Source organism: Balaenoptera borealis, assembly GCF_965194805.1.
Source record: "Balaenoptera borealis genome assembly, chromosome: 5".
NCBI lineage: Eukaryota > Metazoa > Chordata > Mammalia > Artiodactyla > Balaenopteridae > Balaenoptera > Balaenoptera borealis.
Genome location: NC_138862.1, coordinates 33,424,995 through 34,001,710, shown reverse-complemented (window position 1 = coordinate 34,001,710; position 576,716 = coordinate 33,424,995).

Below are 576,716 nucleotides of genomic sequence, written 5' to 3'. Positions count from 1 at the left end.
TAACAGTTAAATATATCTAAAGGACCTACAGATCTAAATTTTTCAGTTTTTAACAATTTATTTATTTTAATACCCTTGTTTCTATAACAAGAAAACTCATTTATCTTAACAAAAACACTAATAATAATTTGGATTTAACTATAATAAATGCAGGGAGGGAGGTGAAAAAATATATAGATAAAAACACCACTAAGTTTATATCAGTTGTGGTTCAAATAAAAGTATTATTATTAGTTCATAAAATCTATATTTTTTTGCTATTTTATTTTAATAAATCTTAATATTATGATAATTATTAAGCCAATAATTCAATTAAGCAAGAAACATGATTAAGTAAATATTAATAAATGTACAGGTAATTTATTTATTGAATCACCAAATATTTTATTTTATTTATTTATTTTATTTATTATTATTATTTTTTTATACATCTTTATTGGAGTATAATTGCTTCACAATGCTGTGTTAGTTTCTCTTGTACAACAAAGTGAATCAGCTATATGTATACATATATCCCCATATCCCCTCCCTCTTAAGCCTCCCTCCCACTCTCTTTATGCCACCCCTCTAGGCCATCACAAAGCACCGAGCTGATCTCCCTGTGCTCTGCTGCTTCTTCCCACTAGCTATTTTATATTTAGTAGTGTATATATGCCGATGCTTCTCTCACTTCACCCCAGCATCCCCCTCTGCACCCCGTGTCTTCAAGTCCATTCTCTATGTCTACGTCTTTATTCCTGCCCTGCCACTAGGCTCATCAGTACCATTTTTTTTTTAGATTCCATATATATTCGTTAACATACAGTATTTGTTTTTCTCTTTCTGACTTACTTCACGCTGTAGGACAGACTCTAGGACCATCCACCTCACTACAAATAACTCAATTTCGTTTCCTTTTATGGCTGAGTAATATTCCATTGTATATATGTGCCACATCTTTTTTATCCATTCATCTGCTGATGGACACTTAGGTTGCTTCCATGTCCTGGCTATTGTAAATAGAGCTGCAATGAACATTGTGGTACATGACTCTTTTTGAATTATGGTTTTCTCAGGGTATATGCCCAGTAGTGGGATTGCTGGGTCGTATGGTAGTTCTATTTTTAGTTTTTTAAGGAACCTCCATACTGCTCTCCATAGTGGTTGTATCAATTTACATTCCCACCAACAGTGCAGGGGGGTTCCCTTTTCTCCACACCCTCTCCAGCATTTACTGTTTCTAGATTTTTTGATAATGTCCACTCTGACCAGTGTGAGGTGATAACTCATTGTACTTTTCATTTGCATTTCTCTAATAATTACTGATGTTGAGCATCTTTTCATGTGCCTCTTGGCCGTCTGTATGTCTTCTTTGGTGAAATGTCTATTTAGGTCTTCCACCCAGTTTTTAATTGGGTTGTTTTTTTTTTTTGATGTTGAGCTTCATGAGTTGTTTGTATATTTTGGAGATTAAGCCCCTCCTGCCTGCCTCTCCTATGCCCGGCCTCCCTCCTATGCCCCCAGGATCCACACGGCCCAGGGAAGGCCTCTGAAGGTATAGGACCCAGCCTGAGAGCTGGGCATGCTTCCCAGGCCGATTGGGCAGGGGATATGCTTGGCGCACTCTTCCCTGATCCAATTCCCCAAGGGTCCCTCCAGGTGTGGGACCCTCTCCCCCCCTCCCAGCCACCCCTCAGGGGCTCTGGTACTGTCTGGGCTCCACTTCTCCTTCCCCCTCAGTCCCCCCATGTCCTACGGTTCACTTGGGGTTTCCTCCCGTCTCCTTGGGCATCAAGGTCCCTCACCAGCATCCGGCAGGTGCCCTAACCAAATATTTTAGAATTGTATAAAGTGCTTTGAGAATAAGTGAAATATATGGAATATGTACTCTGTGGTCATAGTTATTTATACTTATATCATCATCCTACAAAGAATAGAAACAAAGAAAAAGGAAACATTTACAGTTAGATATGAGTCTGCTTTCAAATGATCAAATTTTTTATAATTTTCATCTTATATAATGGACACCTGTCCTTGTTACCATGGTAACATGAATATGAACTTACAGTTTGCATAATTTATAATCTAAGAAAGTGTTCATAGCTGCTCTCACAATCTAAACAGAGGACAACTGTGTTTATAGATACTTTAGTTTCCAAGACAACATGATGTGCACTCATGCGACTCTATGGAAACCAACAGACTTGCAATTGGTGTTGAACACATGTTAACCAAACTCTGTTGGGTTCTCAATATAAATGCAAGTGAAAGGAGGATGGGCAGCTCTTCACCTCCATGTTTCAAAATTATGCATCCAACCCCAAATTTGCTTTGGCATCCCTTGGATGTAAGTTCTATATAGGTACAATATTACATTATTGTTTACAGCATAAACAAAATATGACTATATTTTTAGAGCCAAAATTATTTCTAAATATTTATCAAGAGAAAGCACTGTTTTTCTCTATCCCTAATATACTAAGGTTTTCCTGTACAAAGCAAGGTTTTGGAAACAATTCTTTCAAAAAATTTATACCAAAGACTTTTAACAGATATTATTTATTCTGAGTTGCCAGACTGGCTATTTTAAAATATCCTGTCATTTCTATGTTCAGTGATTCTGATTAACAAAGTTCAATCCACACATTAAGTAGATATTGAAAATCTTCCAATAAAATGCACAGAGTAAATGACATGATAGTTATCTAATAAACCATCTCCTAATTTGCCTTAAAATCTTCACAAAGGTATATACATAGCTGCCAGAAATCTAAAAATTTAAAGTAATAAATATAAGAAAACTTTTTAGAATTTGTGACAATTTTCTATTAACTACACGAGTATTAATATGGTAAAGCATGGTCACTAGCAAATAAGCTATATGGAGGATTCAGCCTTCATATAACATTTTCCCCAAATAAGATCCATAGGATTTGTGTAAAGCAGGCAAACATTGGCTTTATTGAATGTGTTCAAATTTGGGAAGAGGCTAGATTCATTTCCTCTTATTTCCTCCTTAATTAGTACTCAACAAACAAGTTAAAGAAGGGTGTGAATTTCAACACAGGAATACCTATAGAATGTACAAAAATAGAATTGTGGGAAGGTAGATAAATAGCTCCAACATCTATAAATGCAGAGAATATTCACTCTACTCAAATTAATTATGAGATAATAGACAGTTCCAATCCAAATACCAATGGCAATGGGATATTTTCCTGAAGGGGGCAATTAGAGATAGTGATCAAAGGCATCTCAAATATTCTGACCTACTGGCAAAAAAGTTTATTTTTCAGAGTTGCAATAAATTATTGTCATTTGAGCATCTGCTAGCATATTAGTAACTAACCTAGATTTGGAATTGTTACCTCTAGTGAGGGAACAATAACTTACTATGCAGAAACAATATCCATTTCTAGTTGGCATGTTGATCATATCCTTAACATGCTGAATGAATGAATAACTGACTCTATAGAATAAAACTAAGAACAAAGTTGACAAAGATATCCTTAATGTCATTAAAGTGTCGATAATTTTTACCTCTATTTGTCTTACTAGGTATTCATAACTTTTTTCAGGATAAGGTAAAACTAGACTCTTAAATGCCTTGACTAAATAATCTTCAAATCTATTTATCATATTTGGTGAATTGCAACATGAAATTCAAATATAGTTGATTTGACGTGTCTAAAATGTCATGTCAAGAAACATCGCTTTCTAATTTCTAGGAGAATAAAGGCTTGCTAGAGTACTGAAATATGAACCATTGTCTGAATTCTAGAGAAATTGTACTAGAAATTGTGAAAATGGAAGTAAACTTGATAAAGCAATCATTAATCTATACTATAATCTATAGTGCAAGTATAGCAATCTATAGTACAAGAGAAGATAGAAAGATGTTGCATCCTTTCCCAAATAGCTAACTTCTCAATCAAAGAAGTCTATATCAACCAAAAAAACCAGGCAGGCAGTTTTCTATTTGGTAAGCCTGAGGTTGGAGAATGAAGTGAAGGGTATTATTTCTTTGTATCTTTATGATTTTTAATTCTGTGAACTTCTTACTATGTACAAGGAAAAATAGATATTATACTATCTTGGTAACACTAGAAGAACTACCAGGAAAAATCGCTTTCAGGAAGATATTAGCTGAAAACTAATTTTGTGGCCCAGAATCAATTTTGATCTTAAATATACCATAATATTTTCCAGGATATACATCTGAAATATATCACATGTACCTGTAGATTTAGAGGGAAGGAATGACTAAAGTTTTTTCTAAAGAAAACCGCAAAGGATGTTTCCTGATTATATTACTCATTTACAAGAAGTTTGAATACATTCTCATGTAGAAAATTCTCTGGCAGCAATGAGACTTTTGAAAATATGGGGAGTTAAAAACACTGTATCCATATTTAATTCAGTAGAATTTAAGGTATTTCTAGAAAGGAATCTTGTTTCATGGATTTTATGAACAAAAATAACCTTAGGAAATCCTGTAGTTTAACATTCCTTCATTACCTATGAGAAAACTAAGATCCAACAAAGATTAGTGACTAGCCCACACTCAAATACTGTTAGTCTAAAAGTTAGAGTGATACAAAATTCAAAGATTTACTTCAAACTTTTCTCATACAAACATACTCAGAATGTTATAAAATAAACTACTATTTGTTATAAAGGGAAATCTTAAAAGACTGTCTTTTATAAGTTTAGCAACAGGTGATTTGCCATAGAAATTTCTAAGTACCTATGCCAAGATCAAAGATAGATATAGTCATCTAAATAAAGATCTTCCTATCATGACAATATCATCTCAGGAGTGCTTTTCAGGAGCACACTGGTGTATTTTATCACGTTGCATTCAAAGATCCATAAAAATAAAGAAGGGCCCTAACTTGATATTGTGTTGTAAGGCACAAAAAGTCCTTACCTGTTAAAATATGCCTTATAAGAATGAAGAGTACTATAGGTACCTGATATCAGTGTTATTTATTTATTTATTTTTTTACCTTTCTTCAGCGTTATATTTTCAAGTGTGTTTGAAGAGTCACTGAGGAAACTTCAGTTTATTTGTTTGAGGAACTGTATAGATTAATGCCAACAGATAAACATACAATGCTTGAATTTTTCTGACATTGGGATTTATTAAGAGTCTTATATAAAACTCTTTTTCTCTTTTCCCACTATTTTGAACTTATGTTATAATTATGAGATAAATTAAGACTTTTTAAAAAAAAGATAGAAATGACCAGGCTTTGAGATTTTTCCAGATCTTGGTTGAAAATTGAAGTTCCTCTCCTGTGCTTAATTGACAATCAGAAGTTTGTTGCTGAACAATTACACAAGATTGTGAGATCTGACTGCACCCAAGATATTGCCATTGATTGGAATTGTTCTCAGCTGGGCATTTAATTCTCTGAGGTATTTGGTTACATCCACTAGGTCAACTCATTTATCTCTTCTTATTGTAAGACAAGTCCTGTTAAGAAATCATATATTTGCCTGTGTTTCATCAGTCAAGACATAATGAAATTTACCATACCTTTGAGTGAAAGTTCTCTAAAGCTATAAAAGCTAAGACCTATAACTCAAGAAATCCTTAAAATACAATTTTCTTCCTTGAAAAATTCTACATTCCAGATAAGTGGTACAGTTTCTGAAAATAAGTTTACTTTCTGCTAATTTTAAGTCTTTTAATATTTTTACTATGAAATAAATAGCTCTAACTAGAAAAATGACTTCTCTGACTAGGGAGGAAAATATGCTTTGTTGCAATACCTTGAAATCTTTCATAGACATCATGCCAAACTTCTATGAGCATAAGTCGAACATGCTGTTAGTAATGTACAATTCATGCCATAGGTTGGAGGCCCCTGTTTAAATTTGTTGAACGTTAGCAAAAGAAAAGTTAAGGAATTCTCTAAACTAGGCTCTTTATAGGGCAGGAGATGAGTTACTTTACCCAGCTTAACAAGATGAGGACAGCATAAAAAATGTGCCCTCTGGAACAAGGCCAGTACAGTGATTCTAGAATTCCACAAGATTTTGCTTCTCCAAACACATTTTTGCTGAGCTGTCATGACAAAAATCTGCTCTGCTTAGTAGCATAAACTTCTTAACTCTGGGTTAAATCTTAATCTCTGCAAGTTAAAAACAAAATGAAGACATTGCAATAAAGGCCACTATTAAATGGGATATTTCCCACTGTGGAAGACAGTTGGAGAGTTAGAGGTAATAGGTCTTTGATATAATAGCAACAATTCTAGATTAATTAGTTGATCCCATGTTTTTTTTTTTTTTTTTAAAAAAAGACCTTAAGAGAATGGAAAACATCAGTTACTTCTTTGGAAGACAAGAGGAAAACATTTAGGTAGGGGTATTATACTTGGTTACAAAAGGAAAATACTGATGACATGCACATTTTAGTGCCAGAGAGATGAACGTAAAAGGGAAGTATATAAAAGCTAGCAAAAATGATCATTACATCTTTGAATTCTATTCAGGATAGCCCTGAAGTCAAAGGACTTGTAAATTACAAATATCCACATCCTATAGCTCATACTCTAAGTTAAACTCTTCAGTAGTTTACATAGGATTTATTATCACAAAACTATAGAAAATAGACAAGACTTCAGATATGGTCTATTTCTCCAATATTCCCTAACTGGAAAAATGAATTTATTGGTCACAGAGATAAATGAACCTGTATTTTGGTTCACCTGTTTTAAGAAATAAAGGGTGCTATCTAGAGGTGAAGAGATTTATAGTAACATGTTATTAGCACTTTTTTTTTTTTTTACTTTTATTGTGTGCTTTTTTTCTTAACTTTTGGATGCATTTAAGATTACAACCTTGCTTATAAATCAGTCAAGCAGTATTTATTGACTGCTTGCTCTTTGGTTGCAAGTTTAATCATTCAGCTCCACATTCAATCATATCTATAATTTATCATCACATCTAATGTTCCATGTCTGTATGAAGAAATGCTAGGCGTATTTCTTGATAAATTTTCTTTTTTAATCCCATGAACAGTACCACTAAAATTATGATATCCTTGCAAATATATTAAAATGTGATTTTAAAGTTCTGTGTGATTTCTTTTTAATTTTCTTATTGAAAAGTTTTATGAAACAGTCTCACTTAAGATTCATTTTCTGATTAATGTGAAGCCTAACATTCACTATAAGGATGATCTCAGGAAACTAGTAAATTAAAAATGCCTACCTTGCACCTGTATTACATCGGACTCTCATTTAACTAAACTTGTTTTAATTTATTCTTTTTAAAATTAGCTCTTTGTTGTTATGCCTTGGTGACTAATGATCCTTTGTCAAATTCTAGGTACTAACAGACACATGCACCAACATTTTTTCCTGTTTCAACATATCAAAAACTGACTAAGGAGACTTTTTTTTTTTTTTTTTTTGCCATAATGGAATAAAAAAGGCCAGATTTAATACTCACTGTAAACAATAAGAAAATTAACAAAATGCATATAATGATAATTTTAGAACTTTGGAAAATAGGCAGAACATGACTGTGAGCCCAATGACCAGCCTAACTTAATACCTGGGTAAAATATTTGGAAGAGAGGGCAAGGAAGGAAAACCTTAAAGAAGCTAGAGACCTTGCTGAGTCTAGAGAACAGAGATTGTGGTCGGGGGAGAAGGGTGAGCTGATACAACCAGAAGTTGTGGGACAGAGTTTGAAAAAGGAGGGAGTTATTTATAAAAAGAGCTCCAAATATTTAATTAAGGCTTGCCTTATTTAAATGATTCTCTGCTGAGTACTCAACTATAGTGAAAATCTCAACAAGGCCAAAGAATTACAAGGAAGTTGTAAGATGAACAATTCTTTGACCAAAAGAAGGATACATTTAAACTCCAACCAGGCAGAGTGGAGAACTTTTGGAAATCAAACCGGACATACATTAGAAACCACAAAGGAACAAAGCTTAGTAGTAGAACTGAAATATCCTTGAAGTGAAGACCAATCTAGACCTTCCATTGAAATGCTTAAAAATAGGCCTTAAAGTGGTCAAATTGATATACAAGTAAGTGCAGGTTAAAACGAAGCCTCATGCTCTTTAAGGGAGATAACTAAATCCAAAGAGTCAATCTGTAATATTTACAATGTCTATCATCTTATCAAAAAGTAATAGATATATAAGGCAGCAGGAAAATGTGACCTGTAATTAAAATCTCAATACATTTAAAATGGTTGAGTTCACAGACCACAGATCTTCCTTGATCTATGATAGAGTTACATCCCAATAAACCCATCTTAAATTAAAAATACAAGTCGAAGATACAATTGATACACCTAACCTACTTAGCCTAGCCTACCTTAAACATGCTCAGAACATTTACATTAGCCTATAGTTGGGCAAAATCATCTAACACAAAGCCTATTTTATAATAAAGTATTGAATATCTCATGTAATTTATGGAATAGTGTACTGAAAGTGAAAAACAGAATCGTTGTATGGGTAACAGAATGATTTCAAGTGTATCAGTTGCTTACCCTTGTTATTGTGTGGCTGTTTGGAAGCTGAGGCTTGCTGCCACTGCCCAATATCACAAGAAAGTATTGGACTGCATATCGCTTGCTAGCTTGGAAAAAGATCAAAATTTAAAAATCAAAGTTCTGTTTTTACCGAACGCGTATTGCTTTTGCACCATTGTAAAGTTGTAAAATCATAAGCTGAACCATCCTGAGTCAAAGACTGTCTCTAAAACGATATACAAAACAACATAAACCCTAAGTATTTGAAAATTAACACTTTTCGAAATAACTCATGAATAACAGAATAAATCACACGGGAAAGAGAAGGTATTTTTAACTAAAGGAAAAGAAAAGCATGGCATATTAAAACTTGTGGAATAGCTTAAAGCAGGGCTTGAAGTGAATGTATAGTTTTAATTGCATATAGAGAAAAGACAGGTTTTTTTTAAATCAAAACCACTTTTTGAGGGCTTCCCTGGTGGCGCAGTTGTTGCGAGTCTGCCTGCCGATGCAGGGGACACGGGTTCGAGCCCTGGTCTGGGAGGATCCCACATGCCGCGGAGCAACTAGGCCCGTGAGCCACAATTACTGAGCCTGCGCGTCTGGAGCCTGTGCTCCGCAACAAAGAGAGGCCGCGACAGTGAAAGGCCCGCGCACCGCGATGAAGAGTGGCCCCCGCTCGCCACAACTAGAGAAAGCCCTCGCACAGAAACGGAGACCCAACACAGCCAAAAATAAATAAAAATAATAATAAATAAATTAAAAAAAAACAACAAACAAACCACTTTTTGGGGTATGATTGATTTAAAATATATACCCACACAAATAATTGAATGTAGATTTTTGTATCAGCTTTATTCATAAAAATCAAGACTGGGAACAACCCAAATGTCCATTAACAGGTGAATGGATAATAAGTGATAGTATATTTACACATTGGCATACCATTAACCAATGAAAATAATTGAAATACTGATTCATGCAACAACATGGATGAATTTTAACACCAATATTCTGAGCTAAAAAAGCCATATACAAAAGAGTAGATAATGTATGATGCCATTTGTATGAATTTCCAAAAACAACCAAACAGACTGAAAATAAAGAAGTGTAATATATAGTGGAAAAAAATTAGTCATTAATTTCCCAAGGCAGGGGATTGTATGGGGTCTTGAATGAAAAGAGGCACATGGTAACATTTTAGAATGAGGGAAATATTCTATATATTCACTGGTGTGGCTGTGATTATACAGATACACAGAGTTGTCAAAAGTTCATATATGTGAACTTAATATCATTGCATTTGATTGTATTTACAGAATACATCAAAATGATTGAAAATAGATGAACGGAAATATAGAATTATACATTGTACATTATTTGGATTATCAAAATTGCTAAATTGAAAAATGAAGACACTGATGTAAGAGACAAAATATATTTTAAACATTAAAAAAAAAATTTAAACAGCAATTATTTGAAAAGAAAGAATAAACCAAAGCAGTAATCAGATAAGAATTATTTTAGAGTTTGAATTAAGACTGGCCAACCAGGCCAGAGACTAATAGCAGTAGATGTTTTGTCCTGGAAATAGTAAGAAATAAAGAAACAGATATCAACCTTGAGAATTTGCTGGTTAGAAATTTATTCCTAGTCCAAATCTGATTCCAAAATATCAGAGCTTTCTTTTCTTAAGGGCAAGAACAACTGAAACAACTGTTTCTAGATAGTATACAGATAAAAGCAGAGTTGAACTAAGAAAGAAAACCATTATTTTCAGGTAATTAATTATATCTGTGATGGGAAGAGAATAGATAGTGAAATAGGTTTTCATAGTTGATTATTTTTTATGTCAACATTTTGCATATTAGCCAACACATGTTTTATATTTTCTAGATAGCTTGATAAGAAGAAAGAGGTGGGTGGCTTACTTCAAAAATGTTAAGATAACATGCCCAAGGCATTGTCTAAAAAGAAAAAAAAATAGCCTCCAGAAGTTTGATAAAATATAATGAAATTTTTACTACTGCTTCTTGAAATGACAGAAATATAAACTCCTTCGGAAGATGTTCCAGACATAAATGTTAAAACTGTAGAGTGTATAAATCTTCTGAAATCTCTCCCGTGTTTCTGATACATTTAGTAGAAGAATAGGACAGATCTTAGAGGAAGCCCCTGAGATAGCTGCCTGAAGTGGCAAGGTTTGCTGGAGATAGGGCTTGGTGTGCTGGAACTCACTGTTCTAAACATCATTAAAGTTCACTTTTGAATTGTTTTTCTTTAGCATTATCCCAAGTGGCTTAACAAAAATGGCTACAGTGCAGCTGTATCATGTAATTACTTTGCCCCAGGCTCACATGGGTTGTTTACCTTGGCCCCATGCTTCTTTAGGGATGCGTCACAGAAGGACCACGGAGTTTTGAGTAAAATCTGTGTTCCATACCTTGACATTTCTCCTTCCATGGAGCAAAATGATGGCCAAGTCAGAAAGCCTATTCGAACAGCAGAATGATGCATGTTACACAGATATAAAAGGGTTATGTAATTTTAAAAATACTTAGAAATTTTGGATAATTTTTAAGTTAAAGATTTAAAAACCTTTGTTCCATTTAAATTATTTGGTTCAAAGGCTAGTCCTGCATATGCCATTTATATTTCAAGGTTTTGGGAAGATAACCATAGCTCTGCTGATAAGTGCGGTTGTGTTTATGATCTGTGACTATGATAGCATATTAACCATAAAATAGAGGCGCCTCATTTAATGTAGATGACTCCTAAGAGAGATTCGTTTAGTATTCTTGATTTATGCTCCTAAAGCAAAGATAAATGTCTGCTTGAACATTTTATTACCGTCATACTCATGTATGATCTTGTCTAAGGAAGCAATAAGAATTATGAAAAAAGGTGTACAGGGCAATAATTTCATGCTCTACTGATACAGAAGGTCAGCATCTACTCTGAATCTGGCAATATTTTGACTTTAGATTCAGCTGTGGTAATGTAACAGTTATCCTAAGATAAACACTTACCCATTATTTATTTATTTGTATTTTTTCCCTTTATTTCCTGAACAAACCCCTGTTAGCGTTGCATGGTTGTAAATTAAATTTTAACAATATATACATGAAAAATTTACAATAAATACATCTGATTTTATCTTTCATAGGTTGAATTTCTGTATCTTTATGAGTTTGGGGGGTTATGTTATTCCTCTCTTCCTCTTATCACTTTCCCCTCCTCTCCCTCCTCTTCCTTCACCTCTAGCAACTAGCCTCTTGTCATAAGAAGCCATATAAGCCAACTCACACCAGTCATTATTAAATGTAACCTAACAGTGTATTGATTTGTTTCCTGTGTTGCCACTTTGTGTGTGGATGCTCATCTGTGTTTTACCAGAGTAATTTAAACTGAGTTTCTCCTCTCTTAATTACTTGTCAACATCTGTTTTCTCTTAAGTCACGTTCAATCCATATTTATAGTTTAAGGGATTCCTATTTATTTTCTTTTGTACATATTCTAATGGCTTTTTGTAATGGATTACTTTTAAGCATATATTAACTATTCTAGTGTAGTCCACAGTATATATGATTTATTCTAGAATGACATTGGTTCAAATTTTTGATGTCTATATATTTTTACTTATAGAATATATTTATATATATACATATATGCACATAGATACATGTATATATATATTTATATTATATATATTTATATTTAAATAAATATGTAAATATAAATGCTAAAATAATAGAAGGAATATCTATTGATATACTACACAATGTAAGAAATAGAACATTACCAGCAGCATTAGAGTATCTTGTTTATGTCTCCTCATATAGACCCATTTATCACACCTAAAGAAATTATCCTTAAATTTGTGTTTGTCATTCCTTTGCTTAATACATGTAAATAATATATAATATACATTGTCTAGTGTTGCATGTTTTTGAAATTTCAGTACATGAAATTAAACTGTATGTGACATTTTGTAACTTGGTTTTTCACGCAGCATCATGTTCTTGAAAATCAGTCACATTGATTTGCACAGCTCCAGTTCACTTACTTTCTATTGCTGTTTAATATTTCACTGTATGAGTATTCCATTATTCATTTTTCTAATCTTAGTTGATAGACATTTGAGTTATTACAGTATTTTTGTATTATAAATATTACCATGGATTTTGAGCTGTGTCTCCATGTATATTTGGACACAAATGTCTCTAGGGACACTGAATGAGATTGATGCTTCAGTTTTACTGGATAACCTAAGATCATTTTCAAGTAGATTTCATCCATCACACTGCTACCATGAAAGTCTGAGGTCCTTGTCTTCACTAATATTTAGTATAACAAACATTTTAATTATCATCTGTTTAGTTAGTGGTTTTAATTTGCATCTTCCTCTTTAGAATGAGGTTGAACAAAAATTACTTTTATTTTAAATTATTTTCATTTGAGCAAAAATTAATTTTACCCTTAAAGTTTCTAAAATAACTGTTTTAATATCTACTATATTAGTAAAACATTCCATTTGAGAAACAAAATTGTCCTTGATTCAAAAATAAAGAACAAAAGAATATTATCTGTGGTTCATTTCTGTTAAAGAAAAAAAGTAAAATTTTCCTTCTTTTTTGAAAAATATTAGCTGGATACCTTAATGATCACTGAAACATAATTGAAAGTTTAATTTATTTTTTGTTTTGTTTTAAAATCTATAGTGCCAAAGTCTGCTAATTTTAATTTAATTAATATAGAAACAATTTATTTTTAAAAAATTTTAAGAATAAAACTGAATCCAGAAAAAGCCCTATTTTAATGAATTTACTGGAAAAGTCCACTAGTAATTAGTAAATAATACCACAGGAAGAGTCAAGTTACCATTTTCTGTTAGAAAAACTTTACTGGCCTTTTTGGTATTACTTTTTAGTTTTCCTTTTTCTTTTATTTATCTTTATAAAATATCTTACAGTTTTATTCCTCTAAAACAAAGGCATTAATAGAAATTCCAGTAAATCTGCTTATTTTTTAATAAGTAAATTTTTATAATGTCAAGAGTAATGAGATAGCCAATCAATGAAATATATGGTGTATTAAAACATGGAAATGAAATGGGCATATCAGTGAAAATGACATGGGCTTGGGACCTTTGATTGAAACGACCTAATTTTCACAAATGAAAAGGAAAAAAATGTATTTGAAAATGTTAATAAATCTAGGAGTGCTACCTCATGTTTGTTCAGTCAAGAAAATCTTATATTCAGATATGATATATTATTAGGGAATCTGAGAAATGATACATCTCAGTATGTAGAATCATGAATTTTATAAAAGGATTACTTCATGATATATAAAAAATAATGATTTAAAATACTGCTTCTTACTTCTGTTAGTCATCTGTGTTGCATATTCAATACCTCAAAATTTAGTGGGTTTAAACAATAATTAACATTTATTATTTCACAGTTTCTATGAGTCAAGAATTCTAAAGCTGCTGAGGACGGTAGTTTTGGCTTCAGGTCTCTCATAAATTGCAGAAAGATGTCAGCAATGTTGTCGCCATTTTAAGGAATGTGGAGCTAGAAGATCCCCTTCCAACTTGTCTCATTCACATGGCTTAGGTACCAAGTTAGTGCTAGCTGTTGTTAGGGGCTGCCAGTTTCTTTCAGCATAGACTTCTCCCGTGGGCTGTTTGCATGTCCTCAAAAACAGGCAACTGGCTTCGTTTAGAGCTCATGATCCACGAGAAAGCACCCTGGAACCAGCAACATCTTTTATAACCAAGCTTCAGAAGTCACATGTGCATTCACTTATGCAGTATTATACTGGTCACACAGATCAACCCTGATACAGAGTGGGAGGGAACTGTTTGAATAACAGAAGGTTGGGTTCATTGGGAGCTATCTTAGAGGCTGGCTATAACATTCCTTTCCAAAGCTGTATATTCTTTGTATTTGTCCCTCATCCTGTGGTGCTAACAGAAACAAACAAAAAACAAAACAAAACAAAAAACAAAAAACAAAAACCCTCTTATTAAGAATATATGTTACCTAATTATTCTCAATTGTAATGTGATTAGGGTAGTGTAAAAATTAATACACTGTAAGCAGAAAATTCAATTAGAGCTGGGAGACCAGAAGGGGAAGCACTTACACCCTGCAATAATACCAGAGTCCAAGAAGAAGAAGAAAGACTTCTCCTTTCTGATAAGGACTCAGCCAATGAAAAGCCATAGACTGTTTCTTTACTACAGCCCTCCCAACTTCCTTTCCCCTCTATAAAAGAGTTCCCTTGCCACACAGAGAATTTATATGTGGCTCACCATAGTTGCAGACCCCATATTACAGTTTTCTGTTGATGATGAATAAACCCATCTTTGCTGGAGAAATGTCTGGCAGTCATTTATTTCATGTCAGTAGCAGTTTCAATGGTTCAGGAAACAATGTTAAAATTTTGTTACTGTGGAATTGTAAACTATATTATTATCAGTTCTTCTTATACTAACATGAGCTAAGGATATGACCTAAATCTTTGATAATAAAAGAACATATCATCAAAATCATCAAAATGACAGAAATATTTCTGTATTAAAAGATGTGATATGGAAATTAAGAAAAATAAAGAATAACAGAAAGTTTGAACTCTGTTTTACAAATTTACTGAGGCCAACTTATGTAAGTTGCAGTATTAAATTTATATAAAGGGATTCAAGATGTGAAGATACTGAACATCCCAAGTGTAATTTTAATATTATAAAATTGTCATTAATGCACAAGTATCTTTGTACTTGGGTAAACAGAATTCCTCAACTACACTAAATGTTTATAAATGCATTTATTATAGACAATAATAATCCCAAATAGAAAGTACAATAAAAATTTTTTAAATGATGTCTAATATTATATATTACTTGCCTCTTTGACTCAAGGAGGTATATTAATTGGTTAAATTAACTTGAGCTTATTTTACACAATTGATTACTGGAATCAGCTGCTAACTTGTGTCTTGTGATTTAAAATCTAAAACTTGTTTAGAAGATATTTCAATGTCTCCTTATTGTTACTTTTGAGGTAGGACTTGTTATTCTGACTTTAACAATGAGGACAGGAAGACTCTGTTTACCTGGCTTGCTCAAAGTTTCATGGGCATAAAGCTGGAGAGTTTTGGGTTTGAATTTTTGTCTTTTGATTCCAAGTCAAAGCCTTATTTACTAAACCAGGTTACTTCCTACATCAATCATGTTTTATAAAACACTATGCCCTAGATGTTATTCTTTCTGAAATTCTTATCCTCAAGAAAATACTTGGAATTTTTTCAAGTAAAGAAAAGAGCTAATTATTGAGTATTAGTTAGCAATGTCATTATTTTAGATGGCGTACTATTCCTTTTCTATAGAACATTACTTGACAACCAAAAATAAGAGAATGTCATTGTGTTATTTGCCTGTCAAATGATGTCCTCATGATTCATATTACCATACAGTACAAAATGGGATACAAGTAGATAATCTTTCGTGTACAAGTAAGTGTGTTTTTATATTATTTTATTATTATTATTATTATTACTACTACTACTACCACATGCACTATAGTCTAGGGTGCCTGGAGCATGAACATAAACATGTTTTAGTTGAAGACTAATTTCTGTTCTCTCAGAGAGTGAATTCATTTTACTGTGACATAATTCAGAATAAGACATATTTTTATCAACTGCTTCATTTCATATTCATGTTTATGAAAATGTAAAATTGATTAATGTTTTCACAGTAAATAGAAAAGTTGTGAATTTCCTTGATTTTTTTTGAAGTATGTACTGAGGAAGTGCTATGCAATTCACACCCACTTTATTCTCAATTATTCAGAGTAATGGAGGAAAAGTATGGATTGGCATTTTTCACATCAGAGCTAGCTGACAGAATATACAATTAGGCTTGATTCATAGCATTTATTAAAATTTCCATTTAATTGCTAATTAGTCTGTACAGATTTGTAAATGTAGGAACTGGCACTTGTATAATTATTTTTCTTAATGCTCAGCACACCAGAGAGCACTGAAATTTCTGTAGAGTAAAATCACACTGATTCTTCATTATGCCCTGTGGTAGTCAGGAAAATAATTACAGATTCACTAGTGCATTTATTTTCTTAACATTCTTTGTGTCAATCTCTTACTTCCCTTCCTCCACACTTCCAACATGATATGTGGGGAAAAAATCATAGAATATTAGAACTGAAAACATAATGTAAGTCAATCTCCTTGTTTTATTTAGGAGGACATCAATATCCAGAGAAACTGACTATTACATATTCTGCACTTTCACACATCAAATTTCATCAACAGAATTCTAATTGAAATGAATCCCAATTCCATTTTAAGGTTGCTATTGTTAATAAATTAAGTCTGATTTATTTTCTCTTTGATTCTAGTTAATTGGGCAAAGAACAAATTCAGAATACGTATATGTAGTTCAGATAGGCATTGAGACATTTAAATATTTTCTTTTCCCTCCTTTCCTCCCTTCCTCTCTCCCTACTTTCCTTCCTTCTTTCTTTTCTTCCTTCTTTTTGAAATTTCAAAATTGTTTGAGGGCTGAATTCTACCATCTGGCTCTTCCAATTTAAGATATTTGATTTATTAAAAAATAAGGACAAATTTCCCAAGATAGCTAAATATTATGGCCAAACCCTGAATGTCTAAGAATTGACAAATTTTGGTTTTAATATTGCATGGGAAATCTTTCAGAAGACTTAGCCATTCCTGTTAGTACAACTAAGAAATGAAATGCGATTAAGACCACAGGCTTTGGAAGCTTAACTAACAGGTTATGATCCTGGCTCTACTCTCACTATTTATTGTCTTGAGTAAGTTATTCAATCTCTGTATGCCTCAGTTTACTCACTTATAAATAAGGGAAACCAATAGTATTTTTGTCATAGAACTGATATGATGTTAATTAAAATAGATTATGTAAAACTTTGACATACTGTATGGAACTTTGTAATAATTTTATAAATCTTAGCTATCAACATGTATGAGATCGTTATTGTAATTATTCCTTCTCAGGAGCTACCTGACTCCTCTAATCTATGTATGTGTGTATGTGTGTATCCATCTATTTATCTATCTATCTATCTATCTATCTATCTATCTATCTATCATCAATTTGTGAAACCATCTATGCATATACTCATGCCTTTATATATACACACAGGTACACCGAGCTCCAAATTAAAGAGGATTTATACATGATATACTCTACTGTGCTTCTTTTGAATAAGAAGAAGTAGGAAGTTATGCTGGCACCAGTTTTTGTTTGTTTGTTTGTTTCTGCCCCTTTGTTTATCTAAGCATTCCAGCTCATTGCCAATTTTACCTGAACAAGGTTCTATGATGAAGCACAGCAAGAATTTTTTCAGGACTGCCATTTCTGAAAGAGAAGATCAACATTCACAACTTTATTAATCAAATTGGTATTTCTTAGTAATAATTATTTTGATAATAATAAAAATCTTCACAAACATTTACTTTTTGCTAACTGTGTTGGACAAGTTCTTTACATACTTTTTAAAATTTAGCTCTCACAAAAATATGAGACAGATACCAAAATTCCCATTTTCAGTGGTGGTAGCTGAGACAGAGAAATATTAATTGCCCAAGATCAGAAGACTTGAACTTACTTAGGTGGCATTTTGCATTTAAAATTCATAATGTTTTAACGTTTGCAGCTGATCTGCCTAAGTAACAAAGATTTTGAAAACTGACCATTTAAAATTAAATTTAATATTTTGTATTTTTCACATATAATGGATATGAAAGAGTATCTCATCATCATATATTCATATTCCTGACATATGTATTTAAGAAATTTTCATAAATTTATTGATCAGTTTTCTCTTCTATGAATATCCTGTTCTAATGTTTTACCAATAGTTATATTTAAATTATTTTAATTTTGATGAATAGGATTATACCAAAGTTGACCAATATGGAGAACCACAAACTCTGATACACTGCTATTGTATGTTTAAATTGGAAAAAATAATTTATAAGCCAATTTGGCTTTATCTAGTAGTTACAAATGCACTTATTTATGGACAAAAACTACTCAGAATATTTCTCTCAGTTGAAAAGATTTGCATATGTGAATAAGGAGATGTGTAACAACGTTGTATTATAAATGCATATATAAAAAATGGGAAGTACCCTAAATATCCATTAAAAGTATCTCATCAATTTCTAGGATGAGATCCTTTCAAAATACCAACTTTTTCTCACTGCTTACTCCTCTCTCCTCCTGTCTCCACTGAAATAAGAGTTTTAGCCTACTCTGGGAGCAGTAGTTGCACATAAAATTAGAGTCAAAAATCATTTGGGTTATATCCTTATATATGTTATGAGTCATGAGATACTATAAACTAGTAAAAATAAATTAACTAATTTACATTTCAATGTGGATGAAAAATAAACCTGCAAATGAACAAAAATAGCAGGATAATGTGTGTAAAAATTTCAAAAAACATGGAAATTTTTGGACTTCTCTGGTGGCGCAGTGGTTAAGAATCGCCTGCCCCTGCAGGGACACGGGTTCAAGCCCTAGTACGGGAAGATCCCACATGCCATGGAGCAACTAAGCCCATGGGCCACAACTACTGAGCCTGCTTTCTAGAGTCCGCAAGTCACAACTACTGAGCCCATGCGCACAACTATTGTAGCCCACGCACCTAGAACCTGTGCTCCGCAATAAGAGAAGCCACCGCAATGAGAAGCTCGTGCACCGCAACGAAAAGTAGCCCCTGCTCTCTGCAACTAGAGAAGGCCCACACACAGCAACGAAGACCCAACGCAGGCAAAAAAAAAAAAAAAGAAGCAAAAACAATACATTTCTTAGGGATGAATATATAAATAAACTATAGTATTCCAATGGTTGTTCTACAAGGTATAAGAAGAGAAAGTGGCAGACATTTTCTACTGTCACTACATGCAAGAGTTAAGAAAGACAGTCTATTTAAATATGCTTTTCTCTAAGTGCTCTTACTTGTAAGAGAGGATTACTTGGTAATGTCTAAGATTTTTTCTAGCTTGATATCCAATATCTACATCTTCCTGAAGGAATCATAGTCTTAAATCTGAAAAAAAGATTAACATACTGTCCTCGTAACAAACATAAAATCATTTGTATTGAATAATAATATTTTTAGCATAACTACTTAAATTGTGTAGGGTGGGTAGAGAGAGAAAGAACAGAGAAAAAGAGAGAGAGAGAGAGAATTATTAACTGGTTATCCCATACTGGTTGTAACAAAACAGAGATAGAGTGAATACCTAAGAGTGGCTTGGATCATGTAGTTAACGATTAGCTTTTTCTTTTTTTAATCTTTATTGGAGTATAATTGCTTTACAGTGTTGTGTTAGTTTCTGCTGTATAACAAAGTGAATCAGCTGTATGCATACATATATCCCCATATCCCCTCCCTCTTGCGTCTCCCTCCCACCCTCTTAATCCCACCCCTCTAGGTGGTCGCAAAGCACCGAGCTGATCTCCCTGTGCTATGCGGCTGCTTCCCACTAGCTATCTATTTTACATTTGGTAGTGTATATATGTCAGTGCTACTCTCTCACTTCATCCCAGCTTACCCTTCTCCCTCCCTGTGTCCTCAAGTCCATTCTCTATGTCTGTGTCTTTATTCCTGTCCTGCCCCTAGGTTCAACAGAACCTTTTTTTTTTTTTAATATTCCATATATATGTGTTAGTGTATGGTATTTGTTTTTCTCTTTCTGACTTACTTCGCTCTGTATGACAGACTCTAGGTCCATCCACCTCACTACAAATAACTCAGTTTTGTTTCTTTTTATGGCTGAGTAATATTCCATTGTATATGTGTCACATCTTCTTTATCCATTCATCTGTCTTCCAAACTACTTTTTAAAGTCGTGCCATTTTGAATCCCACCATCTCTGGCTCCTCCACATCCTCTCCATTAGATGATATGTTCATTCTTTTAAAATTAGTCATTCCAATAGGTAGGTCTGTAGTAGTTTTCCATTGTGGTTTTAATTATATATATAAATGACCAATACGGTTGAGAAACTTTGCAGGTACTTATTTGCCATGAATTTAACTTCCTAGGTGAAGTGCCTATTCCAATCATTTATCCATAATTTAAAAATATACTTTTGAGTTTAGAATAGTTTTAGATTTAAATAAAACTTGAAAATATGGTACAGAAAATGCCCACACACCTCATATGCACTTTCACTTTGGTTAACAGCATACTGTTTTAAAGTTGTCACAATTACTGAACCAACACTGATACATTATTATTAACTAAAGTCCATAGTTTATTCATATGTCTCCAGTTTTATCTAATGTGCTTTTTCTGTTTCAGAATCTTATACATCATATCAAATTACATTGAGTTGTCATGTCTCTATGGCTCCTCTTGCCTGTGACAGTTTCTCAGGCTTTTCTTATTTTTAAAGACCTTGAAGTTTTGAAACATACTGATCAGGTACTTTATAGATTGTCCCTCAGTTTGGGCTTGTGTGATATTTTTCTCCTGATTATACTAGAGTAGTGATAGCTGACCCAAGAAACTTCAGAAATGAGTGGAGACTGAAAGTAAGAAGAACTGTACAAAAGCACAGTACTCTAGCTGATAAAATTTTTTCCACAGTGGGTAGGCTATCAATTCTGAAACCACTATACATATATACTGGAACTGGACATTTAATTAAATGGATGGCATATGATGTGAGCCAGGTTCCTCACTATTGGAGTAGGAGATTACAAACAAAGGGAGAAGACTAGAATGATCCATGTGGTAGTTTGTCAGTTTATTTTGTTTTTGGATTTTAGCCACTCTAATAGCTATGCAGTGGAAATTCATTGTTTTAATTTGCATTCTCCTAATGAAAAATTATGCTGAGCATCTTTTCATATACTTGCCATCTGTATATCTTCTTTGATGAGGCAGCTGCTCAGGCCTTTTGCCCAGTTTTCAAGTGCACTGCTGGTTTTCTTAGTGTTTACTTGTAAGAATTCTTTGAATATTTTCAATACAAGTCCTTTATAATGTATGTGATTTTAAAATATTTAATCCTAGTTCATGTCTTTTCATTTTTACCAGTATCTTTCATAGAGTAAGAGTTTTTAATATTCAAAGGACACTTTATTAATTCTTTTCTTCATGGATCATGCTTTTGCTGTTCTATCTAAACTTCATCATGAAAACTTCTATCATATATTTTCTCATATATTTTCTTCTAGAAGTTTTATATTTGTGCATCTTACATGCAGGTTTCTGATTCATTTTTAGTTAATTTTTGTGTAAGAAGTAAATACTATCTTTTGCATATTGATATTCCATATTTCCATCACTATTTATTGAAAAGACTGCTTTTACCATTGAATTGCCCTTATACCTTTGTCAAAAGTCAATATATTTTAAGATTATTTCAAAGCAGTCTACTCTACTGTAAATGTCATTTTTTATTTCAAATTCCAGTTGTTCATTGCTGACATGTAGGCATATAATTGACCTTAGTTAAGAACTCATAGCCTGCTAACTTGGTATACTTGCTTTTACTTTCAGGAGTTATTTTTTTTGTCATTCTTTGAGAATATCCTTACTTTATTCCCAGTCTTATGAGGAAACAGTTTAGTCTCTCACTGTTAATTGTTATGTTAATCATATGTTTTTCATTTATTTTCTTATTAATTTAAGAAGTTATTTTTCAATTTCTTGTTTTTTGAGAATTTTTATCTTGATTGACTGAAATTGCAGGTTTTCAAATGATTTTCTGTATCTATTGATACGATCAAAATTTTTCTTACTCAATTGGTTAGTATAGTAGATTATATTGATTGATTTTTTTAACATCTTTATTGGAGTATAATTGCTTTACATTGTTGTATTAGTGGCTGCTGTATAACAAAGTGAATCAGCTGTACGTATACATATATCCCCATATCCCCTCCCTCTTGCGTCTCTCTCCCAACCTCCCTATCCCACCCCTCTAGGTGGTCCCAAAGCACCGAGCTGATCTCCCTGTGCTATGCAGCTATTTCTCACTAGCTATCTATTTTATATTTGGTAGTGTATATAAGTCAATGCCACTCTCTCACTTCGTCTCAGCTTACCCTTCCCCCTTCCTGTGTCCTCAAGTCCATTCTCTACGTCTGCATCTTTATTCCTGCCCTGCCCCTATATTCTTCAGAACCATTTTTTTTTTAGATTCCATATATATCTGTTAGCATACTGTATTTGTTTTTCTCTTTCTGACTTACTTCACTCTGTAGGACAACTCTTGGTCCGTACACCTCACTCCAAATAACTCAATTTCATTACTTTTTATGGCTGAGTAATATTCCATTGTATATATGGGCCACATCTTCTTCTGTCGATGGACACTTAGGTTGCTTCCATGTCCTGGCAATTGTAAATAGTGTTGCAATGAACATTGTGGTACATGACTCTTTTTGAATTATGGTTTTCTCAGGGTATATGCCCAGTAGTGGGAGTGCTGGGTCATATGGTAGTTCTATTTTTAGTTTTTTAAGGAACCTCCATACTGTTCTCCATAGTGGCTGTATCAACTTACTTTCCCACCAACAGTGCAAGAGGGTTCCCTTTTCTCCACACCCTCTCCAGCATTTATTCTTTGTAGATTTTTTGATGATGGCCATTCTGACGGACCAGTATGAGGTGATATCTCATTGTAGTTTTGATTTGCATTTCTCTAATGATTAGTGATGTTGAGCATTCATCTATGTGTTTGTTGGTAATCTGTATATCTTCTTCGGAGAAATGTCTATTTAAGTCTTCTGCCCATTTTTGGATTGGGTTATTTGCTTTTTTGATATTGAGTTGCATGAGATGCTTGTATATTTTGGTGATTAATCCTTTGTCAGTTGCTTCGTTTGCAAATATTTTCTCCCATTCTGCAGGTTGTCTTTTGGTCTTGTTTATTGTTTCCTTTGCTGTGCAAAAACTTTTAAGTTTCATTAGGTCCCATTTGTTTATTTTTGTTTTTATTTCCATTTCTCTAGGAGGTGGGCCAAAAAGGATCTTTCTGTGATTTATGTCAGAATGTTCCGCTTATGTTTTCCTCTAAGAGTTTTATAGTGTCTGGCCTTACATTTAGGTCTTTAATCCGTTTTCAGTTTATTTTTGTGTATGGTGTTAAGGAGTGTTCTAATTTGATTCTTTTACATGTAGCTATCCAGTTTTCCCAGCACCACTTATTGAAGAGACTGTCTTTTCTCCATTGTATATTCTTGCCTCCTTCGTCAAAGATAAGGTGACCATATGTGCGTGGGTTTATCTCTGGGCTTTCTATCCTGTTCCATTGATCTATATTTCTGTTTTTGTGCCAGTACCATGCGGTCTTGATGACTGTAGATTTGTACTATAGTCTGAAGTCAGGGAGGCTGATTCCACAATCTCTGTATTTCTTTCTCAAGGTTGCTTTGGTTATTTGGGGTCTTTTGTGTTTCCATACAAATTGTGAAATTTTTTGTTCTAGTTCCGTGAAAAATGCCATTAGTAGTTTGATAGGGATTGCATTGAATCTGTAGAATGCTTTGGGTAGTATAGTCATTTTCACAATGTTGATGCTTCCAATCCAGGAACATGGTGTATCTCTCCATCTGTTTGTATCATCTTTAATTTCTTTCATCAGTGTCTTATAGTCTTCTGCATACAAGTCTTCTGCCTCTGTAGGTAGGTTTATTCCTAGGTATTTTATTCTTTTTGTTGCAATGGTGAATGGGGGTGTTTCCTTAATTTCTCTTTCAGATTTTTCATCCTTAGTGTGTAGGAATGCAAGAGATTTCTGTACATTAATATTGTATCCTGCTACTTTACCAAATTTACTGATTAGCTCTAGTAGTTTTCTGATAGCATCTTTAGGATCCTCTATTTATATAGTATCATGTCATCTGCAAACAGTGACAGTTTTACTTCTTTTTGGATTCGAATTCCTTTTATTTCTTTTTTGTCTCTGATTGCTGTGGCTACAAGTTCCAAAACTATGTTGAATAATAGTGGTGAGAGTGGGCACCCTTGTCTTGTTCCTGACGTTAATGGAAATGGTTTCAATTTTTCACCATTGAGAACGATGTTGGTTGTGGGTTTGCCATATATGGACTTTATTATGTTGAGGTAAGTTCCCTCTATTCCTACTTTCTGGAGAGTTTTTATCATAAGTGGGTGTTGAATTTCATTGAAAGCTTTTTCTGCATCTATTGAGATGATCATATGGTTTTTCTCCTTCAATTTGTTATATGGTGTATCATATTGATTGATTTGCATATATTGAAGAATCCTTGCATTCCTGGGATAAACCCCACTTGATCATGGTGTATGATCCTTTTAATTTGCTGCTGGATTCTGTTTGCTAGTATTTTGTTGAGGATTTTTCTATCTATGTTCATCAGTGATATTGGCCTGTAGTTTTCTTTCTTTGTGACATCTTTGTCTGGTTTTGGTATCAGGGTGATGGTGGCTTCATAGAATCAGTTTGGGAGTGTTCCTCCCTCTGCTATATTTTGGAAGAGTTTGAGAATGATAGGTGTTATCTCTTCTTTAAATGTTTGATAGAATTTGCCTGTGAATCCATCTATTCCTGGGCTTTTGTTTGTTGGAAGATTTTTAATCACAGTTTCAATTTCAGTGCTTGTGATTGGTCTGTTTATATTTTCTATTTCTTCCTGGTTCAGGCTTGAGAGGTGGTGCTTTTCTAAGAATTTGTCCATTTCTTCTAGGTTGTCCATTTTATTGGCATATAGTTTCTTGTAGTAATCTCTCATGATCCTCTGTATTTCTGCAATGTCTGTTGTTACTTCTCCTTTTTCATTTCTAATTCTGTTAATTGGAGTCTTCTCCCTTTTTTTCTTGATGAGTCTGGCTAATGGTTTATCAATTTTGTTCATCTTCTTAAAGAACCAGCTTTTAGTTTTATTGATCTTTGCTATCGTTTCCTTCATTTCTTTTTCATTTATTTCTGATCTGATCTTTATGATTTCTTTCCTTCTGTTACCTGGGGATTTTTTGTTCTTCTTTCTCTAATTGCTTTAGGTGTAATATTAGGTTGTTTATTTGAGATGTTTCTTGTTTCTTGAGGTAGGTTTGTATTGCTATAAACTTCCCTCTTAGAACTGCGTTTGCTGCATCCTATAGGTTTTGGGCCATTGTGTTTTCACTGTCATTTGCTTCTAGGCATTTTTTGATTTCCTCTTTGTTTTCTTTAGTAATCTCTTGGTTATTTAGTAGCACATTGTTTAACCTCCATGTGTTTGTATTTTTTACAGTTTTTTTTTGAGTAATTGATATCTAAGTCATAGCATTGTGGTCAGAAAAGATACTTGATACGAGATCAATTTTCTTAAATTTGCCAAGGCTTGATTTGTGACCAAAGTTATGGTCTACCCTGGAGAATGTTCCATGAGCACTTGAGAAGAAAGTATAATCTGTTGTTTTTGGATGGAATGTCCTATAAATATCAATTAAGTCCATCTTGATTAATGTATCATTTAAAGCTTGTGTTTCCTTATTTATTTTCAATTTGGATGATCTGTCCATTGGTGAAAGTGGGGTGTTAAAGTCCTCTTCTATGACTGTGTTACTATCGATTTCCCCTTTTATGACTGTTAGCATTTGCCTTATGTATTGAGGTGCTCCTATGTTGGGTGCATAAATATTTACAATTGTTATATCTTCTTCTTGGATTGATCCCTTGATCATTATGTAGTGTTCTTCATTTTCTCTTATAATAGTCTTTATTTTAAAGTCTATTTTGTCTGATATGAGAATTGTTACTCTAGCTTACTTTTGGTTTCCATTTGCTTGAAATATTTTTTCCGTCCTCTCACTTTCGGTCTTTATGTGTCCCTAGGTCTGAATTGGATCTCTTGTAGACAGCATATATATGGGTCTTGTTTTTGTGTCCATTCAGCCAGTCTGTGTCTTTTGGTCGGAGCTTTTAATCCATTTACATTTAAGGTTATTATTGATGTGTATGTTCCTATTACCATTTTGTTAATTGTTTTGGGTTTGTTATTGTAGGTCTTTTCCTTCTCTTGTGTTTCCTGCCTAGAGAAGTTCCTTTAGCATTTGTTGTAAAGCCGGTTTGGTGGTGCTGAATTCTTTTAACTTTTGCTTGTCTGTAAAGCTTTTAATTTCTCTATCGAATCTGAATGAGGTCCTTGCTTGGTAGAGTAATGTTCGTTGTAGGTTTTTCCCTTTCATCACTTTAAGTATCTCTTGCCACTCCCTTCTGGTTTGCAGAGTTTCTGCTGAAATATCAGTGGTTAACCTTATGCGGATTCCTTTGTGTGTTGCTTTTCTCTTGCTGCTTTTAATATTTTTTCTTTGTATTTAATTTTTTGATAGTTTGATTAATATGTATCTTGGCATGTTTCTCCTTGGATTTATCCTGTATGGGACACTCTGTGCTTCCTGGACTTGATTGACTATTTCCCTTCCCACATTAGGGAAGTTTTCAACTATAATCTCTTCAAATATTTTCTCAGTCCCTTTCTTTATCTTTTTTCCTTCTGGAACCCCTATAATTCGAAATTTGGTGCGTTTAATATTATCCCAGAGGTCTCTGAGACTGTCCTCAATTCTTTTCATTCTTTTTTCTTTATTTTGTACTGTGGTAGTTATTTCCACTATTTTATCTTCTAGGTCTCTTATCCATTCTTCTACCTCAATTATTCTGGTATTGATTCCTTCTAGAGAATTTTTAATTTCATTTATTGTGTTGTTCATCATTGTTTGTTTACTCTTTAGTTCTTCTAGGTCCTTGTAAAATGTTTCTTGTATTTTCTCCATTGTATTTCCAAGAATTTCGATTATCTTTACTATCATTACTCTAAATTCTTTTTCAGGTAGACTGCCTATTTCCTCTTCATTTGTTTGGTCTGGTGTGTTTTTGCCTTGTTCCTTTATTTGCTGCATATTTCTCTGTCTTCTCATTTTGTTTAACTTACTGTGTTTGCGGTCTCCTTTTCACAGGCTGCAGGTTCATAGTTCCTGTTGTTTTTGTTGTCTGCCCTGAATGGGTAAATTTGATTCAGTGGGTTGTGTAGGCTTCCTGGTGCAGGGGACTGGTGCCTGTGTTCTGGTGGATGGGGTGGATCGTGTCTTTCTGGTGGGCAGGGCTCTGTTCGATTGTGTGTTTTGGGGTGTCTGTGAACTTAGTATGATTTTAGGCAACCTCTCTGCTAATGGGTGGTGTTGTGTTCCTGTCTTGCTAGTTGTTTGGCATGTGGTGTCCAGCACTGGAGCTTGCTGGTCATTGAGTGGAGTTGGGTCTTAGCATTGAGATAGAGATCTCTGGGAGAGCTCTCACCGATTGATATTATGTAGGGCCTGGGAGTCTCTGGTAGTCCAGTGTCCTGAACTCGGTTCTTCCACCTCAGTGGCTCAGGCCTGACACCTGGCTGGAGCACCAAGACCCTGTCAGCCACATGGCTAGATCCCAGAGTGGAGTCACTGCATGACATGCAGGGTTACAGAGGAAGCTCCAGGTTTTGGTTGGGTGGCAAAGACAGGAACAAGAGGAAACTCTTGGCCAGAGCCTTTAATAGGGTTTCTGACCTTGAGTTTACTTGTGAATAGCAGAGGAACTGCAAATCTAGAAGGCACAATGTTGTAAGTTACAGGTCAGTCTCTATTGATTGATTTTTTTAAATTAATTTATTTATTTTTGGCTGTGTTGAGTCTTCACTGCTGCACGCGTCTTTCTCTAGTTGTGGTGAGCAGGAGCTACACTTCGTTGCGGTGCATGAGCTTCTCCTTGCAGTGGCTTCTCTTGTGGCAGAGCATGGCTCTAGGTGCATGGGCTTCAGTGGTTGTGGCACTAGGGCTCAGTAGTTATGGTTCTTGGACTCTAGAGAGCAGCCTCAGTAGTTATGTCATATGGGCTTAGTTGCTCCACGGCATGTGGGATCTACCCAGACCAAGGCTCGAACCCGTGTGCCCTGCATTGGCAGGCGGATTCTTAACCACTGCACCACCCAAGAAGTCCCTATTGATTGATTTTTGAATGATGAATCAATCTTGAATTCCTGAAATAATCGCAATTGGTTATGATTACTTACTTGTTTTATATATTTCTGGGTTCAGTTTCTAGTTCTTTTAATGATTTTTTTGTGTGTAAGTTTATGAGAAATATTGCTCTGTAGACCTTTTTTTCTTTTTCCTTGCAGTGTCTTTATCAGAGTTTGGTATTAAGGTAAGCTGGTCTCAGTTGGAAAATGTTCCTTCTACTTATATTTTCTGGAAGATAGTATATAGAATTAGTACTATTTCTTCCTAAATGTTGGAAACATTCACTAGTGTAATCATCTGGGTCTGTCATTTTCTGTGTTTGAAGCTTATTATTTATTGATTGAATTTCTATATTAGATATAAAGCTAAGTTCTCTATTTTTCTCTTCGTGAGTAGTGGTAATATATATCTTTCAAGGAATTGGTCCCTTTCATCTAAGTTATCAAATTTGTGAGCATTGACTTGTTTATGGTATTCCCTTTTTATCTTTTTAATGTCCATTAGATCAACAGTGATCACCCCTCCTTTGGCAATTTGCATCTTTTCTCTTTTTTTTATGTTATTCTGGTTAGAGATTTGTCAATTTTATTGATCTTTTCAAAGAACCAACTTTTGGTTGTGTTAATTTTCTCTATTGATTTCTTGTTTCAAATTTTATTCACTCTAGATTTAATATGATCAGCTTTCTGTAATTTTCTATGATTGAAATCTAGGTTATTTCAAGTATTCTTCCTTCCTAATAAATGCATCAATAGCATAAGTTTCTCTCTAACTACTGCTTCACTGAATCCCACAAATATTGATAAGAATTTTTTCATTTTAATTTAGTTTAAAATAGCTAAAAATTTTTTCTAGGTACTTCTTCAGTAGTCTATTTAGAAATGTGTTGTTTACTTTGCAAAGATTTGGGTATATTCCAATTTCCAATATTAATGCTTTGATTTTTTTTTGTTTAATTTCTTTGTGATCTCAACATATATTTTGTATGATGTTTTACTCTTCAAATTTGTTAAAATTTGTTTTATGGTCCAGAATGTGTTCTGTCTTGGTTGATGTTCCAAGTGAGTTTGATGAGATTGCATATTTTGCTGTTGGATATACATTATTGTATGGCATTCAGCTATTGGATACACATTATTTTACACAGTATTATTGGACTTAATATTTTATAACTGTCAATTTATAATAAAAATTGAAGTAAGTAGGTCTTTAGTGTGAAGTTTTATGTTAATCTAGTTAGGAGCCATACTGTGTTTAATGTTTGCTGTATTTATAGGTGTCTGAGGTTACAAATTCCTCTAGAGTTTTAGTTTTTTTTCTCCTCTCTTGGCTTATGCCCTTCCTTAGGTTTTTCCTCAGACAGATTCTGTGTTTTGCATCTCTTTCAGTGGCAATCCACTGTTATTATACTGGAGCCCTATGAGATGGCAGTAAGGATGAAGAAAGAAGCACTTTATAATCTTTCAATTAAGTCTCAGTCTTTTAGTGAACCTGTAATTCAGGACTGTGGCTTTCATGACTGTTTCTGATCTTCCTCTAGTTGTATAAATATTTTTTCTTTGTTCCTTACTACCTTCCCTGTGTGCAATCAGTTTTGTAAAGCTCTGTCTCCTGTTAACTATGCCCCTGCACCCCTCCTCAGGTGACTCAGGTAAGTCAGAGAGGATTGGACTGAGGAAGTAGCCGTTTTTCCCACCCAGAATAAGGTTTCAACATTGGGCTTTTGGCAAATCTCTTCCCCTGGAAAGCAGACCTTATTTATGAGGAAGTCTCTGACCATATTTCATAGTGGACAGGTTTCCCTGCCCATCAGATCCTAGAGGAGATCTTGCTCAGTCTCTACTGTAAGAACCTGAAGGGGTTCCTGGAGGAAAATCTCACAGGATTATGTGTGTGTGTGCGTGCTTGTAGGCAGAGGAGAGGGGTTGTGCTGATACTGCAGCCCCTAGGGGTTTCTCACTCTCAAGTAGGCCTGCACTTAGCCCCCAGCATTTGATTAAAATTACACTAAAGTGTTCCTAACTTTCTGTGGCTCCAGTTGTTCCTGCTTCAGATGAACACATCTCAGCTGGGTCTCTCTGGAAATGCCTGACTCTCCAGATTTTGATTTGGCAGTTTTCCCTGTAACCTCAGTTCTCTGATGGGCTTATAACTATAGTACAACTCTTTTCAAGGGATATTTATTGCCTACATTTAATTTGTTATAAAGTATATTTGATAATTTGTATAAGTAATTTTAGTGACTATTTCAAGCAATACAAAAATAATTATGTAATATATAAAGAATTTTACATATATTTCAATTTAGAATCTATGACATAGGTAAGAGTATGTAATCTAGTAGTTAATAACAGGAGCTTTGGAGTCAAAAAGATCTTAGTTTCAATCCTGAATCAAAAGTTTGGGAAGATTTTTTTATTGTAAAACAGAAATAATGACATCCATAGGATATTCGTAAAGAGTAAAAGAGATAATGTATATATTTATCACAGTATATAACTTATAAGAAAAATACAGTAAATTATAAGAATTATTATTAATCTTGATTTATAAATAAGACAATGAGGATCAAAAAAATATGGATGTATGTTTTTCTTAAAGGGGACAAAATCAAGCAAGTAGAGAAGAACAAGTAAATAAAAAAGGAAAACAAAAATATTAAAAGTTTCAAATGATTATACAGAAAACTGCTTTATGGAGAGAAAAGTAGAAATGTGCCACATTGTGTTGGGGTGAGGTAAAGAAGTCTGTGAATCAATTGTATTTAGGCATTGAAGAAAATGTAGATTTTTCACAGGTGAACACAGAATAGCTATGTAAAGGAACCTGTAATCAATGGATTTTATGCAGGAAAATGGCAAATAATGCAGTGTTTCTGGAGGACAGCATTCACACTGAAGAATGTGGAGAATATAAATGAAAAACTAGGCTGTCTGGGAGAGATAAAGTGAACTTAATTCAGTATTTCATCTTTCTTTCAAAATGGAAAGTCATGTAATAAAATACACAAGCAGATTTTTAAAATATCCATTTTATTTATCTTGCACAGATTTAAATTCAATATTTAATTGTCCATGGAAATGAAAGAGCAAAAAGTCTGAAAATAGGATTTTAAGAATAATCTAAGTAAAGGGTTACTGAAATGAGTGGGACAAAAATACAACACTTAAGTTCAAGACAGGACAAACATAAATAAAATGTGAGGAGTTATAAGACGGTAAGTATTAATATTAGCAAAGTGGATATATTTCAACCCAAAAGATGAAGGTTATCCTGATTTTGGATACCCTATCTTCATTTCCCTTGTAAAATAGTTCATGATCACTTGTGGATCCAAAGAGAAATACAGATTTCAAAGCAAATAATAGCACATACTCTATTTGAATTTTACAATATTACATTACTAAATATTTACAAAAATCATAATGAGTAGTGATGTCTACTTCTTGAGAAAATAAGAATTAAAAGTTATTTTCAGATAACAAAATTAAACTTTTTTTTTACTTAATATTCTTCGTTTTCAGTGTTCATAAATTGATTCTTAGAAACACAATACTAGGGACAGCCTGAGCATGAGGACATAATGTGAAATATCCATGGTGGCCATTAGGCATTTCAGTACAACCAAAGAAAACATTTAAAAGGCAGTAGACTTTTGACATGTAAAAAAATGAAATTAGAACACTCCCTAACACTGTACACAAAAATAAACTCAAAATGGATTAAAGACCTAAATGTAAGGCCAGACACTATAAAACTCTTAGAGGAAAACATAGGCAGAACACAGTATGACATAAATCACAGCAAGATGCTTCTTGACCCACCTCCTAGAGAAATGAAAATAAAACCAAAAATAAACAAATGGGACCTAATGAAACTTAAAAGCTTTTGCACAGCAAAGGAAAACATAAACAAGACAAAAAGACAACACTCAGAATGGGAGAAAATATTTGCAAATGAAGCAGCTGACAAAGGATTAATATGTAAAATTTACAAGCAGCTCATGCAGCTCAATATCAAAAAAACAAACAACCCAATCAAAAATGGGCAGAAGATCTAAATAGACATTTCTCCAAAGAAGATATACAGATTACCAACAAATGCATGAAAGGATGCTCAACATCACTAATCATTAGAGAAATGCAAATCAAAACTACAATAAGGTATCACCTCACACCAGTCAGAATGGCCATCATCAAAAAATCTACAAAGAATAAATGCTGGAGAGGGTGTGGAGAAAAGGGAACCCTCTCGCAGTGTTGGTGGGAATGTAAATTGATACAGCCACTATGGAGAACAGTATGGAGGTTCCTTAAAAAACTAAAAATAGAACTACCATATGACCCAGCACTCCCACTACTGGGCATATACCCTGAGAAAACCATAATTCAAAAAGAGTCATGTACCACAATGTTCATTGCAACACTACAATAGCCAGGACATGGAAGCAACCTAAGTGTCCGTCAACAGATGAATGGATAAAGAAGATGTGGCCCATATATACAATGGAATATTACTCAGCCATAAAAAGAAACGAAATTGAGTTATTTATAGTGAGGTGGATGGACCTAGAGTCTGTCCTACAGAGTGAGGTAAGTCAGAAAGAGAAAAACAAATACCATATGCTAACATATATATATGGACTCTAAAAAAAAAAAAAGTTTCTAAGAACCTAGGGGCAGGACAGGAATAAAGACGCAGACTTAGAGAATGGACTTGCAGACACGGGGAGGGAGAAGGGGAAGCTGGCACGAAGTGAGAGAGTGGCATTGATATATATACACTACCAAATGTAAAATAGATAACTAGTGGGAAGCAGCCGCTTAGCACAGGGATATCAGCTCGGTGCTTTGTGACCACCTAGAGGGGTGGGATAGGGAGGGTGGGAGGGAGACACAAGAGAGAGGGGATATGGGGATATATGTATACATATAGCTGATTCACTTTGTTATAAAGCAGAAACTAACACACCATTGTAAAGCAATTATATACAATAAAGATGTTAAAAAAAAAAGGCTGTAGACTTTTGAAGATATATTTGACTATTTTTCATCTAATGACATATGGATTGTTTCTTTGTAGGATTAGTTTCAAGGCATTCTAATAATGCTTTTCTCAAGCCTGTTTCATATTTTCCATGATAAATTCTATTCTTATTCAAAGTAGTAAACTGTAAATAAACACAACTCAGAAGTGGCCTGAATTTCATTAGAATTTAAATATTTACTTATATGTGGAGAGAATGTCAAAAGAAGAAGCAAATGATCATTATTTCAGACGTATGCCATGTGAATAGATTTAATCTCCCTGTTAATGATGAGGACTGCATGCCTTGTCTATGGATCATTTAAAACTACTTGTAGTGATATTTTTGATGGGGTATATATTTTAGAAGTAAACTAAAGCCAAAAGAGAGAGCAAATACACATGAGTTTCTTAAATGCATGACTGTTTCATATTTTCAAATTATGTCCAGGGATATTTTCTTAACTGAAGGTTGTTTTAAATATAATTTCAGTGTTTCTTTTAAGAGTGTTGCTGACCAAATTTTATGAAACAGGACAAGATTATATGATTCTCTATTAGTAAAAGTAGGGGTTAGAGGAGAATTACCAAATGGATATCTAAAAAGGCTACTTTCACCACAGCTCAGTAAACATGATGGCTGCTGTCTGGGCCAAAGATTCATTTTGTTTTCCTCTGGTTATCTTTGCCGGTGGGGAAAGCTAAGTAATGCTGCTGTCTTTTCAGTCATCCTTATCATAAACGATCACTCTGTGTGGCATGTGTTAATTATTCCAGCCATCTCTTTTTCTCTCTATTAGATTAATAGTTGCTAATTATGATTCCTCTCTCCTGCATTGCTATTGTGTACACATTTCTAATTCTCTTCATTAGACCAGTGAGTACGTATAATTATGGTTATAAGTTACCCATCTATCTTTTCAAGGACAGTGAGCAATGTAATGCTGCGAAGGCCTGGAGTGTGTATATTTGTGTGTGTGTGTGTCTGCGTGTGTGTGTGTGTGTCTGTGTGAAAGAGAGAGAAAAAGGGAGAAAAGAGGGAGACAGAGAGAATATGAACATCTTGGATAAGTATAAACTACACACATGAATATAATATATATATATAAACATCAATAAAATTGATATAGATTTTTATTTTTTTAAGAAAAAAACTAACAGACAAAAATAAATCAAGACAATTGTGGTCTTATTGTAAGCACTTAGTCTGAACACTGAGCGAGTACATCACCCTGCAGCTCAAATATCTTCAACCTGCTGGTGGATCCAAACTCTTGAATCTACTTGGGCATTTGAAGATTTCATATTCCATAATTAGTGACAAGGCTAAACCACAAAGATATATAATATCATATGAACTAAAATTCACAACATGTTGCAGAATTTTATAATGTTCAAGGGGAGTTCGGTGAAGGCAATAGAGAGAAAGGACTTGGACAATTTAAGGTAAAGGGCCTCACCCTCAAGAGGAACAGTGACAGAAAATAGATGTAATGTGTTCTGAAGAGACCCATTTCCTGCTCCTAAAAAATTAATTACAAAATCATTTTGTAGTGAATTTTGTACAAGAGTAACACAATAATTAGAAGGCAGGACAAAATTAAAGAAGCAGGAAAAGACGTTATTTAATTTTCTGTTGTTTTTTTCTCTGAAACATTTTTGAAGCAAACTGTACAGTCAAGTCAAAACACTGTGCATTTGGAGGCAAGAGACTGTTTCTGGTATTTTCTTTACCTTCCCTTCCTTTCACAAGTGAGAAGGGAACCAGTGAGCCAGCAGACCCCACCCTGATGGCTTTGTAAAGTATTAATAAACAGTATTTAAAAATCAGTTAAATATAGTACGGAGGCCAGAAGGGGGAGCTCTCATGCCCTGTGATATTAGCAGAGCCAAACAGGAGGAAGAAAGACTCCTCTTTTTTCCTGAACTCAGTCAAGTAAAAACCATGGACTTTTTGTTTACTACAGCCCTCCCAACCTCCTTTCTCTTTCTGTAAAATTGTTCTCCTTCCCTTGCTATGCAGAGAGACTCCCACAGGGCTTGCTATGGTTGCAGACCCTGAATTGTATTCTCTGCTAATCCCAAATAAACTCATCTTTACTGGAGAAACATCTGGCATTCCTTTTGTTTTAGGTCAACATTTTGCTGGCCCATAAGGGGACCAGAGAAGACCCCAGAAGGCTCCAGTGCTAGTGAGCAAACAGGTACAGTTCCTACAATTGAGCACATTGTGGCTTACTGCTTTCCTCACCGACCCTGGAGTTTGAAGGAACCTCTTTCCCCTGTATCCCAGCTCACACCCTCTTTGCCTTTGAAGCTCTCCAGGCTTTATTTGGAATCTAGTTCGAGGTTTTATTGTTTCTGGTTAAGGCCTTGTTCTGTATGCAAGTACTCATTTGGCATTTTGGTTTAATTTTAATATCAGACTGTTTCAGTTGAACTGGCTAGACTTTGGACCATTCCTTTGAGAACAGGGGCTGCTTCACTGAAACTGTGCTGGTTCAGTCATCATCTCAATCCCCTGACTCCTACTGAATCAGCAACCACCTTCCATATGGACAAAATCTCCAGCTGATATTGGCAAAATTCATAGTGCATCTCCCATCAAGATTTGAATAGACCCCTCAAAACCTCTTCTCAGAGTTAATTACTCTCATATAAGTAAAGAAGACTTTCAAGCATAAAGCCCGTAATAGAAGATTACAAGGCTTAAGGTCTCCTTATCCCCCATAACATTCCCATTTTAACTGGTGAGAAGACCAAAGAGAGTAAGGGAGTAAGTCTCTGGAAATGTCTTCTAGCAAGTTTGTGTCAATATAATATAATGTAATCACTGGAGGGACATCCCATCACCTTTGCCAGAGGCTATTAGTTAGAACAAATTCAAAGGTTCTGCCCACCCTCCAGAAGAGGAAATTACACAAAGGAATGAATGCTCAGAGTGGGGGACCATAGAGGATCACCTTAGAGTCTGTCCATCACACATACTATAAAGTGGATACACATTTAATGTTAATGATAGTAAGGGCATCAGATGTGATAAAACTTGCCTGAAGTTCCACAATTGAAAATGGTAGAGCTGGGATTCTAAGCCAACCCAAGCTCTCTTGTTCTGGAGTACATGCTTTTAACCTACAGGTATTCTACATCTCTTCATCATTATATTACTGAAGGAACTGCTTTACATGATCCAAGTGTCCATTTTACCTCCTAAAAAGGGTAAGACAGACCAATATCTAAAATGGAGTAGGATGGAACGCATATCTCTAGGTTTGAGAAAACCTGAAGAATAATTGCCTTGCAACATCCAGCTCCAGGTTTGACCATGGTATGCATTTGGTAATGTTTATCTAGTGAATATCTACCACATTGTGGAGGACACAACAACAATAATATTATTGACTAGAAGTTCAAAGGGTCTTAATTTGTGGTCATAGACTGTAATACATAAATAACAACAAGTCCTAAATTTGGATGTTGGGATTTTAGGTCCTCAGGATGAAGTTAAACTTAAATGTATTGTGTTCAATAGAGTTGGGAGATGGGTTGATAAATTTACATATTTACTCTCTGCCTATTCCAGAGACAAATCAGTTTTGGGAGAGGCAAATGATCCAGTTATGCCTTCCTAGTGAAAATAATTACCATAAACAAAAATCATCAGTTGAATTGAGTATTACTTGATCACTACTTGAGAGTAAGTCAATTGCTTCCCTTTCCATAAGTTTAGGAGAATGCACTATGTATGGAGGGGCAATAGATCTTCCCAGAGGAAAAGAAAACAGTAGCAAAAAGACAAATGTAAGTATTTGGAATAAAGTTAACATTAGCCGATCATGAATGGATTAATAATGATAAGATAACAAAGATGGTTATAAACATGTAGATGTTTTCTGATTGGCTGATGTAATTGAAAACAAAAAGCAGGTTGGGAAATATAAATTCTAATGTCATTTTTTCTTAATTGATTTTAAGAAAACCACTTAAGTTTTCTCTGTTTCATGTTTCCTTATTGGTAAATATGATAGGATAATACTTTTACCAGGGTAAAAGCATGTAATACATATGAAAGAACTTTGCATGCAGCACTTTAAATAATTATTGACAACAGATAATGTGTATTTTTATCCAACTTTTTTAGTCATTTATCTGTCAAATGCCAATAATTTAGGGGATATACTTACATTTTTTAAAACATTGACCTTAATATACATATTTAAGATAATCTAGATTTTCAACTGTATACAGGATATTGAAGATGAATAAGCAATTTTACATTGTAGGCTATTTTAAAAGGAAAATTTAGGTCATTTTGCTGAAGGCATCACAAGTTATTCTTAAAGTGGGCCTTTTCCTCGTTTAACTTAATGGGAAAGATTACGACTTTTTATTTTCCAGGTGTGATTTGATGCCTTCAGACATCTCTCCCTTCACATTCCAATTAAGTTAAATTAAATTGTTCCTATGGATGTAATTAACTCATTTGGTTTATAGCAAGGAACTCATTATTACATAGATAGGCTAAGAATCCAGGTTCTTTTCCCATCTGCCTGATTTTTTTTTCTACTTCCAAATGTTAATCCCAGTGAGCATGAAAAGTCATTCACTTCCCTAGGAAAAGTTTGTTTTGCAGGGCTATCAATTGCATATTGCAGAGTTTGAAGCAGACCATGAAGAATGAAATGGTTAAAAGCATTAGAACCTGCTCTTCTCCAAAAGCCAAAGGAAGGATGAAGAATACTGTGAGGAAATATAAAAGGAATAGAGGCACTAAGTTGAGGAAACCTCCTTATCAAGATAGGGACCTGTGGAAACACTTAAATGGAGGATTTAAGTGTTTCGCCCAGAGTCACAAAACAAGTCAGTAATATGCAGCCCTGGGCCCTCTTAACCCTTATCTGTGATCTTAGAATGAGACAATGTTCTTTTCTTGGTGTTATGCGTGGATCTAAATCTTTCCATTACTGGTCCCAGGACTCTTGTGCAGGCCAAAGGGTGAAATATTCTCCATCTATTCTCGAGGTCAGTTTGTCACAGAGCCTGAGTTCTTCCACAAACCCTTCTCTCCAACAGCCTGAAGCCTCAGCAGCTGCTTGCCCTTGGAGGAGTGTTAATAAGTATAGATTCAGAATTTACAGCAAGAGGAAGAAGAAGAGTTCAAGCTTGCATGTCTCTGTGTCCCCTCTAGCTCTTTGGAGAGAAAAGGCTTTCCTTGGGTTAAGGAAACTTGTCTAGGGACCAAAAAAACTTCAAAAGAAAAACTCGCTAAATCTCACCCAAACATATTCCATTTTCTGTATAATCTCTGACTTAAAGGCAAACTTGAGCTGGACACTTCAGCGTCATTTTAGATACATTTTTCTTTCTACTGACTTCCACTTTTACAACCTTACACTCAACTAGTTATTAAGTCCAAGTAAGGATATGTCCACTTATTTTTCATAGATCTTCACTATTCTCACTGCCAGGGACCTAATTTTTCATCTTTGGGCTAAATTGTTGCAATATTTTTTTAACTGATATCTTTGCCTCTGGCACTTTCTAGTTTAGTGTCAATGTCTAAGGCAGCACTAGACACATGCTATTAAAACTCATTACTTTACCATTCACTAAGAAAACTTTAGCGCCCACTGGTTGTCTACAAAATAAAATTAAAAATTCTTATAATACTATTTAATACTTGTCTATGATCTGAAATCATTTTTTGATCCTTTGCAACTTCACCTATGGGCAACCTTCCTGCTCAGTTTAGTTGCCTTTCTCCAGTGTGGTCTCTTTTCTTTTCCTAGTCCCCCCTGAGGAGGACACAGCATTTGAAGGAAGACACCTAATTTCAAAGACTAACCCCCCATTATAATGTTTAATGTAGTTCTAAGAGTATTATTTAGTTACAGAAGCTACCATAAAATAAAAAAAAAATAGTCATATAAGTATCTAGCATATGGAGAAATTCAGAGGAAAGAAAGTTTGCATAAATAAACTACATTCTCATTCTTCACAATTATATAGTCTGCAGGAGATCAATGAGAAATTGAAGTATGTTTCATATAATTATGATGTCACCAATAACGAAAATAAAAACCAGGAGTAACACAAAGTAAGTAGAATTGTGGTTTCACACTACTGCTTTCTCTGTAAGTCATTTATACATTTGATTACTTACCATATATACTTACTGCTTTGATAAAATCATAAATATAAATAAGTCTGTAATAAACATTCAATTTTTCCTGAGCAGAATATTCTTCCTCTACTGATAACTGTGAAAGATGAGCACCAACTTCTGAGCATGACTGCTCTTTCCCTCCACAAGACTGAGCACAAAACTTTCTAGAGAAAAAAAAAGAATTCAGGTCAACTAACAGTGATTATTTTACTTATACTTTGTACATTTCTGTTTCAATAAAGAGTCAAAAATATTCCAAGCATTTATTATGAAGGTAGCATTGGTATAAAATACAGACTCATTTGTCTTTAAGCACATCCTTGAATAAAAACTTTGGTCCACTCGATACCAGGCTCTCCCTTAAGCATCATCGCTCTAATTCTTTTATGGAACACACTGATGTACTTAATGCTCTGTGTTCCTGCAGTGCACATCACAAGCAGCTCACGTCTATTTTGTTTATTCTAATTAAAGGAGAAATGTGCAGGAACATCACAGGAGTTGGCAATCCTTCTACAGTTGGGATAGTCCTGATCATGTAGGAGCTTGTTTGTATTCTCTAGCTCACTAGTTCAATGAGCTTCCAAGGTCTATGGGGTTTTTGTAAGTATACCAAAAAAAGGGCACCATCCAGTATCACAAATTACATGTCCTTAACTGTATATCAAACTGGTAAAGAACAGAGGAAATTAGAAATATTAGAATAATTAGAAATAAGTGCAAAGTGAATAATTAGAAATTAGTGCAAAGTTAGCACTTAATGAATTATTTAGAATTAATAAATTTTGTTTACCATGAAAACTGCCATGTACAAATCATGCTAACAATTCATGCTTATTAATAAATGTTCCACCCTTATTAAGGCTGCAAGGATAAAAAAAAAAAAAGTCATAAGATAAGGCTGCCAGGTAAATACCTTGCAAGAATTTGATCAGAGACCATTTTTTCCCAATGAAGATATTTTTGTAACACTGACTATTAATTGTGTCTGTTACTTTAATACAGGTGAAAAAATTAAATATAGTTATCTGCAATGTGCAAAGGCTCAGCTCCCTTTTTCAGAGCTGATGTTATCTATTGGCATAGAGATTCATATTTATGCCCAGTAACGTGTAAGCATACTCATTTGCATGGCACACAGTAATTCCACACAAACTTATGTGTTTGTTGGAATGTTCCTTTTTATAATGCATGTTGTAGATCACAAAGAATATGAACACAGCCTGAAGTACTAGCACAGTGGGGAGAATAGGGAGTAACCATCATGTATAAAAGTATTTTAGCAAAAGCTGACTTTTGAGGCATGAGATAAATCTGACTCTATGTATCCCATGCGCACATACAAATGCACCTCATGCATAGCAGTTGCTGAATAAATATTTGTCAAATGTATGGCTGAGTTCATGCATAGAAAAAAATAAGGCATTAGCATGTCAAATCCTAAGGATTTATCTAATGCTAATATAATTAACTTCAAAGTTGTTGCCATCATTTTGTTAAGCAATGATGGGAACCTCAGACAGGGCAGTCCCCTATTTTGGGCTTACACTTCACAGCACTGTCTACTGAGAAAGTAAGAGGTCTCCATGTCCCAGCTTCTCTTTTGGAAAAGTACTGACAAAGAGATCAATTGATTCAGTCACAGTCACATTAAACCAATCACCGTGGCCAGGGAAACAGATCGTCATATCTCCCATTTATTTTTATTGTCCCTGATAGAGTGAGGGTTGAAGAGGGAGGAACAGCTTCCCAAGGGGAACAGGCTCAGACATGGCCTCTAGGGAAATTAGTGTGAGCCAGATAGCAGCCCCAGTTTTTTTCTATTGTATAAATTTAAAGTTTTTGTACTTTAATCATGTTGGGAATTTACTGCCTTTTACCTATCATTCATATAGAGAAAGCCAGAATAATATTGATGTCTCAAGGGATCACACAGGAAAGAATATAACCTTCATCTTCAGAATTAAGACAAATTTTAGTTGAGTTTCCTATTTCCACTCTCCCATTTTACATTGATATTTCTAAAATGCAGTCCTTTTTTTCATCTTCCTTTTTTCCAGGCTAAACGCAGTGATTCTCAGTGGGTTGGAAAGAGGGCCCCTTGTCCTGACCCAGAGCTATTTCAGAATATCTAGGTTGGGTAAAAGCATTTGCAATGTGAACAACTCCCCCAGTCCATTCTGGCATTTTCCTCTCTCACACACTGCTGAAGTTCATGTTCCCATCCAAGTTCAGCTTGCACTTCGTTTCCAAGATGTCGTCTGGGCCCCTGTCATATGTCTTCTTTACGGGATTTCTAACACTTACCATGCTCTATACAGCAGCCTGCCTTGCCCACTAGATTGGAAACTCCTGAGGGGGAGGGTCCATATTTTATGAGGTCTGTTGTTCCCAAGGCCTGGTGTACTGTAGTCACTCAATAAACCCTTCAAAGTCCAGTATCTTTCTCTATCAATGAAACCCTCTTGTTTACTCCTGTCTCCTATTGTAATGTATGTCACAAACTGAAAGTGAGTGTTCTCCAATCCTTTGACATGAATTAGACTTTTTGCAAGATTAGATTTGTTAGCATCTAGCAAAATAGTCTTTATTAGTTTCAGATTCATCGATACTAGTAACTAAGACGTGACTGAAAGCCATATATGTTTGTAAAAGCTAAAATTAGAAAACTGGAAACACATTGCATATTACTGGAAAGAAATAGCCTACACTTAGGTGAAAGAAAACTTCCTCTATCAAAAACATTTGCATATGTCATAAAGTTCAAACATTTATGCACAGCATTTAAGCTCCTTTACAATTTGGCCTCAATAGACCTTCAAACATGCCTGCTGTGTGAAATTTCCACTGCAACTCTACTGGCCTAAGTTAGTCAAGGATAGTCCACTTTGGTGTGTTTGCTTCCACCTTATCTTCTCTGCAATGCCTTTCCGGATTCAATGACTTTCTAAATGCTATTCATTCTGAAAACTTTTCTTCAGAAATCTGAATTTTTTTTGGCCAGTCTAGACCACAGGCATCTCTGTCTCTAGTGACTTCATAATAACATTATTCTGAGGACCATTCATTTGACATTCAACCAACTATTCTCTTATGAAAATTCTTGAATAACTGTCAAATAATGTCATTTTACTTTTTTTTTTTCTGTTCTTTTTAGTTTATTCCAATTCCACATTTTTTTTTTTCAGTCCTAATCTCCCAATTCATTACACCACCACCCTGCTCCATCACTTTCCCCCCTTGGTGTCCATATGTTTGTTCTCTACATCTGTGTCTCTCATTTTACTTTTTGTACGGTGCTTTCCTCCCCAAATATACCTAAACTATTTGACAATAGAGACAATGTTTTTGCATCCCCAAATAGTTAACACTTATCTATGGAGTAGGTACTTAGTAAATTATTAGTGACTACCTAGATAATGCACGTAATAGCACTTTGAACAATAGAAAGGTATACCGATGTCTGGTATCATAAACCTTCTACCAAAGCCTTTGTTCAAAAAGCTTTTCTTTTTCTCCATAAGCTCAAGGGTACCTATTCTCTTTATTTATATAATGAATATCTTTATCATAATTACATTGTGTAGAAGTGACCTATTCATGATCAGGGCATCTGAATCTATATATCTGAAGGCACTCATTTATTAAAATAATGTATTTCAGTTTTTAAAGAACCTTATGTGGACATTTTCTTACTTAGTTTCAATCTTCGTAATCTGAACATGGAAATGCAGCCTCCCTACCATGACTCTGCCTCATTAGAACGTAAGCATACCAATTAGAAAGAGAACTGATCATTTCAAAATATATAATAGACTGTCACTAGTATGAGAAAGGACAGGAAGAGAGAGAGAAAACCTATACACATAGCACTATATTTAATTTCACATAAAAATGAAAATTTGGTGTGATTTTCTAGAAATAAAGCCATTACCTCTGTAAAAATTGATCCGAGGGTTACTCTATATTAAAGTCTCTATTAAGCTGGAACCCTCTGGCTACATTAAACTTTTTGAAAAAAAAATCTTCCTGAGTCTAAGAATTATTTGTTTTAGATGCTCACATTGGCACAATTTTTTATTGGCATGCAAGGAATCCAATTTCCAGGTTCATTACCCAAAACAACACAGAAATATGAAACAAGAAAATATCTTGGTGCTTGAACTATAGATCAAACTATAATTCATACACCACATTCCTTTATGGATTCGTAGGATAAGAAGAAAAAAGAAGAAAAAAGGCAATTTTTCTGCCCACTTGATCGATGTTCCATTTGACCTCTGTAATGCCCTCCTGCCATAACCTTTTAAATACCATCTGCTCTTTTTGTGAAGAGTGTGTTGGGAAGGAGTCACTTCCAGACAGCAATTGATTATAAGAGCATTAATCAAGGGCATGGATTATCTGTAGCATGACACTCTGTGCTGTAGTTAAGCAATCTGGCTTTCAGTGTGATTGGAAAGGCTAATCCTTATGTGGAAGCCTAAAATAGGCTTAGCAACACATGTTTAAGGAGAGCAGAGCAAATAATGCATGAACGTTTATTGGAATCCATGATAAATTTCACCAATTTTAGGGCTAATTTGTTTACCCAGTGTAATGGGATTAGATTGATTATAATATGCTCTCATAAAATGCTGTACACAGCTCAGATGTTTGTTCTAATCGCAGAGCACAAAAAAAGGCTGTGCAGCTTTTGCTTGGGACTTAACAAAATATGGCATTTTCTAGTATAATTTGAATAACACACCTATCTGATTTTTCCATTCATTTTTCCCCAGTAATTAACATATTCTCAAATAAGTGTTAGTTCATAAGGAAAACATTTCTACAAATATAAGTAGAAAAAACTCTTTTTATAGATTTTAATAATAGGTATGAATATTAGAAAGCTAGGGTTTTAAATTTTCACATACTTTCTAGATGCATAAAATGTATTGTATGCCAGTTTAAATTAGTGTTCAATATTATACAAAAAGTCTTCATTAAGTAGCAATGAGAATGAATTACAAAGAAATGCTCTCTGTGTGTGTGTGTGTGTGTGTGTGTGTGTGTGTGTGTGTGCATGCGTGCGCACGTGTACTGGGAGGAACAGAAGAAGGGAAGGAGGGAGGGAGAGAGAAAAAGTGGGAGGAAGAGAAGGAAATTGAGAGAGAGATTATTTAAACCTAAACACTTTAAGCATTTCCTTCCTGCTTTATCATGCTTGACCAGAGCAGAGGAGTTTGTTATTTATACAAGGAACTTCTAGGAAAAAAAATCACCTTACCACTGAAAAAGGGGAGGCAAGTTATCTCAGCAGATCAAACAGGAAGAACTGATAGAACAGAGTGGTTTTTGAAAGAATAATTATTTACACCTTAAAAGAACAATAATGAAAATATTATAATGTTCTATAACATAATGAAAAATTATTTTTATTTATTTAAGAAGTTTAATAAATGCATACTAATCATTAATAATTATAATATTTTAGACCTCATACCAGCCTCCAAATGCATAGATTCTTCAAATATTATCACTGCCTGATCTATACCTTCCTTGGCAAAGCTAACAGCAGACAAGTTATTTTCTACTTGGAAAAATTAAATCCAAACATCCTAGAATTTTGCTATAAATAAAGCCTTTCTCCAGGGTAATTCTTCTTATTTTTTCATCTAAAATTACTACACACATAGTTAAAAGTCAAATAGTACTAAAAGGGTAATAAATTTTGTGATCCATTGATCTCAGTTACAGGGAAGAAAAACCAAATCTAGCTAACACAAGCAGAACAGAAATTTATGTGAAGGGTCCGAGGAAGTTCACTGCATCGCTGTGAAGCCTGCTGAGCCAGAGTAGAAGAAATGCAGGAATAAGAGAAGACAGAAAAAGGTACCACACACAGCAAGACCATGAAGCATTGCTTTCTACCACTAAAGACACTGTGGGGCTTCCCTGGTTGCACAGTGGTTGAGAATCTGCCTGCCAATGCAGGGGACACGGGTTCGAGCCCTGGTCTGGGAAGATTCCACATGCCGCGGAGCAACTGGGCCTGTGAGCCACAACTACTGAGCCTGCGCGTCTGGAGCCTGTGCTCCGCAACAAGAGAGGCCGCGATAGTGAGAGGCCCGCGCACCGCGATGAAGAGTGGCCCCCACTTGCCACAACTAGAGAAAGCCCTCACACAGAAACGAAGACCCAACACAGCCATAAATAAATAAATAAATAAATAAATAAATAAATAAATAAATAAATAAATAAATAAAATTAAAAAAAAAAAAAGACACTGTGACTGGTGCACAGGACTCTTGCTACGTATGGATGCTGCTTCCACAATGAACACTAAACCATCTGGAGCTTAATTCTCATGCATGTACTCTAGAAGCCAACAGATAGGAAAGGGAGTAAGTATCTGACCCTCAACCTCAGCCCCCTAGTCTACTTTGCCCTTTCATTTCCCCTTTTTCTGAAATTATTATTAGGCAATTATTGGACTGTTGTGTGTGATCATATAAGTGTTTTTTTTTAAATCCTTGTTTCTATTTGCTTGATTTTTCTGGGAAATTTCATTGGCTTTGTATGATAGGGTGTTTTAAATTTTTTATAGATACTTTAGAATTAAAAAAAAAAATTCTAGAGGGTTGTTCTCTAGGTGGACTTTCTTCCAAGTATCTGTTCTTGTTAGGGTCTGAACCTATCCTTTAACATGGCCAATGACATTTTGTATACTAGGATGATACTTAACACCTACTTGATTCTTGGTAGGTGACTGTGAGAATGAGAAGACAATTTTGTCAGAGAAGACCTAAAATGTCAGTATATGCAGGTCTTTAACATAGGTATATTTTTTACTTGCAAGATGGATTCTTCAGTCTCCAACACTAGAAATTATAGCCCTACCTGCTGGGGTTTTAGGAGTAAGGCAAAGCTGGTTGAATGAATAACTCTATTTCCTGAGAACACAAACTTCCAGTCCTTCACTACTGCCCTGTCTTCTTCTAGGTGCCTAGGAATTAAGAATCTTGCCCACTCAGTGTCTCTAGAAAATTCATTCTCTCCATTGTTCTACCTGAAAGTATAGTGAATACATTGTGCAGATGTTTATTCAACACCCCTGGGTTTGAATGTTCCACTCCGTCCTCACCTTCTGGTTGAGGACAGCTGGTTCCTATATTCCCTAATCTTCTCAGAAATTTCTCAACAGTATTTGGCTTATTTCACATCATCGTCTCATTCTGAAAATCCTTTTGTCTTTTGCTTTCTACATACTATTAACCCAGCTACCAATTTTACATTACCTTACACTCTTATAAAGATTTGTATAATCTATTTTTCACTGATATACTCTCTCCAATATATTTTTATCTTTGTGGGATTGTCAGTATCCTTGCACAGTCAAAATGGATGGTTTATAAAGATTCTATTCATAAATGTGTAGGCAGAGAAACATCAAGTGATGTTGCAGTACCTCAGGGCTAGCAACAGGTGGGGATAATACCAGTCTAGAAGTGAGGTAAACAGGAAAAAGGGGTGCCTTGAAAAATGTTCACATCCTAATCCCCAGAACCTTTTGTCTTATATGGTGAAAGGAGCTTTGCAGATATGATTAACTTGAGGGCCTTAAAAATGAGATGATTATTCTGTATTCTCTTGGCAGACCAAATCTAATCATATAGGTTCTTAACAGTAGAGAGCCTTTGCTGGCTATGGTCAGAGGAGAAATGACTATGGAAGAATCTTCACAGAGATGAAATGTGCTGGCTTTGGAGAAAGATGAAGGAAGAGGGCTATGAGATTCTGGTGTTACTGAGTTCAAGCTTATACTGTTCACCACACAACAGGCCAATAAATTGAGAGACAAGGTGTTAGGACTAGGAATAACAACTTTATTCGGAAAGCCAGCAGACTGAGATGATAGTATACTAGTGTCCCAAAGAACCATCTTACTGGAATTAGAATTTAGGCTTCTTTTATACTACAAGGGGAGGGAGTGTGATTGGTTTTTGCAAACTTCTTGGTGCCAGAATACTTTGTTCTTGCAGCTGTCCTCAGAGGTCTGGTCACAGTGTTCCTGTAAACCTCCAACAAGTCAAATGTTATTCTCTGTTCTGCAACTTTTTATCTCCATATGAATGAAAAGTGTTACACCTTTAAAGGTCAAGCCTGAGAGGCAGAGCCTTGAGAATGGGCTATCCTGTATATCTCAGGCTATAGGTAACATTCTTTTACAAGAGTGCAGAGCCAGCATGACTAAGCACAGGCAACAGGACACGAAGGTTAGAGCTAAAGGAATAGATCCAACATGGAGTCATGTTTGTTCTTCTTTGTTACTCTAAGAGTTGGAAAAGGCAAGGAAATGGATTCTCCAGTAAAGTCTCCAGAAAGGAATGTAGCCCTGTTGACATCTTGATTTTAGCCAAGTCAGACCTGTGATCTGCAAGATTGAAAGATAGCACATTTGTGTCATTTGAAGCCATTAAGTTTGTGGTAATTTGTTACAGCAGCACAAGAAAATTAATACAGGTACTGACTGGGCAAAAGAAAAGAAAAATTGCTAGAACACAGAGAAAGTATCCGTGTCTAGTAGAGAACCTCCCAATAGGAGCTGTAGGATAAGTGAAGTTGCTAATTCCTAATGATATGGCATGAATGGGGTTAGGGAAATAATACCTAACCTCACTCTTCTCCCTTCTAATTTTTTAAGTCCCTTCCACTGGCAAGAAAAAAATGCAAAGCAAAAGACAAAGGATGTGCTTCACAAAAAGCATAGAGAAAAGCAGATTGTAAATGTGGCAGAGCAAATGGAAAACACTTGGCATACCTATTTGCACTTGTTTTCTTTACTGTTATTTTTAATGTGGTCTCATAAAGCAGAGAAGATAAACACTTGTTGTCAGTATTACATTCAATATTACAAACAATTCTTGTATTTTGAACACTGGTAAGAAAATGCATTATCTAAAATATATTGTTTTATCATAAAATAATATCTAACACTTACTGAACACTTACGCTGGCCGGACATATTTACAAGCACTCTACATTTAATGATTCACTTAGTGTTTAATACACTAACTCCAGGGAGCTACTATTTTTTTTTTTATTCCCCACCACACTTTCATTGGATTTGTTTCAGAAGAGGAAACTTGGGCAAAGAAATTAATTTGTTAATAAACAGTAAAGTCAGGATTTTAAGCCAGGCTGTCTGGTTCCGGAATGCTTGCATGTTGTAGAGCGTGCTTCATGCCAAAATCTGTGTTAGTAACCTATATTAAACAAATAATGGTATTTGATGACTGGTATAAAGCATTCCATGTTTCATAATAGAAAAAAAGGAAGTTAAAGATCTTTTACAAAGGCCTACAATAAATATTAAAGAAAAGTTTTCCTTAGCCTTCTTTCTTTGCCTTGACAAAATTTTTTTTTTCCTTGTCTTTAAGCATTTGCTTTGTGTGGGTGTGTTTGTAATTACTGAAGGTAATTATTTTACCTAAAGCTCTTAAGCAGAGAGAGTCAGTCAGGAATGCTTATTGACTTCCTCTGAGTGTAATGCACTGTACCAGAAACTATGAGATTAGTGAAAGAGAAAGTCCTCACAGTTAAGTAAACAAACAATTACAAAGCAGGGTGATAAGTATAATGAACATGGGGAGTTATAGAAAGAAAGAAAAAAGATGCTTTACTCACATAAAAATATAGGCTAGTCAGGGTAGACTTGCAGAAGATGGTGACCATAGGGTAAGGGTCTTGACTATACCAGGAGAAGTTGCTAAGGCAAAGGGTTAGGAAGAGATGTTCTAGAAAGAGAGAACACCACGGTAAATGATAAGGGGTAGATAAATACACTGTGGTACATCCAGACTATGGAATATTACTCAGCACTAAAAAGTAATGAGCTATCAAACCATGAAAAGACATGGAGGAAACTTAAAAGCATTTTACTAAGTGGAAGAAGCCAATTTGAAAAGGCTACATAATTTATGATTCCAACTATATGACATTCTGGAAAAGGCAATAGTATGGAGACAGTCAAAAGATTGGTGGTTGCCAGAAGTTTGAGGGGTGGGAAGGGATGATTAGGTGGGGCACAGAGGATTTTTAAGACAGTGAAAATACTCTGGATAATACAATGATGATGGATACATTTGTCCAAAACCATAGAATGTACAATATAAAGTGTGAACTGTAACGTAAACTGTGAACTTTGAATGATTATGAATTGTCAATATAGGTTCATCAGTTGTAAGAAAGGTACCACCTTGGTAGGGGATGTTGATAATGTAGGAGGCTGTGCATGTGTGGAGACAGGAAGTATCTGGGATATCTCTGTACTTTTCCTTCCATTATACTTTGTAAAAAATAAAGTCTTAACAAATCAAAGAAGGGGACCAAGGGTCACTATGTTAACAGGGACTTGTAATATTTCAATCTGCCTGAAGCATAGAAGGGGACTTTAAACTGGTGAGAGTTGAGGTACTTGGCACTCAGTGATGCACATAATCTTTCAAAGTCTAACAAAAACCTGATACTTTCAATAATTATCATTATAAATTTAGATCCAATCTGTAAAAGCATTATGCTAAGCTCGGTCTATACTTTGTTTCTATATATCTCTATTTCATTTTCCTCAGTTCAATCTTTATAACTTGGCATTTCTTTCCCTTCTCTTCTAACTAACTTGCATTTGAACATGTTTAAAAGAAAAACAGGAAAACAGTGATAGCTGCTCTTTTTTTTTGTTTTTTTTGAGGACTTTCATTGTTCCAGAATTGAGCTAAATCATATTTTACATATATTATTCACCTCCAAATCTTCTATCCTCTTCTACTAAACCATCTGTGACTATTAATCTTTCTGTGACTATTAATCTTTGTTTCTGTGTTACAGTAACATTAATGTCTATATCATTCAATTTAATAATTGACACAGTTATATTTATTTCATTCTTGTTAATTTCCTTAGATTAATTTTCAGTTATTTACAAGTTCACACTTGTGAGCAGAGAGTTCAAGAGTTACCTGTCTCTTGAAGTCCTTGCTTGAATTACCTTAACATTCTATGGGTTTCTTTAGTGCTAAGGTTTATTCTAATGCTTGACTTAGGGAGATCTCAGTATGAGCAGTCCACAGTTTCTGTTTCTGCTCCAAATAGTGTCACTCTTTTAAGTCTGACCATGCAGAGCCCTTGCCATCCCTTGCAGGGATGTTCTTGCTAGTCTGCTTTCTTCCAACAGTCAAATTTCAAACATCTCTTCACTTATATTGAGAGGCATATCCATTGATTCCAAAAGCAACAACCACTATGTTAGACTAGGTCCAGCAGCTTTCCTACCTACAAATTTCCCAACATCTAGCACTGAGTATGGGTTGCCAATACAAGCAGATCTTAAAAAGAAAATGCAATCTATATGCAAGCTGGCTTAATTTTTTTACAGCAGATAGGTGTAGAAGACCACCTTAGGTCACATGTTTGTCAGCCATTCTGATCTCTCGAGAATAGAGTTTCTCAACCAGGTATTATTGACATTTTGGCTGGATAATTCCTTGTTTTGGAGCTGTTTTGTGCATTGTAGGATGCTTAGCAGCATTTCTGGTCCCCACCCATACTAGATGCCAACAGTATCCTGTTAAAGATAAATTATTCTAACAATTTTTACAAAACATTGCACTGGACACTCATTAAAAGACACAAGGAGGACTTTATTCAAGAATATAACAATAGAGGTCAAGACTGTTGCCATAGGAGAGAGATTGAACTCAGTTCTGAGACAGCTGAAGACCTATAGCCAAGGAGCTGAATGAAGGGGTCAGTGGATTGAAAATTACTAGAGGAAACCTGATTAGGTACCAGGCATAAGGGAATTCTTGCTAAACTGGCTTAATAAGATTCTTTCTAAAAGCAGGCTAAGGGTTTAGATATCAAGAGTAAGAGATGAGGAGTCAGATCAGATATCAAGTGTTGAGAGGCTGAGGCTCTCCATAAACTGTCTTAGCAGGACTCTTTGATAACTGGACTCATCAGGCCAAGGACATGGATGCCAAGGTAGTGACCTAGTTGAGAAGAGGGCTCAGAGAAGCCTGATTAAAGTTTGTTCAAGGAGAGAGTCAATCTTTGTCAATCTGTCCCACCCCAAGCCATGACAATAAAACTGTTTCCAGATATCACCAAAAGTCCGCTGTGGGGGACAAAATCACTTGTCCTTGAAAACTGTTCTAGATGATCATGCTGGACAATGCTGGACAATGTTATGCCCTATATTTCATTGCCCTAGAGTTAGAATCTTGTCTAAAATAATTTGTATTTTATTTTTTTCAATAATGAGCATAGACTCAAAGTTATAAAGTGAGAAACCAGAGTGGTTATCACTTGCTTGTCATGATCCCATCACCATTTCATACGAAAATTTTGGAATAATAGGGTTTTTTGTTGTTTTAGGTGATTTTCTATAAAAATCAATGTTACTGGATATTTTGTCATTTACTGTTTTGATGAGTTTTACTTGTCTTCTTTTCCAATAGCAGCAAAAACTTAAAGGGATTTTAAATGTGGAAAGTAGAAACCATTCATAAATTTTGTTGATTAAAAACGATTCCCTTGGGGCTTCCCTGGTAGTGCAGTGGTTGAGAATCTGCCTGCCAATGCAGGGGACATGGGTTCGAGCCCTGGTCTGGGAAGATCCCACATGCCACAGAGCAACTAGGCCCATGAGCCACAACTACTGAGCCCATGCGTCTGGAGCCTGTGCTCTGCAACAAGAGAGGCTGCGATAGTGAGAGGCCCGCGCACCGTGATGAAGAGTGGCCCCCGCTTGCCGCAACTAGAGAAAGCCCTCGCACAGAAACAAAGACCCAACACAGCCAAAAATAAATATAAAAATAAATAAATTAATTTAAAAAAAACCGAAAAAACAAAAAAACTATTCCCTTTCCAAAGAAGCATTATATTTATGCCTTTTATATTTCTCTGGTAAGCATGTGAAAGGGATTCTCAGGTAATACAAATGAGTGGAAAAATATTTAGTTGTGACTATTAAAATTTTCACATTACAATTGCACATGCAAGTTATTATTTGAATGATCCAAATATATGTGTCTATGTTCTAATATTTTGTGCTTTTTTTTCTCTTTTTGGAGAATATTAGGATTCTTCAATTCTAATAGGATAGGCACTGCTTATTACAGCTTCTACAATTACTGTTTTGAGAAAATAGAAATGTTTTAACATATTTTATAAAATAAACTTCTATTAGCAAGTGGTATAATTAGATATTGAATAAAATGGAAACATATATCATATAAACAAATTTATAAACAGAATAATTAAGTGTTAATTTGAAAGCAGAACCATTGAGCTGTCACATAAAGAATTGCAAACTTATTCATCTATTCTTTCAGTCTTCATTTAACAGCTCATACTCAATAATATGCTTTTCAGCTTCCTTTGGTCAAAATGGCTGCTTTAGTATTTATATCACTGTCAATGTAAACTGAAGATACATCAATTTCCAGGAAATAATTTACTTTGGTTTGTACCGTGTATTGCAATTTGAGGTTTCATCTGACAGCAACTTACATTGCACATAATTTCAGTCCAGTTAATTATCATATATTTGAATAAAAAATATAGAATCACTTTAGATGGTAATTAAAAGATGAGATAAAAATCAAAAAAAAAGCAAAACTCATGATTTGATCAAAAGATCATTTTGAAATACTAGGTAATTGCACTGCAGATGCATGGCACTAGTGATTCCAAAAAATGATGTTTTTCAAAACAAATACAAATGGGTTTGAAATACCCTATTTATGAGAAAATACTGTAAATTATTAAATTAAATGAAAGGTTTTATTAAGCAAGCAAGATTATTCTCATCTTAAGATATTTAATCACCATGTTTTCAATTTAGTAATATTAATTTGATTTTCCAGTAGATTTTTCCTACATTTTAATTTCCTATTTGGAAATAATAAACAGTATCCATTATGAGTGTGGTATTGTATTACCCAAAAGATAAACACTGTACTTTGCCTATAAAGGCTGGATGTCAACAGAATTCACCAGAAATTTTACTTTAGGGCTGTCCAAAAATAATATTTTAGTTGTATTTCCTGGTCAATAAAATGGAAGAAAACATTTTTTTCTAACTATAAAAATTACTGGAGAGACTATTTGGTATTTCTTTTTTTTATATATATCTTTTTTTTTTATTTCTCGAATTTCCATTTCACTCTTTTATTTTTTTTTTTAAGGGAAGTCCTATTTGGTATTTCTGAAATCTCTTCTGTAATACACAAATAGACTTACAGAGTATTACCATTTTGCTAGTTTAAATATGTATTATTTTAGGAGTGAGAGCCACTATGTATATCTGGAAAATGACTGTTCAATAATTTTTTCCTTTATCATATTTTGAATGTGCTCTGCAGTGATTTTCATATGTGGCTAACTTAAAGAACTCTTTTTCTCAGTAAGGTGCTTTGTGTAATTTTTGCATTATGTCTAACCACCCTACCCTAAAATAGATTCAGTAGTTTTTACATGACATAGATCATCTAAAAAGTCACCAGTATTGCAGTGATGACAGAGATAGAACAGTTCTGCCACATAAACAGCAATGACTTCAACAGGTCCTACATATAGGAAGTGGTCCTCAAAAAATTTAAATCTTAGGACTTCCCTGGTGGCACAGTAGTTAAGAATCCACCTGCCAATGCAGGGGACATGGGTTTGAGCCCTGGTCCAGGAAGATCCCACATGCGGTGGAGCAACTAAGCCCGTGCACCACAACTACTGAGACTGTGCTCTAGAGCTCATGAGCCACAACTACTGAGCCCTCGTTCCACAACTACTGAAGCCTGCACTGCAGCAGGAGAAGCCACCGCAATGAGAAGTCCGCGCACTGCAACGAAGAGTAGCTCCCGCTCGCTGAAGTTAGAGAAAGCCCGTGTGCAGCAATGAAGACCCAATGCAGCCAAAAATAAATTAATTAAAAAAATAAATTAATTTTAAAACTAAATTAAAAAAATATTCCATTGTGTTTAAAAAAAATAAATCTTAAATGATGACTAATGATAGTAGCAAGGTTTTGTTGTTGGTGGTGTTTTTATTGTTTTGTTTTGTTTTAATTATTCAATAGGATTTTCACATGTTCCAATTTAAGTTGAAGCAGGTATAGTGACATTACTTTGTCACATGTCAGAGCTACATAGCTGGGGAGGGTTACAGAACATTGTTTGAGGTTTTTTTATTTCTCAGAATACGACCACTATTATTGAAGATTATATGATGAATATGGTATTTTTCTAAGTTGACTTTACAAAAGCTTCTTAATAAGGAATTTTTGAGCTTAGGAATATGTGTTTAAGTACTTCACCTATTGTATATATTATATCTTTTTTCATTAAATTTATTCACTTTCTTTTTGAATATGTAATAAACTCCAACGAGCTAAAACCCCCAAATTCCTAAAAAGGTATATAGTGAAAATCTTAGTGTCTTGCCCATCCTCCATTTCTCCTATCCACACCTTGCTCTCAAAATAACTGCCATTGGTGGTTTCTTTTGTTTCTTCTAGAACTTATTAATACATGTACAAGCAGAAGCAAAGCAAATGCCTTATTTTTCATCATTTTATTTTTACCTGTATCATTTATTACCCACACCGTTCTGTAATATTTTATTTAACAATGTATTTTGGAGATCTATCTATATCAGCAAGTAAAACATTTCCTCATATGCTTTTATCACTATGTGGATATAAATAAGTTATGGACTTTGGTTGTTTTTTATCTTAATGTAATACAATGAGCTGAATAAACTCGAAAATATGTCATTTCACATATAGGTAAGCATGTCATTGGAATAATTCCTAGAAGTGAGATTGCTCTGTCAAGTGTACACGTTTCTTAAATTTGATCAGTGTTAGCAATCGACTCTATAAGGTTTGTACCAGTTAATAATTTCACCATCAGAGTGAGTATCTGTTTCCCTTGTTTCCCTACAGCTTCATTAACAGAACGTGTTGTCATATTTAATGATTTCTTTCTTTCTTTTCTTTCTTTGGAACTTTTGGGTAAAGATTTGGCTGAATATTAAGTCCCTGGTGACATTGTCTTTCTCTGAGTATATCTCTTCTATAACTTGTTCCATGTTCTTCTGACACTGAATATGGTTCTGAAAAAATGAGTCCCAGTTGAATTAATTTTCCCCCTTCAAAGAGATGCTACTTCTTTTTTCCGCCAAATGGTGTTCCTTTTCATTATGTAGATTTCAATTCTTTCTAATTGTACAGATTAACTATTATATTTTTGAATTAAATTCTGTTCCATTATTTCAGTTTATGTCTTTAAAGACTCTAATTATGCATGTATCTTTTTTGCCTGTCTTCTATATCTATTGTTTATTCTCTTATCCCATTTAACACTTGTTTTATTTCTATTTCCTAGTGCTTGTTTCTTCTTTTCTAGCCTCTGTGTCTCTTACTGTGTATCTACAGGGTCTTTTCTTCTGTGCTTCTTCCAAATTTGTCTTCATTTCTGTGATGCTATGGTGAATTATTGCTGCTTCCTTCCTGAACTCTGTCTATATTCCCATTTTGTCTCTTCCATCTTTCTAATCCTCTAGCCCCTGACATTTTTCCCCTGTCTTGTGGTGTTTGTTCATCAGTGTGATTTGTTTACTAAGTTTGTTTTTTAATTCATGGAAAACATTTGGCCAAAGTTTGTGTATTCTCTGTGGTAGAAATATTTTTCTGGTCACTTTGTCTTTTGGTAGAGAAAATGTTCTTTTTCTTCTTGTTTTACTTATATCATTTCTGTAACAATAGCATGTAAGTTCTTTTATTATATTATTCACAATTATATATGTTAAATATACATTGTCCAATCATTTTTATTAGTTCTCTACATATAGGAAGTGGTCCAGATACTCTACTAGGCAGGGGAAATTTCTACATACCAAAGGCACACTCACCTCTGCTGCCAGAGAGACAGACTGTATTCTTTGTGATTCATTGTGCAGCTCCAAATCCAGAGCCAGATCACTAGCAGAAGAGCTTTCTTTACCTTCTTAACTTACCACAGTGCAGACATTTCTTGTCGACACCAAGAGTTAAACATTTAGAAAATTTATTTTTCCTTGAAATTTTCTGACATAAACTCCCCTGGTTCTTACTGTCATTATCCACACTTCTCTATTTTTCTCTCACAGCTTTTGCCCAATTTTAGGTATTTTGGTAGCATTTTACACATAATTTGGAATCTGTGGATTACATCTCCTTCCTAGTTTCACATGAAATTGAGTTTGTAAGAATTTGTTTTCTCCCTTTACGATGATTGTTGATTTTTTTTGTTTTAAATAATTTCATGAGGAAAAGAAGGAAATACAGACATACATAGCCATGTCTGGCTTGAAATTCCACCTAAATTTCTATTTAAAAATTCTTCTGCTCTTCTCAGATCTGTAATTGCCTCTTCCTCACAGCACATGGACTCACTCTGAGCAGGCTTCAAGACTACTTCATAAAGGAAATTGAAACCATAAGACTAGATGCACACAGATTCTAATTACTATATCTAGACAACAAAATACCCAGATGTAAGTTTTCATAATCACCATTTAAGAACAATAACTCCTGCTGTGCTCTAGATCCAACCATCCCTTCATCCTTGAACCCACCCAAACTTCTTATATCAAGAAAGTTATCAGTTATCCTTTTGTGTTGTGTGAATTCATTCTTTCCCTTTTTACTTCAGCCTTTCAACTAGCATTTAATTCCATTTCCCCTCCAGCTATTGTCTTATTGTTCAGCTTTTTTCAAATTTAGGGCCAAATTCCCAAAACAATTGTCTACATTACATAATGTCATATCACCAGAGAAACAGAAGCACATATAACAGAAATAGATAGAGATTTCAAAAAATTGGCTCATGTAATTGTGGGGGGTGGCAAGTCAAATATTTGTAGAACCGCCAGGTAGGTCCACAATTCTGGAGCAAGGGTCGATGTTGTACATTGGGGTTGAAGTCCAACCCTCCATCATCTCTCACAAATACTACTGCTGTAAACTCTTAACTGGTTTCCCACAGTAACACCTCTTCAATTCTTTCCTCCAGTCTGCAACCAGAAGTGTTGCTTATATATATAGTATGCTCTCACCACAATCCTGCAAAAACACTAACCTCATAGGATAAAGACTAACATAGTCTAAATTTGCCTTTATTATCTGAGTCCTACTTACCCTTCTAGCATCAACTAGCAACACTCCTATTTGCCCTTTGTTCTCTAATGCACTGGCCATAGTTCCTTACTTAATACATTTTGTATACACTTGCCTTAGAGCTTTCACACATATGTCTAACTTGTATGGTACCATACCAGTTATTTTAAATGGTTACTTTGGATTCATTATCTTTTCTTCAGAACATTTATTACAGCTTGTAATTTTATACTGAGTGCATTTTTTTTTGTCATGTTCATTACTTCCACTAATCTAAAAGCTCAGGAAAACAGAATGACATCTTTTTGTTCACCACTACTTCCCTAATACATTATGTAGAATCTGGAATGTAATGGTGCTTAAATTATCTGGAATAGAGGAATGAGGAAGAAAGTGAATAAATGAACGATTTGTGCCTTCTAACTAGAGAAAGTCTCCAACCAACTTCCCAGAGCATTTTTAACGAATCAGATATATACATAGAGGAGGAGGATCAGTGTAATTTATTTTAGATGCAGTCAATTTATCAATTTACCTGAAAGGAATACAATATTAAAGTATATAATTAAACAGTTGCATTTAAACCAGTAGTGAATAACCATGGAGCTATATAGACTACAGGCATTAAAGAAAGTTTAGGTATAATTTGTAGAAACTATAGGGACAATGAAATTTTGTTAAATAATAACCATATCCAACATGTGGAATAAATGATACTTTGATGTCTTACTAAGGGTTCAGATCACCAAAAGTCTTTAGTAGCTGAAACTTGACAACTATGAATGTTTCTTTGTAACAGTATATCATAATGCATTGATTTTGTGGTCAAAAGACCTATTTTCACATCTCAGTTCAATGTTTATCAGCTATACAACACTGTGTGGGTTACTCAGTCTCCTTAAAACTCCATTTATTGCTTATTACTACAGGCAGGCCAGGCTTTGTTCAGGTACATGAGATATCAGTAAATGGGATAATAATTGTACTTAATGTTTTCGTGAGAAGTAAATGTTTAGAATGATGTGGAATACATGACTAGCAATCAAAAATTCCAGCAAACATTCTTGTCAAGGTCATATGGGTTAAGATACTTTGGTTTGGGATTTCTTTTTTGGGGGGATTTCAAATTTTTTAATACTTAAGTAGAACACTATTTGTAAGATTTCAGGAATTCTATGTAATTTTGATGATATGATGATCATGGGCAGAGTATAAGACGAGTTACCAGTAAACTAGCAAATTTTATATCACTTTTACCGTGCTAATAAAAATACTGCCCAGTAGGTAATATAGTGTTCTACTGAGTCATTTTTTATGTCATTGAAACTTATTCTGCTTCCTTCCTCTACTGACTCCCAGGAAGCTGAGGGTTTTAAGTTTGAATGCAGACTTAAAACTTAAAACCTTTTTCTTCTGACATAGCTGTGTTTTTTCCCCTCATCTTTACCTACCCACATATGGGGTTTCAGCTCTTGGATGTTTTCTTTGTTTTGTATTTGTCTGATTTCACAGTTCTGCTGGATTTGCATGGTTTTGTTATAAGTTGCCTGAAATCTATTTTGGAAGTAGGCTTTGATATCAGAGTTAATGTGGAAAACATGAAATAAAAATTTCAACTGTCGAACTCTTAGTTGATATCCATCCTACCATAATAAGATTCACAATCAGTCTATTATGTGTTTCCTCCAAAACCAAAATCAATCAGGCTCTCTATAATGATTTTCTCATAAAAATGGCATCCATTCCTAATGTACCTTATTGACTATTAGAAAATAGTGTCCCATGACATTGAACTTGCTAGTTTTTGACATACTAGATGTGAAGATGTCTAATATGTCAAAGACTTAAGGAGGTAAGGGTCTTTTGTTATTACAATAAGAACATAAAACTTTCTCACAGTTGTTTTGGCCACCCTATGCTGCCAGAGCTGTCTTTACCATAAACAGAGAGCATTCCCCTAGCATTAAGGGTGTTAATATGGGTTACCAAGTCATATCATCTCAGAAGCTTTTGTTTCAGGATTTAAACAAAACATTCTAACATAATTTATGTAGGAAAAGAAAAAGCAAAGAAATAAACTATTATTTAAATATATTATATCAGGGCACATCATTTTATGTGCAAAATAGTATTTGTCACCTAACTTGCAAATTTACTAATTTTCTGTTTGTATTGTTCCATTTTACCTGGATGAAAGATTTTATTCTTTGGAGTGAAAATTCTAAAAAATATGTTGGGTATGAGTGATGTTTCTATAATGATTTAATCTCCAACTGAGGAAGATACTTTCGGCTTCCAAACTTTTAGGATTGGAAATTTCTTAGTGCAATAATCACAGCCAGATATATGGAATCAGTCTTACCTGGATATTTCCACAGTTAAAGTCAAGCAATTTGGAAAGTCGCATTAGCTCTTTCAGGTTTTAGAGACCATTTAGAAAATCACCATTTCTTTGCAATAATAGCAAAGTGTGAATAAAATAAGCCCATTAGGTCCATGCAGGTGCCTGATGTGACTGGAAAGAGTGGTAGAAGCATGCATAAAAAGTGCCCTGAGAAATCTAGGGCAGGACCATTAATGAATCAAATTAGATCATGGGTGGTCAGTTACAGTTGGAATAATGTATTTTTTAAGATGAAAAACAAGTTACTGTGTTCTACTATACCTATTTAACCAAGCAAACCAAAAGTAAACCCTAATCAGAGTAGAAAGAGAAACAGAGACAGCACTAAGCCACAATATATATTAGTTGATGAATGGTTATAGAGCTACTGATATGTAACATAAGCCTGTATTGAAATATATGTGTACACAGTAAAATAAAATAGGCAACAAAAGTGAAAGGAGAAGCACTTTAATCTTTCAGTCTGAAGTGTTTTTTCTATAATTAAAATTTAAACTAGAGAATGGGGGGTCTATGTCTTATTTAGAAAGGTTGAAAAACATTAGAATGTTTGAAAGTATTTAAATGTAGTTTTTGCATTATTTGTCAATCATCAGATTACCTTTTCCCAGAATCAGTCAGTCATTGTTTAGCATTTTTGTTACACCATGTTAGAAGATTTAGTTCCTATTTTAAAATTTCAACTTGATGAAAACCAGATTCTCTTCAGAGCTCGTATCTACAGATCAACAGATGATCATCTTTTGCACATTCTCTCTATATATAGAATCCTCTATTCCCACATTATTTTCTGGGCAATTATTCTATGTCCTTCAGATCTTAAGGTAATAACACTTTTCCAAAAAACCATTTCTGAGTGTCAAATTTGGGCTAACTCTTCCTGTAATAGACTCTCATTTCAGTCTTGACTTTTTCTTTAGTACTTAGTATAATTTTTAATTATATACACAGGGAATGTGCTCAGTAATTACCTACATAAATCAATGGGAAAAAAGGAAAGAATAGAGAAGTTTAAATAGTATTCAACAGCAGACTCAAAGTGGTGCATTTGACAGTGGACATTTTCTTTTTTTTTTTTAATTGAAGTATAGTTAATTTACAATGTTTTGTTAGTTTCAGGTGTACAGCCAAGTGATACAGTTATACATATATACATATTTCAGATTCTTTTCCATTTTAGGTTATTACAAGATACTGAATATTGTTCCCTGTGTTATACAATAGGTCTTTGTTGTTTACCTATTTTAATTATAGTAGTGTGTATATGTTAATCTCAAACTCCTAATTTATCTCCCCCCCTTCCTGCTATCCCCTCTGGTAACCATAAGTTTATTTTCTATGTGTGTGAGTCTGTTTCTATTTTATAAATAAGTTGATTTATATCATTTTTCTACATTCCACATGTAAGTCATATCATATGGTATTTGTCTTCTGTCTGGCTTACTTCATTTAATATGATAATCTCTAGGTCCATCCATGTTGCAAATGGCATTATTTCATTCTTTTTTATGGCTGAGTAATATGCATTTGTATTATATATATATATATATACACACACATATATATATACACACACACACATATATATATATATATATATGTATATATATATGTATATATATATATATATATATGTATATATATATATACCACATTTTCTCTATTCATTCATCTGCTGGACATTTGGTTTGCTTTCATGTCTTGGCTATTGTAAATAGTACTGCTATGAACATTGGGGTGCATGTATATTTCCGAATTAGAGTTTTCTTTTTTCTTTGGATATATGCCCAGGAGTGGGATTGCAGGATCATATGGTAACTCTATTTTTAGTTTTAAAAGGAACCTCCGTAGTGTTCTCCATAGTGGCTGCACCAATGTACATTTCCACCAACAGTGTAGTAAGGTTTCTTTTTCTCCACATCCTCTTTAGCATTTATTCTTTGTAGACTTTTTAATGATGGCCATTTTGACTGGTGTGAGGTGATACCTCATTGCAGTTTTGATTTGCATTTTTCTAATAATTAGCAATGTTGAGCATCTTTTCAAGTACCTGTTGGCTCTGTATGTCTCCTTTGAGGAATGTCTATTTAGATCTTCTACCCATGTTTTGATTGGGTTTTTTGTATTTTTGATATTAAGCTGTATGAGCTGTTTATATATTTTGGAAATTAATGCCTTGTCGGTGGCAAATATTTTTTCCCATCCCGTAGGTTGTCTTTTTGTTTTCTTTATAGTTTCCTTTGCTGTGCAAAGACTTTTAAGTTTAATTAGGTCCCATTTGTTTATTTTTGTTTTTGTTTCCATTACTCTAGGAGACGGATCCAAGAAATATTTCCGCGACATGTCAAAGAATGTTCTGCCTATGTTTTCCTCTAGGAGTTTTATAGTATCTGGTGACAGTGGACATTTTCTTTACAGAATTTATCAAGTAGCTATTAAGCAATGAATGTTTTCTTGGAAGGAGGTTGGTTTCATTATATAGATGTTAAGCATTCACTATATTCATATGCTTCCTACTTTGTATTTATAACAATTGTTAAACCACAAGATAATATTTTTAAATTGTCATAACTAATGAGTCATTTTGAGATATATAGTTCAATTTTTGTTGCTTCATACTAACAGTGTATTTGCCAAATAAATCACTTTATATTGATTTATTCCATGATCAGTAAGATTCGTAATATTCTAACTGAACACCCATGACACACATTTTCTAATTTCAAAAAAATATGAAAAAAAAGATACAAGCATAGAGCACATTAATGCCAGTCTCAAATTTTTTTATAATTTAAATTTTAAAAAGTTAGTTGGACTTGAATGTGTCTCTTCACAATGCCTTTTCTATTTGGAAGAGACATCAAATTTTACTCAGATAATTATGTGCTATTAAGTAAAGAATAAATTAGCAAGAAAATTGCACCATTAGTAAAATTTTGTTCTTAATTTAACATAATAAATGATTATAACCTTATTATTATGGCATTGAAATTTAACATAGAAAAGTCGCATTTATAGCTAAAATGGATTTTAGTTATGCTGTTTTACTACTGCATCTGTTAATGCTTTAATTTTTTTTTTTTTAACAACTTTATTGGCGTATAATTGCTTTACAATGCTGGGTTAGTTTCTGCTGTAGAACAAAGTGATTCAGCTATATATAAACATTTATTCGCATATCTCCTCCCTCTTGCATCTCCTTCCCAGCCTCACTATCTCACCCCTCCAGGTGGACACAAAGAACCGAGCTGATGTCCCTGTGCTATGTGGCTGCTGCCAAATAGCTTTCTATTTTACATTTGGTAGTGTATATATGTCCATGCCACTCTCTCATTTCGTCTCAGCTTACCCTTCCCCATCCCCATGTCCTCAAGTCCATCCTCTAAGTCTGTGTCTTTATTCCTGTCCTGCCCCTAGGTTCTTCAGAACTTTTTTTTTTTTTTTTTTAGATTCCATATGTATGTGTTAGCATACGGTATTTGTTTTTCTTTCTGACTTATTTCACTCTGTATGACAGTCTCAAGGTCCTTCCACCTCACTACAGACAACTCAATTTCATTTCATTTTATGGCTGAGTAATATTCCATTGTATATATGTGTCACATCTTCTTTATCCATTCATCTGTTGATGGACACTTCGGTTGCTTCCATGTCCTGCCTATTGTAAATAGAGCAGAAATGAACATTGTGGTGCATGACACTTTTTGAATTATGGTTTTCTCCAGGTATATGCCGAGTAGTGGGATTGCTGGGTCATATGGTAGTTCCAATTTTACTTTTTATTCTTTTTTTTTTGTAACCTTTATTGGAGTATAATTGCTTTACAATGGTGTGTTAGTTTCTGCTTTATAACAAAGTGAATCAGCTATACATATACATATATCCCCATATCTCCTCCCTCTTGCGTCGCCCTCCCACCCTCCCTATCCCAACACTCTAGTTGGTCACAAAGCAACGAGCTGATCTCACTGTGCTATGCGGCTGCTTCCCACTAGCTATCTATTTTACATTTGGTAGTATATATAAGCCCATGCCACTCTCTCACTTCAGACCAGCTTACCCTTCCCCCTTCCCGTGTCCTCAAGTCCATTCTCTATGTCTCCGTCTTTTTTCCTGTCTTGCCCCTAGGTTCTTCAGAACCATTTTTTTTTTAGGTTCCATAAATATGTATTAGCATACAGTATTTATTTTTCTCTTTCTGACTTACTTCACTCTGTATGACAGACCCCAGGTCCATCCACCTCACTACAAATAACTCAATTTCACTTCTTTTTTGGCTGAGTAATATTCCATTGTATATATGTGCCACATCTTCTTTATCCATTCATCTGTCGATGGACACTTAGGTAGCTTCCATGTCCTGGCTACTGTAAATAGAGATGCAATGAACATTGTGGTACATGACTCTTTTTGAATTATGGTTTTCTCAGGGTATATGCCCAGTCCTGGGATTGCTGGGTCATAAAGTAGTTCTACTTTTAGGTTTTTAAGGAACCTCCATACTGTTCTCCATAGTGGCTGTATCAATTTACATTCCTACCAATAGTGCAAGAGGGTTCCCTTTCCTCCACACCCTCTCCAGCATTTACTGTTTGTAGATTTTTTGATGATGGCCATTCTGACTGGTTTGAGGTGATACCGTATTGCAGTTTTGATTTGCATTTCTCTAATGGTTAGTGATGTTGAGCATCCATTCATGTGTTTGTTGGCAATCTGTATATCTCCTTTAGATAAATGTCTGTTTAGGTCTTCTGCCCATTTTTGAATTGGGTTGTTTGTTTTTTTGATAATGAGCTGCTTGTATATTTTGGAGATTAATCCTTTGTCAGTTGCTCCATATGCAAATATTTTCTCCCATTCTGCAGGTTGTCTTTTCGTCTTGTTTATGGTTTCCTTTGCTGTGCAAAAGCTTTTAAGTTTCATTAGGTCCCATTTGTTTATTTTTGTTTTTATTCATTTCTCTAAGAGGTGGGTCAAAAAGGATCTTCCTGTGTTGTATGTCATAGAGTGTTCTGCCTATGTTTTCCTCTAACAGTTTTATAGTGTCTGGCCTTACATTTAGGTCTTTAATCCATTTTGAGTTTTTTTGTGTGTGTATGGTGTTAGGAAGTGTTCTAATTTCATTCTTTTACATGTAGCTGTCCAGTTTCCCCAGCACCACTTATTGAAGAGGCTGCCTTTTCTCCATTGTATATTCTTGCCTTCTTTATCAAAGATAAGGTGACCATATGTACGTGGGTTTATCTCTGGGATTTCTATCCTGTTCCATTGACTTATATTTCTGTTTTTGTGCCAGTACCATACTGTCTTCATTACTGTAGCTTTGTTGAATAGTCTGAAGTCAGGGAGGCTGATTCCTCCAGCTCTGTTTTTCTTTCTCAAGGTTGCTTTGGTTATTTGGGGTCTTTTGTGTTTCCATACAAATTGTGAAATTTTTTGTTCTAGTTCTGTGAAAAATGCCATTGGTAGTTGGATAGGGTTTGCATTGAATCTGTAGATTGCTTTGGGTAGTATAGTCATTTTCACAATGCTGATTCTTCCAATCCAAGAACATGGTATACCTCTCCATCTGTTTGTATCATCTTTAATTTCTTTCACCAGTGTCTTGTACTTTTCTGCATACAGGTCTTTTGTCTCCTTAGGTAGGTTTATTCCTAGGTATTTTATTCTTTTTGTTGCAGTGGTAAATCGTAGTGTTTCCTTAATTTCTCTTTCAGATTTTCCATCATTAGTGTATAGGAATGCAAGAGACTTCTGTGCATTAATTTTATATCCTGCTATTTTACCAAATTCATTGATTAGGTCTAGTAGTTTTCTGGTAGCATCTTTGGGATTTTCTATGTATAGTATCATGTCATATGCAAACAGTGACAGTTTTACTTCTTCTTGTCCAATTTGGACTCCATTTATTTTTTTTTCTTCTCTGATTGCTGTGGCTAACACTTCCAAAACTATGTTGAATAATAGTGGTGAGAGTGGACAACCTTATCTTCTTCCTGATCTTAGTGGAAATGGTTTCAATTTTTCACCATTGAGAACGATGTTGGCTGTGGGTTTGTCATATGTGGCCTTTATTACATTGAGGTAAGTTCCCTCTGTGCCTAAGTTCTGGAGAGTTTTTATTATGAATAGGTCTTGAATTTTGTGGAAAGCTTTTTCTACATCGATTGAGATGATCATATGGTTTTTCTCCTTCAATTTGTTAATATGGTTTAACACATTGATTGATTTGCCTACATTGAAGAATCCTTGCATTCTTGGCATAAACCCCACTTGATCATGGTGTATGATTCTTTTAATGTGCTGTTGGATTCTGTTTCCTAGTATTTTGTTGAGGATTTTTGCATCTATGTTCATCAGTGATATTGGTCTCTAGTTTTCTTTTTTTGTGACATCTTTGTCTGGTTTTGGTATCAGGGTGATGGTGGCCTTGTAGAATGTGTTTGGGAGTGTTCCTCCCTCTGCTATATTTTGGAAGAGTTTGAGAAGGATACATGTTAGCGCTTCTCTAAATGTTTGATAGAATTTGCCTGTGAATCCAACTGGTCCTGGGCTTTTGTTTGTTGGAAAATTTTTAATCGCAGTGTCAATTTCAGTGCTTGTGATTAGTCTGCTTATATTTTCTATTTCTTCCTGGTTCCATTTCAGGAGGTTGTGTTTCTCTAAGAATTTGTCCATTTCTTCCAGGTTGTCCATTTTTTTGGCATATAGTTTCTTGTAGTAATTTCTCATGGTTCTTTGTATTTCTGCAGTGTCAGTTGTTACTTCTCGTTTTTCATTTCTAATTATATTGATATGAGTCTTCCCCCTTTTTTCTTGATGAGTTTGGCTAATGGTTTATCAATTTTGTTCATCTTCTCAAACAACCAGCTTGAAGTTTTATTTATCTTAGGTATTGTTCCCTTCATTTATTTTTCATTTATTTCTGATCTAATCTTTATGATTTCTTTCCTCCTGCTAACTTTCGGGTTTTTTTGTTCTTCTTTCTCTAATTGCTCTGGGTGTAAGGTTAGGTTGTTTATTTGAGATGTTTCCTTTTTCTTGTGGTAAGATTGTATTGCTATAAACTTCCCTCTTAGAAATGCTTTTGCTGCATCCCATAGGTTTTGGGTCATTGTGTTTTCATTGTCATTTATTTCTAGGTATTTTTTGATTTCCTCAGTGATCTCTTTGTTATTAAGTAGTTCACTCTTTAGCCTCAATGTGTTTGTATTTTTTGCAGATTTTTTTCCCTGTAATTGATATCTAGTCTCATAGAATTGTGGTCAGAAAGTATACTTGATATGATTTCAATTTTCTTTAATTTACCAAGGCTTGATTTGTAACCCAAGATATGATCTATCCTGGAGAATATTCCGTGAGCACTTGAGAAAAATGTGTATTCTCTTGTTTTTGGATGGAATGAGCTATAAACATCAATTAAGTCTATCTTGTTTAATGTATCATTTAAAGCTTTGTTTCCTTATTTATTTTCATTTTGGATGATCTGTCCATTGGTGAAAGTGGGGTGTTAAAGTCCCCTACTATGATTGCGTTACTGTCGATTTCCCCTTTTATGACTGTTAGCATTTGCCTTATGTATTCAGGTGTTCTTATGTTGGGTGAATAAATATTTACAATTGTTCTATCTTCTTCTTGGATTGATTCATTGATCATTATGTAGTGTCCCTCTTTGTCTCTTGTAATAGTCTTTATTTTAAAGTCTATTTTGTGTGATATGAGAATTACTACTGCAGATTTCTTTTGACTTATTTGCTTTGACTATCTTTTTCAATCCCCTCATTTTCAGTCTTTATGTGTCTCTCGGTCTGAAGTGGGTGTCTTGTAGACAGCATATATACAGGTCTTGTTTTTGTATCCATTCAGCTAGTCTATGTCTTTTGCTTGGAGCATTTAATCCATTTACATTTAAGGTAGTTATCGACATGTGTGTTCCTATTACCATTTTCTTAATTGTTTTGGGTTTGTTATTTCAGGTCTTTTAGTTCTCTTGTGTTTCCTGCCTAGAGGAGTTCCTTTAGGATTTGTTGTAAAGCTGGTTTCGTGGTGCTGAATTCTCTTGGCTTTTGCTTGTCTGTAAAGTTTTTAATTTCTCTGTCAAATCTGAATCAGATCCTTGCTGTGTATAGAGTAATCATGGTTGTAGGTTTTTCTCTTTCATCACTTTAAATATGTCCTGCCACTTCCTTCTGGCTTGCAGAGTTTCTGCTGAAAGATCAGCTGTTAACCTTATGGGGATTCTCTTGTATGTTATTTGTTGCTTTTCCCTTTCTGCTTTTAATATTTTTTCTTTGTATTTAAATTTTGATAGTTTGATTAATATGTGTCTTGGCGTGTTTCTCTTAGATTTATCCTGTATGGGACTCTGTGTGTTTCCTGGACTTGATTGGCTATTTCCTTTCCCATATTAGGAAAGTTTTCAACTATAATCTCTTCAAATATTTTTTCAGTCCCTTTTTGCTTCTCTCTTCTTCTTGGACCCCTATAATTCGAATGTTGGTGCATTTAATGTTGTCCCAAAAGTCTCTGAGACTGTCCTCAATTCTTTTCTTTCTTTTTTGTTTATTCTGCTCTGCCATAGTTATTTCCACTATTTTATCTTCCAGGTCACTTATCCGTTCTTCTGCCTCAGTTATTCTGCTACTGATTCCTTCTAGAGAATTTTTAATTTTCTTTATTGTGCTGTTCATCATTGTTTGTTTGCTCTTTAGTTCTTCTAGGTCCTTGTTGCACATTTCTTGTATTTTCTCCATTCTATTTCCAAGATTTTGGATCATCCTTACTATCATTACTCTGAAATTTTTTCAGGTTGACTGCCTATTTCCTCTTCATTTGTTTGGTCTGGTGGGTTTTTACCTTGCTCCTTCATCTGCTGTGTATTTCTCTGTCTTCTCATTTTGCTTAACTTACTGTGTTTGGGGTCTCCTTTTGCAGGCTGCAGTTTCATAATTCCTGTTGTTTTTGGTGTCTGCCTCCAGTGGGTAGGGTTGTTTCAGTGGGTTGTGTAGGCTTCCTGGTGGAGGGGACTGGTGCCTGCGTTCTAGTGGATGAAGCTGTATCTTGTCTTTGTGGTAGCTAGGACCACCTCTGGTGGTGTGTTTTGGGGTGTCTGTGAACTTATTATGATTTTAGGCAGCCTCTCTGCTAATGAGTGGGTTTGTGCTCCTGTCCTGCTAGTTGTTTGGCATAGGGTGTCCATCACTGTAGCTTGCTGGTTGTTGAGTGGAGCTGGGTCTTAGCATTGAGATGTAGATCTCTGAGACAGCTTTCTCCATTTGATATTATGTGGTGCTGGGAGGTCTCTGGTGGTCCAGTGTCCTGAAGTTGGCTCTGCCACCTCAGAGGCTTAAGCCTGACACCCAGCTGGAGCACAAAGACCCCGTCAGCCACATGGCTTAGAACAAAAGGGAGAAAAAAAGAAAGAAAGAAAGAAAGAAAGAAGAAAATAAAGCTATTAAAATTATAAAAATTATTAAAAATAAAAATATAAAAAAGTAATAAAAAAAAGAAATAAAGAAGAGAGCAACCAAACCAAAAAACAAATCCACCAATGATAACAAGTGCTAAAAACTACATTTAAAAAGAAAAAAATAAAGAAAAGAAAAAAACGGACAGACAGAACCCTAGGACAAATGGTAAAAGCAAAGCTATACAGACAAAATCACACAAAGAAGCATACACATACACACTCACAAAAGTTGAAAAAGGAAAAATATATATATACAAAAAAAAAAGGAAGAGAGCAACCAAATCAGTAAACAAATCTACCAGTGATAATAAGCTCTAAATACTAAACTAAGATAAACATAAAATCAGAAACAAACTAGATGCAGAAAGCAAACCCCAAACCTACAGTTGCTCCCAAAGTCCACTGCCTCAATTTTGGGATGATTCGTTGTCTATTCAGGTATGATAGATGCAGGGTACATCAATTTGATTGTGGAGATTTAGTCTTTTGCTCCTGAGGCTGCTGGAAGAAATTTCCCTTTCTCTTCTTTGTTCGCACAGCTCCTGGGGTTCAGCTTTGGATTTGGCCCCACCTCTGCTTGTAGGTTGCCTGAGGGCACCTGTTCCCCTCCCACACAGGACGGGGTTAAAGTAGCAGCTGATTAGGGGGCTCTGGCTCACTCAAGCCAGGGTGAGGGAGGGGTACAGATTGCGGGGCAAGCCTGTGGCGGCAGCGACTGGCATGACATTGCAACAGCCTGAGGCACGTCATGTGTTCTCCTGGGGAAGTTGTCCCTGGATCATGGGACCCTGGCAGTGCCGGGCTTCACATTCTCCTGGGAGGGGAAGTGTTGATAGTGACCTGTCTTGTACACAGGGTTCTTCATCTGCTTGCTCCGACCTCGGTCTGAGACCACAGGTCTCTGCTGTCCACGCTGATAGTCACGGCTCTCGTCCATCTCTGGAGCTCGTTTAGGCCGTGCTCTGAATTGCCTTTCCTCACGCACCCCAAAACAATGGTCTCTTGCTTCTTAGGCAGTTCCAGACTTTTCCCTGAACTCCCCCCTGGCTAGCTTTGGTGCACTAGCCCCCTTCAGGCTGTGTTCACGCAACCAACCCCAGTCCTCTCACTGGGATCTGACATCTGAAACCCCAGCCTCAGTTCCCAGCCCCCACCCACCCTGGTGGGTGAGCAGACAAACCTCTCAGGCTGGTGAGAGCTGGTTGGCAGTGATCCTCTGTGCAGGAATCTCTCCACTTTGCCCTCTGCACCCGTGTTGCTGCACTCTCCTCCGTGGCTCCAAAGCTACCCCCCCCCCCGCCCACCCACTGTCTCTGCCAGTGAAGGGTCTTCTTAGTGTGTGGAAACTTTTCCTCCTTCACAGCTCCCTCCCAGAGGTGCAGGTCCCATCCCTATTCTTTGTCTCTGTTTTTTCTTTTTTCTTTTGCCCTTCCCAGGTACGTGGGGAGTTTCCTGCCTTTGGGGAAGTCTGAGGTCTTCTGCCAGCGTTCAGTAGGTGTTCTGTAGGAGCTATTCCACATGTAGATGTATTTCTGATGTATTTGTGGGAAGAAAGGTGATCTCCACGTCTTACTCCTCCACCATCTTGAAGCTATCTCCCTAATGCTTTAATTTTAGCTACAGTTCTGAGAAAAATAATAAAGAGTATTTAGGCAAATATTAAAATAAAAGTTCCAGAATAAGTTTTAAATATTGTTCTCATAAATAATTAATGCATATAAATGACTTTTTCATAAAAAATAGAAAATAAACAAAAAATATATACATATAAATACATTTTAAAATGTTTTGGAGCCTCATGCAATTTGACTGTTATTACCCGAAGATAGTCTCATCTTATCCAGCTATTTTTTGTGAAAAAGTCGTTTATATGCATTAATTATTTATGAGAAGAGTTTTTAAAACTTATTCTGGAACTTTTATTTTAATATTTGCCTAAATACTCCTCTCTATATACAGAGCTCAAAGGCAGGACCGTAGGTGTCTTTACAGTGCAGATGGATAACAATAAGTGGAGTTATAATAAGCACTGATGGTAAATCCAAAAGCAAATTCACTTGTGCCAGAATCAAATATACATGATCAGTCCCTTTTAGTCAGCAGTTTATCAATGATCTGGAAGAAAATATTGAGGACATTTGAATCTCATTTTTGGGTAGCAAGATTTTGAAAGGCCTTCTCACCATGGATCTACAGTCCCATATGCCTCACAGTCTTGTCCATTGCAGTCACCATCAGATTGTTCATCTGATGGACAGTCTTGTCTATCCATCAAAAGATGCCAATGTCTGTACTTCCTATACATCTCTTACTATGATTTCATTTTCTGTTTTCTCTCTCTCTTTCCCTCCTTCTCTCTCAAATCTTCCTCCTATGCCCCTAGAAACTCAAATCCTATTAAAAAAATTACTCCATGTTTCTAAACACCTCTTAAAAATATTGCTCCTATCTTTGTGGCCCAAATGACACTTGACTATCTCTTGAAGACACTTTCTTTTACAGCCTTTTCAGGTAATGGTTTTACCCATAGTCAACTCACACAGCTCAGTATTCAAGATGACAGAAGTACTTACTGTTTCTCATCATTACTTCAGTGCTGAATTTCTCGCTCTCTCAAAAATCCAGATTATTTGATATAAATGCTGTTCAGCTTTCTCACTCATTGATCATTCTGCTTTTGGCTCACTTGTTTTCTCTCTGTCTTCCTCTTTCTCATTCTCTTTCCCACTGGCAAAATGCCAGCCCTGGCTATAACTAAATGTTTTTGTACTCCTTGGCTGCAGCTGAGAAGTAGAATGCTGCTGGAGAAAATTACACAAATGTGTTAAATGAACTTTTTAAAATATGAAGACCACAATCTCAAAAAGCACCCAAAATTGCCAGACAATTTCTTCATATTTCTTTAACAATATTTTTTTTCTAAAATGATCTCAAACCTTCTCTTCTTTCCTCAACATGCCCTACCAACTCATCATTCTTAGGTGATAACTTGTCACCATCATCATCATCAGCATCATCTCTATCGTTATGATTTAAACTCTAACTTCTGTAGGAAATCATGTACTGGTTTGCTGAAGCATTGTGTTGGAGCAAGCATTACGTGTGTGAATAATACAGTCCCAACCATCATGGAATTTAAATTCTAGTGGATGATAGCAGTAAGTAAAGAGGACTTTACCACATAGCATGACATTTTTATTTTATAAACTCATACTATTCATTGGATTCCTAATATATGTATCAGACATTGGTCTAGGAACTAAGGATATAGTAGTCAATAAAATAGACAGTCCCTGTCATCTTAAATTCTAATGAGGAATAATATACAATAGTATGTTTATGATGTACATATTATATATAGTATAACCTTGAAATGTCTATTTTGTACCCTCATTTATACATCAGTCTCTTGTAAATTGTGAAAGTGGAAGTCACTTCAGTGAAATTGTTTATCTTTGGATGAACTAATGACACCAATTTTGGGACTTAAAAAATTTAAGATCACATCCTGTTATATAATGGTCACATAAAGCTACTGGCACCAGCCTTAACTTCTAGTTCGTTTTTTTCATATTCTACCTAACTGCTACAAACATTTTTGTGGAGTCTTTTAAAGTGTTATGACCAAGAAGAATGTTTTTCATAATAAGCTAGTATTTATCGTCAACACTTTGTAAATTATTTGGCCTAACTAGACATCTAGCAAAGTGCCAAGGAAATAACAATGATGCAAATATATTTTGAGGCAGACAGTGTGAGAATATTGCCTGTTTTCTTAGGGTACAGCACAAACGATGCATAGACCAAGAAAGGTCTGAATAATGCAAGTCCAACAAGAATCTGTCAGTCAGGACCCAGATGTGATGGGGCAGAATTGAGAGGAGACTACAGCAAACAGGGAGAGTGGTTGCAGAAGGTAACAGTGACCAGCTTCACGTGTTTTCCTTACTGAATTTTTTTTCAAGGATTATATCTACAATAAAGGAAGAATGAGAGCAAGGAAGGGAAAAAAAAGAAGAAAAAAAAGGACGGAATGAAGGAAGGGTAGGTAAAAGGGGAGATGATGATAATAATCTTCACAAAAATCACTAAAGTCAATTTAAAAATTGAGAAGTTTTTCTTTGCTTCTTGTTTCTTAGTCATATCTAGAGGCTATACACATAGTAGTTAAAGATTTGTTTCAATTTTCATGTAGATTATTTTGATAAAATAAAAATATCTATCAAGTATCAGAGTATGTGTTCACATTGAGATAACATTAAAATCCAATATGTATAAATTGCAACAATGCAGGTAAGCATCTAGCAGTAATATCAGTGTTGACAATTACTTACGCTGTTTGTTTACAGAAGGGGCTTAGAGGATTCTTATACCAAAAGCTCTTCCTGAATTTCTAACCAATTTTCTGATTGTGAATTGCTAAAAAGTGACAAATTTCTTATCAACTCACAACTACAACCAAGAGTAAAGCTGATGATGCATTTCTCCTTACTTTATCAAATAACAAAGCAGTGGTAATGAGAGTTAGGGTAAGAGATTCCGTCCCCCTTCACACCCACACTTTTCGCCAATTAGGTCATCAAACGAAGCAATTGATGATCATGGTTTTCAAAATCAGTGTTTTTTAAAAAAATAAATTCTCCCTTCCACTCAGTAGAACACTGAATGAGAAAAGAGAAAACAAAAGACATTTTCATAAAGTCCAGAGATGTAAGAAGAGAGGTATATTACAAATACAATATGTGATGGGGGATTGAATAATTAAGGTAGTTTCAATTATAACTTCAGATATAGCAGTAATTTTTAACACTGGACGGACACTAGAGTCACTTGGGGGAGCGTTTAAAAATACTGAAGTGTCGACCTTGCCCCAAAACAATTAAATCAGATTATTCATGAACATGTAGATATTATGCTTTCATATTTTAAGCCCTCCCCCTCATTATTATAAAGTTTGCTCAGTTCTGAGAATCACTGAAATATAGTGAAAAAGTAATTTGCCCTCTATATTAAGCAAATAAAAATGGCCCATTCCAGTGGCTTTTATTTTTGTTCATTCTTTTTTTAAAGCATAATTAAACATTGTTCTAGTTTGGTCCAAACTTACATTTAAATATTCTCCAAACGTATTTTGAAAGAGTATTTTACTATCTACAAAGTTCCTAGCAGTTTAGTTTCCAATATCCAGAAAATACAGTTTGAGATTGTGCTTTGGAGCCCTACTTCTTTAAACTGAAGAGTGAAAAACAAAGAAATCAAGAAAAAGGCATTAAATCTATAATTAGTATTTACTGTGTAACATTTATTAGGGGTCATATCTGTAACTGAACAAATGCAGACAGAAAGCCATCCCATCCATTTAGCATAAGTCCATCCTCAAAAGTGAAAAAGAGCCAAATTGAGTATCTATGTTAACATATTGCGCACCCAGTATTACTAACAGCACTATAAGAATAGATATAATCCAAAGCAATTACAGATGAGACTTAAGATTTCAAATATTAAAATCATGGTTCTATTTTTATTCTAATATATTGCAAAGGTTTCAAAACAAAAGGACTCTAAACAATGCCAGCCTCTGCATTCATGATTAGCATTGTTCTCTGTTGGGAGTAGAGAATATAATGCAGTCACACTTCAGGGCCCAGATGCTTTGCTGATACCAGGCCTCCCAGACCTGGTATCAGGTCTCATATGTACTTTAGTCTGTCATTCACGGGTGCCCATGCACATATTTAGCAGTTTGCTTGCCCACTGCTTTGGCAGTTTTCCAGGGACGAATAAGTACACTGCACTTCACAATTTCTATGGGCAATGCTTTCCAGATTCAGTTAAGCTACTCATCATGCCTATAAGCATTTAAGGAGGCATTATGACCATGGCAAATTGCCTAGGCCAAAATAATTCTACCTAAAACCTATTAATCCAAAGATTTTAAATGGGATTACATAGGATTTTAGCAAATAATTCATATCAACTACATATTCACAAAACATAAAGGAATTAGGTGATTTTCTGTTATGACGTTCCTTAATTCTGGGAACCAAGAAGTCTGAAAACAGACTAAGAATAAATTTTGTTTAGGCTTTTAATTCTATTCTTTTGTTAGATCCCCCTAAACCATTTAGGAACACACTAAAAAAACAGAGTAAACAAATAGCAACCTTAAAATAATTAACTTATTTTTTCACTTCAAGTGTTGTGACTAAATATGTCCATGGACTTTTATTGAAGGCTGGCATTTCTTTTCAGGAATATATGTATTTGAGCATATGCTACTTTAAAATAGAGAAAAATAAAGCCTGTATGCAATATTTAAAATCCATTTTAAATCTGAGGGCCTATTGTGACCAATTTATTTTTCAAGAAAATCTTTAATTTTGCATTATAATGACACCTTAGTTAAGTACTAACAAAACGTAAAAAATAAAACAAGAATCATTGCAGTTAAAGTAAATAATTGGATAAAAGAGGCATAGGTAAATAAGTTACAAATCCTAGAACCATTTAGAAAACCACAAAACATTCAACTCTGTCTTTTCCCAGGTGGTTTAGGGAATAAGCTATTAAGGGAATGCTTCATGTGCTGATCATTTCAAAATCACAGCATGCAAAGCACTGGCGATGCAGCTAGGGTATACAAAGACCAATAAAAGTAGGATATTCTCCCCAAAATTAAGAGCTCACATTCTAGTGGTGAAGTGCATGTGCATCCCCCCACCCTACCTCCACATGCTACATTCATGAGGAGAACATGAAAAAAATATTTAAAAAACACTATCCTAGTTCAGAGGAGAGGGTACACAATACATATTAGAGGTAGCTGACTCTTTCAGTTTGGAAAACACTTTAATGGACCTTTTTATTGAATAAGATGTGCTCCCCTTTGCCCAACTCTCTACTGGGAATAGGATGGGAGTGTTTTCCACACACCTGCAAAATGAACTGTATGAGTAATAAATTAGATATTTCACTTTCCCCATGACTGGTATAAGACACAAGGCTTTATGGGTAATCTGGGGAAAAGAGAGAATTAGAGTTGGGAGAAAGGATCTGGGGAGAGAGAGTACGAAGATCAGATGCTTGACAGCATTTTGGGTTCAAGGAGATACAGAGCAGGTGAGCAAAGTCCGATGGCAGAGACAACTGAGGAAACTTTAAGAATGACAATGTCTCATATTTATTTTTCAATCATTGTTTGTGCTTTTTGGAATACCTCTCTATTTCTCCCAGACTTCAGGGAAGACGTTGAACACAACAGTCATGCATTCGTGGTGCTTTGTAAAATTCAGGAAAAAGCATCTGGTGCAATGCAGGAGTGAAGAGAGAGAACAGCAGCTGCAGGATTGGAGGGCAATGGGTAAGACATATGTAAGAGACCTACATAAGACTTATGTTCTACATAAGACTCAGGAACAGATATGAGATACTCCCTAAAAACACCCACAGGAGTTCACATTTGGATGAGGGCTGCTAGGGGGACTGGCGCCAAAGTGAGCTACTACATGGTGAGAAGTTAGCAAAGCACAATTCCACAATTTCCAGAGCTCTGGACTTCTCACAATATGTGGAATGAGGGCTCAAGTTATTTTAATTCAAGGGACTATTGACATCTGGGACATTACATTACATTAGCCCTGATAAGGGCTATGACACAGGTACCAAGGACACTGAGGCAGCAGGAAAATCACAGATGTTTTACAGACAACCAGATCAGCAGTTACATCCTATGTTTATAAGCCAAGTGGTATCAGGGAAGTGAACGACCCTCTCTGGGACATTTTTCACCTATTAAGTAAGATTAATAATGCCAACTCCTTTCGTTAGGTGTGTACAACAAACGTGTTTAAAGCACCTGGCATATCATAGGCACAGAATAAATCTTAGTCCCTTTTCCTAATTGTCTTATCCATCCTACTCTCGGAGAACTCTAGGAGACAGAGACATTGATTCCAGTTAGAGGTCAAAAAGTTTTGAAAAAGATTGGTTTTGAATTGGGTCTTGAAAAATAAGTATGTAGAGTACTTTCAGAGATGGATTTACTGGGGGAACATAGTATAATTACAAGGAAATGTAATAGTGTATGTATGTATATCCATAAATGAAAGAAAAGTTCATAGAAGAGAAAGTAGGGAAGTGTAACTAGAATTGAGATTTCTGATGTGCGGTAGGCAGGTTTTTGGCCCCCATGATCTTTGCCCACTGGCCTAATGCATGAAAATATCTTACTTTATATGGCAAGGAAGGGGAAGGCAGAAGAGTTTCTCAGCAAAGGGCATTGAGGACAAGACTTCAGTCACATTTGCTGACTTTGAAGTTGGAGGAAGCAAGCCACAAGCCAAAGAATGCATGCAGTTTCTAGAAGCTGGTAACATCCCTCAGCTCAGAGCCAGCAAGAAAATGGAGGCCTCAGTCCTACAACCACATTTTGCCCTAGAGATTCCAAGGAATCAAATGCATGCAATTTGCTGACACTGATTTTAAATAGATTGCTTAGAACAGCACACAACTGTTCAGCCAGGACTCTAAAAGACTATAGTTTTAAGCCAATATGTTTGTAGTGGCTTGTTATGTCAGCAATAGAAAGACAATAAATGATGTGGGGTGAGGGGGCAACAGCATTGAATGAGACAGAGATGTTGAATGCAAATTGTATCCCAGTGCTAGTTGGAGGTGAGAGAATTATTACCTCACATGGCAATGCCCTTTTGTCTCTCCACCCTCACACACAAATATTTACTTAGAAAAACTCAGGTAATAATTTATGGGAGCAGATAGAGAGGAATTAAGCAAATTCCAGTGACAGTTTCTGGTTAAATAGTTTGGATGAGCTCACAACATGATATTCATTAGATCAGTGATCCCCAACCTTATTGGCACCAGGGACTGTTTTGGTGGAAGGCAATTTTTCCATGGACCAGGGGAGGGGGGTGGTGGTTTTGGGATGATTCAAGCACATTACATTTATTGTGTACCTTATTTCTATTATTATTACATTGTAATATATAATGAAATAATTATACAGCTCACCATAATGCAGAATCAGGAGCCCTGAGCTTGTTTTCCTGCAACTAGGTGGTCCCATCTGGTGATGATGGGATACAGTGACACCCGAAGTGTGTTGCCTATGTGCAGTCTACTCTGTAAGATGCAGCTTAATTGTCACTTGTCACTCACTGATAGGGTCTTGATACGAGTCTGCAAGCAATTGATTTATTATGGTCTCTGTGCAGTCAAACCTCTCTGCTAATGATAATCTGGATTGGCAGCCGCTCCCCAGCGCTAGCATCACCGCCTCAGCTCCACCTCAGATCATCAGGCATTAGATTCTCATAAGGAACATGCAACCTAGATCGCTCACATGCACAGTTTGCAATAGGGTTCGCACTCCTATGAGAGTCTAACGCCACAGCTGATCCAACAGGAGGCGGAGATCAGGTGGTAATGTGAGCGATGGGGAGTGGCTGTAAATACAGATGAAGCTTCGCTCACTCACCCGCCGCTCACCTCCTGCTGTGCAGCCCGATTCCTAACAGGCCATGGACCAGTACCGGTCCGTGGCCTGGGGGTTGGGGACCCCTGCATTAGATGGTGTAAGAGTAAAGACAACAAAATATCCCAGGTATAACATAATGTATTACAAAAAAAGGTCAAGAGGCTGATACTGCATAGAAATGCTAGAAATCTAGTGGGATTCATTAAGAAAAGAGTCCTACAAAAAGACATGTTTGCATTTACTTTTCTTCCTTAATAGAAGCTGGCTTTTTTGTATTGATAATGAAGAAGGAAATTGGTTCTATATTAAAAATCCCACAGAACTTCCAATCTTAGTGATATGTTCTTTTGAAATTCATGTTGTCCTGGTGTTGCGATGTATACAGATATTTTCATCATAATAAAGATACATATTTAAATTTCAAAACCAAAATATTTATAATTATTATGTAAAACCAGTGAGATCTTTGAAAAGATTCCTACTTCTTTCTTAAGTGTTCAGTGATTTTCTTGAAGACAATTCTTCTAGCCAGCACTCTGCCTTTTTTGATATTAATGTTTCTAACTATTCTAAGGTGATTTGAGAATGGGTTACAAGATTTGACCTAATGAATCAAATGAATGAAAACCATAGCAATTTCTAGGTACCACAGGGGCTGAAATTCATTTTTTCCCTTTTAGTGTAAATCAGTTTTTGACAGAAAATTATTCAAATGTGGTTTGTTTTAGATTAGTGAATCAGTGATGCACAAAAGGTCAAATACACAGGTTTGCTCCAACTTAATATTTTTTCAGATTAGTTGGAACTTTTCTCATTTCTGTTTGTTTTTCTTTATAACACTGGGTGACATAAAGCAGCTAAACTGTCCTGTACCTTCCAGAATCATAGCTAGATTCTAATGTCATGGATGTGATCATAGGAATGGAAACAGGTCAAGTTGTGGCAGGAACCCAGTTGAGTTTCCATGGAAATAGCTTAATAACATTTCATCCTTTAACTACTTTCTTCGATGTCAAAGAGATTGATTTCCCCTGAGTTCTCCAACACCTTTTTGTCTTATTCTGATCTTTCTTTATCTAAATGTATTCATTTAAACATCTCCTAAAGAAGGACGGCTTATAAAGTGCTCCTCCGCTTGCTTCCTTTTCCCTCTCCCCCAGTTCAAGTTCTGTCCTTTCCATCTTATTACCATTTTGTTAGTTCATCATTTCTCTCCTGTATAGTAAAACTTGTCTCTTTCTGCTTTGTTTCAATAGCATGACCCTAGATTCCCTTCTGTCACTACGGTGACCTTTCTAAAATCCAAATCTATGATATTATAAAACCCCATACATCCTAAATTAAATCCCGACTCCTTGCGTGGCATACAAGGATACTTGTAATCTTGTTTTTGCTTTTGTTTTTCATCTCTCTTTGGTCTCAATAAACCCAGTTAAGCTCTAAATCTGTGCCCCTTGAGATCTAGTCATATCAACTGCTTAAAAGTCTCCAAAGGGAGCAAGGTTTTCCTGGCCCTCTCTGCAATTGAAGAAATCTATTTTTTTCTGCCCGTCAAATTAACCTTTCCTTTCTCTTAACTTACATAAATCTTATTCTCATTCTTAAAAAAAAAAAAAAAATTATAGCCTAATTGTTAGCATTTCTGGAAAGTCATTCCTGGGTTCCCCTCTGTGTACTCAAGGTCCCCTTTGCTTTTATTGCTTTTAGCACATATCAGATTTCATTTTAATAGAAAAAATGTTCCCCATTACACTTCCCTGAGGAAAATTATCTTTTCTCAATTTTGAGTAGAGGTTCTGAAAGACTGGTATTTAAATAAATGAATTAGTCAATGAACTGACAAAATTAATTAAAATTTTGACTTTGTGTTTTGCCAAAGGCTGATATGAGACATGACCTTATATAGTGCAGGTCTAAAACCCTTGTAAAGTGTTCTATATATAATTATGTATATATCTTTCTCCCTATTAAAAGCCATTTCATACTAGTTTTGTCATGTTCCCTTATATAAGAAAAGAAAAAAAAAGGGCAAAGAGGTATAAATTACACAATATTCTTTCTTTAATCGGATATTAGGGAATTTAGAGCTGATTTGCTATTATTCTTCAGTCAGATCTTTTTAGCTAGATGTTTGTGTTGTAAAGATAAACAAAAGATGGGCCTTTTCTTAGGAAACTCATTCTATCAGCCAACTCCAAGATTAAGATCCCAAAACCACTTTCAAAATATCCTCATCTGGATAGTGGCATGATGGTACATAACTTAAGGATGTCAAGAAGGTAAATAAAATGTTTATAAAAAAAGTATAGCATGTGCCTCAAAGGACATTTTTTATGTTGGTTACATATATATTATTTTTCTTATTAATTTTAAAAATTTTGTTTCTGTGTTAAGGGTGTTGATTTTTAGTGTAAACCACCTAAAATATTGTTTTTTAAAATAAGTAAATTATAAATAAATTCATCATAAATTGTTAATAAATTTACATGATGCTATTAGGACACTTAGGACTACTAAATATCTAGTTAAAGGCTAATTATCTGAAACAGTAAAAATATTTTTCACAGAAAAGAATAATAAAAATAAGGGAAAATTTCCATTTCTGTTATCACCTCCTTATCTCTGCATGTTATCATTTTTCCTTGGCTTACTAAATCACCTGCCAATTGGTCCCCAGTTTCACTCCCTTCCTGTCCATCTTCCATTTTGCCATCTGATTGATCTTTCTAAAGTATGGACATGATATTGACAACCCTTTCTTTAAAATCACATATGGTTTTCTGTCACAGATGGCATGCTGCCCCAGCTCCTAAGCATAGCTTTCGCACTCCTTAGTCATCTGGTTTCTGCCTACCAGCTGGACTCACCTCTGCCAGTCCCCTCTCAGCCCCTGATGATTTTAAACAATTTGCAATCTCAAAATTTAGCAGGACAGTTTAGCCTTGGCCTCCATACATGGGATTCCTTTTTCCTGAAGACGCCTCTCTTTATCCCCACCCACGCAGATTATCATTGTCTACCTGTCAATCTCCTACTCTTTCAAGCCATATCTCAAGTATTATCATTCAGTAACTTCTTCCCTAATCTCCAAAAAGAATTAGGTGTTCACTCCTCTACACTAATGTCTCCTATCGCATGCCTTGTCACATTGTTTCTACAGCTTCAAGCTTTTTTTTTTTTTTTAATCCACTTCTGATGCTAAGCGATGAGCTGCTTCAAGAACAGACGCACTTTTTCCAGGTTTATCATAATATAAAGAGGAATAACATAGACTTTGGCACTGTGCTCATCAATTTATTGCATAAGAGCATAAATGAATAAGTACTTAAATAGCAGAGTCAATCAGAACTATTAGAAAAATCACAAGGTAAAAGAGAAATGAATTGCAATTCTAAATTGGTCATAACTGCATATCTTTTTGAAATAAGCTGAGTTAAAATTTTTCAACGTTTCCCTGTCCTATACAGTGAGTCCCCCTAAAGCAGTCTCTTTTAAGAATATACATATATTAGTAGAATATTATACAACATTTATTATAATTTTTATTTTTATGATGTAGTGTAATGGTGTTTAACATTTAAATACATGTATACTTATTATATATATATTATTCATATATATACATATTTGTCTGTATAAAACAAGAGACAAAAAATATTATTCTAGGGAAATTCTATAGCATTCAGTTACAATAAAACATTTTTTTAAAAAACAAGAATAATTAGAATGTATAAATTTGAATGTTATGAAACTTTATGAGTGATAAAAGCACAAAGGATTAAGGAATAGCTACAAATAAAATTAATAAAAATATCATTTTAAAAATATGAATCAAGCTTTGGCAAAAATATATTTTTAAAATACAGTAAAAAAGCTTTGTTGAATTCATTTGTTTCATTTTTTAGATTCCACATATAAGTGATAACATACAATATTTGTCTTTCTCTGTATGACTTATTTCAGTAAGCATAATGCCCCCTAGATCCATTCATGTTGTTGCAAATGGCAAAATTTTATTTTTTTTTATGGCCGAGTAACATTCCATTGTATATGTGTACCACATCCTTATCCATTCGTCTGTTGATGGACACTAAGGTTGTTTCCATATTTTGGCTATTGTAAATAGTATTGTTATAAACATTGTGATGCATGTATCTTTTCAAATTAGTGTTTTTGTTTTCTTCAGATAAATACCCAGGAGTGGAATTGCTGGGTCATATGGTAGTTCTATTTTTAGTTTTTTGAGAAACCGCCATACTGTTTTCCGTCGTGGTTGCACAAATTTTCATTCCCACCAACGGTATACAAGGATTCCCTTTTCTCCACATCCTCACCAACATTTGTTATTTGTATTCTTTTTGATGATAACCCATTCTGACAGGTGTGAGGTGATATCTCTTTGTGGTTTTAATTTGCATTTCTTTGACGAGTAGCGATGTTGAGCATCTTTTCATGTGTCTGTTGGCCACCTGTATGTCTTCTTTGGAAGAATGTCTATTTAGGTCTTCTGCCCATAAAACAAATAAATATATATAACTATAACAAAACAGAAACAGATTCACAGATATAGAGAACAAGAACACAGATATAATGGTCACCAGCGGGGAGAGGAAAGGGGGAAAGGGCAAATTAAGGGTAAATGATTAAGAGGTACAAACTACTATGTATAAATGAAGTTAAAAACCTGCAAGGATATATTGTACAATGCAGAGAATACAATCAATAATTTATAATAACTTCAAATGGATTATAATCTATAAAATATTGAATCACTGTGTTGTACACCTGAAAGTAATATAATATTGCAAATCAATTATAATTCAATTAAAAAAGCCTATGTAACATTTCCCAAGTAAATGCACACAAGTATATACACACACATTATTAAGTAAATGTTACATAATAATGTTATAGCTGAATCATGCCCCCTCCCAATTCATATATTGAGCCCCCAACACCTCATAATATGACTGTATTTGGAGACAGAGCCTTTAAAGAGGTGATTAATTTAAATTTAGGCCATTAGCGTAGGCCCTAGTCCATTCAATTGTGTCTTTTTAAGAAGGGGAAATTTGAATATACAAAGAGACACCAAGGATCCAAGTGCAGAAAGGAAAGATCATTGAGTTCACAGTGAGAAGGTGGCCATCTAAAAGCCAAGGATCAAGGACTCAGGAGAAACCAAAACTCCATACACTTTGATCTTGGACTTCTATGGATTCAGAATTTTGAAAAAAAAATAAATTTTTTGTTTAAGCCACCTAGTTTGTAGTATTTTGTTATGGCAGTTCTAACAAACTAATACACATATTGTTTAGGCAAAAAGACATAATGAATTCATACAGAATTGCTCCCTGTTCATTATCAGGGTGATAATTGATATTCTCCAGCACCTACAAAGAAAGGTAAACATACCTGAGCAGCTAAACTGAATTTCTTCACTATTTAACAAAAAATTTACAGCTTATGTTATTAAATAGCAAAAGGGAAAAAAATCTAATATTTAATCTCTAAAATCTCATATATACCATTTTATTTATTATTAAAGGGAAGACATAAAAGTTAAAATCATAGAAGTAAAAGTGAGAATTTAAGAATGAAAAAATAAAAATATATACTATTTATAAAATTAAATATTAATTAGCTTTATTGAAGATATTCTAGTTTAACACTCATTACCTGGGAGGCAGGGTTTCCAGAAATGGGCCTTTATGTATAATTTAAGCTTATAGGTAATATCTCTTTAGTGTATTCAATAGGATACAAAGGTTCTTCCTTATTACATTAGTATTTAAAAACCCAATTGTAATGAAAGAGAAATTGCCAGAGTGAAATAAATATTATTGATTTTATAAAAATTATTTTTTTGCGAAATAATATAAGCATGTGAGAAATTCTTAGGGGCAGTGGTGGAAGAGCTTTGATATGACATTTCACTTTATGACTTATCTGTAGTCAAAAGTGGGAATTTACAAATACGGTACACAGAAAGTTAAATGTAGGATTATTTCAATAATGTAACATCAAGTTTTGTTAGTAAACTTCATTTGTAAATGTTTCATAGGTCAAATTTTAAATATGAAAAATGTTTTGAAAACTATTTTATTACTAGACTTACTTAACATTTTTAAAATGTAAACTTGAGGCTAAATTTTAAGGATGATTGGAATAAGAGTGAGAGTCAAAGAGAATGAACATCTCCAGGGTTCTTAAAGTGAATAACAGAGTGAATCAAAATGGATAATATCAAAGGGAATGTCAGATTGAAAGGGGGAGATTTCAAAGTGAATGCTGAAACGAAAGCAAGACTGCTGAAGACCTAGTTCTGTAGTTGACAAAGGATCAAGTTGGACAGTTTGTTATATTCAGATTGTATAATTTCCTTCTTTATAAGAATTTTGTATTTACTTTTTATTTATTATTATTATTTTTGTATTTACTTTTTATTTTAACACAGTTGTCTTAAACTTTTGCTTCTTGTCATGCTGGAGAGAGAGGGACCTGAATTACCCTCAAACAACAATCAACTATAATACTGGAGAAATTATAAAAATTAATTGTTTTCAGATGTTGACAAGAATCACTGAAGATCTGTGATTTCTATGCAAAAGGAAACATACAGGGTGAGCTCTACAAAATTATCCTAGTTTTCTACCTGGGAGAATATTCCAGACCATCATGAAAAAGCTCCTGTAGGGTCTTTCTGAATTAAGGACATAAAGATCAGAGTTTGAGAAAGTTAGGCAACTGGGAATTGCAGGACAGGGTTCCTGAGAGAAGAGATCTATACAGAAAAACCCAAACTTACATTGGGTTTATCTTCAGTCTTTGCTAAATGCAGCTTGCTGAAGATCCCCATGTGTAGGGAGAAACTCCATGAGGCCAGACAAAAATGACCAACATTACTTCCAAGCTAAGCATTTGTGAGATATCAGATAAGACAGGAGATTTTTGAGCTCCAATTAGCAAGAATAGAGTCATCTTTAATGATATGGGTAATTCAGTAGAAACTTCAAAAAGACCTCACCTTTGTAATACATCTAAACCTTCCCTAGATTTAAGGCTAATGTAGACCGAATTACAGCACTGGTTAGTAGTTTAAAAAAAGAGATAAAATTGATACCCAAGTAAGTTAACTGTTAAAACAAAGCACAGTGATCTTTTAAAGGTAGAAAATAAAATCCAGATTCTCAACATAACAATACCCAGCCTCCAATCAAAAATTATTTGGCATGCCAAGAAGGAAGAAAGTGTGACCCAAAGTCCAGAGGAAAGTCAGTTAAAAGAAAATAGAACAAGAAGTTTTATATATATATATATATATATATATATATATATATATATATATATATATATATATATAGATGAATGAATTAAGAGATAACAGCTTTTTAAATTATTATTAATGTACTCAAAATATTCAATGATTAAAAGTAAAATGATATATGGACTGAATTGTGTTTCCTCAAAACTGGGCTTGAGCTCTAAAACCCAAATATTACTGTAGTTGGAGAGAGAGCCTTTAAGGAAGTAATGTTAAAGGTCAGAAGGATGGGGTCATAAAGGTGAGGTGAATAGGACTGGTGTCCTTATAAGAGGAGGAGGAGACATCAGGGGTGCAGAGCACAGAGGAAAGGCCCTGTGTGTACACAGCAAGAAGACAGCAGTCTGCAAGCCAGGGAGAGAATCCTTACCAGAAACCAACACTGCTGGCATCTTGATTTTGAGATTCTAGCCTTGAGAACTGTGAGAAAATAAATTCATGTTGTTTAAACCACGCAGTCTGGGTATTTTGTTATGGTAGCCTTATCAGACCAACACAAATGAGTAGCAGGATGTTGTTTGCATGCAGAATATTTGAAGATTTTCCAAGTTTCTACATGTTGTTGATCTCTAATTTAATTCCCTCTGATAAGAAAATACACTCTTTGTGAATGCAGTTGTTTTAAATGTGTTGGGATATCTTTTGTGTCCAGTATATATTCTCTTTGGTGAATGTTGCTTGAACACAACAAAATGCATGTTTTGGTGGTGTAGTCTAGAGTATACAGTGTAAGTCAATTAGGCCAGGTTGGTTGATAATACTACTCAAAATTTTTGTGCCTTTACTGAGTTTCTGTTCACTTGTCCACATATTAATGTGATAGTGGTATTGGAATCTCCAAATTATATATTTGCCTATTTTCCTTTCAGCCTGTTAGTTTCTACACTGCTTATTTTGAAACTCTCTTATGGATGCATACACAAGTAGGTTACACAAAGAAGAGGAAATTAGACCAAAAGCAAGTAAAAGGAAAGAAATAACAAAGACAAGGGCATAAATCAAACACAAACAGGAAAGAGAAGGGCAACAGAAATCAATAAAGCAAACTACAGATTCTTTCAAAAGATTTAGCTAATTGATTGAGACCAAAGGAAAAATGATAAAATTTATTAATATCAGGAATAAATCTAAGATACTATAAATATATAACAGAAAATAATTAAAGAATTTTGTGCCAATAAATATAAAAACTTAGATAAATGAATAAATTCTATAAAAGACAGAAAATACCTAAATTGATTCAATAAAAATTAGAAAATTTGAATAGCCCTGTTTTTACTAAAAATAATAAATTTATAATTAAAATTACTTCCCAAGGGACTTTAATCTACAATGAAATATGTAAAACTTGATTCTGAATATATGAAACTCTAGAAGAGATAAATAACAATTTGAGATGAGTTTTATATTCTATTCCTTATTTGTGGTAATGATTACAGGGTTATCTGTACTTGTAAAAACTTATCTAACTATATTCTTTTGATGTGGGAAGACTATATATAATCTTCTATGTAGTTTGCTGAGTGAAGAATGACCACTATCATACCGTTATGTGGTTTCATGGAGCTGAGAGTAAAAATTAGAGTTTGAAAACTGCCAAGATGAACGAAACCTTACAACCATCTCTAAGAATTCAACTGGGTCTCCCAATTAAGTATACTTTAGAAAAGGGGGTTAATCAGAACAATCCATAAAGAATAGGAAGTGCAGATTTGACTCAACTTGATGCAATCTACTCTTAATTTAACTACTTTACAGAAGCAAAATTAAATCCACCCTGAAGGAAAATAACATCATCCATCGTCTCAAATGTTATCTATGAAATTTACATGTAAAGGAGAAAACAGGTAGAAGACCCACAAGAAATCCTGATTTTGGAATTTTCAAACATGCACTGAGCAATAGCTATTTAATGTGTTCATAAAAAGTAAAGATGTATATATTTAGAAAAATGTGGTAAGTATAAAGAAGAATCAAATATCAAATATAAATTTCAAAATAAAGAATAAAACAATGAAATTTTAAATTGAAGAGCACATATATAATCTGGAAAATAGATTAAGGAGAATTATTAAGATACAAACGTGGAAAGACAGAAAAGGAAAACACACACACAAAAAAAACTATAATGGAAATATGGGATTGTAAAAACCATAATATATGTGCAAATTAATATAAACAATGAAGAGAGAAAAATAATTGGGCAGAAGTATTATTTAAAGATATTGGCAAATATTTTTTTTAACACTGTCAATATCATGAACTCAGAAAGTCAAGAAGCGTTGTAAATGACAAACAGTATAAAAACATCCAAACCACATAGTCATACATTGATAAAACTCAGGAAAAAAAAAGATAAAAGTCATAGAGAATCCAGATAAACAAGTTATATTAAGTTCAAAGAGCAATAATGAGAGAGGTAACTTCTCAAAAGAAACATTGGAAGCCAAAAGAAGATGGTTATATTCAAAGCTACTAACTCCAAATCTAAACCCTGCAGTAATGGCCTTCAATGGTACAAGCAAAAGGATATATTTTCTTTGTTTTTTTTTAAATAAATTTATTTATTTATTTATCTTGGCTGTGTTGGGTCTTCATTGCTGTGCGTGGGCTTTCTCTAGTTGCGGCAAGCGGGGGGCTACTCTCTGTTGTGGCGCACAGGCTTCTCATTGCGGTGGCGGAGCATGGGCTCTAGGTGCACGGGCTTCAGTAGTTGCAGCACATGGGCTCAGTAGTTGTGGCTCACAGGCTCTAGAGCGTAGGCTCAGTAGTTGTGGCGCATGTGCTTAGTTGCTCCACGGCATGTGTGACCTTCCTGGACCAGGGATCAAACCTGTGTCCCCTGTGTTGGCAGGTGGATGCTTAACCACTGCACCACCAGGGAAATCCCAAAAGGATATATTTTCTAACAAACAAAAAAATGAGAACATTTACCATCAGGAAACAGGAACTAGAAAACTATGAAAGGGGATTCGTAAAGATCAAAGAAAATGATGCCAGACAAAAGGACAGAAATACAGGAAAAATCAAGATCAATGAACAGCTAAGTATGTGAATAAATTTAAATGAATGTTGACTGTTAAACAATAATCATAATGTGTTCTGAGGTTTAAAATTATAGAATTAAATTACATAACAACCTTGGCACTGATATCATGAAGGGGAAGATGTGTTATGGATTTATTGTCTAGGAAATAAAAAAGACATCTTAAATATAAGAAATAAAAGTTTTAAAGCAAAGGGAAATTAAATATATATCATACAATATTTAAAAGATACTTAGCCTAACTTTAACAGAGATGATGGGTTTCAGGTCAAGATGAAATTTTGGACTTTGAGCTGATGCTGTAATGGAGTGAAAAATAAGAACTTTTTGTTCAAGCATAAAATATACCAGTATGAAGCCATGAAAATGACTGACCTATAAACTGTATGTAGTAAACTGGATGTTACAAACATATGAGTGGAATAAAAGCAAATTGCAGAAGATTATTAGGGCATGATACTGTATAAAAATTAATTATAAAAATTAAAAGATTTTATTTTCAAAGTTAGCTTATATTTTTTTATATATATAGTAAAACTATATGTTAAAAATTAAAGTCAATAAAATGATAAACCCAAGTAGAGGATAGTGTTTAACTGGGGGAAAAAATAGAGTGATAAGATAGTGAAGGAGTGCACAAAACCACAGATAAGATATTATTGCTAATGACAAAGTTCATAAGTTGAATGGTGAATTCCTAGATAACCCTTGGTGTTATGCTTTATAACTCACATATGTGTTGCAACTATTATTTTGTCATATCAAACTTTTTTCCATTTTTTTTCTTTTTTTTACTGAAGTATCGTTGATTTACAATGTCGTCTTAGTTTCAGATGTACAGCACAGTGACTCAGGTATACATACATATTTTTTTTTAATTCTTTTTCAGATTCTTTTCCTTTATAGATTACAAAATATTAAGTTCCCTGTGCTATACAGTAGTTCTTTTTTGTTATCTTTTTTATATATAGTAGTGTGTATATGTTAATCCTATCATCCTAATTTATCCCCCCCCCTTCCCCTTTGGTAACCATAAATTTGTTTTTGATATCTGTGGATCTGTTTTGTAAGTAAGTTCATTTGTATGTTTTTTTTTCAGATTCCACATATAAGCAAATCATATGATATTTGTCTTTATCTGACTTACTTCACTTAGTATGATAATCTCTAGGTCCATCTATGTTGTTGTAAATGGCAACATTTCATTCTTTTTATGGCTAATATTCCACTATATAAACATATCACGTCTTCTTTATCCATTCATCTGTTGATGGACATTTAGGTTGCTTCCATGTCTTGGCTATTGTAAATAGTGCTGCAATGAACATTGAGGTGCATGTATATTTTTGAATTATAGTTTTCTCCACATATATGCCCAGGAGTAGGATTGCAGAATCATATGGTAGCTCTATTGTTAGTTTTTTAAGGAACCTCGATACTGTTCTCCATAGTGGCTGTATCAATTTACATTCCCACCAGGAGTATAGGAGGGTTCCTTCTCTCCACACCCTCTTCAGCATTTATTATTTGTAGACTTTTTTGATAATGGCCATTCTGATCGGAGTGAGGTAATACCTCACTGCAGTTTTGATTTGCATTTCTCTAATAATTGGTGATGTTGAGCATTTTTTTTTTTCATGTGCCTATTGGCCATCTGTATGTCTCCTTTGGAGAAATGTCAAACTTTAAAAAGTCACTGATTCTTAAGATAGACATAGGTTCAATTGAAGTTCTACTCACTAAATGTGATGCTTTGAACAAGTAACTCCAACTCTACCTCTTTTTTTCCCATATGTACATTGAGGTTCACGCCAGTAACATCTTAATTTATGTTAATCACCCTGCCATATAGTAAGCTCTAGAAAATATTAAATTTTATTATTGTTAGTGAGCCTTTCCTGAAGCTCAACTCCCATTCCAGTCTTACTCCTCTTTGCTCTCTCGTAATAATGTGTGCATTATGTTGAGAGATATTCTCTCACATTTTCTGAAAAAAAGTCATTAATGGCTTTGGTTTTTACTGTCTTTTCTAAGGATGTTCACATAGCAAATATCCTTGAAAGATAGAAATAGTGTTTCTGTGAAGCAGAGGATAAATTTGATTCCTGTCCAAGACAATGCAGATGATGTCTCCTTTTGGGAAAGTGCTGAACAAGTTTGCCAGTGGCCCCTTATAAAAGATTGGTGTTTCCTTTCATCCTTCCTTGGGTTCCACTCCTGCAAGTTACCCCACTGTGTGTTCAAGCATCATGCAGCCCTCATACTACACACTGTGGGAATTGAGCCTTGGGGAACCAAAGCAAATAATGTTACTCTGGCTAATGTTATTGCTTGTAACAAACTGCCCTTTGTCTTTGAGCCAATAAGTTTGTTTTTCTACCAATATCCATGGGATTGTGGCAGGCCAACTTGTTAGCTTGCAAGTTCTTGGCAGTTCTGATTATAAGGATGTGATAGTGACAAAGACATGTCTTCCTGGAAAAGGAAGACAAAGACCTCCCTTTGAGTTGATTAACGGGATTTGAAGGAGCTCCTCGAGAATATGTAGTAAATTTATGGACTGGACTGCGTCGTCTATCAGGCAATAAATTCTCCTCTATTCTGCTTGTTAATGAGGAGATTGTTGCAGACTAAGTACCAGGAAGTATATTTAAAGAGCTGCCTGGATGGTGTCTGATTGTTACTCACTCTCCTCTGGGTTTGTGCTGGTGGGAGAGGGGGCACTAGAGATGGACAGTAAACAAACCAAAACCCAAAATACTGATAAACGTATCAGCTATTGTTATGTTATATGCCAAAAATAATGCATTGTGTTACCCAGAAGGACAACTGAAGGCAAGTATTGAGAACATTTGCATGATTTTAGACTTTGTATGTCCTATCCACAGCATACAGAGAACTTGAAGCAGTGAAATGACCGGATTTTTAAAGATGTAATTCTGTTGGAAATTGTGGAAAGAAACTGAAAGAAGGAGACCATTTAAGAGGTATTGCTGTAATAAAAGGAAGAGAATAGAACAGACAGGATTGAATCAGATAAACGAAATGAAAAGATTTGGCTGTTAGTTTGCAGCCTCCTCAAGAGCTGCATGAGTATATTCTGAAACCAGGCCCCAAACACAGAGGGCAGAGAGAGATGGAAGAAAGAGCAGACCACTCCAGATTGGTAGGTGGCAATTTTAATAAACAAGGGAACTACTTATATTAGGCAGCTGCAAGACAAGTAGATCTCCACACCTGCCCTCCAAATCTTAAAAGTTTACATACAGGCTTTAACTGAGTTCAGTCATGTATACTATCCAGTCTCAACACCACATTACTATCTCAAGGCTGCATCCTTGGGAAGACTGTCTCGCAAAGGGCAAGCACAGCGCACTTTCCAAGGACAGGGGAGGGGATGAGGAGCCTCTCATTGCTCAGGTCCAGTTCTCAGGTCAACTGGCCACCTGCCCTCTGGATTACCTCCTCCTAGACTGGCCTCAATAACAACTCTGTGGAAAGTAAAAAAATATCCTGAAAGTGGTAAATATGGGCAATATTTTCAATTGTGCCTTCCACTGTCATGGATGATATAAAAATGTAAAGGTACTCTTGAACATATTGATATTCCATATGCTGAAATGTCATAAACTAAGAGGGTCATTAACAGGAAGTTGATCTTTCCATATAACCAGTTACAAAAGTGATTCAATTTCACCTACTCTAAGAACTAAAACAATAAATTAATATGTAAATTTGACTGGCATCTTCCCACACTCCAGTGTGAATTACATGTTTTATAATGATTGTTGTTTTTTTTTTTAATGATTTTTAATGATTTTTTTTTTTTTTTTAAGTAAGACACCATTGAATTTGGGTCTCAACTCAATCTGACTAATCTCAACCAATCTAAATGTCATGTTATATATCTCCTATATATATTTTCCAGACGTTTTATTTTATTCTGATTTATATTTTCCCAATTCTAAGTTTATATTTTTCATTGGTAATCTGCCTTTCTTTGGATGCATTTTTGTAAGCCCCTTCCATTGTTTCTGAAGAACCAAATCTCATGAAAATTTAGCTAATAAATAGGAATATATAAGCAGGAACATTGTTCCTGTGTTTTCTGTGAGAAAGAAATGGATAGTATTTCTTATTCTACAGTAGACATGAAGAAATAGCAGAGAGGGGCCTCTAGAACTCCCAAGAAAGGGAAACAGTGAGTAACAGGGACGCCAAAGGGAAATCAACTTCATTAAAGACCACGGACAACTTTCAAAATGTTGCTAGCACTTGCCAACTTCATATTTTAGATTTTTTATTTGAATTTGTGAATTTTATTTTATTTATCTTTTTATACAGCAGGTTCTTATTAGTTATCCATTTTATACATATTAGTGTATATATGTCAATCCAATCTCCCAATTCATCACACCACCAACCCCCCCGCCACTTTCCCCCCTTGGTGTCCATATGTTTGTTCTCTACATCTGTGTCTCACTTTCTGCCCTGCAAAGCGGTTCATCTGTACCATTTTTTCTAGGTTCCACATATATGTGTTAATAAACGATAATTGTATTTCTCTATCTGACTTACTTCACTCTGTATGACAGTCTCTAGATCCATCCACGTCTCTACAGATGACCCAGTTTCGTTCCATTTTATGGCTGAGTAATATTCCATTGTATATATGTACCACATCTTCTTTATCCATTCATCTGGCGATGGGCATTTAGGTTGCTTCCATGACCTGGCTATTGTAAATAATGCTGCAATGAATATTGGGGTGCATGTGTCTTTTTGAAATATGGTTTTCTCTGGGTACATGCCCAGAAGTGGGATTGCTGGGTCATATAGTAATTCTATTTTTAGTTTTCTAAGGAATCTCCATACTGTTCTCCATAGTGGCTGTATGAATTTACATTCCCACCAAAAGTGCAAGAGAGTTCTCTTTTCTCCACACCCACTCCAGCATTTGTTGTTTGTAGATTTTCTGTTGATGCCCATTCTAACTGGTGGGAGGTGATACCTCATTGTAGTTTTGATTTGCATTTCTCTAATAATTAGTGATGTTGAGCAGTTTTTCATGTGCTTCTTGGCCATCTGTATGTCTTCTTTGGAGAAATGTCTACTTAGGTCTTCTGCCCATTTTTTGATTGGGTTGTTTGTTTTTTTAGTATTGAACTGCATGAGCTGTTTCTATATTTTGGAGAGTAATCCTTTGTCCATTGATTCGTTGGCAAATATTTTCTCCCATTCTGAGGGTTGTCTTTTCCTCTTGTTTGTAGTTTCCTTTGCTTTGCAAAAGCTTTTAAGTTTCATTAGGTCCCATTTGTTTATTTTTGTTTTTATCTCCATTACCTAGGAGGTGGATCAAAAAAGATCTTGCTAAGATTAATGTCAAAGATTGTTCTTCCTGTTTTCCTCTAAGAGTTTTATAGTGTCCGGTCTTACATTTAGGTCTTTAATCCATTTTGAGTTTATTTTTGTGTATGGTGTTAGGGAGTGTTCTAATTTCATTCTTTTACATGTAGCTGTCCAGTTTTCCAAGCACCACTTATTGAAGAGACTGTCTTTTCTCCATTGTATATCTTTGCCTCCTTTGTCATAGATTAGTTGACCATAGGTGCATGGGTTTATCTCTGGGCTTTCTATCCTGTTCCATTGATCTATATTTCTCGTTTTGTGCCAGTACTGTATTGTCTTGATTACTGTAGATTTGTAGTGTAGTTTGAAGTCAGGGGGTCTGATTCCTCCAGCTCTGTTTTTTTTTCCCCTCAAGCCTCCTTTGGCTCTTTGGAGTCTTTTCTATCTCCATACAAATTTTAAGATTTTTTGTTCTAGTTCTGTAAAAAATGCCATTGGTAATTTGATAGGGATTGCATTGAATCTGTAGATTGCTTTGGGTAGTATAGTCATTTTCACAATATTGATTCTTCCAATGAAAGAACATGATATATCTCTCCGTCTATTTGTATCATCTCTAATTTCTTTCATCAGTGTCTTATAGTTTTCTGCATACAGGTCTTTTGTCTCCTTAGGTAGGTTTATTCCTAGGTATTTTATTCTTTTTGTTGCAATGGTAAATGGGAGTGTTTCCATAATTTCTCTTTCAGATTTTTCATCATTAGTGTATAAGAATGCAAGAGATTTCTGTGCATTAATTTTGTATCCTGAAACTTTACCAAATTCATTGATTAGCTTTAGTAGTTTTCTGGTGGCATTTTTAGGAAACTCTATGTATAGTATCATGTCATCTGCAAACAGTGACAGCTTTACTTCTTCTTTTCCTATTTGTATTCCTTTTATTTCTTTTTCTTCTCTGATTGCCATGGCTAGGACTTCCAAATCTATGTTGAGTGATAGTGATGAGAGTGGACATTCTAGTCTTGTTCCTGATCTTAGAGGAAATTCTTTCAATTTTTCACCCTTGAAAATGTTTGCTGTGGGTTAGTCATAAATGCCTTTATTATGATGAGGTAGGTTCCCTCTATACCCACTTTCTGCAGAGTTTTTGCATAAATTGGTGTTGAATTTTGTCAAAGCCTTTTTCTGCATGTATTGAGATGATCATATGGTTTTTATTCTTCAATTTGTTAATATGGTGTATCACATTGATTGATGTGCATATAGTGAAGAATCCTTGCATCCCTAGGATAAATCCCACTTGATCATGATGTATGATCCTTTAAGTGTGCTGTTGGATTCTGTTTGCTAGTATATTGTTGAGGATTTTTACATCTATATTCATCAGTGATATTGGTCTTTAATTTTCTTTTTTTGTAGTATCTTTGTCTGGTTTTGGTATCAGCGTGATGGTGGCCTCACAGAATGAGTTTGGGAGAGTTCCTTCCTCTGCAATTTTTTGGAAGAGTTTGCGAAGGATGGGTGTTAGGTCTTCTCTAAATGTTTGACAGAATTCACCTGTGAAGCCATCCAATCCTGGACTTTTGTTTGTTGGAACATTTTAAATCACACCCTCAATTTCATTACTTATGATTGGTCTGTTCATATTTTCTGTTTCTTCCTGATTCAGTCTTGGAAGGGTATACCTTCCTAAGAATTGGTCCATTTCTTCCAGGTTGTCCATTTTATTGGCATAGAGTTGCTTGTAGTATTTTCTTAGTATGCTTTGTATTTCTGTCGTGTCTGTTGTAACTTCTCCTTTTTCATTTCTAATTTTATTGATTTGAGTCCTCTCCCTTTTTTTCTTCATGAGTCTGGCTAATGGTTTATCAATTTTGTTTAACTTCTCAAAGAACCAGCTTTTAGTTTTATTGATTTTTGCTATTGTTTTCTTTGTTTCTATTTCATTGATTTCTGCTCTGATCTTTATGATTTCTTTCCTTCTGCTAACTTTGGGTTTTGTTTGTTCTTCTTTCTCTAGTTCCTTTAGGTGTAAGATTGGATTGTTTATTTGAGATTTTTCTTGTTTCTTGAGGTAGGCATGTATTGCTATAAACTTCCATCTTAGAACTTCTTTTGCTGCATACCATAGGTTTTGGATCGTTGTGTTTTCTTTGTCATTTGTCTCTAGGTATTTTTTGATTTCCTCTTTGATTTCTTCAGTGATCTCTTGGTTATTTAGTAACGTATTGTTTAGCCTCCATGTGTTTGTGTTTTTTATGTTTTTTTCCCGTCTAATTGATTTCTAATGTCATAGCGTTGTGGTCAGAAAATATGCTTGGTATGATTTCAATTTTCTTAAGTTTACTGAGGTTTGATTTGTTACCCAAGGTTTGATCTATCCTGGAGAACTTTCCGTGTGCACTTGAGAAGAAAGTGTAATCTGCTGTTTTTGGATGGAATGTCCTATAAATATCAACTAAATCTATCTGGTCTATTGTGTCATTTAAAGTTGTGTTTCCTTATTAATTTTTTGTTTGGATGATCTGTCCATTGGTGTAAGTGAGGTGTTAAAGTCTGCCACTATTATTGTGTTATTTTCGATTTCCTCTTTTATAGCTGTTAGCTTGCCTTATGTATTGAGGTGCTCCTATGTTGGGTGCATACATATTTACAATTGTTATATCTTCTTCTTGGATTGATCCCTTGATCATTATGTAGTGCTCTTCTTTGTCTCTTATAACCTTTTCTATTTTAAAGTCTATTTTTTCTGATATGAGTATTGCTACTCCAGGTTTCTTTAGATTTCCTTTTACATGGAATATCTTTTCCCATCCCCTCACTTTCAGTCTGTATGTGTCCCTAGGTCTGAAGTGGGTTTATTGTAGACAGCATATATATGGGTCTTGTTTTTGTATCCATTCAGCGAGCCTGTGTCTTTTGGTTGGAGCATTTAATCCATTCACGTTTAAGGTAATTATCAATATGTATGTTTGTATTACCATTTTCTTAATTGTTTTGGGTTTGTTTTTGTAGGTCCTTTTCTCCTCTTGTGTTTCCCACTTAAAGAAGTTCCTTTAGCATTTGTTGTAGAGCTGGTTTGGTGGTGCTGAATTCTCTTAGCTTTTGCTTATCTGTAAAGCTTTTGATCTCTCCATCGAATCTGACTGAGATCCTTGCTGAGTAGAGTAATCTTGGTTGTAGGTTCTTCCCTTTCATCACTTTAAGTATATCATGCCACTCCCTTCTGGCTTGTAGAGTTCCTGCTGAGAAATCAGCTGTAACCTTATGGGAGTTCCCTTGTATGTTATTTGTCGTTTTTCCCTTGTTGCTTTCAACAATTTTTCTTTGTACTTAATTTTTGTCAGTTTGATTACTATGTGTCTCAGCATGTTTCTCCTTGGCTTTATCCTGCCTGGGACTCTCTGCACTTCCTGGACTTGGGTGTCTATTTCCTTTCCCATGTTAGGGAAATTTTCGACTATAATCTCTTCAAATATTTTCTCGGGTCCTTTCTCTCTCTCTTCTCCTTCTGGGACCCCTATAATGCAAATGTTGTTGCATTTAATGTTGTCCCAAAGGTCTCTTAGGCTGTCTTCATTTCGTTTCATTCTTTTTTCTTTATTCTCTTCTGCCGCAGTGAGTTCCACCATTCTGTCTTCCAGGTCACTTATCTGTTCTTCTGCCTCAGTTATTCTGCTATTGATTCCTTCTAGTGTATTTTTCATTTCAGTTATTGTATTGTTCATCTCTGTTTGTTTCTTCTTTAATTCTTCTAGTGTTTGTTCTTTAATTCTTCTAGGTCTTTGTTAAGCATTTCTTGCATCTTCTCGATCTTTGTCTCCATTCTTTTTCCAAGGTCCTGGATCATCTTCACTATCATTATTCTGAATTCTTTTTCTGGAGGTTTCCTATCTCCACTTCATTTAGTTGTTTTTCTGGGGTTTTATTTTGTTCCTTCATCTGGTACATAGCCCTCTGCCTTTTCATCTTGTCTGTCTTTCTGTGAATATGGTTTTTGTTCCACAGGCTGCAGGATTGTAGTTCTTCTTGCTTCTGCTGTCTGCCCTCTGGTGGATGAGGCTATCTAAGAGGTTTGTGTAAGTTTCCTGATGGAAGGGACTGGTGGTGGGTAGAGCTGACTGTTGCTCTGGTGGGCAGAGCTCAGTAAAACTTTAATCCACTTGTCTGCTGACATGTGGGGCTGTGTTGCCTCCCTGTTGGTTGTTTGGCCTGAGGTGACCCAACACTGGAGCCTACCCTACTCTTTAGTGGGGCTAATGGCAGACTCTGGGAGGGCTCACGCCAAGGAATACTTCCCAGAACTTCTGTTGCCAGTGTTCTTGACCTCTCAGTGAGCCACAGCTGCCCCCTGCCTCTGCAGGAGACCCTCCAACACTAGCAGGTAGATCTGGTTCAGTCTTCTATGGGGTCACTGCTTTTTCCCCTGGGTCCCAATGTGCACACTACTTTGTGTGTGCCCTCCAAGAGTGGAGTCTTTGTTTACCCCAGTCCTGTCGAAGTCCTGCAATCAAATCCCGCTAGCCTTCAAAGTCTGTTTCTTTAGGAATTCCTCCTCCCGTTGCTGACTCCCAGTTTGGGAAGCCTGATGTTGGGCTCAGAACCTTCACTCCAGTGGGTGGACTTCTGTGGTATAAGTGTTCTCCAGTTTGTGAGTCACCCACCCAGCAGTTATGGGATTTGATTTTATTGTGATTGTGCCCCTCCTACCATCTCATTGTGTCTTCTCCTTTGTCTTTGGATGTAGAGTATGTTTTTTGGTGAGTTCCAGTGTCTTCCTTTTGATGATTGTTGTGATTCCTGTGGTCTCGCAAGAGGGAGTTGTGATTCCAGTGCTCTCACAAGAGGGAGTGAGTGCACATCCATCTACTCTGCCATCTGGCCCCTTCTTTTCAGTTTTTTTCTTACAAAATAAAATTTGTATTTTAGATTTTTGAAATGATACATGATCTGTCTCTCTTATCTCAGGTCTAGAACCAAAAACTCCACGAAAGCATAGGATACAATGGGGAGAAAATTGTTTGCACTGAGGGCCCTGAGATTTTAATGAATGTGCTAAGATAAGGAGGGGGAAGGATATTTTAATGAATGTGCTAAGATAGTACACTTATTAATCATGCTAGGTGCTGTGCAAGGTGCTTTACCTAAACCATAGAATTTATCCCCCATGGCAATTCTGTGTACTGTACTATGAGACTCCTGTTTCATTAGAGGCAACTAATCTTCAGGAAAGTAGAGCATTTTGTACGGTCATAATCTAGTAATTTGGGGAGTCAAGAATTAATTCAGACCTCCTCTTCCTCCTCATCTCCATGGATGGAAAGACACTGTAATGGTGAGGATTTGGGGTGCATATAGAAGACGTTTCAAACTGAAAATAAAAGAAACATTTATCCTGCTATATTTCATGAAGCTGAGGGCAGGATTATAGCCAGGCCTGGGGAAAAAACAAGAGCTTGGGAATGGAATGCTGAGAAAGGACCAGGGAATATTCTCTGCTTTATTTTTTTGTTTACTTGTTTTATTGTTGCTCTTTCTCACTGCTTTTCTATGATGTCTGCTCCAATTTTTTCCCTGTAAAGTTCAGCTTACTCTGCTCTGCCCACAAGGTAGAAGATTTGCATCTCACTATAGCTCAGATCATAGATATCTTGCTTCCAGGAGATTGCTTCATTCTATGAGAGATAATTTGATAAGCACAGTTTGGATCAACTTACTTATTACTCCATTGGCTGTGACAGGAAAACTTTAGGTTCTGAATATAAATACTACTGCCAGGGCCCATTCAGGATGTAGTGAAGAGGAAGATCATAAACAGACCTAAAAGGAATCTTCTCGGTTTATTTGTTGTCATATAGATGTATTTTGTTTGTTTATAATAGGAGGTGAAAAAAGAAAGGGAAAGACAGAGCAAAATGGGACAAGAGTGAGAATTTTTTTTTTTTTTTCCCTAAAGTTGCAAACATTACACTGAATAGGACAATTGGGTAATAGAATGTGTTTAAATCTTGCATTTGGTACATTCTTCTTTAATTGACTGTAGTTAACATACAATATTATACTCGTTTCAGGTGTATAACAGAGATTTTACCTTATATACAATGAATTGATATCACAATAAGTCTACTAACCATCTGTCACCAAAAAAGTTATTACAATATTATTAAATATATTCTCTATATGCTGCATTACTTCCCTATGACTTATTTATTTTACAATTGGAAATTTGTTCCTCTTAATCCCCTTCATGTATTTCACCCAATCCCCCATTGCACTCCCCTCTGGCTACCACCAGTTTGTTCTCTGTATCTGTGAGTTTGTCTCTGTTTGGTTTTGTTTGTTCATTTGTTTTGCAGATTCCACATGTAAGTGAAATCATACAGTATTTGCCTTTCTCTGTCTGACTTATTTCACTTAGAATAATATACTCTAAGATCACCCATGGTGTAACATATGGCACAATTCCATTTGTTCTTATGGCTGAGTAGTATTTCAGTGTATGTATACACAACATCTTCTTTACCCATTCATCTATCAATGGACACAGGGTGCTTCCATGTCTTGGATATTGTAAATAATGCTGCAATGAACATAGGGTAGTTTGGCCACAGTTGCTGTGGGCACCCTGGTGGGTGGGGTTATCTCCCTGGTGGCTGGCTATGAGGTCCAGCCATGACTGCTGTGGGCAATCTGGTGAGTGGGGCTGGCCTCCGGCTTACTAATTGTGTGGCCTGGTTGAGAGTGCGGCAGACACCCTGGTGGAGGGGTGGGCCTTTGGCCTGGTTGTCTATGAGTCCTGCTTGGGACTGCTGCAGTGCACTGGGCCTGGCCCTGGGCCTGGCTAACTGAAAGGTTTGGCCACAACTGGGACAGGTGTGCTGATGTGTGGTGCTGGTCCCCAATGTAACTGGCTGTGAGGCCCAGTTGTGACTATTGTAGGCAGGCTGGTATGTGGAGCTGGTCTCCTGAAGCAGGAACCACTTTAGAGGGGTGCCTGTGTCAGCCAGTGTCACCCCTGGGTACAACAGGACAGGAGCTACTTTAGAGGGGAGCTGGTAGCTCTGGTAAGTTCTTTAGAGAAGTTTTTCTCTGAGAATTCACATAGATGACAAAAACTTGTGTACAATTATAATAATATTTGCACTAACACTCTAATCCAATCAGTTTGATGTTGCCAAATAATTTCTCAGAATTGCCAGGCCATTATCTAGCTAAGAAGCAATGCATAGTTATGAAAATTTGGAGATTTTAAATCTCCAAATGCATAAATGCATCCTCTTATTTGCTTCTCCAGAAAAAAATCTTATAAAAAAATGAATGTTGCAGAAAACAAGGAAAATTTTAAATTTAAAAATGAGAAAAAATAATAAGCTATGTTGGATAGTATACACAACTAAATTTCTTAGACAGGTAACACTGTTAAAGGGAACACCACCATGTTTCCCATTTTTTAATTCTTGAAACTCAATAAACATACATGGAAATAAATATACAGGCTGAATCTGTATTCTAAAAAGAAAATTTTGATGATGCCATGTTTTACCGCTAAAGCCACATTTTAAGTCAGAGTATTGCAGGACGATTATTTTTGTGGATATCTCAGATTTCGGAATTGAAGAGATTTCCTGCTGTCAAAGCTGAAAAACCCCACAGACGCAGGTTATTTCTTTATTTTTGATAAGAAATATCTTTAGCAGCTGATCCCAGTTGGGTTCCAGAGTTGTGAATTGGTATTGTCATTTCTTTTCTAACCACTTCACACTCTACCATGGGGGAGGGGCAATACAGAGAAAAGTCAGACTTTATATACAGAGAAATTCACTGAATATAAAGGTTTATTTTAAATTAGGACTGTTGGATCTTGGGTATCCCTTCTCAAAATAGCAAATGCCACTCTTGTTAATAGTTGCATCCTTTTGTTGAAATTCTGATTTTGTTTATGCATTGTTATGTTTCTATTTATTTCATATTAGCTAGAGACACATATATTTAAAAACTAACTGTAATTTTAAATTATGAAGCAAATAATTCATGTGTATATATAAATTGAGATGAATTATATTTTATGAAATTATTTATTTGGCAAAAGAAAATTTTTGTATAGCTTATGAGAAAGTATTTTTAAGAAGACTTTATAATATTAATTTGATGTAAATGTAAATTAAAAATTAATCTTAATGTCTTTTGGCCAAAATTATTCTTTAGTATTTAGAATATAATTATGCTATATATTTATTTGCTATATGTAAATATATATTTGCAGAGAATATCTCTACCTCAGAAATTTTGAATTGTATCTTTTCATAATTAAACTTTCAGATTGTCTCTAATAGTTTTATATCTGGAAGTTGAAGGGGTCTAACAATAAGAGAAATTCAAGAAATTCTTCATGTCAACAGAATGCCAGGCTTTGTTCTTAAGAAGTCAAATCTACAAAACAAAGTAGTTAAATAATGAATACTAAGGGGTTTTCTTTCTCCCTCAGGAGCATTTATTACTAGTGGAACTTTCAAAATTAAGACAATTTTCTGAATTCCTTTCCTACCTCCTGTTGTTATTGATTAGACTCCCAAGATGGCTTTGTAGTATCCATGTTTTTTATGACTAATAACCTTGATTTGAAAATTGGTACACTAGTTTGTTAGGCTGTTCCAATTATACCTCATGTAGCAAAACCGCCAGAGATTTCCAACAGAATATTATTTTTCCATTATCGCTCCTATTACATTTTGAGGTTTACTGACAATAATCCTTAAACCACTCAGGTTCTCATAAGGATACCTGTCCCCACATCAACAAAGCACACAATCAACAAACAAGAAATGAAATAGTGTCATAATATGTAAGTTATGGTATATTTTGTCTTTGATGTATGGTATAGGAAATGGGTCTTTCATACTTTTATTTCCCTTAAGTTAGCAACAAGATTACTCTGTAATGAGAATCTTTTCTAAGAGACTTGGGCATTTGGTTCATGCACATTTTTTTTTCCATGGTTGCCAACAGTAACTGAGCAGACACAATGGTAAAAATTACGAATTCAACACAATTCTCACATTTTAAATAGATTGGATTTTAGGATATGCTCTTTTAAATCACCCAATAATCATACTTTTACGTATGGATATATTTCACACTAGTCAAAATACATATTTCCAGTAGAAGTCACCTTACAATAACCGAGTTTTCACCTCTTTAATTATTACCTTAAACTGATTTTATCAGTTGGCCCTTATCTGGCCTCAATTATCAGTGTTTCCCCTTCATCATAAAAGACTAATTTAAAATCTGAGAGTTTACTGCAGAGAGGTATCTTTTCCCACAGTTGGCAAAGAATAAGAAATTTATGTTTTATTTACAGAGGTGTGATTTATCTAGTCATTTGTTCATTTAACAAATATATATTAAATATGACTCTATTCTTAGTATATGCAGGTATTTTGTTATTTTAAAAATGAAAAGAAATTAAAAAGAAAAAAAACTTTAGTGGTAACTTTAGGCAGTGTAGTATTTTAAAATATATTATGCTATCTCTATAGTATTATTCGATATATTTGTATACTTTTCAATATACAAAATGTGGTTCAGTCCAAGTATAACCTGGTTGTGACATCAATCACTGTCTGTCTCTGAGGATCAATTCACATAATACATACAGAGGAAGATTTCTCATTGCTCCTCTAAGACTCGGTATATGCCGTATACAAATATTTGTTCTCATTTAGAGAATAAAGTTTTCAGATAGAAGATGATTTCTTTATGGACATGAATATGAGAAAGAAGATTCACAGAACACAAGAAAAGTATTTTTTTTGATAATCAAGAAAGATATAAGCCAAGGGTAGGGGTGCAGGTAAATTTGTATAACAAATAATGAATTTCAGGAAAAGGGAAATACATGAAATTATTTTGCAAGGCAATTTGTAAAAAATTTCCCAGTCACAAAATTTTTCTGCAGAGTCTTATAATTCTGAGAAATTGGACAACAATATTATGGAATTTCAATGTTAACAGACCTCAATGCTGGTAAACTAAAATCAGTCTTCGTAGCAATGAAATTTAAAACATTATAAAAGTTAGTTAACTTTATGTATTTTTATAATTCCTTGTTTTTATTAGTTATTCTTTTCAGAACATCGATATATTTGTGTGTGTGTGAGGTTAATAAGTTTCATAATTAATACCACAGGGGAAAATATTGGGAAAGAGAAAACACATTATTTTTTAATATTATGTAGATCAATGATTTAGCTATTGTATTATTTTTTATAATGTTTCTTGTGTATGAGGTCTTTTGGGTAGGCTTTGGAAAAAGCTAGTAAAAAGAATCAAGTTTTCATTAATTCCCTAGCATATAAAGTATTCCTTCCTTATCTTACTTATGACTTGTAACAGAGCTATATTTCTAACACAGACAAGTGGTATAGATTATACTTAGAATATGGTCAAGATGAATAATCCTTATAGAAAATACTTTTCTGTTACATTTCATGAAAAACATAATAGTATTTCATTACAGGATTTATTCATTTCTATATACTGAGTTTCTATTCTAGGATATTAAATATTACTGAAATCAAACATTGGCATTTGCATTTGTTTCTCCAAGAATAACCTGTGCCATGAATTCAGGTGCAAGTGATATGTCTAGCAAGTGCTCCTGGAGAAGCTGGGCAGAGAGCTGGGAGGCAGGAAAGGAAAGGGGAAGAAACCAAGAAAGTCCTGAACTCTGAATCCAGCTGCTCCAGAAAGCTCTGAGAGGTAAATCATCCCTCAGACTTTGTGCTGCCTCCGGTGAAAAGAGCTGGCTTTTTGCATTCTTATGCCAGTCGGTCATCAGCTACATGTCACCCCAGGGCTGGAGTAGGGAGTATGTAAACCTCTAAAAGTCCCTTCATGCAGGCCAGGTGGTTCCAGGGACCATGAGCAACTCTGAAGTCATAGATGCAAATTTTTAATAGCAAAACAAATGGAAGGTGGTCTGGGAGGGGTACACAAACAAGGAAATGTGGATGAAGCAACTACAGTCTCCCACGCAGTTTCAACACTTGCTCAGATCCTCTTGCTTTTCACATTAAATTTATTCAATCCTGCAGCAACTTCTTCAAGTTGGTTACAATTTCTGGGGGCAAACAAAAGAGAATTATTTGGATGATACCCTAGCCTCTTTTGCAGCAGTTGTTTCTAAGATCATTATTTATACTCATTATCTTCTTCCTTTATCATTCATAGTGGAGGCTTTGCCCTTGGCTCTTACATCTGCTGGTTTAAATGGTTTGCCTAATGGGATGAATCAGAATTTCATTTCTAAAGAGTCTGTGTCTTTGGATAGCGTGTCTTTGTAAGCTCAGGTTGATACAATTGCTCATTCACAGTTAAAACTGGGCTTGGGAATACCACCTGATGCCACACCAAATCCTATGAATGTCAATCAGATTTCTTCTTTTCCCTCATTATGATCTAGCAATTCCATCTCCTCTTGATAAGCAGTTTCAATTACTCTGCCAGTACTGTAACTTTCTTTGCCTACTAGTCTTCTCTCATGAGGAGCCTAAAGGGACTGGGTGATATCCAAATGTTTAAATGAAGCAGGACTTTAACCCTGTCCATTAGAGAGAGAATCACGCCACTGTGAACCAGGATATCTGGACCCACAGAGCCAAAAGTTATAAGAGTAGGAACCAGAATTCCCTCAGTGAGCTATTAGAAGTGATGGCGAATAGGCCACTCCTACTTCCACTTGTTGGCATCCACACCTATATAATTTACCTATGGCAGGTCACATAATGGACATTGATTTAAGGTATACACAAAACCCTGATGAACAGCAACCCAAACTTGGTTGCTCTTTGGTCCATACTGGCTCCACATCTGCCACCATAAGAGGTAATTCCAACACTCTATCAGGCCAGCAGCCATTGACTGATACAGTATGTTGTAGGACCAGTGGATTCCATCGTTATGTCCTCACCTTAAGGATTAATTAACATATTACATTGCCTTTTTGAAAACTGTTTAACCTAAGAAAACAAATTAAAGATAATTGAGAATCAATTTTATCCACATAGACATATATGAAAAAATTTATTTTAGCTGAGTGATGAGAGGATATAGAACAATTATTTATTATTATTACTATATGAGGATATACCACTCAACTATTGTTTTCAATATTTTTTCTCATATCTGAAATGGATTTCATATTATTTCATACTATCATATTTGTAACAAATATGTTCAAAGGATTCAGCATTGAAAATATTGGTTTATTAATATTAAACAAAAAAATGACTCTGTGAAACCTGTGAAGAAAGTAATCTAATAACAATGACAAAAATATGACCAAAATAATAACTAAACAATGATAATAGCATATAGCATTAATCTGGAGTAATCTTCTAGGATGTCATTTTTCTCTAATTGACTTTGACATCTTTGTACTCTTTGAATTAAATCAAAATAGATATGTAGAAAGGGATCAAGCAATAAAAATCACTAATTACAGAAACATTTTTATCTGTTAGGCAATTTACTAGACTCAAAAGATATACTCCCTGCCCTCAAGAAAGTGACAATGATGGAAGAGGTATAAAGGTACAATTATAATTTTGTGTAAAATGTGAAGCAGTGTAATTGTGAATAAGTAATGGTCTATGAAAGAGCAGTGGTTGTTCAAGTCTACCAAGAATCATCAAGAAATGTTTTCAAAGAAAGTAAATTTAAAGCTATAAAATGACTAATTAGTAAGATTTGTGAGAAAACATGTAGGAATAGGGGAAGTATGTGAAGGCATGGAAGGAAATATACATGATATCCAGCAGAAAAATAATAGACTAACATAGCTCAGTAGTGTTGGAATACAAAGAGCAGGATGTGGAACTGCAAGACTTGAAGCTGTAGATGTGGACATGCTCATGCTAGAAGACAGGATCTGCATTGCTGAATATCTGGAAGAGAGCTTTAAAAGTAAGTGTAGGGGGGCTTCCCCGGTGGCGCAGTGGTTGAGAATCTGCCTGCTAATGCAGGGGACACGGGCTCGAGCCCTGGTCTGGGAAGATCCCACATGCCGCGGAGCAACTAGGCCCGTGAGCCACAACTACTGAGCCTGCGCGTCTGGAGCCTGTGTCCCGCAACGGGAGGGGCCGCGATAGTGAAAGGCCCGCGCACCGCGATGAAGAGTGGCCCCCGCTTGCCACAACTAGAGAAAGCCCTCGCACAGAAACGAAGACTCAACACAGCCAAAAATAAATAAATAAATAAGTAAAATTAAAAAAAAAAAAAAAAAAAAGTAAGTGTAGGTATAAATCAAGCTGAGACAATTGTTCCCATATAATATTTCCCATCTTGAAAAAAACCTCCCTTACAGTGTCCAAATATAGCCTATTGGTGACTAAGCTACTCTCCTTTGGAGAGGTGGGGTCTATGGCCATTTGTCTTTAATCTGGACAGTATTTGTACCTGCTTTGACCAATCAAATATCACAGAAGCAACACTGCATAAGTTTCAAGGCTCAGACCTTAAACGACTGGTTGGTTCCTCTTATTGTCCCTTGGAATACACACTCTTGGAGCCCTGAGCTTGACTATCCTGCTTCAGAGACCATGTGGACAGGTCCTGAGACCACATGGAAAGGGAAAGGGACCCAGCTGAGCTCAGCTTTCCTAAAGTCCCTTCTAAGTTGCCAGGGATGTGAGTGCAGCTATGCTGAACCAACCAGAGCAGCCCACCTCCTAACTGTTGAACCTGGAGGTAGAATACAATGGTTATTTGATTAGGTCACCAAATTTTGAAGTGGTTTTCACAAGACAATAGATAACTGGAATACAGACATCACTATATCCCCTTTAAGACAAAACTATTGGAAGAATTGACAAAAATCTGTCTCTAGTTTTCTTTTTTTCATCAGTACATTCTCATTAGGCAAAATCCCTAGAAGTCCACAGAGATCCCTTTTATAAAGATTGACAGACACTAATATCTTGTTTAATTCAATGGTTATTTCTTAATCTCAGCTTATTCAAATTCCTGCAGAATATAATACAGATTTTTACTTCCTCCTTTTTTAAAGCATTTTGTTCATTTTGCTTCCAGGACAACATACTCACTGGTGTTTTTTCATTTTGTTTTGTTTTTCTCTGCCTGTCTTTTTTTTTTTTTTTCCAGTTTTATTGAGATTTAATTAACATTTAACACTGTTTAGGGTGTATAATGTGATGATTTGATTCACATATATATTGTGGAATGATTACCACATTAAGGTTAGTTAACACATCCATCACCTCACATAATTACCTTCCTTTTTTCTTTTCTGGTGAGAACATTGAAGCTTTACTTTTTTAGCAACTTCCAAGTATTTCATACAGTACTGTTAACTATAATCACCACGTTGTACATTAGATCCCCAGAACTGATTTATCTCATAACTGGAAGTTTATACACTTTGACCAACATCTCTCATTTCCCCCATCACCCAGCTACTATCTGCATAGTTCAGTTTTTTTAGATTCCACATATAAATTAGATCATACAGTAATTGTCTTTTTCTGTCTGACATATTTTACATACCATACTACCTTCAAGGTCCATGTTGCAATACATGGAAGGGTTTTCTTATTTTTTATAGCTTATTAATATTCCATTGTGTGTATTACCATTTTTTTAAATTCATTCATCCATTGATGGACACTTAGGTTATTTTAATGCCTTGGCTATTGTAAATAAGGTTGTAATGAACGTGGGGGTGTGGATACACAAGTGACTTCAAATACCCACTCTCTGTCTTGGTGCTATTCTTCCTCAGAGCCCCTTTCTGGTTGTTCTTTTCTTTTTTAAACCTCTAAATGATAGAATACCAAAGGCTCAAACATCTGACCACCTATTTCCTCAGCTTCACTTGTTTTCTAGATAATCTCTTACAATCTCATGCTTTTCTATGCCATCTAGAAGTCCTATATTAATAGAATAATTACTATTAATTAGCTGATAAATTTCACATTATTATCTCTAGCACTGACTTTCTCCTAATATCAAACTTCGTTTTTTCCCAAATTTCCATTCAACATTCCTGCTTTGGTGCCAAATCATCATATCAAACTTATAACCAAAGCAGACTCAACAGCTGTCTTCCCCATCATTAAGCTACTTGCATTGGGCAAAATAAAGGGGCATTCTTGATTCCTATTATCTCCTCATACCCCATATCCAATTCATTAGAATATTCACTCCAGCTTCAAGGTACATGCTGAGTTCGACTACTTCTCACCATTTCTAGTCCCCTAACTCATACAGACCAAGCCATTTCTCTCTTGAGTACACCAGGAATCTAACAGGGCTCTGTGGCTTTCGCTATTCCCTTTTAAAGTCTATGTTCCACATATTTACTAGATAATACACTTTGTGTATCTTCTAAGCACTTAATATTTCTTGATTATATGTATTATAAATATATTTACTGTCTTCCTTAAAAGTATGTGAACTCTGGACGACAACTCCAGGCTTTTTATGCCCTGTTGATTATCCTGTGCCTGTAAGAGTGCCTGACTTTTAGTAGGTCTTGATAAAAATATGTTGAATAAACACATAACTGAACAAACGACTAGTCAAAAAGTAAAATGATCATGAAATAATTAGTAGTTAAGATCCTTTATAATACATATTTAACACAAGTGAATTCAACTTTTAGGATGGGCATAAAACACGCAACACACCAAACACCACACACAGAGACACACACACACTAAACTAAATAAACAAACAGAGACTACACACAAGAGAGACAGAGCAAGCTAAATGGTTGCTGGTTTCCAGCAAACCTGGTATGTAATAAGTCGATGCCCAGAAGTGAGTTGAAAAGGAATAGGTGAATCTGCTCTTATCTCTGCCAGCCTCAGCTTCCATGTATCATACAGGGAGCATCTCATTTTGTTAAAAGTGTAATTCCAAAGGATTATCTGTACTTTTTTCCCCCTGTGTATAGTTGCCAACCACTTCCTCTGGAACTCAGTCAAAGACAAGATGATTCATCTCAATGCTGGAGGAAATCCTGGCTGTTTAGAGATAATTTGGAGTGTTAATTGACTCTCCAACATGGCAACTTTGTTAAGAGTTTTATTTATAACATATTTTAAACCATTTCTTAGGAAGTAATTAAATAACTATTCATAGAGTAGCTACTACATGGTAGGGACATCAGGTGCCAAGGACAGAGTAGCAGATTAAACAAAATCCTTGTCCTCAGAAAGCTTCTATTTGAAAAGGAGAGGATAGATACTTAACGATGTGTAGTACAAGTCATGATAAATCATTTGAAGAAAATGAACCAGGTTAAGAGGGATAGAATGCTCATGTGGACCTTCTTTCTAAGAGCTGATGAGCATAGATCAAATCACACTGCCTTAACACTCTTTAGAAATGCTTTTATATGTGACCTAACATTATGCATGTGGAAAAATACCTTCCATTTTGTGTAAGTAGCTACTAAAGACAATGTCTATATAATAGAGTGGTCTGTATATAATTCATCATCATCATCATCATAATTAGTAGTAGTAATAATATATATATTATACAGTAATAAAATATAATAATAATAATAATAAGTGGTAGTAGTATTAGTAGTAATTGTAGTAGTTTTAGAGGTTCAAAATAAAGCTATTTCAACTGATTTTATTGAGGTATGATTGACATTTAATAACCTGCATCAATTTAAAGTGTACCAATCAATTAATTTTGACAAATATATACCCCTGTGAAACCACCACCACAATCAACATACAAATATTTCCATCATGCCAGAAATTTCCTTGGAACCACGCTCTTTCCTCAGTTTTAGTAACATGAGCTACCACAAGTTTTCTGATAAATTTTCTTCTTCATTCTGTTCAGGCCTGTTGTGTTTCTGTGTGTGTATGTGTGTTTGTGTGAGTAATAAGTAATATACTTAATATGTTTAAAGAAAATGGAATAGAGTCGAAATCTCACTCCTTATTTTGTCACTCATATTCCAAGATCCTATTCAACCATCATTAAATAACAGCTTCTGTGTGTGAGTTCATAGTTATTTTTATGCAAATACAGGCAAACATATATACTTATTTTTCACCTTTTTATATAAAATGAACATATTAAATATGCTTTTCTATGACCTGCTTTTTTCATTTTTTAAGGCAAATTACAATTTTTTTCCTATAAGTGAATAGAAACCTTCCTCATTCTTCTTTAGGGCTGCCCAATATTATTTCACACTGACTTACTAAAAGTAAACAGTCTTCTGCTGATAGACGTTTGGTTTGTTTCCAATTCTTTGCGCTTACAAACAATGCCCCGATAACTGACCTTGAGCATTTGTCTTCTGCATATGTGCCAAGAGTACCTGAAGGATAAATTCCCAGAAGTGGAATTGCTGGTCATAGTGTATATTAATTTGTTATATTGATAGATATTGCCAAATATTTCTCTTCAAGGTATGAGCCAACTTATAGTGCCACCAGAAATACATGAAGATACTTCTTTCTCCCCAGCCTTGCCAACAGAATGTATTATCAAATTGGGGAATTTTTGCTAAATTGATAGGTGTAACATAATATCCTAGTGTAGTTGTTATTTGCATTTTTCTTTTATGAATTAGGGTGATGGCAGTTAGAAAATCCAAGAAACTAACCTTTCCTTGATGGAGTTTAGAAAAAAAGTCAATTTGCACCATGTTGTTCACACCTAACCAAGACAGTCCATGACCAATGTAATATGCTAAGCCATTTAACCTTAATTAGTATTATTATTATTATTATTTGGCTGTGTCGGGTCTTAGTTGTGGCACACGGGGTCTTTTGTTGTGGCACGTGGGCTCCAGAGCACATGGGTTCAGTAGTTGTGGTGCATGGGCTTAGCTGCCCTGTGGCATGTGGGATCTTAGTTCCCCAACCAGGGATCAAACCTGCATCCCCTGCATTGGAAGGCGGATTCTTAACCACTGGACCACCAGGGAAGTCCCTAGTTAGTATTTTTATTTCAAAAGAAAGAATTCATTTAAAAAATTCAAGAATGTTTACTTATTTTCTAATTGCAAAACAAAAACATTAAAACAAACTTTAAAGTTAAGAAATTGCAGCCAATGTTGCACCATCTAATAAAATGGAGAATAACAAACAGCAAAGAGAAAACTTTATAAAGACAATGGAGTTGTAAAATGGAGATAGATACAGAAATAAAAATGTAAAGCAATAGGTAATAAACTATTCAAAATCGCTAGCAGTAATTTAAATACATCTTTTCATTTTCTACCTGATAAGATGCAAAAATATTAGAGGGGGGAAAAGAAAGCAAAATTGAGGAAAGACATTCCATGAAACTCTAACAACATTGAAGATGTAACCTTGATATGGTAACAATTCTCAGGTCATACAAATTAAAATTTGAATTGCACCAATTGGATAATTAACAATTAAAGTGCAGTCCATAATTTCTCCTTGCATTTTATATATGTGACTTTGAACAGTCAGTCAGTTGAATTTAAGAAGTTTGTTCCCTCTCTACATCCAGAGTAACTTAAAACAATGTCATCTATAGTTTCCTGTCATAGGTTAAGTATGTATATGAATATCATTTAGAACACAAGCTTTCCAAATTTATTTGCGTGTGTTAGATAATTAGTCAAGCTAAAAGTCTTCTGTTGAACAATTAAAATTTCATATCTTGGGAGAAGAGAGAAGCCAAGAATACAGACAAAATCATAGTAGGTAGATGTTATTGAGGCATGTACAATATTAGAACAGGTGGGGAAATATCAGTCTGCTCCATCACATGGGCACCAGCTGGCAGCTCTGACTTGTCCAGGAGCAGAGGTGAACACAGCCATCAAAGGCAACCATCTCTTAAGTTTGTCTTCAGGGAAATCTTCCAATTGCGTTGTGAATCCTGCAGAACCCAGGGTTCTGCTGCGTTGTACTTTTGCGATACTAATTATGTTTACCTAGAAAACACTAGAAGCAGGTTAAAACAAGTTTGACCCTAAAGCCAATCCTACAGTGTGTTTTTTTAAAATCTTTGCCTTTATAAGCTTCTAAAATATCTCATTAACTGAGGTTATTTTAAATACAAATTATAACAAATACACATGATGGCTCTTAGGATAAAACTAATATATGTATAAAATATTCTGCTCTCACAATATTACTCTCTAACCCCATGGATCACATCCCATGCCATGCAGAAAAAGAAATTTCCATCAGAAGAGACTCAGCTAAGCATATACCATCTGATGCAGCATGCTTCTTGACTGCTGGGTAGTTGTGAGTGGTGGGATCTTCTGGTACCACATAGGGCTTACCCGACCTATTGTGACTTGATTCATGGTTTTCGAGAGAGAGGAACTGAGAGGGCAAATTCTCCAATCTGGTTAATTAAGGAACTGTAACACTAGGGAAAATCTTCTTTCCTCTCGGCAAAAGCCACCAGCCCTGGTAGCTGCAGGAGAAAAATGAGATCCAGATTGGTAGAGACCAAAATGTGAAACTTCAGAGGCAACTCAGGGTCAGAGAGGCAAAAGCAGTTGTAATAAAGAGTTCCAGGTGGTGGAATAAAGAGCAATCCCAGAAGGTCACAACAGAAAATTCTAAGTGGCTCTCAAGGAAAATAGGTCTGCCGTTCAGAGCATTCACAGGAAAATGGGGGTAGTTATGGGGCTTGAATGGCAATTGACACTCAAAAAGGCTCAGGGCAAAAGCTTATTTTTTTTATCCATAGATTGTTACCCATCTTTGTTTTACCACTCTGCTGTGCCCAGAGTTCCAGAAGAATAACTATACTGGGATGAAGTATGTTTTCAAATTTGATAAAGTCCTCACTTGACCAGATACGATAATTTGCATGCTTTGAAGAATTTAGAACTTCTGCGTGGCTTTCTGTGCAAGACCAGTTTGATTTTTCTCCTCTGAAATGGATGATGCCAAACAGAGTGAAGAGGTTCTGGTAACAGATGATTGGTAATAATTCTAGAGAAGTACAAGGCAATCATTGATTCCGTTGCAGTCCCCAAATCATATCTGAACCTTAGTTTTCCTGCTTCCTTAATATTTTAGGAAGAAAGCAGGAAAGCTATGGGTTTTGTACGTATGTATGTCCCACAGTGGGTTCGCACTACTGAAAACAGAGCCCATAAACAGAAATTTCAGGCAATTGATGGAAATGTATGAATTAGACTGTTGTGAGTAATATGGAGTGATAGAGATTGTGGCAAACTACAGGTGGATATTTAAAATGTTTAAGTGCAGGGTCCTTTCTCAGGCCTTATCCAGTTTTTCTTTTACTACTACTGGCCATAGGGACTACACCAATTACCTCTGCTTTTGGCAGCTGCCCTCATCTAATTTACCATTTAAAAGCTTTTTTTACTCCCAAGTCTGACTGGAAAGTAGAAAGATTACTCTATAATGTATTTCTTCCTTAGAGCTATTGAAGACAAACACACAGGGCATTTCAATTTAAGGCTGCTGCTACCTATAATTATGGGAAACATGACAGAATATTAAAAAAGGAAATTACAGAAATGGGAAAGCCATGCAATTTGCAAATATTTAAAAGTCATGAGTGTTGTCTGGCACTTTCTGAATTTATTCTCAGATGAAAATAGATCTCATTGCAGACACCCACATGAGTGTACAAGTCAGCAACTCCCTTTTGACCCCATCCCTTCTTGTCGTAAGACGAGGCTCACAATTCAAACAGAGATTTTTCCTCAGATAAAACTGGCACTTTTCTTTTTTACTTTTCTTTTTTTTTTTGAATTATCAAGTTGAATTTTAATTAAAGACAGTAAATTAAGACAAGGTGGAATGACACAAGCATTCATATATTGGTGGTAAAACCTTAAATATATATTATTTTAAAAAACCTGGCAATATATATCCAGACCCTAAAAGATATTTCTTCATCTTGACCTAAAATCCCACTTTTAGGAATTTATCCTAATAATTAAAAATGCTAATAGAATTTATATGCAAAGACATATTTTGCCATAATACTTGTTTTTTCCATTTTGTGATTGTGATTCTTTTATTTTAATTTTTATTGACGTATAGTTGATTTACAATGTTATGTTAGTTTCAGGTGTAGAGCAAAGTGAATCAGTTATACACGTACATATATCCACTCTTTTTTTTAAGATTCTTTTCCCATAAAGACCATTACAGAGTATTGAGTAGAGTAGAAATTGGCAATTTTTACCTCTAAAGGTTTCAGATTGAGTCACAGGCAGGTTATAAGCTCCTTACCAAGTTCTAGGATACTACATGCACGTGCGCATGTGCACACGCAGCCACCATCCTCCCTCCCCTGCCCACACAGGGGACAAACTTTCTCTTATTATTTCTGTACAATAATCAAACACAGTTCATTTTAATGTAAATTTTTCTCTTATCAATGGGATGAAATTCTACATCCAGCTAGCATGAGCAAGTATAAGGAAAAACTATTATTTGGCTTTCCAAATTCACCATTTATGTCAGCAGCACCCGAAGACAGAGTTTTGAAAACACACAGCTATTCCCTGGACTTCCTATAATGGAATATTTTTATTATTGATAGCTATCTGTCCATTAAAAGTATCGACCAATTAATGAGGCTGCATTTCCTAAGCATTCTATTTTACTTTTTCCTTATTGAAACATATCTCAAATTTGCAACATTAATAAACAGATCCCATTGAAAATGTGCTGCTTCTAAATTGACCTTCGTGATTACTTTTCCTTCTCAATTTGGCCAGGATTGACTGACAGATTGTAACATTACTGAACTGTCAATTTTCTAGACAATCTTAAAATGCATACTATGTTTAAAATAGTGTTCTGAATACTTTATATTTGATTGCCCTAACATAATAAATAAACAAAAATGTGATTCAATATAACAGTATTATCAAATAGGTCTCGTCACAAAATAAGCATTGTTAAATGAGACTGGACACATTCACAAAAAGACAAAGATCTTTGCTGTTGAGGAGTTTACCATGAAGGAGACAGATAATAAACAGTGAGTAAGTTATATAGTATATTTTAAGATGATAAATGCTATAGAAAGAAAACCAAGTTAGTGTTACTGGTGGGACTTGGGTGCCAGGATGCAGGATTCACTATGTTGGCCTTGGTAGGTATCATTGGAAAGGTAAGGACTGAGCACAGACATAAAAAAGGTGAAGTCGTTAGCCAAACTATTTTTTTAGCCTTTAAAAATTATGCTTCAAACAAATAATTAACAGAAATCTAGAGATAACAGAAAAATCCATTTATTATTTATTTCAAAAGTTGTATTTACACAACTAACTGCTGAAGAGTCATCGACAGGAAGACACTGGAACTCATGAAAACTGATACCCCACATCCAAAAACAAAGGAGAAGCCACAATGAAACAGTAGAAGGGGCACAATCACAATAAAATCAAATCCCATAACTGCTGGGAGGGTGATTCACAGACTGGCCAACACTTATACCACAGAGGTCCACCCACTGGAGTGAAGGTCCTGAGCCCCACGTCAGGCTTCCCAACTTGGAGGTCCAGCAACGGGAGGAAGAATTCCTAGAGAATCAGACTTTGAAGGCTAGTGGGATTTCATTGCAGAACTTTGACAGGACTGGGGGAAACAGAGACTCCACTCCTGGAGGGCACAAAGTTGTGTGTGCACTGTGACCGAGGGGAAGGAGCAGTGACCGAATAGGAGACTGAAACAGACCTACCCGCTAGTGTTGGAGGGTCTCCTGCAGAGCTGAGGGGTGGCTGTGGCTCACTGTGAGGACAAGGACACTGGCAGCAGAAGTTCTGAGAAGTACTCCTTGGTGTGAGCCCTCCCAGAATCCGTTATTAGGCCCTCCAAAGACCTGGGAAGTTTCCAGTGTTGGGATGCCTCAGGCCAAACAACCAAGAGGGAGGCAACACAGCTCCACCCATCAGCAGACAAGCAGATTAAAGTTTTACTGAGCTCTGCCCACCAGAGCAACAGTCAGCTCTACCCACCACCAGTCCCTCCCATCAGGAAACTTACACAAACCTCTTAGATAGCCTCATCCACCAGAGGGCAGACAGCAGAAGCAAGAAGAACTACAATCCTGCAGCCTGTGGAACAAAAACCATATTCACAGAAAGACAGACAAGATGAAAAGGCAGAGGGCTATGTACCAGATGAAGGAACAAAATAAAACCCCAGAAAAACAACTAAATGAAGTGGAGATAGGAAACCTCCAGAAAAAGAATTCAGAATAATGATAGTGAAGATGATCCAGGACCTTGGAAAAAGAATGGAGGCAAAGATCGAGAAGATGCAAGAAATGTGTAACAAAGACCTAGAAGAATTAAAGAAGAAACAAACAGAGATGACCAATACAATAACTGAAATGAAAACTACACTAGAAGGAATCAATAGCAGAATAACTGAGGCAGAAGAACGGATAAGTGACCTGGAAGACAGAATGGTGGAATTCACTGCCATGGAACAGAATAAAGAAAAAAGAATGAAAAGAAATGACGACAGCCTAAGAGACCTCTGGGACAACAAAACGCAACAACATTCGCATTATAGGGGTCCCAGAAGGAGAAGAGAGAGAGAGAAAGGACCCGAGAACATATTTAAAGAGATTATAGTTGACAACTTCCCTAACATGGGAAAGGAAATAGACACCCAAATCCAGGAAGTGCAGAGAGTCCCAGGCAGGATAAACCCAAGGAGGAACACGCTGAAACACATACTAATCAAATTGACAAAAATTAAATACAAAGAAAAATTGTTGAAAGCAACAAGGGAAAAATGACAAATAACATACAAGGGAACTCCCATAAGGTTAACAGCTGATTTCTCAGCAGAAACTCTACAAGCCAGAAGGGAGTGGCATGATATATTTAAAGTGATGAAAGAGAAGAACCTACAACCAAGATTACTCTACCTGGCAAGGATCTCAGTCAGATTTGATGGAGAAATCAAAAGCTTTACAGACAAGCAAAAGCTAAGAGAATTCAGCACCACCAAACCAGCTCTACAACAAATGCTAAAGGAACTTCTCTAAGTGGGAAACACAAGAGAAGAAAAAGACCTATAAAAACAAACCCATAAAAATGAAGAAAATGGTAATGGGAAATATACATATAGATAATTACCTTAAACGTGAATGGATTAAATGTTCCAACCAAAAGACAAAGGCTTGTTGAATAAATACAAAGAGAAGACCCATACATATGCTGTCTACAAGAGACCCACTTCAGACCTAGGGACACATACAGACTGAAAGTGAGGGGATGGAAAAAGATATTCCATGCAAATGGAAATCAAAAGAAAGCTGGAATAGCAATACTCATATCAGAAAAAATAGACTTTAAAATAAAGAAGGTTATAAGAGAAAAAGAAGAGCACTACATAATGATCAAGGGATCAATCCTAGCAGAAGATATAACAATTATAAATATATATGCACCCAACAGAGGAGCAACTCAATACATAAGGCAACTGCTAACAGCTAAAAAGAGGAAATTGACAGTAACACAGAAATAGGAGGGGACTTTAACACCTCACTTACACCACTGGACAGATCATCCAAACAGAAAATTAATAAGGAAACACAAGCTTTAAATGATGCAATGGACCAGATAGATTTAATTGATATTTAAAGGACATTCCATCCCAAAACTGCAGATTACACTTTCTTCTCAAGTGCACACGGAACATTCTCAAGGATAGATCTCATCTTGGGTAAGAAATCAAGCCTCAGTAATTTAAGAAAATTGAAATCATATCAAACATCTTTTCTGACCACAACGCTATGACATTAGAAATCAATTACATGGAAAAAAACATATAAAACACAAACACATGGAGGCTAAACAACACGTTACTAAATAACCAAGAGATCACTGAAGAAATCAAAAAATACCTAGAGACAAATGACAATGAAAACACAACGATCCAAAACCTATGCGATACAGCAAAAGAAGTTCTAAGATGGAAGTTTATAGAAATACATGCCTACCTCAAGAAACAAGAAAATTTTCAAATAAACAATCTATCCTTACACCTAAAGAAACTAGAGAAAGAAGAACAAACAAAACAAAAGTTAGCAGAAGGAAAGAAATCATAAAGATCAGAGCAGAAATAAATAAAATAGAAACCAAAAAACAATAGCAAAGATCAATAAAACTAAAAGCTGGTTCTTTGAGAAGATAAACAAAATTGATAAACCATTAGCCAGACTCATGAAGAAAAAGAGGGAGAGGACTCAATCAATAAAATTAGAAATGAAAAAGGAGAAGTTACAACAGGCACCAGAGCAATACAAAGCACCCTAAGAGACTACTACAAGCAACTCTATGTCAATAAAATGGACAACATGGAAGAAATGGACAAATCCTTAGAAAGGGATAACCTTCCAAGACTGAATCAGGAAGAAATAGAAAATATGAACCAACCAATCACAAGTAATGAAATTGAAAATGTGATTAAAAATCTTCCAATGAACAAAAGTCCAGGACCAAATGGCTTCACAGGTAAATTCTTCAAACATTTAGAGAAGAGCTAACCCCCAGCTTTCTCAAACTCTTCCAAAAAATTGCAGAGGAAGAAACACTCCTAAATTCATTCTATGAGGCCACAATCACCCTAATACCAAAACCAGACCAAGACACTACAAAAAAAGAAAATTACAGACCAATATCACTGATGAACTTAGATGCAAAAATCCTTAACAAAATACTAACAAACAGAATCCATCAGCACAGCAAAAATATCATACACCATGATCAAGTGAGATTTATCCCAGGGATGCAAAGACTCTTCAATATATGCAAATCAATCAATGTGACACACTGTATTAACAAATTGAAGAATAAAAACCATATGATCATCTCAATAGATGCAGGAAAAGGTTTTGACACAATTCAACACCCATTTATGATAAAAACCCTACAGAAAGTGGGCATAGAGGGAACCTACGTCAACATAATAAAGGCCATATATGACAAACCCACAGCAAACATCATTCTCAATGGTGAAAAACTGAAAGCATTTCCTCTAAGAGCAGAACAAGAAAAGGATGTCTACTCTCACCACTATCATTCAACATAGTTTTGGAAGTCCTAGCCATGGCAATCAGAGAAGAAAAAGAAATAATAGGAATACAAATTGGAAAAGAAGAAGGAAAACTGTCACTGTTTGCAGATGGCATGATACTATACACAGAGTATCCTAAAAATGCCACCGGAAAACTACTAGAGCTAATCAATGAATTTGGTAAAGTTGCAGGATACAAAATTAATGCACAGAAATCTCTTGCATTCCTATACACTAATGATGAAAAATCTGAAAGAGAAATTAAGGAAACACTCCCATTTACCATTGCAACAAAAAGGATAAAATACCTAGGAATAAACCTCCCTAGGGAGACAAAAGACCTGTGTGCAGAAAACTGTAAGGCACTGATGAAAGAAATTAAAGACAATACAGACAGATGGAGAGATATACCATGTTCTTGGGTTGGAAGAATCAACATTGTGAAAATGACTATATGACCCAAAGCAATCTACAGATTCAGTGCAATCCTTATCAAACTACCAATGGCATTTTTCACAGAACTAGAACAAAAAAATTTCACAATATTTATGGAAACACAAAAGACCCCGAATAGCCAAAGCAATCTTAAGAAAGAAAAATGGAGCTGGAGGAATCAGTCTCCCTGACTTCAGACTATACTACAAAGCTACAGTAATCAAGACAGTATGGTACTGGCACAAAAAGAGAAATACAGATCAATGGAACAGGATAGAAAGTCCAGAGGTAAAGCCACACACCTATGGTCAACTAATCTATGACAAAGGAGGAAAGGATATACAATGGAGAAAAGATAGTCTCTTCAATAAGTGGTGCTGGGAAAACTGGACAACTACATGTGAAAGAATGAAATTAGAACACTCTGTAACACTATACACAAAAATAAACTCAAAATGGATTAAAGACCTAAATGTAAGACTGGACAATAAAACTCTTAGAGGAAAACAGGAAGAACACTCTGTGACATAAGTCACAGCAAGATATTTTTTGATCCACCTCCTAGAGTAATGGAAATAAAAACAAAAATAAACACATGGGACCTAATGAAACTTAAAAGCTTTTGCACAGCAACAGAAACCATAAACAAGGCGAAAGACTACCCTCAGAATGGGAGAAAATATTTGCAAACGAATCAACGGACAAAGGATTAATCTCCAAAATATATAAACAGCTCATGGAGCTCAATATTAAAAAACAAACAACCCAATCAAAAACTGGGCAGAAGACCTAAATAGACATTTCTCCAAGGAAGATATACAGATTGCCAACAAACACATGAAAGAATGCTCAACATCATTAATCATTAGAGAAATGCAAATCAAAACTACAATGAGGTATCACCTCACACCATTCAGAATCGCCATCATCACAAAATCTACAAACAATAAATGCTGCAGAGCATGTGGAGAAAAGGGAACCCTCTTGCACTGTTGGTGGGAATGTAAATTGTTACAGCCACTATGGAGAACAGTATGGAGTTTCCTTAAAAAACTAAAAATAGAATTACCATATGACCCAGCAATCCCGCTACTGGGCATATACCCAGAGAAAACCATAATTCAGAAAGACACATGCACCCCAATGTTCATTGCAACACTGTTTACAATAGTCAGGTCATGGAAGCAACCTACATGCCCATCGACAGACGAATGGATAAAGAAGATGCGGTACATATATACACTGGAATATTACTCAACCATAAAAAGGAACAGAATTGGGTCATTTGTAGAGACATGGATGGATCTAGAGACTGCAATACAGAGTGAAGCAAGTCAGAAAGAGAAAAACAAATATCGTATATTAACGCATATATGTGGAACCTAGAAAAATGGTACAGATGAACCGGTTTGCAGGGCAGTAATAGAGAGACAGATGTAGTGAACAAACGTATGGACAACAAGGGGGGAAAGCGGCAGGTGGCTGTAGTGTTGGTGTGATGAATTGGGATTGACATATACACACTAATATATATAAAATGGCTGACTAATAAGAACCTGCTGTATAATAAAATAAATAAAATAAAATTCAAAAAAAGAAAACAAGTTGTGTTTAAAATAAAATGTAATAGATGGAATTAGGCATGCATGTTTAACTATAAAATAAAATGCATTTTGAGAAATCATACTAAATCAGTGGAAAGACAAAATATATTACTCTATTATGTGCTTCTCCTCCTTCTCCAACCCTAAAAAAATTATAATGTGATGGGAAATGTAATCAAATTATTCCCTTTAATTTCATGGTTGCCTAATTACTCTGAGCAGAAACCAAGCAACAGTTTACAGTGCATGAATATATTTAAATTAGTTCCTCTTTAGGAAGTAACAAAATCCCTGTGCCTTCTGTTATTAATTGGGATATTTACATTTCTAATTATAATTTGTTGGGAAATATATTTAGTGTATTTGTTTACTAATTTATTATAGTATTAAGTAATATACTTATATGATTATATAAATCACATTCTATTGTATGAAATACATTGATTTTCTATTTGGCCTGTTGAAATGGAGCATACACCATTTTTATTTGCAATCAAATTTGCTATTTATTTTAAAGCCTTACTGAGTATTCAGTAGAAAATTAGAGTATCTTTATTTCTTGATATAGAGAATAAATTTCATTTAGAGCCATATAAATTTTCCCGTATATCATTCTAAGATGTATTTGCTTACCTCTTACTGAAGGCAAGGACCTTTCTGAAGGTCTTACTTCAGAAAATTTAGTGTAATTTATATATTTTACCTTCTTCAGTCACAGTTTTTTGCTTCATTAGGGTGAGACAAGTAAAATAAAAAGTATCAAGATCTGTGTATCACTTGATATGTGTTACTCCGTCTAACTCGCAAAATAGCTTAGAGAAGTAGAAGTTCTGGATTTGTATTTTATGACTAAAAGGATGGTAATAAATGCTACTAGACGTAGAGTGCAGTGAGGATGAAAAACATCCATTGGAAGTGGAATCATGGAGGTCATTGGTATTTGTAACAATTTGTGACACCTTAGTGTTTTTTATTTTATAAATTTAATAGTCCTAATATTAAAAAGCCTTATTTTTTCTAAGCTGCTAAATATGCTTACAAATTGTAGACAAACTAAGTCATAATTGATTTCTAATTTTCTCATGAAAATGAAAAACACATTTTAACAATTGCTGCCTTGAACATTTTTAAAATTTGATTTGATTTTTCTCTAATGAAATTTTTTAGTTTAGCCATGAGAGACAAAAATATAAAAGTAATAATAATAGTAAAGCCTTTGTGTTTTCCAGGAAGTTATTGCTTTGCTATTTCCCACAATGACCACTGTGTGGATGGATTTCATTCTCTCACAAATCATTCACAACTGTCCACATACAAAACTGCAAGAGGCAGAGATATGATGTTTATTTCATTTAATGGAGGATCTACCTATGACTGTGTGGAAATTAAGAAAAAGCAGTAAACTGCCTTGGCCTGACAGCTAGAACTTCCATTGACATGCCCCTCTGGCCATCTTTTATCATCCTTTATTTGATGCCCTAACCAAGAGTCTTTGTTCATTGCTCCTTTTCCAGCTCTCTGCCATTTTGGTGCCTGAATTCCTCAGAGTCATTGCTTCTGCTTTTAATTTTCACAACAGATGCACAGAACTAAGCTATAGACACCTATTTCCAACTACCATCAGGAACTTGCCAATGATATGAGGAAATGGCTCGTTTTTACATGATTTATTTATTTACTTACTTATTAATTGATTTTACTGAGGATGTACATTGTACTCTTGGTCCTGTACCCAAAAGAGTGACATGGGATTTTCTAGGAAGCAAAACAGAGAGAGGGAGTTCCCACCAGATGGGACAGGATGTGTGCCTTTGGAGGAAGGCTAAGTTCTGCTTGGCTCAAATGTGAGCGATGTGCATGACAGAGAGTGTATGAGATTTCCTAGGGAGAGTCAGTCTACATAGACTGACAGGCAAAAACTGCTTTAACTCTCTGGGACTTCATTTTCTTTGTGTAAAATGAGATGCTTGAATGAGTTGTTTTCTGAGATGCACTCTCTCTGTGTCGGTCTCAGTCATTTCAAGTCATCCTTGAATGGAGACCTCTTTCACTGTCCAGATTCAGTGGCTAATCATCCCAAGCAGCATAGAACATCATAAGTTATTTTATGTTATTTTCAGTTAAGCTTCAGAAACTCACCCTAAGGGAAACAATCATTCTCTGAGGCTCCTCACACTCCGGCAAGCAGCAATTTATAAATCGCATTTTTTGCCAAAAAACTGTGTTCCTCTTGTATCTCTGAGTCCTTGCCACCCATGGAAGACTGACCCACACACATATTCAGGCCAAGAAAATTCTGGCCTTTTTCTTTGTAATCGTTTTCTCTTATTAGCATTTTTTATATTATATCAAAAAATATGCATTTAAAATAAAAGTACTCACTGAAAAGCAAACAAACAGACAATATATATATATATATATATATATATGACCCTATCATCCTTGGATTTGTCAAACATTTGATACTAAAGTCAGACAGATATAGAATGAAGGCCCCACTACTCCACTGAAAATATCTGTGACCCAAGGCAAGTAATCGACCAGATCTGGATGCCATCTGTGAAACAGAAGTAGTCATAACGTGTGCAAGGCTGTGTAAAGACTAGAGATGATGCGTATAAAGGGCCTAACAAAAATTAAAGCTATTCCTCCTATTATCATTACCTGTTCTCAGAAGTCTTTCATGAAATTCTAGCCCTGCACTCATTCTCTATACAAATCCCATATTGCCCAAGTTTTAGGATGATTTACAACCCCCATAATATCTATGTCTATGGGTAAAATATTTGCCTCATTTTTAAATTGCTACAGAACTAGTATATGTGTGTGTGTGTGTGTATATATATATATATATATATATATATATATATATATATATATATATATATAGTTAGTTAATAGTAATATATACATATATATAGTATATATAGGCATATGTATATATATATTTAAACACCAGTTGGATTCTGGGGGTACATTCAAATATTGAATTTATAAAATACTAGAAACAATGTCCTATTTAGGAATTCTTCTTGCCAGTCACCACAATCTAGCGATCTCTGTGTGTGTTTGTGTGTGTATGTGTAGATATATAATATTAAAATTAAACCTGAAACTTTGGGAAAGGTGAAATAGAGTTTGGAGCATTGTGATAGAGGCTTGCCTTGGTCAACAGGCTGGATTTGCTTCCTTTTCACAGTAAAGCTCTTCTTTTAGGGTTAACTCATGCTCCTCTTTTGTTCTTTCAGAGAAAGAATTATCACAATGTGGAGTACTGAAGAAATTTCCTAGGTCACAGCTTCCAAACTAAAGACTTAGCATGTGAGATTAATTCACCAGGGATAAAGAAAAGGGCCCTAGCATTAAGGGGAGGTGAGATGGCCTATGGTTAAAAAAACAGGTAGGCATATAAACAAAAAAGGAAATGACTCACTGGCAATGTAATTGGCATTTTTCCTAACGACCAAAGCGTTGTAAGCATATACTTAGAATATTTCAATTTCTTGATTTTACCAAAAAAAAAGAAAAATATTGAAGGAAGAGACAAGATTTGTTTCCTAAATTTAGGAATAGTGGATGTGGTGGAGTAGTTCTAATTGGATTAACTGGATTTCCCTGATGTTGTTTTTGTTTCCTAATCTCACTTTTTACTGTTCTCTTTCAAGCTGAAAATATTGTAGCCAAATATTACAGTGAGATTTATGAATTCATTAGTAATAAGTAGTTCAACCTCAACTGTCCATGTGATTTTTAATTTCTAGCAGCTTTTATGAAGCACTGTGTAGTTTCAAATCTTTGTTAGCTCTAGATTTCAAAGTAGCATTTTTAGCATGTGGCCACAATGACTTCTGCTTAAAACTGACTGTTCTAGGGGTCCACCATGTATTCTCTACACAGCCCACTGAAAATCTGAACAAATAGGAAAAGCATGAGCTTTCCTGCAGCAATGACTTAAAAATTTGAAAAATCACTCACAATAAATTTAAAACTGAAAATATCTTACATGTTTTTGTTTGCCTATTGGTGTTTGCTAGCATGCAAATACTCTTTCAATATTAGTTTGTTTTCTTTCTATTTTACACTACAGAAAGATCTCTTGCTGGTATTTGTTAGTTAAGTCAATCTTTCTTTCAGACATCGAGATGACCTTTTATGACCCAAAGATTTATCAAGTCAGCAATCTACTCCCTGGGGCCAACATCTTCAGCCTCTTCCTCTGCCAGTCACGTCTGTTGAAGGACTTTGCCAAACCCCATGAGAAAATACACTAATCTACTTGTTTCAAGGAACAAGAATGACATCTTTACCGCTGTACTTTGTCTCTGGAGGAAAGAAGCTAATAAAGAGTGAAATACTTTATCCAATTGTGAGACATTCGATGCAATGTTTTTATAATAAAGGACACAGAGAGTAGCAGTTAATAAGCAGCTACTCTAAAAAGACAAGGCTTCATTACTGGGGACAAAGAGGAGGAACTTATGATGAACTCAATGAGACAAATATATTTTAAAAGCACATTCCCTTTGTCGATTCATTATTTTTCTTGATACAGTAATGTAGCTATGACATTCTGTAATAATTGTGCCACAACTGGTTTCTGGCCTCTTGTTTTGATATGGTAAAGGTCTGAGTGCACCTTCAATTAGGTCCAATTATTTGTGAGTTGTGAGGTAGTCCCAGTAAATGATGGCTGGTGAAAACATTACAGAGGTGGCATGTCAAAGACTCCTTGAAAAGCTAAGCAGTGTAAAGACTAGGCAATTATCATCAATGTTAGTTTTTAGATGGGAAAAGACAGCTACAGCCACAGCAATAGCATTCAAAATGAGTTCCCAAGTAAGTAGGCGTAAAAGTAATCCTGGGGGTTAACCAGATTTACAAAGGGTGCCTCTAGGATACTTAACGAGTAGCAGCTTGGATATGGCACTTTTACCATGGAGATTAAGCAAGCCTCTTAATTTTTTTTTTTTAACATCTTCATTGGAGTATAATTGGTTTACAGTGGTGTGTTAATTTCTGTTGTATGACAAAGTGAATCAGCTATACATATACATATATCCCTATATCTCCTCCCTCTTGTGTCTCCCTCCCACCCTCCATATCCCACCCCTCTAGGTGGTCACAAAGCATCGAGCTGATCTCCCTGTGCTATGTGGCTGCTTCCCACTAGCTATATATTTTACATTTGGTAGTGTATATATGTCCATGTCACTCTCCCTCTTCGTCCCAGCTTAACCTTCCCCCTCCCCGTGTCCTCAAGTCCATTCTCTACATCTGCGTCTTTATTCATGTCCTGCCCTTAGGTTATTCAGAACCATTTTTTTTTTAATTCCATATATATGTGTTAGCATACGGTATTTGTTTTTCTCTTTCTGACTTACTTCACGCTGTATGAGTCACTCTAGGTCCATCCACCTCACTACAAAAAACTCAATTTTGTTTCTTTTTATGGCTGAGTAATATTCAATTGTATATATGTGCCATATATTGTTTATCCATTCATCTGTCGATGCACATTTAGGTTGCTTCCATGTCCTGGCTATTGTAAATAGAGCTGCAATGAACATTGTGGTACATATATCTTTTTGAATTATGGTTTTCTCAGGGTATATGCCCAGGACTGGGATTGCTGAGTCGTATGGTAGTTCTATTTTCAGTTTTAAAAGGAACCTCCATACTGTTCTCCATAGTGACTGTATCAATTTACATTCCTATGAACAGTGAAAGAGGATTCACTTTTCTCGACAGCGTCTCCAGCATTTATTGTTTGTAGATATTTTGATGATGGCTGGTGTGAGGTGATACCTCACTGTAGTTTTGAATTGCATTTCTCTAATGATTAGTGATGTTGAGCATCCTTTCATGTGTTTGTTGGCAATCTGTATATTTTTGTTGGAGAAATGTCTATTTAGGTCTTCTGCCCATTTGTGGATTGGGTTGTTTGTTCTTTTGATATTGAATTGCATGAGCTTATTGTAAATTTTGGAGGTTAATCCTTTGTCAGTTGCTTCATTTGCAAATATTTTCTCCCATTCTGAGGGTTGCCTTTTCGTCTTGTTTATGGTTTCCTTTGCTGTGCAAAAGCTTTTAAGTTTTATTAGGTCCCATTTGTTTATTTTTGTTTTTATTTCCATTTCTCTAGGAGATGGGTCAAAAAGGATCTTGCTGTGATTTATGTCGTAGAGTGTTCTGCCTATGTTTTCCTCTAAGAGTTTCATAGTGTCTGGCCTAACATTTAGGTCTTTAATCCATTTTGAGTTTATTTTTGTGAATGGCGTTAGGAAGTGTTGTAATATCATTCTTTTACATGTAGCTGTCCAGTTTTCCCAGCACAACTTATTGAAGAGGCTGTCTTTTCTCCACTGTATATTTTTGCCTCCTTTATCAAAGATAATGTGACAATATGTGCGTGGGATTATTTCTGGGCTTTGTAGCCTATTCCATTGATCTATATTTCTGTTTTTATGCCAGTACCATACTGTCTTGATGACTGTAGCTTTGTAGTATAGTCTGAAGTCAGGGAGCCTGATTCCTTCCAGCTTCGTTTTTCTTTCTCAAGATTACTTTGGCTATTCAGGGTCTTTTGTGTTTCCATACAAATTGTGAAATTTTTTGTTCCAGTTCCATGAAAAAATGCCATTAGTAGTTTGATAGGGATTGCATTGAATCTGTAGATTGCTTTGAGTAGTATAGTCATTTTCACAATGTTGAATCTTCCAATACAAGAACATGGTATATCTCTCCATCTGTTTATATCATCTTTAATTTCTTTCATCAGTGTCTTATAGTTTTCTGCATACAGATCTTTTGCCTCCCTAGGTAGGTTTATTCCTAGTTATTTTATTCTTTTTGTTGCAATGGTAAATGGGAGTGTTTCCTTAATTTCTCTTTCAGATTTTTCATCCTTAGTGTATAGGAATGCAAGAGATTTCTGTGCATTAATTTTGTATCCTGCTACTTTAACAAATTCATTGATTAGCTGTAGTAGTTTTCTGACAACATCTTTAGGATTCTCTATGTATAGTATCATGTCATCTGCAAACAGTGACAGCTTTACTTCTTCTTTTTCCAATTTGTATTCCTTTTATTTATTTTTCTTCTCTGATTGCCATGGCTAAAACTTCCAAAACTATGTTGAATAATAGTGGTGAGAGTGGGCAAACTTGTCTTCTTTCTCATCTTAGTGGAAATGGTTTCAGTTTTTCACCATTGAGAATGATGTTGGCTGTGGGTTTGTCATATATGTCCTTTATTATGTTGAGATAAGTTCTCTCTATGCCTACTTTCTGGAGGGCTTTTATCATAATAGAGTGTTGAATTTTGTCGAAAGCGTTTTCTGCATCTATTGAGATGATCATATGTTTTTTCTCCTTCAGTTTTTTAATATGGTTTATCACATTGATTGATTTGTGTATATTGAAGAATCCTTGCATTCTTGGCATAAACCCCACTTGATCATGGTGTATGATCCTTTTAATGTGCTGTTGGAGTCTGTTTGCTAGTATTTTGTTCAGGATTTTTGCATCTATGTTCATCATGATATTGGCCTGTAGTTTTCTTTCTTTGTGACATCTTTGTCTGGTTGTTGTATCAGGGTGATGGTGGCTTTGTAGAATGAGTTTGGGAGTGTTATATTTTGGAAGAGTTTGAGAAGGATACGTGTTAGCTCTTCTCTAAATGTTTGATAGAATTCGCCTGTGAAGCCATCTGGTCCTGGACTTTTGTTTGTTGGAAGATTTTTAATCACAGTCTCAATTTCAGTGCTTGTGATTGGTCTGTTTACATTTTCTATTTCTTCCTGGTACAGTCTCAGGAGTGCTTTTCTAAGAATTTATCCATTTCTTCCAGGTTGCCCATTTTATTGGCATATAGTTGCTTGCAGTAATCTCTCATGATCCTTTGTATTTCTGCAGTGTCAGTTGTAACTTCTCCTTTTTCATTTCTAATTCTATGGATTTGAGTCTTCCCTCTTTTTTTCTTGATGAGTCTGGCTAATGGTTTATCAATTTTGTTTATCTTCTTAAAGAATCAGCTTTTAGTTTTACTGATCTTTGCTATTGTTTCCCTTGTTTCTTTTTCATTTATTTCTGATCTGATCTTTCTGATTTCTTTCCTTCTGCTAACTTTGGGGTATTTTTGTTCTTCTTTCTCTAATTGCTTTAGGTGTAAGGTTAGGTTGTTTATTTGAGATGTTTCTTGTTTCTTGAGGTAAGGTTTTATTGCTATAAACTCCGTCTTAGAATTGCTTTTGCTGCATCCCATAGGTTTTGGGTCATCGTGTTTTCACTGTCATTTGTTTCTAGGTATCTTTTGATTTCCTCTTTGATTTCTTCAGTTATCTCTTGGTTATTAAGTAGTATATTGTTTAGCCTCCATGTGTTTGTATTTTTTTACAGATTTTTTCCTGTAATTGATATCTACTCTCATAGCATTGTGGTCTGAAAAGATACTTGATACAATTTCACTTTTCTTAAATATACCAAGGCTTGATTTGTGACCCAAGATATCATCTATCCTGGAGAATGTTCCATAAGCACTTGAGAAGAAAGTGTATTCCATTGTTTTTGATTGGAATGTCCTATAAATATCAATTAAGTCCGTCTTGTTTAATGTATCATTTAAAGCTTGTATTTCCATATTTATTTTCACTTTGGATGATCTGTCCATTGGTGAAAGTGGGATGTTAAAGTCCCCTACTATGATTGTGTTACTGTCAATTTCCCCTTTTATGGCTGTTAGTATTTGCGTTATGTATTCAGGTGCTCCTATGTTAGGTGCATAAATATTGACAATTGTTATATCTTCTTCTTGGATTAATCCTTTAATCATTATGTAGTGTCCTTCTTTGTTTATTGTAATAGTCTTTATTTTAAAGTCTATTTTGTCTGATATGAGAATTGCTACTCGAGCTTTCTTTTGATTTCCATTTGCATGGAATATCTTTTTCCTTCCCCTCACTTTCAGTCTGTATGTGTCCCTAGGTCTGAAGTGGGTTTCTTGTAGACAGCATATATACGGGTCTTGTTTTGGTATCCATTCAGCCAGTCTATGTCTTTTGGTTGGAGCATTTAATCCATTTACATTTAAGGTAATTATCGATATGTATGTTCCTATTACCATTTTCTTAATTGTTTTGGTTTTGTTATTGTAAGTCTTTTCCTTTTCTTGTGTTTCCTGCTGAGAGCAGTTCCCTTAGCATTTGTTGTAAAGCTGGTTTGGTGGTGCTGAATTCTCTTAACTTTTGCTTGTCTGTAAAGGTTTTAATTTCTCCGTCGAATCTGAATGAGATCCTTTCTGGGTAAAGTAATGTTGGTTGTAGGTTTTTCTCTTTCATCACTTTAAATATGTCCTGCCACTCCCTTCTGGCTTGCAGAGTTTCTGCTGAAAGATCAGCTGTTAACCTTACGGGGATTCCCTTGTATGTTATCTGTTGTTTTTCCCTTGCTGCTTTTAATATTTTTTCTTTGTATTTAATTTTTGATAATTTGATTAATATGTGCCTTGGCATGTTTCTCCTTGGATTTGTATTGTATTGGACTCTCTGCACTTCCTCGACTTGATTGACTATTTCCTTTTCCATATAAGGGAAGTTTTCAGCTACCATCTCTTCAAATATTTTCTCGGTCCCTTTCTTTTTCTCTTCTTCTTCTGGGACCCCTATAATTTGAATGTTTTTGTGTTTAATGTTATCCCAGAAGTCTATAAGACTCTCCTCAATTCTTTTCATTCTTTATTCTGCTCTGCAGTAGTTATTTCCACTATTTTATCTTCCAGGTCACTTATCCATTCTTTTACCTCAGTTATTCTGCTATTTGTTCCTCCTAGAGAATTTTAAATTTCATTTATTGTGTTGTTCATCATTGTTTGATTGCTCTTTAGGTCTTCTAGGTCCTTGTTAAGCCTTTCTTGTATTTCCTCCATTCTATCCAAGAGTTTGGATCATCTTTACTATCATTACTCTGAATTCTTTTTCAGGTAGACAGTCTATTTCCTGTTCATTTGTTTGCTCTGGTGGGTTTTTACCTTGCTCCTTCATCTGCTGTGTGTTTGTCTGTCTTCTCATTTTGCTTCACTTACTGTTTTTGGGGTCTCCTTTTCGCAGGCTGCAGGTTTGTTTGTATTTCCCGTTGTTTTGGGTGTCTGCCCCCAGTGGCTAAGGTTGGTTTAGTGGGTTGTGTAGGCCTCCTGCTGGAGGGGACTAGTGCCTGTGCTCTGGTGGATGAGGCTGGATCTTGTCTTTCTGGTGGGCAGGACCACGGCTGGTGGTGTTTTGGGTTGTCTGTGACCTTATTATGATTTTAGGCAGCCTCTCTGCTAATGAGTGAGGTTGTGTTACTGTCTTGCTAGTTTTTTGGCATAGTGTGTCCAGCACTGTAGCTTGCTGGTCATTGAGTGGAGTTGGGTCTTAGCGTTGAGATGGAGATCTCCGGGAGAGCTTTCACAGTTGGATTATTACGTGGAGCTGGGAGGTATTACGTGGAGCTGGGAGGTATTTCGTGGACCAATGTCCTGAACTTGGCTCTCCCACCTCAGAGGCACAGGCCTGAAACCCGGTCAACAAGACCCTCTCAGGCACACGGCTCAGAAGAAATAGGAGAAAAAAGAAAGAAAGAAAGAAATAGTAAGTCAATAAAATAAAATAAAATAAAATAATTAAAATAAAAAATAATTATTAAAAATTAAAAAATTAAAAAGTAATAAAGGAAGAAAGAAAGAAAGAAAGAAGAGAGCAACTAAACAAAAAAACGAATCCACCAGTAATAACAAGCACTAAAAATTATACTTAAAAAAAAAAAAAAATGACAGACAGAACCCTAGGACAAATGGTAAAAGCAAACTATACAGACAAAATCACACAAAGAAGCATACACATACACACTCACAAAAAGAGAAAAAGGAAGAGAAAATATATATCTATATAGTAAAAAAAAAAAAAAAAAGGAGAAAGAGAGCAACCAACCAAATCAGTAAACAAATCTACCAGTGAAAATAAACTCTAAATACTGAACTAAGATATACATAAAGCCAGGAACAAATTAGAGACAGAAAGCAAAGCCCAACTCTACAGTTGCTTCCAAAGTCCACTGCCTCAGTTTTGGGATGATTCTTTGTCTATTTAGTAATTCCAGTGATGCAGGGTATATCAAATTGATTGTGGAGACTTAATCCGTTGCTCCTGAGGCTGCTGGGAGAAATTTCCCTTTCTCTTCTTTGTTCGCATGGCTCCCGGGGTTCAGCTTTTGATTTGGCCCCGCCTCTGCATGTAGGTCGCCTGAGGGCGTCTGTTCTTTGCTCAGACAGGACGGGGTTAAAGGAGCAGCTGATTCGGGGGCTCTGGCTCACTCAGGCTGGGGGGAGGGAGGGGTACGGATGCGGGGCTAGCCCGCGGCAGCAGAGGCCAGCATGACATTGCACCAGCCTGAGGCATGCCGTGCGTCCTCCCAGGGAAGTTGTCCCTGGATCACGGGACCCTGGCAGTGGCAGGCTGCACAGGCTCCCCGGAGGGGCGGTGTGGATAGTGACCTGTGCTTGCCCACAGGCTTCGTGGTGGCGGCAGCAGCAGCCTTAGCATTTCACTCCCGTCTCTGGAGCTCCTTTAGGCAGTTCTCTGAATCCCCTCTCCTCACGCACCCCGAAACAATGGTCTCTTGCCTCTTCGGCAGCTCCAGACTTTTTCCCGGACTCCCTCCTGGCTAGCTGTGGTGCACTAGCCCCCTTCAGGCTGTGTTCACACAGCCAACCCCAGTCCTCTCCTTGGGATCTGACCTCCAAAGCCCGAGCCTCAGCTCCCAGCCCCTGCCCGCCCTGGTGGGTGAGCAGACGAGCCTCTCAGGCTGGTGAGTGCTGGTTGGCACTGATCTTCTGTGCGGGAATCTCTCCGCTTTGCCCTCTGCACCCCTGTTGCTGCGCTCTCCTCTGTGGCTCTGAAGCTTCCCCCCTCCACCACCCACAGTCTCCGCCCACAAAGGGGTTTTCTAGGTTTTCTTTCCTCCTTCACAGCTCCCTCCCACTGGTGCAGGTCCTGTCTCTATTCTTTTGTCTCTGTTTTTTCTTTTTCTTTTGCCCTACCCAGGTACGTGGGGAGTTTCTTGCCTTTTGGGAAGTCTGAGGTCTTCTGCCAGTGTTCAGTAGGTATTCTGTAGCAGTTGGTCCACATGTAGATGTATTTTTGATGCATTTGTGGGGAGGAAGGTGATCTCCACATCTTACTCCTCTGCCATCTTGAAGGTCTCCTAAGCCTCTTAATTTTTTGTTCTTCATGTCAGCAAAATAAATAGAATTTCTGGACTGTTTCATGTCTATGTATCAACCAATTTTCATTGTCCTTTTCTCACACTTGGATAATAATGCTTAGCTCTACTGTTAAGTCCTGCAATGTCTAAGGAATCCTGTATTTTATGGTGTGGTTCAGAGCTGAAAGATCAAATATACTCACTGTTTTTAACTGTTATTATTCCTTTTCCAAATTCACTCTGGTTATTTATGAAGTTGGCATGTGCATGTTTATACAAGTAAAGGAGAAAGATAAGCCTTCTAAAGTACAGCCAGTAGCAATCAAATGTGATTGACTACTAAGTGAAATCTTTGCATCTGATAAGGTACCAATATGCTATATATAAATATGCAACATTTAATATATGGAATCTAAAGAAAAACCAAACTCATAGAGAACAGATTGGTGGTTGTCAAAGGTGGGGACTGGAGGGGGTTAGGCAAAATTGGTGAAAGTGGTCAAAATGTACAAACTTCCAGTCATAAAATAAATAAGTCCTAGGAATGTAATGCACTTCATGGTGACTATAGTCAGCAATACTGTATTGTATATTTGAAAATTGCTGAGAGTAGATCTTAAAAGTTCTCATTACAAGAAAAAAAAATTGTAAAATGTATGAAGATGGATATCAAATAGACTTGTTGTTGTGATCATTTCTCAATATACACATCTTTCAAATCATTGTTTTATGCCAGAAACAAATACAATGTTATATGTCAGTTATATCTCAATAAAAACAGTTTAAAAATTAAATGACAAAAAATAAAAATGTTAATTTTAAAAATCATTCACTCTGTAATATATTAAATAATCTATAAATTAGGTATAAAATATAAACTTCTGTACTAATTCCTGCAAGGGAATTTTTTTCTATGTCAAATCTAATCAAACCAGTAGTGGTAAACAGTAACGTCACAATGTGATTTACCATCTAACAGTGATGTCCTCAGGAATGATACCACTATGTTTGAATAAGAATACTAAATTTAACAGTAAAACTTTTCTGAATGCAGAGTAATTAAAACACTATGCAGGCTATAAATCTTGTTTCTTTTCTGCCTCGGATGCCAGTTATAACACATATTTTAGTTCGACCATCTGATGGAAACATCTGCTACCTGTTTTGTTCTGGATTCCGAGAGCTCCCTTTGCAGTGTGACTGATCCCCACTATGTGTTTTATGATGTACCCGTGGCATAGCAGCACGTAGCAGATGTTCCTCAGCATTGCGCTCCATGCCTTTCCATTGACCAAGGCTGCAAATCTTCCTTTAATTCATCAAGTAACATAAGGACTCTTCCATAATCTGGCTTTAACACCTCTAAGACATACTTAGAAAAACTTCCTTTGGTTACAAATACATAAGCAACCGCATATTTGCAACATTTGCTTTAAGAGAAAAGAACCCATACTTCTAACCACCTTCTCAGAGCATTACTACTCGGGCTTGAACAAGAGCAGAAAGACAAAATACTATCACATGAAAAAGGCAATAACAACATGGCTTAATTCTGTTTTGTGAAAAGAGAACAAAATCATTCAGCCTAAGAAAGAAATAATAGCATCTCTAATTTAGTTAGTAACAACCATGTGCTACATGGTTTACATACTCAACTAAGGAAGTAAGAATCATAGGGACAGGTAAGGTATGTCAAGCCACTCAGCTAGTAAACACAGTCTATGACTCTCTACTGCTTAAATCCCATGTTCTTTTCCCTCCTTCATATTACTGGATTCATACTGTTGTCACTAGAGGAGTTTCTCACTCCTCTAATAAATAGTGAAGTATGACCACTATCAGCCATCATCACTTCCTTTCTACTAGGCAAGAGTGTTATGCTTATGCCATTTTATACTCACCCTCCTTGAATTCCAACTGGTCTTGTCACATTGCTTGATCAGTAGCATGTGGTGAAAGTGCCTTCAGGGACTGGATGAAAAAAGCTTTACAATGTTCACTTGTGCTTCTTGGACCCAGAGAGAAGTCAGCTCTCATGGGAAAAATTTATCTTGAATGCCATGCTGTAATGAAGCCCACGTTAGCCACGTGGAGAGGCCTGAACAGTAAGCGAGATGATCAAGAGCCACTAGCTAGCTATTTCACATGTTCCAGTCCAGACCCCATAATATGAATGAAGAATCCATCTCAAACATTCCTGCCTTAGCAGACAGCACGTGGAGGAAAGCCAAGGGTCCCAGATGACGGGGAGAACTGAAGCCCTAGACTCAGGGATACAGTCAAGCCCATGTACAATCACATGATCCATCTAAGGTAAGGACAAATAGAGGGCATTTTGGAGGCATAAAAATCATCCCTGATACACTCTGCTTGCATTCCTGACCCATAAGATTGTATATATGGTAAAGATTTTGAGGTTTTAACTACTAAGCTTTTGTTGTTTTCTATACGTAGCAATCGATAACCAAAATTGTGGTGTTTGAGAAAGAATGCTTACTATTCAAGGGGCCATATTTATCATCCACAAATTCCCTAAATCTTTCTTATATCTAGTAATGGAAGCCCTTTTTAATACTATTCATAAAAGTTTGTTAGTTTCGTTTTTGAAAAGCCTGCTCTTGTATGTTCAAGAAGGAATAAAGAAGCAGTGTGTATCTAAGGAGAAGCAGGATGGAAAAAAATTTAAACTATCATAGGAGAGGAAGTCACAGAAGTCACCTCCAAACAAATGATGTTTAAAGTTTTTTTTAATATAAAAATCAATTTGCTCTCTTGTCATCTCCATCTCTCAGGTTATCTTTTGTAAGCAGTTACAAAACATACATACTGAGACATAGACGTGATATATAGAAGCCATACCTGATTTAGTGGAAATTAAAATGAACTATATCCCTTTTTCACTATTGTCAGTATCTGAATGAAAGCACTGACATAAAAATTACCCAGAAACTCCCTTTTTCATTCCTATTTGTTCCCTAGACTGTCAAAAATGCTCAGGAATCCTAATCCATACATTTTGATTAGGTTCTAAACCATATGACTTCAGGCAGAAAGGTATTTCAACCCAACTGGAGGCCCTTAGGGAGAGCAGGGCTGTTCAGCCCGATTTAGTCCACGTGCATAGCCACAGGAGCATAATATCTCAACGAATAAATGCACCTATTTAGTGATTCTTACGCTAGTTTTAGTAGTCACAAAAGGTGCTATATTTACAAGAATAGAAACTGCAGTTCTTTTTTTTTTTTTTCTTTTCCAGAATTAAGTACATGTTAAGTGCAAGAAACAAATATTTTACGGAGCTAGGGCTATTAGTTAAAGATTTCTCCACCCAAGTGAGAATTTAGGTCTTTGGGAATTGGGGATTGAAGGTAGAGATCATCTGTGAATGATTTTAGAAGTAGACAAAATTCCCCATGGGAATTAAAATGTGGTCCAGTCTTTGCTCTACATGTCTTTATTATAATAACAGTTACCACTTAAAGACTATTTTAGAATAAGGAAGGGATACGTGAGTTTGGTGCTTAATTTGATCAATTGAAAACTTTTATTTTTTTAAAAAATCTGTTCCTTTGACCTATGTCTATCTAATGATTTTTAATGACTGTTATGTAAGCAGAGGCAGGATGCAATGGGGTGTTCAGTTCCTTCCTTTTTACACCATAAAGATATGGTCCACTTGAAATAACTCACCATAAAACCAGACTGTCACCCCACTGTCTAGAACAGAGGTTCACAATCTTTTTCTTTAAATGATCAGATTGGCTTTGAGGGTCATAAACTCTCTGTCACAACTTTCTGTCTTAGTAGTAAGAGCAGCCATAAACAAACAGATGTAAACTAATGGGCATGGCTCTGTTCCAACAGAGGCTGCAATTTCATCTCTGGTCTGAAAGAGCTATCACATTTCACTGCAGAACTCATCCTATATCCAGGAGACCAACTCAAGGAGATCTGATTACAAAGCCTAATGATTAGGAATTAGTAGATAAGAAAGACGAGAAAAACAAAATCTCAGGGGAGGAACAAGAAATTAAAACATGACAGAAGGCAGTGTGTTTATTATGATAATGGATAAAGAAGGACTCTATACATAAAGACACTATTTCTCTTGTTTCAGAGAGTATGAAGGCTCTGAAGCAGAAACAGAAACTTCCTCAGAAAGGTATATCATAACTATTCCTGTTTTTAACAACCAGGGACCTGAGGCCAAAGAGCTGAAGTAAATTTCACAAGGTCACAGAGCTAGTCAGATACAGAGCCTGTATTTGAAGCCAGATATACTTTTCTCTCAAGGCCACACTCTTTATATATGATTTATTGTCCTCTAGCATTTCTCAAACCTTTAAGTACAAGTGGGTTCCAAACTGTAATACAGGTGACAGCACCATATAGGGACAGGCTCCTTTGTGTAATTAGCCATATATTTCTTTATCTTTATGTTAGAGCCTACTAATGTGGAATGGGGCACATTAAACTCCATTAGATTATACAGCTATGTCCATGTTGATATTGCTAATAATCTAAACCACCCCACTGCTCCTTACTGTGTTGTCCTACCTCCCAATAAATAATATTCAAGGTAGCCCTTTGGACATTTTTCCTTGCAGCTAAGAACTGTGAGGCTAAATAAATAATTATTTTAAGTTCTTTGAAAATATATTTCCATCCTGTACCTTGTCAATTTTAATTCTAGAATTTCTTGCAAGGTAGCAGCATTCATAAGTTGACTGGGAAAAATTAACTTCAAATCATGGTAGTAGTTTTCAGAACAATATCGTGGGTGCACTGTGATATAATATAATGTAATATAATATATAATTAATATAATGTAATACAATTTACATGCATATATATGATATACACTTATTATATACATATGTATTTGTGTTTACCATTTTAATAATTCTTGGTTTACATCATATATATTAAGTTTGTAAAACAATATCGTATACTAGCCTGATATTTTATGTATATTAATATAATACTTAAAATCAGACTAATTCTAACAATTAATAGAAATTGTAATAAATAGAGCTACACATGTGCACCAACAAAGAATATTATTTGAGATTACAAAGGGAAGAATCTAGAGAAGAGACACAGATAAAACGCAAGACCGGCATGCAAAGCATGCCTGATATTCTCTGCCTAGGGAAAGGGTGCTAAAGTAATGGATTTAAGTAAGAGCTACAGTTCCAAAATCAGATTTTTCTTTCATTTGAAAAAGATAAATTTCTACACAGTTAAATTGATAGCTATCATAAAATTAAATTCACATAAATATCATGGAAGATGCATGTGCTTTCCCTCTGTCCAAATACTTGTAAGTGCCAAGAGTAGCATGTACCAAAATAAGCAAGCCTCAGCGGATTTACTTATGCAAACTGGCATTACAAGACTGCCAAGATGACAACATTCTAGTGTTATCAGAATTCATGAAATGCAGCTTGTCTCAAGTTCCGGAGAACTCCTTCTACAGTTCCAAATTAGATTCTACTATTCCATGTAGATGCCTTGTTGGGCAAAATCTAAATTTAAATTGTATCCAATTTCTAACATTTTTTTCTTCTTAAGAAAAATAAATGTTTTACTAACCTATTCTTAAATCTTATTAAACTGTTACATTACCTTTTTTATTAATTTAAAAATCAACCTGATGGAATAGTCTAAAAATGTTACAGAATTTAATTGGGCTTGGGCTGCTGTAATCTAATTCTGCTCAGCAATATAATATGCATCAAGTCATGGATTTCTGATAGAAACAGTCAACCTAACTTTAAATTCTCAGCTTTTACTCATTTGCATTACTCGGCACACAAAATGTTTAGGCTCTTTTTTTTTCTTTTTAGACATCCAAAATATCAGTAAAGATGTTGAACACACATAGAACACTTCAGAAACAGAATACAGCTGGCATTTCATCCAGAAAGACAATTTTCCTTGGGGGCTCTTTCATTGCTTTAACACTAATCTGTGACAAAAAGGTCTTGTCAGATTCTTATTGCATTTAAGAAGCTTTTGGTGAGATTTGTATTGATCTGGAATAAAGCAACTGACAACATTGCAATAAATGTTTACTACTTAGTACTGATCAATATGTGTTTTCCCATCAAACTATTTCAGAAGATTGCCTTGAATTTTTTAAAAATATGGCCAAGATACTTGTAAGTTAATAATATCTTATTCAAAAGGTTATACACCTTTTGAACAGGGAAGAATCCATTATAGTAAGATCTGCATTTCTCTGGGATCAATTATATCTAATATGATGTATATAAAATACACACACACACTCTCAAATAGATACAGATAATGCGGGAACCTGTATATACTGTTTTTTAAACTGATCACCATATGTATGTATAAATTGTCTGCAGGCCATAACAAGATCATAGGAATTATCAGTACATGACACAGAATTATCATCCCTAAGTATATGGTGTAGAATTGAAATGAATGAATATATATACCACCATAATTTTACTTACACATAGATTTGGTAACTATCTCCCTTCTCTCACTTGCCTTAAATACTTGAGGTCTTAAACAAATATTACATGTTTTAATTATTGATTTTTATTATCTTCAGAAGCTTTTTTTGCATTTCTTTTTTCTTCTTGTGTTAGCTTGATGTTAACATAACTTTTCAAACTCAGTTCCCTATCAATCAAATGCCAGACTATGGGGATATTTAAGCTAAACTGGAAACAGAAGAAACAAGAAAATGATTTTCTTTAACAATGTAGTGAGATAACTGACAGTGAAAGAATAAGCATGATACTTTTGATTATATTATATTTTTAAAGGATTTCTATTGCATATACAAACATCTTCCTGCATGTAATGCTTAAGTAAGAATTGTCTTGTTTTAGATAAATTACCTAAGTGTAAACCTTTAGCACGATAGTCTTTATAAAATAATTTTAGACAACTGAAACTCTGTGGAAGAAAAGGCTATCAAAGCCATTTTATTTGTTGAGAACATACAAATATTTAAGCTCTAGAGAGCAATACAATGTATTCTCATTTCTTTCACGTCCTAAAAAGATGTTTTTATGCAGTAAATCTCATATAAGCTGGAAATATTAAACTGAACATTTTAATCACACACTTTAAAAAAATTATTGTGTATTACACATAGTTTTCACCTATAGATTGTTTCAGGAAGTTTATAGGAAAATCTTAAATTTATGAAATTCTCTGTTTTTTAAAAAAATTTAACTCTGGCTCTGAGATATTTAGTCGATTGTCCACTCTGTTTTGGTAGAAACAGTGGTCTTGGTTTTAGATGGATGTCATACATATGAGACACGATAGCCTTCAGTTAGCACTGAATTTACTTAGCTCTAAGGCATGACACAGAGCAAGAAACAATGCACCATATAGTGCAAGAGCATAGCAGTAATCTCATGGCTACCAGATGAAAATTCTGATGTCAAAGTTCCTCCACATTTGGGTCATGTACTGTCAAAAATATGGAGCTGAGCTGGCACACGCCTGTAATTTCAGGAAAGCCGTTGGCTCTTGGATCCCTTCATCTTTTTAGATATAGCTAATCATGTACCCTCTCCTCTGGGAAAAGGATCTGTTCCCATTCTCAAATGCAGCTGATTCCCATCAGTGCCAGTTACATGTTACTGAACATGCAAACTTGGTAATTAGACACAAGCGATTGGTCCAGCGATAGACCTTACCTGGATTCTATTTAATTTTGATCTGGTATATGCATCTTCTTAGCAATTGCTTGAGCTAATGTTGCAAGAAAGATTCAAACAAGGCTCAAAGCATCTGACCTACCTGAGGCTATAGAAAAGTCCTCAAAATTAGCTTATAACCCTAAACTTCCATTTAGAAATTCAATTTAAGTATCCTAATGCTAATATAGGAAACATTGTTGGTCCTCTGAAATACAATAGTGATTATGATAATTATGCTCTAATAATAAAACATTCTGTCTTTATATTATTCTATTCAGTGTGCTTGTTGTTATTTTTTTTTATATTTTTGCTTTAGAACTAAAAAAATGAGGACATAAGTACAATTTGTAGACTTTCCTAGAAAGTTATTTGATTATATTCCTATGTAAAAACAGGTTATAATAATACCTTGAATTTTTATAATGTATTTTTAAAGGCTTATAAATACTCTACTAAAGAAAGTTCCTTTAATTAAATGTTTAAGAATAATGTACACATTGCTATTAAGATGGAGTTGTATTTAACTAAGGCAAGATGGAAACCTTTGTAATTGTTTCTTAAGGTTCTGACAAAACTCTATGTATTTAGCACACCAAAAAATGCTGGTAAAAATATGCTTTAAATCATATTAAAGAAAAAAAAATCATATTAAAGATCACAGCCTAACTGACAAGAAAAGTATGAAAATTCAATAGAAACAGAAAAAAATAACATCTGAGTGTGAATCTACATAATGAAAGGATACTGATGTTGGAATTTGCCCTGGGTTAATTGCCAGTCTTGCTGGCTTATCGCCTGGATTTTAATGGGCCACATGTCAGAAACAGGAGGCAGTTCCTGATGCCCTTGAAGGGTGAGAAACGGGATTTTAAAGTCCTAAAGAAAGCCAGAACCCTTAAAGTGTGACATATTAAGTATGAATTGGGGAGGGGGGAGAAGTCACCCAGTAGAGAAAGACAGTGAGGAAATTTTCTGGGCTTGGTATTCACTATGGAGGAGTGTGAGGAGAAAGTAATTTTTAAAAAAGTATTTCACGGTAACTCTTACCCTCAAGCAAATAATTAGTTATGAGAGAGCCCGGCATTCACAATAATTTTATGGTCTGAAAATACCCAAGCAAATAGTGTAAAGTGGTTCTTTATTGATGGTGTCTCCAGGTGCAGGCTAAAACCAAAAAAATCCTCTCTGAAGCATTTTAATTTAAACCACCAAGAATATCTACAGAGAAAATTTCAAGGAACATGACTTTATAATAATAAAAAAATTCTGAACATTTGAGAAAGAAAGCCACAATGAGTTGAAGCAGAACAAAAGCAAACTACAGAATCAGACCTATAAATAATGCAGAATTATGACATGTAGAATCTAAAAAAAATAATATATTTAAAGTAATTAAGAATAGATTTTTAAAATGTTACCAAATCAAACTTGTGTTCGCTCGCCTGCACACAGTAAAGCCTATCTACAGACACCAGGTTGTGGTGAAGGAAAGTGCAACGTTTATTATAAGGTGCCAAGCAAGGAGTCCTGGACAGCTAGTGATCAAAAAGCCTGAACTCCCCCATGGGTTTCAACACAGCATTTTTAAAGGCAAGGTGAGGGAAGGTATGTGCTCAGTTCATGTACTGTTCTCTGGTTGATGGTGAGGTAACAGGGCAGTGTCACAAGGGTTGACATTGTCAATCCTTAGGTGCTAGTAGGTCTGGGGGCTACTGCTCTTGGTCAGCAAGCAGTTAATATCTTCTATTTGCTGGGGGTTTTAGCAGCTGTAAAACAACTCAGGAATTGTGCATCAGATACTATATTATTTAGGTACTTCAGAGAGGAGCTAAAGCAGAGGGCATGGGGGAGGGGTCTGTCCCAAGAGGGGCCCATAGGGTCCTGCTTGGTTACAAAAATACAGGAAGAAAAGAAAAACAGGCTATAAAATTCATAAGGTGAATTTGAGAAAGAAAATTTAAAACTTAGTAAAAAATCAATAGGCAGGTTGGTCCTTTCTGTTGTAATGGAGGACTGATTTGTTTTGGACCATTCCTCTTGCTGAGAACAAATACAAAAGGTGAACGGGAACAAATGATGAATAACTGGCTCTAGGTATCGGAGAGCTACCCAAGCAACAAATATTTGTGAGGCCATGACCCTCGAGGGACAGAAATCCAAGAGAAGTTAGCTTCCCTAACTCCATTCAAACTGTTATAACAAAATGCTACAGACTGGGTGGCTTTTATAAACAACAGAAATTTACTTCTCACAGTTCTGGAGGCTGGATGTCTGACGTCAGGGTGCCAACCTGGTCAGATTCTGGTGAAGGCTCTCTTCCAGGTTGCAGACCGCCAACTTTTTCCTGTGTTTTTAAGTGGTGGAAGGGCTAGTGATCTCTCTGGAGCCTCTTTTATAAAGGTGATTGTCCTGTTCAGGTGGGTGGAGCCCTCATGACCTAATCACCTCCCTAAAACCCTATCTCCTAATACCACCATCTTTGGGATTTAGGATTTCACATATGAATTTGGAGAGAACACAAACATGCAGCTCATAGGAGAACCTAGCATATGATATGCTTTTCCCCTTTAAGACTTTTACCTTTTCCAAATACAGTGGCGGGCTTTCAACAGAATCACATGACCAACATTGGAATTCATTGGAAAACATTGGAAATTAGAATAGTTTCCACCAAGGGGACAGGGCTCTAGAACAATAAATGCTTTCTGTTGTACCACTTTTTGGTATTAACAGGAGGATTGAAAAATATAACAAGAAAATGAATAGGAAGCCTAGAAAGAGACCCACAAATCCTGACACCTGTTACAGATGGTATTGCTAATAAATGGAGGAAGGATAGAAAATTCAATAAGGGGCAGGTGGTGAGAAAAGTTGTTTATCCATATGGAGATACAGAAAACAAGTTTCCATCCTCCCTCCTTCCTAGGCTTTGTAGCATCAAGCTAATAGCTTTTAAAATACTATATGATAATGTATTATTAATAATGTCTCCTTGGCCCTTATTCTAATAAATTCCAACTTCCTTTAGATTTCTCCTTATATCTTTTAAAGATTATTAGCACACATACCCAAAGGGGGGAAATAAAAATCAGTTACATATGAATTAAGGAAATTACTCTGTAAGTCAAAATTTAAAATATTTTGGAAGAAAATACTGAAGTTTATCTTCCGATCTTGGATAGTAAATATTTCTTACAATGAGATGCAAAAATGCAAAGTTGAAGAAACAAATTTGATAAATTTGACAACTTAAACCATTCTTAATTTTAAGAAACATCATAAAGGGAGTGGACAGATAAGCCACACACATCAGGTGATGCAGTATTGTAACTGTAATATACAGAATATACAAATTATTCATAAAATTTATAATAAAAAACAACCCAAGGAAAAAGTGGCCTCAAGTCAAGAATAAGCACTTTACAGGGTCAATTTCAGTAAGTTTAGTAATCAGGAAATGCAAAACCACAATAGGGTACCATTTCTTTTTTTTTATTTTTTTTATTTTTTGAAAATTTGTAGATTTCTGAAAAAGTGGATTTTTTTTTTAATCAGTCATCAATTTTATACACATCACTGTATACATGTCAATCCCAATCGCCCAGTTCAATAGGGTACCATTTCTTGTCATACTTTAACTTGGTTCTTCTGAACTTGGCAAAACTTAAAATGTCTAAAAATTCCCAGTGTACCAAAGTTATGGAAGAGTTGCTAGGAATAAAGTGTTGCTAGGAATGTAAATTGGTACACTGCTTTGGAAAAAACATTTAGGCAGTAGCTACTAAAATAGAAACCACATATATCTTATGATACAGCAATTCTGTTCCTAGTAGAAATGTGACTTGGATTCTAAATACAGTAAGTCCCCTACACATGAACCTACAAGCTGTGAACTTTCAAAGATGCAAACATGCGTTCACATGTCCAATCACGTAAGTTAGTTCGTGTGTCTGGTGTACAGTGTCATGTGCGTGCATCCTCTACAGTAGTTGTGCATTTGTGTACTTTACTGTACAGTACAGTATAGAGTACAGTAGTACAGTGTCTTTAATTCAAGCCCAGGATGTCTGGAAGCAAGCGTAAAAGCAGCGATATATAGCCGATTGTATTAGTTGGGTACCTAGGCTAACTTTGTTGGACTTACGAACAAATTGGACTTACGAACGCACTCTCGGAACAGAATTCATTCATATGTAGGGGACTCACTGTAGTCAGCAAGCACAAAGCCTATAGAAAGACTTCCATATGCTATGAGGCTTTTCTAGCAGAAACACAGTTTCAGTGCTGCCTGCCTACCAGAAGCATGATACAAGACTGGGCATAATAAATGGCACCACTGCTTCAGAGTATGTAAATCCCTCTGTCACTATACTTGCCAGGAAAGCCAGGTTCCCTGTGCTTGGCTGACACAGCACTGTTCTGATTTCAGTGTCCAAATTTTGAGCAGCTGAGTTCCCCTGGTGCTGTTACTAAATAAAGTTCAGTACACTTATAACAGAATTTCAATTCCAGTGTGTATGGCATAGAAATATTTGCACAGGTACATCTGAGCAAACTTGTTCAATAACAACAATGACTGAAAACAGCACAGGAATCCATGCACAGTAGCATGGATAAAGTAATTGTTGTATATTCATGCTATAAAGTACTGTGAAGAGGTAAAAATGAACAAAGTTCAGATGATGAATCTACCTGAATGAAAATTATAAACATAATCTGCAAAACGGAATAATAATTGTCACAGACAAATAAATGTAGTATAAATCCTATTTAATGAGTTTAACTGTTCAGAAGCTGGCAAAAAGGAACCACACATGGTTTACTTTATTTTTTATAAATAAAATTAAGGAAAATACACTAACAGCTTTATAATTTTCTTGGGGTGATCAGGGAGGGTTAGAATGGTGAAAAGCACACTGTATGCATTAAAACTAAAACAGAGGTTATGCTCTATTTCTTAAACTGGGTGACCTCGCATAGATGGCATCCATCTAGCTATTTTAAAAACTATATAATCTTTCAAATGTATGTATAGCACTATAGGAAAATTTTAAACTATGTTAATATGAAATTAAGTGATCTATCTTGAAGGCGGTTATTCTCGGTGTCAAGGCACATTCCTTTTATTAGAAGTATAATGTATCCATCTTTTGACTAGATGGTATTCCAGGATTCTCCAATGATGTGACAGGAGTATGCTGCATTTTAAAATGTAAATCTGACCATTTTTTATCAATAAGTGCTTACCTAAAGGTAAATGAAAATGCACACAAATATTACTTAGGTTTTTTTTTTTTTAATTATGCCTTCCAACCCTCACACTCCTCACCATAAGCAGAGACAATGTAACTCGATTTGAAAACACATGCATAGGAGTACAACTATCTTGACTGACAGAAACATTTTATTTCCTAAAAGACGTGCTCATGTTTTTTGTTAAGTAGAATGGATTTTTTGTCGTCATCTTGAAGAAAAGTACAGTTTATCTTCTGAAATGGTGACTGATGTTAATGAAGGAATTTGAATTTAATATCATCTTTTATTTCAAGCTTCACATTCATGATTAAGTATCTTTTTCTCCCAAGAATAAAAGGAAGCAGACAAAAAATAACTACCCATTTCACTGTCTGAATATCAGAAATAGGTAGGAATCCTTCACAGAACAATTGAACATCGTCTATAATGACAAAATCTGAATTGGAGTTGTTAATATCCTTAGAAGTGAAAAATTTTATGAACAATAAATTCAAGAATAAATTAGTTGCAAAATAAACATATGGGAACAAATACCACCATGCAAAATACTTCTAAAACTCTGAGCTCTTTGAGGATGGGGCCTATTGAATATATTTTAAATCCTACATAGTGTTTAGAACAATTTCCTCAACATAGTTACTCTATAACTGGTTATTGATTAATGAGTGCTTCAACAATTACTAAAATCCTGTTAATAAAGGCTTACACTTTAAATTATCAATCACATCTAAAAGTACATTCAAATTAATGGTAGTGGTAAATATAAAATAATTTACCATAATTAACTCCAGAATGGCATTATACTAAAACAAGAGTAGTTTTCAAAAAAAGTAGGCATATTTTCTTACTGCTTCTTAAATTTCTATGGTATCTTTTCTCCAAATAACATATGCTTTGGTATTTAGCATTTAGACAGATTCATAGATTTTTGAAGTAAGCTGAAAATAAATAAAAATAACATATTGCAGGATGTGATACAATAGGTCAAAGATGCTTTAATGTCACTGAAGTAGTAATAATAAAGAAATACAGATTAAGGATAGCCAAGAGGTAGGAAAGAAAAATTCAGACTGTAAATTTGGTGTGAGATCAACTTTTTATAATTTTGCCAGGGGTAAAATAAAATATTCCGGTGAGTATATATTTTGTAGTACAAGTTCACAAAATAGATTTAGAAGATAATATTTCAAAGTTATTTACTGGCAAATTATATATATAATATTATTAATTATGAATAATGATTACTCATATCTCAATAACCAATGGTGGAGTGATACTGTCAGACAATAGTTATGGGGAACTGAAAATGGCCCTTCTTACCCACATTACTTTAGGTCTCCCTAGAGTCCATTGTGTAAAGTGGTAATGACTTTCAACATTTTGGTTTATAGAATGTTAGATGTTATTGATCCCATGCTATAAATCAGCAACTGGAGGCCAAGATATGTCTCAAAGTAAAGCAAGCCTTTAAAATTTGAATAGGATTAGTGCATATCTAAATTAAAACAGCTATTATAACCCTGTTCTACTCCACAGTTGCTAAAACAGCCCACATTTTATAACATTAGAGGTTAGAATAATGGAAGGGGAAAGGGTAAGTTTTGATACATCTCTTTGGAGTTTCAACAGGGAATACTTTCTTCCTCTCCTTTGTAGCATCTTGTGATAAATATCACCCCCATCTTCAATTAGTATATTAACAGGTTGGCACTTGGTGGCAGAGTGATATATTAATTTTACAATATTTCTCACTGTACATTAAAGATGAAAATATCCCTTACCCATTATTAATTCTGATTTTGCTTAAGCAATTGCTAATCATAATCACTCAGGATTCATGACTTCTTAGTTGGTTATAAATATGAATATAAAACCTGCAGTAGCTGGCTCATCACACCAAAATATGAAATATGTGCCCTTCCAGTATTCATCTTGGTTTCCTGAGCCAAAAGATTTGTGAATTTTCTAAAAAATTAAAGATGAAATACTTGGAAATCCTTATATGCAATAATTGCAAAATTTCTAGTTCTCAAGAGTGAAGAGATAATGATATAATTCAAATACATGTTTTATCACTATTTATATTTATCACTATCACCTCTTATACTTCAGTTGCTATTTTAGTGACTGGAGATTTTCTGAATGACATTTTGAGATGTTTAAATATATATATGGTAGAGCCTGCATGAGGGTGGAAATTGTTAGGTATTTGAGAACCAGAATTTTTTTTTTCTCTCCAAATTAACTAAATTGTGTAGATCTTTTATGATGTACAATATTCTTAGAAATGTTAATTGGTGACTTATTCTTTTTTTTTTAATTAGGGTATAATCGCTTTACAATGTTGTGTTAGTTTCTGCTGTATAACGAAGTGAATCAGCTATATGTATACATATATCCCCTCCCTCTTAATAATTGTTTGGGGAAATAATTAAATCTATTTCCCATTCTTAGAGATTCATAAAGATTATTAGCACCTATTTAAGAAAGCTCCAGAGTCTTGCTGTTAAATTTAATTGTATTTGTTTAGGACAGCAAATATTTAACAATAACAGCAAAATTAAAAATATTTTTTTCCTACAGAATGTCAATTAATATCTCAAGAAACAAAAAGGTTCTGAGGAACACTGATAGAAGCATGTAAGGAGAGATTTTTTTGTTAGCTGGGATTCCAACAGAAGATTGTAAACTGAATTGAAGCATATTTTGGAGGAAAGCAGAAACTATTTTTTTCTTCGTTCATTCTTATTTTCAATATCCTTCCTTGCTTGTGTTTGTTTTAATTCCACTTTGTGTGGAAAGACAACAAAAAAGCAGTAAGTATTAATTTTAGAACTGATTGGCATTTTTTACTTCATAGTTTTGAAGTAAAAGCAGCCATCTTTAACAAAGGAAACAAAAGTGTTATTACTGGCAGTAGAATATATATGTATATATAATACGCATTATATGGAATATAATATAGAGAGCCAATTTTATTAAATTTATCACTTATTCCTTTGAAAATAAGAAAAAGAAAATGTGCTATTAGACTTCTCATTTTATTAGAAGCAAATTATCATGATAACTCCTCTAATTATTCCAAGACTTCATTAAAGTGATCTTTCATGACCATATATCATGTTTTATAATAATTTTGTGTCATTTATAAAAGGAATCAAATTAATGTTTTTAATAACACCTTTAACCTTCTGTGAGTTAATTCTGCATGATAAACAATATAATAACTATATTTAAAAGCATCCTTTAATTGGCCATCACACTAATTCTTCTTTAGAGTAATAAATTGGGCAAGCCACTCCTATTATTTGTCCTGTGTACACTGCAATTACATTTTCAGCCTGTTTGAAAAAAGAATCTTAATGCAGACCTAAATTAGCATTGTTACACTAAATTAATTGTAAAATACCTAACCACAAATGCCTAGCTCTGGCATTGCACTTTTAATTCAACTATGTGCTCTCACACGAACACACTATGTAGAACTTGTAGAGTGGGCGTGCTCTCTAGTTGGATAACAGATAATGATAATGAAATGCATGAGATGTAAAACTAAAAAAAAAAAAAGGAAAAAGGAAAAAAATCCATAATGCATGAATGCTAGATAATGATATGTTTACTTGGAAATTTGACAACCTTTTCTGCTGAAATGATTTTAACAGAGTTTGGGATAGAGACAGGCATTTAAATTTCTTACATTTCAGTAGATTACAAAGAGTTATATTTTTAACTGACTGTATAAGGATTAAAGTTAATTAACAAAAAAAGCGTAATGCTTTTTGCAATCAATCAGAGAACCTGACACAGCCAAGTGATACAACGTCCAATTACAAAAACTGAAAGGTCATCACTCTATTTCCTTGTGGAATTTAAAAATCGAGGGTAGTGAGGTGGGGGTGATCAACAGAAATGGAAACAATCAAATCTCCAATTAAAAGTAGCAAAAAGAAAATTCACATATGACCATAGAAATCTAAGACATTAAAATGTTCTTTTGTTAAAAAGTACACTATAGGGAACACAGAACAATAAAATATTAAATGTGAAATTATACTAAGATACTTTAGGTTCAGGTTTAAGAATAATAGAAAACCAAAACTGAGCTTTGAGAAAAAATATACTTTATTGTTTTGAACAACAGGGAGATAAACCCTCTTTTTTTTTTTTTTGGCTCTGTTGGGTCTTCGTTGCTGCGCGCGCGGGCTTTCTCTAGTTGCGGTGAGCGGGGTCTGCTCTTCGTTGCGGTGCTCAGGCTTCTCATTGCAGTGGCTTCTCTTGTTGCAGAGCACGGGCTCTAGGTGCGCGGGCCTCAGTAGTTGTGGCTAGTGGGCTCAGTAGTTGTGGCTCACCAGCTCTAGAGCACAGGCTCAGTAGCTGTGGCTCACGGGCTTAGTTGCTCCGCGGCATGTGGGATCTTCCTGGACCAAGGCTCAAACCCATGTCCCCTGCATTGGTAGGAGGATTCTTAACCACCACACCACCAAGGAAGCCCTAAATCACTTATTTTTAACTACAATAAATTCATAGAAAATGTGTTTAATGATACTGAATCAATTTGATAGATTGTTTCATAATTTGAATACTAAAATGTCACTAGTATAAAAAGGTATATTTCATCAATAATAGCATGCACTTTTTTTCAATTTTTAATGTCTGAATTAAGAATATATCTTACTATAATAGGATAAGAAGTATGAAATTTGAAAAGTGAGTTACTAGGAATAAGATAAATTGTCATATATCTACCAGCCAAGTTAAGCAATAGAATATTATCCTTACTGTGGATCTCCTGTGCATTCAGCTTCAGTGTCTCCCTCTCTCTTACTACAGAAAACGTTGACAAATAAGCCAACTATGGGTTTTATAATTTTCCTTCCTTTATTATAGTTTTAATAAATGTATTACATTATGTATATATATATATATATATATCCCCCCAATATATAGTGTTTTGTATTGTATGCTTTTTAACTTTTTGAAATGTTTTCATAATTTCTGCAACTTTTTCACTTAATACTCTGGTTCTGAATTTCATCTGTGTGAATGCCTGTAACAGTAGTTGCTATGGAATGAATTGTGTTTCCTCAAAGCTCACATGTACAGCACTAATACTCAATGTGACTGTATTCGGAGATAAAGCCTTTAAGGGGATGAATAAGGTTAAATGAGGTCATAAGGGACTCATAAAGGACTTAATGCAATAGGACTGGTGTCCTTATAGCAAGAGAAAAGACCCCAGAGCTCTCTTTCATTTTCCTGCCGATAAATCCTACAGGAGAAATCAACAGAACATCTCGTTTTGGAAAATTCCAAAAATCTCTGTCTTGATCTCTGATTCCTAATTTTTAAGCAGTTTTATTTAGAAAAGCTGAAGTGATTGTGTGCTAATTTGAGCATCTAGGTTGTACAAGAATTAACTTGAAAATTCCCTTTTTGATGTCCTCTAAGACTTGGATTCCATTTATATGCATATTATTCTTTCTCAGACCTCTAACTTCATACTGGAGCTGAGCAGAAATATGGCTTACACTTTCCCTCAAATCATCCTTGGGCTCCGGACAGGTGCTGGACCTTTGAGCTGACAAGCAGATTATTAGTAATAGTACCTCTTAAATTTGGAGATCTTTCAGTAGTATACAGGAAAGAGCTGCTCTACCTTTCAAATCTTTCCAGATATTTGACCCCAGGCAAATCAGTGGGCATCATAGGACAGATGCATATATCATCATCAGGATGACTTGTATTTCCTATGGAGGCAGTTGAGTCCCTCAGGACTGGTGATGAGATGCTGGAGCATTACCGTAATGCTGAATTTGCCGAAGGATGGGTTTTGTTCCTTCCTCCAACAAGTAAGCTCTTTTGAGCTGAACTGCATTCCAAGAGAGCTCTTTTTATTCTTCAGTGTTCCAATGTGTACCTGAACCCTGCAGACAAGAAGACATACTGTGTTGTTTTGCAAATGCTTTGTTTTCTGAAGTGACTGATCACTCTTGAAGGAACTAAACATGCTAATAAAAGTGTCCTGCTCACCCTTGGGAATCGCATAAATGTTTAGAGAAGGCCTAATTGAGGCAGTTTTCTGTGTCTCAGTAATTTTTTGAATGACTGGGTAAAGAATCACTATTTTTTAGGTCTCCTTTGTAAGCTGAGGTAAGAATTTGGGGGACTAAGTCTTTAAAGTAATGGATAATGGATTTGAAGTTTTTCCTGGATCTTTCATCCTCTATTTGCTCTGTCAGAATTATTGAAAAAAAAAATAACGATTTTATTGAATATAACATAACACTGGAAAAAAAGGAAAAGATAATTAATATGAAATTATAAGTGCTTAGTAGCATATTAGCTTAAAAATTAGATGAATAAATTAGAGACAGAAATTTGAAATACATAAATAAATTTCTAAAATAATTAAGGTAGTTAATATTAAATAAACCAACTATCTAGAGAAAATTAAAATTAAAAAAATGGAAATAGAGCTAAAATAAGGTAGAAGTATGTAAAAATTCATATGGCTAAAATAAATGTTATTTAAAATGATGAGTTAAAATATGATAAATATTTTTAAACAATTTAGAGCTAATAAATTAAGGTTAAAATCAAATGAATATAAAAACAAGATTTTAAAAGGAAAGCTAAACCCATCAAAAGAGAATTGACTTAATGGAAAGAAAATGACAAGAAGATATATTCTCAAAATGAAGGAAGGAGAGAAGAAATATTTCATCCACAAACTGGCAGAAGGAATGATTTTTTAAAAGAATTTATTTATTAGAAACATATTTCATATAGTTTGAGTGGACTATTTCATAGATAGTAGACCCCAGAAACAGAAAACAAAGCATTTATTCTGATTTTACCATCGTGCCTATAATCTTTTGCTTCCAGCTTCCAGTTGTTTTTACTGGGACTTGTTTCTAAGCTTTTTTCGTGTAGATAGAGATAATCTTTATTCTGGGAGATGTTTAGCCCTGCTTCAAGGTAGGACCTTTCTAAAGTCTCTGTTAAATGTCCCAGGGGCTCAATGAGGTCACTTTAGTCTTGTTTGGAACTCAGCTGTCTCAAAACTCTAAGAGCTCCCTGTAGCTGTTCTTTCCATGTTATTGTTATTTCTCCAGAAGCCTGTTCTTTGCTTGGCCTCATGAAGTCTCAACATATGACTGCACAGCTTAGTGGATAACAGTAGTTGATGGTCTCTGAGAGATCACAGTGAAAAGAAAAGCAAACTAAGTGAAGCTTACAATTTTCTGAGCTGCTTGTTTGTCTGGAGGTACATTACCACTCCAGCTTAGAGACAGAACAGAATGCAACAGAAAATAAGCACCTCACTAACAGATATCAGATAAGACATATCAGAATTCAGGGACATGGAGGAAGATGAAATTTGCAGAGCAGAATAGAGAAAGAGACCCAGAGGAAAATTCCAGAAATTTGAATAAGGGTCCCTTAAGTTTTGATCACATACTAAGTGTAGAGGAGGAAAAATAATTTCCCCTCCGCCCTTTTAGGTTCTTGGCTGAGGCCTCCCTGCAGTAAAAGACAGATTAACAGGAGAGAAAAAATTAATTATGTATGTATGTACTTACGGCATCCCCACAAAGATATGAGATCAAAATATTACTGAATGCAAGTTCATGTGCCTGAGGCTCAGTAAAGCCAAAAGATATAGAAGCTTCAGAGTTTGGAGCAGAGGAAGATTTATTGCAGGGCCATGCAAGGAGAACGGATGGTTCATGCTTAAAAAAACCAAACTCCCTGAAGGGTTTCAGCAAAGCATTTTTAAAGGCAAGGTGAGGGAGGGGTACCCCAGGGTATGTGATTGCCTGGTGCCCAATTCTCTGATTGGTTGATGGTGATTAATCCCTATGTGCCAGGAGATCTGGGGGCTGCACGATCATGATCATCAAGTAGTAAATTTCTTCCATTTGTTGGAGGTTTTTAGCATCTGAAAAACTCAGGAAATATGCATGAAATACTATTATCTGGGTACTTCAGAGAGGAGCTACAACAGAGGACATGGGGGAGGGGTCTCTCACGGGAAAACCCCGTAGGATCCTGCTTGGTTACAAAATGGCTTATAAGCCATTGAGACTAAGGAAAGGGATAGGGACCTGGGGCTTCAAAAGGAGGAAGGAAATTCAAGGGAAAATGAGAAAAGGAAATGTTTGGTAAATAAATGTTGCCCTGCCTTGCAGATAAGTCTCTCAGGTAAAAAAGTTATCTCTGGTAATAGCTCACTTCCCTATAATCGTCCCCTTTCTAATGTAAGTTTCCTTTACAAAAAGTTAACTTCTACTCTCTTTTTAGAGCTTCTCCTCTGTCTGCAGTTTCTCAAAATAATCAGCTCAAAATAATCCATATGTCAAAGAGGCATATTTGGAGGAGGTATTTTTCTGCTACCCTACATAAACTATACAGCAAGAGTGAAGTGACCTCATTGAAACCTGGACATTCAATAAAGACTCCAGAAAGGCCCTACCTTGAAGCTAAACTATTTCCAGAACAAAGGTTACTCTATACCCATACTAAGAAAGCTTAGAAACAAGTCTTGAAAGGATCAAGTTGAACTATAATTAAATTAACTATCTGTCAGAACAACACTCTTTAAAGAATGTTTTTTAAAAAAAGAAAGAAAACCCTAGACAATCAAAAACATAACATCTACAATGCACAACATTCAGTAAAATCTAATAGACATACACGTAATCAGAAAAAATCAATCAGTACCATAGAAACATATCCATAAATGATGGATGATAAAAGTAGCAGACAATAACTTTAAAAGAGGTATATTATAAAGATGTTCAAGGAGTTAAAAGAACATCTAATTCATATCCAGGTCCCAAGAGGCCATTTTTAGAGACACATTAATCCTAAATATACTTGAATTACATTTCCCTTTATGAAAACTCAAAGTACCTAAGAAAGTCAAAACAATTTTTGATTAAAAAAAAGTTTGAAGATTTACACTATGTAATTTCAAGATGTACTGTAAAACAATGTCTGAAGAATCAAAATGATTAACTTAAAAGGAAAAAATGATAAATTACAATTTATCAAAAATTTAAAAAGTCTCCTTTTTAAAAGATACTGTGAGAGAAAGAAAAAAGAAAGAAAAAAGAAAGAAAAGACAAAGACTAGAAGACAGTATTTTCAGTACATGTATCTAATGAAGGCCTTAAATCCCGATATATAAAGAATCCTTACAAATAATAATAGAAAAACAAATGACCAAATAAAAATTACAAAATATTTGTACAGACACTTCACATAACAAAATTTAAACATGACCAATAAGCACATGAAATGATATTTACTCTCATTGGTCATTAAGTAAATGCAAATTAAAACTACAACCAGATACCACAAACCCACTGGAATGAATACAGTTTAAAAGATTGACTGTGACAAGTGTTTATTATGATTTGGAACAACCTGAACTCTCATACACTGTGGTAAGATTGTAAAAGAGTATATCTCATCAAATTAATCATATGTTTACCATACAACTTAGCCAACCTATTCCTAGATATTTACCCAAGGGAAATACAAACAGATGTCTATATAACAACTTGTACAGGAATTCTTATCAGTTTTATCAATAGTATTCCTAAACTGGAAACAACCCAAATGCCCAGCAACATGTGGATGGTTAAACAAATGGTGGGATATTCAAACACTGTACCCAGCAACAACGAACAAACTACTGGTAGGTGCAGCAACATGGATTCGTTTAAAAAAAAATTGGTACTGAACAAAGAAAGCCAGACATATGTAAAATGCCTATTGAATAATTCTATGTATATTAAGCCCTAGAAAATACAAATATATAGTAATAAGAAGTGGGTAAGTGGATACTTGAAGCCATGAATTGAGAAAGGGTTGGAGATATGCTGTGAAAAGGAAAAAGTAACTTTTGGGGGGAGATGGAAACATTCCATGCCTTGATTCAGGTAGCGGTTATACATTTGACGAACTCATTTGAGCTACACATTCAACATTTTGTTCTGTGTAAATTATACCTCAATAGTTGATTATTTAAAAGTGTGGAGTTTATAAGCAGGGGATTTGCATATAGTATACTTCAATAAATTAAAGTTATTGTTAATAATATTAATGCATAAAAATTCATTGAGCAATTTCTCTGGTCTCTGCTAGCTATTGATCATACACATATAAAACAGACTGTAGAAGGAACTAATTGAGCTCATTTTCTAACAATTGGAACATGGGGGATAGTCATTGTGTTAAAAAAAAAAAAAAAACACTCTAGCTGGTTCAGTGGTAGATTTAGGGTTTCTAAATTTTCATAGACATGCATGTATATTTTATTATTGTCTGGTAAAACATTAAGATATGCCCAAACTTAAGACACTTTATTTTAAAAGAGCATGATTTTGTGTTGTTTGATATTACCCATGGCTATTTTTCCCCATAAACAAAAACTCGTTTTTGGTAGCTCTTTTTAGAGAGAAATAATTCATCAGACATAGAATGATACAAAATGTGAATTTTCTTTGCCATTACTTATACACTGAAGATTACAAACAAACAGGTCAAGTTCAATTAATTCCAAATATCATTGCTTTGGTTCTTTGGGGACTGTTACTGAAATCATTATATTATTCTCTTTTTCAGACTTAAAATGGTGACACAGGAAATTCTCAAATCTGAGCCATTTTTATGAAACTCAAAAGCATGTATAAGGAAAAACAGCATAGCTTTAAGCACAGTTGGCTTCTTTCAGCATATCTATCTCTGTTTATTAGAGAACTCCTACAACAGACATAGTCTTGGGGTTTGTTTCCAGATTGTGCAGTTTGTTCTGTTTCAGAACAGGAGCTCTTAAAGCTCGACAGCTGTTTCATGAATGCCTCTCCCTGGTCACAGGAGGATGCTGTGACCGTATGGACAGATGAGCTAAATCCCTTCAATCCCTGTTGAAAAAACAAGTAGTTGTGCATGACCTGGAGATGGAAATGTCTTGTTTGTGCAGAGCATCACAAGAATATTTATGAATAGCAAGTGGTCTGGATGTGTGTTGTATGTGGATTAAACAGAAAGAAGGGGAGAGAAAAGCTTTTTTTTTTTTTAATGAAAAATATGTGAATCACAGTACTATGAGGTCTGCCCAGTTCTAACTCTTGAAGCCAGTGGTATCTCCCCCGCACATGGGAATGCTGGGGAGATGTATCCTAGGAGTTGCAGAAACAAGGTGGGTATTTGTACCAGGCAGCTGGAGGTGATATAGCCGGGAGGTTATCCGGGCTCATCGCTGAAAGGGCCAAGATCACATCAAGAGGAAGAGGAAAGATGCTCAGTTTCAAAGGATAAGTTATAGACAACAATTAAGTCATATGTCTTGGAGGATCAGAAAGGAGTAAGGAAGTACATGAAAGACTTGAGAAAGTTATTTAGAACTATGGTAATAAGTAGGGAATGTATAATAGACTTCTTTTATATAAAGCACTGCAGTTTGTTCAGGAAGATGTGGTTACTCAAAGAAGTTGTATGTTTTTGGACAATGTTAACATAATCCTATGAGTCTAATAAGAGAGACAGAGGAAGCAATTTTGTGGACAAGCTTTATAGCTGTACAGTAAGGAGGAAGGGAACAAAAGTTCTCCTTTACCTTATGAGCTAGTAAATCTGATGGAAAAGCAACGTGTCCTGAGGGGCAAGAGGCAGTGTGCAGCATCTACAATTGCATAAATAAAAGAGAGATTTTGTACAATTGAATTTGTGTAAGTTCACTGCTCTGTTCAACAACATCAGTGGGTTATCAGCAGGGATAACTTGAGAGTGATATTGTGTTTGCTGCCAAGTTGGTCTGGCCTAAAATCTCATAGTGTACCCCAAGGCAAAGGCCGTGCTCAAAGGGCCAATTAAATGAAAGGGTTGGTCAAATGAAGTAGATATTTGACTAGGGATATTATGATAAACCAGGAGCACAAATTTATGTGTAGTCTAATAAAATAAGGTTAACCTTGGTGAACGAAGCATCTTGCTCTCAATTCAATGCAGTGCATCACTGTGAAGAGAGGAAATAAGCTAAACAGACATAACTACCACAATGGATGTTAACTTGACGGTAATGCCATGAAACCTTGTCAAGAGCAGATTGTAGTCATATTGTTTTCATATTTAATTTACACAATTTCAATTGTACAAAATCTCTCTCTCTTTAATGTGTTCAATTGTAGATGCTGCAAAACCATATTTTGAATGTGAGCTCTTTCTATGTCATGAATTACAGTACATATTTTACTTTTATACACATTTTACTAACCAGAGTTTTCTACTCTAAAATCAGGATTGAATCATTATATTCTTTTAGGGGGGTTAAGAAATTTTTAGAAAAAAGCCTTGATGCTATAAGGGATTTTTTCCTTTAATTTCTAACTTTAGGAACCAACCCTTGCAAAAGAAAGAACTTCAGTCTAATGAGAGAGAAACTCAGTCAGCAATTAAGGAAGATACAGAGGATGCACAAGAACTGCACACTGGCGAAAAGTATGAGAGTTTTTAGGTTTATCCTGGGGTCTCATGGGCTGAGGCTGATGAGTGACCTATTTATTGGTTATCTCCTCAGACTTTTTTCTTTCACTCATTCATGTCTATCCTTAAGTACGTACCATGTGCCAAGCCATTCTAGTGGCTGGAGATACAATAGTCCCCTGCATTCTTGAACGGAAATATATATTAAATAAAAACAAAGATCAAACAACAAGAAGTACTATGATGAGAAATAAAGGAGATACAGGGAATTCCCTGTGGTTCGGATGCTGTGCTTCCACTGCAGGGGGCATGGTTTTGATTCCTTTTCTGGGAACTAAGATCCTGCAAGCCACATGGTGAAGCCAAAAAAAAAAAAAAAAAAAAAAGAATGATGTTTCCATATATTGGAGATACAGTGTGGCAGGATGGTTGGTCAGAGAAGACATTCTCAGAAGATCATATCTGAGCTGAGATTTGAATAAAGTGAAGAAATGAGGCACATAACTATCTCCAGGGAAGGGCATTCCAAGCAAAAGAAATCACAAGTGCAAAAACCCTGGTGTGGAAACATTTTCTGTAGGTTTACAGAACAACAGTGAAGGCCCGTGTAGCCTTCATACAATGGGTGAGGAGCAGATGGGCAGAAACTGAGTTTAGGGGGAGTCAGAGGCCATAAAGTAAACAACCATGTAGTCATGGTAATTGCTATGGGTCAAATTGTGTCCCCTCCACCAAAAAAGAGATATGTTGAAGACCAAACCTCCAGTGTCACAGAATGTGCCTTATTTGGAAATAGGGGCGTTGCCAGTGTATTGGTTAAGATGAAGGCAAAATTGAGTAAGGTGGGTCAATAATCCATTATGACCGGTGCCTTTATAAGGAGACATCCGTGTGAAGATGCAGAGACACACAAGTGAATATCAGTGATGACAAAGGCAGAGACAGGAGTTACGCAGCTGTAAACCAAGAAACACCAAAGATTGCCACAACCAATCAGAAGCTAAAAAGAGGAAAGGAAGGATTCACCTACAGGTTTCAGAGGAAGATTGCCTGGCCCTGTCAGCACATTGATTTCTGACTTCTAGCCTGCAGACCCCTGTAACCCCTGTTGTTTTAATTTACCCAGTTTGTGGAACTTTGTTACAGCAGCCCTAGGAAACTAATACAGTAACTTTGCTGTTTTTTTTGTTTGTTTGTTTGTTTGCTTTTGTTTTTTAATAGACTTTACATTTTAGAGAAGTTTTTGTTTCAAAGCAAAATCAGGTGGGCAAGTAGAGTATCCATATGTCCTCTGCTCCACACACCCATAGCCTCCTACCCCATCAAACCTAAAAACTCTCATACTCTTTGCCAGTGTGCAGTTCTTGTGCATTCTCTGTATCTTCCTTAATTGCTGACTGAGTTTCTCTCTCATTTTGTGCCCACCAAAGAGGCACATTTGTTACAACTGAGGAACCTACATTGACACATCACTATTATCTAAAGTCCATAGTTTACCCCAGGGTTCACTCTTGATATTGTACATTCTATGGATTTTGACAACTGTATAATGACATGTATCCACCATTGCAGTATCATATGGAGTAGTTTCACTAACCTAAAAATCTTCTGTCATCTGCCTCTTCATCCTTCTCTCCTCCAGCATCCCTGTAAATCACTGTTCTTTCTACTGTTTCCATAGTTTTGCCTTTTTTCAGAATGTCAGATAGTTGGAATCATAAAGAATATAGCTTTTATAGATTGAATTGTGTTCTTCCAGAATTCACGTTTTGGAGTCCTAACCCCTATTTTGACTATATTTGGATATGAAGCCTTTAAGGAAGTAATTTAGATGAAATGAGGTCATAGCAGTGAGGCATAATCCAAGATAATTGGTGTCCTTATGAGAAGAGAAAGCTGCACCAGGGATGTGTGTGCACAGAGGAAAGGACGGTGAGGACACAGCAAGAAAGTAGCCCTCTCCAAGCCAAAAAGAGAGGCCTCGGGAGAAACCAAACCTCTGACACCTTGATCTTGGACTTTCAGTCTCTAGAAAGATGAAACAGATTTATGTTTAAGCCACCAAGTCTGTGGCATTTCATTACAGCAGCCCTGGCAGGCAAATATAATGTAGCATTTTCAGATTGGCTTCTTTCACTTGGCAGTATGCATTTAAGGTTCTTCTATGTCTTTTCATGGCTTGATAGCTTATATATTTTAGTGCTGAATAATATTCCATCGTCTGGATGTACCACAGTTTGTTTATCTGTTCATCTTTTGAAGGACATCTTAGTTACTTCCAAATTTTGGCAATTATGAGTAAAGCTGCTACAAAGATTCATGTGCAGACCTTTTGTGTGAACATAAGTTTCAACTCATTTGGGTAAATACCAAGGAGCACAATTGCTGGGCCTTATGGTAAGAGTATGTCTACGTTTATAAAAAATTGCTACTGCCTTCCAAAGTGGTTATACCATTTTGCATTCCCACCAGTAATGAATGAGAATTCTTGTTACTCCATATCCTCACCAGGAATTGATGCTGTCAGTGTTTTGAATTTCAGTCATCGTAATAGAAATGTAGTGGTATTTCACTGCTTTGATTTGCAATCCTCTAATGATATATAATGTTGAGGATCTTTTCATATTTATTTGCTATTTGTATATTTTCCTTGGTGAGGTGTTACCTTTTTGTATTTTTTATGCTATATATGATGGAAATATATTGGAGAGGTCTTAGAAAGGAGAAACATGATCTTATTTCCACCTTAAAGGTATAATTTTGACTAATGTATGGAAAATAACCTGTGGGGGGGAGAGGGGACACAAGCAGTGGTACAGAAACTAGTTTGCCAATTTGGAGGTTATTTCTGCAGTTCAGATGTCTTGCTTAAAATAATAGGATTAGAAATGAGGAGAAGTGTTCCCCTTATGAACAAATATAAATATATATTTTTCATATGAAAGATGATTGCTTCTAACCATTTCAAACACACACACACAAATGCACACTAGAATTTTCTATTGGATGAGATGTGTCAGGTGACAGAAAGAAAGCAAGGATTATGGTTGACTAAGATTTTGGTCTAAACAACTGGGTCATTGTTGGTGCTATTTGCTGTGTTGTAAAACAATGTCATAGGAGCAGGTTTTTTTTTTTTTATTTCAGACAAAGATGTTTTTCTTGTTAATTTTAGTAGTTATTTTTTAAAATTAATTAATTAATTTATTTATTTTTGGCTGTGTTGGGTCTTCGTTTCTAGGCGAGGGCTTTCTCTAGTTGCGGCAAGCGGGGGCCACTCTTCATCGCGGTGCGCAGGCCTTTCACCATCGCGGCCTCTCTTGTTGTGGAGCACATGCTCCAGACGCGCAGGCTCAGTAGTTGTGGCTCACGGGCCTAGTTGCTCTGCCACATGTGGGATCTTCCCAGACCAGGGCTTGAACCCGTGTCCCCTGCATTGGCAGGCAGATTCTCAACCACTGCGTCACCAGGGAAGCCCAGGAGAATGTTTAAGAGTAAAAATCAACATGATTTATTTGAGATTTGACCCACTTCTTAATTTTCACCTCCAGGTTGGTGTTATTTAGGAAATATGCGTTACAAATGTATTTGCTTATCATTACTGAGAATTAAGGAGTAGTTTATGCAAATTTTTGTAAATAATGTCTCATACTGGTTTATAATTTTACATTCAGGACATGGCCATAGGAAACATTATTTTTAACAACAAGGTTATTAATATTGTTGGTTGAATAACTGTTCATTCATAATCAATTTCCATAACAGATTTTTGCAATAATGGCGCTTTTGAAGCTTGGGGCTGGATAAGTATGGTTGCGGGGGACTGTCCTATGCTTTGTTGGATATTTAGCAGCGTCTCTGACCTCTGCTTTCTAGATGCCGGAAGAACACTTCACCCCAGTTGTTGACAATCAAAATTATCTCCAGACATTATCAAATGCCCTTAGGGTAAAGGCAAGATCTTCCTGTATGATAGCTGCTGATCTATAGTAAGGATGGGATGATTTATAGGTTATTATAAAACTATGGTTTTCAATTTGTGTTAAAAGGGATTCTAAAATGCTGAGGAACTGCTTTGAGAAGGAAGGAAACACTGACTGAGTGGGCAGAATTTTAAGGTAGAACAACTAAGTATTAATTTATTTCACATGTTATTCTTCCAGGTAGGATTTTATTTCAAGAAAGTGTTTCACAGCTAAAGCATTAAAAGAAAAAAACAAAAAAACTGTGAGAAATCATATAAGACCAAAAATCACATATAAATCATTCAATTTACTTTGTGTCCACAAAACAAAAAACAAAACAAAACAAAAGAAAAAACAGAATTTAAGGAGGAAAACACAAATACAAACTAAACTTCCAATATTTATCTAATCTAGTAAAAGCAAGAATTAAATCTTTTTAGTTCCATGTATTTCAGATGTTATGTCAGTTTGTGGGGGAAAACCATAATGAAAGAAGAAATGCAAACTTTTCTGCTTTAAGGATAAATGTGAAAAGATAATGATAGTTATATTAATAGTATCATTATAACAGAAATTACATTTGACAAAAAAAGGATCATAAATTGAAAATAGAAAATGGTCTTAGTCAGATGAGATTTTTAAGAGAAGCTAGAGATTTTGAAAATAATGAAAGAAATTACCTATGAGAGAGGCTTAAATAAAAAAGAAATATATAGTGAAATTTAAAATGCTATCTCAGGATTTGATTAAGCTCAAAAAAATTCAAAGGATAAGAAACTTTTAAAACAGTGTGTATGGCTTTGGGGGCAGGGGAGAAGTATAGAGTGTATTTTCAATGTTACTTTAGGAGAATAGATTTTTTAAATATGAAAAAAATGAATTTTGATATTCATGTATAGCCAAAAAAAAGGAACAAAAATAAAGACTTATTATGATACACCTTCTGCTTACAAAACTATATGCTACATTATCACCGATTATAGGGTTTAATTTATGGATTCATTGGAAATAAGAGGAAGTAGGAGCCTCATGGTGAAAAGGACATTGTTTACTGCCTTTTTGGATGCTATATAGCTCTAGTTGCTAGTATCTTAGCAACATATTAGCAATTCTAGAATTTGCCATGCCCATGACTCAGATCCTCCATCTATGCTTCTCTAGGTTCTTCAAAATATACTATTACACACAACATTGTATTCTCCACATCACAGCGTTTGATTTTCTATATTTCTATTGCTTCATGTATTGTGCTTATTTTAGTCTATGTGTCTTCACAAAAACTCTTAGGTTGAATTGCTCAGAAAAATTATATATACAGTGGGTTTTATCAAGTGACTCTAGCGAACAGCAGAGCTCTCCAGTCATACAAAAATCTTTTCAGCCTTGAGAGTGGGCAAGCACCCTAGATTGATTAAGGTGTGTTTAATGTGCAGTTTCACATGGCCAAAGTATGGTTTATGCATATAAATTTCACTAGAACCATGTGGTAAGACTCAGACTTCTCAGAAGGTGATGAAAGTAGAAGCCTTTACTCCCACCCATTAGTCCACTAAATTCTATTAGCAAGAAAAAGAAAGAAAAAGAAGATGATCTCTCATTATCATCCTTACAAGAAAATCCTACTCAAAATAAAAATAAATGGAAGCTACTCCAGAGGTTTTAAGTATTCCCATCTTGAACAAGAATATTAGGTAATTAGTCACAATGTCATATGTTGCATTTTTAAAGAGCTTTGTTGAGATACAATTCACATATCATAAAATTCATCTTCTAAAGTGTATAATTCAGTGATTTTTTCTTTTTTAATTTTTGGTATATTCACAGAGCTGTGCAACCTTCACCATTATTTAATTTCAGATTTTCTTCACTTGAAAAAGAAATCTTTTTTTCTTTTTCACGTTAGAGGTTACACATTAGCAGCTACTTTCCACGGTCCCCTTCCCCTTCATTCCCTAGAACTACCAATCCACTTTTCATCTCTATGAATTTGCCTATTTTGGAAATATAAGTCGAAACAGATGGTGTGGACTTTTGTGACTGTGAAATTTCTTATCATTAAATATGTTTTTATGAGGATGGCAGCATGAAATAGAATGGTGACTGGTTTCTTTCATTTAGCATAATGTCTTCAAGACTCATCCATGTTGTAGCATATATCAGCACTTTTTGTTTTTGAATTTTATTTTATTTATTTTTTTATATAGCATGTTCTTATTAGTCACCCATTTTATACACATCAGTGTATACATGTCAATGCCAATCTCTCAATTCATCCCACCACCACCACCCCCGCCCCTTTCCCCTCTTGGTGTCCATAGGTTGTCCTCTACATCTGTGTCTCAATTTCTGCCCTGCAAGCTGGTTCATCTGTACCATTTTTCTAGGTTCCACATATATGCATTAACATACGATATTTGTTTTTCTCTTTCTGACTTACTTTACTTTATATGACAGTCTCTAGATCCAACCACATCTCTACAAATGACCCAATTTCGTTCCTTTATATGGCTGAGTAATACTCCATTGTATATATGTACCACAACTTCTTTATCCATTCATCTGTCGATGGGCATTTATGTTGTTTCCATGACCTGGCTATTGTTAATAGTGCTGCAATGAATATTGGGAGGGGTGTATGTGTCTTTTTGAATTATGGTTTTCTCTGGGTATATGCCCAGTAGTGGGATTGCTGGATCATATGGTAAATCTATTTTTAGTTTTTTAAGGAACCTCCATACTGTTCTCCGTAGTGACTGTATCAATTTACATTCCCACCAACAGTTCAAGAGGGTTCCCTTTTCTCCACACCACTCCAGCATTTATTTTGTTTGTAGATTTTCTGATGATGCCCATTCTAACTGGTGTGAGGTGATACCTCATTGTAGTTTTGATTTGCATTTCTCTAATATTAGTGATGTTGAGCATCTTTTCATGTGCTTCTTGGCCATCTGTATGTCTTCTTTGGAGAAATGTCTATTTAGGTCTTCTGCCCATTTTTGGATTGGGTTGTTTGTTTTTTTAATATTGAACTGCATAACCTGTTTCTATATTTTGGAGATTAATCCTCTGTCCATTGATTCATTTGCAAATATTTTCTCCCATTCTGAGGGTTGTCTTTTCCTCTTGTTTATGGTTTCCTTTTTGTGCAAAAGCTTTTAACTTTCATTAGGTCCCATTTGTTTATTTTTGTTTTTATTTCCATTTCTCTAGGAGGTGGATCAAAAAAGATCTTGCTGTGATTTATGTCAATGAGTGTTCTTCCTATGTTTTCCTCTAAGAGTTTTACAGTGTCCAGTCTTACATATCGGTCTCTAATCCATTTTGAGTTTAATTTTGTGTATGGTGTTAGGGAGTGTTCTAATTTCATTCTTTCACATGTAGTTGTCCCGTTTTCCCAGCACCACTTATCGAAGAGACTGTCTTTTCTCCATTGTATATCCTTGCCTCCTTTGTCATAGATTAGTTGACCTTAGGTGCGTGGGTTTATCTCTGGGCTATCTATCCTGTTCCATTAATCTGTATTTCTCTTTTTGTGCCAGTACCATATTTTCTTGATTACTGTAGCTTTGTACTATAGTCTGAAGTCAGGGAGTCTGATTCTTCCAGCTCCTTTTTTTCTCCTCAAGATTGATTTGGCTATTCGGGGGTCTTTTGTGTCTCCATTCAAATTTTAAGATTTTTTGTTCTAGTTCTGTAAAAAATGCCATTGGTAATTTGATAGGGATTACACTGAATCTGTAGATTGATTTGGGTAGTACAGTCATTTTTACAATATTGATTCTTCCAATCCAAGAACATGGTATATCTCTCTATCTGTTGGTATCATCTTTAATTTCTTTCATCAGTGTCTTATAGTTTTCTGCATACAGGTCTTTTGTCTTCCTAGATAGGTTTATTCCTAGGTATTTTATTCTTTTCGTTGCAATGGTAAATGGGAGTGTTTCCTTAATTTCTCTTTCAGATATTTCATCATTAGTGTATAGGAATGCAAGAGATTTCTGTGCATTAATTTTGTATCCTGCAACTTTACCAAATTCATTGATTAGCTCTAGTAGTTTTCTGGTGGCATCTTTAGAATTCTCTATGTATAGTATCATGTCATCTGCAAACAGTGACAGTTTTCCTTCTTCTTTTCCAATTTGGGTATCTTTTATTTCCTTTTCTTCTCTGATTGCCATGGCTAGGACTTCCAAAACTATGTTGATTGATAGTGATGAGAGTAGACATCCCCATCTTGTTCTGATCTTAGAAGAAATGCTTTCAGTTTTTCACTGTTTAGAATGATTTTTGCTGTGGGTTTGTCATATATGGCCTTTATTATGTTGATGTAGGTTCCCTGTATGCCCACTTTCTGTAGGGTTTTTATCATAAATGGGTGTTGAATTGTGTCAAAACCTTTTCCTGCATCTATTGAGATGATCATATTGCTTTTATTCTTCAATTTGTTAATACAGTGTGTCACATTGATTGATTTGCATATATTGAAGAATCCTTGCATCCCTGGGATAAATCCCACTTGATCATGGTGTATGATCCTTTTAATGTGTTGTTGGATTCTGTTTGCTAGTATTTTGTTAAGGATTTTTGCATCTATATTCATCACTGATATTGGTCTGTAATTTTCTTTTTTTGTTGTATCTTTTTCGGGTTTTGGTATCAGGGCAATTGTGGCCTCATAGAATGAGTTTGGGAGTGTTCCTTCCTCTGCAAGTTTTTGGAAGAGTTTGAGAAGGATGGATGTTAGCTCTTCTCTAAATATTTGATTGAATTCACCTGTGAAGCCATCTGGTCCTGGACTTTTGTTTGTTGGAAGAGTTTTACTCACACTTTCAGTTTCATTACTTGTGATTGGTCTGTTCATATTTTCTATTTCTTCATGATTCAGTATTGGAAGGTTATACCTTTCTAAGAATTTGTCCATTTCTTCCAGGTTATCCAATTATTGGCATAGAGTTACCTGTAGCAGTCTCTTAGGATGCTTCGTATTTCTGCGGTGTCTGTTCTAACTTCTCCTATTTCATTTCTAATTTTATTGATTTGAGTCCTCTCCCTCTTTTTTCTTGATGAGTCTGGATAATGGTTTATCAATTTTGTTTATCTTCTCAAAGAACCAGCTTTTAGTTTTATTGATTTTTGCTATTGTTTTCTTTGCTTCTATTTCATCTATTTCTGCTCTGATATTTATGATTTCTTTCCTTCTGCTAACTTTGGGTTTTGTTTGTTCTTCTTTCTCTAGTTTCTTTAGGTGTAAGGTTAGATTGTTTATTTGATATCTTTCTTGTTTCTTGAGGTAGGCTTGTATAGATATAAATTTCCCTGTTAGAACTGGTTTTGCTGCATCCCATAGGTTTTGGATCATTGTGTTTTCGTTGTCATTTGTCTCTAGGTATTTTTTGGTTTCCTCTTTGATCTCTTCAGTGATCTCTTGGTTATTTAGTAACGTATTGTTTAGCCTCCATGTGTTTGTGTTTTTTATGTTTTTTTCCCGTCTAATTGATTTCTAATGTCATAGCATTGTGGTCAGAAAAGATGCTTGATATGATTTCAATTTTCTTAAATTTACTGAGGCTTGATTTGTGACCCAAGATGTGAACTATCCTGGAGAATGTTCTGTGCATACTTGAGAAGAAAGTGTAATCTGCTATTTTTGGATGGGTTTTCCTATAAATATCAATTAAATCTATCTCGTCTACTGTGTCATTTTAAGCTTGTGTTTCCTTATTAATTTTCTGCTTGGATAAGATGTCCATTGGTGTAAGTGAGGTGTTAAAGTCTGCCACTATTATTGTGTTATTGTCAATTTCCTCTTTTATAGCTGTTAGCAATTGCCTTATATATTGAGTTGCTCCTCTGTTGGGTGCATATATATTTATAATTGTTATATCTTCTTCTTGGATTTATCCCTTGATCATTATGTAGTGTCCTTCCTTGTCTCTAGTAACATTCTTTATTTTAAAGTCTATTTTATCTGATATGAGTTTTGCTACTCCAACTTTCTTTTGATTTCCATTTGCATGGAATATCTTTTTCCATCCCCTCACTTTCAGTCTGTATGTGTCCCTAGGTCTGAAGTGGGTCTGCTGTAGACAGCGTATATATAGGTCTTGTTTTTGTATCCATTCAGCAAGCCTGTGTCTTTTGGTTGGAACATTTAATCCTTTCACATTTAAGGTAATTATCGATATGTATGTTCCTATGACCATTTTCTTAATTGTTTTGGGTTTGTTTTTGTAGGTCCTTTTCTTCTCTTGTGTTTCCCACTTGGAGAAGTTCCTTTAGCATTTATTGTAGAGCTGTTTTGGTGGTGCTGAATTCTCTTAGCTTTTGATTGTTTGTAAAGCTTTTGATTTCTCCATCGAATCTGAATGAGATCCTTGCCGGGTAGAGTAATCTTGTTTGTAGGTTCTTCCCTTTCATTACTTTAAGTGTATCATGCCATTCCCTTCTGGTTTGTGTAGTTTCTGCTGAGAAATCAGCTGTTAACCTTATGGGAGTTCCCTTGTATGTTATTTGTCATTTTTCCCTTGCTGCTTTCAACAATTTTTCTTTGTCTTTAATTTTTGCCAATTTGATTACTATGTATCTTGATGTATTTCTCCTTGGGTTTATCCTGTATGGGACTCTCTGTGTTTCCTGGACTTGGGCAGCTCTTTCCTTTCCCATGTTAGGGAAGTTTTCGACTATAATCTCTTCAAATATTTTCTCGGGCTCTTTCTTTCTCTCTTCTCTTTCTGGGACCCCTCTAATGTGAATGTTGTTGCATTTAATGTTGTCCCAGAGGTCTCTTAGGCTGTCTTCATCACTTTTCATTCTTTTTTCTTTATTCTGTTCTGCAGCAGTGAATTCCACCATTCTGTCTTCCAGGTCACTTATCTGTTCTTCTGCCTCAGTTATTCTGCTATTGATTCCTTCTAGTGTATTTTTCATTTCAGTTATTGTATTTTCATCTCTGTTTGTTTGTTCTTTAATTCTTCTAGGTCTTTGTTAAACATTTCTTACATCTTCTCTATCTTTGCCTCCGTTCTTTTTCCGAGGTCCTGGATCATCTTCACTATCATTATTCTGAATTCTTTTTCTGGAAGGTTTCCTATCTCCACTTCATTTAATTGTTTTTCTGGGGTTTTATCTTGTTCCTTTATCTGATACATAGCTCTCTGCCTTTTCATGCTGTCTATCTTTCTGTGAAGGTGGTTTTTGTTCCACAGGCTGCAGAATTGTAGTTCTTCTTGCTTCTGCTTTCTACTCTCTGGTGAATCTTTTTTTTTTTTTTAATTGGATTATGTTGCTTTACAATTTTGTGTTAGTTTCTGCTGCACAGCAAAGTGAATCAGCTATATGTATACATACATCTGCTCTTTTTTGTATTTCCTTCCCATTTAAGTCACCATAGAGCACTGAGTTGAGTTCCCTGTGCTATACAGCAGGTTCTGGTTAGTTATCTATTTTATACACAGTAGTGTGTATATGTCAATCCCAGTCTCCCAGTTCATCCCACCCCCTCTTTTCTGCCTTGATGTCTATACATTTATTCTCTACATCTGTGTCTCTGTTTCTGCTTTGCAAATAGAATGCTTTGCATCCATACCATTTTTCTAGATTCTACATGTATGCATTAATACACGATATTTGTTTTTCTATTTCTGACTTACTTCACTCTGTATGACAGTCTCTAGGTCCATCCATGTCTCTACAAATGACCCAATTTCATCCCTTTTAATGACTAAGTAATATTCCATTGTGTATATGTACTACATCTTTATCCATGCATCTGTCAATGGACATTTAGGTTGCTTCCATGTCCTTGCTATTATCATCATATGTATATATCTTATTTTTTATTCATTAGTTAATTGATATTTGGATTGTTTTCATTTTTATTAGCATTAATAATGCTGCTATAAATATTTATGTTCAAGTTATTAAGTAAAAGTATGTTTCTATCAATTTGAGGTATACATCTAGAAATGGAATTGCTTGGTCTTATGTTTAACATTTTGAAGAATGGCTAAAATGTTTTCCAAAGCAACTATACCATCTTACAGTCACATCAGCAAAGTATAAGGGTTCCATTTTCTCTATTTCCTGCCAATATTCGTTGTATTTTTCTTTTTTATTCCTCCTAGTTCATGTGAAGTGGTATCTCATTGTTGTTTTGATTTGCATTTCCCTAATGACTAATGATTTTGAGCATCATTTCATGTGCTTACTGGCCATTCATATATCTTCCTTGAATAAATGTCTAATGTCCTTTGCTAAATTTTAAATTGGGTTATATTTCTTTTTCTTGTTGAGTTGTATGTGTGTATGTTAAGTTTAACTGACAACATTATGACATGAAACAGACATTATAAATGATTTTACAATTTTTTCAGAAAGTATTAATTAAATTTGTGTCAGCATGCTCTCAAATATAGTAAAGACACAGGTAAATTAGAAAGGAAAATGGCAGCATTTTAAATAAAGCAGTCAAATGACTAAGATATATAGTCTTTGGAAGTATTTGTATTTTTAATGTTAAATTTCTTATTAAATATGTTTTTATGAATATGGCAATGTTAAATAGAAAGTTGGTGTCTCATATAACCCTATAATCAATAATTTATAAAATCAATATCTTGATTAATTTCAGGATAAAAACAGCTATTCTATTTCTAGGATGCATAGGAGCAAAGATAACTTATTTATTTATTTATTCACTCATTAATACATGTTCCACCTAATATATGCTAGATACCAAGAAGTATCTGTGGATACAACATTGAACAAAACAGACAAAAATCCTTGTGTGGGAGACAGACAATAAATAAAATAAATAAGGGATGGAACAATCCATGTGGATATCTAGGGTAGAGGGAATGCAAATACCAGGGTACCAATATGGTGACAGTCCTGTTTGAAGCATAGTAAAAAAGGGCACTCTGCCTAAAGTGGAGTGAATGAGAAAGAAAGTCATTAGGTGAGATCTGAGAGGTGAAAGGGTGCTCAGTTATATTGAAGTTTGTGGATAAGGTTTTTTATTCCATATGAGAGGTAAAGTCCTTGAAGTGTTTTGAGAGGACTCATAATATGGTAATATTTATCTTTTAAAGTGTTATTCTGCATATCGTTTTGAAAGTAGACAATGCTATGGAATCAAGTTTAAAGTAAAAACTGAAAATAATGCCATTATCATGACTTGAATTATAAATGGAATAGCTATAGTAGAAGGATACAGTAAAGTCATTTATGAAAAATAAATAGTGCAGCCCCAAAACCAAAAGAATAATTATAAATAGTATTAATTTTCTCAGATAAAATTGAAAAATCAGTTACATTATATTATTTTGTAAATTATTATTTAAAATAACCTAGATATAAGCAGGCTTACTGAATTAGGATATCTGGGGTAGGCTTTGGATCTAAGCACATGTTTTTAGAAAATGCTCCACAGGTGTTTCTGATATACGATACTTATTCAGAACTGTATCCACAAATTTATAACAAGAATTAGTTATTCAACAACAAAAAATTCCATGTAATAGCATTTTCATGACAGCAACATTTTAGAAAATCACACAAAACATTTTGATAACAATCTTTGCAAAATTCTTTGCTGAATTCAAGTTGTTATGAATCTGTATCCCCCAGTCCACTGGCCTAATTTATGCCACAATGAAAATGGAAAGACAATTACTTTAGTATGATTTGCACCATGTGATTTCATGTTGGAGCCTAGTGATCAACAATATAATTGTGAAAGGTTCACAAACCATCTGCTACATAATCTGTTTCAGAATTTTGCCAAAGACACATGTCAAGCGTTTTGGCTAACTGATATGTAGTTTTAGAATCCCCTTATTTCCCATTTTGGAAAATTGCAATAATGTTTGTCCTCATTCTTTTGGCACGTCCTCTCTTTGCTGTGGTTTCTCTCATTGACTATTGTTCTGAAAGTACACGTGCAAGAGTCTTCTGTACTTCTGATTTGTAGGCACAAATTCTCTTGTAAATATTACATTATTTTCACGTATTTCCCTCCCACTCCTGCATCAATATTTTTGATTAGGTTTTAAATATACTTTACCATTGCTTACAATTTGATTACAATTTTTCTGGAATGTGATGAAAGAAATTAGAGAGAAGCAGGAGCATGCCCTTTGTCAGCAATTTATACTTCATTATTTGTTTACTCGGTGATGTCTATTTGCTTACTCTAAAATTTTTTCCATTTTTAAATTTATTTTTGCCTTATTAACACCAGCCATTTGCTTCCATGACTAGCTTAGAAATGTCCAATTAATATTTTAATCTTTCTAATTTTTCTCAAGTTATTTAAATTATGATCTCATAGAATTTGAATGCTGATGGTGGATTTTCAGATAACAACCCTCACAGGAGTACAATCATCAACGAAAACAACAATTTTTTTATTGATGGTTGTTAGATTCCAGGTATATATTTAGCATTATCTCCTCTAATATTTAGGAGATTGGAACTACTTCAATATGTTATGTAAACGTCCCAGAGATGTGCAGTTATAAGATATAGAGACGATTTCTCATTTCTTGTTTTTCTTTTTTGTTGGGTTTGTTTGGTTTTTTTAATTGATACTTAATTTTTTAGCGCAGTTTTAGGTTCAGAGGAAAATTGAGAAGAAAGTACAGAGAATTCCCATAAGCTCCTCTCCTCTTTCCCCAGTCTCCCCTATTATTAACATCTTGCATTTGTGTAGTACATTTATTACAATCAATGAACCAATATTGAATCAATATCATTAAATAAATTCATAGTTTGCATTAAGGTTTACTTTTCATGGTGAAAATTTTATGGTTTTTGAAAAATGTATAGTGACATATATCCACCATTACAGTATCATATAGAATAGTTTCACTGCCCTAAAAAATACCCTGTGCTCCACCTACCTATCCATCCTTCTCTCCTCTTGGGCCTCTGGCCACCATTTATCTTTTTACTATCTCCATAGTTTTGCTTTCTTCAGAATGTCATATAATGGGAATCACACAGTACGTAGCATTTTCAAATTGCCTTGTTTCACTTAGCAATGGGCATTTAAGTTTCCTCCATGTACTTTCATGGCTTGATAGCTCATTTCTTTTTAGTGCTGAATAATATACCAATGTATAAAGGTACCACAGTTTGTTTATCCATTCATCCATTGAAGGACATCTTGGTTGCTTCCAAGTTTTGACAGTTATGAGTAAAGCTGCTATAAACATTCATAATGTGCAGGTTTTTGTGTAGATGTGAGTTTTCTACTCTTTCGGGTAAATAACAAGGAGCTTATTTGTTGGATTGTATGGTAAGAGTATGTTAACTTTGTAAGAAACTGCCAGACTGTCTTCCAAAGTGTCTGTATCATTTTTCATTCCCATCAGGAATGAATGAGAGTTCCAGTGGTTCCATATCCTTGTCACTATTTGGTGTTTTCTGTGTTTGAGATTTTGGCCATTCTAAAAGATGTGTAGTGGTATCTCATTGTTGTTTTGATTTTGAATCCTCTAATTACGTACGATGTTGAGCAGATTTTCATATGTTAATTTGCCATTTGTATATCTTCCTTGATGAGGTGTCTGTTCATATCTTTTGCCCATATTTTAATTGATTTGTATGTTTTCTTATTATTGAGTTCTAAAGGTTCTTTTTATTGGCTATTCTGGGTACTAGGTACTCTTTTACACACCTTACATATACTATCTCAGTTACTTGGAGTCTTAGTATTTTTTATTAACATTTACCAATTTGAATTTAGACTTGTATTAATAAGTAGAATATCTTTACTCTTAGCAAATTTTCCCGTCAATTATTGAAGATAATTTTTGTCACCTTTGCATGTGTGATTTCTCTCACGTTTAAGACTATTATAAAATCCTCTTTATATTAAAATCACTGGGAAGTCATGTCAAATGAAAATTTCAAATTAAGAAATACTTTCAAAGAAATATACTTGTCTAGTCATTTAAATTAGTACAACAAGTTATTACCAAGTGGCAAACACAGTCAAATAAACGAGTATTTTTGAACATCTTATAAATGTGGGACACTAGATTTTTTAAGTACAACTTTCTTTCAGAGAACTGAGGCTGTAGGGCATGAAGGAAAACAACTACCTTATAGGTATCATAGGTGTTTTTTCCTTTAAAAGTGGTTTCATGTTGGAAATTCTGGGAAGCATTTTTTCCTTCAGATTAAATCACCTCCATTTATTTTATTTTATTATTTTCCCACATTAACCTCAAACATACCTTTCTGCCTAAAGCCAACCAGAAATTTAATAAATTCTGCACTCATGGAGTATGAAAGAAATTTTCTCCAATATAGTATTTTCTGTGGAAGAAAATAGCCTATGAGAAAAGCAGCTGTTAACTCTAAAGATAGAGAAAAAAAATCTATAAATATATGTGTTTATTTATTTATTTTGAATCCTGGTTTCATTTCTTGACTATTTGTTGAAAACATGATCCAAGGCTTATATAATAAAATCAGTAGAAATGATACTGAGTAATTACCTAAACTTACTTGTAAATTATACTTCTCATAATAGTTTTTATTTTCCCTGAAGCAACTTTCTTACACATAGCAAATAATATTTGCTAAAGTCAATAAGGAACAATTTTGTTTTATTAAATTGATTCATATAAATATTTTAGCTATGATTAGGTGTGTTAATTAAATGGTAAAGTAAAAAATGTACCAAAACTTTTGCCTAAATAAAATTGCTCTTTTTCCTCACCTTCTCTAGTTCTCATTAAAGGCAACATAAGATTAACATAAAGAAATTGGAGTATATTTGTCAAAATAGAGAGATAATGTTAGCTTTCTTAGTACAATATGAATATTCATTGGTAGACAGAGCTCTGATTTCCATCTTCCTTTTTTGCTTTAAGTGTCGTTTCCATGCTGATAACCCTTAAATGTATTTCCTGAGTTGGGACATATACTCTAAACTCCAGACTTGTACATTCCACTGCTATGAAATTTCTTGTTGGACGTCTCACTGGTATTTTAAACTGAAATTGCTTCTCTGTTTCCACTTGCCTACAGTCTCTTTCTACCCAGTTTCATTTCTGCTTTCCACTTCCTCATCACACTCTGAAATCAATCCATCAAGTTTTTTTTCCTATGCTCACAATATATCTTGAGTCTTTCCAATTATCAACCTCCAATTTTTCTTCCTAATAATTCATCACCAGAGAGTTCCCAGGTGACATTTTTTTTTATACTGAATATTGTGTCATCATGCCACTTAAAACCTTCTAATCGGCATCCTTGGCAACTGGAATTTACCATGGTTTATGGATTCTTCTAGGATCTGGCCCTGTAATCTTAATCGTCTACCAGTTGTCTTCTTGGTCAATGAATTATGTCCTAGTTCTTTTAAAAGTGCCATTCATTCCAAGCTCATTCTAGCATCAAGTCTTTTTTATGTGCCTCACTCATCAAAAGCAGTTGTATCCAGCCATATGCTTGGATAATATATACCGGGTACCTTGTGGATTGAGAAGACAGGATTTGCAAATGAGAACAAACTAAAAACAAGTGTTATAAAATTATACAAATGTTATAATATTCACCTAGTTTTACTTATAATGGACTATATTTGTTCCTTTGTGTACTATTCTTAGAAATCTAAAAAGTTGCTTTACATTTCTTAAACTTATGAAACTATATTTTGCCAAATCATTTGTAATAGTCACCTATTTTAATTATAAATTTTAGATTAAGATGTAATTTTGCTTATATCTCTTTTAACTCTTTTAGATTCTCAAAATAGTATGTACTTTCATTTTAAAACCATGATTATTAGCAGCAGTAGTAATAGTGTTCTTCTATTATTAGTTTAAGAGACACTATTTATTTACTTACTGCATTATTTCTGATAACCATACTTTTGATGGGCATTTCTAACTATGCATTATGTAGAATCAATGCCACTTAGTGAATTAGTCTTCTTTTTCTCCTGCTTTTTGAATGTATATCCGTCTAATAACAATAAGTGGAGAAAATGATGATTAAATGCTTATCTGAGACATCTGAAATCATCATTATCTCTACCGTAATCTTTGAATAGGTAAATTTAAGGCATTTAGATCATGATCATTATGTTATTATCATCCTTAATGTATTCTGAATATCGACTACAGGACAAGACTCTTCATGGCTGCCTGATTTAAGGCGCTTTCCCATCATGCTTAAATGTAACCCTATGGAGTGATTATGTGTGAATAATTCAGAAAATTGCACCATGCCTGGGATTTCAAAGCCACACATTGAAATCCAATATGAGCTTCATAGTGTTGGAGTCAGTGTACTAGACCTACTTAGGGATACCCCTGAAAAACATAGCTACAGCGAGGAGTTCACATTTCTTGCTTATACTTTCAGTGCCAGGCAAATAGAAAACAATCCTAGAAACTTAAATATCATACATGGATGATGTCCCCAAGATATTCAGCAGAAACAAAATTAAATTCAGAATAACATACAAGCATATAGAAGTGTAAATATATCACTGGCACCAAATTAACAAGCATATACTTAGAAAACTGTGTATATATAATATACATATGTGCTTATATATGTGTAAACGTGTGTGTATGTATATAGATACATATATGTATAATACGTATGTGTCCACATGAATATGCATATATTGCATATTCATATGGACACATGCATATTAAATTATTTTTGTTGATTGATGTGTCATGGATATAATGTGCCATAATAGAATGAAATATCAATGTCTAAGGAATTGGTTGTTTGAAGATATTTATTAATTATTATCTTATGTGACATATTTGTATCCTTTCCCTTCTCTAGTAGTATTTCTTTTAAAAAAATTTCCCCAAGTTTGAAAAACTTTATTTGTGAAAGGAGCTCAGGATTGTGTTCCTTAATATTGTAACTGTGAGGAATGATTCACTTCATCGTACAGTTGGGCTGAATATGCATAAATGCTGATCAAGGGTCAAGTTCACAAAAGTTCCAACTAGAAAAGTGTTTCAGTCAGAATTTGGTGTGCTTGAAATTGTTACATTGTATTGGGAGAGGCAATCCAACATGGACCCTTCTTTGTAAATGAAGGGATAATTTGACCTAATCTTTCTTATCTGACAGGCGAGAAACTACAACCCATGAGCTTACCCAGGTCCCCCTCTGATTATGGAGGAGTATTCTGGCCTCCACATTTGATGCTTTTGCCCTAAAATAACAGAGTTAAATGCAGGTGTACCTCGGAGATATCACGGGTTTGGTTCTAGACCACCTCAATAAAGTGAATATCATAATAGAGTAAGTCAAACAAATTTTTGGTTTCCCAATGCATATAAAAGTTATCTTTGCACTATACTGTAGTCTAGTAAGTGTGCAATAGCATTATGTCTAAAAAAACAATGTACAAACCCTAATTTAAAAATACTTTATTGCTAAAAATTGCTAATGATCATCTGAGCTTTCAGTGAGTCATAACATTTTGGCTGATGGAGGGTCTTGCCTCTATGTTGATGGCTGCTGACTGATCAGGGTTGTGGTTCCTAAAGGTTGGGATGGCTGTGGTAATTTCTTAAAATAAGACTACAGTGAAGTTTGCCACATTGATTGACTCTTCCTTTCATGAAAAATTTCTCTGCGGCATGCAATGCTATTTGATAGCATTTTACCCACAGTAGAACCTCTTTCAAAACTGGAGTCAGTCCTCTCAAACCCTGCCTCTGCTTTATCAACAAAATGGTGTAATATTCTAAATCCTTTGTTGTCACTTCAACAATCTTCATGGCATCTACACCAGGAGTAGATTCCATCTCAAGAATCTTCTTTCTTTGCTCATCTGTTCAAGTTCTATCATCAGCTTACAGCAATTCAGTCATATCTTCAGGCTCCACTTCTAATTCTAGTTCTCTTGCTATTTCCATTACACCTGCAGTTGCTTCCTCTGCTGAAGTTTTGAACCCCTCAAAATCATCCATGAGGGTTGGAATCAACTAACTCTTGTTAATGTTAACAATTTGTCCTCTTCCCATTAATCATGAATGTTCTTAATGGCATCTAGAATGGTGAATTATTTCCAGACGTTTTTCAATTTACTTTGCTCAGATCCATCAGGGGAATCCCTATCTATAGTAGCTATAGCATTACAAAATGTATTTCTTAAAAAAAAAAAGACTTTATGTTATTCATAACTAGATTAAACTCAATCTGAAATTTGTCTTAATATGTATCAACATTAATTAATTTGGGTAGCATCAGGCAATCTGGAAGATGTATTACATTAAATACATTAAATTTAATTATTACATTAAAAAAATATGATACCCATAAACGCCAAATCCAGTTATAACATCTTCTTACACAAATATTAAAAATTATTGTTGGGGCTTGGGAAATCTATTTTAAAAAGCTTAATTTAAGCATAAAGTTTAAAAAAGGTATATGGTTGTTACAGAGTAATATCTATAAGCAACAACAATAACAATGACAACAAAAATCTATATGATTTTTAGCCTTAGACTTGGGGGTCTCAGTAATGATTCTGAAGGACAAAATGATTAAAAAGTAGTAGAGGGTTTTAATTTAGTGACAAGCCTCAATGGAATAATCATTCAGAGGAGCAAGATTTGAAACTGGACCAATTGTAAAATATCTTATGGAGTGACTAAAACCCTTCCAATTAGTACTTAGCAACATTCTGAATTACAGTAAGAATCAAGAGACTTCATAAGCATTGAGAAGTTGGATATACATTAACTTACGTGAACCTTGTATTTCAGAGATAAAGGGAATATGTCTATAGTTGCTGCTCCATAAATAGCTATTTTCTTCCTCTAATTCTTGAGAAAACTATGATTCTGTCAGAGGAAATAATGCATATTCTACTTACTTTGATATCATGGATAAGTAAGTAAAGAAAATACTGCAAACAGTCATAAACTGACACTGAAATAAACAAATGTGACACTGACTAAATAATGACTGAGAAAATGTTTTTCTTCTGTTGTTTTAGATAAAAGCAAATTTTCCAGGAAAAAGCATGTAAAGAACAGTTACACTCTAATTTTTAATGTAACTCCAGGTGCCAGAGAATAGATACATACTAATTCCCAATTAATGTATGAGTTAACTTCTAAAGAATGCAAGCATATTTTCAGCTTTATAAAAGTAATGAATATGCTCATCAATAAAATGAAAAGTGTTAGTCTACCATTACAATTATAGATATGGAAAAAGCATTAAAAAATCTTTTAAAATGTGTTAAAATTGTTTATTATTATATCATTATATTATTATTATGAAATAATAAATCATTTTTATGTCATCATGTTGTGTCACAACTGTAGAATTAGGAAATCAACACTACTGGGAACTTAGTGAAGGGTGAAAACTAATATTTACAGTATGATTATCTTATATTCATGCATCTTATAAATTCATAAAACCCTAGGATTATTAATGTATAATATTCACATTTCACCTCAAAAAATTGAGGCTCACATAGAAGTTCAGTAACTTGTCACCTAAACATGAGTACTTTTGTTTGAGTAAAGCCACATGTGCCTGATTCTCAGGATATTTTCCCCTTTTTCTCTGGAAATGTTCACACTGGTTAGTTGATCTGGTTGTTCCATACAGAGTATGTACTTTAATGTATTTTCTCCAGATCAACTGCTTAGAAAACATTTAGACAATTTATTACTAGTGTTGAATTTAGGTGGGAATATTATGAATACCACATAAACTATGCTAACAATTCCTTTATTCTTACATAAAGTCAGAAATATGTGAACGAATCAAGAGTGATAATAGCATAACAGAAAAGATTGTCAGAAATAAGTCACATTCACAGAGTTATTAAAAGACTGGATGACAACACCATAAATCCAGGAAGAGTGAAATATCTTCATATTCTCTCAATAACAGGATTCATTGCCTGATTTGGATCTCAGGACCATATAGAATTGTTACTGAGTCCAAGATTCTACTGTTCACCACAGAACAGGCCAATAAACTGAGAGACGAGTTGTTGGGAAAAGGAATAGTGACTTTATTCAGAAAGCCAGCAGACTGAGAAGATAGTGGACTAGTGTCCCAAAGAACTATATTTCCTGGGTTTGGATGCTAGTTTATTTTATAGAATAAAGAGGGGGAGGTGTGGAGACACAGTAAAAAAGGCAATAAATTGTTGCAAATATTCCAGCCAGACTCTGGAGGGGATGTGTTAATTTCTTCTTTCCTGTAGCCACTTACAAGTGGGCCTGGTCAGTTGTTTCCTGTGAGCTAAACAAAGCTTAACACTCAGGCATGGGAGGAAAGGTTCCCGGATACAAGCCATTACGTATACCTTAAGCTATAGGCAACATCCCTTTAGTGATGAATTTATAGCAAAAGCAATAGAATACAAAGGTTAATGTAAAAGAAACAAATCCAGTTTGGAGTCAGAATCGTTCTTCCTTGTTACAGAGTCTTAGTCTGTTTCAAGTGGTCGTCTGTTGCCAAGTGACTCCAGGTATCTTCAAGCAATTAGGAAATATTTCTTTATATTTTCTTTCCATTTCAATACTGGAATACACACAAACACACACACACACACACACACACACACAGAGGAAATATTGATAGAGCATATCTCACATCCTCCTAGTTGTCTGAGAAAAATCAGTTAGCACTAAATCATGCTTAAAGAATTGGAAGAACTCCAAAATAAAAACAGTCACAAAAATCAGAATGATAAACATGCACATGCTAGTAAAGGAAGTTGTAAATTAGTTAACTTTCAGCTAGATTAATTGTTAGTGGTGTCACTTTTACTCATTAAATAAAATGGAGGAAACTTTTTTTCAAATAATTTGCCTAAATTTGGAAAAAATAATTTCTAGGGATAATCACTCAGATAAGAGCTTCTAAATTTATTGCAAACTTTAACAATGAATATGTGTTTGTTTTTCATAAGTCTTGTATTTTCTGGAAAGTTGGATTCCCCCCAAGAATAATTTGTATCAACAATTATAATCAAGATTATCTCAATTTAACTATTAAGTGATATGGATCTGTAAGGGGAGCTCATTTTATGATTTTTCAAATAATAAACATAATTTAAATTCATCTTGCACCAGATTCAAAGTAAATCATGACTCCTAAGCATGACTCCTAAGCATGTCAAGAAATTTGTAAAAACGAACATAAACAAGAAATTAGAAGAACAAAGTCAGCAACCATTAGTCTTGATTTAGTGATTTTGGAGGCTAAACAGTACACTACTAAACAACCAAGGGATCACTGAAGAAATCAAAGATGAAATAAAAAAATACATAGACACAAATGACAATGAAAACATGACAACCGAAAACCTGTGGGATACAGCAAAAGCAGTTCTAAGAGGAAAGTTTATAGCAATAAATTCCTACCTCAAGAAAGAAGAAAAATCTCAAATAAACAACCTAAACTTACCCTAAAGCAATTAGAGAAAGAAAAACAAAACAAAACAAAACAGAACAAAAAACAAACAAACAAAAAACCAAAGTTAGCAGAAGGAAAGAAATCATAAAGATCAGATCAAAAATAAATGAAAAAGAAGGAAACAATAGCAAAGATCAATAAAACTAAAAGCTGGTTCTTTGAGAAGATAAACAAAATTGATAAACCATTAGCCATACTCATCAGGAAAAGAAGAAGACTCAAATCAACAAAATTAGAAATGAAAAAGGAGAAGTAACAACTGACACCACAGAAATACAAAAGATCATGAGAGACTACTACAAGCAACTATATGCCAATAAAATGGGCAACCTGGAAGAAATGGATAAATTCTTAGAAAAGTACAACTTTCCATGACTGAACCAGGAAGAAATAGAAAACATGAACAGACCAAACACAAGCACTGAAATTGAAACTGTGATTAAAAATCTTCCAACAAACAGGGCTTCCCTGGTGGCTCAGAGGTTGAGTGCCCACCTTCCAAAGCAGGGGACACAGGTTTGAGCCCTGGTTCACAAGGATCCCACATGCCATGGAACAGCTGGACCTGTGTGCTACAACAACTGAGCCTGTGCTCTGGATCCTGTGAGTCACAGCTGCTGGACCTGCGTGCCACAACTACTGAAGTCCGTGAGCCTGGAGACCATGCTCCACAGCGGGAGAGGTCACCTCAATGAGAAGCCCACCCACCACAACGAGGAGAAGACCCCACTCGCTGCAACTAGAGAAAGCCTGTGCATGTTAACAAAGACCCAACACAGCCAAAAATAAAATAATAAATTTATTTAAAAAAAAATAGCTTCCAACAAACAAAAGCCCAGGGCCAGATGGCTTCACAGGTGAATTCTATCAAACATTTAGAGAAGAGCTAACACCTATCCTTCTCAAACTCTTGCAAAATATAGCAGAGGGAGGAACACTCCCAAACTCATTCTACGAAGCCACCATCACCCTGATACAACAACCAGACAAAGATGTAAGAAAAAAAGAAAACTACAGGCAAATATCACTGATAAACATACATGCAAAAATCCTCAACAAAATACTAGCAAACAGAATCCAGCAGCACATTAAAAGGATCATACAACATGATCAAGTGGGGTTTATCCCAGGAATGCAAGGATTATTCAATATATGCAAATCAATCAACATGATACACCATATTAACAAACTGAAGGATAAAAACCATATGATCATCTTAATAGACACAGAAAATCTTTCGACAAAATTCAAAACCCATTTATGATAAAAACTCTCCAGAAAGTAGGCATAGGGGGAACCTTCCTCAACATAATAAAGGCCATATATGAGAAACCCACAGCCAATATCATTCTCAGTGGAGAAAAACTGAAAGCATTTTCTCTAAGATCAGGAAAAAGACAAGGGTACCCACTGTCACCACTATTATTCAACATAGTTTTGGAAGTTTTAGCCATGGCAATCAGAGAAGAAAGAGAAATAAAAGGAATCCAAATTGGAAAAGAAGAAGTAAAACCTTCACTGTTTGCAGATGATGTAGAGAATCCTAAAGATGCTGTCAGAAAACTACTACAACTAATCAATGAATTTGGTAAAGTAGCAGGATACAAAATTAATGCACAGAAATCTCTTGCATTCCTATACACTAAGGATGAAAAATCTGAAAGAGAAATTAAGGAAACACTCCCATTTACCATTGCAACAAAAAGAATAAAATACCTAGGGATAAACCTATCTAAGGAGGCCAAAGAACTGTATGCAGAAAACTATAAGACACAGATGAAAGAAACTAAAGATGATAAAACAGATGGAGAGATATACCATGTTCTTGGATAGGAAGAATCAACATTGTGAAAATGACTATACTACCCAAAGCAATCTACAGATTCAATGCAATCCCTATCAAATTACCAATGGCATTTTTCACAGAACTAGAACAAAAAATTTTACAGTTTCTATGGAAACACAAAAGACCCCAAATAGCCAAAGCAATCTTGAGAAAGAAAAACAGAGCTGGAGGAATCAGGCCCCCTGACTTCTGACTATACTACAAAGCTACAGTAATCAAGACAATATGGTACTGGGACAAAAACAGAAATATAGATCAATGGAACAGGATAGAAAGCCCCGAGATTAACCCACACACATATGATCACCTTATCTTTCACAAAGGAGGCAAAAATATGCAATTGAGAAAAGACAGCCTCTTCAATAAGTTGTGCTGGGAAAACTGGACAGCTACATGTAAAAGAATGAAATTAAAACTCTCCCTAACACCATACACAAAAATAAACTCAAAATGGATTAAATACCTAAATGTAAGGCCAGACACTATAAAACTCTTAGAGGAAAACATAGGCAGAACACAGTATGACATAAATCACAGCAAGATCCTTTTTGACCCACCCCCTAGAAAAATGGAAATTAAAACAAAAATAAGCAAATGGGACATCATGAAACTTAAAAACTTTTGCACAGCAAAGGAAACCATAAAGAAGACAAAAAGACAACCCTCAGAATGGGAGAAAATATTTTACAAATGAAGCAACTGATAAAGGATTATTCTCCAAAATATTCAAGCAGCTCATGCAGCTCAATATCAAAAAACAAACACCCAATCCAAAGATGGGCAGAAGACCTAAATAGACATTTCTCCAAAGAAGACATAGAGATTGCTAACAAACACGTGAAAAGGTGTTCAACATCACTAATCATTAGAGAAATGCAAATCAAAACCACAATGATGTATCACTTCACACCAGTCAGAATGGCCATCATCAAAATATCTAGAAACAACAAATGCTGGAGAGGGTGTGGAGAAAAGGGAACCCTCCTGCACTGTTGGTGGGAATGCAAATTGATATAGCCACTATGGAGAACAGTATGGAGGTTCCTTAAAAAACTAAAAATGAACTACCATATGACCCAGCAATCCCACTACTGGGCATATACCCTGGGAAAACCATAATTCAAAAAGACATATGTACTGCAATGTTCATTGCAGCACTATTTACAACAGCCAGGACATGGAAGCAACCTAAATGTCCAACCGCAAATGAATGGATAAAGAAGATGTGGCACATACCTACAATGGAATATTACTCATCCATAGAAAGAAACTAAATTGAGTTATTTGTAGTGAGGTGGATGGACCTAGAGACTGTCATACAGAATGAAGTAAGTCAGAAAGAGAAAAACAAATACTGTATGCTAATGCACATATATGGAATCTAAAAAAAATGGTACTGATGAACCTGGGCAGGAATAAAGATGCAGACGTAGAGAACGAACTTGAGGACCCAGCAGGGGAAGGCGAAGCCTGGGTGAAATGAGAGAGTAGCATTGATATATATACCCTAGAAAATGTAAAATGGATGGCTAGTGAGAAGCTGCTGCATAGCACAGGGACATCATCTCGGTGCTTTGTGACAACCGGGAGGGGTTTGATAGGGAGGGTGGGAAAGATGCTCAAGAGAGAGGGAATATGAGGATATATGTATACATATAGCTGATTCACTTTGTTGTACAGCAGAAACTAACACAACATTGTAAAACAATTATACTCCAATAAAAATATAATATTAAAAGAAAGTCATAATTCAGCAATTAAGAAAAAAAACAGATGGAGAAATTTGAATGGAATAAGGTACAATTTAGAATTTATAAAGTCAATTATAAAATCTGATACAAATTAAAGCAATTATTTTAATCCAAAGATGATATAATGTCCACATCTCTCAGGTTTTCTAGGATATCACCCTTCCTGGCACCCCTCATCCCTTGTCTGGCTCCTGATAAATCATACCTTGTGTAAGATGATAAACAAGAAAATCTATCTGCCTGCACCACTTCTTTGGGGAAGTTAAACCCATGAATTTCCCTTTGCAATTTTTGAAAATTGATATTTTTTTTTGGAATTGGGAATTCTAATCCTATTAAAATCTCTAATGCCTGTACATTGTTGATATGATATAAAACACATTTAGCAATTACCCTTAAAGACCAAAGAGACTTACCATGTAAATTTCATGAGCTATATTTTTCTATGTACAAATTTTAATGCATATTTTCTGATTACAATAGGGTGGCTTTTTGTTTGTTTGTTTTACTTTTCATTGTTTGTGTTATCATCTCATCACATCTTATTGGATCCAAGTTCTCTATCGATGTATTATTACTAGATCATCCTCACTCTGTTGCCCTAGCTCCCAAGGAAGTTTTGAGCTCAGATCTCCCAAGCAGATTTAATAACCTCGTGCAAGCCTTCCTTGAAAGTTTTTCATAAATCTTGCTTGTGGCAATTATTTCCTCTAGCATTTACCATCCCCCTCCCCCAACACACACCATCACCTTTCTCTAATTTATGTTTCTTTTTTGAATTTACTTTGTTTTGTTTTGTTTGCCCACTGATTTTCAATCCCCTGTTCTATTCTATACCCTCGAGACTCAATATACTTTATTTCCCTGCTGTCTATTCCTCCATGAATTGAAAGTAGTCCAGTATGACAGTGTGTGCAAAAATACACATACACACTAACACAAGATATATAAACCTGCAAGTTGTATATATGTATATATATATATACACATATATTTGCCTACATTTTGTACACACATACATACACAGTTATAAATGGAGATCCACAAAGGACTTTCATATGTCCCAAGTGGCAGAAGTAGTCTAAAGAGCAATATGACAGCCCAAGTTGCTATGAAGAAGTAGTTTATTTTCTAGAGTAGTCCAAATATTGATTTAGAAATTGCTTCTGAATTATCTCAGATAAGAGCCTACTAATTGAGAAGAGCTATTCACAGTGATGGATATAGTAAAAACAAGCTAACAATTCTCATAAAGCCTCAGAATAGTGAAATTTTGGCCTTGAATCAAAATAAAAATGAATTAAAATGGCACAAAGATGGACTTGAGCTGTAAAAACACAAAAATATGCTAATATATATTTGCTAAATTAAATTTAATCTCCACCTGAACTGAATTAAATAAAAACAGAACTAAAAATTTTTCACAGTATATAGAAATTTGGCTTCTATTTAGTAGATAAATTATATAAATGATTTTAATTGCTTATTATCTGTTATTATCTCTGATTAAAATATTACATTTTGACAAAACCATGTACATTTTTATTAACCACCTCTGTTTTTAGACCTTTTAATAACCTACCACTTTTTATTCTGGCAACAACAAACAATGCCACACTCACTTGCATTACTGGGGCATTTGAGGAATCTCATAAAATCTTTTGAAATCTCAAAAGTTTGATAAGAACATTACACACTTTCAAAAATTGTTTGTAAAACCTTGATCTGAAATATAATCAAAATATGATTATTTCAGTGTTTACTAAGACACTTACTGAGCCAAGTCAATGAACAAATAAAGAGGTAGGGTTTAGAAGCCTCATTAATCCCCCCATATTAAAATGAGTAGCTAGTTATTTGGTTATATTAACAATTTTTTGAGACAGTGAATTGCAGTTGAAAGATTGAGATTATGCTGACTTTTTAGAAATATAAAGCAATGTTCATAGTTTTTATATGTTTCAGTCTTCTTTTATAAATTTTATTTATTTATTTATTTATTTATTTTTGGCTGTGTTGGGTCTTCATTGCTGCGTGCGGGCTTTCTCTAGTTGCGGCGAGCAGGGGCTGCTCTTCATTGCAGTGCGTGGGCTTCTCATTGCAGTGTCTTCTCTTTTTGCGGAGCGCAGGCTCTAGCCACACAGGCTTCAGTAGTTGTGGCACGTGGGCTCAGTAGTTGTGGCGCACGAGCTCTAGAGCGCAGGCTCAGTAGTTGTGATCCACAGGCTTAGTTGCTCCGCAGCATGTGGGATCTTCCCAGACCAGGGATCGAACCCGTGTCCCCTGCATTGGCAGGCGGATTCTTAACCACTGTGTCACCAGGGAAGTCTGATATATGTTTCAGTCTTAATGTGGATATAAACAGAGGGAGAATACTGGAAAATTAAACAAAGAACCAAACAGATATTTCTTATAATGTATATACAATACCACATAAGGGTTAAGGGCCTAGACTGGGGAGACCATTGCTTGTAGTCAATTCCGTCTTGCCTTCCTACAAGCTATAACTACAAAAACTCTCTGAGTTCATTTTCTTCATTTGTAAAATGAAAATGATAACGGTGATCCCTATAAAATATTAGGTGAGGATATATAAATCATTTATACTAATGAGTTAATCCATATAAAGTACTTGGAACAGGCCTTAAACCATAGTAGATGTTCCTAAGCTATGAGTTTTAGAATTGACACAATAACATACTTCAATTCTATCATCATGAAGATGAAGCTCAAAAGTCCAAAGAGTCGAAGATTTGACAAATATCAAAATACTGGTTTAAAAATAGACTTTGCTTTATGATTTCAACTCTAGCATACTTTGCACTCTACTATAAAACATATGATATGTATCCTTTTGGACAAGTTATACAAACACCCCCAAACACACAACCCTATATACTTATATGTCCAGTATATGTAAAATGTAAAAATGAATAATATACATACAAAGATAAATATGTGTTAAATATATTAAAATATTGATATATTAAATATAAAATATGAACTACATATAAATATAAATATTGGTTTATATATAAACATATACATATATATAGTACATAATATATGAGTGGCTTATCCAAAGAATGACATGAAGGAATGACTTTCAGAAAACCATAATTTTATTTTTAAATTATCTCTTTAATTTTTGGAAAAAATATTTAAACTCTCCAGATTCAAGCATCATCTGAAATATGAGAGAATTAAAGTTGGTGAAATGTATGGTCACTTTCAATTTTGTCAAAACTAATGAATTTCTGAAAGTAGTATATATATATAAATGATATATATATGTGTGTATTTATATGCATATGTTTATATACACACATATACAAACATATGTGTATGTTATGAATACATAACATTCTTATGAAATTCATAAGAATTTAATATTTAAAAAGACACACTATTGTATTGAAGAATTTAGCATCTCTCCCTCAATAAATGCTATAGCAAGCAGACAAAAATCAGTGAGGATACAGAGTACCCAGACAACTCTATTGACCAACATGACCTGATTGATATTAATAAAACTCTGCACCCAAACATTTAGAGTATTAATCAACATTAAAAAAATGTAGACTATATGCTAGGCCATAAAATACATCACAGTATATTTCAAAATATTGAACAATAAAATGAAATAAATTATAGGATAAGAGAACTATTATATATCTCTTTCAAAAATTTACCATACAGTTATATAGATTGCATTTGTGTGTATAAAGTTGAGTGGGAAATTAAAGCAATAAATCAAAATATCATAAAATATTCATTGAAATACTGAACTATTCAATTTGAGTAGACAAATGGTTTTATATTTTCCTTAGATAACTTTTTGTTTTATTTAGTTTCTATAAACCTAAACATACTGAAAATTTTGAAGAACAGTAAACATACATTTAAATAATTTTAATCTAAGGAAAGTATTTAAATATTTTAAAAATAAGCATATGATTTTATTAAATTTACCACTAAAATTAATAGCTTTGGAGAATATTTTTATTTTCAACTTAATGCTTAAAAATCTATTTTATGATACCTGTTGGAACATATTTACCTTAGCTATAAATTATTACAATAATATTTAAACTGTATAGTAACTCTACTGCCTGTAGCTATGCTTCCAGCCCAGGGTAACTATTTTCTGGAACTGTCTTTCTTCCTAACAGTTAGTGTTAAGGAAATCATAGACTAAATATCCAGAAATTCTTAAAATTTGGAGGAAGATGGCCTTGTCACACTGGAGAATATTTTTTTTAATATGATGACAAATATTTCTTTAAAATATGTTAATTTAGTGATATTTCAGAAATGATAAATTTTCAGGAAAAATTATTTTTCCACTGGAGAATTTTTCAAAATATTATTAATTTTATTAGATTTATTTATTCTTTTCCTTATGTCCAACAATTTTATAGCAGATAGTATTTAAATTAAAAGATAATCTTATCTAAAATTCTAGTGAAGATATACAATTGCATACTAATTAAATCGATGTTGTTTAATTATTTCTGTATATTATAAAAATAAAGATTGATTTATTGTATTATGTTAAAAATGGGGCATTCTCTTCATCAGAATGTTTTATAAGAGAAGGAAAATAGGCAAATCGCAGTGTAATAGAAGTTATTTGCAACTCATATAACCAACTAAGGAATCATACCCTGTGTAGAGCAGAAACACACAATGGTAAATAAGAATAAGACCAAAAACTTGATAGGAAAAAAAAAACAAACAAAAAAACGAGATTTTTGATTATACAGTTCTCAATAGAAAAAGAAAATCTTGATGGCCAATACACATATGAAAAGATGTCCAACCTTATTAGTAATCAAAGAACTGGAAATTAAGGTTGTACTGAGAGTAAGGCATTTCCAAAATGGCAAAATCAAGTCCCCCCAAAAGCAAGGAGAACAAGTCAAAATTATTAAAATCAACCTTTCAGAATTCTGAAAATAAACCAGTCTTGCAATGATCCCATGAATATTTATTCATCTTGGTAAGATCAGTAAGTTTTGTGGTATTTTAACCTGCCAGGTATCTTCCCTCTCTTCCTAGTCTTGAAAACTAGCAGTCTTGCAACCAAAATAATTCTGAAAACTAGCAATGTGGCAGCTTGGAAGTGGACAGAACAGGTTTGGAAAGCCCTCGAAAGCCCCATCCTCAGAACACTGTCTCTATTTGACCTTCTTGGAAAAGCCCAATTCACAAAACTTGTCCTTATTCACCTGACTTGGAGCTTGCTTAGTACAGAACAGCCCTTTCCCCAGGGCATTTGTCTAAAAAATCAAACAATTATTTAACATTTCAGTTCCCTGAAGTGGCAAAGCCATGTGGGGCAAACAAGAGGCAGACAAAAAAACTTAAAAGGAGGGCTTCCCTGGTGGTGCAGTGGTTGAGAGTCTGCCTGCCAATGCAGGGGACACGGGTTCGAGCCCTGGTCTGGGAGGATCCCACATGCCGCGGAGCGACTGGGCCCGTGAGCCACAACTGCTGAGCCTGCGCGTCTGGAGCCTGTGCTCCGCAGCGGGAGAGGCCGCGATAGTGAGAGGCCCGCGCACCGCGATGAAGAGTGGCCCCCACTTGCCACAACTGGAGAGAGCCCTTGCACAGAAATGAAGACCCAACACAGCCAAAGATAAATAAAATAAATAAATAAAAAAACTTAAAAGGAAAAACTGAGGAATGAGATATCCATATAGGGTTTGAAAAGCTCCAAAACATTCCCAGGAAGCTAGAAGGTCAGCAATCCCACTCCTGGGCATATATCCGGAGAAAACCAGAATTCGAAAAGATACATGTACTGCAATGTTCATTGCAACACTATTTACAATAGCCAGGACATGAAAGCAACCTAAAGGTCCATCAATGGATGAATGGGTAAAGAAGATGTGGTACATATATACAATGGAATATTACTCAGCCATAAAAAAGAATGAAATAATGCCATTTGCAGCAACATGGATGGACCTAGAGATTGTCATACTGAGTGAAGTAAGTCAGACAGAGAAAGACAAATATCATATGATACCGCTTATATGTGGAATCTAAAAAAATGGTACAAATGAACCTATTTACAAAACAGAAATAGAGTCACAGATGTAGAAAACAAACTTACTTATGGTTACTAAGGTGGAAAGGGCATGGGAAGGATAAATTGGGAGATTGGGATTGACATATACACACCACTATATAAAATAGATAACTAATAAGAACCTACTGCATAGCATAGGGAACTCTACTCAATACTCTGTAATAACCTATATGGGAATAGAATTTTAAAAAGAGTGGATATATGTGTATGTATAACTGATTCACTTTGCTGTATAGCAGAAACTAACACAACATTCTAAATCAACTATACTCCAATAAAAATTAATTAAAAAAATAGAAGGACATGCACATTTGAAGGGTTGTGCACATGACCAGAAGGGAACTAAGAAAGTCTTAATCTCATCTCTTGCTGACACTCAGGTTCTGTACAGACAGATAATGGAGTCTAAGGCAGAGCTGTAAACTACCCACTAGAGCACTAAAGGCACACCTCAACACACACACAAAGCCGCTCAGAAAAGATAGGTACTTACTGCTTCCAGGCATTTAAGTCAATCTCTATCTAATCATTAGATGGCTACTAAGATTGCTAAGTAGATACTTCAGTGACAACACACAACGAAGAATACAGACCTTACAGAATTGGTCCAGGAAAGTAACTGAACAACAACAAAAATAACTACAACAAAGAGCAATAAAAACAAACTTGGGAGGAAAAGGATCTGATTACAGGAGTTGCCACATATTGTTATTATTTTAAATATATTCAGTTTTCAACAGCAACAAAAATATGAGACATGCAAAGAAATAAGAAACTATAACCCCTACACAGGAAAAATGCCATTGTAGAGTTGAACAAAAAGAAGTCTGAAATAACAAATATAATGATTTTATATAAAGATCAAAAATAGGAAAGTTAGATCATATAATTTTTGAGGTTCAGATATATAACTTTTTGAACTATGAAGGAGGGTAAGACAATAATTACAAAGTAATGACAGTGGCAACCTCAAAAAGGGGGATGTTTAGGAAGGAGCCCAGTGGGGATTATGTGTTTATTATGTCCTCATTTCCTCTATAGATTACTTGGATATTTGCTATATAATTATTTGTTAAAGTGTATTAGATGTTTTATGTGCTTTTCTGTATATATATGTTAAAAAATGGAAAGAGTGTGATAAGTGGTTAAAGAATACTCATAAATGTAAATGAAACTATAGATATAGATATAGATATTTCATTCACACAAAATGTACTCATATAGATTTAGAATTAACTTCTAAAATCAAATTTAAAGTAGTGAAGAAATTTCCAGGCTATTTTGAATTGGTTATTTAGATTTTAAAATAGAGAAGTCAAAATATAGAGTACAGATAGAATTTTCAAAAACACTCTAAAAAATAGTGATCTGGCACAATGCAGTGCAAAGAAATGATATTTAACCATACATTGGTAGAATTTTCAAGCCTCAGAGAAAAATATATGATTTTAGATGCAGCAATGAGAAAGTCACCTTAATCATAAAGAAACTTTAATGTAAGGTTGTCAGAAAAAAATAAGTGATTCATAGAATATAATGCAAATATTTTAAAAATACAGAAATATGAAAGAAAATGAAGCATACGAAAAGATGCTCAACATCACTAATTAAATCCAGAAAGCTTTTATTTGTCTAACTTTAAAAAATGAATGTAGAAAAGAGAATGAAGGAAATAATGATGTAAGAAGAACAGGGACCATTACTGTAGCAGACACAATTGTCCCTGGTGTCATATCATGTCAGCCCACCTCTGACTTCACTGCAGCTTTTTGGGGAGTTTTCTGCGCACATTCATGTCTTCCCAGAAGCACCTGCATCTATCTCAGACTTTTTTTTTCCTTGGGAGCTTCCTCCAAAGTTGTAGGATTTTTCTCAATTCATGGACAACACAGCCCCAAAGTGTGAAAGAATTAATGGCATTGTGGTCAAACCTCAAGCAACAGGGGACAGGAATCCGTAAGTAAAATGGCCCAGTGTCCTGTTCTCTGGGGCCCATTGATATATTAGTGTGCTAGGGCTGCCAGTACAAAGTACCACAAACTGAGTGACTTAACAGATATGTAATGTCTCATAGTTCTGGAGGCTAGAATTTCAAGATCAAGGAGTTGTTTACATCTGAGAGCTGTGAGGGAGAATCATCTCCATGACTCTCATGGTTTCAGGTAGTTTGCCGGCTATCTTTGGTATTTCTTGGTTTGTAGAAACATATCCTTTCTCTCTGCCTTCATCTTCACAAGACTTTCTCCTTGATTATGTTTCTGTGTCAAAATTTCCTCTTTTTGTTAAGGACCCATCCTACCCAAGTATGACTTTATCTTAACAAATTACATCTGTAACAACACTATTTCCAAATAAAGTTACATTCTAAAGTATGAGGAGTTAGGAATCTAATACATATATATTTTTGGAGGGAACATGATTCAATCCATAACAGGATGTATTCATTTAGTTCCTCACAGCATCCCCAGGGGATTCAGCCCCATTGTCTACAGTCTGCTGCCTACACTGGTGCGATAACACAGCATTTATTGGTTTTCCACTTTTTGTCACATTTTGCCAGCTCTCTCACTCTAACTTCCTTAAATTACCTCATGACTAAGAAAGTGACATCCAAGGTTTCTGCTTTCAAGTGGTCCAGACTAAGAAAAACAATAAACTGAGATAGGACTCAAATGTCTTCAGGTTAAAATTCTACCTCACTAGAAAAAAAAGAAGTAGAACAAAAAAAGAAAGAAAAAAAATCTACAGACAAACATCTCTTGTGAACTTAGAATAAACAGTCCTTAACAAATATTATTAGCAAATTAAATCCAGCAATGAATGAAAAGAACTATATACCATGACCAAATTGGGTTTATTTCAGGTATGCAAGGCTGGTTCAACATTCAAGACTCAATCAACCAATCCACTGTATCAATATAATAAAGAAGAAAAATTATATCATCATATTGATTAGCCCAGAAAAAGCATTTGATAAAATCCAACACATATTTACGATTAAATCTTTCAAAAACTAGGAACACTTAACTTAATAAAGAGAATCTGTGAAAAGCTGCTAATATCATACTTACTAGTGGAAAACTGAACACTTCCTCTATAAGCTCAGGAACAAGGCAAGGATTTCTGCTCGCATCACTCTTACTCAACATAGTACAGCAAGTTCTCACCTCTGTAATAAAGCAAATAAAAGAAACAATAAAATGTTAAAAATTGAATAGAAGATAGAAAATTCCCTATTTGCAGATATTGAATAGAAGATAGAAAATTCCTTATTTGCAGATGACAGGATTTTCTACATTGAAAATCCCAAGAAATCTACCAAGATGCTCCTAAAAAACCCAAGTTTGGCAAGACCAAAGTATATAACATCAACAAACAAAAATCAATTGCATGTCTATAACAATGAACTGTGGAAATCAAAGTTAAAAACACTATGTCATTTACAAATGCTCCAAAGAAGATGATACACTTAGGTAACAATCTAATGAAATACCTACACTGAGTGATAGAAAACAAATACAAAATCTATGAACAGACACATTCTTGTGAGATATCTCAAAAGTCCAATATTAAACAAATAAATATTAAAGCATCCAAACGGAGAAAAAACACGGCTTATTTTAAAGAACCAGAACCAGATTGGTATCAAACACCATATATCTACCAGTAAAGCCATGCCTACAAAGTTCTGAGGAGAAAGTATTTTGATTATCGATTTCTATATGTAGTTATCATTCAATTGTGAAGAGAAACATAAAAATATCTTTTAGGTTGTAAGTAGATAGGGTCTTCCTGAATAGAAGTATTCCAAAATGGACTCTGGCCAAAATAACAACAACAAAAACAGCAGCGACAACAACAAAAGTATTAAAAGAGTCAGGCTCAAAAGACTATAGAAATCCTCAGGATTGTATCAATAAGTATACAGCAAGGTAAGAAAGCAAGCAAATCATATTATAACTGTAATTCGTAGAGTTCAGAGATAAATGCTGACAAATATAAATCATCCACTGTAACGTAGTATTATTAAACTGTATGGGTGTAGTTAAATGGTGTAATTATTGCATTAATAAATATGTATTATGTAAGTGAATTAGTAACTGAAAATGCCTCTGTTCACTTTTATAACCCACCATCCTACTCTCTGCCTTTGGTTTTCTTAGTACATTTCTCCTTCCAATATTCGTGAATGACATTCTATCACCTCAAACATTACATGGCTTTGCCTTTAATAACAATTTTAAAGTCAAAATCTTTTAATAGAGATTGTTGATTCCAAAGTTTAAAATCAGCCTAAGATCAAATCAATGAAGGTTCAATTTCACCTATAAAATGTATTCTTGCTATGTGACAATGTAAAAATAATGATATGGTAGCCAAGAGAAAGGAAGATGAATAGTTCATATAATCAGAGTGGCATATATCTTGGTGTACCTGGGATCATATTGTTTTATTCCTGCTGTCCCTATGTCTCCTGCAGTTTAACGCTTGGTGGGATTTTTCATTTTTAATGAAGCATTATTACTAATTTTTTTATTACAGTAAGCCAGAATGTGTTAGGAGACTTCCCCCATATGCTCAACTTACTGATGAAATGAAGTGTACTCTGACATGAGTGCTTAGGATGACTAGGACCTGTGAATCTTGGGTGTCTACTAGTGAGAGAAATATTCAATACTGTTACCCCAGCTGGGCATTTGGTGTGCTACCCAGGTATCCTGTGGCCCATCAGCATATAATCCAAGAGAGATATGACAAATTATAAATTAGGTCTTTGTGAAATATGTGTTGGGAAAAGAGGACAAACAGTCCTGGCTTAGAGTATAAAGAAGATAGTATGACCTCTTTTATTATAATAGTTTTGTCCTTTGTTTTATGGGTTGATACTAAACTATATATTAATTTTATTCTCTGGGGTCACTTTTTAATTTTTTGGTATAGCCTTCAGAAGCAATGAGCATAATCTACCAATAAAGTTTATACTTAACAAAAAATCAAGAACTACATCCCTTTTCCCCAAAATATTCAAAATAAACATACAATTTGCACAAAATACTTACTGACATTGACCATCTACTATCAGGTCTCTGTTGGTACCTAAAGTTACATGCAACTGTATGATGCAAATCTGCCAAAGAGACTGCAGCACTTATTCAAGATTAAGTAGGTATTTAGGAAAAAATTTACCTGAAGACCCAAATTTGACTTATACATCTGTAGGATGGCATTTATGTATTACTCTGTGAAACAAGACTTTTTATTTTGAACAAATGACTATTTTTCTAAATTAATTTGGCTCCTTTTTAGGCTTTCTCTAAATTAATTCGGCACATACAAAAAGTGAAAATTGAATTTTTCAGCTCCATAAGAACTTAAAGATGTTATATTTCTGCCGATTTTATATTATGCGCTTCAAATAGAAAATCAGTTAGATGAATTCTGTAATAGACCTCTATTTTGGATCAATTTATGAAAGCGGTTTAGATTTTTGAAGTTTATTCTTCTGAAGGTGAAGCATCAGATACTCTTTTGAATGCTTTTACAAACTATGTTGAAACACTGTTGAAGAAAAAATTATTTGTTTCTGTGGTGATAATGTGACTACAAATTTTGATGGAGCACAGCATTGTTTTTGTAAAAGCACAATGTTCTTACTAATTTTGGAAAACTATGGAGCAGAAACATATTATACTTGGTTGTGGTATACATACATAATTCATTATGGCATCTGAACAGGCTGAGATGTTCTGCTAATTCAAAATAAGCAATTGACAGAATTTATTAAAAGTAAGACATATATGTTCATATGTATGTATCTGTATGTATATGTATATTATACACACAAATATATACATACAAAAGAGTTAAACTACAAATAGTTTGTAGAAATTATTTTGAGTTAAAAAAGAAATATTTTACTAAACACTTTCTTGGATACCCACTGTCAATTAGATATTAAGAATGTTTAAAACTTAAAAAAATTACATAATTCAAATTGTGTCCAAAATGCTTTTGGTATTTTTTGTAACTGTGTTCTCTACATTTTGTTGTTTATTCAAAATTATTTGATAATATTCAAAATATTCAATGTTAAGGAAGAGATAATACACATACTTTACAAACTCTGAAATTTAAAGGGGAGGGAATACTTGCAAAACATATTATCAGGCCAACATTAATCTGATACCACAGTCAGACAAAGAGATTACTAGAAAAGAGACCAATATTTATCATAAATATAGATGTAAATTCCTCTACAATATATTAGCAAAAGAATTCAGCAATATATAAATAAATATGTATAATATATACTAAATATATATTTTATAATATATGAATATGCACAAATAATAATACATAACAACTAAGTAGCATTTATCCCAAAAATGCAAGAATGGTTTAATATTTCAAATGTAATATCTATATTGACACAGTAAAGAAGGAAAACATAATTATATTAATTGATACAGTAAAAGCCTTTAACAAAATTCAAGATACTTTCATTATAAAAATTATCATCATATTAGGAATAAAAGAGGATGTCTTTAAATTGATAAATTGCAGCTACAAAGAAATCCTCTGATAACATTACACTTAGTAGTGAAAGATTGAATCCTCTTTAAATCTGGGAACAAAGTAAGTAACTGAGAAACTACAGACTTTTTTAAACAGCAGTTTTATAACAATAAGAATTCTAGAAAGATGGGAATAATTTTTTATACAAGTACAAGAAAAAAACATTAAATTTATACATAAGAACTGTATTTGATCCTTGACAAAGGTCAGAATATTCAGTTATCGTTTTCTGTATCTTACAACCATTGTTTTTATGAAATTATGTGTAAATGTCCCTATTCTATCTTGAGACTTTTTGAAGTTCAGAAACTTAATGTTTTCTTCTGGAATGCCATTTTTAAACTCTGAAAGCCTTATATGCTTATTGTCTATCATTTGTAACTTTATACAATGGTATAATAACTCTGAAGTATAAAATACATATGTCTCTGTGTTACAGAGGAAACTAACATAATAATCTCTAGTTTTTCTTTTCTTGAACAAAAGATAAACGAATTTATCAATGACTCCAGTAAATTTATCTTAAAATTACATTTCTGAAAGATTGAGTTTGCACCACATTTTTGAAAGTACATTATAGCACTTCTTATTGCACTTCTGTTTTGTGGTTTGTCTGTGTTGACACTGCAGACATACACTGTGATATATTGATGGCAGAGGTGTATGTTTGGTAAACAGCACTTTGCCTACCTTACTTTATTGAATCTTGTTTTATTGGCAGGCTGGGCAGTAGAATTGAAGTACTTTTATACCATCTTATGGCATTTAAAGTTTATTTTCTGTTTCCATTAGCAAAGCAGTGGGGAGTTATTTATTTTTCATTACAGTTTTATGATCTTTATTCTTATCATGAATTTCTATTTTTATAATATACTGGTTATTGGATGCCTACAGAAACGTACATTATAGATAGTAGAATAAATGTTTTATCAATCAGAATGCCTACATTTCATGGAATGAAACGACAACTTCTTACATTTAATTTATATATTTCAAAACTACTTTACCCGGAAGGGTTTGAGGCTGACAGCAGCAAATCCTAATGTCCTTAATAAGAGAATAATTTCATTAAAATTTATAAGTAACTAAGCTGATATATTTTAAAATATTAACCAAAATTGAATTTCCATAATTCTGAATAAGCATATATTGAAATGATACTTTTCTAATCTAAAATAGTTTTTTTCTACTAAAGGCTAATTGGATTATATCTTTGGCTTAATATCTTATTATTGCAACATATTTAATTATAAAAGACCATTAATAGCATTACAGTTGTATAAAATACAAAGAATATGCTAATGTAAATTAGCTATGTTTGCTCTCAATAATAAGAACCTAGAGAGGCATTAAATGAAATATTTCAAAAGCATAACAAAGCTTTTTTTAAATTACTTATTATTGGCGTATAGTTGCTTTACGATGTTGCATTAGTATCTACTGTACAGCAAAGTGAATCAGCTATATGTATATATATAGCCCCTCTTTTTTGGATTTCCTTCCCATTCAGGTCACCACAGAGCACTGAATAGAGTTCCTTGAGCTATACAGTAGGTTCTCATTAGTTATCTATTTTATACATAGTATCAATAGTATATATATATATATATATATATATATATGTTGGGGATGGACATATATACACTCTTGATGTATAACATAGCTTTTAATACATGTTATCCCTTTATTACACAGTCTTATAAGTATTGTGAAATTTTAAATGTGAAGAAAAGGATTGGTATTTATATTGTATTTTCCTGATCATTCCCTCTCCCTCACACACACACACACACACACACACACACACACACACACACACACACAGATGCTATTTCATTGGTAGATACATATACTGGTAGACTGCCACATATGGTGTGTTAATTAGTTAATTAATTTGGAAAACTGCCACAAATATTGTGTATCCATGTTTACAATTTTTGAAATGTTGTTTACAAACCATATTTAAAAATAACAATCCACTAGGACTAAGTACAAAAAATCAGAATGCTAGATTTATGCACATGAAGTAAAACATAAATAAAATACCATATAAAAGATGGTTGTTAATTGTCTACCAGATATTCACCCATTAAACAGTGTAAATAGTAGAATTTAATTAAAAGAAGGAAAATAGTTAAAAAGTAAAATAAAATGAGTATGTGTCTTGGGGTGAATGGGGCCAGTGGAATGAGTTTGATAACATTTTACCGATTTCTGTCAATTTTCTGCTTCAATGACTAGAAACCATATTTCTAATGTGAGTGAAATAATGTGCCAGTAGTGATGGTATTTGTATTACATAACAGGTAGATAAGATGTATAGTGATGAATAAAACATAATACTTTTACTGAGATGGATCAAAATCTTTATAATACTTTCTTTCAAATATAATAGAAATTATTTATAAATAATGTCAATATAATTACTCATATTATAGAAATCATGGGTTAAGTAATTTGTTACTCTATAACTGTGCTGTTCAGATCACTACTGCTCAAGTCACAATACTATATAGAAAAGGCATTATTTCGTTCAGGACTCTTACATGCCAAAAGCAAACCCTTCCCTATCTAGTTCAGGAAGAAGGGTTTTTAAGGAAATATTAAGCAAATCAATACTCTCCATGAAGACAGAGAGTCCTGCTTGAAGGATATGCTCCTGATAACATTGTGCGACCTTGTGTTCAGGCTTCCTGTAACCCACTGCCACCAGAGCTCAGAGCAGATCTTCAGTTCTTGCTGTCCCTGCCTCTCACCAAATCGTAAGTTCCAAGTGGCCCTTGCTTTCTCACATTGCTCTGCTCTGAATTGAAACTATATATGGGTATATCTGATTGAGTGCCTCAATTATCTTCCTGTATCCTATCTTCAAAGGATGTTGGAAAGGAATAACACCAGCTTGTATTCAAAGTAGAGAGATCCTTCATAAGGAAGAATGTTCAAAGGATGTGAGGGAACTCCAGTTGTAACAAATGTCCACTGAAGTCCAACATCCCTACTCATGGTCTTCTTCTATACTTAAACTTCCAAACAATAATAGCAACTAGAGCAACAACAAAAGATGTTTCTCCCTTGCATATTATAAATATCACTCATAAATATGAAAATAAAATAATGTTGGGTTTTCAGGCCACCATGTTGAATATGTCTTAAACAGGATGCTCTAGTCACATTTTATTCTATGTGGTAACATTTGTATATAATAAACTATAAAGGATATCATCTAGGTTTATCCAGTGCAGTGGTTTTGATCACTAACTTCGCAAAAGTGGGGCAACCCAAAGCCTCATTTTCTAATTCAAAATCAAGTGTTGGTTTTGATTTCTCAGGGTTTCTGAGTGATATCCATTTTTTCTCTCATTCCACCCTAATTCTATCTTCAATTTACTCTATGTACAAATTTTAAAACTTACACAACAAAAATAAGTACCTAAAGTAGCTGCAGAAGTCGACTGAGGGAAAGAAAAAGTATCTAAGATTTATATATAAATATGTGATACCTCAAAGGAAGTATAGGAGCACATAATTTAGTACTTAACTTTATACCTGGTCACATGACTGCAATTGGTTTTTACACCTTTTTCCTCCACTATCTTGTCTACATCTCCTCTGTTATCAGCTGGCACTTAAGGTGATTGAAGTTTGTTATATTGTTATCTGATGGGGTGATCCAAACCTCCATTCCTGAGGAATACAAATTCATGCTAGTCCTTCGCATTGGGGTTTACTTAGTCTTTCAAACACTTCCAAGTGTACTCTATTCCTTCATTATGCAGCAGCAAACATATTTGCCTTCCTAATTATCTAATTCAACACTATCAACTCACTTTTACCAGTTCAAACAGTGGCATCAAGTACCCCAAATTGGAAGATGATATTTCAGCTTTTATTTCAATGAAGTCACTGCTGAGTTCCCTAGCAAATGCTTTTAATACATTTCCACCTTAGATACTATGACACCTAAACAAATGATAAGCAAACTGTTTCTTTAATGGCCAAAGAGTAAATATTGTATGCTTGGTAGACCATATGGTATCTTTTACAAATACTCTGTTCTACTGCTATTATGCAAAATCAGCCATAGACAACACAGAAACAAATAGGTCTAGTTATGTTCTCATAAAATTTACAAAAACAGATGGTGGACCAGGTTTGGCTCACAGGTTGCAGATCCCCTTCTCTAAACCACCCAAACCTGAAGTCATGGAAACAAGAAAAAAATAAATGTGAAAATGAGATATTAAACTTTATATTGAAAAATGCCACTTCAATTCCATGTTCATAGTTCCTAAACCTGTGTATCTGGGCCATAAGTGAGACATGACAATGCATCGTTTTCTGGTTCAAAGACTATAACACAGCCAGTAAGATAGGAATCCAACTTTGCAAGTTAACATCTGGAACGGTAACTAAGCAAAGGTTTTAATTATTCTCATGGATAAGTTCGACAGTAATACCAAAGATTTCATTAGGTTCAGTTGCTGTAGTTAATTGCCTTAATCCTTTTGCTGCACATGGTCAGAAGCAATGTTTTATAAGTGTAACGGTGATTAGAGTATTCGGTAATTCCACAGATCGTTTTCCTGGCAGGGACATCTACTCAAGAAAGTCAAATAAAACCTAGAATATAATTTAAATGACATAAAATTGCTGCCCCTCAAAGATTTCAGGATGTTACAATCTTTTCAACCTGTCACCAGGTAGCTGGCTGGTCTCCCATGAATATGGTAAAGCGTAGGGACTGAATGTATAAATTTTTGGCAAGTTAGGTACTTAGCACTGGCACAAGCAAAGTCAGCCTTGGTGAAGGGAAATGTGTATTATTGTTCTGAGGTGTAATCCCCAAATCTGACACCATGGCACATGGTCACACTTTTATTTCTGCACAATTTTGAGTGTGCTTTGGGATGACTGGGGATAAGGAACTAAAATGTTCCATATGATTATTGAAATGTACGGTTATTACCCTTTCCCCAGTACAGTCTCTGTAGTAAATAACCACATATACCTTTGGAAAAAAAATATAAGAAAAACATTACCACATAATCTTAGGTTTTTATCACAATCTTTTTAAGTTTCCCACCCTAATCTTTTTTTTTTCTTTCCTTTTTTTTTTTTTTTGTAAAAGCAGGTACAAATTTTATTATTAGAGACCAGACTTACAGTTACTGGGGGAAGGGTGGGGGGAAGGGATAGTTAGGGAGATTGGGATTCACATGTACACATGGTTATTTAAAATGTATAACCAACAAGGACCTACTATATAGCACAAGGAACTCTGCTCAGTATTATGTAATAAAGTAAATGGGAAAATAATTTGAAAAAGAATAGATACATGTATATGTATAACTGAATCACTTTACTGTACACCTGAAACTGAGACAACATTGTTAATAAACTATACTCCAATATAAAATAAATGGTAAAAAAAATGAATGAACGGATGTTCCTGTTCATATCTCCCATCCTAATCTTTAATCAAGGGGCCTTAGCTCTGTGATGTGATGACACAGGTTTAAGAATTATATGAGGATTCTTAATGTATTCTTTGAAACTCAGTCAAGTCTTTTTTCTGCAGATGTAATTTTTTAAAAAGTACACACATCCAGTGAGAGTTCAGTGGGATCTGATATATTTTAGTCCTAAGGACTGACTCTGGTGTATTTTTTGCTACTATCAAAATCTGAACCAATCAGGTTGCACTCTCTTCCTGCTGAATATTACAATAAATATTCCCCTTGTCTCTGGTAGGTAAGTGAAGTTACTTGGTTTCTGTCAGCCCAGTATTCATCCACACAACTGTATTCGTTTTCTATGGCTGGCAAAACAAAACACCACAGACTGGATGGCTTAAACAACAAAAATTAATTTTCTTATAATTCTGGAGGCTAGAAGTCCAAGATCAATGTGTTAGCAGGTTGATTTCTTCTGAGGCTTCTCTCCTTGTCTTGCAGAAAGACATCTTCTTACTGTGTTCTTAAATGGTCATTCCTTGGTCTGTGTGTGTCTGTAATTCACATCTCCTCTTTCTATAAGTACACCAGTTGTATTGAATAGGGCCCACTTATGTACCTTATTTTACCTTAATTATCTTTCTAACGTCCCCATCTCCAAGTACAATCGCATTCTGAGGTACTGGGGAGTCAGGACTTCAACATATGGATTTGAGGAGGACACAACACAGCCCATAATACCATCCCAGTTGAAATCTGGTCATCTATCCCAATGGCATCTTTGTCAGCATCTTAGATCATAGAGGAGAACACTAGCACCTTTTCAGTGTTGCTGGTACTCCCCTTCAACAAGGTATGATCTAAGTGATGATGAAGGGAGTGAATTCTGTGCCTCCTACTAGGGCATTATTGAGAGGTAAATGAGCAGATGATTTATGGTAATTCTATTCATTCAACATTCCTATCACCTTAAATCCTTACTTTACTGTCTCCATATTAGACCAAGGAAATTTTGCCATCTCAATTTCATCTATTGTAAGCTGCTGTAAAATTCAGCTTCTAGTCAACCTACCAGGAAACAATTAGAAGCTATTCACAATTTTTAAAATCTAGCACATTACATCCAGAACTTTTGATAATTTTATCTGGAATAATAAATTTAAACTCATCTAAACTATTGAATGTGTTCCTCTCTTTTTGTTCTAATACCATCAGTAGCCATACATATTTTCAGAATTTTGGTTGATATAAAAATAGCAATTATTTGGCACTTGGGCCTCCTTCTCTCAACTGAAACCTTGTATTTCACATGGAGGAAATGCTGGAATCTATTTATATTTAAGAACAGTGACTGGCATTGCGTATGGAGAATGAAGAGAATTGATTTTGATACCAAGCAGGGCCCTGTGGGGCTCCTGGGCACAAACCCCTTCTGTGTCCCCCATTTCCTTGATTACAAGAAATAGCCTTCATTCAGCCTCCATGACCTTCCCTGAGCTCCAAGGGCAGATTCAAACAGTTGTTAATTAGGGAAGGGAGGGGGTGCAAGACCAGGGAGAAACAAACTGTCAAGAGAAACAATAGTGCAGCCTTGGGGCAAGGTCCTGGTTCCCCATCAACTGATAAACACAACAATATCTTTGAGCTGTTTTGCAGATACTAAAATCCCTCCAGGTGGGAGAAATTAATGATTAGCGATGGTATGATGCCCACAAGCATGTAGACCCCAGACCAGTTGGAACTTGAAGGTTGATGATGCCGACTCCTACTTACCTTACCACCAACCCATCAGAAGAGTGTCCACGAGCTGATCATGCCCTCTTTGAACCAGTACTATAAATCTTCTCACTAACCTCTCCAAGTTGGGACACATAGGAGCCTGCTGTGTCCTCTTTGCCTGGCAAAGTAATAAAGTTATCCTTTTCTACTTCACCCAAAATTCTAAATTCGATTTGGCACAGGTATACAGAGAAGCTGAGCTTTCGGCATCATTTTCTCCTTGGCAAGATTGTCTCATGGTTTTCTAGTACAGCAGGAAGAAAACCTGTGGGACAGAAGAGAAAAGGCTTATGATGGAAATGAAGCTCAAAGGGATTTAGATGTTTAAGATATTTATCAATTCAATGTTATATATTCTGACATGTGTTCCTTTCTTAATTCTCAAGGTCTCACTCTCTCCATAACAGTGTCCTAACTGTTACATCAGAAATACAGTGAGGTTAGGGATTAAACTTATTTCCAGTTTGATTTATTTGTGATTTGCAGCTATTTTAGCCCTAAAACTGGAAGAAATATTAGGGTTTTCTTTTCTTTTTTTTTGCATAATCATAGAAAGTACCTATTTCTCATAACATTCTTTGTGTTGAAATTAAAATGACAAAAGTCTTATTCTGTACATTCTCCAATATACCTAGAAGAGTCAGTTAGCCAGTTCTTTTTTGTCTTGAACTTTATGATTTTTTTTTTTTTTTTTTTTTGGCAAAAGCCAATGAGATCTCCCAAGGACTCTCTCTCTCAATTTACAGTTCATTACAGATGATCAAATGGAATTATCTATTAATCATGTCATCAATGTATGACATAAGTTGCTAGAGTCCTGTACTCGAGTACTAGAGGGATAGTTGATGCTCTTTAAATTAAGTGAAGCCAGTTCACCTATCCTGGATTCTCATTTCCTTAGAGTCTGAAAGCTGAAATCACAATGAATATTAATTTCTCTAATAAGCAGTATCCTTAGCAGTAAACACTGAAACCTACTTTTTCAATTTTAACCATAAATTTTATTTACTAAATAGTACTTGCTGGTTTACAGACTCTCCAAGTGAACTAGAATCTGGCTTGGAGGCATAGAATCTCAGAACAAAGCCCAAACTGCAATGGGGAAACTGTCATAGCTTGAACTGTTCTGGGAACCAGGTCCTAGAAAGACATCAACAGCTGCCTCTGAGAGCCAGAAAAAACCTTCACTGTCCCCTCAGCAAAAAAAAAAAAAAAAAGAAAAAAGAAAAAGAAATTTCTCACAATGTTTTTTTCACATATTTCTCTCTTCTAAATGATAGTCCTGCCTGAGTACATCTGATTGGTAGCACCTATATTTTATTTGTTTATTTGTAGTTAATGGCAATGAAATTTCTCTTTTCCTTACTGAGGAGATAGTTAAGAAATATAAGAAATCCCCCAGATCAAGAATATTATGCAAGATATGATGAGCTAATAGACATGTCCAACTGCAGGATCCAAAGACACATTTTGTTCAGCTCACTGTGTGGGGTTCATCTAATTTAACAGATCCTACAGTGCTCAATCTCCCCCCATGCCCACTCTCCCTAGCTTTTTGTTTTAAGATTTTTCTTTGAGTTTTGTCTAGGTTTTAAAATGTATTGAGGTGTGTGTTTATTTTATTATCCATCTTGAGATTCATCGGATTTTCTGAATCTGAAATTCATAGGGGTTTTTCTTAACAATTCTGAAAAAGTTTTTAATATCTATTCTGTGAATATTGTTTTCCTTTATTTCTCATTTTTGAGGTCCTTCAGGAACTCTGATCAGATATATGTTAAATCAACTCACCCTATCCTACACTTTGCTTTACCTCTTTCATATTTTTAAGTTATTTTGCTACCTTTATTACATTTTGAATAATTTAATTCAGCTTAAATTCTGGTAACTGATCTTTCTCTTCAGTTGCATCTAATATACTGTTTATTCAATCCACTAAATCTTTAATTTGGTTGTTATATTTTTTTCATATATATATATAAATATATATATATATATATAAAGTCTGTTGAGCTTTTTACAAACTTACACATTTTAAAAATTGTTCTTATATATTTTCTAGGTGATTCAGTATATTTTCAATATTATCTTTTACTTAAAATCCTTTAACCATATCTAACTAAATTATGTCTCATATTGTCAATATCTGAAATCTTCACATTTTTGTTTCTAATGCCTGTTCTTTCTTCAAACTCCCTTTCTTTGTTGCCTGTTTTTAATTGAGTGCTGTATGAATATTGGCTATAAAGTCCCTTGGAACTTTATCCAAATAATTGTTTAAGGTTAATGTGAAGTTGTTTTCCTCCTGAAATAGATTCCACAATCTTTTACTAATTGTATAACATCAATATCAACTGGAGACTACTTTAAATTATCCATGTGTTTTCCACATAAATTTTATAAATTTGTATCATGAAACCAGGTAACAACTGACTTGCAGATCTTCATTTTCAATCAAGATTATTTTCTTTTTTCTTTGTTTACCTAATGTCTAGATCAAAACAGGAAAGTTTATTTACTGCTTATTTCTGCTTTGTAGGTTGATTTCTTATTCAGTCTTGCAATGAGGTATAATATTTGAGGATCTTACCTTTATGTAGGTTATGATACTATACTTTCTATATTGTGTGAGCTCTAGGCTTTGTTTCCTTCATCTCTAATCCTGTGCAACCATTAAGATTAAGGTCAAATTCATTAAGCTTTGAAATATATCTTCAAGGTGAAAACTGACTTAGGACTACCTTACTACACAAGGTTTTTCACTTTTACTTTGTTATTGTCTTCTGGAGTCTTTGATTTGTTGCAACTCAAGGATGCATTTTTAAGCACTAAAAAATTACCCATCCTTTAAAGCTATATTTATCAGAATCATAATTCATGGAATCTAGTCCATCATACAACATTACTCCACTGTTTATATATTTTATAGAAATGTTAGGAAAAGCATCTTACTGGTAAAAGGTGAAGAGTAATATATTTGTATCTGATTAACAGATTTTTCACTGAATGTTTTGTAATGAATTTTTATTTTGAACCTGATATGTTACTCTTTACCTACTAATGAGTTAATTGCAAGTGTCATGAATTTTAGGCCATAGGGAATATGAACCAAGATGACTTAGCCCTTACGAGACTTGAGGGGTTTATAAACCTCCCACTTCCCATTAATTCACTACAGGTAATAGGCTAATATGAATTATTAATTATATATCAATTTTTTCAAAGTCCCTTCTAATGTTAATAGCATACATTCTATCACTGCTACAATCAGGATAGTGGATATCCAGTGACACACTATTCTTCATATATTCAGGACTTTTTTGGTAGAAAAACGGTGCTTTTAAGCAAAGAAGACATTAACAGTGATAGGATACTCACTAAAAATATTACTACACTTTTAGTACAAAAAATATTAGTCATGATATTTAAAAGGTTGAGGTCAATATTACTATCTAAATATAGAATTCATTTGGGAAGAATTAAAATAACAAAATTTAAGTTTCATAACACCCAATTCACTGACTAATTTTTCTTTCACCAAAATAAGAAAAAGCAATGATAATTAAATTAAAATGGCAAAAACTGCTGTTCGTAGTATTAGATATGGTAAGAATTTATTTTTGGTAGTCATCAGAGTGTGTTGTATTGAAGAGAAGTACAGGGAATAACTTTGGTTTATTCAATTATTTGGGGTGAGGTTTAATATAAGGAGTTTTGCATAATGAAAAATGACTTGATAAACTTACCTGAAATATAAATCATCAGCTGCAGGAGAAACAGAAAATCTAATTGTATTTAAGTAAGTTATAAATATGTATGCTGAAATGGTTCAGTGTATTTTAGAACTATATTACTCCAGAGTAAATCTAATTAATATCCATTTCAGTGGTTATTAAAACTGAAAATTCCCAATTCTGTAACAGTGAAAAATTCTTATTAATTGAGAATGCAAAGTATTCTACATTTTCAAGCATTTTCATTCTAATAATGATTTAAGGTTGCCAATTATTGCATTTTTAAATAAAACTTTATTATGAAATCTATGTGACCTTTCAGGTTAAGTAACACAATATTTATATAAGCATTTATACAGGCATACCTTCGAGATATTGCAGGTTTGGTTCCAGACCACTGCAATAAAGCAAAAATTGCAATAAAGTGAGTCACATGAATTTTTTGGTTTCCTAGCGCATATAAAAGCTATGTTTACACTATACCGTAGACTGTTAAGTGTACAACAGCATTACCTCTAAAAAAAATGTACATACCTTATAACATTTCTGCAATAGTAACATCAAAGATCACTGATCACAGATCACCATAGAAAATATTATAATAATGAAAACATTTGAAATATGGCAAAAATTATCAAAATATGACACAGAGACACAAAGTGAGCAAATGCTGTTGGGAAAATGGTGCCAATAGACTTTGTTCATGTAAGGTTGCCAAAAACCTTCAATTTGTAAAAACTGCAATATCTGCAAAGTGCAATAAAACAAGGTATGCTTATAAATTTCTCATGTTATTGTATCAGTTACGCATTGATTAGGGCTGTGATTATTATAATGTTTAAACACTCAGCAGTTTATTCTGGCATACAACATAATTCTTTGGTGAGCACTCCAGGACTGGTTTGGAGGTTTACAAAATTGTAAAAACTCAGGCTTAGTCTATTTTTCTGCTCAGCTGTACAGAAATTCCATTCTTGAGATGATTCCCTTCTTAAGAGATCCACAGTTTTATTAATCTGCACTTTTCTGCACAGCCACGGCTTGGGAAGACAGTTCTAATCCCAAGTACCAAAGAGTGCATAACTGTCTTAATTCAGATTGCTATGACAAAAATACTATAGACTGACATTCAGTCCAGTAATCCTCCACTGTAACAGCTCCTTTACTTTTCAGTGAAAATTGATTTGTATATTCTTTGCCTCTGAGTCCTGTGGGATTTTTTTTTTTTAATTCAGACAGAAAGTCACAAAAATTATACTCATCCTCATCAGTTCACTCAGTCCCATGTAATTAATTTTTTTTTCATCTTGATCTTTTGTTAGCACTTTTATGAGCTCATCAGTTTTTCATTAGAGTTCTGAAAATGCTTATTCATTCAGTTCAGCAGTACAGTCAGTTACCAGAAACCTGTGCTTGTCAGAGTCTTTTCCATGAATTTCTTGAAGATGAAACCCTTTTATAGGAACATATTTGCAAAAGCATCAGAGTACACCCAGAACTGTCTGTAAATGACAAAAGACTTAAAAATGACCACAGTTAAAGATTTGATGAAAGTTCATAATAATGCAGTTGACAAGAAAATTAGTTATTTCTGAGATATACATTTTAAAGTAATAACTAGGATTATTACTTATAACATTATACCAGAACATATAAGATTTTTAGAAATTTCATGTAATGTCTGAAACATTTATATTAACATATTTCCATATAAATAACCCATTGAAAGTTTAGTATTAGTTGTTTTGTTTGTTTGTTTTTTTATACTGAATGTCAATATTATGACATAGTATGAGTGTGTTTCATGTTTGGTAATTGCAATCATTGTTGCTTTTGTTGTGGTCATCCATGTACAATGCTTGGTGTCAGTCTATTTATCTCTCGTAAAAATAAAATACAGTGTGTGTGTGTGTGAAAAAAAAATACTATAGACTGGGTGGCTTAAACAGCCAACATTTATTTCTTATAGTTCTTAAGGCTAAGAAGTCCAAGATCAAAGTGCTGGCAGAACGGGTGTCTGGTGAGAGCTCTCTTCCTGGCTTGTAGACAGTCACCTTTTTGCTGTTTCCTCACATGGCAGAAAGCAGAGCAAGAAGCAAGCTCTCTTGCATCTCTTCTTATAAGGGCACTAATCCCATCATAAGGGCTCCATCTTAATAACCTCCTGAAAGCTCTACCTACACATAACATCACACTGAGGATTAGTGTTCAACATATGAGTTTGGTGGGGACACAAACAAGCAGTCCATAGCAATGAAGATGTGCTGAAATCACCAGTTTCCCTCTCTAGTTATTGGTTTAGGCATGAGTATGTGAGGCAATTCTGGCCAGTGAGATATTAGGGAAGGTCTGATAAGAAGTCTTTTGGGAAATGGATTTTTCAATTTTAAAAAAGGTAGAAAAATTTTATTCTAAACCTTCTCATGTGCTCTGGATCTGCTATAGTTTTCTTGCAACCATGAGGAGAGCTAGCCTGAGGAAGAAACACACAATGCTGTGGATGGCAGAAGAGAGTGATAGAAAAAAAATCAGTCTTGATGAAATCTTGGGTCATGAATAAAACCATGAAGTCTCCTGTAGATTTCTGTTCCACTTGGCAGAAATATTCTGATTGTTACAAAGAGCATGTAAATTCAGTTAAAATAGTTTGATTTTATATTTGTAACAAAGTATCATGATTTTATAAGAGCATCAGCAGAGAGTAGTATAGCATATTTTTGTCTCAGCTGATATGTGGTTAATCTTCAAGTCAAGTTTTAAATATATATAAGAGAAAATTAAAGAAAGTTACATTTTAAAGCACCCCAATCAAATAAAAATAATAGAAATGACATATCTATTAGTATCATTTGAGATTGAAATAAATAATATACTATATTTTCATTGATTTCAAAAATAACAAGCAAAACTCTTTATAACACAGGAAAAAAAAAGTGTTTCTGTGTACCCAGTCTTCAGTTTTAGGCATTGAAATACTAAAAACATTTATGTCCTGCTATGATAGTTAAATTGTAACTTCAGAGGGGTCTAATAAAGATTATATGAATTTAAGAAAACAGGGATTTACAGGGGCAACAGAAACCCATTATTTCCTCCTAAGTTACTGGAGAAAGCCCACTGGACAATGTCATATCCCCTTAGCAACCTAACTATAAATGCCATCAAAAGCCTGGCAAAAGCTTTGGGGGAAATATCCCAGTGTAAGTGGGTCAGTCTTTATTTTCTTGCAAACATGAGAAATTGAGACAAAATTTTCTCACAATTTTTGTTCTCAGTCACTGTTGGCATATACAGGTGCCCCATAATTTTGTTTTGTATTGATTATTATTCTTTGCTTTGTAACTTTTGCATACTTTTCATTTTCTGTAATAAAACACTTCTATATTAACCCACACCCTTCATCATACCCTTAAAGAAAAGTTAGTGATAGAATTGAAAAAGTAATGAAATCATCAAAAGGGATAAGAATCTCTTGCCTGTATTGTGTTCAGTGTTTTCTCCTATTTGAGAATGTATGTATTTTGAATGGCAAGAATCTTTCTTTTTTTTTTTTTTAACATCTTTATTGGGGTATAATTGCTTTACAATGGTGTGTCAGTTTCTGCTTTATAACAAAGTGAATCAGTTATACATATACTTATGTTCCCATATCTCTTCCCTCTTGCGTCTCCGTCCCTCCCACCCTCCCTATCCCACCCCTCTAGGTGGTCACAAAGCACAGAGCTGATCTCCCTGTGCTATGCGGCTGCTTCCCACTAGCTATCTATTTTACATTTGGTAACATCTATTTGAAGATAAGACTTATTTTACATAAACTTGCTTTCTAAGGGAAAATTTAAAAAGCGCCAGCTAAGAATAAAGGTAAAAACATCTACCAAAACACTATTCAAAAATAAGCAATGGGCATTCATTAACAAGTAACAGAATTTCTCTTCTGTGCAAAACTGAAATTTGGCCTCTTGAGAAATAATGGATGGCGGAAGCTCTTTTATAAAAATAAATGCAAAAATACCATGATTTCAATGAGTCACTAATACAGAAGCCTGGATAAATTATGATTTATGGGTTAAAGATAAACTAGTTGACAGAGGACATTGAATATGTGTGTTTATGCCTTATTTTTGGATGATTAATTACCAAAGGCAAAAACTAATTCCCTATATTCCCTATGCACAGAAAAGAAAGCCACGATACCTCTGCATGTGGGCTTGAACTCAAATATGTGAAATAGAAATTGGTATAATCCAGAAATAAAGAAAAAATATTTGCCTTGCTTAAAAACTTATATGTATAAAGTACACTTCTAGAAATAGTGTTCAATGACCAAGTATCATGGTAATTAAACACAGGCACCCTAGATTCAGATAGTCTAGGTTTCATACCTTATACCAGGTTATAATTCTACCACTTCCACTGGCTAATGTATGTCTTTGAATCAATTACTTCATCTCCCATTTCCTCCATTTCTTCATCTGTACAATGTAGATGATAAGAATAGAATCTATAGTGTTATTGTCATTTTCAGATGAGTTACTATGCCAAGTGTTTATAACTGCCTGGACTGTGGTAAATATACATTATTTGTTGATTTTTAAAAGATTATTGGATACTTATTATTTCTGAATAACATGATTAGGAATTTTGCAGGAGATGAAGCCAAGATTCTTTGATTACAACAAACAGATGCATTGGTAATATTCACTGTTCTAAGTTCAATGTATTTCACTGTTTGGGTCATGCTTGAAGACGAAATAAGTGGTTAAAAGATTTGTGATATAATATGAATTACACTAACTGGTTACCTGCTCTTATTTTAATAACTACATTAGCAAAAGTACTTTCCATGATCATAAACTCTAGCATGATTACTATTGATTACTATTTTACAAAGCTGACATATGATGAACTGCTTTGGAGAAACTGTATAAGTGCGCTGTGAACTGACAGTACGTCAGAAGAATGCTGATAACGTTAACTCCACAAATTTGCAAAGTCCTAACAGCCGCAAAATATTATTGCTGCTTTTGCACATCCGAAGGCTCCTTCTGAATCCTACAACCTCTGCAACATATTTTGTTGGACAAGGACAAGGCAAACAATATTTCAAGAGGGTGACCTACACTTTGAAATACTGAAAGACAAAATATAGAGCAAAATATTTCACATTTCAGGACACACTGAATATTTTAAAACATGAGAGTAACTTTCTGTTTGCACGTTAATAGATACCAGATACCACACACATATTCTTGGCAGCCTCCTATGCATCAGTTATAAATCTCAGTATTAAATAAAAGATCACCTATGTGAGAAGGAACAAGAAACACAGGAGCAATTCAGTATGCTGTTAGGCTGAAAATGTGAAAGATGTTAACTACATTTCTAAGGAACTTCAAAAAGAAACATGCTAGCTATGAAGAAAGACAGTTGGGAGATTGAAGGCCCTATCATTCAGTGTGGATTGATTTTTCATGTGTATGTATTTAATAAGTGTTTGCCCCCTTGCTTATGTAACAAGTTCTTATTAAGCAATGATCCCATTTGGTTTATATTTACATTCTACTCAGACCCTTTCTATAATGTTCAGAAAACATTATATTCACAATGAGCTTTTGCCAAACCTAGGAAATACTTTAATGTTGACAACTGTTGCTTACATTCTCTTCAGACCCCTGAACGCAATACACTCCAGAACTGTTTGTGCATTGACAACCTGTGCAAGCTGACATAGGAAATTTCTCCTATAGATCGTTCTCTGACATTTCCAGTTTGAGTCTTTACAGCTCAACATGAAGGTCAGTGTCACAGGCCTAAAACAAAAGTACAGTTCAATACAGGCAATTCTATGACAGGTTAACTTGATATGGTTTAAATATGCTGCTTCCTCAGGATTTGATTAAATGTGGGATGTAGGTTTCCTAGAGAACAGAATGGATGGGTCTCCTTTGGGCAATTCTCAATAAATATTCAGATAAGCTTGGGGTAATTTGTCAAAGGGTTATACTTTTCTGACAAGCACTTGGTGTATCAACATCCTGGGTTGTCAATTAAGGACAGAATCAGATTGTATAACTTCCAGAAGCTGGGGTTGATATCTTCTTAAAAACATGGACTAGGCCATTCAGAATAACTTTATATAAGGGCATCTTATGTTTTCCTTAAGAGACAATTCTAAGTCTGCTCTAACAACACAGGAGTGAGCACATGAATATGGCCGAGGGTTATTTCTACATGGTTTCACTTATTTATGAGTTAATTAATTAAATTACTTAATTATGCAACATATACAATTATATAAATATGTATGTTTATATATTTTTTTAAATTATTGAAATATATTTATTTATTTATTTTATTGAAGTATACTTGATTTACAATATCATGTTAGTTTCATTTCAGGTTGTATGTTTACATTAACTGATTATTATTATATGGTTGGCACTATAAGCAATAGCCTTCCTAATTTTACCTCAATGAAAGTTTAAAGCAGCTTTTACAAATTTCTCACCATGGTTATTAAAAAAAAAACCACTAGACATTGCCCATAAAAATCTAACAGTAAGCAGGGTAATATTCTAGTAAAGAGACTTCTAGGTAAATAAATGAATTGACTTAGCTCTAGATATTTTCATTCTATTAATCATCTATCAAAGATAATTCTTTTAATCTTAGCATGGTTCATCTTAGTCTTTCTGAAATCAGTTACATCACAAGTCTTGTTGGGAACTGTTGACATTAGGAAACTTCATACCTTTCTATTAGGGAACTAATTATTCTGAGTGATTCAGATAGTCACCTAAATCCTATATTACTCAATCCAATATTTTGAACTTATTTTCTCCTTTCTTTCATTTGTAACTGTTAAAAACAACAGTAAGATTTAACTTAGCTATACTAAACAAACAATAACCAATAGGGAAGAGAATTAAAGGGCATATTGTGAGAGCCATGGGTATTTCCTCTAAATTTGATTCACTTTATTATTTAATTCTCCATTTTCATCTTCAATAATACTGTAAGATTTTTATTATCACATGGATGTTTCATGTAACTACATAATTATATGCACTTATACTAATTATGTATCATAATTAGAACAGGTAATTACTATGTTAACATATTTAATTACAAAGTTGAACACTTAAGGCATGCAAATGTATTTTGCACTCTTTAGAGTAATATATGCTGCACAATAAATAATTTTTCTTAAGCTCTTATCAAGTCAGACTCTTGAAATCAATAAAAAAGTAAAAATAAATTCGAATTTTAATAAACCTAACTTGGAATCAAACTTAGAAAGAACTAAAGTATCTTTTAAAGGGATAAAGAGTATTAATTGAAATTTAACTTGAAATTTTCAATTTATAAAGAAATATTTGATAGGCAGTATGTAAAACTTGTAAGTTTTAAATTATTTCTCAGTAGTTATGGTATTTTAGATTTTTGATATTGAAATAAAAGCTTTGGTTTGTCTGCTTTCTAAGTCAAGATAGACCATAGCCAAATATTCATATCTAGATTTGGTTTTTTTTGTGTTAAAATAAACTGATTGAATAAAGAGTTATTGGAAAACTTTATGAATAAAAGAGTCAATTATATATATTTTCTCATGTTTGTATGCCTACATCCTCTGTAAATGTATTAACTCCAGATGCAGCCTAATGGGTTTTTTTGTGTGTGTGTTCTTGATAAACTCCTTAAACTTGTTCCTAATCCAGAGTAAATGCTCTGTAAAGGTGGGAATTAGCAAAGTGTATTGCATACCCATTATTTCCACCCACTGGGCATATAATTTTTTTTCTGATATTTCTAAAATTTGGCTTCTGTTCAAGTATTCTACTAAAAATTTACATTAATAATTATAAATGCTTCTCACTTAACAAGTTCAGTGAAAATTTCTCAATCCTCATGTTAAACAATCTTTTCAGTTTCTTCAAAGTATTTTTTCTTTGAACTTCCTGAGTTCTCCTTCTATAAGATCTTTCTACTTGGATGAGAAAATTACAGATAATTTGAGATGAAGTATGCATGGACATTGAAGACTAACTAAAAGACAATTAGTAGAATGATTACAACATTTAAAAGCTCTGCCTGTGGTTGAGCTTTTAAATTTATTTGTTTATTTATTTATTTTTCGCTGTGTTGGGTCTTCGTTTCTGTGCGAGGGTTTTCTCTAGTTGCGGCGAGCGGGGGCCACTCTTCATCGCGGTGCGCGGGCCTCTCACTGTCGCGGCATCTCTTGTTGCGGAGCACAGGCTCCAGACGCGCAGGCTCAGTAGTTGTGGCTCGCAGGCTCAGTATTTGTGGCTCACAGGCCCAGCCGCTCTGCGGCACGTGGAATCCTCCCAGACCAGGGCTCGAACCCGTGTTCCCTGCACCAGCAGGCGGACTCTCAACCACTGCGCCACCAGGGAAGCCCCTGTGGTTGAGCTTTTAAATCCTAGTTTATATCTTGTAAATGTATAATTTATGTAAAATGTGGACAGCAATATTACCTACTAATAAGATTATTGTCTGGATTAACTGAAATACTCCTGAAATGTAGAGGTTTCAATAAATAGAATATATGAGAACGTAATACTAACATGTATTGAACACATTTTATACCAGGCACCTTTCTAGAAAGTAAATTAATTTTTAAAACAATCTTATGGGGACAGATGTAATTGTAACCCCTGTTTTACGATGACAGAAGTTAAAAGAGAGTGACTTTTTAGTGCTAAGAGATTAATGGCACAATTATTATCCATGCAAATAAAGCTTAAAATAACACAGGTTAACAGAAAAACAAAACAAAAAACCCCATCAATTACATGAAATGGACTTTTTAAAAAAATTTTGCTAATAGTGTATAGTCCCAGAGTTGGGAAGATTTTTGTGCGTGGAATGACTTTTTACAATACTTACAATGCAGTGTGATCCACACAACTGGCCTTTGTGATTATGTGTAAGTCTGGCTGTAATTACTACTGTAGACCAGGAAATGATAACTGCTTAAGTTAAAATAAAATATCTTGAAATTCAAATAAAAACACTATACTAGAGCAACATAGAAATACAAAGCATTTGTGAAAACATAGTGTTTTTAATGATTGTACCTTACATTTGTTCTTTGCAATTTCCTGGTGCAAATTGCCACCTCTAGTCTCACTTCAATGGGAAGATCTTTACTGTGTTATTATCTTTTGATTTTCCCTGCAGGCATTGCATGCCCCCAAAGGACAATCACCTATTCTATTTCAGGAATTATATGCTGTAAAATATATCTATTTATTTACAGTTTCATATTTTACAAGTTAAAGCATCCCACATGAAAGATATAGAGACAAGAACTTACATGGCTGGAATATTGTGCTTTAAGCACAACGTTGATATAATGTTCTTACATGTCACGTGGTTAAGGGCTCCAAAAATGATCAATTTTTTTGTTTTGTTTGTTTGTTTATTTGTTTGTTCTGTTATTGTTGTGGTTGTTGTTTTCCCTCAGTGGGTTGTTTCCTACCTTTCACTTGCTTTGTGGAAGTAAATTAAGAATATAATTTTCTCGGAAACAAATGTGCGGAGTCCAAATAATAAGTAACTAGCAGAGGAAAAAAAATAGGTGAAGTTATTTTATGTAAGATTCTTTTAGATTACTGTACTAGTAATAGTAATCACTAGGAAATGAAAGGACAATCATAATAAATTCACATTTGATACTCTTACTTCAGTCCAATCTAGAATTAAGACTTTATAGAAACTATATTTCTAAAGGAAAAATTTTCTAAATTTCTTCAGAATTCAGGCTTGGGGGGGACAATAAAATGATAGAAACATGAATCTTCCTTCTCATAGCCATGAAGGAATTAAACATAGACATCTTTTCTCCAATGTTTCTTTTCCATTCTGCATTAGAGCTACTCAGACACTGCTTTTATCACCACCTTCTTAAAACATCTACTGTCAAATTTCCCAATGACTTTATGAAGATAAATCCAGTGATAATCATACCATTCTCTAGTCAGCAGCATGTGACACAGACAGCCCCCACCCTCATTCTTGGTTATGGCCATACTTCTTTGATCTTCCTTTGGTTATTCTCAATTTTCTTTGCTTTTTTCAAACTGTCCCTTAAAATTTAATGTTGCAGTCCTGGTACTCAATAATATCAGAATACACATTCTTTTGAAGTGTACACAGAACAGTTGTCAAGAGTAATAATTTACTGATTCTTAAAGCTGGTCACAAAGAATTTCAAAATACTGAAATCAAATGGAGAATTTCTCTGTTCACAGTGAAATTAAATTAAAAATTAAGCACAAAAAAGATTAGTAGATAATCCACATGTTTCTAAATTAAGCAATTTCCTTCTAAAGAAACCAAGGATCATGTTTTATGTTAAAACATTTGATAAATTTTTATACATTTGATAACTTTGAACAAAATAAAAATACAAATAGCATACTCACGTTTTTATTAAAATGTTGCAAGTAAGGTGATGCATCAAGAAAAACTATTTACTCATATGTTACACTGGAATGTCTCCAATATATATTCTTTATTTTATTTTTTAAATTGATTTATACTTATTTATTTTTGGCTGCGCTGAGTCTTCATTGCTGTGCATGGGCTTTCTCTAGTTGCAGAAAGCGAGGGTTACTCTTCGTCGCGGTGCACGGGCTCCTCATCACGGTGGCTTCTCTTGTTGCAGTGTGAGGGCTCTAGGGTGTTCAGGCTTCAGTAGTTGTGGTGCGCCGGCTCTAGAGTGCAGGATCAGTAGCTGTGGCACACAGGCTTTGTTGCTCTGCGGCATGTGGGATCTCCCCAGACCAGGGCTCAAACCTGTGTCCCCTGCGCTGGCAGGTGGATTCTTAACCACTGTGCCACCAGGGAAGTCCAAATGTCTCCAAAATATGTTCTTACAAATCAATTAAAAAGGCCAATAGCCCAATAGAAAAATGCTGAAAATAGTGACTATAAAACTCACAGTAGAATAATAAAAATAGCTAATGATCACATACATGAAAATATATAAAAAATGAGATCACTTTTGTTTACTTATATGATTGTAAAAAGTTTAAAATATTGACAACCTTGCATTGAAGGCAATAGTGTGACTGTGATTTGATAAACAATATTTGGATAATGATTTGTCAATATATCTCAAAATCTAAATACTGTATTTTCTTTGAGCTATAAATTTGTTCTAGGAGTGTATTATGAATAGATAAAAAATGTAAAGGCAAATCAACTAATGAAACTTTTTTGTAACGATGAGTCATTATACATAAACTAAAAGTTCATAAATAGAGGACTGACTAGATAACTTTGGGATAAATACCCTGCATTCATTAATTAAATGTTAAAAACAACTGATGACATCAGACAAGGAAAAATTGTAATGTGTGACCTTAAATTTTTTTATAAAGTAAGGTAATGATTGCTAATACACAGAATCTTTGTGATGATTAAGTGATATAACAACCAACATTTAGCACCTATTATATGCTGCTTACATTGCTATATGTCTAGAACATAGTGTTCAGTAAATGATAACACTTTGTATAAGAGAAACAAATATTTATAGATGAAATAGACATCATGCAAAAGTTTTTAGCCACAAAAAATGTATAAAGCAGCACACATTTTGTTCCATTTTTGTTAATTATCTGATTATAAATGTGTGTAACATAGAGTGATATCTGAAAGGTTTTCTCAAAAGTGCTGACAATGTTTAGAACTGGATAGTAGACCAGTGTAAAGCAATTATACTCCAATAAAGATGTTTAAAAAAGAAAAGAAAGAACTGGATAGTAGGTCTTGAAATTATTTTTACTTTATTGCTTGTATGGTTCAGTATTTGACAATTTTAAGATAAGCAAGTTGTTTTAAAACTGAAAAATAAATAATGAAGTAATTTTAATTTTGGAAAACTAGTAATGCATTGCATCAACCATTTACTTGTGAGGAAATTAGGAGTTTAGGAAATCTTGTTGCTATATTCACACACTTATTTGGAAAATATGGGTGAAAAGTAAGGATAAGAATTACATGATTAGATAAAAGTTTCCATAAAATGTAGTTTATACCCAAAGTTACTGTTCGCTTTTAAAAGTGATCTGGCAATTCTTAGATTAGAATTAGTTCTAACAATACAATTTTAAATGCTGGTCAAATTTCAGTTTATATTTTTATGGAGCTACATTAAATGAAGTTTTTGAATGCGTAAAATTTGTCTGATATACTTAGCTCTTATGGCTTTTAACCTTTATTTTCTCTAAAAAAATTTTTTTTGGCTGTAATTCAAATAGTCTTTATGAATTTTCTAGCTATAAATATGTAATTTTCCCATCTTTTTTCCAGGAGGCACTTTCCATTGTATTTATCATTCTAAGAGACTGAAATTTTCCTTCCTCTCAGCAGGATCCCCTTTTTTTTTCCACGATACCATCTGCCTAACAGGCTTTGCTCTTTGAGTCTGCCATTGTAAATTCTTCTGTGCATCCCCAGAGACCATGACCCATGTTTTCTCATCATTAATGAAAATCCTTCTCATTTGAAGCAGATTTTAGCAACAAGTTTTTTTGCATGCTTTTATAAAATTTACATACAGAACAGCTCATTTTCTATCCCTCTGACATTAACATATATTGAGCACACAGGATTTTTTTGCCCCACACAATTCACACTTGTAGCTCTCTATAGGATTGAAAGATTAGTGTGTATTAGCATAAGCTATGAGAAAACAATGTGTTGTATGCGTGGATATTAATCAAATAAAAAGTTGTTAATCTCATGATTGTATCAGGAATTTGTAAAAGAAATGCATTATGTCTTCAGGAAAATAATGCTTTAAAACATATAACAACTGAACTAGAGTAATGACAGTTATTTTAAGTAGGAATGGAAGGAAATTGAATTTTGGCACTGAAGTCTAATCTAATGATAATTGGAACTTACATAGTCTTAGAACATGTGAAGGATTCCTTTTTGAGTTAAATCAGGACATTTTGCATCCATTAATAATCCTTCATTGAATTTAGAATTGAGACCCTGAGTTTTGTAATAACTAGCAAATCTTTCTGAATCCTCAGCTCCCTTTATCCGAAATCCTAATACATGTGGATTTACTTTATATAACTTTTCAGCCTTTTGTGCCCTGAGGCAGTCTACCATTTGGAGTTCTGACAGAGAAATGATTAAAGGAGGAGTAAAACTTCATGTATAACCCCTTAGACTAGTGTTCTGATCAAAAGCAATGTTGAAAGTACTCTACTACTTTGGGACTTCCCTGCTGGTGCAGTGGTTAAGAATCCGCCTGCCAATGCAGGGGACATGGGTTCAAGCCCTGGTCTGGGAAGATCCCACATGCCACGGAGCAACTAAGCCCATGCACCACAACTACTGAGCCTGTGCTCTAGAGCCTGCGAGCCACAACTACTGAGCCCAAGTGCCACAACTACTGAAGTCCAGATGCCTAGAGCCCGTGCTCCACAACAAGAGAAGCCACTGCAGTGAGAAGCCTGTGCACCACAATGAAGAGTAGCCCCTGCTTGCTGCAGCCAGAGAAAGCCTACGCGCAGTAGTGAAGACCCAACACAGCCAAAAATAAATAAATAAATTTATAGAAAGTACTATACAATTTTGATGAAAAAATGCTATCAAGACAGAGAGATTTTAATTCTGGTTCTGACAGTGATGGTGACCTTAGTTTCTCAGAATCTTAATTGGTTCTTATATAAAGTGAGGGGAGTATACAAGATAATTTTGTAGACCCCTTAGAGCCCTTTAAAAAGTCAATATTTCTATGTTACGTAAAATTATACTGTGATATACACTGTATTATTAAAAAAAAGACTTCTAGGTAAGAAGGGAAAGATTTAAAAATCTATGATTTTATTAATTTACTTCTGAAATTATTGGAGCTCTCTGATGATTCTTATAACTGAATTGTTTCAAATTGATCATTGTAAGAGCATGTGGATATATAATTCTTATTTAGAAAAACACAAGAATGGAGGTCTCATTCCATGGTAAATATGATGATTTCTTACATCCTTACTTAATGGCATGGAAATTTTGAATAATACCAAATGCAATGTTCAGTATGTACATAATTTTATCTCTGGTGACCCAGGCTTAGTATGATTAAGGCAGGGCACATTCTTTAATAGGGATCAAAGTAAAACCTCAAATCAGTGGTGTGTCAGCTCTTTTCCTCTGGGAAGCAGATGCCAGGACAGAATTAGAAGAGCAAAAAGTATATTGAGGGAAATGTCTATGAATGCTAAAGAGGGCAAGGAGCTGAGATAGGCAGGGAAAGCCTTCAGACCTCTTTGTTTAGCTGAACCTTGAGAAAGGAGAGGGGTCAGAGAGGAGGGTGGTTGGGAGGAAGCTCCCACTTCAATGCAGCTCTGAGGAAGTCTCAGCCAGGCCATGACAATGATTTCCCATTCAAGGTGCCCACATTTGGCAGAAATGGCCAAAGTCTCTTGCCCCTACTCAACTCACTAGTTCACTGCGAGCAGCCAAGAGAAAGTGTGGGCTAGGTGGGCTTGAGTACTTCCGTGAAACCAGAAGATGCAGCAGGTGAAGCTGTCAGCTAACTCAACCTCTCCCAGCAGGTACTGTCTTGACAGGAGATCTGAGTGGCACACCTCCATGGCTGCTACAATTAGTGTGACTTACATCTCTACAATTTTACATACTCCAATAATGGCACTCAATGCATATGAAATATTTAACTCTCAGGAAAAAGGATGAAAACACTGAAAGCAACAAAAATATATTCTTTCCTTGTAGAAAATCATTTAAAGTAGATAATCCTTTGAGAAAGAATTTTGTCCTGGGCAGTTTCCTGTAAAGTAAATATGTATTAATGCTTAGTAAGGCTGAGTGGCTGGCTGCTTTCTTTATGAATTAAAGAAATTGATTTGGAGGTAGAAACTTTATTGAGCATGAACTATGCCAATCTGTTTTACAGTTTACATAAATTATTTCATTTAGTCCACACAATAACCTTGTGACATTTCAGTTCTACAAATGAAAAACTGAAATCTTTTGGTAGAAACAATGTGGGCTGGTTGAACAACCAGCCCATTGGTGCATACTTGTAGAGAGCCTCCAAGGAAATGTAATGTTTGATTGGATGCCTTGAATTTACTAAGGATTGTCTTTCATTAGAATAAGATGGTATCAAGTCAAACTTGCCATAGAAATTAGGGAGTTTCGACAAACGGTCCTGTAATCAAATATAAGTCTTGGATAGTGACATATATAAATATGTATGGGAAATTAACCTTGCAAGAATTTTTTCTAAAATTACTTTTCATGATGTCTGTTAGGCTCATCATCATTATTGTCTAGCAGAACACAAGTAAATAGGTATTACTGAGAGACTTAATGCAGGTGAGGAAAAGATACTGGCAAAAATATCAGCAACAGCATGTGAAGACACATGAAGTAAGAATACGTGAAACTGACTAAAGAGATGAAACCAACACAAGAGACAGAGTGATTGAAAAATACAGAAGAACCACAAGAGGAAGAAAATGAAAATCTAAAATTGAAAACTGATATGGAATCTAAAAAATAGTACAAATGAGCTTATTTAAAAAACAGAAACAAACTCAGATACAGGAAACAAACTTATGGTTACCAAAGGAGAAGGGGTAGAGGGATAAATTGAGAGTATGGGCTTAACAGATGTACACTATCATATATAAAACAGACAAACAGCAAGGTCTTACTGTATAGCCCAGACAACTATATTAAATATCTTGTAATAAACTATAATGGAAAATAATCGAGAAAAAGAATATGTATGTATATATATACATATATATGTATAACCAAATCACTTTGCTGTACACCTGAAACTAACACAATATTGTAAATCAACTATACGTCAAAAAAAAAAAAAAAACTGAAGAAATCATTAAGAAAAATTATAAAATGGTTTCAAAATAAAAAGTTGGCTTACCCAATTACAGATTTGAAGTCTACAGAAAAAGACAATGAAGAAAGAAAATCCTAACTCCAAAGAAATATTTCGTCTTTTCTCAGAAAAATAATGGGAAAAATTATGCCCCACAGTTTGTTATAGTGTACTAAATCAACATAAAACAATGCCAAAGTGTGTGCTATGCCAAGCATGATAGATTTTACAAATATTTGAATAGTTGGTTTCAGCAAGGTGCCAAGGGAATGAAAAAGAGCTTGTATTAAAGTTCCTTTTGACTTGTATTACCACAGAGAACACAATAAAAGCTAATTAAAAGATTATGAATTTTGCTTTCGAGATTTATAGTTTTGTCTCCAGAAAAGATGTATATACCTGGAGTTTTAAATTGCTATATGCCAGACAGCTAAATCATGAATAAAGCATATTTTCTCCATAAAGATTGGATGTACATTTACTAGTTCTACTGTTTTTCATTTCAAAACTTCAGGGTCATTAATCAAACCTTAATTTACTTGTGATTAAAGTACATTATCTATTGAGTTAAAACATAAAATACATTGAGATATATTTACTAATAATTTAGCTGTCCATATGCACTATATTAATTTGCATTGAAATGAAACACTTATGACATCTACAGGTGTGAAAACATATGATGTCATAATACAAAAATAATGTAACCATAATTATAAACAAAACTATTTGGATTAACTGGGATAAAGAAGAAAGTTATAGTTGAAAATCAACGTCATAGGGCTTCCCTGGTGGCACAGTGGTTAAGAATCTGCTTGCCAATGCAGGGGACACGAGTTTGAGCCCTAGTCCCGGAACAGCCCACATGCCGCGGAGCAACTAAGCCCGTGTGCTACAACTACTGAGCCTGAGTTCTAGAGTCCGTGAGCCACAACTACTGAAGCCCACGTGCCTAGAGCCCATGCTCCTCAACAGAGAAGCCGCTGCAATGAGAAGCCTGCGCACCGCAACCAAGAGTGGCCCCTGCTCGCCGCAACTAGAGAAAAGCCCACGCACAGCAACGAAGACCCAACACAGCCAAAAATAAATAAATAAAATAAATAAATTTAAAAAAAAAGAAAATCAGGATGGGGCAAGATGGCGGAAGAGTAAGACCCGGAGATCACTTTCCTTCCCACAGATACAGTAGAAATACATCTACACGTGGAACTGCTCCTACAGAACACCCACTGAACGCTGGCAGAAGACGTCAGACCTCCCAAAAGGCAAGAAAATCCCCACGTACTTGGGTAGGGTAAAAGAAAAAAGAAATAACAGAGACAAAAGAATAGGGACGGGACCTGTGCCAGTGGGAGGGAGCCGTGAAGGAGGAAAGGTTTCCAGGCACTAGAAAGCCCCTTTGCGGGCAGAGACTGCGGGTGGCAGAGGGGGGAAGCTTCGGAGCTGCGGAGGAGAGCGCAGCCACAGGGGTGCGGAGGGCAAAGCGGAGAGACTCCCGAACAGAGGCTCGGCACCAACCAGCACTCACCAGCCCGAGAGGCTTGTCTGCTCAGCCGCCGGGGCGGGCGGGGGCTGGGAGCTGAGGCTCGGGCTTTGGTGCTAGCTGGGAGGGAGTCCGGGAAAAAGTCTGCAGCTGCCGAAGAGGCAAGAGACTTTTTCTTGCCTCTTTTTTTCGCGGCGCGCAAGGAGAGGGGATTCAGAGCGCTGCCTAAACGAAATCCAGAGACGGGTGCGAGCCGCGGCTATCAGCGCGGATCCCACAGCAACAGGGGCGCAGAGGGAAAAACAGAGAGATTCCCGCACAGAGGCTCAGCGCCGAGCAGCGCTCACCAGCCTGAGAGGCTTGTCTGCTCACCCGCCGGGGCGGGCGGGGCTGGGAGCTGAGGCTCGGGCTTCGGTCGGATCGCAGGGAGAGGACTGGGGTTGGCGGCGTGAACACAGCCTGAAGGGGTTGGCGTGCCGCGGAGAGCCGGGAGGGAGCCGGAGAGGAGGTCTGCAGCCGCCGAAGAGGCAAGAGACTTTTTCTTGCCTCTTTGTTTCGTGGTGCGCAAGGAGAGGGGATTCAGAGCGCCGCCTAGACGAACTCCAGAGGCGGGCGCGAGCCGCGGCTAACAGCGCGTACCCCAGAGATGGGCGCGAGCTGCGGCCATCAGCGCGGACCCCAGAGACTGGTAGGAGACGCTAAGGCTGCTGCTGCCGCCACCAAGAAGCCTGTGTGCCAGCACAGGTCACTGTCCACACCGCCCCTCCCGGGAGCCCGTGCAGCTCGCCACTGCCAGGCTCCCGTGATCCGGGGACAACTTCCCCGGGAGAACACACGGCGCGCCTCAGGCTGCTGCAACGTCACGACGCCTCTGACGCCGCAGGCTCGCCCCGCCTCCTCCGTACCGCTCCCTCCCCTGGCCTGAGTGAGCCAGAGCACCTGAAGCAGCTGCTCCTTTAACCCCGTTCTGTTTGGGCGGGGAACGGACGCCCTCAGGCGACGTACATGCAGAGGCAGGTCCAAATCCAAAGCTGAACGCTGGGAGCTGTACGAACAAAGAAGAGAAAGGGAAATCTCTCCCAGCAGCCTCAGAAGCAGCGGATTAAAGCTCCACAAACAACTTGATGTGCCTGCATCTGTTGAATACCTGAATAGACAACGAATCATCCCAAATTCAAAAGGTGGACTTTAGGAGCAGGATATATTAATTTCCCCTTTTCCTTTTTTTGTGAGTGTATATGTGTATGCTTCTGGGTGAGATTTTGTCTGTATAGCTTTGCTTTCACCATTAGACCTAGGGTTAGGTCTGTCCATTTTATTTTATTTTTTTTTTTACTTAAAAAAAATTTTTTTCCTAATATATGTTTTCTTAATAATTTTTTCCATATTTTCTATTTTTAGAAATTAAAAAAAAATTTAATAAGTTTTTTCATATTTTTTATTTTAAAAAATTAAAAATTTTTTTTCTTAATAAATTTTTTTCTTAAAAATTTTTTTCTTATTTTTTACTATAAAAAATTAATAAATCTATTTTTAAAAATTAAAAAAAAATTTTTTTCTGAATACATTTACTCTTAATAATTTTTTTTCTTATTTTTTATTATAATAGCTTTATTTTATTTTATTTTATCCTCTTTCTTTCTTTCTATTTTTTTCTCCCTTATATTCTGAGCTGTGTGGATGAAAGGCTCTTGGTGCTCCAGCCAGGCATCAGGGCTGTGCCTCTGAGGTGGGAGAGACAACTTCAGGACACTGGTCCACAAGAGACCTACCAGCTCCACGTAATACCAAACGGCAAAAATCTCTCAGAGATCTCCATCTCAACATCAAGACCCAGCTTCACTCAACGACCAGCAAGCTACAGTGATGGACACCCTATGCCAAACAACTAGCAAGACAGGAACACAGCCCCATCCATTAGCAGGGAGGCTGCCTAAAATCATAAGGCCACAGACACCCCAAAACACACCACCAGACGTGGACGTGCCCACCAGAAAGACAAGATCCAGCCTCATCCACCAGAGCTCAGGCACTAGTTCCCTCCACCAGGAAGCCTACACAACCCACTGAACCAACCTTAGCCACTGGGGACAGATACCAAAAACAACAGGAACTACGAACCTGCAGCCTGTGAAAAGGAGACCCCAAACACAGTAAGATAAGCAAAATGAGACGACAAAAAAACACACAGCAGATGAAGGAGCAGGGTCAAAACACACCAGACCTAACAAATGAAGAGGAAATAGGTAGTCTACCTGAAAAAGAATTCAGAATAATGATAGTAAGGATGATCCAAAATCTTGGAAATAGAATAGACAAAATGCAAGAAACATTTAACAAGGACGTAGAAGAACTAAAGAGGAACCAAGCAACGATGAAAAACACAATAAATGAAATTAAAAATACTCTAGACGGTATCAATAGCAGAATAACTGAGGCAGAAGAAAGGATAAGTGACCTGGAAGATAAAATGGTGGAAATAACTACTGCAGAGCAGGATCAAGAAAAAAGAATGAAAAGAACTGAGGACAGTCTCAGAGACCTCTGGGACAACATTAAACGCACCAACATTCGAATTATAGGGGTCCCAGAAGAAGAAGAGAAAAAGAAAGGGACTGAGAAAATATTTGAAGAGATTATAGTTGAAAACTTCCCTAATATGGGAAAGGAAATAGTTAATCAAGTCCAGGAAGCACAGAGAGTCCCATACAGGATAAATCCAAGGAGAAACACGCCAAGACACATATTAATCAAACTGTCAAAAATTAAATATAAAGAAAACATATTAAAAGCAGCAAGGGAAAAACAACAAATAACACACAAGGGAATCCCCATAAGGTTAACATCTGATCTTTCAGCAGAAATTCTGCAAGCCAGAAGGGAGTGGCAGGATATACTTAAAGTGATGAAGGAGAAAAACCTACAACCAAGATTACTCTACCCAGCAAGGATCTCATTCAGATGTGATGGAGAAATTAAAACCTTTACAGACAAGCAAAAGCTGAGAGAGTTCAGCACTACCAAATCAGCTTTACAACAAATGCTAAAGGAACTTCTCTAGGCAAGAAACACAAGAGAAGGAAAACACCTACAATAACAAACCCAAAACATTTAAGAAAATGGGAATAGGAACATACATATCGATAATTACCTTGAATGTAAATGGATTAAATGCTCCCACCAAAAGACACAGACTGGCTGAATGGATACAAAAACAAGACCCATATATATGCTGTCTACAAGAGACCCACTTCAGACCTAGAGACACATACAGACTGAAAGTGAGGGGATGGAAAAAGATATTCCATGCAAATGGAAATCAAAAGAAAGCTGGAGTAGCAATTCTCATATCAGACAAAATAGACTTTAAAATAAAGAATATTACAAGAGACAAAGAAGGACACTATATAATGATCAAGGGATCGATCCAAGAGGAAGGTATAACAATTGTAAATATTTATGCACCCAACATAGGAGCACCTCAATACATAAGGCAAATACTAACAGCCATAAAAGGGGAAATCGACAGCAACACAATCATAGTAGGGGACTTTAACACCCCACTTTCACCAATGGACAGATCATCCAAAATGAAAATAAATAAGGAAACACAAGCTTTAAATGATACATTAAACAAGATGGACTTAATTGATATATATAGGACATTCCACCCAAAAACAACAGAATACACATTTTTCTCAAGTGCGCATGGAACATTCTCCAGGATAGATCATATCTTGGGTCACAAATCAAGCCTTGGTAAATTTAAGAAAATTGAAATCGTATCAAGTATCTTTTCCGACCACAATGCTATGAGACTAGATATCAATTACAGGAAAAGATCTGTAAAAAATACAAACACATGGAGGCTACACAATACACTACTTAATAACGAAGTGATCACTGAAGAAATCAAAGGGGAAATCAAAAAATACCTAGAAACAAATGACAATGGAGATACGACGACCCAAAACCTATGGGATGCAGCAAAAGCAGTGTTAAGAGGGAAGTTTATAGCAATACAAGCCTACCTCAAGAAACAGGAAACATCTCGAATAAACAACCTAACCTTGCACCTAAAGCAATTAGAGAAAGAAGAACAAAAAAACCCCAAAGCTAGCAGAAGGAAAGAAATCATAAAGATCAGGTCAGAAATAAATGAAAAAGAAATGAAGGAAACAATAGCAAAAATCAATAAAACTAAAAGCTGGTTCTTTGAGAAGATAAACAAAATTGATAAACCATTAGCCAGACTCATCAAGAGAAAAAGGGAGAAGACTCAAATCAATAGAATTAGAAATGAAAAAGGAGAAGTAACCACTGACACTGCAGAAATACAAACGATCATGAGAGATTACTACAAGCAACTCTACGCCAATAAAATGGACAACCTGGAGGAAATGGACAGATTCTTAGAAATGCACAAACTGCCAAGACTGAACCAGGAAGAAATAGAAAATGTGAACAGACCAATCACAAGTACTGAAATTGAAACTGTGATTAAAAACCTTCCAACAAACAAAAGCCCAGGACCAGATGGCTTCACAGGTGAATTCTATCAAACATTTAGAGAAGAGCTAACACCTATCCTTCTCAAACTCTTCCAAAATATTGCAGAGGGAGGAACACTCCCAAAATCATTCTACGAGGCCACCATCACCCTGATACCAAAACCAGACAAAGATGTCACAAAGAAAGAAAACTACAGGCCAATATCACTGATGAACATAGATGCAAAAATCCTCAACAAAATACTCGCAAATAGAATCCAACAGCACATTAAAAGCATCATACACCATGATCAAGTGGGGTTTATCCCAGGAATGCAAGGATTCTTCAATATACGCAAATCAATCAATGTGATACACCATATTAACAAATTGAAGGAGAAAAACCATATGATCATCTCAATAGATGCAGAGAAAGCTTTCGACAAAATTCAACACCCATTTATGATAAAAGCCCTGCAGAAAGTAGGCATAGAGGGAACTTTCCTCAACATAATAAAGGCCATATATGACAAACCCACAGCCAACATTGTCCTCAATGGTGAAAAACTGAAACCATTTCCACTAAGATCAGGAACAAGACAAGGTTGCCCACTCTCACCACTATTATTCAACATAGTTTTGGAAGTGTTAGCCACAGCAATCAGAGAAGACAAAGAAATAAAAGGAATCCAAATCAGAAAAGAAGAAGTAAAGCTGTCACTGTTTGCAGATGACATGATACTATACATAGAGAATCCTAAAGATGCTACCAGAAAACTCCTAGAGCTAATCAATGAATTTGGTAAAGTAGCAGGATACAAAATTAATGCACAGAAATCTCTTGCATTTCTGTACACTAATGACGAAAAATCTGAAAGTGAAATTAAGAAAACACTCCCGTTTACCATTGCAACAAAAAGAATAAAATATTTAGGAATAAACCTACCTAAGGAGACAAAAGACCTGTATGCAGAAAATTATAAGACACTGATGAAAGAAATTAAAGATGATACAAAAAGATGGAGAGATATACCATGTTCTTGGATTGGAAGAGTCAACATTGTGAAAATGACTCTACTACCCAAAGCAATCTACAGATTCAATGCAATCCCTATCAAACTACCACTGGCATTTTTCACAGAACTAGAACAAAAAATTTCACAATTTGTATGGAAACACAAAAGACCCCGAATAGCCAAAGCAATCTTGAGAACGAAAAATGGAGCTGGGGGAATCAGGCTCCCTGACTTCAGACTATATTACAAAGCTACAGTAATCAAGACAGTTTGGTACTGGCACAAAAACAGAAATATAGATCAATGGAACAGGATAGAAAGCCCAGAGATAAACCCACGCACATATGGTCACCTTATCTTTGATAAAGGAGGCAAGCATATACAGTGGAGAAAAGACAGCCTCTTCAATAAGTGGTGCTGGGAAAATTGGACAGATACATGTAAAAGTATGAAATTAGAACACTCCCTGACACCATGCACAAAAATAAACTCAAAATGGATTAAAGACCTAAGTGTAAAACCAGACACTATCAAACTCTTAGAGGAAAACATAGGCAGAACACTCTATGACATACATCACAGCAAGATTCTTTTTGACCCAGCTCCCAGAGAAATGGAAATAAGAACACAAATAAACAAATGGGACCTAATGAAACTTAAAAGCTTTTGCACAGCAAAGGAAACCATAAACAAGACCAAAAGACAACCCTTAGAATGGGAGAAAATATTTGCAAATGAAGCAACTGACAAAGGATTAATCTCCAAGATTTACAAGCAGCTCATGCAGCTCAATAACAAAAAAACGAACAACCCAATCCAAAAATGGGCAGAAGACCTAAATAGACATTTCTCCAAAGAAGATATACAGATGGCCTATAGACACATGAAAGAATGCTCAACATCATTAATCATTAGAGAAATGCAAATCAAAACTACAATGAGATATCATCTCACACTGGTCAGAATGGCCATCATCAAAAAATCTAGAAACAAGAAATGCTGGAGAGGGTGTGGAGGAAAGGGAACTCTCTTGCACTGTTGGTGGGAATGTAAATTGATACAGCCACTATGGAGAACAGTATGGAGGTTCCTTAAAAAACTACAAATAGAACTACCATATGATCCAGCAATCCCACTACTGGGCATATACCCTGAGAAAACCATAGTTCAAAAAGAGTCATGTACCAAAATGTTCATTGCAGCTCTATTTACAATAGCCAGGACATGGAAGCAACCTAAATGTCCATCGACAGATGAATGGATAAAGAAGATGTGGCACATATATACAATGGAATATTACTCAGCCATAAAAAGAAATGAAATGGAGGTATTTGTAATGAGGTGGATGGAGTTAGAGTCTGTCATACAGAGTGAAGTAAGTCAGAAAGAGAAAAACAAATACAGTATGCTAACACATATATACGGAATCTAAGGAAAAAAAAAAAAAAAAAAGGCCATGAAGAACCTAGTGGCAAGACGGGAATAAAGACACAGACCTACTAGAGAATGGACTTGAGGATATGGGGAGGGGGTGGGGTGAGATGTGACAGGGTGAGAGAGTGTCATGGACATATATACACTACCAAATGTAAAATAGATAGCTAGTGGGAAGCAGCCGCATAGCACAGGGAGATCAGCTCGGTGCTTTGTGACCACCTAGAGGGGTGGGATGGGGAGGGTGGGAGGGAGGGAGATGCAAGAGGGAAGAGAAATGGGAACATATTGTATATGTATAACTGATTAACTTTGTTATAAAGCAGAAGCTAACACACCATTGTAAGGCAATTATACTTCAATAAAGATGTTTAAAAAAAAAAAAAAGAAAATCAACCTCATAAAATACCAAAGCAAAATTAATCTAATTAATTAATCGAAATTAATTAATCAATATTAAATTGAAAAGCAATAAGTATAGTTAAAATAAATCTAAAGAAGATAGTGTTAAATTTAACATATTTGTGCTCATTATACAGTTACTGATTTTTAACACTAAGTATTATTATGCTCCTTTAATAATATAACTCAATTTCTTAAAAAATTTTCTTCTCACAATTTTATTTTATCAGCAGATGCACAACTTAATCTGTGTGCCAAAATATTAATATTTGACATTTGCTAAGGATTTAATAACATATAAGATTAAATTTGCTAAGGATTTAATCCAGTAAAAATATTAAAATAAATAACATTCTCTTCTGATTCAGTTAAAGAACAATTTGCTAAAATGATAGGCTCTTGTACATGTTTTATATAAAAATGTATGTAGGAATAATTAAAATAATCTACATATGTAATTTAACATATATTTTCACATATGATTTCAGTACTATGATCTCTTATATACTTTATTGAGTATATTTCCAATCTTCTCTATCGGATTCTCTAGGTATATGGAAGCTAAACATGATGCCTTATAAATATTCATTTCTTAATGTCAAATAGAGTTACATGGAAACAATAGAGTGTACTTAGAAAAAAGGGCTAGGCCTACCTTGCTCAAATCTCACTAGGGGGCCGTTTCTGGAAAATGCCACTTAAACTGTCTGGGTTCTAATTTATTTACCTGCAAAATGAGAAAGAATACGGAACCTCTAGAAGGTTACATATAACTGATATGTAGACTAAATTTCAGATATACAAAAAATACCTATAGAGCATTACATGTAGTAAGTGTATTGTAAATTTTGGTTTTTATTTATGACTGGTTATGTATTCAGTAAGTATTGGCCGACAAAGCAGATGCCATAAGATGGAATATTTTTTAGGATAGAAAATTATACTTGCTACACTGATTATTTTGAATCATATTATACTTAAAACTCAATTCAAATCTGAGAAGAAAATATAGGAGATATTTTTGTTAAACCGTTATACTTTGTCACAAATTCTGCCTGAGGCAAAGTGTAATTGTTTTAACAATAATAGAACTGAAATTCTGTCTTCCAGTTCTAGATGAAGCATCGTCGTTTATGTAACATAAAAAGTATCAAAATAATTTTTTCTCTTATGGTGAAACTAATTTTTATTTTCAGAAAACAATGACCTATTATAAATTAGACAATTTTGAAAAAATGATTATCACAATTGCTGGAGCTTTTAATTATCCTTTAATAGATTCCTTAATCTTCTATTTACTTCATTCTCATCAGCAGTCTTATAAAAGCTTAATATATAAAGAATTATAATGTCATCTGTTATTGCTCTGAAGCTTCTTTAGTTTGTCAGCAGTATTTTCTTTATGTTAAATTGAAAGATGTAAATTTAAAATACTAGATTTTTTAGTACACTGAAGAGGTACAGACTGAGCATGGGTTAGAATATGAAGATTTTGTCTAATATATTACTTTTGTTCCAGGTTGGCTGAATTATAGAGTTCTAATTTTTGATCCTTATTTTCAATAGCTGTACACTGAATAAGATTTATTTATCATGTAAACTAATCCATTAACCTCAAAATGATTTTCAGAAATCTATTACCTTGCAATATTTCTCCACAATAGTGTTTGAAAGGGAGAAATAAAGAGGGAAAAAAAAAAAAGAAAGGAAGATATGTTGTTCAGTTGAACAATGTTTTCTTTGAATTCATTTGTATGGTAATTTAATGCAATAAGATGTATTTCTAACTTCTTTTATAAAAATAGTAAATATATATATTTTGTAATAGCAAAAACAATACAGAAGGGTATAATCTGAAAAGCCCCCTTCGTTTAATCCCTTCCAAACAATACAACTTCATATAACACTGTGAAAATTTTAAATATGTTAGCTCCAAAAGTTTAAATAAACTTTTAAGAAAAGTAAATTGAGACCAGAGGCCATAAATTTCAATATTATTAAACCGAAGAAAATGGGAGACTTTGAGTTGGAGGAAAAGATCCTTTGAGATTACAAAGGATTAAACTTCCTAACATTGAACAACTTCTTGTAAAATGAAAAAAACAAGGCAAGAGAATATTTATGTATGTTAAATACCTTAAAATACACTAAAATATAAACAGTATCTAGATTTGCTCAAAAGGTCTGTCAGGTGTATCATTTTGACTTAATCTTACTTTGTCATTATCATGATTAAATCCTGATTTTTTTTTTTTTTTTTTAATTTTTATTTATTTATTTATTTTTAATTTATGGCTATGTTGGGTCCTCGTTTCTGTGCGAGGGCTTTCACTAGTTGTGGCCACTCTTCATCGCTGTGCGCGGGCCTCTCACTATCGCGGCCTCTCTTGTTGCGGAGCACAGGCTCCAGACACGCAGGCTCAGTAATTGTGGCTCACGGGCCCAGCCGCTCCGCGGAATGTGGGATCCTCCCAGACCAGGGCTCGAACCCGTGTTCCCTGCATTAGCAGGCAGACTCTCAACCACTGCGCCACCAGGGAAGCCCATAATCCTGATTTTTTTTTAAAGGAAACTTTTCTATGAGTTTCTATTTTAATAGGTTTATTCTAATGTGATTCTCAGTCTTAAGAAAATTATGTTTATAGTTTTGTTGAGTCAGCTTGGACTTGGAAATCAAATTTGAATTTCCTCACTAACCTTGCAATATTTACCTTAATGACAAAGCTGTCACAGATCTTGATGTAAATAAAAATAGTATGACAGTTCTAATTTACTTGAGTTTAAAAAATCTGTGTTTACTTCCTTACGTTAATTTGAATGCAAGTCAAAATTTATATTGCATGTGAGAAAATAATTTAGTGCCAAAAGCATAGTCTTTAGGTTTATTCCTCACTGGTGACAATTTCTTGTGTACCCATCCAGAAATGTGCTCTTCCTACCTGTACAAGAGAAGATGGATACTTTTTTATATATATATATAAAAGCAATCTATTCTCAAATTTGCTTTATGTGTATCAATGTATCTTGGATATTGAATTATCACTAAAGGCTGAATTGTCAAACAGACTCACACAATTTATAGATCCTACCTAATGTGACTACTAATAGAGCTTCTTAGCTATCAGAAGCTTAGCTTCAGACTATCAGACTTAGCTTCCTATAAGTCTCCTTTCCACACTGGGAGACATTTGGGTTTGGAAAAGACAATGAAGCACCATCTGCAGTACAAGTCAGTCTATCAGTAACGCTTATTTTCAGGATATATCATGTGTATTCTGCTAAAAGAACTCACTGATAAAAAACTGAGGGTATCCCAACACACTAGAGGTTATCTCTCAGCTGGAAAATGCTACCAGTATACACATAGGAGGAGTGCCTAAGGCATCCTGAGGAAGGGAGTACCTAGCAGACCTACTTTTACTCAGTCTTTCCTAGATATCCTTCCACATCAGTATCCAGAAATCTTCCTCATCCTTGGTAAATGCATGGTTGTCTACTATTAAATGGATGTTCCATTTTTTTTTTTTTTTAACCAGAGCCTTATTGATGAACTCTATACTTACCTCAAATCCTATAATAAATAATGCTACAATTGCAACCAAATATTTTTATAGCTACTTCTCATGTGTGGCTCCTTGACTAAAAGTCTAGAAAATGATATATAAGCAAAAGTGTTGGAAAGATATCCAGGAAGTGTCCTTAGAAGAAAATTTTAAATTCCTAGATGTCTAACTGCTGGGGCAAGAGATACATAACTTGAAAATTTTGATAAATGTCACAAAATGATTTTCAAACAATTTTCACCAGTTTGTAATCACCACACCATTGACAGTATATGAGTGCCTGTTTTTTCACATCCGGACAGAAATAAACAGTTTTAACCTTAAACATCTTTGATAAATTGATAATTAAAAGTCGTATTTTAAATGTGTTTTTCATTATTTGTAAACAAATTTGTGTATGTACAATAAGGTTTGTGAGCATAAAATATGAAAATCCAAAATATCGGAGCTTAAATCTCATAATGGTGCATTTCTCTCCTATTAAAAATAAAACAAGAATTGAGAAGTAGGGTACCCAGGGCTGGTGTGGCAGCCCCTCAAAGTCGATTGTGATCAGTCTCACATCTCTAACCTCATGCACATGTTCCAAACAGCTCCTGGAGCCTTAACCATCACAGGTGTGTTCAAAAAAGGAAGAAAAATCAAGTAGGAAGATGAAAGACATGCTCCTTCTCTTTAAAGGAGACTTCCTGGATGTGTCTCCCCAACACTTATATTTACATATTTCTTTGAGACCTCTAGCCAAGTGGCCACACATAGCTGCAAGAGAGATAACTATACAACACGTTTATTTTAATTTAATTTTATTTTATTTTATCTGACCTTATTTTTTTTACTAAGAAAAATGAGAGAATGGCTATTGGAAGACAACTAGAAGTATCTGAGTCTGAACATCTTTTTTATGGATTTAATAACCATTTGCATATTATTTTTCCTGTGTAATTCATATTCATGTTAATGATAAATTTTGTTTTTTGTTATATTGGTTTTAAGAGCCCTTTCTATATTCAAGTATTAAAACCTTTATTAGGTGTTTGAGTTGCAAGTTTATTTTTTCCTAGATTTTAGTTTTTCTTTTGATCTAGTTGATGACTCAGTATGCTTTTAGACTCTGTGGTTGAACTTTCTAAGGTGGTCATAATTTGAAAGTCACCAGGGTAAGAGATTTCTTAATTTTTTTTAAATAAGGAAATAGATATAAACACTAAACCATGTACATTAAGCCAAATGGTGTTAAAGAAAAAAAATTATTCTGACACTTGTTGAAATGGTAAGGCAGACTTTATTCAGGACTGTTGCAATAACAGAGATGGATTCATCCATGACTACAATAAGGACAAGTGGGCACTTAGAGCCAAGGAGCAGGGTGAGGTGTCAGTGGATGGAAAAAGGTGCTGAGGAGATATCAAAGGTAAAGAGATGTTGCTAAACTGACTTAGCAAGATTCTTGCTACAACTGGACTAGGTAGGCCAAAGACAAGCCCCAAAGATGAAGCCTAGTCAAAAAATGGGCTCAGGGGAGCCTAACTAAAGTTTGGTCAAAGAGAATTCTTAGCCAATATTTGTAAGATAGAAGGAGCTAGGTAATAAGTGAAACTTCCTTGCAAATAACCCTTTATTTTGACTTCCAATGAGAGTCAAATTATAGTGGGCTATTGAATATCCATTGGTAGGAAAATGAATCAATAATAAGCATTAGAAAGAAATGCTGGAAAAGAAAAAGTGAAGCAAGAGGAGCGAAAGGCAATCCATATAGCTGTCATTGAGAATATACAATATCCACACTTATCAGAAGGTATGTGAGTGGTCTCTTTATTAAAAAAAATTAATGATAAATTGTTAAAGGTAATGTATTTTGTATTCATAAACCACGACCTATAATTTTCAAGGAACATGCAAACTATAACCAAAATAAAATATTTTAAGGTTAGAAGATTATAACAATTTAAACATTGTGTGCTTTGTAAAACTTGCCAAATTAAAAAATAAAATGCATGGAATTAGAAATGAGATTTGATGTTATTGTTAGTTTAAGTTAATGGGTTATGACATAGTGTGGAAAAACAAAACAGGTATTGTATTGGCAAAAAATAAAGACACCAAAAGTATTGGGTTGGCCAAAAAGTTTGTTCGGGGTTTTCCATAACATTGTACCGAAAACCCCAAACGAAATTTTTGGCCAACCCAATACTTCTCCTATGTATCACCTGAGATGTCAAAGGAAAATTAAAAACTAAGATTTCATTATGCAATAAAAAACATGTGTCAACCTTTTAATATTATTTTGGTGATTATTGTGTAATATGTAGAGAGAGTTTCATTAAAAGCAAAATATTAGTATTTTTAGGGTGTTTTTAGGTTAATATAGTAGAGAAAGTATGCACGATAAATTGTTACAGCATTTATCTGAAAAATACTCTTGCATAGGTAACTCAAAAGATGAGAATAATAATGTAAGTTATAATATTTTGCATTAGAAATTTTTTATGACAGAAATTTCTTTCTAATTCTGTTATTCTTAATGAGAATTTGAAAGGCATCATATCTGGAAACCAATTTCACTGCCATTATGCATGGAATAAAGGATAACTGAGTCTGTAAAACCACAAAGCTGTAATGTAGCATCTTTTTAATTTCTGGTGAATGAAATGAAGCACTCATTACACTGCATAAATTAATTGGTAGCCATCATAATCCACAGAGTTCCAATGAAATCACAATGAACTTTGTGGAATTAAAAGCTTCAGACCATCTTGTAATTATGTTAGCAGCACTGTTTCTCTGTAAAAATGTCATAGAAAATAAATGAAGTTAATATTTACCTCATGAGCAACAGTTCCATCGTTCATATGGTGAGTTAAACCACTAATGGCTAATCAAAAACTATATAACAGTGATGTCAATGGAATATAACTCACCATGAGAAAAAATTTGCTATGGACTAAATAAAGTGCAATCCAATGTGGAAAACAAGTAACAGGTCCCAAAGAAGTTATTTGAATGGAGAGGTGTTGCTGTTTTCTTAAGAGATTATGTACAATAATCATATTTAGAGAGTTATACAGACAAATAACCACAATTTTATATCCAACAACAGGGTCTGGAATGCAAAGTTCCATTTTCTAAATATAAGGTTGTATATATCTCTACCTTCAATGTGAATTTTGGCTTCACTGGGAGCATGTTTATATATATTATATAAACATATTATATAAACATATATATAACATATAAACATTCAATTATATAGCATATACTTTTTATATTTTTATAAAATGTTGATAAGATTAAATGTTTCTAAAGTATGTCTCTTTTTTTAGAAGTTAATGTTAGTTTTTCATACATGTTAGGTGGGCACTCAACAAATATTTATCATAATCACATTATATCTAATAATTCAAAGTAGTTAGAAAATAAAAATGTATTTCCCAACACTGTATTCTAATAATATAAACAATGACTTGAGAAATTCCAAAATAGCATAAACACAGACATACACATTCACGACATAGATACATACATGCAATCATACATACCTACACACACACACACACACACACACACACATATATATACACACACATACATATAATTTATCTTCAGGGCATGTTTATATGGTTGAATGTAATTCATATTGGCAAGTAAACCTGACTTTCTCACTGGATGTTTTTCTCAAGGTCATTGTGCTAAATGTTCTTGGCAGGCTACTCTTTAGTAAGGCTCTAACAAGTTTCATCAGAATTTGATCTACATCAGCAAAGATGATGAAAAGTTTTCCTCTTGAGGGCCAGCCAACTCTTATTAATTGGTAGCGTCTGCCTGGATTGTTACATTGAGAAAGACCTGATGTTGTATACAGGTTTAGCAAGAAAGATCATTAACAATGAGGAAGAGGAGCCTATATGGTATTTTTTGTCTATTCCTCTACTCATTACAACCAAAGACTTGGACCTGAAAGGTCATCTCAGGAAACCAATTATGTTATTCATGGCCAGATACTAAGAAAAAATGATTTCCCCCATCTTCTGCACACTCATAGGATTTATAAACATTATTTAGATATTATTACAACTTTTCATGATTTTAAAAGTCATTCTTTTCTATTAGAGTTTGAGCTTCTCTATGGCATTATTTCTATGTAGTAATAATCAATAAATGTTCATTTCATGAATAAATAGATGAAAAGATAGTGTCAGTCAGAGATTTTGACATTAATATTTTATTTGTGGAAGCAACCCAAAAGCAACTATTGAAGATATAATTCAGTCCTAGGGCCAAATACATGATCCATGTGTTAAATCAAATTGGCATGATATATATTTCCTATCCTAATGGACTGTATAATTTAATTCATCAGAAAAGATCTCTTGTCTGCCAAAGGCAGCTCTTTCATTTAACCTTATCACATGGTTTGGAAAGAACCTTCTTTGTTTCCTGAATGAGTTCAGCTTGATTTCTCCTAAATGCAGCCAGATTTGAGAGAATGGCAGAGACGTAGATAGGGAAAGAAGAATACAACCATGAACTTCTACAGAATAATTATTACTTCAGAGGAGGGCTGTTGAGTACTAGACACTATTGGAAAAGAGCCTTGTAATGCCACATAAAATGAAAACTGGCACAGAACCCTGAAATCAATGTATTTCCCAAATTTCAAAAATACCAACTTTAACATAAGATGTGCCAAGTACACTTCACTGGCAGCCTTTGGCTGTAAAAGTTTATATATTTTTTATTCATCTACCTTCTCATTTATTCATACAACATATTATGAGCTCTTTTTTTATGGGCCATCGACTCTTCAAGACACTGAGGATTCAAGGAAAAATAATACAGAAAATCTTCCATGGAGGCCATTGATTTACCTTGCTAGATTGTTATGGAGAACGTGGTAAGTATGGGTTTACACTCTTTCAAGTGTTCAAATAATGAAATATATCTGGCATCACTGAATATATGCTGTTTAGAAAGTAGACAGTAAAATAATTCTTTATACTGAAAATACTGCAAATATTTTTAAAAGTAAACATTTAATTCCATTTTTTAGAGGAAATAAAGATCTATTGGAAGTCATGGAATTTTCTTCAGTAACTTCTAATTAATATTAATAATAAAAATGACAAATCAAAAATACTGCCACCCGTTTTCTCATAAAAATGAGTATATATTTTGTGTTAAGACCTGGGATTGAAAAGTATGAAAATATTATATTCTGTGCCTTTGATAAACTCAGACATTAAAGCTTTTTCTAAGATATGCAAAAATACAAGCAAACAAGATGCTTGTTTCACGCTGAGGTGTTCAAGGAAAGCTTAGCTGAAAAGTAGGGGAATAAGAATGGAAAAAGAAATCCCAATAGAGGGGACAGCATATGTAAACAATACTTTCATCATGGCATGTTGGCAAATAATATTCTCCTGGAGAAGGAACATAAATTATTTTCAGGGGAGGAGCTAGAGATGAGACCTTTTCCCTTTTTATAGGGATACCAGTTATATTGGCTTAGGGCCCACATCTTAACTAATTACATCTATAATGACCCAGTTTCCGAATAAGGTCACATTCTGAGGTACTTGGTTTAGAACGTCAACATACGAATTTTCAGCTGCAGGGCCGGAGGGAGATGAGCAGATACAACCCATAAAATCTCTAAGATTGTGCTCTGTCAACACTTTTCTATAGCTATAAGTGAGCCACGTATGTAATTTTAAAATGTCTATAGCCACATTTAAAAAATTAAAAGGAACAAGAAAAACAATTTAAAAACTATATTTAATTTAGCCCATGTTTTGTCGACGTATCAGTAGGGATGCCATCAGCTAGAAATGCCTGGGCATGCTCGCCGGGGCCCTATTCCTCGAGGCAGGCCTCACAGACATTCCCTACTGGTGCCAATGTCCTGGCTGGACCAGCCCTTGGGATTCTTATTATGATTACAAGACACACCGTAGCAACAACCGTCAAAGAACTCTGAAAAAACAAAGTTTATTATTCACAAGGGGCCACACAGCGAGGTCCTTGGGAGAGGAGAGAAAGTGCAGGCATGGACCTCGGTCTCTGCCTTTACTGGGGTCGAGGGTGGGGTGTCTGGGGTTTCGAGGCTTCATTCTTTATTGGCAAATTTAAAACATAAGAGTGAGACTTAACGGCACAGGAAGAGAAAAGCAGGGTCACACAGGTGTCAGTTATCTAGGTCAACCAGGGGTTTCTGAAAGGGGAATTTCATGGGTGCGGGCTGAACTGGGTTCTTATCTAGTTGATTAGTTAGTAGTTGTGTCATAAAGTTGGCAATTTGTTTATTTGAGATGGATGTCTTTGAAAGTGGATGCCTATGCAATCAGAAGCTTAATGTCAGGCGCTTACACTACAGCCCATTATATACAAACTATTATTATTGCAATGTGTAATCAATATAAAAATTACTGAGATGTTTTACTTTTTTTTTTTCTTGCTCAAGGCTTTGGTATTGAAGATGAGGGCAGTTAGATCCATTAAACTGTAAGTTGCTTAATAAAAAATGAACTGCAACCTGCCTTTACCAGTCAAGCTCATTTTAATTGTTTTTACAGAAACTTGCATGTCCTCCAAGCGTCAAGCAGCCTAATCAAGTTGTTTGCCATAGCTGTTCTTTCAGGAACTTGGAGTCAGCTCTGTCCAGTTCAGGCTCCAGCCAGTTAGGACTGGTTGGGACCCGACTTCCCTGGTGGTCCAGTGGTTATCACGCTATGCTTCCAGTGTAGGGGCACGGGTTCGATCTCCGGTAGGGGAAGTCCAGCATGGCATGTGGTGTGGCCAAAATTTTTTAAAAAAGCCTGGTTGGGACCACCAACCATCCAACTGGGCACGTGTGAATGTCCCACTGGTGACCTTTTGACATCAGAGGGCCCAAAACTCCACCCTTAGAACACGCCAATGCTGCCATTTTCTTAATATACGTCCCATGAAGAAGCCTGTAGCTTAGTTGCACCTGCGCAGGAGGACTCTTACCTTATCCTTTTCTCATCTCCAATCATCTTTCTCCATGCTTTCCACACCTCAGGCAACCTTGATTCTTTATCTCATAAATATCCCAAGTCCCTTGCCCTCAGGGAGATGGATTTGAGACTTGCTCTCCCATGTCATTGCTTGGCTACCTCGTGGATAAATCTTTTCTCTGCTCTAAACCCTAGCATCTCAACAGTTGGCTTGTTGTGCACTGGGCAAATAAACCTCATTCAGTAACAATGTCAGGTCTGTATTTCATACTTACAGTAAGTACATCTTGATCCAAACTAACCGTATTTAAAGTGCTCAGTAGCCACCTTTGGCTAGTGGCTACTGCACTGGGTAGAACAACTCCAGAGCACTAGTTCTTAATATTTTTGTTATGTTTTGCTTTTCCTATGAACTCCTTGTTAGTCTTGCAAAACAGGGATTGTATCTTAATAAATGTGTTATTTATATTTTAAACATTTATCACAGAAACTGGCAAACCATCTGTGAAGCAGGTAAAACCGGCCTGAGGAAGAAGAGTCAATGTGAGATTGCTGAGAGCTGATGGGCCAATGGAAGGTCAGAAAGTAGAAAAAGTGTTTGCAAGCTAATCTAGACTAGCAGTTACTTTGATAAAATTGCAAGCATGGGTTTACCTTCCATTTTGTGTAATATGCTGTGTTAGTTTCCTATTGCTGCTGTAACATATTACCACAATTTAGTGGCTTACAACAACAAAAATGTATAATCTTAAAATTCTGGAGCTTGGAAATCTAAAATGAGTTTTAAGGGGCCAAATTCATGTTGTTGGTCAGGTCATGCCCCTTCTGGAAGCTTTAGAAAAGAATTAGTTTCCTTACCTTTTCCAGCTTCGAGAACTCTATTCCTTGCATACCTTTCCTCTTGGCTCCTTTCTCCATCCTCAAAGTCAGCAGCTGAATATCTTCAAATCTCTCTCTGCTTCCTTCATTATGTCAACCTCCGTTTCCCTGATCCTGCCCCCTCTTACAAGGATCTTTGGGATTACATCATGTTCATTTGGGTAATTCCGGACAACCTCCCTATTTCAACACCCTCGAAACAACCACATACACAGTCTCTTTTGCCATAAAAAGTACATTTACAGGGATTAGAGTGTGAACATCTTTGGTGGCCATTATTCAGCCCACCACGTATACCTATTGATTTGAACATTTATTTACTGAAAAAGCATGTATAAATAATTTTAAAATATCTGTAAAATATAAATATTAATAAATCATTTGTTCATTAATATTAGTATTAATATTCATTAGTATTCATTAGTATTCAATTCATTAGCATTAAATAGCCATAAGGATTATATGTAGATTTTTTCAGGTTGCACAATTATATTTTTTCTAAATATTTTCCAAATATACAAGTAAAATATATATATTTTTTAATTAGCTAAATTGAGTGTGATTTGAAAGAAGGAAAAAATAGCACACTCGGAACTGTGTATGTGAGAGACTTCTATTCCTTTATATTAGCATTTAGAGTTAATTTGTGTTTACAGCAGAAAGCTTAATAGTATTTTAATTAAAACTATACAGATCATAAATTTTAATAATTAATGTAATTTAATTTAATACCAAAAGATATGTGAGTTGCATAGAAATTGTCTTCCTGCTTTTTCTTTTTTTCCAATTGCTCTCTCCGGTAAGGGAAACATTTGTCACGTTATTTTTCCTACAAAGCCCTGCCTAATTCTTCCCACCCTCTTCTCACTCCTTCAGTAAGTGGAGACCTAGTAGGATAAAGCACAATGCCAAAGTATTGTCAATAAGTATCCTGCCTGACATCAAGTATTTTATAACTCAACAGGAGATAATGGCTAATAAAACTGATAAGACAGAAACGCTTCAAATAATTGCTCACTGTCATAACCCCACTATGCGTTTCTTCTGTGCTGTTTAATAAATCAGCATGATCAAATTTGCCCAGTAATATTTTTCAGAATAACAGACTAGACTTGTCCTTCTTTATATAAACACTGCACCTAGGATTTAAATGCTGTTTTGTTTTCAAAAATTATACTTTTTAGGTTCTATTGATATGAATTATGAGCAATTCTATAAATGCAATAAGTTGGCCTGTGAGGGAAAAAAAAATCTTTTATAATAATATAACAACATCATCATTATCACCTAAATCATTTCTAACAGCATAATACTACTGCTAAACAACTGGGAACATTATTTTAAATGACTTCTCTTAAATCTATAAACAAATATTAAAGAAATGCTTTGAGTACTAGGTTTAAATAACACTAAACAGACCTATATCATTCCTTATAGTATTGATTTATGACTCATGTTTTATCTAGTTACAATTTCCTTAAAACATAGTGCCTAGAAAGTTCTCTTTGGATAGCATTTATTATTAATCAATTTGGCTATTTTGACAAAATCCTAACTGTGCTTTACTCGGCTAGAAATTGTTGTAGAGATATTTAATGAGACTACCATTAAATCAATTCCCCTGGTAATAATTTTACTTTTTTTTTTTTTTTAAGAGATTTCATTATTATGGTCATTTCATTTTCTTTTTAAAATTAATTAATTTATTTATTTATGGCTGTGTTGGGTCTTCGTTTCTGTGCGAGGGCTTTCTCCAGTTGTGGCAAACGGGGGCCACTCTTCATCGCGGTGCGCGGGCCTCTCACTATCGCGGCCTCTCTTGTTGTGGAGCACAGGCTCCAGATGCGCGGACTCAGTAATTGTGGCTCACGGGCCTAGTTGCTCCGCTGCATGTGGGGTCTTCCCAGACCAGGGCTCGAACCCGTGTCCCCTGCATTGGCAGGCAGATTCTCAACCACTGCTCCACCAGGGAAGCCCTAATTTTACTTTTTATAATAGTACAAACTATTATTATTATAATGGAACTTCTTCAAATTTGCTAAGAGTAGAAAATCCTTCTTGCCAATAAGTTGAAAGAAACTATCCTCATTTGAGAGGCAATATATAACAACGGTTAGGGGCAGCCTAGCTTCGAATCCTGGTTCCACTCATGTGACCTTGGACAGATCCATCAGTTTCCTCACATAAATTGAGAATAATAATCCCTACCTCATAGTGTTTTTGTGAGGAATAAATGAATTCATAAATGTATAAGCCTTAGACGATTTCAAGTGCTCAGAAAATGTTAGCTGATATTAGGTCTTCTGTATTAAAAGAGAATGATAGTTGGGGCTTCCCTGGTAGTGTGGTGGCTAAGAATCTGCCTGCCAGTGCAGGGGACACGGGTTCGAGCCCTGGTCCGGGAAGATCCCACATGCTGTGGAGCAACTAAGCCCGTGCGCCACAACTACCGAAGCCCACCCACCTAGAGCCCGTGCTCCTCAACAAGAGAAGCCACTGCAATGAGAATCATGTGCACCGCAACGAAGAGTAGTAGCCCCCACTCGCCGCAACTAGAGAAAAGTCCGTGTGCAGCAACGGAGACCCAACACAGACAAAAATAAAATTAATAAAATTAAATTAATTAATTTAAAAAAGACAATGATAGTAATTGTGATAAATCACTATATGATTGCTAAAAGAAAACAGAAAAGAAAAAGAAATTCGATGGTCATATTTTACGATGCATTGAATTATGGTATAATTTCAGAATTTATACAAGTGAAGCTTATAGAAAATGCCTACTATGTAATAAGTGCCCAATATACATAATAATTATTTCTATTATTAGTGGTAGTATTAACTGAGTTTTTTGAGACTGGTATAATCTTGATCCAAAACTGATACGGGCAGTGCAAATATTAAAGAGTACAGGACAGTTTGCCTATGAAACTGAGCCAAATTTCTAATTAAACTACTAGCTAAATGTTTCCAATGCTGTGTTTAAACAATAAACCATAATTAAAAAGTGTTTATCCTAAGAATAAATAGTTTATCATCGGAAAAATCTACCCCTGTAAGATACCACAAAACTAAATAAACTAAACTAAATGCTTTGACACAAAGCATTTGATATATTCAACAACTATTCATTTCCCTTTTAGGAAAAAAGGAATAAAGGCAACTTCTTTAATCTAATAGAGGTTATCTATATAAACCTTATAAAACATATAATTGTACATAATGGAAAAGATTTGAACCATTCAACTTATAATTGGGAAAAAATAAGGTTTTACACTATTTAGGGACAACATTCAAATATTTAAAAAACTTATTCAGAACCAATACCAAACACTGAGATCTGATGCTGTCAAGTCCCGCTGGATTTTATCAGCATATTTCCAGCTTTGCTACAAATTTGCTACAAGTATTAGATTTCAGTATCTAGCCAATACAACAAGACAAAAATGCAGAGTATGATAATTGTACCTAGAAAATCTAAAGCAATTCACAAGTCATTAGAAACACTGAGTTCAGCAAGATACTTGGATATATACTCAGTGGAAGAAATAAGCACCATTATTCTCCATTTGTGTTTAGTAGAAATAAGATAATATTTACCACGTCTAGAAAAAATATAAATTAAGCAGTATCTTAAAAAATGAACAAAATCCTTATGAAACATTTAAAGATATAGAATACATAGAAAACTTAACATAGTAAAGGTATCAATTATCATTGATCTAGACTGTAAGGTGACTATAAATTCAACCATATTCTTCGCAGGATTTTGAGAATGTACAAAGGAGAAATGTACAAAATTATTCTGAAATTTATATTAAAGAACAAAAGTTCGTACAGAATTTTTTTGAAAGAAATAAAAAGAGCAAAGGAGAGAATTCCCTATTATGGTATACATTGCAAATCCATCATAAATAACACTGATGCCACTAACGCATTCTTAGACAAACAAACCAATAGAACCAACCAAGGAAATAGACCCATGTATATTATGGGGACTTGTAAGTGATGGTAGCACTAATCAGTTACAGAAGAATGGATTGTTTATTGGGGCAGGGACTATTAGTTCACTACTTGGAGAATAATGTATTAAACCATAAAATTATGTCACGGGAATAAAGTATAAGTGAGAAAACTACTATATAGAACATTGAGATGTAAATAAAGAAAAACATATATATAAGATTAAGGTGGGGGAGAGATGTTATTTAAAAAACAAAAATATGCAACAACAAAAGAAAAAATGTGGTTTTAATCACATGGATATGAATGGGTCATATTCTATAAAAGACACCATAGTAAACAGAAAAATGACAAAGAAATTTGAAGAAGATAGGTGCAATATAGCATAATGACATAGGGTTAAATCTAATATATAATTTTCAATCTATGCAAATTAACATAATTTGATAGGCAATTCACAAAAGAAATAATTTAAATGGCTAATATACATATAAGAGATATCTAAGCTCATTAGTAACTAGAGGAATACATATTAATGCAATAATGAGAAGCACTTTCTTTAATCCACTAGAAAGACAAAAATCTAATTTTATTCTTATTTATACACAGAAAGTCAAATGAAAAATTGAACCATCAGTAAAATGCTAGAGAATTTCTTTCTCTTTATCCATAACCGCTTAAAATATTGACAAGTTTTAGGTAATACATTTTTGCCTTTCTAGTGGATAATTTTATTATTAAAACAAGTAATAATTAGGAAAGAAAAGGTAAAAAGAAACGTGTTAACTAGAAAACATGACATATACTATACACTTTCAAATTTGATAAATTATATCAAATAGGCACAGGGAACTTAATTGTTATATATATGCCATAAGATTTGCATGAAATTAGTATCTTTAAAGTAAGGGTATCTAGCATTAAAAAATAAATGAGCATTTTTGGTTCTTTCTTGCCATTCTCCCATAAATTTTAAGAACGTATATTACACACAGATAGAAAAGTATTTTCTATTACAATTGGTTAAAATCTCATATATATATATATATTTAAGCTATGGTCTTACGAAAAGACGGGTATGTAAGCTATAGTTCTGTGAACAAACATATACATATACATATTTAAAATATCTATATAAAGATATATATAATTTTCATAGAACCATAGCTTTTTTTCCTGAAACTGATGAAGCACTGGTCTCAAATTTTAAAAATAGGATAGTCCATATTCAAGGGATGAGAACGTGAAAGAGGCATTACTTCATAGGTCATGGGAAACTTCAGTGGGTGGCTGAGACAGCTGACGATCTTCAAGGGAACGAAGGGAATATGAGAGTTTTTCTAGAAAGCTGGAGCTGAGTCATGAAGTGCTATAATTACTAGGTTTAGAAATCAATTCTCCTCATCTTAGGAAGCCAGTATATTCTATCCAAAATTAGAGCTACATGAAATGGTAGCTGGGAGTTAGTTAACCCTCTTTACTGACTTTTCCCTTTAGTAGCTGAATGTGTACTGAATGCAGAACAGTTGGTAGCATCTGAAATGGTTAATGTTTGATGGCAGCATTCAGTACTAAATGAAAACACTTGAGATTCAATATTGAAAGTTTCATGAGATATCAGAATCTGAAACCCGACCATCATTTAAACTTGCTCACCTATATTTTAAGCTTTTTTTTAATGCCCTGAATTAGATATTATATTTCTGGTGCATATTAATCTTTCAGTATCTACGTTTTATTAATCTATATTACTAAAATATACTAAAAACATTTTAAATTGGCATTACAGATATACTTGAATAGCTATAGTTAAAGCTAAAATATAAAATAAAGCTAAAAAATGTGTGTGAGCATTTATTATAATGCACATACACAACTGAAAAGGAAAAAAATGAATTGCTTTTACAGTTTTGTGTCTCAAGTATTTGACAACTTCAACATGTTTTACAACTACTTATGAAATGGAGAAACATTAAAAAAATAAAATTATCCCTCACTTAGGAGAGTACGTTTCACAGCACAGACCAAAAGGAAATTTCTTCTCTGTGCCCACCCGTGGATGGCACTCTCTGGATCTCTCTCCTGGATCGATGTCAAGTCAACAATAATTATTATTCCAAAACAAACTCTGAGAACAGCAAGACTGGCTCAGGCAGCTTGTGCTCCAGCCAAAAACTGAGGCATAACTGCCAGCTCTGTCATTCTTCTGGCTTTCAGAAATGTGAGGGAAAGTGTGGGAAGAACTGTTTACAAACTCTCGACTATGCCCCTATGGATGACAATTCTGTAAATCATCCATGGCGCACAGAGATGCCAGGAAGTGAGTGTTGATGTGTAAAAGGTGTCTCCACCATTCTGTATCTTGTTCCCAGAAAATTTAAGGAGGACAGATCGAAATTCAGAAAATCAGTACTTATCTCAAGAGTTTGTTCAGTATCTTAATTTAGGTTACTAGATCCTAGATCAATAATTTGAATGCAAGTAGTTTATTTCAAACATGATTCCAGGAAACTTCCATAGGGGAGTACAGAAGTGAGACAGAAATGGGAAAATATTCGTTTCCTAGGGCTGTTATGACAAATTGCTACAAACTTGGTTCCTTAAAACAACAGAAATGTACTCTCTTACTCAAGGTGTTGTCAGGGCCATACTCACCCCAAAGCCTCTAGGGTTAAATCCTCCCTTGCCTTTTCCAGGCTCTGATGGCTCCTGGCTTCCCTTGGTTTGTGGCAATATACGTTGTCTCTACCACCTTCTTCACAGGGCTTTCTTCTCTCTGTGCCTGCATTTTTTGCCTCTTGTAAGAATACTTTCATTGGATTTAAGGCCCACTCTAATCCAGTATGATCTCATCTCAAAATATTTGACTAATTATGTCTGCAAATAGTATAATCCGCAATAATTTCCAAATAAGGTCACATTCTGTGTTTCCAGGATTTGGGCGGGACACTTCAAAAGACAGACAATTAAGTGTGTGCTACTAAACAAGATCTCCCAGGAAGTAGCTGGAACTCAATCTCAGTGGCAAATTCTGGAAACCAATGGAGAGCTGGAGCGTCAGAGTTCCAAGCCACACCCCAAAAGGGAGGAAATTGATACTAACTCTGTCAATAATTGGCTGAGGCTGTTACGGGTGAGGGGGAGGAGTTTACTGGAGATAGGGAGGAGGAGAAGGCAGGTCCTGCTGACCATATTCAGCGCAGAATGGGTTTCCTCCACCAAAATAAGCTCCAGAGGAAAGAGATGCAGATGTTAGCAGCTGGAAGTCCTCTGGTGAGCGCTACAATGGCGAGACCTGAAGCCATGTAAAGAGGGCACCAACAGCTTTTGCCACAGACAGTTAATCATACAAGTATCAGTTCCATCCATCAAAACTCATTCTTTCAGGGGAAAATATTTCAGCAAATTTCAGTAAATACATTGACTAATTAATGCACAGATGATCTATATGAAATGATAGATAATAGAAAAAAATTCAACTTCATCTTTTTTAGTCAACTTGAAAAAATACCCATATGTAAGGTTGGGTAATAGAAACAGTGAAGCTAAGGAGATTTCGACGCAAAAGATTGAAGGTGTGGTGTGCGTCCGCCTGACTGCTTACAGTAAAGTGTGAAGGAAGAGCCATGAATTGAAGAAGAAATAGTTAAGTAAAATGGGACCAGAACGTGAAGATTTGGAAACTTCTCAGCCTATCCATACCGCAAAAAAAGGAGAAAGCTTATTCTTAAGAGAACACTGAGGGTATTGCTGCACAACCATTTGATAAAGAAATTAGTATGGATGTGAAGGACAAATTTAATCAGGCACTGTGCAGCAGGTGCCAGAATAGAAATGAGATTGTAGCAACAAAAACACTGTCAAAGGGACTAAATGAAAAAGAGAAATGAGATGGAATGAAAGAAGGCTGCTAACAGGTGTTATCTTTGAAGAAAAGGGAGGAATGACTCCTAAGACAATTCAAGGATTATGAGGGCTGCCACTCCCACCGCAGGCTCAGCGGGTGAGGCTGCTCGCTTTCTCCTTGGTCTCAGTAGGCAGAGCCCTCGCAGAAAACTGAGGGAGCCACGCTCCACTGAACTGAAGGGGCAGCTGCCCTGCGGAACCATGGGGCGACACTGCCACTGCAGTGGGTCTGGAAGGCAGGACATCAGGCCAAAGGGAATTATTCTTGAGTCTTCACTTCTAATGAAATTTGCCTTGCTAGGCTTTAGACTTGCTTCAGACTTGCCATCCTTTCCTTTTCTCCTATTTCTTCCTTTTAGAACCGGAATGTCTATCCTCTGCCTGTCTATCATTGTATTTTAAAAGCACGTAACTTGTCTGGTTTTACAGACTCACAGCTGGAGAAGACTTTTGCCTCAGGATGAATTGTATATCAAGTTTCACCCATATCTGATTAAATGATATTTATATGAGACTTTGGACTTTAGACTTTACAGTTGATGCTGGAATTTGTTAAGACTTTAGGGGTGTTAGGATGAAATGAATGTATTTGCATGTGAGAAAGACATAAATTTAGAGAGCTCAGTGGCAGAGTGCTATGGACTGAATGTTTGTGTCCCCCCAGAATTCATATATTGAAGCCATAACCTCCAATGTGACTATACTTGGAAAAATGGTCTGGGAGGAGGTGATAAATATTGAGGTCATGAGGGTTGTGCCCTAATCTGATAGGGCTGGTGACCTTATGAGAAGGGAAAGAGACCCCAGAGCTCTCTCTCTGTCTCCACCTCTCCACCATGTGAGGACACAGAGAGAAGGCAGCAGTCTGGAAGCTAGGAAGAGATCTCCTACCAGAACCTGACCATGCTAGCACCTTGATCTCAAACTTCCAGCCTCCAGAACTGTGAGAAAATAAATTTCTGTTTAAGCCATTCAGTCTATGGTATTTTGTTATGGCAGCCTGAGCAGACTAAGACAGTAGCTTTCATGTCACTACTTACAGTCTACTAATGAAGCCAACATGAAGAAAAATAGAGTTGAAATACCAGAGGAACTAAATCCATCTGAAAGTACATGAGTCTCTGAGTCAACTCAAGCCTGAGGGAAAATTACTCCTTGATTGTTCAGATATATGACCAATATATGTATTTATTGTTTGAACCACTTTGAGTTTAATTTTCCAGAACTTGGAAACAAAAGATTACTGGCAGTTTAAAAATTAGCACTCTTCATAAATGTGACTATGCCTGTACTCTCCGTATCTCTAAAGATCAAATTGTTCTAATGGATAATATGCAATAGTACCTCCTTCCTTAATGTCTCAGATGGTTAATATTAAATCAGACTTTTTCTGTGGTGATCCTATTAACTGCATGAAGTTTAAAAAATAGATTTGAAAGTATATAAGTGATGTGTGACTAGTATTGTCTTAGTCAGTATGGATTGCTATAACAAAAATACTGTAGACTGGGGGGCTTAAATAACAAACATTTATGTCTCACAGTTCTGGAGGCTGGGAATTCCAAGATGAAGGTGTCAGTACATTCGGTGTCTGATGTGAGCCTTCTTCCTGGTTTGCAGATGGCCACATTCTTGCTATATCCTCACTTGGCTGAGACAGAGATCATCTCTCTGGTGTCTCTTATAAGAACATGGATTCCATTTATGAGGGCTCTGCCCTCATTATCTAATTACTTCCCAATGTTCCCACTCCAAATACAGTCACAATGGGAGTTGAGCTATATCCTCACTTGGCTGAGACAGAGATCATCTCTCTGGTGTCTCTTATAAGAACACGGATTCCATTTATGAGGGCTCTGCCCTCATGATCTAATTACTTCCCAATGTCCCCTCTCCAAATACAGTCACACTAGGAGTTGAGCCTTCAACATTCGAATTTGGGGGGAGATAACAATTGCCGTATATGAATATAAGTTGTAAGGGTTAAAACATTTAGTACATTAGCATGTTTTTTCTGGATATATTGTTATATATTTCAATCTCTGTATGTCTCTATCTTTATGTCTCTATCTGTAGATAGCCATAGAATACATCATTCTATTTATCTATATCTATCTTTTTTCCTATAAAATAGAATATATACAAGTAAGTCATTAGAACTGAACTCCCAGACTCCCCTGAGAAAAATATATAAATCAGAATATCTTTAGTTATTTTTTTCTTTGGTATTTTGTTTTTCCTATATATTGCCTAAGACCATTTCCTGTGTCACTGTTGTTTTGCTATTTTGAATATCACCTATTTCCTGTTATGCTGAGAAACTCTAATCGCATATGGAGCTATTCCTCACATGGTTGCATGTATTATAAATAATAACAAGTTACTCTTCGTGGAAAGTCTTTAAGATCTGACAGGTTAAATCTCTAAGGCAGGTCTTTGGGACTATTGGCACTCTTTCATGAAAGTGTATGTTTGTGTATAAGGACATTTTTCTGAAACGAAGATTTATAAATTTCATCAGGCCTTATTAAAGCCTCTTGATTTAAGTCTAGTTAAAACTCTCTTTTTCAATAGCAAGAAGTGGGCTTTCTGACATGTTACTGGGAGAAAGACGATTGCATGGACATCTTGTCCTATGCCTAATATCACAATAAAGAGTATTTGTGCCTGTCTGCTCCTTTTAAGGATGGGCCCTTTTTCTATTTTCTATTTGCTGGTTAAGTTACAGAAAAGCCATGAACAAGGTAAAAATAATGCATTTTTACCAAATTCCTATGAAATATAAAGTGCCAGTGATTAGGGAGTTAATTCTCTAAATCAGCATTGAAATGTGGCTCAGAGTCCCAAAGGAATTTAAACTATATTCCCTCCTTAAGCAGCTGTCACAGTTTTGCAAAATGCTCATATGACCTCCCCTTAGACTGCATCTGTTTCTTCAGAAAGGTCCTTGGAGCATTTATATAACTACTGAGAACTGGGATTATCCTGTTAAATTTGCTTGCTTTTGAATTTATTTTAAGTATGTTCAGAACAAAGGTCAGTGTAAATAGATCATGTGAGGTCAGCCACCTACTCTGGCTCTGACTAAATTACGGAAATTCTTCCTAGAACCATTTTGTTAAACAGTATTATTGTATTTATTTAACAGTAAAATTAGAAAAATCATGGCCCAGCCCTCCTTTCTAACCCCAGTGCCTCAGTGTAAATCTATTATATCAGCATATTTCTGGGATTTTATTATCTACAGAAAGAAGGGACTTACTAAATCCTTAAAATACCATGATTGTTGTTTCTGACAAATCTGGTGTTATGTTGTTCTTTCTAAAATGCTGAAAAGATACACTGCTTCACACTGGTCCTGGTGCTTCCTAAATATTAGCTCTACCTCTTATTAATTTTTCAACTGGGTTGATTAATTAAAGACAGAGAGAATGAGAGAGAGAGAGAAAATAGTAAATAAAGTGAGATATGTATTAGCTTGCTAGTGTTGCCATAACAAAATATCACAAACTGGGTGGCATAAACAACAAACATTTGTAGTCTCACAGTTCTAGAGGCTGGAAGTTCAAGATCAAGGTGTTGGCAGGGTTGATTTCTTCTGAGGTCTCTCTTCTGGGCTTTTAGATGGCTGTAGATGTGTTCTCACATGGTCTTTCCTCTGTGTATGCACATTTACAAAATACATGTATCCAAATTTCTTCTTATAAGAACACCTGTCAGATTGGATCAGAGGCCATTCTAATATCCTCATTTTAACTTACCTCTTTAGAGATTCTAACTCTAAATACAGTCACATTCTAAGATACTGAGGATTAGACCTTCAACATATGAATTTTGGGGGGACACACTTCAGCCCATAAGAACATATAAGTTATTGTACAAATCAAGATGCTTTTGCAATAAAAGGGAGAACTATTGACAATTACACAGTAACAATATTGATTAAACAGAACTGTCCAAGGCTAACAGTCTGGTCATCCTTGCATTTAGAAACTATTTATGACATGACTTCACAATCCAGAATTCAAGTTATTCAGTGTACCTCCCTATTGCCTCCATTGTGACTGGAAAAATTTGTTGATTTAAGTAGCCCTCAGGTAGTGAAGTATCCACTTTGGCTGAGAGGCCCAGAACCTCAGAGTTCCTGCCTTTTCTATCATTTCAGGCTGAGTGTAGGAGGCATATCAGTTCTCAGAGATTGGCCCTAAGTCATTTCTTGCTTTTCTTTTGTTATTACATGCTGAAGTGTTCAATGTCTTCCTATGTCATTGGTCCTATAGGAAGTTGCACTAAGTCTTATTACAGCCACATTTGCAAACTGCTGTTTTGTGTTTTCCATGGAGCTATGCTCTATCAAATGCTTGAAAGGAAAAATGTCCAATATAATTAATTTTTTTTAAGCTGCCACAGTCCCAGATGGGTTTTGGAATAGATAACTTTCCAAATTTTAAAAATATAAAAGCACATTTATATCATATTTTATGTAGCACCAACAATATAGTCTTAGGGGTACTCCATAATAAAAATACATTAACATTTATGAAGCAAAATATACATTCTCCTTGGGTAAAAAATAAAAATTATATGAATGCACACATACACATGTATACATACGGCATATACATATATATAGCGCACACACACACACACAAATGTATACATGTAGGTCAGTTCAGGTCAAGTTCTGCTACCAAAACAATTTGACACACACACAGACTATGTATTACTTGCTTGGTCCTAGGAAATCCTGTAAATTTACATTTTTGGGGGATGTCCCACATGAAATAGGACTTAGTTTCTCAAATTTGTGTTTTCCCCTCCTTTTCCTTTGCTCACCAAATTCTCTAAAGAAGTTTTCTATATCAGATATCTGCTCTTTATTTTTCATTCCTTCACTCTTAAACCCAGTTTCTTCTGTCTACTCTGTCCTTTGCTTAATCCCTATAGAACAACGAGACATCATTATCCTGTGGGTGAATATCAGGAATCTTAAACTTATTTATTTATTTAGTCATGTGGCTCGCAGGATCTTAGTTCCCCAACCAGGGATTGAACCTGGGCTACTGCAGTGAAAGTGCCGAGTCCTAACCACTGGACTGCCAAGGAATTCCCAAGATCAGGAATCTTGAAGGTGGGGAAACTGTTCCTCAGATTCAAAATATCAGGATTTATTTATTTATGTAATTATTGGTTAAAGGCCTCTATTAGACTGAAAATTCTATGAAGTCTGAGATTACGTTTGTCTCTCAGAATACTGTGTCTCTGTCACCTATTACAATGATTAGCACATAATAGTGTTAATGTGAAACAAATAGATTGCCAGATGTTTCTCCAGCAAAGATGGGTTCAGCAGAGAATTGCACTTTGGGGTCTGCAACCGTGCCAAGTGTAAGTTTCTGAATGGCAAGGGAAAGGGAATCTTTTATACAGGGGGAAAGGAAGTTTGGAGGGCTATAGTAAGCAAAGAGTCCATGGCTTTTCACTGGCTGTGTCCTTGGCAGGAAAGGGGTCTTTCTTCTTCCTCTTGGGCTCTGCTGCTGAGACAGGTCATGAGCGCTTCCCCTTCAGGTCTCCCAACTCTATTTAATGGAGGTTTCTGTTTACTAATGTTTTACATTAGGAAGCAAAAAAAAAAAAAAAAAAAAAAGAAACTTGTAAAAGGAAGCAAGTACAGGTGGATAGAAGATAGAATTAAGTGATGAAATAATGGAGGAGCCAAAATATCTCTAAACCTTTAAGCCTTTTCCTTAACAGATAGAAAAACAAAGAAATACTCAAGAAAGAATGATAAAGTACATTCAAATACATCACATTTGAGATTATAGCAGAAAATGTAAAATGATATGTTTATTCATTTCCTAGGGCTGCCATAATAAATTACCACAAATTTGGTGCCTTAAAATAGCACAAATTTATTTTCTCACACTTCAGGAGGCCAGAAATCCTAAATCGAGGTGTTGTGCTCCCCTTAGAGATTTTAGGGGAGAATCAATCTTTGCCTTTGTTAGCTTCTGGTGGCTGCAGGAGTTCCTTGGTTTGTGGCTACATAACTTCAACATCTGCCTGCATTTTCTCATGACCTCCTCTTCCATTTGTCTCTCTTCCACTTTTCTCTCATAAGGAAACTTGTCTTTGGATTCAGGGACTGCCTTGATAATCCAAGATGACTGTCATCTCTAAATCTTTAATTACACCTACAAAACCTCTTTTTCCAAATAATGTCATATTTATAGACTCTAGGTTTTAGGATGTGGACGTATCTTTTGGTGGGGAGCAGGGTGGGGTCATCATTTAGTCCACTATAATTTGTCCAATAGGAAATTAGATCTAAAATTTAGGGAATAATTCAGGACTTGGGCTATCAAGTTTGGATTTATATGCATATGATTATTAACTTATTCTCCTCTAAGTATTAAAATACAGAATTAACTCTTAATATTTATTTCTGAAATTCTTTATAATAAAACTAAGTGCTGACCTAAGATAAGTAAGTGTCCAGATTTAGAACATACATTTAATCCAAGCCTTACTTGATTGGATTACTTTTAGCACAGTACCATGGTTGTTGGTTTTATACCTAAGCTGGTACCTTGGTGATTTGGATCCTTTAGGTAGTCATTTGGGAACACAACAACTAGGGATCTTTAGGAATCTGTCACTAGTAGATTTGGAAAACACCTTTAGCAACCAACTGAATAATAAAATCACGGTGTATACCATTGCAGCAGAAGATATGGTGGGTAAAAATATGAATTTGCAGGCAAGCAGGTCTGGGTTTGAACCTCGTCTCCAGCGTTATCACCTTTCACACCTTGATAAGTCACTCAATACTCTTGAGTTTCCCTCCTATCAAACTGTAATACCCATATCTCATGAGATTGTTATAAATTTTAAATGATTAAGATATCTTAGCATACTTTTTTGCACCTTGTATATATTCAGTTTTCCATGAGAGTTCTAATGGCTATATAAAAAGGACACAAACACAATTGGCAAAATATATAAGTGCATCCTAGAAGAGAAAATTATGTGGTGAATGGATGTGACTTAAAAAAGTCCTTAGCAAAATTGTGAAGGAAGTGAAATGGGTCTTCATTGACCTAATTCAATAATTCCACCTTCCATCACATTCCCTCTGCGCTCAGGGTTTCTCTAGAGCAGTCTATCAAACCAAACCCCAACCAGTCAAATAAATCCATGCAAAGGTATAGCAGTACTATTTGTAAAAACCTTACCAGAGATGCTTTGGAGGGAGCAATCCTGAAAATGAAAGAATGCAGATAAAATGAAAGAAATTTAGTCACTAACTAAGGGTATGTGGGTATAATATTTTCAAAGATGGTGACATTCTGCATAACCTGTACTGTGTTATGTCATATGGTTAACTGCCTACTTTTAGGTATAATGTTAATTTCCATACAAACAAACTTCTTGTTCACCAACAGAAACTAATATTTCTGCTTTAAGAGAACAACAGAAAGAAGACTGCATAAAAGAATATTAGGTAACTCACTAAATCTCTGGGGGATATAGAGTCAAGCATAGCACTTATACAGCCGGGATCAATGTCCAAACCACCCCCAAATGACTACAGCTAAGTCACTACTAACCATGCTCCTTAGCATGGATGCCATGTGTCTCCCTTGACTCTTGGTCTACGAACAGCATAGACTCTGAAAGTTGAGGTTCCCCCAGCATTTCTAGAAGAAAATTTCCACACATTATCCACTTCCTGCATTGTTCTTCTGAAAACAGGCTAGTGTGGATGCATGAGGGCCTAAGTCACATGCTTATACCTGGATCACAAAGAAGATTGAGATAGAACAGAAATTCATAAATATAAATGAATGTAATTAAAATGGGAGTTATTCTAGGTTTGCCATCTCCAAATAGACAGATATTTTGCTCAGTAAAATCCTAAAGGGGGCCTGAAATGTCGAGAACTTTACTTTCCTATCATTAGGAAACTAAATTCGTATTTAACTAAACTCAAATTCGTATTAACGAAAAACGAAGTGGAAAATATATTATGATTAAGGGGTTTAAAAAAAAAAGAAAAAGAACAAACAAAAACCCATTTATTACTCCTAAAAATATTATCTATATTTTAAGAATTTCTTTGTAACAAAATGGAATTTTTCTAGATTCTATATTTTACCCTTAGTAAAACTTTGTGTATTTAAGTAATAAAATTAAAATGAACATAGGGATATATTTCACTCTTGAGCTTCTGGGTAAGTTATAAACTGCCAATGTGGCCTGCTCAAATAAACATATATATCTAAATAATCAATGGTCAGGTGCTGAAAAAAAGTCTGTTTATATCACCTAATAACTTCACCATGCCTCATAGTTACTTATTATAATTTTGATTGTCATTGGAAGAACTGTAATCTATTGAGATAGCTAGAAACAGCTCCAAGGCTTCTGATAAGAGCACTTAAATGGAGTATCCATTATACATTAGCTCAAATAATTTATCTAATAGGGATCATCAAAATGTCTTTTAGGGTAAATTTCCTCCAGATTAATTTAAAAATTTTTAAACTCTTTTTTATTTTTCTGAACCGTATTAGAATTTGATTTTATCATGTTCTCTTCCCAATAAAATATATAATAATTGACAATTTCCCATATGAGAATTGAAACCTATGCTCCCACAGCATTTCTTGGAAGTCTCTAAAAGCTGACCAATAATCCTCCAGCAGCATGATTGTAGAACATGCATTTATTTATAGAAAACAGCAAGAAATGGTAGTTAATAGAGTATACTGATTAAGAAAATGCAGAGTGTAATAAATGAATATTCAGTCTTATAGTTTAATGTGATAAAAGTCATAAATACTTATGATGACAGTTTCAAAAGTTTTAAAATTAAATTATATGTCTCCAAAAATAACTAAGAGAAAAATATATGCACATAGTTTGATGCAAGTTTATATTCTCTGGACATTTTCCAGGCACAGTTTTCCATTTGTACTAATAATCTGCCTGACATTAAAATACTCTCTGAGCCGCAAATTTTTACAAGCCATTGGTAATTAAACAGGAATCATTCCTTGTGATATGGGACTCCAAATGTGTTTAAGATGCAAGGGAAAGCCTTTAATTAACTCCTTATAAATTTATGATGTGACAAGATATAGTCTGTTTAGTTTTCGCAGGAGACCTCCCAGAGCCATGAGAGGCCCAGCTCGAGCTATTAGTTACCTTTCAGTGGCAGCAGAACTACCGGAGAGTTGAATGGAACCACAGCCTCATGCTGCACATAAGAACAACTGCATAAAATATTAATCACTCCAGCGCCACATGTGAAATGTTACAAAAGAGAAAGTCAAAGAGTAAAGGGGAAAAAAATCACCACAGGGTGCCATACATTAGCATCAACAAACCACTAGTAATGGCTAAAGCAAAATGTGGTGGCCCGAGTCCCACATGCTAATAATTTTCAAACTTTTGTCATGGTTAAATAATGACCTAGCCACAGTGGGATGCCCTGATATAAAGGAAGGGACTCTGTCCTAATGAAAACAGCCCTGGTGCCAATATAACAATTGAAACAATTCATCAAAAATGATGCAAAATGCTAAGCTGAGCATGATGCCTTCCTAAAGCTAGTATGGAAGACAGTACTTTTTTTTGACTGTAGTAACGATGCTAGCTATTATCATTTTTAACAAATTTATCTCATGTAATCCATATAACAAGCCGAAAAGGTTGGTATTACTATCCCCAATTTTCAGTTGAATAAACTTGCCAAAGGTTTATAAGTGAGAATTCTGTGATTCAAACCCAGGTTTATCCAACTCTAACCCATAAGCTTTTAGCCACTTAATAGAAGATTTAGCTAAATCTTACCTCCCTTTTCTCTTCAAGGAGGTTTAATAAAATTTTGGCCTTATGAAAATTATGACTGCTTTAAATGCTATACTCATAATGAATATCATTACAAAGGGCCCACAAGCACTTCTGAAGGAATGGTTAGTTAAATTATATTCCAACACTGCTATATGATAATAATGTACAGAAGAAAAAGAAAAAAATATAGATTTTTAATAAAGTTTAAATCTGGTTTAAAAGTAAATTTGTTAGTATCAAATTTATATATTATAAATACATCAATATATAATATATGTTTGAAATATATATTATATTATATATTTTTAGGTTCCAAAATTTTTATACATGAAAACTTTCTAATGTGAGACAAAAATGACCACTAAAAAAAAAAGAAAGAAAAAAGTTTAAATCAATAATCAGTCTACAAAATATATTGAGGATATATACCTGTTCAGAACTGCCATCCTAACCTCTGCATGAAGTTGCAGAGAGCAAATAGATTGGTAAATAGAGAGAATACCACATATAGAAAGATGCCTTCGTAGGCACATGAATGTAAGCAAAAGTGAATTGAGGTTGGAAAGATAAGAGGGGTTGCAGTGGGGGTGGTGGTAAGGAGAAGGGATGTTACTGGGAGTGTTTAAGAATCAGGTTAGTGCCTGACAGCTGATGGGGTTGTTTTAGCAAGGCTTAATGGAATAAGGAAGAAGAGTTCCTTCAGGTCACAAAGCTATCAAACCTGAAACTCCCTTCCTGGAGTTTAAGCATCTTCTCTTCTGAGAATACAAGTCTGCTAGATTGTTGACTCAGTCTATTTAGAACCTGAAAAAAGATCTTTAACTAAAAGCTTTTCTTTATCAAGTCAAAGGTCATATTTGGATGAATTGAAGCAAATACTGTTTGACTTAATGAGAATTAAGAAAAGAGATCCAGAGTCCTACAAATCAATCAGATAATATTTAACTGGCCAAAGCATATCTATTGGTATAATAACAATAACATAACTCAACACTTATTAAGTATTTGCTATTTGGAAAACACTGTCCTAAGCACTTTACTGGAATTAGCTCATTTATATACTCATGTTATTTTTATTTTTTTGATAAAGTTAAATAATCTACCTGAGGTCAAAATGTCAATGTAGAGAGATAACCAGAATTCAAATTCAGGCAGTCTGAACTTGATTGTACTTAGATTGTATTTTTAACCACTGTACTGTACCGACTTCCTTGGCAATAGCTTTTATAATTAGGAGTACTTCCTTCTCTCAAGCTACCTTACCATCTATATAGAAGGCAGAGTGACAACCCAGAAATATATCCAGGTATCTTCAAAATAAAATAATTATAATTACTTTATGTTGGCAGAAGAAAGAATGGGTTAGGAGCAATAGTGTTTCTGATAAGAGAGAAGATTAGGATGGAGTCTGAATTTGTAGGTCTGAAATTATGACTGAGTGAAACAAAGAGAAAATTCAATCTATATTAAAGGAAATTCATTCCTTTATAATTGTTAGGTACCAATTCAAAGTTAGGGAGAAGGCATCAAGGAAAGGGAAGATTTCCTGTGATGAGAACAAAAAAAAAAAAAAAAAAAATCTATCAGTACTGTGGTATATATGGTGAGTTATAATTGAAGGAAAATTCCATTTTGACTCAGTGTGACACTGTTTATGAGGTTGGGGAATGTTATGTCTCTAAGATAAAAATTAAGATTACGTGAACACATTTTTACACAGTGATTTTCGAATTGGAAAACATAGTAAATGTTTTTAAGGAAAAGGAATCCTATGTTAGAGGTTCTGGAATTAAAACTGTTGAAATCCCAATTGAAATTTGTTAGTATTCTACAATACAGAAAGTTGAACTTGAAATTTGATACTTGCTTTCCATATAGGTATCAAAATGTACTTTATATAAAATTAAATATGTTTGGATCATATGAAATCGCCTATATTCAACCAATTTGGTCTACAAAAAATGGTCATTTCCTATATTTCAATTTAATAGATGTCACAATATGCTTGTCAAACCTTGTAATAGAGACACATTTGAACATATGAATTAGATTCAAGGAAGAATGTGTTTGCCTTGGTTTTCCTGAGTTCTTGATAACAAGCTAATTTTCAAAAAAGACTAATAGTTAAACCATGAGGTTATAGGCTCACCATGTTAGAATTATTTTAGCTCTTGTCACCCAATAAACCCTGTGTTTATTGACTTAACCATAATGGAACTTTATTTCTTGTTACAGAGCATGCAGGGTGCTGGTTTGTGGGTAATTTTCTGTCACTTAAATATTCATGGATTCAGTCAACGTCATCTTTGATTCTGCTACCACCCAGGCCTCGTCATCATCTGGCCACCTCTTCCCAGAAGAGTATAAAGATTATAGAATAACACACTTTTCAAAAGCTCTGGCTTGGACATGATACATATCACAGTGCTCACTTTCCATTCATGAGAAATGGGCACAAAGCCACACTTAAATGCTAAGGAAACTGGGATATGCGATCTAGCTGAGTGGCTTGGAAGAGAAACAAGACTTTGAGAGAGGCTAGGAGGACCTGCCACATCATGATGTAGAAAAATTACATATTTTATATATAATACGGCATATCTTTCTTAAAGCATTTCCAAATGTAATAAAATGGTTTTTACTGAGAATTATTAGAGGTTTCTTGTTCACACTGTCATTTAATCTAACTCTTAATTCACTAATGAAACTAGTTCTCTCTTCAACAATGTGTGTGATGGAGAATTATTGCCACTACCTTTCACTAGTGACTTTCATTGACCAAACGGTGGTGTGTAAACATTGTTTAAATCTGATATGCAAAATATGAAATTGATACTTTTTCATTTTATAAAGAAAGTGAATTGGAGAACATATACCTAAGCCAGTACTTTTAAAATAGTGTTGTTAGTTATTTATCATCATCATTTCATAATAAGTAGATTCAGATTCTTAGTGGAATATGTAACATGTAGTAATTAACTTAATTAATTAACTTATTTTTTGGTCATGCCTCGAGGCATGTGGGATCTTAGTTCCTTGACCAGGGATCGAACCTGCACCCCCAGCAGTGGAAGCAAGGAGTCTTAACCAGTGGACTGCCAGGGAAGTCACAGTAATCAATTTAGAGGGTAAATTAAGAATAGTAAATGATAAAAATTGAATGATAGAATGTCTTTCAACAGAAAAAAATTCATATGTATAGCCACTATCTTTAAATCAAAAACTCTTTTTAGTCCTCACTCTGTCTGCCTCTTCTACCTTCAAGTGTGAAAAATTCATCCTCATTAAGTACACTAACAATTCTGAATTTTCTTAAATTTCCATTTCCGTTTACCCAGTTCTTCAAATTAGTCTAAGTAATCTAAACCCCAGACAATACTTCTCTTACAGAAACAAGTTACTTGCTTTTTAAATTATATATATTTATGTATTATATATTACATATATATTCTCATGTATATGTATATATTTCTCTTCTTACATATTCATATATATATAATCTTTCGTTAAAGTCAATTCCTGTTCTTCAGTCCTACACATTTTTTGTTGTGTTTGGTCTTTTTTGTTTTTAATATTTGTTTTCTTTTGCTTTGTACCAGGACCATTTATTTTAACCTCTGTGGTCAGGTTCTTTCTCATCTACTCACCTACCCTCTCTTTTTCAACATTTAATGGAGAAAAACTGATAAACAGCAGATACCATTACACATGGTATCTGATATACCTTAGGTGTTTCATTTTCTGGCTCATCAACACTTGCCTTTCCCCCTGTGGTCTCCCTGGAGAAGAACTGGCAATCAGGAAAGTAGGTAGCTAAAGGCAGAGCAAAAAAATGTACAGAACTCACAAAAAGTCATCGGTAATTCATAAATCCTGTTCTAAACTGTGAGTGCTTTGGAGAGGCAAAAGCTTAGTCAGCTTTTTCCTGTGGACCCAGCATGTTGATTAGTTCTTAGTAAGTAACATAATAAATGTATATTGGAGAAATAAATGAACAATTTGACTCTGACTAATTAATATTTAAGTGATAACAGAATACTGGAAAAAAATGACTCGTAGAAATACTTTATCTTACTTAACTCTCTTTTATCAGATAATCATACTTATTTACATCACTGTAAAATATAACATATAAAGAAATATCTATCTTTTTTACCTTTTAAAATTATTATGATAAAGATTTTAGATACTCTAAGAGGCTATACATTCAATTTAATGAATTTTGTAAATGTAAGTTACTTAGCTAGAATATACAGGACTGATTTTGCTAGGAGGTTCTAACTATATATATTTCCTTAAAAAATGCTTTCTTAATCCAATAGTACTTTTCCATAAATGTATAAATTAAGCCAGCCATTGTTTATGTTTTTGGAGAAAGTAAAAGATATATTTTTAGGAGTTTTAATAATTATAAAGTCTGTTGTCAATTAGAATTTAAGCACAAAAGATCACCCAAGACGTTGACATTGACCTTTATAAAAAGAAACCTAACTACGTCATAGTTATGGAAGTGTGTGTGTGTGTGTGTGTGTGTGTGTGTGTGTTATTTGGTTACTATCTTAAAGACTTTTTAACCTATTTATTCTCTCACTATCATAGGGGTTCTCCTACATCCTAGCTTTGCCTCTAATTTTCTTCAGGTGTGCTAAGCACTCTTTGTCACACTGAAAGATCTCCATAGATAAATGAAAAAATAAGAAAGGTCCTCTTGAATAGTGTTATATGAATCAAATATTTTCATTAAGAACTGTTATTATTAGCAAGAAAATTTCTCCTATTTCCTGTCACTTGAAAGAATTTCATTCTTTCCTTCATTGTCTTCATCGATCTCTAATCAATGATGGAATTAAAGTTTACTTTCTCCATAAACTGTAATCATATGTGATGAAATGATTAGTATTCGGTCAAAATATATAATAAATTAAGAAAGAATATGCATATACATTACTATATATGTGTACATATAAATATATATAGGAGAGAATATACACTTTAAATGCACTCTCAATATTAACTTCTTATTCCCTCTTCACCTTTAAATCAATCATTTTGAAATCTTAAATATTCTAGTGTTCCCTTCCCAAATTATTTGAATTAGTCTAAATTATCTCACCCATAGAAAACAGTCACCATATGAAAACAAGTTGTTGCAGGATATATATTATTTTGTTAAGATCAATTCCTTGCTTTCTCTCATAGCACTTTTTGTTTGTTTGTTTGTTTAGTTTTGCTATTCATCTTAATAAAGAACAGTCAGCTAGTGAAAAGAGTCTTGCGATTTTAGTAGAAATTAATTTCACAACTGAAAATAAATCTTTTTTCATTGTGAGCAAGTGAATGGCCAGAATATTTTTCAGTGGAATGAATGAACTATATCAGATACACAATGCATTTATTCCTGCCTCAGCAGACTGGGATTTTTCTTTCTTTTCTATTTCTCTGTATGAAATGTAGATAAGGACGGGTGTAATAGGGCCTGGGCAAAAATTCAAGGTTGTTGCCAAAAACACATGTCTGTCCAACACACGAGGGAGACGATAGCCTTTATCTTTAAACTCCAAAAATTGCCAGTGTTTTATTACAATCTTATTTCATCCTTATTCAATTATAATTGCATATTTTTAAAAATAATGAACTATATACCCACTGCCAGGCAATTATGCTTATTTCACATGGTTCTCAGCCCTAATTTGATCTAGCCAAAGAATGGTTGCAAGGTTTTATTTGATTTGGCTTTGTCTTGTATTCTTTTGTAAAACAGATTAAACAATACACTCCCAAAGCTTGATTTAATTATTTGCAAAAAGCAATCTCTCCAGCTAATGATAGTCTTGGAAGGAGATTTATAATTTTTGGCTGTTCTATAATTTTTTTTCCTCTACAATTCTTTGAGGAAGATGCTTCCAGTTCTGGACTTTAGATTATTGAAATTGAAGTAGAACAATTTTTGCCACAGGATTCGCAGCCAAAGGCAAAAATCTGGAAGCTAAATTAGAAAGAAAATAATCCCACTACTTATATATCATAGATAGATAATTCATATTCATTATGAATTAATAAGCAAAATTAAAGTAAAATGTAGGCATGCTACAATTACTTTTGTCAAATTAACCAAGAAAAGACCAAACATATAAACTATCTAGTATAAATGATAGTAATAATAATAATAAAACTTTTAAATAGTCACTATGGGAAAGACACCATCCTCTATCCATATTTAATGCATTTAATCTCAAAAGCAACTTTATGAGGTAGATACAACTACTATCTTCATGCAGAAAGCAGGGACAGAGGGTTTAAGTAATAGCGCTAAGGTCTTGGCTTTTCATAAACTTGAACTAGGTAGTTTGACTAAATTTAACTTATAGCCACATTTCGAATGTTTCCACATTGAACCTAATGCAAGTAAACTTGTTCAAGTTGTGATTAACTAAAATTTAACGCAGACAATGGTATGAGATGTTAACTTGATCTAGCAAACTTGTGGAGGTGTGAGAACTTTCTTCATGGCTGCAGAGACTGTCTCTTTTAGCTAAATATATAGCTGTGGGGAGAAGACAAAGTCACTTAACACTAAGAACAGAGTTGGTCTATTCAGAGAAGGTCTGCGGATACACCTATCAGTTTTCAACTTTCTTTTGTATCTGGTACTAGCCTAGGTATTGATGTGTATGGAAACAATATGAGGTTATTGATATCCACATAACTGTAGAGATATTTGCTAGTAACTGCAGAGGGCATTTTATTTTGGTGATAGGAAATTTTCCAGATACTGTTTTAGAAGGAACTTATACAAACAATGTACATTACCAATTTGTGGTATGTGCTGGAATGCATTAGGCTTCTACCAGGATCTTATAAACCTTACATGGCCACTTCAATGACTCCTAAAGTCTCCTAAGAGAAGGAGCTGATTCGTGCCCACTCAAGTCCTTAGAAGTGGTGAAGAACCACAGAGAATGAGGAAAGTGACAACTGTTAAAATCATCTCTGTGTATTGGCTAGATCCCTATATGTAAGAATAACCATTCCAGGGTGTTCTCAAAACAAATTGGCAGGAATGTCAGGCTTTCATACATATATATCTTAATTGTATTATGAACCACTGTCACTGGATATCCTACCTTATATGTGATATGCAGTCACTGGGAAACAGATATTAGCTGAAATGTCTATCATACCCAGAGCTTTTAGGGCACTAACTTCTTTATGAAATGAAACTGCTATAATAGATGGTTAGCAAAATTTATAACTATGTGTAAGCCTTCTATAGCCTTTTCTCTGCTCTTCTGTTCTAATTTCAGAATGTCCCTTCTATCTATAAAATGTAATTTTAAAAGTTGTTGATAAGTAGTGGATTATATCCGCTCAGCCCTCATGCACAATCCAATAACGAACGTGTGCCAGTGGTTCTCAAGAACTATGCAATCCCTGTGCATCCCCAAGAAAATTTCAGCCTGTTAGTTCAAAACCAATTCCATAACAATAACAGTGTTGTTTGCCTTTTCCGTCATGTTAGTATTTGCACTAAAGGTGGGAAAAGAGTGGGCATGGGGAGGGGGAAGGGTAAACTGGGACAAAGTGAGAGAGTGTCACGGACTTATATAAAGCTAGTGGGAAGCAGCTGCATAGCACAGGGAGATCAACTTGCTGCTTTGTGACCACCTAGAGCAGTGGGATAGGGAGGGTAGGAGGGAGACCCAAGAGGGAGGGGATATGGGGATATATGTATATGTATAGCTGATTCACTTTGTTATAAAGCAGAAACTAACCCACCATTGTAAAGCAATTATACTCCAATAAAGATGTTAAAAAACTTTAATTAATCAATTAATTTTTTTAAAAAAAAGAGTGGGCATTTTAGCAGGAATCAAGGCAACAGTACCAAATTGTACTAAGGCATTGAATTCTTCATCAAACACACACACTAAAAAACAAAATTGCAGTTTCAATTAAAAGTGTTCTTGATGAAGCAGTAGAAATTATTTAAATATTGACTCTTGAGTAAGCATATTTTTAATATTTTGTGTGATAAAATAGGAAACGCACACAAAGCATTTCTGATGCGTACTAAAGTAAAACGATTGTCTCAAGGAATACAGTTTGGACAACTGTTTGAATTGTGAGCTAAACTAGCTGCTCCTCTCCCATCCCATGGAATAACAGTTGACTTGTGAGAACATCTGTAAAACTATGAGTATTTGGACTTGACAACTACTTTCTCAAAAAAAACCAGATTGAATCAACCTATCACTTTAAAGAAAAAAAAAACCTAGCATATTGATTTCATGCATTTGGAATTTGTGGAATTTGGAATTTTCTTGACATTGAGTTTCCCATTATTTAAGGACTTTTACTATGAATCTGGTGGTTATAATAACAAAGGTAATTTTATTTGATATTTATAATGAAATGTGCCAAAACTATAACTCAGTTAATTATTATTTTCCAAATGACCAATACATGATGTTATACAGTTATATGTGGATAAAATATTTATTCAGAAAACATAATATAGCAATGGATTTTATTGGAATGGAATATGAAAAGTTCATTGATGTGGCTTCAGATTCCACATTGAAATAAACCTTTAAGAAACTACTGTTTGTAGAGTTTTGGTAGAGTATCAACAGCAAAAATATTCATAATTATCTGAAAGTATTATGAAAATATTATTCACCTTTCCAATTACATATCTGCATGAGGCTGTATTTTCTTCATATATTTCAGTCTAAACAATACAATGCAATACACTGGTTGTGGAAACAAATTTGAGAGCCCAGATAGGATCTACTAGGACTGAAATTAAAGAAATTTGCAAAAATGTAAAACACTTTTGTCATCAATTTTTTTTGGTTTTGCAAAATATAGTTATGTTTTATGTTAACACATTATGGGTTCTTTTTTTTAAACATATTTATTGGCGTATAATTGCTTTACAATTTTGTGTTAGTTTCTGCTGTATAACAAAGTGAATCAGCTATACGTATACATATATCCCCATATCCCCTCCCTCTTGCGTCTCCCTTCCACCCTCCCTATCCCACCCCTCTAGGTGGTCACAAAGCATCGAGCTGATCTCCCTGTGCTATGTGGCTGCTTCCCACTAGCTATATATTTTACATTTGGTAGTGTGTATATGTCCATGCCACTCTCTCACTTTGTCCCAGCTTACCCTTCCCCCTCCCCGTGTCCTCAAGTCCATTCTCTAGTCTGTGTCTTTATTCCTGTCCTTCCCCTATGTTCTTCAGAACCATTTTTTCTTTTTTTAGATTCCATATATTTGTGTTAGCTGGGTTCTTACTGTTATTTTTAAATGAATTAATAGGTATTTTAGAATATTAGTTTTCATTCTTAATCAGATATATAGAGATGATACAGATACATATATACAGATACAAATATACATATAGGTGTAGATATAGATACAAATATAGACATAGACATAGGCTAGAAATAGACATGACTCACACAGAAGTTCTTTGAGAGTCCCAGTAATTTTAAGTGGGAAGGGGACCTGAGAACAATGTGTTTGAGAAATGTAACATGTGCTTATTCCGCCATACATGGTGTCATATTTGCCCCCACAGTAGATTTACATTTCTGTTCAAAATTAACTGACTGAGAGAGGCTTCCTAACACAACAACAACATCACATTGCATCTCCTTGGCCTTATTTTATTGTTCACCGTTGCATCTAACATTATTCAGGATTTTCTATTTACATTTATATTTATTTGTTTATTTTCTGTATCTCCCATTGAAATGTAAACTCCATATGGGTGAGAATTTTATTTGTTTGTTCACCATTGTATCTGCAGTGTCCAGAACAGTGCTCAATAAATAACTGTTGCATAAATTAAGGAATAAATAAAAATTAATAAAATGGCAACATTCTCTCAAATCTTATCTTACTACACTCAACATATTTTTCCCAGTTATGCATTTGATCACGTCATTCAAAAACTTAAAATATTTCATTGCTTTTCTTTCAAACTTCTTAACAAGATGTTCAAAGCCCTCCATGGTCCCTATGAAATCAATTTAAGTCTCCAGATTTACATCTCCATACCCACTGCCTTATAATGTATGATCTAGTAACTTTTAATTATATGTAGTAACCCACATATCATATGGTTACTGGCTACACTTTCTAATGTTTATATAGCTCCTTTAATTATCCCCAAACCAAAAATGAACAAATGTTTCACTAGCCTTTAATAATGATGATTTTTTAAATCTCAGTTCAAGAAGTCAAATAAAAGCACAATTAGATAGTAAAAATTTCTATGAAAACAATAAAGCAGAGTGCTGTGGGTATGGGTATGTATGTGTGTAACTTGGGTAAGGAGGCTACTTCCTGTAGCATAATGAGGAAAGGTCCTCTTCCCTGAGACAATATGTCAGTTGAGTGCCAAATCAAACATTTGAAGATCTAAGGGAGAATAAAGCAAAGTCATTGATGTGGGAAAAAGCTTGGTATACATATCCTCATAACAGAAAATGTTCAGGGTGGCTGGAGCCAATGAGCAAGGAGGAGCATGGTTTGAATTAAGGTCAAAAAGCCAGGTCAGGACAAGATGATGTAGTTGGATACAGACTTTGGGAAAGGATTTTATTTATATTCTAAGCACAATTAGAAACCACTGGAGAGGTTTCAGCAGAGAAAGACATGGTATTATTTGCATATTAAAAAGTTGAAGGATTAGATGAGAGAAATGTGTTCACTGTGTTACTCTGGATAATGTAGCTGTTCATACTGAACAAATGGATATGGTCAGAATTGCTCATTTCTCTTTCTGCTTATTGAAGTATAATAGAGCGTGTATTATGAGCATTCAGAGTTGAGGTGTTCAATGTGAATTATATTCATTTAGGAGAACAGAGATTCACAGATAAGTCTGTTAAATCGTTTCTGAAAATATCTCACCCAGGTATTCAATACACACTGCTAATTTGTTATATATGTGAAAGAGATCACCATTATGAACAGTTATAAAATTTGACACTTTGTAAGGCAGTTCATTTTTACAGAAGCATCCATCAAATTTCTTGTTCTTCATAAAACTTTTTCCTTGCCTTATGAATATTTCAGTTTTCATGAACATTTATATACCAATTATAAATGTAAATGCTTTAGAAAGAGAATATTATATAAAATGACACACTATTAAAACATCATATTTCTTTAAGAGGTCTTAACATGCAATACCAATAGCACAAATTGTTTATAAATTCACTGCCACTGATATGTCATCTATCATTTATTTGTATACTTGGCCATAGATTCTATATATTTTCTCAGTCATGTACTATATATAGCATTATTTCTCTATTTGGAAATGTGGTTTTTTAAGCAAAAAATAATGTAACCACCTTTACACATACATATACTAAGGTATCACTTATGTTGCCCCCAGGATTAAATAGAAATAGCTCAATCTGTTTTCCTGCATTTTTTTTTTAAAACATGTATTTGATCCTCATGGCCTGCAGTAGTGTTTCTCAAAGAAAATTTATCACCAGAGTTACGTGGAATGTTTGTTAAAAGCAATGGATTCTTTGTTCTATCTTAGTTTACTAAATAAGAATCTTTAATGGAAAAATCAGAATCTGAGAATGTATATTTTATAGTAACTTTATTTTTTCTTACATAGAACAAGGTTGAGTACCATTACTCTGGAGGATAAGATAACATACTCCTTAGTATAGTAAACAAATCTTTTTATTCAGCCTCCAGCCTAGTTTCAGCAAATCAATCTCATATCCCCGAGTACCACCTACCCAACCTTACACAAGCTATAACATTCCATAACTGCCAACTTTCAACATATGTTCATGTTTTGTCCAAACCATTCATGTTTCTTTGGAAAGGTAAGTGACTAAACAATGTTCTTAGCAACAAAGTGAAGAAAAGAATCTTTGTCGCCTAATTACGTGTTCTGTAGTATATCCACCCTCCAATTTATTCAAAATATATAATAAAAAATGATGGCAAATGTGCACAGCATTGGAGGAAATTCAGAGAAAACCTCTTTCCAGACTTTTGAGAAATTTTGTTTCAGACCTGATTACAAACTGGAAAGCTTTCATTTATTGCATTTAAGGAGAGTTTTCTGAAATACATTAAACTAGATGTTAGTTTTACTTGTGAATATGCTATTTCTCTGAGTATTAAACCATAACCCAACATTTGTTTATAAACCTTCACTTTATGCTGATTTTACACTTTTATGTTGCTCCACATGCATTAACCCTGGAATAAGATCATTTAATTTTCAAATATGTTTGAGAATATTTGGTTGATAGACTCAATATAATTTTTAAAAGTTACAAATTGTAAACGGAAACTTCATAAAATTAGGGTGTTATTAATTAATTATATAGACAGGAAATAAAATCTGATTAATTTTCAATGGAGTTATTTTCAATCTTTACTTTTAAGAGGTTTCTTGACATTGAGTATTTGAATTTTCTACAAGAATTTTGGTTATAATCTTTCACTGCTATGCAAAATACTGTCAAGTCAAAAAATATTTTTTCAACATTTCCTACACTTATTTCAAGGTAAGAAATTTTATGTGGCAGTAAGTGATTGCATGCATGGCAAGTGTTCACGTTTACAAAGAAAATTCCATGAAAGCAACGAATCTCCATTGCTGGAATGCTCTAGAATGTGTAATTCCACAGTAAGAATTTGTCATTTTGACCTAAGTAATGCCAGTGCCCTGTTGACATTTTCAAAAATACATTAACATGTGAGAACAAAAATCTTATTATCATTAATTTTTTACTTATGGTGTTGGACAAAAGAGTTTGAAGGAAGAATTTGGGGACATGGAGTAGAGGATCAGTAAATTGGAGAATGATGAAAGTGATCAGGGCATGAAAAATAACGGCACTAAATAAAGGCACTTGCAGAGGTTCAATCTGGGGATACAGGAAACACCAAAAAGAAGCTTCAAAATCTTCTAAATTTTGGTTAATATTAGCCTAGATTGTAGACAGGGACACATCTCTGCCATATTATGGAACTGTTTTTACATTTAGAGGAATAGAAAGCCACTGACTTTGCTGACTTAACAAACTTTGCTTAAGTTTGTAAGCAAATGGGTAATTCTACCGGATTTGTATTAAAATCAGCAATCTGGTTTCAATGAGAAAAACTTTCTGAATATGTTTCAGAGTGCTGTGGTTAGCTCATTTAGCGAAATCCGGAAGTGATTCTGTTAAGAGATGCTATTTTTGAACTAATAGGGTGAATAATGATAAAGAGTACTAGAAAGAGAAGAGCCATAGTATAAAAAAGACTTGATTATGTTCCTGAAGTGGAACAAAGAGGATTCAACAGGCTGAATAAGAGTCTATCCAGAGTGCCCATTTTTACTAGAAAAAATTCCTTGAAAAATTCATATAAAAGCAATATGTCTTCTCATGGTACACTATGTATTTGTGAAAAAAGTTATTTTCCTGGAACAAAATTACCATATTGATTTTTCTTCTGGATATCTTAAGCCTACTGAATGATTAAACCATTCTAAAGTAATTGAATGTCGAAGTATCACAAGCTATCTGGAAAAATATTTTTAAAAAAGACACAAAAACTAACGGCACAATCAAGTTAGGGCTACTTATTTCCTGATAGTGCTCTAACTATTCATTAAAAAAAGAGGTTTTTGACCAAACCTCTCAACATTTATTTTTCCCAAGTGATTATTAAGTGCAGCCAAAGCTGTTATCCATTGCTTTATAAAATAAAACACATTTAATAAAAAATCATATCCTACAAACTATATATCTATATGTATGTAGATAGATATTACAGAGGGTTAAAAAAGAAGAGTGTGGTAGAATAGAGCATAAAAAAGGAATCAAGAAAAGAAACACATTCCAACGTGACATGTATCCTTATTTCTTTGTAGATCCACAGTTACTGGGGGGGGGGGATAATCTCCTTAAAATTAATATAGAAGTAGACTGGAGCAGATGAAAGACACATCGTTTTTTAAATTATCTAAGTTTTTATACATCACCAGGGAAATCAAATGTGCAAAAAGCCCTAAGAGTTCAACAAGACAGGAAATTTTTAAGGATAGGAAAAGCATTTGTTTTTTAAAATCTATATAACATAATTTTCTGTGAGTTTAAAAATGCCATAGCATATAGGACTTCTAGGTAAAGTGGGTAATTTGACTTAACTTCTATTTGAACTTTGGACTTGCAAATATGGTTATAATTTTGAGTAATCTTTATTCAGTTGTTATGAGTTGAATAGTATCCGCCAAAGAAATATGCTGAAGTCCTAATCTGCAGTACCTCAGAATCTGACTTTATTTGGAAATAGGGTCTTTACAAAGGTAATCAAGTTAAAATAAGATAATTGGGGTGAACCTTAAGCCAATATAACGTGTCCTTATAAAAAAGGAAAAATTGGACCCAAAGATAGACCTGCACGAAGGGAAGACTATGTGAAGAGATATGGGTAAATATTATGTGAAAATGAAGGCAGAGACTGGAGAAATGAATCTACAAAACAAGGAATGCTGAAGATTGCTGCAAACCACCAGTAGCTAGGAGAGAAGCATGGAACAGATATCTGTTATTTTTAAGCCACACACTTTTTTTTTTTTTGGCTGCATCGGGTCTTTGTTGCTGTGCGTGGGCTTTCACTAGCTGCAGTGAGCAGGGGCTAATCTTCGTTGCGGTGTGCAGGCTTCTCATTGTGGTGGCTTCTCTTGTTGCAGAGCACGGGCTCTAGGCTCGCGGGCTTCAGTAGTTGTGGCTCGTGGGCTCTAGAGCGCAGGCTCAGTAGTTGTGGCGCACGGGCTTAGTTGTTCCACGGCATGTGGGATCTTCCCGGGCCTGGGCTCGGAGTTGTGTCCCCTGCATTGGCAGGTGGATTCCCAACCAGTGCACCACCAGGGAAGTCCCACACCATGAACTTTTTGGTATTTTATTACAGCAACCCTAGGAAACTAACACATTTATTCAGATGAATATATTTTCTTCAGAATATTGACAGATTGATGAAACACTTCCCTAATACCCTTGTGATATTTCATACTAATTGAACATTATTATTTAAAATACTATTAATTATAGAAAATATTAATATAAAATATAGCCACCCCAGCCACCATTCAAAGCTTTGATCATATAAGTACTTAGCATACTGGAAAAAGTATTATAATTTGAATTTACTTAATACTTACTTAATACTCTCTTAATACTTAATATTAATACTTAATACTAGAAAATTATGTTACAATCAATCTTGTTCAAGCAAGCATATACACTTTAAACTCCTTGAATTTGAGATCTCTGAGTCATTTTGGAATCTTTGTCCAAAAGTAGCACTGCACCTCATATAATATTTAACAAATAGTTGTTTAATGTATCAATGTAGAGATACAAACAAGGATAAAAATATGTTATCCTTAAGTTTTGAAAAGTAGACTAAAATACAGTTAAATATATCTCTTTTTTTTTTTATTGAAGTATAGTTGATTTACAATGTTGTGGTACTTTCTGGTATACAGCAAAGTGATTCAGTTATACATATATATACATATTCTTTTCCATTATGGTTTATTAGAGGATATTGAATATAGTTCCCTGTGCTATACAATAAGACCTTATTGTTTACCTATTTTATATATAGTAGTTTGCATCTGCTAATCCCAAACTCCTAATTTATCCATCATCCATCTCTCTACTTTTAATTATATAAGAAACAGATACATAAAGCAGATCTAGCAAGTTACTGTTTCTGTAACTTGTAGTTCTGGTCTTAGAAAACATGTGTACAGTGGTATATTTTGTGGTAAAATCTGACATTTTCCCTTTGTTCTGAGAGATTTTAATCAGTGCATTTTATGCAATAGAAATATTTTTATAGTGAACACATATTTATATGATCTTATATTTGGATCTCAAAATCCATTCCTTTCAAAATAAAAAAAAAAAAGACAAACAAAAAACGGCTGGCTTTTCTCTGACTAAGGTTTAAATGCCACATTTTTTTTCACCCTTACCATGGGGAAGGCCTCCCATGAATCAGTATAAATAGGATAGACATAATCAAGTTCTTCCCTAGGATTTTCTCTTCCCCAGTGTATTTTCTCTGAGGGTCCTTGAATTCTTTTGAAAATTAGCGGTCCCAAACATCTTGTCTCAGTTGAAAAAAAAAAAAAAAAAAGCAAGAAAACAAATATGTCTTACATTACAAAAAGTTTAGTAATGAAAAAAGTACAAGCCAAAGAAAAAAAGAAAAAGCAGTCAAAGCAAATATGCATTACCATGAACTGTGCTGATAAATAGTCCATGTCAAACAATTACTGAAATTAATTAGTAATGAAAAACTAACACTTGTTTCAATTTAAAACCAAGACCAACTCAAGGCCTTTTTGAACTGACTCAGACTACGATTATGATAATTCCTACTGCATGCATGGGGAGATTTCAGTGGGGTAGGATTTTGAATGAGGGTTCTAGGTTGAGTAGATATGAGTGAGGGACACATGGTAGGATGTGGCAGATACTGTGATATGCTGCGGGGTCACCTTTCATGGATGGATTTATTGTCTCCGCTGTGGGAAGTGCTGTCAGCCTTCTCAGATAATGCCCCAAAGGCAAGAGTTGCCTTGTCCAAAACCATGTCCCTTCCCAGGATAGTCACACCTGGTAGTCACAAGTCTGACTAATGCAGGTGTTTTAAAAGCCTGGTCATTTCAGCCTAATTCTTTTTTTTTTTTTTTTTAGAATTTTGGTAGAAACTTTATAAATTTATTTATTTATTTATTTATTTATTTATTTTTGCTGTGTTGGGTCTTCGTTTCTGTGCGAGGGCTTTCTCTAGTTGCGGCGGGCGGGGGCCACTCTTCATCGCGGTGCACGGGCCTCTCACTATCGCAGCCTCTCTTGTTGCGGAGCACAGGCTCCAGACGCGCAGGCTCAGTAGTTGTGGCTCACGGGCCCAGTTGCTCCACGGCATGTGGGATCTTCCCAGAGCAGGGCTCAAACCCATGTCCCCTGCATTGGCAGGCAGATTCTCAACCACTGCGCCACCAGGGAAGCCCTCAGCCTAATTCTTGCTTCAAAGGTACTGTATGATTGTCTTGAGTTTGTCACTGGGCCTTCAGTGCAGTTTAATTTTTCCTTTTGCCCAATTTTGCTTCCTTCTCCTTTTCACAGGTGTAAATCTCAAGGAAACTCTAATGAACATCACGCATGTTAAACTCCACCTTAGAATCTGCTTCCTAGGTAATGCAACCTGAGGCAATTGGTACAAGGAGTGATCTGGGAAAACAGGCACTCAGACTCTGGAGCTGGATGTCTTGCAGTCTGGCTAGAGATGAGGTCCCATCATTGGTCCCATCATTATGTCAAGAACATAGAGAATTCCTGACATAAATGACAGACTGACAGTTAAATTTTAGCAGTGGTGAACTGGGATGAAAGGAATGAATTACATGGTTCAGTATATGAGGTACATGAAATACACAGGGGAAATAGTAATTATAAATATAAGGGAATTATATTGCTATTACTAAACTTATTAAACTCAATTGGCACTCTGGAAAAATAAAATGTCAAGAAAGATTGATCACCAGTTGAAAAGAAGAGTAAAAGCCGGGGGGACGCTATAGCAGCACACACTTCTGTGAAACAGGAGTTTAGGTTTACCAGTATAGCCCAGCTCCAAATGAGACTAAACTCTCAACTATCATAGGTCTTCTATGTCAAGTTCAGAAGCCTGGTTGGTAAAGAATGTGACACTGGCATGGAATGGAGACATTTCTGTTGATGCCTGTGAAAATCTTGAAGCCCCAGATTCCCTGAACTCCCTGAGCTGGCAGAAATGGCCTAAACCTTCTTATCAAGAAGTAGCATTCCCCTTGCTTGAAAATAAGTCAGAAGATCCCCCTATAAATAACCAGTGTCCTCTTTAGAATCTGCTCCCAACTTCTCTTGAGGCGGCTATGTTTATATATTATATATTATATATAGGATTAAGTAATAACATACCTTAGCCAGGGATGTGGGTCACCTCATGAAAAAATAAAGGGATTATATCTTAAAGGAACTTCAAGACCTAACCAGAAAAATCAGAAGGAGCGAGGAGGGTAGGCATGGGATTGGTTTCTGAACGTTATTTGATCAAGGGAAGGAGCTCAAAAATAAAGTATAATCAAGAGAAAATTTCAGGAGAACTTTCTCTTGATATGGGATATAAAACTCTGTCAAGAACCCCAGGAGATGATGTAAATTGTCTTCTAGAATGCCTCTTAGAAGTGAGGAAGCATGATGATCCATGCTAAATAGAAATGCAAGAATTGTCATGACAGAAAGAAGAAGCTATTAAAGGATCAGAGTAGTAGGATGTCTAGAGTAGATATACTATGTAAGCCTCGAAAGCCATCAAATGGTCATGTCTTACAGGTGGTATGGCGGACAGGCCATGCACCAACACCGTAAGTTTCACTGAGAGGAAGAGTGATGGTTCTTCTCTGCACACCAGGGATGATGGTAGGAGAGGTGGTTACACAAATTGTCTCACTGATAGCAATGGAGATAAATGATAAGACCCTGGAATAATGAGGCCAAATGGCAGCAATTAGAAGCCAAGTAAATATAATTATTTCAGTAAGGTCAGAGGGGTGGTCAGGAGGCCTGATCAGTGAAGAGTTATGGAAGTGGGTGACTGAAAACATGCCCAGAGGTACAAAATAGCTGGGCATCCAGCAAAAGAGAATGGCCAACAGACTAAAAGGGTTTGCCTTAGCAAAAAGTTGCAGTCTCTTCCCCAGTTTTCAGACCTGAGCTGGTTTTTGAACTGGAACCCAGTGACTGAAGAAGAGACCAAATCCCTAAGAGGAAGGACACCACAGTAGATGGTATATGTATGGGGAAACAATTATCCTGAATATTCTCAAAGTGAAATTCTACCATTGACTCAAGTAATGACGTACTTACCAGCATTTAATCAAGTAATTATATACCAGATAAAGGGAATAGCCAAACATTTTGAGGATTATTGCCCTGAGCTGATACTGATATCCAGAGACCCCAGAGTATCATGACTGCAACCTGTTTGAAGCAGCCAGCAATTGATTGACAGAAATAAACACATATTTCAGATGTAGGTCAGCTTTTTCTGTTCACAGGCCTCAGCCAACACCAATATCAAAGGGCTTATGGAGTATTTGATCTATCAGCATGAGATTCCACACAGTTTCGCCTCAGAGAGGAGATCTCACTTTACGCAGACAGAGGTGTGAACAGGGCCAATGACCCGGGCATCCACTGCTTCTGGGGAATGGTAAAATCTTTGAGTTCTAACAATCTGTTAATATTGGCTGATAAATACTAAAATTTCCTAAGATATTTAGTAAATCTTTAGGAAATATCCTGTTGCACATAAACATAAAAGTACCGCTAAACACTGTAGAATGGACTGGCATGCTTTGAGTAAGACCGGAAGTGGACTACAGTCCACACTTTAAAATGAATTGCTTTATATTTTTCAAGCTTTGACTGATCCTATTGGTTTTGTTTAATCCGATGGATTAGTATGTATTTCCTGATTAGGCTTCAGTGTCCACACTTTCTGAGTTCCCCACTCCTATTTGTTGTACAACACTGAGCATGCCTATGCCTAGTGTGAGGCCATGCTGGACCCCACTTGTCCATGCAGACAGCCATTCATGGCTTAGTCCAACACTTCTCCACTTGGTTTCACCACCTGAATTAATTCAGACAATAAAATATTTGGATTACAAAATTGAACAAATCTATTAAATCATGAGAGATGGAACAAAACTTTAAAACTTAATCCAGAACATTTATCTCTATCTAGTAGGAATTTCAAAGAAAAAGAGAAAATAAGGAGATAAAAAATAAGTAATAGAAGAAAATTCCCCAAGGATGAACAAAGGCTGAGAAGATTACTATTAAATTAAGATGTTTGCCTAGACATAGTCCTACAATATTTCAAAATACTAAAAAGTAAAGAAAAAAAGACCCCTTCCACCAAAAAAACCTCTTAAGACCTTCCAGAGATAGGAAATGAAAGAAAATGAAAGGACATTAATTACTTGGCCATGAATAAGGAAAAAGCCATGACCACACATGTATGTGTCAAAATTTTTATCATCAATTCTAAATCCTAGGAGTTAATAGGACAATGTCTTTAAATTATTAACAAAAACAATTTTGAATCTAGAATTTAATAACAAGCCAAAAGAATATTCTAGTGGGGGAGCAGAATATAGATATACAAACTTTTTAGGTATTTTTTAAAAGTCATTTGATAAGAAATGCCAGAAAATGTAAAATGGACTAAAATAAAAAGAAAGGTATGAGATAGGAAACAGTGAAAGTAATCCAAGAGTGAAGAAGAAAAAAAGAGAGAGAGAATGCCCAGGATGACAGCTGTGTGGCAGTCTAAAAAGCAACCAGTCTAATGCAGAATGGGAAATCAAAGGAGTCTGAGAATGTCTTTAATAAATAAAGTAGATTTTATTACCCAAATTGTATGATTAATGAGGAAAAGGGCAGTGCTTATTTAGTGAATGGAAAGAGAGGAAAAAAGGCTAAACAGTATAAGTCATGGTCCAAATACAAAATAAATTAAAATATAAAGTGTTTTTGAGTAATTGGTGGAATAAATAAAAGAAAAAAGAGTTGATTTTTAAACACGCTTCAAGTACTTTAAATTTATTGTCATTTTTCTTTCTATAAGTCTGGTCACAGTACTTGACAACACAGAGTCAAAGGTATAGCTCACTGTATAAGTTTCCTGTGGTTACTTTTAACAGATTACCACAAGTAAAAAATTACTTGTAATTCATGACAAGCAACAACAGGAAATTAATACATTTTAAACAACAGGTTTAAAGTAACAGACATGTAACTTAAAAAAACAAATATGTATCCTGTCAGAGTTATGGAGGCCAGAAGTCTAAAATCAGGGTGTTGAGAAGGCCACACTCCCTCTAAAGGCTAAAGCCTCGAAGGGAGAATCCTTCCTTGCCTCCTCAAGTTTCTGATGGCTATTGGCATTCCTTGGTTTATGGCTGCCTCATTACAGTCTTTGCTTCCATCTTCACATAGCCTTCTCTCTGTGTGTGTTTGTCTAATTTAAATCCTTCTACCTCTACTTAATAAGGATACATATAGTTGTATTTAGACACATCCAGATAAACCAGCATAAACTCCTCTTCTCAAATAAAGTAATATTCACAGGTTTCAGGGATTAGGAAAGTAATATATCTCTGGGGGACTATTTTTCTGCTTACTTCACTCAACTCACACAAAAAATGGTGAATCAACGGTGAATGAGTTGTTAAGAAATTCTGAATTCTACTTTGCTCATCCCTCATCAGAGGTTCTATTTAAATTTGCTGGATCAAGAAATGAAGGTTTATAAATGTCCATCAACAGATGAATGGATAAAGAAGATGTGACACATATATACAATGGAATATTACTCAGCCATAAAAAGAAATGAAATTGAGTTATTTGTAGTGAGGTGGATGGACCTAGAGTCTGTCATACAGAGTGAAGTAAGTCAGAAAGAGAAAAACAAATACCGTATGCTAATGCATATATATGGAATCTTAAAAAAAAAAAATGGTACTGATGAACCTAGTGGCAGGGCAGGAATAAAAGTGTAGACATAGAGAACGGACTTGAGGACATGGAGGGAAGGGGGAAGCAGGGGCAAAGTGAGAGTAGCATCGACATATATACACTACCAAATGTAAGATAGATAGCTGGTGGGAAGCAGAAGCATAGCACAGGGAGATCAGCTCGGTGCTTTGTGACCACCTAGAGGGGTGGGGTGGGGAGGGTGGGATGGAGGCTCAAGAGGGAGGAGATATGGGGACATATGTATGCATATGGCTGATTCACTTTGTTGTACAAGAGAAATTAACCCAGCATTGTGAAGCAATTATATTCCAATAAAGATGTATTAAAAAAAAGAAATGAAGGTTTAATTATATTTAAAGTCAGAAAACTCAGTACCAGAATAGCAAAGTTTGGAAGAAGGACATGATGAGTAGGTGGGAATAATATAAGAGGCTAAATTCTCAGTATTTGATAAAGGAGAGTCAATTGTTTAGATATTTGTATAGATGATATGAATGCCCATTTTTTGAAATTATGAAATAAGTACAAAAAGTATAAAAATAGAAACAGTGTAAAGTCGCTTTGGTGGATGTGGCTGGGAACAGGTGGAAATCTGCCTGGGTGGAGGCACAAACATTTATTTTGCATTTTTATATGGTATATATTGCCTTTTTATATTGTTCACATTCTAAAAACCATGATTAATGTATACTTATGGCTAATAAAACTTTTACTTTAATGTTCAAAGTAATTTTATTGATAGAAAGAAAAGAGAGAGAAAAGAGGAATAACTCCTTTACATTTTTCTTTCCAATGTCACTGCTCGTTTGGCCACAGCTCATAATTTTATATGCACAAAACTATGTTTTCTGTTGCAGGGAAAAAATAAACCGACTCAAAATCCAATGTTTCTTATTTTATCCCAGGGAAACTAAATAAAAAAGAGATGAAAAGCATATTCACTACAACATCTTTCTGCTGACTGAGTTTCTTTACCTACAATTAATATTTGAATCCCACTGGAAATCGTATGTTTTTATCTGTTAGAGGAATGTCGGCTTCTCAACATAAAATTCTAACAGAATTGTTCAAATTCATAACAACTATTCTTGTGCATACCTGTTAGCAATCACTTTACCTGATAAATTATACAATCAATCAATGACTGACAATTTTAGCCCCGAAATATTAGTAACAATGACATTGTTCTCATATTCATTATTAAGAAAATACACTTAAAAACTTTGCCTTTCTAAAATTTATCATACAAGTAGGAATGAAACAGCTCATTATTCGTTCTCACAAGTTTTAATGGCTCTTCTCAGTAGCTGGACTTTGAGAGAGCAGTTCAGTGACAAATCCCAGAAGCTTTGAGACATAAAATACTTACATCTTATTTACAGTTTTATGCAATTATTATAACAGAAGTTGATCAATATGTTAATTGAACTTGAGCTTGATCACTATCTTTTGGTTATTTTAGATAGCTCTGACTACTAAATTTATGTCATAACTGAAATGTTATGCTTTAGCTGGTTCAACTTATAAAAACCTGGGAAATACTGCAGATGTCTAGGATTGCAAATCATTCTAGTAGAATGAATACATAAGGAGTATTATATTCAGTTCTTCAGTCAGAAGGCAAGCGAATGAATAGTGTTCAGTAAAAAGGTTCATGGCAGCAGTGTGCATGTGGCATGTGGGTGTGTAAGTGTGTAATATCTTGAAGGGATAAAAAAAATGATGACGAGGAAGTGTCACTAGGAGAACACTGGGGGATTTTACTAAAATCAGAATAAATTGAATACTATAAAATGCTGACCAGCAGCAAAAATTCTCTCAGATATGACATTTGTAGTTGGAAATTTTGAAATTTTTATAACTGCAAATTCTTTGAAGATAGGGTACCAATTTCATCACTTGGTTCATGAAAAACCTGAATAAAATGACAACGGGTACTATAGTTTTAAAATATAAAGTATATATTTTACATATAAGATATATAAATACAAATCATAAAATGCTGTGTTCTTGCTGATAGATAATAGGTCAAATAAACTTCTCATTCTCTATTTGTTAGCATCCTATGTTCTCTTCCAGGCATTATGTTTAGTATCCATGGAAAATTTAACATACATAACAGTCACACAAGTACAGAATCTTTGGCTCTGTGGGGTGAGATTAAGATTCAGTAGATAGCTATTTTTACCCGATTTCCTGCAGCTAGGTTTCTCTCAAAACTTAAAGTATATACGATACTAAATCTGTAGGAATAGCAGGTTTGGGAGAAAATGTGATGAATTTGATCTTAGAAATTATTAATCTGCAATGCTTATAGAAATGGAACGGGAGATTGGAAGGAGAATTGACATGTTTAGACTAGACTGTTAATGACTTTACAAACTCTTCTATGGAAGAATGACCAAAGGTGTCTCTGTAAAGAAGAGGATAAGGATTAATATCTGTGCAGATATTTTCATTCAGAAGGTGAACAGAGAAAAAAGAGCCAAAATTAGTGACCACAGAAGTAGGAAGGCAAACAGAACGTAAGTTATATGAGGTAACATAGAAGTCAAGGGAAGAAAGTATCTAGGATGAATTGGACAATGTAAACAAAATGATGAAAATTGTTAAGGAGGAAGACTATAAAAAGGCCACTGGATTCACCAACATGACAGTTATTGGTTACTCCCCTTGAAAATATATTCAGTGAAGTGGTAAGAGAAATACTCATGTTCCAAGGTGTTCAGAAGTGTCTCACTGGAGGACAAAAAGTAGAGAAAAACATTGTACAATTAAAAATGTTATTGATGAGAGAGTAATACAATGGTAGATCAAGAAATAAGGTACTACAGGACAGATATGAGTTTGTTTACCATTAAAAATGAAATAGCCTCTAGAGAGTGAGAATTTTAAATGAAATTGCAAAAGTTGGTTTATGTGGCATATATACTGAATGGAATATGATTTGGCCAGAAACATCAAATCAGGTAATAATAAGCAATGCAACGACTATTATTATATCTTAATTAATATATGGTTCAAAAGCCAATGGTTAATTAGGTCACTTAGCTAAACCATCAACATGGGTTTAATCTTTAGAAAAATCAAGATTGCAACAGTAATTCAATTCAGTTATACACATTTGATGGTAAGAAGAACCATAGAATGATGGTGATCTTCATAGCATAAGACTTCTGCATGTATAGGCCCTTTTGCATCAAGAAGAGTCACGTCCAAGGGTATTTTAGTTCTAGTATTTACTTCTTTGCTTCAAAACCCATTTGCCATTCTTTGTCCATTCAACATTGGAATCTCCATACTATGAAGATTCCCCCAACTAATGAGGCATATCCAGAATATACTGGATGCTTACTTTCCCAGTTCTTTACAGTTAAAGTACAAACACCTGACTGAGGTTCTGCCAATCGAACATTGACTCTGAAACAGAAGCTAGTGACCTAAAGAAGAATGGGCATGACAAAATGCTTTCTGGTGATGGGTCTGGAGTGACGGCCACTAAATCCAGAGGCCAATCTCGGCATGGCTGCATTACTAGAGGCAGTTCCTATGACTCTGTCTCATGAGGCATCATCTGGTTTCCAGAGATAAGGACAGTTACGTCTTTGGTTGGCCAGATCTACATAATGATTTGGTAATTGTTTCTGGTTGCGTGGCCTCTAAACCTGGTTCTCTGGATATCTGGAGATCCTATGGGTTGTCCAATACCTTTCTAATGAATTCATTTTCTAGAATCGTTTATCAAGAATCAGCTGCTCTTTTTTCGTTACTATGAATTCTTACAATCAACTCTACCTGAGTCATCAATTGGGGCCTTAATATTTTACATTATTTATAAATTACTTTATTCATTTATAGTGTAATAAATGCATGTTATCTGGATATCTGTTCAAACTGAAATGCATTATTTATTTTGCTTATTTTGTGTGACTTCCTCCCCATTCACCAATTTTTATTCCGTAATACTCCACAGTTGGGGGAAAAGAAAACAGCTATAGTTACATGGTGTCTTTTCATTCTCTCTTGCTGTATTCACTTCACAGGCCTCATCTGCTACTCTAATTCTCAGCCCGTGTTGGTTAGTCATCATTATTGACTCAGAACAGTGATGTGCTGTGTAATATATTTCTGCTACAAAAATCATTCTTCTTCGTTAAATCCTCTTCACTCACAGCTGCCTGCTGAGCTTCACTCTCTGCCAAGCTGCAGACGCTGCATTTTCTCTGATTGTATTTGTGGCACATTCATGAATGCTTCTTGGGTAAAAAATCATTCCAAACCAATAAATCAAATCAGTAAATAGTCAATACATCTCTTTTGCTTTACAAACATCATCACTCTTTAGCAGAATGAATCACTAGTTCTTATCCCTACATTTTGGACTCTTTGAAACTATTTCATCTACTATTAGAAGCTCTTTTGCTCCTGTGTTAACACTTACATTAGATAATGCACTTGACCTTATACAAGATCCAAAGACATTTGACCCTAGGAGTCAATTTCAGTGAACTCTGTTTTTTCTAAGTGATTTCCCATTGGGAATAGAATATATTGAAGAAACAAAATCATATATATGTATGTGTGTATATCTATCTATCTACTATCTATCTATCTATATATATATATAATGTAATTTAATTCTTGGGATATTTGCATTGTATATAATATGTATGTGCATGAATACATGTATTCTATATATTATACCTGAGAATTAAATTGGGATGTTATAGATATTTAATTTTCAGAATATTAATTTCCAAAGAATTAAATTTCATATTTTATGCCTATGATAAAATGTATGGTTAAGCCCATTCTTTTTGGAATTTTATTAAATTAATACAATAGAGTGGAAGTCAGTCTAAAGCTTTCCTTCTTATATATTAATCAAAAAGTTTAATGACTCAACCACTTAACGATTCCAAAAGATTATTCTAGTTGGACTGGATACGTTTCTTCCCACCTCTAATTTGCCACTCCCTACACATACATACTCTCATTCCTTACATCCTCTGCCTTGTTTATCGCTCTAAGAGATGGATTCCTGCAAATTACATCACTCAGCCTCTCCTGTCCTCTGGATTCCAAGTGGATTTGACAAAGGGGAGGCTCAGACAAAAGATCTGAGGGTTTGAGGACAGAGTTCAGGATATTTCATCCCCATTTCCTCCTTATTTGTTCCAACAGTGGTTGATCCCTCTAGGTTGGGCAAAAGATCCCGTGGAACTGCTTCATTTCAGTGGTCTGGCTCTCAACTAGCTCTGGGGACACAGTTTTCTCTCCTTGTCCCTTCAGGGGTAGGGGTGGCTTTCTGCTGCTGCGAGTGCCTGGAGGATTGTTGATGTGTGTGTGTGTGTGTGTGTATGCTTACAGTACACATGCACACACACACACACACACACACACACATTAGCTTCTCTTCAAAATTCCAGTTAAGTGTGGTTTCTGTTTCCTGCCAGGACTTTCACTGATGCAGACTGTACTTATTTTAAGAACCAGAAACAAGGATTAAAAAAATTTGTCAGTGGTTTAAAATTTGGTCATGCTTTCAAGGTCTCAGTGACCATTAATTCAGCTCCCAGCAATTCCTGACTGGCTGAATAATTCACCTCTTCCACAATGACTGTGTGTAATCAACTAATTATTTCTGAGAATCCCCTCATTCTTCTGCTCTTAATTTTAGAGCCTGTGGTTTTCCTTTCCTGCTCTGTGACCTGCTTCTGATTTCCCAAATGTCTCTGAATGGCAAGTGCACTCTAAATTTCTCCACTCTAAGAGGTATTGATTGGCTCCTGCCTCACAGACTGTAATTTCTCTAGCAAGCGGCGTTTTCCAGCTCTCCCAGTAAAGTCCAAAAGCACTATCTACTAAGTTACGAGTTTTTTTTTCCTATAGCTTTTAGCTTTCTCAGCTGGATGCAAGAATTTTAACTTATCTACCTTATCATGCCTTATCATAAAGTCTATCTGCCTCAAACGTTGCTATAGTTCTAGAATAACCCTTGACAATGCAAGATTCTGTAGCAATATGACCAAAGACACCTCATCAAAGATAGTTTCGCAGAGAATGTAGTCTTGTAGCTTGAACTCAAAAGGCAAGATGTGACTACAGTGGTATTCTTGATACCAACAATAATTTGCTTGTATACATAGGAGACATATAGTTTTTTTTTTTTTAATTAATTAATTTATTTATTTTATGGCTGTGTTGGGTCTTCGTTTCTGTGCGAGGGCTTTCTCCAGTTGTGGCAAGCGGGGGCAACTCTTCATCGCGGTGCGCGGGCCTCTCACTATCGTGGCCTCTCTTGTTGCGGAGCACAGGCTCCAGACGCGCAGGCTCAGTAATTGTGGCTCACGGGCCCAGTTGCTCCGCGGCACGTGGGATCCTCCCAGACCAGGGCTCGAACCCGTGTCCCCTGCATCGACAGGCAGACTCTCAACCACTGCGCCACCAGGGAAGCCCGACATATAGTTTTTAAATCACCCAATCAAGAAACTGAGACCTACAGAGGCAAATTTGTTTGCTACTCAGTTAGGCAGACAGAAAGCTGAGACTAGATGTCATGTGTCCCAAGTTCTTATTCTACAAAACTGCATTATAAAAAATACATATTTTAACTAACAGTAAATTAACAAATGTGATTTATTCCAAAATTAATAAACATTTGAGACTTACAAATGTATTTTTCTCAATGAGGTTTTTCTAAATGTTTCTGTTTGAATATTTTATAACTTAATGTGAGCAAAGTTCATGTAATTTCTCAATAAAGTAGGAAGTACTATATATATATATAAATAATTCCCCTATATATATATTTTAAATATATCAAACTTTATGCATTAAAGAACTAGTGGGCTTGCTCAAATTATACTTGCTATTCCATATTACATGTTTTAATTTTGTAATATGCAAATTTGCCCAATGCCCAGAAGAAATATATATTTATTAAATGTAGTTGCTAGCATGGCTAGTCCTTTCATATCCTTACAGTTTTATCCATTTCAGTATGAACAAATGATATTTAAAATAGCAATAAACGAACAGATGCAAATTAAAATATCTTTAATTTTTCATTTTTTGCGTATGAAAAGTTAATGGAAATTTCAGAAGTCATAAGAAAAAGGAGACTCATGTTCTGTTTTGTGGTGTTACAGCCCTGGGATAGTTAAAATCCTTGGGCAGTTCTGCTTGTGCAAACGTTAACACAGTTTTTAATCTGGTATTGCTGCTGTGGGTTTATCAAGTATTCATGATGTTCACAGATATGGTAGATTGACTTGTGTCCAGGGACTGAGCATAAACCTGTGTGCATAGCTAGCAGTTAACAGTGAGCGATTTTGTTACATTGTTTAATTTTAGTTCTCTCTCTCTCTTTTTCTCCAACGTCTTAGCTGGGTTTTTTTTGTTTTTTTGTTTTTTTTCAATTTATTTTTTATTGAAGTACTGTTGATTTACTGTAATTTAAACACATAATATTCATTGGGTATTTGCTATGTGTTAGGTACTGTTCTAAGTGGTTTATATTCACTATATCATTTAACTCTACGAGATAGTTAATAATATTGTTATCCCCATTTCACAGATAGGGAAATTATACTAAAAGCAGCTGAGCACTTGTATTCTCAGGAAACAATGAGTAACACAGTAAACATACCTTGTCAAAGGGATAGTATATAGTAAATATATACTATTGAATATAGTTCCATGTGCTATACAGTAAAACAATGAGGTTTTACTGTATAGCACATGGAACTATACTCAATATCTTTTAATAACCTATAATAGAAAAGAATATGAAGCTGTACACCTGAAACTAACATAATATTGTAAATCAACTATAGTTTAATAAATAATATTTTTAAATAAATTAATTAAATACAGGTTTAATATTGGTGCATAACTAAGTGAAGATTCAGAAGCTGATATTATGAGGAGAAATAGTAAAAAAGTAGGTTGCAAGTTCGCAATTAGTGTCAATTGGAATTTGCTCTGTCTTAGCTGTTTTTACAGCTGAGATGTCCTGAAGAAATCATATTTTAATTAGTTTTATAATTTTTTCCCTTCTGGTAACATATTCTGCTGCTTTTTGTAAGAAAACTTGTAAAGAAATCCAATAGTAAAAAAAAAAAATAGAGCTTTAGAAAAGGATGTACAATATCAAACACTATATCATGAAAATGTTTCCTTTGAATGACACTTGGAGTCTGGGACTCAAGCCAGGAGGTAAAAGCATTTTGGCTGTGTGGTTTCAAGATCAAAAGATCAAATGTTTTTCATAATCTATCATGCAAAAGTTATTTGTTTGATTTATAGTCTGTTTCCTCCGTTCTCAGAGGGGGAAACTTGATGATATAAAGACGCAAAATATATTAAGGGAAATGACTTGTTTGCATTATGGAAGTATCAGGATTTGGTGCTCATTTGGATAGCTGATATCTCTGAAATTATGAAGTATATGTGGTGCTTTGTCTTCAATCTGTACTCTTAGTAATGCCCATAATTACAATATGTAGACAAGGTAGGCAAAAAAAGAATTCTATTCTATTCTAAATACATTTTAGTGCATTTTACATCCTTTAAAATCAACACATACCTGGCATTAAATATTTTTTCATGGATTTTTTATGTAAAAATAGAATAAAATTTTAGGACTTTATTTACAAATTTTCAATAGTTTTTTTAAGATTCATTTCAAGATTATGAAGAAAATCATCACAATGGAAAAAAAATAAATTGAGGATTAAAGATTACTAAAAGAAACTATTGCATTTTGCTGCTGTTTATATCCAGCCTTCTCCCATTTCCACAACTTATTCATTAATAAACATCTTTAAAAAAGACCCTCATTTTAAAGCTGGTATATGGATAAAGACTTGACAGTTTTCTATGAAAAAAAAATTGTATATTTAATAACATACTATAAACAGCAAAGATTTCTTCAACTTTTACAGGTTTTACTCACATGGCACATTTTTACCTACATGACCAAGTAACTGAAAAATTTCAGTAAGGGAGTAAGAAAATCCATCAGGTCCTTCACTGATGTAACTAAGTAACTTGTCAGATTCTAAAACTGTCTGTTTAGAATAACAGTAATTTTCCCAGAATATAGATGTGCACTGACATCATCTAGAATGATGATATTTTCTCTTGTCAACTTAACTACAGTCCCACTTTACCAGAATAGATTATGGTTTGACCATGCAGCTATATCTTTTCAATAGCTACCCTTCGGTAAATACTGAACGGATATGACTGAATATGGTTAAATGCAGTTAAACGGGTATGAAAAAAGTTATTTAATTTTATTATAATTAAAAGTGAAATACTACTAGAAATTTTTTTAGAAGCAATTGACTTGAGAATTTTACATGGGATTCAGCGTTTAGTAACAAACAGTATGGGAGATTAGGGTCCTGCCTTGAATCTAGTTAAGTAGAATTAAATTTATTAAATTATTTAATTGATGTAATTAAAACAAAAATAATAGATATTATCAGTGTATTAATGCAGTCACACTATTATTTTTATTATAACTATTTCAAGTGTTAAGGAAACTGTCCCCAAAGTTTTGCTAAAGGAATTTTAGACTTGAATGCTTACTATGCTGGGCACTGATAAAAGTACTTTATACGCTTTAATTCATTTAGGTCTCACGACAGCTCTATTAGATTAGTACTATTATTACATCTATTTTACAGATGGAAAAATTGAGACAAGAAGCTTTCCAAGGTCATACACCTAGTGAGTTATGATTATCAGAAGAGTTCTTTTTTACAAGAAAACTCTGGGAAGTTTAGAATGTTATAAAACAAATTTCATAAACAAATCTCTGTTGGCAGTGCCATCCTTGAATGCATACCCCTTACTACTTGGCTTTCAAACTTTCTGTGGATGAACTCATAAATTATTTACTTGGTTAGAGCACCTTCGGTTGCCCACAAGTAACATTAATCCCAGCAAAAAAGGGTGGTTGGTGTGTTTTAAAGAGGCATCAGTGTCTCACAGAACACAGTAGGAAGAAGGCAGCTCAGTCTCACAGACTAAACCCAGGATGTGAAAATCATAGGGACCCCAAAGAGATGTTTCCCTCTCTTTCTCCTTTCTTCTTCCTTCTGCATGTCTGATTCCTTTTGTATCTCTAGATAGATAGCTTCCACCTCTCTCAGGAACAGTTAAAAACAGTGGCAGGATGTCAATGTCTGACGTGTATACGAGGAGCCCTATGGACTCGTTCCCCGGGAAACAACCATTACTGGTGAAAATTATAAAAATAACCAACACTTAAAGTCTCTGGAAGTTGTCATAAGGGCATACAGCAAATGAAGAAACATTTGTTTAAGAAAATCTACTAAATCTCAGTAAGAACAGCAAGAGTCTATGGAATGTGAAACACAACCCATCCCCTCACTCCTCCCACACTACCTCCTCACAGGAGTTTCACATTGAGTCAGTGTTGCCAAGACGGCTGTTCTTCTAAGAAGGAGAGGCAATCACACTCAAATACATCACATTAAAAATGCTGAAATTCAAAGACAAACAAAACAAAACAAAACAAAAACAACTTTTGAAAGTAGCAAGAGATAAATGATTCGTCGCATAAAAGAATTCTGATTTTTAAAAAATAACTATTTTTATCAGAAGCAATAGAGACAAGAAGTCAAAGAGATTTCCTGATAAATAAAAGCTGAAAGAATTTGTTGCTAGACTATCCACCTTACAAGAAGTACTAAAGGAATTTCTTCAGGCTGATAGCAGGTCACCTCTGAAAACCAACCCCAAAAACAAAACAACAGCACCAGTAAAGATAATCATGTGAATATAAAAGACAGAAGAAATGCATATTTCTTCTCCTTTCTTTTCTGAACTGATTTTACAAGCAATTGCATAAACAATAGGTATATAATTGTAATGTTAGGCCTAAAACATAGAGAAATGTAATGTATTTGATAACAGAAATATAACACAGTTGGATGGGATCAAAACTGTATTGTGATAAGGAAATGACACCAGGTGGTGATTTAAATCTATAGTAAAAATAAAAAGAACCAGATATGGTAAATAAGAAGGTGAATATAGCAAACTCTGTAAATATACATTTGTTCTTCCCCCCTTAAAAAAAACTTAAAAAAAAAAAAACATAGTAGCCCAAATCTCCTGAGTTTATAGGTTAGATGTACAGGCCAAAACAAACAAACAGATAACAACAACAGAAAATTACTGATCATAATTTCTCTGTATTCCCATTCCCCATTTGTGGAGAAGGGATTTATTGACTTGGCTAATTCCAGATTCAACCCCACCTCTTCTACCAGCCAAAGCAAGACTGACTTTGGAGGTTGGCTCATGTTTTCTGTAAGGAATTTGATTGAAGCAAAAGCCACTGGAAGCAGGGAAGAAACATCTTACCCAGGGATAGGGCTATTCTGAGGAAATGAGATGCCCAGAAATATGAAGACAGCCTTGAGCCTTATGAATATTGTAAGATTTCTTCTGGCAAACTATTTTCACACCTCAAACCCCAGTGAGTGCTTCTTTGCACACAGAGCAAGGGCAACGAACTCTATCTGGATGAGGACTGGCAGGCTTCCCAGACAAAATGACACATGAGTTAAGTGTTGAAGGATGCACAAGAGCCAAGCAGGATGGAGATACTTTTTCTAGGAATGGGGAGGAGAATAGGCAAAACATCAGAGACATGAATGAACATGTGCAAAAGGCAGGATATGCAATTGACAGACTAGCTTGTTTCTGTATGTTCCTCAGATTAGACTATCAATCCCAACTCAATGGTACTTTAAGCTAGAGACTGACATTAACAGATTTAAATTGTAGAAGATCACCCAAGCAGCATTATGGGGTATAAAATGGAAGATGACATAGAAATCATTCCAAGGGCTGTGACAGTGATCCCACTGATGTGAGATCATGCTCCCAAATCTCCATATTATGTGCAGGAAGAAGCCTGTGACTGCTTCCTAAGAGCCCACTGTCTCTAGTAACTAGGAACCACACTGGGATGGATAACTTGGGAAATGAAAATAAATATTCATTTCATTAAGTTTGTATATCCTATGTCATATAAGTTATATATTATACATTACTCTTGCTGAAAGTTTACTACTGCAAGAAAAATTATATGTAATTTTTTATTTTAATTACTGATTATTAATCAAGTTCAACATTTTTAACACTTAATTGAGGCCTATTAAAAAGAAATATGAGAGGCTAGGTAGAAAAATACACCTACCACAATTAATGCAAGGAGAACAAATATTTATCTTGAAAAGTAATTTTAGTAATCTATATAGAAAATAGTTTCAGGCTTACAAGAAAATTTTTACATGGTTGAGTTCTTTATGTAACTCACCTTCCAGCTTATCTACTGAGAATTATGTGAACAATTCTTACCAATTGATGGAGTAATTTCAGCCAAAATAAATTCAGATATAGAAATATAAAATGGCCTTATAATTTTCTTTTATTTCCTATCTATACACAAAACAAAAATAACAATTGCAAATAAAGAAATGTTCAAATTATTGTTTAAAAATATTTGTAGTACTAAGTAGAAATTCATTTCAAATAATTCTGGAAATACAGTTCTTATATATAACGAACGGTAAGAGCAATTATTGCACTAAAATGTTATGTTTTATAACATTTAAAGGATTTCTGCTTGATGTTTATCTCCAGTTTGATTCTTTGTTATAGTGTAAATATTTTGAGAAAGAACACATTTCATAAATTGTTTGTATTCCTTAATTTTGAGACAATAATGTACTCATTGTAAAATATGTCACAACTAAAGACAAAGGCACTTTAACTTTTATCATTTCTAATGAAATCTCTTGGAATTTACGTTATCGTGAATTTACTACTGTTTCAATAAACTACATGCAGACATTAAGATATCACTAAAATATTAATATCTGTCTAAATTTTAGAGTCCATATGAAATCCTTTGTTGAATCTTGCTATGAAAACACATTAATCTAGGACTCAACTATTATACATTAGGTTATAAAACAGAGTAGGGTATAAAATTTGAATGTGAGCACACATAAAAGAGCTGTACAAATCACGATTAGAAAGCAAGGTTCAATTTGTCTATTGCAGAAAATAATGGAACAATAATTCAAATTATGTAGGCTTCCACTCCAAAAAAATAAATAGGATTTTTTTTCAAGTGAAAGCAAAATGTGTAGATTTTGAAACATATTCTTCAGAAAATATTGCAAACAGTGGCTCAAATATTAATATATTTAGTTAGCCTTTTTTAAATTTATGAAACATACAAGGACATGTTTTTTATCAAAGAAATTTAACTGTGTAAGTTTTAAGGAACACTTGCTTAAATATATTAACTGTGTGCTGAATTGAGTTGATTGGCCCTTGACATCCATTCCCAAATTATATTCTCTAACAAATTTAAGATTTTCTTCTCCTTCAGTATATATTCAGAAAGGTTTATTGATTATATACAAAAAATGTTTTTTATACAGGGTGTCTTTAGTGAATTACATTGACAAAATGTTTGACTTAGGTCCAAGGCATGATCTGAACTAACTCATTAAATCTAGTGTACTCAATATGATCCACCAGTATAACTATTATTAAGATTGCTTTGGGAAATGACGTCACTGAAATCAGCAGTAGTAATGTAAGCAAAGCCTTATTCTCATGGTATGATTTATTATAGATCCGATTATATTTGCTCAAAGATTCACTAGGGACTAGTTTTATATATTCCCAAATTGTAATTTGCTCAGAAAAGGAAGAGGCCATGTTAACCGTGACATGTTTAAACAGGAATGGCCACATTTTCTGCTTCATTCAGTACAAGGTTCTATTTACTGATCATCTCATCCTTAAAAAAAAGGGGGGGGGGCAGAACGTGGGGTGCAAATTTATGTCAGTTTTAACTAGTATACTGCCATCTCTTAACAATAACTGGTATTTTTAAATTTATACACTATGTTATGAGCATAATCAAGAAATAGTTGAGAAAACCTGAACTCATCATATAGAATGAATTTTAAACAGTCCTATGCAATTACCATAAATCTGTGTACGGAGAGACATTAGGAATTGCTAATCTATTCCAACGTGTAACTGATTAAAGCAACACTCACTCACAGTTACTCTTTTTTGGATTATTTTTTCTGGCACATTTTTTTTTCATCATATTCCAGAGGTAAGGAAAGGATAAACTTCTATTCCAATGAACCAAAAAGTTGAAGTAAAGTGGTTACTTTCTTTAACATAGCTTGTGAATTGTACTATATGTATATTGTTCATTTATAAACTCAAGCCTTTTAAATAGGAATGGATGCTGCAACAGCTTGTACAGACTTTACCTCATTTCTGAAATGCTGAGATAAATGGTTTACACATTTTCCCAGTCACTACTTTGACTCTACTGAATATGCTTTCTCAGGTTAGAGTGGCTAGACAGTGACTTTGTCCTAATTCTGATAAGGACCCTTTCTTTCATCCCTCTGGCTCTACCTTGTTTGGTTCTATAACTTGTGCAGTCCACATCAGGGCACACCAAATTTGTTACATTCTTGATTGTTCCAAAGTAGTGATTAGGAAGAGTATCATATATGCATGTTACACAACAGACATTGGGCCTACCAGACACTCATCCTATACAGGTCACAGCCCAGGCCCTCTTTCTGTAGGATGCCTTCTCTTCCAGGCAGATGAATTGGGTGGCCTTCCTCTGAGTTGCCATGGCAACCTATACTTAATCCCATCTAAATCCACATTTCAGTGTCTAGTGACTGTAACTATGCTTTATTGTTGCATCCACAATGGCAGGACCTGTGTATTTTATCATTACATGGCTAGTTACTTGCACAGTATATGGACTGGAGCAGATCTGAGCAACTGTTTGTAAATGATTTTATGAATAAAGTGAAATAACACATCCTCTAATCTCAAATTGTTCAGCATCTAGAGTTGACAGACAAGAAAATCAATAACAGTATTGAGTGCTAATGGAAAAATACACAGATGCGAGCACAAAGAATGGGTACCTATCTTAGTCTGAGTTACATAGGCAAAGCTTCCCAGAGGACAGAAGACATGAACTGAATCTTGAAGGATGAGTAAGATTTATTCAAGCTGAGAAGACAGAAAAGAGTTTCCAGGTAGAAGAAGCAATACCTGCAAAGACATGGAGGGACTTTCCTGGTGACACAGTGGTTAAGAATCCACCTGCCAATGCAGGGGACACGGATTCGATCCTTGGTCCAGGAAGATCTCACATGCTGCGGAGCAACTAAGTCCATGCACCACAACTACTGAGCCTGCATGCCACAACTACTGAAGCTTGAGTGCCTAGAGCCTGTGCTCCACAACAAGAGAAGCCACTGCAATGAGAAGCCCACGCATCACAATGAAGAGTAGCCCCCACTCTCCACAACTAGAAAAAGCCCATGTGCAGCAACAAAGACTCAAGGCAGCCAAAATAAATAAATAAATAATTAAATAAACTAAAAAAAAAAAAGACATGGAAGCTGAGAGACCACAGAGAATGGGCAAACATGACACTCTCAAATATGCTTTTTTGTCCCATGTTAAAGAGTTTGAATGTAGCCCTTTTATCAGGGGAGAATAATATTTTTTTTAGATACAGAATATTATTAATCAGATTTTATGTTAATTAATTTTAATTAAATGTATTTAGGCAGCAAGGTAGAAGCCTGGGTTGGAAGAAGAATGAGATGAAGATGGGGAGATCACATTCTAAGCAAGTGCCATAGGCCAAGTGGGAAATAATCAGGGTCTTGTAGTAAGATGATTGCATTGGGAATTGACGGTATTAAAACAGAATCAAATGGTGGCATTGGGAATCAAGATATTAAAATGGAAGCACGGATATTAATCCGTAACTAGATGTACAGTAACTATTGGGTGGGCCAAAAAGTGCCTTTGGTTTTTTAAGAAAAAATAAAAGACACTTTTTTTTATTTTCACCAAGAACTTTATTGAACAATGTATTCACCCTTTTGTTCCACTACCTTCTGCCATTTTTCAGGCAACTTCATAATTCCATCTTCCCAAAACTTTTTATCTTTTTGAGCAAAGAACTGTTCCAGGTGCCTTTTACAGTCTTCCAGGGAACTGAAATTTTTTCCATTAAGAGAATTTTGTAAAGAATGAAATAAATGGAAATCTGAAGGTGCAATGCCTGGTGAATACAGCGGATGAATCAGAACTTCCCAGCCAAGCTGTAATAGTTTTTGCCTGGTCACCAAAGAAAGATGTGGTCTTGCATTATCCTGATGGAAGATTATGCGTTTTCTGTTGACTAATTCCAGATGCTTTTCTTTAAGTGCTGCTTTCAGTTGGTCTAATTGGGAGTAGTACTTGTTGGAATTAATTGTTTGGTTTTCCAGAAGGAGCTCATAATAGAGGACTCCCTCCCAGTCCCACCATATATCCAACATCAACTTCCTTGGATGAAGACCGGCCTTTGGTTTGGTTGGTGGTGGTTCATTTCACTTGCCCCACAATCTCTTCCATTCCACAGTGTTGTACAGTATCTACTTTTCATCACCTGTCACAATTTGTTTTAAAAACAGAATATTTTCATTTCGTTTCAGTAGAGAATCGCATGCGGAAATATGGTCAAGAAGGTTTTTTTCGCTTAACTTATGTAGAACCCAAACATCAAAGCAATTCACATGACCATGCTAGTGCAAATGATTTTCAACACTTGATCTGGATATTTTGAGTATGTCGGCTATCTCCCACGTGGTATAATGTTGATTGTTCTCAATTATTGTATTGATTTGATCGCTATCAACTTCAACTGGTCTACCCAACCGTGGAGCGTTGTCCAGTGAGAAATCTCCAGCATTAAACTTGGTAAACCACTTTTGACATGTTCGATCAGTCACAGCACCTTCTCCATACACTGCACAAATCTTTTTTTGTATTTCAGCTGTGTTTTTACCTTTCTTGAAATAATAAAGCATAATATGATGAAAATGTTGCTTTTTTTCTTCCATCTTCAATATTAAAATGGCTACACAAAAATTCACCAATTTGATGTCTTTTTTTTTTTTAATTGCACACTGCTATGACAGCTGTCACATACAGTCTAACAAAATTTTTTCAAGTAAAGTTAAATACAACTAAGTGCTACTAGAGCCATCTTTCAGAAAAAAACAAACGAACTTTTTGGCCCACCCAATACAAGTCTGAAGACCTACCCATACCTGATAATTTTGGAGTCTGAGTCAAGAGTACCAAGAGAGGGCTGTATAACCCATGTCTAAATATTTAAAAGCTTTAAATCAAGGTATAAAATCATTAAATACAACATATCTAGCCTTCTACTTTGGAAATATACCTTCATAATGACCTGGAAGACCAGGTTAAAGATTGAAATTCTAGTAGTCTTTGGAGTTTCCATGCTGGAACCTGAAAACTCAAGGAAATCCTACCTTTGACTCCATCCTACATGATAAAAGGTCTCAAGCAGTCACATGTGGACCTCCAAGTTCTATCCAATCCCTTTTCCCCAGAAAAACATCCTTTGGGCCCTCCCTTGGGCCTCAGAAGTCTACCCTCTGGAGGACTGCCCTGGAAAAGAGATCTGCACAGGCCTGGAAAGCAGAATCAGGGTTAATTGGGTGGAGGATTTGGGATTCCAGTTACTCAGAAGATGGTCTATAGGAGGGCTGCAGTCTCAATGGGGTCATGTCTGTTGATCCTGCAGATCTTTTGTCCTGACCCTGCACACCATTTGTACTGTGGGGTGGTCTTAGATTTGGTCCAAATGGAGTGTTTTAACATAGAGAGCTTCTTAATAGTATTAAATAAATCTCAGTGCCTACATTATTTGTTTGTTTGTTTTCTCTTTCTGACTGTTCATTGTCCTATTTTCTATTCTGTTAAATGCTGGTGGTGAAGCTGCCTAAGTATTCCATTTGAATGTGAGTGTTCTGTGCTAATGCTTTCTACAAAATTCCTTAAACAAAAACACTGCATCTCCTGAGAATGCCTGTTACTGTTGCAATGAAAAAGGTGAAAAGCTAGCCTGTTTTAAGCAGGTAAATATGATCTTGCAGCTTGTTTTTGTCCTTTTAATTCATTCCTGAGAGTCACTATCACATGCCACAGCTGCATAAACGGGGGTTAAAGGCCCTTGGCTTGCTTTCTCATTGTGTTTTTCCTGTTTAACTATCATCTAGTCAATTATATGTATGTTACATTAATCCAAAGATTTTTGTTTTTATTCTGATCTCCACTATTAACTATCGGGATGACCTTGGACAAGTTACTTAATTACTGTTTTTACCTATTCTCTTATATCTGCTTAGCCTTGTCAAATATTTACCATACTAGGAGAAAGCGAGGTAGAAAACCTTACTTTTAGAAGTTTTATGAGGTATGTACAAATGCTGTGAAAATTGTAAAACACTATGCAACAAGAGTTGTTTTTTTTTTTTTAAAGAAGAGTCATGTCTCTCTATTGTGAAGAATGTTCCCATGCTAGATTTTAGATTTTCTTTTGCTTTATTTACTGAGAAGGGTGGAGATTCATACACACTATGGAATTAAAGCCAATAATATTATCCTGGTCTTGCTAACATGAGTGGCTGTAATGGATTAGTATATTACTAAAAGCCAAATAATGATTACCATTGTTAATAATATAAACATGTCTTAATTAATTTGTTATTTTACTAAAATTAAACTAATATAAAAGTGTTTAGATTTCACATGAATTTTCTCCTATTTAAGCAGAAAAAAGTATATTTTATTGAACTAATTTTTAAAAATTCATAATTATATTCAATAATAAAAAAGTCTAACATAGAAACATTTAGAAACTTCCAGAGATTGTAAAATCAAAATTAATGTTCTATTTTTATATTAGTTTTAATAATATATTCTAGGGAGCTTTATATAGTATATCAATGATTTCATCAATATTGATTCAAGTTATCAAAGAGCTAAGTATGGACAATCAAAGGCAACTACAATTGTTCCAATCTCTCTAAAAATATAAAAACTTTGTAGGTACATAGAACTTTCCTGGTGGTGCAGTGGTTGAGAATCCGCCTGCCAATGCAGGGACCACGGGTTCATCCCTAGTCCCGGAAGATCCCACATGCCGCGGAGCAAATAAGCCCATGCGCCACAACTACTGAGCCTGCACTCTAGAGCCCGCGAGCCAAAATTATTGAGCCTGCGTGCTGCAACTACTGAAGCCTGGGTGCCTAGAGCCTGTGCTCCTCAACAAGAGAAACCACCGCAATGAGAAGCTCACGCACTGCAACGAAGAGTAGCTCCCACTCGCCGCAACTAGAGAAAGCCCACGCGCAGCAATGAAGACCCAAAGCAAACAAAAATAAATAAATTTAAACAATTTTAAAAAAACTTTGTAGGTACATAAAAAATATGATGCCATTTAAATTTTACTTATGCAGTCTCTCCCCCTTCCCCTATTTTCTTTATGGTTCTGAAATGCTTGCTGTGGGAGATTCCAGATTGAGTTTGAAATTAAAGTGGAGAGTCATGAAATGGATGTAGGTCAACTTGTTTGATAGAAGGGCGTCAGAGTTGAAGCAGTGGTCTAAAGTGTAATTCTCAAACATTTCAAGAATCAAGATCACACTTTGTCAAGGAAAAGAAAAGTTTGCGCTGGTATGACTCATGACAGTACTTGTACTTTTAATATATATTGACCAAAACAAAACAAAAACCAAAATCAAAGCAAAGAAGAAAAAGATATTTTTGTGGAATCTGAATTTAACACATGACTCAGATGTACCAAAATTGAATGAAAGAATAAAATAATTAAAGAAAGGTTTTTGTTCACCTACACTTAATCTCATCTCTGATTTTACCCACAAATGCCCTTAGCGGGGTACAAAAAAGTGAAAAAACTTGTTATTACTATTTTATTTTACGGTGCATGCTCAGTCTTTCATGATTTTTCTTTCAAATAGCCTTCTTTTTTTTTAATTTTTCCTGTGTGGCATTTTGGTATAGTGAGAAGTTTATGCAAAATCATGGTGGGTAGGTAATCTGGTCTATATGTTGTCACCTGTTGTCTCTTCTGGATAGTCAGTGGTGAGGAAAGCTCATCTCATCCTTTTTTGGGCATTGGTATCTGTCCTATAAGCATCCACAAGGAAGTGCCTGCAGCTGGTGTGATTGATTGTTCTCTTGGAAGGAGAAACACAACATGACTACTCACAGAGAGCTCGGCTATTACCCCTTGCTGACTCTACTTATTTAACAAGTACATATGCAGCACTTACCATGTACCAGGTACTATTCTGTGTGTTATAGTTATAATTGATTTAGTTTAATAACAGCCCTAAAAGGAAGGCTTTATTAATAATCTCACATAAATGATGGAATGGAAGTCTAGTGAGTTTAAGCAACTTGCCCAAAGTCACACAGCTAGTAAGAGGCATGGCTGGATTTAAACCCAAGCAGTCACTCTTTTGAGTCCACGCAGTTAACACTCTGCTATGATATCTCTAGGCTCCTTTTCATAACCCTCTGGCGCTGTTAAAACCAAAACCTCCATTGTGTTCTTCCTGTAAGTGTGGCTTACGTCTGCCCAGACAGGTGCCTCTGTTACGGACTCCTCTCCTCAGCCTTCAGCTGAACCCTAGGCAGACCCACCACTCAATCCTCAGCTATTTAAAAGCAACCCCAGAGTTCAAGTGTTTATTCAATTTCACATGCAGTCTATTTGGAAACAGAACTCTTGTTTCAGGTCTTCTTTCTGCCTAAACGTGTCTTGTTATCACCTCTGTTTTAATGCAGCTACCTTCATGAGCTCCAAAGAGTAAATGGGACAAAGCCTCTCTCCTTTAAACTTCCTCTACAAGCTATATGGAGGGATGAGTGTAGTTGGTGTGTGCTAGGACCTTTCTCAGAGATTCTGGCAGAATCGTCACCTGGTATCATCACCTTCAATATAGGCTTACCTTTCAGGAATTATCAGGATGTCACATTCCTTCCTGTGGGGAAGAAGCATTGCTTAGATTTATACTCTTCAACTAATGACATATAGCAAGATTTATTCTTGAAGATTTTTAAGAAAAAATATCTCTCTATATAAATAGCCTATTTTGGGGATCTATTATTTCTCAATTGACTCAAAAAAGCAAATGAAAATTCAAAGATGAGCAATTCTTTGTTTATAGTTCTAGCCACTTCCTTCAGCCCATTGGCATTTACTCAATGTCTGGGGGGAAGGTAGGATTATGAGAGTAAAATATGTTGGTTTCACATCTCAAATATCTTTATAACACCATTGTATGTTAAGTATCACTTTTAAATGCGTTTGCATATTATATTTCACAAAAGCATCTTATAGTTGAGAAGGTTTGATACTAAATGGATGAGATAATACTCCTTTAGTCTATGATCAATATTTGATGGATGCAGGTATTTGAAGACTCCTTATAATAACCCATGACCATCACCTTTACTCAGAGGCTAGTGCATAGGATGGAAAACTGGTAATGCATGGGCCTCAGTGGTACAAGGCAGCTTCACACAGTGGGAAATTTGATCTTCTGTAATCATGAAGAATGAAATGAGGGCAACTGATTGCATCCTTAAAGAAAAGGTAGAAAGATACTGGACTCAAGTTTACTTTTTATCCACATTTAGAAAGCTATATTTTTGGATCAGCTGTTCCAAAGCTGGCCAATATATACTTAGAAAACTAATTGATTTGGCTAAGAAAGAATGTAGAAATCATAGTTTTATATTGTCAGAAGGATCCTGGTAGGTGACAGCAGGGACAAAAGCAGCAACAATTTGATGGCAGTTCTCCAAAGATCTTGTTTTCCTGTTTAGAGCTCTCAAAATGTTCCACACGGTGTGAATGCTTTATTAACATTTATACCTCACGAGGTGGTTTCTTTCTGTGGATAAAAAACAAAGGCACTCAGGAATCCCAGCTTCACTCACATCTGTAGCTTCTGCTTTTGTCTAAATTTGATATTTTTGACAATACACCCTTTAGCAAAAAGCTTCAACAGCTTGTGTAATTATTAACATGAGTGTTGCAAACCTTTTGTACTGTCCTTAAGAGTTGCCAGCCTTCACTGTCAGGAAAATCATGGAAAATTAAATTAGGACAATAGATGAAATAATGGATGTGAGGGAGTAAAATCCCTAAGTGCTTTGGTCATGCTGCTAATGAAGAAAGACTTCTCCCCCCGCTTTTCTCTCAGTTGTGAGCGTCAGATCTCAGCCATAAAAATTTACCTTATATGCTGTTTTCTTTTTTATATAAGCTGTTAATGATTTCTTGAGTGGTTGATTTAAAATAGGCTCTTTAATACAGCGTTTCAAAAACACTGTTGCATTAACAGACTGCTTTAAAATAGACCAACTTTCAAATTACAAACAATAAATAAGTAAATAAAAAGAGAGCGAGAGACAGAAATAGACAGAAAGAGATGAAAAGAAAGCTATCAGATCAGGCCTGTCTTTAGAGTTTGTGTCTAACAGCATTTTATGTGGCCCTCTATTAAAAATTACAAACAAAATGACCCAAACACAACTATGGTCCTCCAATAACTTGCTGCATGAGACAATATATTACTGATTGAGTCAGGAAGAAAAACAGAGCTTCCCACAGAAACACTGAAGGAAATAATTCATGTAATATTAAACATGATGATCAGGGATTACAAGCTCTCTTCTAGAGCTTGCTTTATTTATTTTTCTAATTTTATATGAGCCTTCATATCAATTTTATCAATTTCTAATTAATAGTGAAACATTAATATAAACAGAAAGGGACAGTTTTATCATTTTCCGAGTAAATGTGAACCATCAGTGAAAGGCAAGTGAATTCAGTTTGTGGTTGAGTTTAATATAAAACTAGAGACATAATTGGAGAGTTCAAAAAAAAAAAAAAACCAGAATATGGATAAATGATTGAGGAGAGGGAAAATATTCATGTTTGAGAAAAACAGATCCATTCTGTCCATTACCAGCATGAACTTGAGTTAATATAGCATCCTGCTAAGTGTTTTTGATACCCCTTCCAGAGGGCTTAGAAGTACAAGCCTAGCTACCACTCAGCAATATGCCTCTTTTGACGTGTGGCACAGTGACAGGGGAGAATAGGGAGGATGGTGGCAGAGTTGATGGTACTGCTTCATCAAAGGTGTGCATAGTCTAGGAAAAGAGTTCTCAGTTATCTCAGAACAAAAGCCCCCTTTTAATAGTAAATATCTTGTAACACCTTATTTATTGCACACACATATTTTAAAAACACACTAATGTAAGGGAGATAAAAAGATAATGTAATTTATAACAAAATAGTTTCATTTATAAATGCTCTAGTTTGACTACAGTAGAAAATCTAATGAATGATGCCTGTACACACAGAGACACACACACACATTTATAGGCATCATGAAACCCAGCTACAGATGCACAGAGGCACAGGAATGTTCTGCTGAAAACTCAAGTTCCATAATTACCATTGACTTCAAAGATGCAGTTTCTTGAAATGAACACTAATTCTTGGTAATTCTGAAAAATAACAACAGAATGCTATGTTCCCCCCTCAATGTATTTTGTAGTAGTCTACTCTTGAACTTTAGTATGCACTAAAAACTCTGAAAAAAAAAAAAAAACTTTATGTTTGAATACAAAGCATGCTAAGTATCAGATAAGATTTCAAATAAGTGATTAGCTGGGGGGAAATTTTAAATTTTGTGAAATTCGGAGTAATTCTTCATTATGAAGAATTGTCCCAGACATTTCAGAATGTCTAAGATACTTGACCTCCGCCCATTAAAAGCCTTTAGCACCAAACACCTATCCCCCGATTAATTGTGGCAAGGAAAAGAGTGTCCACAGATTTCCAAAACTTTCTTTAGGGGGTAGTACCTTCACTGTTGAGAATCAATGCTCCAGAAAAACGTGCAAAATACTTTCACTTGGAATTCAGTTCTATATTTCAAACCATATGAAGTCTATAGTGAGCAGAGATTCTGGAACTGTTAGGCAGCTTCTCTTGGTAGAAGATGGCTGCAATACTCCCTCTGACTGCACTTAATGAATGTATATCCAGTGCATGCCTACCTGACGCCCTCAAATTCTGTACGAAGACCTGATCTCCATCTGCTGTTTACACTACCACATGTGGGAGTTCTTGTCTTTGCTGTTATTGTGGCACATTCCTGTGTGGTACAACCATGAGGATATTTGACCTTGTTCTTTAGCTCTACTATGTGTAACTGCGCTAACAAACAGTGAAATCCCCTCCAATTAGGGAAAGCAATTCCTAGCAGCTTCCTCTTGCTTTTCCCTTCTTCTTCTCCCTGATTCCTGGGAACCAGTGAAGTGAATGCTATCTAAGCACAGAAACATGTCAGCTGTGATATATCAGATCCAGCTCTCTTCTCTTCCCAGTTTCTATTTTACACACCAAAACATAAATGAGAGGCATGGTTGAACAATATACCCCAGGGTATCTGTGAAGTAGCAAATTCTAAACTGAAAATAGTTATAGTTGTTTCCCTGAGGCTGGACACATAACACATGTAACCGTTATTTCTGACAACACAGCAAATTTCTCTGTAAATTTCAGGGTCATCATAAGTACACAAGAATAAGTGTAACATTAGTCAGGTTTTCTGAAGCAAAGGTTATTTTCTATAGAATGAATAAGAGCCATCATATGTGGTCTCAACATTTACCAGGGATCAGTGAAGTGTGTGTCTTGGGCAGTGGGGCAGGAGAAATGATGTTTTCTGTATCTCCTGCATTTTCCATACATAGATTTGCATCCTTTTCCAAAACTTAGAAAAATTTCCCTAGGAAGATGCAGTTCACCATTCTTTACACATCAGTATCAAAATACAGGATGCTTTTACTAAGGATCTCCATGTACTCCAAGGATAAGACTTAGATTTCGATGCCTCACCGGCTTTCTCAAAACTGACCTGCTCTCTAAAGCTATTTTTTTTTTCTCTTACAAGGGTGGTAATTGCTTTTCTCATTCTACTTCTTTCTCTATCTTTTGATTTTCAGATATGTTCAGCTTGTTCCTCTCTTGATAACATTATTTAAATCAATAGGGAAATTAATTAATTATAAGTCAGACTGACCCAAGGGGTAATGAAATCTTGAATTCCAACACATCACCACTTCAAAGTTAAGTTTCTTCAAATTTTACATCACCCTTGTGTTTCTCAGTGTCCAAGATATTCCTTTCCGGTTATATTTGACTTTATTCAATAAAAATTCAAGTTTCTCTTCCCTTGGCTTTGATCTGAGCTCTCCACAATAATTCTAATTACTAGTATCCAACAAGGACAGTATCATTTGTCTCATCACCCACCCAAGGCCATCTGCAATTTGGGTAAAAAGGCTGCTGTCAGATTTAAGACTGCTTAGGGCCTCTTATCATCTCTTCTCTTTTGTTCAGCTATCTACCTTCCACTTCTACAACTATTTAGCAACCTATCAAATTCTGGAACCCATAGTATTGGCATACCTCCTATCAGTCATCATATCACAGTATTTTCAGTGGGAAGTCATCTGTAAAGGTTTGTCAATGCAAATAATCAATGTACAATCTATAATAGGAATAGAAAAGAGTTTTATTCAAGCCAAAATGAGCACTATAGCCTGGGAGACACAGATTCAAAAAGCACTTGAAGTGTGTTTTGCTGGACTACAGAATAGGGAAGGCTCATAGTGGCAAAATCCACAAAGTTACATAAATTTTTTGCCACGAATTAGGATTGGAGCTTGCATGAAGTTAAGCTGCTTGTTAAGTAAGGATTTGTTGGAGTCCAAAATTGTTGCATAGTTACAAGGGGAAATCTTAAGACCATAAGTTTGCAACTAGGAGCTGCTAGTAGATATTGTTTTGAGAATAGCTGGTGGTGTCACTGAGTTTGAAACAGTTCAGAAAATTCAAGTTCTCAATAATACAGGAATGTGTCTGAAACCATATTCACAATGGTCACCCAGCTCCATTTTAGATGCTAAACCACAGTTACTCCATTTTGATTTTTAAATTCATTATTTTCTTTAATGGTTAAAGCAGATACACAATGAATGTTTGGCAGGCTGTAAAATAGGCTGTTCTATTTAGCATAAAGTTCAAGCCAAATCATGTATGAGAGAGAAAGACTTCCCCATACCTCAATATGTGAAAATTTCTTTTGTCAGCTTCTCATGTCACATTGCCAGATCTCTGGTTAAAACCTCTGTTTCTCAATGTTAGATAATTTATTCCACAGAAGAGGAAATTTGAACTAGTTTTATGGCATCATTTAGTCCACTCACAGCCAGAACGATGACCAAATCAGAATGCCCACTTTCTTCCTTAGATGACCAAATCAGAATGCTCACTTTCTTCCTTAAACCAACACTATCAGTATTCCCATTGTTAAGAAAAGGTTAGGGAATGGTACAAGCAAGCTCTTAATTCCTTCATCAAACATCAACACCCATTTCTGAAGGATGTGCAAAAGAAACTTTATATAACAAGTATGCCTTGTATTTCACCTATTTAGAGCCCTCATGTGATAAGGAATTGGAAGTAGTGCTTAAGCCCAATTCTACCAGAGTCCTTGGCTCCTTAACAGTTTGGAACCTTAGGCAGTCTACATAACTACACTTATCCAATGCAATTTAAGTCTCTCCGATTCAAGTCAATTCAATATTCTTCCTTCCCCTAGACTGCTCAGTTTCTTTTCCACTTTTTGTCATGATATAGACCTGTGAATTGTTTGAGATGTCACTCTACTTGCCAGCTTACAAGTTAATGTGCCACAGTTCATGAATGCTGACCGAAGACCCTGGATTCCTAGATCAGAGGCAAAGGACTTTATTACTCTTAGCACAACAATTTCATGCTTGTGTTTGTTCCCTTGACCCCCAAGTCCCAGGTCCCAGTGTGGAGGGATACAGATGGATGCTGTGTGCAGAATGGGTTTGTGTCACTGTTGAAGAGCCTCAAGCTTACGGAACACAAATCTTTTATAATGGGCTATACACCTGCTCGACCTATGCTCTATAGAGAGACATTATCTTTGTTAAGCTGGACAATAAAATACTTTGGGTTTGCTCCAGATGTTGACACTACAAACATTTTTGAAGAAATAGTCCAGGATAAAGGCCACCAAGGCACCTACTAGCAAGACATACAGAAATGCAAGAGTCCCATGGAAATGTCCCTCCCAAAAGAACTTCCTTGCTCTAGCCCTTCAATACTGCTCGCCATAGCCTTCCCCTGCTTCAAAATAGAGAAGTGCTTTTTATTCTGTAAGTAACAGATAATATTCTGCCCAGATTCTATGTCCATTAGAATATTCCGATTTGAAGTTACCCTAAAAATGTTCCTCTTTTTCACAGCCTTAAGGAATGAAAAATAATTTTGTAATTTTGGAAATGTTTAATAGATGTCAAATAAAGTAGAATGGGTAGAATTAGCCTTAAATACAACAAAACTCCATTCCGCTTTTGCTTTATCTGAATTCAACAAGTTCTAAAAGGTAATTGTTTCAATGTTGCTTATTTCTAAGAAATTTGAACTTTTATTATGATTAGTTCTTTTATTTTATAGAAGTATTTTGTTTTGTTTTTATTTAATTCTTTTTTTTTTTTTTTAATAACAATTCCATTATGGTCACTGTGTTCTGTAAAACACTGATTCTTTTATATTTATTGAGGTTATGTCAAATAAATCCAACTAACCAAAGACCACCAAAAGCACATTTATGCTCAAGCTAAATTAGAATTTTCAGTTTGCTACAACAAAGGAGAACACACACAGTTCTATATTTTTGTAAATATAATTTTTGGGAAAAAACAATGATTGCTTATTGCACAAATAAAACCAATAAATAAATCTAGAAGATATAAATCATAGACAATTAACCCCACTGTTGTACTAATAGAATATTGTGTTCACAGGATTTTCACATGGTAAATAAAATGGGGGGGTGGGGTATAAAGCTTTTTTAAAACTAAAACTGATTTTGTCAAGATGGTGTTCTCTTTACCAAGAATACTATACAAACTCTTTTTTGATATAAGTCGAAATTGTAGACACTGTAAATCATGCCAAAAACTCTGAGTGTCTTGTTTTTCTTATCTTGTATCCTAGTAACAAAGGCCATTAATTAAACTCATAGATAAACTTTTTTTTTTCCTATTTCTCAGTTGCAGTTTTGCCAAGAAAAATATTTATAAGAAAGCACATATAAAGAGAAGTTTCTGTTTCTTTTAGTTAAAATGGGGTAATTAATTTTCCATTTTCCAATAAGTCTAAGAAAAAGTCACAAAAAATTTAGAAAACATTTTGAACTGAATGATAATGACAACACAACTTTTCAAAAGTTGTGGGGTGTAGTTAAGGCAGTGCTTAGAGGAACATGTATAGCTTTAAATGTACCTATGAGAAACAAAGGAAGACTTAATATCAGTCTTCTAAACTTCCACCTTGAAAAATAGGCAAATTCAAGCAACATTAGTAGAAGAAAAATACTAATAATGGGAGAAGAAATATGTTATATAAGACAGAAAAAAGCAATAGAGAAAAGTAAAAAAAAAAGTTAAAAATCGGCTCTGTGATAAGATTAATGAATTTGATAAGCCTACAGAAAGACCCATCAAGAAAAATAACACAAATTGCCAATATCAGGTAAATTACTACAGATCCAACAGCTAGTAAAAGGATGATAAGAATATATTAGCCACAACTTTATATCAATAAATTCAACTAATTTAATCAATTGAAAAATACAATTTATCAAAACTAAAACAAGAAGAAATAAATGACCTGAACATACCTTAATTATTGAAAAAATTTAATTCCCACAAAACAATTCAAAGCTCAGAGAGATTCACCAGTGGAATTACTCAAACATTAAAGAAGGAAATAATGCCAATTCGAGAGAAACCCTTTTAGAAAATATGGAAGGAAGTATGAAGTCCCACCTAACCCTGATACCACAGAACTATGACAGAGAAATGAGATATTACAAGAGAGAGGAAGGGAGGGTGGGAGAGAGAGAGAGAGAATGAATCATGATCAAGTGGGTTTCATCCAAGGAATTCAAGATTGGGTTATTCTTTGAAAATCAATCAATGAAATTTATCATGTTAGGAGAATAAAGAATAAAAATTATCTTAATAATGCAGTAAAAATTATTGACAAAATTCAACACCTTTCCATCATAAACACTGTCAGCAATCTAGGAATATGAGAATTCCCTTAATTAGTTAAAAAGTATCTACAAAAATACTACAATTAATATCATACTAATTGTCCTATATTACCATAAAGTAAGGGTGCTGCTCTCACTCATCCTATTCAAAATTGTTCTAAAGATACTTACTTGCTAATGCAATAATACAAGAACAAAAACTTAATTACATAAATATTGGAAAGAAAAAATTGTCTCTAGTGACAGATGGAATGATTGTCTACTCAGAAAATCCTAAGGAATCTACCAATAAAGCTACCATAATAAGCTAATTTAGTAAGATTACAAAGACAGTTTATAATTTTATTTATAGTTATAAACACTAACGTAGAAGATTTACCCAAGATCTATTGCATAGATTAATTTTACTCAAGACAGTTTAAGAAATCGACTCATAATAGCCAACACTTTTAAATAATTCAAACGTCAAAGAATAGGGAATGAAAACAAATTGTGTTTTACTCATATCAACAAAACAAGAAATGGATTAGAGACATATACAGCACATGGATTAATCTCAAAGATATGTTAAACAAAAGAAGATATACATAAAAATTCACTCTAAGTGATTCCATTTCTATGAAGTCAAAGTCAGGCAAAATGAATCTATGGTAGTAGAAATCAGAAAGTGGTTACCTCAGATAGTGAGATGGTGGTAGGAACTGGGGGGAAAGGAGAATGAGAGAACTTCCCTGGGTGATAGAAAAATTTTAGTGATGGTTACCAAGTGTATAAAATTTCCAAAACTCATTGAATTGAACACTTGATATTCATACATTTTATTGAAGGTAAATTACAGCTCATTAAAAAAATAAAGAATAAATATCTGAGTTAGAGAGACTTTGAGTGACTCATTCAGTGCCAGAACTATCATCCGTCATTCTAACTTTATTGTCCAGAAGAGTTTGAACAAACTACAAATTTATTATGTTCATTACTGTAAGGTTTAAATATGAAATATTAACACATATATTAAATGGCACTATCATACTTCGAAAGATGTCAAGTGCTGTACCTGATTACTTGATTACCTGTCAGGTAGGAGGATAAGTGCTGTGATTTCAGAACAGAGAGAAGTCATGTAGGATAAAAAAGTCTGGAATATCTTCATGCTGGAACAGGACTTTAAGTCAAGCTATGAAAATTGAGCATGCATTTGAATTGTTATCCAACATTTTACTTATTGTTACTGGTATACATTTTTTACTTATTATAAGCAATGTTTGCCATTTAAGTTGTTCAAAAATAAGCAAATTGGGTTAATCTTAGATTAAAAAGAGTTTACATTATAGAAATTAAAAAATAATAATAGATATCGTTGGGAAAGACTTGAAATAAAAATCTTAGTTTTTAATACCTGACATCTGCAACTGATGTCAAAACAGTGTCTACTAACATCAGTGAAAGTAACCATGTTTAAAAATGTAGCACAAACCTGTATGTGCCCAGAAATCACTTGACTTTCTCCATAGCTAAATAAAGAAAATATAAAACACAAACAAAAGCACAAATACGAACACCTTCAGTTTGTTCACTGAAACACCATACTTCTCTTTTCCTGACATCCAAATGTTATTGCAGTATTAAATTTAACAACTGACTAAATACAACACTCACAAGCTGATGGATGATAGGTAGTAACTGTTGAAGAAAATCTTCGGAACAACATATTTTACAGGGTACAGTATCCAATTTCCTGAAGTGACAGTTTTCAGTATCTTAATAGTGAAAGGATAGTAAATTGTTCACTTCATGAGCATTTTTGGCACAAACTTTTAGAAGCAATTTTCAAAGGAGTCATATAGGATGAATGATATGATACTTAGTGCAGCACCGGAGTACAGCATTAAACAATCACCGGGTGCAGAATATGAATTGATATGACCCTAACTGCAACTTGTGTGCAAGGAGAGCAAGAGTTGCTCATATTACATGGTATAAGTTTTATCCCTGTGACAAGAAAAAAGAACTTCCAGCCACTGAACACTTCTAAATGTTAAGGCTGGTATTTACTTGAAAGTTTACTTTCTGTAATGGGTGTTTTCAAATTACTTTTTTATCACTAACCAAACAAAGCTGTGTATCATGGAAAGGTAGAGGTGCAATGTGTTGCTATTGAGATGAGTCTTTATCTGCACATATGCCTTAAACACACTCAGCAGTGGGTCTGCCCTGCAGGAGTCATTTCTCGTATTCTCTCGGAAACTCACCCCTCTAACAGCTTCAGCCTCCAAGGAAAATTTGTTTAAGCGTGTAAATTGTGGCACATAAACCTATCTTAGCTAGTAAGATATATAATTCAGAGTGAAGGGGCTTAATGTTTTCTTTGAGATAAAAAAGACAGTATATTAATTAATATTTGGTCATATGTTAATTCCCTTTTTACTTAACTTCCAATTTATCTGTTACAAAAAAGTAACTCTTTCAACATTACTTTCTATGCAACATGAAATACTTTGAAAAGAATAGGCATTTGATAATCCTTAGAAGGAGGTAATATGTGTAGTTAAGAATTAGGGATCCAGAGTCATTTATCTAACATTAAATCCTAGATCTGCCATATATTATGCCTGTGATTTTGAGCAAGGTTATTTAACTTTTATGTGCCTTCATTTCCTCAATTGAAAAATTAAAATACTATTAGTATATATGTCATAAGCTACTAGGAATACTGGATATATTAGCACATGTAAAGCGCTTTCAAATGAGAACATCACATAGAAAGAAGTCAAGATTTGCTCTTATTGGATAATACTTGGACCTTTTTCTCATGTGTCATGTATCATACGGGCTGTTTTGGAAAGCAAAATTTAAGAAATAGTGTAGATAATGGTACTTAACTTTATTCTGTTGGTATTATAGATTGGTGTGCTATTGTATTCAAATTGAAAAAAACTTCAGCTGAAATGCCATCAATAACTGATTCTAGAGTTCTAAAATTAGTTTTAAAACAAATTAAGCTGCAAATTAAGGCATAAAGAATGGGGTAAGTGAGGGGAACCAGGAATCAGAATATATTTATTGCCACTTGGAACCCCTCACTCATTCCGAAGGTCTAAAAATGTCACAAGGATCTGTGCAGATTTCTTGAGGAAAAGCTAATGCTTTTCACTCCCTTACAGAAAGAAGGGGAGGTACCAGTAAGAGAAATTTCAAGGAAGCTCCCTTGGACAGCTCATATGGGTCCCCATAGAATTACCACGTCATACTGGATGGATATGCAAAGAATGTCTAAAGAAACTCAAGATGTGAGGATGTGGCTATCAGCCTGAGACAGCTGGGCAGAGAGAGAACAGAAGCTTACAATCAGAAAATAACTGCCTTTCCAACAATGGCAATGTAAAATATGTAACAGTGTGGCTCTCATGTGTGGGTCAAACATGGAAGTCAATCTAGAGTCATTTAAAATAGGATTTAACCCAAGAGAATTTACCACAGAGTGTGAGGAAAACCGTTGAGAATAAGAAGCTAAGGAAGACTGGCGAGGTGGCTAAAGGGGAGAAACCCCCTTCCCATAGGTGTATAGTCAGAGAAATCCAGCAAGAGACTTCTGAAGATTTCATGACATCACCAAAGAGCACAGAGTGAGCTTCAAACATCTGCCATTTCCAAAGAGCCAAAGCCATCTTCAGACAGTTTCAGTTAGGATGAGTACATTCCCTTTCCTCTTTCCAGGTATTTCCAAACCAAGAGGGATCAGTTACTGCACCAACTGAATTCATTGGTATGGGATAAGGAAGGCTAATGACATCTCCTTCAAAAAAGTCAGGCAGCCCACCAGCAAACAATACCTCTATGAAAAGAAGATATTGGGAAGAATAAATATTGAAATGTTAAATACAGTGGACCCAACATTCTACTTTTGGAATCAAGACTTCATTTTGTGGATAAAATAACCCTGGTATTCTTTATTACCTAAGAGTGACAAAAAAATCATGAGACTTCCAGAGTTATCATTTACTGGCAGAAGAAAAATGTCTCCCCAACTGAGGGGAAGTGGGAGACAAAATTACAGTTTCATTTTGATAACATCACACCATTTACACTTGTTCAAATCTACAGTCCCACTAATATTAATAATGTTGTTTGCCATGGGCAAGTGTTCCTCGGGTCTCCCTTTTCCTTTACTCCTACCCACATGAACCTGATTTTGTGTGTGTGTGGGAAATGTGTCCTTCTTCCAGTCTTATTTGTGTTATTACTATGAAAATTATTCTATTCTCAGCTCAAAGATCGTGCTGTGATTGACTTAAACCAGTCAGCATATCACATTCTTCTGGTCATTGAGTGACAGGGAAGATTTGTGACTGTAGATTTCAGGAGATATACCTATGCCACAGGTACTGCAGTTAGAGAGATGCATCTTTTTCCTCCAACTAACTGATGACATAGGAGAATGTGGAATATGAGATGGCTGTAGTTACTTAGCTAACACACTGGAAGTCCCTTAGCTGGATAACATGGGATGTGGGGGTAGAGCTGAACAAATAATGTAAACATTGTTTGAGCTACTGTTTAGAAGTTAAGGAAGCTAGCTCTCTTGACCCTTGAGAAGATTGAGGCAGTAGATTTTACTTCTTGTTTAATACAATTTGAGTTATCCTTGTGTCATTTGTAACATAAAAGGTCCTGATAAAGAATTTAAGATTTTTGGTACCTCAATATGAGCCTAATATTTTTGCAACAACAAACATGTCCAATTTTTTTCAACCAAATTAATACTATTAAATATATGCAAAGTTTCACGAAATTTATATATTTGGAGGTATACATCTTGAATTACTTATTTCACTGCAAATAACTCCTATTTCATTAAAGGGGTTTATTTTTACATATTTTACATATTTTTTAAATAATTAAAACAAGAACAACATTACAATTTTAATTTCATTAATGTTCTTGCAGAAAGTCAATTCTCTGAGGAAAACTGAGAAGAAAAGTAGTCGTGTTTATAATAAATTAAAATTTAAATCATATGTTAAACTAATTCAAATAAACTTTAAAAATAAAAAAAATGTATGTGGATGAAATATATCTAAAGAAAACCATTGATCATTCCTATACACTAATGATGAAAAATCTGAAAGAGAAATTATGGAAACACTCCCATTTACCATTGCAACACAAGGAATAAAATACCTAGTAATAAACCTACCTAGGGAAACAAAAGACCTGTATGCAGAAAACTATAAAACACTGATGAAAGAAATTAAAGATCATACCAACAGATGGAGAGATATACCATGTTCTTGGATTGGAAGATGGTGTCAGTTTATTTATCATCTCTTGTAAAAATAAAATACAGTGTGTGTGTGAGTTGTGAAAAAAAAAAAAGGAAACTTTAAAAAAAAAAAAACATTGAAATTTGAAGGGAGAATTTACTGTAATTCTACCCTCCCACAAGTCTCTATATATTATAGAATTGTTTGATTTGTCACATTTGGTCCCTAGTCATTTATTTCTTCCTCATTACAAATTAACATAATTGCTGAATGTTTCTCAATTTTGGATGTATTACTTGATATTTAAAGTTATTATTTTCTCAGTCATAATATCCAGCAAATGAATATTAATCCCCATAAACAGTACTGGATATCATTTGGCCTTTTTTTGAGACCTATTCCTGACCCCCAGCTCCCACAGGTTCAGAAAAATAGCACATTTTCTATTTGCCCTGATACTTATTTTGTTTTGCTCTGCTTTCTGGATCAAATATTAGGCTGTAGCTTATTGTCCTTGAGGGGTAACTTCTTCCAATTTCATGTCTGGATAAATAATGCTGTATAGAGAATTTTCACTTTTTTAAGATTAATTTTTATGTAGACTGTATTTCAATGGAAAGATATGAACAATATAGCAACCCACCACTAGTTTAATGAATCCATAAAAATGGCAATAGCCTTTTTCTTAGGCTAGCAAGGTATAAATAACAGTATTTGAGAGAGCGTATTCTTAGGTTATTTACAAGGATTCTTATTTATCAGGAAACTGAAACTCATTTGGACTTGTAAACCAAAATGACTTATACATACTAATATCATTAGCCTAGAAAAATAGGATAGTGAGTTATTTCCCTGTCAGAGCCCATGAACTAGAGAAAGATGAAGTGCAGCAAAGTCTGATTAGGAGGTTACTCAAGGAAAATACTTGTGAAATGGCCTTTGTATAAAACAAGATAGCTACTTGAAGAGAAGGTTTAAATATATACTGTTTCAATTTTCAACCCTATAAATATTTCAAAATTTAGGCATGAAGATAAATCTAACGCAGCTAAATTAAATATTGGGGAACTCTTTGCTCTCCCTCCTTGAGGTCAAATTTACCAACTCTTTGCTAAAAAAATTGCCCAGGTTCATGATTAGAGAACAGGCTGGTGGAAACCAGAACTTTAGCTGGCCTGATGTTTAGGAGGTGATATGGGTCCTGACATCAATATGGTTTTCAGGGCCACCCAGTATTGGGATGGCTCTGACAAGAGACACTTGGATTCTACAGTTGATGCTGTATATTCTAATTTTGAAACTTCTAACCAAGAATATTTCAGTCAACTGTCACATACAGTGTTCTTCATAAAAGTGAACAGATATCAAATAATTGGCTATAGCACTTTTATTAATCAAGTCATATTTTCCATTTCTTCTATGATAACATTAAAAATAAAACACTGCTAATAAGAAAAAGGTTAAATCCTTAAAAGTAAATTAAATTTAGTGTGCTCAATGTTTATCCACGTTGTAGCATGTGACAGGATTTTCTTCCATTTTAAGATCAAGTAATATATTCATAGTTAACACTACTGAACTGTACACTTAAAAATGGTTAAGATGTTACATTCTATGTGATGTATTTCATCACAATAAAAACTCAAAAAATTAGTTAAAATAAAAATAAAAAAGAAAGTACTTAATATTAAAATGGCAAAAGATGCGACTAGAAGTTACTTTTTTTCATAAAGAAAATACATAAAAGATAAATGCATCATAAAATACTAAAACTTATACATAACTCTTTCAATATCTTCTTAAAGAGGTGGTGATGCAATGAAATAATATATGCAAGTCCTTAGAACAGTGACTGGCCTATTAAAACTGTTCATCAAGGTTAGAAGGTATTATTAGGAGTTGGATTCAGAACTGGAATACGAGTGGGAGGACAGTGAAAAAATATATATACAGAGAGAAAATTGTCAGCCCATTGCAGCTAATCGAACACACACTCATGAACACACATACACACGCTCTCTTATTATACCAGAGGTGCTGGGCGCAGAGAGACCCGCTCCAGCAAGTGCACGAGTGCACACACACACACACACGGACATGCATACACACACGAACGCACACACGAGCCAGCCTGCGTGTTGGCCAGAGCCTTGAAACTGCAGATTGCACTAGGAGATCACCAGAGGCACCGACCTAATTAGTAATTAGTTGCCCCTACACTAATTACTACTTCCCCAAGCACTTTGGTGAAGAAATGAATCCCGCCCAGCTCGCCAGGCCAGCCAGGTCTCTGTTCGGTCTTGCTCTGCAGACTCATTTTCTTCGTGAAAGCCTGATCAAGGGAGAAAGCAAGCCAGTGCCTGGCCATGGACTCTGAGTGGAGCACAGCTCTCTACCCAGCTGGGGAACGCTGAACCCGCAAAGTGCTCCTGAACACTCCTGCCAGGCCAGGCCAGGGATATTGCAGCCTGGGGAGGCAACTGGAGCTAATCCGGTGGCAACCATGTGACTGACAAGGTCTTGGTGCTCCAGCCTGGGGTCAGGCCTGAGCCTCTGAGGTGGGAGAGCCGAGTTCAGGACACTGGACCACAAGAGACCTCCTGGCCCCACATAATATCAATCAGCGAGAGCTCTCCCAGAGATCTCTGTCTCAACGCTAATACCCAGCCCCACCCAATGGCCAGCAAGCTCCAGTGCTGGAAGCCCCATGTCAAACAACTAGCAAGACAGGAACACAACTGCACCCATTAGTAGAGATGCTGCCTAAAATCATAGTAAGTTCACAGACACCTCTAAACACACCATTGGATGCAGCCCTGCCCACCAGAAAGACAAGATCCAGCCCCACACACCAGAACATAGGCACCAGTCCCCTCCACCAGGAAGCCTACACAACCCACTGAACCAACCTTACCCACAGGGAACAGACACCAAAAACAACGGGAACTACGAACCTGCAGCCTGCAAAAAGGAGACCCCAAACACAGTAAGTTAAGCAAAATGAGAAGACAGAAAAATACGCAGCAGATGAAGGAGCAAGGTAAAAACCCACCAGACCAAACAAATGAAGAGGAATAAGCAGTCTTCCTGAAAAAGAATTCAGAGTAATGATAATAAAGATGATCCAAAATCTTGGAAATAGAATGGAGAAAATACAGGAAACATTGAACAAAGATGTAGAAGAACTAAAGAGCAAACAAACAATGATGAACAACACAATAAACAAATTTAAAAATTCTCTAGAAGGAATCAATAGCACAATAACTGAGGTAGAAGAACGGATAAGTGATCTGGAAGATAAAATAGTGGAAATAACTACCACAGAGCAGAATAAAGAAAAAAGAATGAAAAGAATTGAGGACAGTCTTAGCGACATCTGGGACAATATTAAACACACCAACATTCGAATTTTAGGAGTCCCAGAAGAAGAGAAAAAGAAAGGGTCTGAGAAAATATTTGAAGGGATTATAGTTAAAAACTTCCTTAACGTGAGAAATGAAATAGTCAATCAAGTCCAGGAAGTGCAGAGAGTCCCATACAGGATAAATCCAAGGAGAAGCACGCCAAGACACATATTAATCAAACTATCAAAAATTAAATACACACACAAAAAATTAAAAGCAACAAGGGAAAAGCAACAAATAACATACAAGGGAATCCCCATAAGCTTAATAGCTAAACTTTCAACAGAAACTCTGCAAGTCAGAAGGGAGTGGCAGGACATAGTTAAAGTCATGAAAGGGAAAAACCTATAACCAAAATTACTCTACCCAGCAAAGATCTCATTCAGATTTGACAGAGAAATTAAAAGCTTTACAAACAAGCAAAAGCTAAAAGAATTCAGCACCACCAAACCAGCTTTACAACAAATGCTAAAGGAACTTCTCTAGGCAGGAAACACAAGAGAAGGAAAAGACCTACAATAACAAACCCAAAACAATTAACAAAATGGTAATAGGAACATACATATTGATAATTACCTTAAATAGAAATGGATTAAATGCTCCAACAAAAAGACATAGACTGGCTGAAAGGATACAAAAACAAGACTGATATATATGTTGTCTACAAGAGAACTACTTCAGGCCTAGCAACAGATACAGACTGAAAGTGAGGGGATGGAAAAAGATATTTCAAACAAATGGAAATCAAAAGAAAGCTGAGTAGCAATTCTCATATCAGACAAAATAGACTTTAAAATAAAGACTATTACAAGAGACAAAGAAGGACACTACATAATGATCAAGGAATTAATCCAAGAAGAAGATGTAAAAATTGTAAATATTTATGCACCTAACAGAGGAGCACTTCAATACATAAGGCAAATGCTAACAGCCATAAAAGGAGAAATCGACAGTAATACAATAATAGTAGGGGACATTAACACCCCACTTTCACCAATGGACAGATCATCCAAAATGAAAATAAATAAGGAAACCCATTAAACACATTTAATGACACGTTAAACAAGATGGAGTTAATTGCTATTTATAGGACATTCCATCCAAAAACAACAGAATACACTTTCTTCTCAAGTGCTCATGAAACGTTCTCCAGAATAGATCATATCTTGGGTCACAAACCAAGCCTTGGTAAATTTAAGAAAATTAAAATCGTATCAAGTATCTTTTCCAACCACAATGCTATGAGAGTAGATATCAATTACAGGAAAATACCTGTAAAAAATACAAACACATGGAGGCTAAGCAATACACTACTAAATAACCAAGAGATCACTGAAGAATCAAAAAGGAAATCAAAAAATACCTAGAAACAAATGACAATGAAAACACGAAGACCTAAATCCGATGGCATGCAGCAAAAGCAGTTCTAAGAGGGAAGTTTATAGCAGTACAAGCCTACCTCAAGAAACAAGAAAAATCTCAAATAAACAACCTAAACTTACACTTAAAGCAATTAGAGAAAGAAGAACAAAAAAAACCCCAAAGTCAGCGGAAGAAATCATAAAGATCAGATCAGAAATAAGTGCAAAAGCAATGAAGGAAACAAAAGCAAAGATCAATAAAACTAAAAGCTGATTCTTTGAGAAGATAAACAAAATTGATAAACCACTAGCCAGACTCACCAAGAAAAAAAGGAAGAAGACTCAAATCAACTGAATTGAAATGAAAAAGGAGAAGTAACAACTGACACTGCAGAAATACAAAGGATCATGAGAGATTACTACAAGCAATAAAATGGACAACCTGAAAGAAATGGACAAATTCTTAAAAGAAGCACAACCTTCCAAGGCTGAACCAGGAAGAAATAGAAAATATAAACAGACCAACCACAAGCACTGAAATTGAAACTGTGATTAAAAATCTTCCAACAAACAAAGGCCCAGGACCAGATGTCTTCACAGGCGAATTCTATCAAACATTTAAAGAGTGTTTAACACATATCCTTCTCAAACTCTTCCGGAGGAACACACCCAAACTCACTCTACAAGGTCACCATCACCCTGATACCAAAACCAGATAAAGATGTCATAAAAAAAGAAAACTACAGACCAATATCACTGATGGACATAGATGAAAAATCCTCAACAAAATACTAGCAAACAGATTCCAACAACACATTAAAAATATCATACACCATGATCAAGTGGGGTTTATCCAGGAATGTAAGGATTCTTCAATACAGGCAAATCAACCAATGTGATACAGCATATTAACAAACTGAAAGATAAAACAATATGATAATCTCAATAGATGCTGAAAATGCTTTCAACAAAATTCAACACCCATTTATGATACAAACTCTCCAGAAAGTAGGCATAGAGGGAACTTACCTCAACATGATAAAGGCCATATATGACAAACCCACAGTCAACATCGTTCTCAATGGTGAAAAACTGAAAACATTTCCTCTAAAATCAGGAACAAGACAATGATGCCCACTCTCACCACTATTATTCAACATAGTTTTGGAAGTTGTAGCCACAGCAATCAGAGAAGAAAAAGATATAAAAGGAATCCAAATTGGAAAAGAAGAAGTAAAGCTGTCACTGTTTGCAGATGACATGATACTATACATAGATAATCCTAAAGATGCTACCAGAAAACTACTAGAGCTAATCAGTGAATTTGGTAGAATAGCAGGATACAAAATTAATGCACACAAATCTCTTGCATTCCTATACACTGAGGATGAAAAATCAGAAAGAGAAATTAAGGAAACACTCCCATTTACAGTTGCAAAAAAAGAATAAAATACCTAAGAATAAACCTACCTAAGGAGACAAAAGACCTATGGAGAAGACTGTAAGACACAGATGAAAGAAATTAGAGATGATACCAACAGATGGAGAGATATACCATGTTCTTGGATTGGAAGAATCAACATTGTGAAAATGACTCTACTACCCAAAGCAATCTACAGATTCAATGCAATCCCTACCAAACTACTACTGGCATTTTTCACAGAAGTACAGCAAAAAGTTTCACAATTTGTATGGAAACACAAAAGTCCCTGAATGGCCAAAGCAACCTTGAGAAAGAAAAACAGAGCTGGAGGAATCAGGCTCCCTGACTTCAGACTATACTACAAATCTACAGTAATCAAGACAGTATGGTACTGGAACAGAAACAAAAATATAGATCAATGGAACAGGATAGAAAACCAAGAGATAAACCCACGCACATATGGTCACTTTATCTTTGATAAAGGAGGCAAGATTATACAATGGAGAAAAGACAGCCTCTTCAATAAATGGTGCTGGGAAAACTGGACAGATGCATGTTAAAGAAAGAAATTAGAACACTCCCTAACACCATACACAAAAATAAACTCAAAATGGATTAAAGACCTAAATGTAAGTCCAGGCACTATAAACTTTTAGAGGAAAACATAGGAAGAACACTCTATGACATAAATTACAGCAAGATCCTTTTTGACCCACCTCTTAGAAAAATGGAAATAAAAACAAAAGTAAACAAATGGGACCTAATGAAACTTAAAAACTTTTGCACAGCAAAGGAAACCATAAATAAGAAGAAAAGACAACTGTCAGAATGGAAGAAAATATTTGCAAACAAAGCAACTGACAAAGGATTAATCTCCAAAATATATAAGCTGCTCATGTGGCTCAATATCCAAAAAACAAACAACCCAATCCAAAAATGGGCAGAAGATCTAAATAGACATTTCTCCAAAGAAGATACACAGATTGCCAACTAACACATGAAAGGATGCTCAATATCACTAATCATTAGAGAAATACAAATCAAAACTACAATGTGGTATCACCTCACATCAGTCAGAATGGCCATCATCAGAAAATCTACAAACAATAAATGCTGGAGAGGATGTGGAGAAAAGGGAACCCTCTTGCACTGTTGGTGGGAATGTAAATTGATACAGCCACTACAGAGAACAGTATGGAGTTTCCTTAAAAAACTAAAAATAGAATTACCATATGACCCAGCAATCCCACTACTGGACATATACCTTGAGAAACCCATAATTCAAAAAGAGACATGTACCACAATGTTCATTGCAACACTATTTACAATAGCCAGGACATGGAAGCAACCTAAGCGTCCATTGACAGATGAATGGATAAAGAAGATGTGACTCATATATACAATGGAATATTATTCAGCCATAAAAAGAAACGAAATTGAGTTATTTGTAGTGAGGTGGATGGACCTAGAGTCTGTCACACAGAGTGAAGTGAGTCAGAAAGAGAAAAACAAATACCCTATGCCAACACATATATATGGAATTAAAAAAAAATAAAATAAAGGTTCTGATGAACCTAGGGGAAGGACAGGACTAAAGACGCAGACTAGAGAATGGACTTGAGGACACGGTGAGGGGGAAGGGTAAGCTGGGATGAACTGAGAGAGTAGCATTGACATATACACACTACCAAATGTAAAATAGATAGCTAGTGGGAAGCAGCTGCAATTGCACAGGGAGATCATTTCTGTGTTTTGTGGTGGGATAGGGAGGGTGGGAGGCAGATGCAAGAGAGAGGGGATATGGGGATATATTTTACATATAGCTGATTCACTTTGTTATACAGCAGAAACTAACACAACTTTGTAAAGCAATTAAACTCCAATAAATATGTTAAAAAGAAGAAATAGAGAGTGCAAGCGTCATACCCAAGTAAGTAAAGATTTAAAAATTCGTGGTGCTCAGTGTAGAAAAGTGTCACCCTAAAACGCTGCTGGAAAAATGTAAATTTTTATTAACCTTAGAAATTAATTTAATAATGTGTTCTCAAAAACTTAAAGAGGTTCCTTACCCTTTACCCAGTAATTCCATTGCAAAAATTCAATTTTAAAGAAGTTGTGAGATATGTAGAATATCGCTGTTGTATTTGTATTATTGAAAACTTTAGAATACAGAATTATATTCCATGGGGAATAAGAATCTTTCATTTTACTTACATACATTTAATGTAGTCTAGTTGTCTGTCCAAAAAAAATTAGTTAATGATGTTGGTTACTTAGTGTATTTAATAATATTATTTATTAATATGTGAAAACAACTGATTAAAATTTTATTGATTATAATTCAAAATAAAAATAAAGAGGGGGCTTCCCTCGTGGCGCACTGATTGAGAATCTGCCTGCCAATGCAGGGGACACGGGTTCGAGCCCTGGTCTGGGAAGATCCCACATGCCGCGGAGCAACTAGGCCCGTGAGCCACAACTACTGAGCCTGCGCGTCTGGAGCCTGTGTTCCGCAACAGGAGAGGCCGCGATAGTGAGAGGCCCGCGCACCGCAATGAAGAGTGGCCCCCACTTGCCGCAACTAGAGAAAGCCCTCGCACAGAAACGAAGACCCAACACAACCATAAATAAATAAATAAATAAAGAGGAAACAAGTAAATGAAATACAGTAACTGTTAAATGTGGGTGACAGAACTATGGAAGATTTATTTTCTAAATGGTTATAAATTTTTAACATTTTAACAAGGAACATGAGTTAGTCCTTTGATATTAAAAAGACAAATAATTACACAGAAGTTCATAGGATATTTCTAATTAATTACCCTCTTACAAACTGCAAAACTTAAAAGCTTAGGGCTATTAGAGATATCATCTCTTTTTAATCTAAGTAATTATTTAATGAAGTTTTGACTCTGATTCTAGTTATTTAAAGGGTAAGTACTGTACTACGATATTTCTAAAGAGAAATATTTTAAAAATCCATGACTCACTGATTTTGTGTCTTTCTTATAAAGTCATTATCATTTTTCACCTTTTATTGGCGGTTTTTATAGAATGGTTAGGCACTTTTATATTCATTCATTCAACATTTATTGACTAGTTTTGTACCGGAGTCTCCTCAAGGTGAAGATGATGAGTTAAGACCTCAGCTGAGTCAAGGAAATTCATAAATAAACTGACAAATATGTTGGAAGTGTAATGTAGGTATAAAGTACTTTGGGAATCCAGAGTAATTATTACTTAGCCTAGACTGAGTGAGAGGGGTTGTGAGTTTTTAACAGAACCTGGTGGAATATGAGTCATACTTTAAAATATTAGCTGAACATTTTAAGAAAAGTAAGTTTAAATAAAAATCCAGGAACATGAAATTATATACATTTTAAAGTTGTACATATCAATTATGTATCTGTATACACACATAGTACAATGAAATACAACGTCATTTCCAGTGAATAGTGGGGCCATTGTGACTAAAACACAAAGCATGCAGTTGGAAAAAATGATGGACAGATGCTGTGGTGATAGATGGATTTAGACCAAATAGTTGGAAATTAGAAGATAATTTTTTTGCACGATATGCTTAGAGGTCTAGATATTATTCTTATGCAAACATTACCCAACAATCCAACATATGCTTTCAGTGAAGCAGATAAGAATTAGAAAATTTTGTTGATGATAAAAAACTGGAGACTGATGTGGAGATGAGAAGCAACTAGAAGTACAGATACCATTTGAGAGACAGCTATGATAGCTATAATAAAAACATATAATATCCTGAGCCAATTTATGTTAGCAGGCATAGAATGAAGAAAGTCTTTCTAGGGTATATAGGGCTCATTATCTGGCTTTATGTAGGTGGTAAGAAAGATTGAAAAATATAAGAATGGTTCTGAGGGTATCTGAACATAATGTAGGCAATTGGGTGGATGATTGTGCCTTCAATTTAGAAATGAAATATTAGATTTCAATGAGGAATTGCAATGAGGAACAATTATACAAAAATATGTTGAAATGCTGCTCCAAATAAGTTTGCCAGCAATATTTGAGACCATGTGCTGAGACCATGGGATTGGGACAGAACCAAAGATGCCAGTGGAGGAAAATGAGTTTTCTACTTAAATTATTTAATTTCCAGGGTTTTATTTTTAAGGTATAGGATATAAGCTTTTTAAAATATTAGAATATTTACAGGGCCAGAAGAAGAGCAAATTAAACAAAAAGTTGCCAACTAAGTAGAGATTAATACACTGAAATGTACCAATAAGAAACAATTTGAAGGCACATTCTCAATATTAATGAAATGTTTAAATAAAAGGTATTTATAAAGAAAACAGCTTTATTTTTTCCAATTACTTAAAATATCTTAAAATATGTAGCCATGTAGAGTTGCCAACATATTGGCTAAAATAATATTTATGAACAGATATTGTGTCTAATTAGCAAACAATTATATTCAGAATGATTCTAAAACTTTTAAAAATATTTGAAATATATTTTCTGTTATAATTTGAATATCTCCCTCACCCACAAAAATATCTTACTCAGATTTTTAATCTACTTCGCAAACCCTTTCTTAATATATAAAAGAAAGTAATATCATCCTAACCCTTTTCAAAATTAGCAAAAATCAAATTTTAGAGTTCAACTATATGTGTTATTCTAGTATCTTAACATAATTACTAAAAAATGCAGAGAAAAAGAGCACTTATAGTAAGATTTGTTTATTCAGGGAAAGCCTCTGTATGGAATAAATTTAGATCAGGTTTCTAAGGAGATTGCAATGATAAATAAATATAGCTGCCAAGATCTGGGGGATAATGTGAAAATAAAAGAAACCAAGGAATCGCAGAGTTCGAGTTTTGTAGGTCAGTATCTCACAACCCTCTTAAAATGGCAGTTTTTGAATCTATTACAACAATTGAGGCAAATGTTACAGTCCTTGTTTTGAGATCCCTTGGAACCCATGCTCAAAAATGATAGAGTGTATAGTCCCTTTAATGTCAACTAATATGCTCAGCCTCCCAGTGAAAGAAGGAAAATAACTACAAAATGACACATCTAAAGATAGATTTAAAATACTGTAAAATGTTGGATTCACCTGGTAAAGACTGAAAAAGAGGAAGTGAGAAAGCAGCCATTCCATAAGCACCTACTATGTGCCAGGCACTGTCCAGGTGCTTTGTGTATATTGTGGTATTTACTCCTTATAGCAACTTGCAAGGTTAGCATGATTGTCTTCATTGTACAGAAGACACTGAAGTTTAAAGATTAAATACCCTTCCCAAACTGACCCAAACGAGTAAAATTGGAATCTCTATCTGGGTCTGCCTCATGAAATCTGTTGGCTGTTCTCCACTACTTGCTGCAAATACTACATTTTATATATTGCTATTGCTTGCTTAATGTCAATGTTGCTTTCTACATGAAAAAGATTAGCCATTGTATTGATATCATTGATGTGTAGTGATTTATAGTAAGCCATATATAATTTTTGTTAGAAATCTTTTTTTGGGATTCTATTAAAAATTACAAGAATCTTTTATCTCACAAAATTTCTTAGAGCAGAATGGTTGTAAATAGGAATGAACTAGATACATAATTAACAAGAAACATTATTCGTCATCCATCTCCCACCTTTTAGTTCACATATCTTGAAATATTCTTTACCTTCAGTTACTTTACACTCAGCGTGAAATTATTCAATTGCTTTGAAAACATCAAAGAAATAAAGGATTGCATTCACAAAATACAGGAAAGGGCATACTGAAGGGAGTATACTTACTTAATCCTCAGAGCCAAATAATCATTAGCAGTGGTGATGATAAAGTCGAATATGCGATAGCTACAGGGTCAATAATACATTTATTCAGATTGATAAACGAAAGTAAGGAGTAATCAGGCTCTGAGCTGGTAACTCGAATAAAGGATAAAATGCCTAAGCCCATAAGCTCTGACAATAATGGTGAAATCACATACTCCCTTTCTGTTATACAATTCTAATTTTAGTGCTTTAATGATATTATCTAGTATTGATAGCTCATGTGAAGCAAAATCTAGATAAAATATTTTCACCTAGAAATTATGTATACTTTGATTCAACAAGTATTCTTTGAGTTCATTCTATGCACAGGTAAAGTTTGAAATAACACTTGTACTACGTTAACTTTAGACAATTCTATTTATTGCATGCAAAATCTAGTTTTGCTATTTCTTTTCACAATATACAAATGCAACATACCTACATCTATACAGCATGCCAATCTATTAAAACTATGTCATCAACATTACAACTTAAAATTGTTTGTAAACTACAATTAAAAAACAGCATTGTGAAAAATTCACTTTGAAGTTCTGTGAAAGACAGCATACATTTTTCTGTTCCTTTTCAATATCAAAATTTAATATTAAATTAGTTAAATTTAATATTAGTTAATATATTATTCAATAATACACTTCTAAAAAAATTGGATTTCAGGCTGCCATTACATAGTAAAATAGTTACAAATACAGGTTCTTCTATTTCAAAAATACATATCTATTTCACATAAAAGACTTTTTAAAAAACTAACGTATATCCTATTGTATATGCAAATATCTTCAGTTTGAATTGTATAAATGGTCAGTAAATCTTCTCCTTCAGACAATGTATAAATATTTAAAAATGTAAAGATGGTCAATAATTTAAATTAAAAGAGATTTGTACATTGATCTTCCAGATAAAACGCTATTAATCCAAACGATTTCCCACAGGTTCAGTTTTCTCTGAGACCCTATGTGTTATACATTCAGATGTTATATTTACAATGATAACTAAGGAGAAAGTCTTGCTCAGTAGGTGAAGCAAATTAACTGAATGTTATAGATTACTTCTAGTGCAACACTGATGGGAACATACTTACTGCTACCTGAGGTCAAATCCTGCCTTAGGCAAAAATCATGAAATAAACCCAGGTAATCAGTATTCCTCTTCTACGCTCCTGACCTACCTCATTGACCCTTGTTTTCATTCCCTCTAGGTGGGATAGCTCTTCCTGGCTACATTTTGGGTATACAGTGCCTAACCAGGGGAACCCTCTTTGGGCAATGTTTCATGCTTCCAGCATACTGATCTCCCCTGTGTCAAAATACACTGTGTTAGATATTAGTGATCAGCTGGAATGCAAGTCAATAACTAAATACAACTAAATAAAGTCATTAAATGGTTACAAAATGAAAAGCTTGCCTCCTCTGACGGTATTTATGGTCCAGTTGAAAACACTTTTTAGAATGCAAGAAATGACTCCTGAGCAGTGAAATATCAAGTGACAGTATGAAAATATCTTCAGAAAAGTGAGTCTTTTCCTGTGCCTCTAGATCATAAAATCTATACACCAGTCCATTCAAAATTAACTCAATTATATTCTACAGAGTTCTGTATTATATTTATTCCCTAGTGGTCTTGACAGTGAAACAATGAGACTATAAAATGAGATTCAGAAGCTATATCATCAAATATGTATTTATATACTCTCATAAATCCTTAAAATCTGGCTTCCAAATTAGGATTAAGATAGAATTCTCAATTCTTGATTATTTTTAAAGTGTTTTTTTCAGTTTTACTGAGATACAGTTGACATATAATATTGTATTGGCATATATCAAATCATTATATGCACAACATAATGATTTGATATACGTATATATTGTGAAATTATTACCACAGTAAGTTTAGTTAATACCTTTCACTCATATAATTACAATATTTTTTATGGTTAGAAATTTTAAGATCTACTCTCTCAGCAACTTTCAAATATACTATATAGTACTGTTAACTATAGTCACCGTGTTGTACATTATACCCCCGGAACTTATTTATTTTATAACTGGGTCTTGGTTACTTTTAACCATTTTTTTAAGTCATTGACATTGGGACAATGAATAATACTTGGGATCCACAGTGGTTTTATAAACTAAATCACAATATAATGGAACTTGAAATTTATATTTCATAGAAACTATACTACTAAGACTATATTTTATATTATTTGAAAATGTATTCTTTTTTATTACTAATTTCTAGTAAAATAGGTTGTGGGTGACATTTGAGAAATATAATTTACAGAGAGAGACCAATATTATTATAAATTCCTTATTACTTTCCTACACCTGATGTTAGGGAACTACACTGTTAGGTTTCACATAATAATCATAATTATATCCCATGTTTCTTATTATTCTTGATAGATAAATAAAATTGAGACCAAACCAGATTTTTTAAATCAATAAAATGGGACCTTTTTGTTGCCCTTAGGAAAACAGACCAGTAAATATATAGAATTTAAATAGCATTAATTTGAAAATTAGAAATGGTTGCATTGAATAGACCCTTTGTATAATCCTGGTCTTAAAAACTTAGTAACTAAGATGTTAAACATTTCCCCTTTGCTGTTGAGACAGTACACTATTCCATAGTATACACCCTCAATCTTCACTTGTCAAGATAAGGATAATCAATCTCAATTCCCCATAAAATGTAGTTTCCATTAAAGCCAAGCAATAAACACTACCAATTTCTTGGTAGCATTGGACTTCTACAAAAGAATCCCCTTTAAAAGAGACCAGAGGAAAAATTCTTTATTTTACCACTGAGATACTGGTATGTGGAAGCAGAAAAGTCAATTCATCTTCTTATCTACCTGAGATGCCTATAATTAATGTTTCTTTAGATGTACTTTTAAAGGTTAAAATAGAATTCAGTGAAACCAATCATTGCTAAGGAAAAGAGCAGCAGCATTCACAAAGAGAGACTATTTCATATTAAAACTTCATTCCATGTAATCTGGCATGCATCCTAACATCCCCAAACAACGGTGACTGTCAATCAACTCAAAACCTGGTCATTAATATTTTATTTTGTAAAATACTCTGTGTGGAATAAAAGCCATGGCCTCCATCCTCAGGAAGCTTATATTTTACTAGAGTGTAGAAAATGCTACAATTCAAGGCAGTGTATTTTTCTTTTTTCCAAAACATCCAACAAGGAAGACATATTTCTAACAAAAAAATTCAAGTGCTGCTAACATAGATTGACATACATGAATGCTCACTATGGGTATTGCTGATGACTTTTCTAGAACTTCGATCTGGATATCATGTCCTTGTTGCAATCTTTCAGAGGTTCTGCATTGTTTTCAGGATAAACTTCAAAGGATCATAAAATGACCTTCACTTGAACATTCATTTAATTTTAGCACAATTCCAATTCCAGTGTCCTGTTTTCCTTTATTCAGGATCTGTAGGCATGTTACTCTCCCTTATTGCTCTGTCTCCCCTTCCCAACAGTGTTCTTTTACTTTATTGCCTCGCATGTATCTTCCAGAACTCATTTTAATGCCTCCTCCCCCTGCAAAGTGCTAGGACCCTCCCTCAGACCTCCACCAAGGATTGATTTCTCTCTTCCAAAATTCCTCCACTGCGTATCTTATATTGTGCTATTTAGTATTGTAGTAGCTTGTTTGTTGACAATTTTTTCTACTATCTTGTGAATTCCTTGATGACAAAGTTGTATTTTAATCACCATCATATTATTCAATGTCTAGCACGATACTTTGCATATTTGCATGCAACAAATTTGTGCTTACTGAATGAAAACTTGGTCAAACTTCATAAATGTTCCAAAAAAATACACTAACAACAAATAGAATTAAAACATATTGACATGGGTATTATATATTAGAGATTTTAAAGATACTGGTTTATCTTACAGCTTATTTGCAGTGTTTTGATTTCTACTTATTTGTATCAATGTTCTCATTTAAGATGGATTCCACTGTTATCAAAATAGTAACATTTTTGTTAAAATGTTTGTGTAATTTTAAAATAAATTGATGTAAACACATGGATAAAAATATTTCCCTAAATAGAATAAATATATGTAATGTAAATCTTATATGTTACTGTACATCTTCAATTATTTTTATATTAATCCAGTATTCACCACCAACAAAAGGCTAATAAAAGGCAAGATTATTTATCTTAAATAAATTAGTATTGAATATTATAGAAATGGTGAAAATCAAACAAAAATAGCAGATTTGTGAAGTAGAATATATAACAAAATGCTGAGGAAATAGATGAATTACAGTTGCTGAGTACAACAACATTTACAGTTTAATTATCATATCTTACAATGTTCTATTGAAACTTATTTATTTAGGTGTTTCTTTTCTCCATTAGGCATACACCCTTAAATATAATAAAACATATCTCTTTCATTTTGTTCTATTCCTAGGACAATATCTTGTAAACAATGGGTCCTCACATAGAATTAAAAATATTAATCAAAATTCTATTTTATCATCAGCATCACATAAAAATTATAAGAAAAAAAGTCAATTAAATTGTGGCAATAAAATATTCATATTATAAGAGGGAACTCAGATATCAAAAAACCTAAAGAATAAGCTCATTTCAACAGGTTGCATCACTCAATGTTTATAATTTTTAAATTCATTAAGTACTTCAAATGTTAATTGAAGAAAATTTAATCTGAAAATTGTTATACATTTAACTTTAAGTTATTCTTAAAACTTTTAAACTTAGATAACTTTGTTCCCTTTTGGTAATTTTCTTTATAGTTAAGGATACTATTTCCCAATTTGCACTATCAAATTACGATCCAAAAAGTATTTTAAAAGGAAAGAAATAACTTTTTAAAAAGGTCATCTAAATCAAATTTTATTACTCAAAGTTAAAGCATAATCCTTTGGATACCTTGTTAATAATTTTATAATATTTTTTCATTTTAACAACAGAACTATTATGGAATAGTCTTATCAGAAGTAGGAAATGCATTTTAGTAAATTATTCTTGAGAGTGCTACGGCAAAGAAAAAGTACAAGCACACATATACACATATGTATTAATATAGTTGTACTATATTTGCAATAATGTAGTATAGTAGCATCAGATACGCACAGATGACAGGGTGTGTGTGTGTGTGTGTGTGTGTGTGTGTGTGTGTGTGTGTGTGTGTGAGAGAGAGAGAGAGAAGAGAGAGGTGTCAAATAACCAGCTTTCACATCACTAAAATGTAAAGCTGAAGAATGGCTTTTCCTTATAATTTAAAGTGTAAAATTCTCCTGAAGGATATTAAAAAATTATTCCACCTTCTGAAGTCCTTTTAGGTCAGGATTTTTGAGACATTTTAGTAAGGTAATAATTCTATATATCTACCAAAATATTCTACTTTTAAAAAAGAACTTAGAAAATATAAAGGATAAAAAAAAATCCTTTCTGTCTTATTTCCACAGTCTGAAATGCAGGCCTGGTTTATTTCCTACATTATAATGAACACCTCCTATTTTATTTAAGAGGGGAGCACACATTTCTTATATACTTTTGCCAAGCTTTCAGGAAATAAGCTCTTAATATCATGACATATGATCTGTGGCATTTCTTTTAGGAAAGCTTATTCTCACAGGACAACAGACCTGTTTTAAAGATAACTTTATGTATTACAGCTAATATATCATCAAAGAGCCATAAAGCTGAGAAGATGAGAGAAAATGAACATCTTCTTTTGAAGGCACTCTTGAGTATTCATGTAAAGTGGTTTAAGTGTATTTTGTTAATCACTGAATGTCACCAAGACTTTTCCAAGACAGTTCATTTATATATTACCAAATTATCATTATAATTTTCTGTATTTCTTTCTTCTATATAATCAAGTAATTACTGATATCTTAAGATTCCACAAGACAAATTTCTGGTTCATTAAAAAGGTGCTAAACCAAAGTAAAACGTTGTCTAGGGGAATTAGTTAAATCAGCTTAGCAACTGTTCTTTATATCATTGCCTATTTCATTTATGTCTCTTTCTTTCAGTTTCTGAGTCTCTCCCTCACTCCCTCCCTCCCTCTACTTACCACTTGGATGGAATTTATTTTCAGTGTAATTCATATGTTAACGTGTAATTTCTCCCCCATAATGTTATTTCATTGCTTGAATTCAAAACCTACTCACCACACTTCTGAAACTGACCCCAGGCATGGCTCCTACTTGTAACACTTTATAATGTTGCATTAAGTCAAATATGATATTTTCCAAATAAAGCATGTTAGTATGTATTGGATATCATTAATGCCAGGCTTTATCATCTTTGTTATTGTCGTCTTCATCATTATGATCAATCAACGACCATTCCTTCAGCACCTCCATTTTTCAAGCCCTGTGTTAAGTGTTTCACAAGTGGTATAAATGCTACTTTATTCAATTCACAAAACAATTCTAAGAAAGCATAATATGACTTGAATTCTGCTGATGGGGAAAATGAGTATCAAACAGGTTAACTAATCTAATTAATTAGTCCCCAAATTATGTGATGGGTTAATATTTGAATATGTATTTGCATGTCTTCAAAATTCAGATTTCCCACTATTCCATTCTGAAACAAGGCATTTAGAAAGTCCATTTAAACAACAAGCAACTACTGTATAGCACAGGGAACCATACTCAATATCTTGTAATAACCTATAATGGAAAAGAATCTGAATAAGAATATATATATATATATATATATATATAGTATGTATATATATATATATATATATATATATATATATAACTGAATCACTTCATTGTACACTTGAGACTAATAAAACATTGTAAATTAACTATACCTCAATTAAAAAAAGAAAGAGTACAAGCTAAAAAATTAAAAAATAAAAATATGCTTTTTAAATGTTTTCATCAATTATATCTATTAATTGAAACATTTTACTTCTACCAATGGCTAATTTATAACCCAAATACACCATGGTACTTCAAGAGGGAAAAGAAAAGAACATTTCTTTTCTCTGACTCCCAAAGCAATATCATCCATACATATGTTCTAAAATTTGATAAAATATCAACTTGTAATTTTTTCTAGTATCCTGAATAACTCAGTAAGACTGGAACTTCAGAGTACGTAAATGTGACCCAGCAGGGAATTGCTAACATGTTAGTAGGTAAACTCTTGAGTGCTAGCATGACTCTTTCCCTATAGAAGAAGCCAGCAGTAACTCTGGGCTAGTCTGAACTTTCTCTGTTGGCTTGTGTTGAAAACTCACTTTGGTTAAGTCTCTGTAGTTAGAGGCTGGGTAACATTGGAAAGCTGCAAACACCTATTTAGTTGTATGTCTCTGCACTTGCCTAGCTCACACTTAGGTAACCGACTAGATTTTAAATATTTCCGAGGATAGACCAGATGGTTTTCATCTTTCTTTTTTCCTTCTTCCTCTCTTCCTTCCTTTACTTCTTTATTTCTAACTTTCTTTCTTCCACTTATCTTTTAATGTCATTTTCTTTATCTAGTCCATCTGTCCTCCCCTCTAGTCAAGCTCAATACATATATTAAGACAAAACTTAGCACACAACATTTATTTCTTAACAGATTAATTGAATTCAACATAAGTAGCAGTAGAGCTTAGCTAAAGTTTATATTTGGTCCACCTTACAATGGATCATTTTGATATGTGCTAATCAATAAGCCAAATTTGTTTTCAAATTAAGTGTCCAAATTCAATCCATTCAGAACCCTAAATCATGACCTGTACAATGTCTGACACATAGTATGGTCTAAAGATTATTTATTGAAAGTGGAGAAATGAATGAAGAAATGAATGTTTTGAACCTTGCTCATTTAACCATGTATTTAGTTTTCACTGTGCATGCAACATATATAAGCACAATGCTGGTTTTGAAAGTAAAAATCCTCATCTGTACTATAGCCATCAATATTAATATTTTGTTCCAGTGACTGTTGAGCCAGAAAAGGGAAAGTGCATATTTATCTTAAAGAGAGGAGAAGATGAGGAAGATACCGCTGAAGCATAATAGAAAAGAATAAGCAAAATATGTAAGGAACCATAAGAACCCTTAAGTATATGAGGAAATAAATTCAAAATATCAGTTAAGTATTAAGAGTGGGTTTCCATTTGATATTTCTATTTTGATTGTAACGGATTAAATATTCTTTAATAGAGAATAACCTAAAGCAGACAATGTCTGTAATAAAAGATTAGTTCCCTAAATAAAAACAAGAAGAGTAGAAGTGAGAAAAGCCTGAAAGCAGTGTTACCTGTCAGTAAGTTATGAGAATTCATCCACTGGTGATGATGAGATTCCGACATAGAACTGATTATATATAATGAAAGACGTGAGTGAACCCAAAGCTAGTTTGACAGCATTGTCAAATTTAATTTGGTTTTTACTCCTTTTCATATTTTTCCTTTTTCTTATCTTCTCTAACATAATAACCTTTGTTTCTGCATAGTTGCATTGCAAGAAGAAGAAATGTGTATCATTTCTCATAGCATATATACATTCAAAGAATGTACTTATGTTGGGCTTTTTTTTTTCATCATTTATAGACTAAGAAATTTTATGTCATTACACAAGATTTAAATTATTGTGTTAAGACAGTGGAAGTGTTTAAGAAAGATAAAAATCTGCTTTCTCTGTCTATATTTCAAATAACTATAGTCCAATAGAAGTTCTATCTTCTCTACTTCCTAAGGGTTTAGCTCATATGATGGATCAATAAAGCTATCTTTAGAAATTCCTATCAACATATGACATGATTATGATGAAAACTCCCTATTGCTGATAATATGCCAACAAAAGTGTCAATGGGATAAGGATACAAAAAGATTATAGTGTTAGCAAAGAATAGCGCAAAAAGACTGTTATAATAATGGAATCCTTAACTTATACTCAGCCTCAGGATATATGGATTAGTGATGAACACTGCTGATCATACCAAAATGAACACAGTTTTCCTGAAGAGCATCATTTGTATCTGAAAATGAGAAAAATCTTATTTCTGATAAGTCAAGAACTTACAACATAGGCTGAAATTGAAGAGTATGTGGGCTGGGCTGCCATCATGTCTCCTTCCCTTCTTACTTGCCTTCTGACGTGCTTTTCTTATATTGATATCCTAGACCGAGTTGGTTCTACCAACACTGCTATTTCATTTAAACAGAGGATTACATTCTTTACTCACATGGGTGATTTACAAAAATGCATATAAATATAAGATGAATATGTAAGAGGCTGTTCTCTGAGAATTAAAATGAAATGAATCAGAAGTGCAAACATTTACATTACTTAAGCCACACTTTTCTAGACTCTAACACTGCCTTACCTTGGTAAGCAATATGGTGCACAACAGAAAAGATATCATTTGATCTTGGAAACAAGCATATAGGAACATAGCATGGATTAAAAGGCCAGAAATATCTGCATAACTGTGTGGCATGGGGGGAGAGTCAAGTCTCCATTTTTCAATGATATATGCTTTATTGGCTTGGCTAGTTGTCATCTTTCTTTCCTATTGATTCCATCTCCCACCTTTACATCTCGCCCCACCTCCCCAGTAGGTAAGCAGATAAGTAGGTAGTAGAGAGATAGATGATAAATAGGCAGACAGGCCAATAGATAGACAGGTAAAGACATCCATGAATATGATGATGATGGAACAGGGGAAAGTTTTCTTTTTTCTGTTTTACACATGGGAGTAGAAAAAGTAATCAATTTCACTTAATCTCCTTTAAAGGCAGAGAGATTTCATAGCTCAGAGCTAACAAACATCATTATTGAACAGAAGGAAATGGTGTCTTCAGAGTTCAGTGAGGGAAGAATAACCACAGGATGGGAGAAGATAAGGTGAAAGATGACTACATTTTAAAAATCTACTTCATGATTTCTGCATTTAACAGACTTGCCTGCTTAGGAGATAACTAAACTGGCACCACATAGATGCCATAGGCTTTCATAAGTGATTAACTTTAGATTTTGCTAGAAATGCAGATCAGAACTATATAATCATAAGCCTTATTTCAGGGTGACATCTAATAACATGTGACTCATAGAGGGTCCTGCAAGTTTCACCTTAAATGTTTTCTCCATTGAGTGATTTTTCCTGATTCATAGACTATATTATTTCTCCCATTTTTATTTCCTATAATACTAGGTATATTTCTTAAGTATATTTCCATATTAGAATATTATCATGTTTATGCGGTCATTTAATGCATATCTTTAATAATAAAGTCTAAAAACTCTTAGAACAAAGACATTTATTTTTACTTCCCTGCAGTGTTCCAGTACATAGTAGAAATCCTGGTACATAGTAGGTTCTCAACTAATAGTTAATGATCCAACACAATGATACAACTCAATTCATCCTTAATCAAAAATACATGTCAGCTATCACTTGGAAACAAGAAGCCTAGCTACTGAACACTTTCCTTCTCCCCAGTATCTGTTACAATGCCTTTGATTCACCATTTTCCTCAAAAATTAATGATGTCTCTGTTGCCTCAATTCTCTTTATAATTTCTCTATTATCTCTACAAACATTTATCAATTTAGGGTTGCTTCTGCTTCAAAACTAAAGACATTTGTTTACAGTTAATTAATTTTTAGACTTTCAAAACCTTTTGGAAGTTAGGATTCTACCAACCTATTTTTGCAGAGCATTTTTATGACACTTGTATTTAATCTATTGTTGGTTTTCGATCATCTGTATTATCAAATCCAATTATCAGTGATGGGATTTGGGGAGAGTTGTTTCCTCTGGGCATAATGTTAGTGGAGAATAAAATCTTTCCAATCATTCTACAATAAAAATTCATAGGCTAAACTAAAAAATTTAAGGGGGATAAATGCAGCTACCAAGGTTTCCTTTCTGTTCACTCAGTATTAGGAGGGAGAGAAGAGGATGTAACGCTGGGAGAACAGCAAAAAACTTCAGAAAATATAACTTATTAATCAGAGTCTTAAGTATTTACCAGATACAAAGCACTGCTTCTCCCCTCCTGGCATTCAAATCCTCACCATCTCCTTTTTCAAGCCTCGGCTAAGTTTACTATATGCCAAGACAGTGAAACTCTTGAAGATAAAAAAAAAAAAAAAAAAAAAAACTACTATTGTCAACTCTTTCAGTTCTCAAAGAATAAAGAGAGCCTCTGGCTATAAAAAGGTGGTACTATTTGAAGAACATAAAGAAAAGAAAAAGAAGGCACGAAAGCATCTTTTAAAGTAACAAGATTAGACCCAAGATGGAGTCACTCACGCTAAGCAAAACGAAATTTAAGAGTTTCTTTGTCCCACTCTTCCAGAAAAGGAAGGCCAAAGGCAACCCATCAGCTCTTGTCTGCTCAGCACAGGTTAGCTCCCCCAGCTCCAATACACTCCTCCAATATAAGGAAAGTAACCCTGCTCTAACCAATTAGCAAATGTATAACTTCCTTTTTCCTACTCACTTTGGTCTATAAAAATCTCTCCTTGGGCTTCCCTGGTGGCGCAGTGATTGGGAGTCTGCCTGCCAATGCGGGGGACACGGGTTCGAGCCCTGGTCTGGGAAGATCCCACATGCCGCGGAGCGGCTGGGCCCGTGAGCCACAACTACTGAGCGTGCGCGTCTGGAGCTTGTGCTCCGCAACGGGAGAGGCCGCGGCAGTAAGAGGCCCGCGCACCGCGATGAAGAGTGGCCCCCGCTCGCCGCAACTGGAGAGAGCCCTCGCACAGAAACGAGGACCCAACACAGCCAAAAATAAATAAATTAATTAATTAATTAAAAAAAAAAAATCTCTCCTTGTATGGCTCTTTCAAACTCCTTTCTATTTTCTAGACTGGATGCTTCCTGATTCATGAACTGCTAAGTAAAAGCCTACTAGATCAGCAAATTATGTGTAGAAATTGTTCTTTTAACAAATCTCAGCAGTTCCAAAGCCAGATCACCTGGAGAATAAGAAATCTATTCTTTGCCTTTAAGAATAAAACAAATGTAATAAGCTGGAGAGAAATGCTAGTGGTCCACATAAGCATTAGTCTTTCTACTCCTATCTTGCACTCTATGAGAGGGAGGGAAAAAAGTAAGGTCATCAAGTAATCTATCAATATATCCAGGCATGCTGACCACAGGATCACTTCAGGCTTCTGTGATCCTCCACCAAAGGCCCTGTCCACATCTATCCATCTTTGGGATCCAATAGCGGGAAGCTGCTTCTTCCCTGATTCCTTCTGGCCCAGAGTAAGAACAGCACCAAGAAATGGATTATCTTTTTCTTTCCCCCACCTACATCCATCCTTTTGTAAATAGTACTGTAACTATATTGTCTTCAAATGATCCATAGCCTTGTGCCAAGAGCGTAAAATGGAAATATGGGGCAAATATTTCCAGGACACTCACCCAAGCTTTAATAAAAGCAATGACATTCTCATCTGTTTTTCATCTTGGGTTTATGAGGAGTACAAAGACTAATTTTAATAAAATGAGGAGTATTGGTCTATAGCGAATATTTAGCTAGCAGTCACATATAAATCCTAAGACTGTCTGTAATGTACATACCTGCAAGTGTATTTTCCCTAACTATCCTGTGAGCTACTTGAGGCTAGGTATCAAATTTTTGATACAATGCAGCTCAAATATTTGTTCCATGAATGCATAAAAGAAAGAATGAATCAATGGATATATTGCCTAAAAGTTAATGTTTCCAAGCAAAAGATTTTTTAAAAGGCAAAGGATTTGATTTTTTAGGGTTAACAGAATGTAAAAGAGTTTGCTGATTATACGTTTTCACTCAAATCTTGAGTTAGCATGAGTTTTGTCCTGTTTAAACAAAATTTCTGTATTTCAACATCTAGGGAAAGCTATTAATTTATTTTACTTTCCCTTTTCCTTTGCCCTGCTTTACCTATTAAACCAAGACCACACCTACATGAGAGAAGAGGGACAACCTATTTTGGAATCAGCATTTGCATTGACTGTTTGTAATGAATATCCTGGTCAAGTCCAGAATTAAGGTCTGAGCAAGGGTACCATAATGACGCTTCTCTATTCCATTCCTAGATTGCAATGTTATTGATGCCCCTTATATATCATGAAACACCAACTGTGATTAAAGAACACTTTAATCAGAGTAACATTTCATTAAAAAGGAAAAAAAAAAAAAAAAACACATACAAAAATATATTACCAACTTTAGGGATGAAGTAAATTCTTTTGTGTTTGTGGGCTCAAATCTCTTTAATTAACTTTATTTTTTAAAAATTATGTTCTTTATTTTTACTTTTCTTTCCTTATTAAATCATATTTGAATGGATTTTACAAAAATTAAAATTCTACTTTTCCTAGACTGTTAGCCCCTTGAGGGGGCTGACACACGACTATACAACCAGCAAAGCACCATGCAGAGAGTTAAATTTTAAAAATCTTGACTTTAGATAAACTGTTGGTTGTCTTTAGGAGTCCAAAGAAATTGGAGAAAAGCTATTGCATTTTAATAACCTCTGCCTCTAATCCATCCCAGTAGTGGAATGGAGATTCTCAGAAAAAGGAAGAGATTGGGAAAAGGAGCCTACTTTTGATAAGAGGAAATGATTCTCATAGGGTGGAAATCTATCTCGAGCACTTAAGCAATGCTATAATAAGCTCTTTGATTGGAGATGATGGAGGTACAAAAATAGGACTTTGAGCAGTAAATGAAGCTAGAGAGACTTGACTAAATGCCACAGCCCCAGAGCAAAGCATATGTCTCAGGATGACTTATTAAAGAACATAGTTACCAAAGCTGCAAATAAAATTGGGATTTGGAACAAGTTGGTTATAATGTTATAATGATAACTGTACTAAGTGATAATATTTGGTGTTTTTAAAATAATTTTATGATCAGTTAACCAATATTTATTGCTGAGGTACCAGGTATAATTTTCTTTTAATTAAAGAAAATGTCTGTGCATTGCTTTTGTCTAACACCTAATTAAGAAAAGCAGTTGGCTTAAACTGTGAGTTCAGTTTGTGCCTATGATTCTTTTTCAAAGTTTGTGCCTATTAAATGCCTTATTATGCTTTGATCTTACAACGCTTTAAAAATCTCATTATGTATTAAATGGTAGAAATTTTCTTCAAAGTTTTACCTCTTCACTAAAATGGTAGCAGTAATTTCATAGTTATAAAGGTATCTGCTGAGTCAATGGAAATAATTCATTTTATATATAATGACTAAAAATACTTATAGCTATTAAATACTTAGAAACATAACTATTTTTATAATATTTGAAGAATACAATCAAGAGGCATTTGTTATATATTCAGTATGTTACATTTGGGAAGAAAAGATAAAAAACATAGAATATACATAATATTAAAAATGAATATATGAATTTTCAGACATAGTAAGTAGAGCTAGTTCAAAAATATCTTACAATTGCCTTTGAAACTGTCTTAGTCAACATATTGCTCTTTGGTACATACAAAATATGAGAATTACTCATTCTGAATGATAAAGGAACCTTCAATTAGAAAGGGTAAAAAATGTAATTGCAGAAGGTTCATGATGGCAACATGACTGTTAGTGGTATAAGGCTTAAATCTGCTAACTAATATATATATATATATATATATATATATATATATATATATATATTAATTAATTTATTTATTTTTGGCTGTGTTGGGTCTTCGTTTCTGTGCGAGGGCTTTCTCTAGTTGCGGCAAGCGGGGATCACTCTTCATCGCGGTGCGCGGGCTTCTCACTATCGCGGCCTCTCTTGTTGCGGAGCACAGGCTCCAGACGCGCAGGCTCAGTAGTTGTGGCTCACGGGCCCAGTTGCTCCGCGGCATGTGGGATCTTCCCCAGACCAGGGCTCGAACCCGTGTCCCCTGCATCGGCAGGCAGATTCTCAACCACTGCGCCACCAGGGAAGCCCTGCTAACTGCTATTTTAAAGGGATTTATGTTCTTTTGCTACTGTGATCTATGCAGTATTTTTTTCCTTCCTTTGCATGACTTCATTATTCCTCCAACATATAATCACGGTGGCTTTTCTTTCTCTGAGCTCCTGAGTGGCTGCAAGGCATAAATGTGTCTAAAGCAAATGTGATGAAGCCCCCTCGCAGGCAGCCGAGCTCTCACTCTGAGCAGCGCTGGAATGCAAGCTTGCCTCCCGTGAGCCTTAAGGCCACAAATTACTCATTTGGAACTAAAACAATGATGCTGTTTTCTTTTGAAAACAAGATAAATATTACAACTCTAAACTGCACGAAACTACTTGAAAAGCATTATTTCCTAGTCACTTCCATGTATTTATTACTCTGCGATCTACTTCTGAACAAACATTTTAGTTATAGTGTCTGTGATTGGATCCACAAAGATTCGTGGTCAGAACGCTAGGATTTCTAGCATCTGATCTAGAAAAGGCCTTCTCAGAGTACAGATCTCAGAGGCCAGGGGTGGTTCAGTAGTAACAACAACAAAAATGGGAGGATCTAAAGGCGATGTTTATTTATTAATATTACCTCATTTTCTTTTTCCAAATAAAAACCATTAGAAAACTACCATTTTTTACCTCCATTATTCTTTAAAATGAAAAGACAATATCAACATATAAATTTAGAGAGAAAATATTCTTAATTATTCTTATTAGAATGTATTTAGCTTATGAAAACTTGCTTCATTGTTTTTATGTTTAGATTTAATATCTTATCTCTGTCAGGGGAAATCTTCATCTTCAATCTAGTTGGTGTCAGTCAGGAGCGGAAGACCAGGAAAAATAATCAGGCTTTTCTGAGATTGCAGAGGCATCATGTTCCTGTTGCAAGTTCCTGAAATCTTTAACGGAATTGAAAAATCACCTGATATAACAGCCAGAAAGAAGTATTTTCAGTAAAAGAGATACCTCTGTGTTAAGGAGAGATTAACTATTTTTGTCATATTTGAAGAATACCATCAAGATACATTTGTTAAATTTGTATTTTGAAGGAAAGTGAAAAACATAGAAGAGACACAGTGATTAAAGAATAAATATATGAGCGATGCTGGACACATCTAGGCAGTAAGTGGGGAAAGTCCTGCTATCATGATAATTAGACTAAGAGAACAGGTAAGTGCAGCGTGGTTTGGTGAAGGGGCTGATAGAGCAGGTGCAATGGATTTATTACAGGAGCCTGTATGCTACAGAGCTACTTAATTTAGGATCACAGAAGTGCTTCCTTCTAAGTTCCAAAGGAAGAATTGGTGTCGCCTTCCCCCCACATGGGAGGTAAAATGAATTCCAGAAAGAAGGGACATGAGCAAACCCCTGAGGCTATAAAAAAGTAAGGTAAACTTGAGGAAAGTAGATAAAGTGCTCCATAGTCTTCCCTAGAAATTAACCATTCTTATAACTGGAATTTGACCGATTAAATAGCAAGCTTGAAACGTCAGGCGGTCTTCTCAAGTCAATGGCAGGTCAGACCAGCATCTATGTACTTGATTGCCTACGAAGCATCATTGAGATGCTTGACCATAGCAAGAAGGAGGATTTGTATTCTCCTCGGGGCACCCTCTATCTGATGACATTTTGTGTATATGACAGCACATCCTAACCTTCCTGGCCTCTTTAGATACGTCTATAGATTACAGGATGCCCTTTCATGGGGAAGCAGGATATGAGTAAAGGTCAACATGGGATTACTTACTACATGAGAATAATATAGAAAAAATAAAAATGGCATTGATATAAATGATATAAATTCTCTAAAGGGATTAGATCAGCTATCTCCAATAGTGACAGGAAAAATAAGAGGCCAATTGCAAACATTCTCCGCAACTTGTAAAATTTTTGCCAGCTTGAAAATGTAAATGTAAAAGAAATAAGTAAATCATTTCAAACATTCACATTAAAATATTTGATAACACTTTTAAAGAACATTTGAATGTACTATTCTTATTATGCAGGGTATTTTTAATACCAAGTATCCCTATGAGTAAGTAGAGTTGTTATGAGTTTATGAATATGTGTACCTACCTATTGACTATTTATAGAAAATAATCCTATCAAAATTATGGATTTATGTTAGCAAAAAAATTCCCTTTTATATTTAACATAAAATAGAGATTCTTATGTATCTCCTTCTTGTTTTCACTGATTCATTTTATGGCTAAATCCTCAAAAGGGCAATGAATGACAACCTTGATTTTTAGTTTCAAATCTGTTAAATAAAACATCTGGCACCATGTGCAGGTACCGTGTTTTGGGAAATTTCTACTGTTTTAGTGGTCATTGACAGTACCAAGTAATGTGTTAAACCAAGCATATGGAGATTTTTTAAGTAGATTATATATTTTCCTCAGGATTTCTTTTTAAATATAGCCTGAGCTTTCCCTTAACTAATTACAGGGACTTAGCAAGTAATAACAGTATCAAAGAAAGTGACTAAAACATGGAAGAAGACAAAACAATTGCTGCTTTGCAATGTACCTTGCAGCTAATTACATTAGACTATTAAAACTTAATAATAGAATTTATGCCATCAGCATCTGTAGTCACATTATATCTGTAACAGTATAGGGTATCACATAACTGAGGTTCATGATAATGAGTCCAAGTCATCAAGAAAGCATTAAATTATATTCTGTTTCATCTACTGAAGAAGCAGGGAAGCACAGAGTACAAGTTATATGTATACATGTATATATATATATGCATTTTTAAGGCTAGTATTTTAGTACTTAGTCCTGTGCCATGAGATTGTATGTATTTTCTAAGTATTATGGATGGTTAAGGATATATTATGTTATTAAGCCTTCATGCTTAAACATACTTAGAAGTCTATTTGGTTAAACTTTGTGGTTAATAGTAGTTTGAAGGATATTTTCAATTTCTGTGAAATGTGTATAATTACCAGTGGAATTACTAACATATCAGAGTTTTTAAAAGTATGAATACCCTTAGTTATTATCTTGAATATTGAAAAGGTTCTCAATGCAGATAATAGCAGGTAAAACTGGATTTGCCCCTGCATTCAGCAATCATTTACTGAGCACCTTCTATGTGCCAGGAACTAAAGAAATAAGGTTTAAAAAGTAATGTTACAGACTTTGTCTTAGCTGCATAATGCTCCTGTCTCTGCAATGGTGATGGGGAAGGTGCTAGCAGGAAACACACATTTACAATAGAATGTGAAAGAGCTTAGGAAAATCCATAAGGAATATGTGAAAACTGTAAGCTTTAAGTTTCCATGTCACTTTAAACTGTTTTGTTGTTGAATTAACATTGAAAAGAAATTAGATAACCTCCAGAATAGTAAACCCTTCTACACTTTTCCTCTCCTGTGGATTTGTCCTGCTCTAGAGCTCGTGAGCCACAACTATTGAGCCCATGGGCCACAATTACTGAAGCCTGCGCGCCTAGAGCCCAGGCTCCGCAACAAGAGAAGCCACCGCAATGAGAAGCCCGCGCACTGCAACGAAGAGTAGCCCCCGCTCGCCACAACTAGAGAAAACCTGTGCACAGCAAAGAAGACCCAACGCAGCCAAAAATAAATAAATAAATTTATTTTTTAAAACAAGGTTCAGAGGTACCAAGAATAATATGGAAATCTACTATATATATATATATACATACCTCTAAAGCTAAAATGTATATCCTTTTCTAACATTTCGTGTAAGTTTGGCAATAACGTTATTTTTAAACACTTTATCATATAAATTTTATGGCTGCAAAGACAATGAGGTGCCCCCAAGAAACATTTAAATGTTTTTCATTTGTTAATTTATTTTGTCACTACTAAATATTTTTGTATATTAAAAATGACAATCATTATGGCACAACATGCATCAGACAATTTCCCAATTATGAAAAAAGCAAATACGTGAGTCAGAAATAATTTAATACTTTAAGAACTGGGATTAATTTAGATGACATTTTCATATAGAACTTTTTCTGGTTCCATTTGTTAGAGTTTAATTTACTTGCAAGGATACTCATAACTGTGCTGCATCTCCAGTATTTAGTTTAAAGGTATTTTTTAGAATACTTATTATTGGAAAGATATTTGGTGATATTTCTTTTGGAGACATTTTTATGGAAATTATAGTTCTAAAACTGTTTTACATATATACATATAAGAAAACACTGAAATTTAATCATAGGTCAAATAACTTTTCATTTAATTGCTAATTAAAACTTGGAATGGAAGCTAAAAAGCTTCATTTTTTGCTACTTTCTAATAATTACCATCAATGTGATTATATTCTTGTTTAAAGCCTATCTAAATTAGCTCATTAGCCAGCATGGTTACTTACAAACCTCAAAGAGTGAAAAAAAAATCAATTTCATCACATTTTTATACTGATCTCAGGGACCATGGCAAGTAAATTCGTCACCATCTGTGTCCATAGCCCTGTACAGTATGGCATATGTGTCACACCAATTACTATGCAAATCCCCAAATCATCCCTGCCTTAATTCCACAGTGGCATTGAAATCTTATCTGGCTTAAATGATCACAAGGAAAAAGTTTATTCTTGAAATTAGTAATGCAGATTTTCCTCTAGCTGGAATTCATAGGCAGCTAATAGTCTCCTTTTTTAAAGTAGACACATTTTAAATACAACATAGTTAAATATATTCTCAAAATTAAGCAATAAAAATATAGAAAATTGCTTGGTGACCTAGTATATTAAATATGCAAAAAATGTTTAAAATATAGTTATAGAAGTAGTTATGGCAGTAAGTTAAAAAATGGTACCGTGAAAATAATTTTGTCAATATTCTCTCAAAGTAGACTAGAATTTAATGGGGATTGTATTCAGTTTAATTTAAGATTGATAAGTGTATTAGTTAAAAATAAAGAGGATTTGATACTCTCTCTTTTTTAAAATATTGAGTGAAGGACGGCTCTCCTACTTAATTTCATTCACTCTTTTCATCTCATGCTCTTCTTGATTTTTGACTTCTTCCATACAAGCCATTTCCCAGTATCCATAGACTTCAACATGTTTCTTCAGCCTGTTATATTCTCAATCTATTATGTCCTTATCACAGAATTATTTTTCATATGAGTTTAAAATTTTTTCTAAGCTGATTTGTGGTATTTTCCTGCTAACTCTAATTTTTCTTTAGATTATCTATGGCAGGTGCCTTTCTTTATTTATTAAGTGTTGTACTAGGTGCTTTTTACATAAATAAGAAAGAGGCAGTTCCAATCAAGCCTTCATGACTAATCTTGTAGCGCAAATAGACAAATACTCCACTGTACCAGTGCTTCCATTTTATCTATGACATTTCTCTCATCATAATACCAAAATTGCTTCTCAACTGTTGTGATTCATTAATGCACTCATTCAACAGTGAATGAGAACCAGTCTAGCCATTTAGAGTATAATGCTGAAGAAGAGAGACAAAATCCCTTCCCTCAGGAAGTTTACGTTCTAATGGTAAAGCTGACAGAACTGGACAATAAAAAAATAAATACAGATTTTCCTCAATTTACAAGAGAATTTTGTCCTGATAACACATTGTAAGTTGAAAATATCTTAAGTAGAAAATGTATTAAATACTCCTAACTTACCAAACAACATAGCTTAGCCTAGCCTACCTTAAACATGCTCAGAACATTCACATTAGCCCACTGTTTGGCAAAATCATCTAACACAAAGCCTGTTTTAAAATAAAGTATTGAATATCTCATGTAACTTATTGAATACTGTACTGAAAGTGAAAAACAGAATGGTTGTCTGGGTACAGAATGGTTGTAAGTGTATTGGTTGTTTGCCCTCTTGACCCCGTGGTTGACTGGGATCTGAGGCTACCTTTGCCCAGCATCATGAGGGAGTATCTACCAGATGTCACTAACCCAGGAAAAGATCAACATTTAAAGTATGGTTTCTACTGAATGCGTATTGTTTCCACACCATAGTAAAGCCAAAAAAAGCATCAGGCAGAACCATCATAAGTTTAGGGATAATCTGTATATGGATTCCTGGATGGCCTTTTGTGAGGTAACAGTAAGCTCCATGAAGAAAAGTTAAGCAGGATAAGACTTTTGTGAGAGAGGCTCATTTAGATAATCAGGTAATTGAAAAAGGCCTCAATTACCACATGCAAAAGTCTGATTCCATTAACAGGTGACAATATTACAGACCATTATTTTTTCTTTGCCCCTCTAAATTTTGTTATTAAAAAATCAGAATCTTTTAATCAATTAGACACTCTTCAGGTTTTTTAAAATTCTCCAGGTTTCAAAGTAAGGTGTATGTTGAATTTACACCATTATACTACAGCTTTTGGAATAAATTCCAACATCTTTACCAAGGACTCCAGTATCCAATGTTGTCCAACTTCCTCAATCCTTATTCCTTCCACTGCATACACATGCTTATCCGTATCAATTCCTTGACGTTCACACAGATATGTCATGTATGCCCAGCTTTCTTTCTCAAGACTTTTTCACTTGCTTTTTTTCTTTTTTTCTTTTCCTGGATGCCTTCTTCCAAATATTCGTATGGCTCTCCCCTAATATCCACTCCCATTTTTTTCAGTTCTTTGTGACTGCTATGTCATCATATTTAAAATAGCAGTACTGTCAAACTCTGTGCTCGTATACTACTTTCTATATATTTTTTCACAACACTTACAGCTACCTGATATTTCACATCTATTATTACCTGTTCCATTAAAATACACCCTCTGCTGAGCCAGGAGCAGAGTCTTATTCATTGCTGTTTTCTCTGCCTAGCACATAGTGGTATGTAGTAAATATTTGCTTAATAAAGGAAATAATGAATAGATATTAAATGACTTTTGTAACCACTATCATTATTTCTTCTTTCTTCTGCTGTGGGCTTAAGTGCCCATTTAAATCTCCCTTTGTAACTGTCAACTCAGGCTGTCATAACGAATTATCATAGACAGAGTGGCTTAAATGACAAAAGTTTATTTTCTCACAGTTCTGGAGGCAGGAGGTCTGAGATCAGTGTGCCAGCATAGATGGTTGAGTTCTGGTGAGAGCTCTCCTCCTGCCTTGAAGACTGCCATCTTCTTGCTGTGTCCTCACCTGTTGAAGAGAGTGAGCTCTCTTGCATCTCTTCAATTTTAAGGGCACTAATTCTTCAAGGGCCCCACTCTTATGACTTTATTTAACCTAAATTACCTCCTAATATACTCTGTTTCCAAATACAGTCATATTGAGGGTTAGGATGTCAACGTTTGAATATATGGGGAGACAAAGTTCAGTCCATAGCACCCTTCAATCTTCAAATTTCTTAGACTGAAAACACCTCCTACTATAATCCTTAGTAATCAAAAGATGTTCCTTCCAAATGGTAATTTAAAGCTGTTATACTGAAACACAATTTTTTTTAAAAATATTACGCTATTCTTAACCAGTTAGTGGCAAATTTAACTGAATCTTGCCTAAATAAATAACTTCACAGACTTCTGTGGGGAAGAAAAACAAACAGGAAAGGGTCTCTTTTCACAAATACAAGATAAAAAATTAAGATAACTGTTCTTTAGTAAACTGTAGATTTCATAGGTTTTCGACCCAACAATATTTTCATTATAATTATGGATAGGGGAAATCCAAAAAAAATTCAATTCTGTTAAATTATTAATCATTTATAGTGGTGAATGTCATACATATATATTCCTTCAAGTTCAGGTGGTAGAAACCTGTATTTTTAGTCACCATTGTTTAACCTCACATTACCTCAGAAATGTCATTCCCTTGACACTTAATCATGTCAAAACAGTGAAATGTATGTCACATCTTCTGTGTGGCAAAGGTTTCTACAGGAACAACATGGAGTCATTGTGACATTTTTCTAATTATCAATAATTTCATTTCTGTGTAGGTAAAGGGCACTTGTTAAACATAAACATTCAGTTCATTTTTTGTATTCTAGATTGATTATGCAACTAGAAAAACATATGTTAAATTTTTTACATTTATTTCCTACTAATCTCTAAATTGCTTGTTCACTGTATCTGCATTTATTGTCATTAAAGACTGTGTGCATGTTGGAAGAGAAATAAACTGTAAACTCTGTGAGCACAGGAATTTTTACTTGTTCAAATTTTTATCTCCAGTGTAGACATGCAGTAGATGCTTAGTGAGCATTATTAAACAAATATGTAAATGGATATAACCAATCCCATCCCAATCTTTAAGCTTTCCTGCATATTTCATAACAGGAGTCTTCTAAGGCATATTCTCTTTACTATCCTATTTCAATAGCACTTAAATTTAAATACCAATATTAATTTGGGGAGAGAAATGGCAGAATTCTAAGTCAAGGTTAACTGAGTCAGTAAGATTGTGGTTGGAGAAGATTTGGAAGGGACAATATACACAGTTTTATCTATACTATGTACTTATTTATACTGTGGGGTTAGTAAAACATACTTTGTTTATTGACATGTATCAGGTTGGAAAATTTTGTTTTCAAATAACAGAAACTCAACCCAAACAGGCTGGAATATTTAAAGAAAAAATTTAGCAGAGACATCTGAATAGCTTAAATAAGGAATAATCCTATAGCACTGTTTACCTAATTCTGTTTATGTTTTGTTTCTAAAATACATAAACTAGATTCTCCTCATGATGATAAGATGATTTCCAACAGCTTCAAAGAGCTGCATTCTTCCTTGTTCACCTTTAGGAGAAATATATGTTTCTTATGCAGAAGAATAAGGAATTTTTCTTACTCAGAAGCCCCCACCCAATATCTCCTAGGATGGACGCGCCTTTGTGTGTCACGTGATCTACAAACCATTCACAGGTTCATGGGAAGAAGCTGTTGCTGATTGCTTTAAGGCCCACACCTGGAGTTGTAAGGAATGGAGCAAGGCCCAGACTTGGAGTGAACCCTTGTTTGAAAACACCAGGGTGCTGTGGCCAAAGAAAAGGGATAATGAATGTGAAAGAGTAAAAGCAGAACATGCCAATCAATGCAGTTTGAGTGATATTCATGTCACTTAGAGCATTATAAAAGTGTAGGCTCAGGAATCAAATGACCTTAGCTCCTACAAAGAATTAGCAGTTTTTAAGTGTGAAATGTCTTTTTGCCTCACTTTTTACATTTGAAAATGAGGATGATGATAGGATCATAAGACATATAACAAAGTTTTATTGTGCATTTTAATTTAGTTAATAAATGCAAACTGCTTGGTAAATTGCCTGACACAAAACAAATGCATGATAAATGATCCTATTGATGATAATAATAATAACAATTGTTATTATCATTACATGTATATATGTTCTACAATGGGCATACATTACCTTTATAATTAGCAAAATAAACATAATACCCATCTCTAGAGTATTATTGTCAGGGTTGTATACAGTAATAACCAATGTGTTTATTTCCATTATAGCAGTTGTTTTATAGGGTTATAATCATTTGTTTAGTTGACAGTAGACACTTTATTAAAGTTCTTTGAAGACAATGACTCTACTGTATTTATCTTTATAACTCCAATGGCATCTACAATGTTTGTTATATAAGAGATCCCAGTCAAACGCTAATTGAAAATGTTGACTTAAAACAAATAGACTGCCAGTTATTTCTCCAGCAAAAATGGGTTTGTTTGGTATCAGCAGAGAATTGCAGTTTGGGTCTGCAACCAGGGTGAGCCACATGCAAGTCCCCAGCAAATATGGAGAGGAGAACTCTTAAAGAAGGGAAGAAGTTGGGAGGGCTATAGTAAACACAGAGTTCATGGCTCTTCAATGGCTGAATTGTGACTGTGACTTCATTGGCTGAGCTCTTGCCAGGCAAGAAGAGGAGTCTTCTTCCTGTTGGGCTCTGCTATCTCTTAGGGCATGAGAGCTCCCCCTTCTGGCCTCCCAACTCTATTTTAATTGAAATTTTGGTAGATTAATTTTCATAAAAACAAGAAAAGAGGGAAAGAGAAATAAAAGAAAGGGCAGAGGGAACAAGAGAGGAAGGATGTTGAAAGAGAAAAATGGGTTAAAGACATGAGGATGAAGATGATTAGCCTGAGGGAGCCAACTCTGAAAGGTCATGAAAGGTATCTGTATACATTTTCTGTGCTGTCACATGATTGCATGTCTTCTTTGTGTACTCAGAGACAGAACTTGTAAGGGACTATTAAGCAGAAATTTCAAGTAGGCAGTTATGTCAACATGAAAATAACAAACAAAACAAAACACCAGCTACCTCAAAAAACAAAGTAACAAAGTAAGGCTTATCCAACAATAGAATGGGCAACTTGCTGCCAGACACTTACAGATCTGGTGAGTGCTTGGGAAAACTTTCATAAAGGAGTTTCATTCATTAGAAAATCCTTGTCTTACTGAGAATTAAGGTGCTCTTCGACTCTGAGATAAGACCTATAGCTTGTCATATTTGGACATTAAATATTGAACACTACTAATGTTTAAGTGCAATACACTCTATTTAGCACCAGTGCTTTTTTTCTGGTATGTGTACTCTGCTTCTTCACTACTCATCCTGCCATCACAGCTCAAGTGGAGAGAATTTAAAGCAGGCTTATGAATGTCAACACTGCATATTTGAATGCAATATAATTGCACTTTTAATTTTTATTTAATTAAAATTCTTTTTGAGTAAGAAAAAAATTTTAAATATAATACTTAAAAACCAAAACCAAATTCATTTTCTTCAGGACAAATCATTATTAGAATATTTTTTAAATACTAGAAGGGACTTATCACAAAATAAACTGCAAAAATGTAGAATACTTGCCATCTCATTGTTTTTGTTTTTTTTTTAATAAAGGATAGCTGATCCAAGAATTCCGTACTTTCTCTCTGTATTTGAGGAACAAAGACTGTATTTCACATTTGCTCTACATGAGGCAATGAATAAAAGATCATAGATAAAAGAAAACCCGTAAATCATCATTTGCATTGTATTGATGTTTACTGAGGTATAAAATCCCCTAGAATTTAGATGTACTATCACATTGTTATGAAGAAGGTGTTCTCTGCAAATAACATGGGATTCAAAACATACATTTGTGTGTGAGGATTGATCCGAGATGAGTGCTATCAGAAATTCCAAAGAAAGAAAAATATCACTGTGTTCTGTTATACCATGAGAGATGTAGAATTTTCTATATTTTAAACTTTTGTTTTTAATCTTATTTTATTATTTTTTAAAAACGCATATACTAACAAATAATGGCTAATTTCTAAGAATATTTTTAAATAGTAAAATGTGAAATTAAAATAGGTAAAACTTCTTGATTTATTAAGAAATTAATGTATGAATTTAATACTTTTTTATTTTAATGAATTACAATTTAAAGAAATAAATTATTCCCCAATCTTTTCTCCAGATGTTGATGTTGAAACTTCAAAAGAAAATGATCAAAAATTAAATCAGAGTCAATGAATATAACAGTCAGTTAAAAGTGTATATTACCAATTTATAGGATTATTATCTGCTTATACTTTTCTCCCAATCCAATGTAGTAAAGCAGCTTACAACTGATGCGTGATATTGCTACTTTGGTCTGTTTAACACTAAATTATAAAGCTTTATTGGAAGAAAAAAAAGCGATTGTTAAGATGAAGTTGAGAGTGGGGTAGTAGAAATTTTGAAGGCATAACTGTGAGTTTAATTATTCATTGAAGTTTTAGGGAATTGCCAGGCATGAGGATAAATTATATTGATTGGGAAGCTGTTGAAGCAAGGGACAGTATATAGACAGAGACAAGAAAAATAATAAGAATAGTAGAGTAATTAAGGATTTCATAGAATCATAGAATTTTAGATTTGGGAAAGGTAATAGGGAAATGTTCTGCATTATTTTTATTATTATTAAGCTATTTATCAAAGTATAATCTGCTAAAAGTTACATATCATAATGATACAGTTTCATGAGCTTTTATAAATATATAAAACTGAGTTAATTGTCACTGGGATTAAGATAGAGAACAGCACAGCATATCAGAATCATTCCTGTACCCATTTCAGTCACTAACTTTCCCTAAATGTAACACTTAGTCTGAATTCTATTACCTTAGACTATTTTACTCTGTTTTTAAATTTCATAATTTTATTTTACTCAGTAATATCTTTGAAACTTCTCCATGTTGTTTAATGTAGCATAATTCATTCCTTTTCATTGCTGTAAAATAATCTATTTTGAGACACTCTTCATTTTATGCACATTTTAGCCATTTTAAGTGTTTTTTTAAAATGTGGTTTCTGTTAGTATTTATTTATTTATTTATTTATTTGCGCTGGGTGTTAGTTACAGCACATGGGATCTTTATTGCGGCATGCGGGCTCATTTACTTGCAGCATGCGGGATCTAGTTCCCTGACCAGGGATGGAACCTGGGCCCCCTGCATTGGGAGCTCAGAGTCTTAACCACTGGACCACCAGGGAAGTCCCTAGTCATCTGAAGTTTTAAACTGCTATAGCTAGTACTGATATAAAGTTTCTTGTGAATCATACTACTGGACCTAAACACTTATCTGTCTTCAGTATACACCTAGCAGTGGAATTTACCAATTTGAGTAAGGGGCAGAGAAGTGAATTCTAATTCAAATTAAAACCTATAAACTGTCAGCTCTAATCACATTCTTTAAGAAGCAATTGGGTTAAGAAAAGAAAATATTTCCATTTAAATGTAAATTTATATTGGTTATTTTTAATTTTATTATACTTTTATTGAGAGTAAACCAAAATAGATTTACATTTTCAGGTGTTAATTATTAGATAAAACTAGATATCATTATTGTAAGAATATCACTTTGCTTTATGACCTTATGAAATGAACTTTTTCATCAAGTTTCTTGATCTAAAAGTAAGTAACCTGTTTAAAGAAAATAGAACTGGTAGATTTAAATAACATGCCTATGTTTATGGGATTTTTTTCAGTGCTTTTAATGGAGTATTATGAAATGTCAAAGTAAAACTATGTGTAATTTGCCATTAATTATTGAATACTTATTTAATTGTCATGAATATGTACTTTATCTGAAGACCAATTAAATATGAACACAGAGGATAGTTAACCATTAATATTTATCATTTTTTAATCCTATCAGCCAGTTAGCAGTTCCTTTGGTTATACTGTAAAATACTATGAAATGATGATGTATTCCCTTATTTTCTGAATGTGATTATAAAGCAGATTGTAGTTGGACACATTTTAAAGCTTACAATTTATAATATATTATAAAACAGGCATCATTTATTATTCAAAAGTTATCAGAATGGCATCTTACATTAGATATTAAAAAGAGTGTTTGTCACCAATGTCCTTAAACTCAGAAATTAGAGTAGAATTTAATTACTGTTTACTCCAATTACTCAGAAGAATATGATAGAATGAAGATATCTTGATATCTATCAAAGGAAAATAACATTTAACATTCATTAGTATGGCTATTACAAAGAACACAGAAAATAACAGGTGTTGGTGAGGATGTGGAGAAAATTGAACCCTTGTGCATTGCTGGTGGGCATTTAAAATGGCGCAACCACAGGGACAAATGGTATAGTGATTCCTAAAATAATTAATCATGGAATTACCATCTGATCCAGCAATTTCACCTCTGGGTATATACCACTAACCACCCCCTCCCAATTGAAAGCAGCTATTCAAATAGATATTTGTACACCCATGTTCATAGCAACATTATTCACAATATCCCCAAAATGGAAGTAGCCCAAGTGTTCATGGATGAGTTAATAGATAAAATGGGGTATACACATATAATTGAATAATATTGTCTTAAAAAGGAAGGAAAATTTGACACATGCTACAGAATAGATAAATCTTGAGGATACTTTACTAAGTGAAGTAAGTCACAAAAGGACAAATATTGTGTGATTCCATTTATATGAGGTTCCTAGAGCAGTCAAATTCATTGAGACAGAAGGTAGAATTGTGGTCAGAAGAGGGGCTGGAAGAGGGAAGAATAGGGAGTTAGTGTTTAATTGGTACAGAGTATTGTCTGGGGAAGATGAAAACATTTTGGAGATGGATTGTGGTGATGGCTGTACAACAATGTGAAGTACTTGATGCCACAGAAATGAACACTTAAAAATGATTAAAGTGGTAACTTTTATGTTATGTATATTTTACCACAAGTTTTACAAGGAAAATAAGTTGTAGAAAGTTTCATTTCCATAGAAAATGAAATTATCTATCAATACATTTAATTATGATTAGGTAAGAAAATAATTTTAAATGTTTTCATTGTTGTTTAACTAAGATTTGACCCAATTACTCATATTAAATGAAAGTTACTTGTATTAAATGCAAAAAGTAAAAAATTCTAAGAAGGAACCATAGCAAAGGAATTCAGTCAAGAAACTCCAATAACCAGGTCTAATGTGGAAGAAGATGATCGTATCCAGGTATGGGATGGAAAATACATGCCATGTACATCCCTCACTGATGGCATCTCCAGGGCTGATGGTGTTTGTCTCTTTAACTGATTGTTAAATCCTGTTGCCTGGGTTCATAAGTAGCCCCAGGGGACCACTTGGTAATCTACTGAGCATGGAATTTGAGTAGAAACCTGGATGCTACCAATTTACGTAAGCCATAGATGTTCTGTATGTTCTTCAGGCAGTACTCCATAAATGTCATTTTTCTTTACTGATCTTGTATATGTAATGAGAAGAAGTGACAAATACCTACAGTGCAGGTATTCTAGACTGCTTTTTAGTAAGGATTCAGTCTTATCATTCTTCTTTGTGGATGGAAATAACTTTCTCTTTTTAAAATGTGGCAGTCTAAGTGACAAGACATATGTTTAGTATAAAGCCACTCTAACATTGCTCTCAGGTGTAATAGAAAGTACTTTCAATACAATATCTTAAAATCTTATGATTTTTTTTTTATTTGGTGGGGAGGGGTGGGAGGCATTGGCTGACAAATTATAAAAGTCATATGTAAATACAAAATGCAAAAATCAATCAAGAGTGACCAAGGGAATTTTAAAGAATAAAAAGAAGAAAGCTAGAAGAATCATATTCTAGATATGAAGACCAATGATAAAACTATATTAATTAGGTCAGTATTGATAAAAGAATTTAAAAATTGATCAATGGAACAGCATGGATACTCTAGTACTCATATGTCAATGGTTATTTAATTTATGATAAAAATGACGCTGAAAAGTAATGAGAAAGGATGGTATTTTCAAGAAATGGTGCTGGGTCAATTGACTACCCACATGGAAAAAATTTAATCTTGACCTCTACCTCAAAATCAACACAAAAATAATTTCCAGATGGACTGTAGACCTAAATTAGAAAATTAAAATATAAAGCTCTTCGTAAAAAATATAAGATAATATCAGCCACAACTTGAAGTGGGCAAATATCTTTCAAACTGAACACTAGGCACAGAGGAAAAAAAAATGATAAAGAACTACTCTATTCATTAAAAACTAATCTATAGATTAAGAACTACTCAACTCAAAAGTCATCATTAAGGAAGTGAAAAGTCAGTTAAGAGTGGGAGAAAATATTTGTTATACATGAATCTGACAAAAAATACATTCAGAATACTGTATATAAAGGCTTCATAAAATTCAGTAAGGAAAAGACAGACAATTCAATATAAAAATATGCAAGAGTTGAATATACATCTCACAAAATAAGATATTTAAATAAGCAATGAATATATTATTCATTAAGAAACTTCATTATTCATTAGGAAAATGCAAGGCCAGGACTAGGCTGTGGCCTAGAGCACCTAATTTAAGGCAGCACTCACTTTCAGAGTCAAGCAAATGTCAAGTATAAATTGATACAGCCACTTTTGAAACTATTTTTTGTATCTACTCTTGCATATCCTTTGAGTAGACAATTCTCCTTAGATACACACCTAACAAAAATAGAAGTACTCTATTCACAAACACAAGTACATGAATATTTATAGGAACATTATTTGTAATAACAAGGACACTCCAAGCTGCTATCAACAGAAAAATGGATGAGGAAATTATAGTATAGTAATAAAAAGGAATCCTATACAGTAGTGAGAATTTTGAACTACAACTATGCACAGCAAACATAAATAAATCTTATAATATAGAGTGATGAAAGACAGACGCAAAGAAATATGTACTGTGTTATTATATTTATATTTATATTATATACATATTTATAATATTTATATAATATAATATATTTATATACTACAACTATACACAGCAAACATGAATAAATCTTATAATATAGAGTGATGAAATACAGACACAAAGAAATATGTACTGTGTTATTATATTTATATTTATATTATATACATATTTATAATATGTATATAATATAATATATTTATATACTACAACTATACACAGCAAACATGAATAAATCTTATAATATAGAGTGATGAAATACAGACACAAAGAAATATGTACTGTGTTATTATATTTATATTTATATTATATAAATATTTATAATATTTATATAATATAATATATTTATATACTACAACTATACACAGCAAACATGAATAAATCTTATAATATAGAGTGATGAAAGACAGACGCAAAGAAATATGTACTGTGTTATTATATTTATATTTATATTATATAAATATTTATAATATTTATATAATATAATATATTTATATACTACAACTATACACAGCAAACATGAATAAATCTTATAATATAGAGTGATGAAAGACAGACGCAAAGAAATATGTACTGTGTTATTATATTTATATTTATATTATATAAATATTTATAATATTTATATAATATATTTATATACATTTCAGAAACAGGTAAAACTAATCTGTAGTCAAGATATTGGTCAACCCTGAAAGGGGATATTGTTGGAAGGGGCCAGAGTGGGTTCTGGGATGCTGCTAATATTCTGTTTATTGGTAAGAGAACTGATTACACAGGTGTGTTCACGTTGTGGAAATTCACTGATTTACACATTTATTTTTAATGTACTTTTTAGTTGCATATATTCAATTTAAAGTGTATACCAAATAAGTAAACAAACAAACAAGCCATATTAGAAGTGCTTAAAAAGAAACTAAACTAAGGGAGTCTCTGAAAGCCTGAACGCAATATCTACAGTGTCTTTACACAAAATATCTTGATCCATAAGGTTCAATATGACTGGAGGCATTCACATGGCACCAGTCTCACATTTTCTACACTTTCATAGGCTTTCATCTGTATACTTCTCCCACAGACATCTTTGACATCAATTTTTCAAAGCTGGTCCTTCAAAGTCTCTAAACATGCTAAGTTAACGATAAATAATCAAGCAGATTAGTAGTGTAATAAACAAATATTAGTACTGTTTATTCATGGCCATTTTGCTTTTTCCTTAATTACCTACTTTGTTGTCAAAATTTCCAATTTAAAAGTCACAGCCAGATGTTTAGAATGACAAGGAGTAAAATAATTTGTGTGAAATTCACTCTAAAATATATGAATAACGGTTTTATAGAATACAAGGACTGTGAAAAAAATAGACATGCCATGTAAAATCAACTGCTTTCTATACAATATAATGGGAAATAAGCATCTGATATTTTGCATAGTAGTCAATACAGAAGCATCCTATGGTTTACTCATACTTAGATAAAATCCATTTACAATTAGGATTATCATCGGGGAGTACTGGCCATGAAAAAAGCAAGGCATCCTAGGATCCCCAAACACTGCCCTTATTATTGACACAATAAGTTAAAAGAGATAAATAAGAAAAATGTGGACATAGGAAAAAGGAGGTGCTAAGGGATTCTTTAGATGTAACAAGCAAAACCAACAAAGGTAGAAAGGCAAAATACAGACTCAGTTACTCAGAGAACAAAAAATGGAGGGGGTTAATGTTTTATATAAATTATGAATATCAAAGCATGTGTGTTTGAGAAAATCAAGTCATTTCCCCCTTAACCTAGTTTCCTGTGACCATTAATAAATCTGTAAATAAGCAGTGTTGTGCAACTTGAGTTGTTATATCTCCTCTACCTATTAGAATTGCTTTGACTGGTCCTAAGAGGGGAATGCAGGATTGTTCATTTCCTTAGCAATGCCCCTGAGTTGAATTGGGATTCCAGCATTATAACTGCCTACCAGGATCACAGAATATTCTCCCTCTTCTTTGCGGCAACCAGGAAGATTGAATCCATTTGGTATAAATGGTAAAGAAAGACATTGTCAAGACAGACACTGGAGCCTGTGTAAATCACACAAACCATGAAGTCTTGATCTTGGGGCTTAAATACAGGACTCTGAGGAGATCGGTTACCTGAACAAAATCAGTGCTCCAACAGTACAACTCTGTCATTAGAGAATTATCATGTGATCTAGATTTATATACAGGTAAATGTTTCATACAGTATTTTATGATGTTTATCTTCCAGAAGAAAGAATTTGTTGTCTTATCCAAATATCTTTTTTGTTTTCTAATAGTTTATAGTACATTATAATTGGCTACACTAAGTTTTGAAGGCTGGGGTTAATTCTACCTATGTATTCTCTTCATATAACTTATTACGTGGCACATAGTAGGTGCTAAATAAATATTTGTTTAATTAACATTGTGGAATATTGAAAAATCTCTTAGTTTGAGTAATTCATTATATTCAAATAATGATAATTTCAAAGCAAATCAGTTTTCTTGCTAGTTGCTATTTGTTCAACTTATATAGGCTGTAGTGAAAGAACTAGCCAATATTTGTGATTAAATTGCCTGTGTTAGAAAGATGAAATTTATTTTTTTAATTTTATTCCAGAAAGGGGAGATAAATTTCTATTTATATATTATTTAATTAGTTTTAACTGCCTTCCATTTGACTGATCACATTGAGATTAATATTTTTTCTACTAGCAAATTTTACAAGTATTTTAAGGTTCATATATGAATGTTATTCATATATGAATATCAGATATGAATAGGTATTTTAATGTTCATATACACTCCTCATATATTATTACTCGATATATAAATTTAAAATGAAGTATTTTAAACAATAGTGCCAATAACTAAAGTCCTACTGCAACAAAACGACACACCACAGATCAGGGCCTAAAACTGCTTTTGACTTCAATAGCTTCTGCTTCTCATTGGGAAGATTGCCTGAAGCAGTAAGTAGAGATAGAAAGAAGGGCTTCTGCAGTTCATGTGATCTGTGTCACTGCTGAGAGAGGTGTCCTTATACTTATATTTCTATAGTTAGCTCTATTTGACTTGAATTCTCTCCAGGCTTTGTAAGCAATGTAGCCTCTTCTAGTTCCCCCTGAGAATAGTCTGAAGGGCTTTTTCCTTTCTCCATATGTTAGCCATAGTTGTGGAAAACCTGCAAAGCCGTGACATTCTTAATACTGACGAGACACATCTCTTTTACAATTTTCCGCCTGATAAATTCTTCACATTTCCTACGGGCAAAAACCATAGGAAATTGTGTAAGGGGAAAAATGATTTCATTGTTATTTTATTTTCATCTAGATGGAAAATTCTTCTCTACCAGTCCATTGATATTCAGACCTTCTCAGACCAGAATTCTCTGAGCTAATTATTTTGTTCCTGAGTGAACAAAAGGTATTAGAATTTTTTAGTATGCAGTGAATGGACTGTTCCACAGTTACAGATTATACACTTGACCTATGCTTAACTGTTTTAAATAGGTGCTCCATTGCTCAAGAGACTAAATGTGGTGCGAGGAAGAATGAAGTTATCTTTAGAGAAGCGTGACAATTCTGGCTTAACACATTGCCCTGCCCATCCAGAGATCCAGAGATCCAGATGCAAGATAGATAAAATGAATATTCTTAGAGGACAATGTATTATAAAGTGATGGCAACTGCCAGGCAGGTAAGCAAACCTCATGTACCACCTGGTTGTTTGAAGGAATGGTGATTACATGAGCCTCAGGGTTTTTTTTTTTTTTTTTTTTTTTTCTTAACACAGGCTGAGAGCAGCCACGGCTTTCTCAATGAAACTCGGTGAATCACAGAGGCATATGCTAAGGGCAACACTGAGAAGAGGACGATAGCATCAGCACAAATCCATCATTCCACAAAACACCACTCTATACATCTCCTTTTTATGGTGGGTCACAAGGAACATCTTTTGTCTGTGTACACAGCATTATTTCTAGTTATGTCATTCACAGCAGTGAAGGAAATAACACAACTTACCTGAAAAGGTTAATGGTTTTCTTGGACACCTAATTTAAAACATTCATCTTTCTGGTTGAAAACATCGCTGTAAAGAGTTAGTATAAAAGCTAAACTTATAGCTCAGAAGTTCAATAAGCTTCTAAGAGCACTTAATGCTTAAACAGACTAAAAGTGTTTTTATGGAGATCAATGGGCAATTCACTCTTTCCTTGCATTTTATTTTCCTTGTGAAGTGGAATGGTGGTATAGTTCCCCATAATATTTAAGACGCATAAAAATCTTGGTTAAAATCTATACACTGATGAAATCTTTCAACACCATGTGTTACAGTGACTGCAGGTTGATATAGGAGATTATAGAGGCAGTTAGGAATATGATATCTCTTATGGGCCCCAAAGCCAAGTGAAATGAATTTTAACTCATTACTGCAAAATTCAAAAAGACATATTTAAGAGAGAAGGGAAGGCTGGCTTTCCTGAAGCATCCTCGACAGGAATTCCATTTCTAAGGCATAGCACTCAGTTTTTTAGGCTCAGAAATGTGATTGTCGGTGCACCCTGAGTCCGTCCATCTCCAGGGCATGAAGTCAGGCTAACCACACTCACAAGATTCTAATTTACAAGACAACCAAGTGAGACCTAATTCTTATTAAATAAAACATATAGCTATCAAGAGGAATGAATACTTCTATTTACAGATCAGCATATTCCTTCCCTATAGGCAAGTTAAATTATAATTATATGATTTCACAGTCAACATGGGAATAAAGCAAGAGCAGTTAATTGGATATTTTATTGCCTAATGTCATCAAGCCCTGAGAGCATGAAGTATTCATCTCAACACAGATGCAGCAACAATGGTCAGTCACTCCCTGGTGGAAGCGAGAGTTCAGATGGACAGTCCCTAACAATCTTCCAAAGGAATAAAGATATAAATCAGTTGATAGTGTTTGGCACACTGTGTTAGATCTGAATATGCATCTTGTTAAATTTAATGTGCTCAGCTATGTGTTGCATTGATAAATATCACCTCTGCCTAGCACACTTCTTCAAACACATCTGTAGGAAGTTTCTCTATATCTAGAGACTTATGAGTCTCTCACAACTTCTTGAAGCATCTGTCACTCTACAGAGAAGCAGTTATCAATATTTTTGGTCTCAGGAACCCTTTATACTCTATCAAATTATTGAAAACTCTGAAGAGCTATTGTTTATTTTGGATTAAAACAATCAATATTCACTGATTAGAAACTAAAACTGAATAAGATTTACTTATTAATTTAGTTAAAAATAATAATAAACCCCTACCTAACATAAATGACACATTTTCAAAATAGCTTTATTTTTAAAAATTGGTGAGTATATTTTTACAAGAATTGTTGAAGTCTGGCTTAATAGAAGACAAGTGTATTCATCTTTCTGTTTCTGCTTTCAATCTGTTGATATCACATATCATGTAGCCCTTGAGAAAATATACTTCACATTCATGATAGAATAAAAGTAAAAAAGGTAAATAAATGACCTCATGCAACTATCATTTAAATAGTTTTGATCTTAGGACTCATTGGAAAGGTCTTTGAGGACCCCCAAAGTTCAGAGATTCCTTTTTTTTGTTACCCTTACATCTAACTTCCCAACTGCTCTAACAGTAGTTTTCATTCCTGTCTGCACAATAGAATCATGTGAAACTTTAAAAAAAAATACCCAACTCATGATTACACACAGATCACTTTTGGGGAACTGGTACCACAGAAGATTAAGGCTTCTCTGATTGCTACAGTGACAAGTTTCTTTAGGCTGTTTCCTATCTCTTCTCTGCATTCTTCCTCATCTCCCAACCTATCTCCTTAAACCTAAGTAAACTGTTGCTTGCTTGCTGGTGCCTGATAACTGGGTGAGCCCCGTCATTTGCTGCTATTCAGTGGACCATCCATTTAACAATAATTATAAGGCCATTCAACTAAAATTGCTGACTGGGAAAGCCAAAGAGGTCAGAAATCTAAAAGGACAAACAAGGAAGAAATATCTGGGTATATGTCAAAAGCATACACATTGGGAAGAAATCATATGAGAATAAGAAGATTCTAAGAGACGGACTGCTAGATCAGGAGAAACTGCTTGAGCTATGAAGATTTAAGGGAGAAGGAAATCCATTCAAATTGTCAACAGGTTTTTAAGAATTGCATAGTAGGACTGAGCACCACACCCACATTCTGGAGTTCAGCACTGTGGTATTCATGTTAGCTGACACTGGTTTAGCTTAGTATCTGTTTCTCAATCCCAGTGTAAAACAAACAAACAAACAAAAAAACCCCAATAATATCTCTTTTTCCCAAAATCCACTTTTCTCTATATGAAACTATCCTCAGATAGGAAATATCTGTGCTCACAGTCTTTTATTCTTTAATCTTTTAATTTTTTTTTTTTTTTTTTTTTTTACATTTCTTGCAATCCTGTTTTCCTAGTAGTATGGCTAAATCTGCTCCTCAGGTAGGTAAGTAATAAAAAATTATGGTGCCCATTGGTTAACTACTGGGCCACTTGCCACTGTGTACTCCTTAGCAACATTCTGCCTGTTTCTTGAGGTGTCTCACCACCATAGCTTAGCTTATTGTTAATCCCCAATTTGCCATTGTCCTACTGACAGCAGATTAAGAACCTAGAGACTGAACTTTCTCTGGAGAAGTATCCATGGACCCTGTCACTTGGTATCAAGTCCAGTCTCTTCTGTCCACTCTAAGTAATGGGGTAATATTCAGCAGAGTCCCAAGATGTGCTCCAGATGGATGAGTGTAGCATTAGCATACTAATTCACTGAGGAAACTATTTTTTTTCCAGTATGATCAGACAGACAGAGCCACTTGAAACACTCCATCTAGAATAACTTGGCTTTAATTTTTTTGTTATATTACCTTAGTGTCCATCAAAGCTCTAAGGTAATATAATAGTAAAGTGATGAAAAGAACAATAATTCTTCTCAGGTCAGTGATATCTCAGAGGATGTTGTGCTTCAATATTTGTGCTTCTTCCATTTAAAGTCCCTGTAGTAACATTCTATAGTGAGCTAAGACCTACTGTTTCCTATCTACTAACACTGCAAGAGTCTCCCCATAATAATTTATATCATTTTACTCATCAAACCTGATTAACATTAATTCATCATCCAGAGAGGTTCTGATTGACACATAATACAGAAAAATATAAGGGCTATTTTTTTTTCACTTGTAATCCATGATGCAAATTCATCATGTTCAAAATGTTGCTTCATGGGTAATATGAAATAACGTTAAGAACCAGGGGTCTGTAACAGAATTTTCCAGACATTCTACATTTGTTTGTTTATTTTGAATGGTAAGGGTTTCTGCCATATTTTTAAAATAAATTACTATTCTTATGCTTTAAGTCTTATTTGGAAGTAGAATCAAAGTATAAGTTTTCCATTACAGATTTTCTTTCCTAAGTTATTTTCGATGTAAAAACATTTCATAGAGAGATTTCATCTATGTTACATATGAGTAAAGTTACTATAAATTGATTAGGTTGGCTGAATAAAATCTAACCAATTCTACCATTTAATAAAATTTCTCTTGTGCTGATTCCCTTGGAATGTTTGAACATTTTGTTCAAATATTGAATGTTTCAATATTTTCCAGTGCTGAGTTGCAGAAGTGTTTCTGAGTGTATAGTTGACTTTTGTTGCTTCTGGGGTCCTAGTTTCCATGACCCATTCATAGCAGCACTTGATTTCCTTCTGGAACATCATCTCTTCCACGCCATGTACCCTGTAGTAGTGGGAACATAAAGCCTGGTATTGTTTTCTCCCATCGTGGAAGAGAGAGAAATGCCTGGAAGCTCCTGACATCAGATTCTTTCTGTAAATATCAATCTCCAGTTGAATTTCAAGCAACCCGGTGGTGGTTCTTACATGACTAGCCATCTTTGTTTCTGTCTGTTCCAAGCCTGGTTCTTAGTTTTTAATTTTTATTTCCAGTTGTTTGTTGTTAACATTTTATGCGATTTTCTCCTTCCATTTTTGTTAGTTGGTTAGGGTCATTCTGTGCTACTTGCAACCAAAGTACCCTGAATTGCATAATGGAAAGATCAAGAACAGAGTTTTTAGATTGTAAGTTTTATTTCTAAAGTATTTTGAGTCTAGTTTAGAGATAAAGAACGTAGTTAGCTGCCAACATGTCTGAACACCATCCCAAAGTGTTTATTTTTTTCCTTCCCTTCTTAGTGTTTCAGCAGAGACTCAAAGTTGAAAACAGTATAGTAATTCCCAAGTACATAAAGCAAGATGCTAAATCATCTATGCAGTCAATGCCAAACCTCTGTAGCAGCAACTCTGTCCACATTACTCAGTATCCACCCGCAGGCTATATAAGGGAGTTGAATAACTTGGATAGTGGGGGCTGTTTTGGAGAGAGTTGTCAGTGTTTTGTGAATTAAACACACACACACACACTCACACATACACATGCAAAGGGTGGTAATTTTTTCCTCTATCATCACTTCAGGCAAAGTAAAGCTTTAGAATCAGTTCTTGTAGAGCTTAATAAATGATATCTGAAATTTGGGGGACAGAAAGACCCCAAATATAAATTTGAAATGTCTATATATATATGAATTAGAGATTGAGTAAATAGCTATTATACATCCATTTCAAGGAACACTGTTTAATTATTTAAATGATGGCACATTTATAATCATTCATACAGAAATATTCATAAAATATTTGTAAATGGAAATCAACTATCAACTATTCTTTCTGTATATTCATAATTTATGTATACAAATAATTTTATAGCAAAATAGTAGAAGAAAATAAAAATGATAATGCAAGTAGTCTCTTAATGTTTTTGTTAGGTAATTATTCTTTTTAGTTTTGCTTATCCAAAAGTTTAGATTTTCTATATAATAAGTTTTATGTGTAAAAATGTATATGCTTATTTTTCAAGGCATTTGGCATTTTTAAAACACTCAGTATGGCTACAACAGCCACCCCAAAGTATAACAGCAAAAACAGAGACATGATTGAAGTTTTCTTAATCTCAATCTGAAACACTGGTTCTGAGAACTAAAATCACAATTATGTGCTTGTGAAACTTTGGAGTTAAGCAGCCTAGGTTTGGTTTATGATTCTCAGTTTCTTAACAGTATTTCCCTGAGCCAGTGTCTTCACCCCTCGGTCCCAGATTCCTTATGTGTAAAATGGACATGCTAAGGACAGCTGCCTTACAGAACTGCTGTGTGCATTAAGGGAAGCAATGAACATAAAGCGTCAGGCCAGTGTGCATGATAATATCACCCAATCATGTGATGACAGTGGTGATGATACTTACTGATTTTGCTTCATGAAAACATGGTGATACAGATCTCCAGAGCAATCCGAGAGGTAATCTGGTCTTCTCCTATCTCTCCTGGGTTCAAAATATCTTCTGTTGCAATCACTTGGCACAGAGGTACTACATGACAATTCCCCTAATATAACTTTAAAGTACTTGCAGTAAAGGACAAATAGAATGATCTAACTGTTTAAGAGTTGGATCAGTTTTATAGTTCTTCATGTTGTTTTTACTAACCAGAGGTATGTTACTTGTTGTATTAGGAAAAAGACCTCTATGAATGAATACGTTTGGGCAAACTGTTTTGTGGGGTTTTTTTTCATTACATGTCTCCTGAATGTGATTGATAATTCAATGCAAGGCATATGTGTCTGTGAATGGAGATTAATTATTGAGCATTTTTCAAACTTATTTTTTCAGGAACCATCTGAAAGGAGTATGGGAAGCACTAACTTAAAGTTTCACTTAAGTGTTTTAGAACTTTTATTATTAACAAAAAAGTCTCATCCCTCAATGACTACTTGGAAATTCTAAGAATGCATTGCCATCCTAAATGATTGAAATATTGAGTAGTTTTGAAATATATTTGCAGATGTCAAGGTAATGTTGAACATGCCAACTTGGTACCAGGTCCTTTACAACCTCAGAAGAGAAAAGAATAAAAAAGATGGAAATACAGTCTATACTGAATTAACATCTATAAATGGCTTAAATGAATTCTACAGTAAACCCCGAATAATCAGGTTATTTATTCCACTAAAATATTTGTCAAATATTTTTTTAAAGAGATTGTTGGTCTTAATTAATTAGTTTCTTAACACTACCTATTTTGAAAAGAAACGTGACTCTGGTTAAAATTAAATATGTCATAATTTATTTTGAGCCTCTTGATTCTCTCAACTGGAAACTTTAAATTACTTAATGAAAAACCATAAAAATGTAAAGCCATTCAAAAATCACATTTGGCTTCTTTCAGTTTCTAAAGTATATTGATTTGTTTCATACTTCCTTAGAGATACAAATCATCTTATTAATGTCTTCTGTTTATTTTTGAGGATCAGTTGATGTGTATTCAGTTTGCAGCTTTTCCCTAGACACAAACAGCAAGGGTACCAATTAGGTTGGTGTTTCCTGCAAGGCAGGCAGTGCTTCATGAAAAACTGGAATAAAACCAGCTGAGCTCCCTAGGATACACCACTGAGTCTAGCCTCTGCCTCGGGCTACATTCAAAATTAAACTGAAGTACAATAACCACAAACCCAAGTTACCAGACGAGAGATAGAGGCAATTTCATAGTTTTAGAACTAAACCGGAATGAAACACAGTTTGTCTTAAAATCAAAAAATATTTATATATGAAAACCCCAGACATACAATGAAAATATCTCATCCTACATTGTGTCATTCCTAACAAATAAGATGACATGAAACTTACAAGATAGAAATGATTCTATGGATAGGTTTGATATAATATTTTACAACAAACACTAAAAAGCCACAATGAGGCATTCTATATAAATATTCAAAAATCAATGTGTTCTTCATGCACAAACTAGAAAATTTAATTATATTCACCATTTTTTCTCTAAGTTTTTGATGTTTTCAATCCCAATATTTTACTGACTTCTACACTTCCTCTGGCTACTTACAGAGATTTTTAACTTTTTTCCAGTTATGAAATTTTTCAAGCATATGAAAAAGTATAGAAAATAATCTAATGAACATATATATGTTTCTACCCAAATCGAACTGCCTTCATATTTTGAGACAGTTGTTCCAGACCTTTTATTAAACAAGCAAAACATTAATGATATAACAAGATTTCAACTCCATTTCCTTCCACTCCCTCATTCCACAGATAGTTTTGCATATACTTCAGTGTTGGGCAGTATGTTAGAAGCAAAGGATTCATAGCAGCGAATAACACAGGCCAAGTCCCAGATCTCATGCGGCTTCATCCTGTTTTAGGGGAGACAGAAAATAAACGAATGAAATGTAATTATATATCAATGACTGGTGAGTGCTAATGCCAAAAGGTATAGTGGAACAAGGGACTCGGGTTTGAGAGAGGATTGTTTTTAGAAGAATTTGTTTTTATTTTCTACTTTTCCAGATTCTGATTTGAGAGTGTTGGTGACCACTGACAAGTTATAGGTTCTTTACCCTTCCAAAGTCCAATATTTTATGACGTAAACCTTCAAAGATCACTTCTTTCTTATGAAAAATACCTGGTCAAGATATAAACTCTGGTAATCTTTAAAAAAAAAAAAAAACCTCTGTTTTTAGAATAGGTTTAGGTTTGTAGAAAAATTGAGCAGAAAGTACAGAGAGTTACCATATACCCCCTGCTCCCACACCTGCCCCCTCCCCTCCATTAACATCTTTCACCAGAATGGTACAACTTGTTATAATTGTTGAACCTGTATTGACACATCATTATCACTAGGAGTCCATGGTTTACATTAGAGTTCCTTCTTGGTGTTGTACATTCCATGGATTTTAACAAATGTATAATGGCACGTATTCACCATTATAGTATCATGAAGAATAGTTTCACTGCCCTAAAAATGCTCTGTACTCAGCTTATTCATCCTTCCTTTCCCCCTGCCCCTGGAAACCACTGATCTTTTTACTATCTACATAGATCTACCTTTTACAGAACATCATATAACTGGAATCATACACCGTGAAGCGTTTTCAGATTGACTTCTTTCACTCAATAATATACACCTACATTTCCTTCATGTCTTTTCATGGATTGATAGCTCTTTACTTTTCAGCACTGAATAATATTTCATTGTCTGGATGTAACATAGTTTATTTATTCATTCACCTACTGAAGGACATTTTTATTGCTTCCAAGTTTTGGAATTATGAATAAAGCTGCTATAAACATCTGTGTGCAGTTTTTTATGTGGACATAAGTTTTCAGCTCCTTTGGGTGAATACCAAGGAGTGTAATTGCTGGATTGTATGATAATAGTATGGTTAGTTTTGTAAAAACTGTCAAAATATCTTCCTAAGTGGCTGTACCATTTCCTAAGCAGCATATCATTCATTCATTCATTCAATAAATGAGAGTTCTTATTCTCCACATGATCACCAGCATTTGATATTGTCAGTGTTTAGGGTTTTTGTCATTCTGATAGACATTTAGTGGTCTCCTATTACTGTTTTAACTTGGCGAATCTCTAATGACATATAATGCTGAACATCCTTTCATATGCCTACTTCCTGTCTTGTATACCTTCCTTGGTGAGGTATTTGTTTAGATCTTTTGCCCATCTTTTTCATCACTTTTTTTTTTTTATTGTTGATTTTTAAGAGTTCTTTGTATATTTTGGATAATAGTTCTTTATCAGATATGTCTTTTAAAAATATTTTCTCCCTGTCTGAGGTTTATCGTCTAAGTCTCTTGACAGTGTCTTTCACAGACCAGAATTTTTTATTTTAATAAAGTCCAGCTTGTCAGTTAATTTTTCATGGATCATGCACTTGGTATCTTATTAAAAAAATCGTCACCACAACCAGGGTTGTCTAGATTTCCCCCTATGTTGTCTTCTAAGATTTTTATAGTTTTGCATTTTACATTTAGGCCTATGGTTTATTTTTAGTTAATTTTTGTAAAGGAAGGTCTATGTTGAGATTCACTTTCAGTTTTTTGTATGTAGATGTCCAGTTGTTCTATCACCATTGTTGAAAAGACTATCGTTTCTACATTGTATTGCCTTTGCTCCTTTGTCAAAGACTGTTGACTATATTTGTGTGGGTCTGTTTCTGGGCTCTCGATCCTGTTTCATTGATCTATTTGGTATTTTTTTTACCAGTACTACACTGTCTTGATTACATTAGCTTCATAGTAAATCTTGAAGTCACGTAAGGATTTTTTTAAATGAATGATCAATTAAATCTTTCTTGTGAGGTGAACTTTGTAAAAAAAAAGAAAGGAGCAAACAATGCAAATATTTTTGAGGACAAACAGTTCAGGCAAAGGAAACTGCAAGTGCAAATATTCTGAAGAGAATCATCTTTGATTTCTTAAAAGAAAAGCAAGGAATCAAAAAAAAAAAAAAAAAAAGGTTCTGAAGAACCTAAGGGCAGGACAGGAATAAAGACACAGACTTAGAGAATGGACTTGAGGACATGGGGAGGGGGAAGGGTAAACTGGGACAAAGTGAGAGAGTGGCATGGACATATATACACTACCAAATGTAAAATAGATAGCTAGTGGGAAGCAGCCGCATAGCACAGGGAGATCAGCTCGGTGCTTTGTGTCCACCTAGAGGAGTGGGATAGGGAGGGTGGGAGGGAGACACAAGAGGGAGGGGATATGGGGATATATGTATACGTATAGCCGATTCACTTTGTTATACAGCAGAAACTAACACACCATTGTAAAGCAATTATACCCCAATAAAGATGTTAAAAAAAAACAAAACAAAAAAAACCCTGAACTATGGAATTGAATATAATCAGCTTTTACTAGGATAGATAAGGTCCAAAATTTGTAATAAAAGACTTTACCTGGGCAAGGAGGCTTATTTTATGAAGAGTGCCTTTAATAACATTAGTTTTATTTAACTGTCAGTTCTAAGGACTCTAAATTAGATGATGCCTGGTGGTTATCATATTAGCTATCAGAAGTAAACAGCACTGAATCACAGCTGAAAGTCCTTCAATTTGTAAACAGTTTTTTAAAACAGTGAGCAATGGAATTGTGTGTGTGTGTGTGTGTGTGTGTGTCTGTGTGTGTGTGTAACGAAATTAAGAGGGAGATTGGTGGCCTGAACTTTGTTCAGGTCAGGAAGATTTATCTTCTCTTTCAAAGCTATCTTATATAAAATTAAATTAAAACAAGCTCAGTTTTTAAACCCTCAGACCAGAGATGTCCTATAAGCAAACATTTTAAATTATTATGTACATACATTTCCACAGTTTATAGAGTCATACTCAAGTAAAATACCAGATCTGACTAGATATGTTATATGGAATCATAAATCAATGTTATATAGGATCAACATTACTTGTTGTCTCAACTACATTTATATAGTATGTTCTAGCGGTATCTGTAGTTACATATTGTTTCTTATCCACTTAATTTGAGAATCTGTATTTGAAAATATTCAGTTGAAAATATGAGAGATAATGGAAGATAAATGTATTTCATTAGACTGCACAATAGAAATGGAAATGTGGTCTTATGGAGTAAATAGATCATTATCATTAAAATTATATATCTTTTTTTATAAAACAGTTGTATTTAAAGTAGATAACCGACCACACAGGTTTCTTATTTAAAATTTCCAATGGTCTATATTTTGGCTAATCTTATTATTATTCCAATGCAGTAAGACCAGATAATTAAATTAACTGTAACTTTGCAAGTAATTTCCATATTTTTGAGAACGTATGCTACTTTTCATCCTCTAATTTATTCAAACTTTGACCTGGAAAGTTTTCCCCCCTCCTAATTAACCTAAGGATCAATTTCACAGAATAATAACATTTTAATAAAACTGAATAGCATAGTATGGATTATCATAAATGAATTCCAACATTCTTTTGATTATGAATATTCCTGAACACCTGGCAGGAGAGAGAGGCAGATTTGAAATAGCAGGACACCAGCCAAACACGGCCCTTCTTTTTAATCAGTGAATTCACTATTAGGTCTTGTCAGTCATCTGAGGAGTCAGATTTTTGTTCCTTAAGGTGTAAGTTTTCCTCAACACTACCATTACAGCTGGTTCCTTTTCCAGTGAGAGATCATGTTTGTCTGCCTATAACAGATAATTGTCTATTGTGGCTTAATCACATAAGGGTTAATTTTACCATACAGCAAGAGGGTCCAGAGGTGATAATAAAGTGGCTTCTCTAAACTATCCAAGTCCAGGCTTCTTCTAGATCTTTGCTCACACATCCTTAACCCAAGGCCTTCGTCTGAATATTCAAAAGTAGGCTTTCGTGCATCCAGATAGAGCATCCTTGTTCCAAGTAGTTAAAAGAGGCAGAGGCAAAAGCAAAGGACAAAGGAATAAGGGCAAGATAAGTTAAGTCAGTTTTCTTTAAAAAACACACACACAGATAAACAAAACCACTACAAAGAAACCTTTGGGGGAATGCCCACCTGACTACTTCCAATTATCATCTCAATGGCGAGAGGTTAATCAGACAGCCACATTCAGCTGTAAGACAGGCTTGGCTTGGCTGGGGTCACTGTCACGCAAAACAAAGTCACAGCTCTCTTAGAAAGGAAAAATGGGGAAATAAATATTAGGCAGCTAGAAGAGTCTGTTACAGAGCCCAGGTCTGATTGATTCAAGACTTCCTCAACCTAGACTCTGCAGATTAGTGGCATGAATTTTTCTACCTTTAACCTACCTTCCAAATTTGTTACTTTAATCACTGCCAATCAAAAATGTTGCTTTGAAAAGTAGCTCCAGAATTTTTACATCCCCTTTATTCCACTGACCTCCCAATTGCCCAGTTCCAGTGATCTCGGCATTCACTATGCCTAAGCTCCCACCAGCATGGCTGTATCTCTTACCATGTAAAATTGATTCACTTCCAAGACTTTGATCTACAAGTCCCTCTCAGATTACCATCTCCTGTCCTTTCACTTTCCCGATTCCCTTATCCTCACTGAATCGGATCTATGCCTTCTTTGTGATTTGTAGGCTTTCACACTTCTCCCAAGTCTGATGAACAGACAGTTTCTTTCTATTTGCCAACTTTCTCCTCCTGTTCTCACATCCTCGTATCACTGATCTGGCAATCCAGTTTCATCAGTGCACTCATTTTATCAATGCACTCAATTATTTTCAAGTCCCTCTCTCACGGACTTTTCCACAGGATGCCTATCACTAAGACCATATGTAATAAGACCATATGTTTTGCTCTGTCCCAATGTACTGTGAATCTCTAGATGGTTCTACACAACCCTGCCATCTTTATTCCCCAAGCAACTAGGAATGAAAGGGTTGGAAGGCCTTATTTTCATATCACCATCATCCCACCAAGTGCCATACCCTCTTTATATTAATATTTGGTACATTTTGTGTACTTGTGGGGGGATAAGAGTCATAGGATTCTAGCAAGTAGGTCTAAGCAAGGACTGAGTAAAGGTTTAGGGAAAACATCGTGGTCAAGAGAAGAGAGAGATTTTGCCTTGTCCCTCTCAAATATTTTCTCCAAAATGAATATTCTCTATATTTCTTAGGGAACCTGAGACAGTTAAAACTCTGCTTTTCATGTCATCTCAACACTTACTTAAAGCAATGAGCCCGAAAAGCCTATGTGTGTGAAAGGATAGGGATCAAACAGGCACAGGGAGGAGGAGAATTCCCAGGGGATGATTAATATCTCAAAATAACATCCTCCCATCCAACAGTAACAAAGAAGCCATCTTCTTACCATTAGGGTCTGCTTCCCCAGTGTCAACATTTTTGATCTCAGAAAAAACAAATATTTGACACTCAGTGTTCACCTGTCATTTATAATTCAATGATACAAATATAGAAGGAAACGTTTTATGAAATTTCAGCAATGGAAAGAACTCTTTCCACTCCCCCAGGCCACAGAAGATACATATACCCCTTCCCTGAATCTCCTAGATCTGCAGAACATGAACTATTATAGGAAACATTTTAGTTTTTTTTATTGAAGTATAGTTGATTTACAATGTTGTGTTAGTTTCAGGTGTACACAAAAGTGATTCAGTTACATGTGTGTGTATTCAGTTATATATGTATATGTATTCTTTTTCAGATTCTTTTCCCTTATAGGTAATTACAAAATATTGAGTATAGTTCCCTGTGCTATAAAGTATAGTTCCCTGTGCTATACAGTAGGTCCTTGTTGGCTGTCTAAGGAAACATTTTTTTAAATGCTGAAAATTAGGTAGTTCGCCTATACTTCTCACAGGAAAAATGTGATCAATTTCTCAACAAAATCACAAGCAAAGAACTCACAATAGAGAATAAACCTTTTGGGAATTAAAAATGACTATGACTCTAGGAGATGAAAACTTCTTGATACAGTTACTCAGTGCTAGGGAATTTGTTCTCACTAGATCTGTTCTGTTAACATGGGCGGCCAGCCAGCATTTCCATGAACTTTTTGTTATGGTGAACTTTTTATTGCAATGGTGCGTGTAGGAGGGATTTGACCTGTGTAGGTCCTAAGAATTCTTTTCCAGAATATAACTCACTTTGACAAGACATTTAGATACACAGGTATACTTTAAATAGAAATACCTCCAGGCTTCAGGATCCTATGCTGTCTAAAACTGCAGCCACTCAAAGGAATAATTGTTTGGCTTCAAAACAAAATAAGCTTAGAAATGTGCTTAGTAATTTTATCGATATAATTAATAATTACTACTCATAATATATACTATGTTTATTGGATATGATGCCAAAAATTTGAATTCAAGATCTCCTTCCTGGTACAAATGTCATTTGAAAAAAAATGTGTTTTTTTTTTTTTTTGGTATAAAGTCTGTATATTTACTTTCCAGATGCTTGTGAAGTAAGACCACAGGGCTATTTAATTCTATGATCTTATAGTTATAAATTTGGACATAACAGGAGAAAGAGCTTTCAAATAAAATTCCTGTAATACTGTGTTTAAGATTCTAGTAAAGTTTGACATTAAGTAATAAGAAATCTGAATATGATCTATCTTATCAGTAAGAGAAAGTGAAAACTTACATATTACCACCAATTATGTGCAAGATGCTCTTCTAGATGCTTCTTTTGCTTGGGCTTGAGGTGAGATGTTAAATGCATGTATGTATGTGTATATGTACAGGTGTGGTTATATATAAATGTATATTTAATTATAACTCAAACATTCAAAGCATCACAAAATAGCCCAGGAGATACACTTGTCATTTGTTAAGTTCATGCTTGTGTTACTCAAGTATGTGTTGTACCTGTCATAAAACTAGCAATGGACTTTGCATATGGGTTAAAACACATCCAACGTTAGAATCAGCAGCATTTCATGCAAGAAACTGACCCTTCTTGCCCTTCCCATCTCCTACTCCCCGAACCCCCCCACACGTTCTTTTTGCCAATGTGAGAGATGGTGAAAGATCACTGTATTCTGATCCTAATGTCCTTTGAAAATAATTTGGTATTGTAACAATCATTAGTACCTTGGCCAAATATTCTCAGCTTTGCTCTTTCAGGCACATGTTAGGATGCCTTCCTTCCCTTGGGCTTCTCTAATCTTGGAATCAAGCTTGGCCTTGTAATCGGTTTTGGCCAATCAAATGTGAGAAGTGCTGTTAGTCACTGTAGAAAGAAGTTTTTAAAGCTAACATGTGATTCCTCGTTCTCTTTCTCTGACAACCGTCAGGACACTGGTGTGCCATCAGCCTGGGTTATTTATGGACCACAATGAACAGGGACTCCTGCCAACCAGGATAAACACAGGGCACAAGCAAGAAATAAACCTTAATCATTTTAAACCATCAAGACTTTCAGATGTTAATAGTGCATCATACGTTTAGCCTATCCTGACCAATACAAGTGGGAAAGTAGATTTTCTTCTCTGAGATTGAACTGCCATCTAAAACCTAGATAAATAATCACAGTGAATTATTACTTTAAGATCTGGATTCTTTGTATTTATTCCTTCATTCAGGAAACATTGGAGAGTCATGATGGCATTGATCACTTTGCTAGACCTTGGGGTACAGAGATGAATGAGGTGTGGTCTTTTGACCTCAGGGATCTGGCATTCCAAAACACATTTCTGACATGTGATCAGATAAATAATAGGAAATCAATCCCATGCACTTGAGTTGGCTGTGTAGTTGGTCAAGCACTTTATGGGAACCTTGGATATAAAAGCATCGTCCTAATCTGAGAAAATGTTGTGTGCAAAAGAAGAAATTATAAAAAACTGTTCAGGTTATGTTGAAAGGCTCACTGCAGCTGAGAAACATGTCAAAACATTAACCTAATCATATCATGTATACCAAGAGAAAAAGAAGAATTAAAAGTATATTTTTATATTCTTTTATTATTTCCACTTACTTTGAAATAATGAAACAAAATATTTGGAAGTTGTGCTAAGTTCCCTCGGGGTCATTCAGAGCTATACTTTTTAATATTCTTCATTTCCAAGGACATTTTATGATCAACCTTACTTGGATACAAAGATTGTAGACTCTTGGCCAGTACCGGCTTAAAAGAAAAATCTCTTGGTGTTAATTTAGTGCTTCTCAAACTTTCTCATGCATACAAACCAACTGGAGTTTTGTTAAAATGCAGATTCTACAAACCTAACAAGCTCCCAGGTGATGCCACTGCTGTTGGCCTGAGATCACATTTTGAGTAGCAAGGTGTTAATCCATCAATATTTGACATCATGTGGGAAGGATATAGTCAATTATTCAAACTATTTACTGAACATCAACTATAACAGAAACATCAAGCATTTCATTATGCCAGATTCTAATGATTAAATGGTAAGCAGAAAAAATCAAGTTTTCCATGTTCGTGGGATTTAAATTTCGGTGAAGAAAACAGAAAATGAATGACAATACAAACATTTTAAAATTTTTGATAAGAACCATAAAGAAAATAAACATGATGTATCCTATAGAGTAAAGGGGAAATATCTGGCCATATGAGATATTTAGGGAAGAACTGAGGAAGTAGCAATTAAACAATGAGCTGAAAAAATGAAGGAGCCAGTTACACAGAATGGAAGAAAACAGCCTCCCGAGGAAGTACAACATCTTATCTAGTAACTTAGAATCTTAGAGAATTTGACTAATTAGAAAGGAGACCAATACAGCTAAAGTCAAGTAAGCATTTGGAGGAGAACTAGACTGGAGACAGACCCTGCAGTATACTTTAGATTTTGGAATTTTTTTAGAATTCTAAGATCAATAAAAATTCACTAAAGGAACACTTGCCTATTTAAATAATAAATGGACGCAACCTTTATTATTTGGAGAACACAAGGGCAAGAGCAAAAGTGGGGCTATGGACCCCATTGAGAAAGGGGATTTAGGAAGCTACATAGTGGTGGTAGTAATAGCAGTAGTAGTAGTCACAGCAGCAGAGTAGTTGAGATCAGAGATGATGGCATCAGGGAGCTGACATTGAACCCAGGGAGAATAGGAGAGTTGGAGATGTATTTCTGATGAGAAGAATGATACAGAAGATGGCCCACGTGTTTGGCTTGAGGAAACAAGTGGCTAACAGCATGATTTACTGATGTGTGGAACCCAGCACTAAAACAGGTTTGTGGAGGAAAGGCAGCATTTCAGTTGTAGACGTGTTGACACATAGAAATAGTAAGTAGTCATCTAGTTATACAAGTCTGGAGCTCAAGGATGGTTCTAAGCAGTTGATAGAAACATAGAAATCATTAACCATGGGGCCGTTGTGTCACTTAGGGAGAGGGCATAGAAGAGAGAGAGAAGATCCAGCCCTGGAGTACTCAAAATTTAGATATTCAGAGATATCTAAGGTATCTTTTGCAAAGAATACCTGGAAGGAGGAAACACAGGAGAAAACTGATTTTGGTTTTGTTCTTTGATAGGACAGAGTTAGAGCTTCTATTTTAATAAATGGAAAAACAAAGAATATGTGCATAAATATAGGTGGGTGTGCTGATTTAATGGAGAATATCAGTCCTCTGATGGTACCTATTCACTGAAGAAGAAGGAGTGGGGAGCTGTAAGGGTAACTAACGAGTGGGGTGAGAGAATGGAATAGCTGTGTTCTGGTAAATGCTGGTAAATACGCAGGTAAATAACTATATTTTCTCAAAAAAGAGTGTCTTTTACATTTAGAGCTACAAACTGGAATTGTTTCTCATATGTGAAATAGGAGCCAATATGCATTATTTTTCATATGGAAATCCAGTTATAATAAACCTGTATCAATTATTCTATTTACCACTCTTTCCCCACTAAACTGTAGTATCATCTTGTCAATTAGCAGTTAATTTTATGTATGTGGGCCTATTTCTGGACCCTGTACTCTAGTGGTCAGTTGAAAGCCTTTGTTTTTCAGCAAGGTTTTCATTCTATAAAATGAAGGCTCAAGTAAAATCTGTTGGTATATTCTTCAAACTACCAGGACATCTACTGAAGTTGAGTCAATATCTACATATGAAATTGGATTCTCACACATTATGTTCTCCAAACAGAATGTGAAGTAGATATAACCAAAGTGGTATTATAAAACTGGTCCATACAAACAAACATTTTATGCTGAAAAGCAATATGTGAAAATCTTCCATTACAGAAATAACAAGTACAGTTACTAATCCTTTAAATATCCCATTGCAAATGCACAAACACCAGAAATAAGACTTTGTCAAACAAAGGGATCAACAAAGTAAATATCCATTAAATAACCAAATTTTTGAGTTTAAAGCCATCAGTAAAATAAACAATAAATTATGACTCAAATTTTACACAAAACCTTTCAATACAAAAAATCACCATGTCCTTGTTTGTTTTGAAGCTATGCAATAAGGGTAATCCTTTATTATTCTCTCACATCTGGAACTATGTCAAATATTACTTTGGTAATTCTAACTTTAATGCAAATGTATTTCTAGAACAACTTAGTTAAATTGACATAGTGCCCTGAGGTACCCTGATGATTTCATATATGATATATTCTTTGAAATGTTGACTATTTTCCTTCATGCTTAAATGTTATTTCACTTGGTTTTTATATTCATGATTTATTCTGCAGGGTATATTGCATTAAAGATCTGACATGAAAGCCAAGAGATAAAGTCCTATAAAATCAAATAAAGACTATCATGAACAGTTTTATTTTATTTTGTTTTAAATGGGGATGGATAGGGAATCACAGTATACAGTTACAACAAACTTTTAGTTCAAAAACATGATTGAATTAAATGGAACATTTAGTTGAGTTAGAGAGATCAAATCTTTTGACAAGGTGAAGTTGAGTTTTCTGTTTAGTCTACCTTGCTAGAGAGTAGATTTAAAGGGCAATAGAACTTTATGAGAATTCATCTCCTCCTCAAAGATTCTGGCCCCAAAGCAAATGCAGTTTCTGGTAGATTCTCCATTTCTATTACCTTACTTTCCATTTCAGTGTAGTATTAGAAAATTGCCCTCAAATCACTGGTTGCAAAATATTAACTGCATTTTTAAGCATCTTAATTTCACGTTGGTGAAGAATTGTTCTTCAACTTTATGTTTAAATAAAATTAAACCTGACAGTAAATTCAAGGATAAAATTCAGACTTTTATTTTTGGCCTCCCCATTCTCTAAGCACCAAATTTCTTTCTTCTTGAATCAGAGACTATATACTGAATATGTTTAAAACACAGCCAAGTGCCATATTTCTCTAACATGTAAATATTTTAACAGTAAATTTGAAATGCATGTGGTCCGATGAAGAAGAATAAAGAAAAAGAACCGATAATGATCTCTTACTTCCCATTAACAGAGGATTTCATATATTGTGGGCATTGAGCCCGCAAATCACTTCCATCAGATATTCTGAGCCGGACTATTGTTCAAAAACATTAAAAAGGAGAACATATTAGGTTTTCATAACCCACAGAGATCACTTGACTTCTTGTCTCATAAATGGAGACCTGGGAGCTGGGAATTGTCCTTGCCACACCCAGTCCCCAAGGTGGCCCTTCGTTCTACTCACTTCAGTTGAAACTCAAATATTCACAAACCCTGATTTTGTAGCTTCCTATCTAGCTAAGAAAGCTTATTTCTGATGGTATGAGAAGGATAACAAAACTCCAAGATTTCTCCTTTTTGTCAGAAACAAGAAATGCATTTAAATTTGGGCCTCCAGACAAAATACCACTGTGATGGTTAATTTTATGTGTCAACTTGTCTAGTCTGTGGTGCACAGTTATTTTGTCAAACACCAGTCTGGATGTTGCTCTGAGACACTTTTGATGTAATTAACATTTAAATCAGTAGACTTTGACTAAAGCAGATTAACTTCCATAAATTAATGTCATCCAATCAATTAATTGAAGACCTTTAGAGCAAAAAGTGAGGTTTTTAGAAGAAGGAATCCTCAAGATTGCAACATCAAGTTTTATCTGAATTTCCAGCCTGCAGCTTGCCCTACAAATTTTATACTTGTCAGTACCCATCCATGATCGTGTGTCACAATTACTTAGACTAAGTCTATAAATATCACTCTAGATATCACTTCTACAATTCGCCAAAAACACTACCTGTGTATGAATCTCAACTTAACTGCAGAAATTCACAGAATAAGTGTTTTAGAAAAAAATACATGCAACAATAACGAAGTGGTAGTTACATAACTTTTTAATAGCTTATTTGATAAGCTTTATCAAATACTTTATCATAACTTTTGTTTGTGGAATATCCAGTAAAAACTACTTGAATTTAAAGGAAAAAAAAAATACTAGTCCATTAGCTTCAGCTGCCCTTCTCCAATGACATATTATTTCTGGTCTCAAGAGTGTATCATAAGGAACAAAGAAAATTGGATTATGAGTAATTTCACTCCCTTCTCTCAGAAATCATATATAGAACAAAGCATTACACATTCAACTGAGATTTTTTGCATAGTAACTATCTTCTAGGCACTCTCTTAGGCAATAGGGATAACATCATGAATACTGTATAGGTTGTTCGGGTCCTTTTGTCACAGGTATATTTGTCTCGCTGAGAGAAAGTTGGGAGTGAAAAAGTTATATGAAGAAGTAACACCTGTGAAGGAAAAGGGGAGGGAGAAGAATGGGATAAGAGAAGCACTCAGATCATGATACAGTCTCTGCTAGCCAAATGGAGAAAAAAGTTGAAAGTTGGGGAAAAGTTGGCCCCCTTAGAAGAGTTTTTCCTTGGCAGCAATGGTTAGGACCTGCACTAACTTCTGGTTCAGCCACTGCCCAGGCCTTCCCCTGAGAAGGGCAGGCTCTCACCTAACACTACTCTATTCAGTCTTTGACTGGGGTCACCCACAGAAGAGCATGACCTCAACTCGAAAACCAGAGTGGATCTTGAAGGAGCTAAAAGCTGGACACACTCCTGACTGCTGGGCACTGAGTCTTTTCTTAAAGGGATACCTGAGCAGCAGATCTCCATGTCTGACATGATCTACCCATTGTACTTCACTGATCCACTTCTCTGTGTAGGTTTGGGATGAATCCCCTCCATGGTTCCCGTGTGAATCTCTTCCTGAGGTGAAACTCAGAAGTGGGAAAAAGAGGGAAGAACCACAGGCTCCAGTAGTCTCAGGGCTATAATCCGTACTCATTTCTCCCTCTTTTACTGTCCATTCTAAATTCTCTCCACCCTCAGATACTCTTTTTGCCGGTCATAGTGGTTTATCTGGTGGCGTGAACCAAGCACTCATTCCTGAATTGTCTGAAGCCCTAGTAGTCATGCCCATTCCAGGCTGGAAATGATGCACTTTTCTGTTTACAGTTACAATTAGACAAGGGAATATCATGAGTCACCCCAGTGAGTCAGCCAAGCTCCATACATCTTCTTCCCTGTCCCTGCTGTGAAATAGCAGCCCCATTGCCTTCTGATAATCAGGTTCAATTATCCCTGAAAAGAAGTGACTCATCTTCTTACTCACTGATCCCTAAAGGGGCTAGGTGGTATCCTAGCTTATAGTACTTTGAGACTCTTTTGGTGCTCCAGGCAAGACTGCATCCATGCTTGGGACCAGATTCACAACCTCTAACCCAGCAGCATCCAAACTTGAAGGGACGGGAACCATAAAGTCGCTTGTAAGTCATGGGGTGTAGTGGAAGGTAGGGCAACTTCCGCTTCTATACCTTGGTTCCTGAATCTAACTATCGTTTCTATGGGGGGGTACAGTGTCATTTAGTGATTTCCAGTTTAATGCTTGTACTGCATCTTGGTGAGTGGCACCTTACCCTTACAGGCCATTGCCTTTTGGCTATCACTTCACCTTTGGCAAGCCATTTTCATGCCCATAGTTTCCGGATGATGCAGAATGTGAAACCAGTGAATCTCATGGTGATGGGTCCAATCCCACATCCCTTTTACTGTGAGCTTGTTCCCCTGATTGAATGCTGTTGTGTGTGGAAGGCTACGCCTGTGGATCAGGATTTCCGTAAGTCTCTAGACAGAGGTTCTATGGAGAGAAAAGACAAACATGTGCATGGATTAAGTGTTTATTCTTGGGGAACAAACCAATGGTTCTTTCAAGACAAAAGGGGCAAATGTAGTCACCTTGTCACCAAGTGGCCACAGTTTGTTTCTTTGAGGAATAGTGTCATAAATCTAACATGTCATTGGCAGGTTGGCCTCAGTGGTAGCATTGGCAAGATGGCTGGAAATCTATGCTCTTGAGCCTTTGCATTGACTCATCTCTTCTACCATGGCCCCTGAATTAATGCGCCCACCATCCCAGCATTGGGGTGAATTCTAGCAAATACTGGTTGATACCAACCAAGTCATTTTGTCTACTTGGCTCCTTAGTGCTTCTTCTCTGGTGGATGTTCCCTGGTGGGGATCAGCCTGTGACACAAAGATCCTCACTTTATACCCACTCTTATGTCCATGTATGTGCCCTACCACAGAGTTCTTTGTCTCTGATCTTCCAATACATTTCCTGCCAGACCCCCTAACCAGCCAGCCAGGCAATTTTCCACTTTCTATAAAGTTTATATTATACGTATTCTAAACTCAGGCCATTTCTCCTTCAAGTGATGGGCCACTTGCAGTTCTTGAAGATTTTTTTCTCATGGTGTTTTTTAAGGCCACTTCTGAGTGGCTCTGCTCTGCAGCTGCCATCCATTTTTGGACTGCTTTCTCATCCTGAGCTTACCCGTCCATAAACCAAGTTACGCTTTTTTTCTTCATTTTATGTCAATTATACAGAACCCTTCAGAGATCAATGTGTGTGAGCTGAGGGAGGGATGCTGATACAACAATGGTGGTTACCTGGGAATCTGGGGGAACTGCACAGGCAGCTTGTTTGTGCCTTCTGACCAGGACCTTGTGCTTGATCCCAGATATATCATTTCCAACTTATGATGGATGACCACTGTGCCCACTTCACTTTATGACTTATGAGTCCAAAATAACCCAGCCCATTATGGCAGTTCCAGATGCATGGTCACTTGGTACCCTATGGTCAAGCGTTTTGTCTCTATAAGAGCTCAGTTAAACCCCAGAAGCCATCTTTAAAAGGTGCATATTTCTCTGCTGCAGATAGAATGTCCTTGCTCCCGTAACTCAAGAGTCCATGTTGTATTTCTCCTAGTTACACCTACTCTCAATTGTACACTACATCTGTTTTCATCACTGACCCACATGTTATAAAGTCTGCAGATTGTATGCTCCAAATGGCAGAACTGCGTGTTCTGCAGCCTGGACCCCCTCTTTATTGCTTCAGGCCCAGCTCAAAACTATCAGCCTTCCATGTCATCCAGTATAAAGACCAGAATAGTATTCCAAGTTATGCAATATATTATCTTCAGAACCCAAAGACGTCTACCAGGCTCTGAGCTTTCTTATTTGTATAGAGAATACAAGTTGCATCAATTTGTCCTTTACTTTGGAGAAGCTGTTCTGGCATGAACTGGATACCTGGACTCCTAACACTTCACTGAAGTGGCAGAGCCTAAATCTTTATGAGATTTGCTTCCCACCCTTAGGACTAGATGTGCCTTATCTAGACCTCCAGGATACTGGCTACCTCTTGCTCCTGCCTGGTTGACATGATGCCATTGGTGTAATGGATCTATAGATTTTTTGTAGGATACCCAGATTGTTCAGATAGCCAGATGGTCAAGATCTCTTTGGATTATATCATAGCAGAGGATGGGAGGGTTACCATAGCTCTGGGGAAAAATAAAAATGTATGTTGTTGTGAATGTGAATTTTTATGGTTCTCTTTCCCGATTGGAATATAAAAGAATGCATTTATTTATTCAATGGTCACACATCATATACCTGAGGCCATATTAAACTGTTCTAGCTAAGGTATCACACTTGTTACAGCAGCTGTGATCAAGGCTCCTAGAAGTTTGAGCTTGCAGTAACCCACAGTCATTCTCTAGGATACACTTGATGTCTGTAGGGCATCAAGTGGGGTATTAAAAGAAAATATGATAGGAGCCATTATCCTTGAATTTTTTTTGAGATTGGAATTATTCTCTGCCATTCCCCCCCTTCCAATATAGTATTGTTTTTATTTATTCCCTTGCCCTGTGACTAGTTTTAGAGATTTCCACTTGCTTTTCCCCATGATGAAACAATGTGGGAGTTACTCCAGCTACCAAGTGTGTCCATTCCATTACATACTCAGGGACCAGTGAAATGATCACCAGGCAAATCTATAGACACACTGAAAACCAGACTTAAGCCAGGAGTCCACTTATTTCTGGACTCTATATACCCTCTAAATGAGGAGTCATGATGATGCTTCAAGTTCCCAGGTGTCAATGTCTACCCAGAGCTAGTGTTCAACAGTAAATTATGTGGGAATTATTTTCTCATTTTAGATTTACTTAAGGTAATGCCATGGATGTCTTTGGGGAAAGACTAAGGAAATCCTTTACAGTGTATACTTGCCCTGACCTTATCCAGTCCTTCTCAATGGAGAACCAAGCACTTATTGCATCAGTGGGTTTAGTGTCAGAAAACTGGATCAGTTCCAGAAACTAGGCAAAAGATTTTGAACTTTTTAATAGTGCAACTGCCCTCAGGTTCCTGTCCATCCAATATTGCTCTCTTTTAAATAACAATGTTAAGCAATGTCCTTGTTTACTGCTCATCTATTTTGTGCCTAGGAACACCATGCTTAACCATCACCATAACTTTCTATGTGTCAGGTCCACTTGGCTGCCAATCTGAATTCTCAGGCATTATAATAATTACCTGACATACCTGGCTTCCACTGTCTAAGTGCTGATACCTGACCTCTACTCTTTCAAAGTCTCTAAAATATCCATTATCAGTGAGTTCAATTCTGTTCAGAGGAAAGCCATCACTGAACTTCTTATCGGTGCTGGTATCTTTTCACTAGCACATTTCTGATGGTCTTACCAAGTCGTATGCTCTTCCATTTCCCATGGAATGTAGTTCTCTGGTGGGACTTTATGTCTCTCATAATATATCTATCCCAGTTTACCCATTTCCATGAGCTCTTAGCCCCTTCTTCTTTCTCACTCAGGTATTTCCACCTTGCTCAGTGTGAGCCATCCCTGTTTTGAGGTTTCTAGTAGTCACCCTCTAACTTTGAGCTTATATTTACACAAATTCAAGACCCATCCTCTTGGGTCTAAGCCAAGGATTGCAATCCCTTTATCCCAAAAAATGTTTTCACAAGTCAATAAACTCTCCCTAGATGGATCTTATTTTCTGGTCTCCTTATTTAAGCACTTTCAGTATCAATACAGTCATGTGGATAGTCCCAGGCCTCTACCAGTACATGTTGGGTAGATTTCATTCCTTTGGGATTATACTCCCTTCCTTCCCTCAGCAGGCCCAACACTTCCCTGAATGGATTATATGTTCCTTAACTTGATTATCAGCCTGGCAGCCAGGGGAGAAAGTAAGGTCAGCTGAAGACTGCAGTATCTATTTCTTTGTGAGATAAAGGCCTCTAAGCATCTTCCATCTTGGGGGGTGGAAAATGTTACCTCATTAACAAAAGACAGCTTTATCACTCTCATTGCTTAGGAAATTCCAAGAGTTTTAGAAATTCTGTGCCAGAAATGGGAATGAAGACCAAATATATTCATCTTCATATAATAAATCACAATATCACAAATACATTTTAAGAAATGAATCAATAGATGAATGGTCAAGCCCTGATTCTTGGCACTTAACTTCAAGTTACACATGATTTTTAAAATTTTAACACCATGAGAGCATAGTATACTAATTCAATTGATGTAGAACAATAAGCAGGCACATTAATGAAGCAGCTTTTTACATTTGTCAAAAGAAATTAATTTGGGGTTGGCAAACGAATAGGAGAGTTTCTATGAGTCTCCTAGATAGATTAACAAATTCAAATTTATAAACTTAATATTATGGCAGGTGTAAAAGAAAATGAATAAACAAAAACCTCAATTAAATAGAATTGGGAGACCAGAAGGGGAGCTCTCAGGCCTTGAGATGATAGCAGAGGCTAAAAGGAAGAAGAAAGACTTACCGTTTTTTTTTCCTGCTAAGGACTCAGCCAATGAAAAGCTACAGACTCTTTGTTTACAATAGCTCTCCCAACTTCCTTTTCCTCTCCATTAAAGTGTCCTCCTTCCCTTGTCTTGTGGGAACTTGCATATGGCTTGCCATGGTTTCAGACCCCAAGTTGCAATTCATTGTTGGTCCCAAATAAACCTAACTGTCCTAGAGATATATCTGGCAGGCTATTTGTTTTAGGTCAACATACCAGAAATTCTGAAATTATTAACAGCAAAAGAGATTTTGTAAGGTATTATTATGAAAACACTTTTAGAAAGAACATGTATTGATTATAGGAATGTAGCAATACTTATTACCATTCATTCATGTCAACCTAAATAAAGAGGTAAACTGAGGCAAGCTTGAATTACCAGAAAATGAGTTTGGGGAGGCATATCAGAGGAATTGCAACTCAGAAAACTCCAGTTGTGACAAGATGCAGGCCAGTCCATTGAAAGTTTGGGGGTGGCTGTACTTATGGGCAAAGGATGTGTGCAAAGAAGAAATTATTTAGATGGCAAAGAAAAGAGTAACAAATATGTTAACTCATTTTTTCAATATTTTGATACAAAGTGTTTTAAGTTCTGAAAAACTGTATTGATTTCTAGCCAATTTATTTATTTTCCTTGAGTGTACCTGAGCCTTGTCAGATGAATAGACATCTCACAAGACATATAAAAATTTGTGATATAGTTAATTTTTTTCCAAAAATTTTATTCCTCCAGAAATCAAGATATTTTATGATGTTGAATTCTCTTAAAATATATTGCAGTAGATGTATAGTACTGTTACTGTGTTGCCGAGGTCATTAAATCCTTGAATTTCCTAAGAAAAAAGAACTATTGCATAATTTAGAGGTGCCTGAGGGTAACTCATTTACACATCACGTCTGTACTTACCCAATGCTAAGAATAACTTGTCTGCTGGCTATATGCTTTTCATAAAACTTCATTTCTTTTTTTAAAAAAGTTGATAGTTAAAATTATATGATAAATTATGTAAATTAGCCTTACAATAAACCAGGAAAATATGTATTACCTATTGATACAGCACACATTTAACTCTAAATATAAACATACTTATTTAGATTTAAGAACAGAAAACTAATCCTAAATTGGCAAAAGTGCCACAAGTTAAGTTAGTACTCTCGGGAAACTCCAATAACTTCCTCATTAAGTTGACCTTCAACATGCTATACAATAAATCGAAATTAGTGACATCATTTTAAGTCTTCATATTATGAGAATAATCTTCATTCACCAGAACATGCTGCCTTAGTAATTCTTGAGTAAAATATTTATCATTTTAACAAAATTATAACAGCCACTACATGGCACATGTCTCATTCTATAATTATAATATTTAAGGTAGAAAAATTTAAATTGCTTCTTGTGGTTTTTGCCTGAGCCTTTAATTTAATATGAAGAAGTACATAGTTGGTATAAGTTCTGCACATTTGTTATATGGTTGCTCAAGGCATGTAGGTTGGACCACTATTGAAAAGTTAAATTATATTGCCCTAGGGTTCTGTGAATAGTTCCATATATGTGAAGATTATCATAACATTTTCTGTATTGTATTTCATGAATATATTTTTAAAAGCCTTAGGTGAGATCAAACATTGAAATAACACAGTGCATGATTTTATTTCAATGTTTTCATATGTGAGATATTGAGAAATCACACATTTAAAAAGAATATTCCTTCATTTCCAATATGTGTGTCACTATAAATCCTTCATTTCCAATATGTGTGTCACTATAAATCTTTTTGAATGCAGAAATAATAATCATTGCCTTTAAAACATTGTTTCTAGAAATACATATGTGTAATATTTTGGTGAGAATGAGTTTCAAATTTTCCAACATGTTATTGTCACTGAATTGTCTTTTATATACTGAAGCAGAATTTATCTAAAAATCTCAATAAATTCAGGTCGTAATATACTCATTTCAGAAAAAAAAAAGTCCCCTTTTTTCTATCAGAAACTAATATACTGTCATCTTGGTATTTAAAATCAAAGAATGCAGGAAACTTATGAGGATAATTATCTATTCCACTTCCTTTCCTCTGGGCGAGACCACATTCAAACAAAACCAAGAGGATTGCTTTCTTCAGAAATGAATAGGAAAACAGACTAAATCCCTCCAGAATATCAGTGTTTATATTCAAGGACATCTTCTAATATCTTGCCTACATCTTTTATTCTGTTTATATATGATATTATTTTACTGGACTTCATGAAAAGCAGAATAACTACCTTGTTTTCTCTGCTCTCATAAAAATAACTTCAGTCTCTGATTTCCCCCCCAGCCAAGTTGCTTCCAGCTGCTACCCTGCTATACATGAAAGTGGTAATTTGGCCTCAACTCCTAACTAATGCTCTATCTCTCTGACTCTCTTCACCAACAAACTTCTTTCACAAGCTGTCTTACATCACAGCGTTATTCTCTTAACTCTTCAGGAACTTCTCAACCTACCCTAATCTGTCTTTTGTTCTTATTACTCCAATGAAATTGTTCTTGCTGAGGTAAAAAATGGTTTCTTTGTCACTAAAGCCAATACACATTTAATAGTCTTTATTTACTTGAACTTTCTGTAGCAGTTAAGACTTTTGACATTGCCCTTCTGGAAACACTGTCTTGTTTTCTATGATACCACTTTCCTGATGTCCCTGGCCATTCTTAAAAGTGTACTCTGTTCATTTATCCTTCTCAACCTAGTAAATACATTTGAAGTTCTTTAAGATTTGATCTGGAACCTGTTACCTTGTTACTGTATTTTTTCTCTAGGCAATATCAACGGTATTCATGGATTCAATGATTATCTATTACTCTACACCCATGTTTATAGTCTAGGCCTATCTCAGTTTCAAACCATATATAGCTAAACTCTATACCAAACTTGACAATTGTATATTGCATATGAACCTGAAATGTATTATTTCTGAAACCGAATTATGATCTTAGCTCATATAACTCTTCCAGTATTTTCTATATCAACAAACTGACATGGCCAGAAAATCAAGTACACAAGGCAGAAATCTGGAAATCATCTTAGACATTGTCTTTTTTTGTCTGTGTCTCCCCAATATTGTTGATTAATAACATTTGCAGGTATTATTCCATTAAAGTCTTTCCAATGTCTCTACTTCACCCATATCTTTATTACAAATCTTATCCTTTTAAATCAACTCTAATCTGGCCTTCAGAAGTAGTCCACTAGCTGTTCTCTTTGTCTCTTTCAATTGGGTCTCCCTTTCACAATGTAGCTGGCATGATCTTTTCCAACTGAAAGGCTAACCATGCCATACACCACCCACCCACACATTCATGCATGTAAAATCCTTTATTGGCTTCCTATGACCCTTAAAATGTTGACCAAAATTTTAGCATGATCTTTAAGATAATTAATGAGCTCAATCTTTCAAAATATCTTCAGTTTCATCTCTCCCTATTCTTTTTATTTGCTGGCTTCAGCTGTATAAGACTTAGTTCAGTTTAGCAAATGCTCACTGCTCCCTTCAGCTACTCTGTTACAACATGTTTTCTCCTTTGCCTGGAATGCTCTTTTCCTTTTCACTGAGTTAAATTCTTACTCATTCATTCCAAAATCAGTTCAAATTTCCTCATAAATATCTTTCTTAATCCCTCATAGTAGGAGGATCATTATGACATATGTTCTCTGATTAATCTGAACACACTTTTTATATTCTGCGTCATAGTTCCTGTGGCGTAAATTATCATAGCCCCCCCACTAGGACGTAAGCTCCACAGTGGCAAAGTGGGATCTGTATTTCCTGTGCCTCGAACCATAGCCTGAGCATAGCAGATACTCAATATTATTGAGTATTAATATTTCTTTCACTCTGGGTAAACACATGAATGAACTTCTGATCAAGGGAATGCCTGTAGCATAGCTACAGCATCAAGAAAACAAAACCTCAGGTTGACTTGCAGCTTGGGTTGTCACAAGCACTGTAGAAATTATCAAATTGTTGAGATAGTTTCAAGTACACCCAGGGCAATGATAATAAAGTCCTTGGCATCTGGTTTATTAAAGATCAGCCTGGTCCTTCTAATCCAGTGGGGAAACTGTTAGAGAAAAATATCTTCCCAGTGGCAACTACAGACAAATTGCAAAGCTCTAAGGATTGCTCTATGAAATGTTGCACTTATGCTAAACAGATGATGGTGCATAAGGAGGTGTACCCAGTTATTCCAGAGACCAGGGCACAACTGCTTTTCAAAAAGCAATTGCCTAGCCTGGAATACCAGACCGGGAATACTTAAAACTTTGTCATCAACCCATAGCTCTACAGAATTGTGAAAATGTGTAGGTTAAGCAAATAATTAGGAATAGGAGGTCAGGAGAGTACTCTTATTCTGTGGTAACAATTTTTCATTAAACATATAATAAATACCAATTACGCAATATTCTGTATATGGAAGTATGGAAAATTCTAACATCTAAAGAATAGCGTTACTGCCCTTAAAGGACTTATAAATTGTAGCATTCCTAAACTCAGACCTACCAATTTGCTCTCCACTGGTCCTAGATGTATAAACTTAACAAAATATTTGTGTGTGTATTTATATATTAAAATATATTGACAACATATATACTTAAATTATATATTATTTGCATATATCATAATATATTTATATAATATATATTACATATACATATATATTTATATATTATATAATTTAAATATATATGATTTATAACTATATATAATTATATATATACAGAAATATACTTATTTTCTCAAATGCACTTATACCCATATTTAACCAGATCCAACCAAAAAGATCATGCTATCAAGGCTGAAGAAACAGAAGGTATCTACTTAATAAAGTATAAGTCTCTGAAAATTGATGCACACACATATACATCTAGTCAGTTAATTTTTTAATTCTCACAATAGCCCTAGGAGTGAAGAATCTGAAGTACAGAGAGGTCATGTAACTTCTCCAGTTACCAAGAAACCCTGAACTACTTTATTCTAATTACAATGCCTTTTTCACCCACCATACTAATACAGTGTTTCTGTGTCTCTGACACATATTAAATATTTTATAGTAACCCATATATATTAGTATCATGAGAGGAATACAGTGCAATATTATTTCAATGAATTTTAAAATGTTTTCAGATTATAAATTGGCTGTTAAAATGGTCAGAGAGACAGAGAGAGAGAGTGTATGTATACATGCATATGTGAAAATAACTGGAAATAGGAGAGAAAAGTTGAGAACATTAACATCATTCTCCTTCATTTTACAGAATGGAAAATTTAAATAGTTGCCCCAAATTATGCTCTATCTTTCTCTGTGTATCTAGTTTAGCCTACTACTATTACTGTAGGCATGATAAAATTGTATTGTGAGTCTCCAGGTAAAGTTCCTGAAAGTTAGTTCTCTACAATAAGTGTCAAATCTAAAAAAGCCAATGACATTCTGTAGAAGGAGCAAAAAAGTTGAAAGAGTCTATCATTAATTAGTTCTTTTTTCTCTGGTTAACCAATTAACAAATATCAAAGGAAAATTATCAGATCAGGAAAGAGAAGTATATTTACTAGAACCCTTGGTATCTAGTTACAAAAATTCTTTGAGGACTATCTTGTAAAACCCAAGAATGGAAATCCTGTGGAATTTTAAAATGAAGTGTAAGCAGGACCTTAAAACTCTTTTCTTTTTCTCTTGCATAACCACTCCCTACTAAAAATAAACAAACAAGTAGTGGAGTACATGCAAATTGTGACTCAGTTTCCTTGCTACAGATCTTGTTGCTTCTTTCTCTCTTTCTCTTTCTCCTTTGTCCCAAAATTCTCTTCCCACCAAGAGGGTTCTAACCCTATTGGTTATATTGTTATTTATTTATTTATTTACTTATTTATTTTCAAGTATGCAATCCTTTTCCTTGAAACTGTTTAGGAAGATCTATTGTTTTGTGAGGAATAGATACCAAAAATGACCAAAAAAAAGGGACTTAGGAAACATCCAAGAAATGTAAGAAATATATATTACAAAGAAGTTAGTGGGACAATCTGATGAAGGTATGTCCTTTTGTAATAGAAAATAGATCAGACACAAGTTAAGTAGTTCACAAGATTTTTCCACATAGTGAGAGAGATAGAAACCAATTAGACCCACTATTATTAGGTGACTAACAAATTTCAGAGAAGCAGACCCACCCACAGTTACAGAGCTATAGAATATGCTCTGGTCAACATAGTGATAGAATTTTGTATATATCGGTGGCTGGATATTTGTGACAGATGTGTCAAGCCATGGCTTGACTCTAAATTACAAAAATACCCTGTATTCTTGCTTGCTACTGCCCTGTTGTACTTTCTTGCTTGTGGGTTTATTTTTATATTTTCATAACAGAGTGATCTGGAAAATCTGAATAAATTATGGGAAATGGGGGATTTTTCCATTTTGAAGCTAGAGTACACAGCAGAAGAAGAGTAGCCATTAGCAGCAGGCAAAGTGTAGGGTATGATCATCCTATTTGGAAAAATGGGGAAATAGTGACCCGACTAGGTTTGAAAGTAAACTATAACCTTGAGAGGGAATGCTTAAGAGATAGTAGTAACTAAAGGTTTTATCCTAGTCATGATGTTACTGTATACAGGATGCCACCTCACAGCATGTCCCCAATGCACACAGCCAAACATATCCTGAAACTGAAATGAGTCTATTTAGTTGAAGTTCTAATTTATATTTTTAAGGTTCCAAGGATTAGAATTGAAGATATTTATATCCTGTAATTTCCCCCAAGACACTAAAGAATAGAAAAATAAGCAATCATGCTAAGGTCAGCAAATATGTCTATCCATTCTATCACATGTGCTAACATCACGTTGGTCCCCAAACCAGGAGTACCAACATATGTAAAGTTACAATCTAAAAATTAGACCAAGGAGAGAGTAAAAATCAGTGTTACCAAAAAGGTAGTTGAAAAAATAAACAGAGTAAGATACATTCTAGAAAGTTTGATAAATTAAAAGCAAGAAAAAACATAGAATAGCAAAATGTCCTATGCCCAAAGACCCAATATGCCAAATTTATCATTAACATTTCCACACTCTCTTCAAGCATCTAGAGAAATCATATCCTCTACCAGATAATATACTTTCTATTTATACTCACACAGTCTTATTATTGATTATGACAAAATATTGGTTCATCTTGTTAGAAGAAGAAGAGTGTCCTTCACTTCTTTCTTATTCCCTAGATACCAGGTACCTAGCCTGTGTTTAATTCCCTAGATACCAGGTACCTAGCCTGTGTTTAATAAATCCTTTCTCATTGATAGGTGTAGATGACTCTATCAGCATGAACCTATAGATTATAAGACAGACTACACAGACATTTGAGAATACTATCAGGAGAGGTTGAAAATCAGTAGGAAAACTAACACTTCCATTAGGAAATAAACAAATAAAAATCACTGCTAAGCTCTTTCCGAATTAAGGTCCAGAGCTCTAGCATCATAGGAAATTATTTTTTGGTTTGTTTATCAAAGATATTATGTTATTGAGGACGTTGTCAAGATGTGGTTTGCTTAGTTTTTCTTTTGTTTTGTTTCTCCTTTAAAGCCAGTGGATAAGACATGTACTCTGTCTCAGGATAACTGAAAGGAAAAAAAAAGTGGGGGGGAGAAGTTTCTTAATATCTCTGTTGTAATTAAGGAGAAACTTTGAAATGACTTTGGCTTCAGTTAAGACCTGTGGCTCTTGAATTGTCTATGCACAGCTGGAAGTAAGAAAGAAGACCAAGGGCAAAGATTCTATTTTCTAACTGAATTGACCTTGGCATCTTCTCCCATTTGTGCTGGCTTATGCTCTCTTTAAACATTCAAAAATATTTTAAGGTCTAATGGCTGGGAGACTTATGTAAACTGTCTGTTTCCATACAATCCTCCAGGTCTCCTTTAATGTCAACAAGCACGCAGTGTCGTAGCTCCCCTGCACTATTTTCATTTGCTGTATTTGTCAATCCATAGAACTTGATCCCTACTAGGACATGCCACATTCTTCCCAGTGATTATAGTATAACCCCTAACACAACCCACAGTCTACCTACTGACATTGAAGAATCTAAGAAAATGGAAGCCCCTTCACCTGATTCCTGAGAAAGAAACCTTCTACTCAGCTAATTAAAAACCCAGATGTTGGCTAGTTTTATTACTCTCCTCCAACAACAGGGAGTGCTTATATAGTTGGATCTCTTGGCAGCCATAAACACTGATCCACATCCCAGATCAGACAGCAGGTGCCTTCTCTCCTGTGCTCCATGTTGCTGAGGACTGGAATTATCACATCTAAACCATCATTTTTTCTCCCAAGATACTGCCATAAATTGTATTTTTCCCCAATGGAATGTCTTTGAAGTAACCATTTTTATCATTTGTATTGTGTTTTTATTCAAATCTTTCAGTTGCCTAAATATTTAACACCAAAGAATTAAAAAGCAATTATTTCCTCATATATAGTCTATAATAATCTTTTTCAAAGGTACACAGATTTTTCAGTCTAAACCTATTCTTATCCCTAATCCTAATCTTGACCCTACCATGGGGATAGTAGAGTATCCTTTACTTGGATAAGCAAAAAGCTGTATTGTAATTCAACTAATGTTAAAAGCCTTCTCTATGCTATAAGTTGGAGATACAGGATGTATAGGACATAAAAACCTTTTCTCCTCATAGAACATAGTAATTTATAAAGGTCAGTGATGTTATGAAAAAGACTTTAAAACCCTACATTTTAATTTCTAATCATCTTTTAAACAATGCTTCCTATATCCTAAGTAGTACCAGAACTCTATTACAATTTTGATATTGTCTTACTTTGTATTAATTATGATAAAAAGTTTACAAGCACATGAAACATAAATGCAATTTTCTAATTCAAAACATAAGCAGATTTTTATAGTTGAAGAATGCTTAAACCCAAATAAAATTAATTTTCATTTATTAGTTTAGTTTAGAAATTTTCAACCGGTGTAGCCAAACAATAATGGAAATACTAATGCATAAAATATTTGCTATTAATTTGCTCTACTTATGCACACAACTTTGTCATAACAATTGCAAACAGGAGAAGGATCTTCAAAGTGATGGATTCATGAATAATTAAACAGCTAAAGGTCCAAAATAATATAGTCAGTAGGGAGAGTTATAGATCTCATGTGCAAATTGGATATACAACTCCTGGATAATAGCTGACTGTATTTAATATGGGGTTTTGATATATGCAAAATTTATTTAATAATTATATTAGGAAGTGTAATTTCCAAATTATAGATCTATCAGTTCAAGGTCGTGATCTATTTAATTACAACAACCCTTGCCTTAAGTGCTATTTCAATAAATAAAAGTGTGTAAAACTGGAAAATTGTACTGCCAAAAGTATGATTAAATATAAACCTGTAAAATAATGTAATTGAAAATAATAACCATTTCTTTCATTTAACTAAGATGATTCAACAGAGCTTGAATGACTTATCCATGGTCAGAGATGAAGGTTAGAATTATGAATTCACAAGATGTAGCGCCAATATTCTCCTTTGCCTCATCTCACTCAGCTGACAGAAGGCTGAATGTGAATTCAAACTCACAATAAAACTCACTTTGAACTCTAGTAATAGTCTGGTAGGTTGAGTGTCCAGGTCACTCCCCACAGAAACATTTACTGAAAGTTGAAGTTAAATTTGGTTAAAAGCCAAAGAAATGTATGTCCTTTGGGGTTTCTTGTTATGTTATTATTCAAAATCTACTACATCTTACTTCCTTCCTTGTGGCATTTTCCTCAACTCAAAGTATTAGAATTTCAGTGAGTTAAGTATAGTTCTTACATTGTTGAATTTCAGTGAGTTAAGTATAGTTCTTACATTGTTATCATAGTAGCTTGCTCCTGTGTGGGTGCTTGCCTGTGTGTGTGTGTGTGTGTGTGTATGTGGTGAGAAAAGTAAGCAGAATGCTCCATTTCTCTGAATTCCTGGGGGATACTTCCACCTAAACCTTTGTTATCTTGCACAAGTTCTATAATTCCCCCCGAATGCTTACATCCTTACGGTAGGCTCTCTCTTGCCCTACTTTTGCCCCCTTGACCTTTTCTTTTTTAGTTTCCAGATTCTTCGGCGTGTCAACACTTCATTTACCTCTGAGTTTCGGATTCATTCACAGTCCTCCTGTGCCCTAACATATTGAAAGACTCTTTCATTCTTTACTAACTGCCCTCCTCTTTACGTATCATGAAACATCTCAGGCTGCCTTAGAGGTGCATAGTATTGTCTTACTTACATGTTAAGTTGTAAATTTAAGGTCACTATGCTTAAGGCATGAATTAACACATTAAGTGAAATTGTCTAAAGCATGTGTCATAACTTACAGGTGTTTGTTTTGAAATCAATGAGATTGTAGTTGACTTTACAAAATAAGGAGAGAAGTCATATATTTATTAGGAAAGTAAAATTAATTTGGGGATTCTGAAATCCGATGGCAGGCAAGTTGCAATGAGTTTTTTCCTTTGCCCATTTTCTATTTTATCTAGAGTCATGAGTTAATAGTTAGCACCAATGTACTTTCTTGGCACCAAATTTTTCCTTTACCTTCTAGGTCCTATCCCTCATTTTAAAAAACACACTGACTGTAACCTTTATCTTGGCCCATTTCCCAGACTCATGTATCCTCTCAACATTGTTGCAGTTAATTACTTATGTTTTTTATTTGATGGTTATGTTTGCCAACCTCATTACTTATTGCTAATTCTGAAATGCTATGATATAAAACACACATGTCACTTTTCTCAAGGTCACTGCTAGTATTGGATTCTTTTGGTCAAGTATTCTAACTGGTAATAATGGCGACTTCATAAATGAACAATGCTTCGTACTATTGATATTTAATTTGAATAAGTTTTGTCATTCAAGTTATTCTGCCACTTTTGAGTATATCATTATTTTGTATAACAATTTTGTTAAGAATTTTCAACTCTTTTGAAATGTACCAAATCAAGAACAAAATAAAATAATGCTTGCCCTAAGAATCATAGTTGTGATTTTTCTAATACTTTTGCTACTTACATTAGTATTTAGTATATATGTTCTTCTTTTTATCTTAAAGGAAGTAATAATTATATTTCTTTATCATGATTACAATATTATGTTTTATACACTCTTGGTTTTCTTCAACTTTCCATTTTAGGCTCTAAAGATCCAATGGTCTGATTATGGAGCTTTCCCTTGGGACAAGTTGATTAAGTTTTGTTTTAAGTTTATTTACACACTCTCAAATAATATTAGCTAGTTACATGTAAAATGCTATTCTGGCTGATCCATAAGCAAGATTAAATATCCTGGGGACACGGAGAGTCCTTACACCTACCCCATCCCCATCCACACTTATGCCTCTATTTACAAGATAGATGTGTATGTATATATGTATATATTTATATATGTACTATATGTGTATCTGAAGATGAAAAGGTGGTTCATAAGCTCATGGTAAAAAAACAACGAGAGTGATAAGAACAATCAAAGAAAAAGCATGACATCTACTTTCTGCTAGACTCAGTGCTCTAGTTTTGAGTACTGATGGCAAAGAACTGTTTTTATGAGAGTTTTTGTCAGATTGAAAGTAGGAGCAATACTGCCTTAAGCCTCAGGTAACTGCTATGAACTGAATGTTTGTGTCCTCTCAAATTCACATGTTGACACCCTAATACACCATGTAATTATACTCGAAGTAGGGCCTATATGGAGGTAATTATGGTTAAGGAGACCATAAAGGAGGGGCCCTAAGATTAGTGTTCTTATAAGAAGAGACACCCGAAACCTTGCTCACTCTCTCTCTTTCCACCGTGTGAGGATCCAGAAAGAAGGTGGCCAGTCTTCTGTAAACCAAGAAGAGCTCTCTCACCAGGAATCTAATCAGCTGACACTTTGATCTGAGACTTCCCAGCCCCAGAACTGTGAGAAATCAATTTCTGTTACTTCAGCCACCCAGCGCATGGTATTTTTGTACAGCAGCCTGAGCACAGAGGACTGAAAGGGTGCAGTGACATGTGACACAGGGTTGTGCCACGTTGGGGCCACAGAAGTGCACAGCTCAGGCAGAGAAGCAAAATTCTTATCATCTAGGACTCTGCCAGCAAAGGGATGGCAAGACCCACCCTCCCCATTATCTTGTAGGCAGCGAAACCTGAGGAGCACATCAGGGCAGGAGAAGGAGTTAATAACTAGTTCCTGAGTATCGCTGACCTCTTCCCTCCACAAAGGCTGCTAAGAGGAGGTGAGGAGAGAGACCCTGAAACAATGGATATATGAGCTGAGAAGTCTCCAAAATGTGGGGATAAACTCACTGTATGATCAGGCCACTCAAGATGGCTACTCTCTTGCTCTCTGTACATCCCCTCCCAACCAGTGCTTGCTTCACCTATATCCTACTCACATGACTGACCTTCGCACATACCTGCCCCAGGCCCCAACTAGAACTTATCAAGGGAGCAGTGAGGGGAGTGCCCCTCTGCTGGTTCCCTTGGTAACCGATGAGCCAACCTGATGTCAATTGCCCCTATAACTGGCAATCTCCCCTTCCCCCCAGGAGTGAAGACTGCTGCCATGTCCTGCCCGCTGTCCTCGGCACCTGGTGGGGTGTCACTCCAGGACCTTGCTTCAGACCTGTAAGACTCCACATCCATTAAACCATTGATGTCTTTATTGCTGAATCCAGGTTCTTTTTTGTTCTTAAAGCTAGGCCTGCAGGGTGCAGCCCGACATTCACTTATGCTCACATTACTTTTAATAACGTCTGAATTAAGTTTAAGTCTGCAAGGTTTTTAATTTCTCCCTTAAAAAATGTATAGTTGATTGACATTTATAGCATTTTCAAAGTTATTATGTAAAAAGCTCATCTACCCACGCAATTTTTTAACCATTTGGACCTTAAAATTGCAGAGAGTCAAATCAATCTACTTGTAAACTAAGGTCGACTCCACCTCTAAGACTCAACAGCTAACACTCTGTGGAGAAAATGCAATAAAGTTTTAAAAGAAATGCATTATAAATTGAGCATTGATCATTTTAAGGTAATTTATTTTAAACAATGTTTAATATAATGCATATTTGGGGCATTCTAAGTATCATATATATACATACATACATATATATTTTATATATAATATATGTAATTCTCAGGTAATTCTGTCTTTTAAAGAATACAGATTTTTTTTTCCTTTTTTGCTTGTCTTCTTTTCATCTTACCTTTCCCTTTTCTTCATATAAACTTTTAAAACTACTTCTTAGGTATATTTCCATATTTTTTCTCCAAGCCCATATAATTTTACACAAATATATGACATGCATTTATATACCATATATACATACCCTGTATATATCTATGTAACTATTATATGAATATAGAATATTTTATATATAAAAATCTTGACATTCTTGCCTTTAAAATAGGAACATACTTGTACAAATTTCATTGTAACTATCTTTTTCTACTTAACAATATCTTATGGCTATGTCTTTTCATTAAATGAAGGTTTCAAATGATTATTTTTAATGGCTACATAATATGCCAGTTTGCAACTATATCAAAATTTTTTCAATTACTCACATGCTTTGGACTTGACAATGTCTGCAGTTTCTTGCTAGTAAAAATAATTCTGCAGTAAACATCCTAGCTTTTATAGTTTCTCCTATTGTTGCTTACTTTTCTAAGAGTGGTAGATTCCCTGGAAATGGGTTTGCTTTGTTGAAGAATATTTGTAACTTTAACTTAATTTATGAAATCTAACTTAATTTATGGATAATAACAAACTGTTTTCCAGAAACTAACAATTGTCATTAGCACCTGGGTATGGAAGAGTATTGTTTTTCCTAAGCCCTGGCAGAAATATGGTATATTGGGTCTTCTTTTGTTTTTCAGGAAAAGATAGGACATGATTTATAGTCAAGTTAGTCATAGTTTTATACATATTTATTTTGCTTTGATTTAATTTTCTGCAAAAAGCTTCTTCATAAACATTGAGCATTTTTTCTACTAGATTGTTGTGCTTCTCTTAGCAATTTATAAGAGCTCATGGTTCATTGAAATTCTTAACATATTATATTTTACAATATTATATTGGTAAGACAAACCTGAAACATTTTAATACAATTAAATGAAAATGATTAGCACATTTTCTGATAGCTACAATCAATCTAATTAGATCTTAGTGCGGGTAAGTAAAATTTAAGAAAATCATGTAGTGTGTTTACTTTTGTCCATATAATAAATGTACCAAATCACCAGATAAACTGTGCCACCACTGACCATTAATACACGACTCTTCATCCCCTCTCCATAGGGAGAAAAAACAACAACAAACAGAATATTCCATTTCAGGCAGTATGTCAAATTAATGTTTCTCAAACTATTGTCAAACCTCTAAAAATGTTGGATAAAGACTTTAAAGAAAACATTTAAAATTCATTGCTGCGCTGGCAGGAAAGAATGGAAATTCTCAAAGACAGACAGAATACAGTAAGAAAGCCTGGGTCCAGAGAGATGAGAGCTCAAGCAGGCAGCTGTCAGTTCCTTGTAAACTAAGTCTGAAAATTTAACGGACCACTTCTGGAGAATAGAACAAAGGCTGAGTATCACAAAAAGTTGGGAACTTATATCAGAGACCTGAGTAAAACCCAAAACTCCAAATTTGGCATGAACAGTTTAAAATAGAAAAAAAAAAAAAAACCCAACATCTGTCTGTTCAAGGGAGAAGAAATCTTGCTTAACTAGGTCTCAGCTCTGGATGGTAGGGGTAAAAGCCTTGGTGAGAATTCCCACCCAAAAGACATAGCCTTATAGAAAAGTAAAAGAATGCATTTGAAGTCAGGATATTTAATATTAAATCATATGATTATTTAGTGTGATCTTAAGCTTGGTTTAAAATATCCACATGCCTCACGTTACTCATCTCTCACACAAGAAAAACACCATTTCTCTCACTTAATAATTTCATGTTACAAACAAATGACTTAAATCTGTAACAGACTACTGGAATGTAAAATTATATGCTTATTCGTACATACACTTTTATTTCCAGCCACCAAGCATTTCTATTTGTAACCCTTGGTAGTTATGCCTGTAGTTTTTGTACCTTTTATTTTTTTGTAATTTCCAACTTAGAGGAAATTTGCAAAACTAGCCCAAAGAATACAGGTATATCCTTAACTGGGATTCACCACTTGTTAACATTTTTGATCCATTTAGTTCATATTTCACCGTAATTAGATTTGTGTTCACAATTTTGGAAGAAATACCACAGAAGTGATGCTATCTTTCTCTGTGCTTCACATCAGGAGGTATATAACTTCGACTTGTTCCAATATTGCTAGTGTGATATTAATCACTTGGGCAAAGTAGTGTCTGCTAGGTTTCTCCACATGAAAATGTGTTTCCTCTTTGTAATGAATAAATAATTTGTGGCGAGATACTTTGAGACCACAAAAATATCCTGTTCCTCATCATATTTTTACCCATTAATATTAGCATCTGTTACTTATTCTTGCCAGCATCAATTAGTACTCTGATTAAAATAAAATATGATTTTCTAACTCCATCATTCAACTTAAATTTATTGTCGTGTTTCTGTAATGTAAAGCTTTCCCCATCCCCATTTATTCATGTATTCATTTCTTTGCTTATGTCAGTGTAGACTGATAGATTATTTTATTCAGTGGGGGGTTAAAACCTGTTACTATCATTATTTAATTGTTCAAGTTAATCCACATTTGGCTAGTGAGAGCCCATACAAGCTGATCACTGTGTCCTTTGACATGTTTTCAGCACTTTTTGAGCACTTTTTACTCTCTGGCCTAATTTCTGGCATATGATATTTCAGGCTTATCTTATTTTTTTCCTGCTCTAGTCCAGGAATAAGTCCATTTCTCCAAGAAGCCCTCATTATTTTAAGTGACTATTAGGTGTATTCAGTGACATTGGTATGTCATTGGTTTTAGGCCCTTTTAGTGAACTGAGCTTGGAAATTATTCTCATACACACACTTACGCACACACATGAACACACATACATATGGGTATTAGATAGATACAGATAAATATTATATAGATACAGATAAATGTACTATGAATGCATAAGATCATCTTAATACCTCCCATTCCAATCCAATGGCACAGGATTCATTCTAGTCTTCCTTCTTTATAATACTTTTCCTCTACAGGAAGAATGTGGCTTCCATTATTCTCAATATATTTCACTTATGTACTTAATTATAGACTATACAGAAAATAGTATGAGAATTGCTAACCCTTATGACTACAAAGAAAAATAAATTCTTCATCATTTATTTAGAATAGTTCTCTTTTGTCCCCATCAACGTAGTGATGATTCATTGGAAACAAAGTTATGTATTACTGTTTGGAAAATATTTTACTTTTTAAACCCATATTTGTTGGTTTTATTTTATTTTTTGAATAGTAAATTGTTTAGAGTGCTTATATGTTAGAGTCATTAGCTTTTTATCGGTAGCATATATTGCAAATATTTTCTGCCAGTATTTTTTACTTCCTTTTTTTTTTTTTTGACTTTGCTTCAGGTGTTTTTCCATGCAAAATTTCTTACTATCATCGTTAATATTATTATTAGATAGTTATAAGTATCAATCCTTACTTTATTGCACCTGGATTTTGAGCCATAGTCAGAATACTTTTCCAATATACAAATTATAGAGCAATTTGCCCATTTTTCTTTTAGTACTTATGTGGTATTATTCTTTGCATTTAGATCCCTGATTATTTTGAGGTTTACTCTTAGGTTTGATGCTTAATATGAGTCTAAACTTATTGTTTCCTAAGTGGCTATTCAGTTGTCCCAGACTCATTTCTTAAAATGTTCATTTTTTGCTCTCGTTGTTGAATGCCACTTTTATTATATACCAAATTTCCGAATATGTATGACTCTATTTCTGAATTTTCTATTCTATTTTACAAGTTTACATGTTCATATCTGTGCCTAGCATACTGTTTGCATAGCACAGGCTTCATAAAATATTCTGGTTATCTTGTAAGGTAAATCCCTCCTAGTAACCTCAATTTTTCAGTATTTTCCTAGCTGTTCTTGAATGTTTCATAGCTATTCTTGAATTTGTCCATAGTACAAAGTCCATAACAAGACTTTTCAGTGCAGTGGAACTGATAAGACCCAAGAGCCTTTAGAAAGGAGACTTGGTTTTTAAATTTTAGATTTAAGAAAAACAGTTCTCCCATCAGCAGTCCAGGAATCTGCATGGTAGACTAGACTGACCCCTATCTCGATGCTGGGTAGGGAAGGAGAAACAGGATTGCTGAGCAATGGTGTGGGATTATGATGCAGCAGAAAAGAATTTCCTCTGCTTACATACATGTACATATGTTCACATACATATATCTAGCACTATTCTCTCAGTCTGCTAAGCTACAGACAAAGAATTAAGTGAGAATAAGTGATATCTAGACACAAAGTGGCTAATGAGACCCATTACAGAGTGTAGCGTGTGTCACAAGTCATTCATTTAAGACCTATTTTCATGCAGGGCATGGAAAAATCAGAAAATTCTCTCATCCTTTAAGTTAAAACACTCCAAGCAACACAATTACCTATAATAAAAAGTCTTAGCTCAAAACATTGACTTTAGGCTTCTGCTAAGTTAGGCCATGGGGGAAACATAGGTCAGGTCTTTTTTTATGCCCCAAGCTCTAGTCTGTCAGCAAATCTCTGGCAGAAGAAAATTCCTAATTGAGATGCAAAAAAAAAAAAAAAAAAAAAAAAAATGTGATGAGGAACTTAGTAATTGGAGAACTTCCGAGAGTGAGGAAAATTCCTTCTTAAGTCTCTGATATGAGGATGGTGGGGTGTTTTTCTTCTTGTAATAAACTCTGCTTTAGAACTTGACACTATGTCATCTGGGAAAAAGCCTTTAGGATTTCTATCATGTTTGCGAAGTTCAGTAGGTCTGGCATATAAAAAGAAGGTTTCTGGTAGAAGCCCAGGCACCAGTATGGAGATGTCTTCTATGATGCTGCTAATTATAGAACTGTAAACATAGGATCCAAAACATAAGAGAGGAAATGTTTGAACCCCTCAGCTGCAATTTCTTTAGCAAGCTGGCTGTGCAGGTGGCCCAACTACTCCTACAATTCTTAGGATTGGCTTAGCACTGGTACCTTAGCTTCTTCAGTACCAAGAACTTCTCCTTAGCTGTGTAAGCTGGGCACCAAGACATTGCTCTGCATGACAAATAAGAGGTTGCACTTCTAGGTGTGTCTTATGTCACTCCTGATTCAGGCAGAATTCCTTCATCTGCAGAATTATATGCAATATCAGACAGTGTATGTCCTGGGAGATAAGGAGGGAACATCTCTCAGATTCAGCTCAGAGATGTTGGGCAGGGTATGGAAAGACACATGCACGTATGACTATAGAACAGGTGGATCGTAACTCTTGTTTTGCTTGTTTGGCTGTATGGGAATCGTCACAAGGGATTCAGTCCACAAGATCTATGGACTTATGTCCATACATGCACTTGAAGCACCAGGAAGCCACAGAATGGATCCTGGAAGTGAGAAGCTTGGCTCCATCCGAGATCTTCAAGGGGATGCCATTTGTCCTTCCTTCATTGACTGCTATTGCCTATAATATCTTATACGATGTTGTAAAATCAGATTTGTCACATCCCTCCCTAATCACTATGTAAGTACAGGGATATTAAAAAACTTTTGATCTTAAGGACTCACAACTATTCTTTTAAAAATAGACTGAGAAAATATCTTATTAAATGACCCTATCCACTTTTCCTCTGTATTGTTTTTTCCTTTAAAATGGAGTAAATATAAAACTTATTATTTAGCAATGTTCTCTTGCCTTTGGTTTATATTTTGTCTTTATTCTTTAAGAAGCAGATACGAATCCAAATAAGCCATACAAAACTGCTCCATCACAACCCAGCTATTGGAAACATTAACGTCCCATTAATTAGTCAGTTAGTTACAGATGCATTCCACTTAGGTATTAAGAATGTCAATGTCTGTCATAAAATCATTCAGACATTTATTTGTACCTGGTAGCTATTATATCTTTACAATGGTATGAATTTTTCTTCTCTGCTGTAGAAAAATCACCAGGGATACTGAACTAGCAATTACTTTAAAAGCAGTCCCAACCTGTAAACTCAGGTGGAATAGCATAAAAAATTTTAGTTAAATTTGCAAATGCTTCTAAATAATGTCATCATTGTCATTTCTCTCTTTTTCTCTTCTTCCAAAGCAATTGTTATTTTCATATCATCCATGTTAGGTTTTTAAAATGTAAATGGTGTAGTAAGCTGTCAGCTTTTATTATATCACTATGAAAGACTAGTAAGCATATATTCACAAACACGAAGAATCAACCAAATTAAAAAAATATATACCAGAGGGCAGACAGCAGAAGCAAGAAGAACTACAATCCTGCAGCCTGTGGAACGAAAACCACATTCACAGAAAGATAGACAATATGAAAAGGCAGAGGGCTATGTACCAGATGAAGGAACAAGATAAAATCCCAGAAAAACAACTAAATGAAGTGGAGATAGGCAAACTTTCAGAAAAGGAATTTAGAATAATGGTAGTGAAGATGATCCTGGACCTCGGAAAAGAATGGAGGCAAAGATCGAGAAGATGAAAGAAATGTTCAACAAAGACCTAGAAGAATTAAAGAACAAACAAACAGAGATGAACAACACAATAAATGAAATGAAAACTACACTGGAAGGAATCAATAGCAGAATAACTGAGGCAGAAGAACGGATAAGTGACCTGGAAGACATAATGGTGGAATGCACTGCTGCGGAACAGAATAAAGAAAAAGGAATGAAAAGAAATGAAGACAGCCTAAGAGACCTCTGGGACAACATTAAACGCAACAACATTCACATTATAGGGGTCCCAGAAGGAGAAGAGAGAGAGGAAGGAGCAGAGAAAATGTTTGAAGAGATTATAGTCGAAAAATTCCCTAACATGGGAAAGGAAATAGCCACCCAAGTCCAGGAAGCACAGCAAGTCCCATACAAGATAAACTCAAGGAGAAACACACCAAGACACATAATAATCAAATTGGCAAAAATTAAAGACAAAGGAAAATTATTGAAAGCAGCAAAGGCAAAACGACAAATAACATACAAGGGAACTCCCATAAGGTTAACAGCTGATTTCTCAGCAGAAACTCTACAAGCCAGAAGGGAGTGGCATGATATACTTAAAGTGATGAAAGGGAAGAACATACAACCAAGATTACTCTACCAGACAAGGATCTCATTCAGATTCGATGGAGAAATCAAAAGCTTTACAGACAAGCAAAAGCTAAGAGAATTCAGCACCACCAAACCAGCTCTACAACAAATGCTAAAGGAACTTCTCTAAGTAGGAAACACAAGAGAAGAAAAGGACCTACAAAAACAAACCCATAACAATTAAGAAAATGGTAATACAAACATACATATCGATAATTACCTTAAACGTGAATGGATTAAATGCTCCAACCAAAAGACACAGGCTTGCTGAATGGATAAAAAAACAAGACCCATATATATGCTGTCTACAAGAGACCCACTTCAGACCTAGGGACACATACAGACTGAAGGTGAGGGGATGGAAAAAGATATTCCATATAAATGAAAATCAAAAGAAAGCTGGAGTAGCTATACTCATATCAGATAAAATAGACATTAAAATAAAGAAAGTTACTAGAGACAAGGAAGGACACTACATAATGACCAAGGGATCAATCCAAGAAGAAGATATAACAATTATAAATATATATGCACCCAACATAGGAGCACCTCAAAACATAAGGCAACTGCTGACAGCTATAAAAGAGGAAATTGACAGTAACACAATCATAGTGGGGGACTTTAACACCTCACTTATACCAATGGGCAGATCATCCAAAATGAAAATAAATAAGGAAACAGAAGCTTTAAATGACACAATAGACCATATAGATTTAACTGATATTTATAGGCCATTCCATCCAACAATAGCAGATTACACTTTCTTCTCAAGTGTGCACGGAACATTCTCCAGGATAGATCACATCTTGGGTTACAAATAAAACCTCAGTAAATTTAAGAAAATTGAAATCATATCAAGCATCTTTTCTGAGCACAACGCTATGAGATTAGAAATGAATTACAGGGAAAAAAATCATAAAAAACACAAACACATGGAGGCTAAACAATATGTTATTAAATAACCAAGAGATCACTGAAGAAATCAGAGAGGAAATCAAAAAATACCTAGAGACAAATGACAATGAAAACACGATGATCCAAAACCTGTGGGATGCAGCAAAAGCAGTTCTAAGAGGGAAGTTTATAGCTATATAAGCCTACCTCAAGCAACAAGAAAAATCTCAAATAAACAATCTAACCTTACACCTAAAGGAACTAGAGAAAGAAGAACAAACAAAACCCAAAGTTAACAGAGGGAAAGAAATCATAAAGATCAGAGCAGAAATAAATGAAATAGAAACAAAGAAAACAATAGCAAAGATCAATAAAACTAAAAGCTGGTTCTTTGAGAAGATAAACAAAATTGATAAACCATTAGCCAGACTCATCAAGGAAAAGAGGGAGAGGACTCAAATCAATAAAATTACAAATGAAAAAGGAGAAGTTACAACAGACACCTCAGAAATACATAGCATCCTAAGAGACTACTACAAGCAACTCTATGCCAATAAAATGGACAACCTGGAAGAAATGGACAAATTCTTAGAAAGGTATAACCTTCCAAGACTGAACTAAGAAGAAATAGAAAATATGAACAGACAAGTAACAAGTAATGAAATTGGAACTGTGATTAAAAATCTTCCAACAAACAAAAACCCAGGACCAGATGGCTTCACAGGTGAATTCTATCAAACATTTAGAGAAGAGCCAACACCCATCTTTCTCAAACTCTTCCAAAAAATTGCAGAGGAAGGAACACTCTCAAACTCATTCTATGAGGCCACCATCACCCTGATACCAAAACCAGACAAAGATACTACAAAAAAAGAAAATTACAGACCAATATCACTGATGAATATAGATGCAAAAATCCTCAACAAAATACTAGCAAACAGAATCCAACAGCACATTAAAAGGATCATACACCATGATCAAGTGGATTTTACCCCAGGGATGCAAGGATTCTTCAATATATGCAAATCAATCAATGTGATAAACCATATTAACAAATTGAAGAATAAAAACCATATGATCATGTCAATAGATGCAGAAAAAGCTTTTGACAAAATTCAACACCCATTTATGATAAAAGCCCTCCAGAAAGTGGGCATTATGGGAAGCTACCTCAACATAATAAAGGCCATATGTGACAAACCCACAGCAAACATCATTCTTAATGGTGAAAAACTGAAAGCATTTTCTCTAAGATCAGGAACAAGACAAGGATGTCCACTCTCACCACTATTATTCAACATAGTTTTGGAAGTCCTAGCCATGGCAATCAGAGCAGAAAAAGAAATAAAAGGAATACAAATTGGAAAAGAAGAAGTAAAACTGTCACTGTTTGCAGATGACATGATACTATACATAGAGAATCCTAAAGATGCCACCAGAAAACTACTAGAGCTAATCAATGAATTTGGTAAAGTTGCAGGATACAAAATTAATGCACAGAAATCTCTTGCATTCCTATACACTAATGATGAAAAATCTGAAAGAGAAATTAAGGAAACACTCCCATTTACCATTTCAACAAAAGGAATAAAATACTTAGGAATAAACCTACCTAGGGAGACAAAAGACATGTATGCAGAAAACTGTAAGACACTGATGAAAGAAATTAAAGATGATACCAATAGATGGAGAGATATACCATGTTCTTGGATTGGAAGAATCAATATTGTGAAAATGACTATACTACCCAAAGCAATCTACAGATTCAATGCAAACCCTATCAAGTTACCAATGGCATTTTTTACTAGAACTAGAACTAAAGATCTTAAAATTTGTATGGAGACACAAAAGACCCCGAATAGCCAAAGCAGTCTTGAGGGAAAAAAATGGAGCGCGAGGAATCAGACTCCCTGACTTCAGACTATACTACAAAGCTACAGTAATCAAGACAATATGGTACTGGCACAAAAACAGAAACCTAGATCAATGGAACAAGATAGAGAGCCCAGAGATAAACCCACGTACCTATGGCCAACTAATCTATGACAAAGGAGGAAAGGACATACAGTGGAGAAAAGACAGTCTCTTCAATAAGTGGTTCTGGGAAAACTGGACAGCTACATGTAGAAGAATGAAATTAGAACACTCCCTAACATGATACACAAAAATAAACTCAAAAATAATTAAATAAATTAATTAAATTAAATAAATGTACCAGGCAAGACTTATTTAGTTGTCACGTAAATTAAGCACTTTCTGAGGCAGAAAAAAAAGCAGTACTAAAATCAACCCATTTTGGACCAAAAAACTGTTTTATTGTACTTGAAGATGGTTATCACATTTCATCATGTGATATATGGATTTAATGGATAAGCATCTTGAAAACAAGTCTGATATCTTCTTTTTAAAAAGTGTTTGATTTGTGTTTTGGTCTCCACTTTCTCCCACATGGTGCAGCAAATAGAATAGGCAACAAATAAAAGTTTCTTAATTGATTGGGTCAAATTCTACTTCAGTAAATAATTTTTTATCTACATAGATTTGAAGATAAAATTTCCTTTCATCCTGGATAACTTTAGGATAATACAGAATAATGTAAGATTATAGAATAGTTATGTGTCTCAAACTGTGTAATAGGAACATCAGCATCCCCCCAAAATGTTAATGGGTATTATGTGACCACACAAGTATTAAAGACATTTAAATATTAACATAATGAAACCTCTGAGTCCTGCAGTAAATAAACCACTAACCGTATTTAACACCAATTTTCTAAACTTTTTTCGAGAAAAATTTTCTGACACTTCTTAGAACAAAACTGTTTCAAATCAACATTTGGGAAAAGAAATTAGTACTTATTCCAACTGCAAACACTGTATTAGACTCTCTTTTTGAAGTAAGTGAACTAACAACCCTCAGCTTTAGACAATCCTTCAATTCTGAAAAATATTCATATATTATTTAAAAATTTACACCACGACCGCTGATCATACAACTTTAATTAGTTTCTGACTAAAATATTGGTTGAATTTAAAGAGAGAGGACATATAATAAAAGAGGAAGGAGAAAAGTATAGGTAAAAAAAAAAAAAGAGTTAAGAAGGATAGATAATAGTGAATGGAATAATGGCCATGAAGAAATCGATGAGGTAACGACTAAAAATGGAATTAGATTTTGAAAACTGAAAAAGTAAAGAGGGAGAGTAAGAGTCACCTGAGCAGGAAACAGGCTTGATGGTAGTAAGGATTCTCTGGTTTTGAAAATATATGTAAAGATAAATAGAAAGAGATAATACATGAAGCAGAGAAGTCAATGTTATTTATTACTCTAAATTGTTCCTCCCATCAACTTGTAATGTACACTTCAGTGGAAAAATAAATATTTACTGCAATCCTTGGTCTGAGTCTAGGCTCCTCATTTACTGGTGATATGACTGAGCCAAATACAAAAGTGCTTGAAGACTTGCTTCTTCATCTGACAAAAATGGGTTAATAATAGCATTTCTTAGAAAAAGTAAAAAATCTGAGAATTAAATGCAATAATTTGTAAAAACTGGGCCATGTGTCTGCTAAGTATTGTAAATTCTGGGTTATCTCCTATTGTTATTACAAAATTTTTAATCTTTATCAAATAATGTGCATTGTTATAGAAAGCTTGAGCCTAAACTTTTTAACTGGCAACTGACAACGCTGCTATGGAGAAATGAAGTGACTACCTATGATGGGCTTCTCTTTAACAACAGATTTAAAGAAAGCAAAAATAAGCAATAGGGCTACAAAAGGTTGATAACCAGGGGATGACATGTGTTAAGAGTCAACCAGCAGAGATCAATGAACTGGGAAAGTGACCAAGAATGGGGCATATAGAGCAATAAGTGAGTTGGAGATCTCCTAGCACATGACTCCCAATGACTGTCATCCCCACACTGACAACACATCCCCCTCTGCTCTGTCTTCAGACCTTTGTGAAATAAGGGCTGGGATTACACAGAGAATGAATCAGTATGGGCTTCAAATTCAGACAGGTTTGTTTCAAGTCCACTTCCTCCATCCACTGTATGACCTTTTACATCTCTGATATTTAGTTCATTTTTTTTTTTCATCTGCTAAATGGCGATAATAATGGTACATAGTTCATAAGAATTTTAGAAGTATCAAATTCACTCTTGCATGTGTAATGCTTAAGAGTACCTACTTATAGATAGGCATCTAATAAATGCTATTTTTATCATTCATTTACATTATTCTTTAAGTAAATGTTTTTTATTGTTTATTTGAATAGATGTTTCACATATAGAGAAAAAAGTGTGTATTTGAGAATTGACTGGTGGGAAAAATTATAAGGAAAAGCTACCATATATATATATATATGTGTCCTGCACATGTAAATATAACATGTATATATGTTCTGAAAAATGATTAAAGAAGACAATTTAGGTGATACAAATTTTATTTAACACTTCATGAAGCAGGCAGTCTCTGTTCCCAAAGGTTCAGAGACAGCACATTTCCTAACATGGAAATGTTACTAAATCTGTTTAATTTTTAAAGCCAGGGTATAAAATTGTATGTTCAGTATAAAATTGATGGGGGGGATTCAGAATTGGTTATTGCAAAATATTAAAATTGGTTATCTGGAGTTTCTTTTTTTCAAAATAAATGTCTTTTATTTGAAAAAGTATTTAGTATAAAATTTTACAATTCTTTGGTAATTATAATAACAAATAATTAAGATAATTTGAAGAGTTATATATGTTCCTAAAAATGTACAAATAAGTTAATTCTTTTTAATCTTACATTTAAAAAAATTGTGTGATCATAGCTGAAATAGATTCCCAACATCACCTAAATACTTGACATTTCAAATGTATACAGTAAATTAGTTTCTCTCACTAATCATGGAGTATAATTTTTAAGTTTTTTAAGTCTGAATTTTACATGTAGTTATGTCTTGCTGAATATTCCATCATACTTTTAAGCCAAAGTTAGTACTTAAAGAAAAATTTTATCTGAACTTTTTGAAAAAAAGTATTAATTTAACACTTCTAAGTATAATGAATAGTGCTGTAGAGGTTTACTTTAAATGGAAAGTTTTCTAAAATGAATCTGGATAGAGAACATTTATTCAAATTCATCATGTTAATATGTTTACTTTAAAGCTATGTTTAAAAATGATTCCTGAATCATCTCAGTTTATGCAAGTCACTCCTGGTTAAGGTTTGAGTTTAATGTGTTTAAATATGGCTTACAATTCAATTCAACTACAGAATAAAATTTCAATAAAAAATGCCACTCATATAAGACAGTCTCTGTTTTCATATTCTGACTTTGCATTAAACACTATTAAATAATGAATGCAATATAAATAAATTTGTGAAAGACACAGCCACTGCATGTTAATGTTCAATGTTATTCAATAATACATTGGACAGCAACATGATAATTTCTGACTCTACTTTTACTATATTATTAAAAGGATTACTCCAAAATCAACCAACCACTTTTCTCAGTTTCCTCTACCTCTTGAAGTAACTAATACTTCTGATGTCCGTGTTTCCTCTTTCATCTTCTGATATATTGAAACCATGTGCCCCTTGGAGCCTTCCTATCTCTCTGGAAGCTCTCTTTGTAACTATTTCCTGGGTCCTCTTTTCCTTGCTCCCTAAAGGAGAGTCTTACCTAAAACACAGATCAATGATCCAATAAAGTCGTTAGAATTACATATAAGAAATCTCACCCTCTTATAACATTTTGGACATTTTGTGAAATTTTATAAACTCATTTACTTCCATTCAATAAATTGTAGGAGAGCGCCTACTCAAAAAACAAAAGAACAGATCACCATATTCTGGAAATCGATACTAGCAATTTTTTAATCTGCTTAGTTACTCCACCAGGAAAGTAGAGAAAATACAATAACTTAAGTAAATAACAAAGCAAAAATAAACAAAAGAAATCATAGATAATATCTACAACACTAGATGACAAAAGATTTTGGTTATCTCCCCAATATCCATTAAAACCCAGCTTTGTGCACTGAGAGTGAGATATACTTGGCATTCTTAGCAATTAGAAATGAGGCCAATATGGACAGAGAGTGAGGTAGTAAGAAAGTAAAAAGTAATGAGGACTATGAATTAGAGGGCTTGGGAAGGGTTGATCATACTTGAACTAACAGAGCATAGCAAGGGTTTTGACGTTTACAATGAGACATAAGAGGCAGTTGGAGAGTTTTGCCCAGGAAAGGGACATAAGGTTAGAGCTGTAAGTGAAGTGGAGAAGAATTAAGGCAAGAAACCAGTTAAGATTCTCAAATAGGGACTATAGATAGGGACTTCCTTGGTGGCACAGTGGTTAAGAATCTGCCTGCCAATGCAAGGGACATGGGTTCGATCCCTGGTCCAGGAAGATCCCACATGCCACGGAGCAACTAAAATCACGAGCCACAACTACTGAAGCCAGTGCACCTAGAGCCTGTGCTCTGCAACAAAGAGAAGCCACTGCAATTAGAAGCCAGTGCACCACAATGAAGAGTAGCCCCTGCTCTCCACAACTAGAGAAAGCCCACACACAGCAACGAAGACCCAACGCAGCCAAAAATAAATAAATAAAATTTAAAAAATTCTATGGATACTACAAAAATTTCTGACCTAACTAGAGCATAGCAATAAGGCCTGGAAATACAGGCAACTGTACATAATAAATGTTTTCTTGGTATTGCATTACAATACATGTTCTATTCAATTTGTTATTTCACTGAGTAAACTTACACTTTTAACATATCCCCATGGTGATTTAATCTGTAAAAAATAAAAATAATAATTATTATTAATATTTTTTTCTGTGGTTTCCAAGTCTGTGGTTCACATTGTTATAACTTTCTTTATTGTACCTTGTTCTTTGTGTTTTGCTTGTTTTCGTATTTAATTTGAAAACTAAGCTAGGTATAAAAGTAAAAAGCCTCTGAAGTTAAAAGCTAATTGAAACAACTAAACTTGGAAGAATAGAAAGGCAGGTAGATAAATGATAGATAGATAGATAGGTTTATCTCATAATCTTTAATTTGACATATAAATATCAATATAAACTCATTTACCTTTCTCTTTCTTGAAAAAAAAAGTATTTGCCAATATGTTTCAGTGTACACTGAAAAGGTCTAGAAAAAATAAAATAAAATATTAAGTAGCAATGAGAATTTCTAGCACCTAGGTACCTAGATTGTAGACTTTAATAAATCAAATTTCTACTAAAATAAATCAGGATTCCATGAAAAAAAGAAAATTTCATTCCTGAAAACAAAGAAGCTCTCAAATACTACCCAAGATTAGTTAAAGGACACAAAAGTCAACTTGAAATAGCTCTCTTTGGCCAAAGATACAATAGCTTGAGCATCAGAAAGAATGTGTGCATTAAATTTAAACATATCAACAACGATATTTTAAAAATCCTTGAGTTAATATGTTAAAAAATATATCATTGGTTAACTTTGAAAACTGTTATAACCTGACTCTATTCTAAAAATTGGTAAATAAAGGGAAAGAATAAAAATGTATCCTGCTCCTCCTGTTTGTCCTGTATTTTACTATACCCAAATAGTTGAGGAGAGGAAATCTTTGTTTAAAGAAGAATTCCAAATAATAAATGTGGAAGAAAAGGTAGAACTAAAACAAAACAAAATAAAACAAGCAATAACAACAACAACAACAAGCTACTGTGAAATAACAGATCTAGGCAACGTCATCAAAGAAAAATAAAACCATTAGGTGGACGATTAATAGAGAATTTTATCATGAATGAAACTGGCACATGAAAACTGGATCCACTGATCAATTTCACATCAAGTGACAGAAAACATCCAGATGTAAAAGCAAAACATCTAGAAATTATATAACTCTTAATGTGAAGGAAGATAAAACAAAAAGCTCATCTACAAAGTATTCTCGTAGAATAAAGAAGAGGAGATGGAGGAAGAGAAGAAGAACTTAAATCTAATCATTCTTCTAGATCTAACTACCTTGTATAGTAAATTTGGGATAAAAAATGAATGATGGCTAACTACAGGGATGTAATTTACCAGATTCAGAATGTGGGAAATTCTCTAAAACAAATGACACTAGACTGAAAAAATAAATAAATAAGGAGTAGCAAAGAAGAATAAATGCCCTCTGTTTGTTTCACTGGCCTTTGAAATACAGCAGTCTATTGCCCTATCTCTACCCGCCAACTACCCTACCTCTTTTCTCTGGGTTCCCTGTACTGTTTTATGTGTATCTAGAATTGAACACAAGAAATTCTTTTTGATCAGATTGCAGAGCTAAGCGAAAAAGGTAAAATACAAAACTTTTAAAAGAAAAATAGGAGAACTTCTCATGTTGTAATAGGCAGAGATTTCCATGCAAGACACAAAAACACTAACCATAAAGCAAAAAATGGATAAACTGGACTGCATTTGATTTAGAACTTCTGACCATCAAAAGGCTTTATTAACAGAGTGGAAAAAAAACGTCACAGAGTAAGAAATGATATATGCAATACTACATCCAACAGAGGACTCATTATAGTCTAAGGATTACACAGCCATACCAGATCTGTCTCTGGTGTTTCCAGAAACAAAGTGAATAAAGAGAGAGAGAAAAAAAGAGAGAGATGATTTTATACATCAATACATGAAAATATCTGAATAAATATTTCATAATGTTATAAATGGGAATTATTGATTTGAAACACCAGGGAAGTTTTTTTGGAACTACATTTGTTGGGGCCTAGATTAAGATCAAAATTTCTGATGAGACACTGGTATCTGAACATTTAAATGGGTTCCTTATGTATGGCTATTGTAAAATCCTAGATACAAACACTATTATAGAAAGCTACTTCTTAATTTTGTTCTTGTCTTATGCACCTTTTGCTTATTATCTTTTTAAAGTTACTTTATAGAAAAGGAGCACACATAAATGTATATCTAGTTTTTTTCGGTTAAATAAGATTAACTTTTTAATCAATTTTGTAGGTACGCTATGCATAATATTGGCATTACTTAGATCCCTTGGAATCTAACCTCTACTTGTGTACCAGAATAATAAAACGTTTTGAACATGCGCAAAAATATGCATAGTTATTTGTAAATTATAAGCAGGTACTACAATATTAATATATTATTTATATTATTAAACATACACGGACTATATACTTCTAAGGAGAAGATTAAAATATTAAGAGCAATATTGTAAAAATATTCTGGTAGTCATTATGGCTTCATACCAGTATTAGATATGAGAATGAATATTAGTGTTAGGGTGAAATTTATAATTTGCCATAAGGCATGTAATTTTGTTTCAAAGTGTCCTCTTAAAAATTTCATTTTTCCAAACTATTTGCCAATATTTTTGATCATTTTATTTTAAGATTTATTTTTACCTTTCTAATGTGACTTAAGAATGACCCACACTAGTAATGTCAACTTTGCCATTGTTTTTTGCTTGTGCTCTTGTAGTTGGTATTAACTTGCATTTTCTAAATATCTATTTCCAGTTTTAAGTTATTTAAAACCAGATAATATAATTTAAAAACACAGTTAAAGTATTATACAAAAAATGCAACATGTTGCACTATGCTGAAAGTGGATGAATGAATCAGAATACTACTATCAATTCTCACCATTCTGGAATTCACACACTTTCCTTAAAATGAATCATCTAGCATAGAAAATACATGGATACTTGTCACTGAGACTAAGTAGGGAAGCCAATGTCAACCCATCCATTATGTATTAGAAATCTTGACTTTCATTTTATCCAGCAAAATATAACCATAAGTACCTTGCTCACACTATGGGATGTGTTCATGCAACTCTTTCTGGTAGCATGATCTGGAGGGTGTTATTATTAAGGTTAACAAGAGAAAGTTGCAACACAACTTAAGTAAAAGAGTTTTTTAGTATTCACAGATATATTCAGCAACTGTCTCACTTTTTTAGTAAATTATTTGTTGAGTGTGTAACTTTAAGTGAAACCATGTAAATGGTCAGGTCTCAGCATCAGGGGCCCTGATGGGGAAACACAGACTGACTCATTCTTTTTATCCTTTTTTTTTTTTTAATTCACATTTCCATGATGAGGCTGCTTCTTTTCATCTGCCATATTAGCAAAACTAAATAAATACAATGTACCTCTGGAGGCTTTTTTCAAGACAGAACCAGTAGAAACACTTTCCTATAGCAAGACTCACAGTAAAGACACTGGTCACAATATTTTCAAAACTTGTTTCGAAAATGAAGTAGCAAGAGATTATACTTCTACTGCTGTGCTTCTCCATTTTGTCTCATTGGAGCCAAAACTAGTAACCTTTGCTTGGAAGCTATTAAATCTAAATTTAAGCCAGGATGGGAAAAAGGGAGAATTTTTTGATTCATATGACCACAATGTGCATTGATGAGTTAGAGATGATCAAAATTTTTGAATTTTCTAGACTTTCTGCCTATTGTCTGTAATCTTTGCATAAGAGTTTCATTCTCTCCCCCTGCAGACTGGTGTTTTCCAGAAGACCAGAACTGGCACACCTTGGAATTTCTGGGCTTACATATTCTCAGCTTTCTCTCCAGAAAGAAGCAGTCCCTTCCCTCAGCTCTGGATCTAAAAATGGAGTGGGATGGTTCAGTAAACATCCTCTCCCCTTAAGCAATCAGTTTGGTCAGGTATGTGAATATATTTAAGAAGAGGGTAATCCTATTTGGACATGTTTAGATACTAGAGTGAAAAGAGGAGGAAGAGTTGTTCCTTGAAAAATGTATATACTATTCCTGTGATAAGGAAGAGGTATTCGGAGGAAAAACAATGTCCACAGTCAGGGCTATGTGGTCAGGGGAATGTGTTTCTGCAGTGTTTGTCATCCCTGCAAATAAAGTCTGTTAACAAATACCATGTCTCAATGCCACATTCTCAAGATGGATGAAGTGACTCACATACAACATTTTTACATTAAGTAGTTGTTTGGACTGAACTGTGTCCTCCCAAAATTCACATATGGAAACCCTAAACATTTGGAGATAGTGTCTTTAAAGAGGTAGTTAAATTAAAATGGGATCATTAGGGCCAGTCTTAATCCAACAGGACTGCTGTCTTTATAAGAAGAGATTATGACACAGACAAACACAGAGGGGAGACCATGTGAAGACAGAGGAAGAAGACAGCCATCTGCAAGCCAAAGAGAGAGACCTCAAAAAAACACAAAAATTCCATGGACATCTTGATCTCTGACTTCTAGACTAGAATTTATTTTCTTTAGAAAATAAATTTCTGTTGGTTAAGCCACCTAGTCTGTGGTACATTTTTACTGCAGCCCTAGCAAACAAATACAGTATTTCACCCATATTTGTTTCCTTATTACCCTGTATTAATATTAGACAACTCTTAGGATTGGTTTAAATTGTGACATATCTTTTGTCTTGCTCAAATGCAGTGCTTTCTTTCTGGCTCAAATAGTTTTTTTGTTTGTTTGTTTGTTTATGAGGTCAAAATTCAAAGACTTTTTTTTTCTTATGTTTCCATTTCTCTGAAGTCAGTGACTTTGTTATTCATTTCTTTAAATAAGCTTATGTTGGCAATAAAATCAAGAAGTAGAAATCTAAATTGTCGTGCAGTGCCCCTAGGAATATCTAAATCAGTTGTGAAACAATCAAATTCCTTTCCTTTGCAATACTGAGAATAAGATTTGTATGCTTTCTAATGGAGCCCCAAGTAATGTCGGAATGAAACAATTTTATTTTGCATTAGGGTTCTTTGCTTTAAAGCAGAACTCTTATTTCTTTAAGATAATTCATTTAATCATTGTGGCAAAGGCAATATATCACAGAGTTTTCAACATTACATTAAACAGATAATCAATAGTTTGAGACAATAAAATAAAATGTTTTCAGCTTTATTAAACTTTGGGGACGTGTGGAGAGCAACTGGGAAGTAAAATAGCATTAAAAGTCAGTTAACATAGCTATTATTGCAAAGTGTGTCTCAGTCATCGCTTAGCATGGGGCTTCTGTGGTTATTCAGGTGAAATCAGATTGAAAAACAACCACACACACAAAAAAGAAGATAGAGCTAGCTAAAATATTTAATTCATCAATTTCCAGAGAATAAGCAATAATTAAATTTTGTATCAATGTACCGTGCTTTGTATTTTAATATTTTTCATTCTATTTAAATGTATTTATCTCTCTGAGAATTAATTTTTTTAATACAGTATAGACTATTAGAGTCCAACAAATATCATTGAAAAAGCAATTGAAATTTGGGTTGAAATATAGACAATTAAAAGGCCTTGATATATAAGATAGTATGTTTAGTACTTTTTATGCATGAATTTATTTAGTTCTCATAACAATATTGGTAGGGTTATTTGACAATTGAGAAAAATGAGGCTTAGATGGCATGCCTAACCCGAGCTCAGCCAGCAAATGAAAGCCAGCTGGGACTGGTACCAGTAAAAATAAGCACTCTAATAAGGCAGATGATACTAGAATTTCTTTGTTATCAATTAGTCAGAATGTTGAATCAACAAACTTTTTTGGTAGCTAGCTAGAAGTCCATTCAAAGCAATACTTTTGCAACAAAGTTGAAGTTAGTTTTATAATGCAAACTTTGGTGGCCAGTCATCGATCATCCCCACCCAAACGGTATGTCCCTTGCTCATCATCAGAAGCTGTTCTATCTGGGAGAAAAAAAAAATATCATTGAAAACATGTCATATAATTTCAGTTTACTTTTCTCACTCCCCTACTAAGACTTTTAGGTCATAAGCCATAGATATAGCAAATACGCCCTGGATTCCTGGGGCAACAAATTCTCCTGGGTCTTTATCCCCAGTGCCTATACTGGACCTGACCCATATTACTTATCACTTGTTTAAACAAATTAATAGTAAATATTTGAAACCACCGACAAAAATTTCAGACAGCAAGATAAATTCTGTAAATAACAAAATGTTAAGGGAAGAGAAATTCCAGAGAGAATTTCCAGATGCTTTGAATTCCCTGAACATCAATAGTACTGGGTCAACTTCATTAACTTTCTTAAAAGAGTAGAATTTTTAGAGATGGATTGGACCTTGGAGTCCATACAGCTTAACCTCTGCCTGCCTTGATAGGATGCCTAAAGAGGATGCACATGGAGAGAGTAACTGCAGTTGGGAGAACTACTGAAGCCAGTTCTGGTGACAGCAGAGTGAAGAATTAGGACAAAATGCTGTTGCATTGGAGTCTTAACTCTACTGTCTCTCTGCACTGCAAATTAAAACCCAATGTTACAGCCCAAGGTAAAAGAAAAGGGAGGCTGAGAGTCTATGGTAGGGAAGCCCATAAGACAGGATCATTGGATGTATCTTATGTTGTTCAAAGGATTGGAGTTGAGGGCAGATATTCCCAGGTTTGAATCCTAGCTTCGACACCCACCAGCTATGAGTCTCAGTTTATTCATCTGCAAAATAGACTTTTAAAAATTCCTAGTTCATGAAATGTAAAAATTAAATTATGTTATGCCAATATGTCATGTGCTAAATGAGTTATAGCTATTTGTTCATTCTCTACCTAATCCCAAAGCTATCTGAGGCATGATAGATATTGTCCTCTTTATTATTACTGTGATTGTTATCATTGTCTTTAGGCAGCAACAGTAAAGATGACCTAAGTGATAGTGCTGGAGGTACTATGCATGAACAAATAAAACCTTATGTAAATAAAATTCAATATTCACCTGTATCTGGAAAGCTCAGAGGAAATCTTATTATTACACTAGAATTCTGTGTGGTAATGCCCACACTTGGTCCACACTTAATTGAATAAATGTTTTTGAGGGTTTTATTTTTTCAGTGTTGACTATCATAGGCATGAAATTTATGAAGGTTTTCACACTATCTGTCTTTGTCATTCTGTGAAAGATTTCTAAAATTCCTGGCTGGCCTTTACTCCAAGGTCACAGAACAGAATGAGTAACCCTATAACCCTGGTCTTATTATCATCATGTTAGTATAAGTAAATTAACTGTCCCAGAGTCATCTTATTTATGCATAATATTAATCTAAAACTATAATTCTTTAGGAATAACTCTTTCTCACCAATAATCTATCATGCTTAAAAGAAATTGGCATCTGATTATGCCTCTACCACAAACTATACCTTTTACTACAATGTCTCTTATCTTTTCTACCCAATATCAAGTTCTTCTCTTTAATTCATTCTTACATTAGTGTCAGATGAATCTTTTAAAACATTATTTTTTCCTTCAAGACAAAACTCAAATGTCACCTATTCTAGAGGCCTTATTGTAATTTCTCTGGTTTAGTTGTGCATATTTATATGTATCTGTTATTATATCTTATAGGCTATATTGCAGTAATTTATTTTAGACTACTCTTTAACATTGACTGCTGGGCCTGTGCATGAAATGTTTATAGATAATTTGTATAAATCTCCCAAATAGTCAATATCTCCCACCTCTGAGTGTAAAGTCTATAATTTTTTACTGTCTTGAAAATCAATAAAATTCTGACCCTATTAATCCTACTCAATCTAGACTCATCTCTACCCCCAATTTTACCATGCCCATATGGTAAAAAATTTGGTCTTTGCCATAGGTTTTCCATGCTTGTTAATACTATCCAAACTTGCATTCTTCTTTGAAACCTAAATCACGGTCCACATATTGCATGAAACTTTTCCTGACCATCTAACATAGGCTGAGCTGTGGCACAGTGTATGAAAGCTTAGATGCTGCAGTAAGCCTGCTTGAGTTCATGAATCTTTGATCAGGGCAAGCTTATGAATATGTTTTGATTCAGCTACCATCCATGTAGTCAGGAATCAGAAGAGTGCCTGTATCATAGGGTTGCTGTGATAAAGAAGGTAAAACACTCAATAAAAGCTAACTATTGTCATTGCACAGAATATTTGAATTTAACACATAATAACAAGAGTATTTTCTCATTCTAAACCAATTATTTTTGTCTCATTCTAAACCAGTTATTTTTTTCTCATTCTAATCCAATTTTTTTTTCCTAGTAAGTTTGTGAGTATTTCGAGGACATAAATTTACACTTTCTTTGTATACTTCACATTACAAAAAATTCAATCTACTCAGCAAATTTTTTTTTTTTTGCTGTCAATGAATTAAAATGTTTCATAAAGTAACTGCTTAATCCTTTTAATATTATGAAAGTGATTTGCAAAGTCATTATTTTACTCATTCACCATGTATTTACCAAGACCTCAAAGCTTTTGCTAGACAGACTCTTCAAAGTTATTGATTTGGATACTATTCTAACACAGTTTGTGGTAACGTTTGTAGGCATAAGTCACTTGTTTCCCAAGAATGTGTATCTTCTAACTGCATTCGTCATTGCAATTTTAAGAGGCATAATATTCTGAGACAGCACAAACCAGTGTTCATTTCTCTTTATTTTTTCAACAATAATCACAGGGATACCCAGCGAAATATTTTTAAATTAAATTCTATATAGTATTTGCTGGCAAGCTTCAAGGGATCAACATGAAAAATGTAGGTGCTTTGTTAAAAGTAGGATTTTAGTAAAATGTACAAAGTAAGGAAATTAAAATAAGAAAAAGGATGTACTGAAAACCTCTTCTTTCATGACCAGCTCAGGTGATTTTCTATTACTAGTACTCAGAAAAAAAAAGCAAAACTCAAAAAAGTCAATCCAATTGAATATTAAAGGGAATTCTTTATTAAATGTTACAGTTAGAAGGAATCTTAAATGTAAAAATATATATTTATATATGTATATATTCTTCTTTTACTATGTCCAATCAATTTATTATTTTATTATTTTTTCATTTATCCTCAAACAGGTTATTTTAAAGGCTTATTTTGCCACTATTTGTTTTGTATTGTTACACATCTTGCCTCAGTAGAAATTTCACAAAAACCTTAAACTGGAATTCATATCCAAGCTTAGAGGTTTCAAATTGAAATTCTAAACACAATCAAGGTCATTTAATGTACTGCTTTGGAAGAAAACCAGAAAAGCATTTGTCGTTTAGATTTTCTGGAAATTAACAAGTTACTTAAGAGGTAAAGCAAATAGCTTTAGAATTACATAAAAAATGTAACTTAGTTTATATACCTAAATCATTGGCATTTTCAGAAATAAATTTTTAACCTCTAAAATAAAATTTGTAATAGTGATATTTTTATTATTTGTAGGAATGATTCCTTTTTTTGTAAAACCAAGGCATGCTTCATCTAAAAGTGAATTATTTGGACTTTTTGATTACTATAAATCTATCATGAAAAGGCATCAACATTTAATGCCATTGCCCTTAACATTCATTTTGAAATTTCCTGAAAATGTATTGGTGCGTTCAGAGCTATTATTTTCTATTATAGCTTGCTTTCTTAATTTTAACCAGAAGTGTAAAGAATTTAATGACTATTCATATTGGGGTTAGTTTATATAGTCCACAGTTAGTGGAAAATAGTAACTCTTCTTAATAATAAATAGCTTTGATCATCATTCCTAAGTGTGAACTATATAGGACTCAATTATTACATTTTCATTATTAACCTGAAAAATAAATATGCCCAGACCCTTTATGGATAAATAATTAATCCTATTACAATGACGTGTGGATTGTGGAAACAGCCCTGTAAACCAGGATGAGGAGAACTCCGGCAATGGAGAGGCAGTGAATAGAAGAATGTTAATATATCAAACAAGATAACCCCAAAAAAATGAGAAAACTGAGAGTGAGGACAAAGTTGAAAGTAAACAACTATTATGAAACTTTGGACCATATAGAAGTAAAAAATAAATGCAGATAGAACTTATAATAATGAGTTGTGTAGAAGGAAAAGTCAGAAGTCTGAGGCAAGAAGACTTTACAACTGAAAGAGAGCTTCTCTCAAACATCACGTTTATTATATTTTACCTATGTGAACACTGCAGTGTATTTATTGCTATCTAGAACACATTCATATTTCAAAATTACTAAGACAAATGTCATCTTCCAAGAGCTAAAACAGTATGTCATTTGTATGAGCCTGCTCTTTGGAAGGCTGGGACAGTTAATTCCATCTCATTTGATTTGACTGTGGATCCTAAAGTCATCTGCAAAATAAATTGTGGCACAAATTTTTATCACCCACAGGGTAAACCACAGTATGAACACACAAATTAATTAATTAGTGGTAGGGTAACAATTCTTGCCTGTGGCTTAGAAATCTCAGAATTCTAAAAGGGATATAATACTGTGTTCTCCCAGAAAAATAATCTGAGGCTTTTAAACACAGAGACACAGGTCTTTTGCTAGTCATGATATTAAGATGATATAATTTAGGTGAAAATTTTAATTGCACCCTTTTAAGATTTTTCTTTGCATTTGTAATTTTGCATGGAAAATTCCTCTTTTCATTCATCTATTTTCTTTTCTTTTTCGTCCTCATTTTATTTCCTTCTAAAAATTATTTTATGTAAATTTAAAAAATGAGATATCGGCATAAGGAAGCAGGTTTGAAGGTATATTGAACCCTAAAAAAAAGATGCTTAGTAACATTTTTTTAATCCCAGGTAAATCTACAGAGTTCCTTTAAGGTTCTTGAATTTTATTTCTCATTCTGGCACCAGTTAATCTTGGCTCTAAAGTCAGCTCCTAGGACAGAATGACAGCCTCACATCCCTAATCACAGTTTCTGGTAACTCAGCAGACCCGCAGGCCAAAATTCTCTCCCAGGAGAGCGATGGGCCCAGACCCAAATACAGCTGAGGAGATCAATTGTAATAAAGCTACTATTTCTTTTTCAGAACTATTCATTCTTAAATAAGGAAATGTTTGAACTAAAATCCACAGTCTGCAACATGTATTACTCCCTAACTTTTCCCAATCTTTTTTGAACAGTACAGGATGAGAAGGACACTAAATTGGGAAATTTCAAAGAATGGCTTAATAAATAATTGTTAAATAAATAGATGAATGAGTGAGTGAGTGAGTGAATGGAATGCTTACATAAGGATGACCACCTAATGCAATTATTCAAACTGAATTCAGGTGAAAAGTCAAATATATCTTAAAGATCCTACATAGTTCATTAGAAGGAACCTCAATAGAAAATCCAAAAAACAGTATAATTGTATTCCTGTTATTTTGCCTGCTTATCAACTAAATGAGAAAACATATTTACCTTCTACTAAAGCAAGATTTCGTCTACATGAAGTTCTGTTCACTTCTTTCTTTTTATCATTAACACTGAGCAAATATACTCTACCACATCAGGATGAGATTATCTAAAATATGATAATCTTAGCCTTAGCAGGATTCAGTTTTGTAATGTTTCTTTTTATGCAGTGCCATCTGATAACCAGGATTATTTGGAAACTCGAAGTCACTGAAAAATAGGACATCCATGTCCATCCTTACCACTAGAAATTCTATTCTACCATATAGAAACAAGTTTAAAAATGTCTTCTGCTACCTCTGGAGACTGGGGCTAGAGGATATAGGAATTAGGGCAGGAGCAAAAGATAAGTAGTAGGTTAAGAGGGATTTTATGTATACCATTTAAACTATGGTCATTTTTCCTATGAGTATGTTTATACTAAATATGACTAGTTTAGTACTGTACTCAGATCCAGAAGCGTAATACTTAACTAAGGGATATGTGGTTTGCTTATGCATAAGTTGAATCTTTTTTCTGCAACAAAGCTATGACATACTTCCTTCCAGTGGTTCATGCTGGATATACCCATCGGAATTTCCTGGTTGTTGGTGACCATGACTCTAGGAGGTTGTGCGCTAGGTAGTTAATGGTCTGACACACACAGAGGCAAAACACACCACACACACACACCACACACACACGCACACGCACACACACACACACACAAACACAATCTGGAGGATAAGGACCCATTGTAATGTAGAGACTTCAGTTAACATTATCCATTGCTGCTAGAGCAAGGTCCATGGTCATTGTGGGGAATAACACTGAATTCCATGACACTTCACCCACATACTCACTGTGATAACACATATATGTGGATGAATCTTGTCCATTTAACAACATGCCCGAGATTCCCATTAGTGCTATTATGCTTATTATGGTCATTGTTCAATACACATCAGTTGAATGACTATTATGTGTCAGTCAAACATGGTCTGGAGATGCCAAGATAAAATATGATTTCAGTCCTATCTCATAAAGAGATTTTGCATTTCCATGGGATGATCTCCCACACAGCCTCTCAGTGAATAACTTGTCTTAATTTATAGCCCTGAGGATAATTTCTACTCCCTTCTCTCATAATTTCTTTGTGCACGGGCTACTAACTCCCACGATGAAGTCAACATTTTAATGAATCAAAGTATAATTTTACAAAATAAACACACTGACTTCTACAAACTCAAAAAATCTCTGAGTCTAGAATATTAAAATCACTGATGCTTTAGCTCCATTTCATTGACTACTTTCCATCCTTCAAGTACTTAAAAAAAACCAGAAAACCTTTAAACATTAAATACCTTAATCCTGAAAGATGCACTTAGACTTTCATGCTTTCATTTTCTTTCTTGCCAATTTGACCACTACAAAATTCCTCACAGCCTGTACTAATCCATTTACTGAGAAAAATGAAGACTCTGTAGTTTAAAAAACTATGAAGACATATTTATTATGTTCATACGAATTTTCATATCTGGTAATTGGAAGTTTGCAGCCCCTTTCATAATACTTCCTTATGAAGTCAGCCATAAGCAATGAATAAAAGAATGCACGTGTTCTCCCAGCTTGGCAGAGTGGAATTACCAAAGGAGGAAGGATCACAATCCTGTGAAGTTTTGTCCTTCTAAAGAATATGAAAAATCTAATAATCAGGAGGATAATGAAACTGAGATAATAGTCTGACCTGCCCCTCTGGGGTTTTATACAACATTTTAGGCAATCAAGTCAGGTGAGAAATATCTTTTCTATCTAATATAATGTAAGAAGACTTTTGGAAGAATTAATATGGTTATTTGCTCTTAAAAAAAAAAAAAAATGAGTCTAGGGCATCCAGATACAGAGTACTAGAGTCCTGGCAAGAGTGAGGACTTCATGGCACTGTGGCTCAGCATGGGGTGTCAGAGAACTAATAGGGTAAGGACGATGTCTGCATGGATGGGGGACAGGACAGCAGAAGTCAAGGGAGATTCGATATATATAGGGGATTGAGTTCACTCTACTTATACACATATTTACACATAGAGAAACACACAAACATGTACATACATTTATGTATGTATTATGTGATAATAGGAGTCATGACTCTGAAGAAAATACTGATTTTAGGGTTGGGGCACAGATGCTGTAAGATCAGACTGACACATTTTATTGTCCCAGAAGCAAAGAATTACTCATAGAATGACGGAGATATGTTTGTATGCATTTACATTTACATCTGCAATTATTTACATACTTTCAAAATACCTCCCAACAAAATCTTGTTAATTACAAAGAGGAAAAGAGTAACTTTACAATTGAGTAGCTTATCAGGCATCACTTTAATTACTGATTAAAGTTAACATCATCAACAAAGGGACAAGTCAAAATTATGCACAATTTGATAGTTACTCTCAAATGTTTTAGAGATGGGGAAACATCTTTGTTATGCACTTAAAACTTTCTCTTCAGATTGAGAGTTTTCCAAAACAAAAGTTTTAAAAAAGACAAATACTGAGTAAGCAAGGAAGGAAAACTAATTCTGCGCCTGGAGAATGTAAAACTAAAAGACAGCAGATCAAATTCTGCAGAGGTTAAATTGAGCATTCCCAGGGAACTTTCCAAGGTACTAAATGATACTCATCTAACCTCACTTTGACCTTTTTATCTGAAGCCCTCTTTTTTTTTTCCACCTGTCTTTTTTTTTTTTTTTTTTTTTTCGATAAGTCTATCCTCTTGACAGTAGCTATGATGCATTTTGCTGGCACCAATCTATTACCCCTGCCCCCATCCATAATTAAGTTTCCCAGAGAGTTAACTTTAACCAGTTCAGATTTTTAATCCTGTCTACATTTGCATATGCTCCAGCTTTGGCCCACCTTCTAAATGCATTTGGAGCTGTATCATTTAGCAACTAAGAGTAAGAAATTTTAGAAGGCATATTCCTGCGTTTAAATTCTCTTATGCAGGTCTTCTTAACTACTCTGTGTTTCAGTTTATTCATTTATAAAATAAAATTAATAATATTACTACCTCATGCAATTTTAAGAATTAAACGATTTATTATGTTTAAAGTACTTAGAATATTGCCTGAAACGTAAGTACTATTAGCGTATTTGATGTCATTAATATCATTTTAACTGCACTGAGATATTCCAGATATTGAATATACTTTAGAAATATCAAAACCTTTGCCACCCTGCATCCTTTATGCACACATGGGAAAGTTCTAGATTGTAATGACAACTACTTTGGTTCAGGGAAATGGGGTAGAACAGAGAAATTTCATCTCCTCCAGTGCTGGGGAAGATTTTGTCTTTAAAGAGTTGCTATTCTTTCTGATAGAATGCATGCTTCCATTGCCAAGACACCAATATTCATCAAAGGCCAAGTAAGTCAAATTTGACATGTTTGGTTGATAATTTTGTCATTAATGTCAAATGTGTTGAGACAGATAAATTAATAGTGTTAAACACTCTACTTGCTGATAGCATAGCCAAAGATGAGGTTTCTAGGAATGCACTGCATTATAAAAACAGGCATATGTGATGACAACTAGATCCATCTTACTGATGTATTCCCTGGGGATTCAAAACCTTAGAAAAATATTTTGTTTGTATTTCTGACTGTTTGTAAAAAAAAAAAAAAAAAGAAGAATCCTTACAGGAAAATACTTTGTAATTATGATAATCCCTGCTTATTCAAAACCATATATATACTTAAAACTAAATGGAAAAAAAACTATATAGATATATATATCTATATATAACTATATATAGATATATATATAGTCTACTTAAAACTAAATGGGAAAGTGAAGATTATAAGTACTCAAAGATAACCACTTTCCATGAGAATGACAGAACAGGCATAGAAATGTCCATGGTACTTAATATTTTCTCTGCTAGAATAGCTTCGCTGGTTTGTCTTTACTATATCTGACTTATGCATTGCCTATATGTTTCTTATATTTTTGAAATGTGTTTTATGTATCAGAAAATATTATTTATTATTGTTATCATCAATAATAATTATAATGTCATGGTGCTGATACTAATCTTATAGAACTTTACACTTGCATCATGCACCACTTTAATTAATTATGAAAAATTACAAAAATAATATTTAGATAAGATATAAGTCAGAGAAAGAATACTCAGAAATAAATATCATGTACCCACTCATTATCTTAAGAGAGAGAATACCAATTATTTTGTAAACGCCTGCGATTCCATCCTCAAATTCATCTTCTTCCCTAAACCCTACCACCACCCCAAATTCTACCATGGGTTTTGTTCTTATCATTGCTTTATTTTTTTTAAATAACTAGTTTAGCCTATCTGTCTGCATATATGAAAAATATTTATTTTATACAGTTTGAGCACTAGATGAAAGGAATTTCAAAATATGTGTATGTGTGTATTCTGATAGATTGATTGCTTTGTTTCATTCAAAGTGCATCTTAAAAAATTTATCCTGGGTTCAAGACAGTGGAGTAGAAGTACGTGCACTCACTCCCTCTTGAGAGAGCAGCGGAATCACAACTAACTGCTGAACAATCATTGATAGGAAGATACTGGAACTCACCAAAAAAGATATCCCACATCCAAAGACGAAGGAGAAGACAAAATGAGATGATAGGAGGGGTGCAATAACAATAAAATTAAATCCCATAACTGCTGGGTGGGTGACTCACAAACTGGAGAACAATTATACAACAGAAGTCCACCCACTTGAGTGAAGGTTCTGAGCCCAACGTCAGGCTTCCCAACCTGGGGGTCCAGCAATGGGAGGAGGAATTCCCAGAGAATCAGACTTTGAAGGCTAGCGGATTTGATTGCAGGACTTTGACAAGACTGGGGAAAAAAGAGACTCCACTTTTGGAGGGCACACACAAAGTAGTGTGAGCATCGGGACCCAGGGGAAGGAGCAGTGACCCCATAGGAGACTGAACCAGACCTACCTGTTAGTGCTGGAGGGTTTCCTGCAGAGGCGGGGGGCAGCTGTGGCTAACTGCAGGGACAAGGACACTGACAGCAGAAGTTCTGGGAAATACTCCTTGGCGTGAGCCCTCCTTGAGTCCGCCATAAGATAAGACCCACCAAAGATCATGTAGCATTCAAGGCTAGATCATCTGAGGCCAAACAACCAATGGGGAGGGAACTCAGCCCCACCCATCAGCAGACAAATGGATTAAAGTTTTACTGAGCTCTGCCACCACAGCAACACACAGCTCTACCCACCACCAGTCCCTCTCATCAGGAAGCTTGCACAAGCCTCTTAGATAGCCTCATCCACCAAAGGGCATACAGAAGAAGCAAGAAAGACTACAGTCCTGCAGCCTGTGGAATGAAAACCACATTCACAGAAAGATAAACAAAAAGAAAATGCAGAGGACTATGTACCAGATGAAGTAACAAGATAAAACCCCAGAAAAATAACTAAATGAAGTGGAGATAGGCAACCTTCCAAAAAAGAATTCAGAATAATGATAGTGAAGATGATCCGGGACCTCGGAAAAAAATGGTGGCAAAGATCCAGAAGATGCAAGAAATGATTAACAAAGACCTAGAAGAATTAAAGAACAAACAAACAAAGATGAACAATACAATAACTGAAATGAAAAATACACTTGAAGGAATCAATAGCAGAATAACTGAGGCAGAAAAATGGATAAGTGACCTGGAAGACAGAATGGTGGAATTCACTGCCATGGAACAGAATAAAGAATAAAGGAAGAAAAGAAGTGAAGACAACCTAAGAGACTTCTGGGACAACATTAAATGTACCAACATTTGCATTATAGGGGTCACAAGAGGAGAAGAGAGAAAGAAAGGACCCGAGAAAATATTTGAAGAGATTATAGTTGAAAACTTCCCTCACATGGGAAAGGAAATAGCCTTCCAAGTCCAGGAAGCGCAGAGAGTCCCAGGCAGGATAAACCCAAGGAGAAACATGCTGAGACACATAGTAATCCAACTGACAAAAATTTAAGACAAAGAAACATTATTAAAACAATGAGGGAAAAACGACAAATAACATACAAGGGAACTCACATAAGGTTAACAGCTAATTTCTCAGCAGAAACTCTACAAGCCAGAAGGGAGTGGCACAATATATTTAAAGTGAAGAAAGGGAAAAACCTACAACCAAGATTACTCTACCCGGCAAGGATCTCATTCAGATTCGATGGAGAAATCAAAAGCTTTACAGACAAGCAAAAGCTAAGAGAATTCAGCACCACCAAACCAGCTCTACAGCCAATGCTAAAGGAACTTCTCTACATGGGAAACACAACAGAATAAAAGGACCTGCAGAAACAAACCCAAAACAATTAAGAAAATGGTAACATGAATATACATAATGATAATTACCTTAAATGTGAATGGATTAAATGCTCCAACGCAAAGACACAGGCTCGCTGAATGGAAGCAAAAAAAAAAGACCCATATATATGCTGTCTACAAGAGACCCACTTCAGACCTAGGGACACATACAGAGTGAAAGTGAGGGGATGGAAAAAGATATTCCATGCAAATGGAAATCAAAAGAAAGCTAGAGTAGCAATACTCATATCAGATAAAATAGAATCTAAAATAAAAAATGTTACAAGAGACAAGAAAGAACACTACATAATGATGAAGGGATCAATCCAAGAAGAAAATATAACAATTATAAATATATATGCACCCAAAATAGGAGCCCCTCAATACATAAGGCAAATGCTAACAGCTTTAAAAGAGAAAATCAACAGTAACACAGTAATAGTGGGGGACTTTAACACCTCACTTACACAAATGGACAGATCATCCAGACAGAAAATTAATAAGGAAACACAAGCTTTAAATGACATAATAGGCCAGATAGATTTAAATGATATTTATAGGACATTCCACTGGAAACAGCAGATTACACTTTCTTCTCAAGTGCAAACGGAACATTCTCCAGGATAGATCACATCTTGGGTCACAAATCAAGCCTTGGTAAATTTAAGAAAATTGAAATCATATCAGCCATCTTTTCTGACCACAATGCTATGAGATTAGAAATAAATTACAGGAAAAAAACGTAAATAATACTAACACATGGAGGCTAAGCAATACATCACTAAATAACTAAGAAATCACTGAAGAAATCAAAGAGGAAATCAAAAAGTACCTAGAGCCAAATGACAACGAAAACACAATGATCCAAAACCTATGGGATGAAGCAAAAGCAGTTCTAAGAGAGAAGTTTATAGCAATGTATTCCTACTTTAAGAAACAAGAAAAGTCTCAAATAAACAATCTAAACTTACACCTAAAGGAAGTAGAGAAAGAAGAACACAAAAAACCCAAAGTTAGTACAAAGAAAGAAATCATAAAGATCAGTGCAGAAATAAATGAAATAGAAACAAAGAAAACAATAGCAAAGATTAATAAAACTAAAAGCTGGTTCTTTGAGAAGATAAACAAAATTGATAAGCATTTAGGCAGACTCATCAAGAACAATAAGGAGAGGACTCAATCAATAAAATTAGAAATGAAAAAGAAGAAGTTACAATGGACAACGCAAAACTACAAAGCATCCTGCAACTACTACAAGCAACTCTATGCCAATAAAATGGACAATCTGGAAGAAATGGACAAATTCTTAGAAAGGTATAACCTTCCAAGACTGAACCGGGAAGAAATAGAAAATATGAACAGAACAATCACAAGTCATGAAATTAAGACTGTGATTAAAAACCTTCCAACGAACAAAAGCCCAGGACCAGATGGCTTCACAGGTAAATTCTTTCAAACATTTAGAGAAGAGCTAACATGTATCCTTCTCAAACTCTTCCAAAAAATTGCAGAGGAAGGAACACTCCCAATCTCATTCTACAAGGCCACCATGACCCTGATACCAAAACCAGAAAAAGATATTACAAAAAAAGAAAATTACAGACTAATATCACTGATGAATATAGATGCAAAAATCCTCAACAAAATACTAGCAAAAAGAACCCAACAACACATTAAAAGGATCATACACCATGATCAAGTGAGATTTATCCCAGGGATGCAAGGATTCTTCAATATATGCAAATCAACTAATGTGATAAACCATATTAACTTAGTGAAGAATAAAAACCATATGATCATCTAGATGGATGCAGAAAAAGCTTTTGGCAAAATTCAACACCGATTTATGATAAAAACTCTCCAGAAAGCGGGCATAGAGGGAACCTACCACAACACAATAAAGGCCATATATGACAAACCCACAGCAAACATCATTCTCGATGGTGAAAAATTGAAAGCATTTCCTCTAAGATCAGGAACAAGACAAGGATGTCCATTCTTGCCACTATTATGCAACATAGTTTTAGAAGTCTTAGCCACATTGATCAGAGAAGAAAAAGAAATAAAAGGAATACAAATTGGAAAAGAAGAAGTAAAACTGTCACTGTTTGCAGATGACATGATACTATACATAGCTAATCCTAAAGATGCCACCAGAAAGCTACTAGAGATAATCAATGAATTTGGTGAAGTAGCAGGATACAAAATTAATGCACAGAAATCTCTTGCATTCCTATACACTAACAACAAAAGATCAGAAACAGAAATGAAGGAAACAATCCCATTCACCATTACAACAGAAAGAACAAAATACCTAGGAATAAACCTACCTAAGGAAGTAAAAGACCTGTACTCAGAAAACTATAAGACACTGATGAAAGAAATTAAAGATGACACAAACAGTTGGAGAGATATACCATGTTCTTATATTGGAAGAATCAACATTGTGAAAATGACTATACTACTCAAAGCAATCTACAGATTCAATGCAATCCCTATCAAATCACCAATGGCATTTTTTACAGAACTAGAACAAAAAAATCTTAAAATTTGTGTGGAAACACAAAAGACACCAAATAGCCAAAGGAATCTTGCGGGAAAAAAACAGCTGGAGGAATCAGACTCCCTGACTTCAGACTATACTACAAAGCTACAGTAATCAAGACAATATGGTACTGGCACAAAAACAGAAATATAGATCAATGGAACAGGATAGAAAACCAAGAGATAAACCCACGCACATATGGTCAACTAATCTATGACACAGGAGGCAATGATATACAATGGAGAAAAGACAGTCTCTTCGATAAGTGGTGCTGGGAAAACTGGACAGCTACATGTAAAAGAATGAAATTAGAACACTCCCTAACACCATACACAAAAATAAACTCAAAATGGATTAAAGACCTAAATGTAAGACCAGACACTATAAAACTCTTAGAGGAAAACATAGCAGAACACTCTTTGACATAAATCACAGCAACATCTTTTTGACCCACCTACTAGAGTAATGGAAATAAAAAGAAAAATAAACAAATGGGACCTAATGAAACTTAAAAGCTTTTGCACAGGAAAGGAAACTATAAACAAGATGATAAGACAACCCTCCGAATGGGAGAAAATATTGGCAAGTGAATCAACGGACAAAGGATTCATCTCCAAAATATATAAACAGCTCATGCAACTCAATATTAAAAAAATAAGCAACCCAATCAAGAAATGGGCAGAAGACCTAAATAGACATTTCTCCAAAGAAGACATAGAGATGGTCAAGAAGCACATGTAAAGCTGCTCAACATCACTAGTCATTAGAGAAATTCAAATCAAAACTACAATGAGGTATCACCTCACACTGGTTAGAATGGGCATCATCAGAAAATCCACAAACAACAAATGCTGGAGAGGATGTGGAGAAAAGGGAACCCTGTTGCACTGTTGGTGGGAATGTAAATTGATACAGCCACTATAGAGAACAGTATGGAGGTTCTTTGAAAAACTAAAAATAGAGTTACAATATGACCCAACAATCCCACTACTGGGCATATACCCAGAGAAAACCATAATTCAAAAAGACACATGCACCCCAATGTTCATTGCAGCATTATTTACAATAACCAGGTCATGGAAGCAACCTATATGCCCATCGACAGACGAATGGATAAAGAAGACGTGGCATGTATATACAATGGAATACTACTCAGCCATAAAAAGGAATGAAATTGGGTCATTTGTAGAGACGTGGATGGACCTAGAGACTGTCATACAGAGTGAAGTAAGTCAGAAAGAGAAAAACAAATATCATATATTAATGCATATTTGTGGAACCTAGAAAAATGGTATAGATGAACTGGTTTGCAGGGCAGAAATAGAGACACAGATGTAGAGAACAAACATATGGACACCAAGGGGGAAAAGCAGGGGTTGGGGGTATGAATTGAGAGATTGGGATTGACATGTATACACTAATATGTATAAAAAAGATAACTTATAAGAACCTGCTGTATAAAAATAAAATAAAATAAAATACAAATAATTTTTTAAAATAAAAACAAAAAATTTATCTTTGTTAATGCAAGAATCTGATTTATTAATGTATACTGTGATAGAATATTCCATTGAATGCATATAAACAAAATTAATTTATTCATTTATTTATTCTCTAAATGCTTATTAGGATGATTTGCAGTTTTTTGTTTTTTTGTTTTTTTTTCTATTACAAGAAGTAAGTACTGTTAGGGACATTTTTGTACATTTCTCTAGGTTCACATGTGCAAACTCATCTTTAGAGTGTATAATTAACATTGATGAGTAGTAGCGTCTATCTTCAACTTGTCTATAAAATTCAGATTTTTTTTCAAAATATTTTAGCTCCCACCAAAAGAGTAGAAATTTTTCCATTGCTTCTAATCCTTGATAGCATTTGGTTTTGTCTGATTATTAAATTTTTGTCAATCTGGATGTGAAATGATATCTCATGATGTGTTTAATTTGTGTCTAATTTGCATTTCTCAGGGAACTGTCAAGCAGGAGCTACAGATTTGGAGGAAGCAAGAGACACAGCTGCTGTGAGAGTAGCCCCCAAATTAGAAAGAGGGTATGATATACCATGGCTTTTCCTCCCCTCACACCCAGCATTCAATAAGTGCCCCCAACTGGAAAAACCTCCCTGGGAATCTGAGATTAAGGAAGCCTGGAGGACTGATTACCTGATATACAGATCAGGGCAGAGAAGGTCAGGAAATGAATCTGAAATTAAGTAGGAAATTTACTATCATAGCTATACGACATTTAACGAGTTACTGAATGTCTCTTCCACTAGAAGACAAGTTCAATAACGAAATTCATTTGTGTTTATGTTACTCCCTTTGCTTAGAAGAGTCCCTGGCACATAAAAAATATTCAGTAAATATTGCATGAATGAATGAATGAAGAATGGTCAAGACCCACACAGATCATCGCCTTTCACATATTTAAATATTCTTATTTGAGAATTGAATTATTAATAAAGTATTATAATTTAATTTTTAAGACTTTATTTTTAGAGTTTTAGGTTCATAGAAAAATTGAGAAGAATACACAGAGATTTCTCATATACTTCCTGCCCGCCACACATGCATAGCCTCCTGCATTATCAACACCCATCCCCCACCAGAGTGGTACATTTGTTAAAATCGATGAGCCTACATTGACACATCATAATCACCCAAAGTTCAGAGTTTACATTAGGGTTCACTATTGCTCTTGTACATTCTTATGGGTTCTGACAAATATGTAGTGACACGTGTCCCCACTGTAGTATCATACAGAATAGTTTCACTACCCTAAAAATGCTCTGTACTCTCCCTATTCATCCCTCCCTCTCACAACCCCTGGTGACTATTGATGCTTTTGCTGTCTCCATAGTTTTGCCTTTTCCAGAATGTCGTATAGTTGGAATCATACAGTACGTAGCCTCCTCATATTGGCTTCTTTCACTTAGTAATATGCATTATTTAATTTTCCTCCATGTCTTTTCATGGCTTAATAGCTCATTTCTTCTTGATGCTGATTAATACTCCTTTGTCTGGTTGTATCAATACCACAGTTTAGCTGTCCATTCACCTACTGAAGGACACCTTTGTTGCTTCCAAGTTTTGGCTATTATGAATAAAGCTGCTAAAAAACATCTGTATGCAAGTGTTTGTGTAGATAATGAATATGGGACATAGGAGAAGATGATTTTCAAAAGTCCCTGTACTTCTGAGATAATTTTCCAAGATTTAATAATATTCTGAAATTCATTCTTCTCCTATCTCTGGCATAGATATCAGGAATCATTCACTCATATCTTACCTCCATGTTTATTTCTGCCACTAATAAAATAACAAGCCCCTATCCATCCATTATCACCACGGCTCTCTTCCCCATGCATTCGTATAGATCCTCTCTTAGCCCAGTCCTCTACCCTAGTTACTGATATTTTTTCATTGTGCTTCTTAAATCCACTTTTTCTCCTCTTTCATTCCTTTAGAGTTGTGTTTCTTCTAGTTCTACACATGGCTGACTTATTTTTATGTGTAAGATATTCACTTAAGTGTCATTTCCTCAAAGAGTCTTTCTCGGCCCATCCTATGTACTCTGGTCTTTTTCTCTTGATTATCTATCTGTGCATTCTTTCATATCAATTGTCATGTTCTGTAGTTACTCTGAATTCTATTTGTTTTCATATTTATCTCTTTCAATCCATGGGAGCGGAAATATGTAGGTTTATTTCATGCTGTATCTGCAGAGACTAACATAGTATCTGACAGCTCCATACATTTATGAATCTTCCAGAGGTACCATTTCTTTCTTTCTCAGATAAATAAATTAGTTTAAAAATTACAGACAATTGTGATTTTCACTAATATACAACTATCATATCATACTGAATTTGCGTGTAGTGCATAATGTTGCACAAGTGTGTACCCTCATGTTAAGGCGACAGAAAAAAATTTGACCTTGCCTTCGCATGCAACTCTTTGTATTGGTACAATATTTTTTTTTTTCTCCAGGATATTGATCATAGTAAAGACAAAAGTAACTTATTGGCTACCAAAAATTATCTAAATCTACTTTTGCATTATAAACATCCCCAGTTTCTTCAATATTGTAAGCATATCATATTTTGGCTCTCCTTACCCTCCAAGTCATTCTTCTCTAGAAATACCCCAGGTTATTATATTCCTCTTAAAGTGCCAAGTCTGGAAATTGATAGCACAGAGGAGAGCAAGAGAATAAACTCTATCGCTCTGCTACTTTTGAAAAATATAAATCCCTATATTTTGAAAAATATAAATCCCTTCGTGTTTTTAGTATCTAACAGGAAAAAATACAAATATTGATCTCACCCATTTCAAAAGCTGAAAATTTTTAAATATTTAAAACATGAAAATGTTAGAAATATTTTTATAGACATTGCTTAATATTCATTATTAATTGCAATTTACTTATTCATTAAAAATGCCTATCATCTAGTGAGTTAATTTAATTTATTGGACAAATGAGGAATATTTCAAGTTTTTTGACTAGCTTTTCAGAATTAAAGAAAGCGTTAAATACAAAATTGTAATGATAAAATTAGATACATAATTTTTAAATGGTCTTACATTATTTGAAAACTATGCCATTAGAGCTTTGAATCAGATTTTGAGTGGAGTAATATTCTTAAACTCTATGTAACCAAATATGTGATAGTTGAGGAAACTGAGACTCACAAAATTAAACCATTTACCCAGGATATGACAGCAGCAGAACCAGTGGCAGAATTCCAGACTTCCGACTTATAGTCTGTTTCTTCTTCAGTTATACCGTGTTGTTGCATATCCAGGAAGGATAATCCCACAAACTGATAATGAAATGATTATTTAAGAAAACCTACTGCCTATTTTGTTATGAGAGATAAAATGATGCAGTTTAAAGATAACACTGTTTACAGTCTAAAGACAGGATTTCAGCATCCTATTCTGATACTGACCAAGTGGTACTGAGCAAGTCAATTTTGTTGAGCTGGAGTTTCCTTAGAGGATGATAATGAAGATTACATAGGAGAATATTAGATATATCTTTAAAACCTTGAACTATTATCAACAATTTTTTAGCATCTCAGTCCTACTTTACTTCATATATAATGTCAATCCTTTCATGCTCCTGGATAAAAGCCCTCATAACAAAAAAAAATTATTAGGTTATTTAGACAAACATTTCTTATTTGTCCAGCACATCTAGGGGCAAAGTTATTTTAGATGATAACTTTTTACAATGTTCATCAAATACATAGATTTCCCCCTTTTTAAATCAGATTGAATACATTAGAAAAACCCAAACTATACAATGTTGTTAATGAGATGATTCTGAAGATATCTTACAATATATGTATCACAAAATCATTTTTATGACTATCAGTTTCATGGGGCAATGTGTAAAGAAAATGATTTTATATGCTAAAAACTTTGCAGTTGTTTAAATACTAGATATGTTACAGGTTTATTATGATTGTAAGATATCTTGAAGGAATGATCAAACCAAGGGACAAATCTATTGAATTTTAAGTTCGTTAGTAGATCAATGAAATATGTCACTAAGATTCTTGTATTGCAAATCAACATTTATTTGGAAATCATAAATTTGAATACCTCTCTTGCTTAAAGAATCTTAATTCACAAAAACTAGTATAGTAAATAATATGGATATAAGGAAGTGATGCCATTACAAAAGCCATTGAAGTAGTACATTGAAGAAGTTCATTTTCAGGATCCTGTTCAGTGTTCTATCAGTTTTCCCTAAAAAGAGAAAATACAAAAGCTGGAAGCCAAAGAGTTATATGCATTAGAGACTTTTTGTGCTGGGAGGGTAGGAGCTATTAGATCATAATGCTAGAGACTTTTTGTGCTAGGAGGGTAGGAGCTATTAGATCATAATGCCCATAATTTTGTGAATATAGAATTGTTTCCTATACCATTACCTACTTCTTTGTCTGGTTTCCATAAATGGCTCAAGCAAAGGGGCTTTTTACTATGTCCCTTAGGAAACAATTCCTCAGCCTAATAGACCTAACAAGGCTGCCTTTTCTATGATAGTCACTCAAAAATTTCCTATATTCAATTCTATTCCATTACTTCTGGTTATTTTCTCCTGACTAACTTAAAATTTGCTCCTTCTCCCCTCTTTTTTACTCTACAGATACTTTCAAGTGATTGAGTTTCCCATTAGTCTTTTCACCAAATTAAATGCATACTATTTTTTAGTCTCCACCCATTAATCATTTCATTTAGACCCTTAATTATTTTTATTGTTCCTTCCTGAAATTTCATTTGTTCACATTTTTCTCACATTGAGAAATCTATATTCCTTCTCTATATTGTGGTCAATTTTAAAATAAATTTCACTGGTTTTATTTCTGCTTAGCCTAATCTCACCTCCAAGAGATGATTCTTTTCTGTTGTCCTCAATAACACTTATGCATAGTTGTACTTTACTAACCATGTTATTAATTATGCATCCTGATGCAATTTCATAAGCTTCTTAATAGGATATATTGCTTCCCCACCTTTTTGTGACCCATAGAGTTCATTGAACAGCTATGTACAGTTAATTTTAAAAAGCAACTGGTTCATCAACTTGAGCCAGGAACTGCTCTTACATAAGCCCCCAAAGGAATATCATTCTTAAGAATGGAATCATGGAGTAGTTTTAGCTATCTAAATTCCTGTAACAATGACTTCCTTCCCACCTAAAAAATATGCTCAGGCTTTCCAACCTAGAGCAATCTCAAGGGTGATTGAAACATACTTAGCCATAGAATCTAGTATTTCACAGTCTATCAAGAATTATTGCTTGAAATTAGAGGACCATTGCATCTGATGAAGATTTCCAGATAAAATGCCAATCTTTGAAGCAGACATAAAGCATGAGATGTTTATCAAATGAAATATTTAAATCTCAGTGGAGAGGTCACAGCTCATAATGAGAATGAAAGTACAGTAGGTTATTTGTTAGGGCGAGCGGAGACAGATCCAGAGAGTTCCTTTTCCATGTAGGGAAAGATAGTAGCCAAGATTGGAGTGTTCCATTGAAGGGACTCTGCACAGTCCTGGATAAAGGGCAGGGTCAGAGGAAAACTGAGGGCTTAAAAAATGTTGAAAATGGAGAGAGAAAAGTGATGTCCATTCCTTTTTAAGATATGCTTCTACCTTAACTTTCTAAATGTCTTCATTTTCTAGAGGCTCAGAGAATTATGGACAAGAATAAATTCCAAAAGATAGAACCCAGGTTGAAATATTGTAAGTCCTTTTTATTTTTCTCTGGCACATTGTCTATAGACCAGCCATACAGTAATGATACTATTGTGAATATGATCTATAGTAATGCTGACCATGTTGGAAACTCAATCTGGAGTAGCACATGGTATGAACCACATCCTTCCCGGATAATATAAGAAGATGGGGCTATGATTTTTCCTATGCTGTTTTAGTAACTCTTTGTAAATAGAATTCCCTCTATGGACAACCACACAATGGGTCCAGAAGATATTAATAATAGTGTTATTTCAGAGCAGTAATTTGTTGTCATGGGTCAATGATTCATTTCAGAATGCTCTATAACTTGAATGAGCAATAATATAATTAACATATGAGATTTAAAATATTATAGCTGAATCATTCATAAAAGCCTAATCATTTATTTTCTGCAAAATTAGTTCTCAAAATTTGTTGAGAGATTCTACATTGTTGCTCTTGATGATAATAATAGCAAAATCATAGATTTTTTCCATTTTACATACCTTTCTCTAACTACTATTAAAATACATATGCCCAGTAAAAAAACAAGTCATTTAAATTTTGCAAATTTAAGCAATGTGCTGTTTGTGTTCTATATTAGTTCATAAATCCTTAACAAACATCATCACTGAAACAGAGTTTATTATCTATTTTTGCAGCACCCTCTTGAACACTGTATTTCTATGAAACACATTACCACATGATTTTTTATAACTTTTGTTTTACTTGTAGTCAATTATCAAACATACTTTCACAGTAATACTTATCTAAACATTTGTATATGAGTTATTTATTTGGTTATGTCTACTAAGCATTGTGTTTTAAATTTTGTAACAAAGCAAATTAATTAGTGGTCATATTTTGTTGAGATTTATTATTCATGATCTGCATCTATTTCTAGTATTTGTTTCCATTATATTCTAGGTGTTTTAAGATTTGTTGTTAATCCTTTATACTACCTCCATCATTTTCTTCTGTTTTGAACAGGTTGGATTTAGTGATCTTTTTTTAGTGGGGTAGTAATCAGTCTATAATTCTATAATGAGATAAATTTCATTTTCATATAAATTTTTTAATCTGAAGGGAGGTTAATTTTATTTTTTAACATCAGTAATTCTATTGTTTTTGTTTGATTCTTTGATTATTTTAAAGTAAATATTGAATATAGTATATAAAATTATTTGTGGGAATTTCTTCCTGTATCTAAAAGCAAAACATGATGGTTTTAGGATTACCAGAATTTTATAATCAATTGAATATGTTTCTATCTCCTCTGCCTTCTACACTTTGTATGGGAAAAATAAATGTCTTGAAAATTCAAATCCAAGATGAGCCCAAATTAGGTAGCATGATCATTGTGGCCCCTAAATTAAGTGTTTTTTGATAGATATTGTTTTCCATTAAGATTCTGAATGGAAACTTCAAATACCGCAAATTTTGAAATGACTTAAAAGGAGAGTTAAGGCTATTCTTGATTTGGAGCTGTTGTCTTTACGATTATACAGATGTAGCTATGGGGACATTGCATCTCAACTCCTTTCAAAAGTGGTTACCAAGCACAAGGAACTCTGCTCAATACTCTGCAATGGCCTATATGGAAAAAGAACCTAAAAAAAAAAAAAAGAGTGGATATATGTATATGTATAACTGATTCACTTTGCTGTACACCTGAAACACAACATTGTAAATCAACTATACTCCAATAAAAATTAAAAAAAAAAAAAAGAAATGGGTACCAAGAATAGAAAATAGTTTCTAGTTACTGTATACAGAAAGTATTGTTAGTTCATAGAATCTAATTTCTTCAATTCCATACTGTATCAGGATTTCCTAGACTGCTGCAGTGACTAATGCTCCCCAAGTCTCGGGTGCTTACCAATATTAAGGTTTATTTTTCACTCATACAATATGTCCATCATGAGTCATTTGTGGCTTTATTCCCAACCCATGTAAACCAAGCAGCGTCTACTGAAAACAACCCATCAACAGGTAATGGGGAAAAGACATTATAAGCCACATGCTATTCTTAAAATTCTGCCAAAATTTCATTGATCACAGCTTTTCACATAGAGACGTGTGATCCTCTTGAAAGAAGAGGCACTGCAGGGAGAAGCGCTGCAAGTTAATATTTGTCAAACATTAATCCACTCTAGTACATACAGCAAAAGTATCTTTCATTTTGTTAGGTGCCTGGAATACTCAAGTTTCTCTTCCATGCGAAAGGATACTATAATAGATGTTCAAACATGCAAAGGTGTTAATACAGAGATAATTTATCCTATAACACACACACACACACACACACACACTATATGTATCCTATAACCTATATGTGTGTACACAAATAGGTTGTAACATATATGTTATATATTTTTCCAAATACTTATTAAGTGAACTAAAATTTTAAAATGCAATTCAATCCAAAGTTTTTTCACCTGATATTCTGCTTATTGAACTTTTATCTAACCATGTTTGCTAAAAAAAATTTACACGCAAGTGTGTTTATCTTATTTAGTTTAATTATTTATTTCTCTTGATAAATATATGATTCTTGCACACCTTGGTGATTTTTTTAAATTTTATTTTATTTATATTTTTTATACAGCAGGTTCTTATTAGTTATCTATTTTATACATATTAGTGTATATACATCAATCCCAATCTCCCAATTCACCACACCACTGCCACCCCTCCGCCGCTTTCCCCCTGATTTTTTTTATTAGGATATTTAACTATTTTCAAGGTATAATCATAAACAAAAGTTATTTCCTTTGTTAAATCTAGCATCCTAATATCATTTCAGCATGAGTTTTATATTGTTTATCCTTACTCGAATTTGTTCTGACTTTGTTTATTACTTGAATTTGTTCTGGCTCTTTTGTATAATTTCAATTATGGAGTCCATTCCTTCTCAGTGAACACTTTTATAATTTAGTTCATTGAATAATGTGATTAAACAGTCAATTGGACATACCTATATCATAAAATACCATGTGTAATAATGCCATTGTCTTTACCTTTTTTCTATCTGATCATAATTTAATGTTGATTCTGCATCCAGAGTTCTAGAATGCCCTCATTAAGTAAAGTTTTCAAACAAGAGTTTTCTTCCTTAATGGGAATGGATGTAGAAATACACACTAATATTTTAAAATTAGTAAATATTCTTGTTAGAAAGAAATAAATTACTGGCTTAATTTGGCAAAGTAAACCTAAATTATCCCAGTGAAAGATTTTATATTTATTTTTTAAAAGTAAACCTTCTTAGAATTATCATTTGGTGCCAAGAATTTACAGAAATTTATCATAATTCATGCCCTTATCATTAACTTTCTGACCAAAGAATATGTTTAACCTATTTTGCATGTTTTTGTAGAATGATACAGTTAACATTTTAACTCACACATATCATGTCTTCATCCTTCTTGTCTTCACCATTTCTCCCTTTCTAGGCATTTTTGCACATTTATGTGCATAAATAGAATTGAGATGTTCTCATAGATAAATAGGCCACTCAGCTTAATTTAAACAAGCATCTTTTGTCCAAATGTAAATTGGATTTTGTAACCCTGCATGGGATCTGAAAAGTACTTAGGTTCAAAGGTCAAATTATATTCAATATATGAGTGTCTATGGCCAATATCTCTTTTTTGATAGAAAAAAGAATCATAGACTCGAAGAGTACCAGAGTAACATTTTTGGGGTTGTCTTACCATCTCTTCTTAATGATAGCTCTGCAAATAGTAGAAGTCAACTATCATATTTTCTAAAAATCTTTTCCCTGGGTTAAACATCTTTATTTTCTTAAGTCTTTTTTACGTGCCACTGTCAGATCCATCACTATCTTGGTTTATAACTTGCTCTCTAGTTTTCTTTCTTTCTTCCCTTCTTTCTTGCTCCCTCCCTCCCTCCCTCCCTTCCTTCCTTTTCTTTCTTTTTTCAACATGGGGCCTAGAATTTGATAAGCTCTGAACTGTGGAGAGTAGTTCTACTACTATCTGCCTTGATCATAACACAGAACTTGGCTGACTGCAACCTAAGATAGTGTTATTAGGTCTCACACCACACCATTAGCTTGTATTGACCTTGTGGTTGGTATAACCATACAAGTGGTTTCTCACTGATCTCTGAACTTAATTTTCAAACATTCTATTACTCAATGTTATATTTCAGCATTAATGCATTTAGCCTTTTTTTTTTTAAGTTCTGAGTGTCCATTTTCATAGTCAGTTAGTTTTTCAAATTGTTGGCTTTCTGGCTCAGCTATACCTCAGCTGTGCATTTGATGAAGATTCTTTCACTGATAATATGTTAAACCTCACAGGATCAAGTGCACAAGCTTGTGGCAGGAAATCTGAGGTCCCCTCAGGTTGATATTGATGAATCAACACAGTAAGTCCAATTGTTTCATTACCTACAAATCCACCTAAATGCACTATCATACCACCAATTTTTCTCTACCTTGGTTAAAATGAAATTATTCAACCCCTGGTCAGATGTTTAGCTGGAATCAAGACAAACTTCTTCTAAGACATTCTCATGATCTAAAAGCTGCTTAACTTAGCAAAAATAGAAAGTAAGTTTTGCTATGTATGATTCCTTCTCAATAAACCTATGCCCTTTCTCCTTGCTCTAAAATATGCTAATTGTTTACAGATTATTTTAAGAGCCTATTCTTGAAATTTTCCTGGCAGTGCATTATTCTTATTTGTTTATTTACTATTTTAGAAACTTGGTGTTTTTTATATCTCCTTGTAAATTTTTAAACAAATATTAAAGAGAGAGTTGGTGATCATGTTTGTACTTTACAAAAATGGATATAAAATTTTTCCAGTACTAAATAGTTGAGTAAGGTTAAAATAGCTAGGTGTTTTTTACTTATTTTTTTAAAATTTATTTATTATTTTAACCTCTTTATTACAGTATAATTGCTTTACAATGTTATGTTAGTTTCTGCTGTATAACAAAGTGAATCAGTTATACATATACATATGTTCTCATATCTCTTCCCTCTTGCATCTCCCTCCCTCCCACCCTCCCTATCCCACCCCTCTAGGTGGTCACAAAGCACCAAGCTGATCTCCCTGTGCTATGAGGCTGTTTCCCACTAGCTATCTATTTTACGTTTGGTAGTTTATATATGTCCATGCCACTCCCTTACTTTGTCACAGCTTACCCTTCCCCCTCCCCATATCCTCAAGTCCATTCTCTAGTAAGTCTGTGTCTTTATTCCCATCTTGCCACTGGGTTCTTCAGGACCTTAGTTTGTTTTTTTTTTCTTAGATTCCATATATACGTATTAGCATACGGTATGTGTTTTTCTCTTTGTGACTTACTTCACTCTGTATGACAGACTCTAGGTCCATCCAACTCACTACAGATAACTCGATTTCATTTCTTTTTATGGCTGAGTAATATTCCATTATATATATGTGCCACATCTTCTTTATCCATTCATCCAATGATGGACACTTAGGTTGCTTCCATGTCCTGGCTATTGTAAATAGAGCTGCAATGAACATTTTGGTACACGACTCTTTTTGAATTATGGTTTTCTCAGGGTATATGCCCAGTAGTCGGATTGCTGGGTTGTGTAGTACTTCTATTTTTAGATTTTTAAGGAACCTCCATACTGTTCTCCATAGTGGCTCTGTCAATTTATATTCCCACCAATAGTGCAAGAGGGTTCCCTTTTCTCCACACCCTCTCCAGCATTTATTGTTTGTAGATTTTTTCATGATGGCCATTCTGACAGGTGTGAGATGATATCTCATTGTAGTTTTGATTTGCATTTCTCTAATGATTAATGATGTTGAGCATTCTTTCATGTGTTTGTTGGCAATCTGTATATCTTCTTTGGAGAAATGTCTATTTAGGTCTTCTGCCCATTTTTGGACTGGGTTGTTTTTTTTCTTGATATTGAGCTGCATGAGCTGCTTATAATTTTTGGACATTAATCCTTTGTCAGTTGCTTCATTTGCAAATATTTTCTCCCATTCTGAGGGTTGTCTTTTGGTCTTGTTTATGGTTTCCTTTGCTGTGCAAAAGCTTTTCAGTTTCATTAGGTCCCATTTGTTTATTTTTGTTTTTCTTTCCATTTCTCTAGGAGGTAGGTCAAAAAGGATCTTGCTGTGATTTATGTCATAGAGTGCTCTGCCTATATTTTCCTCTAAGAATTTGATAGTGTCTGGCCTTACATTTAGGTCTTTAATCCATTTTGAGTTTATTTTTGTGTATGGTGTTAGGGAGTGTTCTAATTTCATTCTTTTACATGTAGCTGTCCAGCTTACCCAGCAACACTTATTGAAGAGACTGTCTTTTCTCTATTGTATATCATTGCCTCCTTTGTCATAGATTAGTTGACCATATGTGCATGGGTTTATCTCTTGGTTTTCTATCCTGTTCCATTGATCTATATTTCTGTTTCTGTGCCAGTACCATACTGTCTTGATTACTGTAGCTTTGTAGTATAGTCTGAAGTCAGGGAGCCTGGAGCCTGATTCCCCCAGCTCCGTTTTTCTTTCTCAAGATTGCATTGGCTATTCGGGGTCTTTTGTGTTTCCATACATATTCTGAAATTTTTTGTTCTAGTTCTGTGAAAAATGCCAGTGGTAGTTTGAAAAGGATTGCAGTGAATCTGTAGATTGCTTTGGGTAATAGAGTCATTTTCACAATGTTGATTCTTCCAATCCAAGAACATGGTATATCTCTCCATCTGTTGGTATCATCTTTAATTTCTTTCATCAGTGTCTTATAATTTTCTGCATACAGGTCTTTTGTCTCCTTAGGTAGGTTTATTCCTAGATATTTTATTCTTTTTGTTGCAATGGTAAATGGGAGTGTTTTCTTAATTTCATTTTCAAATTTTTCATCATTAGTGTATAGGAATGCTAGTGATTTCTGTGCATTAATTTTGTATCCTGCTACTTTACCAAATTCATTGATTAGCTCTAGTAGTTTTCTGGTAGAATCTTTAGGATTCTCTATGTATAGTATCATGTCATCTGCAAACAGTGACAGCTTTACTTCTTCCTTTCCGATTTGGATTCCTTTTATTTCTTTTTCTTCTCTGATTGCTGTGGCTAACACTTCCAAAACTATGTTGAATAATAATGATGAGAGTGGGCAACCTTGTCTTGTTCCTGATCTTAGTGGAAATGGTTTCAGTTTTTCACCATTGAGAATGATGTTGGCTGTGGGCTTGTCATATATGGCCTTCATTATGTTGACGAAAGTTCCCTCTATGCCTACTTTCTGAGGGTTTTTATCATAAATGGGTGTTGAATTTTGTCAAAAGCTTTCTCTGGATCTATTGAGATGATCATATGTTTTTTTTTTCCTTCAGTTTGTTAATATGGTGTATCACATTGATTGATTTGCCTATATTGAAGAATCCTTGCATTCCTGGAATAAACCCCACTTGATCATGGTGTATAATCCTTTTAATATGCTGTTGGATTCTGTTTGCTAGTATTTTGTTGAGGATTTTTGCATCTATGTTCATCAGTGATATTGGCCTGTAGTTTTCTTTCTTTGTGACATCTTTGTCTGGTTTTGGTATCAGGGTGATGGTGGCCTCGTAGAATGAGTTGGGGAGTGTTCCTCCCTCTGCAATATTGTGGAAGAGTTTGAGAAGGATAGGTGTTAGCTCTTCTCTAAATGTTTGATAGAATTCGCCTGTGAAGGCATCTGGTCCTGGGCTTTTGTTTGTTGGAAGATTTTTTATCACAGTTTCAATTTCAGTGCTTGTGATTGGTCTGTTCATATTTTCTACTTCTTCCTGGTTCAGTCTCGGCAGGTTGTGCATTTCTAAGAATCTGTCCATTTCTTCCAGGTTTTCCTTTTTATTGGCATAGAGTTGCTTGTAGTAATCTCTCATGATCGTTTGTATTTCTGCAGTGTCAGTGGTTACTTCTCCTTTTTCATTTCTAATTCTATTGATTTGAGTCTTCTCCCTTTTTCTCTTGATGAGTCTGGCTAATGGTTTATCAATTTTGTTTATCTTCTCGAAGAACCAGCTTTTAGTTTCATTGATTTTTGCTATTGTTTCCTTCATTTCCTTTTCATTTATTTCTGATCTGATCTTTATGATTTCTTTCCTTCTGCTAGCTTTGGGGTTTTTTTGTTCTTCTTTCTCTAATTGCTTTAGGTGCAAGGTTAGGTTGTTTATTCGAGATGTTTCCTGTTTCTTGATGTAGGCTTGTATTGCTATAAACTTCCCTCTTAGCACTGCTTTTTCTGTATCCCATAGGTTTTGGGTCGTCGTGTCTCCATTGTCATTTGTTTCTAGGTATTTTTTGATTTTCCCTTTGATTTCTTCAGTGATCACTTTGTTATTAAGTAGTGTATTGTGTAGCCTCCATGTGTTTGTATTTTCTACAGATCTTTTCCTGTAATTGATATCTAGTCTCATAGCGTTGTGGTCAGAAAAGATACTTGATACGATTTCAATTTTCTTAAATTTACCAAGGCTTTATTTGTGACCCAAGATATGATCTATTCTGGAGAATGTTCCATGAGCACTTGAGAAGAATGTGTATTCTGTTGTTTTTGGATGGAATGTCCTATAAATATCAATTAAGTCCATCTTGTTTAATGTATCATTTAAAGCTTGTGTTTCCTTATTTATTTCCATTTTGGATGATCTGTCCATTGGTGAAAGTGGGGTGTTAAAGTCCCCTACTATGATTGTGTTACTGTTGATTTCCCCTTTTATGGCTGTTAGTACTTGCCTTATGTATTGAGGTGCTCCTATGTTGGGTTCATAAATATTGACAATTGTTATATCTTCTTCTTGGATTGATCCTTTGATCATTATGTAGTGCCCTTCTTTGTTTCTTGTAATAGTCTGTATTTTAAAGTCTATTTTCTCTGATATGAGAATTGCTACTCCAGCTTTCTTTTGATTTCCATTTTCATGGAATATCTTTTTCCATCCCCTCACTTTCAGTCTGTATGTGTCCCTAGGTCTGAAGTGGGTCTCTTGTAAACAGCATATATACGGGTCTTGTTTTTGTATCCATTCAGCCAGTCTATGTCTTTTGGTTGGAGCATTTAATCCATTTACATTTAAGGTAATTATTGATATGTATGTTCCTATTCCCATTTTCTTAATTGTTTTGGGTTTGTTATTGTAGGTCTTTTCCTTCTCTTGTGTTTCCTTCCTAGAGAAGTTCCTTTAGCATTTGTTGTAAAGCTGGTTTAGTGGTGCTGAATTGTCTTAGCTTTTGCTTGTCTGTAAAGGTTTTAATTTCTCCATCAAATCTGAATGAGATCCTTGCTGGGTAGAGTAATTTTGGTTGTAGGTTTTTCTCCTTCATCACTTTAAATATGTCCTGCCACTCCCTTCTGGCTTGCAGAGTTTCTGCTGAAAGATCAGCTGTTAACCTTATGAGGATTCCCTTGTGTGTTATTTGTGGTTTCTCCCTTGCTGCTTTTAATATTTTTTCTATTTAAATTTTGAGAGTTTGCTTAATATGTGTCTTGGCGTGTTTCTCCTTAGATTTATCCTGTATGGGACTCTGTGTGCTTCCTGGACTTGATTAACTATTTCCTTTCCCATATTAGGGAAGTTTTCAACTATAATCTCCTCAAATATTTTCTCAGTCCCTTTCTTTTTCTCTTCTTCTTCTGGGACCCCTATAATTCAAATCTTGGTGTGTTTAATGTTGTCCCAGAGGTCTCTGAGACCGTCCTCAGTTCTTTTCCTTCTTTTTTCTTTATTCTGCTTTGCAGCAGTTATTTCCACTATTTTATCTTCCAGGTCCCTTATCCGTTTTTCTGCCTCAGTTATTCTGCTATTGATCCCTTCTAGAGAATTTTTAATTTCATTTATTGTGTTGTTCATCATTGTTTGTTTGCTTTTTAGTTCTTCTAGGTCCTTGTTCAACGTTTCTTGTATTTTCTCTCTTCTATTTCCAAGATTTTGGGTCATCTTTACTATCATTTTTCTGAATTCTTTTTCAGGTAGTCTCCCTATTTCCTCTTCACTTGTTAGGTCTGGTGGGTTTCTGCCTTGCTCCTTCATCTGCTGTGTGTTTTTCTGTCTTCTCATTTTGCTTAATTTACTGTGTTTGGGGTCTCCTTTTCGCAGGCTGCACGTTCGTAGTTCACGTTGTTTCTGGTGTCTGTCCCCAGTGGCTAAGGTTGGTTCAGTGGGTTGTGTAGGCTTCCTGGTGGAGGGGACTAGTGCCTGTGTTCTAGTGGATGAGGCTGGATCTTGTCTTTCTGGTGGGCAGGTCCACGTCTGGTGGTGTATTTTGGGGTGTCTGTGGCCTTATTATGATTTTAGTCAGCCACTTTGCTAATGGATGGGGCTGTGTTCCTGTCTTGCTAGTTGTTTGGCATAGGGTGTCCAGCACTGTAACTTGCTGGTTGTTGAGTGGAGCTGGGTCTTGGCATTGAGATGGAGATCTCTGGGACATTTTCGCCATTTGATATTACATGGAGATGGGAGGTCTATGGTGGACCAATGTCCTGAAGTTGGCTCTCCTACCTCAGAGGCACAGCCCTGAAGCCTGGCTGGAGCACCAAGAGCCTTTCATCCACACGGCTCAGAATAAAAGGGAGAAAAAATAGAAAGAAATAAAGAAATAAGATAAAATAAAATAAAGTAAAATAAAATCAAGTTATTAAAGTAAAAAATAAAAAATAATTATTAAGAAAAATATTTTAAAAAGTAAAAAAAAAAAAAACCGGATGGACAGAACCCTAGGACAAATGGTAAAAGTAAAGCTATACAGACAAAATCACACACAGAAGCATACACATACACACTCACAAAAAGAGAAAAAGGGAAGAAAAATATATATCTTTGCTCCCAAAGTCCACCACCTCAATTTGGGATGATTCATTGTCTATTCAGGTATTCCACAGATGCAGGTACATCAAGTTGATTGTGGAGATTTAATCCGCTGCTTCTGAGGCTGCTGGGAGAAATTTCCCTTTCTCTTCTTTGTTCGCACAGCTCCCGGGGTTCAGTTTTGGATTTGGCCCCTCCTCTGTGTGTAGGTCGCCTGAGGGCGTCTGTTCTTCCCTCAGACAGGACGGGGTTAAAGGAGCAGCTGCTTCGGGGGCTCTGGCTCACTCAGGCCGGGCGGAGAGAGGGGCACAGATCCAGGGCGGGCCTGCAGCGGCAGAGGCCTGCATGACGTTACACCAGCCTGAGGCGCGCCATGCGTTCTCCCGGGGAAGTTCTCCCTGGATCACGGGACGCTGGCAGTGGCGGGCTGCATAGGCTCCCGGGAGGGGAGGTGTGGAGAGTGACCTCTGCTTGCACACATGCTTCTTGGTGGCGGCAGCAGCAGCCTTAGTGTCTCATGCCCGTCTCTGGGGTCCGGGCTGGTAGCCGTGGCTCGCGCCCGTCTCTGGAGCTCCTTTAAGCAGAGCTCTGAATCCCCTCTCCTTGCGCACCAGTAAACAAAGAGTCAAGAAAAAGACTCTTGCCTCTTCGACAGCTCCAGACTTTTTCCCGGACTCCCTCCTGGCTAGCTGTGGCGTAATAGCCCCCCTCAGGCTGTGTTCACGCAGCCAACCCCAGTCCTCTCCCTGCGACCGAAGCCCGAGCCTCAGCTCCCAGCCCCGCCCGCCCCGGCGGCTGAGCAGACAAGCCTCTCCGGCTGGTGAGTGCTGGTCGGCATGGATCCTCTGTGCGGGAATCTCTCTGCTGTGCCCTCCGCACCCCTGTGGCTGTGCTCTCCTCCGTGGCTCCGAAGCTTCCCCCCTCTGCCACCCGCAGTCTCTGCCCGCGAAGGGGCTTCCTAGCGTGTGGAAACCTTTCCTCCTTCATGGCTCCCTCCCACTGGTGCAGGTCACGTCCCTGTTCTTTTGTCTCGGTTTTTTCTTTTTTCTTTTGCCCTACCCAAGCACGTGGGGAGTTTCCTGCCTTTTGGGAGGCCTGAGGTCTTCTGCCAGCGTTTAGTAGGTGTTCTATAGGAGCTGTTCCACATGTAGATGTATTTCTGATGTATTTGTGGAGAGGAAGGTGATCTCCGCGTCTTAACTCTTCCGCCATCTTGAAGCTCCTCCACTAGGTGCTTTTTAAATATTGATTAACCTTACTTTTATTTTTTTAAATAAATAGATAAATTTATTTATCTATTTATTGCCCCATTGGGTCTTCATTGCTGCATGCAGGGTTTCTCTAATTGCAGCGAGCCGGGGCTACTTTTCATTGCAGTGCACGGGCTTCTTGTTGCGGTGGCTTCTCTCGTTGCGGAGCACGGGCTCTAGGCGTGCGGGCTTCAGTAGTTGTGGCTTAGTTGCTACGTGGCATGTGGGATCTTCCCAGACCAGGGCTCGAACCTGTGTCCCCTGCATTGGCAGGCAATTCTTAACCACTGAGCCATCAGGGAAGTCCCAACATTACTTTTAAAATGTGGACTCTACAAAACCTTATCACACATTTTATTCTTACCATAATAAGATTTCATTCCCACCTTAGAGAGCAGTGATCTGAGGTCCAAAAGGCTAGTGACCTTCCTAAGATAATAGGAAATAAACCTGAAATATGTGTTTTATTATTTGATTTAATGTTCATATTTGCTTTTTAATTTATTTCTTTAATAACAAAATTAATATGTGTGCCTTATGGAATGTTAAGCAAACAAAAAACAGAAAAAGAAAAAAGTCACCCATGAATACAACACACACATATCAATGATTTTTAATATGTTTAATCTCTTCTTAATCATGAATATTATATCTCTTCAAATTTGGAATTGTTTTACCTCAATGAATAGAGTAAAAGCAAACTTAGGATCTAAGTAGCTCCCAATTTTTAGGTACCTGTTAACTTTGTACTGTATCTCTCAGGAAACAGAGTATGGCTGCTCTACTTTGATTCTCCAAGCCTTACTTCTAGCTTTTAGCCTTTCCAAAACTATTCTTTCAGTCTGAGCCAATCTTTATTTTTAAAATTTTGTTATTCTTATTCTATTTTTTATTTTTGATATTAATTTGCTTGGCTGTCAGAACTGAATTACTAGGATCTCCAGCCCTTTAAAATCCATGTTCCATTTTTAGAGCTCTGTGTTTAAAACAAACATTGTATGAATATTTAGTACTTTTTTAAAACTTAATGTAATTATATTACCAAAATGTCACAGCAATTTTCCATCACCAATTCCAGAGTCCAAATCTGCTCTTAATCTACTTTCTCAAGTATTTCTCTATTGCTATTTATCCATCATCACCTCTCTCTCTCCCTCTCTACCTACCTACCTATGTAATCTAGAGCAACTATTATTTAACAAGTGGATCATACAATTGAAGACTAAGATGTATTTACTACATGAAGAAAAGAAACCAAATAGTGAGAAAACTGATTTGTTGGGCCTAAGTATTGCACAGATACTTCGACTGAAAACCACTAAAATTTGATCCTTTGCTCTAAACTAGGTACACATTGATTACCTACATTTGAACGTTGCTTAAGAAAAAAGCTCCTTTCTGGGAGATATGACAGGGGAAGTTATTTTAAAAGTAGTTAAGAAAGGAACAGAACCTTATGTGCAAGGAGACTTTCTGTTATTAACCTCCCAGCATAGGAAACACAGACTACTATATTTACTATTATTTAACACTAAAATATATATTTTGCAATCCCTTCCTTCTTAGAGGATCGTGCTATTGTATTCATTTCTCTTTCCTTTTAAATAAAAATGTTTGCTCTTAATTTCTATTGTAGCTTTATCTACTTTTATGTGTCCAACACAATACCATATGAAAGTAGACTTAATATTCACTAAATGAGCAAGTGACCCTTAACTTTAATATTAACTTTTGTACAGGCAGAGGTTGGTCTAGGACAAAAGGAAATAACATTACAATTTAACTGAATTTAACAGCCTAAGAACTATGATATATAAATAGAACATAGTTTAAAATTCTTTTATTATGCTTTATAAGCAAGTCCTAAAGGAGTCCTTAAAACAGACTAAATGAGTGGCTTTTAAATATGTTAGAATTTGATTAGTACAGAGTTCCCTCTAAATTATCTTTTGAAGGGCAAACCACATCTGACTATTAGCCTTGCTATAACAAACATACAGAAAATTGATTGGATGTTTATCCCCCAATATGTAGAAGTGGTGTTTTAGATATCTACATCCATATTCATTTGTTTGTTTGCTATAACTAAAAATTATCTGATAGTTTATAAGCATTTTACGTAAGTTTACATTTTCTGTCATTATTTGCAAAAATATTTGAAGCTTTTATTCACAGATTTTGTTTATAAGCATTTTACGTAAGTTTACATTTTCTGTCATTATTTGCAAAAATATTTGAAGCTTTTATTCACAGATTTTGTAGGAAAATAGGTAACAATATGCTTAAGAATTTAGCACTTGAATAAAAACAATGTTTATTAACATTTTCTCTAATCTCAAGGTACTATAACAGATTCTTACCCAATTTCTCTTTTGTTTTGTTGTTTGTGCTTTCATCTTTTGCCAAAGTATTTCACTTCTACAATTTTATTGTCAACCTTTATCTTACTTGCTTTATAATCCTGTTTGATATAGAGTAAACTATCCTCCTCCATGCCTCTTTTTCTTGCCAATTTTTATTAGAATTCTACATATTACGAACATTCCATTCATGGTGATTGTCTTACCAAAATTATGGTACCATGAAGTTCTCATCTCTTCTACTAAGTATAAAATTTAGTTCACCTTTTTTAAGTTCTTATTTCTTCTCAAGTTTACTATCTTATACAAATTTATTTTTAACTTTTGAGTTGTACTTTCTTTACCTGATATAACAATTAATCCAAATTAGTATATAAACTGCATATGTAAACATAACCTCTTGCAACTTTCTACATTATTTAGAAGGCATTTTAGCACAATTATTTAATATATCATAGCATCCTAATTAGCAATTAGTATACATATTGCTGATTTACACCAGAAAAAAAATGCCCATTTAACCACATTCTTACTTTTGTATTTCTACTTTCAAAGTATAATTTATATGTCTGCTAATATTCCTTTTCATCTGTCAAAAATCAGACACGAATGAATGTTCTATTTAAAGTAGACAAATGAATTATTGTCTATGGCTTTGGAATTTTTTAACCTATACATATTTCAAAAATATTAAGGACACAAAGAATTTTTAAAAATAGCTTGACTAGTAACTGAAAGTCATTAGAGCTCATTAACTTTTACCTAATGGTATACTATTACATGTTTACCTATTTAAATTTAGAAAGTAAGCTGATTATAGTAATGGCATACAGAAGTATGCCAGGTGTGTTTTGCTTTCCAACTTTTATAGATGTTCACATTAGCCACAATAAGGTATTGTCATCATGATCCAAGGGCATAATGGAAATCAGTTTCTGACAGAGCATATATTGTCCTTGAAAACTGCACCAACAAAAAGAGGGATCCAACAATACTTCAGATAGTAAAGAATAGATCAAGGATATTCCTACATATCTGAGGATGAAAACTCTTGTGACATCAATATTATTGTTTAAAACAATTATTACTCTAGTATCTAATAAGGTAAAATATTTTCAATATTTATAAATATATATTATATGCAATCATATATATTATATATTTCATAACATATAAGAATAACTGGGATAAACACCAGTAACTCATTGAAGAGATGTAGAATATATTTTTTTCCTGAAAAACTAATAAGTTGTATTTATGATTCTGGTTACCTTGCTGTATATTTGCCTCAGCCTTTTATGCAGAAAGTGAGAATTGATCAAACAATTTTATGCTAAATGTGTTAATAAGCTTGTTTTTATTTATTTATTTTCTTTTATGCACTCTCATATTTGTCCACTATTCAACGTCTCTATTATAGTCATAGATAAATTGCATTAATTTTGTACAAACTCTGCCTGAATAAAACACATATTTTCTCAGTTCTAAAAAGATATTCGTTAAATGCAGAACTTTCAATTTGCACTGAGACTGCAAACGATTATTTTTTCAAGTCCACTTGTAGCAAGAACTTGAAAGACCAATAATATACTTGTTTTAAAAAAAGAATTGACTATCAGTCATCTCCATTCAACTTTGCATGGTCATTGTGCTTTCCTTACTAGACCAAATAACAGCCTTTTTTTTCTTTTACAGATAATGAGTCCTTTAAACTCTTATACTGAATACAGTAATATCTTGATATTTTTATGTTAACTCTATTGTAAATTGAAAATTTCTTAACCTGGGCTAAAGTCATTGTAATAACTCTGTATAAAACATCATTTCAAAAGACTATTCCAGAGACATAATAATAATGGGGAAATGCAACAAATTGACTCTGATGTAATGACAATTGATCATGTCTTTTCACTCTGAATTAGTGGTCACAGATGTTTCAAATATATATGCTTGATGAAAACTTTGGAAATACACCTAAGAATGCTGGATTTTCTAACCCCTGAAGGAAACTCTTCTTTTACATCTCAGTCCTGTAAGAGTTAATTCTGTTCCCTATGAGGATGTAATCTGTAAGGTAGGTCTGGAAAGCAGCAAAAGCAACCTGGACTTGAAGTAACACTTCTGTTGTCAAGGGTTACTGATGGGGGAAGGGAAGAGGCTACAAGGGGAAGGAGTTAAAATGAAGAAGGATCGTAGCACACACTACATAAATTCAAATGCTATACATGTGTTTGGAATAAGATCTCAATTCTGTTGTATTTTTGCATTTTGTGTTTTCAGTTATTTACTTTACACATGGCTGGTGAATTTATGAGTTCGTTGCTGCTGACCTTATTCAGTGTATCACTTTCTAACAGCATTGAGCTGTAAATTACAGACATTATTTTGTAATTAAATTTACATTACTATTTACATCTAAAACCCAATAAAATTATGTTATTTCCTAGGTTGTATTATCAGCAAATATCTTAGATGGAACTTGGTGGAGAGTCTGTGTCATTTCAGGCAGGATTTCTTGCCTTCCACAAAATTAAAGGTCAGGGAAAAGCATGCTTAAGGGCTTTAAATTTATATATATTAAGATTCAGCTATTAATATTCTAATTTTTAAGATAGCTACCTTTAATGATGATGTACTGGAGGGGTTTTTGCACAACATTACAATATTTCAAAATTGCCAGTCACCACAGGCCTGCCTCACTTTAAATCTCCTTGTGCCAGTTTGCATCTCTAATGGGCTTGCAAAGAGAGAAACTGTAAAAAGAAAATGTGGCAATTAGTAGTGAATGCTTGACATATTGTGACATCAGTATCTTTATGTTGATTTATATTTTTGTGTCAATACTCACTAACAAAATATTTCTAAATTTCCTATTTTGCAAAATAAAAAAGATGCCCATGGCATCGTCATGGATGGCATTTTTTTCAGTAGTCTTTAAAAGATATATCCCAAATATCTTAACATTCATATTTTAGCTTCTGTCGTTTTAACCTGTTTATTTTGAGTAGCCATGCACTTTCAAAAATAAAATTAGATGCTATTTTGTTTAAGGGTAAGGCAGAAGTATCTGACTATATAAATATTTCCTGAATTTACATCCGAATAATGCATAACAGAAAAAAAAAAGAGGGTTTTCCTGCCAAATGTATCTGTGTGGATTTTCCCCAGAAAATGTTCTTTCAAAAAGCCTTTGTATGTTCAAAGCCACTCCACACAGGCAATTAAAAGCAAATATGAAATGATAGATCACATGACATGAGTTTAAATGTGAGGGTTTTTTTTTTCCTCCGTTAAACATCGCAGCAGGCATTACAATACCAGAGGTAACGAGTCAATTAAATCCATTTTCCCCTCTGCGCCTCCAAAGCTGCGTGCGTAGTGTTGCTGCGTAGTTTAGCGCCAGAGCAGTAGGACCCAGGGGCCTCCGCAGCCACCAATAGAAGCGCGCACTTGGACCTATTTGCATGCAATGCCCTCTGCTCTGCTCATTAATAGTAATACAGATAACGGGGTTGAAAGAATCCTCTACTGAAGAACGACTGGATTCTTCCAGGGTGCTGATACTGAGAAGAAACCCGACTTCACTCTCTCCCGATTTCCCACTCTTACATTTGTAAGTCACAGACAGCTTTTGCTTGGTTGAACTCAGAAGGTCTCCGTGCCCAGCAAAGTTGGAGGGCTGCGCCTGCACCGCGGAGCCGCTAGATTGCTGAAAACAGTCTTATCAAAGGGTAAGTCTCCCAAATGATGGCAAAGGTAGTGACAGCCGGCTTTCGAATTGTCTAGAGGCACACGCTCGGTTTCATAGCGGTGGTCACTGGAGTGCAGAATGGGTGCGGAAAGCACTCTGCAGTTTGTCCAGAAATTGTGACTCGTGCACCGGGATGTTTGGGGGTAGAAACAAAAACCTTCAGGCTAAATCGGAAAGTGCAGGCTTTCGCTCGGAGGGATTCAACAAGTTTCCCTGCAGCGGTGAGATGTTTATTTCCTTGCAAGTTGTGCTGAACGTCCCTTCAGAGTGGGCTGAGCCTGCTTCACAAAGAAGTTTCCGGGATGTGTGTCTGTTGTGTGTGGTTGAGTTAATCCTTGTTGGCGGAGGTTACGTCGCGCATTTGGGCTTCCCAGGGACGTACAGAAGAGCTGCCTCTTACGATGCTCCTAGCATCAGCGGCCTGCTGGGTTGGTGCTGGGCAACTTTGCCGCGTAATCTCGGTGTCTCTGACCGCACCGCGGTTCATGATTGGGGACTGAGGTGCAGAAACCACCAGGTCCAAGGCCATTTGAGCTCCCAAACTTTGAAAGCATTTTCCAAGAAGGAGGATGAGAATGGGGGCTTCGAAAATCAGCGTTACTAGGTGAATTTTGGTAAACTCTTCCTGATATGTAGTGGGGTCTTTAAAGACCTGTGTTTCCAATCTGCAGTGTTTGCCTGGAAATGGAGTGCTGATGTGGAGGGGATGGAGGCTTAAAGCTAAGAGAGGGGGAACTTTTTCTGAGGGAGACGAGAGGATGAAGCGCAGATAGATGAATGAACAAGGTGCGTCCCATCTTTCACACACAAAAACCACACGCTTGGGGACGTGCCAGGAAGCGCTCTAGTTGGTGGCGTTTAACTGTAAAACGTATTGCAGGGAGGTCCAGGTGCCTCTGCATTACTGATGAAGCGCTGTGCCCTTCTAGTTCCCTTCTCGGTCCTTCTCCCTGCCCCCCTCTTCTCTCCCGGTCTCCTCCCGCCTGCAGCTCGGGGGTTGGCGCGGATGCGGCGGGCGCACGGCTCAGCCCCGCAGCACTGCGGACACAATGGGAAGAGGCGGGCAGACCTCTGCGGGCGGGTGGAGGGGGAGCTCGGCGTGGCAAGCCGGCTGCCGCTCCGCAGGGGGTTACGGCGCCGCGGAGGTTGCGCCCAGCAGCCACGCGCCACGAGGTCCCCGAGGGGCCGGAGCTGGACGCGTACGCCTGGCCGCAGAGGTCCCGGGTTATCCTTCCAGGGGCCACAGGTGGGATAGGCAGACGGAATGCTAAAGCATCTCATTCCAGCCCCGGGTCAGAGCTGCAGCCGCTAACCGAAAATCCCTAGGGTGCATCCCAAGCTTCCGAGAGGACTTGTACCCTAAGGGGAAAGAGGGCGAAGAGGAAAGAAGGGAAACGCTAATGAGGCTGCGAGAAGAGAACGGCAGCAAGTGATTTGGGCCAATTCTGGTCATCGGCCAGGCTTTTCTTGTCTCTTTTAAGTGGGCTGCTTTAGATGCGGCTTTGAAATGCGCTTCCTAACCTCTCTGCGGCACGGAAGGGGCAGGCTTCCAGACGCGGGAGCTCACTGGAGACTCCTTCTAGAGATGAAGGAAGGAGGTGGCAGGGCAGGGGGGGGGCTTCATTTGGCAGTGTCATTTAACCCTGACCTCAGCACCTCCCACCCTTTCACGCCCCCACCGGGGAGCGCCCTGACCTTGTAAATTCCTCTGGGTCATCTGTCCTGTTTCTTTTTAAGTGATTGTACCAGGCTGTGTGTTACGAAGGGCTGTGAAGAGATGGTGTGTGTATTTCCAAGTAGTGGTGGGAGATTGTTTAATTCAAGGTGGATTGCCGACCGCCGCTGAGCACTTGGAGGAAGGGACATAGATTAAGGACCCTAAGGAATGGTCCACATGGGGATGTTGGTTGCTTGAAGGGGATCTTTCAGAGGAAACATACTCCTCGGAGCACATGGGATAAGACAATAATATTTCATTACATTTGTGCCCTTCATTGTGGTTGTTTGGCAACTAGGATGTAATACTAAACAAAATATTGTGAGAATCCACCCATTTATTAGGCAGCCAGCTAGAAGCCTGGCAGCTAGGCTTTCAGACCCAAATTGGATGCTCCTAGCACCGAATATTTTGAGACTTAATTTTCCACCCATATCCCGGTATCTCCTCTTTATCTTGAGGAGATACGTGTAGTTCTTTTGAAAGCGTTCTGGAAGGCATACAGCATGTTGAGTTAATTAAAGGGGTTTATTAAAGGATCCACTGGTGTTCCATCAACCCCTTTCCTTTCTCTCCCAAAACAGAAGAAATACCAAAATCATCAATAGCAGCAACCCAGAACAAATATCTAGTTAGTAGGAGGACTTTATTTGTTTCTTAGGCATCTAGCTTCTTCTCTTAAGAAAGGGAAAGGGTGAAACTGAGGAGTAAGTAGGGAGTTAGGGCATATCATTGCCATGGATTTTGGACTTCCTTTAACCTTTCTCCACATATCTTTTTGCTCCATGTGTCTTCCAATTTAGCCTTGTATAATCTGCATAACTGAAGCACAATGACACAGCTGCAGATCCCTGATGGAGGCTTGCTTCAGAAAACAGCTGTTAATCACGTTTGCTCTATTTTCCCACTTACTTCCTTTTACTTCCCTTCCCTTCCCTTGTCCTTGAACCAGTGTTATCATCTTCTAGGCTGTATCCTGCAAAGGGTTAGTGATTTCCAGTGATCCAGCACCTGTGCTGAGTGTGGGGTTGGGGGGAGAGAATCACAGCTGCCCAGAGAGTCCTGTAGGTTTAAAGCTGACTTTCTCTTACCCTGTACTGTACAAAATAAAGAAAAATATCCAAATATCTCCCCAAAGAGAATTATGTTGGTCTATATAGTTCTTTTAAATTATAAGATTCAATTCAAATACAAATAACATTGATCAGAAATGAAAGGGAAGCTATGCACTTGCATGCAACATTTGGAAACTAATGTTATACTCAGCTGTGAGATGGCACCTTTTGGCATTATCTATACTTGATACATTAGGAGCTATTTTCATTTAAGCAAGGTTTAACATGTTACTTACATTATGAGGCTGAGCAACTCAAGATACAGCAAAGATATGAATTTTAAAAGAAAAAAGCAAGACAGCAAAGCCACCCCTTGGCAGCTTGATAAATGAGCAGGTGCAATGCCCCATTTGAAATGTAACTTGAGGTGGGGTTCCATCCAATCCACTAGAGAATGAGGTCCTCCTTATCATCCAGAAAACTCAACTGATCTTTCTCTTTCTCTCAGATCTGTGAGTTCAGAAACAAAAACATAATAGCATATAGTAGGCTAGAATTATGACCTGGTCACATTATCATTTATCTCTCTAAACTTGCTATTGAGTTGAGTGAGCAGTAATATTGTTGATGCATTCATGTTTATACCTAAAATATATTAGTGCTCTATGGACCAGGCAATTATCCTAATTCTATAGGAAATAAAGGTCCTAGAAGAGTAACTGGGGAAAACTGTAGACACAGTGTTAGACACCCTAGTTGCAATAGATATTTCATTCAATCATCACATCACCCTTTTGAAATAGACTATTAGATTTCTTTAACTTATGAAGAGACTGAATCTCAGAGAGGTTAAGCAAAATATACATAACCATTCAGCAAATAAGGGGCAGATTCACCATTGGAAACAAACTGTTTTTCATGATATAGTACATGCTTTTCCTGCATGTCATGGACCTATTTTTCCCCTCATATTTAAATAAAAAGTTATTATTTTTTGAATTTTGTTTCAGAAGTCATAATTTCTGAACCTCTTAAATATATTTTTCTTGTCCAAACCACTCTTTGCATTTCCCCCAGACCAATCTTCTATAAACAGTAACTTTCCAAGGATGTCATAGCCATAACGTCTTTAGCAAGAAAGCTCCACCTCTACCCCCCACCCCAACTGTATCATCATCTTTTGAGGTCAGAGAAGAGGGGTGAAATGGGGCCTTCATCATTTGCTTTGAAATGTGGACAGATAGGCCAAGCAGTCTGGGAAGAATCCATCAAGTTATTTTCAGATTGAAAATTGTACACCTCCACTTTCACCTTTCTGTACACATGGCTTCTCTGATCTGGAAGAGCCTCCCCTTCTCTTGGCCAAACCCTGTTCACTTGTAAGAAGGTTCATGTTTCTCCTCCACCATGAAATTTCTCTGTCTATTCCAATCCTCATAGTTTTCACACACCTCTGAAATTCCCAATGAATTACAACGTCTGCCATCTAATTTGGTTTTAATTTATATTATATATTTTCCATAAATTGTCTGTCAACTATAATTTTCTATTTGCTAATTATATTACTAAATTTAGCCCTTATTGTCTTCTCATTCTCTTCAGTCACCCCAGATGGTGTGATGCAAATCTAGTGTTTCAATAATGAAATCTAAATTTTATATCTTTATTCCATGTGTTGCTCCTGATTGCCACATTTATATTGCCAGGGAACTACTTGACATCTCCACGTAGAGATGAATTAAAATATTTTAAAGGAAAATATAGTAAAAGAAATCATTTGAAGCCACATGCATTATCCTTCCTGCCAAACTTGCTCTTCTACTTGGATTTCCAATTCATCAATAGCACATCATGCATCCAGACAAATTCATCTTTGACACATCCCTCTGTCGTATCCACTACATTCAAGCAGTGAAAAAAAATATGTACTGATGATTTTCTTTTTCTTGAACCCAACCTCTTCTTCCCACAGACAGACCTGCCCTCAATTCCTACTCATGATTCCTAGGATCAGCCTTCTAAGCTATCACCTCACCTCCATTCTTGCCCCACTTGAATTCATGTGTGTTATGCCTGCAGAGTCATCTTTCTAGAGCACAAACAATGACGTCCAAACTCTTTATCATGTTATTTAACGTACTCTATCATCTGGGCCCAGAATTCCTCTCTTCAGCCTCCAGCTTTATCATTTGCTGTGAAAATCGGCTTGCATTTTCTCAAATACTCAGGATATGTCATTACTCTCTGCTTTTGTTTATGTTAGAACTTCTGCCCAGAATGTTTCTCACTTACTTGATCCTTGGGTGATCTTTGAAAACACAAAACAGTTGTCACCTCTTCTGTGAAGACTTTCATGTTAAGCAAATAGATTTAAATATGTCTCTTTCTAATCCTTTCTTAATATCTCCAAAATTCCATTGCATTTGTTTATTTCATTTCCACCATGAGACTGAATTCCTCGAAGCAGTATTTCTCAAACTTTGTCCATTGAACCAAGAAGACCTCCAAATCAACAAAAATAACACTTAAAATACCACTCCCTGGACTCCCCTCCTCCACTAAATTGAACACATTAGAACATATGAGAGTGGGATTCTGGAATCCACATTTCAGCAAGCGTTTCAGGTGTAACCAGGCACTTGGAGTTTATCACAATGCTTATTCCTCAGCTCAGCCAGATAATGTGGAGATTAATTTGGCAGTTGGGGGAGGAACCATCAGCATAGCTTCTTAGATCTTATTGAGAGCTGTGAGCATGGCTTCCTGGATTGCTGTGCTTCAAAGAAAGATTTGATTACAGAGTACAGTCAGTTAAATCATATAATTCATTCTTACTGAAATTAAAGAGGCCTGCATCAGGAGGGCACACTTCTCAAGAGCAGAATTTTGAAAGGTAACCTTTAGAGTTGAAGTGCTGCTGTGCAGAGTTCTTGGAGCTTTTAATGACTCTGACTTTTTATTATTATGTCATGTTCATTTGGCAAAAACAGAGAAAACAGTGAAACCAATGTTTGTGAATTACCACCCAGATTAAGTAAGTACATATTAAAAATAAAATTGAACCTCTCTATGTACTTTTTCAGATTGTATCTACCTCTGAGGTAACCAGCGTTGTAAATTTGCAATTATGATTCCCATGCATTTCTTCTTGATTTTACTAAGTATATGTACACCCTTCAATCATATGTAGTATTGTATTAAATAACTAAATATTTATATAAATTGTAACATACTATATGCATCCTTGGAAATATTATTTTATGTGATTTATTGAAGTTGGTACAGAAAGATCTACTTCATTAATTTTCATTGCTGTATAGTATTCCTTTTTATAAACCTACTACAGTTTACTTTTCCCTGTCTCATTAATAGGCATTTCTAATTTCCCACTATAGTAGACACTGTAGAAATGATTTTTTTTTTGGAGGGCATGTATTACAGTGCCAATATTCAATACTTTTTAGGCATATGACTATGAGTACAATTGCTTGATTATGTGGGTTTTACTTCTTTCCTTTATTCAGATATTGCCCAAATCCTACACAGTGCTTGCAGCATTTACAGTTTGCAAGTGCATTCGTGTTATCTACCATTCTATCTATCCTGTCAACATTTAATATTGTCACATTTCCCAATTTTATCATTTGAATGGTTTTAATATGTCTTTTCTGATTATATGTGCAGTAAGCATCTTTCCTCTATGGTAAATTGCTAAAACATATATTTTAGCATTTTTCTACTGAGGCATTTGTCTTTTTCCTATAGATTTATTAGAAATCCTTTATATGTTCTATATTCTAATTCATTTTTGGTATGTGCATTGCAAACATTTTTCCATAGGCTGTATCTTATCTTTTTCATTATGGCTTCTCCTTTTTTCATCTTGTTTTAGAAACCATTCCTTATTGTGAAATCATAAACATTTTTCCTAAAAGTTTTAAAATTTTGCTTTTTACATTCAGGTCTTTGATTGATCTGCAGTTGATTTTAGTCTTCCTATGCTAAGAAATGTGACAGTCATATACAAATGTTCCATATGTGGATGGATTATAAGACTACCTGGCAATTGTCCTCATTTGAGACATGTTTTTCTGGTCATTTCTGCCAGGTTGGTATGTGTCCTGTCATCTTACTGAATCATCAGAATGTTAATGAACCAGAATGAAAAGCATTAATTAAGATTTCAACCAAAATAGGTTTATATTCAGCCATAATTAAAGACTAATGCCTTTTATGACAAACTGTATAATCTCTTTAAAAGGTATGGGAATTGTTCATGTGTAATGAACCCTTAACTATGCCTATAATCATTTACTTTAGTTTTAGTTCTTTATAGAGAATATTAATGAATATCCCAAAGACACACTTTCCTTGTTTATAGGACTCTAGCAAAGGTACCTTAGAAATGTACTTCAATAGATCAAAGGAAGAATCATGGCGCACTCTAGGAGTGAAGCATGATTGACCATTTGCTAGGTGAATTATAACCTGGAGGCAGAACATTTTAGCACAACAGCCAAGAGCTTCTTTTTTTTTTTTAATTTTTAAAAAAATATTTATTTATTTATTTATTTATTTATTTTGGCTGTGCCGGGTCATTGTTGTGGCATGCGGGATCTTTAGTTGCGGCATGTTGGATCTAGTTTCCCAACCAGGGATCGAACCCGGGCCCCCTGCATTGAGAGCGCAGAGTCTTTACCCACCGGATCAGTCCCAGAAAGAGTTTCTGATCAATGTTGTAGCCCTTGAATAAGTACTTTAAAATATTAATCCAATCAAAAAATTTTAGAAAGGAAATTGTTTCAGTGCACTGTACATATTATATGGAACTTTACTCTGGAGTCAGGAACTAGGAGGATTCTAAAAAAACTCCACCTGCTTACATACTGTCACAGGCAGTTTCTGTAATAACTTGCTTTTTATTCTGCAGTGAACAACAGAATACCAAACAAACATGGTTTGTGCTAAACAAGTCTTAGATTATTTAAGTATTGGGTAGTAATTTAAAAGAGTTTAAGAATGGCCTGCTTTAGCCAATGAGAGAATCTTCTATTTATAAGCTTCCCTGAAAAAAGGTAAATTTTTTTTTAAAGCCTCTACGTCAAAAAAATAATTACACCCAGGCCATTAATTTCAATTCCTTTCAATTAATGCTCTTTATCATTACTCTGATCAAGGAAAGGAACTATCTTAGGAAATGAACAAATTCATGATGTACCCTTACTTATTCATTATTTTTGTTGACTCTTTATATGATTCAAGTCTGAAGTATTCAGTATATCGCCCTTCACACTCAGATTCTGGATTACTCTTCTAACTTCTTTCCATTTCTCTCACTTCTCCCTAGGCATAGTGTCTCTTTTAATACACCACACACTCCACTATCCCTCAACACACCATTTTGTTTCCTACTCATTACCTTTGTCTTTCTATCTACTTAAAATATCCTTTTCCTTCTCTGACTAGTGAGGTCATAATCATCCTTCAAGATATAACTTAATTATTACCTCTCTTTTTGAAGCATTTCCTAATTTCCCCCAGGAAACGTGTCTCTCATTTGTATTTCAGTAGGTCTTAGCACTTACCTGTACTACCCTTTATTACAAGCAATGTTTATGTGTTTTAATGACCAGACTTTGACTAACCAGGAGAAAGATGATAAGCAATTTCTCAGTGTATCCATCTAAACCTGAACTAACACTCTAACCACTAGCTGTTTGTGCCTACTGAGGACCTAAAATGTAGCTAGTGTGACAGAGGAAATGAATGGTTAATTATATTAATTAAAGTTTAATTATTTTAAGTTTCAGTGGAAGTAGTCACATTTTACATAGTCAATAGCCACGTATAGCTAGTGGATATATAGCCACATATAACATATTGGATAGGGCAGATGTAGAATACCTCTATCATCACAGAAACTTCTATTTCAGTGTTGGGGAGAATAAACTCACAGTGAAATCTGGAACAAATGAATGAATGAATGGATGAATGAATCCTATAGGATATGCTAGTAACATTTGCTTTTCAATGGAAAACTGCCATTGTGTTGGATTATTCTTATGATTGTGTTGGTGAGGATAATTTTGCAGCTTTATGGAAAGAAACAGATAATCTCAACTTGACCAAGAAGATAATGATGATATGAAGCACCAAAGAAACCAAAGGGAGTATTAAAGTTTATCTTTGGTGAATTCCTTATATATTCTCCCAAAACTTGCTTGCCTGAGGTGGCAGTATAGCAAACATCACCTTTTAAGACAAAGGCATATAAGAAATAGGATTGAGGCAGAGGTAACAATTCTATCACTTAAGATTTAGATTTCTTCAGATGAGGACGTAAATTCACTCACCCTTTTTCAAATTTAATTTTATATTAATACCGATTAGGTGGCTATTATCAAAAAAGAAAAAGAAAGCGAGAAAAATGAAAACATCCAGCGTTGGTAAGGATGTGGAAACACAACAACTGCTGTGCATTGATGGTGGGAATATAAAATGATGCAGCCACTGTGAAAAATAGTATGGTGGTTCCTCAAAAAACTAAACAGAGTTACCGTATAAGCCAGCAACTCCACTACTAGGTATACACCCAGAAGAATTGAAAACAGAGACTGGAATAGATATCTTTACTCCCATGTTCATACTAACATTATTCACAGTTCCCAAAAGATAAGAAACCAAATTCATTCAACACATAAAGGGATCATCAAAATGTGATATATACCTACAAGTGAAGATTATTCAGCCTTAAAAAGGAATGAAATTCTGATACATGGTGCAACATGGGTGAGCCTTGAAAACATTATCTTAATCGGTGTAAGTCAGACAAAAAAAGAATAAATACTGTATGATTCCACGTATATGAGGTACCTAGAACAGTCAAATTCATAGAGACATTGAGTAAAATAGCGGTTATTGGGGCTGGAGTAGGAAGGAACAGGAGTTACTGTTTAATGAGTATAGACTTTCAGTTTAGGATGATGAGAACATTCGGGAAGTGGATAGTAGTGACGGTTGTACAACAATGTGAATGCACTGAGTTGTATACTTTAAAAGGTTAAAATGGTAAGTTTTATGTTATGTGTATTTTACCATATTAAAAAATTACATTGATAAATATTTATTAAGTTCATTTATGGTTGGATACCTTCATCCCTTAGAAAAATATTTATCCTTCCAATGTGGTGCCTCAATGCCCTTTAAAATGTTAATTTTAACGCAGCCCCATAGAATAGTCTCTCTGCCTATTAATAATAAGAGAAATGTAATAAGCCAAAAGAAATTTTATGGAAAATGAACATACATGCAATGCATCTGGTCTGTGGTATGTACTGTATTAAACAAGCACATTTAATAGAGGGAGGAAAAAAACCCTGAACAATGAGCATTGTGCTTCTGGATACGACAGCTGCTGAGGTATGATGGAGGTTTTGGAATGAAATCACTGCATAACTGCATGCAGTGAAGTAGATGTGAAACCCCAGGAGGACTTTGTGCTGGAGCTGATACGAAGTGGCCAATAAGGCAATGTCTTAGCCACCTGCACATGCAAATTGCTAGGTCAAAGACTAAATGATCAAATGGGATTACTCCAGTGACACAAATGTATGCGGATATCGTGAATTGAAGATTATGGAGCATCTGCTCCTTTGCTGACTCCTTGGGGGGCAGGATGTGTACAAGGAAGGGTCTTACTGTAGTGATGGTAAGAACACTGATTGCTCTCAGTGCTGGGGAAAGAAAAAAGCAACAGTCCTATCCTCCCCTTTTATGTTTTCTTTCCTTAGTGTGATGGTTCATCTTCTGATATAATACTGCTTTAATTCACCGTCCTATTCTATTACCAGTAAATTTTCTAGGCAGGTCCAACTTGGAATCTTATGGATAAGTCTTCTTCATGGTTGATGATCTATCATACTTAAAAAGCATCCTGAACACACTGCTATATTTAAAATAGATAACCAACAAGGACCTACTGTATAGCACAGGGACCAGTGCACAATATTCTGTAATAACCTAAATGGGAAAAGAATTTGAAAAAGAATAGATACATGTATATGTATAACTGAATCACTTTGCTGTACACCTGAAACTAACACAACATTGTTAATCAACTATACTCCATAAAAGTGAAAAGAAAAAGCATCCTGAAATTTACTGCCCTTCGTACATTACACAAAGATAAGGCTATTCATGTAACATGCAAAGGGCATGAGCTGGGTAAATTGTTTTTTCAGGAGAGTAATACATTGGGTTGACTCGGTCATGCTCTTTTGCCAGATGCTGTTGATTGCAGGTTTTTTTTCCGCCAAATTGAATTCAGGTTAGTAAGTGCAAGAGTGTAGAAAGAAGAGCCTGATTTTATTAGTTTATTAGAATAATATTCTGACTAGACAAATTAATTGATCACTTTAATTCTGATCATTGTGAGATTTGGGGGTATATTAAAAACTATTTTTAAAGTGGTATCCTGGAATGAGAGCTTGAGCAGAGGTAAGGGAAGATATCAGAAAAGAATTTTTTTTTTAATTTTTTTTTCTTTTAATTAATTAATTAATTAATTATTTTATTTTTGGCTGCATTGGGTCTTCGTTTCTGCGCGAGGGCTCTTTCGACTTGCGGCGTACGGGGGCCACTCTTCATCGTGGTGCGCGGCCCTCTCAGTGTCGCGGCCTCTCGTTGCGGAGCACAGGCTCCAGACGCGCAGGCTCGGTAGTTGTGGCCCACGGGCCTAGTTGCTCCGCTGCATGTGGGATCTTCCCAGACCAGGGCTCGAACCCGTGTCCCCTGCATTGGCAGGCAGATTCTCAACCACTGCGCCACCAGGGAAGCCCCCACTGTATGGATTTTTAATTGAGATACAATTGTTATATAACATTGTATAAGTTTAAGGTGACAAAATGCTGATTTGATAAACTTATGTAATGCAAAATGATTACCACCATAGCATTAGTTAACACCTTCATCATGTGACATAATTACCATTTCTTCTTTGTGGTGAGAACATTTAAGTTTCACTCTCTTAGCAAGTGTCAAATATATAGTACCATGTTATTAACTATAAACACCATGCTGTACATTAGATCCCTACCTGGCACTTTCTTTCATCTTTCTTTCTTTCACTTTCATTGTTTCTCCATTAAGTTCCTCCACTCTTCCTGAAAGAATTTAAGAGATAACATAAAGAAGACTGGAAACTATGCACCGCTGTGATGCTCCTGCATTCTCAGGATCTTCCCATTGGATCCTTGTTTTGCTTTGACATTCTTGTCTTCCATTACTTACTCTCCCAGAATAAGCGTGAAAACGTCATAGTTCACCTCATCACATGTGTATTAAATACCAATCTCTATGAGTCAGGGTACTAGACCTTGAACCTCACGGCAGTGAATGTAAGTGATCTCCACCCTCAGTAAATTTAAGTTCTAGCACAGAGTAGCTTCAGCCCCACAGCGTCAGTGGGGTTCTGTCTCTGCTTTCCTCTTCTCTTCTCCAATTTTGTGTAACACCTGCTCACACACTCTTGTCTCAGAAAAGTATCTGTTTCTTCTCTTCTGAGACAACTGTTCTCATTGGGGCCAGAACTCATCCATTTTCCCCTTTTGTGTATCTTCAACCTTTCCATTCCCTGGCTCCTTTACTTATTTTTATAATTATTTCCACTCTAGGAAAACAAAAAGCCCTTCAAAGTTTTCATAATCCTTCTTTCTCAAGTTATCCTCGTTTATCCTCCGCCCTCCTCTTAGAAATTAAACTTCTTGAAATAGTATCCTTCCCTTGTCTTCCTGCGGCTGTCTCTAATTCTTCACCCCTCCACCAATGGTAAATTGGTACAGCCCTAATCTGATCACATTTAGACCCCATAGATTTAAAATATGCCAGATCAATGGCCAAGCTTCAGACTTTATCCTAATTCAAATTTCTGTGACATTTGAAATTTATCTAATAAATTCCAAGGCACCATCTCTTCTAGATTCCCCCCCCCCATACATTTGACCATTCTGCCTCTTCCTTTGCTGCTTTCTTCTCCTCCACCAGTCTCTTAAGTGCTGCATTTTCCCCAGATTCTGCCCCTAGAACTTTTCCCTTCAGATTCTGCATATTCTCCCTCCGTGATCTCCTTCACTCCCGAGACTTTACAAAATGGAGAATGAGACTATGTGGTATTAATAATAATTGATGACGATACTTGTCTATGATATTTATAGATGCTCATTCAGCATTGTGAGAAGCACCTTTATATTATTTTTGTGCATAATCCTACAAATCATTGAGTAGCCAATATTACCACTGTCTTGCAGATAAAGAATCTGTGGCTTTCATGTGCAAAGTTTCATGGATAACTGGGAGAGCTTCAATTCAAATACTGTTCTGTTTGACTTCAGAATCCAGCCTCTTAACGTTAAAAGACCTCACGTATATATGTCCCTCCACGGCAGAGGTTCTCAACATGGCTGCACATTAGAATCACCTGGGGGACTTTTTCTAAATCCTAGTGTCCAGCCTGCACCCCAAATCACTTAAGTCAGAATCCCTGGGGATGTGAAACAGGCATCAATTTTTTTTTAATGACTTAGGTGATTCTAATGGGTAGAAAATATGAGAACCACTGCTCTATAGTAAATATTTTGATGATACTCAAGTCTTTTTCTCTGGCACAGAGCTCTCTCCCCGGCTTTAAACTTATATTATTCAGGGTTTTATGCATCTCTTCATTTGTCTGTCTTCACTCCCACCCCACCTCACGATTTCTCCTGTTCCAAAATGAACTCATCTATCACTACCCGAATAGTTGCCTTCTAGAGCCTATATGTTATTTAATTCTTCACATCCACTACTGCCCTAAGTCTTATAAGTAAAATTTGTGGAACAGTCTCTCAAATTGGGACTTCCCTAACTCTTTATATTTGGGAATCTCTAATTTTTTATTGTATCTCAGAAATATTTTTCCAATTTTCCTTCCCTCTCCTCTTCATCACCTCTGTAGGTAAATTTACTCAGGCTGTCCTCATCTCTCATGTGGAATTTTGTGGCGGACTCCCTGTTTTCCATAATTTTTAGTCTCTCCTTGATTTATTTTCCTGTTTAATGCTGTCAGTGATACCTTTCTAATATCCCATTAGTTGTGTCACTCTTTGATTAAAAACTTCTCTCCACTGACTGCAGAATACAGTGCAGAGAACATACTTTATGAGACCTTTTACCATTTGGACACACCTCTCTCCCTCACCAAATTTCCTTTCCCTTAATGAAAATACCCTACATTCTGAAGCCCCTTCTATACTCTACTTTCCCTTAAAAAAAAAAAAAAAAAAAAGACATCACAATTATGCAGTGTCTGTCTTTTCCACCAGATTGTCAGCACCAGGAGGGAAGGATGGGCATCTGTATTTTAGTGTTTTCCCCATTGCTAGCTGAATGCTTTTCAGAAAGGAGTTATTCAAAAAAGGTGTGTTGAATGTATATGTGAAGGGATGTATGCAGGAACTTCTCACAACGCTTGTCATTACACAAGTTTTCCTCTCTGAATGAAATGACCAAATACTCTCCCTCCCTCTGGTTAACTCATATTTTTAATGTGACATACACATATGAAATACTTCTGGAGATCGCCAGACAGAAATAATGTAGTAGCTTTCTCCTCTTTGATTTCACAGTGCATTGTTCCTATAAGTGTAATAGGAGTTATATCAAATAGTGCAGTGCATAGGCATGTGTCCCTTCTAAACTAAGAATACTGAAGAATTGGAGGTATATATTGTTTCTCTTTGTTTCCTCTGCATATATGATAGTGCCTGAAATATAGCTGATACTTAAATTGTTACCTTTGTTGAATGGATGTCTGATTTCATGTATTACTGAGTGGATTCAAAGACTCTGGCTAGCAGGATTCTAGCTTCTAAATTTAATGGTAAGATTGCACACTCTTCTTCTGAGAAAAAAGAAAAATATAATAATATCTAATACTCTGTGACCATTCATTAATGATCCTATGAGTAAGGAAAATTGTTGAATTTGTTATCTGAGTAATCAGCTTGTCAATGCTTTGTAAGCCCTTGTCCTTATTGTTGTAGACATAAATTACAAGATAATTGAAGTATGGCTGCTATCCTTAAATATTAAAAAAAAAAAAAAAAAGACAAGAAAAAAAAAAGACCTTGGCTTCCCTAGTGAGAGAGGAATGATCTTTATTCTTCATTTACACCTTTAATAGTGTGTACTAGTCCATATACAGACCACAGGATACTGTAGATATATACTTGGTTCAATGGCCTTTAATTTGTGCCTTTGAATATCTTCAGTTTTGCCATCCTACTATAGGTCATACGCACAGCTGTTTACTCTTCTGTGTATAATTTATAGTTTATCTACATAATAGGACTTAGCTAAATTATCAAACACACACAAGGGATTTTAACTATCGGATTTTACTAATACCCTTCACGTTGATGGGGATTTATTGAAAAAATGAAATTTTAGATTTTAAGTAAATAATAAATTGATAATCCTACATTTAGATTGCAGTGCTGTAGAATTATATTTTTTAATGTACAGACATCTTTGTGTTTAGTAGTGAATTATAGTAGTACAATAATATAATAACAATTCACATTTAATTTATTTGAGAATGCAAGGCAGTATAAATAATGAACACTCTATAAAATTTGTATTTAATTACAGAGATTTAATGACCAACTCAGGTTCCCTTTGTATATTGAAGTATAGAATACTGAATGAATTAAAGGAAAATATTAAGGTATTAAGATTTAACAGTAAGAGAATTTTTCCTGTGATGGACAAAATTATAAAACTAGCACACCACTGTGAGATCAAGCATATTTTATTTACTCTTCCTCTTGTGCATGAAGAGTAAAACCATTCCCATACTTGTGTTCTCTACCCTCACTGTCAGCCAGTGTTTCCTACTAGAAAGAATGATATATCCCCAAGCTACTGCCCAATGTACTTAGACTACATTCCTACATAGGAAAACTCATTTAAAAAAAAAAAAATCATCTCTCCGGTGCACTCTGGAACAACTAAGTATTGATAGATGGCAAAAATAATTGTTTTAGTCATATAATTTTTGATATAATACAAAGGTTGTTTCATTATACCTGCATGTTACAGTGGCCTTGCCATCCAAAAAATGCAGATAATTTAAGAAAAGAGAAAAGACCTGAAAAGAAATGTAGGCCTTTGCCATTTGGTAACATATCTGTTTTTTCAAATGAAAACTTTGGAATAAAATCAGTCGTATTTAAACAACATACTTTAAACATGCATATGCAGAGCCATACTAATATTATAATTCCACATGTAAAGACTACAAATACTTTATAGTCAATCTCTTCCATCTGTTATAAAGATAATAAAACTGTGCTTTTTATGATATCATTGAGTTTTATTTTTTTAAATATTTGTAACAATTTATCACACTTTTCCCTTTTGTTCACTACTGCTTCTGAATACTCCAAAGAGAGTTTCACTAAGCATATAACTCACTATCAGACAACAGTTTCTTGAATTCATTTTACTGTAATCTGAAGATCTATTTAAAATTTTACCCCTATTTGTTGTTATTTGAAATAACTTATATATATAAATATATATATAAAACTCATTAAAATTTTTTCAAAATGGGAAGTACCAATATCTTTGAATCTAATAAAATCTGCAATACTATAGTTTTCATGGTTATTAAACAGCTATGTTTTTTTATGAGCAGTCAGAAATCCAAGTAATAAAGTAAAAGAAAGTATGAGAACAGTTTTTCCAACCAGATTATAAATAATTTTACAGTATACAATACGTATACACATGTACAGAAGCCTATTAGTTCCATTTCCAAACTCCATGTAGGAGTCCCAATATCCTATGTAAGTCCAGATAAACATATTTCCAAAATAAATTAAAATGAAGGACTGAATGTTCTAAACTTCCTTGAGCACATTGTGTTTCCAGCTCACATTCTCTTTAATCAAACATTGAAATTGAGAAATATATCTACAACTGAAATACACTTGTGTCTGAAAAAAAAAACAAAATCCAATTTGTAAAATGAAAGTGAGTTTATACTCCCTACTTAAGAGTATATGATTTATGGGCTGAAATTCTCCTTTGTATAAAGAAAATAACATTGAATACATGACTTAGAAATTAAATAACAATTTAAGTTCAGCTTTTTTACTTAGGAGATGATGATGGACTTAATCTTACTTTGCATAAAGAAAATCATATTGAAGTAATGCATACATTAGAAATTAATTTATACTAGGAATCTAATTATCAACCAAGCCTTATGAAAATATAAGCTGTTACTGCAACAAACGTGTATTTATTAAAATTATTACTTTTGACTATCTGTTTTTAAAATCTGTGCTTCATTGTAGGTTCAGTGATGATTTTGAAGGTTTTTGGTGATATAAAACATGCAAATTAAGCAAAAATATTAGGTATAAAATTCCAGAACATTAGAGGTGGAAGAGAATCTGGGGTGGTATTCCTGATCCTATTACTTTATGTCTGAGAAACTAGAGACCCAGAAATGGAAAGTGACATCAAGGGAGGAAAACTGAAGTAGAAATTGAGCTAATATAAACATAAATGTATATTGTAAACTGATGACTGAAATGATGTTTGTTTTGAAAATACCTTCTATAAACATATTTTAGAAGATGTTGGAAGAATTCTAAATTAGAAGATGGATTGTAATAATTTATGGTTGAAGTGTACTAAAGCAGTAAAGTGGGCAGAAATTGATGAATAGAATGCTTGTATCAGAAGTTATTTGTATCTTTCAGTAAGTCATCTTAAATAGCAGCCTATTTCTTTCTCCCTAAAAATTAATGTAGATTTTTAAACCTTTTATCTCCAAAATTTCAATATTTTTAAGGATTAAAGAGAATGTGTTAATCACATCTATGTTTTACAAATTGTGCCATTTCATTTCTGGATGGGTGGATTGGATGGATGGAAAGGGTAGACTTGAATATTTTTTTCCATGAAGTTAGTCTATGATGAACTCTGAAAAGGATAAATCTAACCAAATGTCCCACTTTCTTTAGAAATAAGGGGAAATTATACGGATTGACTCAAATATTTACTTTCCTTTTCACACTTCACTATAAAAAGCATGTTTTTGTATTCTGTTGCCAGTGTATCCATAAAGTAGCACAAAAGCAAAGCCGAAACAATTTACAGTATTGCACCTTTATATGAATTATAGCTATGTGAAGAAGAACAGCTAATTATATGAAGAAAAACATGGATTCACAATCAGGAGCATTTTTAAGGGGGAAAACAAAGCCATAGATGAAGAAAAAAGGAATAAATTAGTTTGACCTTAAGCTAATTATATACATATATAGTTCCATTGGTCCTCAATGGCCTAATTAATTTCCTTAAAATTGTAATGATATTCTAATTAACTATAATTAAGTATTTTGTTCCAAAAAGGAGAAGGCACATGGCATTTGTTGAATCTTTGCTACTTGTACTGTTCAAGGGTTTTTTACATGGTTACCTTGTTTAATCTTTTCTCAAGCTTGTAGAATTGATATTATTACACTCATTTTGAAATAAAAAAGAAACAAAAGCTTAAAGATACAACGTGTAAGAAGCATAGGTAGGCTTTGCTCCTTCTTCTGTGTGGCTCCAATTTCTCTAAGCCTTACTGCCTCTGTATTGCTTCCTTTCAATATGAAGTAATCTCATTATAGACTGCTCTGTTACATTTGGCAATCAGCGACAATTATTATAAGAACTGAAGAATTATGTTAATTTATTTGGCCTGTTTAAAAAAAAAAAGCAAGAACTAGATTTTATTTTTTCCAGAGTTGGTAACTGATAAGAATGTACATTAACAAATTAACATGATTCTTTTTCCTTTTTAAAAAACACCTGATAAGTAGTATTCTATGTAGGTGTTATATCTCATAACACAGTATCTACCAATGCTGTGATTAAGAATTTGATCTCGGCTAGAATATTCCAGGACAAAGCAGGGGCAACCAATGACAATGTGGCAATAAGCACCTTCTCTGTGACTGACTGGGTAGGATAATGGATGTAAGCTGTACTTAAAGCAAAAACATTCTGAGTGCTTGCAGGGCCACCTTTTAACCTTCTAAATAACAAGGACACTTAACTAGCACCCTTCTGACTGAAATAGAAGGTTTAAATAGGAATAATCACTGGATCTAATTTATATCCTGGATTATAGAGATGTGGCCATTTAAGACATTTAGCCTTTGGAGGAGGATATATATATATGTGTGTATATGTGTGTGTATATGTGTGAAGTGTATGAATAATATGTTTTTTCCTTGTTCATCACACCAAAAGCTACTAGGAGTTTTAAAATATAGTAACTGTGTAAATTTTTAATAAAGGGCCCCTTGCTAATATTTATTTTTCTCCATGTGTAACACATTTTCTTGTGGAAATAGAGAGGGTAAGTTTTCCTTGAGGACAGGATTTCTTTCTTATCAGTCTTTGAATGTGCAGCACCTCACACACGTACTTGCTACTAAATAAGTGTTTTGTATATTATTTTCTTAAACAAATACATGGGTGGATGGATGGTGGCAATGAAACAGAATTCTACCTCAGGAAGAGAAAGTTACTTTTTGGCAAGATGTTTGCTGAAAACATGAAACGACAGTAGACGCAAAAGATTTTAGTACTGGGGACAGTCTCCTTGGCTTGGCCTGACCCTAAAAATATTGCCTGATTAAAGTCACTTGGGGGCTTCCCTGATGGTGCAGTGGTTAAGAATCTGCCTGTCAATGCAGGGAACAGGGGTTCGAGCCCTGGTCTGGGAAGATACCACATGTCGTGGAACAACTAAGCCCGTGCGCTACAACTACTGAGCCTGCGCTCTAGAGCCCGTGAGCCACAACTACTGAGCCCGCGCGCCTAGAACCCGTGCTCCGCAACAAAAGAAGCCACCGCAACGAGAAGCCTGCGCACCGCAACGAAGAGTAGCCCCCCTCGCTGCAACTAGAGAAAGCCCACATGCAGCAACGAAGGCCCGATGCAGCCAATAAGTAAATAAATAAAATTTATTAAAAAATTTAAAAAATAAAGTCACTTGGTCCACTTAAGCACTCATCCCCAAACCCTGCAATGTATAATTTTTTTTTTTTTCGCCATCAATGCTTAGGGCAGAAAGCATTTCATCAAGCACATTTGCTTTTGAAGGAAGTCTCTGTAAGAACAATTGCTAATGTTGCAGTAATAATTAGAGAAGGAAATAGCAAAGGAATCATAGAAATAGCTGTTGGATTCTGGAGCAAGCATAGAGAACTTTTTGTTTAGAGGTTAAGTTTTTAATTAGTGAGGGAACAAAAGCTGAGCTCTGATAACAGGAAGCAATCAGTCTGGTTTGGGACAGAAGCTTAAAAAAAGATCTGACTAGAGATACAGAATTAAACAGACTTAATAATTAGAATTAAATAGAAGAATATCTGGATAGAGAAGTACCAGGAGAAACACATCTCCACTGCAGTGCCCTACTAAGTGTTTTACCAGTACCATAATGAAGTGGGTCTGATATTTACCACCAGAACTGCTAACTGGCTAATGGTTGGCTGGGGGACATGACTAAGTTGAGATGGGTTATCTGTGGGCCAAAGGATCTCTCATCCTCCAGCAGATTCCCGGAGCTCGTCAAGTGGTGGTTTTGGGTTTGCAAAGAGAGCAAGTCCCAAAGCACAGTCTGTTCCAGGGGTGCTTCTATCAAACTTGCTAATGTTTTCTTGGCCAGACCAGGTCGTAGGGCAACCCAGATTCAGAATTTGGGGAAACAGACTTCTCTTCTTGACTGGAGAATCTGCAGTATCTTATTGGAAAGGTTTGGGTTTAGGGAATGGAGTAATTTGCAACCATTTTTATAATCTACCACATAGTCTTTTCAAATCTATCTAGTAGCTATTTTTATACTTTTTTATAGATGTTAATATAGTCAATCCTGCTGTGGTATACAAAAAGTTGACAGGTAGAAAGAACTAATTTTAACTTTTGTGCATAAAAAATAAGTGTTCTCCATTCGAAATATTGAACACTGTTTCCTTGTAAAATTTAAAAACTAAGAAACTTAAAAGATGAAATGCACTGATATATATTTAAGGGATTCCTATATGCAATACCACTTATTTATATGCATTATATGAAATTTGAAAATTCATCAGGGTATGCAGTTCAATATAATGTGCCTCTTATATAACAGAGGATGAGGTAAAAGGGAGATTACCAGGTCTGAAGGAGTGACTTAAATGGGTATAGTAGGACCTCCTGAAGTGCATTCAATTTTAGAAGTGGTACACTTTACTGTTTTTATATCAAAGTTAATGATTAGAACTTTAATATATTTTAGAAATGCATTGTCATAAAACGTAGAAGTAATTTAAATTATATGAGATTGTCAGCATGAAAGAGGTCTTAGTGTTGTTGAGACTTCCATTCTGAAGAGGATCATGTTTCTTCCCCAATACATGAAGATAATGTAAATCTCAAGTAGTAATCTGGAAACTTGAAATCATCAAAATTGAGTGGGTATTTACAGTATTCCTGATTTAATGAATGGTGCATTGCCTTAGCAGTGTAACATAGGAAAATTATTCACATATACTAATCTGTGATCCTCCTATTGGTGTGAACAACACAGCAAGGGGCACTGTATCTCCAATGCCTTGAAGAACGGCTGGTTCTTAGTACATTTCCAGAAAGGTTCCTTGAACTTCTTCCAAAAAATTCTTTTCCTCAGTTTTTTTGTTTTTCTTTTTTATTTTGTTTTTAATCTTGTTTTTTAATATATTTTTTCAAAATAATAAACATGGATTGACCTCAGTTTACCAATTGAAATATTTTATTTTCCATTTTGTGGCAATTTAGTATATTAACATCATTCACACATTGTTTCTTTTGACTTGATGACAATTTCTTTGTGTTCCCCAAACTTGAACTCCCTCTTAAAAACTCAAACCCCGAGAATTCCCTGGCAGTCCAGTAGTTAGGGCCTGGCGCTTTCACTGCCAGGGGCCCGGATTTAATCCCTGGTCAGGGAGCTTAGATCCCGCAAGCCACACCACGGAAAACAAACAAACAAACAAACAAAACAAAACAAAACAAAAATCTGATTTAAAAAACCTGGTTATTGATTTAGAAAATGTTACTAAATTTCTGAAAAAAAAGAATCTCAAACCCCAACCCAGACCATATAAAAAGAAAGCTTAATGTGGGAGTAGTATTTCCAGAATTAGCTCCAGAACCACTTTTTAAAAAGTATACTTTATTTCTTCTCTCTGTCTGCTCCATCAACCATTAAACCTTTTCCAGAGATCCTTCTGACTAGCCACTCTAGCTCTGGGCTCACTACTAATTGACTATTTTAGCAGCTCTCGTCTTTAAAGTCTCTTGATCGTATTACTCGTGTGCCAGAGATAAAGATGAATGACTTCAGACTTCAGGCAATGTGCTAGCTCTTATCCTTTGTGTAAAACCTTACATTCCCCTGCCTCAATTCTATAAAACTTCATACACTGATATATCCTGTTGACAAACATAGATCTATCTGCATGAATTTCTTTTCCTAAACTCTGCATGACTGTGAGAAAATCAGACACAGTTTGTGTGCTACCCATTAAACCACCATATGTATGTGGTTTCCTGTGCACTTGCACAAACAAGTAAACCAGGACACGATTAAATTGCTTCTTCCACAGTGTTCCAGCGGCGATCAGCACATATTTTATAACATGTATGGCATTGTACTGGCCTTATCTGTTTGGGAATCTGTCTCTTCCGGTGGGTGGTCTGTGAGTAACTTGTAGGCAGGGAACTAATTCCTCAGGATGCCTTGTGCCTGAGATTTCTTACAAGTGAATGAATGATAGGAATGAAAAGTCTAAATGACATTGAATACACAATGCAACAGCCCTAGTATTTTTATTACAAAACTCTGTGGCAAAATAGCATCACATTTCCTTTGAATATTTCCCCCATTTTTACTCAAAACAGCATAATGCAATTAACCCAACTTGTGCATAGACATCCTGCTAGTCATGAACTGTTTGTTGTTTATAACTTTGGAGAAAATGATTGCAGCTCTCATACCTATACGTTTTCCCTCTGAGTGTAAATACACCTGCAGACCTTTTATGATTTTCTAACTGGAGGGCTGGTGAATAAGCTCAGCGTGGTTGAGTCGAAAATGTTGGAGGATAGTTGGATCTGCAGGCTAAGACAGTGGGGATGTTAAAGGTTTTATGCGTGAGATTTATTTGTATCGCCTACGTTATATTTGAGAAAATTCAGATTTATTTTGGCATTTCCATTCTGGATTTTAAACCCCTAGTTAATTTTTAATGCCTTTCTGGAGAGTCTGTTACCTTCCATTGTCTTTAAATCTCAGTAAAATGTTTCTTTTCTCAGTGGGAAAATCATTTATTGTAGAAGCTGGGATTCTGAAATACCACACTACTGAATTGAAAGGAAAAACCATCTTATCACTTTATTTGGTGTTAAACTTACTCAATTATTCAAGAGAAAACATGAAATTGGCCCTGTGAAACTTCTGAGCATTCTCCAGGATGAACGGTCCCCTCTGACTCACTTGAAGAAATACGTTGCCAATCCTCAAAGGGATCCTGGGTCAATCTTTGACAAGCAGATGGCTAAGAGGCTGGTTGCCAGTATGGGTGTGGAAGTGGAATGGAATAAGATGTGGGGATAGACGGCAAAAGGAAGAACTAATTCAAGTCAAAGGGAAAAAAAAAGAAGAAGAAGATACTTGGGATGGTAGAAAGACTCCAGGGAGAAATAATTAAAGCAGGCTCATTCCTGTGACATTCCTCATTGGGTGAGCTGAAAAGCCCTGACAGCCTTGTCATATGTGTTTCATGTGCTTAGCTCTGTCAGTGATTTTATGAATCACTTACTTTCTGACAGACCTGTTCAAAAAACTGTAGGCCATCCCACAGGTGGGATTTGTTGATAGAACAAAAAACATCTGTTATATTTTTACAGTTCCGACTTTAAACAGTGAACTGGGAAAAGAAAAGTGGCTTATTTGTCCACTGACTGCTTCCTCTCTCCCAAGCCCTAGGAAAGTTAAGATCTTGGAAATTTCTCTCTTGCTCACTTCTGTGTTTCCAGTTACTAGTGTCCAGTATGTGGTAGGCACTCAATAATATTTGTTGATTATTTAACATATGAATTGATTAATCTTTGTCTCTCCTCCTGCTTCAATGAAGGTAGGCTTAGATTAGGTATCAGCCATGACTCATGGAAGGTTTTTATATATACATTTAGAAAATGTTGATGGTGCCATAATCTTTTTCAATTTTGGATATTGTTTTCTTTCTCTCTCCTCTCCCTTTTTCCTGCTTGTTATTTAGTTCAAAGTTAGAGCCTTCCTTTCTATAGGAAGGCTTTCCTAACTTTATGTCATGGAGAGTACCCCTTATGGCACTCTGTTGGGATTGTCTGTACTTTGGATTTATTCTCTTAGTAAACAATATTATCTATGAAGATAACCATGTATGTTATCTCCGCCCCTGAATTTTCCCTAGTATTTAGTTTAGTACCTGGATATATAAGCAAATTAAGAAATAGTTTTGAATGAATGAACGATACACACAACATTTCTAAAACTAAAGTTTTTTTTGGAGACTAGAAGCAGAGAAAAAAAACAGTTGAAATATAGTCAGTCAACAATTACACTGAATATAGTTTGCTTATACAGTTCTCCAAATTACTAGGGAATTAAGTTAATTAATACTTCAGGGACATTGCCATTAACTAAATGCCTGCTGAGTCACAGAGATAGAGCTATATATTTAGGGAAACCTTTGGAGCTCAGCTATAACTCACCCAGTAGTTACTAGTATATGAATGTACTGAAGTCTATATGGTCGTTTCTCATAACTAGACCATAGGGTAGGAACCTGGATCACCCTAAGAGTAGTCTGATATGGAATGTCCCTAACACTGCCCACTGACCTACTAGACAAGGAGGCACTGGCCACTTTGAGGAGGTTCATGCAGCAAATACAGAATGAATGACAGACATTGAAAGTTAGGATTTTTTTTTGGTCTAAATGATCATTTCTCACTTGTATTGCTACAAGCAATAATATCATAACTGGCCCTAGTATTTTCATTTAAACCCCCCTCACTGTAGTCAGTTCCCCTCACAGCAGCCAGAACAATTTCTTAATAATGAAAACAAGATCATATCTTAATTGAAAATTCCCAGATCTCCCCTTTGCAATTAGGATAAAATGCAAACTCCTTGCCCTTTTCTTGCAGACCTCAAATGATGCAGGTCTTTCCTAACCCTCCAACCTCATTCTTACCATGCTCTCCTTTCAGTTGCTAGATGTCAGCCTCAGAGGCCTGCTGTCTGTCTGCTTGGCGTGTCTGGGGCACGCCAAGCCCTTTCATGCTTCAGTCTTTGTGGTTGCTCTGGTCTCTACCCGAGCTCGTCTCCCCAGATTTACACAGGGGTGACTTCTGTCCCTATCATTCAGGTCTCAAAGAAAACTTGACTGATTTCCCTTTGTGAAGTAGACTCACACTTTCCTAAGCCTTCTCTATCACATTTTCTTATTTTATTCTATACACGCACACACAAAGACATACACACACACACACACACACATACACACACACACACACGGGAGCTCTATAAGAAAACAAAATCTTTATTTCTTTTTTAATTTCTCTATTTCCTTAATTATAATATTAAGTGCTCAATAAATAATTGTTGGATAACTAAATACCTGAATGGATCTATGGGCCTTTGATTTGAAGTGTCAAGCATTTTTGCAAAAATTTTCATTTAAATTCACAGTGGTATCCCCAAGATATCTATTCACTTTAAAATTAAGGAAAGTAATGTGCAGGAGTTGGATGACTTTCTCAGAATAACAGAGCAGAACAATAATTTAAATGCAGGTCTGTCTGACTTGAACATTTCTGCTCTTCCTGCTCCACCACACTGCCTCCAGACTGTCTATTTCAGTAGGAATCAGCATGCAGTGTGACAAGGAAAAGGGATAATTTGCAAATATATATTTATGCACACGCTAGATGAAATTAGTAAAAGAATTCCTTATTGGGCTCCTGAAGTTATTGCCCTCTAGCTTAATAATTTTTGGTATTTTAAATGTCTATCCAAATATTTCCAGATATAAGAGAAATAAGTCCTGGTGATATAATGTGACTACACGGTGACTGTAGTTAATACTCTATTGCATACTTGAAAGTTGCTAAGAGAGTAGATCTTAAAAGTTATAACAAGAAAAAAATTGTAACTGTGATAATGGATGTTGACTGAACTTACTGTTGTGATCATTTCACAGTAAATACATATACCAAACCATTATGTTGTACACCTAAAACTACAATGTTATGTGTCAATTATACCTCATTAAAAATGTGTCTAAATAAATAAATAAATAAGTGCCTATTTGAAATAATAAAGTGCCTCAATCCAGTGCTTCTCAAATTTAATGTGCACATAAACCACCCGAGCATCTTGATAAAAATACAAATCCTCCCAAGTGGTGCAGATGGTGTGGATCCATCCACCTATGCTTTCTGAGAAGCAAGAGCTGAATGAATATTAGTTTACACTCATAATTCACATATTCTATTCTGCGATGATTAGAAGAAGAACTTTATGGAGGAAGAGGTTGTTATGACTTAGAACCGTGGTTCGCGAGCTTTGGGCATATTAGAATCACCTGGGGAGCATTGAAAACTCCCAGGATCCAGTTCGCACCCAGACCAATTAAATCAGTTTCCAGGGGTGCCCAGGGAATGCAGTTTTTAAAGCTCCGTAGTTACTCCACTGTGATTGTAGATACTTGCTGCCAGCAGCTTTGGCATGGGAGTTTGTTACAGAAGTGAAGACTCAAGCCCCAACCCAGACCTACTGAAGTCCTGGCTGCGTTGCAAGAAGACTCCAGGTGATTTTCATGTACTTTTAAATTTGAGAAGTACTGGTTTAGAGCAAGAGGTTGTTTGGTTGTTTGTTTACTAAGCTCTCTCTTCTTGGGTATGACTAGGAATACTGGAATTCAGTGGAGCTTTTTAGTTCTGTCTAAGAAAGAGTTTTAGGGATGATAGCCAAAATACAAAATATAAATGCTCACTTCATTTGGCAGTGGTAATTTGTGACTTTTTGCACATTGTTTTAGTTTTGGAATAAAAGTGGGAGTGAAATTACAGTCAGAGAAATATTCAATGTAAGGCAAAACGAAAGAAAAGTAGAGATAGCCAGTGAAATCAAAATTTTCATGAAGCTTAACAGGTTGGTGGTACAGAGGGGGTACTGGGTTGTGTGTTTTTTGTTTTGGTTTGTTTGTGTGTTTTGAATGAGGTGTATGTATATTTATAAACTAAGAAGGAATCAGAAGAAAGTGGTTAAAATGGAATGGAAGGATTAAGTGTTGGTGGGTATGGTGGATCTTATCGCAAGGTGATTGGGCAGAAGAGTGCTATGAGGGGGAGGGGAACCTAAGAATTGGGCACAGGTGAGAACAATAAAGCCATGGTGTCTGCTTTCAAGGGGAATACACAATAATACAGGAAAACAGGCAACCACAGAGCAGTGTGATAAGCAATATAATAGGGTAAGAACAGAGAGTATAATAATACAGGAAAAGCAATCCTATACCATGATTGGGATTGGTCAGGGAGGGCGTCTGGAAGAACTAACCTCTAAACCTACACCTGATGAGAAGAGGATTATGGGAAGGGGGGATCTGGCCAGAGGAATACAAAGGGAAATGGCCTGGAGTTGAGAAGGAACAACGTGTGTTTAAGAATTTGAACCGAGTTCAGCCCAACTTTAGCACAGAGTGCTTTTATAGGTAAGTGAGGGAAGGGGGTTGGGCAGAAAAAGGAGAGGAGGTGGGTGTGGTGAAAGATTAAATTGAAAAGAGGTGAGTTTATGAGGAGTTCTTTCTCCTGAGGGAAAATTTTATCATGCTTCTCCCTTGACTAAAAGATTTTAATATCAATGGGAATAAAATTATATTTGCATATGAGAAAGTTTTTCAGACTGTAAAGTTAATGGGAAATATAGAATATAAAAAGATAATTGGGCTCTTGCAGTAATTCGGAAAAAACTAATTGTACCCTAAACTAGGTGGTGATGGAAGAATGGGAAAATGGTGAAATAAATCCAGATTTTAGGAAGTAAAAACTGTAGTGCTTGCAGATTGATTGGATTGGGAATGGGGAAGATTCAAGAATGACACTCAGGTGTTTGAATCAGGCAACTCCATGGAAGATGCCATTCATGGAATAGGACACACAAACCTTTCTGTTTTGTTGGTTGGTTATTTGGGGGGCTGGAAGGGTGGTATAGATGATGAATGGTTTTTTGGAATAACGGTGTTCAGTGGATAGTAACATGTATGGATCTGAAGCTCATCATGGAGATATGGGAAAGAGAAACCTATTGGGAGTCTTCAACATAGATATAGCACTTTAAACCATGAAAATGGAAGCACTAACCTAGGAGTACCATGTAAACTAAAAAAAAAAAAAAAAAAGTAGAAAAAAAAGAAAAGGCCTAGGACAAGATCTTTAGGATTATCAACTTTTAAGGGATGATTAGAATTTTAAATCAAGCAGAGAAAGGTACAGGGAAAATATAGATATAACAGTCTCACAGAAGTTTATCAACTCTTTTTGAAATGTGAAAAATGAGCAAAAGTGGCTATTGAATTTCAAATAAAGGCAGTTCTTGAACATAGATAGAAATTTTCACTGAGTAACAAGGGAGCATAGGAGAGATGGATTCAAATTTGTGACTTGTAGACCACAAAAGTAGAAAAAATTTTCAACATGTTTAGCTGAGAATAGGAGGGAGAGAGAGAGAGAGAGAGAGAGAGAGAGAGGGAGAGAGAGAGAGAGAGAGAGCACTGAGGTTTAGAAGGTTATATACAGTTGTGGCAGAATATTTATTCCTGCTTTTTTGTGTCTGCCCAAGGAACTGCTTTGGCCCCTTTTTTGGTGAATATCTGAGGAATTTTTGTTCTCTTTCCTTGTCATAAAATAACCATTTCTTTGAAAATAATCATTTTAAATAAGGAATACTAACATCTTTACTTTAGGTTAATATAATTTAATGTAATTTTAAAATAAAATATGTATAATATTTATATTTGAATAGCTGATCTGGTCTCAAATTTTAAATATTTTGATTTTACCCTCATCCCTAGGAATTTAATAAGATTAAAAATATCTTATTTCACCCACATATTTGCTTTCAAAACAGCTGAACAGATATACATTCTCAAGGTTAAATTTTATTAACAGTATACACAACATACACATTCGAAACCCTTTAGGCAGAGGTTATAATTCCTGTGTCACTTGGGTATACTAAGTGCTCCATCTATATTATATTCTCGTATAACAATTTGGAAAATTTGTATATCAATCTAACATGTAGTATAGGCTTTGCTAACACTTATGCCTACTTGATATGTAGTGTTTTTGTTGGTTTTTGTTTGCTTTGTTTTTTGAACGTGACACAGATTACAGACTTCACAGTGACTGGAATGCTTCAAGATGGAAAGTGTTGAGTAATCTTATTTGCTTCCTCTGTCCGTTACTTTAATATAATGGCTTTTAATCAGATGTCAGCATCCAAGCATAGGCATTTAATAGTATGTCTTTATTGTTTTTCTGATTACAAAAATATTGGTATACATATTATATAAAAGTAAAACATTACAGAAAAATGTAATCCTGGAAACGAATATCCCCAGTAATTATGTCTCCAGAGATAACTGTTGTTATCTGTTTGGCATGGTTTTGGGCAGAATTTTTCCCATGCAATAATAATATAAATATTAATAATAAGAATATGTAAATAAATATTTTAAGGGATCTTAACCACACATCTTGTTTTATAATTTTTCAAACAATATATCCTGGGCATATCTTCTCATCAATGTATAGAGATTGTTTTTAAAATAACTATAGTTTTCTATTTCCAATACCAAAGTAGAGCCATCCTCTTCGTTGCTGTTATTTTTTGTTTGTTTTTTGTTTTTATTGAAGTATAGTTGTTGTATGATGTTATATGTTACAGGTGATTGATTCACAATTTTTAAAGGTGTACTCCATTTATAGTTATTATAAAATATTGGCTATATTCCCTGTGTTGTACAGTATATACTCGTAGCTTATTTTATACCTAAAAAAAATAATAAATAAATATTCATATACTTAAAAAAAAAAAAGATGTCAGCATCCAAATCACCTAGTTGGGCTTTTAAAAACTTAAATACCCAGACCTTATCCAAGCCTTGGAGAACTTGAATTAGTAGGTCAAAAGAGTCTAGGGACATATTTCAGATGCTTTGCAGATGATTCTGATGCATGCAAGAAGGTTTTCTTTTTTGCAAAACAAGAAGATCCCCTAAAAATACCATTTAATTGCCTTGTATTTTGCTATTCTAAGTGGAATAGAAAAAAAAAAAAAAAGGCATTTAAGCATTGCTGACTTTCCCTCCCATATACACTTTTTAAAATATTACTTTCTTTCATTATTATCTGATATCACAATTTCATCTCACAAGAGGTAAAGACATATTAAAGGGGGAAAATTATATGAAAGGGGTATCACGTTATTTTAAAAGTCACCAGAGTAGCGTGTTTTCTGACTGTCAAATGTGGAAGAGGAAATGACCTAACTTTGAATATAGGAAACAGACATTTCACAGTGATTACAAGTCATAATTTCAGCTGCCAGTCTTTGGAAGAACAGAACTTTTGATACATGTTTCTGCCAGATGTTAGAGACTTGATAAAATATATTCACTCTAAGGAAATTGAATATGCTTTGAAGAAAGCATTCTCAGATCAAATATATCTACCTTTTAACTCTTTTTGTACAAATCTGTTCATTCCAGGTTAAATTTCCCATTGTTCACCACTGGGGTCGAGGGGGTGGGGAGTGAAATTGCTTTGTAGATATCTCAAAAATGAACAAAATGTATACTAAATTAAAATATGAATGGTTTATGGGTAATTACTAATTATGATTACATACCTCACTGTTTTTTCTGCATTATAATCACCGATCAGTGGGGTGACTATAGAGTTATATAGGAAGTACCTATCTGTGATTTTGGCAAAGAGAGTGTCATCTGTTGTTGATTCTTGATTATCATTTCTAATAGAAGATAAAAACAGCAAAGATAATTGAGAAGGGGATACTCCGTAAATCATATCTTCCCTCCCCTCATTTAGGTACTATGATTATAAAACAAAACAAAACAACAAAACAAAAGAAAAAACCTATGTATATATACAACCTGAATGAAGAAGTATAAAATTTCCTGGATTATAGTGTATATGATAATGTATAGATAGATAGATACGATGTATATTATAAAGACTTCTCAGAACCATGGTAATTAGGGAAGGATCCTTGACACCTGTTAGATGAAGGAACAAAAACGTTAATTTTGGATCAACTACAGAATCATCAGTGGGTAATACACAGGTGAATGCTTGTTAATTTGCTATGTAATTGTCTCTGTAATGAATTTAGCAAAGTATAATGTTATGTGAGGGCAATGGTTAGCAAGCTCTTTCACAGAGAAATCATGGGTCATAAAATATGTTTCTGGGAGGTACTGCCAATTTATTAATTTCAGTCACTCTATAATTAAATCTACATATGCAGCAGTAGAATCTACCAAATCATCAACTGATGCGTATTGAGCCTCTAGACTCAGTGACATTTAATTAGTTAGCACACAGCCAAATGCCAACCTTTCTTTTCCAGTGGCAGACTGTTTCTTCTTCACAAGCTCTCTCCCTTATTTAATAAAGCTTGACATAATTTCCACAGTGATGCAACATGAAATGAAAAGCAAATTATGAGTAAAACTTTGGGCAATTGAAAATAAAATAAATATAGAGATTATATATGGATATAAATATAAAATGCCCTTCTGAATTCGTTCTAATTTACTGAAACATTGCTCTTCCAAGGACTGGAAGCAGTCAGTATGAAACTAATAAGGCATTTTTTCTAAGCAAGATTGTTTTTCTCAAAGAGATATACACTAACAAGTCTTGATTGTGGCCTTTTGCCTCATATGGGAATTTTAATTAGCTTTATAGGAATTTCCATGTGCCCTAATTCAGGAGCTCCTTTCAGCCAGGAAAATTGCCTGTCAGAGTGTAGGCTTTGATGCAGGACTCTGCTCATAACCTCGAATTTCCCCTCAGATGCAAGTTGACTTAATCTCCTAGAGCTAAGCCAAGCGATGCTGTTAGAGCCATGCGGTGGATGGAGAGGGCAGGCTGATTCTCTGACAGAAGTTAGTTGTAATAAGCAAAATATTGATATATCTTGAAGAACTGTTTTTTTTAAAAAAAAAAAACATTAATTCAGAAGTAAAATGAGCACAATACAAGCATTCAAAACTAAGAACAATACCTGATTATTCATTAAGAATTGAATTTCAACAATTCCCAAATAAAATGAACTGTGTAAGAACAACAATGGAAATTAGAAATATATCTAATACATAAAAACTATTTTATTTTTCATATGGCCATCATTTGATGATGTATTTTTTATATACTTAGCATTTTACCCAATTATGTATGATTTCCTTAAAATAACAAATGACACTATTTCATATTACATTTTTATATCATCTGTGAAGTTTTTCAGTCAGAAATAAAGGAAATCATGCCAAATTATAGTGATTTATTGGAAGAAGACTTGCTATATAAAGATTTTCATCAAATAGCTTAATATAGAACTTGAAAAAAAATTAGTAAAATCCTGACTTTTAACCGAAAACAATTTCTAGTGACTGAAATTAAGTTTTTTTGAGGCATATGCTATTGAAATTTGATAAGAGAAATGATTATATAAAATATATAGAAAGTTTATGTACACATTTTTTTACACCAAATGGGAAAATGCAGTCATATTTTAGAGGTAATATAACTCTGATACATGTTATTATCAATATTAAAACTTGATTTATTTTTAAATGAGTTTGTCATGGCTGGTATACAAATATTTCACCTTTTTAATTATAATTTTTTACCTTTTTAATCCCCCTCAGTTAACAACAAAGGTTAGCATTAAGGTCAGAGGTGATAATGAAATAAAGAAATATAGATGAAATATGAATAGAGATGAAAACAATTTACAATTTTCTAGGATGTGGCATTAGGTGTCTAAATATTCCTTATTAAGTGACAACCCAGTATTGCCATATTGTCTGCTTCCTGACATAGCTGAATCCTCATAAATGTAACTGTGTATAAGTGTGATAGGCACTTAAAATGTGATGATTCTTTTTAACTTTGAAACCACTAAAAAGTCTTGAGGAAAACCAGCCTAGTGATGACTCAGCAATTAAAAATAATATTTAAATTTAAAAGCAGGTTACAATATATGCAGCTTTGCTCTACAGAAAAACATATTATTAAATTTTGGAAGGTAATATATGTCGTCTCTAAAATCTGTCTTGAAAAATGTGCTTATGTTTATTCTCTTTGTAATAGGACATATTACATATTAGTCATGTTAGTAGGAAGAATCATGACCAATAGTTTATATCTCTACTGAGATGTGGAAAAAAGGGGGAAAAGGATTAATTCATTCCCAGTATAAAGGATTAAAATATTTAAAATATATATTTTTTATGGAAAAGGTTTTTATATCTTGCTACAGAGGCAGGTTGTAGAAAATCCTTGTACCTGTCTGTATAAATTACATGATGTTTGTATGAAATAGCAAGATGGCTGAAATTAGCACAAACATAGAAACACTTATGGTTTGACTTTACAAAGTAGGTATTTAATAAATATTTGGGCTTTGATGAATAATATTTATTACTGGCTGAGTTTGAATTTTAGTTGTCTAAGTGATTCCTGGCTAAATATGAGACACTCGGGAAAACCTGATTTAAAAATCATGTCTCCAAATTATGATTTCAATATTATCACCTTTTGTATGAAAATTATACAAAACTAATTATATTATCAACATTGATGTAATTAAAAATTCAAAACTAATATTACACATATTTTAGGTAAAAGTATATCTGAGTGTAGTTGGCAATTAATGTAGCTGCAGTTCCCAGCTTTTCTACCTGGTTTATTGATGGGCTTCAATTAATGTTTGCCAGAAAGTAAATTAACATAGCACCTGAGGCATAATTCTGTAGTGGATCATGGACACTGAATTCCTCCCATTTTTGCTGGTTTAACTCCACCCGAGCACATTGCTAGTAGGTACATTTTAATTCAGTCCAGACATGGATATTACCCGTGACTTTAATGACAGGTCATTTACAGCAAACTCATGTTTCACTGCAGAGATGTCTCTTTAAGTGACATCTTATCAATAGCAATTCAATTAGTCAACCCTAAGACTATGAGTTGGAGCTTAAACTGTGTCACAAAGTGCTCTTTGAATTTGCATTTGAAATGTCCTTATTACCCTTCTTTCCCCCCCTGCATATAAAATAAGCACTGAAGTTTAATTTCAGATGTACCCTGTATGGCTCTGATTCCCTTTTATATACCTTATTCTCATAGGATTAGATATCAATTGAAAAATATGTTTTCCCTTTGCAAGAAATGTAAGCACAAATATATTTGGCTTAATTAAAAACACCATCAAAGTGTTGATGTTGGCAAATAGAATGGCATATTGTGAAAGGCCATTTTTTCAGACATAATATCAACAAAATAATTAAAAAGTAAAATACATGTGAACAACAAGATACTGAACTATTGAATAAAAAAATCAATTTATCATTCCTTATTTAGCAGAAGTCTGGAATTTGCACTATGCCATAATCATAATGGGCTAACGTACAAGCTGTCCCTTTTTGATCTTTCAACATTGAGCATTCATTAAAATCCTAATACATATCAGGCATTATAACATAGATTAGAATCCCTATATGATGTCATTACAAAAAGATAATTCTGGAAAAGCTGACTGGGTGAAAGAATTTTATATAAAGTCTTATCCTGAGAACAGAGAGATCAAGAATATTCCACTGCTACAGGTTTTGTTGGAAAAAAATAGATAAATGGAATAAAAGGTGAAGGGGAGCTAGTGTAGCTGAGGAAGTACGGGATTAACAACCAGAACGTCCTTTCACAACTGGTGTCCCAGGAGTGATTTAAGTCCAGATGCCTTCAGGCATCCCTTGTCTGTAAAGAATTAACTTCTATACTAGCATGGCAATAGCACAATACTTTTGTACTGTTCTCCACAGAAATGATAAAATAGTCATTCACGTCACATATCGTGCTCTGCAATTCAGATGAGGAGACCAGTTGAGAAAAGCTGCTAAAGTCTTGTTGAGTTTAGTCTTCCATTCCTGATTTATCTGAATGAGATCTCTTAAAGTTCTAGAGCTGCAAGTTGTGGTTGAGATCTAATAAGTGCCACATATAATTTTGGGGTTTAAAGAAAAATTTTCAAAACAAGTATCTGTATGTGAGCGTGATTGTATTATGTGATTAATGCTGTTTAAAGACAGTTCTTACCCTGTCCTGGTACATGAACAGAAAGGTCTGCATATATTTAGTATCAGTTAAAAGTCATACATTCTAGCAAGATGTAAGGATGCTCTTAGCTACAGGTTACAGAAGACCCATATAAAATTGGCTTAATTGTGCCACATAAAATAAAAGATGGGAGGCAGGGTGATTCTAGGGTGATAATTTAGTGGCATCATAACATAGTATCTCAGGCATCATGTTCATCTTTTTCTGCCACTCTTAAAATGACAGTGGCTCTCTTTGTGGTTGCACGATGGTGGCATAACCTGCAAATATGAGTAAGAAGACAGGTGTTTCTTCCCACTCATTTTTTTCATTGCATTGGCAGACCATTCCATGAGTGCTCTAGTCGACTGACACACAGATCTCATTGGCGAGGACGGAGCCATACACGTGACTTGTCAGCGGCAGGGAAAAACAATCTACAGTGATTGTTTTAGGTTTATACTGATACATCCCCAAGGTATTGGAAAAGAAATCATCTTCCTAGAGCTTATGAGGTAATGATAACCAAAGAAAAATTGCAGTCTGGGTTGGCAAGGAAGAAGGGTAAGGACTGACAGTGAAAGGGGTCTAACACTTCAGTGTGGGATTACAGGAACACTCTAGATTTTGGAAAAGTGGCAGGAAACCCCAAGGTAAATAAAGTCTAAGGAAGTGTGTTATTTATCTATTGATAATTAACCAATTACCCTCAAAACTTTGTCGCTTAAACACATTTATTTGTCTCAGATTCTCTGGGGGTCAGGGATTCAGTTATGCCTTAGCTGTTCCTTTGTTTCATCATCTCCCATGAGACTGCAGTCAGGGTGTCTGCTAGGACTTCGGTCTCATCTGAAACCTTAACTTTTAAGTTAACTCACGTAGTTGACAGGTTTATTGGACTGAGGGCCTCAGTTTCTTGTTGGCTGTTGGCCAGAGGCTACCCTAAATTCCTTGCCATATGGGCCTCTCTAACATGGCTGATTGCTTCAGCAAGCATGCATGCCAAGAAAGAATAAAGAGAGTCTGTTGACAAGACATGCATCCCAATATTTTGTAACCTAGTCATGGACATGCCATCTGCTTAACATTGCCACAATCAGTTGATTGGAAGCGAGATGTTTGAGGGGAGGGAATTACACAAGGGCATTTACAACAGGAGGCAGTGATCATTGGGGGCCATTTTAGATGCTGCCGCCTCCAGGTAAAAAGATAATAGCATAGAAATACAAAGACCTAATAAATCTACTTAAGGTAAAATGAGTTTTAGGTCTCTTGATTGCCTATGTTTTGGTCCATTAACTATGAAAAAATAAAGTGTCTAAAGGGATTTTTAATACTTCTAATGTTTGTTCTTTGTCTTAACTAGAGTCAAGGAGATGAAATAAAAGAGGAATTTTAAATACTGATATAACAAGCAGAGAGGTCCAAAATTAAGCTTTAGAAATAGTATCAAACGTTAATGACATGCTAAAAAAACTGAGAAATGGAGAACTCTAAGAGATGAACATAGATCTAGGGCAATTATATTTTAAACCAAGATCCTCTATTAGTACAATTCATTAGAATAATATAAGCATCACTAGAGAGATCTTATAAAAACACTATGTTGTAATCTATAAAAGACAGTTAAATGCTTTTCTTCTTTACTTTTAATGTTGGCATGACTTAAATAATATTTGTCACATAATAATTTAATTCCCAACTGAATGTGGCTTATAACACAAAAGGTTAAACTTAGTATTTGTCACAGAAAATAAATGTTATAGAAAAAATTCTTAAAGTAAATGTTATAGAAAAAAATTCTTAAAATTACTCTAAGTTTTAAATTTCATATTACTGAGAAAAGTTTTCTGTTGCTCCTGGCTGTATGATCAAAAAGAAATAATTGTTATGCATGTGATTTTGATACAGTATTATTGTCTTAACAGAGATGCCAAAGTATCAAAATATCTAAAACACTGAAGCTCAGTCTGACTAATATATTATCTAAGCGTGAAGTCCATAAAGCATTGAAGCGTATAAAGCACAGTATGTCCAATTCTCTTAAGAGAGTTGTAATGACCTATTTTTAGGGGGGATGAGGCTAACTACATTCACTGTAAATTTATCTTAAGGATCTGTTAAGTATTATCTAATGCATCTGATCTTCCTTTTATTGCCTATAAAATATTGTCACTTCATTATTCTAGGATTCTTTTTTTTATTATTATTGAAATGAATCTGATTAAAGCACAGTCTCAAGGGAACATCAACTCACATTTCAAAACCATCATATAATTCAGCAGAAATGTGGCAGAGTTGATAGACTCTGCCTCAGAACAAAGAGTTAGCATGGAAAATAACTTCACCTTTGATCCCAAGGGAAAGAAGGATGCCTTTAGGTCATAATAAGGGCACTTCCATAACACATTCCATCTGTTTAAGTCCCTGTACATCTCAACATTGCCAGGGGAATAGTGGGGGTCGTGGTATTATTGGTGTAGAATGGGCTTTCTTATGAAAAGGAAAACTTATAATACTAATGATATTTTATCCAAAATAACTGTGGTTGGTGGTTAAAAGTATAAACATTGCTCATTAAGTAGACAGGGCAACATATCACTATCTTTTTAAAATACATTATCTGCATGTCAAATGCAGTATCCTGAGCAGTAACTGATGATTTTAAACAGAGCTGCTGGCGCTTGTTCTCTAGACTCAGGGCATAGGTGACCTCTCGACATGGCATTAATGGTAATCCAGATCATTGAGTATGCTGCGTATTGTTATTCACATCCAGATGCTATTTTTTTTCAAGCACTGCTGTTTCGAGGTAAGCCATGAAAACACTGCTGTGAAAAGATAAATTGATGGGTAAAGAGAAAAGGAGACTACACAAATATAATGATTTTAAAAAGTCAGCTTCTGATTAAATGACTCCAATTTGTTCGTTAATAATGCTTCTGAAAGCTATAGGAGATTATCTCTAACCAAATAAAGAGTCAGAGCTTTCACTATGCAACAGGAGCTTTTTCTGAGGATGGTGATAATTAACTTGAATGACCAGCCACTCAAGGATAAACAAAATGTTGGCTAAAAGCAACAGTTGGCAATTGAATCATGATATCTCCATGAATGCCTGTGGACCTCAAGAGGAAATCACTAGCAACATATATTTAGTCCACTCTTCTTGTACACAGGGCATCAGTGCTTTTAGTTCTATATTGAGGTCAAGTGGAAATGAAACATTTAATAAAATGATAGTTCAGAAACTTGGAAATTGGGAGAAGATAGGAGAGAATGAATTGAATTCTTTTTTTTTTTTAATTTATTTATTATTATTTATTTTATTATTTTATTTTTGGCTGTGTTGGGTCTTCGTTTCTGTGCGAGGGCTTTCTCTAGTTGTGGCAAGTGGGGGCCACTCCCCATCGCGGTGCGCGGGCCTCTCACTATCGCGGCCTCTCTTGTTGCGGAGCATAGGCTCCAGACGCGCAGGCTCAGTAGTTGTGGCTCACGGGTCTAGTTGCTCCGCGGCATGTGGGATCCTCCCAGACCAGGGCTCGAACCCGTGTCCCCTGCATTGGCAGGCAGACTCTCAACCACTGCGCCACCAGGGAAGCCCCCTGAATTGAATTCTTTGACAGCAAAATTAGATTTTGAAAAGGCAGGAGAGGTCAATTTATTTTGTAGTTTTCTCTTAGATACCTGAGCCTCTGATACATACTGACAGATGGGCTGAATCTTTCATCTATAACTTTTAACATTTTAAATTCGTTTTCCAAAGATGTCATATTCTTTTGGTTCCTTGAAATACTCTGTGGTATTATTTTTTGAAATGTTTTCTGTAGTCTACTATTCTAATGAATAACAGTAAAAAATAAATTTCCTGTCTAACCTGGTGATCTAAACTGATATTGAAAAAAATTCTGCAAAGATTATGAATTTGAAGGTGGTTATGGGGCTCTGGGACTCTGATCTAGGCTTCAAATAATTAGCATAAGATTCCAGGTTCAGTCAGCACTCAAGATTAACCATACGTGTCATCGTGCATCTAGAATATGTAGGGGGAAAAATGCAAAACATGGGGGTAGTGATGAAGATACTGTATCATTTAATAATTTCAGAGATATATTTCAGTAAGATTTGAAAGTGGGCCTAGAAAAAGTAAGCATAGACATATTCTAACTGAATGGAGTTAAGTTTGGTGACAATAAAGTGTCAATCTAGAACTTTTGATATTTTCCTAATTCTAAAATCAATATTTGAGCTGCTGATTCAATTAAATAGTCAAGAGGGATTTATCATTATGTTGGTGCCTGATACACTCTTTAGTTTTTACGTCATAAACAGTAGTCTTATAGTTTTCTTCAAAGTTTGGATTAAATATCTTGCTGCAATTGTTTTCCTATTTAAAAAGCAAAGCTTATGTAATACATAAGAGTTATCCTCTCCACAATTGTCACATCTCCAAGCAGTGGTTTAGCTCAGGAGTTCTTAATATGGAGTCTACAATCATGCTTAGAATTCAGGGGGAATCCATGAACTTGGAAACAGGGGGGGAAAAAGGGTTCATTTTTTATTTCTAAGTTTTAATTAAATTGAACATTTCCTTAATTACTTACGTGAGTAATAAACCAGAGTATTGTATGGCAGTGTCTGTGACTTTAGCCTCAATAGAAATTTCAGAGATTTCCAAAGAAAACTATGGATGTTACAAAAATCTTGAATATCCTCATCACTGACTTGAAATCACTATGGTTATTAGATACTGCGTGATCTTATTATTTACTGCATTAATAGAGAATCATATTTCTCCAGTTATTTATGACTGTCTAATAAATCACCCAAGAACTTAGTAGCTTAAAGCAATGATTTATTCTTTCTTACAGTCCATTGCTTTTACTGGACTAAGTGGTTCTTGGGGGTCTCTCATGAGATCCCAGACAGATGTCAGCTGGGACTTCAGTTATCTGAAGGCTCAACTAGGCTGGATGTTCCACATGACTCACTGACAAGACTGACAGTTGATGCAGGCAGTAGGCTGCTAGATTAGTGGCGACTGACAACCTGAGCACCTACACCTGGTTTCTCTCTGCCCTGTAGCAGCTAAATTCTGAAAGGGAATGTTCCAAAACATTCCTTGGTCTGCGAGACCAAGGCAGAAGCTGCAAATTTTCTGATGACCTAACTTTACTAATCCCACTAGCCCAGATTCAACATCAGAGGCATCTATACAATGGCATGGATATTCCGGAGTGTGATTCACTGAGGGCCATCTTTGAAGAATAGTTACTACACATTATAATAATATACGTCAAAAATATTTTGAAAACTGTATTTTGATATAGTTTTCTTTGCAATGTTATTTTTAAATATTACACATTTTTAAGTCTTATTCTGAGAAGCGTGTCTAGTCTTTATCTAGCTGCTAAGGGGATATGTGATACCTCCCAAATATTAAAAAGCCCTGGTTTAACAGAAATATCATTTAATAGCCCAATGTTGTTGTTGTTTTCTGAGATAAACTATGAAAAAGCTCATATCAAAATCATCTTAGTAATTTTTAATAAGCCACACAATATGTTTTATTAAATTTATTGAGCACTTAATTTGTACAAAGCATTTGGCAAACATTGATTATTCTGCTGAGTTATTTTCCCTTTTGAAAGAATGCACAATAAATTTTTAATGTTAGAATTAATAAAACTTTTTGTCTCTCCGCATGAGTTCATGTGCTTTTTGTAATGTGATATGAAAGCCACATAACCTCAAAACTTCATTTTCCCTTTATTACTTTGACTGCCAGGAAGCTCATAAGCATTGGCTAATGCTTATATTTTAGCATTATACGAAGACAATGAGATTTACCTGTTTTGTAGAAAGTTTATTTCTTCACAAAAGTTCTCTTTTTTAAAGATTCCATGAATAAAAATAAAGTCAGTGTTTTGTGTTGTTATTTATTGCATGGCTAAATATTTCTGAAAAATTTATCTGATTTAAGATTTAATTCTTGTAGTCTATTATGTCAGTGGAACATGATTTAACTTTAGTTTGCTCAAATTAGTTTTTATGGCAAATAAACATTGTATGAAAATGGACCTAAATTAATGTTATTGGAATAGTGGACTGCTGAAGCATAATGGTGCCTGTGCGGTCATTCTCGTTAGAAGGAATTAGAATTTTTCTACCTATGTTTAATCATCTCACCCCAACTGATTCATTTTTAGACTAGTTTCTTAGAACTCTACTTAAATTCTTACAGGAGCCCATAAATCATCTTTTTTTGACTTTTCTTGCCAAAAAGCATTGTGAACTGCCATTGAGTGTAAATAATGTCTTTATTTTCCACACACATTCAGCAAGACACTCTTATTTATGCTTGCTGCAGTGACTGTCAATATTCTTTCCCTTCCAGATACCTTCTGCTTCAGCATTTCTTGTAGTTCAACAAGTGACCAATACAGAATCAATCGGTTTCCCACTAAAACAGAATCTTTTAGCTGAAATTAACTTTATAGAAATGTTAACTTCAGCTTGGGGTTTTAAGCCATAAATATAATATTTCATTAGCTTCCTTTGCAAAATGTAACATTATTACTTATTTAAAAGAAATGCTGTTATGTTCCTTCTACTCTTTTAATGAAAATATCTTTAAAATTTACTTTTAACCTCTTTCAATTAATAAGAAATATTCTATTGTCAGGCCTACCTTATATTTATTGGTGGCTGCAGGTTATTTAGCATCGTTGGTATGCTCAAGTCATTATTTCTTTTATGCTTTAGACACAGTGTAGAGGAGATAAATAATTACACAGTGGCTTATCACTGTGACCAATAGATAATTATAACACTACAATAGTATAATTAATGGTGAGAAAAATCAAAGAGTGGGTACACATCCTATTATAACTTGTTAGAATATTCTTTCTTGCACATAGTTTATGGTTATTTACTCCCTGTCAAAATTTAACACCCCCCAATGTGAAAGCTAAATGCAGCAAATTATATTTCACGCTGCTTTGAAAATTTTCTACTGATAGATTTCGTTTATCTCAGGTCATAGAAAGAAAGAAAAATTCCACTGCTTCTTTGATAATTCTCTTATTTAAAATATCATAAAGCTGGATATATTTTAGGAAGGGTATACCATGTTGGAAAATACTCTGTTTCCGTGCTTAAATTGTTTAAGTGTTGGTAGAAATTCGGAATATATCTATACTTGATAGTAATTCTATCATTGCCTTGAAACAGGTCCTTGTCATTATGGGTAATGAAACTTGAATATATTTAAGATGAAGGCAGTTTTCTGAATATCAGAATTTCTTTTTATACAATACTCTGAAATTAGTATTAAAACAATGCTATTAGAAGACCTTTGTAAGTAACTCAAGTACTTCATCTCCCTTTTTGTTTGCCTATGTCCCATTCCCTGGTACTTCTTGACGTTTCCACTTCCGTTCCCCAATTTATGCTTTTCCTTGTTCTGTCGCTTTATGACATTCCACTTTATCCTTTCAATGATAGTGCTCCTTTAAGAATTGGTGGAACTGCCCAAAAGTCAAACAAAAGGCATTGAAACAGCTCTATTCTTTTCATTTTCTCCTACTGAACCCAAGAGACAAACATACTGACCACACAAAGATACATGAATACACTCACACATAAACACACTATCTAGCGTAATTATTTGTGACTATTCTTTCTCTAAACCTTTGCAGTAGAGTACTGCTAAAGTTAAAAAAAAAATGAGCATGCACTTCTAATATGTGTGCATTACATAACATGCACAAAAATGCAGTTGACAGAAAATTTTGTAGTACAGATAATTCCTTGGCAACTGATAAAACAATTGACTTGAGTAGTATTTAAAGGTTGAATAAGATATTTGAGAAATAAATAATATTGTCTCAAATTATTTTATAATTATCTTTTTGAATGTGCACGTTTTCAAGTCGAGCAATGAGAGTTTGAAGTAAAATAGTCAAACATGTATGTCCAGTCGATATTTATTTTCTGCAATATGTTTTCTTAGCTCATCAAAATTGTTTAGGGCCCTCAAATGGTTTTAAGGATTTTCAACTAAAAATGCATTTGTTTGACATTTGATTATTCTAAGTGACTTACCAAATAAATTCAGAGATGCTGTCTATAAAATCGTGCTTTCTTAGAGAGCGCAAAACAGGTAAATTATTTCATCTATTCTTACCTCTAAACCCTGCAGATAAAAGCTTTTATTCAGCAGATTTCAACAAAATAACTAACATTTAAAGTAGGAGAAAACGTATACTTTCTAGGGGAAAATATTTGGGAGAACTCTAACACTATCTCTTTGACGATAAGAAGGAATCAAAATCTATAGCTTACTTTCCTTCAGGCTTTTTGATTGATATTAGCTATCACTGTTTTCATAAATGGTTCTCTGTGTGATGAACTGATTAACTGTAAATAGAATCGAGCTCAAAATTTCTACGATTAGGTATCCACACATCTTTGTCCAAAATTCTAAGCTATATATTTTGCCGGTGGTATTCATGTAATATTTTATTACTCGCAATTAGAATTTTTGTCCCACACCTCATTCTTCTTCCACCCTAACCAACAAAATATCATTGGCTCTCCTCTCAATTTCCATGAGACTTCAGGCATCTCTTAATAACCTGGTTAATTTTAGACCTGAATACTCTTATATTCATTAGTTGTACTATTAAATTATTTGTGGTTTAGGGATTTCACCTGCTGTCTTCTAGTTCTTGTGCAGCTGGTGTTATTGGCTGATGATCAACATAGTTGGTATCAGGTCAGCTGAATTCATATTTGCTACATCTTCATGTTTTCCATTGACAGACTGACTCTTTGTAATTTTCTATGCCACAACTGAAAATATTATCCAAAGCTGGCTTCAGTTATGGCCAGGAAGTTTAGAAAATTCTTATGGTATTGTTTTGTTTATACAACAAATTAATGAAAAATATATTTAGTTACAAAGGCACCATCAATAAAAATGAGTCTATAACATACCAATGCTTTACTGTACTAAGACCAAGTCAAAAAATATATATTTGAGAATCACAGAATTTACTGTTCATCACATCCACATCACATGCCCAAATTATTCCTGAATATATTATATACTATTTCATAAGGTACCTATGATTCATATATTAATCTAAACTGTCTTGATATTGTATATATAATCCAGGGTATCTAGGTTGAAAAGATCCATGTGCTTATTTCCTATAATGTAATATAATACAATATGGCCACATTTATCTTAGCATTAATAACAAATCCTATATAATAATAATTTAATTATTAAGTTTTCCAGGTATATGAAGTCAGCCACTTAAGAAAATTTATTATTTTTATTGACACTTTTCTACACTGTTGATAGCCTGCTGCCTCAATAACTTTTCTGGAGGGGATTTGGCTCAATGCATCTTGAGCTTTATGTTTATACCATTTGGAAAAAATTCATTCTCTTTCACCTTGAAGGAAAAATAGTAGATTCACACAAAGATTCTATAAATGTTTATTTTCATGTTATTTTCATTAGTAGGAATTGAGAAAATACCTATATCCAGTAGAAGAGTACTTAAATATAGTTACTTCATTGCAATGCAGTGTTGTCTAGCTATCTAAAAATAATGTAGAATGAGAAATTTTAAAACTGTGGCATATTTTCCACATGGAATGGTGTGTAAAAAAGAAAGCACAGCACAATACATGATACATAGCATAAATATATAATTACTATAAATAAATTATAACACCGTGTATATAGGTGTGTTTGTGTGTCTGTGTGTGTTTTAGTAGCATTAGCAGCAGTGGTACCAATACATGGAAAAAAGTTGACTACAATATTATCAGAATTATAATGGTTATCAATGCATGCTTGGATGTCAGGTGAATTTAAATTTTTCCTTTTTTATACTTATCTGTTTTTAAATTTTTCTACAGTACCGTAATTACTTTTTCTCATCAGTGCACAAACCAGAGATATTTACATGCTATTAAAAGAAGTGATTTCTCATTTAAAATAATCCCTATATATAATTTGTGTATAATAATGATGATGATTTACTTAATATCTTCAGTGTTTTTATAACTTCCTAAACTTTTTCTTATACATCAGTTCATTTACTTTTTCATAATAATAACTCTATGAATAGTATAGGTCAGCTATTACCCTGTATTAGGCATAAGGAAACTGAGACACAGAGAAGTTCAACAACTTCCATAGCAGAACTGTAACTGAATCCAGATCTACAGAGGTCAAACTGAGTGCAATATCTACTATGCCACCTCAGTAGTCACTAGTAAATTATAAACATTCTTTATTTTTTATACAAAAATGAAATTACATCTTTGGTTCATAAATTCTGATTTCAGCTCTGATTTTGTATTTAAAGCATCTATTTTTACTCCTAAAATTGTATCGTTGTATTGTTATTTTTTACAAATGTGTATTCTTTTGCAATATCTATTGACACCTGTCTTCAGGTGTGCTTATCACTTTCAATTTCTTCCCCTGTGTTTTCATTGATAGCTCCAGTTTTAGGTCTTGGCTTTTTCCTTTTATCTCCCGGGCTTGTTAGACAATTATCTTAACTCTCTGGGTAAGCAAAGCCAACAAAAGTGTTTTATGCAGAATTTAGTTATTAAGGATTTGGAGTACCTAATAAAAATAGATGTCTGGCCTATTGATAGTTTACATTTCTTCAGATATATTTATTATATTAATGTCATTTTATGTCAGTATATAATGATAATCTTCTGAAACATTAATACTTTGTTAATAAAAAATCTTTATAATTTATTCTCTTCCATGTATTATCTCTCATATCCAGATGGAGACTATTTGTTCATATACTTGCTCAAATAATTATGTTGCTGCTGATTCTCTGTGTTCTAAATTCCAATATATTTTTGGAAATTATTGCTTACATATTAGACTCTTCTATGTAAACTACAAAAAATTAGTCTTCAACAAGTTAAAATTTTTTAGCTTTAATATAATGGGCTAGACCATTCTGGGGAAAAAATTCATATCTCTGGAAATAAAAAGGAGATTAGGTAGGACATATATTGACATGAGACAGTGGTTCTCACATATCAGTCCTACATTAACTGTTGGTCTACACTGTTCCACTGAACATTATTTAATCTAATTACAAAGTTAAAATTTATCTATTTTGTGGATTATAGACTTCTTATTCTTCTACATTAAAAAAGATTGCGTGTGTGCTTCAGTTCGAAAGTTCATAACTTTCTCCTTACAGCTTTGAATACTTTATGTAATTACTATCATTTTGACTGGCCCAGCATTAAAAAAAAGTATTTTCAAAATATAACATTACACATAGGAGATATGGCTTAGAGCTTGATAAAAGCCACCTTACCTATGGTCAGGAAAAGAGTAAAAAAAAAAATAGGATTGCAGATGTCATCTGCAAAATAATGTAACTGTCCAAAATAGAAATATTTGCTGAAAAACATCATCTATCCATTTCTCTTTATCAAAGCCCTTCTTTGGACCAAGAATTTCAGTAACATAAGAAAGGTATTTGCTTTCTAGCTGTAATGTACATAATAACATTCTACAATACCATAGCAATGAATAAAATATCATACTAAATCTTCCACTATTTTCATACTGGTACAGTGATATACAGGAAAAAATCTCAAAGTCATCCAATGAAACTTTTAAAATAATCTTGAAAAATTAAAGAATTAGGTAAATTTGTCATCTAGTTTTATCACAAAGAAAGGCTTAAAATAGTTTCATCATTCATTCAGAGATGTCCTTTACCGTTCCATTTCTGTAAATTGGCATAAAACTCATTCAAAAAATTTTTTATTTCCATGTTAATCATATGAGACCATATAGATTTTTAAAAATTAATATTTTCCAAGTAAAATTCAAGAGAAATCGTATTAACAGTACACATGCTAAATACTGTTTGTCTCTCTTTATTGTGATGAGTTATTTAAAATTATAATGATAAAGTAGTTTTTCTTAGACAATGTGACATATTTTTCCAGAAACATTATTTTTCTACAAAGTATGGACAATTCATAAATTTTTCTACCCTAGACATTAATAAAATAATTATTTTGGTATTAAGAGATTCAAGATTATTTAAAATGTTTATCAGATACACATTGGACTAAAAGTTGTATTTAAGAAGAGAGATAAATTATTCTTAAGTACTTTAAAGAAATTAATTACAATTAATATTTTAAAACAAAACATTCCATTCTAAGATATGAAGATAATATATGATATAAATCAAACTTTCAAGTTAGGACACTCTGCCGGGATTTTGGACCCTCTAGAATTTTTAGAATTTTGGACCCTCTAGCTCTATATTTGTTTCTGTCTTCTTTATTTTTCTTGATGCTAGATGTTAAGGTTACATGCTTCCTAATTCATAAGCAAAAGAATAGTTTGTCACCTTGTTCGTAGGCAAAGTCCTGAGAGATACCCTTGTTGACCTGCCTTAGACCACACACCCAGTATTGGAAGAATCATTGAGGTTAGAAGTGAAGAGTAGATTCCTCAAGAGTGGACCCAGCTGTCCAAGATCCACAGGGATTCCAAAATATATTTCAACTTTTTGTTAAAAAAAATAGAGAATGGATGCTGGGAAGTAATCAGTAATTGGCTACTAGGCCAGAGACAATAGACCATAAAATATTAATTGCTTGAGGTTAAAGTCACTTTACCTGGATTGAAATCTAACTCTGCTACTTCCTAGATGTGTGAACTTGGGTGAAATTTTTTAGTCATTTTGTGCTTGGTTTCCCCATCTTTAAAATAGAGATGATGATAATTATGATAATAATAATACCTTTCTCTTAGGTTTGTGTGAAGACTAATTGGATAATTGATAACAAGGATAGAAGGGGAAAGAGGAGGGAATGGGTTTTGGATCCCAGGGAAAGTAGCTGGGTATGCAGGGGCTCCTGAGAGAAGCAGTGGACTTCGATAGGTCAGAAAATATCTAGCATCAGCATTAAGCTTGAAGAAAAAATAGGAAGCAATGAGAATGAATAGAGAAAATGTAGTATGTACATATAGTGGCATATTATTCAACTCTAAACAAGAAGGAAATTCTGCAATATGCAACAACGTGGGTGAACCTTGAGACATTATGCTAAATGAAATAAGCCAGTCATAGAAAGACTAATACTACATGTTTGAACTTATATTAGGTATCTAAAATAGTCAAATTTGTAGAATTAAAGAGTGGAATGGTGGTTGCTGGGGCAAGAAGGAAATGGGGAATTACCAATCAACAGGCCTAAAGTTCCAGTTTAACAAGATAAATAAGCTCTAGAGATCTGTTATACAACATTGTACCTATAGTCAGCAGTACTGTATTATACAGTTAAAAATTTGTTAAGAGGGTAGATCTCATGTTGTGTTCCTAACACAATAAAATAAAATTAAAAATGGAAAAGAAAAAATGAAGTATAAGTTATTATCAGAATTAAATTTCATAAAAACGGGTTAACCCAGAACTTTACAAATTTCTTGACCACATCATCTCAGCGTTTTCATCTCCTGTCCACTTAAGCAAACCATGCCCATTCATTCCACCTAGACGTTGTAATTACTTAAAATTTTACCAGTTTGGAAAGCTTATCATCCCCGATTCTATTATCTGACCATTCCAGCTGAGGTTGTGCTGCAAATATACATGTTCTTAGAATTATTCACATCCTTCTGACTTGGGCCCTTTTTTAAATTAGATGAAGTCATGCTTTTTATGTTGCTAATTTCAATCCTGATGACATCTACCAACATAACCCAACTGTACCCCTTACCACACAGTAGAAGTTGTTTGGTCTGACAAAGAAAGGTTGTAACTGAGAGGCAGGAGTTCAGATATCTAGTCTGCTTTGTAACCTCTAGAAAAGCTCTGCCCAACAGAAATATAAAGCCATACAAGTAATTTAAATTTTTCTAGGAATGACATTTAAAAAATCCCCACATATTAGGTGAACATAATTTTAGCTGTATATTTAACATAATATATCCAAAATATTATTATCATAGGTCTTCAAAATGTGCTGTATATTTTACACTTACAGTACATCTGAATTCTAACTACACGTTTCAAGTGCTCAGTGGCACGTGTGTCTGGTAGCTACCATGTTGAGCAGTGCGCCTCTAAAGGCACTGGATACGTGCAGGCTTGTATTCTCACCTGTAAAATAATAGTTAGAATTATATTTGGCAGTAAGTTTCACTGACCTGTAATAACAGTGGCTGATCAAAGGGCAGAAATGTATTTTCGTCTTTTGTAAATGGCTAGAAATATGAGGTTAAGTGTTAGTAACTTGGCTCGGCTCCACGAACTGCTCAGGAACCCAGGCCCCTTTTAGCTCACAGTTCTTCCATCTCTGTGGTGTGACCCTTGGCATCCTTGTCAGAAAAAAAGCAGCATTTATGTTCCAGGCAGCAGGAGAGAGAAAGGAAATGTGAGAATGGGCCAAAGGCAAAATAGCAACCATGTTTCAGAGAATGTTCGCAGAGGCTGACACCTATCACTTCCACTTATATCCCCCTGGCCAGCACTTAGTTCCAGAAAATTAGTCTTTTTTGTAGTCAGCCAGTTAGTCAGCTGAAAACTGAGAGTTCATTAATTCTGAAAGAAAGGAAGATATATATTTGAATAAGCAGCAACCCCTATCTTAGGCTTTCTCTGAGACCCCACCCATGGACTCCAGGTAATTTCAATGTTTGTATCCCTGGAGGACTGTGAGAGGATCCAAGATGTCTCAACAACTTAATACATTGCTTCCTCCAGAAAAGCTCATATTTAAGTATGGATGCACGCCTCACTTTGATTTCGATTGTTATTGTATTCATGGCATTTCAGGGCTTTGGGTTGTCGGAGAAACCTTGATGGCACACAAGTCGTGCTCTGTGGCTAAGTAGGGGAGTCCGTATGCTTGTACTGTGTTGGTTAGTAGTTACCCTGGAATTGAGGAAATTTCCATACTATAAATTATTTTCAGGCAAAAAAAAATAGTCTTCAATTTTATTAAGACTTTTCAAATTTGAGCCACCGGTATTCTTTAAAAATGCATTTGTTCACTCAAAATTATTGTCTTTATTTTAGATTCTGTTACATTTCTTGCCCTACCTAGAAACAGATATGTAATCATCTTAGTAATAAGAAGAAATCTTATTAATAAGTACCATCAAATGTTCTTTCTTTGAAAAAGAATATGATTAGACTTTGTACATAGTCCATAATTGATGTTATGAACAGACAGATATGTTCTAAATATAAGACCTTTCTTAAACTTTCCTTTTGTGATCAAATGTGGCAACTGTTTAGAGAGGTCAAAAAAGCCTATTATTTTGAAGCTTATCAGTACTCTCAACATCTCCTCAGCAGGTTTCTTGATTTATTCTATTGTGGTTGAAAGTCAGCTCTTTCTGCTTTATGTGCTGACTTACTTTATAAATTATTAATGTCCTCGCTGCCTGGCTAAGCACTTTAATTCCTCAAAAAATTTTGATCGTGCCAGCAATTCTTTCTGTTATTAGTGGTTCCCTTTAGGAACACTTTCAGACTGAATAAAGTAACTTGATGGCAGTTTAGCTACAAATCCACCTCTTTGTTAACTAAATGGAAAATAATTCAGGAGGGAAGGAAATGCAGACAAAATTGACAATTAACCTTCTGGATTTTCTCAGTTGAAGCATAGTTTGGGAGAACTAAACCATATTAAAAATAATCTAAAATTCCCTTCTAATTGAATTTTTATCTGTCATATATGTTTACCTATGTGTATTATAAAGAGGAAAACCAAGTTAAAAGAGGTGAATTTACCTCCTTTACCTATCCATCTGCCTGTGATTGTTTATTTAACTAATAATAAAAGCAGAATAATCACATGAAAAAAATATGAATGACAAAATGAATCATGTCTTCATTAACTAATCACACCTGCTATTACAATTTTGATATATGTTCTCCATTGTTTATTACTATTAATAGTTTTAAATAAGTTTTAAATAGTTGCAGTCAGAATCTATATACTCTGGAATACTATTTTCTATTTAAGCTGTGTCAAAGAATATTTTCATACCACATTAGTTTTCAAAATCCCCGTATTAGCTGCATCCTCTTCCTTTGAGAGAAAGTAGTATAAATAATTAATTGTTTCCTAATTGGTGGAAAGGTAAGTGACTCCTAATTTTTGATACTTAAAATAATACTGCAATGAACATCTTCATTTAAAACATATTTTGGATTAATTTGTTGTGATAGACATTTTGCAACGGAATGGGATGAGTATATAGTTAACTCTTCTATTGTATCACCAATTTGGTTTTTGCAAAAGGTTGACAATATTTGCAATAAAACCTCCCTCCACAGAATTAGCCATATTTATTTCCAAGTTTTAGGAGTTAGTAAAATACTAGCATATTGTTAAGTAAATATTTTTGTGTTTCTGACTAAAATTTTCTGTTTCTTAATTATATTTCCTTTTCATGAACTTTGCATTTCATCATTCGTGAGACTCTTAAAATTTTATTATTAATATATGAACTCTTTATATATTTGTGGTGTATAACTTTACAGGTTTTTGTCACACTATGTTTTGGTCATGTTTTTTGTTCTTTGTTTTTCCACGTTAAAGTCCTTTAGTTTTAAACAATAATATATATGTGTATCCTTTTTGCCATTATTTGTAGTCTATATGGCATTTATTCTCCCTTTCCAGATGATCCAAAATGATTGAATAATTTTATTCTCCTTAAAATACCTTAACCATTTCAAAATAAAATCTAGTTGATTTGAAATTACTTGTGTTATATGTATGTGTGAAGTAGGTATTTACAACTTTTTTTCAAAAACTGTGTAATTCTTTAATTAGTATTGTTAAACTTCAGAACAAATGGTGAATTGATCCATCTGTCCCATCCATCCATTCATTCACTCATTTAGCTATTCATTCTTTTATAATAAATATTTTTGAATGACTACTTGTAAGCTTTCTTTTATTATACAATGAGAATTATATGTCATTTCAAGTCATTTTTCTTAATCACTCAGTTGGAAATAGCCCTAGTCCATCTATCTGCATAAAACCATCTACCTGCCTAACACCAGTTATAGCTAGTTGGGTAGTCAGAATCAAGGAAACCCACAGGGACCATGCTGAGAGCTCGAGAGAGCTTTTCTTTTTCTGGACATTTACCTCTGCCTTCCTCTACTTCTAGCACTTGTCTGACACTAGATCTCTTGGTTCTCTTCCTAAAGAAGTGAACCAGTATCCTTTTTGAGACAATATATCTGTGATTTTTTTCATTCCCTAAGGAGGGATCAGAATAATTTTCAGAAAAAGATAAAACAAAATTTGTCAACTCCTCATTCAGAACACTAGAAGGTAAAACAAACAAACAAACAAACACTAGAAGGTAGTGATGACTTTATGTAATCTCAATCTGAGAATCTCTCTGAGACCACTACAGATGCCTCTTTTTCACTGTGACCTTGAAGTGATGACAATGTATAAGGAAGTACAACTTGGAAAGAGAGACTTAATGAGCAGGCAGATTATCTAGGTGCCATTTTCTTCACCTCTACTCAATTTTGGGAGATCAGTTTAGCTAAAACCATTGCAGATATCATGATATTACCTTTTACTCATTTGAATTAGAGCTGATGAGAAAACAATACAAATGCCTAGATGCTGTTTCTAATTTGTTATATGTGATTTATTGCCATGGATATTTTTTTTCCCTTTTATCCTGTTTATATAAATCACTCATATATACTGAGTTATAGCTCAGGTTCTAAATACAATCTGTTATTATAATAAGATTTATTATTTATATCTTATACTCAACAAAGATAGGCTTTCCTGTTAGAATTAGAATAGGCCAGATTCTTCTTAGGACAAGTAAGCAGTTAGGAAAAGCAATAGTATCCAGAAAGAGGAGGGAATAAACATGCAGGGCCTTGGGAATTGGCTAAAGGGATTGGCCTAAAGCTGACAGCTCTCTTCTGGAGAGTGTTAAAGGCTATACAAATGTACAATTGAAAATTTTAGGAAAGCATACAAATTATTACTATATCACAAATATAAAAATATACTCACATCTTAACATTTTAGTGACAAAAAAACCTAAATATCTTCTCAAATGATACACTGATGCTATTTTTTAATTTTAAATGGGGGGGGGGGAAAGCCACAACCACATATACTTAAATTTTACTGAGACTAAATTCTCCATAATAAAATTATTTTCCCAACAGTGTTTTAGATTGTGAACACGACAACACATTTTTCGTATGCTGAATATTTCACTCCAGATCCTACATTTAGTAATGAGATATTTCAACATGTACTTTCTTGTTAATAGACTCTTAATCCACCCCAAATCACTTTAATGTTATTCAGTAGCCATTTTCAGGCTGCTGGAATTTTCTGCACTTTAAGAGATGTTTTTGTTAATAAAATAAAAGAATAATAGAAAGCCAACACTGTTTCAAAGGGGTATATTAAATTGCTTTCAATAGTACACATTGGATTAGTATAATTAAATTGGAATTCAAGGTAACCTTTTTATAATTTTGTATCAAACAGAAAAAAGCAAAGCTAGTGTATTGAATGCCTCACATATTCAATGGGTTTATTTAACGGTGCATTGATTTATTATGCACTATACAGAGCTAAAGTCCTTTATTGGTCTTATTTTAAATATTTTTACTTTTAATAAGAAAGACAACATATACTGTTTATCAGGTGTTCATATTTTACCTCATTTGCTTCTAATCTCTGAACAAAATATAACAAATAGCTAGCAGGCCTCAGATTCCATCTCCTTCCTTCTCCCCCTGGACCTAATCAGTATACTGACAAGGGCCTACAGTTTTAAAAATGTGTTTTTCTTCCTTTGCTTTTAAAGAAATTGATTTTCTTCCAAGAGGTGGGAAAACAGAGAAAAGTCTGTATTTTTGTTATGATTATTGTCATAAGATAGACTCCTAGAAGCAAAATTACATGGTCAAAGTTTATAAAATGTTTTAAGCTTTTAATATTTATTACCAAATTGCTTTTCAGAAAGAAATGAAGTTATACTTCTAATAATGGATTCTTTATTTTTTGTACTCTAAATATTTTCACGATTATGTTGCTAAACACTTGTAAATGTGAAGAAGCAGTTCCTATGAACTATATGTTCTTACAAATATCACTGCTAGCAGCACATTACTTAAAGTGAATGAATACAGTTTCAAAAAGGCAGATTCCAGAACTTACACACACCCAAGTATGTATGAGTATAAAGTATGTACTAACATCCCTTCAAACATTATTTTAAAGATAACATTTGAAAGTAGCACCAACTTCAAGCACTTAACTTGAAGTTGATAGAGAAAATATGAGCCATTTATTTTATTAGTTTGAAGCATTTTGTTTCAGAGAGGAGAATGTAAAAGCAGGACAGAAAAGCTGATCTTGAGATAGGCCAAGGTGGGTGGTAAACCACATTTTATCCTATCATGAGATACATCATTGTGTCACTAATACCTCTGGCTTAAAATCCCTTAAATTTTGCCATGACATTATACAAATATGGATTTAACAACAAATCACAGCTCCTTTTATTTCTCCTAAACATGTTACCACATCTCTTGTTTCCTATTTTGAGCTATTCTTGTTCCCTATGCCAATAATAGTTTCCCTCCCCAACCTTGTTTTTTCTAGATAATTTCTGCTTTTCTTCAGGCATATACTTGGTCCTGTCTACCAAGAAGTTTTCTCTCCTGAAATTCTATAAAAATTTAATTATGTCTGTTTCCCACACTGTAAAGTACTCTCCATGAAGGCAAGATTCAAAACAATTTTGCTCTCTGATATTCTGTGGCTAATACAACACTAGACACAAAAATGCTTTCTTAAGAATGAGCATCAAATATATGATTCACAAGCTGAATTGTTTGAAAAAGAAACATCAGGTCCATCAAAAATTACTTTAGACATAGAATATCACAATTTCAACGTGCTACCATTGAAATCATGATAGTACTAGGAGTTCTTGGCTAGAAATTAACTTTGTACTCATTATTAAAAGGAAGCTTGCTAACAAGCTTATCATGTAGATGGAATTGGTGAGAAACTTGTTAACATAGTAAAGAAAACAATTTCTAAACACTTAAATTCACATTAACTACACAGTAGGTATTAAGAATAGAATGTAAGTCTGTTAATTTTTTCGTTTTATTTGTACTGAGAAAACAAATTCTTCCACCTGGACACTTTTGTCTAAGACAGTAATGATACATTTTTCCATGCTCCAATTATATCCTATTGCAATAAATACATAAATCTTTATATCTAGTCTACAGAAAACTATATATTCTATAAAAGGATATCTATTCTATATATCCAATTATATCATAGATAATGGCCCACCTTATCTACTAATATCATGTGCTGTTGTTTCTTTAATAACTTTTGTAGAGTTAGGCTTTTTTAACCTTTCTCCTTGTGTTCTGGAACATTGAGATAGTATGTAGTGATTTTGTGAAGGGCAGAGTTGATGGCTCTGATTTCCCTGAAATTCTGTGCTATGGCTGTGGATATGTCTGGCTTTAGAAATTCCACAGCTAGGGAGCTATTTCTTTAGGTTAGGGATCATATGATTAATGCAAAAATGTTATACAACATAAGGACTTGTTCTCAAGCAAGTTGAGGTTTCACAGACCTGGGTTTAAATCTTCTTACTGGACAAAGGCAAACTGTCTGTTAAAGCCACAATTTTTACACCTCAAAAATGTTTATAATAATACTTATCTTGCATTTGACTGTGAAAATAGGAAATTACATATATAAAGTGTCTAGAACATACTAGACATCCTATAAACAGTAGCTGTTTTTAAAATGTTATTACCAAATGTTGCCTTGCTTTTCATTCATTTATCTTATAACTGATAAGGTATGTGGTTGGGATATTTTGGTTACAATAGAAGAAACGAAAAAGTACATTGGAGATCTAGCATCTGAGACTTGTCTAATTTGGAGAATGTTTATTAAATGAATAAGTGAAAAAGTATAGAGACATTGAGGTTAAAAAGTGCTATGCAGCTGGAAGTCGGTATAACAGTACTAGGTAACTGTGGGATTATAGGTTAGGACATGCCCAGGAGAAAAGATATATTTGTACTTGTTTTCTATTGCTGCTGTGACAAATTATCACAGATTGAGTGGCTCAAAGCAATGCAAATTTATTATCTTAGAGTTCTGTAGGTCAGAAACCTGACACAGTCTCACTGGGCTAAGATCAAGTTGTAGACAGGGTTGTATTCTTGTCTGGGGGCTCAAGGGGGAGAATCTGTCTCCTTGCCTTTTCTTGCTTCTGGCGACTCTATTCCTCCTTCTTCAAAGCCAGCAATGGCAGGTCAAGTTCTTTTCACACTGACATCTATCCTCTATCATCACATCTCTCTGTCTGTCCCCAGTTGAGAAAGGGTCTCTGCTTTTAAGAATTTATGTGATTCTTTTAGATCCAACTGGGTAATCTGGGGAGAATCTCCCCATCTCAAAGTCCTTAACCTTAATCACATCTGCAAAGACCTTCTTCCATATAAGGTAGCATATTTACAGGTTTCATGCATTAGGATACAGACATCTTTGGGGAGGGCACTAGGGGCTTTGTAAAAGTTTTTGAGGGTGATCAGAACAAATAAGCAGTGTTATGGTTTTTCCAGAATCCAAATAAAATATTGATTAATAGCAGGTGATGTTTATAATTTAAATCAATTTGGTTTGTCTGGAACCTCATTCAATAATCACTGTTCTTTCTACAACAGAAGAAACAATTACTTGATAATTTTGAATTATTTCAACTTTACACAGACTCTCCCTTTAACTGATTCTGAATTAATGAGATTTTAAGTTTGGGATTTCATTTTGAAATCTTTCTTTCTCAAAGTGTGTTATTCCAATCTAGCCATTCTGTCACCAAGTTATGTTTTATTTATTTTTTTTTAACATCTCTGTTGGAGTATAATTGCTTTACAATGGTGTGTTAGTTTCTGCTTTATAACAAAGTGAATCAGTTATAAATATGTCCCCATATCTCTTCCCTCTTGCATCTCCCTCCCTCCCACACTCCTTATCCCACCCCTGTAGGTGATCACAGAGCACCGAGCTGATCTCCCTGAGCTATGCGGCTGCTTCCCACTAGCTATCTATTTTATGTTTGGTAGTGTATATATGTCCATGACACTCTCTCACTTTGTCCCAGGTTCCCCTTCCCCGTATCCTCAAGTCCATTCTCTAGGAGGTCTGTGTATTTATTCCCATCTTGTGGCTAGGTTCTTCATGACCTTCTTTTTTTGTTTGTTTTTTTAGATTCCATATATATGTGTTAGCATACGGTATTTCTTTTTCTCTTTGTGACTTACTTCACTCTGTATGACAGACTCTAGGTCCATCCACCTCACAACAAATAACTCAATTTCGTTTCTTTTTATGGCTGAGTAATATTCCATTGTATATATGTGCCACATCTTCTTTATCCATTCATCTGCCGATGGACACGTAGGTTGTTTCCATGTCCTGGTTATTGTAAATAGAGCTGCAATGAACATTTTGCTACATGACTCTTTTTGAATTATGGTTTCTCAGGGTATATGCCCAGTAGCGGGATTGCTGGGTCATATGGTAGTTCTATTTTTAGTTTTTAAGGAACCTCCATACTGTTCTCCATAGTGGCTGTATCAATTTACATTCCCACCAACAGTGCAAGAGGGTTCCCTTTCCTCCACACCCTCTCCAGCATTTATTGTTTGTAGACTTTTTGATGATGGCCATTCTGACTGGTGTGAGGTGATATCTCATTGTAGTTTTTATTGCATTTCTCTAATGATTAATGATGTTGAGCATTCTTTCATGTGTTTGTTGGCAATCTGTATATCTTCTTTGGAGATGTCTAAGTCTTCTGCCCATTTTTTGATTGGATTTTTTGTTTTTTTGATATTAAGCTGCATGAGCTGCTTGTAAATTTTGGAGATTAATCCTTTGTCAGTTGCTTCATTTGCAAATATTTTTTCCCATTCTGAGCATTGTCTTTTCATCTTGTTTATGGTTTCCTTTGCTGTGCAAAAGCTTTTAAGTTTCATTGGGTCCCATATGTTTATTTTTGTTTTTATTTCCATTTCTCTAGGAGGTGGGTCAAAAAGGATCTTGCTGTGATTTATGTCATAGAGTGTTTTGCCTATGTTTTCCTCTAAGAGTTTGATAGTGTCTGGCCTTACATTTAGGTCTTTAATCCATTTTGAGTTTGTTTTTGTGTATGGTGTTAGGGAGTGTTCTAATTTCATTCTTTTACATGTAGCTGTCCAGTTTTCCAGGCACCACTTATTGAGGAAGCTGTCTTTTCTCCACTGTATATGCTTGCCTCCTTTATCAAAGATAAGGTGACCATATGTACGTGGGTTTATCTCTGGGCTTTCTATCCTGTTCCATTGATCTACATTTCTGTTTTTGTGCCAGTACCGTACTGTCTTGATGACTGTAGCTTTGTAGTATAGTCTAAAGTCAGGAAGACTGATTCTTCCAGCTCCATTTTTCTTTCTCAAGATTGCTTTGGCTATTCGAAGTCTTTTGTGTTTCCATACAAATTGTGAAATTTTTTGTTCTAGTTCTGTGAAAAATGCCAGTGGTAGTTTGATAGGGATTGCATTGAATCTGTAGATTGCTTTGGGTAGTAGAGTCATTTTCACAGTGTTGATTCTTCCAATCCAAGAACATGGTATATCTCTCCATCTTTTTGTATCATCTTTAATTTCTTTCATCAGTGTCTTATAATTTTCGGCATACAGGTCTATTGTCTCCTTAGGTAGGTTTATTCCTAGGTATTTTATTCTTTTTGTTCCAGTGGTAAATGGGAGTGTTTTCTTCATTTCACTTTCAGATTTTTCATCATTAGTGTATAGGAATGCAAGAGATTTCTGTGCACTAATTTTGTATCCTGCTACTTTACCAAATTCATTGATTAGCTCTAGTAGTTTTCTGGTAGCATCTTTAGGATTCTCTATGTATAGTATCATGTCATCTGCAAACAGTGACAGCTTTACTTCTTCTTTTCCGATTTGAATTCCTTTTATTTCTTTTTCTTCTCTGATTCTTGTGGCTAAAACTTCCAAAACTATGTTGAATAATAATGGTGAGAGTGGGCACCCTTGTCTTGTTCCTGATCTTAGTGGAAATGGTTTAAGTTTTTCACCATTGAGGACGATATTGGCTGTGGGTTTGTCATATATGGCCTTTACTTTGTTGAGGAAAGTTCCCTCTATGCCTACTTTCTGCAGGGTTTTTATCATAAATGGGTGTTGAATTTTGTCAAAAGCTTTCTCTACATCTATTGAGATGATCATATGTTTTTTCTCCTTCAATTTGTTAATATGGTGTATCACATTGATTGATTTGCGTATATTGAAGAATCCTTGCATTCCTGGGATAAACCCTACTTGATCATGGTGTATGATCCTTTTAATGTGCTGTTGGATTCTGTTTGCTAATATTTTGTTGAGGATTTTTGCATCTATGGTCCTCAGTGATATTGGCCTGTAGTTTTCTTTCTTTGTGACATCTTTGTCTGGTTTTCGTATCAGGGTGATGGTGGCCTCATAGAATGAGTTTGGAAGTGTTCCTCCCTCTGCTATATTTTGCAAGAGTTTGAGAAGGATAGGTGTTAACTCTTCTCTAAATGTTTGATATAATTCACCTGTGAAGCCATCTTGTCCTGAGCTTTGTTTTCTGGAAAATTTTTTATCACAGTTTCAATTTCAGTGCTTGTGATTGGTCTGTTCATATTTTCTATTTCTTCCTGGTTCAGTCTCGGCAGGTTGTGCATTTCTAAGAATTTGTCCATTTCTTCTAGGTTGTCCATTTTATTGGCATATAGTTGCTTGTAGTAATCTCTCATGATCCTTTGTATTTCTGCAGTGTCAGTTGTTACTTCTCCTTTTTCATTTCTTTATTCTATTGATTTGAGTCTTCCCCCTTTTTTTCTTGATGAGTCTGGCTAATGGTTTATCAATTTTGTTTATCTTCTCAAAGAACCAGATTTTAGTTTTATGGATCTTTGCTATCGTTGCCTTCATTTCTTTTTCATTTATTTCTGATATGATCTTTATGATTTCTTTCCTTCTGATAACTTTGCGGTTTTTTTGTTCTTTTTTCTCTAACTGCTTTAGGTGTAAGGTTAGGTTGTTTATTTGAGATGTTTCTTGTTTCTTAAGGTAGGATTGTATTGCTATAAACTTCCCTCTTAGAACTGCTTTTGCTGCATCCCATAGGTTTCGAGTCTTTGTGTTTTCATTGTCATTTGTTTCTAGGTATTTTTTTGATTTCCTCTTTGATTTCTTCAGTGACCTCTTGGTTATTAAGTAGTGTATTGTTTAGCCTCCATGTGTTCATATTTTTTACAGATTTTTCCGTGTAATTGATTTCTAGTCTCATAGCACTGTGGTCAGAAAAGCTACTTGATACCATTTCAATTTTCTTAAATTTACCAAGGCTTGATTTGTGACCCAAGATATGATCTATCCTCAAGAATGTTCCATGAGCACTTGAGAAGAAAGTGTATTCTGTTGTTCTTGAATGGAATGTCCTATAAATATCAATTAAGTCCATCTTGTTTAATGTATCATTTAAAGCTTGTGTTTCCATATTTATCCTCATTTTGGATGATCTGTCCATTGGTAGAAGTGGGGTTTTAAAGTCCCCTACTATGATTGTGTTACTGCCGATTTCCCCTGTTATGGCTGTTATGATTAACTATTTCCTTTCCCATATTAGGGAAGTTTTCAACTATAATCTCTTCAAATATTTTCTCAGTCCCTTTCTTTTTCTCTTCTTCTTCTGGGTTCCCTATAATTCGAATGTTGGTGCATCTAATGTTGTCCCAGAGGTCTCTGAGAGTGTCCTCAATTCTTTTCATTCTTTTTTCTTTATTCTGCTGTGCAGTAGTTATTTCTACTGTTTTATCTTCCAGGTCACTTATCCATTCCTCTGCCTCAGTTATTCTGCTATTGATCCCTTGTAGAGAATTTTTAATTTCATTTATTGTGTTGTTCATCATTGTTTGTTTGCTCTTTAGTTCTTCTAGGTCGTTGTTAAGTGTTACCAAGTTATGTTTTAAACTAGGTACATATGAACACAGAGTTTGTAACTTCATAAATGCAAAGATACATTGGAGAAAAAATGTTAATATACTGTTTTATAACAGATTGGAAGTAGAAATATGAGAAGAAAAGGCAAGATGCTTTCCTGGAACGTATTGAACTAATTTTATTCTCTACTGCTTCATATGTTCTTCTCTTTGGTTGATTAGCAGCTGTTGTTGCAGTTGACTCTATTCCTCACTAGTCTTATTTTCCTCATGGGGAAATGAGAGAATGGTGATTAATGTTTATTCTGCAACTTCATTGGACTGTATATCTCACCTAGTTCTTATATCAGTCTCATGTAGCAAATTTTTTATTCCTCTTTAAATGATGAAGAAACATTGGGGAAATAGGTTAACTCAGTATTGTAAGACTTGTGATGTAGATGGCATTAAGCTCATACTTGTAAAGTTTCACAGCTTCAGCTTTCCCAGTAAACCACAGCATCTAATTATTCTACAGCACAACATTTTTTTTAGTGCTGTCTATGATGCCAAATCGTTTTCTGGAACATTTATTAATTTTAAATGATTATATAAATACTTAAAATTTTGATATCCTGTATTAAGTATAAATAGTTTTTTGCAAGTTCTATCCACTGCTTTTTAAGTTAATACAAACTAAACTAATATCTGGAAGATCATACATAAAAGATATACATTAGTTAATCAAAAGTGATATAATGGGGAAATTGAAACTTGGTATAGTTGGATGACAACTCAGGAAACTAAAAATTATTTTAAAAAAATAAAAAAGAGCATCACAAAGTAATAGGGAAATTAAGAGTAAATGAAATGATATATGATAAATGATAGATGTTTTACAGTTGACCCTTGAACAACGTAGGGATTATGGGCACCGACCCTCCACACAGTTGAAAAATCCATGTATAACTGTACATTCAGCCCTCTGTACCTGAGGTTCTGCATCCATGGACTCAACCAACTGCAAATCATGTAGTATTTTATTAGGTATTTAGTGAAAAAAATCCACCTATAAATGGACCATCACAGTTCAAACCCGTGTTGTTCAAGGGTCAACTGTGTTTACTTTTGTCTATCACATACATGTGTGTGTGTGTGTGTGTGTGTGTGTATATATATATATATATATATATATATATATATATCTCACAGCAATTAATTTCCAGGTTTGAGCACATAACTGATTTGGAACCAGCAATTCTATTTTTAGGTATGTACCCAAGAGAGTTGAAAGCATATGTCCTCACAAAAACGTCTACATGGATGTTCATAGTAGCATTATTCACAATGGACAAAAATTGGAAACAACCTGAATTTAATCATTTTATGAATGGATAAACAAATTACATATAACAATACAATGGAATATTCAGCCATAAAAAGGAATGAAGTACTGATACATGATTGAACATGGATAAACCTTGAAAACCTGCTAAGTGAAAGAAGGCCAACACTTAAGGCCACATATTTCATGATTTCATTTATGTGAAATGTCCAGAATACGCACATCCATAGCAACAGAAAATAGATTAGTGATTTCCAGAAGCTAGCTGTGGTTAGGGGGAAATGAGGAATGCCTGCTAATGGGTATGAGGTTTGTTTTTGTGATGATGAAGATGTTTTGGGATTAGATCGCGACAATGGTTTTGTAGCTTTGTGAATATACTAAAAATGACTGAGTTTTAAACTTTAAAAGGGTGAATTAATATTATGTTAGGTATATCTTAATAAAAATAATATTCTGATTATCAGCTTAATATTACATGTACTTGATCTCTTTTTTAATATTCTGATTACAGAATATACAATATGAAAGTTAATCAATATAATAAGGCTAAAATCTTATTAGATTTTTGTTTTCAATTTTATGAAATAAGGATTGTCAAACAAAATTTAAAAATATATATCCATTTTATTGTAATTTTATGGGGGCGGGGAAGGAAGAGGAGGGAGAGGAACTAGGAGAGGGACAGTTTACCATATCTCTCAATTATTACATGGGTAACACAATGCACATTAACTTTGGAGACATCAAACTATTATGTTTTATCCACTTGATATACGAGGGTTTGTTGGTTTACTAGGGATAGAAAGAATCAAACATTTTAAATTATACCTTCATGTTAAATGAGCAGACAAATAAATTAAATGGGACAGCATGGTATTTTTTTTAAACTATGGCTAATATGGTTAAAAAAATAGTTCTAAAACTATTTTACATTTATACATTTTGAATAAGATCATAACTTTGATTCTCAATTTTCTGACTCACTTTCTTCAAGACAACCACATTGCAGCAACCAGAAGCCACTCTGAACTTAGAATTATGAGATTTGGTATTTCCAACTCTTTCACTGGCTAATTTCATAAACTTTCTGAGGTATCTCTATATTCTTTAAAAACCTTAAAAATAGAAGAAATGTAAGAGGTGCAGTTATGCCCATGTAGGGGCAATAAATCATGAGCTGGTTCTATTTTTCTTCTTAATATTTAGAACCATTTACTATAAACTTCCTGTATAGTTTGGGGGGTGTGTGTGTATGTATAAGAAAAAGTAGGCCATATTTGGGTGATGTACCTTTCTTAAATTGACAGTTGACATTAGAAGGAATAATAGAGTTTTCTGTACAAATGATGAAGAAAAGGTCCATTTATTCCCATATTGACTATTGCTGGATGGATTTGATATGTGATCCCACGAACCTATGATGTAGAATTGTGTTCATAATCTGTCTCCATTAATGCTCACCTCCTGTGAGCCATTTCTTGGTGAATTAGCCAGCCATGTTAAAATCAGTGAGAGTAGAAACTGGAGAAAGGCTATGCCTTTATTGGAAATCATATGCTGTTATTCATGTCTCATGTTAGGCAGTCACTGCCATTTTTTCAAAGGCTGTGCTTTCTAACTTTTTTCAAAATTCCAGAAAGTGTATTAGTTGCATCAGTTTTGGAGCTAAAAATGGTAATGATTCAGGCATGAGAATTAGTACATTGGATTGTTTTTTCATCCATAGAAAATAAGTTTCTGAAGAATAATGTTATCTATCCTAGATGCCCTTAGGAATGTGTCTGCTTAATTGAAGGTATAGTATTAGTTTATTATTTATTGGCTGGAAACTCAAGCAGAATATTCAGTGCCTGAAGCAGAGATTTACTTTTAAAGAAGAAAATTACATTTTCTTTGATTGATCCATGTTCTGCTAAAGGCTTAGATTATAAAAGCCCCTACATTTTAATTTTAAAATACTGTTAGGGTAAAAGTGATTTATATGTGCTGTAAAAATATAATAGAAGAAAAAATATTCATATTTTACTTCCAACAGGCACACAGATATAATTAAATAAAAATAATGTAACATACTGTTCTTGGTAAAGATCTATTTTCATGATTTTGAATGATAACCTTAGTCTCTTTCATTGTTTGTGAAAAACACTATCCCCCTAGGAGTTTCCTTATATGTATTTGAAAGATTGAAGAGGAAGCCCAGTTCCCACGGAATAATCTCCAGGCCTCCATGTCTCCTTTGAAAGGGTTTTGGGCTCTAAACACTCACTTTTCTTTACTTCCCAACCTTACCACTACTATCTGCCAGCAGTTCAGCAGAACTAATCTGATTATATCCTTTATCTCTCTTAATGCCAGTTAACACCCAAATTCCATGCCCCCATTATTTTTTCACTCTTTAAATGTCATATGGCTTTATGTTTTCTTATTCTACCTCTATCTCCCACTCATTTCCAACTTTTGGATTTCTTTCACAGTGGACTCTGGCACTTATTTCCCATTGTCACCAATATTCTCTATATACTCACTAGCTGTAATTGAAATCTGGATATTCCCTGAGGTCACTAAAATGGACTGTGCCTGTTTTCAGTACTATACCTCTCCTATCATTGAGCTTGGAGGTGATATAGGAGTCCTCTTTCCTATTCTTTGTGACTTTTAAAGCCATTCCTACCCATGTCTTTGAATTGCATGTGTTCAAACTAGCTACCACTCACTCGTTTATCAATTATCTCTTAATCCTCTTCCTTTTTTGAAGATTTTAGCACATTCTCACTAGCAGTTGCTCTTATGCTGTCCCATCTCTAACCTTAGTGATTTTAGTATAGACGTAACTAAGGTACTCTTCTAATACACTGTCCTCTCAATTCCTTGAATTCATCTACCCCCAGAGATCTTGCTTGTACTGCACCCAACCACTATCTTCCCATCATTAACAATAACTAATTCAACATCTCACTCTCTAACCACCATTTCTACAATTTCCATCTCACTTTCTCTGGCATCTCAACTCCATAAAATCTTTGACCCCCAAGGACCTCATAATTTTTCTTTTAAAAATTTTCACCCTCCTCATCCTCATGCATTTTTTCCCTCTTTCGTAGGTTATTTTTTTTTGTGGTTTATCATTAAAATGCATACATGCTCAGAAATTAACACATTATTGTAAATCAACTATACTTCAATAAAATACATTTTTAAAAAATGCATACCCTCTCAACTTGTTTGCCTCCTTCTCCCTTGCATGCTGTCTTGGTAAATCTGTAGCCTTGTGAAATACAACTTTCCCCCTTTTTGTACCAGTTGAATGTGACTGGGAAAAACACACAATCCAGTTAATTGTGCCCATTTAATTTATGTTTTTAAATATCATGTAGGTACTTTATGCTGACCGAAAATCATAATTATTTCTCTAGTTCATTTACCCTATTTTTCTGTTCTATTTCATGTCTTTTCCTCTCTTGTCTAATGCTTCATACATCTTCTTCAATCTCAGATGGTAATCTTGTTTCATATGAAGCAATCAGGAGAAAATTTCCACTAGAACTCACCAGCACATCTACATATGTATCAACATATGTTTTGTTTGTTCTTTGACATTCTTCCTGTTAAATACATTACTTGTCCATATGTGGTAGTCATTAATAATGTTTTCCAAGATTTCGGGTTATTTCTTCCTCTGAGCACATGGTGATTAATAATCCCTTAGGGATGGGTGGGTCCATGAGTTAGTTCTGACCAGTGAACTGAGAATGAAAATAATATGTTCCTTTTCTAGACCAGACCACTTAATGACAACGGAGGCCCTCAGAGATCTCTTTCCTTGTGATTTGATGAATGTTCTAAGTAATGGCTATTCCATGAGTGTAGTCATGATGAAGACAAAACCTCCAGCCAGCTAGTGTTTAACATAGCACAGACAAGAAATAAACTTTTCATTTTAAGCCACTGGAATTTAGGGGTTGTTTGAAGCACCATCTGTGCTAAATTGATATCTATGATTTTTTCTAAATGGAAACACTGCATGTTTTAGATCCCATTCTATTACATTTAAGAGTATTGGCAATATTCCCCTTGATAGCCTGCATTATCTTATTTACCTTCCCTTATTAATGAATTATTTCCATAAAACCTGCAGTTTATGTTGTAAAAATCCCTTTTTTGTTGTTCCTCATTCATGATAGTTATCTCCAATGAGTACAGAATTCTAGCTTGATAGGGATATACTCTTGGCATATTGAAAATACGATTCCACTTTCATCTGTCTTCCTTTCCTGCTGCTATGAAATTGAACATCAGATGATTACATTTGAAGGTAATCTGTCTTTTGTCTCTGGCACTTGTTAAGAATTGTTTGACTTTAGTGTGCTGAGGTATCACCATGATCTGGCTAAGTTTGGATTACTTTTTTTATTAATTGAAAACTTATATTTTTGGTATTTTTAATCATTTCTGAAAATTTTCAAGCTATTCCACTTTTAAACAATACCTCAGTCCAAATTTCTATTTCCTCTTGGTTTGGAACTCCAAATAGATTTACCGTAAACTTCCTTACTCTGACTGTCCTGTCTGTTGACATACATTTATGTTTTCCAAAACTTTATCTTTTGTTTTGCGCTTTGGATAATGTATAATGTTATTATCCTTTGGTGGTTATTTCTTATGCTTTTCTGTTTTCAAATGTGCTTTAGACTTCAATGTCTTTTTTTTTTTTTTTTTTAATTTCTAGACCTTCTATGTGGGTTTTAAAAGAAACTTTTTGGAAATTCTGTACTTTTCTATAATGCTCACTCATATTTTCATTATTTTTCACTTATGAAAAGATATTGATATCTTATCTGGTAATTTAAATATCTGGGGTTTCTGTTCATTTTCAATCATGGTGCCGTGTGTGTGTGTGTTTGTGTGTGTGTGTGTGTGTGTGTGTGTTGTTTAATTTTAGAACCATTTAAAATTTTTCTGTGGAAATTCTTTGAGGCCAGAAATCAAAATTTCTTTTTATTTAAGAAAGTATTAATATTTTTCGTACCATACATTCATGGAGATTAACAGCTCAGAAAGACTTTAAACCAATTTATATGCTTGAAGTTTTTCTGACTATCTTGGTAGTGTTCATTTGGTTTAAATACACTCAGGACATGCTCTTGTAGCTTTTTTTTTTTTTTTTAAAGATTGATTGATTGATTGATTGTTGTGTTGGATCTTCGTTTCTGTGCGAAGGCTTTCTCTAGTTGCGGCAAGCGGGGGCCACTCCTCATCGCGGTGCGCAGGCTTCTCACTATCGCGGCCTCTCTTGTTGCAGAGCACAGGCTCCAGAGGCGCAGGCTCAGTAGCCGTGGCCCATGGGCCCAGTTGCTCCGCGGCATGTGGGATCCTCCCAGACCAGGGCACGAACCCGTGTCCCCTGCACCGGCAGGCAGATTCTCAACCACTGCGCCACCAGGGAAGCCCTGCTCTTGTAGCTTTTAATTATGAAATCTCATGATATACATTTCTTCATTCAGCAATAAGTTTGAAAAAATATTTTGCATCAGATCTCTTGCAAGGTGTAGGAACATTTCTAATTCACTCATATTAAGAGTAGCTCTTCACAGTCCAGCTCTTGTGAAGCATTTCCCACAAAATTTGTCACCTTTGGCAGACACTAGAGTTTCTCTAGCTTCCCTCCGATCTATAGAATGAAATTAAAAACCAAAATCAAGCTAAAAATTTTAGCAAAACCTTTCATTGCAGAAGCTAAATTCACTCTTTCTTGCATCTTTGAGGGTCTCACTTTCTCTTGACTTTTTTAGACTCAGTTTCACTTAATCTTTTATTATGTCTCTTTTTTTAATTTTATCTTCTGCCATTATTGTGGTTTTATAACTTTCTTTTTGTATTTTTAATACATCATGATTAATATATTTCAATGCTATGTTGAATGCTGCAAACATATGTTATAGATTATTGTCTATCAATACATTTATCAATATAAAATACCTCTTGATCCCTTTTTTTGTCCTGATTCTAGATTGTTTACTATGAATATTGCCACTCATGATTTCTATTTGTAAACATTTATCTTGTATGTATTTTCCACCTTTAATTTTGAAAGTTTTGCTGTCATCTGTTTTATTTCTTTTAAAAAAGTGTTTACTCAAGATTTTTGTTTGCTGTTTGATACTGAATTAAATCCTAATTTTATAAGAAATTTAAACCTATTTATAGTTATTTAATAAGTTATATTTATGGGTTTATTTATGTTATTTTCCATTTGATGTATTGTTTACTATTCCCATCCATTTTTTTCTTATTTTTACTAGATTGATCTGTTTTTCTTAATATAGTTCTTGTTTTTATTCCAATTGTTTGAATAGCTTGAACATTATTTCTAATTATATAAAGTTGCACCTACACATGCCACAAACATATATGTTCATGTTTATTATACCAATTCAAATAAGAGGAATCAATATCTATAATGATTTTCTCAACATGACAAGGTTTTAGTATACTTTAACTTTTGCTCTCCCACTCATCTTTCCCATCACCATCACCCAAATATGTAATTACCTCTCTTTTACTTATAAAAAATGTTTATCAAGGTAAAGTGAAACTGTTCCCACTTAAATGTGGTGCTTTCACTAACTATTCTAAGACCTAATAATTTCTCTCTACAAAGTTTACAGTGTCAGAAATATCTACAAAATCTCCATGTTAATATATGTAGGATTGTGTTTTATATTGAAATTTGATTTTTAACAACATCATGTAAGATGCTGTGTCTTTTATATTTTTTTGCCTTGATGACAAGAACCATAGTTATGTGTCATTTTCAAAAAAGATTAATTAGTTGTAATAAGTGATAATTTAATTTTGCTAATTAGTTTTCATCCCCGATAGGAATAGAGATTAATAAATCTTTGGCTCTTCTCATTGCCAAATTGTAGATTTTGACACAGTAACAATACTGTGAATGTCAACAACTGCTTTTTGGGAATACCTAACATGTTGAATCCTTTAATAGACATTTCTAGAATTTAACTGAATATTAGCAGTTCATTATTTAATTAACTTTTGTATTTTAAATAAATCCTTTATACATTATATAAAATAATGAAAGACAAATACCTTTACATATTATAAAGCTACCTTTCATTTAAGGAAAAGTTTCTTTTTAAAACTGATTTTTAAAACATTTTCAGGAAAATTTCAGCCAGCTATATCAGCTATTATAGCTATAAAATTAATAACTTTGATAATAGTGACCATTAAATTAAAATAAAGGAAGTAGTGATTTAATAAGGAATCATATTATGAAATAAATCAGAAAAACAAAATATGCTAGAAAATTTACACAACTATATAGCAATAAGTTTTAATACTGTTAAACAAAATTTATTTATCATAAAAAGAAAAAAATCATACTGAGCAAGGCCTTGTTCACTGGGTTAAATCTAAAACCCACAATTAATAGTGGTGTGTTTTGTCTTTAGAATACCATTGCTAATGTTATTTTTGTGAGAGAGGAAAAGCTAGCTGCCATGATAAATAATGACCAACATGAGAAAACCTCTTAAATCAAATAATTTCGTACAATTGCTGTGATATGAATTTGTTGTACAGGTAAGAACTATTTAATAGAAAAACCTTTTTCATGAATGCTTGTGCTCCTGAAATAAAACACCATCAGACGATTGACAAAATCATAAGGATGACAATGTTACAGAAAATCCATAGCAAATTTAATGCTGGAGCAAATGATCAATGCGTTCATTGTTAATCCGTGGCTATCATCTATTATGCTAATGTTAGAGATGTGCCTGGGCTCACTGCTTCTACTGGGCCATGAATGAAATTATTTTGCTTAGGATCTATAGTGCGGTCCCTTTGCAGCTGTCCATGCTTTCCCACCATTCCTCCACTTTTAATTGTAAAACAGTCATATTCTTGAAAAATGTATACAATCAGTGAGAGCGTGCTGAGAAAACTCTTAGCAAACACTTTCTTCTTGCTCGCACCCAGACTACACAGCAGTGGTATACCAAGGTGTGTGTGTGGAGGCAGTTAGGGTGGGGATGGGATGGACTGGGTACTTGTGGGAGCAGCCAACCCTGCATTCAGACAATAAGGCAGTATATTTTCTAACAAAAAATGTAAAAGCGATAGTAAAACTGACCAAAGCCAGCAATTCTGAACATCAGTGATAGAAATGCTTTTGGGGAGAACTGTTCTCACTCCCTACTCCCCCTACCCTACTCCCATCGCATACATCAGGGCTGTAGAGCTTCTTCCCAGAGAAGAACAAATTGAGATTCAAAAGATGATTTTAAAATTACCCTATTAAGTACATTACTTGTTAAATTGAGTTAAATTTACATGGAGAAGAGAAAAATATTAAATTTGAGCACTTACTTAGTTTTAGTTCTTATTTAAACATATACATATATCCTTCTTAACTAAAATTGTGCACAACATTAATACATCTTACAGAATCTTACAGTAAATATCACCGTTGTTCACTAATATATTTGAAAAAGGATGTCCATCATGAAGTACTTAAATAAGAAAATTCTTGACATCACCTAAATGTTCATCAATTGAGGGACTTCCCTGCTGACACAGTGGTTAAGAATCTGCCTGCCGATGCAGGGGACACGGGTTCTAGCCCTGGTCTGGGAAGATCCCACATGCCGCAAATCAGCTAAGCCCGTGCGCCACAACTACTGAGCCTGCACGCTAGAGCCCGTGAGCCACAACTACTGAGCCCACGTGCCACAACTACTGAAGCCTGTGCACCTAGAGCCCGTGCTCTGCAACAAAGAGAAGCCACCACAATGAGAAGTGCACGCCCTGCAACAAAGAGTAGTCCCCGCTCGCTGCAACTAGAGAAAGCCCGCGCGCAGCAACGAAGACCGAAGGTAGCCAAAAGTAAATAAATTAATTAATTTTTAAAAAGTGTTCATCACTTGAGGTTAGTATATATATCATGACATACCTATAATATGGAATACTCTCTAGAATTAAAAAGGAATGAGGAAACTATAAAATATCTGGTATGAAATTAATTCAAAGATATGTTGTTTCAAAATGCATGAACTTTTCACAATTTAAATGTTTCTCTACCCTCGCATAATATAATGTATTCAACACACACACATATACATGTATTGTATAGAAAAAGTTCAAGTATCTTATCAAAAAGTTACCACTTGTTAATTAGAGGAAGTACTGTAATTTGTGGGATTCAAGTAAAATGAGACTTCTACTTTATTCCATCTGTCCATATTGTTTTAATATTTTCATGCACTAGTGTAACTTAAAAAATAGAAAAAATAACATTTAAAAATTACCTCTTCCAGTAATATTCATTAAGTGTTCATTTTGTAACACTTTCTTAAATGTCTTAGGAAGCAGTGTGGAACAATATACTGGATTGTATTACAGATCATAATCAAAGGAATTGGTTGCCTGGTATTCTACAGTGGCTGTAGATTCCTCATGTTAGAACTAAGCATTGCCCCCTTTCTGAAACTATAATTACTTGCAATCTGTGCCTACATTGTGGCGCATTGTGGTATCATTTCTACCAAGTTTTACCCTACGCCCTGGAAAACAAATGCCTTTTGTAACATTTCCTAGTACTTCAGAGAAACCAAAGAAACTACTACTAAAATATTAAAAGTGTAAACTTTTCTTTTTTGTGAATTCCTAAAGAATTCTAAAATTCCCAAGGAATTCCTATCTGAAACAAGAATTGGAGATTTTTAATTACCTGACACTTTTAAAATAAGTACTACTAGTATTCCTTAAAGCGGGGGTCCCCAACCCCCGGTCCACCATCCGGCAGTTGGTTCGGGATTCTTAGGAACCGGGCCGCACAGAGGTGAGCGGCGGAGAGCAAGAGAAGCTTCATCTGCCTCTCCCCATCGCTCCCCATTGCTCGCATTACCGCCTGAACCATCCCCGCCCACCCCCCCCCACCCCCCGCAGAAAAATTGTCTTCCACAAAACCGGTCCCTGGTGCCAAAAAGGTTGGGGACCGCTGCCTTAAAGTACCTTCAAATTATTGCAAAGAACTATCTTATCTGATACTTTATTAGAAAAGACAGGTTAAGAAAGACTACAGAGAGAGCTACTTTAGTGACTATAGTAAATCTTTATCCACATAACAGTAATTTGAAGGTGTTGGGACTTTGTATGTGTGCAGGATTTTCTAGCGATTTACATTATTAACTTGCTAGATCTTTGAATTCAACTGTGCGTGGTACACACTGCTTTTATTTCCGTTATACAGATGGAAAAGCAAGGCTCAGAGAAGTTACCTATCCACTGCTGAGGGACCAATAAATGGTAGAGCCAAGTTTTTAACTCAGGGTCTCATTCTAGAATCTACTCTCTGAATCCTGATATTATACTGCCTCTGTGGGGGAAATAAAATCAAGAACTAATATTTATTGAATTCTTATGATGAGAACTCACTTTGTAAAGAACTTTCAAGTGCAATATTTATCTATTTCCATGTAGCAAATTACCATAAACTTAGCAGTTTAAAACAATACATATCTGGGACTTCCCTGGAGGTCCAGTGGTTAAGACTCCAGGTTTTCACTGCAGGGGGTGCAGGTTCGATCCCTGGTTGGGGAACTAAGATCCCACATGCTGCATGGCCAAAATATAAATAAATAAATAAAATTTTAAAAGTAAAAATAAAACAATACATATCCATCATGTCAATGTTTCTGTGGCTCAGGAGCCCAGCCATAGCTTAGCTGGGTCCTCTGCTTAGGATCTCACAAGGCAGTAGCCAAGGTATTGGACTGGCTATGTTCTAATTTAGAGGCTCGACTGGGGATGAATCCACTCTCAAGTTGTCACAGTTCGTTGTCAGGGTTGATTTCTCTGTGGTTGCTGGATTGAGGATCTTGGCTTTTTGTTGGCTGTCAGCCACTCTCAGCTTCTACTGGTCAGCCCCAGTTACTAGAGGGCATCTGCACTAACACTTAGTAGACACTATGTGGGTTATTTAACATGGCTATTTACTTAATCAAACCTGCAGGAGGAGTCTCTAGAACAAGCTGGCTAGCAAGATAGTCTTATATAAAACGTAATGTCATGGGAGTGACATCCTTTTACCTTTGCCATATTGTATTGGTTAGGATCAAGTCACAGACTCTCATCACATTCAGGGGAAGGGGAATTCACAGATGTGTGACCTTTAGGAATTGGGAATCATGGGAGGGCCATTAGAGTATGTCCATCCCAATATGCCCTCTGAACCAAAATGACTCACATCTCTCTCACATGCAAAATATATTCACCCCTTCCCATGGTTTCCAAGAGTCTTATCCACACATTACAGTATTTGCTCAAAGTCCAAAATTCTCAACATCCAAGTCAGGTCAAGGCATGGGTGAGCTTCTTCAGGTGTTGTTCCTCTTAATCTGTGGTGGTCAGAAGCTAAGTTGATTCTCCATCATTCCTACCTCCTGGTATTCATGCCCTTGTGTAATTGCACACCCCTTCTTGAGTATGAGCAAAACCTGTAAATTGCTTCTATATAATAAAATATGGCAAAGGTGATAAGGTGTTATTACCAAGACTGCATTACATGATAAAAGGCTAACTGATTGGCAGCCTTGCTCTAGAGATTTTGTCTCCCTGGCTGTGTTTGAAGAGGGAAGAGGCCATGTTGAGAGACCTATGTGACAAGATGCTGAGGGCAGCAAAACAATAGCCAGCAGAGGGTAGCCTTCAAACAATAGGTAGCATGAAGCCAGGGCTCTCAAGGAAATGAACTTTGTCAACAGCTTGAGTGAAGGTGGAGGCTAGTTATTCCTCAGTTGAGCCTCTAGACTAGCCTGTCAGACACCTTGATTGCAGCCTTGTGAGGCCCTAAGCAGAGGACCTAACTAAGCTGTGCCTGGATTCCAGACTCATGGGAACACTGAGAAAATAAAATGCTTGTCTTAAGCAACAAAATTTGTGATCATTTGTTACACAGCAGTAGGTAAGAATACAATATGTACTAGTCTCACTAATTCTCACAACAACCCATCGAGGTAAGAACTATTGTTATAGCTATTTTGTAGTTGCAATAACAAAGGTAACAGAAAACATTAAGCTACTTTCCCATAGTCACCAAGGCAGTTGTGACAAAACAGGGACTTAAACCTTCTTAGTCCATCTTCACAGTTTGCCTTCTTCCCCATAACAATACTCCGCAGGCTTTTTTTTTTAATTTAAAAATTTTTTTGTAAATATCAAAAGAAGATTTAGTCAACATTTTCTTCTTCTTGGTATCAGTCACTTACAGTTCTGTAAGATTAAACATGTTTTTATCCCCATTTTCTCAACAGTCAAGGGGAATAATTTAAAAATATTAATTATAAGTTATCCCTATACTTTCTCCATCAGGTCCCTCTCTGTTAGGAAGTGCTGATTATTCACATATAGATTGTTCAGATCACCTTGGTATTTTTCTTTAGCCTGCAGCTACCTGCCATTTTGTCATTTGCCTTCTCCCTTGGAAGCTGTCCACGTTCATGGAGAGGAGGGGAAACTCAAATCTATCTTAACAGCAGCTCTTGTAAGTGCAGCTGTGAGGGAAGAGTGAGCAACTATTTTCTGACATCTTTATTGTCTGTGAATTTCAATTATCCATATGTTCCCCGCCTCCCATTAAACTGAATAATTGAGAGTTGGATTCAATGTATCTTAGAGAGGTTTTTGCATTCTTGAATATTTAACACTAAGCTAATGTTAAGTATGTAAAATTTCAAAGCAAACATATAGAAAATACTCATTCCCTCTTGTTTTGTGGGATGTACAGACTCATACACATACTGCAGTATCCCAATGACCAAATGCACTTTTAATGGATTTTCCCATAGCCACTTGAAAATGTGGGTCAAGTTTGAGATCATTAAATAGCTGTAATGGTATCAACAGAAACACCATGCTCAACCAAATGCAAACAGAATTAGAATTTAAATGTCAGTTTCATTTTTTCTTATATAATTTTCAGCAGGAATTAATTTAAGAATATTATGATGTTAATATCATATAAACACTGTATCCCTGTGAATTACCAGGTTTTTTCCAACTAAAAGCATTGTTTGGATTGATTGATGTTTCTTCTTTTCTGTAAATACATAGGAATGCATACACAGATATAGATAGATAAGCTGTATTTTTGCTACAATTTCAGAATGCAAAGCAGAAATGTTACTTTATACAAAGAATATAGGATATTCTTTAAATCATTGTCTGGGAAATGAAGTATTTACATATAGATAAAGTAAATCCAAATTTCATTTTGCTCTGTGCAAAATTTATAAGTTTTATGATGATAAGAAATTATATTCAGATTGACCCTTTCTGGAGGGGGTCAGGGAAGGGGAGCAAAAGACTATGTAACATAAGGAAAATATTATGGTTTTCATATCGGTGTGGTACGATTATGGGTTATTTTACTTTTCATTTTTTGTATTTCTCTATTTTCCAAAATTCTTGCAATATATTAATTTCTAAAATAAAAAATACTATTTAAAAAGACAATATGAAGGTCAAAGTGGATTGCTGGCTTAATAATATTGACTGCTTACATGTGTTGAGAACAGTCACGTGTTGGGCTTAGTATTAAGTACTTTAAAACATTACACGATTTCTGTTCTCTCAGCAACTCTTATAAGGTCATTTCCATTTACAGATGAGAAAACTGAGGCTTAAAAATAGTTTAAATAACTTGTGTATTTTCCCAGAGCTGTCAGCGTCAACTGCATGTTCTTAGTTACTCTGAATGCTTAGTAGAAACTTCAGCCACTTGCTGTTTCATAAAATATCAATACTGTATTTTCAGGAAAGAAGTGAATTATTGTCATGTGATATTTGTTTATTAGTGATGAAAGGACTTTCTGGGGTTTTTGATTTGTAACTACTAATTCCTTGTGAAGAAAATTTGTTATTAAAATTTATATTTATATAAATATAAAATTTATATTAAAATATATATAAGGTTATAAAGACTTCCCCTATTGGGAAAATTGAAAATAAGGAGAGGGTTTTGTGTCTGTCTCTCTTTACAGCTGAGTTTACGGTAATCCAGTGACTGGTGTGTAGCCCATAGGATGCAACAGAATCAGTGTCCTGAGCCCCTGAAAGGGACTTTACTTAACTGGGGAAAACTATAAATATCTTCAGATACAGGAAATGAGACTGCTGTTAACAAGAGACATTGTCTCAGAAATAGTTGAAATAAAAAAAGCCAAAAAAATGCCTCAGACCAAGAAAACCTTAAATTGATTGTTGCTCTTCACAAATTAAGAACCAGATTTTCTACGTAATGTAATTTTCAGAAACAAAGCCCATTCATTTCTTTCTCTAAACTCTCAACTACTTTGCCTCCCAAACAGGAAATCAAGGCTAAAAGGAAATTTGACTGGATCTTTAGCCTAAACAAATTGAACTTATATTGACACTAGCCATGTTCATTACTACTCAAGTTGAATTGAGCCTGGGTTTGTTACTTACCCATGATACCTGAGCTACATAAGCCAATTCTAGGACGTCAGATTCTCACATTTTTAATGTGTTAATTACAACCTAAAAATTTTACATGCACTCACACACCCACACACATATAAAATATCCATATATTATCTACAAGGGAATTCTTAATGAACTTATATAAATTATTACTGCATGATTAAAACAACATTACCGCTAATTGTTAAATCTGTCATTTAGCAAGACTATTAAGGAATTTAAAGAAGTTGTCACATGACATGACAAATAAAAATGTCTTTGTTTTTGAAAATAATCCCATCATTTTTTCCTTTATGTAAAATAACTGGCTCTCAGGCGGATTGGAAACAGGACTAGCGGAGGAAATATTCTTGGATGTTATGAATGCCCACAAGCATCAGCAGCGGTGAAGACTAGTAATGAAGCATTTGGCCCTCTTTTGGCGTTGCTTGCTATTGAGAGGATTTTCTTACAAAAGATCAGCTATTTGATGAGTCCCACAGGCTATCACTTTGACTTCCACATATTGGCATCTACATGCTGTTGAAATTGACATTCTACCTTCTGCATGGCACAGTGCCTGTCTCACAGATGGGCCCAGGTGTTGGCATGACACAGAGACAATATTGTCATTACATTCAAGTGTTAGGAGCTAGATTTCTTTCCTTGAGAGTCAAATTGCAATTTCTGAGGTCACTTCATCCTCGTGAGGAATAATAGTAGGCATTATTTAGGATTTCATACTGGTTGAAGCGTATGATGGGCAATGACTACAGAATTACTAATAAGATGTATTCTTATGTCCCTAAAATTTAAAGTATAATAGTAGAATGGAATTATCCCAAGGTCAGTCCTCCAGTTTAAAAAATAAAAATAAAAAGGGTTTAAATTTAATCTGAAATATATCCTATGTGCTTTAATTTCAAGATATTGGAATGCACATCTTTCTTGAGTTAAATGAAATCTAAGAAATAAACTCATTGGATGAGTTATTAAACATTGGGTAAATCAATGTTAGAATTCTGTCTAAAAGCAGAGAGAGATACTTAAACTGTTTCGAAATAAAGACTATAACTTTAACAGAACTATTCTTCAAAGATAGGCTGGGAGAACATTATCCTAAATCATTTTTCATTGAGTGAAAAGTGCCTCAGCTGTGTCACTGGTAAGGTTAAAAGGTGTTAGTGTGTGTGCCTATTAAAAGAGCATAGTGAATGCAAGTGAACAATTCAGGCAGAAATTTGGCTTACTGCCTGTGCACACTGTGCTTTATTGAGGTGTTGCCAGCTTCTCTGAGTGAAAAGACAAGAGCAAATTTAACAGCTTTATGAACTTGCAAGGGGAACAGTTGTTCTAGTGGCTTTCACACAAACGCCTAATTAATTCTTGAAGTAACCCAAATTGTTCTTTTGTGATCTATGAATGAGAATCTAAGAGAAAACCTGTGCAGAAGAAATTTAAGTGAAACGAGAATAGGGATTTCATGATTAGCTTACAGGTCACAGTTTTGGGGACCAGCATAATTTAGTTATTTTCCTCATTAATATTACATTAGGAAGCTAATGAAACCTTTGGGTGAATACATTTTGAGTAATAAAGGCATTAATTTTATTTTTCTGAACACTCAATTATGCTAATTGACATCTGTTATTGTTTACTATATATATTTATATATGAAAATTAAGAACAAATATGGAACCCACAGATGATCTTTAAATTCTGCCAATACATTTCAGTACTTTGTACACTTTTTTGTACTTTTGATATTATGACCAACTTAAGAAACTTAACCATATACAAATTATATTTCCATTTAAGTTCAACTTCCTTGTTAATTCTAAGTATGTTTTGGTTGTTTTAAAATTAACCACAAGTTTCTGTTAGAAATAAATACCATTGTTTTATGGACCAACTCAATACAACATGAATATTACCCATGTAAACTATTTCTAAGCATGAACTGTGTAAATTTGTCAAACTCTGGATGAGTTCAAGCTATTATAAATTATCCTATTTCTAAATTTTCAAAGAAAGAATTTAGTAAAAAAGACTTCCATGTAAATTTTATCTGAGATTCTTATTTGTTTCAGGGAGTCTCTATGATATTTTTTAGTCTCTCTCACAGCTAGAGTGCCTTTATTCTATGTAGAAGATTTCTATTTAAAGGAGTATTTATTTCTGCAACATTTTCCTTGGTTCCCTTATTGTAATATTCCATTACATTCATAACAAACTCAAAGACATTGTATTTAACCTTTTTTAAAAAAATAATTTATGCAGTTAATTACCTATCACCAGGAAAGCATGAGTTACAGGTGCTAAGTCTTAAATACTATACATATATCAGTATCCCATTTCTATACTGTCAATATATTGACTATTTTAATTCCATATACCTGCCTCATTGTAAACTAGAAGTCACCCTCCCACCACAGTGTATGTACACATGATATGAAATGAAGCATAGAAAGCTAATTAAATAATCTGAGTGAGTGAGTTGGTTGTCAAAACCAAACTAGTTAATTAAAGCAGTTATATTAGTTCTTCTTGTGTTTTGCTCCTTGTGAGTTTTAGAATCAGTATAGTCGGAGATATTTCAATAAATTGCTGCCCAAATACACTCTAGGGATTTGAGCCCTAACTAATTTTTTAACGTTTTCTATAGCCTTTTAATCTATTCTTTATATTTATCTGACTGGACTAAGTAGCCATATGTGGTTTTCTGTCCTCCTAATTCTAGCCAAACCACTTCAATTTAAATGGTGAGGCCTGTACGTGCCCTGTGCTTCATAAGTCTTTACTGAAAAATGTCAGTGTTCACCTAAAAGGTCGGCTTATTAAGTGAATGTGTACCAAACATGTTTTTTGCTTTTGTCAAAAAATAGAGTTCAGCAGATCACTTTGATAGTTTAGCTGTGGCAGCTTCTACAGTGGAGTCTATAACGTTATCCGTGATCAGTGCCTTAGAGGTGAAGGTTATAGTGTTAGTTGATGGACTATTTTGGATATGACCATGAATCATCAGTTAACTGTTATATGTGTCTGAATTACAACTTGAAATACTATTTTGTTGTATGGATAGAAGTTTTTGCTTAAGATGCTGCTGCCAATGCTCATATGAAGGACCATTAACCATACTTCTCTTCATTTTACTATATTTCTGACAGGTTTAAATCTATTTTATGTACTAATGTGAAGTGTAAAAGGCATACATTTGTGAAAATTTCCTAAACCAGCTGAGTGTGAATTATGACTTATTTTAAATTATCTGACTATAAGTAAACCATAGTTTATGAAACTATCTTATATCTTTCCTTATAGCATTTCTATTGGTAAGAATGTGGATTGTTATCCTGCCTGATGAAGCAACATTTTCTAAAACTTTTTATTCAAAATCCTGCTCATAATTTGGTTACCTTCTTCAGTGTGTTATTGGTAAAAAAAAAAAACAAAACAAAAACAAAAAACAAACTGGCTGTATCTCCTGGAATATAAAGCTATATATGAAAATTTACTCTCTTTGAGCACTTTATATTTTGAGAGAATTTCTAGTCTAAATCTCACACAGTGGAAGAGATAAAATGTACAAAAACACAAACTCAGGTGGACAAAACTGTAAAACAAACATTTATTTTCTCTAACTCAAGCACTATCTGGTTAAAACTTAAAAGAGTTTCCTTTGGTTAAATTCAGGAAAAGTCATTCTTTCTTTCAGAAGTGTTGATGGTTTCTCACTAATTCGGTATGTTATTAGATCAACCAGGAATTTTTTTTCTTCCTCTTCTCTTTTTCTTCTACTAGGTGTGATAGGGATTAGAGTCTCTTACATATAATACTGTAATTGTACAAAAGGTGTCTATATATTCCCTCTTCATGGAATTTGTTCGCAGCGTGTTCACCATCTGTCTGTGGTTGTTAATATCTATAGCATTCTCTTTGAAGCTGAAGTGCCCAAGGCTGATCCATGCCACACAAATTATACAACTCAGAGTCTCTTTTGTATCCTAAAAAGAAAGCTTCTAGGCTACCAAGTGACTCTGTTACATACATATATAAATTATGTATATATATATATATATATATATATATATATAATATATGTATATATATTTATATATGTAAATATATAAAACTCAATTTACTACTTTGATTTGTGTGGTTTGCTTATTTGTGTGTTTGTTTTTGGATTGAGGTGGGGTGTTGGTCTTTCCCTTGGGTGATGAATGTCCTCTAATGTAAGGAAAGCCATTGATTCATTAAAGGAAAATAGAGTCTTAATATAGTCAAATTTATTATATTTTCGAAAAAATATATTTGAGATGTTGCTTGGAATCTTTTCATATTTTTATTTCACTGGCTATTTCTCTCTTCACAGAGATTTCATTCTAATCTAGTCAACAATCTTAACATTAATTCAGAGAACTATTGAGTTAAACAAAAAAAACCCAACATCCTTTAAAAGGGTGGTCTTTAGTACGGAAAGCTATCCTTTTCCATTGACAGGGTCATGCTTCCCAAATGGTGGAACCCAGTTTGACCTCAGCATTTAATTTTGAACAATATCCTACACATAGAAAGTCAGTTCAAAATTTCTTCATACTAAAACTTACAGTAAAGCAGAAAATAAGGCCTTGCAAATATTCTGTATTTAAGATTTTTATCATAACTTATGCATTTAAAAGAAAGGTTTATTAATATCACTTACTTGGTCACAATCCATTATGTCATAATAGCATCAGTCAATTTGGCAGCAATCAAACCAACTAGCTGTGTTCATTCTGAAGGTTTTATAGAAGTAACTTTTCGTCATAACTAAGATCAACAAGAGCTAAAAGGCAATATGCCATAATTCCTAATGTACAACATTTTTCTCCTTATGGGAGGTATGAGTTCTTTTCAATTGCCAGATAAGACCTTTTTCATGAAGGAATATAATTTTTAAACATAAAAATAAATGATTTTAAGGAAATTGGAAAATTGTACTTGAAAGTTAATTTTACATAAGGATTGAAAATACAAATCCAACTAATAGTCTAGGAAGTTTCAAAATATGACATAATGGCAGTGATTGCTTCATTATGATGTCATTGATAAAAATCTCTGATATCTTTATGAATCCAGCTGTCTTGATTATATCAAATTACCTCTGGAACAAATAGAGCCTACATTAAAAAGAAATATTTATCTTATTTCACTAAAAATGTTCAAAAGTAAAAAATTTTCACGTCTTTCAAATGGTCTTAAGATTTTTAAAAATGATGTTCAGAGTTAGTGCTTCAAGCTGCATTAGTGTTCCTTAAGACAACACTTTTACAACCCAAATCCTTGTGAATTTTTTTTACTCAAATATCCAAAATCTCAAAGAACATTGTTTAGTTATAATATATAATAACATTTTAATCTCAGGAAGCAATTACTTTAGCAACAAACTAGATTAGAACAAAACAATGTTCATTGGATTCCCAGTATATTATTTTGAATTTGCTGTGATGTGGAAAGAGATGGTATAGTATCTTTCGAGAAATAATATTTCATGGACATTTTTAAGAAATGGAATACTGTATTAAAATATTTTAAATTTTATAAAGGTATATAGATTTTCATTCTGTGATAATTTCATTCTGTGCATATTGATGTGAAATAGAAAATCAAGAGAGCTAGGTGACATATGTCATTTACCAGCCTGACATATATAATCTACTAACTGGCAGACTAAAAAGGATTTGTAATAAACATGGATATGTCATGATTTTTATATCATTTTAGGACAGTTTGGTTAAACATATAGTATTATTAGAATTATAATATTTGAGAACATAAACGCAGTTAATTTATTACCTTACTCAGTGGTGACTTTGTCACCAAGTTAATATAAGTAACTGACAATTTTTTTTGAATTCGTGTATCTAAAATTAAAGACAATGGAGTCACAAGGGTCAAGGTGAAATAAAAACCAGATGAGAGAATGAAAATGAATGCTGATAAACTGGTAATAAATAAAGAAATGAGAGAAGAATTCAAGTTATATCAAAGGGAAATGTGGTACAATAGAAGTTAGTCAAATGCTAAATTGTTCTTGCTTTAAATTTATTAGATTGACCACTAAAACCAAAATGAGTTTTTGCTTTTCAATTTCCAGCCAGATTTCATAAATTGTCCGAGCTAGTCATTCTCAGAGAATATTCACAATTAATATTATACTAGTGGCAAGAGTGACATCCTTGTCTTCTTCCTTGTTGTAGAGAAAAAGCTTAAACTTTTCACCATTGGGGATGATGTTAGATGTGGGTTTGTCCTAAATGGCCTTTATTATATTGAGATATGTTCCTTCTAAACCAACTCTGATGAGTGTTTTATTATGAATGGATGTTGAATTTTGCCAAATGCTTTCTCTGCATCTATTGAGATGATTGTGTGATTTTTATCCTTCATTTTGTTATTATGGTGTATCACATGATTGATTTGCAGTTATTGAACCATCCTTGCATCCCTGGAATAAATTTTACTTGATTATGGTGTATGACCTATTTCTATATTGTTGAATTCTGTTTGCTCATGTTTTGTTGAGGATTTTTACATCTATATTTATCAAAGATATTGGCCTGTAATTTTCTTTTTTTGTAGTTTCTTTGTCTGGTTTTGGTATTAGTGTAATTATGGCCTTGTAGAATAAATTAGGGAGTGTTCCCTCCTCTTCAATTTTTTGGAATAGTTTGAGAAGGACAGGTATTAGCTCTTCTTTTTATGTTTGGTAGAATTTCCCTGTAAAGCTGACTGGTCCTGGACTTTTGTTTGCTGGGAGGTTTTCTGTTTGTTTGTTTTTTGTTGTTTTTGTTTTTGTTTTTGTTTTACAGATTCTATTTCACTACTAGTGATTAGTCTGTTCAGATTTTCTACTTTGCCCTGATTCAGTCTTGGAAGATTGTATATTTCTAGAAATTTATTCATTTCTTCTACATTGTCCAATTTTTTGGCATATAACTGTTCATACTATTCTCATGATTTTTTTGTATCTCTGTGATATCCATTGTTATTTCTCCTCATTCATATGTCTGTTTGTTTATTTGGGCCCTATCTCTTTTTTTCTTGATGAACCTGGCTAAAGGCTATGAATCTTTGTTTGTCTTTTCAAAAATCCAGCTCTTGGATTTATTGATTTTTTTTTTTTTTTGGTCTCTTATTTATTTCTGATCTTTATTATATCGTTCCTTCTGCTGAGTTTGGGCTTTGTTTGTTCTTCTTTTTCTAATTCCTTTATATTGTAGGTTAAGTTATTTATTTGAGATTTTCTTGTTTCTTGACGTAGGCCTGTATCACCATAAATTTCCCTATTTGAACTGCTTTTGCTGCATCCCATAGATTTTGGAAAGTTTTTTCCATTTCCATTTGTCTTGAGTATTTTCTGATTTCTTATTTAATTACTTCATTGACCCATTGGTTTTTTAGTAGCATATTGTTTATTCTCCACATATTTGTGTTTTTCCCTTATATTTTCCCTGTGATTGATTTCTAGTTTTATATTGTTTTTGTCAGAAAAAATGCTTGATATAATTTCTGTCCTTTCAATTTGTTGAGACATGTTTTGTGACCTAGCATGTGATCTATCCTGGAAAACATTCCATGCGTACTTAAAAAGAATGTGTGTTCTGCTGTTTGGGGATGGAATGTCCTGTATATATCATTAAGTCAACTGTGCTAATATATCATTTAGACTACTATTTTCTGATTTTCTGCCTGGATGATCTATCCACTGTAAATGGGTGTTAAAATTCCCTACTATTTTTCTGTCATTGTCAATTTTTTCCCTTTATGTTTGTTAATATTTGCTTTATTTAGGTGCTACTAATATAGGTGCATATATGTTAACAAATGCTATATTCTCTTCTTGTATTGCTCCCTTTATCACTATATAATGCCCTTCTTTGTCTTTTGTTATAGATTTTGTTTTAAAGCCTATTTTGTCTTTAAAGCCTATGTGCACATTGCTACCCCTGCTTTCTTGTTGTTTCCATTTGCATGAAATACCCTCTTCCATCCCCTCACTTTCAGTCTATGTGTGTTTTTAGTTCTGAAGTGAGTCTCTTGTAAGCAAGCATATGGATGAGTCTTGCTTTTTTTTTAAATCCAATAAGTCACCTTATTTTTTAATTGGAGCATTTAGTCTATTGACATTTAAATAGGTATGTATTTATTGCCATTTTGTTACTTGTTTTCTTGCTGTTTTTGTAGTTCTTCTCTGTTCTTTTCTTCTTTTAGTTTCTTCCCTGTAGTTTGATGACTTTCTTTAGTTCTATGCTTGTGTTCATTTCTCTCTAGTTTTTGTGTATCTATTGTAGGTTTTTGATTTGTGGTTAACATAGCGGTCATATATGTTGCCCTATACTTTGTATACTTATTTTAAACAGGTAGTCATTTAAGTTCAAATACACTCTAAAAGATCTTCATTTTTTACTTCCCTCCCCCCATATTTTGTGTTTTTGATGTCATATTTTACATTTACTTGTTTATCCCTTCACTGTTTACTGTAGTTATAGTTGATTTTTGTCTTCTAATATTCATGCTAGTTTATTTACTTGGTTGATCCACAGCCTTTTCTCTATATTTGCCTTTAGTAGTGGGGTTTTTCCTTTCCAATAAATACTTACTTTTTGTTGGACCTTTTACTTTTCCACTTAGAGAAGACCCTTTAACATTTTTTTCAGGTCAGTTTAGTATTGATGAGCTCTTAGTTTTTGCTTGTCTGAGAAGTTATTTTATCTCTTCTTCAGTTTTGAATGATAATCTTGTTGAGTAGAGTATCCTAGGTTGTAGGTTTTCCCCTTCCAGTACTTTAAGTATATCATGCCACTTCCTTTTGGCCAGCAATGTTTCTGCAGAAAAATTGGCTGATAGCCTTATGGGGGTTCCCTTGTATGTGACTCTTGGTTTTTCTTTTGCTGCCTTTAGAATTCTCTCTTTAACTTTTGCCATCTTAATTTTTGGTGTGGGTATCATTGGTTTCATCTTGTTTGGGACTCTCTGTGATTCTTGCACTTGGTTATCTGTTTCCTTCTTCAGGTTCAGAAAGTTTTATGCCATAATTTCATTAAATACCTTCTTGACCCCTTTATCTCTCTCTTATCCTCTGGGACCCCTATAATACAAATGTTGGTATGCTTGATGTTCTTTCAGAGGTCCCTTAAACATTTCTTATTTTTCAATTTGTTTTTCTTTTTGCTGCATGGTTGGGTGATTTGTATTAGTCTATCTTTCAGATCACTTATGGATTCTTCTATATCACCTAATCTGCTGTTAATTCCTTCTAGTGTGTTTTTCATTTCAGTTATTGTATTCTTCAGTTCTGTTTTGGTTTTTTTTTACATTTTTTTCTAGTTTCTTGTTAAAATTATCACTGTGTTCATCTGTTCTTTTCTCTAGTTTAGTTTAGTTACCTATCCCAGTCTTGAGGGGTGTCTTCATGTGGGTGGGAGCTTTTCTGGGTAGTCTACCTGTGCCCAGTGGCTTTGGTGGGAGATCTGGATATGAAGTGAGTACTAGTCATGTCTTCCCCCAGGGTGTGCTACAGTTCTCACCTTAGTGGGAGGTGGGGCTGGAGAGGGAGGAGCTAGAGCCAGAGCCTAGTGTGAGCCAGGGTTTCTCCTCTGCTCAGTGGCCAACAGGACCCTATGGGGGTGGGGTCGGATCCCAAGTTGCTGGAACAGAAGCCCTGAGGGTCAGATCCAAGCTGGCTCTGTCCCCTCTAAGTGTGTGCTCTACCCCCTCCCAGCATTTTCACCTTTGCTACAGGGGAGAGCCATGCTGGAGTAAGACAGGCTGGAGTGAGCACCTTTTGTAGACCAGGGCACTCACTGGGGTGCTCCAGGCATACCAGTCAGAGTTATGACTGCTCTGGATTTGCCCCCCCATTGAGCACCAGTAACAGCTGCTCTCACCCTTGTTCAGATGCTCTGCTATGTCTGAGCCGACACAAATGTGCATTCTCCTTGGCAGCAGCAGCCTTTGCCCTAGAGGAGAGCTACACCACAGAGCACAAGGGGCCTGCCTGGGTACTTGGTTTGGGCTGGAGTATGCGCTGGGGCATTCCCGAAACCACTCAGAGCTCCAGACCACTCCTGATCTGCTGCCCCTGTGAGCACCATTAATGGCTACACTTGCCCATTTGGAGGCCATGTCTGGTCCAGGTCAGTTCTGTCCCCCACAGCCGTGCACTCTCTTTGGCTATGGCAGACTTCACCCTAGTTTTGCTGGTGTCAGACCCCAGGGCTGGGGCACCCAACATGTGGTTTGAAACACTCCCCAGGGAAGATTTCTGAGCCTGTGTAATACCTCTCTTCTTCTGTGTCCCCTTCCAGCAGTGCAGGTCCTAACTTGATCCCTTCTCTTCCCTCTCTACCTGATTCATTGTGGATCTTTCTTACAGCCTTGGTTGTAGGAGAGTCTTTCTGACAGTCTCCAGTTTGTTTTCAGTGAGAATTAATCCACATGTAGATGTATTTGTATGTGTTCTTGGGGGGAGATGAGCTCCACATCCTCCTACTCCGTCATTTTGATCTCCTCCCTGGACGTCTTGAGGAGGATATTTTAAATAAAATACCACAGCAAAACAAAGTACTAAATGTAATCTATAACAGTATATGAAATCATACATATCTCATATGAAATCCTTGACTTTATAAATACACACAAAGCTATTCTCGACCTATGCAGTATTTCAAAACTATAAAATGCTGAATATAGTCCTATAATATGGTTTTGTAATTATACTTTAATCCATATCCAGCATATTTACCACAATTATCTTTTAATCATATCTTTTTTTTTTTAAAGATTTATTTATTGATTGATTGCTATGTTGGGTCTTTGTTTCTGTGCTAGGGCTTTCTGTAGCTGCGGCAAGCGGGGGCCACTCTTAATTGCGGTGCACGGGCCTCTCACTATTGTGGCCTCTCTTGTTGTGGAGCACAGGCTCCAGACGCGCAGGCTCAGTAGTTGTGGCTCACGGGCCTAGTTGCTCCGCGGCATGTGGGATCTTCCCAGACCAGGGCGTGAACCCGTGTCCCCTGCATTAGCAGGCAGACTCTCAACCACTGTGCCACCAGGGAAGCCCCTTTTAATCATATCTTAATGAATGGAAACATAACTGAAGAGTAAAATATTCAAATTCATCATTTCTCATTATGTAACTCAATTTGAGAAGTTATTTTAGAAAATCAAAGTAGTTGTAATATATATGCAGAAATAATGGAAATACTTATTAAATTTATTGTGTTTCTTTATTTCTTATATGACATAACATAGAAAACATCTAATATTCTCCATTCAGGGATAGATATACAATCTGTTGGTCAAGAATGCTTATCATTCTGGCACACTTAATCTTCAGAAATACTGCCTACAGTCCTGGAAGGCATTGAATATTTATTATTAGTTTTTGTTTCCATAGAAAATTTTAGTGGAGAGTTAAAGATATCAGGAGCAAAGGGGACATAACGGTCCATCACAGCACAGAGCTAGAGTATAACACTTACACCCCAAGAATGCGTGGAACATACCTTCTCTAGTACAGTTTTGTTCAGGTATTGTAACCATAAGATGCATACTCTGAGGGAGCTAGGAAAAAAATAGCTTCAAATGGTGGAGAAGAAATTGTGCCTTGTTATGGAAAAAATAATAATTAAACCCAATCCTAGAAGATATGTTAGCTGGAATGAGATACTGAAGGATGTGCCTGTCAGTAAATGAAGAGGGGAAGATGTGGACCAAGGCAGGCTCCCAAGAAGAACCAGCAAGGGAGAAACTGGGAGAAACAACAGGACTATCTTCTTCAGAGGGCTGGGGTCAGGGGCCCATCATCAGTGCTCTAAAAAGTCATGTAAAGTTCGACTTCTCTCCAGGTTCTTCAGTTCTCAGCACAAAACATTTTCTGAACCACCAGCTAAATTTCATCTCTGTGAGAGATTGTGTCTGTATTTACACATCATTAATCCTGAATATCTAGGACTGGGACTGGCACACATAAGGTATGTAATTGTCTATTAAATGCATGAAGGAATGGAAAGGGTAAAAACTCTTGACAAAGAAACTCACTTGATACATTTAGAGGCCAGTGGAATCTGTGGCATGTATACATTGAGTATTATGTGGAGCTAAAATGGTGATAGTAGCATGTATGCGATTGACACAATCCAGCAAGTACTGATTATTTGCTAATTGCAAGACATGAGACATGTTGCTTACTGATATAAAGATAAATACCTGCTCTCCATTGCTTGCAGTCTAATTTAGAAGATACAGGTCATTGGAATTAAAAACGATAAAACAAAAGCTACTAAGATGATATCATTGCCCCTAGGGATTTTCAGACTAATAGAGGAAAGAGACATGCAAATAAAATAACTGTAACTCATTATGATACCAGAGGCACATAGAGCAAACCTGCAACATGGTAAGTATTTAAAAATTTTGTTGTATGAATCAATACAACTTTCAACTTTTTGTAGAAATACAGAAAAGTAATTCAAAAGTATATCTAGAATGTTTAGCTTGAGCTATTGGTAGATATTAGAACAAAGCGAAGGAGCAAGTTTGTAAGGAAGATATTGATTTCGGACCTATCTTAGGATATTTGAAGCCAATAGTATAAGACAATTGACATAGATTGAGAAAAGTAGAATACAAGAGCAGGATTCTGGAAAACAAAAACAGTGGAGGGGCCAATAAAGAAAGAAGTTGGAAGAGAACCAAGGAATAGATGTTTTCTAGGACAGAACAGTCAACAATGTCATCATTTATAAAATGATACAACTAAGCAGACTATAGCAAATGCTCATAGGCTACTGCTAGGGAGGCATAAAAGAGGAAAGGTTGTGGATTAAGAAAACTCAGCGAGCATGTAGTAGAATTGGTAATGGGCAGATGACAATATAAAAGCAAGACTAGGAAGAAAATGAGAGGAATTACCAGTTATAGAATGTTTTTAAATTTTTTAGATGGGAAATCTGAGGCACCATTGTATATGTTCATATCAATAAAGATTTGCAAGCATTGCCTTCTGACAAGAATATAATCCAACAAATAACTTATTTTTTTCCATTATATCACAGCATTTTCCATGGAAAATATTTCTGTAATAATTTTATTAATGACATAGTGGTGTGGCTCTTTCCAATGAGCAGTGTAACAATTATCAACGTATGTTATGGAGTAAATAAAATTGTAGAAAACCAGGAATTCAGGAAGTGATGCCCCACAATCTAAAACAGAATTATGTCCACATTAGTGGAAATTATTTTTACGAGGAAAATCTCTGTATTTATTTGTTTCTACTTAGAATTATAGCTTCTAAGTTCTAACGTCACATTTTATTTGTTTGTTTGTTTCTAGTAGTCAGTGATAAGTACCACCTTAGATGCCATGATGATTTTATATAGTAATTCCTTTGGTTCATCTTGCAGTTCTGCCAAAATGCCATGTTATTTTCTTGGACTCACAACTTCCTTTCAGATTCTCCCACAGGACTCTAAATGACAATCTTTTAAAGACACTCATTTCTGCCACAGCTGTGTGTCAACTCCAAGGCACAGCTTTGTATACCTGTATTCCTATTCCTTGCCATTGTTCGAAGTGACCTTACTAGCTGAGCAAATGATTATGGTGTTGGGGCCCAGTGGGAATCTAAGAGGCTGAGGGGAAAGGCCAGGCAAGAAGAAATATCAGATGATGATGTTTATGAAGTCTCTTTCAAATGGCAGGTTTTTGATCCTATAATTCTTCTTATACCTAGATGAAGCCTCCTGAGTATTGACGGAGGCAGCTTCCTTTACAAGGTAGAAATTCCATTGAGCACTAATTAAAATAGTACTGAAGCTTCTCCTTCCCTCTCCTTTTGAGATTTGGTTTTTTTCAAAACAGGATTTTGATAGTCAAAGAAGGAAAGTTTAATGATATGATTAAACAGGGATTGATTAAGACAGTCAAACTACCTATACTGGAGCAAAATTTTCAAGAGACTGAAAACATTTCGGAGGTTGCAATTTGGCAAGAAAAGCATTGGAGATCTCAATCCTGAAGAATGATCTCAAGTCCATTTTGCTGCTTGCTTTGATCGTTTTTCAATGTGAAGTTAAATCTTTCAAAGCTGCTAATTCTCATTCAAAGTGCAGAGGAGTTCCAAAGAATTTAAATCACATCTGTAAGTGTGTGTAATAGCATCCATGGTTATTTCACAGTAATTTAGAAGGCCACTTTCAGGATGAGTGACTCATTCTAAGTATTATCATAGAAAACCTGTTAAAAAAATAAAAAAAGACTGCTCTTTGCATTTTAAACTTCGGAGGCACTGCTCAGATTTTAAGTTTTCACAGAAGAGGATTATTATGGTTAGGCATTGAGAGAGACAAAAAGAAAAAATATAAACAAAGTACAGTGAAAAATGCAATAAAAATCATTTCACGTTGTCTCTGTACGGGGTATTTGCTACATTCCCTGCTGTTAACCAGCTGACGGCGTCTAAGTTATTTTCAAAGACAAGAAATTTCAACATGTAAAATGTGATAAAGAAGACACATTGCTTTGGAACAAGGAATTTTCTTGCAGGCAAAATAGGTATCTATGGCAATTTTAAATTAAAAAATTTAATTATTAAATTTTTAAAATCTGTTAAATCTCTAAATGTACCCTTGTTTCTGTAAAAATGTAGAACATAAAAAGAAAAAAGAAAGGGGGAGAAAGGGAGAGAGGAATAAAGAATGAAGGAATACTGGTTGTTGAAGGAAAAAAGAAAAATACAGTGAAGGCTGAGAAGGAAAGAAACAGGAAGGAGGAGGCAGGGAAGAGAGAAAAGAGATAAGGATAAATACAAAGAGTGACTGTTAAATTGAATGGGCAGAACTCTTGGATTGCAATTCAGAAAACACTTTAATAAGACTAAAATAACCTGTAATATGGTAATCAGGCAGTATTGCAAGCTGGTTTCCCTGAGAAGCTGACTCTGAGTCAGAATATAGTGTGCAGGGTGCTTATTAAGGTTGTACTTTTCAGATAAACTCTTGTGGAAGCCAGGGGGAAAAAGGAGCAAATAGCCAGAAAGAACTTTAATAACCTCTGCAGCCATCAGTCATTTGATTTGGGCCACGCCAGGGAAGTGTATGACATTGGGTGAAGTGGATCTCTGAAGTCAAGTAATTCCTGAAGACATTGACAGCGGAAAGCTGGCTTCTGACAGCACTCCCAGGAGGCAGGACAAAAAGTCCTTCAAAGAAGGGACATACAGAGAGTGAGCACATTGTAACGTTCACCAAAGTTTATCCCTTGTTCTGCTCTCTCTACTTCTTAGCATAAATTCTTGCAGCAGATCCTTCAGGATATCTGGGGGGCTGTCTTCCCTGGGGTAAATCAAAAGAGGAAGGGTAGGGTGATAAACTGTTGCTCACAATGCTGAAGCTTATCTTGGGTCCACAACTGATATTTTTTGTCTGCTTCCATATTCATTCTAGATTTCCTTTATGCTTAGCCAGCACCTCAGATGGTCTTGGTAATTACTGGTGGCATGACACAGCCTCTCATGGTGAGGAGCCTGAATCCCAAGTCATTGTGCTTTCTTCAGGGTGAGGTTGCTGTACTTGTCTATATGGGATTGGAGTACCAAAGAGGCACATAGGTGGATCACATATGTGCTAAACATATTTCTCCCTGCCCCCATTTGTTACAGCAGACTTTTGATATTCTGATGATCATGGTCAATTATCCCCGCCAGAGAGAGCTTTATTTTCTTCCCATCTAGTCCCTTAGCAAAAGGAATCTAGAGTTCCCAGGTGACTCTCATAGCTTATAACTGAATTAGTCACTTGCTGTATCCCCTGGTGAAATTTGCTCCCCCTTTAGGGATCAGGACATCTATCCTATCAGAGCCCAGATTTAATGGAAGGGGTAGCACAACTTCCCAAGGAGGTCATGCAAGTGAATGCAGTGCTTCTATCCTTCTAATCCTTGGTTCGATTCCTTGGTTCTCTGCTTCATGTGTTTTACCTTATGGAGGCATAACATCATATCAGTGTCTCTGATTTCAAATGTATACTACTTCTGGGAATACGGCTCCTCATCCTCTAAAGTACGGTCTTCAGTCTAGAACTTCAGTTGTGCCTTCCGCAGGATGTTCTAAAGCTCTCTCAGACCTGCAGCTTCTGGATGGTGTGGTATGTGATCCTACATTTTGGGACCTAGTCTCATATTTCTTTGCTATATAGAAGGCCCCTGGTCTGATGCACTATGATGTGAGGTTCCATTCTGGTAGATAAAACATTTGGTAAGCCTCAGGATAGTGATGCTAACTGAAGCCCATTAGACAAAAAGAAACAATGCACATCTGATGAAGTATCTCCTCCTGCCAGAATGTATTTTTGCTTAGTATAATCAGATTCCCACTAAGTGACCATGTGGTCTCATTGGGAACCGAACACTGGTCTCATTCTCTGGAAGGCTGGGCCTTTGGCAGCAGCGTTGCTAGATCTGCTTTGCTACCTGTGTTTTTATTGCTGGGCTTATGCATAGTCTCAATCACTGACACCATGATCCCTTTACTCATGTGTGGATTGTGCCAGCACTGGGGTGGCCAATGACAAAGGCTAGATATCAACTGGTCAAGTAATTCTATTTGGTGGTTTAATGTCTCTCTCGTGGCAGATGCTCTCTGGTAGACATTAACATAAGAAACAGAGGTCATCACACTTTACACACACTCCCATGTGCCCATCCATAGGCTGTAATATTAATTTTAATTTACCTACTTTGTAGGTAGCACACAACCCAAGGTACTGTTACACTTCTTTGTTATCCAAGACTAGTGCTGAATTTTTTTCTGTAAGGTCCATAAAACCTAAAAATCGTGTTCTTTTCTGAACCCTAAGTCCATTGTACATTGCAGCTGTTTGACAAATGCTCTTTGAATCAAGAGCTCTTTGAATCAAAGCTCTTTGAATCAAGTTTAGCTGTATATAAAAATTGGCCTACTAGGCCTTATCCAATTTAAGGAAGTGTGCTTGGCCACTGAAAATCATTAGACCATTATTTTGGGTGAGTGTTTCCAAAAGAAATCAATTTCTACACAAGTCAACTCTAACCATGTTTACGTTTAAGTTGAATTTTTTAAGTCATTAAATCTAAATCCTAAAAACCTGTCTATTTATAGTATTATGTGTTTTTTTTTTTTAATTTTTATTTATTTATTATTTATTTTTGGCTGTGCTGGGTCTTCGGTTCGTGCGAGGGCTTTCTCTAGTTGCGGCAAGTGGGGACCACTCTTCATCGCGGTGCGGGAACCGCTCTTCATCGCGGTGCGCGGGCCTTTCACTATCGCGGCCCCTCCCGTTGCGGGGCACAGGCTCCAGACGCGCAGGCTCAGTAGTTGTGGCTCACGGGCCCAGTTGCTCCGCGGCATGTGGGATCCTCCCAGACCAGGGCTCGAACCCGTGTCCCCTGCACTGGCAGGCAGATTCTCAACCACTGCGCCACCAGGAAAGCCCTATAGTATTATGTTTTAATTATTAAAACTCTTCTCTAGTTGACAGTTATATGTCTAAATCAGTGCATCTTAAGTAAGGTTTTCAGGATGCCTGTGTTCTAAAATTTCATTACCTTTGAACTTTTAATAATGATTTTTAAACATTACGTTTTATATTATATGTTAATCTTTTAAAACGTAAGTGTACTTTGAGTAATCTGGATGGTTAACATAAACAAGTTCTATGAAATTTCAGGTCTTAAATTTTCTAATTATATTATGATATGCACATATGAAAATGAACACTTATTGATGCTATTTTAATTGACATTATTAAAAAATAGGGCACCTAAAAACACAAGGAATGCATTAATGGCAAGTGAAACCTGAATGATACCATGGTATGCTGCGTTGGAAAGCAAAAATGTGGAGGTAGAAGTTGGTAATATTTTCTTGTCATAGAAAATAAAGATATTTAAATTTATTGGAAGTTTAGAAAATTAGTATCATGCTTACATTTTTACAACCTCATCATTAGAAATATTCCCACTGTTACTATCAAGGAATAATTAACCATTCTTTCTGTGATGTCAGGGATACTGTGATGTAGAGAATTATTCTCTCAAACTATGGTCATTCCATCATTGACATATGGGTACTCCACTAAGTCATCTAGAATTATTATATGAAGTGCTCATTATTCAAGCTGTCAAATTTGATCTAAACATTATTTTTAGGACATAAGATTTTCTCTTTTCAATCAAAGAAAGTAAATTGTGATGGCCGAATGTGTATATTTTTACTTTGACTAGCATTTTAAGTAATTCTTTTTCTTACCTGCAGTTGTCTGCCTGTACTGTCATTACCATATATCTTTTTCCTGTATTCAGCCACCTGACATTACACACAATTTTTCCTTCATTGCCTGCCGTCATTCATAGATGTTTTGTATGGTTCCCTCAAGTCATAGAGGGTAGATTGACTTACTAATTCCATCAATGGAGTATAAGCTGCCTGGAGCAATATGTCAGTATATAAGCTTCAAATCAGGTTCCAAGCAACAAAAGACCAAATTAGGTCTACTAGTGCTTGGATTCATTCAAAAGTTAGATACGATTCCCTTTATCTTTAAGAATATAAATTAGATAGAAAAATAAGCAAAAGGAGGAATGCCTCTAAGTCACATTATCAAGTAAATTTTAAACTCAGCAATTTTTTTATGTAGAAATCTTATATAATTGATCATAAACATTCATAAGTGGTACCATTCTCTGTCTTTTTTTTTTTTTTAATAAATTTATTTATTTATTTTTGGCTGCATTGCGTCTTCGTTGCTCTGTGCAGTCTTTCTTTTGGTTTCGGTGAGCAGGAGCTCTCTTCAGTGCGGCGCGCGGGCTTCTCATTGCGGTGGCTTCTCTTGTGGAGCATGGGCTCTAGGCACGCAGGCCTCAGTAGCTGTGGTACATGGGCTCAGTAGTTGTGGCACATGGGCTTAGATGCTCCATGGCATGTGGTATCCTCCCGGACCAGGGCTCGAACCCACATTCCCTGCATTGGCAGGTGGATTCTTAACCACTGTGCCACCAGGGAAGCTCTATCTGTTCTTTTTGTGTTCAGTTTTATTCTACCATTTCCCATCATTCAATATCAAGTAGTTCATTTCTTTAAAATTAATAAATTACAAAAATAATGTACACTTATTTTATGAATTGGTTTTCCAGTTTTTCTTTGTATTCATATAGACGATTAGAAAGAATAGTTAACTCTCCTAAACATTTGTAAAGCATTTCCTGGTACCCTAAAATTCTACAGTTTCTTTCCAATTCTGTATGTCTTAATGGGTAGAAATTTTACCATCATTATTTCAAAAAACAAATCATCTTTTACCAGACTTAATATTTTTTGTATTATTTATGAAAATAAAAATCAAAACCAAAACAGCATCACTTTTCCTTTCCAATATTTAACTACACATGATAAAAACTGGTTTAAAATCATTGCAGAAGATAATAGAAAACATATTTTGTGTACTTACTATTAAGCAGTCCTCATGCTAGGAGCTGTTTCTATCCTCACTTTACAAATAAAGAAAGCTTTTAAAATGTTAACTGATCAATTAATGAATATAGAAGTCAGTGATTCAGTTGGGATCTCCCCCCTCTTCCACAAAATCCTCAAATTCCTACCCTTATGTACTATTTATGTACTAAATGTACTATCATTTTATTGAAACATCAAATAATAACCCTAACAGCTTAAAAGGACAGCTGTTGGAATGGCTGGATCAGGTTTTGAGAATATTCTAGTGGACGTATCACCGGTAAACATGGTTCCGTCAGTACCTTCCTTGGTTTGAGATACATCCCTTAACTCACTTTCCTGCTTTCTAAAATATAGGTCTTTACCTAAGAAATCTTTAGGTTCCCAACCAGCTTTGCCATTCTTTTATTCCTTAATTATTGGAAATAAAAACGCTTATTTCAAAAACAAATATTGTAGAATCTTTCTATAGCAGCTAGTTATACTTTTGATGATCCTATTTAGGCTCCTGGCATATCCTGCTTCTATGAAATGCAAATGCTGAGTATTCTATTGAAGATACAGTCTTCCCTTGATATCTGCGGGATATTGGTTCCAGGATCCCACCCCCTCCCACCAGCAAAATCCATAGATGCTCAAGTCCCTTCTATAAAATGGCATAGTATTTGCATATAACCTATGCACATCTTCCCATGTACTTTAAATCATCTCTAGATTACTTATAATACTTAATACCAATGTAAATGTTATGTGAATTGTTGCCAGCACATGGCAAATTCAATTTTTCCTTTTTGGAACTTTCTGGAATTTTTTGTTTCCCAAATATTTTCAATCCAAGGTTGATTGAATCTGGGGATGCAGAACCTGCAGATATGGAGGACTGATTTTTCCCTTGGTTTCAAGTATATGACACTTTGAAAGAAGAGGAGATGGCAATGTAAGGGAGCTCAGGAAGAGGAGTCAAAGGACTCTTGACTGCTTAACAAAGATCAGCTCCTACCCATGGGCCCAATCCTTCTGCCTCTACTCTCTTTTCCCAATTTTAAGAAACATAAAAAATAATTTAACCTGGAGTTAGTGGCATAATGAAATAAGCAATATAGGGATTCATTTTGTCATATAGAATTTATCAAAAAAAGATGTTGATTGCTTAGATCCTTACCATATACTGTAGAATGAGATGTACCACTTTTATTTTTTTTAATTTTTAAAAATTTATTTATTTATTTGTTTTTATTTTTGGCCATGTAGGGTCTTCATTGCTGTGCGCGAGCTTTCTCTAGTTGCAGCGAGCGGGGGCTACTCTTTGTTGCGGTGCGTGGGCTTCTCATTGTCGTGGCCTCTCTTGTGGAGCACGGGCTCCAGGCACGTGGGCTCTAGGGCGCAGGCTCAGTAGTTGTGGCTCATGGGCTTAGTTGCTCCGTGGCATGTGAGATCTTCCCGGGCCAGGGATCGAACCCGTGTCCCCTGCATTGGCAGGCGGATTCTCAACCTGTGCCACCAGGGAAGCCCTGTACCTCTTTTAATATTAGCTAGGGCAAAGTCATCCTTCTATCTGTCAAACAATGGAAGGACTATTTTGTTAACTGCTACATATATATATGTAGTGCCATCCCACAGATGCCAGATTGAAAGTCTGTTTTCTTTGATCTTCATATTTATTGTCTTCTGGTTTCTACAGAGTAAGTGTCAAACATTCTACAGTGTATACATATTCCATGCAACATTTAAAAACTGGAGACGTTTCTCCTTGTTCCAAAGAAGGAGAGTAGGGAAGCCTACTAAAATCAGTTTTGCATATATAATTCAGAATTAGTTATAAGAATATCTACTGATTGTTTATTTTCACAGTATGACTTGTGCAATGGGTGTTGGTAACCAGTTCTTTTGTATTTATTTGATGAAATTTGAAATTTTTATATTACTTACCAATCTATGTTAGAAAAGGGAAACTATGATTTCATTTTAAGTATTTTGCTTCATTATTATGAGTTAAAATTCCTATTTATGCCTATTAGTATAAATAGTATTGTAATCTTTATTAAAACCTCTAAAATCTTACCAAATATAAGTGTAATGTTGATTTATTTCTCTCTTTTTTCTTTGTTTTATTGAGATATAATTGACATACAATGCTGTATAAGTTTAAAGTGTACAGCATAATGATTTGACTTACATACATCATGAAATGATTATCACAGTAGTTTTAGTGAATACCCATCAGCTCATATAGATACAAAATTAAAGAAATAGAAAAAATATTTTTTCTTGTGATGTTTCACATATAATATACAGCAGTGTTAATCATACTTACCATGTTGCATGTTACATGCCTAGTACTTATTTGTCTTATAACTTGTACCTTGACTGCCTTCATCCAGTTCTCCCTCCCCCCAACATCATCTGGTAAAACACAAATCTGATCTGTTTTTCTATGAGTTTGTTTGTTTGTTTGCTTGTGTTTGTAGTATAATTGACCGAAAACACTGTTACTTCCTGTTACACAACATAGTGATTCAATATTTCTATGTATTTCAAAATGATCATCACAATAAGTCTAGTTATGATATATCAGCATACAAACATATTACATAGTTATTGACTATATTCCCCACACTATACATTTCATATCTGTGATTCATTTATTTTGAAACTGGAAGTTTGTACCTCTTAATCACCCTCACCTATTTCTTTCCTTTCCACACCACTCTCCCCTCTGGCAACCACCTGTTTGTTCTCTGTATCTATACCTCTGTATCTGTTCTGTTCTGTTTGTTCATTTGGCTTGCTTTTTAGATTCCACATATAAGTGAAATCACACAATATTTGTCTTTATCATCTGGCTTATTTCACTTAGCATAATAACCTCTCTAAGTCCATTCATGTTATTGCAAATAGCAAGATTTCATTCTTTTTTGTGGCTAAGTAACATTCCATTGTACATATATATACTGCATTTTCTTTATCCATTTATCTATTGATGAGCACTTGGGTTGCTTCCATATCTTGCCTATTATAAATAATGCTGTAGTGAACATAGGGGTGCGTATATATTTTCTAATTACTGTTTTCGTTTTCTTCAGATAAATACCCAGGAACAGAATTGATGGATCATATGGTAGTTCTATTTTTAATTTTTTGAGGAATCACCAAACTGTTTTCTGTAGTGGCTACACCAATTTAAACATGCACACACAGTGCATTAAGGTTCCCTTTTCTCCACATCCTCACCAATATTTGTTATGTTGTCTTTTTGATAATAGCTATTCTGACAGGTGTGAGGTGATATCTCATTTGTGGTTTTGATTTGCATTTCCCTGATGACTAGTGATGTTGTACATCTTTTCATGTGCCTGTTGGCCATTTGGGTGTCTTCCTTGGAAAATTGTCTATTCAGATCATCTGCCCATTTTTTAATTGTTTGGTGTTTTTGATGTTGAGTTGTATGAGTTCTTTGTATATTTTGGGTATTATCCCCTTATTGGATATATTGTTTGTAAATATCTTCTCTCATTCAGTAGGTTGCCTTTTCACTTTGTTGATAGTTTCCTTTGCTGTGCAAAAGGCTTTTAGTTTGATGTAGTCCCATTTGTTTATTTTTGCTTTTGTTTCCCTTGCCTAAGGAGATATATGCAAAAAGATATTTGAGACTGATGTCAAAGAGCTTACTGCTTATGTTTTCCTCTAGAAGTTGTATAATTTCAGGTCTTACCTTTAAGTCTTTAATCCATTTTGAATTTACTTTTTTGCATGGTGTGAGAGGGTAGTCCAGTCTGATTCTTTTGAATATAGATGTCCATGTTTCCCAGCACCATTTATTGAGGAGGCTGTCTTTACCCCATTGTATATTCTTGCCTCCTTTATTGTATCAGGTGATAGTCTTATGGGCATTCCGTTATATGTGACTCTGTTTCTCTCTTGCTGCCTTTAGAATTCTCTCTTTATTGTTCACTTTTGCCATTTTAATTATGATATATCCTGGTGTGGGTCTATTTGGATTCATCTTGTTTGGGACCCTCTTTGCTTCCTGTACATGGGTATCTTTTTTTTTTTTTTTTTTTTCAGGTTTTGGAAGTTTCCAGCCAATATATTTTCAACCCCCTTTTCTCTTTCTTTTCCTTCTAGGATGGCTATAATGAGAATGTTGGAACGGTTCATGTTATCCTAAAGATCTCTTAAAATGTTCTCATTTTAAAAAATTTGTTTTTCTTTTTGCTTTTCTTTTTTTTTTAATTTTTATGTATTTATTTATTTATTTATTGGCTGTGTTGGGTCTTCTTTTCTGTGTGAGGGCTTTCTCTAGTTGCGGCGAGTGGGGGCCACTCTTCATCGCGGTGCGCGGGCCTCTCACTGTCACGGCCTCTCTTGTTGCGGAGCATAGGCTCCAGACACGCAGGCTCGGTAGTTGTGGCTCACGGGCCTAGTTGCTCTGCGGCATGTGGGATCTTCCCAGACCAGGGCTCGAACCCGTGTCCCCTGCATTGGCAAGCAGATTCTCAACCACTGTGCTACTAGGGAAGCCCTCTTTTTGCTTTTCTAATTGGGTGATTTCCATTATTCTATCTTCTAGATCACTTACGCATTCTTCCGTATCACCTAGCCTGCTCTTAATTCCTTCCATTGTGTTTTTTCATTTCACTTGTTGTATTCTTCAGTTCTGACTGGTTCTTTTTAAAATTTTCTAGTTCCTTGTTAAAATTCTCACTGTGTTCATCTATTCTTTTCCCTAATTCAGTTAGCATTCTTATTACTAATGTTTTGAATCCTTTGTCTGGTAAATTCTTTATTTCTGTTTCATTATTTGTTTTTTCAGTGGTTTTCTCTTTCTCTTTCAATTGAGACCAATTCCTCTGTCTTCTCATTTCGCCTAGCTTTGACATGGATTTTGCTGAATTTGACATGAACACAAGTCACATCTTTCCTCAGGGTGTGCTGGCAGCTATCACCTTGGTAGGAGATGAGGCTGGAGATAGAGGGGCTAGATCCAGAGCTAGCTGTGAGCCAGGCCTTCCTCTTCATTCAGTGACCATCACCACCCTATCTGGGGTAGGGTCCAGTCCTAAGTTACTGGAGCAAAAGCAGTTGAGGGTTGGGTCTGAGCTGGCTCTTTTCCCTTTAAGTATGTGGAAACATCAGGCAAATTAGCACGATGAATATGAAAACTAAATTGGGGGATATGAAAAACCGATGCCAGCAGCCCAGAAATAGGGATGCAAATATGATGTAAGTATAGGGACTTATTTGTTTGACATCATCCCTGAATGTGTGATACCTAGTTAGGATACTTGGCTGAAAGGATTTAGGTAAACAGTGGAATGCTAGAGGAAGGTATTGGGTAATGTCAAACAAAGTTAGAAGGCAAATGCAGGGGTAAGAATGAGATTGTCATCAGTGGGTGTTTCTAATCCAGTCCAGTATCTGACAGATGTAGAAACATAAGGAGGCATGTGTGTATGTATGTGTAGGGAAGTCATTCATAATTTTGAATAAGGCAGTGAGGAATTGCTCTACTAGAAGATAATATTTGAAGAGTAAAGGGGAAAAGCCACACAGCTATCTGGTAAAAAAATTTTTCAGGTAAAGGGAAGAGCAAGTCTAAAGGTACAGGGCAGAGAACATAGTTCTAGGAACAGCATGGGGGAGACAGTGGCTAGAGCAAATATGGAAGCAGAAGAAGAATATGAGGTCATAGAAGCAACAGGCATCCTGGACATATAAAGGCTTAGTGATGTAAGCTTTTCCTCTGAGTAAAATAGGAAGTATTGGAGAGGTCTGAGCAGAGGACATAGTCTGATGATCTGATTTTTGTATTAAAAAGAACACTCACTCAGCTGCCGCTGTTTTAAACATAAGCTAGACTGGGGGCGGAGCACCAAAAGAACAGGGAGAGCAGTTAGGAAGCTACTGCATAAAACCAGGTGAGAGATGATGGTGCCTTGGGCAATAGTGGCAATGTGGAGGTGGTGAAAATGGCTGGATTGTAGAGATATATTGAAGATGAAATCTACCAAATTTGCTTACGAATTTGATGTGGGGTTTGAAAGAAAGAGAGAAGTCAAGGATTACCCGAGGTTATCAATAAATGACCCATAGCATGGATCCATCATTCTTGGCTGCTAAATTTTTATCAGGTGGGTCTGGGTACTTTTATTGAAATCAGATGTCAACTCTGAACCCCATTGATAGCTGAATAAAAGCAAATGAGGTGCTTGCCAAAGAGGGTTCTGTGGTTTTGGTGAGAGGGTGAGCCAAATGCTAATTTGGAGAACATCTAGAATTTGTCTGAAACTGGAAACAACCACTGAGAACAGTTATATTTTACAAAAGAACAATTTTTGTGTACTTTTAAAAATTTAACACTTGGGAATGAGGTAGGGGGCTGTCTTTGTCAGCTTGAGCTGCTATAACAAAATACTGTGGACTAGGTGCCTTAATAATAACATTTCCCATGTTTAACAACAAACATTTTCCACAGTTCTGGAGAGTGGGAAGTAGAAGATCAAGGTCTCTGCTGAGAGCCCTTTCCTGGTTTACAGAGGGCAGTCTTTTTGTTATGTCCTCACATCACCTCTCCTTGGTGCATGCATGCACACAGAGAGGGAAAGAGTGAGATATCCTGTCTCTTCCCCTTTTTATAAGGGCATTAATCCCATCACGAGGGCCCCATCCTCAAGCCTCTTCTAAACCTAATCACCTTCCAAAGTCCCCACTTCCAATACCATCCCATCGGAGGTTAGGTCTTCAGTATATGAATTTTGAAGGTATGGGTAATGTCAACGGTTAGGAGGCAAATGCAAATATATGGACCAATACTCAGTTCTAGTAGGGACTCTAAGAATCTCTGACACATAATGTTTATTTAAAGTGGTGGATAGTATTAGATCACCTTGGAACAAGAAAGAAAGAGGGGTTGACCGGTTTGAAAAACCAGCTTGGGTGATTCAGACATTTTCGCCCCTCACCACTTATTTCTTCTTGCCCACCTCTTAGAATTACAACTCTACATGGATTGTTTTTGATGTAAATGTTTAGATTAGTAAATGCATTACCTTTTTCACCCTAAGAAGTCTTGGGTCTTGGCAAAGGTAAAAAATAATCTGCAAGAGTTAGGAGCAGTTTTATGTTACGTGTAAGAAACTGTAAATTAAACTTGGCTGTACAGAGAAGTATATATTATCAATGGGCACAGTGGCAGGAAATGAGCCAATGTTAGTATTAGAGCTCCTGTGTCGAAAAGGCAAACATTTTATACAAGGAATTTATAACTTTTATTCAGATATCAGCATTTGCTTTATTTTATGTGTGTATGTTTGAAGATTATTTTTTCCTTACATTATAGAGGTTAAGTATATGTTACAGGTTAGTTATATACAGTAAGTATAGGTTTTGGAGTCAAAATACCTGAATTTGAGTTTTAACTATGAAATTTGTTGTTCTTATGCTCATGACAAGTTATTTAATTGCTGTGATGTAATTTCTACTGCTATATCTATATATATATCTCAAATGATTCTTGTGAAGTTTAATATATATTTAAAGTTGTGGTACATGTTAAGCATTCAAGTATTATCTGTTTCCTTCTTTGCTCTCAACTGTGTTCTGGATAGTTGATGTTGCCAGATAAGTGATCTTAAGACAAATGAGGTATTAAACTACATGTCTGCCTTTAATATTGTCCAGAACTTAATTGAAGATTTCATCAGAGCTCTAAAAATTGATTGATTTTTATACTCCAATATGCATTTCACAGGCTTAAAACTTTGCTAGTCTTCCATGTCAGAACAGTACATGTTTTTAAACTTCCTTTTTGAAGATAGGCTGTTATTTTCTACATTCCCTTCTGTCAGAAAAATGTTCAGTTAGAAGAGTATTTATGTTTAACAGTGGTCTGCCATTTATACCAGCAAAGTCTCTGTTGCTAGTCTCAGTGAAAATGAGGGTAGGCTTGAGCAAGTTTTAATATATAGCATTTGTCATTAGGATGATATGGTAGCAAACCAGATAAACTGATGTCGATAATATTTTTGATTTTGAATATTCACTAATGTCCTGGGATTCACTTTATATGGTCTGGTGATAAAATGTCTAAGCACACTTACTCATATTTTTAAGTAATTGCTTTGTTATTAAAGGAAAGGGAGGAAATAATTATGTAGGACAATTACCCTCAAATTTTCCTGTGACAGTTGACAGTTTATAAAGCAGTGGGCTATTAATGAGTTTCCTAACTAACAAAATACCAATTTCACTTCTCACATTATACTTTAGGATTGAACCATAAAGGGGGAAAAAATGAAGGCACTGCATACCTCATTACCCAGACCTAACAGGTGGTGATGTAGCAAAGGCTACAAAATTACTGTGGATAATTAGAACCAAACAGAAGAGGTGAAGTAGGAATAGTCTATCAGAAGTAGTCAATCCAAGAAAGCAAAGGACTTAAATCAAAATGATAATAGAGAGGCTAAAGAAAATGTGCCCTGTGTGAGCAAATGGAAGAAACAAATATTGATATAAAAGGAAGAGCTAGATGGAATGGAATTCATATGTTAATGATTTTATGAAATTAGAAAGATAGTCTGCAAGTGAGTAAATGTGAAAATTTTTGTTTTTATATGCATCTTTTAAAAGGAAGTTGAATAAATAGAAAAATTAAAGTTGTTCTTTAATACAAATTTTTAACATTTATCTCCAAATATACGGAATGCGATTTCTACTTTTCACTGTGGCTGTTTTATGGGTAAAACTAATTAAAAATCATTTTATTTTATATTGAAAGAGGAAGTCACTTATTATCTCTGGCATTCAATTTTATTTTATTGAAAATGACAGTATTGGAATAGATGCCCATCTTATTTGCTTCCGGTCTCCATTTTGCATGATTCCATGAAACATGATTTTCCACTGGTCTGAAATAACTTTCCATCCTTCATAAGTATAGTCATTTTAAGTGTTTTATTTTGTAATTTGTGAAAACTTTTAGTAACATTTGTTTGTGATGCTGTATTTGATTTCTCATTCTTCTCTGGTAATTAATTTCATGCGAATTGTCCTTAAATATCAAGTTATATCCATAAACTCAAGGCATCCTCTCATAAACAGATGGACTAATATAACTATGTTTGTAATAAATATTTTATCAGTGTGCTTATCACTTATTTCTAGACCCATGTCTGTATTTAATAACAGACATACAAGGTAAAATTCAAATTCAATCCTTGACATATCATGCAGTCTTTAAAATCACAAATTGATAGCTTCAATTTTCAACAGATAGGCTTTGTGTTTTTTACAAAGCAAAATATGATTTTCTTAACCTTTACTTTGTAGACGTTTAGGGAAGTGTACCACCACTCCCAGTTACAATTTGCAAACTTAAAATACCATGTTGATATAGCTATCAGCAGTCCCTTTTGATAATAATGTATAGATGAATAGAAACTGAAGATTTATTCCATTTGTGTCAACATTAGCAGAAAATAATATGACAGGGTGCAAGACTCAAGAGATTCACCTGACATTATTGAACAACCTCTTACCCTAGAAACTGCCTTTTGCTGCACCTTCTCCAGACACATTACACAAAAGAAGATCTTCTGATGGCCTTTGAACAATCCGAGACACTGATCTATGCATTTTAGAAAAGATGCCCTAATGGGAATGCAAATAATTTCAACTTGAGATCTTAGTCAAATGCCTGAAAAGTATTTCTTTCATATGGTTCTTTGAAGGATCTTTTATAATAACTATTCACATCAATGCCAAATCCTTTGTGGAGAAAAAAAAAAAAAAAAAAAAACCTTGGCATAAAATCATGAAATACAAATTAACATTTTATTATTCTATTTAAAGGCAGTGAAATATGAGAGAGGTTTCAGCTTCCTGGGAAATGAACTTGAACAAGAGAAACAAAATGTGTCTAACTAGCAGACATGGGTTTGTAGCTTCTTAAGAGATAGGTTTCACTGTCAAGAGTTATATTTGACAGAACAGTTTTCTGTTTTGTTCAATAAACAAAAATCATTCTTTATTATTAAATAAATTTATTTCTTATTTTTTCTTGAAATAATACTGACATGATTATTAAATATGGATATATATGTAAGATATAGGCACATGTATAGTAATTTTATATATGATAATCTTCCAATAAATTATCTCCTGAATTAGAATTGATTTTTTTTAGTATTTAAACTTAGACAATAATAAAAATTCCTAATTAGTCAGGAAAATTTTAATGGTTTCTTTGATTAGGTAAATAAACATATTTAGTATTCACTGGGGTAATATGAAAGTCTGCTTAAGCCAGCACAAATAAAATACTATAGTGATAGAGCTAAGCTTTATTATTTTCATTAATAAGGACTATCTCTTCTTTATTTATGGCTACCCATTCTGAAAAAGAATACTTGAAAGACAACTCTTAGAATAATTTCAAATTCAGAAAGTAACACAACAAATATATTTCCTATGGGGAAGTTTGTTTCATAGTTTTTCATATTTGTTATTAGCATCTTATTATTATTAAAGTAATAACAAATAGACCATCCACCACCACCACCACTACTACTATTACTATCACTATGAATACCACCAACACTGAAGCTCCTTCTAAAGGTAACATTTATTGCACAGAAAATATATGCCAAACCTTGAGCCAAGTAACCTTCGTAGATTATTTTACTGAAGCTTCATAGAAGTCTTGTGTAGTAGACTCTACTATTTAATCCTGTACTATAAAGCAATTGTGATTGTGCAAAACCAAAACAGAATTCCAAAGTCATCTGAACAATTTTAGACCCCATAATAATTTTGCAGGTAGGTTACATATCCAAGATTACACTGGCAGCTACTTCCTTTAGCAAATAGTAGAATGCTAACAAGTGTGGATGAGGTATGAGAATGGAAATAGTTTTTAGAGACGGGGTGCAAGAGAGATGAAATGACACACCTTAGTCATTCATGTGAGCACATAAGAGCTCAGTCACCTTAAAGAGGATTTAAATGATTCTGCTTCAAATTTCCCCTGAAGAATCCCACCAATTGTTAAATGGTGATTTACAAGGATGAATGCCCATTCTATTCTAAGGAACTAGTGTGGCACATTTAAAAAATCACGAGAAAAATCAGCTTGAGAATGAAATAGTACAATAATAAATCACTAATATACTGAATGTGACACTTGAGGGCTTCTGTTTCACTGACATGTCTGACTTTACATGTGAAATTAATCCATGGAGAGAGAGTTGAGCATTTTGCTATCTATAAAAATTTGGCGTTACAAAGTATAAGTTGAACTGTACTGTGACCTAGTTTTCAATCATAATGCAGCAGGAGGAAAAATGTCGGTGAATTCTGGTAAAATAAATTTTATTTTGAGCAATATTAGTTTCTTTGCAGTGATCTTTTTTGACATTTAATAGATTTTTCGGTCATGCACAAATAGAAGAAGAATGTAAGTGGAATGAAAATATAATACTTTTTGGTACCAAATGAAACATTAAACCATGCCAAGGAGAGCCTCTAGATGTGTCCATTTCACCCATGAACGCTTCAGGCTCTCCAGACCTAATGTGGAGGGAAGTGGTACAGTGGCTGGTCTCCTGGGCCTCTCACTTTGCAGACAAGGGCTAAGGGGTGGTTGACTCTACGATGCACCGATGAGTTCTGCAAATAAATCAGTTGACTTCAGTTTTAGGAAGTGGGTTTTCAACCTGCCAGTTGTGAAGTAAATTTGAACAAACAATATTTATATATCTGCTGCTGCTCTGAAATTAACTTGCTTACACATAATTTTAGTCATAGGTGCTTTTTATAAAATAGCAATGCTCTTTTTTTAAATATTGGGAAGTATTTATAAGCCTATAAAACTGCACAGAAAAGAATAGTGACTATTTCTATACTATCAATCAGCTCTTCAAAATTAATATTTCGCCATAATTTTATCACTTCTAAAATTTTTGCAAGTAATAAATTATGAGGAATACAGTTGAAGACTCCTACAACCCCCTCCCTGAAATTTCCATCTCTTCCTAACCTTGAAGAGATAATAACCAT